The 470,357-nt window shown below is 37.6% G+C and overlaps 1 protein-coding gene and 2 long non-coding RNA genes across 4 annotated transcripts; 1 reads left to right on the top strand and 2 right to left on the bottom strand.

Moving 5' to 3' along the window:
• Positions 1 to 171,593: 171,593 nt before the first annotated feature.
• On the bottom strand, positions 171,594 to 246,752 carry KCNN2 (potassium calcium-activated channel subfamily N member 2). Its single transcript, XM_014062059.2, has 9 exons — positions 246,694 to 246,752; positions 244,149 to 245,314; positions 242,620 to 242,715; positions 232,193 to 232,611; positions 192,926 to 193,067; positions 182,373 to 182,483; positions 180,945 to 181,072; positions 174,837 to 174,906; positions 171,594 to 172,280 (listed from the first exon to the last, which is right to left on the bottom strand). Exons 1-9 carry the CDS (start codon positions 246,713 to 246,715, stop codon positions 171,993 to 171,995), a joined length of 2,442 nt encoding a protein of 813 aa, XP_013917534.2. The 5' UTR covers positions 246,716 to 246,752; the 3' UTR covers positions 171,594 to 171,992.
• LOC148045362 (uncharacterized) lies at positions 245,321 to 456,624 on the top strand. 2 transcript variants are annotated; one of them, XR_015696690.1, is made up of 5 exons: positions 245,321 to 245,614; positions 332,150 to 332,270; positions 378,076 to 378,217; positions 437,718 to 437,865; positions 454,233 to 456,624. It is a non-coding gene; the product is annotated as an uncharacterized LOC148045362 (long non-coding RNA). The 2 variants fall into 2 exon arrangements; XR_015696689.1 differs by lacking the exons at positions 437,718 to 437,865; positions 454,233 to 456,624 and having other exon boundaries at positions 245,327 to 245,614; positions 378,076 to 378,897.
• On the bottom strand, positions 246,777 to 290,873 carry LOC148045363 (uncharacterized). The gene is made up of 3 exons (XR_015696691.1): positions 290,656 to 290,873; positions 276,735 to 276,831; positions 246,777 to 246,878 (listed from the first exon to the last, which is right to left on the bottom strand). It is a non-coding gene; the product is annotated as an uncharacterized LOC148045363 (long non-coding RNA).
• Positions 456,625 to 470,357: the final 13,733 nt, after the last annotated feature.

The raw sequence follows: 470,357 nt of genomic DNA, 5'->3' as shown, positions 1-470,357 counted from the left end.
TTATTTATTTACAGTGAAGTGATATTTTGCCTAATGTCAGTTTAATTAATACCATCAATTTAATCTACCCAATGGATTGGAACATTTTTTCCTGCCTTTAGGTACTCTTATTGTTTGAATTAAAAATAATAATTTGAGCTGGGAAATAGTAGAATGTTCAGGGCCTCCTGAATGCAAAAAGTGGTGCTTTTCTTTAGTTTAAGGGACCAGGGAAACACCTAGCCATGCGGTGAACAAAAATGGGGGGATAAAAAATAAACAATTTTATTTTCTGCACTTTACATATACTAAGCTAAACCTTATGTGGATTACTCACAATATAGCTGCTATAACTAACAAAGTTGGTAACCACTCTGTAATTTGTGAACTCTAGGCAAAAAGATACATCATGGAGATTGTTTTTTTACAAAATAATTTTTGAAGCTTTAATAACAATTCAAAAGGCCTTGTTTTGAAGATATTGTGAAGTGGAAATGTATCATTTCTGAAGATTTTCTGTTTTTTTTCTAATAAAAATAACAAATAAAATGTCTGTTTCTTCTTATACTACCTGATTACTATGTTACTAGTTTGAGAAAATTGATGCTCTTATGAGGCAGGAATTCAGTTCAAAACTATAGTCATTTTATAAAATTAAAATTTTGGTTAAATTGTCTTTTGTTTTGCACCGGTATATACACTATATTGCCAAAAGTATTCGCTCACCTGCCTTTATTAGCATATGAACTTACTGTAAGTAACATCCCATTCCTAATCCATAGAGTTCAACATGATGTCGGTCTACCCTTTGCCGCTATAACAGCTTCAACTCTTCTGGGAAGGCTGTCCACAAGGTTTAAGAGTGTGTTTATGGGAATTTGTGACCATTCTTCAGAAGCGCATTTGTGAGGTCACACACTGATGTTGGACAAGAAGGCCTGGCTCTCAGTCTCCACTCTAATTCATCCCAAAGGTGGTCTATCGGGTGGAGGTCAGGACCCTGTGCAGGCCAGTCAAGTTCATCCACATCAGACTCTGTCATCCAAGTCATATATAACACAGAAACATCAGTCTAGTTCGAATGTGTACATATACAGGTGGGAAAAAAGAATCCTGCAAATTTACAAGACAGATGGCATAGGGAACAAAGCTGTTACAGAATCTGGAAGTCCTGATAGAAATACTTCAAAACCTCTCCTCCCAGAGGGGAGCAACAGAAACAGACCTTGAAGTGAGTGTGTGGGGTCTCTAACTGCTTTGAGCTCTAAGCACATAGCCCTTATAAGCAGTATCCTGACTTTAACGGGAAGCAAGGTTCGTATAATCTCAGCTGTCCTTGCCACTCTCTATATGGATCCATCTGAGGCACTGGTACCACCAAAACAGTGATAGTTTATTGTTACTGTATCTGCCCTTAATTCTTCACATCTACTTAGATATATCTAAGCCCCTTTACCCTTATAGAGCAGATAATGACTGAACTTTCAGGGTAGCTTCTGTCATTCTGAGTCACTCTTGCCATGAACTATTGATGGTGGCCTCCAAATGTTGAGTGGAGAATGTGGGCAGTCCCTTTGTTAAGAATGAATTCTGTTCTCTAACTGCCTTTAACCCAAATTTGTATTTAAGTTGGAATTTGTTCTTGCAAGTGAACTGCCTACTACTAAAAATGGCAGATGGCATTATTCTTCCTCTAGTCCAGGGTGTCAAACTCGTGGCATGTCATGTGATGTATCCCTTCTCCCCCCCCCTTGTTAAAACGGGTGGGCATAGCCAGTCAGTTATGCATCCAGCCTGCGGGCCTTGAGTTTGCCACCCCTGCTATAGTCAATGAGATGCAGAAACAACATAACATTTTCAGGAACCACTGAAAACAGGCTGTATATTAAAAACACACTGCTTCAGTGGTTCCTGCAAGCATTGCATTGCTTCAGCACTTCAGCGGCTTGAGAAAGAAGTACACCGTCCCCTACTTTTTAATAATAGACAGCCTAATCATATTGTTGGATGTTCTTAACTCCAGGGACTGCCTAACTGTTGCGTTGTGTGGATCCTTCCAAAATCATCTTGTCTTGGGATCTTGACCTGAAAAATCAGATGACAGGCAGTCTTAATGGGGCATCATAGCATATCTGTCTATAGATCAAAAGCCCTTGTTATGAGAAGATTATCCTGGATATACATGGGTGATGTAATGTTTCCTTATTGTCTCCTTTTCCGTGTTATGAGTAAAGAGACTTACTTTATTAAGATTTTTTTAAATAGAAAACATCCGTGGAAGAAATTCAGATGGCTGTCCAAGTTGTAACCACTTAAGAAGGTAAGCTATAAATGTGAATGCTTAGGCCTGACCTGTGTAATTTGAATTTTCTCTGTACTCTGATCAAAGGACTAATCAAGCAGCAATTGACTATGCTGAATTATTGTAATGGAGTATGTTAGTGTAATACAAAACAACCCTATGTAAACATGTCCAGTACAGTATAGTTATTCCATGCTGAAATTTTTCTAATCTCATACTGATGAGTTTCCCAACAGTGCTCATTACTAATTTGACTTTTAAAAAACTGGTTGATGATCAGATAACTGCAACACCTATAATCCAGATGTCATTCAAAACTTTTTACATACAGAAGTGCAATTCCTTAGGATAGATTAATGGCCAACTCAATCCACAGGCAAAGAAAGCAAGCTTCAAAGAGTTCTGAATATAATCCTATAGCTATTAGTCTGTTAAAGGAATGCTATGTTTCACTATTAGAGCTTCTTCCTGCAATATTCTGCTGTTCAGAATATTTATTATTTGTTTTATTTATTTGGAAATTTTATATTGCTGCCCACTCTTGCAATCCAAGAAGGCTTACAGGAAATAAAAAATATATAAACATTTTAAAAAATAATAACACCACCCCCAACCCACGGCAACAACACATCCTCATACCAGTCATTTAATGGGCTCAATCCAGAATAGAAGGAAAGAAGGTGATAGAATAGGTGGGACTAATAGAACCTGTCTGGGGCAGGAAAGAGAGACACAGATATAGAACTATTTTCCTATTAAACCTTATTTTGCTCTTTCAGCAATGACTCATTTATCCATCATATGCTGTACATTTGTACTAATTGGCATATTCTGATATTTGCAGAGTATTTTTAAAATTAATATTCACACTGTCTACTTTTTCTGTAGGAACTTAAGGCAACATATAGGCTGGGGGAAGGGATCCTCTCTTTGTTCCCATAAGATGCGTCATATCAGGCAGGCTGGATTGAGAGAGGGAGACTCACAGTCACATACTGAGCTCCATGGCTGGTCCAGGATCTACATCATTTCACTCCTCTGGCTCTTCCCAAGGGTTCTGCATATACCGATTGCATGTGTTTATTAAGAAGAACCACTGGTGGAATTTTTATCAGAGTAAGCATGTATCTCAATGTGGTTTCATGGGTAAAAAAATTCAGTTTTGCCTAAGCAAATTAGAAATATAGTCCTACCCAATATTAGAGGATTGTTGTTTTTTATCTGGTTAAAACAAGTATTTTAAGTTTTACAATCTGGAGTGGAAAGAGAATTGAACACAAATTTTGCAGTCAATACCGAGATTTCTTAGACAAATACTGTAGGTAATACATACCAAGTATTAGAATCTGATAAATGCATTGCCTTACATTAAAAGTCTAATTACACATTTTGAATGAGTAAAATGCTTTATAAAACTTTTCAGTCAATTTTAAGATGAGTATTTTATATCTTATAAGAGTTTTCCCCTTTGTGTCTTCATGTTTTTACTTTTGGCTAAGTGGAAAAGTATTTACCCTATTTTTTTCTGTTTTTTCTCTCCTCTTCTTTAAGGATCAGTTCATTTTTGTCTGATTAGAAATAAATTCCTCTAAATTCATAAAGCTTTTCAGTCTGTTCAGGTGAAAGAAACAGAGTCAGGATAGATTGTATTCCACTTAAAGTTCTTGTGAGATGAGTGGCTAGGTACATTTGATGAACAAACAAACAAATAAATAAAATGGATACCATCTCATGGTACTGGTGATGAGCCAATAATTCAGGAACTGTTGTGTGATATTCACCCTGCTCTCTCTCTGTGTGTGTGTGTGTGTGTGTGTATGTTTGTGTGTCTGTCTGTCTGTCTGCCTGTCTATCAACACACAGACACAGACACACACGGCATGTATTAATTTGAAAGCCCATCGATTAGCTCTTTTAAGGAGGACCTGGAAATGATGGCATCTGGTGCCAGTTTAACTTCCAGCCCTCCAGAGACATACAGAATGGTGGTGGACAAGTCAGTGGTTTGTGCCAAAAAGCTTTGTGAGACCAATAATAGATATGGGTGGGACAGCTTTCATCTTGACTGATATTTTTCAAGGGAAAATTCTTGACAGTTATTTTCTGTCAACAAATGAGTGTACCTTACATACAACACAAAATATTTGTGTATTAGTATTGTTTGTAGATGCCTGAATTGCAAAGCATGCTCTTTTGACTGAATATAATGTACTGGGACCACTGGACGAGGGCATGGAAAACTGTACCTTGCTTGAAAGAGATGGTGTGAGATTCGGGCTGGGAGATAGCTGGGTTTAACTTTAACAGGAAGAATCAGAGTAATGTTGACTCAAGATTAGCCTATAATGAATCATCTAAAATAGACATGCCTGTTATGGCATATGTTAAATGTGCTGTCTCTATGACATCAAATTTGGGGGCCCTGTCTTATAGTAAGAAATGAAGGCATGGTTTATTGTGAAGGGAATTAAATTCAGCAGAAACTCTTGCTGGAAAATATATTCTTGAACATAAACAGAGTGCTAAAAGCAGTACTTAAGTAACAGAACATACAAAAATCTTCATAATATAAATTGGTTTAGATGTAAGTTAGGAGATCAGCCCAACTCTCACTAAATCTTAACCATCACTTATACTGATTTAACTAAATAATAGGGCAGGTGAGCGAGGAACTCAGCAGCAGCCTTTGAAGAGCCTTCCCTTCATCTGCCTCTTTCCATTTATCCTCGTGGTGAATTTGGCTCATGAGTTCAAAACGATGATACAATCTGCAATGTATCATTATTGTTATATTTAGCAAATGCCCATGGAACCAAAGCCATCAGATGTCTTTTTATACTTTGATTTCCACCTTCTAATATCCTCCACATAGCACACTCTGAAAGTTGACTTGCTGTTGCTGATATTCAGTTTTGCCAGTAGATGGTGACTATTGACTGTTGACTGAACAACATTCGACAAAAGGAAATATTTTCATTCCCAGCCTTCTCTTCTGCCCAATAGATTTGCTGCTGCTTCCTTTTGTGATATTCATTGCATTGCAGAATTAGAAATAAAGCAGGAACTCTAAATCCTGTGGGAGAATCCAAATAAAACCTCAACTGTTTTATTACTGTTAGGTAACCAAGAAGACAGATGTATCTTATAAAATCTCTGTTAAAAATTGTATGAGGAGCAACAACTGCCGGTAGCAAACTATTTTCAAAAGATTATATGGAACTGTACCTTTTGATCTGAAGTCTTCATACATCATAAAAACTATTAGGTAATGTACATCTCTATATAACTGAAAGATCGAACACTTGCTGTGAAGAATGATCAAAATAATCAACATGCAATCTTTAACAAAGTCAAGGATTTACTGGATTTTTAAAAAAGTTCATGCTTCTGTTTAATTATTATGCACAGTTTAAGCATAATTCCTGCCCTGTGTTTGGAATGCCTATCAGATAAACTCCAAGAAGAATTGGTTATGTCACTGTAAATACATATTTCTGCCCAGTGATTTCAACGTACTCTGAAAAATAATTTTTTTCACATATCGAATTGTATGTTTTGAGTGGTATGTTTTAATGTTATCTATTGATTTTTATATCTCACCTTTATTAATTTTATAAATAACACAAGGTAGCAAACATACATAATACTCCTTCTTCCTATTTCCCCCACAACAACAACCCTGTGATATGGGTTGGGCTGAGAGAGAGAGTGACTAACCTAAAGTCACCTAGTCAGCTTTCATGCCAGAACTAGAACTCACAATCTCCTGGTTTCTAGTCTTTTATCTTTACTGCTAAACCAAATCTACTCTAGACCAAATGGGCTCTAATGGTAATTTTTATTGTGTTTTCTATTTTAACTTTGTTTATAACCATAAATTACTGTGGTGGGAGGGGTGACCCTATAAATGTTAATAAACAAACAGCTCCTGTATAAATTGTGTGGTTTAATTTGCAAACATTGCCATTCTGTTTTGAAGAATTATTGATTAACAATATGTGATAAAATCAATTTGTAGTCTTCCTTAATTAAGGTAAAGCATTTGAAGATCTGAGACTGGAATCAGATCTTCTTATTGTTACCTAAGTAAACAGCACAACGTTTCAAAGGGTGCTTCAACTGACATTACTTTTAAAATTCAAATTTCTCTCTAAAACTGAAGCAAGGTGATTGTATTTTTTCACTTAACCTGGTCTTTCAGTGGCTACTCCTAATGTCTTAAATACTGTGAAAGGAAGCGTTGTCTATCAATAGAATTCATTATATAAAGCTCCAGTTTAGCTACATAAATATATTTTCACACATTGGTTAATTTATAATGAAATATTTCCTAATCCCAACCGTTGCTTCTAAATTTATTATTTAGCCACACTTTTTAAATTTAACAGATGATTCCAAGAGCAGTGAATTTAGACACAGACTATTGATGTTCTTCAATGAATGAATCTAGTATTGGAAACGGTGCTTAAAACACACAAGGAGTTCATTTTGTCTCTAAATTTCAACTTTCTCCTCCAGATAAATATTTTTTCCCTGGTACTAACATTTCTGAATATGTTAGTTTTCCATGAATACACAGTTATATCTGTCACCAAAGTTTTGAAGTGCTGTTTTGAAAGACTGGAACTCATAAATACAAGCTGAGACAAATATACATGAAAACAGAAAAGCGGTTTTGTTCAAACCCAAGCAAACCATCTAATTCCAGAGGATTAAATAAATGGTTTTGGATCAACTATGGTTTAACAAAACCTAGAATGATTTAGTTGTTTTGGAGTTTGGCCAAAACCAAAGCCAGCCTGGCATGCTTTGAATAGGACACTGATTGTGCACATTGCCCCATCTCTCCCCTCATCCTCCACATGGCTATGCAAGCAACCCTTCCATTCCCATTTTTCCAACTTTTTCCCTTCCCTCTTCCCGCTGTCTCCACTTAGCTATGGGTGTTGCTGTTGATGTCCACACTGATTATTACCAAGGAAGACCCTCATTCAAGGCTTCTTCCTGTCACTTCTATAATCAGGTCTACTCAGAGCATCTGAGCTTTAGTCTGTATTTGGAACAAAACAGCCTTCATTCATTCTGGATAAAGACCAAAATATTTGAAATGTATCTGTTTCAATTCAGGCATGGAGCACCAAAACTACCTGTTCTGTGCATAGAATAATTTCAGTGTGGATTGTTGAGTTCTGCACGTCCTAATAAATTAAAAATCTCAGCCTTTACAAGACTTTGTTGCAGAAAAGAATTACAATATAAACTGAAGATCCCTACAAACAAACTGACCAGCAGAGTCAGCTCCACTAGATGGACCAGATCAGGAAATCAACTTCACATAAAGGCAAAAATTACTTTTTATTGAGGTTGGCTACAATAACAGAATTTTGTTCTGCCTCCTTATAGTTCAATGACTTAGAGAGGCAACTGTTTGAACTGCTTCTGTATATTATCTGATGTTCTGGATGTTAAAAATGCTCCAGCTTCTTTTGCCTAGGCAACAGAGCCTGTATTTCTCCATCAAGGTCATCTTCCTTATTCTCTACAGCCAGCAAAGACACACCAGGGGGGCACTTGTAATCATTTATTAAATATTATTTCTGTCTCAATTAACAGTTTCTTAAAACTGTGTATGTATCAAGTCCTTTATCATAATCTTTGGAAAGGAGCCAAGCTAAACAGTTTAGAGATAAGAAATAGAAAGATGAAAAGTCTATTAATATCGGGAGTGTGACTAATTTACTGAATGGTCCTGCAATTGCTAATATTATCTCTGCAAGTTATTTTCACATATAGAAAGAGTTATCTCCAATCTTGAAAAAACAGAACCAAAGCACAGCATTATCTTCATCTGCTGATCCATTTAAATATATGCACATTTCAAAGTACATTTTAAGGGAAATTGAAATTGCTAGAAAACATCCATCAAAAGAGAGGCAATTGCTCCCATAGGCATATGAATGTGTATATTTAGAAACCCAGATTTTTAAAAAAGAGTGTAACCCTTAAAATGGATACATCGAAAACTGGGCGTGTGAAAAAAAATGGGAGTCTGGCAAAACATCCATTGCAAAGTCACAAACTGCCACAAAGGGTGTTGGGCTGGGAAAATCTGGTTCTGGTACAAGATAACAAAATTCATGTCCCTATGAAATTCACTTGTTTACTCCCTTATTGTTCTCCACTTCCAATCTTCCACCTCTAACTCAAATCTGTCTCCTTCTACTTTTTCATTAAACCTGGACTTCACCACTAGGGTCTTTATCCTAATTCCTCTGCAAAGATTCAGGAGAGATATACTTTCTCTTCCCTTAGCTTAGTTAATTTGAGTAGAGAATTTCACCTTATGTAAAAATTTACCTCTAGATTCTACATCCCTAAGGGCTCTTTCTCACTTGCCCCTAACCTGTAACCTTTTGTTTTGTTGTCATATCCTTATAATGTTGTTATGTTTTTTGTTATGTTACATGGTATTGGACCTGGGTACTTGAGAGGCCGCCTCCTGCCAATTACCTCCCTACGACCAATTAGATCCCATAGATTAGGCCTCCTCCGAATACCATCCACTAGCCAATGTCGACTGTCGACCCCTCGGGGGAGGGCCTTCTCTGTGGCTGCTCCGGCCCTCTGGAACGATCTCTCCATGGAGATTCGGACCCTCACCACCCTTCAGGCTTTCCGCAAAGCTATCAAGACCTGGCTGTTCCGGCAGGCCTGGGGCTGATGAGTTCCCAGCCCCACTTGAATTGTTGTGACTGTTGTGTTGTTTTAATCTGTTTTTTTGTATTTGTTTCTGTCTTTGTTTGTTGTTGTAGTCCCCCCTTCCCACTTTGTTTGTTAGTCGCCCTGAGTCCCTCGGGAATAGGGCGGCATACAAGTGTAATAAACAAACAACAAACATATCTGTCACTTTTCCCCCATAGATTGTAAATTAAACAGATAAAAGTTGTTTGGACCTGTTCTGTTTTTAAACTAGGACTTTCCATCTTCTCTTGATGCAACTTTTGCTAGTGACTTAATCTGGCACCTTTCAGTGACTATTTCGTTGAGATTAGAAGTTGGAACCTGCTTAGCCATTTTAGGCTGCTTTGGGTTCATCCTCTTTTCTTTGGTTGCTGAGCAAAACCCTGCTGAACCCCACTCCCCTGCTTGCCATTTTAGTTTGGAGTACAAGAAATCCCCTCTGATGCACAGAAGATGAATCTCAAAATAGAACAAGAATTAGGTTCTGTCTGCTATATATTGCTAATATGTCAACTTGTGATTTACAGGTTTCCTGCTATTTCTGTTGACAAGGGAATTGGGTGCTTTTGATTTGAGGCTATACTTTAAAATTATTTTTATTACCTCTGTGGACTTGGGCAAGGGCACCACAATCATTAAAACTATTGCCCTAACTAGGTAATTTTTCATCTATCTCATGAAGCTATCTCATCCAACTGCGGTTTTTCACAATCTGGGAGTTTTTCATTCAACTGTTCATACAGTGCACCATACTGATTTGTGTCCCATTCAGGAATGTGCCTTTTCCCACTCCACTGGGGATTTGAAAGCATCAGGTGCCTCTGTGATGGCTATTCTTATTACATGCAAGACCAATAATAATCATATAAATCTAGACGTTTGCTTTAGTATGTAGATTTTGTCCAGCAGTTTCTTCCAGGTCTGCCAGCCATGAGGTGGGGATTGGATTCCTTGGAAACTGCCTACCTGCTTCCCATTACAGTACTAATTGAGGATAGAGCTAATCTAATTTGTGCAATTCAAGGAAACAATTCCTCCTACTATGACAAACTTATGAGGTAGGTTAGAGTGAAAGAGAGTGATTAAACCAAAGTCACTAATCCACCATCCATTCCTAAGGAAGAACTAGAACTCCAGTATGTGGTACACTACACCAAATGTATTATCCTAAAAATTCATACTATTATCTTGGTCTTGCAGAGAAATACTTCCACTCAAAGTCTCTACTTGTCTTAGAGGTTATTTGACCTTGAATAAAATTGGGACAAAGTTGTCACTAATAATCAATAGAATATTATTGAGTTACTCCAAAGAGAAAATAAGTGAACAGGTTCACCTCTGATCTAAAATGAGTTTATACTGTTTATAAGTGCACTGTTATAAATGTAGACCACAACCAACTACTTAATAAAATAGAAAAGTGTGGATTAGACAGCATTACCACCAGATGGATTCGTAACCGGGTGGCCAACCACACTCAATGTGTAATCCTCAATGGAACTGCATCTACATAGAGGAAAGTATGCGCTGGGGACCTCAAGGCTCTGTTTTAGGCCCAACATCTTTATCAATGATTTAGATGAGGGAATAGATGGGGAACTCATCAAATCTGCAGATGAATAGCCAACACTCCAGAAGAGAGGCTTAAGATACAGAAGGATCTTGACAGACTTGCACATTGGGTGCTATCTAACAAAATGAAATTCAATGGTGAAAAAAGTGAGGTTCTACACTTAGATGAGAAAAAGCAAATGCACAGGTACAGTATAGATGGTACCTGGTTTACTAGTAATAACTGTAAGAGGGAGTTTGGAGACCTAGTGGACAACCATTTAAATATGAGCCAGCAGTGTGCTGCAGCTGCCAAAAAAGCTAACACAGTTCTAGTCTGCATTAACAGAGGGATAGAATCAAGATCAAGTGAAGTGTCAATACCACTTTATAATGTCTTGGTAAGGTCACATTTGGAATACTGCATCCAGTTTTGGTTGCCACGATGTAAAAAAGAAGTTGAGACTCTAGAAAGAGTGGAGAGAAGAGCAATAAAGATGATTAGGGACTGATATTAAAACATGTAAAGAACAATTGCTGGAATTGTGTATGTTTAGCTTAATGAAAAGAAGGATTAGGGGAGATATGATAGCAGTATTCCAATATCTCAGGAGTTGCCACAAAAAAGAAGGCGTCAAGCTATTCTCCAAAGCACCTGAAGGCAGGACAAGAAGCAATGAAGGAAAACTAATCAAGGAGAGAAGCAACCTAGAACTAAGAAGAAATTTCCTGACAATTACAACAATTAATCAGTGAAAGGACTTGCCTCCAGAAATTTGGAATGCTCCAACACTGGAAGTTTTTAGGAAGAGATTGAAGAACCATTTGTCTGAAATGGTATAGGGTTTCTTGCCAGAGTGCGGGTTGGACTAGAAAATCTCCAAGTGCTTTTCCAGTTCTGTATTCTAAATCACATTGTTTGTGGTTTCACCTACAGAAAGTTTTAATCTCCACCCATCCCCCCATGCCCTAATGGGACTACACTACTATACTCAAGTAGTTCTGACATGTGAGATCTCAACTGCTGCAAAGTTGTTTATATATATAAACAATATATATATATATATATATATATATATATATATATATATATATATATATATATATATATATATATATATATATATATATATATATATATATATATATATATATATATATATATATATATATATATATATATATATATGTGTTTTTATTTGTGCTGATAAATAAATAAAGGAAGACTAGTATAGATCTATTTCAAGCTATTTAGCTCTCATCAGCTAGCCATATCCTTACTGGGATTCGAACCTGTGCTCTATTGCTTCCCAGGCAGGGAGTTAACCAGGTTAACTCCCTGCCTGGGAAGCAATAGAGCACAGGTTCGAATCCCAGTAAGGATATGGCTAGCTGATGAGAGCTAAATAGCTTGAAATAGATCTATACTAGTCTTCCTTTATTTATTTATCAGCACAAATAAAAACACAAATATAACAAAGGCAACAGTAAAAATATTGGGTTTCTGTCTGGATGGACTCTTGTGACGAGCCTAATGACAGAGAGTGGAAGTGTGACCTTCCTCCCACACTTGGGCATACCAGGGGTTGTGACTTTAAGTATATACCTCCCACCCTGGCTGGCTGATAAAAGGAGTCGTTCTCTGTAGCTCAAATGGTTAACTCCCTGCCTGGGAGGCAATAGAGCACAGGTTCGAATCCCAGTAAGGATATGGCTAGCTGATGAGAGCTAAATAGCTTGAAATAGATCTATACTAGTCTTCCTTTATTTATTTATCAGCACAAATAAAAACACAAATATAACAAAGGCAACAGTAAAAATATTGGGTTTCTGTCTGGATGGACTCTTGTGACGAGCCTAATGACAGAGAGTGGAAGTGTGACCTTCCTCCCACACTTGGGCATACCAGGGGTTGTGACTTTAAGTATATACCTCCCACCCTGGCTGGCTGATAAAAGGAGTCGTTCTCTGTAGCTCAAATGGTTAACTCCCTGCCTGGGAAGCAATAGAGCACAGGTTCGAATCCCAGTAAGGATATGGCTAGCTGATGAGAGCTAAATAGCTTGAAATAGATCTATACTAGTCTTCCTTTATTTATTTATCAGCACAAATAAAAACACAAATATAACAAAGGCAACAGTAAAAATATTGGGTTTCTGTCTGGATGGACTCTTGTGACGAGCCTAATGACAGAGAGTGGAAGTGTGACCTTCCTCCCACACTTGGGCATACCAGGGGTTGTGACTTTAAGTATATATATATATATATATATATATATATATATATATATATATATATATATATATATATATATATATATATATATATATATATATATATATATTTACAAACATGTAAAATACTCACTCACAAAACTTAGAAGTACACCACATTTATACAATACAATACGAACAGGAGCTTCCTGTTCTTTCTAATAGCAATTATCAATCGATACCGCTCACCTTTTATTATTTCCCCTTCTATTATATTTCATTTGGATTTCACCATTCTTAACCCTCTTATTTTACTGATAACTATTATTTGTGAGTTTTGTTGTATTCCTTCATTGATTCTTGTTTCTTTCCTCCATCCATCCATACCATTTATCCCATATCTGGTAGAATTCTGATTCTTCTTTTCCCTGGATTTCTTTAGTAAGTTTGTCCATTTCAGCACAATCCATAATCTTTCTTATTACTTCATCTTCGCTTGGAGTTCATTTGTTTTTCCATTTCTGGGCAAAGGCAATCCTTGCCACTGTAATTATATGTAGTATTAAATACTGGATTTCTTTTTTGTATTTCTCAGACATTATTCCTAATAAAAAAACTTCAGGTTTCCATTCTATTTCAACCCCTGTTATTGCTTCCAGACAATTTTTGATCCTTTTCCAAAAACTTTTAGCCTCCTCACAGGTGCACCATAAATGGTAATATGTTCCATGTATTGATTCGCATTTCCAACATTTTGGGGAGGTATTTGTTAAGATTTTAGGTAACCTTGTTAGTATCAGGTGCCATCTGTAAAACGTTTTGTACTGGTTTTCCTTGTATGCAACTGATAGTGTCATTTTTAAGTTTGTTCCCCCAAATTTTTCTCATTTGTCTAATTCAATATTATAGCCAAAGTTCTGTGCCCATTTTATCATTTGTACTTTCACAATTTCCTCTTCCATTTTATACTTCAGGAGGAATTTATATATTATCCCTATCCTCTTTCTATCTGAGCTTTGAATAATTTTATCCAATTCGTGTGATTCTGTTTCGATGTCATATAATTTAGTATCATTATTGTATTTAGTTTTGATTTGGAGGTAAGTTAGCCAGTCAACTTTCATGTTCTGTTCTGCCAATTCTTCAATTGTTTTTAAATTTCCCTGTCTATCAATTAAGTCTCTGTATCTTAACATTTTGTTCATATCTATAAAATTTGGATGGGTCGTGCTTTCTGTCGGTGATAGCCAATTTGGGATTTTCACATAGTGGATTTTTTTATTTTGAGCCAATTTTGCAATAACGCTCTTCTAATTAAATGATTTTGAAAGTATTTGGGCGTTTTATTTTTATCATCCCATAGGAATGTATGCCAGCCTGCTTGCAAATCGTGGCCTTCTAAGGTCAAAATTCTTTTATTCTTTAGCTCCATCCAATCCCACCCATGTTATTGTTACTGCTGATGCGTATAATTCCCAATTTGGTAATGCTAAACCTCTCCTTGCTGTTAAGCATTGACTTTAGCTTAATCCTCGGTTTTTGTCCCTGCCAAATGAACCTAGCGGTTATTTTGTTTAATTCTTGAAATAATGCTTTACCTGGATCAATAGGTGTGGCTTGCAACAGAAATAAAATTCTTGGTAAAATATTCATTTTAATTGTTGCTATATGTCCCATGAGTGATAGCTGAATATTTTTCCAATTTTCTAAATCTTTCTTTATTTGTGTCACTAATTTATTATAATTATTGTCTTTAATTGTGGAACATTTTGCCGACACCCAGATCCCAAAGTATTTCACTTTCTTAGTCATTTGCATTCTGGTTGCTACTTCCCGTTCCTCTTCTTGCTTTTTTGTCATGTTCTTGGTTATCATTTTTGTTTTGTCTTTATTGATCTTTAGTCCTGTCACTTCGCCATATTCTTCTAATTTTTGAATTAATTTCAGGCTGGATTCTAATGGATCCTCTAGACCAATTACTAAGTCATCAGCATAGGCTTGGGCCTTATATTCTTCATTTTTTGAGTCTTAAACCTTTTATTCCCTGGTACTTCCGAATATCATTTAATAAAATTTCCAAAGTTAATATAAACAGCAAAGGAGAGAGGGGGCATCCCTGTCTGACTCCTTTTTTATTTCAATCTTCTCTGTTAGATCTCCATTCATCAGAACTTTGGCTGTCTGATTCTTCAAAAAACTTTCTATCATTATTGTTCTGACCACCCCCCTCCATACGCCGAGGCACTCCAACACAAGATTACTGCTAGACAATTTATTCAAAGTAAATTAGCACACCGACAAGACTTTGGCAGCAATCCAGACTTTCAAGATAAGAAATACACACGAGAGTTTCTCCAGCGTTAGTATATTAGTTAAATCCTGCAAACAGCCTCCTCCCAAAGTCTCTTCTTATATACTCTCTTGGGAGGAGCCTAATTACAACCACCTGGGTTCAATTATCTTCTGTATCTGCATAGTTGCTGTCGGCGCTTTTCTGCTCTCCTTTGCCTGACATCTGGGACCAACTCCCTTAGCTTCTCCCCACTGCTTCAGGGCCTGACATCAGGGACCAACTCGCTTTGGCTTTCACCACTGCTCCATGCCTCAGGTGCCTCCTGCTGGCCAACCAGCCTCTCTGGTCCCTGCTTGGAGTCTGAACCCTGTCCAGGGTCCTCCACCTCTTCCAGAGCTGATTCATAGGGCCCCTCGCTGTCGGAGTCTGTTTGCAGCTCCAACGGCTCCTGATAGGCCACAACACATTTTTATAAATTTTTCTCCGAATTTCATCTCGTCCAATAGTGTTATTATAAATTTTCAGATTACGTTTTCAAATGCTTTTTGTGCATCAAGGAAAACCAGTACCATTTGTTTTTCTGGATGCACCTCATAATGCTCTATTATGTCTACGATGACTCTCGTATTATTTTTAATGTGTCTGTGAGGTAAAAATCTGTTTTGGTCCAGGTGTATTTGTTCATTTAAAACCTGTTTAATTCTTCCTGCCATAATTGCTGCAAATATTTTATAATCCGAGTTTAGTAATGAAATTGGCCTGTAATTTTGAATTTGTTGTAGGTTGGTTTCTTCTTTTGGGATCAGCGATATTATTGCTTCTGTCCATGATTCAGGCATCTTGCCTTTTCCTAAAACTTCATTAAACATTTCCACTCCTAACTCTTCCAATATTATTTTATTATATTTGTATAGCTCCACCGGTATTCCGTCTGGTCCTGGGGTTTTATTATTTTTCTGGTTGTTAAGTTATTTATGTAAATGCAATATTAGCTATGGTTGCCTGTGGAACAGCAATTCTTGGTGCATTTATGCAATTCATGCCCTCAGAATGCCCTTGAAAAGGAGCTCTGAAACACAAAGCAATCTCACTACAGCTTTTTCCAAAGTAGGTGGAGATTGCTGCTGATCACGATTAGCTTCCTTTGTGCCATGTTGAAATCAACACAGTCTGGTCCATTAACTCTGTAAAAACTCCGAGTCTGCTTTTTAGCTGGAGGAACAAAAAGAAACAATTGACATCCAAATAAAAAATGTAATTCATGGAGTTATGCTGAAGTTGGGGCACAAGTTTATTTATGAATACTGTATGATAATTTTTAATGGGAACATTTAAAAAAACAGGAGGAAAAAAAGTAAAACTCAAAAGTAGCACTTTATAAGAAGAAAGATGTGTTTAATGTTCCTGTAGTCCCTATTTGTCCTTATCCTAGTTCAGTGATGGCTAACCTTTTTGCCACCGCATACCAAAAGTGAGGGGACTGTGGGGGGATTGTGTATGCACATGCCCACACCCATAATTCTATACGCCCTCCCTCCACACATGCACATGGAACCCCCCGCACATGCCTGTGTGAAAAACTCCGGAGGGCGAAAAACAGCCCAACATGCAAACCAGAAGTTCAGGAATGGATTGCCGGGTTGCCCATAGGGCCATTTTTCTCAGGCCCATTTTCAAGGGGCTTCCTTGAAGCCTCCTGAAGCCTCTGGAGGGAGAAAAATGGCTCAACATGCAAACCAGAAGTCCGTTCCTGAATTTCCAGTTTGTGCGTTGGATTATTCAGGGAAGCCTCTGGAGGGCGAAAAATGGCTGAAAATGAAGGCCCGTGCGTGGATGCGCGCTGGAGCTGACAGGGCAATGCCTTGCATGCCCTAAGAAATGGCTCCATGTGCCTCCCGTGGCACATGTGCCATAGGTTCACAATCACAGTCCTACTTTATAAAATTATTGTCCTTTTAGAGTGTAATGGAACTGAGCAGCTTATTAAACCTAATATACAACAAGCAAACTTTCCCTCGGTGAAACATGCAAAAATATATGGATGTCACATAAAGTATGATAGCTTTAAATTTATACATATGTACTTATTAGACTGGTTAATACATAAAAACAGACATTTCTTCGTCTTTGCATGTCCTTGTCCTTCTGTCTCAGCATTGAAGACTATTGGCTGAGGTCACCTTCAAACATTTGATCCATGTGAATAGAGTACAAGAGCGCTTAGAATGCTTTTAGTTTAGGGATTATGCTCTTTGATAAATCTAACCATTTTATTTATTTAGTGTATGGCAAACCAGCCATTCAAGGACAGGGTGGTCTATGTTGAAAAAAATCAGGCATTGGGCTGGTGTGAACTCTTGATGGACATTCAGACACAATGTGGTGAATATTTTGTTGAGGAGCACCACAGTCACATCGAGGGCTGTGAATCTAAATCTAAACATTATCCCATCAATATTGTATTTCCTCTATAGTAGTGTTCAAGGTACTGCTATACTTTTAATGATAAAATTTAGGCAAAAATTAAATTATAAAGCAAAACTACATGAATAGAACTAAAAGATAAACCACACCAACAGTTAAAGTTTAGTTCTGTGAACAAGTAATCTTAAAAATAAAAAAGCTGTGGGATGAAAATGTGGGCCATTACCGGGGAAGGAGGGTTCGCTACATTACAGAGATCCCTCCTTCCGGCCCTATGAGTCCCACTCCGAGACCAGATGGCGCAAGTAATCAGGACCCTGGACTCAGGCTGCTGTCACTAAATGCCAGGTCTGTGGTACATAAAGCTCCTCTCGTCCGGGACTTAATTTTAGACGAGAGGGCAGACCTGGCATGTATTACTGAAACCTGGCTGGGCCCAGAGGGAGGAGTCCCCCTCGTAGAGATGTGCCCAGAAGGATTTCAGGTGCTGCACCAGCCGAGAGCCCAGGAAAGGGGTGGGGGTGTGGCTATTGTTATCCGGGAGCCATTAGCTCCTCGTAGGGTCCCTGCTCCGGAGCTTGTCGGGTGTGCGTCTCTGCTGGTAAAATTGGACCTCAAGGGTCAAGTGGGTCTGCTGTTAACGTACCTGCCTCCCAACAGCGTTGCAGCAGCCCTCCCCTCGCTCCTCGAGTCGGTAGCCGAGCTGGCAATTGAGTTCCCTAGGCTGATGGTCCTGGGGGACTTCAACTTGCCGTCGCTCGGTGAACACTCTGATGGGGCGCAGGAGTTCATGGCTTCCATGACCCAAGTAATCCGGGGCCCAACCCATTCAGCGGGTCAATGCTCGACCTCGTATTTCTCTCGGAGCAGTGGATTTGTGATCTTGGTCTGAGGGGTAACGACATCATACCCCTGTCGTGGTCAGACCACTGCCTACTGAGGCTTGACTTCCGGAGACCAAACCCCCACTGTAGGGAGGAGGAACCGACCAGGTGGTTCCGCCCCAGGCGACTTATGGAGCCGTTAAGGTTCCAGACGGAGCTTGGGGTCATTCCTGATACTTTCGCCCACAGTCCGGTAGAGACTCTGGTTGCTGCCTGGCACTTGGCAGCATCGGAGACCCTTGACCGGATTGCGCCACTACGGCCCCTCCGAGGCGGCGGATCCCGGAGACCTCCTTGGTTCACCGAGGAACTCCGGGAGATGAAGCGCCGGAGGAGACGCCTAGAGCACCTATGGAGGTCCGATAAGTCTGAATTGAACTGAGCAATGGTAACCACCAGCACCAAGGAATACACCAGGGCACTTAGGGCAGTGAAAAGATCTCATATAGCCACCTTGGTTGCGTCCGCTGAGTCCCGCCCAGCCGCCCTGTTTAGGATAACCCGCTCCCTACTAAATAGGAGGGAAACGGGGGAACCCTTACAGGGCAGAGCTGAGGATTATGCCCAATTCTTAGCGGACAAAATTGCTCGGTTTTGGTCGGACTTGGATTCCATCTCTGCAGTTCCAGCCGAGGCACAAGAGGATGAAGTAGACCACCTCTGGGTTGAGTTTCAGGATGTTGCCCCTGGGGATGTGGACAAGGCCATGAGGGCTGTAAGTGCCTCCACCTGTGTACTGGACCCGTGTCCCTCATGGCTGGTCGTTAACAGCAGTGAGGTGACACGAGGCTGGATCCAGGCGGTTGTTACCGCCTCTCTTGGGGAGGGGAACTTCCCCGCCGCGCTAAAAGCGGCGGTGGTGAGACCCCTCCTGAAGAAGCCATCCTTGGATCCAGCTGTCCTCAACAACTACCGTCCAGTCTCCAACCTTCCCTTTCTTGGGAAGGTTGTTGAGAAGGTGGTGGCCTTCCAGCTTCAGCGGTCCTTGGAGGAAGCAAGTTATCTCGACCCCTTCCAGTCAGGCTTCAGACCCGGTTACAGCACAGAAACCGCTTTGGTCGCATTGACCGATGATCTTTGGAGAGCCAGAGATGGAGGTCACCCCTCCATCCTGGTTCTCCTCGACCTCTCAGCGGCTTTCGATACCATCGACCATGGTATCCTTCTGCAACGACTGCGGGAGGTGGGAGTGGGAGGCACTGTGCTGCGGTGGTTCTCCTCCTACCTCTCGGACAGGTCGCAGTCGGTGTTAGTGGGGGGGCAGAGATCGACCCCTAGGCCCCTAACATATGGGGTGCCGCAGGGTTCGGTCTTATCCCCCCTACTATTCAACATCTACATGAAACCGCTGGGTGAGATCATTCGCAGGCACGGGATAAGATACCATCAATATGCGGACGATACCCAGTTGTATCTGTCCGCCCCGTGCCAACTCAATGAAGCGGTGGACGTGATGAGCCGAGGTCTTGAGGCCATTATGGACTGGATGAGGGCTAACAAGCTTGTACTCAACCCGGAAAAGACCGAGTGGCTGTTGTGCTTCCCTCCCAACAATTCGACCAGTACTCCATCGCTCAGGCTGGGGGGTCAAATTCTACACCCCTCAGAGAGGGTTCGCAACTTGGGGGTCCTCCTGGATCCACAGCTGTCCTTTGACCACCATCTGACGGCTGTGACCAGGGGGGCATTTGCCCAGGTTCGCCTGGTGCGCCAGTTGCGACCCTACCTGAATCGGGAGGCTCTCACAACAGTCACTCGGGCCCTTGTGACCTCTAGGCTGGAATACTGCAATGTGCTCTACATGGGGCTGCCCTTGAAGAGCATCCGGCGACTTCAGCTAGTCCAGAACGCGGCCGCGCGAGTGATCGTGGGTGCACCTCGGTTCACCCACATAACACCTATCCTCCGCGAGCTGCGCTGGCTACCTGTTGATCTCCGGGTGCGCTTCAAGGTGCTACTAGTCACCCATAAAGCCCTCCATGGTAGTGGGTCTGCGTACTTGAGAGACCGCCTTCTGCCAATTACCTCCCTGCGACCAATTAGATCTCATAGATTGGGCCTCCTCCGAGTTCCATCTGCCAGCCAGTGCCGGCTGGCAATTACAAGGAGGAGAGCCTTCTCAGTAGTAGCTCCGACCCTTTGGAACGATCTCCCCGTGGAGATTCGTACTCTCACCACCGTCCAGGCCTTCCGCATAGCCCTTAAGACCTGGCTAGCCCGTCAGGCCTGGGGACAAAGATAATTGCCCCTCCCGAATGATGAATGAATGTTGCTCATTATTTTATTTTATGTTGTCTGCGTTATTGTTTGTATACCCCTCCCTTGATTTTATGTAAGCCGCCCTGAGTCCCCTCAGGGAAAAGGGCGGCCTATAAATGTTAATAAACCTCTAAACCTCTAAACCTCTAAAACTACATGAATAGAACTAAAAGATAAACCACACCAACAGTTAAAGTTTAGTTCTGTGAACAAGTAATCTTAAAAATAAAAAAGCTGTGGGATGAAAATGTCTAGGCTTGCTGATAGAAAAACATGCTAGTCAAACAAACAAACAAACAAACAAACAAACAAACAACCAGGCTGGAAGTGCCTCCAAAAGTTCATGAAATGCCTCTTCAAATATTTTGTAGATCCCTAGATTTTAGTGCTACTGAACTGAACTTCAGTTGTGGTAAGAGGGTCAAAGATTCTATATCTCTATCTCTATCTCTATCTCTATCTCTATCTCTATCTCTATCTCTATCTCTATCTCTATCTCTATCTCTATCTCTATCTCTATCTCTATCTCTATCTCTATCTCTATCTCTATCTCTATCTCTATCTCTATCTCTATCTCTATCTCTATCTCTATCTCTATCTCTATATCTATATCTATATCTATATCTATATATCATATATATATGATATAGATATATAGATATATATGATATAGATATATAGAGATATAGATATATAAATGATGTAGATGTAGATGTAGATAGTTAGTTAGTTAGTTAGTTAGTTAGTTAGTTAGTTAGTTAGTTAGTTAGATAGATAGATAGATAGATAGATAGATAGATAGATAGATAGATAGATAGATGATAGAGGCAGGCAGGCAGGCAGGCAGGCAGGCAGGCAGGCAGGCAGGCAGGCAGGCAGGCAGGCAGGCAGGCAGGCAGGCAGGCAGGCAGGCAGGCAGGCAGGCAGGTAGGCAGGCAGATGATCGATAGAAACAATCCATGAATTGTACATAGGGTAATCATCTTCAATAACTAACTAACTAACATGATGCTTAGAAATAAAGTTGACTAGTAAATAAAAGTGACTACTTGAATACTACTCACTCCTTTAGCATGCAAGATTTGGGAATATGGGATGAGCCAAATAAAATGTTGAAATGGATATTGAGAGGTAATGTCTAAAGTACCTGAGTGCAGGGAAAAACTCATTACAAGTATTCATACTAGCTACGTTGCTATACAGTAATTAATTTTATGTAAATACTGGTGGGTAATAACACTTAGCAATAGTACTTAGATTTACTGAATATGCTGCTTCACAGTGCTTTACAGCCCTCTCTAAGTGGTTTACAGAGTCAGCATATTGCCCCCAACAATCTGTGTCCTCATTTTATCGGAAGGATGAAAGGCTGAGTCAACCTTGAGCCTGGTGAGATTCGAACTGCCAAATTGCAGGCAGTCAGAAATAATCAGAAGTTGCAAGTTAGCAGAAGTAGCCTGCAGTACTGCATTCTAACCACTGCACCACCACAGTTCATAATAATAGAAAAGACTAATAAAATTTATTGGCTTCACAAATTCTGAAAATTTAACTAGCAAAGGAGCTAGTTAAGGAGCAAAGGAGTGTATTTTCAACTTAGGTAAATTAGAAAGAATTGTGTATGCCATCTTGCAACTTCAAACTAACCAGCTGCCCTTTAGTGTAATGGAGGACAACATTCTACTTATCCTACATTGCAGGAAGGTTTTATTGTTAGTTTAGCCTAGCCTTCTTGTATTTCAAAAACACACAATCAATGACATTGATATCACATTATATGTTATTTCCTGACTTATTTAATAAACATCCAAAGACTTGTTCCAGTTATCTTCATTGAAAGAGATATAGAGGATTGGATAGTTGCCAAGAACAAATACTTTTAGATGATGTCCATCACTATGAAAAATGCTGTTTGTTAGGAACTTTGCCAGACTTTGGTCAGTTATTATTAAAGCAATAACCACAAACATTTTTTTCCAAGTGTGTAGCCAAAACATGCTAGAAGCTAGAAGGCTTTTAACTAATTATCTTAGCTATTATTTGACATGGTTCCCTTTGTAGTTATTGATGATTATTTATATTGAATATGTTTTATGACACTATATTACATGATGATCTTGAGGTGGCACAGTGGTTAGAGTGCAGTACTGCAGGTCACTTCAGCTGACTGCTATCTGCAGTTCAGCAGTTCAAATCTCACCGGCTCAAGGTTGACTCAGCCTTCCATCCTTCCAAGGTGGGTAAAATGAGGACCCAGATTGTTGGGGGCGATATGCTGACTCTGTAAACTGCTTAGAGAGGGCTGAAAGCCCTATGAAGCGGTATATAAGTCTAACTGCTATAGCTATAGCTGCTTTTTAAAAAAATAAATGTAGACCTTTTCTTAGCAAAATTGAATAAATACAAGAACATGATGGAAGGCTGAAATTATTGCAAATCACTTCATCCTACGTATTTTGTGGGAGGCTCAACATGATATACATCATACCGAAAGGCTACAACCTTACCTCCATTTGTTCTTATTAAACTTAATGTGTGTGGGGGTTTCAGTAGGCTTATATAAAATAGCATTTTTAACTAATAGCTGTTCAACATTTGTTTTGCAGTCATCACTCTGGCATCTTGTCTAAGATATCTCATCTTTGTCATGAAAAACTATGTGAGGGCAGAACTCATGGCAGATGGAAGCAAAAGCCTTGAAGAGATGGTTTGGGGGCCAGATACTTGAGCTACTATGTATCTTTTATGGCAGAGAAACAGGGAAATAATGCCCCTTTATGACTTGTGGACTTCAATTCCCAGAATTCCTTATCCAGCATGTCTGGTTCAAGAATTTTGGAGTTGAAGTCCACAAGTCATAAAAGGGTTATCGTTCCCCATCCCTGCTTTATGGTGAGATTTGCTTGGTGCTTCGTTTGCATTGTATTGGTATTGTCCTGTGTTTCTTTTATTTTTTCCCCATTTTATGTGTTTATGTATTATTAGCTATGCAGGGTCACCAGGTTGAGATAAGGCAGCATTGTAGATTTTTGTTGCATTACTGAGCCATCATTATAATGACAATAAATACCTTTATTAATGATACTGTGGATGGTATTATAAATTGTTTGTTCAAACATGCTCAGTTAAGCAGATAGCTTAGAGCTGGAATACTGAGTTATCTCCCCATTCACACACAAAATATGCATTGTATATGGTTGAATATTCCATGTGAACTAGTCAATTATGATGTCTTCAATAAACAGTAGTTAAAGTTTGGCTAAACTAATTGCATGAATTTTAAAATCTTTATCAAGGTAACTGATATTTATAATCCACTTGGAATACCACACATTGTGTTGGACACTTTCAAAGTTTCAAAACTAGTTCTTGTATCAATTTTATCAGGGAAGCAATAGCCAAAGCTGTATTCTATATAAGCCTTCTAGCAAAACTGTGGGTAAAATCAATTTGACCCCATTCCTAGATCCAAAAGACAGGAAGATCTTTGCAAAGTATACTCTTCATAAAATTGGTGAAACATATTAGGGGTGATCGATCACACCTGCCCCTTTTCCCAATCAACAAAAATACATATAGAAAATATTAGTTTAATTCTTGCTAGCGATCTAAGCACAATTTGGCACTCCACTTATTTCATCATCTTTTCTGACCAACTTTCTAGATGCTTCAATATATCCCACTCCCCCCAGCTATTTAGTGTAGGTAAGCAGGATCATTTCACAGTTTGTTTATTTACAATTATCTAAGGTGGTTTCTCATCATGACTCTTATTAAACTCCATTAATCAGGTTTTTTTTTGGGGGGGGAATTTGGAGTTGAAGTTTGGATGTGAGTTTTCAGAAGTCTTAAGAGGAGATTGCTTTCTTACTTGCCTGAAACTGTCTTATGCCCAAGAGAAAACAATAAGGACATAAACTGCCTTGTCTATGGTTGATATAAGAGCAAGAGAGAAATTGCCCAATAAACTCAATTCCCATTTTGAACATACTTGGCTTTAAAAAGTTAAAGTGATGACTTCTTGCTATCAGTAAAAATACCTTGTTCAAGGACAACAATGATCTTCTTATAGATATCACACATGACATTGTGTATGCTGTGCATAAATACATTTTTCAGAAATAAGCCAGATCAGCCACTTTTTCAGAGCTAAATAAGAATTGAGAGACAGGAGTGAGATATCTGGTCTGGCTTTGTGCTCATCCTGTCAATCCTTTAGCTCTAATTTGACTAAGATCCTTTCTGAGACATAAAAGACTTAACATGTGGCAGGCATTCACATACACATAGCTGGAAGCTGGAAAACTCAAGATAGGTGGAATGTTAAAATTCAGAATCCAGGGACAAACCCAGATTGGTTTGTCCCTGGGCCGTGCTGCAACCTCCTGGATACAGATGTCATTTCAGCACAACTTCAGGGAATTGTGGATGGGCTAAAAATGAGATATGCTTCTGAGATGCAGTCTTGTAGCCCAGGAACAAGTGGCCTGCCCTCCTTCCCTAATAAGAGGTCCGGAGATTTAACTCAGTGAAGACCTTTTGGTTAGAAATGGGCCACATAGCCTATTTATTATGTTTACATTTCAGTAAAGGAGATGGGAATGAAACAAAAATGGCCAGTCATGCAAACACGTCTCCTTGTGTGCTGTTAGAACAATTGTGTATGAGAATGTAAGATTTTAGCTGCAGGATTTCATTATGATGATGATTCAACACTGATATGGGTGCTCTTGAAGCAATCTACTGTAGAAGGAAGGCAGTTTCATTGAAGGTTGAATATTTTTATCTACAATACAAAGTCTGGGGCTGAGAGAAGATAACTGGCTCAAAATTACCCAGACAACTGCCATGCTCAAGGACAGGCTAGAATCTGAGACTTCCTGCTCCTAACTAGTACCTTAACTACTATACCACACTGATCCTCAATCATTTAAGGCTATTTAAATTGCTTTAACTTTTAGAGGTAGAAATTGTAGAATCCTGACTCAGCTTGTAAATCGTAAGAAGCAGCTAGAACGTGATCAAATATTGTGTAGGACAGAAGGGGAAGTAGCTAAACACCAGATTGCAAGAACACAAGTGAAAAGTCAGATGAGGAGACCGAAACTCATTGGTAACCTCACATTGCAATGAATAAGGACATATATTCAATTTTACATCTACTAAGTTTGTTGACTGACCAGGCACAAATGACATACGCCCCTTGTTAGTCAACAGAAGTGCTGATTTACCACCAGTTTATCAGGTACTTAAGAGCCAAGGACTTGCCGGCACAAAGAAACAACAGCCAATAAGTTAATAGTGGGCCATCAACACTCCAATCAACCAATAAGAAGCCAACCAGGCACCACATAAATACAATGCATAAAATAGCCCAAAGCACACATTCCAGTAGAGAGAAGTTCCCTGACCTGATTCCAAAAGCTTGGAAGACTAAATCTCTGGTTCTGGTGACTGATCCTGATCAAATATTTAATGAAATACAGTACCATTCAGAACAGACATCTCATTCCAACACTAGAATGTGCACAGGTGGCATCTTCAACTGGATATACTTTCAAAACCATATTTACTCAATTTTGCAATTTCCAGTCCAAAATGTATGTCAAAAATATATCATATGCATGTATCTATTTAGCTAAGTAGGATATATACATCTCTAATGTTGCTGATATTATAGAAATTCCTTAGCATCTTCTGTACTTCATAACTAAAACTGATGGAGTAAAGGGAAAGTAGTCATCATTTTGAAGTACATCATGTACTTCATGCATTCATCATATACTTCATACATTTTGAAGTACATAAACATATACCATACTAGTAGCATTATTTTAGGAACTAATCTCATTAATTGAATTATCACGAACAAGGAAATAATCATTCTTACTTGTGTATGTTTTAACAAGTAAGGTGACTCATGCTGAAGAAATAGAGCAAAAGATATGCATTTAATTTTTCCACCGCTCATTTAGTCATAGCTGGAAGGCATTTGTGTTTCTTAATTTGGAAAAGTAATAGGAGATGTATGTGTGTGAAGGTCACCTTTATGTTATCCCTGTCCTTAAGGGGATTGTAGGGAAAATTTATGGCAAAGCAAAATTCAGCAAAAAAAATAATCATAGTCTTTGAGATAACCCAAAATTGACAAGTTAATAATGATCATATCCCAGAGTTTTGAAATACCGTATTCATCAGCATTATGGTATACAAAACTCCTAATAGCTTCTGTGGGGCTTCATTTAAAAAAAATCTAAATATGACCAGATCCTTAGATAACTTCCGGTATTCTCACATAAGATCTCATGAGACTTTTCGTAATTCTAATGGTTTCGTGTCCATGAGATTATGGTAACATCTCAATAGTAAAGTTGCTGACTGTCAAATATTAAGAAAATATTTAAAGCATTTGTTAAATTGCTTCTTTCCATAGCCAGTTAATTCTCCATAGAAATTATCACTGAGGGTTTTTTCTTTTTCTTTCCTGGTGACACTATATCATCTGATGTGAAAAATATAAGCCCATTCAATGATGGTTCTTCATTAATAAAATAACTTCCCTAAGATGACCCAACTGAAACCTTTTCAGGCAAAAATATGATTCTGCCCCTCCAGGTTTGAGTAAATTAAATATTAGTATTTTTAATCTATAGTCTGAACAATAGTTTGTATGTATGTATGTATGTATGTATGAATTTGTATACACACACACACACACACACACACACACACACACACACACACATAGTTACAACCCCCGGTATGCCCAAATATGGGAGGAAGTTCACTACTTCCATTCTCTGTCCATCAGCTCGTCACAAGAGACCATCCAGACAGAAACCCAATATTTTTACTGTTGCCTTTGTTACATTTTGTGTTGTATTTGTGCTGATAAAGAAATAAAGGGAGACTAGTATAGATCTATTTCAAGCTATTTAGCTCTCATCAGCTAGCCATACCCTCACTGGGATTCAAACCTGTGCTATATTGCATCTTAGGCACTCTAAATAGATACCTATCACCCTGGCTTAGCTGATACACACACACACACACACACACACACACACACACACACACACACCTGGCATAGAAACACACACCCAGGTAAGTTGTTTCACTCAACAAAGTAATAATTTAAATATTTTAAAACCCTATAAAAAGCTAGTAGATGTATGCAGAAGATTTTATCTTTAAAACATTTTAATATGTTCATAGTACCAATATTTGTTATGTATTCTTTTCACATAGATGCTTTTATCTTCGAAGTTGATAAGTAAATTTTGCATTCATGCCAAGATATGAAAAAATACAATCCATTAACCTTTTAAACCTAATCTTAATCATAGTGGCAATACCCATTAAGAAGTAGAGTTCACAGCATTTCTGTTTATTTTCATAAATTAGGAAATCTTACAAAAGCAAAACATAAAGAATGTTAAGTGATCAATTTAGGAGAAAATTGTTAACTGGACTCATTATTACTGCAAATCCCAGAGATATGCAAAAAGTTTACAGGAAAGTGTTTATTTGGCAGAAAAAGAATTTTCAGTGGGTGAGAAAGGCTAGCTCAAAACTTTCAGGCATTTTATGTGTTTTTATACCTATTTACACCCCATATCAATTGGTTTTGTACCGTTTTTAAGATTGCTCAGTAATCCCAGTCTATAAAAATACACATAATAAATTTGATACTATCATGTTATCAAGGGAATGATATTTTATTATGTTACATATTACAGAAAGGAAATGAAGAAAATTGTTCAATTTAATTTAATAATTAAATTATTATTATATTTATAATAATTATATTATATTATATTATTATATCATATTATATTATATTATTATATCATATCATATTATATCACATTATATTTATAATAATCATACTATATTATATTAAATATTATATTTATAATAATTATATTATATTATATTAAATATAATTTATAGCATAACAAAAAGAAATTCAAAACCAATTACACATGACCACAATTGAGCCCCAAATTTCTGTTGCTAAATGAGACATTTGTTAAGTGAATTTTGCTCCATTTGATGACCTTTCTTGCCTCAGTTGTTAAGTGAATCATTGCAGTTGTTAAGTAAGTAACACGGTTGTTAAGTGAATCTGTCTTCCCCATTGCCTTTGCTTGTCAGAAGGTTGCCAAAGGTGACCACATGATCTCATACTGCAACCATCATAAATATGAGTCAGTTGCCAAACATCTGAATTTTGATCACATGTCCATGGAGAGGCCACAATGGTCATGTGTGAAAATGGTCATAACTCACTTTTTTCAGTGATGTTGTAACTTCAATGAACTGTTGTAACTTGAGGACTACCTGTAAAACACCAGAACCTGTAAGTCATTAGTGGGGAAAATAACCTAAACACATTTTATAGAAGTCCTATGAAACTGGGGGTCTGAGGTCAGGATATGTCATGCACAGGTCACGCCCATCCCAGCTTGGCAAAAGCAAAAATGTCACGATACGTCCTGGCCCTTGACACGATCGAGTTTGACACCCGTGCTTTATAGTCCTTTTTTTTGCCAAGATATCAATTACACAGTTCAATGTAGTTTCCCCCACCATGATCAGGTTTTGCATAGGACTGGTATAACTAAATGTTATCTGCATAACTATGATTTTGAAAAACTAAGAAAATAATGATTGACAGTAAAGGGAAAGAAACGCATCACTACTGTTGAGACCATTAGATCCATTTGGCCATACTGTGCTAGAAACATGTTCATAGTAGCCTATCATTTGCTTTCTGTTTTTGTTAATTCCCCCTTACTCATTAGTTCATAAAAGTCTTTCTTACAAAATCAGCAGACATTGGGGTTTGAGATTTCCATCTTGAAAATAGTCATTATCTGCCTTTGATGACACATATCCCACATATTGCACCTATTCTAGGTAGTAATGAGAAATTTATACAGTTTTTAGAATGATAACCAATCAATCTTAACCATTCACCCAGTAAATGGTGAAACATATTTTACCCCAGCAATGTCTTTTTGTTGATCTGCATTTATATAAAAAATTCAGGGGACTAACAGAATTAGGAAAACCTATACAGCAAGTGGTATTAATTTTACTGCATTCCATAAGATTTAGATGATCTCAACAGGATCTTGATTAAAATTCAGATTCTACAGCGTCACTGTATTCTATGTAAATACAGTGGTGTATTTATTGTTTGTATAGTGTACCACGTTATAAATTGCAAAATTGTTACCTTTAGATACCTGCATTCTGATATCCGCCAGTGTTTCTATTCTAAATTTTTTTACAAAGAATGGTGATTTTGCATCTCAAAAGGAAAGTGGACTGCTCTTCTCTTTCAGCGTGTAATTTTTCAGTGTGAAAATCTTAATAAAGTTATCTACATCTCTTTTATCCAATCTATGAAAAGTTCTAAGAAGGCCTTGCTATTTGGTTCCTTATTATTATAATCATTGCATATCTCTCTGGCCACTAATGAAGAATATTTCCATACTGCACCTTTAGGTGCTATCCCAGTCTGAACTCTAAGCAGGCATTAGAATGAAGGAACTGTTCAAAATGAATGCCCTCCTACCAGAGTTCTTAGAAACTTACAAGGGTTCTGAGCATGACTATTTCTGACCAACACAACAGCTTTTCTTGTGATCTGAAGGCTTTGCTTTGAGGAAGTAAGGATGAATAATGGAAATTTACGCCCCACTCCCCTGTCCCCAGGAAACAATCTCATCTTTAAAGCAACAGATCATAAAATAGGAAGAATAATGTTATGGACAGAAAAAAACAACAATTAAATGACAGTGGAAATTAAACCAATGAGAAAAGTGGTAAATTCAACTGAAGGAAAAGCAAAACAAACACCACTGACAGAAGAATAAAATAGGGGAAATTAGGAAATCATAATACTAAAAAAAAGAAAGCGACCTGCAAGTAAGAATACATTTAACAATAAAATAACAATAAAATAAACTAGAAAATCATTTTTGCTATGCCCAAAGATCTCAGAAGAGAGCTGAAAATGGGTTTTTAGGAAAAAGAAGATTGAAATTTGTAAAGGGAAGATTTGCTTGGCAGAGAGCAGAACATAGTTGTAGGAGGAAAGCATAAATTCATAATGAGGAGAAATGAAACAGTGGAATTTTTATGAATAATTCCTGATGAAGAGAAGAAAACAACAGAAGAAACCATCACACGAAATAAAATATGGCTAAGTGAGAAATATAAAGATAAGACAAAGACTTTGAGGAAATGATTTCAGGTTGGACTATAACCATCAACCCCAGAGGACGTTGGATGGCAATAAAAGTAGTTATAGGGCACATCCATACAGCTGTTTTAATATGTTTTCTTTTTAGTCTATGACATAGTATAAACCTGTGTCAGCGTATTTCTATTTTGCTTTGGTAATTAAGCTGCCCCTATAAATTGAAGTTAAGGATATGATTGGTAGATTCCCTTGGCTTTGTTTCCTCCATCCTCTACTAGCTGGAAAAGCATCCACCCATAGTCTGATTTCTGGGGTGGTTGGGGATTTTCTGCTTCTATTTTACTGGGAAGCTCCCACCCATATCACAGGTGTACATACTGCAGTCACACTCCATATGAGCTGTTTTTTCCTCTCTCTCCCTTTTGTTCAGTCTTTCTCATTCTACACATCTATATATCCCTCAACAACTATTCACTAAGGCTGCATTACTATTAGTCTTCTCATTGTTCCTATCACCAATCTCCTCCCACTTATATTTGTTATGATTGTTACTTTGTTGCTTGTATCCTTACCATTTATATTGATAGTTTCCTGATTGCTTATTTGTACCCTATGACTATCATTAACTATAGTACCTTATGATTCTTGATGAATGTATCTTGTCTTTTTTTGTACACTGAGAGCATATGTACAAAAATGTACACGTGTGTCCAATCACACTTGGCCAAAAAAGAATTCTATTCTATTCTATTCTATTCTATTCTATTCTATTCTATTCTATTCTATTCTATTCTATTCTATTCTATTCTATTCTATTCTATTCTATTCTATTCTATTCTATTCTATCTATACATATCTTTCTATAATACTCTCTTGCATGCTACTTTCTCCTCTTTTTCATTTGCTCACTATCACTTTCTTCTTTCTTACTCCATCTCTTACACTATCACTGATTTAATTCGCTTTCTTGACAACTCTCTCTCTCAGTCTGTTTGCATCTTGAACTCTCTCATTCACTCCCTCTCTCAGACATTCTGTCTTTCATGCTTTCTTATTCGGTCATTTGCTCATTCTCACATGTTCCCAGAAGGAGGAGCTGTTGACAAAATGGTACGAAGACACTATAAATTTCAGGAACTGGAAATTGTTTCATGTACTGGAATAATTACCCTAAGCGTAAGTGTCACTTTCAACTGGAGAAAACTTGGCTTTGCCTTGGTTTTTCCTCTCTCTAGTTGGTGCTTGTGTAAGGGAAAGAGATAAAAATGTGATTCAAAACAGGTAAAAAGTATGACATTAATTGCAGAACAACAATTGAAAAGACCAGCAAGGTCAGGGAAATGCATAACAATCCAAGCTAACAAAGTGGGATCTTATATTTAAACTATTAGCAGCTATTCAAACTGGGTTGGGGGTTCCAGGGGCACCCAGGGAAAAAGAGGGTAAGTTATAAAGTGTGTGTCATAACTTCATCATGTAAACCCTGCCCCAATGTGTAATGTCATGATCAAGTAAATAAATGTGGGCACTTTTATTTTGTCATATCAGGATATATGTTTATTTTTTTTTGGCATTAACGTGGTTAAAATGGACATCTATAGTGGGCACTTTGGGAACTTTTAAAGCACGTTATGGTCTTTCTCCCAAAATGGCTCTTGAGAAGGATTTATCTAGTCAAAAATTGCTGCCAGAAAGGAAATTGGTGAGATTGTTTTCTGCTGCTCCATTCTCTTATGATATTCTCCATCATCCTAATGTTTTCCTGACTGACTCTTTTCTGAATAGAAAGACACACTCCAAAAGATTAGGGATCACCTGGCCACCATTTTTAAAAGAGATTCTAAACATGTAATTGGTGCCTAGTTAGAGCCTACATAATATTTTAGAAACAATGGGATTAGGGCTGACATATTTCTTTGAATTATGCTAGCTTCTAATTTAAGGGTCTTTGGTACTATCTGAACTTGGTTGTTTCCTTGCAAACGTTTCGTTACCCCAATATAGATAATATCATCAGTGCTAATCGAATCTTCCAGTACAGATTCTAATTTGTCAACAATTTCTAATTTAGACAACAAAACTAAAACAAAACGCAGATAGGCTAAGGAAATATTTGTGGGAATAATGCAATCAACAGTCATCACAAAAAAACCCCTAATGTTTATTCATTAGATTTCTATGTTGCCTTTGCTCTAAGAGCAATTTCCCAGCCCAAGAATCCTATGGGGTAGTTTGAAGTAAAATATGGTAATATGACATTATGCCTTGATTAATCATTGTATATACAAGTAATAAAAAGGCCAAAATTAGCAAGGCTGGTGGTAGAGGAAAACCTACAAAAAAGATGGGTTACATGGCAAGAAAAAGCAAACCCAGTAATAAATAGTATGCAAATAAACATTTCCTATTGAACGCAGTACTGAGTTCCTAAACATGTGCTGATTTCAAGAACTGGTCTGATTTTTAGGACTAGTAGGTAGGCTAATCCCCAAAATATAGACTGACCAACTCATGAACCAGAAAGACAACCAACCAAGGCTTTTATGTATTTAATGATGAATGCTCCTTCAAGAAGATTCGCAGGTGACAACTCAAATAGCCTCAAAAATTCTAACTCTATAAGAAAACAGAGAGCAGCCTTCATTTGCAATTGCCATTGGATAATTTCTTCAGCACCTTGTTTTTTCCATTCCATTTCACATTCACTTTAAATTGGAAGTCCAAACGTCTAGTGACACAAGACTAGAAAATTAATATTGATTGGATTATTTAGGTTTACAAAAATAAACCTATCATTTGCTTCTGTTGATTAATTACATAGATACCAATAAACATTGCATGAAATGCAAACAACTTATAGTTCAATGCTCTTTTAAAAAATCATTTTAATATTTCAGTGATTGAGCTAAAATTACCTAGTAAACTTCCATATTTGAAGTTGGACTTGAACCTGGTTTCATAAATAAATAAAATAATCAAACTCTTCTTTTTTTGAAAAGTTTTATTATTTTAATTAAACAAAAACACAAAAAAGAATTATCCTTCATTACATCTTGTAGAAAGCGTGTCGATTGGTTACAAATACATTTTGTGTGTTTCTTCCACAATCATTACATATATTTCATTCAAATTGAATTGTTCCTTTTACATCAAAAAAATTTTATGCATTTTACTATCACTGTACCACAATCTTATTTAATTACAATTATTTAAATGTGCTTTTATCAAACTCTTCTAATGACTTTGAATGGTGTTTCCTTCTTTAGATCATCACTGTTCGTATCCATTCAGGTCTTTTTTTAAGCAAAAGGCACAGTGACATTCAGCAAACTGCACTGCCAGCAATATATGCAATCGTATTCAAAACAAAGCAAAGAGGACCAATTTTCAAACCTTCCAAGATCCCCCACCCATTGATTTTTCTCCCTCATGTTTCAATATTATTAGCAAACATGCCAGGGATCCAAGCATTTCTGATCCAAATATTGTAGCATTGCATGCCCTTCAAAGGAAGTGAGTTATATTCTGAAAGGAGTCACATGAAGCTATTCCATTTTGATTCAGTGAAGCACCCCCCCCCCACAAACAACCCATGTGAGTTGCACACAGGGGTCTGTTTAATTAACTGAGGGCCACTTATCTTTTTTAAGTGGCATCACAGAGTAATCTATACCTCTGGGGACTTCTAAAGGCTAATTGAAAGCATTTTGGAACATTAATCACAAAATAGTTCAAAAGCAATTTCTAAATTGCTTCCTGTAGAGGTCATGTTATTGATATACACATTTAAGCCAGTTGGCTTATAAAGAAATCAACATTAGAGCCAAGATCAATGGCAAAGCATTTAGCCAAGAACTTAGGACATACTTTTTGTGGTGTAAGACTTAAAGAATATAGACTTGGCCATGGAAATGAGGGAGAAATAAGTTGATGCCAAAGAAGGGATTTTCAGAAAGATTATGTAGTCCTGAGAAAGAGGAAAGCATGAGAAAGAAACTCAAAATAACCTCATCTTTATTTCCTTGGTATAAGATGGGGTTGAGAGGAAGTCTTGACAGGTTTTCTAGATTCTGTTATCCTGCCTATAAAAATAGGCAGATTTTTGAAATCCCTGCTGTGCCTGTTTCTTACCCTCACCTTCTTTGAAGGAATGACAGTAAGTGATGAATAGCAAAGAGTGTAGTCAGAAAATCAGTAAGTTGGATTTGCAAATGATTAATGCTGTTTTGAAACACTGGGTCATCATTTCAAAGAAAATTCCTTACTTAAACAACAGAAACAGAATGACTGTGGTGGGCAAAAAAGCAGTGGAAGCAGGAGCAACATCTGATTGTTTGCCAGCTTCCCCATTGATTTCCTCATGAGAAGCTGGAAAGGAACATCGGAAATTGCCCCTCCCTCCCTCTTCTTTCCTTTCCTTCCTTCCTTCCTTTCTTCCCTGAGCATCATGTGTCTACAGCAACTGTCCAACCACAGCAGCAGCCTGAAGCAGCCACCACTTTCTCAACTTTTTTCCCCTCAGGAATCATGAGTCCTGGATTTTGGATGCATTCTGTACTTTAGCACATTTGAGATTCCTTCAAAAATTGTTGCTCTGTAATGCACTTTGTCACCCACTTAATAGTAATGAGAAGAGTTTGAGTAGCATGTGGATAAACTTATCTTTAAAGGTTTTTTCTGATTATTATGACTAGGCAGGCTAGGCCTCCTCCTCCTTCTTTCCCCCTCCTCCCTTCTCTTTTTTGCTACCTCCCTTTAACTTATAAATGCACAGAATGTTTGGATCTTTTAGAGACACAGTGGGAACCTTTCAATTTGAAAGGCGTTTATAAATAAGCACATGAATAAACATTGAGCTGTGGTTATCTACAGCTGGTCCAAAATTTCTTTCCTGCATTTTAGTGGGGGTGGGGGTGGGAAGAGGAAGAAACGAATCAAATTCTGTCTTATTTTAGCATTCCTGAACATCCCAGTATTTTCCCTTCCCTCTAACTCCTTTTTCTCATATTTCATTTCTGTTTAATGCATGATAATAGATGCTTTTTTCCCCAGGAGGAATTAAAAGAGCGTTAGAAGTGTGTCTGGAGAGGAGGATCCAACGTCGCGACGATACAGACATGTGGTCTCAATGCTGGAGTCTGCAGCCGATACTTTTGCCGCTGGGTGGTCCAATTGGATCTAAACCATCCCGAAGAGACAGTGAACAGGAAGAATACGTCTTGCTGACCTCAGGGACATCGCAAAGTCCCTGATCAATGCAAGAGAAGTTCTTCAAGCCGGTGACAAAAAATCCAGGCAAGGCTGATGAAGTCAGGACAGCTCCAAAATGGAAGGACATGGAAAGAGAAAGTGTTTCCAGCTGGTAAGGAACTTTTACTGTTTTAAAAAGAGACTGCCTATAAAAAACTTAAAATTAATTTAAATTGGAGAACAGAAGAATCAAGCAGCGGAATTAAATTTGGAATGGTTTTGGACAGTGATTATTTTACTTTTTAAATGCTATCTTCATGGATGGAATTTATGCAAGCCTTTTAAAATGAATGGATTAAGTTTTCTTCTTCTATTTTTTCTTTTATTATTCTATGTAACCTATGGTCTAAAATTTTCCTCTTTTATTACTGTGGGTATTCTTCTAACCCATTTAAAAATTGGACTCTTTTTTCTAACTTGAAATACAAAAAAGACTGAGAAATACAAATAACACTGTTACTCGGAGGCTGGAAGGTTTGTGTATTGGAAATGGAACACTTTTTTCTTCTTCACTGATTGTTTTGGCTTGGCACTACAAGGTCTCACTGCTTGGTTATAGAAAGTGATAAGAAGGGAAGCATACATATGTCCCTTTGAAGTATATCTCTAAACAGAGAAAAGTGAAAACAAAACGTTTTTGTGAATCTATGCTTAATTTTATTAACCTTCCAAGCTAGAGCAGCTGTGTTTCTTAGCTGGAGATAATGGCACAATTTCAAAAACAAATAGAAATTTTAAGCTTGCAAAAGATATTTTCAGAAATACAGAAATTATCAAATACATATGAGAGGATAGAGAAGAAGCTGGAAGACTTAGAGCATATAACAGCAAAATATGATGAAGAAGTTGAGGATGTCTATCAAATGAAAAATGTAGTGGTTAAAATCTAAAAAATCAAAGTGGAAAATAAATATAAAAAGATTAAATTTGCTGATATTTATGGTGATTGGTTTGTCTCTTAAAATGGAAAGAGTGGAAAACTGAAAGAGGAATTAAATGGATGGGAAATTTATCCCAGAGGGCAAGATACAGAAGAAGAAAAAACCAAAGAATCTATGGATTTAAAGAAATTTTATTAGCAATAACATTGATAACACTACTGACAATCAAAGATAAGCTGACTAAGGAAACAGAAGAAGGGCATCAAGATTACATGAGAGATCTTATAAGCAAGGAGTTGCTAAGAGGAGTCCATACAAAGTTGATCAAGGAGATGATTAGAGGACTGGCACCATAAATGGCAGAAGATATGAGACTGTTTTGCTATTGGAAAGATACAGGTTGATAGATGGAAGAATATAATTTAAAATTAGTTAAATTTAGTGAAATTTATTGACAATAGATATAGTTTAAATAAATAATTGATAATGTTACTAATGTATACAATGTGTAGTGTTACGATGAGTGTAATTAGATATGAATATTGAATGGTACCCATGTAAGGAAGATTAGAAGTCCCTTTGGATTATATATAAAGGTTAATAAAAAAAGGAACCAAGTTAGATACAGTTAAAGTTTTGATTACCAGGGGGAAATGTTATGATACAGGATATAGTCAAATAAAGGAGGGATAAGAATAACAATGTATATATAGATATGGGTATGACATAAGGAAACTGGATGTAAATTTTAAACAGTGATTTGGAAAGGAGGATTAGAAAACTTTGTTATTAAATATTATGGGTGTTTAGCTAGACTAGGACATAAGGATTTAGTGTTAGTGGAGGATTTTAGAAATAGTAATTGAAAGGCCAGTATGTGGTTATGTATTAAATCTTGGTATATTTTATGATGAAGGACGCTTAAACAATTATAGTCAAATGAAAATGGAGATATGTTGATGGTGACATGTACAAATATTTGAGTTAAAATGCTTGAGTTAATATGAACTATGTTTGCTGACTGTGGAAGAGATGCACGAAAGTCTTTTTGTAATCAACTGATACACTTTCTACAGCATGTAAAGAAGGATGTTGTGTTTGTTTTAAATAAAAAAAATATTAAAAAAAGTGTGTCTGGTTTGGATCCAATGCAGTAATGCTTGAAATAGCTCCACTGAAATCGTTGGGGGTTCAGTTCACCTTAAATGATTTGATTGATTTCATTTACCCAAGTTCAGATAGCAGCAGCAGCAGTAGTAGACTTATATACCGCTTCATAGGCATTTCAGGCCTCTCTAAGCGGTTTACAGAGAGTCAGCATATTGCCCCCAACAATCTGGGTCCTCATTTTACCCACCTCGGAAGGATGGAAGGCTGAGTCAACCCTGAGCCGGTGAGATTTGAACCGCTGACCTGCTGATCTAGCAGTAGCCTGCAGTGCTGCATTTAACCACTGCGCCACCTTGGCTCTCAGAGACATGCGATTCCCGTACTTATAGTTATTAAAAATTTCCCATTGAAATTTGACTGCAATTCACTGAATTTAAACTGTGTGGTTATTTTGTAATAAAGAAGGAATAAAATAGGTGTGTTAAACTTCTAGTCCCAGCTTCACACTTTTACATAATGTTTTATCATTAATTCTCCTCAGTGTCCCTCTGCAAGATGCATTCAAGGCATATATAATTTTGTCCTTGCCTCTTGGTAACTCATTACCATATCCTCAGCAGTCTCCAGATGGAGAATATATACCCAGTTGACAAATCTGCACATCTACTGCTTCTTTTTCACTTTTAAAGATTATAAAATCTTCCTGATACTGGCTTGAAAGATAAGTATATGTGAGAGAGACCAATAAACTGAACAACAATACTGCCTACTTTAATATCAAAATAAAAATGACTAAGAAGAAATGGGTTATACTGAACAGAATGTCCTAAATACCTCTTTTATGGGTGAGAAGTCTTCAGTCTAATGGAATTTTGTGGTTTATAAATTTTCCACCCAATCTTGGCAAATAAAATGTAGATAATAGCTAAGCATTCAGTCTCTACCCAGGTATACTCCTTTTCTTTCTAAAATATAAAAAAAGAAGTTCACTACTATACCTTTCCCTCCTAGTCCCCATTAACTGGCATGTTGAAGCCTTATGAGAATAATAATTCAAGGCTCCTGGCAGCCATTTGCACACTGCAAAACAGCACACACTTTCCTAGCGCCTGTTGTCAGACCACCTACTGTTAGGGTGTTCATCATAATGACATTTTAAAACCCTTTTTTGTGATTGTCAAGAATGGGATAGCATGCAAATTACTTCATAAATTGTACACATCCAAAAAAAAGTGGGAAATGACTCTTTATAACTCTTTCATATTAAAAAAAAACCTTTGGAATTTTATGAACAGAGATAAGCCATCTGCATAACAATTTTTGAAGTGAAAATGGGGCAGATAGAGGAAGTCATTAGAGTGGTTGGTAATGGTGGATAAATGATTTGTATAAATCATCTGAATGTGCTACAGAATTCCTTTATTATATTTGACTCTTCAGATAAAATTGCAGATTTGAAAAGCTTATGTGGAGTGCCTTCCCATTTATTACATAAATTTTCATGATTGTTTTACTTATTAACCATTCAATATTTGAAAGGAGGGGCATGAGCAGTACACAAGCTGGACATAAAATCCCAGCCATCAATCTATGAAAATAGTAAGAATGTTGATGGAAAATTCCCTGTGGGAGATTTGGAAAGGTATTACTAGTAACATGTATATTTGTCCACAGACAGGGAAAAAAAGGTTTTTGTTTATTAATGGGAGAAATCTAAAAATCTAAATCTAAACAACTAAACTAAATCCAGTAAGGTTTTCAGAAAATTATTTGAGTTAATTTGTATTATAGCAAAACCAATAACGAGGGTCATGGCATTATAAAGTTTAACCAAACTATCTAATAGACCAGTTTTTCTGAACCAACCAAAACTTTAAGATCTGTAGACTTCCATTCCCAGAATTTCCCAGCCGACATGTAACAGGCTATTGGGTTTCATCGGATGCAATCTTCCATATTAATTTTATTGGTTAGTAGATTCCAGTGGTGGGATTCAGCCAGTTCGCACCACTTCAGGAGAACCGGTTGTTAACTTTCTGAGCAGTTTGGTGAACTGGTTGTTTGAAGAAATAATTAGGGCAGAGAACCAGTTGTTAAATTATTTGAATCCCACCACTGGTAGATTCCATTCATTAGAGTGTGCTAATTTTATATCTTTGAAGAAATAATTGAGTTTCTGTAATAAAGACATCCAACTTATCTTCATCTATTTTCCTCCATCATCCCCAAATCCAAAAATGACATGGTGAAATCTAATTAAGTCCAGTTCTTTCTTTGCTTACACTTAGCAGACAGAATCTCACCAAACTAAAGCTATAAACTTCTAACATAATAGATAAACCATGGGAGATATTAGGATGTGGCTACCTTGAACTTTTTCCTCCATCCGCCATACCATTCAAGGTTGTGCAGTCTCTTATTTTGCACTTCCCTCTGGGATATGTTCTTTCCTCCTTGGGAAACTGTGCGGCTATTGCCAAGATTTGCCCCTCCTCTCCTTTTCCAGCGACACATTCCATCACAATGATGTATATTTTCAGTGACTAGTTAAATCAATTCATAATTTCCCAAGATGTACAACATGAATTTCAATAAGAAGTGTGTTGGTACTAGCAGCTGACTTCTAGGAAGATGGCATCATTATATGTCATTTTTGGGGTGTGTGATGCTAAAATAAGTTGAATTAGGGAGGTAATGTTTACAAATGAAATTCCTCAAAAGGATTATAGTTGACTTTACAAAAGAAGAAAATGAAAGCACACAATACACTTTTATTTTGGCATGGGAGGTGAAGAAAGTAAACGGTGGTTATTTCCTTCATGCCCAAATTAAAACACTATTTGTAGTAGGACTATAGCAATCAGATTGCTATATTTTTTTTTACTAAAAATTTTTTTTTCAAAACAAACACAACACATAAAATCTTCCTTCCTTACATACTGTAGAAAGTGTATCAGTTGGTTACAAAAGGTTTTCGTGCATCTCTTCCACAGTCATCAAACATAATTCATATTAACTCAAGTATTTTAACTCAAATATTTATACATGTTACCCTTGTACCTCCATTTATATTTGACTATAATTATTTAAACGTCCTTCATCATAAAATATACCAAAATTTAATACATAACCATACTGGCATTTCATTTAATAGTTCTAAAATCCTCCAATAACACTGAATCTTTACGTCCTGTTCTAGCTAAACATACATAATATTTAATAACAGACTTTTCTAATCCTCTTTTCCAAATCGCTGATAGCAATTTTCATCTAGTTTCCTTATATTATACTCATATATATGTATATAGGTTGTCATCATTATCCCTCCTTTATTTGACTATATCCTGTATCATAACATTTTACCCCTAATAATCAAAGCTTAACTGTATTTAACTTAATTCTTTTTTATTAACTTTTATATATAATCCAAAAGGATTTCTAATCTTCCTTTCATGGATACCATTCAATATTCATATCCAATTATTACTTATCATAACACCACACATTGTATACATTATTATCATTATCAATTATTTGTTTAATTATATCTATTATTACTAAATTTCACTAAGTTTAACTAGTTTTAAATTATATTCTTCCATCAACCTGTATCTTTTCACTAACAAAACAATCTTGTATATTCTGCCATAGTATTTTAACTCAGATATTTATACATGTCATACATCCAATTTTTATTTGACTTCATCATAACATATACCCAGATTTAATACATAACCACATACTGGCATTTCAGTTAATATTTCTAAAATCCTCCAATAGCACTGAATCCTTATTTCCTATTCTAGCTAAACATCCATAATATTTAGTAACAAACTTTTCTAAACCTCCTTCTGAGATCATGAGCCAAGGTGGCGCAGTGGTTAAATGCAGCACTGCAGGCTACTGCTAGATCAGCAGGTCAGCGGTTCAAATCTCACCGGCTCAGGGTTGACTCAGCCTTCCATCCTTCCGAGGTGGGTAAAATGAGGACCCAGATTGTTGGGGGCAATATGCTGACTCTCTGTAAACCGCTTAGAGAGGCCTGAAAGGCCTATGAAGCGGTATATAAGTCTACTGCTATTGCTATTGTTATCACTGTTTGTAATTTTCATCCAGTTTCCTTATATTGTACCCATATATCTAATTTAGTTCTTTTTTAATTAACCTTTGTATATAATCCAAAAGGATTTCTAATCCTCCTTTCATGAGTACCATTCAATATTCATATCCAATTGTTACTTATCATAAACAACACATTGTATACATTATTATCATTGTCAATTATTTATTTAATTATATCTATTATTACTAGGTTTCACTAAGTTTAACTAGTTTTAAGTTATATTCTTCCATCTATCAACCTGTATCTTTCCAATAACAAAACAATCTCATATCTTCTGCCATTTGTGGTATCAATCCTCTAGTCATCTTCTTAATCAGCTTTGTATGGATTTCTCTTAGCAACTCCTTGCTTATAAAATCTCTCATATAATCTTGATGCCCTCTTTCTGTTTCCTTATTCAGTTTATCTTTGATTGTCAGCAGTGTTATCAAAACTTTTGCTAGTGGAATTTCTTTCTTTAAGTCCATAGGTTCTTTAATTTTATCTTCTTCTATATCTTGAAACTTGAAGTAGATTTCCTCTCCATTTAATTCCTCTTTCTGTATTCCATTCTTTCCATTTTCAGGAACAAACCAATTACCATAGATATCAGCAGGTTTGGTCACTTCATATTCATTTTCCACTTCGGTATTTTGAGTTTCAATCACCCCATTTTGCATTTGATGAACATTTTCAATTTCAGATTGCTATATTGAGACTTTGGGATAATGCAGTTCATACGATCAATCTGGCATGAGGCTCAAGTAAACTATGGAATAACCATGCATAAAAATAATCTTACTTCCTGATATTACGGAATCCTCAGGTTGCAAATGATAATTGAGGGTATAATGTCCAAATAATTAACTTCTCTAAATTATTTGAGTGGGATTCTATGGATTGGCATCATCTTCTAATGGAGGAAATGCTTCCATCTTGGTGTGCTATGAATCATTTGTGATGCTTTATGTCAGCTTTAGGTTACCCTTCCAGCTGTTGCAAACCTTTGCTCTGCTAGAGCTGTAGTTCTGAAACATCTGGAGGACCTTTTTACCTCTGTTTAAATAAAGGGAGTGTGGGAACCATGCTCCTCATGTTTCATATATTACATTTATGAGCATTTCAGAAGGATGTAATCCAAAATGGAATATTTAATACTGCAATGTATTCATTGCTAGCTTCTGTTTTTCAGATGTCTATAGTTTTATCTTGTCCTGCTGTCTTATACTTCTTCTTTACATACTTAAAACTTAGTTTGAGTGTTTGTGTGTAGTCAGGACAATTGAATATGCACATGTATGAATACAGATGGGAAGAAATAGTTTCAATGTTTTTAAAAAGCAGAATGCTGAAGCTTATATGTAGTGAATGTGTTTATTTCATCTAATAGATCCACATGCTCTTTTTTCCTTTGCTTAGTTTTCATTTTTCTGACTTCTTTTTGTTATTGTTGCTTAAAAATCAGATTGAAACAATGACTTATCTCACCAGTGATGACTACAGATGAAATTACAGGAAGAAGTTACGTGGAAAAGTATATTAGCTGTTTCTGTCTTAAATTAAGAATTCTACTTACTATTCTACTTGAGAGCAATAAATTGATCAAAACATCTAGGAAACAACAATGCAAAATAACCCTCTTTATTTATCAGAATAAGAAATAAGAAAGGAGAGAGGGGCAATTAAAAGACACATGGCCCTTAGATGTTAAATCAATATCACAACATATTACCTTTCCTGCAACAAAATATGGATGAGTGTGCAAAGACACACTCTATTTCAATACTTCTAATTTTCACTATTGAGTCATGGAGGCAACATTAATAAAAACCACACATGCTACATTGCTATCTTTTTCAGCCAGAGAATATGCCTGATTTGATAACATTAATAAAAAAGGTGTGCTCTACTTTGCTCAGACTGATTACTTGAGTCTCCCTTTTCATTTCAGGAAGTTACCTGTCACATAAATCCATTTTTTTAGCTCATTTTTGTTCCTATGAGAGTCCAGATTGCCCCTTGAAGCTCATGGCAGCAATATAACACTATTTCTGTAGCATCATTTGCTGACTTGAAATGACACTCCCAGCTCAGGGATATTGTACCACTGGGATATCTTGAACTTTGAGCATAATTTCAAGGCACCAGATGTGACATCAGCTTACTAAGGTGTTATCTTGCATGAATACCAGGTGCATGCCAACATTGAGAAGACATTTGAAACATCGAAAAATGTACTAGTTTGACTGTGGAGTGCATCTCTACATGTATGTACTGTACTCACAAATCAGCCCAATTAGTTAAATAGGTAAAAATATAGGATTTAACCTTTGCAATAATGTACCAGTTGCAAGGGATTATACCTCATTAAACTCAACAGAACATTGAGTACCCATATGTGCTCTTTCAGTTCATTAAAATCTTCAAATTTCATGAACTTATGTTACTTCATTACATCTATTCATTGTTTTATCATTGTCTAATAATGACCCGCAGAAATGTGATTTGCTCATTAAAATTATTTTTAAGTCTCTAAATATTATTTTTGTATTTTTTCATTATCTTGGTTAGTAACTTGTGGGCTTTGAAACTTCAGTAAAATTGATGTATTACCAGTGGAGAACTGGTTTTTGATTGCAAACACATCCAGTGAACTCATCTTCAAATAAATGTCCTAGAACTTCCGCACATACATGAAAGCCATTAAGTCATTAAATGAAAGACCAGAAGACCACCGCACAGCAGTCAAGATACCATTTATTATTTGTACAGACAAATCTTTGTTCATGTTCTTACACTCCTCAGGAATTTATCTAAATTGGTGAGAGTTTGAAATGGATGGTTAGCCTTGCCCTCTTCTCTCAAAGCAAGTCTGCAGCCTTCTGGCCAAATAGCTAGAGGAGGTATCAGAATTATCCTTTTCAACCTCAGATTCAATCATTCAGAGATTCAGGCATAAACTATTACAAATTGTTTTCTGGCAGATTAACTTCTGATATGGCTGATCAATTCAAACAAAAATAAATATCATTAAAACTATTGGATTGTGACTCTGCAAGAAGCTTCAGTGGATAGGAACCAGAGGTGGGTTTCTGCCGGTTCTAACCGGTTTGGTAGATGAGGTTTGTCAAATCTACCATACCGGTTAGAAGAGGTTCCACTGGTGGACCCAGAAGTAAGTTCCGGAATGACTGTCCCGGCCCTGTCAATCACTCGCCCCGCCCATTCTGTCGCAGCTTGCTCGTTCCCCCGCCCGTCATCACTAAAGTAGCCCAGCCCGCTGCTCACTGATTGTCTGGAGTACAGCCAATCAGTGAGTGGGTTGGAGTCGACCCGCCTGCATCTAACACCCATTTAAAAGCACGGCGCCAATGGCCAACATTCCTCTTAGTCTTACTCATTCCCGAACAGCTGTCACATTGTGCTTGCTGATCGGCTCCTCCCTTCGCTTTACTTTGCTTTGCCTTCTAGTAGCTTGCTGCTTCCCTCAGGTAAGCAACTAAGCATGGGGGGGTGGCGGCAGGAGGCTAGCGTACACCAGCTTGAGGCTTTCGGGAAAGCTGCAGGCTGGTGTATGCCGCGTGGCCGAAAGGGGGTGGTGGGAGGCTTGCATACACCAGCTCGCGGCCAAAAGGGGGTGGGCAGGGGTGGGGGCAGGAGGCTAGCATATGCCAGCTCACGGTTTTAGCAAGGGAAGGCGTACACCACGTGGCTGAAAGGGGTGTGGCAGCGGTGGGAAGCTAGTCTATGCCAGCCTGCAGCCAAAAGGGGGTGGGTGGCGGTGGCAGTGGTGGTGGTGGGAGGGTAGCGTGCTTTCGCAAGGGAAGGCCTTCAGGCCTTTCCTCACAAAAGCAGCGAGCTGGTGTATGCCGTGCAGCCAAAAGGGGGTGGGCGGTGGCGGGAGGCTAGCAAAAGCCACGAGCTGGCATACGCCATGTGGCAGAAAGGAGTGTGGCAGTGGGAGGCTAGCATATGCCAGCTCGTGGCTTTTGAGAGGGAAAACCTTCAAGCCTTCCCTTGTGAAAGCCGCGGGCTGGCATATACCGCATGGCTGAAAGGGGTTTCCTGCTACCCCACGCCCTCCCTAGGCTCCAGCCTTGCCTGGCTGGCTAAGCCTGCCAGGCGGTGGGTCTAGCTGACCCAGTTGTCCCTTGTTCCTTCAGTCCAGCTTACCTGCTGCCTCGTCACCTGCCTGCTCCCTGCTGCATCCATCGCATCGGAGAGCTGCTGATTCTGTCTACTGGTAAGTGACACCTTTTTTCTTTTATGTTTTTTCTTTTAATGTTTTTTTAAAAGAATATTTTATTTATTGTTTATATAATTTTTTAAAATTGTTTTATTTAAAAGTATTGAGTATAGAATTTTTAAAAAATGGTTTATGTTAATTTATTGTGTGTGGAATACTTTTAACTGGTTTTATTTTAAATTATTGTGTATGGAATACCTTAAAATGGTTTATTTTAAATTATTGTGCGTAGAATACTTTAAAATGGTTTTATTTTAAATTATTATGTGTGGAATACTTTAAAATGGTTTTATTTTAAATTATTGATAGAATCTTTTTAAAATTGTCTTAGACTATTTAAAAAAATCTATCAACAATAAATTAAAATAAACCATTTTAAAAAATTCTATACTCAATACTTTTAAATAAAATGATTTAAAAATTTTCTATCCACAATACATTTAAAAGTAGCTTTGCCAGATTTTGTGTGTTTCTGTGTGATACCTGGTTGTTTAGGTAATTGTGAGGTGGTTCCTGGTTCTATGAGCTTACTGGCACTGTCCTTTATAATTTTTCACATTGCCTTGATAGTTTTTATTCCAGTGGCTTTGTCTTTCCTGTCCTTAAGGTTAGGGAAAAAAACTTGGCTTCATCTGCAGTCTTTTGGTGGAAATTGTTATTTTTGGGTGTTTTCCTGGCACTGTCACAGTTTGTGTGTGTGGGTGTGTAATGTCCTGCAGTTATCTACACATTAATAATGATCAAGTAGTAATAATATTTCCTTATACATTTTAGTGACTTTTCCTTACATATTTTGTGTTTTCTTTCATACTTTTAGATTTCTAATTTCTGTTTCTGTTAGTTAGCAATTGATAAAACAAATCTCATGTGAAAAAGTATTCAAAGCCTTCTTGATTTTAATTGTCAATTTATTCATCCCTGCACATTCTAATATTTATTCATTTTCATATCTTTGTTTTTCCACTGTTGTGCAAACACAATTCCAGCAGCTGTTAACATGTGTAAAATTAAATATGTATTGTATTCCCTTTGAAATGCCTAACCAAATATTACTGGTTTTAAATCCATATCTTGCTTTACCATTGCTTCTAACCATGACACTACTAACTCTTGAATAGCTACTTGGTCTGTCCTAAGTACTGAATCTAATTCATATATTCCTGTTATTTGAACTGAGGAATAAATGTCAGAAAAAGAAATCTGTATTGCTCTGTGAATCTACCTATGACATTCATTCTTGATCTAACTTCTTAGATGAAAAACTATATCTTTCCTGTTTGTTGGGGGACATCCTTCCAGAAAAGACTACATTGTTGGGTGAAAACAGAAGTCCCTTCTGTTACTTGTAGTGTAGTCCTCAACTTACAACCACAATCGAGTCCAATATTGTTTTATTTCTTCTGCAGTTAGTATTATTTAACAGGATGAAGAGGCAACAGAGTATGACCGCTAGGACAGTCATCTTTCCTATGTAAGTAGCTGTTTTATTGCTTTGTGAGCTGGTTTCATCTTTAATGTGGTAGTGCATGCAATTAAAGTCTTCCTTTCTGTATCTCTTTATGCAGGCCATTCATTGCAGCAAGGTGGTCAGTGGGTTACTTCAACACACAAAAGGACAGTAATCTTCCTTTTCTATTATTTTGTGCTGGTTTCATCCTAATGCAGTGCATGCAATGAAAGAGTTCATTTCTGTGTCTATTTTTTGTGCAGGCCATTCATTGGAGTCAGTGATATTGAAGACTGGTAAGGACAGTCATGCTTTTTCTGTAAGTATCTCTTTTATTGCTTTGTGTCTTATTTTAATCTTATTTAAGTAGTAAGTACACAAAATAACAAATTTCCTTTTTTATATCTTTTTGTAGATCATTCATTGGGGCAAAGAATTCAGTGACATCATCTTAGCCACTCCCACCCAGTCACATGACTGACAAGCCACTCCCATTCAGTTACATGGCTGGCAAGCTACTCCCACCTGGTCACATGGCTGGCAAGCCACTCCCACCTGGTCAAATGGCTGGCAAGCCACTCCCACAAAGCAGGCCATACCTACAGAAGAGGTTCCAAAATTTTTTGAAACCCACCACTGATATGAACATAAAAACACACTATTAACATTTTGTTTTGTTTCTAAGAATTTCCCTGCACTAAGCCAGACATCAGCTAATTTAAAAATGACATCTCAATTAGTGAAACAAATTACTACACGGGTAGCCAAAATTCCATGTGTTATGGAATTCCATTAAGATTCATGTTTGTTATGGGAAATAAGGTTCTATCAAACTGGTTCAAGAAAATAGAAAAGCATATATGGTTACAGTAATTAAGTTTTATGATCTCAGCAAGTCTTGCTAAATTCTCCAGAAACAGGTGTTTAATAATTGCTGAATTTAATGAGATGGTCTTGAGAAACTATTGGGGAAATTGGCACAGACTTTCAAACATATAAATGAATGGCAGAAAAAATAATCATGCAAAGCACTGGCGATGCATGAGGACAAGGCTGTAAACATTTATTCGTGATCTCTATTATATTTTAGACATGAAAATAACACCAGTCAACACTAGGTGATTTTAATTAGTATAGCAACTCATAGTTTTAACTGACATCCATTTAAATAACAACACCTCCTTATCTTTGTATGAAGATAATTTATTCAGTATTAATGCAAGTATACCAATTAGAACACAGCATCCAAATAGCGCAAACAAATCTTACATGAAAACTTTGTCTGGTGCCCTCCAGACTGGCCAAATAGATTGGACCAACTTATAAGGTAATTATGGGAATTGAAGTCCTGTCAATGTACAGAACATCAGTTTGGGGGAAACCTACATTAGTTAATTTTTTACCCTCTCCTTCCTTTGTATCCCTGTGCCTCCCTCAAACATAGGTTTCTTAGCAGACGGGATATAGAGGGCACTGTCTAGAGGAACATACACCATTGAACCAAAATCACTTTATGAAGTAAATTATTGATATTTTTCAAAAGGACATAGATTGATTGTTTTGCTCCCACATAGTTCTGAAATTTAGATCTCCAGGAAAAGGAACTTGAAACTCCAGAAAATTACTTTCTATTATCTGAAAATAGGGCTTTGGAAGCAATGATGAGGAATTTCTTCTACCAGTCGGGCTACCCAATGTGATGTCTGTGATCTTATTCCATATACATTTTAAAAATCTCTACCTGTCTATATATGGGGTATATGTATAGGTCAAACTCAATTTCATTGAGGGCCGCATCAGGGTTGTGTTTGACCTCAGGGGCCAGAGCTTACGGCCCTCCCGAGCTCCATTTTTGCTGGTAGAGGCATTTCAGGCTGGTCCTTCGCTGTTTCCAGGGTGGTCCCTTGGGCCAGATCTAAGTACCATGTGGGCCGGATCCGGCCCCAGGCCTTGAGATTGACGCCCCTGGTACAGTTATGAGTTATGAGTTATGAAAGTTTATTTATATGCTGCCCTTTTCCCTGGGGGGACTCAGGGCGGCTTACAACTCGAAGGGGGGGGAAACAAACATTTGACACGTAAAACAATACATAATTAAAAGCACAACATTCATACCATTCGGGTGGGTTACAGTCTTTAGCCCCAGGCCTGACGGGATAGCCAGAGTTTAAGGGCTGTGCGGAAAGTCTGGAGGGTGGTGAGGGTACGAATCTCCATGGGGAGATCGTTCCATAGGGTCGGAGCTGCCACCGAGAAGGCTCTCCTCCGCGTAGTTGTCAGTCGGCATTGACCGGCAGATGGAACTCGGAGGAGGCCTAGTCTATGGGATCTAATCGGTCGCGTGGAGGTAATTGGCAGTAGGCGGTCTCTCAAGTACCCAGACCCACTACCATGAAGGGCTTTATGGGTGACAAGTAGCACCTTGAAGCGTATCCGGAGATCGACAGGTAGCCAGTGCAGCTCGTGGAGGATAGGTGTTATGTGGGTGAAGCGAGGTGCACCCACAATCGCTCGCGCGGCCGCATTCTGGACTAGCTGAAGTCGCCAAATACTCTTCAAGGGCTGCCCCATGTAGAGCACATTGCAGTATTCCAGCCTAGAGGTCACAAGGGCATGAGTGACTGTTGTGAGAGCCTCCCGGTTCAGGTAGGGGCGCAACTGGTGCACCAGGCGAACCTGGGCAAATGCCCCCCTGGTCACAGCTGACAAATGGTGTTCAAAAGTCAGCTGTGGGTCCAGGAGGACTCCCAAGTTGTGGACCCTGTCTGAGGGGTATAATGTTTGACCCCCCCAGCCTGAGAGATGGAACACTTGCCGAATTAATGGGAGGGAAACACAACAGCCACTCGGTCTTATCCGGGTTGAGCACAAGTTTGTTGGCCCTCATCCAGTCCCTAACAGCTTCAAGGCCCTGGTTCATCACATCCACCGCTTCATTGAGTTGGCACGGGGCGGACAGATACAACTGAGTATCATCCGCATACTGGTGGTATTTTATCCCGTGCCGCCGAATGATCTCGCCCAGTGGTTTCATGTAGATGTTGAAAAGTAGGGGGGACAAGACCGAACCCTGCGGCACCCCATATGTTAGGGGCCTAGGGGTCAATCTCTGCCCTCCGACTGCGACCTGCCTGAGAGGTAAGAGGAGAACCACCGCAAAACAGTGCCTCCCACCCCCACCTCCCGCAGTCGTTGCAGAAGGATACCATGGTCGATGGTATCGAAAGCCGCTGAGAGGTCAAGGAGAACCAGGATGGAGGCATGGCCTCCATCCCTGGCTCTCCAGAGGTCATCGGTCAATGCAACCAAAGCGGTTTCTGTGCTGTAGCCAGGCCTGAAGCCGGACTGGAATGGGTCAAGATAGCTACAGGTAATATACCTGTACAAATGAATGTCTGTTTAACAACTGTTCAAAGTTATGAATGCACCTCCAAGTGTACTTACAACAGGGGTGAAAAATTGGGACCAATAAGAGGCTCCTGCAGTCATGTGACCTGGATTCAGTCACTCCGAAAGCAGCAGCTATTTTTAGCAACAGCAATAGCGCTTAGATTTATATACTGCTCCATAATTCTTTAAAGCAGTTTATAGTCTCAGCATATTGCCCCCAACAATCTGGGTCCTCTTTTTACCGACCTTGGAAAGGTGGAAGGCTGAGTCAACCTTGAATCCATCAGAATTGAACACCGGACTGTGGGCATAGTTTGCCTGAAATTGTGCATTGTAACCACTGCATAAACACGGTTTCTTTGTTTAGTCCTGCGACTGATCTTCATCCCCATGATTATGACACTAATTTCTGAGGCCCGTTTCTATGGTGTGGATTCCCCCCTCCACTGGTCATGATCAACATCAGGAGACTTTGCACTCATATTTTTCCCCTCCTCATTGCTGCCAGGTGGAGGACTAGAGGAGTGAATCTCTCATTGCTGTTGTGTTGATCACTGCAGGACTGTAGTTGCCGTTATAAGTACCTTAAAATTTTCTTCTTCATTATAGTACTGTGCTTGTTTATAAATACTTTACAAACTATTGTGCTTTTGCCTTGGAATTGCTTGCAAAAATACAACCCAGCATCTACAGAAAGCAGATTCAATACTATAAATTTCCTTTGCATTCTACTCTACCCTGTTTGTTTGCCTTTGCTTTGAGATTGCCGCAGAAGTTTCCTTTGCATTCTATTCTGCTGTGTTTGTTTACTTTTGCTTTGAAGATTAGTGTCAGAGGTGGGTTCCTACCAGTTCGCACCTATTCGGTAGAACCGGTTCGTCAAATCTACCGAATCGGTTAGAAGAGGTTCCACCAGTGGACCCGGAAAGTAGGCCACACCTACAGAAGAGGTTCCAAAATTTTTTGAAACCCACTACTGGTCCTTGGATATGATTATTCTACACTATCATGCTCATATTTATAAAACTCAGTGCCTCTGTGAAAGGTAAGGCTGACTACTGCGTTTGTGATGCAATCAGAACATTGCTTGTGTTGAAGTTGTTTTAATGCAAACCAAAGATGCCTTTAAAAAAACAAGTTTACACCATATTCTTATGGATGCCAGTGCTGTGTGTGAGGTAATTTAAGGTGGTTCTGACAAGTGTCATCGGCATCTTCATATCCGGTCACATGGGCGGCAAGCCACTCCCATCCGGTCACATGGGTGGCAAGCCACTCCCACAAAGGTGGCCACACCTACAGAGTAGGTTCGAACAATTTTTGAAACCCACCACTGATTAGTGTGCACTACTGAGGATTGCTTGTACAACAACCAATAGGTATTCCTCTGGAGGGTCCACACCAAGAAGCCCTGCAAATTCACCCTCCACCTCAATTTAAGTCTGGACACCTGCCTGGAGATGCTGCAGCCTTGCCTTGCCAGAACTGCTGATAGCTGATCCAACAGGGCAGCCCTGCACACGCTCAAACCTCTTGGTTCACTTAAATCAATGGTTCTCAACCTGTGGGTCGGGACCCCTTTGGGGGTCGAACAACCCTTTCACAAGGGTCACCTAAGACCATTGGAAAACACATATTTTCGAAAAAATATGGAAAACATAAAATAATCTTATGGTTGGGGGTCACCACAACATGAGGAACTGTATTAAAGGGTTGCGGCATTAGGAAGGTTGAGACCCACTGACTTAAATAATCATGGACATCATTTAACAAACTGAAGCAAACAGCAAGACCAATCTTCATTTACTTAATGAACTGGTTGATTTGTTTAACGAGTGTGGTAAAAAGTGTCATAAAAATAAGTCAAATTCATTTTATAACAGTTTTGACTTACGTCCCTAATGAACAGGTTCCATTAGAGTGGAACCTTGAGTTCTAATAGGAATACACTCTACAGAGTGTATTCCTATTAGTAATGAAAATCAAAGGGAACTGTAAAAGAAAAAAAAGACCAAAGAAGATAAAAAACAAAGTAATGGCAATAAATTCAGCAACCATCCTTAGAATGTACAATAAGAACATTGAAGTGGTAGATTAGATCTTTTGGGCTCAAGTATCAATATTAAAAGAACTAGCAGTCATGAAGGCCTTGGAAAACATGCCACAGAGCAGTCATGAAGGCCTTGGAAAAAATATTCAGATGCTGGGATGTATTTATACCTATAAATATCACAAATACTTCAGCTTTAATGAATTCTTAAAAAGGGATTTTTTTTTCCATCCAGGTTTTGTTTCAGCGTTTAACCTTTAGAAATTAGTAGTTGGATAACTACTGACTTTAGATTTCATGGTCTTAAGGGAGAATTTCATATCAAAACAGCTGCTTTAATGAACAGACAATACTTATGGAAATTATGTGCTATATGACCCAATTTGTAAAGAACCTCAGAACAAGGGCATTATGTGACTTCATTAAAAGATCTATTTAAAGCAATGTGACAAAGGCAAAACTGATGACAGATAACAAGTATCTGGGGACAGAGGATATGTGTTCAATGATTCACAAAGAAACAAAGCATTGTGTTTTTTACAATAGTATAAAATTGCTTTCTTTAAATTAATACACATGCAAATACACCAGGCTTACAATATCAATAGTTTTTAAACAAAAATACATTTGCTAATAATCCATAGTTATTGTATTTTAAAAGTAACACTGAAGAATGTTCTTAAAATATTTTTAATCTGTTTAATTAAATTTCATTTTGAATTTTAATCTGGAATTCATCTAACACTAGGCCTTTGAGTCCTTTTAAAGGATTTCCCAGTTTCTACCTTCACTGATATAACTACAATGCCTTGAATTTGAACGAGCATATCTATTCCCCAAATGAATGTAATAAATCGAAATGAAATGGAGGTTCAGTAATGGTGAAGCTATTCGATATTGCACAAAGCAGAATAATCTATTTGGCATTTTGGACCTTTAAAGTCACATAAGCTAACCTACTACATTCTGAAAATCAGTCATGTTTCAAACTGAGCAAAATTATGTTCTTTTCAGGCTCAAGTCAATGATTTCCAAGACTTTCCCTAATCATTGTGTCAGCTTTAAAACCCCTTGCAGCTCACCACCATGCAAGCATGACAGCTTTTCTTTTATACCATTGTTCCATGTAGGACAGGAAGAAAACGTAACAATGAAGTCTCAGAAAATTCTCTCCTCCCCCCCCCTTTATCGTCAACAAGCTAGAAAAGGTGTCCCTCCCTCTGAGGAACAGAGGGTACAACACAAGAAAGAGACAAAGGCTATCAGCAGAACTCAGTGCTGTTTCAGAATACAAATTTGTACATGAGGACTCAAAGTGAGCTGAGCTCCAAGTAATTTTTCACAGACGATCAGGTCCTTAGTAGGGAGTACCTGAACAAGAGATAAAAAGAAATGGAAGATAGCTTAAGTCCTAGGTTAACATATGTAGGAGCCATTGCTTCCATTAGAGCTCCCTTTGTGCAGCATGTAATACTTATTCCCAATCCTCTGTTCATTTCCTGAGGGCTCAGAATTTTTTAAAAGAAGGTCCTCTGTGGTTCACAAGCCTCCCATTAATTTGTATTCTGCAGTGCTGAGTGATTGCCACCCGTCCTTGGCAGATAAATGAGGAAACTAGTCATTAGCACAATTTGCCTTGAATTAAGCAAACAATCTGGCCTTTTTCCGCTGGGTGGAGGGAAATTACACACATACACAGAGAGGGGGGGAGAGGGAGAGGGAAGGAAAAAAGAAGAGAATCCAGAACCTTGGATAGAATTTTCAAATAGAAAATATATTATTCTTTAAAATCCCGTTTGCTTTAGCAGGGTCAATATTGGGGGGGAAAGTGCAAGACATGCAGGGATAAGAGATAAAGGGCACTTTTACATTGCATTTTGATATTATTCTTTGTGATCCTGTTCTGGTCTCTTCTCCAGGGACCTCAGCCAATTGTTAACTTCAGGTTTGGCTGTTGCTCAGGAGGAATAACATGAAGAAGAAGAAGAAGAAGAAGAGGAAGAGGAAGAGGAAGAGGAACAACAACAACAACAACAACAACAACAATCTCAATTTGGTGGCAGCAAGTTCCTTTTATGCCACCTCCCTGCTGCATCAAGTAAGTGAACAGAATGGAAGAAGGACTTTGGAAACCCCGCCTTGTTTTACCTCAGCAGTTTTCTTTTAAAGAAAAACTGAGGTATATCAATGAGTTGAGGATAAAGGACCCAGCACAAGGGAAACCACAAAGCTTCCTATAGTTCCCTTGCTCAAAGGTATAAACAAGATTGCTTTCCCTAATAGCCAAAAGGCATTTGCTTGGCAATCAACAATATGCCTAATGACTCATTTCATTGATTGAACATATAGGACATCTGCCCTAACCATGTGCACAAACATACACATACGTTTACAAAATGAATATAGAATATTCATGAGTACGGTTCAGCAAATAAGGTCTGTTGTAGCAGAAGGTAAGATCATAGGCTATAATATACATTTTGGATATATACTTATTGAATATTAAGCAAATCTCACTGAATGGGGCATATCTAAACCATGTTGTTGTTATTGTTAGTCACGAAGTCATATCTGACCCATTGCAACAATGTTCCTCCAGGCCTTCCTGTCCTCTACCATCCTCTGGAGTTTATTTAGGCTCACGTCGACTGCTTCAGTGACTCCATCAGCAACTCCATCCAGCCACCTCATTCTCTGCTGTCCCCTTCTTCGTTTGCCCTCAATCTTGCCCACCATTTGACTCTTCTCCAGTGAGTCCTTCCTTCTCATTAGGTGGCCAAAGTATTTGAGTTTCCTATTCAGGATCTGGCCTTCTAAAGAGCAGTCAGGGTTAATTGCCTCTAGGACTGACCAGTTTGATCATCTTACAGTCCAAGGGACTCATAGGAGTGTTCTCCAGCACCATAGTTCAAAGGCCTCAATACTTTAGCTCCTGCCACTCCCACTCATTCCAGTGTGCTCTGTGCCTATGTTTTCCAGTTTTGATTAAAAGCTGCTTCGGTTTTTTCCCCAACAGACCTATCTTAAATCCTTTAGAGTGGATGATCTCCAACCCTTGCTTCCATTCTAGTGGCTCTAATTGACTGCACTGTTTGACATGGCCCTTTTCCAACAGCCAGTCATTGCCATGGGCATCCATTTCAACCTCGGTTAGTAGGCTGATAAGTTCCTGATAAGTTTTTGTAATCGTGTAATTGATCCAACAATAACCAGTCAAGTCAATGAACCAAACCTTGTTCCATTCAACCCTCAAATCCAGCTGGGTAAAGCATTCTCCCTTTGTTACTCAACCTCCTGTCCACAGTACTGAAAACTTTTCTTCTCTTATTTTTAAAACATCTTTAAATTGCAACATAGGAACTCTGAAGATGAAGTATTAGTTCTTCCTTGCTGCAATGTTTCCATGGATTTATAGAGGAACGTAGGCGTGAAATAACCTTTCCCTCAGCCTTGATTATTGTAGCATCAGAACAAGGATGGAAACATAAGGGAAAACCAAGGAAAAAAGAGCCTAACATGTGGGATGTGGGTGCAAAGACATTCATGACTGCAAACATTGGAGAAAGCAAAGGAAAGCTACAGAGACTAGCGGGGAGGGAACAATCCCAAAAAGACAAAAAACCCAGTCTTTCATAGAACGATAGACTTTGGTAGGCTTTCCCCTGCAGGATGTGTAGTGGCATTGCAAAAGATTATTGTGTGTTAAGGAATGTACTCACATCTTTTGACTTCTCCTTCATGTTAAGACCCTTCGCAATGCAGACGCAAAGATTAAGAAGCAAGGGAATCAAGTCTTGTGATGATCATGGTCTGAAGTGACTTCCATTAGATCTGATTGGAATTTCTGAAATTTGTTTCAGAAATAACAGAGAGCAATGCAGGAGACCATGCAGGAACTTAGCCTGCAATGCAGAACTCAATTAAGTGTCGACATGAACCCAGCAATAACAAACCTACCAAAACCAAAGTTTCTCTTGATTCACTCCTTCCTCCATGAAGATATAAGATAAATCTCCAAGAGTGTGAAATAGAAAGCATATAATAAAAATAAAAAGCCTCAAAAAGAGGCTCTGGTGAGTTCCTTTCATTCCTGTCATTTACTGTTTGGATCTTTCCATTTAGAACTTTTTCAAAGATGCTTAGAATCCTTTTAGATCCCAAACGTTAAATGGAGTGTCAATACATGTTTTGAAGTGGATAGAAATGAAAAATAAAAGACATTTCATAAATTATATCTCTGCAAGAGATTTCAATCACATTGCTGTTATAACAGCTTTTTCCTCCTTTATTTTCATCTCTTGGTATTGACGTGTAGAAAATAGCCACTGCAATATGAGAGGCCAACAATCTGGCATGTCAAGAAAAATAGTCTAGCTAGCCCATATATTTTCAGATGACCATGGTCAATGACTAGTTCTTGGTATAATATAACAATTCAATACCATTTTGCTTCTGGTGCTTTTTCAAAGTGAAGAATTAGTGTACCAAAAGCTGTATCATTCTCCTTCAACCTAGCATTTTGCTCATGTGTTCAGAGAACACATCATCCCCAGCTACCATGGACACCATCAATTTGGTGAAGGATTATGTGCGCAGTGTATATGAAGGCATAAAATATGCTACACTTATAGTCAAAGAAAGAAATACTCTGTCAGCATTCCAAATATCATCCAAAATTAAATCAGAGTCCAAGGTAAAGTATTCCTCAAAGTTCCAATTTATTAAGAGAGACATGTTGGCACATCTGTGGAAATCCGAATCTGAAAGCTTCCCAGGTTTCCACCCTGTTGAAAGTTCATGATCTTGTCTCCACACCCATAAGTCCATCACATGGTCCAATCTTCCACTGCCACGCTGACAGTTCCACCGATCCAATTCCAGCCAGGCTCAAAGGGATAGAGAACAAAAGATGACCTTGGCTTTCCAGAAAGGAATTTATTTTGACAACAACACATTCTACTCCTTACTATTCCCCTCCCAATTCCCTACTAATGAAACAGCACAATAATAGAGAGCGTGGCAGGCCAAAGATCCTAAAAGGAACCGGCTGCAGGCTGACATACTGTACACATAATGCAATCAAGCTAACTAAGATGAGGGCTCAGAAAAGAATAAAAATTAGAACTTTTCATAAGATAGGAAAGATTAAAACTAATTTTCTGTCATTTACTTCCACAACGGTTCCCATCTTCTCTTCGTCAATAAACACTCATGGTGCTGGCACTAGCACAAGAGCAGAACCAAGGACAAGGCGGATCCAAAAAATAAAATGTAATCCAAAGGCTAAGCAGGATAGAACCTGGCAAGTGATTAGTCCATCCAGAAATCCTACACCATAGGCTAGTGTCCTGGAATGCATAGTCTGGAATCCCTGGACAGAGGGCTTTCTTCCCACTGAGCAAAGAAGGAGCAGAATTTGAAATCTCTGGTACACAGAAAAAAGAGTAAGGTAGCCCTTTTCTAGCAGTGTAGTCATCTAGATAGTCAAGATTCTTTCACTAGGTAAAAAACAATAAAGTCATTCCATGCCTCAGAAGTAAGTTCATGTTTAGTTCTTCATTCCTTGGACCCAACAGCTAGTGTATAAAATGGGGAAAAAAACTATGGAGGATGACAGTGGTAAATTACTTCACTACTCATTGGGTTTAATAAAGTTGTGATTGAAATCAACTCAGATTCTTTAAACCTTCTCCTGGCACTGCCTATTTCTGGTTTTTCCAGTTTGTTATTCAAAGAACAAGTATGGCCTCACATTCTTTCTTACTTTCAGGAAAAGAAAAAGTGTGTGTGTGTGTGTGTGTGTGTGTGTGTGTGTACACCCTCTTTATCAATAGCCATATTTCTTTGCTTCAAGATGGTGAGTATTGCCTACAATGGCTTCCTTACCTCAAAAGGAACTCTTGTGGAATAAAATATTTTATAAGAATACTTAACCTAATTAAATCAATGATATTTTCAGTGACATCTCCACTTTCTCTTTGAGCGATTGACTCTTATGTAGCATCATAATGAACATTTATCTTGATGTAGCATTGGATTTCTACTAATTTGTAGGGTGCGGTGATTCATGAGTGTGCCTACTTTTCCAAGGCAGAGTGAGAAACTTCCTTTTGACTTTCATAGAATTATAAAAAATTTTTTTGGCATTTATGTTCTCCAAAATGGCTTGTGATTAATTGCTGTCAGGATCCCAGATTCAGAGTAAGTATATCCAGCACTAGAAACCACACCAAATATATAAAATAAATGATTGATAGTTAATTAGTAAACTACAATTATTAGATTTCTTTTTTAAAAATAGAAGTGTTTAGAATGAGGTTCAAAAAGAAGTCACACAACTGATATTTCTGCTTACTGCTGTTTGTAATGGCTTCTCCTAGTTCTCCTAGTCAAAATTTTGAGAGTGAAAACGGTAGTGTATCCTTATTGTTATCAAACTGGTTTTTTTTTACTACTTTAACTCAAATAATTGATTATTTAAATGCAATCCTGACAAGACAAAGTACAATGTGGTGTTCCTGGTTGTCCTGGTACCATACATTTTATTTCCTAAGTTCTGAGGAGCTTGCACTCCATCAGGCAAGACTGTTTTGGGGGTCTCTTTGGACTTGCAGCACTTACTCAAGTCACAAGTGGCTAGAAGAATCTTGACCCATCTGGCATGCCAATTGCACCCTTTCCTTGCACCCTACTTCCTACATTCACTTATGCCTTCGCCACCTTGTCTTGGCTATTGCCATATATGAGGCTGGTGTTGAAGACAACTTGCAAGCTGCAGCTGGTTCAGAATACGTATCACTAATGAATATAGAGACTATGATGAATTGCCAAATGTTAAATAGCAATTATAAGAATGTATATCTAAGAATGAAGTTGAAAGGGAAAAATAAAAAAAACTTTTTACAAAAAAAAGGAATACATATCACAGGCATTTATGGACATACTTCAATACAATAATGCAACACCTTTGCTGTGTAAGCTACTGGTTAGTTTCTGGGTGCAATTCAAAGTACTGGTTGTTAATCTATAAAGTCCTTCATGGCAGAGAGACAGGCTATGTGAGGGACCTCCTGTTTCACATTGTTTCTGACTGAGTGGTAATGGGTCTCTTAGGATAGGGCTATCCATAATCAAACCAAGAAAATGCTGACCCTGAATTCCAGGCAGACTTGCTGACAAGCCACAGCCTAAGAAGAAAGTTTGCCAATTCCCCTCTACTTAAGTTGTTATCTCAACAGAGTGCATTTTGCTTCTCTTAGATATGTACATACATATACATGCACTTGCGGAATTTGAGTTGTTCCAGTCGGGGCTGAAAGTGGTGCCATCTTGACTTCATCCCACGTTTATACTGATAATACATTAGTTGTTAAAATATGCATTGACAGACAACAGGACTTTCCTATTAATTAAAACAAGGGAGCCTTAAAGTGGGCTAAAAATTATCCCACATTGTTAACAAAGATTTCCTAAAAAGCAAGGCTGCATTGACTGCATTGCCTAGTCTTCCAGCAGAGTAAGACTTTTTTTTCCAGTGGTGACACATAATAGCTGATATATGAGATCTGGGACAGTCATCTTCCTTTACTTCCCTTGTTTTCAACCAGCTTGTCAATCTTTGGTCACTATGACATGCTAATTGACTGCCTCATGAATGTATTTATGGCTAACGACAGAAAGAAAAATGTGGAACGTTCCCAGTCTTAGACCTTTAGTCGAAGAAGCATTTAGTAACAGAATACTTTTAGCTACCTACCAATGCTAATTTAGCTGATCACCATGTATTATATTTAAAGATTATCAACTTCCCAGCAAAGTGCTGCCTTAGCATGGAAGAAATGTGTTGGCGAGGAAAGAATTAAATGTATGAGACAACAATTGGAGCTTTCAGACATATTGTGTTACAAGAACAGGAAAACTGTTCTAGCATTTGAAAGTAGGAAGCATAATTATTTATATTCAATTAACAAAGGATGCCTTGGGCAGCAGCCCAGCACCAGACTTTCTATGAAAGGACTCTAGAGAAATAAAGTAAATCAGATGGTGGGAATTCTTTACCCCTGCACCATGTGACTGGTTAATTTTCAGCATACTATAACAACTTTTGAAGTATTTTTTTAAATGTAAAGCAATGAAAAGCATAACTGCCCACAAAGGAATCTAGATTTTCCTAAACAATCTCTTTCCATTTTCAGCCTTAAAATACAGCTTCCAAAAATGTGAGTAAGTTAATGAAAGTAATCGTATTGTCTATAGAAACATATGATGTTGTGTGCCAGTGTTACTGCCGGTTTGCAATCCACACGCAATGTCCAGACGCATGCTCCCTGTGTGTGCACTGTGTTCAATGTAAATTGTTCTGTGCATGTGCAATTTCAAAATGGCAGTGCCAAGCAGCAGTACGTGAACCGGTTTGGGGGCGTGTCAGGCCTGGGTTGCTGCTGGTTCTGCGACCCAGGCCTCAATTCCACTACCGGTTTGGCTGAACCAGGCCGAACTGGCAGCAACTCACCTCTGATCTATCTATCTATCTATCTATCTATCTATCTATCTATCTATCTATCTATCTATCTATCTATCTATCTATCTATCTATCTATCTATCTATCATTTCCTCTACAAAATTTGAGCATTTTGAACAAAAGGAAATCAATGCTGCAGTCGTGTTTTATTGCTTATGAAATGGAATCTGTACTCTGCAAATACCTCACAGCTTGGCCATCCATTTCTAAATGAAACTGTCACCTCTTAGAAGAGGATGCATTATTCATAGGGGATGCCTCAACAAAGCGGAGCAAAACTGCAGGAAATGCAGATGAAAATATGGTACAAATGCTTTCTCCAGCTAGATCTTCAGCAACATTAGCCAGCCTGCCAAAACCTTCAGAAGAATATTGATGTCCAACGGGTAATCAAACACTGATAGGCAGGTAGATTACCTCCTCAAGAGAAATTCCATCCATCAGTTACCATAATGAAACTGGGTCATGCAGAAAAACCTGTAGCGATAAAGGTTAGGGGGGAAGTAGAAGTGTGATAAACTGTTAACTGAGAACATTGTGAGTCTTCCTGTTTAGCATTGTCTCCCTCCCTCAACAACCCTTTCCTCTCTCAACACCCCTCAATTTTGTTTAGTGTTGTTTAGCCTTGATTTTGTTTAGTATAAGATAGGGCAAAGGGAAATTGACAGATGTTCTGGTATTCTGTCCTGCAAACAATAAAGAGCATTCCTGAAATCCATGTCATGATTGTTTCTTGATCTTGCTTACCTCAAAGGATAGGTTTGGTACAGTGGCTAAGTTTCTATGTTGGCATAGAAACCAGGAGACTGTGAGTTCTTGTCCCATCTTAGGCCTGAAAAATCAGCTGGGTGACTTTAGGCCAATCACTTTCTCTTAGCCCAGGAGGAAAAAAAACTATAGGTATGTGTTTGCTGCCTTGACTTGAATATGAAAAATGATGGGTTTTTTTTTTAAAGCTGACATTCATATAAATAGAAATGTTCACTGTCTTTTCTGACCCCAATAAAGGGTTAACCCCCCCTAAAACATCTCAGTTTGTTTTTCAATTGAATCATCCAGCTTATATGTTATGTTGAACGTAGAAAAAGGTAGAAAAAATTCTGAGGTGGTCTGGTGTTTTTTACATCTCAAAAACCTGGCATTTTAATGCGGGTGGGATGGGGTATAGACTTTTTATATCCACGATATCCCTGAAATAAATTCCTAAAATAAAATCTAAAGTAGATTGCAGAAGAGTGTGGTAACGAGACAAGAAACATTGAATTGCATGAACAAGTAAAAACCTTTCTATACAACATATTTTTGCCATGAAATTCCCAATGGTGACAAATGAAATGGCCACAGTCTATATATTTTTAAAAGTCCCCAGATTCTGCATACTTTTTTATTTCAAACTTCCCCAGACTAAAGTGCCACCAGTTTTACAGGAACAAAGGACTTGAAAATTTTGGCTATCAATCTTACATGCCTTGAGAAGCAGCAAAAATCAGAGAGCATTATATAGATGAAAAGAGTTTAAGATGAGACTACAGTTACTGATAACTATAGGTGAACAGTACTGAGAGAAGATTGCACTAGAATCACTTGACTGGCAAAAATATTCTTGCTATTAAAAACAATGCTTGCTACTTACAGTTATCACCTAGCACTTTAAATCAGTTGTATGGATGAAACTTCCTTTAAATTGTAAGGCTTATTGCTGGATATGATAAAATATTCCAGGAGTATGAAAGATGACCTCCTTGTAAGAAACAACTTTCTGGAGCATTTGTGGCCAATGTCAAGTCGTCTCCTTTTCCAGAGAGGAATTACAAAGAACTGGTCTACTTGCTGGTTCTTCATTCCATTCCATTCCATTCCATTGCATTCCATTGTAGTTATCAGCTCCACTAAAGAACCATCTTTCTTGATTCAGGATGAGATTGTTTAGCTACTGGCAATGCAATTCAAATCAAAGAATGCAACACATCCTAAGTAAGCAACTTAGTCTGTTATTCCAGATGGCACACCTTACAATAGTCATTTGGAAGAAATTATTTTAGTAGTGAGTTTTGTAACATTGGTAGAACAAAGTGATAATATTCCTGCAGTGTTGCTGTGAAAGAACATTTCTAGAATTTATTGACATAAACAATACCACAGCACTTGATGTGACACTAATGTGCTTTTTAAAATACTGGCAAAGAAAGGAATTGCAATAGCTGACATGAGAGGTCAGAGCTACTTCAATAATGGTGACAACATGAAAGAATAAACAAGAGTATAGTCATGGATTTGAGAGCTGAACCCCTCAAGGTATTTTTCTCCATGTAGTTTTTATTTGTGTAACTTGGTGGTCTGTGATACCACTATCTGATTTCAGTAGCATGCCAATTTTTAAAAAATCTATATCTTTATGCTATGCATTAACTCATCAATGACAAATCTTAAAGCAACATCTAGGACATCTTATGAAACAACTAAGTGCTATAAATCAAAACAGTCACATAGAGAACAAAACTCTATAAAAATAATATTACAAAAACAGTTGAAGCCCTAGCTGACACTATGCAAGACAATTCTTTGATAGGATACTTCCATAGGTGAACAGTGACAGAGTGAAATAGAATTCCCACAAATTTACATAACTTCAAATATCTGTGTTGCTTGGTGTTTATTGCTGCACATACTCTTTGCAATAAATATTGCATGCCAGAAATTTCAAAGTGTTGGTTCTGATATATCTGGAACAATAAAATAACTAGACAAAACGAGGCTGTACCTATAGACTTACACATGACAGTTTTTAAGCGTTCTGAAGATTGCATAAAGTTTGTCAGGGGAACACACAAAAGCTATTTTCTCATCCATTCAAGAACACATCAAATAAAAAGATATTGTCATTACAAGACCCCGAATAATCCCATAAAAAACCCAAAACCACAATTCAAGGTTGAATTCTTTCACTTGGTCCTATATTGTGCAATTCAGTCAGGTAATCAGGGGTGGGTTTCAACCGGTTCGCACCGGTCCCTGCGATCCGGTTGGTCGCCGAACCCGGAAGTAAGTAACTTCCGGGAACGGCGAAGCCCCCCCCCCCGCGCCCGCGCACGCCCGCACACCCGCGCCCGCTCCTTACCCGGTTTTTACGAATTCTGCGCTTCCATGCATGCGCAGAACGCATACAGCGCCTGCGCGATCCTCCAGGAGCAGCTGGAGCATCGCGCAGACGCTAGTACGCATGCGCGTGCTGCGTGTGTGCACGCACGCGCTGCGTGCGTGCGTGAGGACGCCGCCGGCCTCGTTCCAACCGAACCAGTTGGAACGGGGCGAGAAACCCACCCCTGCAGGTAATGTATATTTCATGCATCTTTAGAAACTCAGCAGTATATGTGGCATATTATATGATAAGTTCTCCTCCATCATTTGAAAAATAACTAATCTAACAATCCAGGGAAGTAGGGACAATGTTGTTGCGTAGTAATATTTGTGATATCAATCTGAGTGTTTTGGGTAATGAACTGAGGTCCTTCTATGATACATTTCAGTAGAATAAACTCCAAAGATGTACAGTATATGTACTCAGAGTCACTCTGGAGCCCAGCAGCAAAAAAGCAAAATTAAATAAATAATAATGTGATCACAGGCATTGTCTTTCCAAATGCTTTTGTTGCTGTGTGCATTCTTGTAATACTTCCTGGAACAATTTCCTGTACATAAAATAGTTTCTCCAGGCTGAAATTAATAAACACATCTGTACTCTAGAGCAGCAGAAATTGTTCACCTTGCAACAGAGGATGAAGTGGTGTGTACTATGGATCATCAGCAGTTCAAACATTCTCAACACAAATGCAGAAAGCACCATTTTGGTTACATGAATAGGTAAAAGTACCAGAGTTTACTACGAAAAGAAATATGGCAATTGCTCTTCTAGCATTTGAAAGTTTACTTATAAGGTTTCAGCAGGTGTTTTAAATTGCTTGTTCTCTTTTACTGAGATAGATAGCAGAGCAATACCATGAGAAAAGAAGAAGGGAAAGATGGAGGAAATAAAATTTTGGTCAAAGTGAGCACAGAGGAATTATTTGAGCTAGCTGTGGTTGAATATGGTGTTAAAGAAGTTTAGAACATGACAAATGATATTTTTTTTCAAAACCTAAATTATATTGGAGTTGACCTTGCAATAAATAAAGAAAGAAATAAAGAAAGAAAGAAAGAAAGAAAGATATCTTTTTCTACCAGCATTTTGGCTTACAAGAAATTATCACTTGTCATTCAAAATACCATGAATTTAACTTCTTGATTACAGTAGTGCAGCTACTGTGGCAAAATGAATATTTTGATTATAATAAAATACTCCTTAGACACCTGATCATATGGCACAAATGTTTCTCAGGGGATTGTCTACTTAATAGTGTTGAAATGCAATTCAAGTTAAAGAGCAATCTGCAGCCAACTTTCTAATATGAACTAATGCTTGCTAAACTTCAAACTCATTGTACCATGAATCAAATGATGCAAGAGAAGTCTGTTTTTTCCCCAACCTAATATATCCCATATGTATAGGATTATGGCATACTAACAGGCAGTTCTTAGAACTGTTCTCCAAACCATCTGGAGAGCTTCAAATAAGAGAAGATTGATTTATGGTGTAGATGCTAAATGCCAAATAGATCAATTCTGAATGTTAAAATCTATAGCAGATCTAATTCTGATGTTTTTATATGTTAAACAATGTGTGATTTCAGTTTACTGCCAAGGCCTTGCCTGATGAAATAGAGGCTATTCTTTAAAGAAAGCTTAATACAGGTAATTATGGTGCCATTTTTCTCCATACTATCATCCCTTTTCTGTGATTTATGGTGACAAATAAAGTGATTTAAGACTCTGGTGGTATGTACAACATTATTGTAAAAAATATGGAGCTTTCACAGTTTTTAAGTTACCATTTCACTTTAAATTCCATTAAAGAGCCAGTTTTCTTTCACCATCTTAGTATTATGTACAACCTGAATTGTTAAACAAGTCATCGGGTGTGAATCTCAGGAGAAAGGATTACTTCTCATTTTTTTAAGCTTTCCTGGTCATAAAACTCTCTAAGACTTCCTTATAATCTACATAGTTCAGTCAAGTTTAAAAACTCCATCTCCTTCAGACAATGTACAGACAATGTATTCTCAGAATTGAGAAAGAAGATGTCATAATGCAAATAACTTGCAAACAATTGTATTTGGTAATTTTGAATAGTGCTTCTGGAATTCTTCTAATAGTTACATGTAGGGTCTTGTTATAACCATAAGGATTGTCATTTGAAGTGTATTGTCAGATGCCACTGTTTAATTGCAGCCCCATATACTTTTTTCGTTGTTTTTAAAAGGCTTTTTACTTTGCAGATCCTTCAAGAGTCTGGACATGGAAAAGCAGCCACTCATATTTATACAAGTAGTCATCGACTTACAACATTTCATTTAGTTACAAGTTACAGCGAAGTTACAATGACGTATGACCATTATTCAAACTTATGGCCATTGCACGGTATCTCTATGGTCAGGTGATCAAAATTCAACACTTGGCAACGGACTCATATTTATGATGGTTTCAGTGTTCTGTGGTCATGTGAATCACAATTTTGTAACCTTCTCACAAGCAAATACAATGGAGAAACCAGATTTACTAGCTTAACATCTGCAGTGATTCACTTAACAGCTGTGGCAAGAAAGGTTGTAAAATGGGGCAATGCTCATTTAACAAATGTCTCACTTAGTACCAGAAATGTTGGGTTCAATTCTGGTTGAGAACTACTTGTATTATATTTATATACTTATTTGTCTTATATACAAACCTTTGTTCCCTTTCCTTTCACGCTCCATTTATTCTGTTTTCCTACTATGATTTCTTTACAAATAAGTACAGGTAGTCTTCGACTTATGACCACAACTGAGCCTAAAATTTCTATTGATAAGTGAAATATTTGTTAAGTGATTTGGTCCCATTTTACCATCTTTCTTGCCACAGTTGTTGAATGAATCACTGCAGTTATTACATTAGTAACACAGTTGTTAGATGAATCTGCTTGTCAGAAGGTTGCAAAAGGGCATGACCTCTGATCACTGCAACAGTCATAAATATGAGCAAACCATCCAATTTTTTATCACATGACCACAGGGATGCCACAAGGGTCGTAAGTGTGAAAAATGGTTATAAGTCCCATTTTTCAGTGGCGGTGTAACTTTGAAATGAACTGTTGTAAGTAGAGGACTCCCTGTACAAAATTGTTCCATTAAAAACAAGTGACTGACCATGATAAACACCTGCAACTAGCAAGACTTGGGAGAGAGGCTATTTATTATATAAAATGTATCACACACTAACAATAGAAACAAGGTGTGAATTCTACCTATTACCTAAAAGTTCACCTGGAATAATAGCTCCCATCCCTGTTCTTGGTGTAGAAATCAGACTGCCCTATTTATATATGCTCACACTGTAATTTAGATACCTAATCTTCTCGAATTCCTCATTTTGCATAGACTCAAAGCATGAAAAATGACAACGATAAGGACTATTTTTCCTCCATCCAAATATTTAATTCAATTAGTGAGGGAAATATTAGACTGAGCAAATTGACTATAAGAACAAAATGTCCAGACAATATTGCAACATTAAAAGCAACATATAATTTAAATACAAAATATGGTTAAGTCTACAGCCGGAGAGAAATGGATGACCATGTGAACTGGTATCTCCTTGTTATCTGTTATCGCTGTGTATATCCTGCTGTGAAAAATGTTACTACTGCTGTATAGACAATAATAGGTGCTTGCCTGCCTTCTGTTAAATGAATGAGAAGAAATTTATTGGAATGGTCTGGAATTTTTAGTGAAATGGGCACAATAACATTATTGTATATATTCCTATAACATTTTCTGTATAATGAAATATGCTTTTACTATCCCTGAGTCACCAGAGGCAGAAAGTCCTAGTAAATCTGCCTTCTAATAGATCAAATAATAGAGCATCATTAAACTGTGCCTGAGAAGTCTCATGATAGTTACTTCCAATATGATAAGACTTCAGACTCAGATTCAGTTTCCAAAAGCTAACATTGCAAGGACTAATTTTTAATTTGCTTTGCCAGTCAAACTCCAAAGCTTGCTGTTTAAGAAGCACCCTTTAAGTCAGCAGTTCATTTGCTGGAGACTGAATTAAACTGATCAAGATTATTATAAGACCTGGGCCCATTGGAAGGAAATGAAAAGTTAGCCAGAATTTAAAACTCACCAAGTCTCCATAGCTGCAAGACAATGATAGGGATGCACCTGGGGATCTGCCTAGCAGTTGGCTGCATAGTTTCTGGATCAAAATACAGATAGTCCTTGATTTACAACCACAATTGAGCCCAAAATTTAAGCAGTGGTGGGATTCAAATAATTTGACAACCGGTTCTCTGCCCTAATGATTTCTTCCAACAACCAGTTCACCAAACTGTTCGGAACGTTAACAACCCATTCTCCTGAAGTGGTGCAAATTGGCTGAATCCCATCATTGCTGTTAAGTGAATTTTCACCCATTTTATAACATTTCTTGCCTTAGCTGTTCAATGAATCACTGTAGATGATAAATTAGTAACCTGGTTGTTAAATGAATCTGGCTTCCCATTGACTTAGCTTTTCAGAAGGTTGCAAAAGGGGATCTTGGTCATAAATATGAACCAGTTGCCAAGCATCTGAATTTTGATCATGGAGTATGCTGGAAAAGTCGTAAGTGCAAAAAACGTCCATAAGTCTTTTTTTCTAGTGCCGTTGTAACTTTGAACAGTCACTAAACGAACTATTGTAAGTCAAGAACTACCCGAAATTGGGGCAAGACTTAACAGGCCTCCATATAAGAACTGGGACAATAAATCAGCCTTAAATGGTTTCATGGCAATAAACACAAAATTCCCTCCATCTCTGGAGAATAACTCGTTTACATGTTAAGCTTTACATGGGCTTAACTGAAGCTACATCATTCTGTTGACAATTTAGTCACCAATTTATCCCATTTATTTTAGTCCTGCAACCAAAGCCTCATATTTTCCCATATTTTCTCATCAGAGGATCACACACTGACAACTTCGTAGTAAAGAAGAGGTAGATTGCTCATAGAAATGAATGCTTATGCAATTAAGCCTAAAGCTATGAGAAATATTGAATATGCTATCATAATTCTTAGTAATTTTTCATTATATACACCATTTCTTCTTCCAAATTGACAATTTGTCAGTTAGTCACTATAACACATTGAATTACTTCAAGTAGATTATAATATTTGAATTACAGTTGAAGATTCAAGGATTTCGGAGTCATAATTATTTCTTTAAGGGATAAATTTTTAAAAAACATTTTAGAGAATTCAGAGTACAAATCTTTGTCCTGGGTTTAAGAACAATAATAAAGCAAATAATCCTACATTGCTAAACTATGAACCGAGACACTTGAGAGAAAGATGCCACAGATCATATTAGAATAGTAACTTCAATAGGCTCCAACAAATCTCAAATTCCAGTTTATTATTATGATTCTCATAATTCCTGTTAATATAAAACCCAGTTGTTTCAATCCTTGTATAAATGTGTAGATTCTACTGTAGGCAGAAACAAAAGTAGAGTGAAATGAAACACTTTTATGCTAATAAAACCTAAGTGGATTTTAGAAAGTGTAGTAAATAAAACTCAATATAAATGAAATTGGTTAGGTTTATAGGATAACTGATGCTTCAATATACGGTCTATCTTCAACTGATATAAAATTCTCTTCCCTCAGGACAGAATATCATTATTAAGTGGCTAAAGTCAGTATGTTCAAAGTCACAATAAATCCAAAAATAGCTACATTAGCATGAGATCTGGAGAAAAACTCCAGATCTCATATTTGGACAATATTTTTATACGGCCAATTCATAAATCATAAAACAGTTGTTTGTGCAAGCTACTTCCTCCAAATAATGTAAAAAAGAAAAGCAGAAAAAATGGCCAGTGTTAAGAAATACTTAATTTAAATTTCTTAGTTCTGTGTTGGTCTCTGACTCTCTCTGGTTATGTACATGTGTATATGTGTATGCACACAAATACATAGAGGAAAAGAAAATATCATCTGTTCTTATTAACAATTAAAGATTTAACTACAAGCTTATCATCAGTGATCTTGATATTAACAAACTTTTCATAGACAGCAGAAATGGAACCTATCAATGGGACAGTTGCCATTTTGCCTTCTTAAATATTCAGGAAACTATTACAGAATTTAGCAATATCTCCAATAGTTTTGTTGGTTCATACGGTTGTTGTTCAAATATAGTCCATTTGTTATATGCCATAGCCTGTTTGAATTTGCAAAGAAAAAGAATTCAGAGTGCAGGCAAAAGAATAAACAGATGCAAACCTGACACGGGAAATGGGACTATCCGAAATTAATGGTGGAATATATCTTTAATAAAATTGGTTGGGGTTCTGGAATTTTTATCAATTTTTGCTTGTATTTTTCCAAAGAGTTACAAGGATCAAATTGTGGTATATTCTTGTATTGATTTTCTTAATAATCTTTTCTGGACTATGCGCACAAAAGCCTGCAACCCTTCTCATTTTCACTATCTTCTGTAGTGAAACTAATCTTTTTCTTCACGGAAACTAATAGGTGAACAAAAACTTTTCCTACTTGTGGAGATAAAAAAGAATCACAACTTCCCAATGCTAATCAAGACCAGGCATTTTATTTTGGAAGCTGGGATGGTGTGGGAGGAAATAATGAAATAAATACATAATTAAATGACCTTCCATGCTACTCCAATTTAGTTCTGCCTAATTGAAGAAGATCTTCATAATAGATTTGTATATAAATCACCATTTATGTCAAGTGGCTAGATATTTAAAACTTTAGAAAATTTTAAGGGATTAAAGATAGCAATAGCACTTAGACTTACCGCATATATAGCTTTACAGTGCTTTACTGCCCTCTCTAAGCAGTTTTACAAAATCAGCCTTTTGCCTCCAACAATTTGGGTCCTCATTTTACCCACCTCGGAAGGCAGGAAGGCTGAGTCAACCCTTATCAAAGATCAAGATTATTAAAAGTTAAGGGATTAAAGATTAGGATCAAGATTCTTAAAATTAAAAGGAAGGATTATAAAGTTGGTTTATTTGATTAAAATAGATTTGTTGTTAATTTAAATGAACCTTTATGGAGTAGGACTGAATAACAAGGCTTCAGGGATTTGTATGTACATAAGAGATGTGATATCTCTTAGAAAGATTGTGAAATTTTAATTTCATTCTGTGTGAGTTGGGTGATGTATAAATGTGTTTAATAAATAAATAAATAAATATGGGAAGAAGAGATCATTTGTTATATTTTAAAAGGTGGTAAATTGCTAACATTGTTTGTACTATCTGTGATAAAATAGGAAGCCATTTCCTTATATATTTCTTTTTTTATTCCTAAATTCTTATTTTTCTTTTTCTTTCTTTTTTGCACTACGTATTCTTTTTCTTTTCTTAATGTTATTATAAAAAAAACTTTACAATGTTTTCTTTATAACTGCACTAATGTTGAGGATTGTTTCAAAGTATCACTCCATGTCATGCAAGTTCCTGGGTTGATGGAGCAGCATCTCTGATGATTATTGATTTTACGCAGAAGACAACACATGCCTATCCTAGAATATGTCTTTGTAGTTTCACCTTGAGAACTTTGTCTATGGTACAGTAGGTAACAGTTAACTGAACTGAAGATGAAGTCCCAGCTAAATTGCTATTTGGCAAAATAAACAAACATAAATTGTTCCCCAAAGTAAAACATGTACAATCTCCATTTCTGTTTTTTTTTTTAAATGAAGCACCATACCATTTGATGCTTAATGGAAAAGAGAGTAAACTGCTAATCTTTGCCATCATCTGGATTGATGATGTTTCACTTGCCTGGGAAATATCAAATGGACAATTAAGGCAGATAGTTTATTGCATACTCAGAAATACGTGGAGAGGAATTTTACACTGTTCCTTCACTTTGTTAAGAAACTTTGAAACTGTGGATACTGCAGCAACAAAGCTGGGGTGAGGGAACATATTACTTGCCAAATGCTTAGCAAATTTTCTCTTCACTTGATGCTCTCCATATGCCCTCCACTAAAATTCCCATTAATTTTGATCAACTATTGCTGTGGAACATTGGAACTGTATTTTAATTCATCTGGAGAGAACTGGGCTGGAAAAGATGTAAGGAACCGTATACATTATCTTGGAAAAAAAATATGCTGAGACCATTAGCAAAACATGAATTAACCTTGGGAAGAGAAGAAATAGGGAAAAAACTCCAAGTGGACTCCCTTTGACTTTTTTTGATATGAGGGAAGGGAAAATGTTGCCAGGCTTTCAAGGTTGATGTCAACTCTTTAAGAGAGGCCAGATAATGAAACAGACTTCCCCAGATACTGGAACCCAAATAATATAGTCTACAATAACAAAACCTTGAAACTCCTGACAGCACTTTCCCTTCTCGCCCTCTCAAACGGGCTTTCCCGCTTTTGAAAGAGTTCTGTTTGTGTATCTTCCAAATTCTTGCCCTCTTTTACATAGCAGAATCAATTAGCTGTACAGCCCTTCACTAGAGGCCAAGGGTTTCTGTACAAATGTAGGATAGCCACAGCTGAATAAAGTAGTGTTTTATGGCAGTGATGGATTCCGGCAGGCACTACTGCTAGTTTGCTTGTGGGCGCACCCCATGCCTGATGCAATTAAAATTGTTCTGTGCATATGCAGAACCTAAAAACAAGATGGCAGCACCATAGGCGCTGCCAAAAGAACTGGTTTAGGGGTGTGGCAGGCCTAGGTCGCTGCCGGTTCCAGCGACCCAGGCCGCCAAACCACTGCTGGTTTGGCTGAACTGGTACGAACCAATAGGAACATACCACTGCTTTATGGTGAGCAAAGCGCCAAGCAAAAGAAAGGTGGATCACCTCCCCTATCTCCCCATATCATAAACAAGTGGAACAAATCATCTCTACATATGAAAAGCCTCATCAAAATGAATTGTACTCAGATTCAATATTTCTGAATTTACTGTTATGAGGTTTCAAAGAATATTACAACTGATGCTGTTTTTCATTCCGCTGAAGGCTTTCTAGCTTTGTGCTGCCCATATTTCTCAACCTGAAAAAGCTCCAAGGAAAGAATTAGTTTGTAATGTTTTCCCTAAGTATTTAACCAAGGTGAATGAAATTAGACTGCCAAACACAAGCTGATTGTCAAATGAAAGTTAAACACCATATAGGCCTCTTAACCAAATATATAACTTCAAAGTCACACAGTCTATCCATAACAATTTTGGTGAAATTTTCTTCTCTTTTAAATGAAATTGTGTCAAATTTAATGGGACCTGGTAGGGTACTTACCAATCACTCAGAGTTTGTGGATGCCATGACAGCAATCAATAAATCACTATTTAAATCACTAAATAGCAAAGTATTGAATGGAAGCTAAATTAAATGCATTTTGTTTTCATAATAGTTAATAGTATTAAAATACACCTCAAATTACATATCAATATCCTTCTTGTACACCATATACTGGTAGTTCAAATTGGATATAATTACAACAAATAAGTAATAAACTTAAACAAATAATTATTCTGTATTTAAAATATGCATAATCTTTTTCTTTGCCAAAAAAGATTTTAATTGTTATCATAGTATAGATTTTGAATGTTAATAGTTCATCATCCTGCATTTGCTTCTAAATAATTTACTACACATATTGTTATTCTGGAAGAGAGAGTCAGATAATGGTAGGCAGGTTTTTATTGGTACATGCACATTTACATACTAACATTTATTAGGATTGTGAATTGCTAAATTTTAGCTCCCGAAATTGCTTCTAAGAATGTAGGACCATGAAGGAAAACATCTTCCTTGGAGACTTCTTAAAGCAGCTATGCATTTTTTCAGGATCATGCAGCTGCTTAAATGAGTTCCACTCTATTCATTCCAAAGCAACTTTTCATATTTGCATCTGAAACACTGCTGTTGCGTCATCCTAATGTTCTGCTTATAAGCTACAAAATACTTTAAGAATTTTTACTTAGGCAATAACAGTTCTAACCAACTGTGGTGTTATCATAAAATCCAGGCCTGGCTTGTTTTCATCGTAACTGATGAAGAATAACCTACACAGTACAAGATGAATACAATCTCTTGAGCTTGGATAAATTGGAAAATCAAAACATATATTTAACAAGCTTAATCATATTGCTGACAGGCTTGTATAGAGGTATATTATATTCCATCTTGGCTGTGAATATCTAAGTGTCATCTTTCAAACTCAAACAAGAATCCAGCAAAGCATGGAAATGAGGAGATTATGGATTTCAAAAGCTACATTTGATAATCTTCTGAGGCTTTCTGCTTTACTTTTTGTCATTGAACATTCATAATAAACACATAAATTGAAGTGTGCAGTTCATATACGGGCGTCGAAGTTCTAAAATATCAAATTATTTGCCAGCTTTCCCAAGTAGACCAGGCAGAAAATATGACCAGGTGAGGAAATTCTATTGTATTGTACGCTACATTAATAGAAATATGCAAGTCTGAAAGTACAAATCTCCTACAATTGCTTTTTATAGTCTGAAAAATTAGAGTGGATCCTTTCTAAGTCAGGAGGTTATTGTTCCCTAAGCAATATCTCTTCCCTGCCCATCTCCCTCCAGTTATTCCTACATACTATTACATGATTAAATACCTTAAATATTATGATATATCAACCAACAAGATTCACATTTTTGTAAGTGATTATATGATGTCTTGAGTCACTCTTGGAGACTATTAGTGGCATATAAGTTATCAACTTGTAAAGCATTTTCATGTCTGTTATCAAGTTGACATTGGAGGAAAGGGGGGGAGAGAATTCCATGTATACCTTCAGCTAGAGTCGATTCTCAGATTACTGCAGCAGGCTTGTGAGGTGCAAAATTTTACAACCTGCTGCAGCACCTCGTTGGTGAATGTGATTTATGACACAGACTGAGGGGGGGGGGAGAAACAGGGTTAAAGTTCAGCCATAATTTAACTGAGATTAGATCTGACTCCATGTGGGTATCGCCGAGATGTTGTTCCTAATAAATGACTGGATTTTTTTCAAACTTGGCTCATGGCTTGTAAGTTAATTAGGGCATCTTTTGGAAACCTGACATAAGTTTAATAAATAAGTAATAAATAAAAATGTATTCATTTATTTAAAATTTAAAATATTTCATAATTTTTGTCTATTTTTTACATATAAAATTACAGAATTTCCATATCTGCAATCATAATTCTAAAAAAAGTAAACTACCTGAGCAGAGGAACTCAATTAGTGATTTGTTGTTAATAATTCTACCAATTTTGTATAACAGTACTGAATCTGGGTTACTTCACATGAGACCAACTAGTCAGCCAAAATGACTCATATCTATAGTTTAGAAATTCCTGGAAGACTATGAATTTCCCACCTCTTCTATATGAATGAATGAAATATACTCGAATGAAAAGTAATGTTGCACACCTATAACTTCAGTTTAAATGGGGATATTTTAATAAGTGAAATAGGAAATCAGTCCTTGAAATGAATTATTTTGTTACTCTTATTTATTTTTCATACAATCATTACTTTCATGGTCTTTCCATGAAAGAACTAAAACAAAATGGATTGATGACATCAGCAAGTATTGTGGGCCCAATTGGCAAAAGAAAGCTCAGGGCTATATTGGTTGGAAACATGCGGAGGACGCATTCATCCTGCAGTGTATAGACAATGACTAAAATGATGATGATGATGATGATGACGATGATGATGATGATGATGATGATGATGATTACTATCTGCTATATACTTCTGCCAATAATGGACAATAATGGACAAAACCATCATGTAAGAACTTTGTTACTTGTGACAATTTTTTCCACTTTCTCATTTGAGTCAAATAGATGCCCATAAAGGCATTCCTTTAATTTTGAAGAAAAGAATCACATAACACCAAACCTAGATTGCATGGCAGAAAGCGCAAGATGATAAGACCCAACTTTGCAATTGCCTTTTGAATGGCTTGTAAGGTATGAAGATTTGTGTTGTTGTGTGTAGCAAAATTTCCATTTTCTGCTTCCAAATTTTACTTGTTTTTATTTTAGAGTTTTGAGTGCTACAGTGTATCACTCTGAGTTTATAGGGGTGCCAGTTCAAGTACATCCACATGAAATACATAATCTGCATCCCAAAGAACTATAATTATGTGGCTTCCTGCTGATGTCTTTGATTTTTTATTTCTCCCCCAATTAAAGTGATTTGATAATAATACATGGGTTGTTTCTTCATTGTGAGGTCAAAATGATGAGCCCATGTTTCATTAGTTGTCATGAGGCTTCACCTTCTTCCTCATAAACAACAATTACTGGCAAGTACCAATTCTTGAAGCTTTCATCTCTGTTGTCAGCATGCGAGCAACTCTTGCAAGCAGCCTGTAAGTATTTTACAAAAACTTTCCAGTATTGAAGAATATCAATAATGTAACCCTATCATCAATTTAGGATAGGATTAGGAAATAAACACCTCACAGACTGCTAAAATTCTATTACTGTAGGGGATAAGAGCATAATCACGAAAATCTAACAGAATTTTCCTTTTTTCTCCTACACTACACATAATGAAGCGGGTTTATTTTGAGGCTCTTTCTCTTTCTCACATTCCTGCCTTTATCAGGGCTGAGGTATCATTTACTTTCTTAACCTTTAACTTTGTGTGCATACTTTCACCAACTTTGTCTCCCTATACAGACCCTCATATTCCTGTGAAATACAAAGCTTGAGTGCAATTTCACCTTGAGTGATCTACAGTTGTATTTAAACAGTACATTGACCTTTCTCATGTGAACTATGTTGATCACTGTGACACTGTCCATTTCATTCTTGATCACCATCAAACTCACAGCTCTAAAGCACCTTTATGGACACAAGACTCATTATAAAAGAAAAATGTTTAATTTTTTTAAAAAATGGCAAAAAGCTTAATAAGGTGTGTTTGTAAGAAAGTTTAAAACAGATTAAAGCATCTCTTCTAAATCAAACCCAGAGCATTGCTTAGTCTTATCAAACACCTTAATGGGATATTGTATATGAGCTTGTGTACAATTTTATTAGTCTCCGAAATGAGACTTGTTAACAAAATTCTTCAAACAGGCACAATAACCAGACTATTTAGTCAAAATCTAATACATATCTTTATGGAAAGATCATAACCACATTTATTAGATTCATATCCTGCCGATCATTCAGAAGCAAGGTGACATGTATATAGAATATTTGCCCCCAATAAAACCTTTGAAGGGTAAGTTAGGTTATTGGGGGGGGGGGAGAGAAGACAGAGAGAATGTGGGGGGGGGGAGATACAAAATCTCCCATTGCACTTCCATGACTGAGGGCAGATTAAAATTTGGATCTAGATATGCTAAAGAAAAAGAAAAGATCTTCAATGCCCTTGAATCTTATTAAACAACTGTTTGAAAAACATTAACTTTCCTGGTATGCAATTTCAAGAGGCCTTATTTTAAAAACCTGGTTTAAAAGAATGCAATTGTTATTTATGCAAATGCATCTTTAGTACCCAACGGATTAGGCCTGTGGTAATACCACTGGAACTATGCTAGAAATTAGTCCAATATTCAAAAGACTCTCATTTTTATCTGCTAAACCCACCATTCTATAGACAATAAATAAGCATGGCTTTAAAACCCAATCTAAGATTTGGTTGATGAAGTAAAGGCAACGCCAGAAGTTACTTTTACATTAATAAAACTAGTTAACATGTTTTTTGCTTTTCCATACACATGTGGTTTTGTTAATTCTCTTTGTCTCTTAGTTCTCAATCTTTTGTCTTTTCTCTTTTTAATGACCTGCTTTGGGCTAATATGTGTAACTTGACATGCCAAAATGAGGTCTTGATGGATATGCTTGCCCTGTCTACTTTCTGTACTCGACATTCACTTAGTAAAGTATTACAACTTGTATTTGTTATGGTATGCTAATTTATTGAATTGTAGCCTAAGGAAGTTGGCATGACCTGAGTGAATTGTATTTCATCTATTGACAGATTCAAGTCATCTACTTTTCCTCACATGACTTTTAGTCCCATTCATTCATTCAAGTGCTTCTTAGACAAATGCTATTGTTTCCTCTTATGTATTCTATCATTTAGCTCAAAAATGTTATAATCATATCCTTTTCTACAATTAACCGATCATTATATTTTATTGCCAGTCTTTTCTGCAAAAGCAGCCACAATACACATATTATAGAAATAATATCTTAATTGATATATTTTGTATAAATATAAATTTCTCTCTGCTTTATACATTTGAATTCTCACCTTTAATATGTTCAATAGCTTGGAAAGGGGAATTGATGTGATTCATATGGATTCCATCTGTTTTGCTGCTGCTTTGGTATATAGTACGTAGTAAGATAGAGGAATTTGGTGAATCATTGTAAGATGTTTAATTACATTTTGCTCACCTCAAAAGAGAATTAGGTATCCCCTTTGTCCCGGAGTAGAATGGACTCAGAATGTGTCTTTTTCTATTTGTTAAGTATTCTATATACTGTATTCTTTTATGAGTTTTACTTCTACCATATGCTACTTTTATAATATTTATGACATGTGATAACCAGCCATCAATTCCATATTCCTGCAAAACACTATGTGTTTCAGAAGGATACTCACTTCCTCATACACTTTTTGTAAATGTTGTTTCTCACCTTCAAACATGTCTCAATGACCTGCTCTAAAAGTAAATATCTGATCTGCACATCTTAGACTTAAACTAACTTTATTATCACTTTGAATGCACATTAATCTTCATACATTAAAATGAAATGTCATTGCATATAGTTCTCAAATGGTCGCCACCTCCAATACACACTACATAAATATGACAAAACAAATAAATAAATAAATACAAAATTATGTATATACCCACTTTTATTATATGACACAGAGAAACAACACAGGCTAGTCCAGATGTATACATGCACATGGTGAAAAAAATGAATCTTGTGAGTTTACCAAATGGATGGCATAGGGAACAAAGCTGTTGCAGAATCATGTAGTCATGTAATCATGCTTAGAAATACTTCAAAACCTCCTCAGAGGGGAGTAACAGAAACAGACTCTAAAGTGGGTGGGTGTGGGTCTCTAACAATGCTTTGATCTCTAAGCCCATAGCACTTATAAGTAGTATCCTGAGTAATAGGAAACAAGCTTCCTATAATCTTCTCCGCTGTCCTTATCACTCTTTGTATGGACTTTCTATCTGAGGCACTACTGCCACCAAACCAAAACAATGATGCAGTTTGTTATCTTGTTGTTTCTTGCCTGGAATAAAATTAGTCAACATTTCCCACATTTTGTTGATTGTCACTTCTCATAACACTTTGTCAGAATTCTACAGAACACCTTCCCAAGCACAGTTAACAAACCCTCTTTGGTTTAGCATTCATTCATTCTGTATAAAGGAGCAAAAATATTGTTCTTTCAGTAATCAGATGTAGATGTAGTCATGAAAAAAGTCTTAAACAAGTGAAATCACTGCTATACAAACAAACCACATCCATCAAACCACACTTTGCATCCCTACCATTTTTCAATATGCTCACAGCATTTATGACTTTCAATCTTTCTTGGACACTAAGATTTCATTTCTATTCTTTACATACCACTATCATTCCTACATAGATCTCTCAAATATTCCTTTTCATCTGGAATCAATTACTCAAGTATGTGTTTAATTTCATTCACTCTGCTGTAGGTTCCTTATTTAGCTACTTTTTCCCATTTCCAAAACCAATTTTATTTCTATCAAAATCACTCTGCATTTTCACAGCTTCTTTTATTGTTTCCAGTTTCTTGCTCCCTTAAACATTCTTTACAACTATATTTTTCTCTTTGGGTGTGTTATCATATCTTTCTGTCATTGTTTTGCAGTAGTTTTGCAAAATTGGCAACTTTAGGATGAGTGGAATTGAATTCCCAGAAATCTCTATCCACCAAATTACTAAATACTCTGTTATATGCATCCATCCTCCTCATCTATAACTTCTTTCAACTTTATCATTCCTGCAAGCCTTCCAGTCCGAAGTACTCTCTAATAAAATTTTATTCACCATGTTCAAAGTGTATTCTTTTTTTACATCCAATTTTCATTCATTTTGTTCAGAGATTCATAATACTTTCTCATGTAAGATTCATGCTTTTACTGAAATCATTATATTTTCATTTCTTTTACTTTTTCATTTTTTTTCCTAATAGTTCTCTCTTGACAGAATCAAATAATGATTCATTCCACATTCAACGCTTCCTATGACCCTTGTAGGTTTCACTAATTTTCTCAGTCTTTTACTACAAACAATTAAATCAGCTATGTTTTCAATTAAATTCCTTTTTCATTATACACATGAATAGACCAATGCTTCAGATGTGTATTCAGAAGAGACCTTTTTCTAACCAGATGGTCACTGTTCACAATTTTCATTCATTCTTACATTTTGAAATTACCCCAAACATTTATGTAATTTCTTATCTTATTATTACCCATTCTTTCATATTGTTTAACTGAATACTTTTAATTCAGATGATGATTATTCAGAATGGTGCACAGTTTTTCCCCCAGAACTCAGTTTTGGTATACTTGCATTAGAACCATTCACAGGAATGTCACAAGAAATTATCACCAACCTATGAATTCCTCCTTCATATAAACACAACAATCTAGATCAGTGGTAGTCAACTTGGTCCCTACCGCCCATTAGTGGGCGTTCCAGCTTTCATGGTGGGCGGTAGGGGTTTGCTGTAACTCTGCTTTATAAATTTTATAAAGTAAAGTTACTTCCTTACTTTATAAATCACCATTACTGTGGAACCGGTGGGCGGTTAGAAAATTTACTACTAACAGAGATACAAAAGTGGGCGGTAGGTATAAAAAGGTTGACTACCCCTGAGCTAGATGATACCATTTCCTATTTTTTAAACATAAATTTAACACTTCATTTATTCATAGCTCATGTTTCTGTATCAACTTTTCTTTACAAGACTAGACCATCTTTATTTGTATCTGACCTCTTCAGATTTTCCTTCAACTTCACAAACACATAACATACTTATTTTCTTTTTTTAAATTTCCTTCACTAATTTATGCTCTTTACCATTTCCTCCTTTTACATTACAAGTTACCTACTTCTGTATGCTACTGTTAACTCCAGATGGGTCTATAAATATAGCCATGTCATAGCTTTGGTCACATTACATTTTTATTAATACAGAGAAAGTGTAGATTAGGTAATCAGCGTAGTCATAACTATGATACATGTAGTATCCTGGACAATAGGACAACAGTGGTCAGTTTGGGCATATTTTGGCCAGCGTGTCACAAGTGCAACTATAGAATTTTAAACAAGCTGTTGCAAACTAGAGTCTGTTACATTGAGATGAGTTGCGTAAAGGTGCTTTCACTTCTACCTGATCAACCAGGCAGTATACTGTATGCAGTAAATGCCAGCCCAGAAATTCTTGATATGAAGCTTCACAAACAATACTCATATTTTCCCTGTTGCCCATAGCTTGTTTTTCCTACGCTCATGTCTTCTTTCACAGTTACCTACTAATTAGTCTCCAAGGTCAATTATGGGCAACATTGTTAGAAACAGAAGGAGGTGGAAGATGTAGCATAGGAGAAGAGGAAAAGAAAGGAAAAACAACTAATTTATCTATTTTATAAAAGACTGTTTGCCCAAAATGCATGTTAATAAAGATAATACAGTATACAGTAGATGTATATATCTATCTATTATAGAGAGGGAGGAATTGACTGATATCCATCTAAAAATGTTGAAATGTTATTTACTAACTGAATGAAATAAAAAGGATTCAAAACATGAACTTGAAATGGGAAATGTGGCATTCTCCCTAAGGGATGAATAGTCTATCTTAGTGTCACAAGGGTGTTAATTGAAAATGATAGTTGTAATTCACTGCATGTATACAGGTTTAAAGTTTATCGAACAGTTTACTACAGCAACTTTCTCTCCTTTATGCATTATTAAATTTATAAAACACTGAATGATGAAGAGTCTAGTGAAAAACTGGCCTAGATATTTGTTAATCACCTTGTTGGATCAAGATAACCTTCCTCACCCAATTGGCTGGGATCTTTGGGAAAAAAGAAAATAAATAGTTATGAAATATTTTTATTAGGAATCAGTACAATACTAATAAATTGTTATATGTCTTTATCAAGATAAAAACTACTAAGAGTAAGTAAGTGCTACAAATAATGAGGAAGCTTACTCCTCAAAAACTTTTTGAAGGAGAAAATGCACAGAATGGGAGAGAAGCAGAAAACTAAATATTAAGTTAGATGTGGTACATGTGTGGTCTGTACTTTAGAGTTTGTCTCCTGTAAGGATTGTGACAGGCATCAGATTGCATTTCTATTCTGGGATAAAAAGCAAAGTGGTTACTTAGATTAACACATCAACATATACACATGTTAGAAGTGTTCTTTTCCAGGTGCAAAAGAAGAAGAAGAAGAATATAACTCCTTTTAGCAGTTCTTATGAAGAACTGTAATCAGTATAAAATACATCATATAGATACACATTTCAGAATAGTAGTGTAATCACATTCAATATTGTCTACCGGGGAATGAACAGGCAACTCACTCAAAGATTCTGCCAAGAAAACTAGGCAGAACAATGTTCACATGTTATGGAAGGTGAGCCCCCAGGATGAGGGATATTGAAGAAGCTACTGGGGAAGAATGAGAGCAAGCACCGATAGCACTGCCATTCGTCATGTCTCTCGATGAAAGCCAGAAGCTTTCAGGAAGATCTGTCCAAAGAAAAAGGTAATTTGCCATTGCTTTTCTGAGAGGGCACAGTGGCTGGAGAATTGTCCTATGGGAGGATCAGGAGACTGAATATTTTGCAAGCTACTGCTTTGTACTTAGTTAAGCGAGAATTTCCATAAGCTGGTCCAGAGTCAGATTTCATGAATACAAGATAGGAGCAGCTTGAACAGTACATTCAATGAGCCACGGTGGCGCAGTGGTTAGAGTGCAGTACTGCAGGCTACTTCTGTCTATCACTGGCTGTCAGCAGTTTGGCAGATCGAATCTCACCAGGCTCAAGGTTGACTCAGCCTTCCATCCTTTTGAGGTGGGTAAAAGGAGGACCCAGATTGTTGGGGGCAATATGCTGACTCTGTAAAACCGCTGAGAGGGCTGTAAAGCACTGTGAAGCAGTATATAAGCCTAAGATGCTATTGCTATTGCTAAATGGGAATATATCTGCTCCAAGGAGTAAAGTTAAAAGGATCCTAGAACATACTGCTAATGTCAGGGATTCCTGGAGTTAATCAAAAGCTGTTTCAAATCTTACATGGTGCTCGAGTTAAGGTACTACATGCATTTATAAATAGGTATATAAACAGCAGCAAGTTGATAGATAGCAATTCATATTCCAGGGCCAAAATGAATAACTCTAAAGAATACTGAAACTACCAAATCATAACATTTATCTCACATGCTAGTAAGCTAATGCTAATGATTTTGCATACAAGAAATGCTAAATGGAGTCAGAAGTGGCAGAGGCATTTGAGATCATACTACTGACATCTAATAGAAATGGAAAAGACAAGAGAGTTTCAAAAAACATGTTTTTGCCAATTAAAGAGACTTTTAAGTGTGTTTACCATAATAAAGTCCTTAAAGATATGGAAATGCTAGTCCCTCATTTGCTCATTGAAAAAATTATACATCGACCAGAAAGCAACAGTTAGAATAGGAAGTGAAGCAATCAAATAGATCTAAATTTGAAGTCTGTTAAGATTGTATATTATCACCATACACATTTGTAGGATGTAGCATGAGAATTGCTGAATTAGGGAAAAAATAGAAATTGGAATGAAAATTGTTGAAAGGAAATATAAACCATCTCAGACAAGCTGATGATATGCCACTGATGTCTGGAAATGGGGAAGACTTAAAGAATCTCCTATTGAAAATGGAAGAAGTGAAGCAACTATTGATCTGCTGCTCAATATTAATGATAGCTCAGTGCAAATAAGGATATAGTAATAACAACCTTTAGCTTCCTAAACTCAAAGATTGACAAAGATAGACACCGTAGCCCCTAAATAAAAATGTGCACGTAATTTGTTGCTAAATTGCTAAATTAGACCAAATGGTTCAAAAACATTATATTGGTAACAAAGGTGCATATCATCAAAACCATATTTTCCCATTGTTAACTTATATCTTATGAAGCTGGATTATTAGAAAAGATGGACAAAAAACAATGCCTTTGAACCCTATTATAGAAGAATATTGTTGAAGAAAACGTGGGCTATACGAAGGCCAAATTATGCATTGCTTCAGATGAGGTAAAACCAGATTTTCTACTAGGAGTACAGTGGTGAAACTGAACCTTAACAGACTTTATTGGTGCATATAGATAATGTGAAGGTAAGTCATTAGAGAAGGCCCTGATGCTTGGAAAAACAGAAGACAGTTGAAAAAGGAGCTGACAAAAGACAAGATGGTGAGATGTTATCACTAATGACATTAGAATGTCACAGAGATTAGACCATGATACTTTTTTTAACCCCACCATACTTATATATTTAAAATAATAATTTTATTGGAAAGGAAGCACCTAATGCTGCCGCTCTCTGAATATGTTGCTAAAATACTAACTGAATAAACCTTCAGCTGAATTTCAAGGCATATTTTCTGTACCACATATTTTAACCCCCAAGCTGCAGGATTTTGGTCCATCATTTTCCCCAAAGTTATGCAAAGGGCTGATTTCCTTTAATCAACAGTTCTAAGCCAAATTGCTCTAATTATGTTTTTAAGTCCATCTTAGCTGCTTCTCAGCTTTGACCTTGTAGATTATTCTGTTTAGCAATGCTTGTTTTAATACTTTTGTCTACTATGTACAAATGTCTTCTCATCATCATATGGGAGCAACCCATGTAAAGTAAACCCAATTTATTTATGCCTAGGAGTGCAGTTCTAGTCACTCAAGATTAAACTGTTCAACTCAGATCTCAGAGCTTCCATAGGGTGTACCCAATTTTCTTCTCAAGATGTAGAGTAATAAAGGATGGTACTCATGTATTCCAGCATCTTTTTGAAAGAAGAGCCATGGTGGCACAGTATTTAGAATACAGTATTGTGGCTAATTCTGCTGATTGCCAGGGAGTCAAATCTCACCGGCTCCAGGTTTACTCAGCCTTTCCTCTTTCAGGGGTTGGTAAAATGGGGATCCAGATTGTTGGGGACAATATGCTGATACTGTAAACTGCTGAGAAAGGGTTGTACAGTACAATGAAGCGGTATATAAGTCTAAGTGCTTTGCTATTGCTATGTATGTAAAGTTTTTTTGGTGATGATAATCTAAAATATTTTTGGAAGACTTTATTTGGAATCATATATCATATGAACTTTGATGAAATAGTCACCTTTTCTGAAATGGATGGAGCCTGATCTTATGGATATTCATATAGATCATTTCCACTGGAAGACCAATGACTATCACCATGTGGTATTTATTATGTGCATTTTCCAATAATTGCACCTTTTTGTATGATTGCTAGAATAGTTTCAGTTCCATTACGTTTCTATGTTCCATCATTAACTTATCTAGGCATTCCAAAATTATGCATTTTTATATCCTGGAAAAATCTCAAAATCTTGCAATGAAATTATTTATATACCTTTTACAAAGTGTTAATTATCTTTGACCCATAAAGGTTCTCATTTTTGTTTGGCTTATAAACAAAGTACCTCCTTTTTACTATTGTAACAACTTTACTACACTCTTTCAAAAGAAGTAAACCATTACCTTCAAAAGAACACAAAAACCAGCTCAGCATGACAGACAATTTTCATAAATGACACTTTTAATACAGGAAATAAAGGCATTCTATAATTATTTTGTACCATTTGGAGAGACATAGAAAAATCTTTATAATCTAAAAGCACTTTATTCCATGCGTGAAAACTGCTAATGGGGGTTCCCTGTTGCTAGCTTCAGTTTATAAGCTGGAGAAGAATATTAATCAGTGATATTAGTGTGAAAAGGAAGAAGACTATTTGTATTTTATCCTTGAGGAAGTTACCATTAACTAGTACTTCAGGGCTGTCCTCTACAAAGAGATGATGAAATCATTAGCAGGTTGAGTTGTATCAACTGGAGCATGAAAATGTGTAGTGTATTTTCTAGGGGGGGAAAACATATCAAAACACAATTTTGAGCCAATCATGCAGAGTTTTTAATGACAGATTTGAATCTTTTATATTGCTAGAAGTATATGAATTTTTACTTCAGCTCTCAGTATCAAAGCTAAAATAATTTGCTCTGCTTCTCATATGTAAGCTCATAAGACCAACAACGAAGTAGACTATGTTCCCCATAATAGTTTTTCTGTATTCTGCTTTCCATGTAAATGAGTTTGTCCTTGCTATCCAGCTTAGAATTGTCTCCTTTGGTCATGGTAGCTTATTAAAGTCTCAGGCACAGAGGAGCTTTTCATATCACCTGATATCTGATTTCTTTGCTCACTAAATGTGCCAGAAGCTGTATTTGATACCTTCTGCATGTTAATAAGTGGTCTCTTTTGCCAAGAATAGCTTTCAAAATTGTAGTAGAACTGCTCCCTCCCCCAGTGAGATGACAGGCTCACTGTCCAGCATTCTGTTGTCATACATGGAGTCTTTCCTTACTAGAAATCCTGAATAGAATTCATGCCACACCATCAGATGAAAAGAGCTGCTGGCAAAATGATACATTATCCTGATTTTCTTTGCTTCCTTTTGTGTTTTGTGACAGGTCAGTATTTTTGCAGTATGGAAAGCAGCAGGACAAAGCTGATTAAATGATGGCCTGAGGATGAGACTAGACCTGTTTTATGGAGAGAGAGCATAAAATTGGGGTTGGCAGGCCATTTAGGTGACATCATAAATAACTAATGAAGAAAGGCTCTCAATGGTGTTCTTTGGTGAAATATGCAGTTGTGATAAATAAGTAACAGCTAAACAAGCTGTCTTGGGCAGCAGCTTCACACTGTTTTAATTTTGTATCTAATTTTATTTTCTTAATAGATTATTATCCATCCTTTCAACAAAAGAGTTTGCAATGTATTAACAAATATCAAACAAAGAAGCAAACTTGCAAAACAATTACGATTAAACTATTAATTTATACTACACACCCACACAAAACATACTGCAAGAGCATATGCTAGCAAAATATCTACTGCCTGTTCACTTTTCTAGAGTCTTGCCTGTTTGCCTCTAATCATAAGTCCAAATATGCCCTGGTTAAAAATATATATCTTGCTTTAACCTCATATATTATCTTCATCTCATCCAGCCCTTAGGAGCAAATTGTCTGTATTTGAGTTAGAGTTAATATAATATTTCCAGCCTTATTCTGACACTCTCTAAGGATAGAATCAAGTTGTGTAAAATATGATAGCTTTGTTATTAGTTATTTTGAAGAGAAGCCAGATGCCCAGTAGTGACTGAGAACCAAGCAAGAGAGGTGGAGTAGAAATTGGGAATAGCAATGGGAACAATAAATTTCATGATAGTATATTATTCTATCTAATGTAACATGCATGGAGAACAGTTCACCACTAGGGTAAGACCTAATATCAGCTTTAGAGTATTGAGGAAACGCTTGCTGAAAAGAAGAATGATTGGAAGTCAACTGGATATAGATGCCAATGAAAGAAATAAAATGACGACTATGAAAAGCAGCAAATAAATCTTTTCTATCTAATGGAGGAAGTTTCTAACAAGTCTCTAAAGATTAACACGGCAGGTCCTGAACAAATAAATAGTCACTTTTTAGGTTAAATAAGATATTTGTCCAGTTTATATTTGTCTAATTGATATTTACAAATAACACATGGTGGTGAACACATCTAACTTTGTCCTCCTATTTTCCCCACAAACAGCCTGTGAGGTGAGTTGAACTAAAAGAGAATGATTGGGCCAAGGCCACTCAGCTGGCTTTCAGAGCTAAAGTGGACCTGGAATTCATGGTTTCCCAGTTTCTAGCCTGGTGCCTTAACCATAGATCAAACTGTATCTGTTATGGAACAACAGAAAAATATCCAAGAAGATGCCACACTTCTGATTTAGGTGACCCTGAGGTCACAGATAAAACCCAAAGTAACCACAATGGCTTTGAGACAGTGTTAAGACCAGTTGACTGCAAAGAAAACACAATCTTTCCATTCTTCCTCCCACTAACTAAACTGAACTGTCAATAATTGTCCTTCCATCTACCACAGCATCCAATACAACCAATGAAACTTCCAGGATAGGAAGTGAAATGTCTTGTTTTTCCTCAAAAATCTCAGTCTAGTTGCCTTTTCAAAACAAAAACTGCTTTGGATACAACTATGACCTGGATAACTAAGAATCTCTTGGCATTGGAAATGGTCAGAAAATGGTCATTGATCAACTCATATGATATCACTCCATCAACATTTAAGAGTATAAAAAGAGTCCTGTTGGATCAGACCAACCTGTATTTATTTTTCTTCCAAAGTTGGACATTCTATATAGCCCTGATGGCCTATATAGCTTGATAACCTTATTCTTTCAAGTCTCCTTTGAAAATCCCACAGCTTCTGCAAATTCCACAGCATGTTTATATACCACTGAAATTGCCTTCATTCAATCCTGACACGTAATTAAATGCATGGACTGGCATTTTGTCATTGACAAAATGTTATGGTTATATTGTAAAAAATTAAAATCATGAAAAATCAGCATAAATGTCCATCTAAAGCAGAATCTTGGTTCAGTGACCCTCCTGAATACATCATTTACACGATGCTTGATTTGTAATGGTTTGCTGACATGTGTAAATGCAAAACAAAACCTGATGGCTATGTAATACTAAATCAGATGCATTCATATGTGTATAAATGCCTCCATTGATATTTGTTTCAATGAGGCTTGGCATTTTTAATTCACACATACTTGAAAAAGTACAGAGAGCCTCTTATTTTATACTGAGTCTCAAATAAGTATGTGAGTGTGTAAATAATACTGATTTAATAAAAGATAATTTATGATTTTGGAATAAATATATTTTAATACCCTCTGAGGAAGAATCGAAGAGATACATTGCGAGGACTAATTATCTAAAAGGTTCTTAAACATTCTACAATGCAAAAAGAATTTGAAGCATTTTTATTATGCATTATTTTATTACCTTATTAAAATAAAGGAAAAATAAAATTGTGAATCAATCAGATTAGATAGCTGATCTTTTCTAATATATTCTGTTCTTATAATGATCATAAATGAAAACCTGTCTACAGAGCAAACAGAAAGAGAGAAGACCACAGAATCTTGTTGGAACAGACAAAAAAATCTATTTAGTTCATCATCCTATTCCTCTCACTTGGCTAACTAAATGGTTTGCAAACATGAGTTTCTACTGTACATTGGGGGACAAAAGATGACAGAAATACACACGTTATCATGACAAAAGTGATCAAACAGGTTTAAGTTTGTGTTAGAATAGGTATGACTCACAAAGTTATAATTGTGTTGATTAGTGACACTATAACATACATGTAATCATTTTGATTTCATCATTACTTATTAAAAATGCTTGTTTGGGAAGCTCAAAAGTTTTATGTTTGAAGGAAATAGATGGAATATGGTGTCAGGCACACAGAATTGCTCTTGAAGAAAAAGCATGTCAAGTTGTCTAAGATACCAGAGAGCATGGTTCTATTGCTATATGGCAGTGTAAGTTGTTTTGCCCAACAGGGAAACAGGAACAAGAGTCTATATTTTGTCGAGTCAAGGCCCTGTCTAGATCAGGGGTGTCAAACTCAAGGCCCGGGGCCTGGATCTGGCCTGCAGGGTGCTTAGATCTGGCCCATAGGGCTGCCCTGGAAACAGCAAAGACCAGCCTGCAGTGCCTCTGCCAGCAAAAATGGAACCTGGGGCCCACATGCAACCCTCCTGACTCCATTTTCACTGGCAGAGGGTTGCAGGATGCTATTACAGCCGAAAACTAAGCTTGGGAGTCCCTTTTCTCTGGCAGAGCCATTGGGCCACCACAGGCAGTCCTGACATGAGTGATGTTGAGCTAGCTACTCCACCCCAGACAGACCCACCCCAGCTCCCCAAGTTCAAACACAATGCTGATGCGGCCCTCAATGAAATCAAGTTTGACACCCCTGGTCTAGATTATAAATTATGAAAGATGGCAATAATTGTGTATCAAACAGGTCAACATAAGTGATGGTTGCATATAAAGATGGGAATTGCTGAAATGTCTGACCCTAGGTGAAAGGCCAAGTACAATAATAAGCCTTGCACTTTCCTCAGAATAAGAACAACTGGAAAAAAGTTTGTATGAATGCCAAGAAATGTTAGGCCTTAGGCTTCTTCCTCATCACCAATATTTTCTAAGTTAGGTAAGTTAACATTCTAGGAAATAGAATAAAACTTCCCTTGAAGAAACCTTTGATGACAAATGAACCATCCAATGAATGGAATGTTTCTCAGCAAGAACACTCTAATAATAAAACTACTGTCAGATTCCAAGTATCATGCAGAATTAAATCAGAGTCCAAGGCAAAACTATCCTTAAAGTTCCAATTTAATAAGTTAGACATTTTGGTACATCTGTAGAATCCCAAATCTGAAACTTCCTGGGATTCCACCCAGTTGAAAGTTCATGATCTTAGCCCCATACCCATAAATCCATCACATGGTCCAATCTTCTTCGCCCACACTGGCATTTCCACCCAGCTGGTTCTGGTCAGGTGCAGAGGTGCAGAGACAAAAGATGACCTTGGGCTTCTAGAAAAGAATGACAACAACACATTCCACAATTCTACTCCTTTCTATTCCCCCTTCCAACTACTACACTAATGAAACAGCATAATGAAATAAGAGAGAGTGTGGCAGGCCAAAGATCCTAAAAGGGATATAACTGCAGCCTGACAAGTACTAAATTTACCTTTGAAATGGCCAACTTTTATTTAAATAAAAGATTTGGTGTTCTCAACTTCAAAGACACCTATATTTTTAAAACGATAATTAAATCTTATGAGACAACCTCCCTCCTCATCAGTCTTTATAAATGCTTATTAACTATAAATACATTTGATTTCCACATTTTAAAGACAATAAGAAACTGTCTTAATATCTTATCAAAATTTTTAATAGATTTTAGACTATGACTAAGTAACACTTTAGATTCATTGGATGGCATTGTGTTTGTACATGAAAAGAAATGAGTAAATCATTGCATTACGGTATAATTCTTCAAATAACATGTTTTTGCAGCATCATAAAATTCTTGTAGTCTGGGAAGATGTAATTGCTGATAGTGCTTAACATTTTTAGACATTCATATTTTTAAAAAACTACATATTCTTATGTAGCCAGAGAATGGAAGATGATTTTCCATATTCTTATTGCAAAAAAATGTGTCCTTCAAAATTGGAAACATAAATGTATGGCTATAATTACTTAGCAGATTGAAACCCCGATGTTACTTGAGATTTATGAATAATTGGTTTATTGACATGGATTATTCATTAAATTTTAATAATGAAATAAGTTCATCCTTTGTTTAAAAGCGTATATTGTTTAAAGGTTGCATATATGAAAAACCCTTGATTTCCTGGGGTTTTTTTTTTGCTTTCTTTCTTTCTTTTACTTATTTCATTTGTTTTTCTAGTCTAATTAAAGCAAACGTTTAAATACAGGATGCATGTCAAAAGTTTACAACCACGAAAGGACATGAAAGTTCAGCACTAAGGTAGACAATAAGGTGCAGCATGCAGCACCTCATTTTGAAAGCAGCTGAAGAATCGCTTCACTCATACACAGGGAAACAACCAAGGGTGTCTGTGATGATTTGGCATAATATAAAGGCAGACAGCAAGGAGATTGAACTAGAGGATTGTCTTTATTCAGCGGCAGCCATTTTAAAAACTACTTCTTGCCCCAGATGACATCATTAAAAAATTTAACTGTTTCCTAACCTTCTTAAAGAGCTAGGCATAACAATTGAACTTGAAATATAATATAAAACATACACATCATTACAGTGTCCTCTGAAGAAAAAAATAGTCCAGGTGGCAGCTATGAAGACCCACCCCTTACCAGGTATTGCAATGACATGGTCATGGCCATCATCTGATTGGTTTTATATACACATAGACCACTATAATCAACCAGTGGATGTCCCTGGAGACACCCAAGAGCAACTGTGCGAACTTTGAAAGAAGAATCTGCATCAACAGTTCAAAAAGATGTGCTTAAGAGTGTGTTCTCATGCATTCTAAAATGCCTCTTTTGAACAATTTCATAGCCATAATAGAGATGCTTTGAGATGCTTGAAGCCCTAAGAGATGCTAAATTCCTTTTACACATTTTGGAGTGGTATGGACTAAATGCTTCCCACTGAAAGTCAGAAAAACACTATTATTCCTGTAACATTCAGTTCTGTTTCCTTCCACTGGGAAAGAAGGTGGATATCTTACATAAATATCAATTGGGAGAAATGGAACCCCAATCAGAAAGATTGGACTGTGAAAATCGAGTCCAGGAAAAAGGAGGAGGCTGAGCTATCGTATAATTTGGGAGGCCTGGGCAATGGATTAGTGATTAAGCTTCTGATTAAGAGGCCTTCTTCTAGCCTCATGGGGGTATCATTATTCCTGTTGTGTACTTGCCTAGATGTTGGGAATGGATGGTGGAGTGCCAAGGTGTCTCCTTGAATAATTCACAAAACTCCGTGCTTGTGTTTCCACATATGTGTACAACATGTGAGAGAGTGGCTATGACAGATATAAGTGACACAGTCTTTCCTGGTAAGCCTGGGTTTGTTTAGCAGCATTCCTGGAGGATATCTGGAACAGTTTTAAGTGTCCCAAGTAATGGGATGAAGGAAAGTGTGACACCCCAACCTCTACCCCCCAGTATTTAGGTGCAATTGGCTCACCTGAACCTTATATTTCTTCATTTGGAATTATTTAAATTGCAAGCTCTCTAAGAGACAAGGCTGAATTGGGATCCCTTAAGGGAAGAGACCTGAACGTGAATCTGGTTGTATAATAATAACAACACAACTACTCAACAGGAGCCCAGGCTGTTCCATTGAACATCTTTGGATGAAAAAAGGCTTTCAGTTACCAAATTGTTTTGCTTTCCTATTTTCCAGATCCCAGAATAGATTGGCCTAATTTGAGAGGTCAGAATGCATCTGTGCAGAGCTGCCTCCCACCAATTCATTCAGTTCTCAGTTTGCCCTGTGAATTGCTGGTTGTGACTCCTTTTTAAAAAATATGCCCAAAGTGCAATACAGCACTACACACTTGCTCGTAATGCAAGCAATCGGTACTGTGTCTCTTTGGTGCAAAACACTTCTAACAATGTAGAATTTTGCCATGCTTATTGCCTTGATAAAAATAAAATGCTTTTGTCTCACTCCTTTGAAAGTTAATTGCATTGGTGTCGCAGTTTAACATCACACAGTTTCATAATTTGCTAAATCCCAGAAACCAAGCAATTTATTTTGAATCAAGCTATCAAATGAATTTGGGAAAAATATGCATATTTGCTGGACAACTAGTGTGGAGTAATGGATAAAATTTTAAATAGAACTGGAGAGACCTGGGGATTTTGATAAGAAAAAAAGCTACTGCATTTTCACAGTTTAGTGGATTACATTCATGGCTTCTTATCCACTGTTCTATGAAAATATTTAGGATACAGATGTATGCTTGCAACATTCACCATGCCTGCAAAAAGTCATTCAGTATTTCCAAATAAAAATAGCTCCATATCCAAATTCTACCCAGTAAAATAAACAGAGAAACCCAAACATATGAGAAATAACAAAAAACAACAACCCTTAAAGCTTATTTTTCTTATATTTTTAGGATTCCCTATTTATTTCAGAGGTATAATTTGGATATGGTAATGGTAGTATTCCTATGTTGAAATAATTATTGATGTTTTCAGAAGCACGGTGACTGCTTAATTACAATGTAGGTGTTAGAGCAAACTATGGTCTTTAGATTGGAGTCCAATCCAGAATTGTCTATAGATTTTCCATATTTCATCTGCATAATAAAAAGTTTCCATGAATAGACTATGACTAAACATTTTATTTGGGTTTTGTAGCACATATTGCTGGTTCATGCAATGCATGCTATATCTTTAAAGAGATCAAAGAGGCATTTGCATCTCTTAGCAACCCATTGAAAACTTTGGTAAGTCCTAGTGATGATGGGCAATCTGTACATGGTTACCCATCAACCATGCAGGAAGTGGGCAGGTAACATTATGTGTATCACTCTTTGTGGTGGTTTTCCTCTTTCCTCTATGGCCAGTTCTAGTGGATGTTGGGGAAGAGAGGTTTAGCTCTGGGCCTCAACAATAAGGAGTTCCTCAGAGTTTACCACTTCTTTTTAACATCTACATGAGACTAGTGGGAGAAGTCATTTGATGGTGTTGGGTATATCTTCAGTATACTTCTAATACTCAGTTATGTAGCACATCTCCGCCCTGGATGGCAGATGTTGACTCTGTCTCTGTGTGAGAGTCTGGTTGGATAGAATTTCACTCTGACTCAAAACTAGCAAGCAGAGTAGCCATGGATCCCTGTGAAATTAGTGAGATGTCATCTTTGACTCTTCCTGGGATTGCACTTTTCCAGACAGCTTGTGGGCAACATGGAAGTCAAGAAGCAAATTGCAGTTTTACATAGCTTCATCTTGTGTGCTAGTGTTACCAATCTCTGGACTGGAAGGCCTCATAGTCACTGAGACTCTGCTTTTCTAGTTGAATTACTGCATGTGGGTCTGCCCTTGAAAGCCATCTGGAAGTTACAACTAATCCAGAATGCAGCAGCACCTGCTGATCTGGGTGTCCCATGACATCCATATTACACCATGGTTTCCTGTTTGTTTCTGGGTGCGCTTCAAAATATTGGTTATTGCCTTTAAAACTCTGAATGGTTCAGGACTAGGCTATGCACAGGACCACTTCTCCATAAGAGTAATCTATTTTCCTAGATCTCCCTATTTTCCTAGATCAGATATAGTGGAAACCCTCCAAGTACTTTACTTTGAAGTTGTCATCTGGTGGGACATAGGAAGTGCTCCTTCACTGAAGCATTTCCCTGACTTCTAGAACATTATTTCCTCTAGAGATCCAGCAAGCCCCTATCCTCCTAAACTTCTGGAAAGTCTTGAAGAGCTGGGTTAATATGAGGCTGGAACCCAGTTAATATAAATGTTGCTATATGGAGCAGCATATATGTTGAGGGTACTTGGAGTTTTTGATGCTGTTTTTAATGTTTTAATACTGTTCTTACGAGTCATCCACCCTTAAGGAATTTTGAATAAAAACATTAATAAGCACTAAATAACATTGTCAGAATGCATGCAAATTACATTTGTCTCATACATTTGCATGTAGATATCAAGAGACATACAACATCATTCAAGTTTGTATTGGACACAAATGTACTCTATACTTCATCACTGAATAGGATTTTAAATCAGTATTTCCATTGCAGATGTTCTATTGCCCTGTGTTGGTGCAAATCAGAGGGGATGGAATCTAATGCTTAGTATAGTCTGGAACAAATTATTTTTAAAAATTGTCCACCAAATTTGTGAGCAGAGAATGGGGTGATAATATGGCTTTGGAACAACTGCTTTGAGTTAAAGACACAGATTTTTTTAAAACAACAACAACAACTTTGTTCCCTTATTTGGAATCTATCAAGACATCAAGAACAATGGATGGTGGGGGGAACATGGGAGTTGATTAAAAATATTATTGTATCACATAACCCTGGAAGAAACAATCTTTTGATTTGCAAAAATTGGTTATTAATAGGTGTTGATTGTCAACATTTGAATTAGTGAGATTTTTTTTCAAGCAATTTGGTCAAAGCTCTTCTTACTTTAGTTTAGTTAACTAGACTGTTGTGTTTTTTAAAAATAAATCCTTGTATGCTAGGTTTCTTTGATTACACTCAGCTTTAGTTTCCCTTAAAAGCACGAATTCTATCATTAAAAAAGCACTTTCCCCAAAAGGTTTCTGATATTTCGCTTACTAAGTTAAATCTACTTCATCAGTTAGATTCAAGTTTAGACTGTTGTCTTGAAGAATTGGGAAACTACGAAAGTGTCTTGGTTCATTTTTTAAAACAACATTCTTATATTGCTTTTAAAATAATGACCAAAAAGAAATGGACACTCCTATACTAAATATATATTGCTATATTTTGTACACCACTTCATATTCTACATTTTACTCTACAACCTGCTGCTAAATTGTTGCTTTCATTTTCAGTGTACCTTCTACCTTGTTTATTTGTTTTTTTAAAGCAGAATTATCTGGGGAGTTTGTGCTGATAATGCTCGTTCTCTGGTTTTAGGCTTAGGGTGGAAGAAATCCAAATGGCTCTTAGACAAGCATTTTTCAAACATATTATGGCAGTGTTTCTCAACCTTGGCAACTTGAAGTCCTGTGGACTTCAACTCCCAGAATCTATGGCTGGCTGGGGGATTCTGGGAGTTGAAGTCCACAGGACTTCAAGTTGTCAAGGTTGAGAAACACTGTATTATGGCATAATTTCCCCCTAAAAAGTATTTGAATCCTTGACTGAAATGTTTCTCCATCTCTAACCTAACTGGTAGAAGGGCGAAACATAACTATGGCAAAATTGTTAAGAAACTTCTAATGAATTAAGAGGGAAAAATTGGACAAAATGCTACTGTACTAAATTTAATAGACTGTGATGTCCTCCATTTAGCAGCTCGTGAGGAGGAAACATACAAAGGCTTTTTGTGATCTACAGGGTGGGGCATAACCTTTTCCTAGGGGGTCACAGCAACACTTGTAATAACAACACAAATAATTCATACACCATTTGAAAGCCCATCAAAAACTGAGTTTATTGACACGATTTAATAGTCAGTATGACCACCATTAGCCCTTCAAACAGCATTCAAACGAGGTGGATAAGAACACAACAAATCTTCAAACAGTTCCGTTCGATTTTCCAGATTTTTCAACACAGTTTCCAAATTCATTCTCAAAGTTTCAACCGAAACAAATTTAACATTTAATAGCTCATTCAATTCAGTTTTTTATGGGCTTTAAAATGAGGTGTCGATATTCGGTTGAAACTTTGAGAATGAATTTGGAAACTGTGTTGAAAAATCTGGAAAATCGAACGGAACTGTTTGAAGATTTGTTGTGTTCTTATCCACCTCGTTTGAATGCTGTTTGAAGGGCTAATGGTGGTCATACTGACTATTAAATCGTGTCAATAAACTCAGTTTTTGATGGGCTTTCGAATGGTGTATGAATTATTTGTGTTGTTATTACAAGTGTTGCTGTGACCCCCTAGGAAAAGGTTATGCCCCGCCCTGTACAATTGTGTCACAGTATTAAACCTGCAACTTGCAATGACCATTTTTGAAACTAATTGAGCACATAATTTATTTTTTTTTAATCCTGAAATTGTCCTACCCTGTTCATTCTGGTTTTAATGGTCTTTCCTTGTTGCTTTAACCATTTAAATCTATAGTAAGTGGTACTTGCTATTCTCCCTGTGAAATCCATGAAAGATATGTTGTTTCCATTCATTTTAGAAATTCTGATATCACTTGCAGCAACCATAATGTTTGTCTTCATGTTTGTAACTTGTTTGTCCTTCCCTCCCCCTGAATTGTGAGCCGCCCTGAGTCCCCTCAGGGAAAAGGGCGGCATACAAATAAAGGAAATGAAATGAAATGAAATAATGCCTATTTTAGAACACTGCAATGTGCATGCCTTTTTAACAACTCTAAAATGAGTCTAATTGTTTTTTCTGCTTGTTTTACCTTAAAAGGGAAGCTTGGTCCTTCAAGTTACATTTTCTGTCTATCTGGTACATTACTTGTTTTCCCCTTGTTCATTTTTGTCAACCCCTTTCTTTGATTAAAGTCCACTTTTAATAAATTACTTTCATTTGTGTAATTCCAAGGGCATATTGGTTGACTGAAAGTATATTGCAAAAATTAAGCAAACAGACATTTATATTTTTCAAATTAATGGATAAAGCATGAAGCTCCAAATGTATTCTCAAAGACCAATAGAAAGAACAATTTTAAATTAAACCTTCTAAATACCACAGTGAAGACCTACTATAGATGTCATAAGCCTAAGTCTCCTAGGAGAAATTTGATTCCTAGGTGCTCCTAATTCACATGTGAAGTCATTTCAGTATTTTTTGCTCTGATTGCCTCTGACATTTACCCTAAAGAAAAACAGATATGAAGCTCAGGGGCATTGACAGATTATCTGTGCTGAAATGTGTCTTGAATCTCATTTGGAGTTGGAAGAGTCTGCAGATTTTGTATGCTGGGTCCTGATTGCCTTTCTAATTCTTGTGCCCATAGAGAAAAATATCTCACTATTTTTCACAAGAATGTAAAGCTAATTACATTTAAATACAGTCATTATTCATGGACTATTTTAAACTAGACAGATCATCAAAATATAATTCCAGTCAACTGCTATAGTTTTATCATGATTAATATGCCTAAACCTAAAAGTTGCTTCATTGCAGGTACATATAATAATTTATACTGAAAGATGTCCAACATCAAGTCTGCCTGTTAATAATGAGTTTAGAAAGTAAGTGCTATTTGTCCCAAATCAAAATCTGCCTGAACTGAAAAAAATTATACTGGAATCCTATATGGGTTATTCAGAAATAAACCTCACTGAGTTAAGAGTTATGCTCTTTATGCAAGAGCATAAAGTTTGCAATCTTTCTCTACAGTACTTGGCTGACCAACAGTTCTAGGAGTTCAAAGAAATGACATGCATCTGGAACAGAGGTGAAATTCAGCAGGTTCTGACAGGTTCTGGAGAACTGGTAGCGCAAACTTTGAGTGGTTCGGAGAAATACCACTCTGGCTGACCCGAAAATGGGGAAATGGAGATTTTGCAATATTCTTCCCCCCGGAGTGGGGAGGGAATGGGGATTTTGCAGTATCCTTCCCCTGGATGCAGGTGGGAATAGAGATTTTGCAGTATCCTGCCCCTGCCACGCCCACCAAGCCACGCCCACAGAACCGGTAGTAAAAGTTTGAATTTCACCACTGATCTGGAACCATTGTGCTCCTAGAGATCAGATCTGACAGGAACCAATAACTTTATCTTCAATTGTAAAACAGCTATTTTAGTGTCTGCTTCAATTAGGTTCCCTCTCATGCCCTGTTGTACTTCCTTAATGATGGAGGAGAAGGATAAACAAAGAGTGCCAATAATGTGTGCCGAGAGTATATACTTCCAGCAGGGTCACCCAAGACATGAAGACCATCCTAGCTGACCAGCTAAAGCAAGGAGGCCTTATACTGGGCAGCAACTGTATCAGAAGATGAGGATAATGAGCAAACTATCATATAATAGCCTTAATTTCATACAGCAGCAACATAATACTTAGAATTATCCAACACAGATTAAAACCCTACATTGAAAAGGAGATGCCAAATCTAGAAACTAGTTTTAGAGAGTGCTGAAGAACATTACAGCTGATCAGATAATTGAAAAATACAAAGAAGTCAATATTTGCTTCATTGAATATAGAAAGACCACTGATTGTATCAACCATATCAAGTTGTGAGTGTCCTTAGGAAAATAGAATCCCTGAATATCTAACTGTCCTCATGAGAAACATACACATAAGATAGGAAGCTGCAGTCTGGACAAAACATGGCAGAACAGAATGAATCTTAGTCAACAAAGGAATGACACAAAACTGTAGAGTCTGTCTTTATTTAGCCAACCAATATGTTGAAAACACACACAAACATACATGCACACATGTATATCCACATACATATATCATAGAAACTTAATTTTGGATCCTCTACCAGAGGTCTGGGAGTTTGAGGGTTCTGCACAGTATCTTAGCTGTTCATAGCACCGGACTGTTTTGGACAGAATGCTCTGAAATACATATATGTGTATGTACTGAATATGTTTGTATTGTATTGAATTATCATATTTAAAATATTGTGTATATTTGTATCAAAGGGCATCTTCACTATTGAGCCCTAGTGTTCCAGTTACGAACCATTTCTGAGTTGAGTGGTTTTGGTGAGAGCTATCCATGCTTTAGTAGTATCTCATCTTGATTACTAGCACATGTTCTACACAGGCTAGTCTTGAAATGCAATGTGAAAATTACACGGGTATTAATTGGAGCAAGTAGACTGCTAAATAATACACAGCATAAAGACGTGTGTGTGTGTGTGTGTGTGTGTGTGTGTGTGTGTGTGTGTGTGAAAACCTATGAAACAATGGCTATGACCTTAAAAATGAACCTCCATTTACCATCTTGTAGATTTTGACAAAAGCAACACATCCCTGAAAATAGCAATGATAAACACAATTTAAGGCATTAATACTGGCCTTTGAATCCTTAAACAGCTTGACACTTAACCATCTGTATGATGTCCTTTCTGTTCAGATCTGCAACACAGGATCCTTTGAAGATGCCCTTGGTGTCATGGGTCATTCATTTTTTCTGGGATACAGACTTGTTTGCACTGCTTCTAAGCTACAGAGAGGGCATATGTGTGGTTTTTAATGTTGTAAATTGCCTGCAGTCACCTGTGTATGAGTGTGTGAGTTGGACAGCCTTTAATTTTTTAAATAAAAAATAATAAAAAATATCAATGTCTTGTCATCTGTGATACTTAAAGTTATACAAGGAAAAGAATGATGCAGCATGGGATTGATTTAATCTGAATAGATTTCCAGAGGGAGAAGAGGAACTGAAGAAATCAAAAAGATCAAAGTTGTGCTAGATGTAATGGAGCACCAGATAACTTGTAGTGAAGCCCTTGATTAATTCTTTTGGGAATTTAATGGAGACTACATTTTAATGTCATTTTTGCAGAAACCGTTCTAGTGTATGGATTTTAGAGCAGTTAAATCACAGTTTTACTATTTTTCTTTGTAGTCCGAAGCCACTAGCAGTGAAAATTGAAGCTCTGTTTGTATAACTTAGTAGAATGTCACTTGCATAATTATCTACTTGAAAGAGTTAGTCTTGAGAAGAAACTAGTTTCTTTCACTCTTTGATTGAAATCAGGCCAAAAACTAAGTTTGATTTCATTTAAAGTAAATTAAGTTAACTAAATAGAGCTAGTGCGATTGTTTCACATATGCTCATTTCCTTCCTTTCCTCTGAATTACAGTTCAGCAAAAACTTTTACATTCTGCTTTATTTGAAAACACTTCTACTCATGAACATTTTTCATTGTATTCTGCTCAGAACAGCCTACTTGGAGTTTCAGTGATTTCCAAAAATCCCTACATGGTAGTGGATCTGGGTACTTGAGAGACCGCCTACTGCCAATTACCTCCACGCGACCTATTAGATCTCATCGATTAGGCCTCCTCCGAGTTCCATCTGCCGGTCAATGCCGACTGGCAACTACGCGGAGGAGAGCCTTCTCGGTGGTAGCTCCGACCCTATGGAACGATCTCCCCGTGGAGATTCGTACCCTCACCACCCTCCAGACCTTCCGCACAGCCCTCAGAATCTGGCTGGGGCCTGGGGCTAAGACTGTAACCCGCCCGAATGGTATGAATGTTGTGTTTTTAATTATGTATTGTCTTATATGTTAAAAGTTTGTCTCCCCCTCCCTTTTGGGTTGTGAGCCGCCCTGAGTCCCCCCAGGGAAAAGGGCGGCATACAAATAAATTTCTACATTCTACATTCTACATTCTAAAAATGGAAACTTCACATACAGCTCTGTTTCTCTATGATAGATAAATCTAATTGGGTACTCCATTTCAAACAAATGCAATGCAGGTCACATCCATAAGCATAAACATTTAATTAATGTGTGAACTTTTATCAATGTTTTATGGTATTTATCTATGGATACATCCAGTGGTGGGTTTCAAATTTTTTTTAGAACCTCTTCTGTAGGTGTGGCCTGCTTTGAGGGAGTGGCTTGTCGACCATGTGACCAGGTGGGAGTGGCTTGCCAGCCATGTGACCGGGTGGGAGTGGCTTGGCAGTCATGTGACTATGTGGAAGCACTCCATTCATTCACAAAAATATATTATCTAGCTAACTTAAAAATGGATGTGTTAGAATAGTCATGGTAGTAGTATATGATCTAGATAAGAAGCATTAACCATTCAATGAGGATTGCAGTAATCAAGGTTATGACATCATCAAAGCGAGCATCACTCCTTCTGGAAGTTTCCTTTTGTTTCAGCAAGTTGGGAGTTATTAGTGTTTTTTTCTTTGTTTTGTATGCACTTAACTGGGAGGATCGTGGCTAAGCTTATGAGGAACTTTATATACCATTTTTTATAATTTTATTATCAAAAATGGAAAATCCTTCCGTAGTGATAGGCCACTGCTTGCAAATAATTTTTCAGTAGTTTCCCATTGCTATTCCATGGTATGATTTGTTCAGGTTGTAACAATAGGTTAGGGGCCATATATAACCTTTGTTAGTCTAAACAAATGCTGGAAAATGAAACAAAAGTATGCCATAATTTAAGACCAAGATGTATGATGACTGATAAACAAAATAATGCTTTTACAGAATTGTTGACAATCAGGGTTATTTTTGTTGTTGTTGTTGTTGTTTCAGTGATCTAAAAAGAGGCACAAAGTGGCACAGAGATGTATATTTCTGCCTCATAATCTCAGTACAGGTGATTTGTCATCAGACTGGATATGTCATCATCTGATCTGTGGGCTTATGTTCTTTGTAGTTGTTTGGTGAAAGGAAACCATAGCACAAGTTATAGCTCATGATCAGCCTGAGGGATAATTAGAGGCTTATCTCCAGCAGCACAGCAGGCCATTTATAGTAGAAATGATTGAAGGCTCAAGCTGTGTATCGTCTTTTTTCTCTTTCATCTCTATAAGAGGTCCAATCCCAATTTTACTGAGCAAAATGGACATGGCCACCCTATGAATCAGGGATCTCTGAAGTGACCACTAATTACCTACCTTGGGGAGACATGTTGTGTTGCAGAAGATATGTAATTTGCCTTGCAAGGGTGACATAATTAGCCTTATCAAGGCCCTTCATATTATCTTGCAACCTCAACGAGCACATTCAATACCTAATAGGACTTCCGTAGCTATATTGGAAATTATAGAGGGTGCTGACTGATGCTGTGCATTTAAAACAGTATAAAATAAAACCATTTGATTTTTCAAAGAGCCTGTTCAGAACAAAAACTTTTCAGGAAAGTGATGCGTTTCTCTGAAACTTTGCACAGCATGCAATGTTTTTTGGCATCAAAGAAAACAAGAACATAGATCTGCTAAGGCATGAGATTGGGTTTATTAAAAAATGAGCACTTAATCCTTGAAATGCAATATGATAGTCATGAAATAGTGACTATTGCTGTTGATGTCCATATATTATTTGACTTAGTGTTTGAAGCTATCTAGTATTGTCATTTAAACTTATTGATAAAATATTAAAAAATTAAAAGAAAAAGAAATTTGTTCACATCTTATACCTATAGCCATTTGGCTATAGGTATGCTTGATTTAAATCAATTAGCCTTCTCCTAATATTAGATATTAGATGATCCAATTAGAATTAGAATGCATGGCCTGCCATTTAGATTTGCTTTCAGACTTTGAATTAATAATGATTTTGATCTTAATGTTCACCAGAGCCATTAGACTGAGTTTCTGGGCATTTACTGGAATATAAGTAAATCTTAGTAAAGCTTATTAAAAAAAAGTGTAGCATATTGGTAAAATAAATGAAAAAGTTCTTAGGCCAATCTAGAACATGATCAGATTACAGTGGGAAAAATTCATCTCAGATTCTGAAAAGCCATTTCCAATAAGTTTTAATCATGGTTGTTCAACCTTTTCAACTCAGGGAGCTATGAAGATTGATAAATTGATAGATGGATGATGCTGGGAAGCACATACATATATCCATTCATATATCATATATAACCTGGCTCCCTAACCCTCGGTCCATCGCCCGGCACTGGGCCACGATGTGGCAGGATGCAGGCAGCACATGAAACCACACTCCCTCCAGTCCATGGAAAAACCCCTCTGTACGGAACCTGTCCCTGGTGGCCAGAAAGTTGGGGACCACTGACATATGGAATCGTTAGCATACTTCTTTCTTTCACAGCAATTCACAGCAAATTATTGAGTTCTTGGAATCAGCAATATTTCATTTTGCCAGTTAGCTGATCAATGGCTCACCTGGCTCAGGAGATCAGATTGCTTGGTTCCCTTGTTGTCCTGTGATTGACCTGCATTTTTCAATTAACACCTGAAAGAGAGACTGCTTAGAGAAATCAAGCTCGCTTTTCCTGTTTACTCTTGTGAGCTGTGAAATAACAAACTTCCAACTATAACCCCAATAAGATAATTATTTCCCTCTTTTGTCAGTGCTTGCTAGACACTTAATCTTCATTAATATCTCATCTTTCTTTGTGGATGCCTAAATTAAGCAATTTGGGGATGGAAGGGGAAAGAGAGGTTGCAGTGCTATAAAGCATGTCCAGTGAAAGCAATCCCTTTGTGAGTTGAATTTCAGATTCTATTCTCAATACTCAGGCTCCCTGTGTCAAATGGAATAGGAGCCCCTGCTGCTGCAAGTAATTGATGGGGACAAATTAAAGAAGATGGGGCTGTTTGTTTCAGTCCTGGAATCTCCTTTAATGTCCTTCAATTTTTGTCCTGCAAATTCTAAATTTGCCAGCAACACAAGAATTTCAAAAAATAATTGGCGGCAGCAGAAAACAGATTACCCATTTCAAATTCAGTGAATGGGAAAAGTATATGCCCTCACAACTTGAAGGGTTGCAAAATATTGTTAAAAGTTGTAAGTAGTTGGTTGCACATCCAAGACGTAATTATGTCAATGTAGTGATGTTATGCTACTTCCTGTCTTGGTAATTGGAAGAAACAAAGTATGAAGGCAATACCAAGGGAAAGAAAATATTTGTAGGCCAGGGTTGACCTGTGGGGATCTTGATGCTCTCTGAACTTGGTTGCTTTCTTGCAGACATTTTCTTAACCTATTAAATAACATTATCAGTGCTAAAAGAGAGAGGGGTTTGCTCTCTTTTTATATACTGGTGGCTTTCCCTGTCAGTGTTGGTAGGGGTATGGTTGGTGTTTCCTTGATTATGCTGTTGTTTACTATTAGCTTGTTTTTTATAGGTTGGTAATTTCTTGACGTTTTACTTCTTAATTGTTGGTCTAGTGTTAACACTGCTGTTTAATCTTTGTTTATCTGTGTGCTCATTCCTGGTAAGGAAGTGCTTTGGTGTTTTTGTTTCCTATCTAATAGCTTTTCACAGTTTCTCTTTTGAATAGAATGTAGATGATATTTATCTCTATGTGCCTGTTTTGTCTGATTTGTTTGAGTGCCAGATTTTCAGGAATTCTCTAGCATTTTGGGACTTGGCTTGGACTAGGACAGTGTTGGTGAATCTTTTTGGCACTGAGTGCTGAAACGGGAGCACACGTGTGTACGTGCTGGAAACCAAAGAACAGCCGTTCGTTGCACATGAGCATGCCAGAAAGATGATTTTCTAGTTTCCGGCATGAACATGCGCACCGGCCAGCTGGCCTTCATGCGTGCATGCATGCCAGAAATTGGAAGACCAGTGGCTGGGGTGCATGTGTTCACAGGAAACTGGAAGATCATCTCCAGGGCAGCTGCTTTTCGGTTTCCGGCAGGCAAACATGTGCACTCCCATTTCAGCACTCAGTGGCAAAAAGATTCGCCAACACTGTCGTAGCATGTGCGAGCTTAGTTCGATCCTGATTGGCTCAAGGTTGACTCAGACTTCTATCCTTCCGAGTTCTGTAAAATGAGAACCCAGATTGTTGGGAGCAATATACTGACTCTGTAAACTGTTTAGAGAGGGCTGTAAAGCCCAAATAAGCAATATATGTCTTAAGTGCTATTGATATTTATAAAAGTGAGAGCTAAAATAATAGTTTTACGAGCAAAACATAAAGCAATAAGCATTGACAAGAACTTCTGAATGGCAAGAGTAAATATATTGGAAAATGAAAAAGAAATTATATGTTCTAATTCTTAAATATATAACCTTAAAACAATAAATATTTTAGCATTTCACACATCTCCTTCAATAAGAACAAATCTGAAGTATGTGTGCATGGATTGGAACGGAAAAATAAACCTCTATTCACATTGAATGTTTTGAAATTTGGCAGGCAATTTTGTTTCTATTATCTGTCTGTGGGTGTTCCTTTTAATCTCAGCTCTAAACATAATCTAAACATAATCAAATCATCTGTTGTATCTGCATGTAATTTACTTCTTCATCTGATACTGTGTACTGCATTTGCATACGTTAATAAATACTGCATTTATTTACAATAATAAATGCACCCCAGTCAACTAATTTGTTTTCTGTCAGGATAACTTCAGGTTGATCGTCCTTACTAATGTTAAAGAAACAGCCAGAGGGTATTTTGAATCAATGGTAAAAAGGATCATCAGAAGCACTGTACTGTCTTACCCTATAAAATGTTAATTTGTCAAAGCCAACATGGAAAAGACTTCTATAACTATTATAATCCTCCTAAGACATTTCATAACTCTCATTTTTGCCACACAGGCCCCATAGTCTACTGTAAAGCTTTATTGATGCTTTATTAGTTTTTTTCTACTACTAAGTATCAACAATATAGGATATACTACTAGACAATCAATGTCCCTTTGGGTGATATTTTCAGAGATATTTCTTTACTTGAACACAGAAAGGAATAACTGTGACTGGGCAAAAATCAGTGGGAAAAGCAGCAAGTTCCTACTGGCTTCCCCATTGATTTTTCATTGTAGGAAGCTGGTAATAATATTGGAAATGATTATCACATGATCACAGCTGACCACCGCAGCATAACAGCAGTGAAGCAGCCACAACTTTGCCAAATTTCAATCCCACAGGAGTTTGGACACGCTCTGTAAGTTAGCACATTGAGATACATTGGTTCAAAAGTGGACATGTGACAATGCAAAGAAATATTGGAGCAGGATTCATATCCTAGTACAGAAGATTCTTAAAGTGAATATAAAGATGAAACCAGAGACTTCTCTCTTAGGTTTAATGGATAGAGAACTTGAAAACAAAATGGAACTTTGATGTTGTACATGCTGACAGCAGCGAGAATACTTTATGAACAAAAATGGAAGGATACTTTGATTGTCACAACAGACAAATGGCCACAAAAGGTGATGGAGTTAGGGAAAATGGCCAAATTGACTGCTATGATTAAAGAAAAGAACATAATTAATTTTGTTAGCATTTGGAAACTGTTTTCGTACTTTGTGGTTGTGGTAGAAAAAAATGAAACTTTGATTTTGGATTTTGCCAATTAGATAGGTTTGATGTTGCAGAAATGACTGCTATATATTATTATATAAAAGTAAACCGTTGAGGTTTTATGTTATTGTACTGCACCAAAATGAGTCAGAAATCAATGTCTTTAGGAATATAATCTAACGGTTGGGTTGGCAATATATAAATACATGATTTATGTATTTGTGCTGTATCTGTTTCTTTAAATCATGCTGTAAATGTGATTGGTTGCTGTTTCCTCAATCAGCCATAAGATGGAGCCAGAATCACTGTTGGATGCTGATCTGATCTGAGTGTTTGGAAGCTGGCTGTTAGAAGTTCCATATACTGATCAGCGTGAGCTATTGTAAGTTTTGCAACTGCTAGCAAACTTTATGTACCGGACTGTTTGTATAATTATGGACTATGTTATTTGGATTATCCCTTAACTGAAAGACGTTGGTGACTGACTGTCTTAACCGTGTATGACTTGGACTGTTTGATGGACTCTGATACCTCTATTTCCATGAAAGTGAAAGCCTATTTAAACTCCAGTGTCTCTGTATGCTGGTTTGTGTGTTCTCCAACACCACTCTCACAACGCTTTTCTGAATGCACTCACTCTCCCAACGGGGAACTTACCTAACACTTTTTGCCTCTGACCTGCACTTTTTTCAACAAACTAATAACAATTTGCTAACTGAGAAAAATGTTGCCTTGTGATGCACTGCTTTGCCCAAACAATCAAACAGACATGAGAGTTTTAGTATACAACAGTCTTAGAACTGGTTTGTCACATTGGTTTGTATATGTGTTTATATCTTAATGTTTATATTGGTGTATGCCAGGGATATTTAATAGAGCTATGTATACATCAGATTTGAAAACAAAAAGGGGCTTTGAAACTCACAGAACATTTATCTAGGATTACTTTGCAACTATTTAAACTGTGCATTTTTCCAGATTCATATGATATAGCATCCAAAGGGAATTCTGGGAAAAGACTCAGTTGTTTAGAAAAGTTTGGGTTAAATGTGATCTCAACATCACTGCATGTTCTAAATTTAATTTAAGATATCACAAAAATGTGCCAAAATCTCATTGATATGAGGACTTTATGTACATAATATTGAGAAAACTATTCACAGATGTCCCATAGAAATAAATTATACATAGTACATTAATGTACTAATTCCACTTATTTGGTTTTGGCATATAGGACTTTTATTGGACTGTGGTTGAAAATAGCTGGAATCTGTTGTATCTACTTTCTCTTACTTGTCTATTCCTTCGGATTCAACAAGCCATGTGGAGGAGGCTTTCTCATTTTCTTTATTTATTCTTTGTTCTTTTGTAAGAGGCTAATCATAACATTCTCCAGGAAAATCATCTCACTGTTTGCAATGAAATCAACTTACAATATAGGTTCTTCTTCTTTGCTCAACTGTCCTTTAAAAACATGTGTATAAGATCCCTTAGGATTTCACTAATAAAGCGAACATATTTTAAAATCTACAATATGTAATATGTTAAAAAAAGGCTAGAGGTGAAGCAACATTTGATATGTTAATTCTCTTTCTCTAGTACTTAAGGTAGAAAATACTTCTGGGACTTGAAATCCACACATCTTCAGGTTACTAAGGCTTAGAAACATTGTTCTAGACTGACTGGCGCTTCTGGCAGTATTCTGGGACAACCTTTGGTAGAATGCATTGCATAGTCCATCTATGTGGAAAAGAGGAAAGGAAGGGTACTATTACTTCCATCCTGGGAAGGACTGCCATTGGTGCACTAGCTGAACATGGACATGGCCCTTAGCCAGAGCTTCCATTTACATGAAGAAGTAGCTTTAAGTCTTGGAGGATCCACAAGTCGCAGACTTGTTTTTTCAACAGCAGTGCAATCTCCTTAAGAGACAGCAGTGGCACTGTCAGAATGTCTAAATAGATAAAGAGCAACTGGAATTCAGATTCAGCCTGATTTTCCCCATACAGATCCTAAAGGTTTTCAGAAAAGATAGAAGTATTATCTTCTGTCTGGCCTCAGTTAGCAATGTGAAGCTGGGTATAACACCAACATATTGATAGATATAAAGTTGATGAAGGACTTTCCTCAGTATCTCCATATAGATTTAAAAAGGCAAAGAAAGAGTACTGGAATCCCTTATTAAAAAATAGTTGATTTCTTTGCTCTAGCGGCCATCAAGTGAAACTGTCTATGAAGGCATGGAACAACTATCAGTCTGTGTCTCAATCCCCTGACATTGCAGTTGGTCCAGAAGGATACCATGTTTAATAAACAAATAATAAATACTGCCTGTTTCCTAGCCACACTGAGTGTGCTACAAATAGAATACTAAAAACAAGAAAAATAACAAGAGAGAAAAATGAAGAGTGAAGATGACAAGGATAGTGAAACCCAGAAGTGAACCAAAAAAACCCACACAATCAAAAGATAATAAGAGAGTAGACTAAAGGCACTTTGTCTCTTGTCACCATGGTGTAATTTCAAACCTGAAATTGTACCTATGCTGAGTCACGTTTTACTTTATGTGTTTTGGTACAGATGCTTTAGGTATTATTTGTGCCATTTCATTTCCTGGAAATCTTCATTAAACCAAGGTGTCATCAGGGATTAGCAGGTAGAAACAGGGTATTTAAGGATAATCTTGTCATGTGTCTGATCATCTCCAGCAGACTACCAAATACTCAATGAAATTGCTTACAAGACAATGAGAAATAAATCCCAGCATCTCTTTATAAACCATCCAGATCTATAAGATGCTTCAGATGGAACATTCTAATCAATCTGTTTATTGCATGGAGGTAGTGGGTAATAGTCAACCCTATCTGGACCAGGAAGCAAAAGTTACTTGATATTTACGGTAAATAATCACACATCTTATCTGAACCCAAATCCAGGTCTATGTTTTGCCTGCCTATATAGGTCAGGCATGAGATTATTTGTGACAAACCATGGCTTTTGAAGAGTTAAACTTGATGAGGTTTATCGATAAAAGAAAGGGTAAATATTAACTAAGTGTTTGTTTGTTTTGTTTGTTTTATTTATTTATAGGCCGCCCTTTTCCCTGAGGGGACTCAGGGCGGCTTACAATCAAAAAGGAAGGGGAGTGTAGGACAATACGAAAAAAGAAATGTGCACAAAGTAAATTAGACAATAAAACTCAACATTCACTCAGCATTCGGGAGGGGCGAAATAAGATTATCCCCAGGCCTGACGGGTTAGCCAGTTCTTGAGGGCTGTGCGGAAGGCCTGGACGGTGGTGAGGGTACGAATCTCCACGGGGAGATTGTTCCATAGTGTCGGAGCCGCAACAGAGAAGGCTCTCCTCCGAGTAGTCGCCAGTCGGCACTGACTGGCGGATGGAATACGGAGGAGGCCAACTCTATGCGATCTGATGGGACGCAGGGAGGTAATTGGCAGAAGGCGGTCTCTCAAATAGCCAGATCCACTACCATGGAGCGCTTTATAGGTGGTTAGTAGGACCTTGAAGTGCACCCGGAGACCAACAGGTAGCCAGTGCAGCTCACGGAGGATCGGTGTTATGTGGGCGAACCGTGGTGCGCCCACGATCACTCGCGCGGCCGCATTCTGGACTAGCTGTAGTCTACGGATGCTCTTCAAGGGCAGCCCCATGTAGAGCACATTACAGTATTCCAGCCTAGAGATCACAAGGGCTCGAGTGACTGTTGTGAGGGCCTCCCGATTCAGGTAGGGCCGCAACTGGCGCACCAGGCGAACCTGGGCAAATGCCCCCCTGGTCACAGCTGAGAGATGGTGGTCAAAAGTTAGCTGTGAATCCAGGAGGACTCCCAAGTTGCGGGCCCTTTCCGAGGGGTTTAAATTTTGTCCCCCCAGCCTGAGTGATGGTATGGTGGTCAAATTTTTGGGAGGGAAACACAACAGCCACTCGGTCTTGTCTGGGTTGAGTATCAGCTTGTTTGCTCTCATCCAGTCTTTAACGGCTTCCAGTCCCCGGTTCATCACGTCCACCGCTTCATTGAGTTGGCACGGGGCGGACAGATACAACTGTGTATCGTCCGCATATTGGTGATATTTTATCCCGTGCCTTCGGATGATCTCGCCCAGCGGTTTCATGTAAATGTTAAATAGTAGGGGGGATAGGACCGACCCCTGCGGCACCCCATAAGTTAGGGGCCTCAGGGACGATCTCTGCCCCCCCACTAACACCGACTGCGACCTGTCCGAGAGATAGGAGGAGAACCACTGCAAGACAGTGCCGCCCACCCCTATCTCCCGCAGTCGTCGCAGAAGGATACCATGGTCGATGGTATCGAAAGCCGCTGAGAGGTCCAGGAGAACTAGGATGGAAGCATGGCCTCCATCCCTAGCTCTCCAGAGATCATCAGTCAATGCGACCAAAGCGGTTTCTGTGCTGTAACCGGGTCTGAAGCCAGACTGGAAGGGGTCAAGATAGTTAGCTTCCTCCAAGGTACGCTGAAGCTGGAGAGCCACCACCTTCTCAACAACCTTCCCTACAAAGGGGAGGTTGGAGACTGGACGATAGTTATTAAGAACAGCTGGATCCAGAGACGGCTTCTTCAGGAGGGGTCTTACCACCGCTGTCTTAAGCGCGGTGGGAAAGTACCCCTCCCGAAGAGAAGCGGTAACAACCGCCTGGATCCAGCCTCGTGTCACCTCACTGCTGTTGGCAACCAGCCAGGAGGGACACGGGTCCAGTATGCAGGTGGAGGTACTCACAGCTCGCATAGCCTTGTTCATTAAAATGTTCATTACAAAAATGGCTTTTATTTTGGATATGCTTACTTGCAGTTTTGATCACAATTTTCCTTCTTATCCTGCCCTTCTTTCGCAAACATTTCCCACAAAAGTTTTCTTACTTTTATTGGTATGTTACTGGATGTTGATAATCCATCAGCCCAGGTCAGAAAGGTAATTTGAGCAATGATGGAAGATACTGTATACTTCACAACAACAAAGGGGATCACAATGTTCCTAATTCTAAAAAAAAAACCAACTACATATTTAATGGTTTTTTAAAATGATAATAATAAATCTTACATCAACAAAGAAATCAAACCTATATACGAATGACTAAACTCAAATTATCCCATTTTGCATACATGTGAACATTGGGCCATGGATTTACCCTTGGAAGATCTAAAGCAGGATGTGTCAAACTTGCATTGTTGCGGCGGTGTCACGTGACGTATCAGGACTTTTTCCCCTTCGCTAAATTGTGCAGGGGCAGGGCCAGCACATGATGCATCCGGCCATGAGTTTGAATCCCATGATCTAAGGGATGAGGTTGGGGACAGATCTATCCATGTAATTGCTAAGAGTCAGTGCCCACTTGGTGACACATATTCATATCAAAACTTATACAAATTAAAGTAAAATAAAATGGCTGAAAAATCTAGTGGGATTGCAGTATACTTTGTATTGTTAAAATCTTTATGGTAAGTACTGCGTTATACTTTTCACTTAGAGCTGTATTTTCAGTTTGAAAGATTTCAAATTGAGATTATTCATTCTGTTGTTCATGTTAAATATCATATCATATATCATTGAATGTATTAAAATAATTGAGTCCAGAATAGAAACACAGCAAATCTTTGGATTCAGAGATTAAGCCAATTTTAGAAGTCATTCTGTGACTTGCCAGACATATGAATTGAAATGAAACCAATCAATAATTTATATTCTTAACATTTTTATTCAGAATGCATTAGTAACTTTGATACTGAATATTAGACTTGAATAGTGTGAACTTCCAGCAGTAAATGCCAGTATATATTTTAATTCTAATCACATTCTACAAAGAACATTGTAAAAAATTACTTTTAGCTGAATTCAAACAATGTGTAATCAGGCAAATGATTTTTTTTAATAAAAGCATTCCTGACTGCTGGTGCATGAAAATAAATCCAAAATCAATGAAGGAGACAAAAGAATATGTAAGTACTTTTTGCTTAGGCAAATTTCAAGAGAAAAACACTCCATAAACAATGATGTTTCATGCACCTGTATTCTAAGAATAAAGTTTATCACTTTATAAAATCTGGAGAGTAAGTAATTAAGGAACCCAGGCCTATTTAAAATGGACCAAAGATTATTTTTAAATAACAACCATTTTTAATTTGCATTGGTTGAAGGGGCAGTTAGATATTTCCCCCCGGGAAGAGTAATTATATTAATAATCTTGGCTTCTTCTTTTTGCTTTTCTTTGTTCCTCTAGCAATAAGGATGTTGTTTAAAGCACTAATTTGAACAAATGCATTAAAGAGACACATAGTTATAGTATTAAACATCCCAAGGGAAAGCTGTAATAGGCTTTCTACATTTTTAGTTTTTACACACATCATAGATAGGCACTAAATGGCTCTTAATATGTTCCTCTATTGTTGCAGCAAACACCAGGAAAGAGATTTATTATTCTTTCTTCCTCCCAATTATTGTGAATTTTATGACAAACTAACCTATTGAACCATCTCTTGCCATAGAATCCAGAATTACAAATAGGTACGGATTAAGCTTCAGAATGCTTTGTGTTGTTTAAAAATGTAGTTCTTATTACATTGCACAATTAGTTTAACCACTATCCTTAAAGGGTACTTTCCATAATTATAGCTCTAGGCAACCTTCTTGGAAGAGCAGAAATGGTGACATCCCATAGAGTGCACATCATTGTAATAAAAGATGATGTCACTGACAGTGTATTATTTGTTAAGCCACCGGTTTTGTGCTCTCATAAACGCCCACAACCCCTTACTGTCCTCCATGCTCAAATGAACTGAATACAGCTGGTTAATTAATATATTATGTGGTCATTTAATAGGAGGATGCTACCAATGTCATACCATCATTTTGAGCTCCAATAAGTTATTGGACAAAAGTCTCCATCTTGTGTAATAATGTCCAAGATTGATAACACATCAATGACCAAAAATTCATGAATGGGGATAGTAGAGAGGTTTCATGAATTAATATTGATAGACAGTTCTGATAACTGCTGACCTGGTAAAATTCTCAACAGTCGATTGGAACTTTGAACGTTATGGGGAATTTCCTACGTACATTCCCTTCCTATAGCAATAGCGTGATATCAGTGGCTTGCTAAACAAGAGCGCATTAACCTTTACCACCCTTGTGCTTTCCTGCTTTGTTCAGAGGGCAACCTCAGGATTTCAGCCAGCAGGTCCACTGTCCATGTTCAATTCAGATTCTGACACGTCCTGGGGGCATCTGGGTGGAAGTAGTTGCTGCATTGCTATATTGATATTATAGCCAGAAGGCATGCATTTCATAAAAACCTTTTTTCTATTTGAGATATCATTTTATCCCATTTTAATAAATCAGGGGAGCTCTGAATTATTTCTCTTGGTTGCATATGACTGTGAAAGATCTGCAAGCATGGAAAGATTATACCATCCCTTCTGTTCTCATCATATATGAGCCTTGGTGGAGCATAAATATATATTGTATGCATCCAAAAAAACCCTTAAAAAGTTATGAGAACATATGGCTGTGGGAATAGGTGATGTGCTTAAATATAGCACTGCTGTTATCATTGGGATTTAGAGTTCTGACAGCAGGACACACAAACTACAGGGCTTTACCTGAATTTAAATTACATGTTGCTTTTGTTGACAAAATTCATTTGGTAAGTGCCAAAGCAAAAGCTCTTTTGTTCTAAACAGAAAAGAAAGAAAATCTCCTTCCAACAATTCAGAAATTAACCAAGAAGGGTTGTCAATAGCTGTAAAGAAGATGAAAACACTGGCAATATGCAACCTGAATTAGCAGTTGATACCCTGGGGGAGCTTGCAACAGTGTCTCTGAATCTAGTATGAACTAATTTGCAGCAATAATTACTAGAAAAATACAAGCAATTTATTCTAACAGACAAAAACAAATTTGATTGCTTTTTTTTTCATTTTGGAGATATTTGCTAATACTTGATGATGAAAGCAATTGTCTATATATTTGTATTTCCTCGAACGTCAGAGGGAAAAAAATCCACTCAAATATTTATTTGCATCTCGGAGGGAACAAACTTGAAAATAACCCTGAATAACAGAATAACGAGGATGGAAGGTATGTTGGTGGTCTTCTAATCCAACTCCCTGCTTTTCTGGAAGACCTTATACCCTTCCAAACAAATGATTGTCCAATCTAGTCTTGAAACCCTCAAGTATGGAAATCCCCCCCCCCAATAGCCATCCTACTGATCACTTGTTCTCACTGTCAGGAAATTTCTCCTTAGTTCTAGGTTGGATCTCTCTCTAATGATCTTCCATCCATTACTTCTAGTCCTGCCCTCAGGTGCTGTAGAGAATAGAAAATATATCATGAAAAATAATTGCATGATAGTGCAATTATAGTCTTCCTTAACCTAACTTTCTTCTTTTACAGATTTTCTTCCAAGCTTATACATGCAATAATTTGCAAACCTCAGGCTACATTAGGGAACAAGTACCCTCTACTGGTTTCAGAGAACAATTCTCATGGTCCTTTGCCATTGGCCATGCTAGATTGACCTGTTGGGGTTAAATATCTGGAAGTGGGCAGATTGTCCCTATCTTCAGGCAAGTTAGCAAAGGGAAATTGATTTGATATCAGAAAAGACAATATTAAAAATGTGGAATAGAAATTCAGACTCTGAAGATGTTAACTCTAAATAGGCTATTTTAAAACAAAAACAAATGTTCAAGAAACAGTAAATTGCTCTTACAATTCTTTCTTTATTCTCTGGCTTGAAAAAGGAGGCTTTAGAAAAAAAAATCCTATGTACATTAATCAATAGCTATGTGGACAGCCAACAACTAGTGTCCACTGTGAAGAAGGTAATTATCACTGTTTTTTTTTTTTTTTGCTAGCTTCTTTTTTCAGAATCCTCCATGCCCAGGAGTGGGTTGCTGCCTGTTTTACTACCAGTTTGCAATCTGTGCATGTGCATTGTTCAATATAAATTGTTCTTCGCACAGCGCAGAGCAATTTACAGTGAACTGCGCATGCACAATCAATAAAACCAAAATGGTGGCGGCCCAGCAGCAGCAAGGGAACGGTTTAGGGGCGTGGCAGGCCAGGATCGCTGCCGGTTCTGTGACCCAGGCCTGAATTCCACTACCAGTTCAGCTGAACTGGGCCGAACCAGGAGCAACCCACCTCTGTCCATGCCTCAGATCACTTATATTCAGGATAAACCTACCTCTGATGAAACCCTCTGGACTCCATGAAAACATTTGCAATAAATGGGTGAGTCATAAGATGCTCCTTTTCTTACAAGATAGGAACAGAATCACCCCGTTAAAAATGGTATCCCCTAAATCTTCTACAGTAGTTGCATTTATAATTTTCCTTACATTCCCTAGTTGCTAGAAGCATTTATGGAATAAAAGTTGTGAATATATTACAAAATTCTGTAGCTGCCTCAGTTCATCATATTTTGTGCTAATAAAAATGCTATAGCTGGAGGCTAGTTTTGGAGACACTGTACTAATTATTTGTTGCAGACAAAATGGATTTGAAAATTCAAAACAAATGAGATTGATATTTTATATAAAGTTGTAGTTAGAATATGCCCACAATTAAGAACAAGTAAACAGTTTAGGCAGGCGAACCATTCACACTTTTAGGAAACATAGTTTTTTTTCTCCCTTAGTTTTTCAGTTCATAGTAGAAAGCTAATGTTAAGAACAGTATCACTGTTCTTACTATTCTACAAATTTATAAAATATTTTAGAGAAATGATCAGATCAATCTCTTCAATACAATAGACAATTATTTCAATTATTTAATAAATTAGAAATATAAATATATTTTGTAAAATTAGCTAACTAAGCTTGTCAGAAATAATGCATTACTGTATTCCATAATTGTTAGCTGATAAAGCTTGTTTATTAGCTGTTAGCTGTTAATTAGCTGTTCAAGAGCTGTTAATTAGCTGTTGAAATCAAAAATCCAATATGACAAAATTAGAAGTAAAGTCTCTGTTGTTATAATATATAATAAACATACATATGTTGCATTTGTGCTGAAGGGAGACTAGTATAAATCTATTTCAAACTATTTAGCTCTCATCAGCTAGACATACCCTTACTGGGAATCAAACCTGGGCTATATTACATATTAAGCAGTTATATTAGCCACTAAGCCCCAGGCTCTCCTCCTTTATCAGCTGAGCCAGGGAAATAGGTATATATTGTGTCACAACCCCTGGTATGCCCAAATATGGGAGGGAGCATACTGCTTCATTTCATTTTTTTTTTCATTTACTTTATTTGTATGCCGCCCTTTTCCCTGAGGGGACTCAGGGCGGCTCACAATTCGGGGGGAGGGAAGGACAAAACACGTTACATACATGAAAACAATACATCGTTAAAAAATGCAACAGTCATACTATTCGGGTGGGGTTGAAGTCTTTAGCCCCAGGCCTGTCGGGACAGCCAGGTTTTAAGGGCTACGCCGAAAGTCTGGAGGGTGGTGAGGGTACGAATCTCCACGGGGAGATCGTTCCAGAGGGTCAGAGCAGCCACCGAGAAGGCTCTCCTCCGGGTAGTTGCCAGTCGACATTGACCAGCTGATGGAATTCGGAGGAGGCCTAATCTATGGGAACTTATTGGCCTAGTGGAGGTAATTGGCAGTAGGCAGTCTCTCAAGTACCCAGATCCAATACCATGAAGGGCTTTGTAGGTGACAACTAGCACCTTGAAGCGCACCAGGAGATCAACAGGCAGCCAGTGCAGCTCGCGGAGGATAGGTGTTACGTGGGTGAAACGAGGTGCACCTACGATCGCTCGCGCGGCTGCATTCTGGACCAGCTGAAGTCGCCGAATACTCTTCAAGGGCAGCCCCATGTAGAGCACATTGCAGTACTCCAGCCTAGAGGTCACAAGGGCACGAGTGACTGTTGTGAGAGCCTCCCGGTTCAGGTAGGGACGCAACTGGTGCACCAGGCGAACCTGGGCAAATGCCCCCCTGGTCACAGCTGACAAGTGATGTTCAAAAGTCAGCTGTGGGTCCAGGAGGACTCCCAAGTTGCGGACCCTATCTGAGGGGCGTATCTGTCTATCGGCTCACTCTGGGAGCCATCCAGGCAGAAAGCCATTTTTTATGTTGCCTTGTTACATTTGTGTATACACACACACACACACACGCACACACGCACATTGCAGATCAAACCATTACATCCAATTAATCAAAATAACCATTGAACAACTCCAGTAATAGCAATCCATTATTTAAATCAAACAAATAATCAAACAAATCAATTTTGCATTTTTTTCTTCTTCCTCTCAGCAGTCTTTAAGTCCCATACATAAAGTTCTAGTATCTGTTTTGTTTTGGTATCTTTATCTCTTCTTTCAAAGTCTTTGACATCTTTATCAAAGTCCTTTTATAATTTAAATGTAGCCTCTCCAATAAATTTCTTATATTTCAATTGAAAGAAGCAATCCACATATCTCTTCTAATATTTTATTTGTGTATCTATATAGCTTTTAAAAATAGTCCTGTAGGTCCATGTAAAATTCCAATATGTCATCTCTTTTTATAGGTTATAGTTTTAGGGTCCTCTGTAATATCCTTTTCAGTTTTATTCAAAGGAATTTGATTTTCTTCAAACCTTTTGGTTGCAGTATAGGCTTAAGTAACTCCCACAGTTCTTGAGTCCACAGATCATAAATTTCCTTTAGTGTAGCCATCTGCTGCTTTCTAATGGTTAACCTTAAAGGTCCTCTTATCAGTAATTTACAAACACAGAAATTCTTTCTTACAGGAGAGGATTTTTTAGTTAATTTCCACATCTTTAAATCAATTTCATTCAAATTTGTAACATTTATAAACTTTTTCAAAACTCTGTAGTGATCGTTTTGCTGTATATTACAAAAAATAAAATGTTACCAAGCTGGAAACATGCATCTTTCTTTTTAAACACATTGAAGATGAATTCACCAGCATATTCAAAACTTGCACTTCTGAAGATTTTTCAATCTTGAAAAAGTAATGAAAATGAAAGTGAAACTCCAAGGTGATTAGATAACAATCAGGTTAGGTTGAATTTTGAGTCCTTAAAAAAAGCTACATTAATGGCTTGGAGCATGATGAAATGCTCTGTTCCCAGCTGGTTATAAGCAGTTGCAAAAACATCAATTTCTGCTGTCGACACATATAAGCTGTCTGGAACACATGAGGGTGATATCAAGCTCTCTCTTTAATCCAGAGAGAATTATCGGCAGCCTAGAATTTGCATTCATCTGCTTTTTGGCTGTAATGTCCCTTGCAAACTACAGGACATCTGTTTTCCTCCCCCAATGGAAGTGTTTTCCCTGTGAGACAACCATCTTGACTTGTTTTATCCTCTCCCTGTCCATATGTCTTTGTTTGAATCATAGTTAATCAGTAATTCTGAAATGTATAATAATAAATCATTAAAATCAGGATTCTTGTATATTTTATAACGAAGGATCAGCTTATGAATTTATTGATTTTGATTTCTGGCAACATCAGTCATTAGGAGGTAGGGCTCTAAGATCAGTATCTATAGCCTGAACCAGAGGTAGTATTCAGCAGGTTCTGACCAGTTCTGGAGAACCAGTAGTGGAAATTTTGAGTAGTTTGGAGAACCAGTAAATACCACCTCTGACTTACCCTGCCCCCATCTATTCTCTGCCACCAGAGTCCCAACTGATCAGGAGAAAATAGGGATTTTGCAGTAACCTTCCTCTGGAGTGGGGTGGGAATGGAGATTTTACAGTATCCTTTCCCTGCCACACCCTCCAAGCCATGTCCACCAAGCCATGCCACACCCACCAAACCATGCCCATAGAACCGGTAGTAAAAATTTTTGAATCTGACCACTGGCCTGAACCCTAAAAACTTGGTTTCAGAAGTTAAATTTTGGCATGGCAGCCAAAAATTATTCAATCTGGTTTTTAAGATATTGGGCTTAGAAAGCAACATATATGTGTTATGTGGGATCCATAGTCCTTGCCACATGCCTTATTTTGTATTTCTATCAATGATGATGCAATTCAGTCTATCTCAAAGAGATTTCTCCCCTACATATGTTGGTACCACAGATCGCAGAATTCTCAGCAACATATCTTTGTTGCCCATATTGGCAACTCAGGTGGGAACTCAGATTTATAGACCAAAAATATGGAAGAAATGCATTGTGAAGAAAGGAGAAATACTGTAGACCACTAAGTGAAATTTCTGGAAGCTCATCTAAAATCTTTAAATGTAGGCTAAATACATTAGGGAGAAAACCAAGCATCATATATTTATTTGCTGACAAGCATTCAAAATTGCAGTCATCCACCAGAAAATATTCCAAAAATCGCCACCATATTTACTGGTTACATGTGCTTCATGTAACCAATACTTTGTTCACACCAGAAACTAAGACAAATATAAGAAAGGCAAAGTTTCCATAAAGACCCCAATCATGGTCATACTGTCAAATGTGCATTAGTTTTACCATTCATTATTCTCCTTCCATAGAGGAGATTCAAAGCAATCTTCATCAGATAAGAACCTGATATTTTATTATTTAATATTTTAAAGCCACCAGCTATGTAGAAAGTGATTGCTAGCAACACGGTGCTGTTGAGGAGTATATTTTGGGAAAGAAAGATGTCATAAATTGTTCAGTGAAATTCTCAGAAGAGGATCTGATGCAGAAAAGCATAAACTGTACTGAGGTGCAGATTGAGAGCACTTATTGTGAATGGTTATAAAATGCTCTTATGTGCATTTGAAAATAATGTGGAAAGCTATACAGTACAACACCTGCAAAAATATCATACTCTTTTGTTGGTAAATTCTGGCTCATTAGAACATCTTCTTAGTGAAAAGTGATTGGCAACAGTAGCAGCTTATGTAAACATTTCTGGAACAATTTCCTTTCACAACGGCCATTTTGTTAAAGGATGATATATTGTATTGTGTTTTAGGAAAAGGAAGTCTGAATAAAGTAAAGTAATAATGCCAAGGACAGGACCTGAAGAAGAAAAAAGGAAAATGGATAGAAAGTAAAAACTGGATTCTCTGCTACAAAGAAAAGGAGGCAGGGAGGGAGAGAAGGAGAGAGGGAGAGAGGGAGAGGAGGAAGAGAATATGACAACTAGAGGTGGGTTGCTCCTGGTTCAGCCCGGATTGGGCGAACCAGTAGTGGTGGCAGCAGGAGGCTCTGCCCACCTGCCTGGAGGCTCCGCTCTGTCCACCCACATGCACAGGAGTGTCACACGTGCACGCTCACGAGTGAACAAGTAGTAAAAAAAATGGAAACCCACCACTGATAAGAAGACATAAAAATGAAGGAGATAGATCTGATTATGTTTACACATTTTCTATGTCCACCTTATATGACTTAGAAGAGAAATCAGATCAGTTGAAAAGGTCAGAAATTAAGAGTAATTCAATAGAGTATTATGAATTTGGACCCTAATAAGCAACACATACAGTAGATACTTAACATTTCTACCTAGAAAAACAAGGGAAATGCAATTTTGAAAAGTATCTGAAGTATTGAAGGCAATTCTATAATAATCCTTATGCTTGCTATAATTTTCAATCTTCTCCATCTCAGAGATGGAGTCAGTCAGACTAAGGTGAAAACTACTCCATAAATCCTACACTTCAAGGAAAAATGTCACGATTGTCAGAATAAGAAAAAAATATTTCAGGGTAGGAATTGCTTTACTGAATCAAATTGAGATTTACTAATCCAACAAACAAGAGCCAAACAAGTTGTGTGGAATAATATTAAGAAAATGGGCAAGGAGGGTGTTGATTTTTTTTTTCTCTCTCTCTCTCTCACTCACTCTCACCTCTCCCACTGGTATTTGATGAAGCTATGAACCTGGCTTTGTGTTTTTTTCTTTAAAATAATCATCCATTATATCATGTGGCTGTCCCTCCCTCCCTCCCTCCCCCTCCCTCTCTCTCTCTTTTAAATATTGCCAGCATGAATCGAATCTCAGAGATTCAGAATCCTAAAATCAAAGGAACAAAACAATAATGTTACGTCCTCGGAGTCCAGCACCAGTCAAAAACTGCAGAAATCAATCCTATTGGTTCTGGCAGGCCTGCCACTCGGCGGGAGAAATGCGGACTTCTAATTGGCTACCCAATTACAGCTACTATATAAATAGCGGTCAGATGGACTCCTGAGGTGTTCTTGTTGTTCCAGTTCTGTGTTAATAAACTGTTCTTGTTTCAAGCAATCATGTCGTGGTTATTGTCTCGGCTAAAGATATAACAAATAATATAACTACTACTACTACTACCACCACTACTACTACTATTACTACTACTACTTCTACTACTACTACAATAATAATAATAATACATTATTTAATACAATATGGTGGTGAAAACATGGTGCTGTACAACCAAAACAATGTCAAGAATTAGAAAGAGGAAAGAGTTGTATTTTCAAGACCTTTCAATAAAATGTTACAATGGCTAAAAAAATACTACCAAGGTTTTGTTCCTTCTCCGTCAGGTGCATTAAAAGCAAAAATGTTTATATTCAAAGTAAAGACTAATTATTTGTAATTGCTTTAATTTCACTGTATTTTGATGTGTAGTGAAGTCAAATATTTTCTACCTTATACTTTAGATGCATGCACATTTCTTTTAGACTTCTTTCCATAGTGTTTTTGCATTCTTGAAGGTATGTTGGTCTACAACTGTAACAAACTTTAACTATTCCTGAAGGCAGGGAGCAAAAAATATTAAAGTTGATGATGCTTCACATAGACATCTTCTTCTCTCTCTTGCTGCTATCTTCCCAGTCTGTGAAAATCCAAATGACAGAAGTTATCTTGTGATTTTTCCCAGGGTTGAACTAAACATATGTAAAATAAGGGTGCTATGCAGCCCACTTGAAGGGGGTAATTGCATAGTGAAATATCCAACATTGATATATCTCCCTCATCCATGTAATCATACAAACACTACTTTTCATCAGTAAGGAGGATCATCATCAATGCCTTCTTTAAAAGAAAAAAATCAGAATGTCTTTCATTAAATGGAATGAAAAATATAAGGGTGCTCAGGACCTTATTATACAGTAATGTAACTTATAAATTGTTTCAATTTTAAAAAAAACAATAACAATAATTAGAGCCATGGTAGCACAGTGGTTAGAATGCAGTATCACAGGCTAATTCTGCCAACTGACATCAGTTCAATTGTCACTAGTTCAAGGTTGACTCATCCTTCCATCCTTCTGAGGTTGGTAAAATGAGGACCCAGATTGTTGGGGCAATAGGCTGACTCTGTGAACCACTTAGAGCAGGGGTGTCAAACTCGTGGCCCACTGGCTGGATGAGTCATGTGTTGGCCACGGCCATGGCCAGTTTAGCAAAGGGGGGAAACGTCACAATGCATCTCATGACACTGCCATGGCAATGCAAGTTTGACTCCCCTAGCTTAGAGAATGCTGTAAAGCACTCTTTACAGTGCTTAAGTCTAAGTGCTATTGCTATTGCTATTCAAAGTTTAGTTTTCATGTTCCCTATTTGAGAAATGTTTTATTCTGTATTTTAGTGCTGGATTGCATCCAGTGTCACCTATCCACCTCTGGAGCAGGAACTATTAGAAGAATACAATCTCCATCTCTCTTGTAAACCATCTAGACTCTTTCTCACCAAAGATTACCCACAGGAACACTTTTGAAGGTTGGGGACGTGCAGAGGGAAGGGAAAGGAGGAAAATCCCAAAGAAAACCTATTTCATCAGTTAAAATCCATTTATGTAAACTTGGAGGTGGTTGAAAGTATCTGATGTGAGCACTCTTGAAAATCAGTATGCTATCAAAAATAAGGGGAGTTAAAAACAATAAATATAAGATTAAGGTAACATCTATAATTGGACAAAGATCTCTGTTTCTGCTTTTCAAACAAAATAATAAACATATAAGAATGGGTTCCACTACAGTCCAAAAGCTCAGAAGACTAAACCTCATAAGACTAAACCAGAGTGCATCTTGCAACATTAACCTGGGACATGTATATTTGCCTTCATTCATAATTAAAATGTACATTAAATAACATAAATATATTAAAATTCTTTATTTCACACATTTATCTTAATGTGTATAAATATTATTAATATCGTTACACAATGTGAGTGTTATTTCAATTATTTTTGCGTATAATTAAGAAGCCACTAAAGAAAGTTTTTTCATTCATTTCTGTTCTTGGAGCTTGCAGTGGTTAATATTTTAAGATCTGCTGCATGAGCATTACTGGCAATTACATCAGAGCTTCATTTAATTGCAATATATTTTGAGCTGGCTCTGCTTCCAAAGATCTGTCAGTAACCTCAGCAATTTGTTAGCACTGCCTGAGTCCAGAATTTGCAATCAGAGATGAGGCGAGGAGGAGAAGAAGAAATGTAATTATGAAAACTGCTTGCAGTTATCACACAATAGAAAATTAGAGTCCTGATTTGAGTCTTGTAACTGCATTAGTTGGTGGATACAGTTTTATTACCAAGCTACCAAGTCAAACCTATCTCTGCCCATGTAGACCAGAATGATTCATACCAGAGATCTGAAGACTTAAACATGATCTAGGAGTCCAGCCTACTGAGTGCTTTGTTTTGAAAACTGAGAAACAAGGCTGTCTGTAAGAGGGAGTGACTAAAAACAATGTTGACTCCCTCATCTAAAGACGTCCCTGCTTGGAAATCAACTACCAGTTAGTGTGGATAATACAAAATTGGGCAGGGCAACAATTGTCCCTATAAAGCATATTCATAGAGGAGGAATAAAATATATGCTGGACTCAAGCAAAAATCAAGATATTGTTTAGTTAAATATTTTTCAGATTATTCAAATCACAGGTTATATATGTGTTTTCATCACTACATCACCACACTACATCACTATTCACTTTTCATCACTACATCATCACCACAACCTCCACCACGATCACCAAATAACCCGAGAGTATAAACTATTCTGATGCCTGAATATTTCTCTATTTGTTTTGGTGTTGTTTTTGACCTCTATTAGTGTAAATTATGGAAGAAGCTACGGCTTTCTTTTATAGATATGTCCATCACTTTGAAGCCTCATTTCCTGTTTGGAAATGCCCAAGTGAGATGGAATAGAAATTTTTAAAATGAAACATGAAGAGAAAGGAAGGCTTAGCCCATTGGAGAGTTGATTCTCTTGGCCATCTCATAATTAACTAAGAGCAGGAATAGCACACTAAACCCACGAGAATTTCATCAATGTATCTTCTTCTTTGAAAGCAGTGTTTCATCAACTGAACTGAAAACTAGATGAATAAAAGCAAAAAGAATTTTCTGTCCCACAAAACTTTAGCTTGTTTTTCCTTGTCCAGGGAAGCTGTGCAGACAATTCTTATATCTCAAATATGTGCACTTTAATTGTTATTCATGTACAGCATAGTGTCTATTCATGAATGATGATGCAGCTAGCCATTGCAAGATTTAATTGTCCTGTGATGGAATATTTCTACACTGGGTAACATATAGTTCCTCATCTCTTTCAAAATGAAATAAACTATCTTGTCATGCTTCATTTCCTAACTGGGGCCCACATTATCCTGGCCCAACAGGACATGTGCTAATGATAACAGAAGCCAGAAGCAAAAAATTGATGCCAGAATTTCAAAATCTTTGCCAAATTGGACAGGTAATGTGTGGATGTATTGGATTCTGATAAATGCTGATTCCCAATGAATGTGTTGCGAGGATCCAAGCTCTTGGGCCCTAGATAATATGATATCTCCAAGACCATAAATATTCTTCCCTTCTATACATACATGTACAAAAGTTTTAAAAACAATTTACTTCTGCTTTCTTGTGCATGAATGAATGTGAATCAAATATAAACAAATGCATGTGTTCATTTATGAAAATGCAGACTTGCGATATTTTATTTTGGAATTTTGTGGTATTCTCCATGGACTTTAGATGAGATATTAGATTATGGAAAGAGGATAGTTTTCCTGTCAGAATTTAATATAGAATTCATCGTTTTGCTTCACTCATATGATTTTATTATAGTTTGCAATTACTCTGAACAAGGCAGGGTGGAGAGAAGGAAAATATTTAGTCAATTATTCAATTGACTGTCACATTTTCCTCACTGATTTCAATCAAAGTATTCTAATCTACTGAGAAGAACAACATGATAGCAGTGTTCAGATATTTGAGGGGCTTCCCCATGGAAGAGGGGCTCAACCTATTCTCCAAAGCAATTGAGGGCAGGACAATGCAATGGATGAAGACTAATCTAAGAGAACCAATCTAGAACTACTGAGAAACAATTAACCAATGGAACAGCTTGCCTCCAGAAGCTGAGGGTGCTTCAACAGTGGACGTTTTAAAGAAGTTGAACAATCATTTGTCTGAAATGGTACAGTATCCTCCCTGAGCAGAGGATTGGATTAGAAGACCTCCAAGGTTTCTTCCTTCTAATTCTGTTATTCTGTTAAACATTATAGAGCAGTTATTCTAATTTACTAGTTGTACATTAGAAAGTGAATATATTATTACATCAACACTTGAGATGCTGGGTTTCTAAACAGAAAAAAAAAATGGATTGAACTGGTACCAAAATTGTGATGGCCGATTTGGTATGACTTTCCACTAAGTTTTTACCATCTGCCTAACAATCTAAAAGTTGGACTCAACTATTATTAGCCCCTTCCCACATATAAAACATAATAGTTTCTTCAGCACCAATTGCCATGTAACAAGATGGAGTGGGGGGAGGGACATCATAACTCCACCTGATTCTGCATGGCAAAAAATATTTAGTAGGCCTAAATGGATGACAGTAAAACTTTGGTTAAAGTGTGCAGAAACAACAAAAAGAAACTAAAAGACAGCACAGCACTTGAAAAGAGAGGCATTAGAAAGAAATCAGCAACCTGACATCACACCTGACATTAGAATCTTATTTTCACCAGCACCTGGGGCAACCCAACCTCTCCCATCCCCTTGAAATGTCACTGTATCTTTCTTTATACATACATACATACATACGTATACATATACATATACATATACATATACATATACATATACATATACATATGCATATGCATATGCATATGCATATGCATATGCATATGCATACGCATACGCACACACACACACACACAAACATATATATATAGCTCAATGTTATATATGTCATATATATCTGTAGCTCAATGTCATATATATCTGTAGCTCAATGGTTAACACATCTGCCTAAGAGGCAATAGAGCACAGGTTCGATTCCCAACAAGGTTGTGGCTAGCTGATGAGAGCTAAATAGCTTGAAATAGATCTATACTAGTCTCCCTTTATTTATTTATCAGCATAAATATAACAAATGTAACAAAAAGGCAACAGTAAAAAATATTGGGTTTCTGTCTGGATGGTCTCTTGTGACGAGCCGAAGACAGAGAGTGGAAGTGTGACCTTCCTCCCATATTTGGGCATACCAGGGGTTGTGACTTTAAATATATACCTCTCACCCTGGCTGGCTGATAAGGAGTCGAGCTCTGTAGCTCAATGGTTAACACATCTGCCTAAGAGGCAATAGAGCACAGGTTCGATTCCCAACAAGGGTGTGGCTAGCCGATGAGAGCTAAATAGCTTGAAATAGATCTATACTAGTCTCCCTTTATTTATTTATCAGCATAAATATAACATATATATGTAAAACTGTGTGTGTGTGTATGATCCAGCATAACTCTGGAATGCCTTGAGCAATTTCAACCAAACTTGGTACACAGATGAGTTATTCTCTGGGGAAAAATACTGTTGGGATAAGACACCCCTAACACCCCTCAGGGTGTGTTCTGTTAAGATACAGCCTGTTGTGCCTTTAAATGGCTTCTACTGTACTGTCGTAAAATGGCTTCAGTGTACAATGCTGTGGAGTTGCCATGGTAAAGCCTTCATAGAACTCCAGAAGGGAGCCACTTCTGATAAAGGGGAAAAATCCAACATTAGAAATTATGTTTGGCCTGGAGATTTTCCCCTTATAAATAAATACCAGGCAATGCCGGGTTATTGGCTAGTAACAAATAAATACAATCTGTAACTACTGGAAGTCTCTCTGGAATTCTGGGAGTTAAAGTCCATTTATCTTAAAGTAGCCAATTAACCATGTTCTATATAGTTCTTTGTAATATAAATGGTTCATTCTCAACTGTTTTGCATGGCACAAAATATACAGAGATTGCCAAGCCAGCACTAGTGTTGTTTTTGTGATGTTTGTCTTTTCCAGTTAAATGAGGTGTTTTTGGCTCCATTATTTATTTATTTGCTCCATTCAGAAAATACAGTTTTTTCTTTCTCATTTGTATCATTCACCTAGCAAATCTTGCCAGAATATGTTAATTATTCCCCGGGCCTATTGTCAAGAGCATTTTAGCTAATTAAAGTTTCAGCAATGTAGCCTTGAAAATATAAGAAATGCATTTAAACCAGTCCTTTGTTTCTAATGCTGGCCAGATACATGTTTCAGGAAGCTGACATGGTTTTCTGTAATGTAATGTTGTTAAAAACAAAGACATTTGTTTTAAACCTATCATACTATCAGATATTTACAAGTCCATTAATTGACATGATTATTGCTTTAAAAAACTCTTTTGGAAAATGGATGTTTGTATGCTATGTGTCTATGATATTCACCTTTTAATCATGTCATTTGTGAAGAAATCTTTTTTAAAAAAATATTCTGAACTATTGCTAATAAATTATGTTTAATGACAGTAAATTCCTGCATAATTTTACCTATTTATTCATTCATTGTTAAATGTAAAGCTTCCATTATGGTTTTTCAGATCTTTCAATGTTGTGTAGAAATCCACTTTGCAATTTCTCTTCTTCATCTGTTGCACTGGATGCTACTCAAAAGATGCTTCCTTCTCCCATCTTCTAGTAAGCTTCTAGTAAGAGTGCCATGAAATTTATTTAGAACTGCTTTGAGAGTATATTTGAACTAGAGATTCTGCTTGCAATTAATTTGTGTCTATAAAATAAAATAAGATTTTCCCTTTTATAAAATTATGATTGTTGTTTGCATATACCAACCATATATTTTCTCTCTCTTACACAAACACAAACCACTATCATAGAGAAAAACATAAGTAAAAACATGTACACTACAAAAATTATAGTCCTTTCTTCCATTCAAAAAGCAAACAAAACAAAAAACAAAAAAACACAACTAGAATAAAGGGGAGCTGAATAAAGGAGGAACCATAGAGCAAAGATGAACCATAGAGCAAAGATGAAACAAACCTGCATTGAGATGAAGTGATTGGGAGAGAAGAGGGGAAGAGAAAAGAAAGTTCAAGTATTTTCAAAAAGGTGAACAGCTTCTGATAAGGAAGGAAGGAAGGAAGGAAGGAAGGAAGGAAGGAAGGAAGGAAGGAAGGAAGGAAGGAAGGAAGGAAGAGCCGAAGTGGCGCAGTGGTTAGGGTGCAGTACTGCAGCCACTTCAGCTGACTGCTAGGTCTGCAGTTCGGCGGTTCAAATCTCACCTGCTCAGGGTTGACTCAGCTTTCCATCCTTCCAAGGTGGGTAAAATGAGGACCCAGATTGTGGGGGCAATATGCCGACTCTGTAAACTGCTTAGAGAGGGCCGAAAGCCCTATGAAGCGGTATATGTCTAACTGCTATTGCTATTGCTAAGGAAGGAAGGAAGGAAGGAAGGAAGGAAGGAAGGAAGGAAGGAAGGAAGGAAGGTAGGTAGGTAGGTAGGTAGGTAGGTAGGTAGGTAGGTAGGTAGGTCCAGGAGGATCTGCAGAAAGGAATCAAATATGTCAAGATAATCTGCATGCCTATGCTATTGATGTTACATCCAGTGGTGGGATTCAAATAATTTAACAACTGGTTCTCTGCCCTAATGACTGGCTGAGTGGTCATGTGACTAGGTGGGTGTGGCCAACTTTATTGGTCTTCATCCTTAGGAAATTTCTCCTTAGTCCAACTCACAATAAAATAGCACTATAAAATAGCATTGATCCAATATTTAGAATAGAATAGAATAGAATAGAATAGAATAGAATAGAATAGAATAACAGAGTTGGAAGGGAACTTGGATGTCTTCTAATCCAACCTTAGGCAGGAAACCCTACACCACTTCAGACAAATGGTTATCCAGTCTCTTCTTAAAAACTTCCAGTGTTGGAGTACTTACAACTTCTGGAAGCACGTTGTTCCACTGATTAATTATTCTCTCAGGAAATTTGAGAGTCTTCTACAAAAATGAGGTGGTCAATCTATTTTCCAAAGCACCAAAAGACACAACAAGAAACAATGGATGGAAACTAACCAAAGAGAGAAGCAACCTAGGACTAAAAAGAAATTTCCTAAGGGTGAGTCCAGTCTACCAATGGAATAGTTTGCCTTCAGAAGTTGCGGATGCTCCATCACACACAAGCAACACAGTTACAATATAATTTGAAATCTTTACAGTCTAATACTATAAGCTAACTCTTAAATACTGAAAATGCATGATTAAAATACATAAACATAGAAACAGCATTGAAACCCTATTCCAAATTAACAAAATCAATTCTGCTAATTAGAACGTGTATTTAAAAAGACATAAGAACTCTGACAAGAAACTCCTGCTCTGTATTACTTTTTAAAACTTCTTCTCTGGCCTAATCCTGTCAAGAACAAGGGGAGATTCAACCTGGAAATAAGGAGAATGTTCTGACAGTGAGAATAATCAACCAATGGAGCACCTTGCCTTTGGAAGTAGTGGGAGCTTCATCACTGGAGGCTTTCACAAAGAGATTGGACTGCCATTTGATAGAAATGTTGTAGGGTCTCCTGCTTGGCTGGAGACACTTGGGTGGAGACCCTTGGGTGGTTTACCTACAAGCTCCCTTCCAACTCTGTGAATCAGTACGATCTGTAAGTTTCTATTGTTTCTGTGCTGACTGCATGCCTGCTGTTTTGTTATCGCAACGTCGCCTGTTAAATGGTTCTTGGCTGTCTGTTCAGAGCTATTAACTGAAGGGAGAGAGAAGGGAAAAAAAGTCCTTTTCACTTTATTTCCCCCTACCCCGAGCTTTAAAGGGGCTAGAATTTTCCTGCTGAGGAAATGGCTATGTGGTTAATTACAAATGAACAGGGACATCTGAGGTGTGTGTGAGCTACTGGAATCATTAGGCAGGCAGGCAGGCAGCCAACCTTGACTATTCAACCGGTTTGCAGAACTCCACAAATAGTTAACAAATGGTTCTTCTGAAATGGTGGGAATGGGCTGAATCCCACCACTGGTTCCATCCCATTGTACAGTATGTGCACTAGTACCATCTTGTATTTTCTAACTCACAGCCATTCACACATTCTGTGGTGACTATCAGTCATAGGTCATATTATTATTGTGGTTCATCACATAGTCAGCCAGATGTTTAAACTGAATTTGACATTTTTGTTCACCTATTGAGTCCTTTCTATTGACCTGGAATAGGAGATCTTTTTGTTTGATAGTATTAAAGGTATTGCCACAGGACATAAGCTGTTCTGAGTAAAGTTGTCTTTTGCAATTGATTGAAGATGATTTTGTCAATACTGATGATGTTCAACTGGTGCTCCAGTTGTTGGAGATTGCACCCAAAATACCTATTACTATCACTACCATGGTGGTACAGTGGTTAGAGTGCAATACTGCAGGCTACTTCTGCTGACTGCCAGCTCCCTGCAATTTGGCAGTTCAAATCTCACTAGGCTCAAGGTTGACTCAGCCTTCCATCCTTTCTGAGGTGAGTAAAATGAGGACCCAGATTGTTGGGGGCAATATGCTGACTCTGTAACCTGCTTAGAGAGGGCTGTAAAGCACTGTAAAGTGGTATATAAGCCTAAGTGCTATTGCTAAGTAATTACCTTTGCTTTCTACTTCTCTTTCCATTGCTTATATTTTGTAATTTTCTCTAGTTCTTTCTCTTGTATTCTGCTATCTTCAGGTATTGCAATATTCATTATCCAGACTTTTTTATCCTTCTTATCAACAATTGTTAAGTCTAGGGCAGCAATGGTGAACCTTTTTTAGCTCACATGCCATAAGTGGGGGAGCGCAGGGGGGTCATGTGTGGGCATGCCACACCCATAATGCAATGCGTGACACCCCCCAGCTTGCATGCACGCATGACAGCTGCAACCCCCCCCATTTTTTTGAATGCCTTTTTTGCCTCCCTAGGCTTCAGAAGCTTTATAGGAATCTGGGGAGGGCAAAAACACCGCTCCGCCCCCCCCCCCCAGAGGCCTTCTGGAGGCTTCAGGAGCTCTCCGGAGCACAAAAAACTGGCCCTACGGACAAACCGGAAGTTTGGGAACAGACTTCTGCTTTGCTCATAGGGCCGGTTTAAGCCCTCCAGAGCCTTCAGGGGCCTTCCGGAGGCTTCCCTGAAGGCTCCAGAGGATGAAAAATGACCCTACGAGCAAACTGGAAGTGACTACCGGTTTGTCTCTTGGGTAGTTTTTTGTCCCTTGTGTGGCCTGACAACTGGCTCTGTGTGCCACCTCTGGCACGTGTCCTATAGGTTCGCTATCCCGGGTCTAGGGTATTGTGTGGCAGTTGCTTGTATTTTTGAATTATAAAGCCTCACAACACTTTAGCTTCTTCATTTTCTATTACTTTGTCTGTTTTCTAGTCCAACCCCTTGTTGCTTGCAGGGAAATGTTATTTCTTTCAGATATTCCAATGCACCATTGTTGCTACTTTGCCATGCCATTTAGTCAGACTGTTGAAACTTCTTGCAACAGTTAACTAAGTGGTTCACTCCCCCCCCTCAGCTTTCTTGCGCAGACAGTATTTGTTTTCTGTTGCTATCTTCTCAATTCTACCTTTATATGCATTCAATTTTCCTGCTTATTATGACTTGTCACACAGTCAACCAAATGTTTAGACTATTATTATTCTACAACGAGCTTATGTAGTAATAATCAAAAGCTTCCATTGATCATGTAGAGGTCTGTATTTGAACATTATTACAGATCTTGCTCAAAACTTTAGAGGCCCACCAAATGACTGATACATTTTTAAATAATATTTGTTTTATCAGCTCAAAACTGCAATAATACAAACACACTCCTGTTTCAAGTAGGAAAGGACACAATCTAGAAATGTATAAATGACTAGGGATCCAGGAGAAATAAGATATAAAACAATTTTCAAATACCAGCAACCTAATCTGTGCTGCACTCACCATTCTTGGTAACAACTATATCTCAAAATAAAAACTTGAATCAAGTATAATATAACATAAATCTTCCCTTTTCTTTTGCTTTCTTCCCTATTTTGAATAGAATCAATATCACTCCAACAGAAAAAAGAAGACAAGTTGTTTGACAGAAAACCACTGAACAGAGAACAGGAAGATGGAGCTGCAGGATTTCATGTAAAAATAATTTACATAGATTAAAAATCCCCAATTTTTTAAAAAAATGCAGCATGCTTACCATGGCAACCTTTTGATCACATAGTTCACATACTCCTGTGCTTTAAAATACACTGCACTTTGTTCAAAAGACTCCCACACACACCCCTGCTATGTGGTATTAATATTTTGCTAACACAGAAAAAGAGAGAAGAAAGGAGGGAGGAGAAACAATCTGCTGGTATTATCTTGTCTCTCTAGCATTCTCCTGATGCACAAGTTGAAATATGATCTCCATGATATTGTTATATAGCAATGCAAAGTAGGTGTACGTGTGTTGTATGTATTGTATAGCTATACTATAAGATGCGTAAAAGACACATATAAATGTCACTCATGTATTGCACCAAGCCATGGTTTAATCTAGTTGATGGAATAAATAATAACTGACTACGTTTGTATAATATAGTAAGCATGCCACCTAGGCATACTCATAATGTTTAAGTATTAGCTCATAGATCTACCTGGTCAATTTGATCTTGAAGTATTGACATGCTCCAGATTCTTCAATTAAACAATATCTTTTATTTATCTTTTACTTTTTTTCAGAATCCTGGAAGTGCATTATCTTAGCAGAGATATTGACTTCCAGAGCCAGATTCCACCCAAGATCTGAATGGGTCCCCTGTGCTGCTTGTTAGAAGATTCGTGAAGACCTTGCTCTTCAGGTAAGGGAGAGTGAGATCTTTGTGCTTGCCATCTTATATCTTTATCTTTTATGCCTATTGATTTCATTGCATTTTCTTTTATTGTTGTGAGCTGCCAGAATCATTGAGAGTCAGGTGGCATGCAAGCTTTAATAACAACCATAACAGCAAAAACAAGAGTAGCTGCAGTCACATTTCATAAATTAACTATAAGCAGCAACATGACTGAATAGCCAAAATTATTCATGTTGCTATATTAGATGATGCTATGATTGAGGAAGAGCTATCTGAAAAAATTGGGAAATACAAGGATCTACAAATTGGAGTTGAATGCTTATTGAAAAAGAAATCTATTGTTAGACTAATCATTTGGAGGATGTTACTTGAAAATTTTGAATTTATTGGACCCAAACATGCTAATATTACAAAAAATAATAAGCCTGTTTGGAACTGCCTACATTTTAGACAGTACTTGGTTAGGATTTGAATTATTAAGTTTTCACCAGGCTTGAAGGGGAGGGGGGGAGGAGGAGGAGGAGGAAAAAGTCTTTTTAAAGGAACATTAAATTATCATAAACATGACAGAACTGGAAAGGTTGACTAAGTTAATGGTCCTTGTGAGAAAAAAAATCACTGAAGAAATTCATCTATAATTGGAAACTCTTTGTGGACTTTTTCAAGGAGATTAAGAAAAATCAAATTTTGACATACGGATTTGATGGTTGTTAAAATTTAAAAAGAAAACAAACAACTTCTTTATTTCCCCTTTTCTTTTTGGGGGGAAGGTGGATATTTTACTGCAATCTGAATGTTTAAAACACATTTGAAGAGAAATGCAGAGGAAAAGTCTTATATCAAAATCTATTATAAGTGCAGCCAATGTTATCCTTTCCAAACATTATAGTGTAGTGATGGCTAACCTTTTTCCCATCACATGCCAAAAGTTGGGGGAGCACAGGGAGGTCGTGCATGAGCATGCTCACACCCATAATGCTATGAGTGTGACCCCATGCGTGCATGTGCACGACCCCTGCTTTTGGTGCACAATGCACCCATTTTTCACCCTCACCAGATTCCAGAGGCTTGCTAGGAGCCTGGGGAGGGTAAAAACAGCCTCCCCCATTCCCCCCCTGAGGCACTCCGGAGCATGAAAAATGGCCCAATGCACAAATCGGAAGTCCATTCCTGAACTTCTGGTTTGCGCATTGGGTTGTTTTTCACCCTCTGGAGACTCCAGAGAAGCTGGAGCTGACAGGACAATGCCTTGCGTGCCCTAACAAATGGCTCTATGTGCCACCTGTGGCATGCATGCTATAGGTTCACCATCACAGTAAAAGGGCATTACCAGACCTCTAGTTTTTCAAATTTTTATTTGGTATTAATTTTAGAAAGTATAACCATATCTTAATAATAGAGCCTTTTTTCTAAGTGGATCTCCAACAAAAATATTTGTGTAGGCTACCAGCAGTCACTTTTCAATCTTGACACACCCTGATATTTTCAGCTGGAGAACTCTTTCTGCCAAGGACCTTTTCCTACTAGCCCAGCTCTTGGATCTTCTTGCCTAAAGCCTATGAATACAGAATTTAATAACTTATGTGTAAACCTCCCCCCCCCCAAAAAAAACCCCAAGAGAATGCTGTGTAACCATGCAGCCTTGGATTTTAATAAGAAATTTCTTTTCAAAGTTATACTGCCAAACCTCTACCCCGTAAAATAGAGTTTGCCTGGAAAAGAGGAAACCAGAAAGAACTGCCATCATAGATATTGAATTCATGTTTATTAACTCAAAAATAAAATTATCAAACAGCAAAGAAAATAGGTACAGAATTCAAAATACAGCCAGTAAAAGCTCAATCTGTCTGAGCTAGTGGTATATTACTCATTTAAATAGCACCCTGGGGTTCAATACATATACAAATTCCGTTGCAGTTAAAAAAAACTTTAACATTGTTTTGGCCTCCTATCTTAACAGGCCTTTCTTCTGCGTCTTCTGCTTCTTCTCCTTTCAGAAGAACAGAGTTACCTCCTCAGGGAGATGTTTCAAGTAATCCAGTTATGTGCCTCATTTCTGCTCTTGTAGGTCTTGTTATCAAATTGGAACATTATCTTGTGGCTAAACTCACCAACTAATGCACCACAACTGAAGAAGAAAGCTGATGGCCTGTTTCCACAGCTTAAGCTATTATGTCAAAAGGGTGTATTTACAGAGCTTTGGGTTGGAAGGCAAAGTATGCTTGATAGTGCAAGACAGCATGGAGGTAGCATCTGTCTACAACTCCTTAAGCCAAAGGCACCTTTTCTCTCTGGAAAAAAACTGCAGAAGTCAGTCAAGCAATCCTAGGGGAAAAAAACATTGTGCTTTAATGAAGTATAGACAGACTATAAGTGAGTATTCTTGCATTCCTTGAAGCCCCTTTTTACCTCAGATAGTCAGATGGTCAGTCAGATGATCCTAATATCAGATATACTTATTAAGAAATAAAGATGTTTTCTCCCTGTTACGGCATCTTAATATGGGGCCAGCTTATGGAATATTCTAGCATCATATTGATATGTGGAACAGATATATTGATATTGATATGCACTATACCAACGGTGTCAAACTCAATTTCATTGAGAGCAGCATCAGGGCTGTGTTTGACCTTGGGGGGCTGGGATGGGGTGGTCATGGAGGGGGTGGCCAGCTTAACATCACTTGTGTTGGTGGCCCCTGTGGTGATCCAAGCCCTCTACCAGTGAAAACAGGCTCCAGAGCTCTGTTTTGACTGCAACAGCCTCCTGCAACCCTCTGCCAGTGAAAATGGAGCTTGGGAGTGCCACCCGCAGCCCTCCCGAGCTCCATTTTCACTGGCAGAGGCACTATGGGCTGATTCTTTGCTGTTTCCAGGGTGGCCCTCCAGGCCAGACCTAAGCACCCTGTGGGCCAGATCCGGTCCCTAGGCTTTGAGTTTGACACTCCTGCACTATACTATATGCACTAGCACTATATTGATACACAATATAGCAAGATTTCTTAGGAAACATTACCACAGTTTCAAGCAATGACACATACAATTCTGGACAAAATACGTCTGCATGACACTATTTCTTTGTTCAGGAACAGGAGATGTAAGCCATATTTCCCACAAGAATATTCTACTCAACAGCTGGTAATGGAGTTCTTCTGGAAGCAGAACTAAATAAAATATGCCTGAATTCTTGCCATGTTTCTCCAAGCCTTTATCCTTAATGATGCACATTTCCTATCTAAGCTAGAAAAGATTTACATCTGGTCACATACTTATACTTGCACCAAGCTAAGATTTGTTTAATGATGGCTTATTAACCAAGCCATACTGTCCACCTAGCAGTTTTAAATAAGTACCACTTCAGTGAGAAGATAAAAGGATTCTGTGTACCTCAGCATATAATCATCTTGACCACATGACCACAGAAATGTTTTTAGACAACGCTGGTTCCCTCAGCTAGGAAATGGAGTTGACCATCAGCCCCTACAGTCAGAAATGACCTTTACTTTTACCTTTTAATCAAGCTATGGTCATCAGTTTCACAGAGAACATTAAGCCACAACTCTGACTTATAACTAAGACTAAGGAACAATGGCATAGAATAATGGGTCAATAAAGCATTATGATATTCGGTTAATTTGGCTGCTTTTTAAATATGTTTTATGACTATAATCTGATCCCTGGGAATAAGTTCCTTAAACCTTCTGCAGCTTATTTCTGGGGAATATTACAAACTTTCATGGCGAAAATTGTATGCAAGCAATATCCTTTGAATGCCCTAGATAATTTTACATTACTAGTAATGTTTATAAATCTACTATTTATTATTATATATAAATATAAAATCTTAAAATAAGAAGGCCATCACTGGTACCCACACCATCTAATCAAAGCATTAGTAACCTTCAAAACAGTGGTGTGATATGACCGGTAAGCCCGATTACGGGCATACCAGTGCCTGCTGGAAGCACCAGGTACTGTTTCGGTATGGTGTTCCAGAGGGCCCACCCGCCTGCCCAAACTCCTTACCTGTATTTGAACTGTTTGGGGCTTCCGCACACGGAGCTTACGGCACCTGTGCGACACTCCACCAAGCAGCTGGAGCATTGCGGAGGCATCATGGAGCATCACGGGCGGTAAGTATGCATGCATGCTCAGCCCCGTTACACCGTATCGATTGCAACGGGATCCAGAACCCACCACTGCTTCAAAACCCTTCTGAAGGAGTTCAAATTTGATAGCACCATAAAATAGTGCCATAGAGGTGTACTTTGGTCTCTGGAAGGAGGTGGTTCCACAAGATGGGACCTATCACAGAAAGGTTCTGTTCTGGGCCACCTTCTCACTTTCCATATGTGAGAACACAAAGCATTCTCAACCGGATAAGTACACATAATAGGCTGACTGGCTTTACTTGGATGAAGGGGTTCTAAAGATACTTAGGAGCCAAACATCTACTGTGTACATCAAAAACTATATTCAACAAAATGCAAGTCAGTTGTATTTTTAATACTAGGTTTTCTAATTCCATTATTCTTAGTTTAATTCAGTCATTATCACAGAGTCATATTATTTCCTCCACATGCATTGGAGGAATACACTAATTCCCTGAATCCCTATCCAGAATACCACTGGAATTCTGGGTGTTGAAGTCCAACACACCTGGAGGGCATAAGATGGAAGAGATTGATTAGCTCTTCTGCTGTTTTTAAATATTTTAAATATATATTATATAAAAATACAATTACTAATGGTATGAATATGAGATTTTAAGTGGGCAACTAAATAGCACATAGCTTTATTTTCAAGGGTCAAATTCTTAAGTTACCTACTTAGCATGCTCTTGCAGCATTAATATTTAATCTTTGGGATGTTTTGTTCTGAACTCACATAATGTTTAGGGGATGATCAGAGGGCAGAAGCTGAAATTATTAAGCAATTCCAGCAAAGACCTGACCTAGACGGCTTTTATATGCATTTTGGAAATTCCATTGCTGCACATACATGCACACACACACACACACACACACACACACAATTGTTGCTTGCATTTATATAAATATTCTGAAAGTTCCAGTCATGTCAAATGGCAATGTCATATGTTTACAAAAATTTCATCTTTTTTGGAGGGGTTAACTTCATTCAAGCTCACTCAAACCTCTGTCTGATTTTTTAGCATCCATGCAAGATCCAGGGCAGTGGTCCAGCACTTTAATTCGATTAGACAATGATAACATTTTTTTTCCATAAATCTGCCAATGGAATATACATTGTTGGGTGCAAACATCATATTAAATGGAGTGTTTTAAAGACCTTTAAAGATATAATAGACCTTGTTTTGTTTTGTTTTAGATATTCATGGTATTGGGTTCACTTTATATTAGGTTGTTTGTTTCATTAGCAATTTCATCATCCATAAAACAATCAAGTCTGCCCAGGAAGACTTCCAAGTCTGCCCTTCCAAGAAGATTTTGAAGAAGGTAGTGACCAAGAGACAGGAGAAGGGCAACAGGAAGCTCAATAAGAGCTGTAAGGACAGCTAGTCTTATCTGTTTACAAGGTGTTGAAGCAGCTCCATCCCAACATCTCATCAAAGGACATAGGCACCACAAATTCCTCATCAATGACACCTTCAAGTTTGTTGCTGGAGAGGCTTTCCACTTGGCATATTATAACAACCATCATCATCCCCATAAGATTGAGATGGCTGTGCACCTATTGCTGCCCAAGGAGCTAACCAAGCATCCTAGGAAGACATGGTTCTGTCAGCAGGCTTGGGGACCCCAGGTTGATGCAGAGCTTATCAAATGACTGGTGTGGTTGTGTAGTTACTGCTGCCAAGGATGGGGTTGGGAGGTTTATGGGGTCTTACGTTGTGAAATTTCAAAGAGGTAAACCACCTGGAGTCCCTGTATATGTGTTGGGCTGCCATATAAATTTGCTTAATAAACAAATATTAAATTTACAAGATTTCCACATTCATTGGCTATCATCTAAATACTGTCTGCTTTCCGTGGCACTCCATTACAGTACAAGTAACGCAGCAATAATTATGCACAATGACCCATAATACTTTTCCAACTAGCTCTTAGGAAACTTCTAAGTACTTCTCCACTATAATATATTTTCTTTTTGAAGGAAGGATACAACCTATTTTCACTGAATATAAGTTGCCATTAATATTGGAGTATGTCAAAAGAAAATTGCACACTTGTGTTTGGGTGACTGGGAAAAGCAGTCCATGGATTACTGGGATTAAATATTTTCAGAAACAGAAAAGGAACCTCTAAAGCTAATGTCTTCTATGATATTTGGGGGAGTTCCTGATTGGTTGTAAGGAATGAAAACAGTTCAGCATCATCTGGGCTCTACGTCATGCTTTTGACAGAAAGCATTCCTAGGTGAGCACAGGTTTTCATTCTGATTCTCAAGTTTCAAAAATTAAATGGTCCACAGACCTTTGCTTCTTCTGAGCCTCTTCTGAGCCACACTGACTCCTATTGGCCCTCTGGAAAACAGCACAGAAGTTGCAACGGTGGCAAAGGGCAAGGAAGTGCATGAGGTACTATGTAGATGAATTGAGCAAAGAGTTCAGTACTCTTTTGATTAAAAAAAGAATGAAAAATTTGTTGAGGGAAAGTATTCAGTATTGCATTATAGTTTGTGTTCAGTAATTTAAAGTATTAGTTTTGCCTGTCATTCATTGCTCCCCTTACTGTTCCCACCCAAATTTCTACTACCAGTAAGTATAATTAACTTCACTGTCAACCTTTTCACTCAAAACAGACAGGGCAAACTTTAAGATGTTATACCTCACACATCTTTTGTCCCCAAAATTATAATATAGAAGCAGGTTTTAATTCATGTTGTAAAGATGTAATGTTTTATCTGGGATGCTTGTTTCGTTACTGTTGATTAAGGCATCTGAGCTTTCTCAGACCACAATATTTGATATCAGAAAATGAATATAATGTTCCTGATAACATGAATGGAACTTAATTTTCCAAAAAGACTTGGAACATAAAAGCCAAGCCACATGTTATAAATAAATTTCTAGTGATTCAGTGGTATATTTACCAAGGACTTTGACAACAAAATCACACATCTTTCTGTAAATTCAGGTATCATCTCCTTTTTCAACACTTGAGATAGCGAATATATCTAGAATATTGTCTGGTCCTATTAGCAGCCTTGATAATATTTTGCTGAAGGTGAATATTTAATTTTTAAAATAAAGAAGACCGTTTAATTCTTGAATTCCAAGTGGGGATCCTATTGATGTAAATCCAAAACTAGAGTATTTTTTAAGCAAATGGATACTCTAACTACTCTCTCTCTCTCCCTCTGCCTCTCCCTCCCTCCCTCCCCCTCCCTCCCTCCCTCCCCCCTCTCTCTCACACACACTAACACACACACACACACACACACACACACACACACACCTCTTCTGCAAACAGCCTGCTTTTATTATCAGGAAACGTAACAAGCTTTTATTATCAGGAAACTTAACAAGCTTTCTCAAACAAATGCAATAAAGTGATATAACAAACATCCTTCACTAGGATGTTTGATATATCACTTTATTGCATTTGTTTGAGAAAGCTTGTTAAGTTTCCTGATATTTTATATTGATCAACTCAACTTTGAGATGATCAGTATTCCTGCATAGTCGAAAAATAATTCAGTTACATATTTTTCAGGAATATATTAAAGAAGCTTGCAATAATACAATTAGACTGACCTTGCAGTTCAATAACTAACCCAAGTTCTTCAAACACATCAGTAAAATATATATTACGCGGTTTTCAGCAAATTCTGTACAATTATCTATTGAAATCCAAATCATATATCACATTCTTGAACTGAATGCATCTCACAGGAGGAGGGGTCATTAAGGATGTTCACTGCCTTAAGATACTTATGAACATAAAGGCACAATTTAAAAAAAAATAAAAAAAATATTAGTGAATTCTATACATTGATACTCTGCTTATTAAAACCTTTTGGATCTGGGTTCCATTCACTCAGTAATGAAAAGGGAAGGAATGCCACCATGTTTGCAACCAAAATATTTTGACCCATACAGAAAATGGTATCATCAACAGTTTGGAGATATTCCAAGATTTGCAGAAAGTTTTTTTTTAAAAAAAAAATCTTTAGGAGCAAATAAAATCTCAGAGAAGAAAACATAAAACAGCCCAGTGAAAAGCAACTATGCGGATGGGTATTTTGTTTTTTATTTCTGTTTGTTTGGTTTGGGGTTGCGTGTTTTTTTTTTGTGTGTGCTTTCAAGTTAATGCTGATCCCTGACAACTGCCTGGACTAGTCTATATATTTTTCTTGGCAAAATTTCGGAACAGGTTTGCCATTTGTCTCCTGCTGGGGGCCCAGAGAGAGTGACCCAAGGTCACCCATTTGGTTTGATGCCTAAGGTCTAGAACTCATGGTCCCCCAGTTTCTAGCTAGGTGCCTTAACTACTATGCCAAACTGTTGATGGAACTGGAATGCTAATATACCATAGGAACAATAATGGAAAAGACTGCCGGTATACAACAGGATGCTAAAGAAGAGCAAAAGGATTTATTAATGGCAATGCCTATTGCTTCCCATGTTGCATTGATTAGCTACTTTGGCTGACTTTGCCCTTTCAGCCATGATGTTGATCAGCTATTACCTGATCTGTTGTTTCCTGTCTGCCCTCACATTGGTCTCTGGCCTGCCCAGAATATGCTGCTTTGTCCTTCTGAGAGGCAAATCTCTTTGGAGAGGCAGGTTCTGTCTGAGCCAGCTCATTAATAGGTATGGCTGCACTGCATTTCTTATGCTAAGCCTGCCTTGGAAAGCTGCCATTTGCTATTCTCTATTCCTCATAGCTGTTGTCATCCGGATGTACTTCTTCTTTGTCAGGTAGTTAAGTTTATCCCTCTCTCATCCTGACTTCCCAGGATGACATCAGAAACATTTGGCAGTTCTGCTAAAAACAGGAAGACTCCATTGCCAACCAAGGATGACGAGCACTCTTTCATGTTGACAAATGCTAAACTACTGAATTCAAAATATTAGGGAAGAAAAATTGCTCTCCAGAAGTTTGGAAAAGGATACGAGTGCTTTACTATTTCTTTTTTACGTGCAACTTCTTAAGGAAGGTGAGGAGATCAAAATGAAACGAAGTACCGAGGTTCCTTGAGATATAAATTTAATTAGAAAAACAAAGAATTATTTTGCTTATCAAAGCAGCAATAGAATCAAATTTGCAAAATTACACGATAGCATGAATAAGTGACGGCTAGTTCATTTGTTTAATGTGAAACTGCATCTATATACACCCTTTCAAGGTAAGCAATCTTATCTTGCATGTGGAACATGAATTCAATGACTGCGATAAGAGAAAATAAAACATGGCTAAAGCTAGTTTCCACCCACACCATTCAAAGTAACTTACCAATTTTTGTATCCTTGGAAACCATCTTTGCTTCTAGCACATGTACACTACTCATACATTACCTTTTGTACTTATATATCCATCTCCCTCCCTCCCTCCCTTCCCCCATCTCTCTCTTTCGCTTTTCAGTCTTCCCCTTTCTCTTGACCTGCTCACTCTGCACAAATCCTCATTCAGTTTTGGGCCTTTCTTGTGTTATCACATGGAGTGCTTAAGGACTCCATTTCCTCTGCATTCAGTTTAATTACATGCTTGACAATCCAACCCTTGTTACCAGGTAATAACGTTAGCAGAAGAATGCTCTTATACACTGTAGTTTTTCACTTCTTTGATCAATTTTTTATTCCTCACAACAAACCACACTACCATTTTAACAGCGTTGTATATCTTAACATTTCTCCATCCAGTTTCCATTGTCAGTAAAAAAAAAATCAGCCATGGTACATAAATTAATCTATTTTCCACTTACCTATAATGTGCAATTGTTGACTCTACTTTTCAATTGTGTCAGACACAACTACCTTAGTCTTTATTGCAGAGCCATACTCATCATTACATCATACTGCTGTGTTTTTTGAGAACAGTGAAGATGAGTTCCTTTAAGATAGGGATGCATTAAGTTGAGTTTCAGCCTGGGAAGAGCTAAGATTGTAGCTTACTATGTATTTTTATTCTTGGAGATGAGTTTCTTTGCAAAGTTGTAATTAAAAAAAACATTAAAAGACAATGAAGGTCACCGTAGATTATTTGGCTCAGCTCTGACACCATGCTAAGTTTTGTAAGTCTGAATGCTTTCTAGTACCTTCCTATGGGGTTATCTTATTAATTGTATTCTGCCACCTTTGCATCGCTTTGCATTATTTACTGGACAAAAGGGTTAAAATGTATTAACACCATGTAATTTTCAAGTTGGTAATAAGTTACTAATCTTTGCTTCAGTCTTTGATGGAGAAAAACGTCCACATAATGCCAGCTGGTATTGAAGTACCCCCTGCATTTTACCCCAATCACTTCATCCAAGAGAAACTATATATGTATATAAGCACCCTCTGAAGTCCTCATGCATTAGAAGTGATGCCAGAATCTTTCCAGTAGCCACACCCCATCCACTTCCAAGAACAAGACCCTTTCATGAACCTAATGAGAAGCCTCCATAACATTGATCAAGTCAGCATTAATTTTCAGCCCACAAAAGCTGCCTCCTATGTAGAAATAGTATTTTGATTCTCAAGGTAAGCCTCAAATTATTTTGGCAACATTACATGACTCACATATGGGCATGTTAAGAATAAAAGCATGTGTGAATTCTATTAAAAAGACCATCACAACCTACCAAATGCATCTGTGGTCCCATGGTAAATTATCATAACCATTATTATTTTGCTTTAAAAAGGGTGACTTTTATCTGATCAAACAACTTTATGATCTGAAATTTGAAGCAGTTGTATCAATTTCTTTTTTCTATATGGCTATAAAATAATTTAAACTATGCTAAAAGGGCACGTGCCAATTATGGAATCCTGTAAATCCCATAGATATATTCAGGGTCATTCTGAGATTTACAAGTCTCCGTATCCATGGGAAAGGTTGTCCCTGTAATAACATCCACTGGGTTAAAAATAAAACCATATGGATATTGTTACAGTTGAACTTGATGTGGGAGATGAGCCAAGACCTGTAAAGTCTATCACATGTTTGCTGTTACTTAAATTGATTGTGTAAATAAGCTTTTGTAATTTAATTTATAAAGAGGAAAGCTCATGCTGTTAATGCCGCAGAATACACTAGTCTATTGACTTTAGTAGATTTCTTAAATAAGTGGTTATATATGGATGCATTGAAATGGATATGGGCTGCTCACATAGCAAGAAGAACTGGTGGCAGGTAGACCTAGGCAATCATAGAATGGATCCCACTTGATTAAAAAAAATATCAATGAAAAAGACCTAAAACAAGATGAATTGACAACATCAGCAACTATTGTGGGCCCAATTGGCAAATGAACCATATTGGTTGGAAACATGCGGAAGAGGCCTTCATTCTGCAGTGGATACACAATGGCTAAAATAGTGATGATGATATGGATGCATATTGAGGACAGCTATGCAGATAAAGTCTATGAAGGCAACAAAGCAGGGAAATAAGTCTTCTTGTTTTATATTGATTAATAAAGAACATAGCTACCTTAATTCCTGGACATTTTACACAGCAGCAGCAGTTAGTTCAACCCTCATTAAATGTGTTTTAAAAATGTGCAACTCTCAGAATGAATTGTCATTGCTTACCCAGCATATAAAGAAACCATGGGGTTAGAAAGTCCAGATTAAACTGTACACTCAGCTTTCACAGATAGTTTCTTATTTCATATTTAGAGAACTTGTGATCCACTGAGCTCAATATCAGCTTAAAAAGGGGAAGGTGAGAGATTTTAGAAAAGAAGTCCTCTCTAAGCTTACTTTTGTTGTTATTGTTGGCCATTTGTTTGTCTCTTCTAATTTGTACAGCTGGCCAGTGATCATGCATGAGCCAAATGAACGCTGATATAACTCTACATTTACTCATCATTCACTTTAGAGATACAAAATTTGGAGATTTGTAGGTTCCATTGTTTCATATTAGAACCCAAATGCAGCTTACTCCTAATGGTCATGAATATTTGGATTACATAAATATATAGTAACCCAAGAAAAATTAAATAATCTCTCTTTACTAACTGGCCAGGATTGCAAAAATGGTTTTTTAAAAGTTCCTAGCATTAAAGAAAATGGGAAATTACAATTTCTGGACTTCTTTCAAAGCAGGAACAGTGGTATAACCTGTTATTTTGCTATGGCCATTAAATGAAGTATTAATACTGAAAATTGCTACAGTAAACTGAAGCAATGTTTTTGACAGGTTATAATATAGAAGATCTGAGAATAACGCAAAGGTTGAATGTTTATGCTCACTTCTACACTATCTTTCAATTTCCCATTCCTTCAAAGTAGTTCAAAGCAACAAAGATTCCTTCACAGTTCTCATCTGGTCTCAAAATGCTGAAAACATCCAAGACATTCTGGTTGATCAGTGCTTTCACCGTATCAACTATAAATGCAGTCATTATCCAATCACTATTCAACTTGTAGTACCTCCTGATGTAACAGAAATTCCCTTAGATTTATTCTAATTCTACAAAAAAAAAATAGTGAAATAGATTGCTGGTGTGCCCTCCTAGCCCAGTCCCATATCTTTTGTTCACATTATATATGTTTTTATATAATGTATCTATATATCCATTTCATCTATATCTCTTTAATGGATGGAGAGTTGAAAATTATTCCAGCTGCAAATTTTCTTTTCTGTTTGCATTAAAAAATACTTTTGTACATTTTAATGAAAGGATACAAATCAACATTTTTGCAATTACAGTTAGTTCTCGACTTATGACCATAATGTATCCTCCCATCATGGTCATAAGTCATGACAGTTGTAAAAGAGGTCATTGATGTGACCAACCTGATTTCACCATCTTTTTTGCAGTAATAGTTAAGCAAACACCATAATGTTACACAAATCAATGGCTCACTATGGCCATTAAACCTAATTAAACCTAATGCCAGTTTTCAGCAAAAACTTTGTAAAATATGGTCACATGACTATGAGATGCTGCAAATAAGAACAATTTGATAAGTGCCAGAAATATAGTCATGTGACCATGGGGAGGTTACCTTTGGAACTTTATAACTGGGTCATAAGTAGCTCTGAGCAAGTCCATCAGAACTTTGTACAACTGTTAAGTGAACAGTAGGTCCAGGATTTCCTCTATATACTCTTTTTCTAATGCCTCAAAGTTGGTTTTTTTAAAAAAATTACAGTGACTGAAGTAGGAGATCTATATTCCATACAAAGTCAATATGGCCAGGTGCCACGATCTGAGGCCAAAAAAAAAAGTCAATGGGAAAATGAACCACCTATAGTTGTCCAGGTGTACAACATTTTAAATTACATTATATGAGGTTTTTCTCATATTATTTTCTCTATTCTTCACTGTGGACACTGTGGAAATCTGGAATGCTGCAAAAATACTGTGGAATACTGTGTCCTATGTCTTATAACACCCACACCAATAAGATTTATATTGTACACACATGCCTATTTAAAAGGATAGTTTGGGGGAGATAAATGATACTAATGTATCTGAATTGATAACTGTGTGAGAAGCAATTTCTTTTACTGATTCAAATATACTTTGCCATTATTACTATTAGTATTGTTTGTGTAGGAAAACATTTGCTATGCATAAAGCAGAAGGAATGTAATTATGTTAAAGTCTATTCTAAAATATTTTTATTTTAATATTTTATTTAATGATGTGGCTGTGCAATTAAATTTAAATTAAATGATTTAGGATGAAACACATCTCATTTTTAACAAGCTCCTATTAATGGTGGTTTTGAAACACACCCAGTAATTTTCTTAAAAAGGACATAGAGCCCCCAAAAGATTGCATGTGTAACCAAACATACTCTAACAATAGAGATGATCAACAATTTCCAACAAACAGTAGCTTTGATTATAAATGCATGATTTTGCCTTACTAATTTCTGGTATAATAATAATTCTCCATTTATTTACATTTTTTGTTTGGCAAGGATGTCTTTAATTTATACACCATTGTTTGAAAAGAATTTGATGAAAGCTATCTTGTGGCTAGAGAGTAAACTTGTAGCAACCATTCATATAAAACATGTAAGAACTTGGCAGCAATTTTCTTTCTATTTATGCCTCTGATATTTATATTTGAAAGATTCCCCAGTGGCCCACAGAGAAGGGAAGCAATGGATACTACATGACTCACTTGCATTGTAAACTAATCTTTGTTCTCAAAATGTCAAGGGCTGCCTCACTCATGATGTTGCCATTCAAGCCTTTTTCCATGACCTGGGGAAGTCCGCTTAAAGACTGGAGGTTGCATCAGCACAAATATTTAAAAAAATATCAATACAATAGATAAACTGGACCAGGAGTCTGTTTAATAATTGTTATGGGACTGGAATGGAATGGACTCAGACTGAGCATGGAATGGAATGGAATGTTCTTTAATAAGTTTTAAAGTATAACCACTGACATTAGCCATATTCTCAGCTGCTCCTTCTGGGTGATTTTGTTTCCCAAGCTGCTTAATATACTGGCTCAGGTTTCATGGTGATTTTAATAAGCTTCTGCAAGCAGCTGCTGCAAACTTTTAGATTTAGAAGCCTGTGGATTCCCTCTCCCTCATGTTGTTGGCAAAACTCTTGAAATTTTTGGTAGGAGAGAAGAAATTCTGTGTAGAACTACATATAAGTCTCAGATCAACATTTTGCGTATGGTCAATTAATTGCATTTTTAAAATAGTTGGTCTGATGTTTGATTGTATTTATTTGTGTCCTAATTTAAAGTATTATTCTTTCTAATGAATGATTTGTTTTTGCATATTTTAAGATATGTTTTGAAATTACCAATAAATCAACTTTCTTGTCCTGAAGAACTATTGTTATTATTTTGATAGCATTGGCCAAAGACAATTCCATCTTCAAAATACTGAAAATTCTATTGTAGATTCATGTTAGTTGAAATCATTCCAATGTAGCTTTAATTAAGCAATCCTATTGATCAAGCAAAAATGAATGATGCACACTTAAATTGAAGATAAATAAATTATTATAGTAAGGCTTTTCTCCATATTTCCTCCATCCTATTCCCCTCTTTTTACAATATGGTGAAATACTACATTAGGACCAACATACTTGGATTACAAAAATACAGATGATATCTAAATGGTAGGAAAGAAAAATATAAAACTCTAACTCTTTGCTACTAATAGCCATTCAGTTCTTTGCAGCCAAAATAGGGTAACATTATTTTTAGGCTATTGAATGACGACAAAGAACTTCTTTGTAGTTTGAGTGACAGATTATTTGTGGATGAGCAAATTGAAGAAAGATGTTAATTTCAGTTTTATTCTGATTTTGTTATGACATTTTTGATATTCAGAATTTGAACATTTAAACAATGAGAGTTAAAGACTGGTGTTGATGAGAAAGCTAGCTTTAAAAAAATGAATTATTTTTTAGAACAAGCCCTTGCATTCTGATAATAGCAATAGAAATAGCACTTAGATTTATATACCACATCACAGGGCTTTTTACAGCCCTTCCCAAACAATGTACAGAGTCAGCATATTGAGCCAGTGAAAGCACAATTTTGAAGACAACCTTCAAACTTTAAAGTTAGTTGCCCCAGTTAGCCTGATATCTGGCAAAATACATCTGCTTCCAAGACCTTACTATAATGGCAAATATAATCCTGTTCTGTTATGCTTTAAATAAACAGGATTTGGTCATGCCTGCTATGAACGTGGAGAGGAGAATATATTGTATCCATCTGGAAAAAGCTACCTGTACTTAATTACTAATTGTAAGATGCAACAGAGTGGACAAGAAATATTGACATCAAAACTGGTTGAATATGGAATGATGTCAAACAAGGAGAAAGTACATGGAAAGCAAGTTCCTCCTTCCCTTGCTTAACATCCTCTGGACACTGAGAAATCAGAAAAGGTGCCAGAAATTCAAAACATCTTGAATGACAGAAAAATTAATACCTCACTTCTAAATAACAAAGTGACACAAATAGCCCTTAATTCAGGAGGATTGTTTCACAGAAAGAGATTTTCCATCTTTCTAGTCTATTGTGATGCAGAAGAATTACAAAGAGCATGATGGGATGTCAGCTTGTAACTGTCTGTTCTTTCTCTTTTTCCCTGACTTTCATAAGCTTCTTTTACTATGACATTTCTACCATCCATTTTTGTCTTGGAAACATCGGCTGACTTGGGGATAGTTGATTCGTTATTTTATGCATAACATTGTCAGCAGATAAAGAAAACATTTCTTTTCAGGAGCCCGCATAGGCAGCTAGCCTAGATATTTTCTGCTTTATTTACTTGAGTGCTTAGCAACCTGTCCTTCTGCATTTACCAGTGCATTCAATTCCATCTCCTAGAAGGCAAGCAGACTTCATTTATCTTTGCTTCATTCTCATTATTGTGGATCTTTCTTATGTTATTATACCATTTGATTGAGCCTCAAAACCTTGCATTTAGTGCTAAAAACAATTTTAATACCCACTTTTCTTAAAAAATAGGTGCCAGGAAAAAAAAGTAGGAAAAGCTAAATTGAAAGGAATTTGACTTATTGCAATAGAGAATTTTGTACTGGAGATACAGAGCAGTGGTGGGATACAAATTTTGTTTTACTACCAGTTCTGTGGGTGTGGCTTGGTGGGAGTGGTGTTGCTTGGTGAGTATGGCTTGGTGGGCATGGCAGGGAACAATACTGCAAAATCCCCATTCCCTCCAGATCATCTGGGACTCAGGAGGCAGAGAATAGATGGGGGCAGAGGCAGTCAGAGTGGTAATTATTGGTTCTTCAGAACTGGTCAGAATCTGCTGAATACCACCTCTGGTACACAATGCCCTCTTAGATTTCTCCTGAAAGAATAGAAAGGAGTGATAAAAAAGCATATTCTTTCAACTGAAACTACTGCAAGAATGAGTTCTGCACATTGGAACATATTTTACATGTGTCTATACTTGAAAAGTGTTTGAAAGCTGTAACTTTTGCATGGAGCAGCCACTAAGCTGCTAACCAGGACAACTTATCACTATTTACATGATGCCTGTCTTGGAAGAACTCTACTTGCAGTCATCTGCTTTCTAGGCACAATTTAAAATATTGGCATTGATGTTTTAAGGTCTTAAACAGCTTAAAGCTCGTTGTCCAATGGATCTCTTTTCTAATTAGGAAAGAGCAGATATGCTAAGTTGTTCTTAAGAAGCCTTTCTGAATAAGCTTCGGCTTTTAAAGCCCTATTTATTAGACAACCTAAGAGAGGAGCTTTTGTTTGTTATTTTTATATAGCTGTTCATCTCACTGAAAATGATTCTGGATGACACACAGATAAAAACCAAATATATACAGTATATAAAAACAAAAAAATATAAAATATAAAAATCCATATTAATAAATACCATGAAAGCAAAAGGTACAAACCATAGGAGAGGGGAGATAAAAATGGCCACCTCAACAATGGAGCCATCTTGAGTTGCCTGGTTGCCTGAGATATCCAGGCTGGACAACATGGCCAGGTTTGGAGAACTTTTTGGAATGTCAAAAGAGATGGAGATAATCTAAATTTCAGGGAGAAGAATATTCTATTAGGCTGTTGCCTTGGCAGAGAAGGCACATCTCCTGGGACCTGCCAATCAGTGACGTGCGGTGAGGTTTATGGCTGGTGAGGCAGCAATTTTTTTAGACTTGTGGACTTCAACTCCCAGAATTCCACAGCTAGGCATGCTCAGTTCCGATTTAAAGCGACAGCATTTGTTTTTCTCCTTTGCTAAATAAGTTTCCTTCTTTCTTTTTCTTTTTCTTCTCCCTTCCCCTCCTTTCTCCCTCCCCCCTCTCTCAAACACACACACACACACACACACACACACACACACACACACACACACACACACACAAAGTTGCACCAGGATTCAGAAAATTTAGGTTTTCCTCCACAGCCCATGTTAGCAATACCACTAGCAGCATTTTGGCTGGCAGGTGTCAGTAGAAGTGGAAATTCATTCTACTGAAAACATTGTTTTTGCTTATGATTGGATAATTAAAATTTCAGAAGACCCAAAGTCATAGTATTAGAGTATTACATAGTGCATAAACTAAAGAACTGTCTCAATGTGCTCCCTCCCCCCTCTCAAATACACACACACACACACACACACACACACACAAAGTTGCACCAGGAGGATGAAGTTTGAATTCCTCCCCCTTCCTTCGACCCACACGTACTTTTTCCAGCTGTTTCAGAGAGGATTTCAACTCTGTTCTTGCCTGCCATCATGAAAAGAAAAAAAATGTAAAAGGAAAAAGGCAAGAGCTGAGGTCAGGCTGAGCTAGTTGCTGCCAGAGTCACCATGGATGACTGTGCTTAGTGCTTAACTGTTTAAAAAAGTGTCTAAAAAGCACCCTCTACAAGAGGAGGCAAGAGAATGACGTGCCTCATCTACATCAGGAATTTTTTGGCTTTTAAACCTTGCTTAACTCTGCTTGAGTGATCATAAAAGCCAGACTAGATGAGGCACATCGTTCTCCTGCTGCCTCCTGTAGAGGGCACTTTTTAGAGGCTTTTTTAAACAATTAAGCAGAGTCATCCATGGTGACTCTGGAAGCAACTAGCTCAGCCTGACTTCAGCCTTTTTCCTTTTACATTTTTTTTCTTTTCATGAGGACAGTGGTGAGGCTCTGCCTCCCCTGCCTCCCCTGACTGTACGTCCCTGCTGCCAATAGTACTTACAATATACCTAGCCTGACATACCTAATGTGGTGGGCTGATGTAATTGGGGAGAGGTGGCCCCCAAGACAGTCCAATTCCATGCTATGAAGAGCTTTAAAAGTTAAAATCAACATCTTGAATTAGACTCAAAACAAACTGCCAGCCAGTTCAGCTCACAGACCAAAAGTATAGCATGTGCTGTTCCAGAAGACCCCACTGCATTTTGTGCCAGCTGATGTTTTCTGATACTTTTCTAGGGTAATAATCAAATCAGGAACTGACCAGAGCAGTTACTGTAAGTAGAGTTACTTTCTCTAACCTATCAATTAATTTTGATTTTCCCCCTGGTCTTTTAGTGCATTAGTTAATTTGTTGTCATCTACACATTCGATAAGCATTTCTTCTATCTCTTTATCCAGCTCATTAACAAAAATATTGAAAGACATAGTGCCCAAAAGATTCTTCTTATAACCCATTAGATACTTTTCAATGCTTTGATGAGTACCATTGATTAACACATTCTGAGTATGATTTTCAAGTTGATTATGTATCCACTTAATCAGAATGCCAACAAGCCCATATTTAAGTAACTTATTAATCAGAATATGATGGGATATGAATTTCAAGTTCCATCATGAAACAAAGATATATGATCTTATTATATTTACATTAATCTGTTCAAAAATGAGGTAACACAAGTCTAGCAAGATCTATTCTTGACAAATTATTCACATTTTTGATAATTACATTATTTTCAGAATACTTACAGACTGATCTTTTTATGACCTATTCTAAAACCTTCTCACTGACTGGTTTGGCTGACTGATCAGTAGTTAGTTGTAAATTCCCTTTGTTCTCTTTTAAGATACTATAAGAACAACTTGACACTCCATCATTTCTTCAGGAATTTTCAAAGATAATACCTAAAGTTTGGGTCAGATTTGCTTAGTTCTTTTCATAGTCAAGGATGCAATTCATCTGGTTATGGAGATTTAAATCTATTCAAACCAAAGAGTTTTATAGTGGAATTTACACACTGAGACTGAAGAAAGCAAAGCCAAAACAGTAGTGGAGTAGCTTCACTTTTTCTGTGTTATCTATTACTGTCTTCATTGAGCAAATGGTATAGTAAAACTTTTTCCCCTTTTATTTTCAGCATATCTAAAGATTATTTTTATTACTCTTACCATCTTTTGCTAACCTAGCACATTTCAAGTATTGAGTTTCCTGTCAGAAGTTCTACTGTTCGGGCTGAATTTTTCCTTTGTGACTAAGTTCTTTCTCCATTTTTTATTCTCATTTTTTTTCACTAAGCTTTCTGACTAGCCTTATTGGCTTTTTATGTTATCCTCCATTTTTCTTCTTCTTCTTAAGAATTGTCTGCAGTTGTGCTTTTACCCTCTAGAAATCTTATTCATTTTGAACTCTTTCTAATTCCTGGTGCGAGATCATTCTTACTATTGCTTTGAATCCTCTTTTAAAGGAGTTTTTCCTAGTTTCCCTTGAAATCAGGTATTCCATAAATTCCCTGAGAGTTGCTACTACTTTTACTTTATCATCTAAGTCTTTCCTTCTTGATGGGAAAGACAGAATGCACAACTATGTGATTTATTCTGAGCCTACAATTGAAGATTTCTTGGCACGTAAGTTGAAATGATTTGTGAGGGCACTGCGCTTAAAATGATTCAGACTATATACATAGATTTCAGCAGATGACATTGCAGATCCATTCATAAAATGAGTCAGAGAGAATGTACCACCTTCTTTCACAGTTTGCAGAGAACAGTATGAAGACCCATAAAAATAACACATTTGCTAATGGGTAGTAACAGCAATTTCACCACTCATCAAAATCTGTAGCTATTTATGCAGAGTTTAAAAGCTGTCTTCTTTTTCTGGTTCTGTGAAATACCAGTCTGAAAAGATGGAAAATAGAAAACATGTGGTTCATTGGAGCTTAAAATAATTTGGCAAGATTAAGCCCTTACTCCTAGACGTGTTTATCTGAGAAAGCTACACTAAACAAGAGTAAAATTGTAATGCAGACAAATGATCTGTAATTACAGAAGGAGCTGATTAAGTCCTACTTTACAATACTTGTGGTACTTAAGAATACAGTCACTGAATGTAGGAAATGGTGGAAAGTCCACCCATTATATTTTATTTCTTAGATTCACTTAACACTCTTAAGCCAATAATTTTGTAAGTCAGAATTAGTGTAATCAGAAGCATCTTCTTCAGAGGAGCTAACATGGCCCAAGACACCTCTCTAATGCCTCCCAGCAGTTTTGTTCCATTTAAAAGCTCTTTTAATAACAGAAATAAATAGGATTTGCCAAGATACAAACCAAAGTATCAGTCTTGACATCATATTTATTTGCACATTTTCTCTGGAAACATACAGAAGGCTTGTTTGTGTTACTGTGATAGAGATTTTGTGATTGCTGTGATAGGTACTACCCAGAGGTGGGTTCCTACCGGTTCGGCCAAACCGGTGGTAACTTGGTGGCCTGGATCGCTGGAACCGGCAGCAACCCAGGCCTGCCACAACCCCAAACTGGTTCTCTCATCAGTGCCTATGGTGCTGCCATCTTGTTTTTGCCTGGCACATCGATTTTCATTTTTCATTTTTATTTTTTAAAGCCATGCCGCCTCGGCGCACCATAGAGCAAAACATGTCCTGGTTTGTGGCTGGGCGGCATGCACTTTAAAGTCCCGGCTTGCCTTCCACGCCGGCCGGCCCAGAAGGCAAGCTGGCACTTTAGAGCTTGGCCGCCATTCAGCGAAACATGTTTCGCTGAATGGTGGCCGAGCCCTGTCAGCACCCTAAAGTGCCGGCATACCTTCGGGGCCGGCCAGCCATTCAGCGCTCGCACCCAGCACTCGCACGCCCACCGGGCGGCAACGGGGAGAAGAGGGACTGCGCGGGTCCCACCGCTGATGGTACGGGCGAGGGTTAGCCGCCCGGGGGTGGGGATGGCTGCTGCTGAGGCCTCCAGCCTTGCAATCCTGGGTGGGGAAGGCAAAGGTTTGCTCTGGAGCTGCAGAAGACCATTGCACCAGGAGGCATCTGCCCCGGGGATCCCCCACTCCCCCCATTCGGATTACCCCCGAACCCAAAGGAGTCTGGGAGCAGGGGTGCAGGCCAGAGAAGATGGGGTTTGGGGGCGCAGAGGAGGAAGGGCCGATATCCCCCTCCGTTCATCTTTCCCACTGCAGAGCTCCTCCCAGGAGAGGGGGAGGTGGCGAGTGCGCTGATCCCCGTTTGCAAGACCAGCCCTCCGCCTTCTTGTCCCATTGGGAATGGGGGATGGGAGACAAGAAGGGGCTGGCTGGCCTTGCCGCTTGCATTTCCCCTATTCCCCCTCCTCTCAATATAGGTGCAGAGAAAGAGCCAGGCTTCAGAAAGGAAAGGATATTTTTAATAATTTTCTTCGTCTGAATATGATTTCCCATTGAGGAAAAGGGGAGTTTTAATTCCCCACCAGTAAAAAAGGGCCCTTGTGTGACATATGCGTGCGTGCGTGTGTGTGTGTGTGTGTGTGTGTGTGTGTGTGTGTGTGTGAGAGAGAGAGAGAGAGAGAGAGAGAGAAAGATCAGTGCCTCACCAGCTATAAACCTCACCACACATCACTGGCCTAAAAAAAAATTTTTCCTTTAATATTTTACAGTGTTCAGAAGGACCCTTTGCTAACTTGCTAAAGAAGACAATTGAAATTTAGAGTAGTGCTGAAGAAGAGGGTCAGCATCAAGCTGTTTTGATCTGCCAATACATTATTTATAGTATTCCCAAAGCCTTTTTCTCTTCATTTTACGGAAAATAAATTAGGATAATGATGATCTTCCTAGGAATTTAAGGTATTGCCCTTGCTGCTAGGGTTAAGGTGCAAATTAATTATACTGCCCAAAGTAATTGAATCCACTCGTGTTTTTAAAGCAATGCCTGAAGTGAAACTTACTAAAAATTCACATTTTTCTGAATTTGTAATGCCTTTTTGTCATATGAAAACATATATAAAGGGGAAAAGTGTATGCTCATGAAAACATTATTTAAAATGATTTAAGAACTATATACAGTATCTATTTCCTGAACAAATGCATTGTCCTCAAGCAGGGATCTATTCAAATGCTGAGTGATTAGCAACTACAGAGGAATTTCAAGGACACAAATGTAGCACAGTTCTGGAGAAATAGATTGTGTAGGCAGGTGTCTGAAGATAAACAATACAAGCTGTTCACAAGCCTTTGGGGCAATATTAGGTCTTGTGCAGCTTATCTTTATAGAAAGCAAGAAAACAGACAAATCAAACATGCTGATGCATGTTTTTAATCTATGATTAAGCAGCAGGTTCAAGATGGAGAATGGGAAAATGGGATTCTATGGCACTGTTGTTCTAGAACTAAAAACAGCCTTTTCCAATCAGGAAATTCTAGAAGTATTAGCCTCAATGCATTACAAATTCGGTAAGGCTAATTTATATCATATTACCTAGTTACTTGAAATGAATGGTCTTATCCGGCCTTCCCATCCCTGGTTTTGTTCATATAAAGAAAAGCTATGGAATATAAACCCACTGGTATATCCTGAACAGCCATCCTGCTGTTAAAATCGAACTACAAACAGGTGATATTATTGAAGGGAATGATGACTAAATTGCAAAAAAACACCCCCCCCAAAAGGTTCACAACACTTTTTTTTTAGAATTAAAACAAATGTAAATTTCAGTGCCTTTTGGGCAAATTATTCCTTATTTATTTTTATGTATCATTATTCTATATTGTTAAATTGTCAAATTATCTCAGTGAATTTAAATGGTATTTTTTACTGTATAGCTCTACAAAGTTCAAACTGGGAGCTATTCATTTGACTTGATCAGAGCTGACTCTGGTTTGGTTGATGAGATTAGGGTTAGGATTGTAATGCTGCAGCAATATCATGCCTTACATTCTTCCTGAATAGCACAATAGATTAGGGATCTATTATAATAACTTGCAATAGTTTGGAATTTACTGTAAATACCAAGTTTTGGTATGTATGTATGTATGTATGTATGTATGTATGTATGTATGCATGCATGCATGCATGCATGCATGTATGTGTGTGTTTATTTACATTTATTAGCTGACAAACTCTAATGCACTCCAACTAAACTAAACCAATAAATCAATTTATAGTGAAAGAAAATGGTTCTGTCAATCTAATTGGTAGTGATATGTATGTTTTGGGGAGAAAAGGAAGGCTGTTGCTCCCCCTGCATTCTCTATTTTATATGTCCTTGTCTCTGACCCATAATGTGGTGCAGCAAGAATTTCAGCTTATGAAATGTAGGTTGTCATATAATTATTTATTCCTTTTCTGAAGCCTATCTCCTCAGAAGTGACCACCAGAATGCATGGACTTTCAAAGAATAAATGGCAGACTGAAAACAGCTCCAAAAAGTTGACCTGACAATGGCAGCAAAACAGAGCGCTGAAAAGTTATCTGACTCTTTAATAATTCCCCTCTGGACAAGGAGAAGGCTTGAGATCATACATAAGTGCTCCTGACAGCTGATGCACCCTGTGAGAAGACAACAAGATAACAGTCTTTGGCAGGTTTAAAGCTCTGGGAAAGAAGGGAATAAATTTGTTGTTCAATCCATGGTGACCACTAAGTTTGCATACTCATTACCTTCAGAAATTTCTTGTTAACTGCTTTTCAGCTGTTAGGAAACTTTCGATAGATAGGTTTGCTAGAATTGGGTGAATTTCCTTTAATCCTTAGTGAAAGAAGTTTTAACTATAAGAACTTTTTTTTCTCATATAAGCACTAAAAGAGTAACTGAAACTACAAAATGGACTAAAGGTCCAGATAAATTTGAAATAAATTTTTGGAATTAATTATAAAGAATCCTTCCTGTGGTAAAGTGCTTTAGTTTTGGTTAAAAATAATAAGATTTTAAGAATTGAATACAAGAGGAACTAAAGATTACAATTAAAAGAGAAGAACTCTTAACCCTAACTCTAACCTAGCTCAACCTATAAAAACTCTTAAACTCAACAGAATGAAGCACAATATTTTAACACTGGCCATCTTGAAGAATATTTTTGAACAATGGATCCAGATGTTCATTTTAATAGTGCATGCCTCTATAGATAAACTGTGTCTAACAAATGTTATGGAAGACAAACAGGTTCTACCTGACAAGACTGAGACTGATGAAAATGATGTTACGCTGGACATACAAAAGGAATACACAATACACATGGTGATTTGCAAAATAAGCAACACATGATATTGATTTCTATCCCATCACATAATGATGCTACTCTGTCATTGAAGGAAAAAAGGCTCACTTCTTGGTAGCATGTTTAATATTTAGCAATGTACTTTACATGGTTCGTATCATTATTTAAAAATATCCATGATGATGACTGTGATTTCTTACAATGATGAATATGTTACAGAGGTATCCTTAAGATCAAAGCCTTTCATTAAAATGATGAAAACAGTCTCACTTCATCATGACACAATACAATACAATACAATAGCAGAGTTGGAAGGGGCCTTGGAGGTCTTCTAATCCAAACCCCTGCCTAGGCAGGAAACCCTATACCATTCCAGAGAAATGCCTATCCAACATCTTCTTAAAGACTTCCAGTGTTGGGGCATTCACAACTTCTGGAGGCAAGCTGTTCCACTGATTAATTGTTCTAGCTGTCAGGAAATTTCTCCTCAGTTGCTTCTCTCCTTGGTTAGTTTCCACCCATTGCTTGTTGTTCTACCCTCAGGTGACTTGGAAAATAGTTTGACTCCCTCTTCTTTGTGGCAACCCCTGAGATATTGGAACACTGCTATCATATCTCCCCTAGTCCTTCTTTTCATTAAACTAGACATACCCAAGCTCTGATCCTTTTGTACGTGATGTCATGATTCACAGAGAAAACAGGTGGTGCTTATGTCAAGATGGCAAAACCCTTGTCCACCTTGAATGACTCTCATACATTTCCCAAAAAATGTTTCTTGAAATATATTCTCCAATTCAAAGCTTGGTATTTTAATAAAGATACCCTCAGTGGGCTTTGATCCTTCTCTTTATCCTTATTCCATTACCCCTTTTCTTCCTTTAAGCTATGCACACACCTAGGACACTTGGATGTTCAGACAGAATGGTGGAACAGGATGTAGCAACAGGTATTTCCACCATTGGATCAGGATGTTCTGCAGCTCAAAACCAAGCACTCTGCAGGATACTTATTCTTCTTTAGTAGAGTTAAAACAACAAGAGATAATGCTATTATGACGCTTGCTAACGATTTTATCCCTGAAACTTTTTTTAAATTTCCTGGAGTAAATCCAGATTTTTTCAGATGACCATAAGCCAATTTTTTTATACAAGTGCAATATGCAAAGGAGCCTACCAGGTCCCATATTATTAGGCAATTTGGAAACATTGTATCAAAAGTGATATAAAAATGAGAAATAAATGTAACTCAATAAATAAATACTTTGGAGGTGAGGGTGAAACTGTTCTATACCGATCCAAAGCTCAAAGATAACATTAAGCAAACAGCTTGCATTATTTCACAGACTTAATTAACAGCCTCTAAATGCCAAATATGCACTAAGCATACAATTATGTTTTAATTATGTTTGTGGGGACCTTTGAAAATATCTGGCCTAAGAATTAAATCCACATTGCTCTGGAAACCCTGCTTGGTCAAGATCACACTGCAAACAAACACGTCAGAGAAAATACTTAAGAACTAGAACATCATCATATAGGCCCAGCAAAGTATTTTACAGTACCTCTATAGGACAATAAAAGCAACTATAAATATAAAGCAAAATCAAATCTAATACCTTATTTGTATTCATCTTCGCTTAGAGAATTGTTTTCTTTTTGGAATCAATCTTTTCTACAAATTATCCCACAGTTAACACTTAAGAAAGGCTTCATTCAATAAATGGAAGATATAGAATGCAAGCACATGTTTTTATAAGCGCTTTGAGAAACCAACTGATCAATGAACTTTTTGTATATCTGCTTGGATGGAAAGATCAATCTGTTGTCAATCTGCATATGTAACCAGGGACATGTATCTTGTTTTATTCTCATATATATCTCTTAGATTAGAGGTTCTGTAAAATAATGCAAGCTGTATGTATGTTGGTTGGATAACATATTAATCAATTCCTCATTGTAAAATAACTGGACAATGGCTTCTTCTTGTTAACTGTAGAACCAAATGGTCTTAGTATATATTTATATTCATAAGCAATCCTTCCATCATCTTCCATCAAAAGCATGCAACATTTCAGTAAGCACTGTGAGATTGTCCCTGTCGGGTGCATATGGCTTTTGTTATCCCACCGGCTGCAGAAAATAATATCAAGCAGATTCCGTCTACAATTTAAGATATTCAAGAAAATCAATATCAGTTATGCAAAAACATTTCAATTAACCATGTAATAAAAATGTTTCTGTGGTTTTTAATAGTATTTATCCCAGGACTGTGAGCAGCATAGTATTTTAGGAGCCAATCAACAAAATGTTGATAATGTGCTACCAGAATATAGGTACTTTATTTCATAATGAATGTTCAGAACCAGTTAATTTTCCACTTTAACAGCAACTCTTCACAATCAGTATAATTACAGATCATGCAATGTTCTCTTAAATATGAAGTAAGGCCTGTAAAGTTAGATATTACTTCCTTAAAGTTCCATACAAAGGGTAGATCAAGCATGTTTGTCATAATTTTTGTAACTTTAAAGTGGAGATTTACATAGTCCTAGGATTCGAAGACACAGATCCTTTTTTCCAAAGGCTGATATAACACTGATTGGGAACTATATAGCATTCCACTATATAAAATTCCATTAGTTTAGTGGAAAAAAATGTTCAGTGGAAAAATAATATTTAGCACACAGCAAATATCAAGTTTATAACGTTGCTATTTTCTTTGAGGAAAAATAGTTCCCCCATAGAGTAACTTGCATATAGAAAGAACCTTCTTATGTGACTCACTTTGATGTTCAAGGATATAATTCATATTACACAAACTTCTTTCTCCCATAATTATCTGATTGATTCTTTATGCTGGTCTTTGTTAATCATTTATGGTTCCTGTCTGCAAATAAGTAGAACTGGACTATAAAAGGCTTCCCATTCTCCTTGAGCAGGATGCACACAAATGTGATATAACAAAAAAAAATCCTGGAATATGTTAATCACTTCCACCAAATGCCTTAGGTTGAGGAAAGTTAAATATTTGTTAACTATAAGAAAAGAGTTACAATTGAAGCAGACACAGATTTTACTATACAGTACTATATCAGTTGTGGAGTAAACATTGAAAGAAAGAATTACAAATAAATGTTTCCTTTTTTCTTGCTGTTGTTCAGACTTGTATGAGCTTTAGCATAGTATAATTGATAGAAATATAATAAATGCATCTTTCTCTATGACTACATTTTTATGATGATGCATATAACTATAACGGTATGCATTTGTGAATCATCTGGAAGCCTTGAGAAAAGAACTGTCAAGATAACACAGTAGTAATATTCACTAATATTGATATAGATCTCATTTGCTGTCTTTATGGTGCTAAATAGTAAACACCTTTTTTTTAAAAATGCACTAAATGCACAGTAAGAATGCATAGTTGCCTGAAAAGGAATTTCCTCCTTTTACTTGAAACACATTCAGATTTTGTTTTTTAAGTTAAACAATTCATGTTTACAAGAGTAGAGTACCTTCTACATTTGGATATCAGTTATATAAACTGGGTTCTGAGCATAGCCAATAGTGTAAAAATGTTATTACTTGGGTTCCTATATCAAATGACTTGGTTGAATATTCATTAGCTATTAGAAACAGTTGGTATGTAGCTTTTCATGTTCAATTGACATGGCGTTTTGGACTTCTCATAATCCGTGTCATTCAGCACATGTAGAAGGAACTCTATTAATTATTAACATGAATTGTTTAATAAAATCATAATATGTTGAAAGTACTGCAAAAGGAGAAAATATAACGATGACACATATCTGATACATGGTTTTCTGCATATATTATAGTATTTCATGAACAGTGGGTAGAAGATTATTGATGATCAAGTAACTGGGATCCCATTTGCTTATCTGTATGAGATACTTTGTCCTCATAACTTGCTCAGCTGGAATTAATTTGAGGTTACAGGTAAAACCTTCAATGAGGAATGTCTCAGTTGTACTTAAAAATGTTCTACAAAAGAGAATATTTGGATTGCGTTAGGCAAAGGTAATTTTTTTGCTTAATCTGCTTTCGTCTATTAGATTAGACCCATTAAATTTCCATATATTAATATTGTCCATCTTTCCTTCCTTCCTTCCTTCTTTCCTTCCAAAATGTGACAGTTAGAAGGCCAAACTCCGGGAGAGGTTCATGAATTAGAAATTGAAATAAAGAAACACCCATTGTCCCCAATCTATTTAGTTTCACAATTGTTTCTTATTTAAAGTATACAGCTCTTAACATTGAATTAGGGGCTAGATTTTAGTATCTTAATATTTGAGTAGAGTGGGAAGAGAAATATTTCCCTCTTCTCAGTCTTTGAGAAATACAGTATACTACAAGCAATTTCTACTTCTTTATCGTATGAGAAGAATCACCATTCAGTGATAGGTGCATTCTTGATATGGAAAACATTCATATGCAGGTCTTTCTGCTTAAAAAAATAAAGTAATAGGTTATGTGAAACATTATCTTCCTGAATACTCTGGGTACTCATAATCTGTTAATCAAAGCATACATTTTGAACTAGATAGATTAAATCTGATTAGGCAAAAACTACTTCTTTGATTCCTAATTTTTAAGATGTCTGCCAAAGAAAACATGGAATATAGTTTTATGAGACATGGAAATGTTCCCAGTGAGTTTTCCCTAATTTGACCTTACAAAACCTAACCCACCCCAAATGTCTTTTAGAAAAGGGACAGCAATATTACTCACTTTTATAAATATAGCCTGTCTTGAGAATTTCTTGAGTCAATTTTGTGATCTGTAAAAACAATAGAGGTGTTAGCATCACATATTAATTGCATAATAGGATTAATTTAAATGGTAATTTAAAAAGTTAAGTATCCCAAAAAATATTTGTTAGACATCCTTTCCATTCTTATTTCAGTATAAACCAATGCCTGCTGTTTAGTACACAAGGACACTAAATAAAAAACAAAGTGTTGGAAATACAGCTTTTCCTCAACTAGTTTAAAAAAATAAAAACTCTAAAGATCAATATCTTACAGGAAAAAATTCCCCTTTTAAAACGAAGATGATTTGCTTCCCCCTCTTGTGTAATGTAAGGGTTAAGAAAAGGAAACAAATTCTTCAGATGTAAATGTTCTACAGGTACTAGGAATTAAGGGCAACAGAGCACCTCCCTTGAAGGCTTTCAAGTAGCTTCATCTATTTCCAGGATCATGTACCAGTTTTAGTTCTCAGGATGCATGAATGAATAATATATTTACATATTTACATAATTGACCCCTTAGCATGATTGCTCTTTAACTTAATATGGACGAAGGGTCAAATTACATATAACATCAAATATCTCTTTTTAAATATAAAAGCCAATGGGAATGATAATTGCTGAAAATGCAGCAGGTGGGATTTAATTATTTTACCTCAGTTGCACTTTTAACAAAAATCACTCCTTTGTAGCTGTTATTTCTATTGGGATTGAAACCCTCATTAGTGCTGCTCCTAGCAGCTACTATTTCCATTTTTAAAAAAGAATTATATATGTAGTGCAAAGATGCAATTAAAGATAATGTCAGAAGTCATTCTAGCACAGTGGTTCTCAAAGTGTCACCAATACCATTTTGGGAGGTCCATAAAGTCAAATAAATATTTAAAATGGCTGTTTTAATTTCTAATACAGTAAATATCAAAAAAATAAAAAATGGGATCCTCTTATCATATTTAAGAATGTAAGAGGATCATGTGACTGAAATATTTCAGAACTACTGTTTAAAAATTAAATGATCAAAGATTAGTCCATGTTTTGCAAAAAAAAGATATTGTGCTGCTCACTGTTCTGTATATAAAAGTTGTGACTAGCAACTACAAATTAGAATTTTAGTGGAATTTCAAAATGATTTTGAAAAAGGCATTATTCACCATCTCTGCATACATATTATTTGTTCCACTTCAACTCTTTATGTAGTTAAAAACAATCATTATCACAAGAGCAGAAACAATGTGAAAATCTGAAAAACTGTTTATAGTAGTCAAGATGCAATCAAAATCCAGGCTATGAATTTGACACCTTGACACTCTAGAATAAAATGTTTTCTGTATAAATTCGTACCTGAGTAGCTACTCTTTCCTACTTTTCCAAGGAGAATAGAGCAACTTCCTTAGTTATCAGCTATGTTGATGTTAATCCCTGAAATTTATGATGGAAGACTCTTTCCAATCTGGTGCCCACAAGAATCTTTAACTTCAATTCAATATCCCTAAAAATACACTCCTAGTGATCATTGGCATTGAAATCAAGCAAATCGAGAGAACAATGATTTAGGCAAAGCTACTCAGTCTAAGGTGTTTCCTGGTTTATTCCATTTGCATAAATAGAATTTCTATTAGAATCATGTGATATTTATGGGATTACTCCAATCCAGTTTCTCAGTCAAGGATATTAAGTTAGTTACAACTGGATAGACTGGAACAGCTCACAACTTTTTCTGTTTGTTTCAGCCTGAAAAAGGAAGTGTGATGTAGAACAATCAAAGATTCATCTGGTCTCACCTTAGTTTATCCTCCTGCTACATGATCTTACTTTGCCGCTCTTGTATACTTTTATCTTTGCTTTTACATTATTTTCTATTAAAAGATTGTCTAAACTGGTAATATGCAAAATCACAATGAGGTATATTTTAAAACTTTCTCATACTGTTAGAGTAGAAACATTAACATAAATGGTTTTTGAACCAGTCAATGAAATCAAAGTATCACCCACGTTTGGAGTTTGTCATTTAAAGGCATTCCTACTGATTTAATGAAAATAGAAAAAAGCAGCTTATAATAAGAAATTCTCCAATAGTTCTGCTTCAGTCATTCTGATATCTCTGGGGTTCTGTTATCCCCACTCCCCTTTTTCTTTTTTGGTTGAGATACTAATGAACCCATTTTCAGTTCCAGTTTCAGATATTAGATCCCAAATAAGTGGAAAATAACATATGTAAACTAATTTTTAAGACATAGCAGGCAATCCACACACAAAATCTGCACACATATTTTTAAATTTTCTGAAAGAAAAAGATCCAGTACATTCAAATAACGGTTTAGTCACAAGCTAAACAATCAGACATTTGAAAAGTAAATTGTTCTAGTTTTATTGTCTATCATTTTTGTTATTTCATGCAAGAAAAAAAGAACTGTCTTAAAACTGATGTCTTAAATTCAGACATCATTAATTGCTTTTAAGTTTCTTCTTTGTCAGAACATGTCAGTTTTTCTTCTTCCTGCCATTTGGAGAACAATGAATGGACTAACTAAAACATTCCTTTAATTCAATCCAGATAATTGCATTTGGGGACAATGTTGGAATGTTTGGAATGTTTATTCAACTTGTATGCCGCCCTATTCCCGAGAGACTCAGGGCGGCTAACAAACCAAAGGGAAGGGGAATACAAACAGAACACAAGACAAGCAAGTTAAAAACAAAACAACAGTCACAACAGTTTAAGTGGGGCTGGGAACTCATCAGCCCCAGGCCTGCTGAAACAGCCAGGTCTTACTGGCTTTGCGGAAACCCAGAAGGGTGGTGAGGGTCCGGATCTCCACGGGGAGATCGTTCCAGAGGGCCGGAGCAGCCACAGAGAAGGCCCTCCCCCGAGGGGTCGACAGTCAACATTGGCTAGCAGATGGTATTCGGAGGAGGCCTAATCTGTGGGATCTAATTGGTCGTAGGGAGGTGATTGGCAGGAGGCGGTCTCTCAAGTACCCAATGTATATGGTGCCTTACACCAAGTATCAAAGGTGCCTTATTATTTGTCGAAGCATAACTCATCCATTTCACCCCTTAAAGCCCCTCTACCCAATGTGCCCTGACCTCACTAACCTTTGTGATGCTGCCTTCAACATACTCTGCAAAGTGCTATAGTACAGTCCTAAACCCAGTATAATTAGAACTGGTTTTGTGAATGGAACCATTACAAAATGTGAATTCCTGTATGATTGAAAATATATTCTAATGTCATGAAAATAGGGTTCTGTTGGAAATTATTCTTGTAAGTTGATTTACATAAATTGAAAATGTGTGCATTAATGCAAAATATACGAACAGAACTTAAATCCTATTAGGACTGAGCTGTAAAAGGTGAAAAGATTCTGGTTTTATGCTCCCATGCTATTTGAATGACCTTTTCATCAGAGATATTATGATGATGATCGACAAGGAATTAGGACTTGATCCAAATGTGAATGAGTCTTAATTCCTTATTCATCATAAATATCTCTGAATTTAATTCATTTGGGGAGGGAAGTAAGCAAATAATACTGTTTAAATGAAACAATGCATCTCTTATGCCTGTTACAAAATTATAAATAAATCCTAATGCTAATAGGTGTAAAAATCTATTAATTGAAAAAATGATTACATCTGCTTTTTTACTGAATCATAGCATTTTTTTTAAAAAAAATGAATATAAACATAAAACATAAAATCATCACATCATAGCACTTCAAATGGAAATATTAAGATTAAACAGGATTATTAAAAATGGTCTAGATTTATTACATTTATTAAAAATGTTGAATCTCAACCTTATCATGCAAGCAAATGAAATAATTTTCATTTTTATCCGTTCAGTAGTGATAACCAAAAGGATACCACTAAGAGGGGGAGAAATACAATAATTTAAAGCCAAAATATACACATTTTCTTATGAAAGAACTTATTCAAATGAAAGAAAAGTATTTCTGGGTAGGACATCTGGAAAATTTACTGCTTTGTAAATTATAGTTTTTAACATGTTTAGCATAAAATATAAAATAAAAGATAATAATATTTTGACATCTGAGACTTAGCTGTTGAAAAACAAGATTAACACATATGTATGTATATATTACTTACTTCATAATGAGAAGACTAAAAAAAGTGACTGGACCAACTGTTCTGAAAACAGAAATGTCATGCTGTTATGAAGGAATTAATAACAGAAATTTGTTTGGGAACCAGTTAAATTTATTTGGAGGAATAAAGAAAAATATTATGCATGTTCTAGACAGAACCAATTGAGAATAACATAAAAAATTAAATGATTTTTGAATTCATTAAAATAACATGTTTTGGCTGCAGAAATTAAGAATTATCAAAAAGTCAGTAAATAAGAAATCCTTAGAAGAAACATAAAAGATATTTTATTATTTCCTGGTTTCACCTTAGATACCCTGAATAGGTCCAAGATTGTCCAATCAGATTTGGGTATACATGTTCATTATTCTGAAAGCTAAGCCAAATTCATCCACTAAACCTTATGTGGCAGAATGTGACAATATCCAATATATAGTACTAAAGGACTTTATTCAGAAACATTACATCATGCAAGGGTTATGTATTATAGTTGGGAGGCTGTAGTCTGTTTTTTCTTTCTTGGTTTAGATGTTATTACCACCTATAAACTTCATAGTTTCTAGCTTATGTAGCATAAAGTCTTATGATTCATTGTTCCCTTGATTTCAACTGAACTTTGTTCTAAATGAATATCCAGGAAAAAAAACAACCTGCTTAAGGTAAATAAATGAAGCCAATTGGACAGGGTTTGGGATAAGACCAAACATTTATTATAATGGTTCATATTCAAGAAGTATTTTTATTAGTGATTCTTGAATAGTAATTGGTTCATCCTGCATATTAATAAAATAAATTGGGTCATTTTGTTATAATATTTAGAGTTGTTTGTGGACAAAGGTACATCTATGCATGTGAGTATTTCCATGCAATCATATGTAGAATGCATCTTTTTTTAAAAAATGTGAAGAGTTCCCATGATTAGCAAATGAAATGAGAAAACAACTATCAACTATTTCAGTTACTTAGAAGGTTAATTCTAGGTCCTTACTTTTCACTATTGCAGCTGCAAAACTCAGAAAAAAAATTGTATCTGTAGACTAAGGATGGGAATCCTATGTGAAAAATAGGTTATAGAGAAGACAACTATTTCTCAGAAAGAGAAAAAGAAGAAAAGAAAATCTATTACAAAAAATATAAAGAAACAAGAAATATTTGTTTACCATCTCAAAATAGATGGATCAGAAGTCAATATAGACTTTTTAAAATGTTGTTACTGAGTATGGTGATTTTTCCCTCCCAATATCCTCCCTTTATGCCTTCAACAAGAAATTCTTATTTCACCAAATCACAAGTGATTGCTAGAAAAAGAAACTGAATGAGCAAAAGTTGGACAAGTGTCTTTGATGTAACAGACTTTCCAGTTCTACTAGGTCTTTCTATTAGTGTACTGTAATGGCAGGTATTATAATTCATTTCAGAACAATACAGAAATATAGCTTTTGTCCCACCACACTCTATAACAGCACAGCTAAAGAAAAAGAGGGCATTTCAAATTTGCCTCTACTATGTCCAATTTCAGAACCGGTTTGAAATGCACATATATGGTATATATTAAAGACTGATGGCAATGGAATTGTCTACACAAATTTAGCAACATGGTCATGTTTTTCATTGCATCAAGATCAGGCATATCTAGAAGAGATCCTTATTTAACCAAATGAAACAAAGTGTAATGGGTAGCAAACTAGCCAACAAGAGACCAAATAGATTGAGGTGCCACAACATTTTTCATCGATGGAAAATTTCTTTTAACAAGAAAATAAATATACGATAGTCTCGCACACCACATATAAACATATTTTAAAATGTTTAAAATGGTTTGGAGCCAGCCCTTTTCTAAATTTTTAGTAAACAATTATTTGTATAAATAAGGTAGAAAACATACAGCATGCTGCTAATATACTGGAGGAAATATGGGTGCAGCAGCTCTCAATAATGAACTTTCATAAACATAAACAAAACCAACTTGTTTGCTTTTTTTTCTCCACAAGCTGGCATGTAATGCAAAAATAAAAGCAAAATTTTAAATAAAGACCATTCAATCTTTTAAATTAATTTTAAATTTAAATTAATGCATCACTTCTAAGATCCTTTCCTGCATAGAATGTCAAAGCTCAGCCTTCTCATAATTAAAGCATTTTTTCTACATTTCCATTTTTAAAAAAAACCCAAAGCTGGGAATGTTAAAGTCAAAGTGACCAAGCAAATATGTGCAGAAAGTAACCCTTTTATTATATTATATACTGTAGTAGTAATAAAGTTTGTTGGAAGTGCATGAATAAAAATTTAGTGAAATTACAGGAGGAACAATCTATATAGCAATAATAGGTGCATTCACTGTGCATCTGAAAAGAGAGAGAGAGAGAGAGAGAGAGAGAGAGAGAGAGAGAGAGAGAGAGAAAGAAAGAAAGAAAGAAAGAAAGAAAGAAAGAGTGAGTGAGTGTGTTTTCACTCATTTTGGCCTAAAACTTGTGTTCAGGTTTCCAGAATTCTGACATCAGAACCCAGATAACACTGATTAGAACCATAAGGCTTTACAATAAAAGCTAAAATATTGACCATATGATGGCAAAAAAGTCTTTATTTTGTGGTTAACTTATTCTCTTCTAGCTACTCTCTGATGAAGTGGGTGGTGCTGTAGAGGAAGATCTTCGTCTTCTAGACAAGGACCTTGATCGTTCTGCACTGTAGGTTACATGCTTATCATAATTTTGTATCTGAGCTTCAAGAAATTCCCTTTGCTGCTGGCTAATTGTCTGGCTAATCAGTCCAGGGAGAGCTTGGATGCTACCAATTAAAGTTTCCAGTTTTGTTTCCAGAGTAACAATCCTCTTCTCAAAGTCTTCACTTCGTTCATTCAAGTCCGAAATCATATCATACATGATGTTTTGAGTCTAAAAGGAGAACGAAAAGATGAAATAAATTATGCCAACAAGATTTTTCAGCAGTATTTTCCAATGTTTCACTCATAAACAAGGAGAATGCACACAAATAGATTCACAACTGAAACCAAACTATTTTACTTCCTTATTTTTGTATGCTACATATTGCATTGAAACGAGGCTATTAATTTTTGGTGGAGCACTTCCACATGTCAAGCATGAAAAATTCCTCAGAAGAATAAAGATACACAAACGTGAATCATGCATATCTAGAAATCTATTTATCCCAGAAGCTGTAAAGATTCTCTGCCTGTGAAATAGATTTTAGTAGATCAATTGTTTCATTTTTCTCCAATATTACCAGAAGAAAAATGTTATTTTCCTAAAGGTGCCAGTGCACATTATGCAGGGGTATTTTTTCCTGTTTTCTATATAGCACAAAATTATTCCTTAAACTCTATCCCATATTCCCCATTCTGTCTCTTGGCTACGTGGTACTCCAGTGCTTTTTACCACCAGGAGCCAACTAAGGGGTTTACAAAGTCTATCATCTGTTATATTGCAGAATTCCTCTAACCTTGAGCAAAGCAGGAAATGCTCCTCTTTGATTGAAAAGAGATGTTGAGTATAATATAGGTAAGTGTTATAGGCAATGTGGTAAGGTCCAGTCCAAGAAAAGGCAGTGTAACAAAAATGCAAAAATATGGTATTGATTGAAGAAGCCCTGGCATTTACACAAATCAAAATAACAACCTAATGCAACTACCTGATAAGAGTCTTTTCTCTCACTTGGAACCCTTGGCTTAAATCAAATCAAAACAAAACAAAACCCTTTTGATTAATCAGAGTTAAACATTCTCTTCTTTTTCTTTTATCAATCACCACCATAAAAACCCAACAACATAGAGTCCTAATAGCTGACTGGCCTTTCCTCAGTGTCTGCCACCCTCTACCTTACACAACCATTATAGTTTATACATATTGTGTTCATATCTCCCATGCACCCTTTACATACTCACTGGCCCTACACTAACAGCAGGATTCACTCTAAATTTAATGGATTTCATGATCACAGAGGAGAGCGACTCTGGATGAGTCAGCTGCTATGACCAGATTATAGTCTGGTCATCTTTGAGATGATTGCTGATATAAACCTTCATGGAATAGTGAGCTGGTTAAAACATGTCATCCCAGGAACTTAAGGGACCTGGAGATTTACCTTCCCACTTAAGAACACAGAATACCCCAGAAACAGGTACTATTGCTTCAAATCATCCACATATCTTTTACAAACCGTATCAGTCAACTTGATTTGCTTTACATCTTGCCTTCTACTGAGTCAAGCAGTCAAGCAGCATGATAGCCTTAATACTAATTATGTTGCTGTTTTAATAGGGAGGGCAATGATCCAGAATGAAACGTAAGGATGACATCTCAAAATAAACTGAATCAAGTACCAACTACAGCCTTTTCTGGAGCAGTATTCCATGTTAGTGAAGGCAGTGAAAAATGAATAGAGAATAGGCCAGAGTTGCTGTGTGATTTCTCTTTTTTTCAGGAGGGTGGGAATAAGGAACCAGAGTAGTATGGTGCTTGTTATCTGCAGTTTGCAATATAAAGTAATTTGAATTCAACTTGACCTAAACTTCAGAGTTGGGACAGAGGATTATGATGTAAATTGGCAGTTCCTTGTTGTATAGTTTTAAGTTATATTCATTTTGAGGATTTGAAGGATACTGACAGAAGGTTTGAAAAAATAAGGGTTACCTCCTGCAATAACCCTATCCACCTGGCTGCTTAAATTGATAGCAAAGTCAGCCTCAATGCTTAAGAGAGATAATTAAGGCTTCTCTGGAGGATGGCTATATTTTTTGTGTCAGAAAAAAGTAATGATAAATCTACTATTAAAGAAACCTTCTGTTAAACATAAAGAACTGGAAAGCTATCTACTTCAAACATACTATTTCCAAAGATAGTACTGTATATGAGAACTTCAGACACATCCAGAGAATGCTAATTATGTGCAGCAATTTCAAGTAGACTTTCAGTCAAGTGGTGTATAGAAATTGCTTTGGGTACCGTGTTACACTTACATCATGAATTTCTTAGGAATTCTTATGACTTCTTGGTGGCTATCCAGGCAGTCATCAGAAGTCAAGTCTGGCTCAAAGTTACACCTACACATGAAAATTGAAGTGGGACCAAAGCCTATGTAGGTTTAATTCCAGATTCACTTATTTATATATTAAATTCATACCCTGCCTCATTCTGGAGGTCCAGTGGTGCTCCATACGCACCCTTCTCAGTTTTGCACTCCACAACTTTATGAACTATATTGGCCTGAAGGAGAGTGACTGGCCCAAAGTCAACCAATAAATTTTCATAGCTGATAGTGAACTAGCAACAGAATCTTCTCAGTGCCAGGTCAACTTCTTAATCACTACACCACTTTGTCTCTCAAGTTTTCTAATTATATATTGAATGAATTTCTACTGAATCTCAAAGCTCAGAAATGAATTAAAGTTGATCGACAAAAGTACTGTACGTCATTTATAACATTGTACCAACCTTCGCCAAGTCCACCAAAGTGTTTGCCTGATCATTCAGTTTTCTCTGTTCCATTTTAACACTTCTTAATCTAAAAGATAGAAATCCAAGTCAGATATTTCTTATTTGAAAGCTCAAAAGACCTGTATATGGCATGCATCTAAACAAATAATTGCATGGACAATGTCTTGAATACTTTGTGTACAGTCATAACTGGTTATGTGTCTGGGTACAATGAAGAGCATGCTTCCTTAACACCGCAAAAAAGAAAGAGAGAGCAAGAAAATGTGATGTTCCCGAAACTACTAATTGCCATGGTTAACGCTGAATTCAAAGTGGGGAGTAAGGATTTATCCATAGTATATGAAAGAAAGCCAAAACATTCCTTAAAGCTCCTGTATCCTAGCAAGTAGTCATAGGAAGTAATGAGTAATTTCTTCATTGTTACCTTAAGTAATTATACTTCTTCCGTATGCCTACATGATTAGATACAGGTAAAAGCCCTCTTCAGTCTGAAATGGATTTGGTTAGGAGGTGTTTGAACCTGATGAAAACACAGTGATAAGTGAGTTCCTTCTCAATATGTAAAAACTTTTATCTGACCAGCAGCTAAATGATTAATATGTTAGTCATTATTATATTATTAATAACATATTATGTTAATATGTTATTATTGTCCTTGTTGCTGTGGCTTACCTAAGTACTTTAGAAAAAAAATCTGCATGAATAATTTTTTTTAATTGGTTTAGTTAGCCTGTTTATCTGTCAGTGATTGAGATGGAACATTAGGCAGATCAGATGGGTATACTGTAAAAGAGACCCCTGGGTATATCCTTCCCTTGATGCCTAAGTCATTCCATTCGTGCTAATTAACTGAACATGGTAAGAAAGGAAAAACAGGGTATATTATGCTGCATTGTAATACGAAAGTTTATGCTCAAACTTTACGCCCCAAAGAGGCTGATTTGAGATTGACAAAGACTGGCAGCTCTTTTGTCCTCATGATTCAAAAGGGGGAGAAGACGGAAATAACTATTTTGTGGTTCCCTTTTCCACCACACTGTTTTTTACTGCATTTTTTTTCAAATTTCCTTATTAACACCAAAGTACATTCAGAGTTTTTATATGCAAGCATTCTTTAATTCGATAAGAGGAAGCAGTTTATATGTAGTTTACTTTGTGCACCAGGAACTGTTATCTCTACCAACGCCAATATGGAAATCCTACAGATAAGGACATTCTTTATGTTGGAAATCAATGGTCACAAATAATTGCTTGGAGGATTATTTTCTAGGTGGCCATTTATCACCACTGGGTTGCACTGGCAATAAAGGCATCTGTGCAAAAACCTACAATCCACTGGTTTAAATACATAGCCCACTGCTGATAACTGCATGAGGAAGTTATTCAGACCATAACATAGTTCTCATTTGTCACTGTCCGGGCTCTATATTTTTATATTTGAAAATCTATATCTCATTAAAGAAATACCAGTAACCTCAGATGGATAGAGATTTTATTCTGTTCTTTTTTTCAAAGTCATTTCCATCAACCTCACTGGAATTGCTTTCGTTACATAATTTGGAATGCTTTTATTTACATATTTTAATCAATTTATCTTAAAAGTGGTATTATATAGCCTTTCCCGATAGATACCTATGGAATTTTTGTTCATCTTTTATTTCTTCAGAATGAAATCTAGCTAATTCACATGGCCAGAATTCAGAAGATCCCTAATTCCCTTTAAAAGGCCGGCTTGAAATGAGGATGAAAATATGGTTGTAGTTGCACAAACTCATCATTACTGTCAGGAGATAAGGCTCAACCTCATAATGTCAGAAGAGGAAGAATATATGAGCAAACATCTAACAAGATCCTGTGTGGTTGTAAACATAAACCAAAAAGGGAAATAAAACAAGAGTGCCAGTTAAATAAACACAATTTGAATTTATTTTTAGGCATGTTGATTTGTCTGTACAACCATTCAGAAGTGTATTAAAACTAGATTGTCAGTTATTTTTGAAAACAAAAAGGCCAGTTATGAAATTTAGAATTGCTACTCCTTTCTTCCTCATATGACATATGGAACAAGTATGGAAAAGTATCAGATCTGTTCCGATTTTTTCCCTCACAACTGTGTGTTACTAAGAGAGCATTTCTATCTTTCAAGATATGGCTGTTCTTAGCCTTATATGATTTGTGAGAGGAAAACCTTTTTACACTATTATTTTCTTAGCTGCAACAGTCAGATTAAAATGAAACTAGTCGGATCTTTCTCTGTAAATTATGAAATATTGATACTCTGATTCATCCCTTCTGAACTTCACTTATCACAGAAAAAATTCATGACTTTGGATTGCAGTTCCACAGTAGCAACCAGACTATAGAAATTCACAAATAAAGTATCCATTTGTTGCATGCAGACAGAGGTAAATTCTGCAAATTTTAAAGGAACAGCTCACACAACTTACTTCCGAGCTCTAGTTTCATTGTTGAAATAAAAGACAAAACAAAGAAAAGAAACTGTAACATTTTCTAAAACAAATCAGTACAGGGGATGGTCTTCAAGTGAATGCAATTGGATCTGTATAGCTTGCACTTCTCACGTATTCCTTATGGCGCCAGGGGGCCCGTGCCTAATGAAATCTGTGCCCAACTCAGATGTAAGATAACATTGTTGTACCATTACACCTCTACACCCCCATTTCACCCCAACTGAATTAATTGCTTTCTATTCACATTCCTTGCTATACATATACAAAGTAATACAGGGGTAACATAAAAGTTTAACTTCCCTTCCCAGCATGACTTTTATCAATGGGAAAATGGATCACCATAAAATAGCAATATGCTTTGTACATCTCTGTGATGGAAGTTTGATCTTCCCTCCTTCTCCTAACAAAAGGGTGCTTCGTTTGCTACCACCAAAAGAAGACTGCAGAGCCATTCAGTTTTTGTTTTCTTGACCAGAATTTTCCTGGTAGGAAAGAAAGATGGAAGAATTGGTGGAATATTTCGGGAGATGGGCATATGGAAAGCAATTGAAAGCTGTTCCCAGTGGAGTATCCATACATCCCAGGTCACCCACCATTGGTTTTGTCTCACTTTCTGCAGTTTGTCACCGTGATGTGAAAGTCAGGGGTATAACAGGGCATTAAGCTCTTCAAATGAAAAACAAAGGCATAAGAGATGCTGAAGTGTGTTTTTTCTAAAGTAGATGCAGAGCAATAATTCCTACCCCCTCCCCAACATTCACTGCCCGATTGGGAAGGTGGTCTGTTTGGGATATGTCATCATCAAATTAAATTTTTTTTGAACAATTGCACCAAAGTCCAAAAGGGAGGGCCAATAATAGTATGAGAACGCAAGGGATAACTTCAGAGGAAGAAACAGGTTATTTCCTACATGTGGTAGGACTTAGTGATGCCACACGGGCATCATTGAAAGGCCAAGAGAAGGAGAACTCTGCATATGAAAGGAAGATGATAAAATATGGTTCTAAGTTATTTCCTACTCAATAGCAGAAGAAGCATACCCTTATACAGCAATTTTGAAATAAATGGAGCAAAGCTTTTAGAATATAATTTTATTTCAGGAGGGAGGCTCAAACATCTTTCTTGAAATATGAACTATTACTAGCAGAAAGCATGGTAAGTTTAAAAAAGAATTTTTTAAAATTGCATTCTAGTGAAATAAGAAATTACTGCAATTAATTGCCATCCTGTTCCATTTAGGGGCTAATCATTGCTGTGAATTCAACTAGCATTAAATGTAATAATACACAGACTGATTATCTGCTAGTTCTCTCTAGAGATTACATCCAGTTGTAAATATGTCCAACTTAATTCGAAGCATGCACAACTATATACTGTATCACTATGAAATGTGATCTGAGCTCAGATATACTATATTTCTCAATTCTCATATCCAGTTCTTGCCTTCCAAAGTACCTAAAGAAATTTAGGTACTAAATTTCAAGCAAAAAAATAAAGGAATTAAAATTTCATGTAACCATATTTTTGAAAGCATATTTCATTTTATATTATTATGCCCTTTTCTATATACAGCATTGTTGAACCTCATGTTTGCTAAACCACATAAATATTTATAGGTATTGAATTTTGCTTGAGCATATTAAATAACCATTGATTTAATTCAGCCTCTTCTACTCTACTGAGGCTGAAAAGGAAATACTATTACAACTATTTAATATGGTCAAATCAATAGCACAAGAAAAAAAAAGTCATTTACAAAATCTCTCTCTCTTTCATTCTGGCATATAATATATGTGACTAAATTCACGCCTGCCATAGTGAGAGCCATGATCAAAATGTTCATTGTACAGATTTCCCATTTCCCTTTTTACTCTAGATGCAGTGAAAGGAAAAGAAGAAGTAAACAAATGTTTACTGTTTATTGGAATTATTTAAACTTATGCTAAACCCTAAATTAGCTTTATATATTACAGTGAGCTCCATGGTCTTCACAGCCATGATGAAGAGACTGGAAACTTTTGCTTTCAGTTTTGCTTAACAACTTTTAATGATGCTCAATTTATTAATAATATTAACATGATCTATTGAAATGAGTCACTTTGAAACCACAGTTGTATAATGTCTTCTTTCAGCAAATCATAGTTAACATTAGGATTCAGAGCAGTGGTGGGGTGCTAACAGGTTTACTACCAGTTCGCTCATGCTCTCCCACACTCTTGCACGTTCTCACGCGCAAGCTTCTGCACATGCGCAGAAGCATCCGGGAAGGTGGGTGGACCTCCCGCCATCGCCACTACTGGTTTGGCTGAACCAGGAGCAACCCACCTCTGATTCAGACTCCAGATATGGATGCACAATTTAAGATTACTTAAAACAGGTTATTTTGTGTGTAACTGTCATATAGAAACATGACAGCACAACACTTTCTGCTTATCAAGATTTTGGTATTAGTATGGACACCTAGTGGTTCCTCCCTTTTCTGAGAAAACAGCAAAGGACTATTTCTCAAAAATGTACATAAGACAGAAATATAATGTGGAACATGTATTCCTTTTATTTTATTTTATTTTATTTTATTTACAAAGAGCCTGCAATTTCCAAAGTTTCCACCTCAAAATCATGGTTTGTTCTTATATTTTCTATATTAAAGTGGAACCAACAAGTTTCTTTTTCTTTTTTACCAAATATAAATCTTATTTTAGATTTTAGCCATATTGCTTTTTAAATAAGTTGATCATTCCAAATCATCACAGCTTTAACTCATAAAATGCAATTGGCATATTGCCAGAACCTTTAATGGCTGTAATAAAAATATTTTGATTTGATCATATTAACCTAAGGGATAATACCAATATTATTTATTCAGTTTAAACACTTCCCATTAAATGATAAGATGATCCTCCAGATATTCTTATCTGTCATCTAATGTACTAGCACAGTTTATACTCTAAACAATCATATATATGAAATGCATTTGCTTTTAAGTAATCAAAAAAATTCATATTGAAAAGTTCCAGGTAAAGGGGATGGATATGGCTGCATGCAACATTTTTATTTCCATTCATTTTCCCTTCTCCTACCACCACAAATATTCATGCCATGCCTTTGATATCTTTGGTTTTAGAGCTATAGCATAATTCTTGTGTAGATTAGGCTGTTTATATGAATGCATATCCATCTGCAGAATTTTGGGGCAGAGTTCTTTTTGTTTTTGTTTCCTTTCAGCAGAAATGCATATTCAGAAAGAAATAACTTTCTTCCTGAGATAAAGAGTACTATTTATTCATGCCATTCTGTTGGAAAAAGGAATCTGCCAATATATCATCCAACCGATCATCCCTCCCCATTCTCTCTTCTATTCTTCCCAGCCTGCCCAAAATCTGTTTCAAAGGACAGAATCCTTTGGAGCAGATCTGGGGCATATCAAAGAATGAAATAGGAGGAAAATCGAAGGAAGCTCCATTAAATAGGCAAATATGCTCAGTATCTAATGCAGTACCATATATGGAACATTATGGAATATTAAATGGAATAAACAGAAAGTCACATTTGAGGCAGTTGTCTGGAAGCCAAAGCTATGGGATTATCACAACAGCCTCACAACGACAAAACAGACAAATCAAGGAGTACTTACTGGTGAATAGCTTGCAAGAATTTGCGCTGATGTTTCCTTACTTTTGCATGGTCTATTTTTTTTACCAGCTTGGTGTTTTTATAAATTAACCATGTTTCCCTGAGTACATTGGCAGCTGCATTTTTCACCTATTTAACAAAAACAAAATCAAACATACATCAGGATGTCTGAATTCAAATTATATGCCTTCCAAGATTTTTCCTGAACATATCTTCTATCATAAACATTTACTGGAGAAAACCCTTCTGAGGAAAAGTGTTTTAGATGGCTCATGATAACAACTATTCTTATTTTATGCCTTCCTTTGGTTGTTTCTTCAAGGAACAAACACCTGTTGCCCTTCACCTTGTTGCCTGATACAGGCAAAGATGTAAGGATAAGAAAAGTCAAGATGGCAACCATGCTGATATGTAATCAAGGTTCTGCTTCTTTTTTTATGTCTGCCACGCATACAAATATGAGTGGCGCTTCAAATGTACCATTGTGGCCTTTAAAAAAAATACTCTGCAGACTCCCCTGTGTGATGAACATGTTGGCCTACTGCCATATTCTCCATATGGAGGAATTTCTCCTTTATTTTGTGTTGCCATGGAGTGTTTTCTCTCCATGGGGGAAAAAAGATGAAATAAAGTTAAAGGTTTGGAACATGCTCTACATATATTTCTAGAGAACTGATTATAATTAAAAGTTGCAATGCAGAAGAATAAAACAGTAACTGCTGTTTCCAAACACTTTCATTTAAAAGTCTATTTAATATTATCTGCAAACAGAAAGTACATTTCAGACATAACACTATGTACTTGCTACATATAAATAGATTCAATGCATGTACTGCAATTTAAATTATTTTTTAACTGGAACATGTACACATGCACACGCACACACACATGCACACAAACACACACTCCCCTTATGCTTATCTTTGGATTATGCTCTGAGACTTCCATCCATAACAACTTCTTCAAATCTACCTAATTGGACCACATACACAGAGTAGATTGGAGTGGTTCACATCAGCAGAATAGTACAAGGACTTAGGAATGTCTTCTATCTCTTTCTTTATGCGCACTATCATTTATGATTTCGTGATTGGTATTTTCTAATATGCTCTTTTTAAACTTCTTTTAAACTGTAAGGTGAATTCAGTAGTAATTTTCACCAGAAAGCTGTGAGGGGAGGGGAGGGGAGGGGAGGGGGGAAGCAGGAAGAAGATGGGGAAATACAGGAACAGAATGTTTTCTCTTTGTTCAGAAGTTTTTGCTCACGTGACATTAGACCCTGTACTTAAAATTGATATGATCCTTCAAAACTTAAAAACTGAATATTCAACCTTCCAAATCCAGTTGTTACAAGTATCCTGATCAGAGAACAGAATTAATCAAGATGTTGTTATAAAAATATCCAAAGGTGATTTATATTATAACTTACTCTTTTAGTTAGCTGGGTATCCATCATGAAATTATGTACATGTTTTTCAGCTTTGGTAAGTTCTAGTTTTCTTGCTACCACAGCTACCACTAGTGCAGTGCAACCAGCACCCTGGGAACAGCAATAAAAGAAAACAGAATTAAGGAAAACAGAATTGATAACAAAAAAAGGGAAGGAAAAAAAAGAAGGGGGTCAGTTCAGCTATTAACTTGGACAATGCAGTCAATTCAGCTCAGTTATATAATGTTAACCAGGGTCTCCGTGATAGAAGTCATGCTCTGGATTTGTAATTATAATTTTTCCATAGCCGTTCTTTTGTCCTCTTCACAGAATTTTTCCACAGTGGAGAACGGAACAGCAGAGAATTGTTAAGTATTTATGCTTTTCTCCCTGGCCACAATAAGAGGAAATAAGAAAACCAAGAATGGAAACTATTGCTTTTTTCCTAGGCTTCAGTTACATTCAGCCTAGATATCCAAATTAAATCTTGGGAACTGTAAATACTTTATTGAGGGAAAAAGAAACTTGGGACTTAATAGGCCCCATAGAAAAAAAATGTAGTCTGAGAATGAAGATTCTGGAATAATTTTGTACTTTTGTATGAATTTGGCATTTGAGATAAAACATGCAAAACGTATTGATGCCTTTTTGGACATTAGCCACCTTATGAAATAGATATGAATGGTAAAATAAGTTCTTCTCAGGTTCAAAAGACCATTAGCATTTAAACCACACCAATAATGAATATAATTGAATCAATCAATAATATATGATCACTGTGTATTAATGGAGAAAATGCAATCATTTTAGGAACAAATGCAATAAAAGCAATGCTTTCTTAAACTTTATCTTTTTACTTTAATACAAGTCTTAACTTAAATCTAAGTAAACCATGGAATGTGAAATACTGTGCAATCTGTCCTTGTATCATCTGTGAGGGTAATCTGGCATTCTGTTTATGATCATTTACAGGAATAGCATACATCATTTTGGTGTCTGGAATTTATATTTTAATGAATATTTGACATATCTGCCTTCTTAAAAAAACTTATTTATGTGATTTTTAATAACAGTAAAAATGCATTTGTACTAAATGCAACTCGTTTATAAATTTCTTTTGGTCTCCTTTATCATTAGTCTGTCAATGGAGAAAGTCAGAGGAAATTTTAAAAAATAGCTACAGTCTCTTCTCCTCCCCCCTCTCTACTCCCAGTTATAGTCAACTAGAAAGTGTGGATGTGAAATTTGTCTTCTCAAGGATCTTACATAAAGATCCTTACATAAAGAGAATGTAGAGACTCTAGATAATCTTAAACTTCATACTTTAAATCAATTGTGGATCAAATGTTATAACTAAGTTATATAAAATGAAAGCCAACTTCTTCCTATATGCCTACATTTGGCTTATAACAAACTAACCCTAACTCAAACTTTGACTAAGGCTTCCTACTGTATGAATGGGATTTTCTTTGAAAGGATTCTTTTAAAGCCTCCCGTGTCCTTTAATCCCCATTAGAAGCTTCCAAATTTATGCAAAGCATAGACTATTCAACTACTTTCAAGTTTCTGCCTCTTTTCAAAAGAAATCTAGCATTTATATTCATTGAACAAATCTATACAATATTTGGAGAAACAAAAAGCAGGACATGTACCTGACATGTACCAAATGTACATATCTATTGTCTAGCTAGTTGAGACAGAGTGCCAGTTTACAATACATAACCCACACTTATGAACACTGAAAACAATAACATATAGGGAAACAAATGTGATCAGCAATATTACAAGCTGCTTCCATAGTTGTAGTTGGATTTGTGAAAAAGACATACATGCATGCCCAGAGATACACATTACCCCACTTGTCATTCAACTAGAGAAATTTGTTTAGCATTTATGCTCAAAATCATAATGGATTGGGGAAAAAATCTCATTTTGATTTGAATTCCTATGGAATTCACTAGGAATTATTGGATTGAAACATTTCTAAATGCTTTGCAAAATTATATAAACCTTCTATATACCATATATAGTAGTTATGATTAATCTGAATTTTTACATTTTGTTAATCTGATAGTCCGGGTATTGTCACACATGTATGAAATAGTGCAGAAAGTTTGCTATATTTATTCAACCCATTTATTTGGTGATTCCAAATACGTATAATTTCATTTCTACGTAATACTAGTTGTACAGTTTATCCTATTCAATTATCTAAAAAGAAAGATAGCACCATTTTATTTATCTATTTTCAAAAGTGTTACATTGTGTCAAAGGCAGGAAAACAGGAGGTAAGACAGTTCAAATGAATACAGGTTTATTGCATGCTAACATTTTCCACAAGTATCTGAACTACTAACCATCAAAGTAAATTGGCAGTAAACAAGAGTCAATGGAATTTGGGCTGGACTTAGATCTCTTGTGGGTTCCTAGGGACTTGAGAGTAATGACGCACTTGACCCCTCCCTTGGCTTAGCCTGGTCATCTCCTACATTTGGGATGGCGAACCTATGGCACGCGTGCCACAGGTGGCACGCGGAGCCATTTGTCAAGACATGCGAGGCGTTGCCCTGTCAGTTGGCCAGTGCGCATGTGCGTGCTGGCCAGCTGAGTCCAGCCTTTTTAAAACTCATTTTTCACCTTCCCTAAGCTCCAGAGGCTTTATAGGAAAAGAGCCTCCCTCAACCACCACCACCCCGAGGCCCTTCGGAGGCTTCAGGAGTTTCCTTGAAGCCTCCAGAGTGCAAAAAAATGGCCCTATGGGCAAACCTGAAGTTCGGGACAGACTTCCAGTTTGCGTAGAGACGGTAAAGCCCCCCAGAGGCTTCAGGGACCTTCAGGAGGCTTCCCTGAAGGCTCTGGAGGACTAAAAAGGACCCTATGAGCAAACCAGAAGTCACTTTAGGTTTGCTCATAGGGTTGGTTTAGGGGCGTTTTTAGTCCTCTGGAGGCTTCAGGGAAGTCTCCTGAAGGTCCCTGAAGCCTCCGGAGGGCTTAAACCGACCCTACGAGCAAACTGGAAATGACATCTGGTTTGCTCGTAGGATCCTTTTTTGCCCTCCGGAGGCTTCAGGGAAGCCTCCTAAAGGTCACTGAAGCTTCCGGAGGGCCTCCAGGGGGGGGACAGAGGGGCTGTTTTCGACCTCCCCAGACTCCTATAAAGCCTCTGGAGCCTGGGAGGGGGCGAAAAAAGCATGCAAAAATGGGGGGAGCACCTCTCATGCACGCATGTGCATTGGGGGTCACATGTTGCATTATGGGTGTGGCATGCCCACACATGACCCCCCTGCGCTCCCCCCTATGGCACGCAAGCCAAAAAATGTTCGCCATCGCTGTCCTACTTAATGTGAACTATAATTAAATAAGTTAAAATATACAGAAGATATAGGCTTTGGAAATTTCTTTGACAGCAGAACACATTTAGGTATTATCTCTTTCCATATTGGCCTTCCTGTTTTTTAAGATGTTGGGAAGAAACCCTTTTCTTCCTTTCAAGTGGGAAAAGACTTACATGTTTGGGAAAAGAGAAAATGCCTTTCTAGTGGTTGCCCCTAAATGCTAGAACTCCAAATTTTGGGAGGTTTGGCTTGGTGCCCTGAAGTCCATCTATGAGTATATGTGTGAATGAATGTAGATATGTATGTGAATAAATCTATCTCCTGCTCAGTTATATATTCCCCACAGTTTCAATGGAGATCAGTGTGGGTTCTCACAATGGAAAGTCATTTAAATAATTTTAGTTTTATGATGATGCTTTTATTTTAAAATATTCATATTTAATTTAATTAAGATGCTTAATTACCTACTGTATCTTTCCCTAATAGTTACATTAGCACCTATTCCATGACTGTTAATATTGTTTTATATATTTGATTGTGTGATTGAGGTAATTCATAACAAGAAGCAAGAGTTTTTAATCTCAGATAAGAATCTCCATACGAAGCTGTTATTGAAATACTGAAGAAAAATTCATCTTTGAGGAGAATGTTACCGAAAAGCACAGAAAATATTGTATTTTTGACATCTGCTGTTGCTATCTTCTCACCTAATAAAGAAAAGAGTCTCCCTGAATTCTCATCCCTGAGGTTTCAGCCTAGCTGTAATACATTTAATAAAAAGAATTGAATCATACAAACTGCCTTTTCTCCTTTGAAACCGAGTCTGGGAACAGAGCACAGAAAAATCCTTCATCACTGTTGCTTTGATCTTCCTATCCTGTTTCTGTTCAGTTACTTTTGTCTTTTTTGATGTTTCCAGTGCTTTAGGTAGCTTTAAGTCACCTTAAATCATTTTGTCAATAACATATCTGCATGTTAGAGGTTCTTTGAGCTATGTGAGGAATTTGTTCTATAAAAGATAAGGACTACTGCAAGAGGAAATAAATTCTCAAGATAGAAGCTTATAGGATGCCTAAAAATCAGTCTGTACAACGGACAGTATCTGTCATAGGAATATTCTTAACCGTCCAAGCTCAGAAGAAGACTTCAGTTCAATGTTCAGTGTCTTTAAAGCTAAATCAAAAAATGCTTATTAAAGCTTATGTATTTCTTGAAGCAAATATATTTCATTTGCTCCAAGGAGCTTAAAATTATATGATAGGAAGCAAAGCTAAAAGAAATTATTTGTTCAATAAAAACACCAATTATTGATTTTCATTTAACTATAGGTAGATCGTGCAGATGGCTAAAAAAAAGTAAAGTTTCTTCCAAAATAGAGATAAAGGAGATATACTATATAGTGTATTTTCATAGTTCTATTTTTTCACTACCTTGCTTGAAATGCAAGATCAGAAGATTGTGTCATTATACGAATGGCATGTACAATCTATAAAAAAGTAATGAGAGTATTTCATACATTTACTTAATTATAGGAAGGAACATGGCCTGCACTGATAATTTTCTAGACACTCCTATTGGGGGGCAAGGAGTGAGAAAATATTGCAGTTGCATTAATCCTTTTAAAATTTTCTTTAATTATTCAATATTTTCTAATAGTAATGGTTCTCATATGATTTATATCCTTTTAAAGAAATATGAGCAATTTCTTCTTCTTCTTTGGAAAAACTCATTATATTTTAGTACCAGTCTTGCTTATTTAGGTCTAAAATGTCATCACTCTTTGAAATGAAGAATCCTAATGTTGCCACAGTGAAGATTTTGGTTTAAATAACTTAAATGCTGCCCTGGGTTTCAACTTATAACCATTTAGCTAGCTTAGAATGTCTCAGAAACTTTAAGACTTTCCATGCTACAGTATTTTGCAAGTCAACTTTTAAAAGTAATTTTTATGGCTATTTTTGTTTCTTATGGAACCATGGATATTCTTCATAGGGCAGTAAGTGATTATATATCTATGAAGAAAGCAATAGTAAACTCTTTGGCAATATGAATCATATGTCAGACCTGTTTGCAAACACTTAATTTTTCTTCTATAACTTTGCAGCTACTTTTAAAAAAGCCTGAGCAAAGGACATGAATAGACATGCTATAACCACAAACATGACACAGGACATTTCAACACAGGATATTTTCCTGTGAGTGCCTTAGCTGAGATGATCAGAAGAGAAAAGATTCTTACTATGAACTTTAATACGTACATCGCATGCAGTGTTACTTTTGTCTACCAGGAGTAATTTGGTCTTGTACATTCCATATTAAATTATTCTATGAGCACAATAATGATTAGGTTGAGTCTTTTCCTAAATGTGAACTGTAGGATTTTGGAAAGTTTAAAATAAGAGAAACTTGAGATACCTATTTAGGATCTGATCATCAAAGACATTGGGTCTCATTATATGGAAATGACATTTGTATTATTGTGACATTTAAACTATTAATAACTTAACTATATAGAAACATGTTAAATTTATTTAAGGCCACTTATTTTAGAAGTCATCATTCTTTCCAATTAGGACTACACATGCTTTGAACATCCTTCAAAAGAAATGCTTCTGACATCATCTCAGCACAGCAGCTCTTTGCTGTTCATTAAAGTAGCCCCCTTTTTCAGATTTTTCTATGAGTCTGGAAAAAAGGTGCCTCTGCTTTAAGAGTAAAGTTCACTTTAATGAGTTAATTCCTTAAAGCAGCAACACCTTTCTTCAAGTTCATGTAGAAGCCTGAAAGAAGCTGGGTTCCTTTAATAAATAGCAATGAGGTATTGCATTTATGAATTCCAAATAAAATTTAAACCATGAACAAACCAAGGGTACCTAAATCTGCACTGCCCAGAAGAGTTTCTTCTATCTGTTTAGCTCCCTCTAGACTGTGCATATTGTAGAAAAAAATATTTTAACAAATCGTGCCTCTTTTCAGTAACTCTGACAATGCTTTGTACAGACTCTGCTCTCTTTCATTTTCCATTATGGCAGGACTAGCTGCAATGTTAACACAGCTGTTCTTTCTTCATGAAACAAATGTCCTCTCTTATTGACATTGGACAATTCCAAATGTCCTGCTGCACATTTTTATCCAATTGTGATAGAGCTCCAGTGAAATTAATCAGAGTTTGATAAGTAGTGTGATGTAATACACTGGATATACATTCAGAAAGATCTGGTTCAGATTACTGATTCAAGAAGCTGTCATGAGGTCACTTTGGACAGATAACTGTGCATCAAACAAAATGCTCAGGCACCAGTTCAGCTTCTCCTGCTGTTATACAAAGCTGAATGATAACAAAATAGAAAATTATTTATTGGCCAAGTCTGATTGGACACACAAGGAATCTGTTTTTACTCATTTTTTAAAAAGTGCATCTTGGGATTTGGTGTTAAATTCTTGTCTTGCTTAATCCCATTCTGTTTTTTACTTATCTATTTCTTAATTTGGGGAATTAAGAGGAATTGGGAGTACTCCTAGGGCTGTGATGGTGAACTTATGAATGCGTGCCACCAGCGAAAAACAGGCGAAAAACAGGCCCAATGGACACACCGGAAGTTCTGAACTTCCGGTTGACCCATTGAGCCTGTTTTTTGCCCTCCCCAGCCTACAGAGGCTTTCCTGAAGCCTGGGGAAGCCAAAACATTATTAATTTCCAGCTTACAGAGGTCCTCCGGGTTCTGGGGGGGGGCGTTTTCACCCTCCCCAAGCTTTAGGAAAGCCTCTGGAGTCTGGGGAGGGCAAAACTCCCCCCATGCAGTGAGGACGTGCACGTATGCGTGGGGGTCATGCGCGCATGCATGGGGGATGATTGCATGTGCAATTGCAGGTGGGTGGGATGCATTGCATTGTCAGTGTAGGCACACATGTGTGCATTATCAAGCATGCACGCACAATTTTGGCAAGCGTGTACAAAAAGGTTTGACATCACTGTCCTAGGAAGTATTTTGTTTTACTTTATGAACACACCACTCTTCCTAAAGCAGACCTGACCCACTGCACCATGTATAAATTAAGCAGAACTATTTCATTCAAAACTACTTAATGTGCCAGAGCTGTTTTGCAGTTTCCCTGGGCACAAAATTGCAGTTTTATAGCTTATTTGCAGACCCTTTGTTCATTCCTTTCAAATTTTCATTTTTGAAAATTTTTGAATTTTTTTGGTTGATCCAAGCCAAATTCAGAATTTCTAGAAGTCTGCCACTTTGACAAATTACCCATCAATAGCCACATAGACATAAACAATATCTATATAGTGTGCAAAAGAGATAGTCAGCAAGGGAACAAAAAAAACAAAATATATCCCAACCAGCAATTTATGAGCATAGATTAATTTCAAGATTAATATCAAATTAACGATCAAGAATTAAACAATACCCCAATCAAGGAACTGCCAAACAAGCTAACAATATACGATCCAGCCAAAGACCCTCCAAGACCACCCCCATCAATACTGACAGGGCAATCCACTAGAATATAAACTGAGAGCAAATCCCAGTCCTTACTAGCACTGCTGATGTTACCTAGTTTGGGTAATGAAATGTCTGCAGGGAAACAAGCAAGCTCAGATAGTTCCAAAGACCCCTCAAAGCCTTCAATACCTGGTAATACCTGTGATAATATATGCTTCTGTAATTATTAGCTGGACATAAGCTGAACTGGAGAGTTTGGACCAAAAAACAACAACAAACCACTAATGGATATTCCCTATGCATCCTCCCATTGTGATACTGACTATACCTGCCCCAAAGAAATGGAGGAAATGGTTTACTTCAAGTCCCACAAGCTATCAAAGTAGAAAAGTATGCATTGGCTGATTATGCAGAAGTCAGCCAAAACAAGCATTTTTGCTAGTTAAAAATTGGAACTTACTGAACATCAGAAAGCAAAACATGAATATCAAAATAAGCTAATAAAAACATGAATAGAATGCTGGCAAGGAAAAGCATTACATGATTAATTTCCATATAAGTGGATGAAAACCTGGCAATGGCTTACAATGGAACATTTAAAAAACAACTGAAGGCTTAATTTTGGCTGCTCAAGAGCAAGCTATCTGAATTAATGCACTCAAGGTCAGAATTGGGAAAAAATCATTGTATGATTCAAAGTGCAAAGTGTAGAAAGAAACAGAAGAAACTGTAGATCATATACTCAGCTCATGTAAGAGCGTGCAAACCGATTATAAACAACAACATAACACAGTTATTCACTGGAACATTTATTGGGTGGGGGGCAGGGTAGAGATAAAAGTTGAAAAAGTAGTTGAGAATGAGCAAATTAAAATATTGTGGGATTTTCAAATATAGGCTGATAAAGTCTTGGTTCATTAACATACCAGATATAACTGTGGTTGAAAAGAAGAAAGTGTGGATAATTTATGTAGCAATAGTAGAATTCTAGACAAAGATTTGGAGAAGATCATAAAGTATCAAGATCTGAAAATTGAAATTGAAAAATTGTGACAAAAACCAGTAGTGTTTATTGGCATGCTGTGCCATACCAAACATTTTGGATGGCAATTATAAAATATGTGCATTGACAAAATTTCCATCTGTCATTTATGAAAAGCCACAGTGTTTCGATCTGCACCTGTATTACATATGTGCTTTACTTTACAACATCCTAAGTGCTTGGGAAAAACTCAATGTTTATGAATACCAATACAAGATAAAGAACTGGCCTCTATGATTTCATATTGTAGTTCATATAATAATAATAATATAGACTACTACTGTAGCTAGAGCATTACACTATTAAACAGAATAAGAAGACTTTGTTTTAAGATTGTTCCTGCAGGCTTAGAATCTAAGAAAAAAAGAAAGAAAGAAAAGATAAAAGGAGATTTGTCCAAAGCTTATCAAGGGTAGTCCCATTTTTATATCCATACTATGTGTCTGCCAAGGGTTGTGCAATGATATAGAATCCTAATGAGCTGGAATAGGACTTCAGAGAAGGTTGAATACCAGGTCCAATTTTTGGTGTCAAGATTCAATTAACTGACCCAGGACATATTATGACTCAGGAGGACATATAAAGATGTTGCATGCAACATCTGAACTTGATCTGGAAGATTGCAGATACCAACCCAAATATTATTTTTAATAATTTGACAGCTCATACGATGACATATCATTCTGCAACAGGATTTTTTTGTCTCTGCTATGAAGGAAGTTTAACTATGTTTCATTTTCTAATTGTTTTTATTCTGTCTGTGAAGCTTTTGGTTTCATTTCTATCTTTAATTCAAGTGATTTTGAGTTATGCCAGTCTGAGGAAAAGTTGAATATAAATGACAAATATAAGGGTCCTATCCAAAGCTGCCTTTCCTCACCCCTCAAATCCAGTTTCAAGCCATAGAAATATCCCCCACTATTATATATAATGGCATTGTTACAATCACATATCCAGTCCCTTCCTTTGGTTGCCTTTGCCTTTGTCATTGTTACTGTGCATAATATTCATGTATATTATTAGTATTTGAAACACAATAATAACAGATAAATTAATATAGGGAAATTAATTGGTTATCCATATTTCTCAGTGACACAAGAGCAACCAACATAGGTGATAAGTAGCAGCTAATATAATAAACTTAATGTCTGAGAATCTTGATTCACAGAATGACCATAAATCTAGCTAATTAAATGGCCTGAAGATTTTGAAAAATAGGAACTAAATCCCTATGTTGACCTCAAAAAGAGTCTTAGGATCAAAAGCCACTTACATTAATTAGATAGCATATGACAGCTACATTTAATACCTCTCAGAATATTAATTCTAATAAGTTTTAAATTTGCCATTTTCTCCATGAGATTTATATAAGAGGACAACAAGGAAGGAGGAAAATAAGCCCATAGTTTAGAATGAAATTCAGAGAGAATTAGTTGCTTGATGCAGCATAGTTTATATATTGTATTGTTTATTTATAAAATGTTACATATTTTATAGCAATCTTATACCTAGCAACTCAAAAGTAATCAAAACTAGTACAATATTGGTTTAGGTTACATATTAGCAAGTAACCTTTCATCTTTTTTTTTTTACCTTAGAATCAACTGAAAGCTTCATAACCAGTTTTGTGTTGATAATTTATGTTTTACAGCTTCATTGCAGACATTCTGAAAATGATTCAAATTCACAAAGCATATAGAAATTAAAGCTGGAATCACTCACCATTATTCCAGTAAGCAAGCAAACTCCTTTCCCACAGTAAGTATTAGGTACCATATCTCCATATCCAATGGAGAGAAAAGTTATTGAAATCAACCACATTGCTCCAAGGAAGTTGCTAGTAACGTCTTGTTGATCATGATACCTAAATAAAGAATAAAGAAATACAGTTTCTTTAGCAGTACTTTGGGATTCAGAATCAAAATTGCATTATTGTTATGTGAAACAAAACCAAGTTATGTACTTTGTGGCATGGCTCACAAACAAATAAATAAATACACTGAGCAATAACTTGGTCCTTCCAGCTCTATATGCAGATGTGTTTGCCAAATATACTGTATATGGTTTGTTGTCATTAGCTTTGAGTATGATGATCTCTTGTTAGAAGAGGAAAAAAATAAAACATTTTTAACAACTGTAATCATAAAGTGTGATTTCAATTGATTTGTTTACAAAGTATTATTTGTAATGTAGCAATCAGTCAAAACACCTGGCATATTAATTATTAAACATGTCCTTTTGGTAACCTTGAATAATTTTAAATGCAGATGGACTAGAACACATAATGAAAAACATCTATCTCCACATAGCATTTATTGGTGTTAAGATATCCAACTCATATCAAACAAATATACACACAGATCAGGGATGGGTTTCAGCCAGCGTCACTGCTGGTTTGTTCCTGTGCGCGCTGCGCGTGCATGCACAGTTCAATGGAAATTGTTCTGTGCATGTGCAGAACTAAAAAAAAGATAGCAGCGACTGTGGAACTGGTTTGGGGGCGTGACCAGCTTGGGTCGCTACTAGTTCTTCGACCCAGGCTGGCATACCACTACTGGTTCAGCTGAACCAGGCCAAACCGGTAGGAGCCCACTTCTGACAAAGATACATATAATATACACACACATATATTCATCTAAAAAGGAAACACCATATCACTATGTTTGTCTATGACCATAATAATGATTTGATTGATATAATATCCCATTTTAATAGAAGAATCTTTGAAATCACCACTGAACATTGCTTCAAACAAGAACTAGTATTTTTCAGATAATTTTTCCATGTGTGTCCCTATTTAATACCACAGTACTTTATGGCCTGATAGAATTTTAGTTTTCAATTACAACCCAAAACAATGCAACAAATAATTCATTATAAATTAAGTAAAGCATTACATTTATATAATAAACAGCTCCAAAACCAGACTTGCAAGTGAAATTTCTGATATCATAGGGGAAAATGCACTAAGGATTTCTGCAACAGATCTGTTGATTTAATCATGATATTATGGTATACAACCTGGCTTCTACTTATGTAATAATAGCTTTCCCATGTGCAACTTAAGTGTGGCAGGTTTAGCATAATGTTTATCATAACAATTATTGCCTGGCAGTTACAACAAGAGAGACAAGTTTTATAATAGCTGATCTTCATAAAAATGTAATATTGGTCCAATGTTATATCTGAGCAATCTAGTAAAAGAATATAGGGAATTTGAGGGAATGTAGGGAAGGAAGCGTCCCTAAAGATACTACAAATGACCATTATGGAAGAGTCAAAATAGAAATTAATTTTAAAAAATTAAAAATGGACCAAAAATTGCGAGATACGTTTACTCGGAGTCTTAAGAGATTTCAAGTTATGGCATTCAAAAGTTAATTAATTACATGCCATCAAAACTTCGCAAACTTTTAGCTACCACACACACACACACACACACACACACACACACACATATATATATAGTCCATGACAATCTGTCCCTAACCAGATTTTTCAGTTCTCCCAAAGTGTGCTTATCACCTTTATAACTGAATGCATCCACCTTGATATTGTTATCCTCTTATTTTCCCCTTCCACTTTTCCCAGCATTTAGAATCTTCCCCAAGAGACTTAGGGCTTCACATAATGTAACTAGTTCTTCTATCAGTTTTAAAATATATCTGAAAACACCATCTGGCAAATCAAATATGTCATGATGCTCCCATGGGCTGTTTTCCTTATCAGCGGCTTACATTTGGTTCATAAGATGTATTGTTTATATCACATAAAGATGATATAATGGTTGACATAAAGAAGAAATCAGAACATTGTCTTACAGAATTTGAATGCAACTCAGCTGATCCCAAAAAGTTTTAGACATTTGTTAAATTGTCTATGCACTCTTTTAATGTGGCAATAAATTTATTATATTTGTTAAAATATGATAAAGTAGCATCAGTAGTTATGTCCATGATCTCTTCCCTGATACTAGTCTACGATCAATCTTATCGCCTGCCACTTTTTAGATGGTCATTTTGGAGCATCTTCCATCTTTGTATGGAAACCTATCAATGTTCATTTCTGATAACTTTATGTACTGATAAAATAAGCTGCCTAAACTAAATCAGCAATAATCAGTCTAACATTATAAAAGATTTGAGATAGGCCTTGTTATGTCTTCTGCTGAGGTTTAGAAACACAATGCACAACTGTGTATAAATGTATGAGTCTATCAAACTGTACACAAATATATATAATTGCCCCATACCAGTGGTGGTATTCAGCCAGTTTGCATTGATTCAGGAGAAACGTTCGTTAACTCTTTGTGGACTTCTGCAAACTGGCTGAATAGTCAAGGCTATCTGTTAATGATTCCAGTAGTTCACATACACCTCAGACATTCCTGCTCATTTGTAATTAACCAAAAGAAAATGAAGAAATAACCACACAACCATTTCCTCAGCAGAAAAATTCCTCCTTGTTTCCAGGTTGAATCTCTCCTTGTTCTTGACAGAATTAGGCCAGGGAAAGAGTTTTAAAAATATTAATACAGAGTAGGACTTTCTTATCAGAGGTCTTTTTAAATGCATGTTCTAATTAGCAGAATTGATTTTATTAATTTGGAATAGGATTGCAATGCTGTTTTATGTTTATGTATTTTGATCATGCATTTTCAGCATTTAAAAGTTAGCTTACAGTATTAGACTCTAACGATTTCAAGTTATCTTGTAACTGTGTTGCTTGTAGCACCCACAACTTCTGAAGGCAAGCTATTCCATTGGTAGACTGGACTCACCCTTAGGAAATTTCCTTTTAGTCCTAGGTTGCTTCTCTCTTTGGCTAGTTTCCATCCATTGTTTCTTGTCATGTTTTTGGTGCTTTGGAAAATAGATTGACCCCCTCATTTTTGTAGAAGACCCTCAAATTTCCTGATAGAACAATTAATCAGTGGAACAACTTGTCTCAAGAAGTTGCAAATGCTCCAACACTGGAAGTTTTTAAGAAGAGATTGGATAACCATTTGTCTGAAGTGGTGTAGGGTTTCCCTTCCAACTCTTGTTATTCTATATTCTATTCTACTCTACTCTACTCTACTCTACTTTAAAAACAGTGCTATTTTATTATGCTATTTTATTGTGAGTTGGACTAAGGAGAAATTTTCTAAGCATGAGACCAAACAAGTTTGACATGCCCACCAGATCACATGACCACACAGCTGGTGATTAGGGCAGAGAACCAGTTGCTAAATTATTTGAATCCCACCACTGCCCCGTACTAATAAATTCAGATATGTAATAGGAAAAATAAGACTTTTGTTTATTTTTAAATTCAAATTTGGTTCACTTTTTAATATTAATTCATTGTGAATTAGAAAATCATAATTTTGCCAATTATTAACCTTTATAACACAGTTTTTCCAAAATAAAACATAAAAATGAGTATTAAAGAAAGCTATATGCAAAAAAATACATTAGGTTAAATTACTTGCATACATCCCATGTTTTAGGAGAAATATGAACATAAATATAAATAAATGTTAACGTCAATTGCAAAAATGGTAGTTTGACTTAGAAAACAAGTTTTAAATAGTATTGTAAAATCTTTTCTGTTCTGTATTCAGCCTTGAAATAAAGCAAGATGAAAAATAACCCTTGACTCTAAATAATTTCAACTGAAGCAAGAAACAAAAGTGATCAGGAATTAGCCAAATTTAATTGCTTAGATGTTATAGATCTCATTTACATGTGACAAAAATTCTTTAAAATAATGTGTATTAAACTTGGAAATAAAAAGGCTGACATTTTCAACATATATCAGCATAAAAGTTAAAGGACAACTGAAATAGGAAGGAGTAAAATGTTTTATCTATTTGGAAAATAAAATATGTAATGAATAATGTTTCAAATAACAAAATGTTTGAATTATTTGGATAGTGAATACATTATATTTTCAGTTTATAGCAATTATCTTAAAAACAATTAATGTCTTCAGAAACATAAATTAAGATACAATAGTTACATTGCCTAAATTAGCTTTACCTTTTAATAAAACAACCCATAGTTTATCTTATATTTAATTGGATTTAAAGAATAGTAAGAATACAACTCCTGGCAGTTGACAACATTATATCAAACCAATAGTACTTTTTCTGAGACTACATTATGTTAGAAACAGAATACAAAATGACTGCTTATGAATAATTTTAAAATAAAATAGCCTTTCAAAAATAAGTTTTGACACAGTATGGAATACATTGTCTATTTTTTAAAAAAAGAATAGCCACAATGGTGTACTTATTTGTTTCCAGAATTTTGCATTGGTTTAGTGATGGTTAGAGATAGATGAATGTTTGGTTCATCTGTTCAAGGCAAATCCTGTATTAGTGATCCAAAGTCATCAGCCCTCCAATATGTTTATTTGCCTGAAATGTAGTAGATTTCCCATGAGTATTCATCTTCATGATAATAATAATAGTGTATTCTAATGGGTTAATTGATTACAAAAATGTAATCAAGAAAACATGTAAGCAAAGCTACCTAAGTTTACTCTTGTTCAGCTCCAAACGAAATGATCATTTTATTTAAGGGAAATAGATGAACTACTCAGTCTTATAGTAAGGTAAAAGAAAGAACAGGCTTTGTTTCCTAATAATGTTAGCTGGTTTGATAGGTAAAAACCATACAATTCTGATGCAATTTTTTTTCTGATGCAAACCAAAACTAAATCAAAAACTAGGTCAGACTGGAAAAATCTAAATATATGGAAAAAATAAAACAAGGATAGAAACTGAAATTGACATGTTTAACCATCTCTACCAGACAATGTCTGTGTATTAGGTCACAGCACCAGCAAAAGATTAATTTGTACTTTTTCCCTTAAAACAGAAAGAAGATTAACACAATTTTAACCTTTTGATAGCTTTCCCTCTGATATTATAGGTTTGCTTTAATATAAAACATTACATTCATTTGAAGGAACTGGAAAAAAAAAGACATTGTTGGGTCTTTTTAATAGGAATGTTTTGAACCAAGGTCACCTAACTTTCTCACACATATTGTGAAGCTTTCTCCTGCTCTATTCCCTCTCTGATAAATAGATATGCCATTATGTTTACTGCTTTGTCTTCAAGCATTGTTAACCAACAAAGGCACAGAGCAAACCTTGCTCACAATCAAGCAATTTCCTCATTTTCCATTTTACTTTACCCAGCTCTTTCTGCTCCATTTTCTGTACATGGTTGTTTTGGCTGGGTGGGGTGGGGGGATTGCTCATTAACTATCTTTCCTCTATTATCATCCAGGAAGCACTTCCATCTGTGAAAAGTCAACAGATGTGGAACTTAGAGAGCAACGGGTTTTCTGGATGTTTGTAAATGAAGCATACAAGAAGCTAAGTTCTCTACATCGGAATTCCACCCACCATCCCATGTGCTTGCTCAGAGAATGGAATCCTGGTTCAGCATTTGAATTTGGACTTTCTATTCTTTTCCTTTCCTTTTTTCTTTTATTTATTCCCTACATATTCTTTTTTCCTTTTTAATGTTTTGCTTACATCCATTTGTTTTACTAACATCATACCTCTCCCTATGAGGAAGTGAAGCTGAGCTGGTTGTCTGCACTTAGGAAAAACAGCTGTAGCCAAGCCGAAATTCTTCTCAGTCCACTTCACCAAGGCTCACCACAGTTCATGCTTTCCTTAAAATGCTGGAAAAGCTTACAGAGAGATGTCTTACAGCCCAACCTGAGAGATAGATTCACTCAGTCACTTTTTTATTTACAAGCATCCATGTCAGATAAAGAGCAAACACACTGAGGCAGCACCTCATCCCAACTAGTGCAAGAACTTTTGGAAGGAGCCAAAGATTGTATACCTTTTTACAGACATTGAGACTTTTGTTTTGCCTGATTGTTAAAGGGCTGAACATAAAGGAATAAGTATTAAAGATATATTTATGTGGCAATATCAATTTGTAGTGTCTAGAGGTAAAGGTAAAGGTTACCCTCGCAGATATGTGCTAGTCGTTCCCGACTCTAGGGGGCAATGTTCATCTCCATTTCAAAGCTGAAGAGGGAGCGCTGTCTGAAGACGTCACGTGGTCATGTGACCAGCATGACTAAACACCAAAGGCACACGGAACACTGTTACCTTCCCACAAAAGGTGGTTCCTATTTTTCTACTTGCATTGTTACATGCTTTCGAACTGCTAGGTTGGCAGAAGCTGGGGCAAGTAACGGGAGCTCACTCCATTATGTGGCACTAAGGATTTGAACCGCTGAACTGCCGACCTTTCTGATCCACAAGCTCAGTGTCTTAGCCACTGGACAACCACGTTCCTTCAGTGCCTTGAAGGTAGGTATTAACAAAGCAACAGGTTGTTGATGGGGAATGGTGTGTTGTGCAATAAAGAATTCTATATAGATCTGCTACATTGTGGTATGTACAGTCCTTGAAAAACAAAGAACTATCATATTCCCTCATCTCAGACTGTTTCCTTCGAAACGTGTACTTCGTATCCAGGGAAACATATTTATTTCTCCTAGCAATTTATTCTGGCTCTTTTTTTCCCCAGTCACTGGCTATCCATACTTTGTTCTTCCATCCTCCTTGGTGTCTACTTCCTTTCCATTCTGCATAAGTATTCCTATGGCCAGTTTCACCCTCCCACACAGATGCTAGTTACGTAACTCCACCATTGTTATAGCCTTTGTATTAGAATTATTGCATGCCTCTATCCTATTAGTGTTTTCCCAACACAATCTGTAATAAATTAACCTTGCTTAGGCAACTGTGTGTGACGCCACCTTTCAGAAGAACACAGTGGTCTAAATATTTCTATATACGTCAGGATTGCATGTAGAGAGTAAAGATGACCTTGAGTGACATATGCAGGATCTGTTGCTAAGAAAAAGGAGATGAAGCATTTTTAAAGTCCAGATTGAGAGAACATTCAGAAATGGCTCAGGCAGATGCCTCTCTAGTTCACTGAACTATGAAGAAGAGGCACATCAAAATCAGGCTTTCAAGATTATTTTATTATAGCCAATCTCGATAAAAGTAGTTTTAGCTTTCCTCTGGAGTTGGTTCCTTCATCTGGTACATTAGTGGGGCTGGCATTACATAATCAGAAATGAACATATCTATGCAAATGGAACAATTTGAGATACGTTGTGAAGGGCATCTTTAATCCATACATGATCCTAGCATCCAGAAGAAGCATCTCCTTTCCCTTGGCAGTTTCCAGAACCATCTCTGACACTGCTCCAGAAGATTTTCAACTATCTAGAGCAGTTATTGAGGGAACAGCCAGTATAAAGGAGAACCAACAAAACTTGACTTCCTCTTTTTTCCCATTGGAAGTATCCCATGAAAGGAATTTTGCTCATAGGAAGTTTGGATTCAATTAATTTCAATTGGTGAAAACTAACTGCAGCTCTCTTTTGTAATGCATAAGATTACTAAAAGTCTTAACAGAGAAGCATGTTGAGATGATATAACAACTAAAATTTTGTGATCCATTTAATTCTGAGGTTAAAAGCAAGCACCTGTCAATCACAGCATATTTTAACTGAGAAAAGCTCAGTAAGAAAGAATCAGGTTTTGGAAACAGCAAAAGCAATTTTTTTCAGCACCATGTTGTTCAAGAAAGGGAAATTATGCACAAACAGCCTTGAGCAATTTAACTAAAATCTCCTGCTAGATTAGGGGGTTGGACTAGAAGACTTCCAAGGTCTCTTCCAGTTCTATTATGATTAAACTTCATTTTAAACACAAACTGGATTTCAGCTACTTTCTACTCTAAACCCAGAGGTGGGTTCCTACCAGTTCGCACTGGTTCGGTAAAACCGATTCGTAAAATCTACCGAACCGGTTAGAAGAGTTTCCACCAATGGACCCAGAAGTAAGTTCCGAAACACCTGGCCCGGTCCTGTTGCTCGCTCGCTCACCCCCAGCCATCCAGAAGCTGCTCCATAGCTCACTCCCCCCACCTGTCTGCACTATCCTAGCCCTGCCCACCGCTCACTGATTTTTTGGCTCACCAATCACCCCACCCGCCTCTAAGAACCATATCTAAACCCACTTACCTTTTTTCTGCTTGGCTCTCTATTGCTGCCTGCTGACTACGAGGAGGTAAGTAAGCTGCAACTAAGTGCGGGATGGTGGGCAGTGGCAGGCCATCTGGAGTGGCCTGCCGTGGCCCTGCACTATAAGTGAGTCTGGTGACCTTTTGTGGCCTTGCAAGGATCCCAGGCTCGCTTATAGCACAGTGCCGCATGGCCATCAGCAAAACTTATGCAGCACGGCCGGCGTCTTTGACATGTTTGGGGACCTCACAAGGCCTTTGCAAGGGTCCTGGACTTGCCTAAGATGCCTGACTGCCAGAAAGCATGGGCACAGGAGGGGGATGGCGGCGGGAGCTTACACGGCATGGCTGGCGTCTTTGACAAGTTTGGGGACCTTGCAAGGCCTTTGCAAGGTCCCCAGACTTGCCTAAGATGCCTGGCCGCCAGAAAGCATGGGCGCGAGGGTGGGGACAGCGGTGGGAGCTTACACAGAGCGGTCGGCGTCTTTGACAAGTTCGGGACCTCACAAGGCCTTTGCAAGGTCCTCGGACTTGCTTAAGATGCCTGGCTACCAGAAAGCATGGGCACAGGGTGGAGACGGCAGTGGGAGCTTATATGGCGCTGCCAATATCTTTGACAAGTTCGGGAATCTTGTAAGGCCTTTGCAAGGTCCCCGGACTTGCCCAAGATGCCTGGCCGCCAGAAGGTATGGGGCTGGGGGTGGGGACGACGGTGGGAGCTTACACAGCACGGCCAGCATCTTTGACAAGTTCGGGAACCTCACAAAGCCTTTGCAAGGTCCTCAGACTTGCTTAAGATGCCTGGCCACCAGAAAGCATGGGCACAGGGTGGAGACGGCAGTGGGAGCTTATGTGGCGCTGCCAACATCTTTGACAAGTTCGGGAACCTCATAAGGCCTTTGCAAGGTCCCCGGACTTGCCCAAGATGCCTGGCCGCCAGAAGGTATGGGGCTGGGGACGACGGTGGGAGCTTACGCAGCACGGCCAGCATCTTTGACAAGTTCGGGAACCTCACAAGGCCTTTGCAAGGGTCCTGGACTTGCCTAAGATGCCTGACTGCCAGAAAGTATGGGTGCAGGTGTGGGGATGGCGGTGGGACCTTACGCGGCATGGCCGGCATCTTTGGCAAGTTTGGGGACCTCACAAGGCCTTTGCAAGGTCCCCGGACTTGCCTAAAATGCCTGGCCGCCAGAAAGCATGGGCACAGGGTGGGGACAGTGGTTGGAGCTTATGTGGCGCGGCCAACGTCTTTGACAAGTTCAGGAACCTCGTAAGGCCTTTGCAAGGTCCCCGGACTTGCCTAAAATGCCTGGCCGCCAGAAAGCATGGGCACAGGGTGGGGACAGTGGTTGGAGCTTTACGTGGCGCGGCCAACGTCTTTGACAAGTTCAGGAACCTCGTAAGGCCTTTGCAAGGGCCCCGGACTTGCCTAAGATGCCTGGCCACCAGAAAGCATGGGCATGCGGGTTGGAACGGTGGCGAGAACGTACGCGGCATGGCCGGACTCCTACGACCTCTTTGGCACCGGTCGCACCGCACAAACTACCGTCCGTCTCCCCGTGCTCAGAAAAGCAACTCCGGGGATGTCCTTTGGTGGCGGCAGGCGTCCTAGAAAGTGTGTGCTAGCAAAGGACTTACCCGGACTTCCTTTTCTGAGCAAGGGGAGTTTGCGCCATCCATCTCCCCATGCTCAGAAAAGCAACTCTGGGAAGGTCCTTTGATGGCGGCAGACGTCCCAGAACCTGTCTGCCAGCAAAGGACTTGCAAAGGGAGACGGATGGTAGTTTGTTCCATCTGACTCCCTATGCTCAGTAAAGTTCAGGTGCAGCCGGACCAGAGAACTTTAGGTGGTGCACTGATTCCAGCAGCTGCGTTTTTCCTTGAAATCTGCTGTCCCAGCAACCCGAAGGGGACATTCTCCCAGTGGCATTTCAGGCATCCCCACCCTTAGCCAGGGGGGAATGAGGATGGCTGGGCACAGTTTGGCACTTCCTGGCTAAGGGTGGGAGCACCTGAGATGCCGCTGGAAGAATGTCCCCTTTGGATTGCCGGGACAGCAAATTTCAAGGGAAAACACAGCTGCTGGAATCGGTGCGCCACTGTGCCTGCAACTTAATGCTCTCCAAGAAGCCTTTGTTACTGGAAGCAGCAGAAGTAGCAGCAGTGTCCAGCATCCTCCTCGGGAGCCTTGAGTTGCGGCCGTTTGCACGTCTCTCCCAAGCTTCTCTCGGGAGGTGAAATGGCAGGTGCCCCACTGGCAGAGCCTCCAGGTGAAAGGCAAGTGAGCTGGGTGGAGGAAGGGGGAAACTGCTGGAGCTGCATTGCCCCCTGGGTTCGGGGACTTCTGCCCCTCGTACCACACTTTTCCACCACCGGAGGCCCACACAGACTTCTTCAGGGTGCTGGGCAACCTGGTTCTGGGGATTCCCTCCAAAAGACCAACCACCTCTCTCCAGATTTTGTGGCTTTTTGGAGGGTTTCTTTTTAAAAAGCCTCTCCAGAGGATCTTGAAAACTTGTGAGGTTGCTTTGGGAGGGGGGACAGATGGCCAGAATTTCCCCCCTCAATTCCCTGGGTGCCTGCAGCCTCAGAGCCAGTGGGAAGCATAAGCAAAGGAGGAGGTGGAGAGCTGGGTGAAGGAAGGGGAAAACTACTGCTACTGCTGGAGCTGCGTTGCTTTTTGCGGGGGAGGGGGGATGCCATACCCACAACCTTTATCCCTTTCCCACCCACCTACCCCCCCCCCACGTGTCTGGGCACTACGTTGGGGGAACTTGGACGTGACTCATCATGAACGCACGTCCCCCACTGCCCATCTCCACGCTTTTGCAGATTGGCTGGCTGTGGAGCATGAGCCCTTTTTGAAGCCGGGTTGAGTCCTTCCTTGGGATGGATGCCCATACATGAGGGGCATAGGCTAGGACCAGATGCCTTCATCTGTTTCTCCCAAAGGTGCTTTTTTTCCTCCAAGAGGCAACTGGACTTTCTGGTTTTTCTTTGAATGTGTTTTGCTTCTTCTCCAGGAAGCTTCTTCAGCTCTAAGAAAGCTTCTGGAGAAGCTGAAGAAGCTTCTTGGAGGAGAAGTGAAAAGTCTTCAAAGAAAAAGCAGAAAGTCCAGTTGCCTCTTGGAAAAATACATCTTTGGGACATCCTGGATGACCAAGAATCCTCATAGACATCCCTCATCCTAGCTTTCTGATGCCTCCTAGCCTTGCTTGCCTCCCATCCCTTGTGGTGGCCACTCTCCCAAAGCCCATGATAGTTGAGCATCAATACATCTCCTTGCAGTATCAAGAGTGGCTGAGTGTTCAGAGGTGGCACACACCCATGGTTTCCTGATTGCCAGGGATATTTGGGAAATCTAAGCTGAGAGACCTGGTCTGTTCCAAACTTTTGAAGCTGGTGGGCTCTGAATAAAAGTCAAAACTTGAGCTTGATGCTGACATAGAGGTTTTTGTTAAAATCCTGGTTCAAGTTTTGGAGAAAGATTTATTTCACCCTAAACTTGTGACTGCTTTCATCAAATCTTAGAGCAGTGTTTCTCAACCTTGGCGACTTTAAGTTCTGTGGACTTCAACTCCCAGAATCCCCCAGCCAGCTGGCTGGGGAATTCTGGGAGTTGAAGTCCACAGGACTTAAAGTCACGAAGGTTGAGAAATACTGCCTTAGAGTGATTTAGAAAGAAAGAGAGAAAGAAAGAAAGAGACAGAGAAAGAGAGAAAGAAAGAGAGAGAGAAACAAAGAAAAAAGGAAGGAAGGAAGGAGGGTGGGAGGGAGGGAGGGAAGAGAGAAAGAAAGAAAGTGGGAGCGATACACACAAGAAAGGAAGCAATGGAGAGAGAGCGAAAGTGAAAAAGAGAGAGACAAAGATAGAGAGAGAAAGAAAGAGAAAGAGAAAGAAAGGAAGAAAGGAAGAGAAAGAAAGAAAGAGAACTTATGACCACAATTGAGCCCAAAATTTTGGTTGCTAAGCAAGAGCGTCGTTAAGTGAGTTTCACCACATTTTCCAAGTTGGCCATGCCCATGTCACATGACCGCCAAGCCACTCCCACCTGGTCACTTGACCGCCAAGCCACTATCACCCGGTCACATGACCACCAAGCCACTCCCACAAACAGGCCACACCTACAGAAGAGGTTCTGTCTAAACCCAACATTTTGTTATTGAATTCACCCATAAAAGTCCTAATGATTTATATTTCTCAAAGAAATAATCCAAATGACTTTAGGTTCATAGAAGCAACTGCAATTGGAATGCTCCTTGCATAATGGGACACAAATATTTACCTTTTACAAATATTATTTTTGTTTCCAATAGCTTTGGTGACAAAGTGATCTATCCTTCTTTAATAGTCACAAGAGCTGTCCATTATAGGAAGACAATTTCTATAGTTTTCCCTTGAGAGCTGTTTCACATTCATCTTGATACCAATATGATTTTTTTAAGGAATTAAACTACATGTCTCAGTTGAGTCTGTTGTTTCTTACAGAAAGTTGCTTCTTTCAGTTTAGCCTGCTCAACATTGGCAAGACTAACACTCAGAAAGACTGTGAGAAAAACATTTTTAGGCCTTCTTTTTTAAAAGCTTCCTCAAACATTACTGATCTGAGCAAATCATAGTCTGTCAAACACTATACACTGAGACTAATAATAGCAAAAACTGTGTCTCTGACTAAATCTACAATGTGTCATTTTGACACTAAATGGAGTAACTACCTATTAGTTGTCTCCCAACTTATTAAATCTTCCATCACCATTTAAAATAAGTATAATAAAAGGGTTCCTCCCCTTTTTTCTTCTTCATCAATGCATTAATCTTTCCATATGGATTTTCCTGATGAAAAGGAAAGAAAAAAGAATCCTAATTCCATTGTTAAAGTATAACTAATGTTAATTATTTCCAGAACAAAATCCTAATGACTGTGAAACTATAAACTGTTTCTTGAACTGGTTGTCATACTGAATGGCAAAGTGTTTTTTGCATAGATGAGGCCCATTGATTTGCCTTCTGTACACCTAATATCACATGAAATACACAGACCCCAGAGTTATCAAAAAATATAGCCCTGCCTGGCTGCATCTACAGGATTTCTAGCAGGATTTCTAATGCAGGAAATGTATCTTGAGATTCTAGGGTTGATTTTTTTGAGAACACAACAAGAGATGCCATAAGTCTAATATGTTTTTGTGTCACTAACAATGTTTAGTAAATGAGTTTCCATGTACTTGGAAATGTGCAAATATTGGCGAATGAATTTCAGTAGGATAACATGAGTCAGCAATAATAGGAAGTTAATAGGAAGATATAATCTCATAGGCTTCAAATACTATACGGGACCCAGGTATATTGGTCCTGGGTATATTTTACTGGTCACATAAGTGACCAATAAAAGCAAAGAAAAGTTTAATGTCACTGGGCCTTTACTTTTCGATCAGGGTTTGTGAGATATTTTTGTAAAACTAACAGCTTCCATAGCTTGAAAATCTCCAGGCAACTGATGATGTTTCCATCAACAAATATTCCCCTTCTACCGCTTTACCTGCTCTTGCTACAGCCTCCTCAAAAGATTTGCAACTTTTCAGCCCATCGACCCCTTCACTCACTTACCTGTTCCCTAAACTCTAGGTATTTTTACTAGGATTTGAATTTTTAAAAAGGTTATATCCTCTTCAACCCCAATGGATAGTGTTATTTTATCAATAGAGACTATTATTTCATTTTTTATGTCAGATTTTTTTTTTGCATTATGCTATTTTAATCAAACTTACAAATAATGAAATAAAATATAAAATAAAATAAATTAATTGGATAGATGAATAATTACATGAAAATTTAAACAGTTATATAGGTTGTAATCAGTGACGTGTGGTGAGGTTTATGGCTGGTGAGGCAAGCGAGCAAAAGCCGCCCTGCCACCCCAGCCCTATGTCGGACCTAACGGCAGGGTGGCTTTTGCCTCTTGAAAGCGGGCAAAAGCCGCCCTGCCACTATGTCCGACATAGAGGAATCCCGGACATAGCGCCAGGGCGTCCAAGGGAGCAGACCCGGGAAGATCACCTGCCCGGCTTCGTGCACTTGTACCAAAGATAAGGCGCTCTGTGACAATGTCCGGGCGATCCCGCACACTGTGCTGCCCGACATTACCTCCCTGTATGGGGGCTGTAAGCATTTGGGAGGATGGGGGGGACACACTTATCACTGGATCACACAGAGGGTCTGCAGTGGGGGGTGGGTGCACCGTCCATCTGGCAGGAAGACCTGCTGGGATTGCAAAGGGAGCCGCCAGGATGGAGGAGGAGGAAGAGCGAGGAAGGGGTGTCAGAACGGGACTAGAAGTTGGATCCCTCTGCACGTTTCTCTGAACACGACGCCGTCTGTTTCTCAGCGGTGGCATCCTCCCACGCTGGAAATTGTCACTTCGGTTGACTGGGGAGGACAGACGGGACAGGTAACCAGGTGACAAAACGATTCCCCGACCGGCTCCGGTGCTGTGAATCTCTGCTTTGCTTTCTCCTCCCCCCATTTTGCCTCTAATGCCGGAGCAGCAGGACGGCTTTTTCCCCCTTTCAAGAATGCTTTTGCCCCCTTTCAAGAAAGCCACCCTGCCACCCCGGCACTATGTCCAACATAGAGGTGGAACGCTTCTATGTCGGACATAGCGGCAAGGTGGCTTATGCCTCTAGTGCCGGTGCAGCAGGGCGGCTTTTGCCCGCTTTCAAGAAAGCTTTCTTGGAAGCTTTCTTGAAAGCAGGCAAAAGCTGCCCTGCCTCCCCGGTGCTAAAGGCACAAGCTGCCCTGCCGCTATGTCCGACATAGAAGCATTCCACCTCTATGTTGGACATAGCGCCTGGGCGTCCAAAAGCTCTGCTGCTATGTCCAAAAGCCCTGCCGCTATGTCCACCATAAGGGTAAAACACACACACACACACACACATTACTTCCAATAATACAATTACTTACAAATTACGTTAATTTTGAATTCCTCCCCCTCCCTCCAACCCACATATATTTTCCAGCTGTTTCACAGAGGATTTCAACTCTGCTCTTGTCTGCCATGATGAAAATGTAAAAATGTAAAAGGAAAAAGGCAAGAGCTGCTAAGGTCAGGCTGGGTTAGCTGCTGCCAGAGTGGATGACTCTGCTTAACTGTTTAAAAAAGCCTCTAAAAAAAGGCCCTCTACAGGAGGAGGCAAGAGAACCAAGTGCCTCATCTACATAAGGATTTTTTTGGCTTTTAACCCTTGCTTAACGTTGCTTGAGTGATCATAAAGATAGACTAAATGAGGCACGTGGTTCTCCCGCCTCCTCCTGTAGAGGGCACTTTTTTAGAGGCTTTTTTAAACAGTTAAGCACTAAGCAGAGTCATCCACTGTGACTCTGGCAGCAACTACCTCAGCCTTTTTCCTTTTACATTTTTTTTTCTTTTCATGATAACAGTGGTGAGGCTGTGCCTCCCCTGCCTCCCCTGACTGCAGGTCACTGGTTGTAACCTTGTCCATTTGGAGTATGGTCCTTAATATGCTGTGTATAGCCAAGTTTGACTTTCAAGTAAGTAAATCTTTTATCACTTACTTACTGGTCCCTGTGACTTCTCAAAAAAAGAGAATGTGAATATCTAATTATTGGTAACCCATATAGAGAACTTGGGCCCCATATAGTATTTGAAGCTTATAAGATTATATCTTCTAATGATTGCTGACTCATGCTATACTAAACAAAATTTATTTACCAAAATTTACACATTTAACTCATTCACTAAATATTATTAGTGACATAAAACATGTTAGACTTTTCAATAGTTCAATAGTTCAAAAAGTATTTTTCTTTTCTTTTATGCTGCCAGAATGAGTAAGCCATAGATTGGCACACAACACATAACTTCCTTTGAGAGAAACAATTAAAAATAAGGAATTAGCACTGATGTCCATCAATTTATTCCAACCACTGTCATTCTAATAATTTTTAAAAATGTAATGGACAACAAATGACAGCTAGGATTACACTGCAGAACTGCAGTAAATGTACAATACAAACCAGAAATTGGACATATGTAGAGAAATAAGTCAAAATGTTTCTCCATTAATATCTCTACACATACTCCAAAACTGTTCACAGAAGACAGTGTGTTGGATAAATTGGTGCTGTTTATCCTAAGCATTTATGCTAAGATGAAAGAAAAGGACAACTGTGGATACTTCTAAATATGACTTACAAGAATCAGCTGGAGTTGGACAACATTCAAATTTAGTAAAATAAATAAAATGGAATAAATAATAAATACTGTAACTTCTCCCTTCTTTTGTGTACTCAATTAGCACGCATAAATAAGTTTCTTTTTTGCCTGTGCCTGCCAGTGAGTTTCATATACCAATTACATCCAATTATTTCATCTGTCTTGCTATGTTTTCTGCCACCCACATGGGTTAGATGTATTGATTGGGTGACAGTTTCCTCTGCAAATTTATGCATACATGCTGTAATAAGAAGAGATATATTGCACTAATCAGCTATGTCCATCATGGGCAAAATCTTTCAGATTTTAATACTACTGGTGGGGGAAAAAAACCCGAGAACCAAATTAATCTATTAGTTTAGGTTTTTAATTGTGCTTCCAATTAAGCCAGTTTTGGATATAAATGCTATTTTTTGATATTTTATTGAGTATAACTTGAGAAACATTAAATTGCTTTAGTTTGCACAGACAGAAACAAACACAATCCTATTATTGTTATTTAAAAAAGAGACAAAATGGCTGGATTATGTCTCTTTAGAGTAATTTTATCTTTGTTTTTATAATCTTGCTCAAAACAACAGAAGTCCAGAAACTAGTCCGACTGACTGAATAACTAGTTATCAATGATCATGAGTTACATATAAGTTTTACCTCTAAAGGTAATTTTTTTTGTCAAGCTCAATTTCTGGATATACTGTATTTTTCGGAGTATAAGACACACCTTTTTGCCTCAAAAGAGAGGCTGAAAATCTGGGTGCATCTTATACACTGAATACAGCATTTTTGAAACCCCGCTCCCTTTGCAAAAATGGTCCTACATAGACTTTAGGAGGCTTCCAGAGTGCTCCTGGGTGTTGGGGAGGATAGAAATGAGTGAAAAACAGGTCATTTTTTGCCCCCTCAGCCCCCAGAAGCACTCTATAAGCCTCTTAAAGGCTATGCTTGCCCTTTTTTGGACAAAAAATGGGCCCGTTTTCATGAAAAACGGGCCATTTTCGGGAGGTCTGTAGAGTGCAAAAACGTTTTTTTTTTAATTTGCCTCTTCAAAATCTTGATGCGTCTTATGCTCCGGTGCATCTTATACTCCGAAAAATATGGTAGTTTTCTTGGATAGACTATAGAAATCAGTTATTTGCCCCTGCCGTCTACCAAGATTTTTATTTTACTTTCCTCTATCCTACTGCCATAGGAAGACAGTTAAGCCTTCATCGGTGATCCATCTTCCTGGAAATATAAAATCCAGAATATAAAAATTCTATATTCAGCCAGGTAAACAGATAAAGAAAGTTTATGTAGTCTATAAATCCACGGCAAAAGAACCCTTATTTGATAACCTCAACAGGAATCAGATTCAACCCACAAAAAAAGTGCAAATTTTATACCAGACAAATAGAAATAATATATAAAGGGAAAAGCTGGATGGTTCTCACTGTTGCCATCTTTCTAGGCACATTCAGTATAATTTCTAAATATGCATGCATGTTTTATTCAAAAGTTACGCAGAATGAATAAAAAAGTATTTTCCCCTATCACAGCCAGATTCCCACAAATAATGTCTGCACAGTGCCGTCAAAGTGCCAATACCGAGGTGAAACTTAGCTCCTAGTAATGGTAATTGCCACAGCAGTAACTCAGTTTAGAACAGGGGTAGTCAACCTTTTTATACCTACCGCCCACTTTTGTATCTCTGTTAGTAGTAAAATTTTCTAACCGCCCACCGCTTCTACAGTAATGGTGATTTATAAAGTAGGGAAGTAACTTTACTTTATAAAATTTATAAAGCAGAGTTACAGCAAACCCCTACCGCCCACCATGAAAGCTGGAACACCCACTAGTGGGCGGTAGGGACCAGGTTGACTACCACTGGTTTAGACCCTCAATTCTAAAGTAGCAAATAGCAAAAAAAAAAAAACTTGTGGCAAAGAACAGAGAGAACAAAACATTTTGCTCATGAAAATACTGCAGTCTGAAACTGATCAAGGCAGTTGCTGAAAAAAAACCCATGTTTATTGAAAAACATGCCTAAATGCCTTTTAAGCATGAATTGTAATTAGAGACAATTGCTTTTTTTATCCATTCCAAGTGAAACTGCGCAACATTCATTTCTCAAAGAAAATCATTGCTGCTATATGAGTTGCATTTTTCAGTTAACCACTAAAGCCTTTTTTAAAAAATGAGGTTATTTAGATGAATATTGTAAGAAATTATATCTTGGTTATTGCATAAACACCCGAACAACATCCACATGTTATTTCTTTGTTTGTTTTAGTAATGTTTATTTTTTCCACTTTTAATATTGCAAAATATTAGAATAGTCCGAGGAGTGTTGCTGAATATTTGCTAGACAAACCTGGAACTGAACAATAGGTGCAACCAAGAATCTTAAAAATGCAGTGGACCAAATTGAACAAACTGCTACTGATTTGATGGAAACAATCACATTTGTGTTTTTTTTTACTCTTGGTAAAACAAAATCCCAGTATTAGCAAAATTAAGGGCAACATACATTTGTTGTACCTACATAACACTGTTTATAATATTACAATACTAACTCAAGGTCTCCTGTTGTTTATACAAATATTGTTTTATATTCAATCTTTTTATGACAAACTGATCTCCAGAGGTACTTATGATAAAGGCAGCTTTTTCATCCCAGGATCCAATAGGCACCATCAAAAATCCACCATGCTGGGCAGTTGTGAGTTATAAACTGCAATTTTACATTTCTTCAAATGTGATACAATTATGCTAGAGTGTACAATTCCTGGCTGTTTGGGAAAGGGGGTGAAATAATAGGATGACATTGCTCCATTTAAAACAGCTTGCAATGTAAAATAGTATTCCAATTTCTGGCTAAAGTTGCTTTAGAGTTCTTGTTCAATGAGAGAGTGAAAGTAGGATCTGACAATTCTCAGCAACAAATTGTCACAGATGAACCCAACTTTCCAGGTCACAAAAAGAATGACCAAAAGTCCACTTACTCAAAAAGCCAGGAAGAAAGGTACTTCGATTTGGACCCTAGGACTGACAAATGTATTTTATACATACAAAATAAATTGTTGTGGTTCTGTCTTGTGCATGTGTATGACTTTGCCATCCCTGCAAAATAACAGCTTATTAGTTATGCCATGGCTATCATACAAGTAATTCTCGATTTAAGGTCCCAGTTGAGCCTAAAATTTCTGTTGCTAAATGAATTAGCAGTTAAGTGAGTTTTGCCACATTTTGTGACCTTTCTTGCCACCAATTGTTAAATGATTCACTGCAATTGTTAAGTTGGTCATCTGGTTGTTAAGTGAATCTGGCTTCCCCATTTGCTTTGCTTGTTAGAAGGTTGTAAAGATGATCACATGACCCAGGGACACTGCAATCATTATAAATATGAGGCATCAAACATTTGAATTTTTATCACATGACCATGCAATGGTGTTTGATGTGTGAATAGGTGTGGTGTGTGAAGTGTGAACAACAGTCATAAGTTCCTTTTTTTCAGTGCTGCTGTATCTGCAGTCACTAAATGAACTAAATGAACTGCTTTAAGTCAAGGACTACCTATACTTCTGCTGTTAGCTAGTAACTTTAGTGTGGCAGATAGAGAATTACTGATGTTCTTAATATGAACTCTGACACAGAAGAATTGAACCTCTCCATCCCTGAACTTTCATTTTCTTTTTTTTAAAATATACTTTTTTATTTTCCATTTTCATAACATACAGTCACATGTATACTATTACATAGCCAGTATCCTATTGTATTAAATTATTAAATAGTAATTACATCAATTCCTCTTGTCATCAACGCCCAAAAAGATAAAAACCCATTATTAGCTCTTCTGATCTCCATACACCTCTTTCTTCTACCTCTCTCCTACCTCCTTTCTTCCCTCCATCATCATATCCTACTCTACTTCCCCTTCCTATCTCCTCCTCTCTCTACATTCCACTCTTCCTTATGCTCCTCATCTTCCCCCCTTACCCTCTCTCCTATCCCTCTCTTCCCATCTTTTTTCTCTCTTCTGTTTCCCACTCTTCCTCTCATTGGTGTATTTCTGCTTCTGAGCAAACTCCATTCTATGTTGATGGTATTTATGCTTTCAAATCAATATACTTAACATATCCTAATTTTAAAGAAAAAATAAGAGAAGACAGTATACATGTGCATTCATATTACATTAAAATCTAACACCCCTCGTCAAGCCTAATATACATCCCTCCTCCCCCCCAACCCCCTCCAGCCTTCCTTCCCCCGACTTCCCAGAACCCATACACGGTATAAATCTTTAACAAAAACAGTCTAAAATATCTTGCAAAAAAGAATAGAAAATTGATAACATCTTTACATTGAATTTAGCTCCTCCTTGCTAAGCTAGCTTAACATACATCTGAAATTTAATCAGTCAGTTCTAACTATTTTCTAATTTATTGGGACATTATGATGATATGAGCTAGGCATATTTACATATTTCCACATTTAAAATTCACACAAAACTTCTAGTTGATCATTTCAAGTCAGTCAACATTTGTATTTTCTGGTCAATAGCTAAGCACAGAAAATTAACAGCAATCAATGCTTGTTTGTCAACCATAATCTAAATGCTTAAGTTCCTCTCTCTCAGTTCCATACTTTAAACATTTGTCCTGTCTTAAAACAACAACAATAATAATAACCCCAAAATAAATTGCTAGGAAGTCCTTATAATTTATTTATTTCCTTATGCAATGGAAGAAACTGCTTCTGCCCTTCCAAACTCCTAATGTTTTTTGTGTGCCAACACTGCATTTGAGCTCCTTTAGCTAAACATGCCAGCATGCTAACTAGGAGTTGGAAGGAAATATTTTCCAGTGAGAGCATAGACCATTCTTTCAAATTCAAGTCAATGATACATTATATGTAGTGCTGATGAGCAAAATTCGATGTGAACCATTCTAGCAGTTTCTAATCAGGTTCACAACATCAAGTTTTGTTTTGTTTTTAAAAACTGTCTGGTTTGATATTATCACAAGCAGTGCACATCAAATTCTTGCCTTACTCTGTCGTCAAGCTGAAACTAGCCATTACTCTTTCTCAAAGTTAAATAGTGTTTAAAGGCTCCATGCTGCAACCAACAACCAAGGGTTGAATGATTGCAAAAAGTGGTTGATTATAAAAATGTCACCATACCATCTTTCTGGTATTTCAGCTAGGGGGGCTTAAAGCAAAGGGAAAGAAAGCACTCTCAGCTTTGCTGCATAGCAACTGCTCAAATGCATAGAATGTGTACTGAATGTATATTGAAAAAGTGGAGGAGAAAAGCTAGTAGTCTCTTTTCATTCTCTGGTGAATAGAGACACAGGGAGATCTAAGGTGATTCTCAATCATCCAGGTTATGGTGGTCCCAAAAGTGCTTTTCAAAAGGCAACTGGATTTTCTTGGGGTTTTTTTTCCCTTGAAAATATTTTGCTCTTCATCCAAGAAGCTTCTTCCATTCCAGAAGAAGCTTCTTGGATGAGAAGCAAAACATTTTCAAAGAAAAAAAATCAAGAAAGTCCAGTTGCCTTTTGGAAAGCACCTTTGGGAGACACAGATGATTTTATTAGTCTATGAACAGGGCAGTGGTGGGATTCAATTTTTTTTTACTACCAGATCTGTCGGCAGGGCTTTGTGGGCGTGGCAGGGGAAGGATATTGCAAAATCTCCATTCCCTCCCCACTCCAGGGGAAGATTACTGCAAAATTCCCCTTCCCTCCCGATCAGCTGGGACTTGGGAGGCAGAGAATAGATGTGGGCAGGGCCAGTCAGAAGTGGTATTTACTGGTTCTTTGAACTACTCAAAATTTCTGCTAGCGGTTCTCTAGAACTAGTCAGAACCTGCTGAATACCACCTCTGGAACAGGGACAGCTAAGGATCCTCTGAACTGTTCTGCTGATCAGATGATCAGAATGAATTATTTCATGGGTTTTTCCTGTCAGTCAGCATTATGAGCCAACAGACTAGCGAAGAGTATCTTCAAACCTGTTTGTGAAGGATTGGAAGGTAGAAATGGTGTGAAAATAGGGATGTAGAAATGCCCTTCATTGGTTGGATTAGAAAGATACAAAAATTACTCCTCCTTAGGCTTTGTTTTTAGCTTCACCATCCTAGAAGATATTAGATTGTAGAAAGCTAGAATAGATTATGTTCCTGAAACTCTTGCCAGATCTATCAGCTTAAAAAGTGGAAGAGTCTTTGCCTGTTCTGCTAAAATTTCTGTTTCTGAAGACCAGTTTATTTGATTTAGTGCTGCCCATAGGATTACTGTCAGGTAGAGAATGTTCAGGAACGAGTCTTTAGGGTACTCTATTTTCTGTTAGGGAAGCTATCTAGACATTTTCTTCCTGCAGTTGAACTACAAAAGCAGCAAAATTTACAGATGTGATTTGTGCAGATATCAAACTAAGATAAATTTCAGCATTGCATTCCTAATCTTTTGAACTGAAATTAAAATTTTGAACATGTTTATTAAAATGGTCATGCTTTTTGTAATTTCTAATTAAGATATTAGATAATGCTTGATCCGTGCTTGATTAAAAAGTCATCAGTTTCATAGTTACAAACCACTCATGAGGACAAAGAAAAGATGGAAAAGTTCTCCTTATACCTTCTAATGAACTTATCTGCATAGTCTGCCTCAGCAGGAAGAAATCAATAATATTAGATTAATACCAGGACAGTCCCAAACAAACTTTAGATTTCTGGACATGTCATGAGAAACCTCCCACAATGTTTTGTTATTTTAAAAAAACTGATACAAAAGGCTAGAAAAGAAAGCTTACTGGGGGTGGGGAGAGATTGTGTTTCAAATTCTTGTTGTCTGATGAACATTCATAGACATAAGCCTTAAGATTATCAGAACCACTTTTCAGGATGACCTTTGATGTAAAAACTCTAAATATTTTTTGAAGAAAATACATGGCTCTGCATGATGTCTGAAAAATGACCATAAGATAGGTATTAGAAGGCTGGCTGAGACAAAATACAGCTAAGTGAAAACTTTAAGGAATTTCCTCCTTTCTGCGCAAAGGTCAAAGACCAATTAATAGGAGTACTCCTATCCTTCTGAAAACTGATGGAAAACTCTCAAGCAAGATTCAGTAGATTTATGAATCAGATGATGAGGAATTCTAAGGAAACCTTAAAGGAGTTTCAGAAAGCTACTTTTGATGGAACAGAGAATCTATCTTGAAGGAAGCAAATTTTACAGTTAGCTCACATGTCTTCCCTTGATTTCCTTAACAACACCCTATCCCCACCAGTAGTAGGATTCAAAATGTTTTACTACCAGTTCTGTGGGCATGGCTTGGTGGATGTGGCATGACTTAGTGGGTGTGGCTTGGTGGGCGTGGCAAGGGAAGGTTACTGTAAAATCTCCATTCCCGCCACACGCCAGGGGAAGTTTACAGCAACATCCACATTCTCTCCCGATCAGCTGGGACTTGGGAGACAGAGAATAGATGGCGGAGGGGCCAGTCAGAGGTGGTATTTATCGATTCTCTGAACTACTCAAAATTTCTGCTACCAGTTCTCTAGAACTGGACAGAACCTGCTGAATACCACCTCTGATCGCCACCCCCTTAATTTGGTGGGTACATGAATCTCGAAAAGGTAGCATAGACCTTAGCCAGGATTGGTTTTTTTTTCCAGGTGCATTTTTTCCTAGAATAGTAGAAAAGAGATTGTAAGTAGAATATTTGGAACGGATAATACTGTGTGTACTCAAATAAAGAGGAAAAATTAACCTGGGTAAGAGAAAACTAACAGTAAAAGTTACTATGGGATGTATTCACTAAGTTTCTCATTTTGTTGAAACGAAATGAAATGAATGGTTGAAAGAAACAGAAATCACAAGATGATCAAACATTTTTTGAATAAGGAGTAAAGGCTAAAATTAAATCAAAAATATACTTTATAACATAGAGGTTTGTGATATATTGACATGGAAAAAGAAAAAAAACTTGTTGAACCCAGGTCATTGTTAAGCAAAAATGAAAATGTTACTTCTGACTTAACAAAGAAGTAGACAACTCAATGTAAGCATGTGCATAATTCACCAGTTCCAGAATACAACATTCTGAAGAACTCCTGAACATTCCATTCCTTGTATGACCACATAGACCAAAAGCTCCTTTGGACTATGTCATGTCTGGATCAGTTGAGTGGTTTCTGGAAGATAATCTTTTAAAACTGAAGCTCTTTGGTTTCTGGATGAAGCATATTTGTTTCAAGCCAGACCACCGCCTGCAATGACAAATAGCTTCTATTTCAGATGATTTACTTCTAGAAACTTCCAAATGATCCTAAAATGAAATGGCTAGCAGGAGATTCATCCTTTTTAGATTTCTTGAACTTGGCTCAGCAGCAGGTCACATGTCTCCTGGCACTTTCCAGCTCAGCTTAATATTCTTGGCTGAAAAGTCTCAAGACACAGCTTGGCTAGATTAGACTCTTTACTGCAGATAGGAATCCAGCCATACAGAATGGATGATAGCCCACTGTTAGCATAAACCTTAAAAAGTTGTTTATAGTCTCAGGCATTTAATTTTGCAGTTTCTTCCTCCCACTCTTCAAATTAATAGATACTTGGCACAGAGTTTTGTGGTCTTGAAGCCAAATGGTTGCTTAATGGCCATCTCTGGGCTAAGAATTGCTGGTTCTCACCTCAGTCCTCACGAAGATGACGTAGTAAGGTCGAAGTTCAATTTCCTAGGTTGATATATTTGGTACTTCCCAGCTCTGTACCTCTAATGTTTCTTTGTCATTTGTTCTGTCATTTTCTTTCATCTATTACAACAGATAACATTATGATTTGTTGGGGAGGGGGTTTAACCTCAATTAAGTTAATGACTCGAATCCTTTATATACAGCCAAATCAAAAACTATTCGGGTAAGCTTCCCTTAAATATCTTTATATTCAAATCTGGCTATAAAGCTCAGTAATTTAATGTCATTCAGTTAAACAGAAACATCCTGTTCTGATTTTTGTTTTTAACTCTACTAAGTTAAAATTTCTAGCACCTTGCCCATGTAGATCACTGGAAGATTTTACATTTATAGAAACCTTTTGCAGGGGTGTGGCAGAATTTAGGACTTGTGTTTATTTTAAGTCACTGTTAGATATTCTAAAAAAATCAGCCAAGAATATTACAACTCCTCCATTATCTGGGACTTCATTCCATGCATTTTCCCTATTTAGGGAGCTGTAATTAAATCATACAATCCACTTCTTATATTTGGTCCTATCTGCAGCAGCATTCTACACTTTAAGTTCATTTTTATTATAATTTATTATTCATCTCCCTAACTTTCTCATACTTCAGATTAGAAAATAATTATATATTTGTTTACACAGACTGCTAAAATCAATGTATCAGTATCTCCATGTTGTAGTCATAAAGCTAGGGATATAATCAATACACACTCAGTATTAACCTGAATACTGATATATCAAATATTTTAACCCAAACAAAATCTATTAAAATTAATATTAGCTATCAAGGAAATGTTTAGTCCTTTCTAATTAATCTTAGCTTTCTGACTTTTCCAATACAGTTCTTTTTGACTTCCCCACCCCAAATACTAAATATAATTTGTAGTTTTAGTATCAGTTGACTGAAATATCATAATGGCAAAAAGTGACTACAAATTCAATAGTCATACTTTAATTAATTTCAATTCCATTGATCTCAGCAGCAACCATAAGTAGAAAAATAGTATTACATTTAAAACATTTACAAATGAAACAATTTATTCTATCTGTAGATAAGTTTATCATTATATTCCTGTCCAGCATAGGAAAACCTCTGACAACTCATTAAGCTTGTTGAAAAGGGCAAAAGCTTTTTTTCCCCATCCCCCTATCCCCACAGTTGTTGAAAACAGAATAATACAAACAAACCAGCAGGGTGTTCTTATTTTTTGTAAGAACCCCAAATCCCACATCTTCACTCAGTATAATGCTCAGAGAAGAAACCATTGTTCCTTGTTTTGTTACTGGGGCACAAGGCTCTGGTGAGCAGCCTGAGGCCCACAATTTTAAGACTCTTGTGGAGCTTCTGTGCCAGTGTGTGTAGTAGCAGATGGGTTGAAGATGAGCCTTCAACTGCAGAGATGCTCGTGATGTGACTAAAAGGGACCACTTTTCGTCTGTGATGGCGAACCCATGGCATGCGTGCCAGAGGTGGCCCACAGAGCCCTCTCTGTTGACATGCGTGTCATCGCCAACTACTCTTCTGGTTTCTGGTGTGCACATGCAGACCCCAGAGCACCAACAAGCAGCCCAAAAGACTGACAAAAACGGACAAAAAGCAGGCCATTTTTGGGCTGTCTTCAGGCCATTTTTCAGGCTGTTTGGGGGCTGTTTCCAGGCCATTTTCAGGTTGTTTTTGTAAGTTTTGGCATGCATTTGTAAGCGATCTAATCTTGTTTATATTTTCCAGTCTTTAGATTATTTACTTCTTTGAATTTTGTAATGTAGTCTTTAGCCAAAAAGGAAGTCAATTGATTGATTATGTGCCATCAAGTCAATGTCAACTCTTAGCAACTACATAAATAGATTTTTCCCCCAGAGCAATTTCCCTTAATTTGGTCTTTTAGGCCATCCAATGATGCACCCATCACCCCTGAAATTGAGTCAATTCATCTTGCTGTTCATCATCCTCTTCTCTTTCCCTGCAATTTTCCAGCATTAGATCCTTCTCATGATAACCAGGTCTTCACATAATTTGTCTGAAATAGGATAAACTAAGCCTGGTCAGTTGACTGCTCTACTGAGACTGATATATTTCTTGACTAATTATTCCTTTACCATTGACAGCTGATCCTCAAAAGCAGAAGCTATCCACCACATATCATCATTGTCAGTTCTAAGGCTAATTGTTGAACCTGCTGTCATTAGCTTAGTCTTCTTTATTTTTAATTTTAGTCCCATTTTTTTTACTGTGCTCCTTGACTTTTATTAGGTAATCCTTTTTTTTGGCTATCGCAGAACTATTAACAGCAGAGTACAGCATATTGGTATTTCTTTCTCTACTTTAAAAACCATGGTCATCTTATTCCAAATCAGCTTCTCTTAATTCCTATAGAGCATATATTCCCTTTCTTCCTATTTAGCATATAGGTTGAATAAACAAGGAGAAAGTACACAGCTTTTTCTCACTTCTTTGGAGTAATCGGTTTTGTGTACTGTAGCCTCCTTGCCTGTTTCACATGAGGGCAATAAGATGTTCTGGGATTCCCATTTTTCTAAACATATTGTATGGTTACATTACATTAAGAACAGTTGTTTATGATATGTGTATATTGCTGATATTTACATACAAAGTCCATCTTAGTGGAAATTGAGAGGCAAAGTAAATGAATATTCCTGCACCTTTCTTCTAATTATGTATATTTAAGTGACAATTAATTGTGGTAAACCTATGATAATCTTAGACTGGCAGACATACATTGATTTATTCATTGTTAAGAAAAAGGTTGGTTACTTTTGCTGAGGTATACTGGTTATTCACAGAGTAAAAGATTTCTATAGTCTATTCACTGCAAGAGAATATATTCTTACCAGGCCTGATCAGCTGCATGGGAATATGAATGTTTTTCTACATTCATATATACTATTTCCTCTTTGTACACTAAGGACAAAAAGAAACTCATTTATGCTATAAATCCATTTATAATAAGCAAACTAATTATGTCAGCAGGCCTGCAGCCTCCAGTCTTGCTAGATAAATGCACCTAGCTGAGAAAGCAGGGGAAGAGGTTTTGAAGCAGATGCCATTGTTAGAAAGCAAATTTAATTCAGAGATAGACATTTGCTTTGCTTTAAGTATAGCTACCTATAATAGAAATCCAATATTTGAGCATGAGACAAAAAATTAATGCCACAGTGCTTAGTGACAAATAAACAAGTATTTAGTTCCCCTCTGACTGAATCTGTACTGACTCACATACTAAATTTGTCAATGAAATATGAATGCAGAGTCAAAGAAAAATTCAATAAAGACAAATACATGGGGAAAAGATGGATGTAGTACAAAAGAAAAATTCAATAAGAAAGAGACACATATATGGAGAGATGATATGACTTTCTTCTTGTATTACTTTCACTGTGCACAGAGTATTATATTTCATCTATCTATTTATCCTCAGAAAAATCTTGAGTTAGGGAACTTTAGGACTAAACAATAATCATGCCTTGTGTGATCCAGTGACCAATAATCATTTGCACAATGAATGAATCACCTTCTCTTAAGAAGGGATAGATCCAAAATCTGGGCAATTTATAACAGAAATCAAAATAGTAGTTGGCATTTATGCCCAAGAACACTGTTAATCACACTCAAATTTTGACTCAAGCTATTTATCAATTTTTGCTTACCATTATGACTGATATGTCTCTCAAATATCTTAAGACAAAACATTCATAGTCTTGATAATGGAGATACAGAGTTAGTTAGGGATCCAAGGCACTGGACCCAAAACCTTAAGAACTAAGGGGTTGCCACAAAGGAGTATCAACCTATTCTCCAAAGCACCTGAAGGCAGGAGAAGCAGCAATGGATGGAAAATGATCAAGGGGAGAAGCAACATAAAGTTAAGGAGAAATTTCCTGACAGTTAGAACCATTGATCGGTGGACTGGCTTGTCTCCAGAACTTGTGAATGCTCCAACACTGGAAGTTTTTAAGGAGAGATTAGACAATTCTTTGTCTGAAATAGTATAGGGTTTCCTGTCTGAGCAGGGGGTTGGACTAAAAGACCTCTAAGATCCCTTCCAATTCTGTATTCTATTCTGTATAATTCTTGTGTTCTTCAACAGATGCTTTGGATAACAGGCTCTTTTTAAACTATGGTTGTAATCCTTTATTGGAATATTTTGCACTGAATAAACTATGGTTTATTTTCAATGAAACATGTATGGAGCTGTACATTTGAATAGTAGAGGCCTGGCCACATTCATGCCCTTGTAACATTGAGTAACCATGCTCTATGTACTATAGATGAAGGCTTTAGGCTATTGTAGAAGTATTTCAACAGAATTATTTCTGACAGAAACTAGAGAAGCAAGGATTTTTTCCCCACTAAATCCATTTATTCTACAACTAAACTAATTGCACAAACTTTTTTTAAAAATCTGAAAGCAATTCAAAGTGCATTTTATTAGGCTAAATAAATTCCACATACATATTCTTTCCAATCTATAGAAATACCATGCTATCTCTTCAAATAGCTCAAAACTCAATAATGTGAATCAAGATACATGTGGAGTTCAGCAGACCCAGTTTAGGGAATAAATATTGTTATCCTGGAGTATCACAAGTTAATTATGATAAAAGAAAAGTGTTAGGTTAACAGAAAAAGAACAATATTTAGAAGTTTAAAATTTAGAATATTTTACTTTAATTATGTACATAAAAATGCTTTGAACACACTTTTCAGATGCTTTCCTGTAAAATGATGAATTAGATTGTGTTATCTAGTTCTTGTCTTTGAATAATGGTGTGATAAGCTATAATTTGAAGAAACATGTTTCAAATTGATAATACGCACATTTTATATGTAGGCAAGCAATACAGCAAGGAGTTAAAGCACAGTTTTACATAAAATTTGCATATACCAACTTATAGATGGAGGTGATAGTTTGAATGTCTACAATTAATTAGAAATACAATACATTCTACTATCCTGAGAAATGATAACGTAATCTGTGGCAAAATTACACATATAAGACACACTTTTTTTTAATTGAAAGATTTGATCAAGGCACAAGTGAATTAAGGAGATTCAAGTTCCATTATTAGGGTAAAAACCTTAGGCAGTTTAAAACAATATTTTATTTCATATATATCTGGTTTAGTTTTCATAAACTGATGTTTTATAACACATATTTTGAAATGTTTTTAAACGATAGCAGCCAAACAAGACAACTGACAACTGCAGCATCATTATAATGTTGTTTATTTGCACATAATTGCCATTAACAAAATGTATTTAGCTTGCTGAAATATATTATGCAATATGATTACTTGATAAAGCTATCACTCAATTCTAAAAATATCCAGGAAACTTTTAGTATCAACCAAATATTTTGTTATTCCTACTGATGGGAAAGAAAATGCTACTTTTGCAATGTATCTTTTAGCCTCTCTTGTCTTTTTAAATGAAGAGAGATAGGAGGCTGTTTTACTCTTATCAGCTGAAGTTTGAATACTCAAAGGGAAATACATTTATAAAGCAGTGAGCTGCTTTTTAGCTAACCAACTCTCATTAACCTTGTTTTCAGATGTGTGGCTTGTGCTTCAAAAGGCTCTGAAATTTGCCTCTTCAGATCCTCCTTTCTTCCTCTTATCATGAAGAGTAAAATATGTTGCCTTTAAAAGTAATAAAAGACCATTTTTGCCTGAGTGATTCAGACATGTTTTTTCCCCTTCAGAAAGCACAATCAGGTTTTGAAAGAATTATAAAAAAAATAAAACAAAACAAATTTATTCGGGCTACCATTCCCCCCCATCTGTAGTTTATTAAATTTGCTAAAAACAAAAATGCACACATGAATTAATAGTAGTATTCTAAACAAAATGAGCCATAAGGATATTAGTTCTATATCTGTTCATAAGAGATCCCCAAACTCAGAAAATAAATTGATGGGAAAGCCAGAGTCCCCCTGCCTTTTTTAAATAATGCTTAGGAGGGGAAAATGCCCACCAGTTGAACTTACAAAAGCTGGACAAGATGCAAAGCAATGAGAAGGGAGCTTAGCTGAATAGTCAAATGGTAAGAAAGTTGACAGAAACATTCTGCCATCCCTTTTCAATACATGAGGTCCAGTTCAGCCAAAATAATGTTTCCAAGAGCCTCACAGTTCTGGAAATTGTCAAAGCTTTATTAGACTAGACCAGTGGTTCCCAAACTTGGCAACTTTAAGATTTGTGGACTTCAACTCCAGAGCTGGCTGGGGAATTCTGGGAGTTGAAGTCCACAAGTCTTAAAGTTGCCAAGTTTGGGAACCACTGGACTAGACATAGCTATGAATAATTTGCTATAATATACAATATGCTATTTATAAATCTTATCAACCAATGAAAGAAAACAAACACAATCCCTCAGTTGCAATTTATAAAAAAAGCTATACCAAATCTAGTGAGCCATATTTTAAATTTATTTACTATCAAAACTGGTTTGACTATCAATTTACTCCTGCCAAGCCTTCTACTTATTATAGATCTTCATTACACTTCTAAACCATTTTTCTTGGTTTTACAATTTGTGTTTGGGCTTGCAATTCAACTTGTCAAACTCTGGTTATCAGCTGCATTTAAAATATAATCTATCAACAAATTAATTATATTCTGACTCATAAGGTTATGGGACAATGGTTTATAACTTCTATGTGTGGACTTTATCTGGAATCAAGGTAAAAGTACAGGTGATCACAGCATGTTTCCTCCATCCAGTTCTTTTCTTCAAAGCTAGGCTCATTTACAGTATGAAACAAGTTAGCATAAAACAGCCTGAAGCAACAGAGTAAAAGAGCAAGAGTACTAGATAGGGCAGATTCACTTAACCTTATCTTTTTTCATCTTTAATAGAGGTAGCTCCACTACCTCTATTAGAGTGAAGGCATCTGAAGAACATACATGGCTGGCTGTATCATTTAACGTTTGGCTGTATGTTTGTCCCAACATACAGCTGGGGTTGATGTTTGTTTTCATTTGAGAATCTTTTTTTATCACACCTCACAGTTCCATATCATGGTAACCAGTGATGGAATTCAAAAATTTCAACTACCATTTCTGTGAGCATGGCTTGGTAGGCATGGTGTGGTTTGATGGGCATGGCAGGGGAAGGATACTGTAAAATCTCCATTCCCACCCCACTCCAGTGGAAGGATACCGTATAATCTTTATTCACTCCCCACTCCAGGGGAAGGTTACTGCAAAATCCCCATTCCCTCCTGGTTAGCTGGGACTCAGGAGGCAGAGAATAGATGGGGGCGGGGGCAGTCAAAGGTGGTATTTACCGGTTCTCCGAATTACTCAAAATTTCCACTACTGGTTCTTCAGAACTGGTCAGAACCTATTGAATATCTCATCTGATGTTAACAGCTCCAGATCATGGTAACAGTTCCTACATCTACTTCCTTCTAAATCAAAGTTACCATGACACAAAGGAGCTTATAATATTGGCACATAAAAACTCTGCAACCATTTCTATCTTGCCATAACATAGAAAACCCATTGTAGTAACATTGTAGTACCATCAATCTTCAGGTTCCTTGCTTCTGCTCCATTCAAGAGCAAGACTGTACTGAATAACTTTTCTTTGCATAATGGCTATCCTATAATATCTATGAAACGTAAGTACGGGACATAATTATAAGCACAATTTGGTATAAGTGACTAACTGGTTGGCTATGAGGAACAGATGAATAATTGTTTAAGAAAATTATCAAAAACAGAATATCTGCTTTTAAACAACATACAACAAAAAGATGAGCAGCCAATAACATGAGATAGGCCAAGTTCTTCTATGGCATTTTGCTGACATAACTAAGGTATTGCTTTGAATATTGCACTCTATGTTGCTGTTCTTATCTATGATAATGTTCTGGCAGCTTCTGTGACATTCTTTTTAGAGATAATATTTAAGTATATCAGGTGAATTCAATACTTTCTCACTGAGAAGTCTTCTTTGTGTATTCTGTCAGCTCTATTCTCAGGTGTATAGCACTGTAGCCATAGTAAATCACAAGGGCCGCATTTATGATCTTATTTAAATTGACATTTAAAGAACACTAGTTCTTAGTACTTAGTACTTAGCATTTCTATTTCAGCATTTTGAAAACAAAAACAGAAACACATCAAAAAATAAATAAATTGACCATTATTTTCATCGGAATGGTAATGGATTATGGTGGAAATAAGAATATTTGAACTGTTTAGTCATTATTTCTCCATCACTTTTACAGCATTTAATAAACCTGATCTCATGTACTATTTTAATTTCAGTACCTGTAATTAATAAGAATAAGAAATAAGAAAATAAGAAAAGCATTAGTTGAAATGCCTTGTTTATAAATAAACAATATTTTCCTAGGTTTTTCTTTTGGCGTTATTGAAATAGATTTATCCTAAAATGGAGATCACTTTTATAAAAGAAGTTGATTTTCAGAAGGATTCTTCAGCTTTAGTTGAAAATGTTTACTTCAAGTAATTTTATTTATAGTTTAATTTAAAGTAAATCTCAAGCTGAAAGATTACCAAGCAGTGTTCTTCCAAACAGTATTGCAGTAAGAGGACAGACAGAAGAACAAAATGCAAAGTCTTTTTCTTCAGAAAAATCTTGCTTTTCATGACAGTATTGTCTTCTGCTGTATTGTATTAGTTTCAAACCTTCTGTGTAATGGTTTCAGTCTCTGTAGTTTTAGCCTTCTAACTTTATTGCTTTTGTCTGTTGACAACAAGATTCATTCTTTCATCAAAATCTAATTATGTTCTAAACCAGTTCTATTTCATTTTCTCTTATGCCAATCCTTCCTTTTTCTCAGTTCATTATGTACTGATCTCTCTCTCTTTAAACTATGGTATGATGACTTGTTTATTTGAATTTATAAAAATTTACTCCTTCACTCTTTTTGTTCTTGCTTAATATATTTTCTGGTGCTTTCTAGCCTGTAACTCTAATGTTTCATTCTTTCTCTCTCAGTTTGTATAAAAGTTCCCATTTCCCTTTAATTATCATTTTCTTTTGAGTCATTTTAAAAGATTGCAAGAAAATACACAGTTATATTTCTTAACAGAAAATCCAGTGGTTAAGGAGGAAATTAATTAAAAAAATTCTGACATCATCGTAAAATGGACTAGTAAACTTGACATAAAGCCCATAAACCTGCATTGGGATTATATTTTATGGTTGTAATTTTTAAAATAAAATATTTATACTTTAAAAAGCAGTATGATAACCCATTAATGAAAACAACTTATGTAGATATGTAAACAAATGGTGTAAAATACCTTAAAAATGACCTGTATCAAACAATAGTCTTTCTGATGTTATTCTTTCCTGAGTTCTAATAACAACATATATTAGCCTAAATAGCAGCATAACAGAAATAACTTTTCTTTCAGTTTCATAATATGAAGTTTCTTTATGCTCTGTTTTTCTTCTTAAAGTAGTTAGAGTTCAATTTATTTTTGTATTTTTTTCTGTTAAAATAATAATCAAAACATTTTATACTAGAGGAGAAAGTATAACACAATGAAAGAGCAAATAAAAACATCAAAGGATAGTAGTACGAATACTTAAGCAAAACATTAAGCAAGAAAAACAGGAAAATAATTAAACACAATCATGACTTTCAATGTCAAAAATGAAAAAAAAAAATAAGATAGAAAGACCGAGAGAATTTGATCACATTCATAGAAAGCTCAATTTCAAATTTAATTACAGCTGCAGAAGGAAAAAAAACCTTGATATCTTTTTATAGCTTGTTCTTGATATATGACCATTTGTTCAGCCACTGAAGTTACAAAAGCACTGAATGAAGGGATTTAAGACCTTTTGCCTGAAGTTACAGCCATTGCAGTGCCCCATGGTCACGTGATCAATATTTGGCACTTTTCAGTCCACCCACGCTTACAGTGGGAAGGGCCCTGCAATATCCATCCATCCATCCATCTATCTATCTCCCCCCCCCATCTATGCTCTTTTGATCCCCTGTCACCCCACACATTACCACCCCAACTCAAATTTATCATCTTCTTGTTCCTGCTGTTAATGAGGCATCCCTTACGCAGCTGCTGGCCAGGGCCAGGGTTTGGCTTTGCATTGAGATAAAGGGAGGGGGAGCAACCAAAAGCAGACTTTGCCCTCCTTCTTTACAGTGTGAAGCCAGCCCCAGACCTGCCCAAGAGCTCTTTGCAAAGGAATATTTTGGTGTGCTGGTTTTTTAAAAAAATGTTCACAGTGTGAATTCAGTCCCAGCAAGGTTTAACAGCCAGCCTGGGCATGCCTCAACAACAGCAGGAGTGCAGGGTAACAAGGGCAATGGGGTGGGGTGGCTACAGCTTCTCAGGATATAGCAAGCAAGCCCAGATCCATGCAGTACAGAGTGCAGGAAAGCCAAAAGGACACAGATAGGGTGGGGGACATGCATGTGTGGGAAGAGTATGAAGGGGGGGGTGAGCTTAGGGACCTTGAAGAGCAGAAAGCGGCACAGAATCCCTGAAACTCTTATCTGGCCATTTCCAACCAGAATTAGTCCGGTGAGTTTCTTGTAAATAGGCATGCAGCAATAAATAAGTAACCTTGATCAGGTCATGGTGTAATTTTTGTTTCTTGTGCCTGGCAGATGGGTCCTCAGCTAATGACTGGTAACACGACAGCAATGGGGATTGTCGGGATTGTAGTCACATGACATCTCCCTTTAATACTCCACTTAGGAACCAAAATTCAGGTCTCAATCTTGTCATACGTCAAGAACTACTGGTACTTTCAATACAGATTGCATATTATTTGGTTGGGAAAAATAATCGATACATGAAGAAATCTCATGAATGCAAGCATAATAAAGAAATTTAGGTTCAGTCTCCAAAAGGTGGATTCAGAAATCAACATAAGCCAGTGATAATCCTTTCCCCCCCCCATTTGGAACAGTGTTGGAAATACTTGTACCAAACTGGTAAATAATCTAGGAGCAGTGGCAGCTATTGCCAGAAGGTCCCTTAGGCTCCATTTTATATGCCATTTACAGTGTGATCTTTTCCTGGATCAGAAGGCCCATGGATCTATCAATCATGATTTGATCATCTTTCAGTTTGAGTACTGAAACTCACTCCATGTGACGCTTCCAATGGAGACTATCCAGAAGCAACAAAGTCCAAAATTGTATAATTAGCTATAGGTATCTAGTTTTGCCTACATTACACTATTAAAGTGAGAGCTGCACTAATTAAATATGGAATTCTGGATGCAACTCAAAATGTTGACTGAAACCTTTAATGCCCAACATGACCCAGAACCTGTTTTCTGTATCTATCTATCTATCTATCTATCTATCTATCTATCTATCTATCTATCTATCTATCTATCTATCTAAACAGCTGTGTGTGTATTTTCCAGCAGAACTCTGGAATGGCTCAAGCAATTTCAACCAAACTTGGTACACAGATGACTTACTCTCTGGAAAAAAAATACTGTGGGGATAAGAAATCCCTAAAACCCCTCGGAGTGTGTGTTCTGTTAAGATACAGCCGGTTGTGCCTTAGAATGACTTTTACTGTACTGCCGTAAAATGGCTTCTACTGTGCAGTGAAGTGGACTTGCCATGGTAACAGCTTCACGATACTCCACAAGGGGGCTCCCCTCTGGTAAGGGGGGAAATTCAACATTAGAAATTATGTTTGGTCCAGACATTTTCCCCCTATAAATAAATAAATACCCAGGCAATGCCAGGTTATCGTCTAGTTTTCAATAAGATATGGAAGGAAGGACTACCTTCAGATACCTACTCTGAGAAAGTGTCATCATTAGAGGAAATGTGGGAGGACCTAGAAAGAAAAAGAAAGAAGAGTATGGTCCTAAATGTTTAAAAATCAATTCTCCTGGCTCCATTGCCATAGTTGTGCCATTTACCTAGCTACAGAACAGCTGATTGGTCCATTAGGCACTGAGGCTGACCTCAGCTGTCAATCAGCTTGAAAACTGAAAATTTAACAATGGATTCTCACAAGCTGCAGCAAGCCAGTGTCAGCACATCACTGTCTGCTTCCCTTCTTTCGAATAGCAATATTCCTAAGATAACACAGTCACTAATCCTGTAGGGCACAGGTGTCAAAGATGTGTGTGTAAGTCAACGACCTGAGACATATGTGGAAACTTTAGTCAAATATTTTTTTTCATGATGTTTCCTTACTATGCATCTTTATTTTTTTTAAAAAAAGTTAATTAAGAACTTGTACCCAGACCAAATGACAGTGATTCACTATGGCATTTTTGGAAACCAACATCTTTAGCAGAACATTTGCAGCAAGATTTGAAGGATATGAAATATACAGCTCCAAATAATTAAAGGAAATAAGTTAAATAAAATTCCCTTAGAATCATGCTAAAAAAAAGCTTTGACTTTTTTTAAAAAAACCATAATTTGCAAACTACCATTTTTGCAATTTTTCACAAGGCAATGTTTTAGATCAGCAAAAGAAATATAATGGACTATAGCAATCTTTTTTATAAAAAGGAACGCCAGGAACATTCATTCCAACAATATTCATGCTATAAACAAGGGAGAAAACTCATAGAATTACATAGAATCAACTGATTCCTACTCATTTGTCCACTGGGATCACCAATATACATCACAGGACTGAAGGGAAGCAATAAGTCATCCACCCCATGCTGAAGAAAATTAAGATGTCCTCAGTGTGTTGCTATCTGACCTGTACTTGAACACATTCATTATAAAGGACCTTGCTAATCTCTTGGTAATTGTCTATTGTCAACTGTTCTGTTACACATTCTTGCTTAATATTCAAACAGAATCTTCCCATAACTACAATCCATTCTTCCTGGTCCTGCTTACTGGATTGGTAGAGAATAGATTTTGGGCTTCTTTATGACAACCCTTCAAATATTTAAAGACTGCTATTATATTCCCTGTCAGTGGGAACTTAATTTCATGCTGGTCCATGGTTGTAACAATGAAAATTGTTCCATGTTTGATTTTGTCTTCTTTTTCTGTCCAATTTTGGATACTAAGACTATCTTCTAAATCCTTTTTTAATGATGTTTTATTTATTCTTGATAAATATAAATGCCATAGCAATAAAAAAGTTGAACAGAGTCAATGACTGCAGCCATTTACTGGTTTGTCAAAAAATATAATAAATAATGGGTGCTTGCAATATGATATCTCTTATCAGTCTTTAGTTCAATTACCCCATCATTCCAGTTTTGAACATTATTTTCTGATTAAGAAAACAGTGGAAGAAACAGTGGGAAAAATCTTACAAAGTTTTACAGATAGGTGACTTCATTTGGACCCTCCATGCAGTTCTGTGAAAGATTTGTTCCTAGAACATGCTATCCTGTCCTATTACTGTTGGAGAGTTCTGACCAATGTTGTTGGAGAGTTCCATTTAGTGACAATGTTTATTTATTTCAAAAGCTGCAATTCACCCATAATCATTTATTATCTAGGTTTCTCCATGATTTAATATATTAATAACTGCAACACACACACACACACACACACACACACACACACACACACAGCAACCCTTTTTCAGCACAATGCTTTATGTCCCCTAAATCTATAGGAAGAGGACAACTCAAGGATCTCTCCCTATTTGACTGCATTCCAGTTCCACTTGTATAATGTTGCCCTCAGGTTAAGTTGTAATAAAATGTATCTAGATTCTGAAGAATTAAATACTAGTTCAACTGAAATAAAGTGAAATAAATTACATTCAGTAAATGATCCTATAGCAAGAGGAAATTACAATTTAATCTTCTCTTTCAAATGTTTAAAGACATTAAAACTATAAGGAACCAAAAAGTTATGAACCAAAAAATAATTAACATCCATAGAAGGGAATACCCAAATTAATAAGCAGTGGTGATAGCAAAATGTGTACAAAATATCACTGAACCAATCATAAAGTATACTTTATGGCAGCTTACCTTTCACAAGCTCTGACAGTCCATGCAGCAATTATCCATAAGGAGATACTAAAAACCAAGAGTACAGTTCCCGGGCATATTGTCATTAAGGTTTTCATAACAAAACGTGTATTGAAGTTGATCTTGTTTAGTGCTCCAATGCTTCTGGATGAGGCATCAGTGAAAAGTTTGCTATGCAAAAGCATAACTCTGGCAATAAGATAAAGTCTCAGGAACATAGGTATGGATAAAATTATATCCACATCAGCTATTGTTGTAGATGGGGTATAGGAGAAGGCAAGACGAGCTGTCCATGTAAAAGTGTAGTTGCCAGGGATAGGATGAATAGCACATACCAAAATTTCCAAGCAGATGAAAAAAATGCGCTCATAAGTCATGGCTATTCTCCAATCATCTGCTCCATTGTCCACCATAAATAACTGGAAAAGAAATGCAGACATTCGGTATTAGAGAAATATTCAGTTTAACAAATATGAAAAAGTGTATTCTGAATAACACTTCCTCTCTAAAGCAGTGTTTCTCAACCTTGCCATTTTTAAGACTGTGGTATGGACTTCAATTCCCAGAATTCTCCATTCCATATGATGGCTGAGAAATTCTGGGAGTTGAAGACCACAAGTCTTAAGGTTGCCAAGGTTGAGAAGCACTGCTCTAAAAGATAATCTAAGGCAACGTATCTTGTCATTTAAATGTTTTTCAATCTTAGCAAATGATGTAAACTGGGACTGTTTTGTGCATGAATACTCCAGTAAATTCCAGCAAGATCAATAGAGTAGGAAAATCATAAATGGAATATGACCCAGGTTAAACTATTTGTATTTACATATTTGATTTTTTTGTATTTAATTTTTTGTTGTTGTTGCTATTAGGCTTATCACCAAAATGTATGTCAACCCTGGTCTAGGAAATAATTCTACTTTCTTGCTCTTTTTTCTCAATGGTGATAATTTAAGCAGCCAGAGTAATCCATGATTATTAAAGGTATAATCTGCTTTTTTTCAAATTCATTTTGATAAATACTCTGAAGTGAAAAATTAAACTATTTTTTAAAAGCAACTTTTTATGTCTCTTTTTTCTGGGCAAATGAGAACAATCTGTTATTGTACGGGTGATATGGCAATTAATAAAAAATATTTAAAAACAACAACAATCCAGCGATTTTACTCTAAGTAAACTAATACACCCGATATCTTCCCAATAAGGTTAGGTGCATTTCAGGAACAATCAACCAAATTCAGTGGAAATAATCTTATCAATATATTATAATACTTAAATTTTCTTATAAAAATAATTAAATACACTTTGTTTTATCTTCCCAATCCACCTCATAGGGTGCTTGATATGGGCAAAATAGGAGGTGGAAGATGTTGGATATGTTTGCCTTTGTGACTTATTTGTAAATATAATAAAGATGGGAAATAAATAAATAAATAAAGCCCAGTAGACATATTATCTGGTGCTTTCAGTGTTTAAGTTTGCCTTTACCAAAAGCTGAAGTATTTAGTATAAATTTATTTCATTTGACAAACATCTACAGGATATACAATTATTGAGTGAGGTTATCAACCCTAGAACTGCATTTAAATTGGGAGCAGATGTGGCCCTAGTAGTAAAACTATCACATTTACTATTCTAACATTTTGTTACAATTGAAAACAAATTATTACAACAATTCCACACTCATGTCTGGCCTATTCAGGCATATAACTAGCTCATATTTTTTTCTGTGCAGCAGGAAAAAAAAACATAAACAAATATGAACTTGGCATTTGAACCTCAGTCTCCAATAGCAACACATTCCCTGTACCACTGGCCTCTACTTGGTCTAAAATAATTATAAAATTCACATAAAGATGGCTTAATGTTCAGTGAAGAACCTTTTTAGGGCATATTACAATCTCAAAATCAAATATGGATCGTGATGGCATAGCCATTTATATTAGAAAATAAACTATTATTTTGATAAATCGGATGGGCACATTCAAATTTAGATGCTCTTTCTGTGATAAAAATATTTCTGTCTTAGCAAAGAGTGATATTTTACATTTTATTGGAATAATAAAATATTTTTCATTTAAAAATATATGGTTGTTAAGAATAAACTTTAAAAAACAAAAATTGGCACACACAATTTAGAATGTCTGGATTTAGAAGTTTATACAGAGTATATAGGTTATACTCTTAATAAAAATAATCAGCATGCTCAGGAGTTATGGGAGTGTTTGGCTATATGTTTAAATATATCTTTTAATTATATTATGTATATATACATAGCAAATAATATTCATCTAATTCTAATAATTCATTAAACATTTACGTAACAAGCAATTAAAGTATAATTCAATTCAAGATAAGACTCTGCTTATCAGAAAATAAACAATGTAGTAGAATAGAACACTACAAATGTTAATTTATAAAGTCAGCTGTTTGGTGGGGAAACAGAAAACAAATGTATTACTCCACTTTAATCCAATGGTTTAAGAAGAAGTAACAAAAATGTTTATACCCCTTTACACATATCTGCTGATTTGTGCTGTTAACAATGAATATTCTAGAAGCATTCAGAATGATTGTTATCCCTGTCATATCAACATGATCGAATAAAAGTATTCACATCTGAATTATAAAAACACATTTAAACAATTGTACTTTACTGTGCAATCTTTTAGAAATTCTATTATTGATCTCTTTTAGTTTCCTCCCTCCTCTATTTTTTATCAGCAACAATATATCTTTTTACAATATAATTTAAAAGGTAGATTATTGTGAATAATGCTATATCATCAACAATACCATAATCCTACTTTAAAATCAGCACTTTTTTTTACTTCTGTTCCTAACTTTATTTCCTGTTCTGTTCACCACTCTTGCATTCTAATTAACCATGGTTTCATTTACAGAAACATATTGTCTGAGATTACAGAATGTGTGAAACCAAAATCAATCCAAATATATTAAGATTTGGCATTATGTCTGGATTAGTCATTATGATGGGTCTGAATTATATGTTTAACTATTTATTTTCTACCAAAGTTTTAAGTCAAGAGTTTCTTTTTTAAAATACAACACATCATTATAATAAGAATGCACTGAAATAGTTAATTGTAATATGCAAGACGAGTATATGTTTGTTCCTAAACAAAACAGCCTTTTTATTCCCAAACTGTAGCTGTATTGGAGATGATAAAGTATACAACATACCTAAAGAGTTTACACACAAATCTGTGGCACAATTATGATTATTCATGATCAAGATAAAATATATGATTATTAATGTTTTTGGTTCTATTTATTCAGATTAAAATATTAATCAGATATGCATGTATGTGTATAAACAAAAATGAGCTGCTATTTCATTCTTAACTGGAGAACATAGAGGAATGTAGTTTCTTTTCACATAACTTTAATTTTCAATATCCCAAGTTGTTAATGAACAATATTTATACCTATGTAATATAAAAATGGTGAAACCACTTATTATCATAAACAAAATGAAAAACAGAAAATAAAAAGGGAAATTACTACAATTAGAAACTTAAAGACAATAAAACCGTCTATTATGTTATGCCACAGTTAACTCCAGATAAGGAAAAAATCAGATATTAAGCGTATTTCCTTTTACGCTTTTAAAGGGAATTATGAAATAAGTCATTTTCTGCATTATGTTTTGCTGGGTCCAGATTTGGTAGAATGAATTTATGAAATCATGTATTTACTGAAATCAAGGCAAGAATGTGTCAGAGCTTTTTCATTGTAATTTATATTTGTAGTCCTATGGTGTTCACCAGAGCAGATAGCTGAAGTATAAATCAAATCGAATCAATCAGTCAATACCTATACACTTTTTAAAAAATTCACATCTATCACAGTGTGTCACAGACCTAATCCCAAAGCTCCTACAGTATACACAAACACACACACAAACAATCCTACATCAGGAAACATTAGAAGTGCAAGGTCAGTACAATGAATTGACTACAGAAAGAGAGCAGGAAACTGGACAATATGACTAAAAAACTAGCGATCCATTGTCAGCAACAAACTCTAAAAAAAATTGGATTTGCCTCCCAAAACCTTTCCAAAAGTTAGTAGCAAATTGCATTGTCATAGAAATAATTAAAACTACTGTAGATAAATGTATTCTATTTTAAGTCAATGTGCTATTTTCTATTTGCTATTTATTAAAGCAGACTATGTTTTTCATATTTTTTGTGAAAGCCTAAATAAAGCTATGACTGTTTTAAGAGGCATATTGACTTAAATAAATCAACTTCTAAAGCAGAAAGATTTGAAAAAGATTTTAATGAGTAGAAGAAAAGTACTGAGCACAATGAACACAATGAAACCACTTTCTTCTAAAAATTTTAAAGTTTGCATACTCTTATTAACTATATTTAACCAATTTAATTTGCTCAAAATTAAATTCTGTTGAAAATAGTTTTTGTTTTCCCGCTTTGACTTGTGTGTGTGTGTATGTCTGTGTGTGTGTCTCTGTATGTGTGTTTTTGTGAAAATAAATATCTCATTTATAGGATGAAGAAGAAATAATTTAAAATATAAATGTTAACATTAAATCTAATGCTAAATTATGATAGGCTCCCCACCCCTATTTTTTTGCTTTTCTCTATTTCAATAATGTTTCAGCCAATAACCTGGCTGCCGCATTCATTTCTTATGTAATAATCCTAAACAGATCCAATATCTCACTCCAATTCCACCTCCTTCAGTAAAATGCCCCATTAACCTTATGTATTCAATGGCCACACAAGGAAGGCAAAAATTAATGGCACCAGCATACAAATAACATGACATGTGTAATGTGAAACACAGCATTACATAATTGTATAATTATTGCAAAATGACATTGAGATGCATGTGTCATCATTTTGAAACCAGTGTATTTTGTCATGGCCTCTGCTGCTCCACCACTAAGTGTGCATATTCCAACATTGTTCCAAATGGTTCTAGAGGTGTTTCTTCTAGCTGACGAATAAAAGTACATTGCTAGGTTTTATCTTCAAGAAAATAGAAAGATTGTTTGGAAAGCTACACTAGAATGATAATAGTTTTTCCATACCCTTGCTCACCCTCTAATTTCCATTTCCCTCATTACTCTTGAATATCCCCAAGAGTCCAAGGTAACTTGGAGGAGCTTAGCAGATTGCAAAGGGAAGAGAATCAACTCTAATTTCATGTATGCATATATGTATGCACATATACACATAAAGTTCCCAAAAATATTTATTTATTTCAGGGATCAGTACAGTTAAAACTATATTTTTTTACATGTGAATAGCTGTTAACTGTGAAATTTAACACAAGGGACAATGATTTTTTTAAAAATCTGCACAATCACGTCATGTGTTATTGTTATTGCAAAATTTTGATTTATTTGTTATTATGAACAAAAGCATACCTTTTAGTTGACTTATTTTCCTAATTTAGAATAAACCAATTAATAAAAGTATGCACTATAGATGGCTTCATATGAAAAATGATTCCTGTTTAAGATTATTAATAATTACATTAAACATCCTTTGTGCCTTGATAATTATATTATCCAGAATAAAATATGTTGCAAGAAGGGTGTCCATGTCTTTCTTGTTTGTTTGTTTGTTTCCTATCACCAACTTCAAAAAACTGACTCATGATGGTTTATAGCAAAATATAAACATCTGCAATAAGGAACAATAAAATATTTATGGAATAGATATCAAACAAATGCAGCATTAAAACACCCATGGTAGATTTAAAAATAAAACATTTAAAATGTTTTAAAACAATAGCAAAAGAATCTCAGGATGTCATTCCCTTGGAAAATGCCATATGGCAGAGCTCCATCTTTAGTTGTTTCCTGAATGTTCTGAGAAAAGGCAAGCCTGATATCAATGGGGAAATTATTCCAGAAGGTCATCATTGCAACAGAAAATTAGTTTGCCTTGAGATGATCTTGACACAGAATGTTGTTGCTTCAAGCTATGCAGGGCTTTTATAGGTTAGAACCAGCACTTTAAATTCTACCCAGAAACCAATAGGGAGCCAGTGTAAGATTTGAAGAACAAGTGTTTTATGCTGCCGATAGTGAGTGCCAGTCAAAACTTAGAGCACTGCAATCTTGTGGTTTCCAAGTAGTCTTTAAAGGCCGTACCATGTAGAGTGCACCACAGTAATATTTTTTCTTAATGACAAGGACATGAGTCATTGTAGCCTGATCTTCTCATTCCAAGTAAGGTTATAACTAGCACATCAGTCAGTTGGGCAGACCTCCCTATCACAGACTCCATGGCTAGTTTAGTAAGAACCCCAAATCCAGAAAGGGCCCAAGTCAAGACCAGTTTTTTAAGAGAAGTTGTTTTTCCATCAAAAAGTAATTGATGAATAGGAGAACACCAATATATCAACACTAACACTAAATTTATCTCCAGTATTATTATTCTCATCTATATCCTTATACTCTCAAGACACTAGGAAAGGAGCTCCATGGCATCTCTAGTCCAGCCAGAGTAGCTGATGATACTATACTTAAACTGTTAGATGCAATGGTCTCTGAGAATAACCTTGACAAAAAGGAGGAAGAACCACAACCAAGGCAATAGTCAGATAAGATAAATCTAAATCCAAAACAAAAAATGGAATTGGGAAGAGCGATTCCGACTTGTCCCTTGAACAGTGGCCCAAATACCCAATTACTGCAGGCAGTCCTAAACAATATAAATAACTACGTAAACAGTTGAAGAGAGGATGAGAAAAGTGCATTCTTCCATCCAGATCATCTATTAGATATCATCTATATGTCTTTAGATTTAATGTAAATTCAATTTAAATTTAATTTACTTAACATAGAACACCATCTATAATACCATCTTCTTAGAATAAATATATATTTTGGCCACTGGCTAAATATATAAAAGATAAATTATTTATTTTAATTATTAGTAGCATCATAAATTACAAATTTTGAGACTATTCATCTATCAACTAGCCCAGGGGTCCCCAACCTCCAGTTTATGGATTAGCACCAGTCCCCAGAATGCCAGAAAACAGTGGCCCCCAGAAGGGCCATGCAAACAACTGAAGCTCCATCCACTGGATGCAGGAGCACATGAAAGCATGTCCCCTCCAGTCCGCAGGAAAACCTCTCTCCACGGTCTCTGGTACCCAAAAGGTTGTGGGGCGCTGAACTAGCCCATATTAAAGAGACAAATTTGATCTCTGAAATAACTGTTCCTTAGTTTCAGAAGTATCAAACTTATATTCCAAAATGAAAACAGACTCAAATATTGTTAAACCCAATAATTTAGCATTGCAATGATTTCTAATATATTAAATTGAAGAATGTACTTAATAGGACAAGGGATTCAATCAATATTTCTGGATAATACATATAACATATTTCTGTCAATTTCTAGTTGTTTATGGACACTGATGACAGGACTAGACTGCAACTATGTAAGGAACTATTATTGTATATATGTATATGGCTTATTTCCATGTTTTATGTTGAATGCATATCAGCTTCAATGCTTAAAACCAAGCTGATACTAATTTTATACTTGGATTTTTATAATTTCATTTTTTTTTAAAAGTACCAATAAGTTGTTAAGATTTTCTGTGTAGTTTAAAATTCTTACAGAAGGAAAACATATATCCCCCTCTGTTGGCAGTATTATCATGCCACCGTTAAAATAAAAAGGTCATTATTCTTCACCAAGAAGCGAATTATTATATATATTTTTCAAAAACCAACAGATAAGACATTATAACTGTGATTATTTGTTATTCCAAAAACTTTAAAGTTTTGATCAACATTTTGAAGGAAATGTTATTTAGAAAAAAAAATTTCCTTTGCCAAATAAAAAAATTGTATTCCTGTTTTTTTTGGAACAGAAAGGTTAGATTTAGAGCATGTACTGTATACTATTGTTATTAGCTTAAGAAATCCTTTAAACTCAAAAAAAGTTTCCAGATATGATGCTCTCACCTTTGAATACTTTCTATAGAAAGGTGAAATACATTTTTCTTTCTATTCACTAACGAATGTCTCACATTCAGAACACTAAAACAGCAGTTAATTATAAATACATGCTATGCTATATACCAATATACCAATAAGAAATAAAACCATTCAGCATAAATGTAAGTTCAGGCTTTCCAGGACACTGTGAATAACTTACATATAGATATAGATACACACAACAGGTACTTAAATGCCTTAAATTGGTGCAAAAAACTCCTTTCTGATACTTAGAGCTGTCCATAGTGCTGAACAAGGTAGATTGCTGGGTATGTTCTTTCAATACAAACTGGGTTTTTAACCCAGTTTTAACCTGTTGGTATTCATTTAAATTCATGCAGTATCATTTGTTTTTTTTTAGTAAAGTTTAATATAGTAACTCTTGTTTTATGGTGCAGTGTGTGTGTATGTTTAAAAAAATCTTTCTATTGCTCCACATAACAGTAAAAAGAATGAAGATCACCATTATTATAAGAGACAGAGATAATGAAACTGTTCATTGCATTTCCAAAATATAGTCATGAAATCTAGATGAGATTGTTTGGGGTGTAGTTTTATATGCTATACAAACACTTTTATGGTTCATTTTAAAATGCCTCAGGCCATTCTTTAAAAAAATAATACTATGCAAGTGTTTGAACTTTATATCACTAAGGTCTCTAGGGACCATGTTACTGGAAAGCTCAAGGAAACAGTTTGTATTGAATAATTTCATATGACACTTTTTGAAACTAAAATAACCTCTGAATTAAGTGTCACTCCCTAGACAATCATTAATTGGTACTCTGACATTTCTGAATACAATGTATGTTACTAACTTCATAACTGAATGATTCCTTGTAGTACAATTAGAAAAAGCTTTTCCTGCTTTTACTAAATTTTATCATGTGAATTAAACTTGCTTCAAGGGCATTTAAATCATTAGAGAAAAACTAAACATGACTTAAAATAAAATAACATCATCCATCACAGCACTTAGGTGAATCAAAGCAGAAACCTCATCTGTCCATGAGATTTGTCTTATTAAGGAGGGTAAATTTTCTTTTGGAAAATTGCTACATTCAGCTTTGTTTGGGTACATCAATTTTGTTATTAATATTTCTGTGAATAGTGAAATTCAGTAATTAGAAACTGTGGAGATTTCACAAGGACTGACTAGCTAAAACATGTGTTGAAAAATAATGAAGCTGAAAGTGCATATTTTAAAGTTTAGTATGGCCCAAAGATATATAGCAATAATAACTGCTAATAATAGTAACAACTACATAAGAAACTATATTAAAAAGACAGTTTACAAAACTTCAAAATGTTTATTTATATTACTTCCCATTTGCAAATAAAAAGGTAGAAGTGGTAACATTCCAATACTGATGAAGAAAAAGTTATCATAGTTTATTTAATATCTCTTCAAATATATAAAAGTAAAGACTCTCTTGAGTAAGACTACAAGTTATTATCCATTAAGTTTAGTAGGCAATAATAGAGATGCCTTTAACACTAATTTCTTTTGGGACATGTAAGGAATATCTTAAAATTATTAAAAACTGTTAGCTTTTTCCTACATAATTAGTTAATCAGAGAGGTGTGATGGTTAATGAATTTGTAATCTGTAAATGCATTTTATATTAATGCTTTAATCCATATTAAGTCTATAAGATCACATGACCTTGGACACCTTCGTAATGTATGGCTCAGTTTGGGCATATTTTAGCAGACTTACAGTGAGTGCTAACTACATACTAATATTTACTTCCACCAATGAAAACATTTTCTGTTCATGGAAAAAATGGTATCATTTTGTTCAATGTTGTATAGGTTACACAAGGTACTTTTTATGATGTTTCTCCTTTATGGAGATAATGACCATGGCTGAAATTACTTTAAAAGGAAAAAGAGCTATGCCTTTTAATCTTGAAATGAATCAAATGAAAATCTTTCTTCAAAATCAGATCTAATCAGCTATCTTTTAACCAAAATGTACTTTGAATTCTAAGACTACTGTGGCTATCACAAATCTTCTAACATTTATGGACAGAATGTAGAGTCTCTTGCTCTATGTTTTTATAATCTTTTCATTTTTAAAGCTACTCAGCCTTTGTACATGAGACGTTTAACACAGCATCGCCAAGGTTTAATATATTTAGAGGTGACTGGAGACTTCATAGTCATGTGATCCAAAATTGATTAACAAATATACACTTATTGCAAAATAGCAGGCATTATGTCCCTCACTTTTACATTAATAAATTAACTGCAAAGATAGATAAATACAAATAGAACATGCAGTTTTCTATATTCAGGTCTTATAAGTAACAAGACACCATATCCAAGGCAGTGAAAAAATGCATTAATGCAGTCTGCTGAGTTTCTATGACATGTCCTTGAAAAATACCGATTCATAAGTAGTACATACCTGAATTTCCCTTGCATGGTATACAATAATTAGACCAAGCAGAATGATTGTAGAGAGACTAATAAGGCATTTGAGGGCTAATGAATACAGCGACTCCTGCAAGAAAAAAATATATATTTTATATGTTGAAATTTTTTTGCCCCTTGTTTGGAAGATCTCAGAGAAAAACAATGGCTATCTAGTTAAAAAAAGATTTACTTCCATGGCCAAGTAGTACTCTTTTTTTTAAAAAAAGTTACATGGCCACAGATTAATACTTAAGGATGACAAAGTAATGGGAAGTAATAGAGTTGCCCTTTCCTCCATCCTCAACAAATGATTCTCATATGCTACAAAGCTGGGGAATTCTTTTTGATAGCAAAAGGCTAAGAATTTCAGAGTCAAAGGGCAGATTTCCAGGAAACACCATGGCTATAAACTAGACTGAGAAGTTGAAAATACTGCAGAAGTCAGTGACAAAACTTTTCCATAATGTTGCCAAGCAAACTGTGTGGACATCCAAGAAGTTGAGTTCAGCTCAAAAGAAACTTGGCTTTACCCAAATTATAGCTTCATAAAAAATGTAAAGATTTCAAAGCCACTCTTTTAAAGAGCTGACTTTCTCAAGGTTATTACTGTTATCAATGAAGTAGCCAACGTCTTTTCCAGCTTTGCAACATTGGCAGCAAAGAAAGAATGTTTAATACTCAGCTGTTGCTACTCTGATGAGAAGCTACAATCTGCTAATGTCTGTGTGCCAAATGCAGGGAATCTTAGTGGCAAAGCTTCCCTAGTATTTGTATGGAAGACGAAAAATGATTCAAAGCAGATATTAGAGAAAATATTCTAAGGGTAATGTCTATTGGTTGTACAAATCAGTAAGTTCCGAGTTACCCTTTGAACAATGTAATGCATCACACTATTTGCTCAAAAAAAAAAAAAAAAAAAAGCATGCCTGAATTGGCATTTTACCTATCTGCAGGGGGAAGAAAACCTAAAACAGACACTCATCAAAGCAAGCCAGAAAAGTTGCCCTGAAGATGATTTCCATAAGGAAAAGTTGACAACTGAAGCACTATCATTGACAGCTCCTTATGCTGGAAAGCTCCCCATTCCAGATTCCCTAGAATGCAGACTCAGGAACATCACTCTTACAGCCATAGTTACTAAGAATCTGTGATTAGGCTTCTGGTCCCATAAGCCTACACCTGGGAAAGGAGTTGTTAATAGTCAACAATCTTCACGGGGCTCAGTCAAGCATTCAGGATGTAAGTCTGAAGCTGAAGGGGGGGGGGGTGTTAAAGGATGGTGAAATACTTAAAGCAAGTGAAGGAGAAGGAATAAAATAGCTACGGATAATGCGAAAAGCGGCAAAACAAAGAAAAGGGAAGGGAAAGGAAGGAAAAGGAAAGGAAGGAAGGGAAAGGGAGAGGAGAAGAAGGGAAAGGAAGGGGGAAAGATGCTTTTAGAAATACGATACAAGAAATACAACACACGAAAGGCGAGAAGATACAAGGCGGTTGATCGTGGGGGGCGGAGAGTCTCTCTACCTTGGTGTAAGCGCCCCAAGACAGTTCGGTTTCGATCACCATCACTACGATCCCGAACATGCCGAAGATCAGCGCATAGTCGCTCAGCCGCTTCCGCTTCTCAAAGAGCGCGCGGCGATGTCCCAACTTGTAGCCGATGTTCTGGTTCTTCTTTTTGCTGGTTTTGCCGCCGCTGTTGGTCTGGCTGCCGTTGCCGTTGCCGCTGCCGCCGGATCCGTAGAGCGCTAAGTTGTTGGAGTTGTTGTGCTCGGGCTTGGACACCACGATCTCGGGGCCGGCGGCGGCAGCTGAGGCGGTGGGGCTGGAGTGCGGCGGCGGCGGCTGGGGCTGCAGCGGCTGAGCTTCGGAGTCCAGTTCGTGGAGGTTCCGACGGGACGAGCTCAGGTTGCTGAGAGGACGCATGACGCCGCCGTTGTACCTGCAGCTGCTCATGGCTATTTCCGTGAAAGGGTTGCTCTCGCGGCGCTGCTGCTGAAGTTGGTAGTGGTGACTGTCGCTGCCGGTGCTGCTGTTGGGGCTGCCCGCCGGCTGGGGCGGCGGCTGCTGCTGGTGCACACTATGGCACGGGTGGGAGTGGGAGTGGTGGTGCTGGTGGGGCTGGGAATAGTGGTGTGGCTGCCTGAACGAACTGGCATGGCTGGAAGGGGTCAGCTCGCTCACGTTGAGCTGGCTGCCCTGGCGGGAAGAAGCTGCGGAGCACGAGAGAGGCGAGGAGCGAGTCCGGAAGGCGACCGACAGAGGCGACGAAGTGCGGAGAAGCAGCGGCAGGTTATCGCCCGCGGCAGCCGCAGCCCCGTAATAAACGCAGCTGTTGCACTGGAAGCACGGGCTGGACTGCTGCTTTGGCTGCCTCTCTTCGCTGTGCTGCTGCTGCTGGTGGTGCTGCTGCTGGTGGTGCTGGTGGTAATGCGGGTGTGGGTGCTGCTGCTGCTGCTGCTGCTGCTGCTGCTGCTCTGAGCAGAAGCTCGGCTGGAACTGCAATGGGGTTTCCATGTCAGAGCTGTTAAAGCTGCAGGAAGACCAAGCGGCGGTGCACCCTGCGCAATGCGTTATGGTCGGCAGAGGGGAGTCCTGTTGCCGCCACGACGGGCCCATCCCGGCTCCCGTAGAATCCAGGCAACGAGTCCGATTGGTCGGGCGAACCAAAACAACGGGCATCACGTCACCTGGAAGGGGCGAAAAAACTGCAGCGTGAGAAGAACACCGCGCGGGGAGGGGAGCCAAGAAAATCCCAGGAGCGGCGTTTGCTGTTGCTGTTGCTGTTGCTAGTGACAGCTCTCAAGGGAGGGGGGCTGCTTCTCTCCTTCTCCCCCCTTCGCTTGCCCCGTCGAGGGGGGAATTCCTCCCTGCCGGGGGGATTCTTCTTGCCACCACCAGACACCCCCCCACCCCAATGACAGTCCGGGAGGGAGGAGGGGAGCTATCACCAGTACCATCCGCTGTTGATGCAAGAACTGCTCAGACAGGTAAGGGTGATTCCTCTCCTCCTCTCTATCTGGATTCCTCCAGAACCTGTTGAGCCGCCGTTTCAGCCCTTAAATGATAGCTGGGTGTTTATTATATTTATTTCGCTATGATATCCTACCTCCCTCAACAGGGTGGTGGGCTGCCCCATTTGTGCTCTTTCTCCCCCCACCCGGGAAAAAACCTAAATATTGGGGGGTTTGCGAGGGGGAGTAGGGAGTAAAGACAAAAGAGGGAGATCTGCAGGGATTTATATGCCGTATAAAATCCTTTGCGGAGGCTTTCAAGGAAGGATCCCACAATGTTTGTAAATTGCTCCCAAACCGGGGTCCCGTGTTGGGCGAGGAAGCGAAAGGGCAATCCGTCTGGGGAGCGGGAAAGGATGGGTCTTCCCTGTGTTGTGATGGGAGGGGTTTACCCTCAGAGGAAACAAAAGGACGTGCGTGGCGTTTGGCTCTTCGGCTGGCAGTTTTCAGAGCTTCTGCTCTGCAATTTTGCTGGGAAAGCCCAGGGATGCCCAAGCGTGAAAAAGCAGGAGACAGTAAAGCCCGTTCTCAAACCGTTTGTTCCAGCCTATGCATGTTGTAAACTAGAAGACCAATCCGGAGGGAGAGCCCTGAGGACTGCGGCAGGGAAAGACCGCTGAGGAAGGAGGATTCCCAGCCTCTAAACAAAGGGAAATCCCGGAATGCCAGCGCGAAAGGCGGTGCTCGCGCTCCCCCTCCCTCCCAAGCGACGAAACGGGAAAACGCTCTTTTCGGCTGCGGGGGAGAGGAGGGAGGGAAGGAGGAGGGAGGCTTATTCAGCCCTTCCCGGCTAGCCAGCCCGCCCTTCCCAGGAGAAGGCGAGGGGTTTTGTGCGAGCGACCTTTATTAGAAAGCAGCGGCGGCCCGGATGCCACCAGCTAGGGCGGGAGCCGGGCGAGCCGCAGTAACTCCCGCCAGGCTGTGCATTGGCGCGGGGAAGCCCTGGCGGTGCAGCGAGAGGGCGGGGCGGGGGAGCCGGCAGCCTGCTCGGCTGGGGGAGGGAGGGTTTCCCCGACCGCGCGAGCGCGCCGCCACCAGAGCCTCGCCTCGCGCACATTTACGCTTTTTCCGAAACATGCCGAGCGGCGCTCCGCTTCCACCGTTCGGCTGGAGTGGGACCGGCTTGGCTCGGGGCCGCGGCGAACTGTTCAAATCCTGGGCAAATCCTGTCGGACGATTCTCGCCGCCTCTTGGCGCCTCCCGTGCGGGTTTCCCTCGAGTTTCTGGCACCGGTGGGATTCTGCAAGACGGTGGGCAGACAGACAGGCATATAAATACAGAGGATTCAATGGGAGCCATCCCGGGCGCTGTTGCTCCTCTGCCTTGGGTGGGGGGACCAACAATTCCCTGTAGGGGAGCGAAGGAGCAACAAATAGGTTTTCTGTGTTGTCTTTTGACAAGAGTGCCAGATTGTGTGGTTGAAACCGACCCAGTCCTGACTTTGAAGCCTTTGTTGTAAGCAAAGTACCGTTCTCCTAGAGACGCCCTCCTCCCCCTTTTTGTCCTCTTAAGCCCTTTCTAACTCTGGCTCGAAACGGTAACTATAAACCTCGCAGTGAAAAATCGCTTTATTTAGATAGGTTAAGACCAGGCTTTTTTTTTCATAAATCGTGTTTGGTTCTCATGCTTTTTCAGTGGCTAGCACTGAAGTAAATGACATCATCTGCTTTCTCCCTCTCTCTCCCCCTCTTTCTTTCTTTCAGCCACTGACACTGAGGCAGATGACAAAATAAAATTATAAAGAAAGATCCTGGATATAATATTGTCCATATCTGTCTGTGCCAGGCCCTTAGGTTTGATTTATCACTAGCTAAGCTAGTGGTGGCATGCATTTAAAAAACACTGCATTTTACACCCTTGAATTAATGCCACTGAGATACAAATGTTAATGCTTGTTCAATTAGAGAATGCTTCATTGTCTATGGCAAGACAAAGATCTTTTCCTTTGTTTTTTTTTGGGGGGGGAGCAGTTGGGAGGGAAGTGCAGCAATGGGATTTCTGCAGTGTGCTGAGAACTGCATTGTCCAAATTGTGTGAGAGCAGAACAAAAAATTGATTCAAATTAAAGTAAAAATAATTTTCATATAAAAAATAGACATATTTAATAATTTCCCTTTTTGCCCAAATTATACTTTGGTGGAAACCTGAGGAAAGGGGATTTGGGGATGCCCCCACACTTAGGCTGCATGGCTGTGACTTTTAGGGCATAGGTTTGACATAGCTGGCGTACTAGCTGTACCTCCCTGATATATTTACAGTATTAGATTTCTGCCCCAACCTGAAAATGATTGTGACCCAGGATTCTGAGAATTGTAATCTGACATTAAGACTAGGTTTTAGGAATAGAGAAATTTTTGTGGTGTCTTAACTAAAATTTATATTCCACAAAATGTTTGTGTTATACTGTGTTGTGTGATATGACATTGCAATGACATTTAAGATATTGAAAAGAGCATGATACAGTAAGAGGGATAGAATGGGGATAAGATTTTTTTTAAGTGATTAGTCCAGTTCATGAAAATTACTATTATACGTGCAAACTAATCAAAGCTGTGATATGTTGCAACAATGCAAATTAAATATCAGTGACCTAAATTTTAGTGACTATAAAATTACTATTATTAGCATTTTCCTCCTATTTGTCTCTAAAAAAAAACATGTTAAAATCAACAGAGGATTTTAAAAATCTTTTTAGAGGTGATATATATTGGAAACATTTAATAAGTTTAACATACAGATATATAATTTTAGAGGTTTGGCCTATTGACATATTTCTGATTGTACTGGTTTATAAAATATACATTCCGGAACTACATATTTCCATTATTAATATTTCTTTGGAAATTAAAATCCCACAATATAATAGCATTAATCAATGGCAGATTTTTCACTTCTGTAAGTACTGCAACAGTCTACCAAATGATCAAAAGATTCACATGATAAGGGCACTCCTAATGGGTCAACAGAAGCCAAACAGTGAAACAAGATCATTTTCATTAAGTAATTGAATTTCTGACTTGGATCCAGTTTCCTGAAATTCTATTCTACAACAGCCCTAAAGTTGATCATCTGCTACAGTTTTGTCTTTTTTTTCCAGCATGTTCACATAAATAATTCATTTTAACAGATTCCAGAGAGAATATAATGCTAAGCACATTTGCTGCTTGTTTTTTGTTTTTATTCAGTTCTCTGTATCAAACATTCAACTGAGAATATTTTTATTATATATACTTACTTTGAACTTCACCCTACCTCTTGTTAAAGTCTTACTTGGTACATTATGCTGCAAGCTGAAATGTTTTGTTTTGGTATCTACTATACTCTTAATACATTATATGGGTGACATATTTTGCTCAAATAAGTTTTTTTAAAAAAAAGCTACACTATGATTTATTATATCTGCTTAAGATTATACATGTTTCAAATACGATCCAGAAGTGTTTGGACCTTTCATGAGTACAAGCCTAGCATCTCTCTGCTATTTGTTAAAAACAACATATTTTTTCAAGCTTTTTCATGAACCTGAAAAAAATGCTGCTGCTTTACAGTCTGACTCATAAAGCAATCACATCTTTTATTCAGATGCATCCAGAAGCATTCACATGAGGTCCAAGTACTTATTTCAAATCATTATGCAATAAATATTTAACTTAAATTGAAATCATTATCTTCAGAATCGATTAAAATATAATTGCATATAACAATGTTATAACAATCTTAAAATCAAGGTATTTTTGTAGTTGTTCGGCTATTTGGACAGATTTCTATAATCCAAGAAACTGCAGTTTCATAGTACAATAATCTAGGTCTGTAATGTCTTTAAAGCTCCAACTCAAAGCATATTCCTTGGAATTAACTTTTATTTAAGCCAATAAAAATTAATTTTAAGTAGATGCAATTAGAATCCCATTGCCTACTATATTGTTAAATACAAGTTGATTGAAGCAGATGCCTTGTTAAATCAATGGACAGTATTTTTTTAAAAAAAGTGCTGTATTTTATATTACCAAAACAAAGTAAAAGGAAAAAACTAAACTTTATATTATTCTGAATTCTTAAGTAATCTGTTTGTAGTTCAAGGCATAATGTTTTCAAATCAATGAAGTTCTACATTGAAGGAGCAATTTGTAATATTGATGTATGGGATCAATATTTCCTGATTCAAAAAGGATTAATGAAGTTTTGATTTTGTTATTGCTTACTATTTTTTCTTTGAAATAAAGCTTAACAAACACTTGTCTTTGGCTTTACTTTCAATTATATTTTAAGTTCACTCTCTCAGACAAATTGGCATTCCATATGTAATTAAGTATGTATTCTGATCAGGCAATAGATACCTTGCTCCTGATTCTGCATAGCTTTACTTTTATTAGAATGTACCCTTAATTTTATTAATGGTATGTTTGTTTGTTTGTTTGTTTGTTTGTTTGTATGTATTCTCATTCAACTCAGGGCAAATTACTTTGAGTAAGCATGTAAAGGATTGCATTACATTAACATGACTTATAAGAGCAAAACTCAACAGATGGTTCTGAGGAAGCCTCCATTTTAATTTCACACAAAATATAAGAGCTAGTAAATCTTCTAGTGATTTGTTAACATCCTATGCCTTCAAACCTTCATAAATAATTTTGTTGCTAGCTTCTGGAATATCATATGCATTTGAGGATAACTCATCAAGACAACAAGGACTGAATGTGCCAGTATATAACACAAAAGTCATTCATTTTCTACACTTTTTAAAAAGCACATTTAAAATCATTTAAGTTGTTTTTATTATGTCTATAGAGATTCTCAGTTATCCAGGTCATGGTTGTTTGAAAAAGTGCTTTTCAAAAGGCAACTGGACTTTGATTTTTCTTGAAGACTGTTTGCTTATTATCCAAAAAGCCTTTTCAGTTCTGCATAAAGAACTGTTTTAATTATCTAGCAACTGATTTTGAACAAGAAACTAACACTACAATTTCTTGTTGATGTATATAATCAATACCTACAATCACACATATAGTATAGGGCATTCCAATAGTATTAGTGCAGTTTTAAGCCACTAACACTTAAAATTACAGTAAGGCGTTTGGGACATCCTGAATTATTTGAGATTTATATCCCACTTTTTATTCAGGAGCTCATAGTGGAGTATAGATGCAATCTTTTGCTTCCCCCCCCCCACACACAGGAGTGGGTCTGGGTCTGGGTCTGGGTCTGTGTGTGTGTGTGTTAAATCATTGTTGGAGTAGGAACTGAGTGACCTGATTCAAGATTGTTCTCAGCTACCCACAGAAACTTCCTTCTTTGTGACTTTGGGCTCATTATATTATGTTGAATGAAGAGAGAGACTCCATACTAATATTCCCAAATTGATTTTCTGTAGTCTGACTTTTTGTTTTAAACAACAGTTAAAATATGTTTTATGTAATTACAAAGTGTCCATAGTTATAATTATTGCATAAGTTGTAAAAGAGTATATTACAATTGCATTGTTAAAGAGAAAATATTTTATATTTGTATGGAATAACTACCAATTGTTCTAGACTATAAAAATAGAACTTACGGAAAATAATTTTTAATATTTGCAGATGAGAAAATCAAGGAAGATTGACCAGATACTGCCAGCTACGTAGAAAGCCAATAGTTTGATCATTGGTAGGTAGTACAACAGGTTGTACAACATACAATCATTTTAAATGATATTCTTCGTTTAATGAAGAGAGTTCTACTAAGGTGCAAAAGACAAGAAGACTATAATTAAATATTGTTCTCTAGAGATACACTATATTGCCAAAAGTATTCGCTCACAACTGATTCTGATTATTTGGATGGGTGAGCGAATACTTTTGGCAATATAGTGTATTTGTCCATTACAATTGTCGTATTTTTTTTCTGCCTCATTCCCTTTACATACATACACATAGAGATACACACTTTTTCCAGATCCCAATTTATCAACTTGGAAAAGAGCATTCAGAGGCTTTCCAAGTTGAGTTGGGATTCAACTCATATCATGAGCTTAAATTCTGAAGGTAAATATTCAACACATTTTTAAAAAAATTGCAGGCTAGCTCCACTGAGCTGAGCCTGATAACTTTGATGCAATAAAATTAAATTTAGCTTGTTGAAAGAAAAAGAAAGAATGCTTGTTTTCCTTTTTCAACCTTTTGTTTTGCATTGCTATTGCCACAATAATCACGTAATTATTTCAGTTTGACATAAATAATAAAAATGTTCCAAGCCCTTAAAAGGCTGCAGAGATTTAGGAAGAATGAGTACATATATCCCTGCTCAATTGGCACTAGAAGATGTCAGCTAGACAGAAATGGATGATGGATATAAGAGAAAGAATGATCTGATCATTCAGCATTTTGAAAGCAGGTCCCTCAAAGCTATACTTTCCCAAGCCCCACAGTCTTCACCAATTCCTTTAACATTGTTGCTTGTGTGAGAAAAGCTTGATTTATAAAATTGAATGGTGGAAGATTCAATTGGACATTGACATAAACTGGAGGTTCCATGACAATGAAGCATGTTGTAACAACATAACATATTTATTTACTTACGTATTGAAATTTATTAACTGCCCAACTCCAGTGGAATCTGGGTTGCACACAAAACTAAAAAAAGAAACACCCCACCGCAAAAACACAGAGAAACCTAAGCAAAGCCCCTTATGAATTTGCATGTAATGTCACAATGCAAGTACAGAATAACTGCCCTTTGATTCTCTATGACACAATGCACATTTGCCTTTTGTCCCCCTGCTCCTTCTAGCAGATGCCTGTGCCTCATATCTCATGCTGAACCATCTCTTTTCCAAACCAGAGTAATTGGAAATGATTTCAGTCATTCCTCATTGCTTTTATCTGGAAAGCTTGGGGGAAAATGGACAACACCACCTGCACACATGTCATGTGTCTGAACAATAATTTCAAACTTTTTACAAGGATACTGGCAAATTCAGTATTCAATCATTTAATGGAAAACAGTTTATATCTATTATAACAAAAAGGAAATTATAAAAAATCAAGAGGAACAAAAGATAAGCTACTCATAGACAAAATGGTACTAAAAATGCAAAATGAAGAAAAACAAATTTAAATATGGCATGGATTGATTACAAGAAGACATTTGACTCATTACCCCATAGCTGGATTAACATCTGTCTGGAAAACTTTGGAATCAGCAAAAATATCTGTACATTTTTGAAAGCAAATATGCAAAAATGGAAAACAGTTCTAACAACAAATGGGGAGAACATTGGTGAAGTCAACATCAGACGAGGAATCTTCCAAGGGGATTCACTTTCACCACTACTGTTCAACATTGCATTAATTCCACTGACAATAATCCTATGTAACACAAAACTGGGATACCAAATCTCAAGCCAACATGGCAAGATCAACCATCTACTATACATGGATGACTTTAAAATGTATGTGAAAAGCGCCACTGAACTTAAATCAATACTCAACACAGTTCAACTATTCAGCAGTGACATCAAAATGAACTTTGGACTTGAAAATGTGCTATATTATCCATGTAGTGAGGAAAAATGGAAAAAAAACAGAAGGAATAGAACTGGGAAATGAAAATATAGTAAAAAGATTAGCAAAGGATGATGGTTACAAGTACCTAGGCATATTGGAAGTAGATAACATATTGAACGGAAAAGTCAAATAGTCAATGCAAAAGGAATACATCAGGAGGGTCCGCAAAATATTAAAATCAAAGCTGAATATTGGAAACATAATTAAAACCATTAATACATGGGCAGTTCCAGTGATACGCTACTCAGCTGGAATCATCAACTGGACTCTGACTGAACTGGAAAACTTGGACCAGAAAACACACAAACTTTTGAATATGTACCACGCTTTACATCCACGAAGTGACATCGACAGGTTGTAACTGCCAAGAAAAATAGGGAGCAAGGGGCTATTGCAAATCCATCAAACTGTAGAAGAAAAATGAAGTTTGAATGATTATGTGAACCAAAGTAAAGAAAAATTGCTTCAGGCTGTGAAAATGGAGAACGGAATAAAAACAACAGAAACAAAGGCAGAATATAAGGAAAAACAGCTGAATGACAGATTAAATAGATGGAAAACCAAAGCTTTGCATGGACAGCACTTGAAAAACATCGAAGGAAAATGTGATGACAACTTGACATGGACATGGCTTAGGATGGGAACTATCAAGAAAGAAACATAAAGTTTAATACTAGCTTCTCAAGAACAAGCACTACAAACTAATGCCATGAAAGCAAAGATACAAAAATCCATTGACAACCCAAACTGCCAACTTTGCAATAACAAAGTCGAAACTGTTTCACATTTAATATGTGAATGCAGCAAAATCGCACAAACTGATTACAAAGCTAGACATGACCGAGTTGCTAAATTAATCCACTCGTCAGTATGTAAAAAATATGATTTACCTGTATCCAGAAAGTCATGGGAACATAAAGTGGAAAAAGTTATCAAAAATGAGAGGGTGAAGATCTTGTAGGACTTTTGAATACAAACGGATTGTCATTTGGAGCATAACACGCTCCAAATACAATCCGTTTGTATTGTCATTTGGAGCACAACACACCAGATATCATGGTTGTAGAGGGCCAAAGTGTACAGTTTATTGATATTGCTGTTCCTGGAGATGCCAGAGTCGAAGAAAAAGAACTAGAAAAAATAATGAAATATCGCGACCTGGCCATCAAAACTACACGGCTATGGATGAAGCATGTAACAGTGATACCCATTGTCACTTAGCACCATGTCCAAGAATTTTACAAGATACATCAACAAATTGCAGCTTCCTGCAATAACATCAGCGGAACTGCAAAAAACTGTGCTACTCAGAACATCTTATATTTTAAGAAAGTACTTGGTTGATACCTAGGATGCTGGCAGCAAACCGTATCAACCATTAGCACCAGTCATTGGTATTTGTAATGCATTTTTGAATGTTAAGTTGGCTGAGTTTCATGTTTAATTAATAAAGTAAATAATAATAATAATAACAACAACAATAATAATAACAACAACAGCAACAACATTATTATTATTGTAATAACAACAACAACAGTAGTAGTAGTAGTTGTCGTCGTCATCATCGTCGTCAGGGCACTTGGCACCATGTCCAAGAATTTTATAAGATACATCAACAAATTGCAGTTTCCTGCAATAACACCAGTGGAACTGCAAAAAACCTGTGCTACTCGGAACATCTTATATTTTAAGAAGGAACTTAGTTGATACCTGGGACGCTGGCAGCAAACTGTATCAACCCTTAGCACCAGTCAATGGTATTTGTAATGCGTTTTTGAATGTTCAGTTGGCTGAGTTTCATGTTTAATGAATAAAGTATATAATAATATCAAACTGTGTTTAATATTAATAATATCCAGTCTGAAACATCTGGCTGACTGCCATGAATCATAATAATAATCTCCAGTAAGACACTAACATGATAAGGTTGTGGGGCTTGTATACCCTGAGAAAGATGAAAGATATGCCAGAGGTTCAACCATACTGAACAGGTATCATCCAAAGAGTCAAAGAGTGTCTCTCCCATAAAAAAAATATTGTGAGATATATTTTTGAAACCCATTCCTGCTTGGTCATCATCTGGGTGAACAAGGACTACACTATTTGTTGGAGTTTCAAGTATCTAATGAAAAAATGGGCTTTAATGTTCAGGACTTCTTTGCTGAACAATCAGAGCCCGCAGCTGCAAAATTACTGGAAGAAAAGATGTTTATCTGTCACAAATATACAGAGCTAGAAAACAAGGAAATAAGGATCTATTATAAGGTGACCAGGCGTCCCGCTTTTGGCGGGACACCCCCGCTTTTTGATACATTTTCCCGCGTCCCGCCCGCTTTTTTAAAAGGCACACTTTTTTTGGCGCTCGCAGCTCCCGCCCATCAGCTGCTGGGCTGGCTCATCGTTCTGTTCTATGCTACCTACAAATTTAAGCCAGCCCAGCCTGCCGCTCACTGATTTAATTGGCCTGGACTCCAGCCAATCAGTGAGCTGGCTAGGATGGAAAACTTTAAGCATGCACGAGGGTGCTTAAAATTTTCCATCCCAGCCAGCTCACTGATTGGCTGGAGTCCGCTTAAGCACGCCGCGCGAGTCGTGACTCTCACGAGTCTCCATTTCATTTCGCCTTCGCTGTTTGTTTTTGCTGCACTGCCCTGGTGAGTAACTCCGGTGCCGGTGGGAATCGGGAGGCTTCGCCGCTTCGGGTGGGCGGCGGTGGCCTTTAGCAAGGGAAGGGAAGGCCTTCCCTTGTGAGCTACTCATGAGAGGAACTGGGGGGGAGAAACCGGGCAACCTGAGAGAGGGGAAGAAGATCGTCCCTCGCAACTCCCCGGATTTTGGAAGCCGGGTGTGTGTGGAAGGCGGGGTTTTTGAGGAAAGCGCTTGGCCGCCCCTGTTAGCCGCAGCCCTAGACGGAGGAGTGAAGCCCGAGCTTTCATTGCCGTTCCCGCCAGTCGCAGCGGGGAAGCCGGCATCGGTGACTCCGAGGTGCGCTAACTGAAATGCGGTCTTCCTTTAGTCTCTGCTTGCAGCCTCTGGGATGATCGTTGGCGGGTGGGGGAAGTGAGGGCGCAGCTGAGCTGGGGAGGCAGAGATGAGAAGTGAGGGCTAAAATGCAAAGCGCGCCGAAGAGAGCAAGCGAAGGATCCCCAGAGCGAAGGAGGGGCGGGAAGCGCTTGACCAGCATGTGAGAAGGCAGGCTGGAAGTGGCCGCGGAAGGGAAAAGAGGCGGCCACGTGTATTGGTTCTCCTTGCGGAGGTTCATAGCAAGGGTCCGCTGGCAGGTAGGTTTGGGCGGGGCGAAGGCCTCAGTCGAGGGAGCGAAAATGGGCGGGGAGGAAATGGAGCCGAGCCCGGGGAAAGCAGCGAGACTAGCCGTGAGGAAGCCACGGTGGGTAAACTCATGGTACGGGCGAGGGTTGGCCGGCTGGGGGTGGGGGTGGCTGCTACCGAGGCCTCCAGCCTTGCAATCCTGGGCGGGAAGGCGAAGGTTAGCTCCGGAGCTGCGGAAGACCGTTGCACCGGGAGGCCTCCGCCCTGGGGATCCCCTGCTCCACCCATTCGAATTAGCCCCAAACCCAAAGGAGCCTGGGCGCAGGGGTGCAGGCCAGGGAAGACGGGGTTTGGGGGCTCGGAGAAGGAAGGGGTGATCTCCCCCTCCATTCGTCTGTCCCGCTGCAGAGCTCCTCCCGGGGGAGGGGGAGGCGGCGAGTGCGCTGATCCCCGTTTGCAAGGGAAGCGCCGCTGCCCACCCGAAGCCTCCCGATTCCCACCGCCAGAGTTACTCACTCACGTGAAGCTGCCCGCCCTTCCCTTTTTCTTTAAACGAGCTTCAGTTTCCGAGGGGGGAAAAAAGCTTTATGTGCCAGCATTATTGAGTTCCTCATCAATTGAGATCCGCCCACGATCAACTGAGGCACCTGCAAAGGCATCACATCGCCACCACCCATGTTCACGAGGCGCCAGGCATCGCAGGGCACAGAGGAACTCAGCAGACAGACGGGAGACCGGGGGGTGGGGGAGGAAGAGATCCCGTCCAGGGTAGGCTCTCTGCTTTTCCCTCTTTTTACCCTGGACGGGATCTCTTCCTTCCCCCCTCCCCAAGTCTCCCGTCTGTCTGCTGGCTTCCTCTGCGCCCCCCCAACTGGCAACGATCAATTCCAGACCCTCTAACTGGTAAATAGACCTGAGGCCATAAGTGGAATTGGGGTCCGTGGGGTCCGTGCAGGGAGGAGAAGAGAGATTCCTCCCAGCACAAATCTCCTGTCCTCCCAGCTCCCTTTCGCCCGCAGCAGAGATCAGGCGGGCCAGAGGAAGAACTTTATTCAGTGGATGCGTGCAGGGGGGAGGAGGGGATATATTCGTTCCTGCGCATAGCCCACTGATTAAAATACTTCCTTTTGCTCGCCCGAGCTCTGATGCCGGCAAAAGAAAAGTCCTTTCCTTCACCTGAATCCCGCCCGAGCTCTGATGCAGGCACCGTGGGGTCCGTGCAGGGAGGAGAAGAGAGATTCCTCCCAGCGCACACTCCACTGACTAAAGCGCTTTCACATGCAGAAAGAATAAACTGACAGTTGGTCGGAGGGAAGGTGGGGGGTGTGGGTGGCAGCTGAGTGTCCAAGGAAGCCAACCCAGACGGGCATCGCAGGGCGCAGAGGAATCCAGCAGACAGACGGGAGACCGGGGGGGAGAGGGAGGAAGAGATCCCATCCAGGGTAGGCTCTCTGCTTTTCCCTCTTTTCACCCTGGACGGGATCTCTTCCTTCCCCCCTCCCCAAGTCTCCCGTCTGTCTGCTGGCTTCCTCTGCGCCCCCCAACTGGCAACGATCAATTCCAGACCCTCTAACTGGTAAATAGACCTGAGGCCATAAGTGGAATTGGGGTCCGTGGGGTCCGTGCAGGGAGGAGAAGAGAGATTCCTCCCAGCATGAACTCCACTGACTAAAGCGCTTTCACGTGGAGGGAGAAATCTCCTGTCCTCCCAGCTCCCTTTCGCCCGCAGCAGAGATCAGGCGGGCCAGAGGAAGCACTTTATTCAGTGGATGCGTGCAGGGGGGAGGAGGGGATATATTCGTTCCTGCGCATAGCCCACTGATTAAAATACTTCCTTTTGCTCACCCGAGCTCTGATGCCGGCAAAAGAAAAGTCCTTTCCTTCACCTGAATCCCGCCCGAGCTCTGATGCAGGCACCGTGGGGTCCGTGCAGGGAGGAGAAGAGAGATTCCTCCCAGCGCACACTCCACTGACTAAAGCGCTTTCACATGCAGAAAGAATAAACTGACAGTTGGTCGGAGGGAAGGTGGGGGGTGTGGGTGGCAGCTGAGTGTCCAAGGAAGCCAACCCAGACGGGCATCGCAGGGCGCAGAGGAATCCAGCAGACAGACGGGAGACCGGGGGGGGGGAGAGGGAGGAAGAGATCCCATCCAGGGTAGGCTCTCCGCTTTTCCCTCTTTTCACCCTGGACGGAATCTCTTCCTTCCCCCCTCCCCAAGTCTCCCGTCTGTCTGCTGGCTTCCTCTGCGCCCTGCAATGCCCGGGGCCTCGTGAACATGGGTAGCGGCGATGTCACGCCTTTGCATCCGTATTGAGGTTGGCATGTTTCCGGTGGTGCTCTGGGAGGAGGGGGAATGATGGAGGGGAGGACGGCGGCGCGGCGGCCGGTGCCTAGAGCGGAGCCAAAAGAGGTCCGTGACGGTGGCTCGGAGCCGAACGGGAAGAAAAGGCACTGCAGGCCTGGGGAGTGGGGGAGCGGGAGGAGCGCTGGTGGTTTGTTTTTGGGGTGGGGGGCGTGACGGGGAAGGGGGTGACTGCGCAGAAAGGCTCAGAGGCGGACCGTGCAAGCTCCCTTTCCCAGCGCACACCCCTCTCAGCACCGTCCCCATCGACTGCCAGGCGTATCCGCCTCTGAGCCTCTCCGTTTTGTTCCGAGAACGGGCTGCTTGGTGAGAGGAAAGGGAGCTCCCTGGGAAGCGAGAGCAGCGAAGAGGTGATGCAGTTGCAGAATTCCCCGACACTCGCTTTTTTTTAAAACCCAGCCTACCTCGTAGGGTTGTTGTTACGGGGCTAGACTAGGAAAGGCAGCCTCTCTCCTGTTTTCGAGAAAAAGTAAGGATGTCCATCTGGTAGAACAACCACCTGTACAATTTGGTGGCGATCCGCGAACGTTCAAGCCATGTAATGCGTGGGAAGGCATAGAATAAAGTTAGCATACTTGAAGTGAAATAGGCTTTGGTTATGTTTAGGTTGCATTAGCTAAAATGTGCCAATACCATCCTTGTTGGTAAGAATTGTTGTCATGTTAGAAGAATGACTAAGGCTGACAGCCTAATCTACTCTGTATTAAATAAATAAAATGGATGGAAGGAAATGAAAGAATACAGAAAAGGTTGGTGAGGCATTTAGTGGCCTATGGATGAGAATGGTGGCTGTTTAGTAAGAAAATCTGTTTGGAATGTGCATATATATTCATATGTGGCCATAGCAAAATAATAAATAGAAATAAAAAAGCATGAGTGATTTTTACTGTTTTTGATGAAAGTGAAAGGATTAGTGAAGGCTTGGTGCAGCAAGGATCCCACTATCTTACTATTTTATTTTTCTTTATGTACACTGAGAGCATATTCACCAAAGACAAATTCCTTGTGTGTCCAATCACACTTGGCTAATAAACTATTCTATTCTATTTTACTCTACTCTATTCATTTCTATTTCAATTCTAACAAGGAGTTTAGCTTCTCTCTCTTGAAAATGTAAGCTGGCATAAGGCATTATAATGCAAGTCTCAAACAGTTCATTTAGTGACCAAAGTTACAATGGCATTGAAAAAAGTGTCTGATCACCATTTTCACACTTAGCGACCATTTTCACACTTAGCGACCGTTGCAGCATCCTCATGGTCACGTGATCAAAATTTTGATGTTTGGCAACAGATTCGTATTTATGATGGTTTCAGTGTCCTGGGGTCATGTTTGACAAAATATAAAAATTTTAATCAAGCGCCCCCCCCCCGCACTCCCCCCCCGCACACACCCCCCCCGGTCAATGGTGTCCCTCTTTACCAATCTGAAAATCTGGTCACCTTAATCTATTATTACATATCAAGGCCAACAGGAAGAGGATATTTGAAACAAATGCACCAATTCTGAAAGGAACATCCAAAACCAGAATTAACAAGACAGAGGTGAGCAGATCAGTGTTGATTTAGAATATGAAATAAAGTATACACAGAAACAGATTTGGAAGAATTGGAAGGCCTACCAGGGCAAAGAAATCAAAGCCTTGCCAGAAGTAACTCAGACTTTAGAGGCAAACCAGGGGGAATTTGCAGTAGAGGAAGCCAGCACAGCTATTGAATTGTTTTCATTCCAGACCCTGGAGCCCTCTGCTGTGCCTTAGAAAGAACAAATCTCTCTAACTAAAGAAGTGGAAGAATTGAAACAAATAATAACTGAGCATCTAGAACAGCATGAAAACCACAGAATAAGGTTGTCTGCATTCAAGCTTGTCCCACAGAAACATCTAGCGCAAACATTAAAATATGCCAATAGTGTAATATAAGCACTGCAAGAACTATGGTACAGCACAGCTGTAGGTATAACTGAATACCAGGGATGCAAAATCAACAAAGAAAGCCAAACAGTGCATCACCAAAATAGATCAGGTTGGAAAATAATAACTGCAGGCTAAGATCAGAAGCAAGCAAGGTAGAACAGGTGAAAGAAGGGAAACTTTTTTTTAAAAAAAAGAAGACCGAAGAATGTCCAATTAAGAAATATTACCTAGAAACAAGGAAGATCAAGGAAAGAATAAAGCAGCAAATAACAGCTATAGCCAAGAAGATCAGCGAATATGAATAGCATATTATAGGTAGAATCTCCAGTTTTAATCCAATGAGAAATATTTCTACCAAACTTTCAATGGACACATTGCAGTAAATCAGTCAACACCTGTCAAAAAATTAACAGTGCAGTTCTGGGTGCAGATATAGGATAATCTAAAGAAACTCAACAAGAACACAGCTTAGCTAAAGGAGGTGGATAAGAACAAAAAAAGATGCTGAAATAAAAGAATTTCTAATAACAGAAAAAATGGTGGAGAAAAAGGCAAGGAAGATCAAGAATTGGTCTGCACCAGGTCAAGATGAATTGAATGGATTTTGGTTGAAACATCTGACTAGTCTATATCCTCTTCTTATTAAGCAATTTAATAACACATTGCGACAAAGTGAAATTGAAGAGTGATTAGTATCTAGCAAAAATCTACTGATTATGAAAAATCCAACAAATAGGCAAACACCAGGCAACTACAGGCCAATCATCTGCTTCAAATTGCTAACTGATGTGGTAGCTGATGCAGTTTAACAGCATCCAGTTGAAAACAAGCTCTTTCCATCTGAACAGAAAGGAAACTGCCCAAACAGCAGAGGAACAAAAGATCAGCTCCTAATTGACAAGCTGATCCTGGAAAAGTGAAAGAGAAGGAAGACCAACTTGAATGCATCATAGATTGACTACAAAAAAAATTAAACTCTCTGCCACATGATTGGATAATCAAGTGCCTAGAAATAACAGGAGTTAGCAGAAACATCAGAAGTTTTCTGCAAACATAGATAACACAATGGAAGAGGTAGTTGATGGTCAATAATAAACTGGAAGAGGTTAATATCAAGGGAGGAATTTTGCAAGAAGATTCACTATCACTACTGCTATTTGCCATTGCACTGGTTCTTTTATCAACAAAACTGAACAATTCAGGCCATGGCTATCAAATATCAGAAAAATCTGCTACCCTCTTTACCTGGATGATCTGAAACTGCATGGAAAACTGCATGGAAAATAGAATCTGAAATAGAATTGCTGCCAAACACTGCCCACATATACAATCAAGATATTACAATGGAATTTGGACTGGATAAATGTGCCACGGGGGAAAAATAAAATAGTGACAACTGAAGGAATCAAGATGCCCTATTGAAATAACCTCAAATGTCTGGGTGAAGATGTTTTCTACAAATACCTCAGCATCCATCATGCTGAAAACATCAAGAACACTGAAGTCAAGAATAAGGCTAGAAATGAAGACATTACGAGACTGAAGAAGACTTAAAAGTCCAAACTCAGTAGAGAAAATATCCATCCTGGCAATTAACATCTGTGCTATTCCAACCATCTGATACCCAACTGGAATAGTGGATGGGACTCAAGCAGAACTAGAAGCCTTGGATAGGAATACTAAAAAAATAATGACAATGGATCATGCCCTTTATCCACGGAGCAATGTTGTCAGATTCCACTTATCAAGGAAATAGATGGGTATAGGATGTTGCTCTAGAGATTTGAAGAAGAAAAAGGAGCATTGGAAGAATATCTGAAGGACAGTGAACAAGATGCACTGCAGCTAGTAGGTTTATTGCATACTGGAGAGACCAAAGTGGCCAAATGAAAGACAGAAAAGAGACATGGGAAGACAAAGTATTACATAGCCAGAACATTAAAAAAAATTGCAGGCAAAGCAAATAATAACAAGACTTGGAAATGGCTAAGAGCAGAGAAAGAAACAGAAGGGCTATTTTTGGCTGCACAAAACTTATGAACAAATACATACAAAGTCAGAATTGAGAAGGCAGCATCAGTGGGGAAAAAACCCCTCTGCAAAAAGGCTGAAAAAATGGATTCACCTAGTTAGCTTCTGCATGAAGATTGTATAGATTGAATATAAACAATAGCATGGTAAGTAGCAACAATGGTGTATTGGAAGAACTGGTGGGACTACAAAATAATAGAAAATGAAGAAGCTAAATTGCTCTGGGATTTTAAAATTCAAACAGGTAAGCACCTGCCACATAACATTCCAGATTTTACAATTGTTGAGAAGAAGGACAAAAAAGTCTAGATAGTGTATGTAGCAATACCTGGAGACAGCAGAATAAAAAGAGAAAGAACTGAAGAAAAATGACAAAATACAAAGACCTAGAACAACTGTGGCAAAAGAAAGTAAAGGTAAAACTAATAGTATTAGTGTCTTGGATGCAACCCCAAAATATCTGGAGCACCATTTAAACAACATTGGTCTTGACAAAATCAAAACCAATCAATTGCAAAAGGCAGCTTTCTTTGGAGCAACTTAGAGCCTGTAAAAATTCTATATCTTTAATACCATTAAACAACAACCCAATTTTATGTCCTTAGGGAAAGACTACATCAGTGGATAAAAAGGTCAAATAAAGTATAAACAACTGGCTAACTGTGCAACTAAACATAATAATAAAATGCAAAATAATAACAACACAACTAGTAAAAGTAAAACTACATTTGCTTCCATGGGCTAGAAAAATATAATATTCAAATTTAAGGGAAACTATTGCCAGCAAGATTTTGATCTTTATTGGTACAGACATGTTCCAGGATCTTCGTGGCTACTTTTCCAAATGCATCTTAGCCACTGAATCCACTGTACCCCTTAAGCCACCGAGTCATATTTTTATATGAACTACCCTTAATGCTGAACAAATACTAAATGATTCACCTAAAAGATACATGATCAGTTCTAGCAATCTCTGGTTAAATTTGTATTCATTAGAAATTATAGCAGATCTCCTTTAAAATATAACCATTTTGTGGAAGGAAACTTAGCTTCACAATGGTGGAGTGAAGACTTGTACTGAGGCAAAGGAAAAAAAATACATAAATTTGTAGACATCACTATCATATTATGGAAGTCTTAGAAGCAAGAGTTCTGGCATATTTCCAGTCTTGGCTGAAAAGATTAAAATTACAAAAGGTTCTTTAAGGGAAAGGCAGAAAATAAGAAATATCAATTGTATTTGAAGCTATAGCAACAGCAAGCCTGCAATTTCCAGAGCCATTTGTATTTAACTGAAGACAGATAAGACTAAATATATTAACCACAGTTTTAGAGATTGATTTGGAATGCATATTAGAAAGAGTATTAGTTGAAATAATATTTAAAATATTTTATAACTGTGCAAATATATACCTGTAAAGAGAGTACCTTAGTTATGTGGCTGGCATAAATGATATTTTGTGAGACTGCTACCTCTCCATGTAAAGATTTATGATAATAAATTTGACTGGCATTTATTTCTGCCTTATTTCTTCTGAGATAGCAGGAGTGTATCATCATCAGGCTTTTTCTGATTTTTGGCTAAGATCTACTGGCACGTCTCTTCTCTTACAATATCTTTCAGTATTTATATTAGTTCTATAAAACTGAAATAAAGCATACTGTTTATGATTCTTATTTGGAAACTGACATTATAAAAACATGCATTAGAGTTATAAAACGATTTCTAAAAATAAACTCCTATTTTCAACGTATGCTCCTTTGCAATTTGTCTAATTCTTAGGTACGTTTAAGTAATAGAATCTATGCATTTGTATGCTAACAGATTGGAGGGGGGGACTTCTAACATGGCATACCTTTCACAGCTCCTGGATTTGTTTATATTCTTTAAAAGCAATGATTGAAAATACTAACATTATGCTTTGAATATGAAAATAGCCTTGAATGCTTTCTACAGTATAGTTGAGATTAAGGATAGTACATGTAGTCCTTGGCTTACAATCATTCATTTAGCAACCATTCAAAGTTACAATGGCACTGAAAAAAGTGACTTACAACAGATCCTCACACTTATGACTGTCACAACATCCCCAAGGTCACATGAACAAATCCAACCAGCATTTATTTATGACAGTTGCAGCACCCTGGTGATGCCAACCTTCTCAGCAGGAGTCTAACAAGCCAAGTCAATGGAGAAAGCTGGATTTGCTTAACAGCCATGTGATTCACTTCACTTTACAATCATTGGGGGGGGGGGGGGGAAGGCATGTAAAAATTGCAAAATCAGGCATGAGTCCCTTAATAACCACCTTGAAATTTTGATCCTAATTGTGGTTATAAATCAAGGGCTATCTGTATTTTTCCCCTCTTCCATTTAATCGTGTCTGATTCTTGGAGGCTACCTGGACAAGTGCTTGCAGTTTTCTTGGCAGGTTTTTTTAGAAGTGATATACCATTGTTTCCTTCCTAGACCTGAAATAAAGTGACAAAGTCACCCAGCTTGGCTTTGGATGTAAGATGGAGCTAGAATTCAAGGTCTCCCCATTTCCATCCTAATGTCTTACCATCAGAACCAAACTAGCTATAGGACGAGCATGTTCAAGCTGTAGCACTCTATTTATATACCAAAGGCAACTTCAGTATAAGAAAATGATGCCATTAAATAATGAATTGATATATTTTGTCTCATCCTGTCTTTTGGCTGTTAGTTCCTGATAATGTTATTTAGAAGAACAAAGCCTGCAGTGTTCTGTGTAAGTGTCAAGGCTGTCGACTTGAAGAGATGACACTGTTAAATGATTGTCAGTTTAGAAGTAGTTTCTAGCATTTGCTCAGGCTCATTACTAATTCAACAGAGTCACTTTAGCTCTGCTATGTTCTACCTTGCATGTTTCAAAGAGAAATAGATTTTTAATAATTTGTGGCATAATACGAACTTCTGCATTTAAAAGGTTACATTTTAGTACCTGAAATATAAATACAGGTTTATACTTAATAGGACATTTTTAAAAGTGCATATATATTTAAGGCTCAGCTAAATTTATTCAGAGCAAGAATAACTACTTCCCTTACCTAAATATTTTTAAAACTGTTTTCTTAAAAGCCCAATAACTATCTTTTCATATGAAGAATAATTTCTCCAAAAGAGAAAAGAAATACTATAGTACTTTTTATTTATCTCAATGGTCTGTTCTATTCAAATAATGATTTGATTATATTGTCTTTACTATTTTTTATGAATGTAATTAAAGTTGACATTTATTAACCAACATTATTTACTGTTGAGAACCCACACTCTAGCTGATGTCTATATTAGGAGCTTGATGGGATACTGCACTCGTCTTGGTCTTATTAGACCTTCTGGATGTTTTTGATACATCCAGGACCTTCTATCTTTCAGGACCCCTACTAAAGTGGGAATTGGAACATTGTATTGGGAACACTGTTCCTACTTCAATTCAGCAGCTCCGTGCTGCAGTAATTGGGAGAGAGATCAGCCTAGTAGCTTCTTACTTGTAGAATTTCATAGAAGTTGTCCCTTATAGAGAACATAGGGATGGCCTTGAAGGACCGGATGAAGAGCTATTAGCAAGACAACAGTCAGATAAGCAGGGCTTGAACTTGTTCCAAGAAGCTAATTTTAGAAAGTACCAGATAGGCCTTTTCCCTGATCTTGGTGTGGTAGAGCTGTTAGTTTTCTACTCTTTTATCTTTAATATACATTCCATATACATGTATATGGAAAATCTGGCAGTCCAAGAAGCACCACCATCAACATGCCTCAACTTTATATTGCCATACTAGATCCATCTGGAAATCTTGTTCTTCTAGTCAAAGCCTGGATGGATGAGATCTGGATGGAACAAATCAGGCTCAAGTCATATCCTATTAAGATAGAATTACCATTCATTGCAGGTCTCTGAAGGCTTCAAAGTTTCTCAAGAGGGTGCCATGTCTGCAAATTAAGGGTCCTCCTATATTCAAGGCTATTCCTGAATGGGTATGAAAAAAATTACAGTAACCAAAGGACCTTTATCCAGCTTCAGCTGGTATTTGTAGCCCTTCCTGGAGTAGAAGGATCTGGCTAGAGTGTTCTTATTATGAGATTAGACTTCTGCAGTGCACCATGTAAGGGGCTGCATTGGAAGAGCATGTGTAAATTACAGTTGGTTCAAAATAAAGAAGCTCACATACTGATTGACATCGGTCACTTTAATCAAATTACATCAATTTTGTGGATCTGTGATGGTCATCAGGTTTTTGTGTGCAGTTTGAAGTGTTCATCAATTTCTTTATAGTTTTCTACCTTGCTAATTGTAGTCAGGATTGACTAATCCAAGGAGATCCTGCAGTAGTGTGGCCTTTTACATTTAACTAATGCTTGAATCTACACATACTGTATACTATGCCAATACATTACAACATCCTAGGTTCACTGGGAAAAACTCAGTCATATGAAGGCCAACACCAGCTAAAGAGTGACTTTACATTTTTGTGTATATAATAATAATGCTAATATAATTCAGTTTATTAAAGATGATGAACAGTACTTTCTACTAAAATAAATAAATCCAAATGCATATCTCGTGTGTGTGTGTGTGTGTGTGTGTGTGTGTGTTTCATTAACCTCGTAAAAAGAGGCTATAGTTTTTGCTCCAAAGGAGAATTCTAGTTACCAGAGTTGGATAAATCATCAAAGTTTCACAGTGATTTTTTATCATCTCAGGAGAAAATTGAGTATTAATTAATAGATATGTATGCCAAAGTAATATAAACTTATTTATATTGGTCTAGAAAATGCACAATCATGCCTGCAAAAACACTTACAAACAGAAGAAATAATATGTTTTAAAATATGTTTGGCAAAAAGAAAAAGGTAAGAGTTTAATATAGGATTGATAAATTATTAATATTAATTAAGAAAATAGCCTGAAAGAATCTTTCTTTACTCATCAGAAAAAGAACTCTTGAGTACAAAAATTCTCAACAAACGTTTTCAATAATTCTGCATTCTGTGCTCAATATTCCTGCATTCCTGTTTGTTTGTTTGTTTGTTTGATTGATTATTGCATAAAAATTCACATTTTAACTATTTTCAGAGTTGAACATTAAAATTTTACATCCATGCTCAGTATAGCAAAGACAACATATGCCTCTGAAGTAGATTATCATGCTGGAAAGGGAGTATGTTTTTCTTTCTGCAACAGGTTGCATCATGAAATAAATAATGTCGCAATCTATACCTTTCCAGGATACTGGGAATGCTTGAGCTCAGCCATGGAAATTTTCCACAAGGAATTCTCTGTGCAACCTATTAGATTTCAAATAATATGCATTTGGGGGCAAATTTATGCTTGATTTTTTTTTCTTCTCACCTAAAAGATAGTATCAACATTATCATTAATTCTGTAATAATAGACAATTAAAATTAAAACTTTATTTATATATTTCACATTATTATACCAATGGGATCACTGATATAAAAATTCTGCATATGGATTGCATGCTGTTCTTTGAAACCAACTATATATGGTATACCATATTTTTAGAAGTATAAGATGCACCCTTTTTTCCTCAAAAAGGAGGCTGAAAATCTGGGTTTGTCTTATAGACCGAATACAGCATTTTTTGCCTCCCAAAGCTGCACCCCCTTCACCAAAATGGCTGCGCAGAGCCTTATGGAGTCTTTCAGAGAGCTCCTGGGGGCTGGGGAGGGCAGAAATGAGAAAAAACAGGCCCCCCAACCCCCAGCAGTACTCTATAAGCCTCCATAAGGCTATGCAAGCAATTTTTTTTGACAAAAAACGGGCCCATTTTCATGAAGAATGGCCTGTTTTTTGCTCATTTTGGGGGGGGGGGCAGGAGCACTCTGTAAGCCTACCCCCAAAGGCTATTCATGCCTTTTTTTGAAAAACGGTCCGTTTTTGGGATGTTTGCAGAGTGCAAAAACTTTTTTTTTGCTTTTGGAAAGCTCTTTAACTGATTGATGAGAATTACATTGATCAAGTGCTGTCCCAGCAGAAACACCTACCTAACTACTGTATTTGTCTCTCTATTTCTCTCTCTCTATCCCTCTACCTACCTACACACACTCTCTCTCTCTCCCTACCTACCTACTGTATTTCTCTTTATTTTTCTCTCTCTCTCTCTATCCCTTTATCTACCTACCAACCTATCTACTCTCTCTCTCTCCCTACCTATCTACTGTATTTCTCTCTATCTACCTCTTTCTATTTCTCTCTCTCTGTCCCTCTACCTACCTATCTACACACACTCTCTCTTCCTACCTACCTACTGTAACTCTCTATCTCTCTCTATTTCTCTCTCTCTATCCCTTTATCTACCTACCTGACTACTCACTCTCTCCATACCTACCTACTGTATTTCTCTCTCTTTCTCTCCCTCTCTATCCCTCTATCTACCTTCCAACTTTTTTTTAATTTGCCTCTTCAAAACCTTGGTGCGTCTTATACTCTGGTGTGTCTTATACTCTGAAAAATGCAGTATTGGGCTGTTGTCACACATATGCATATATTACTTTTTTCGCTGTATAAGACACATTTAACCCCCCCCCCCACTCAAAAGTGGATAGAAATGTCTGAGCCTCTTATACAGCAAATGTTGCCGAAGCCCCACCGACCCACCCCTGCCTCCACCCTTTGGCCTCTGCCTCCAGCAATTTGCCTCCTTGCAGCAAGCGGCAAACAGCCTGGTCCACTTCGGCACAGCCTGATTTAGCACAAGCAGCTGATTGGAACTTGGATTGGCCTCCCGGAATACTGCTTATCAGCTGTTCCAGGCTGCAGGGATCACCATTGCCACCACCTATCTATGCCTCCTGGAACAGGTCAAAATAAGACATGTGGAGGCCGAAAATGGGGCACATGGAGGTAACAATAGGCAGCAGCAGTGATGGGCAGCAGCAATCCCCGCAGCCTGGAACAGCTGATAGGTGGTATTCTGGGATGCAGATCCAACCACCAATCAGCTGCTTGTGCTAAATCAGGCTATGCTGAAACTAACCAGGCTGTTTGCTGTTTGCGGCAAGGAGGCAAATTGCTGGGAGGCAGAGACAGAACTTTTTTTTGTTTTCCTCCCCAAAAGCAAAGTGTGTCTTATAGTCCGGAGCATCTTATAGTCCGTAAAATATAGTATACATGTTTCTTATTTATTATTGAATCTTCAAAAAAAGTGGAAACACAAATGGTGCTTCAGCATCCATATTGAAGATAGCAGAATATACAGGTTTCACTGCTGAAATTTGTCTTCAAAAACACTAATACTTGATCTCATAATTTTTATAGTTTATGTTTTCCTGAAATTAAGAGCAAGGTATACATCCCCAAATGGGCAAAAATGTTTGACCTAATCATTAGCCATGCTTTCTCTTGTCTTCAGAAGCAGATTTGGGAGAAAATGGGAAGAGATGGGATGGAATAAAAAAGTTATCTACTCAAGTTCCAAAGGGAAACATATCCAATCTTCTGACAACCCAGTACCACATGTCCACATGGTTCTTTTAGAAATAATGTTTTATGGTTGTGCAATACCATTTGTGGGTTGTAGGGGAAAAAAGAAATACATTTTAACTTTGGGTGAAATTAGTAGCATAAAAAGGTAAGGAAATGACCTTGGAGAAAACAAAACAACTGCTGAAAAAACGAAAGTATCCTTTCCATCTGAGACACCAAGAAAGTATGAAACAGCTGATAAGATGCACTCCTCCCTATTTCGCTAGAATTTAAGAGAAAAGTAGAACAGCAGAAGTAGCCTGCAGTACTGCACTATAACTTCTGCTGCACAGCAGCTCATTATATGCTTCACATATGAATATGTTTCCTGACCTGTCTATCTTAAAGGACTGGCAACTAGAAAGTCAGAATATATCCTTTTAAAAAAAGCAGTGATAAATCACTTTCGTATTATTATCATTACAAAGCTCATGGCTATGTCCAGAAGTTGAGCTCAGTTCAAATGTGGAATACATTTGTTTAACAAGATTAAAGCAAGGTTACAGAGAAGGAATGCAAAAATACCCAAATCCACGGAGCATAAGGTCCAGAGGTGGGTTCCTACCAGTTCGCATCTATTCGGTAGAACTGGTTTGTCAAATCTACCGAACCTGTTAAAAGAGGTTCTACCAGTGGACCCAGAAAGCAGGCCACATCTACAGAAGAGGTTCCAAAAATTTTTGGAACCCACCACTGATAAGGCCATATATTATAAGATGTTGCAGAAGATAGAGAGATTATAGGAGACTTATTTATAGGGTTCATGTGGATGTTGCAATAGTTTATTTATTCATTTACTAGCTGATAACCCAGCATTGCCTGGGTATTTATAGACGTTGAAGCGTTTATCTGACAGGGAGCCATTGAGAGGGGCCTTTCCCCCCCTACTCCCATGCCCATCATCCCTGCCCTCTGCCTTCCCCTTCCCATGCGCTCCTCTTTCCTGCCTTGTCTACAATTATGGCACTTTGCCCAAATCCATCAGGTGCTTCTCCATTGGTCCATGGAAGAGCAAACGTCATGGCTGGCTTTCCAGAAGAAGCTGTGAAGGAACTAACATCACAAACAATTGCCATTCTAGGATGCCGCTCTCCTCAATGGCTCAGTGTTCCAGAGTTATGCTGAAACACACACACAAACACAAACACATACATACACAGAGAGACCCTGGGTCTTAACACTTCCCCCGTATTTATTTCCAGGGGTTAAGTAATCTGTGTACTAAGTTTGGTTGAAATTGTTGAAGATGCCCCAAAGTTATGCTAGAACATACATACATACAGAACATACATACATACTTACTTACTTACATATATACATACATACAAATATAAAATATAATAATATATTATATTATTATAATATATAATATAAAAATTCTTAAAGAAGCCAATTTAGCAGTTGTTCAGGTTTTGGATTTTGTTTTTGCATAATATCAATTTATTTATGCCTTATGCATGGATATCTAGCAACCAAACTATAGAGCAATTTTGATCAATTGGAATCATATCCTAATGATAGCAGGACCCCAAGAAATCTGATGGCTCTGATCAAATGATGACATTTTGGATTCTAAAGTTTGGCTGCAGGCTGTACATATCAGAAACAGAATACAATTTTTTTAAAGACTTATAGGGGTTGTTAAAAAGTAATGATTTGGCATAAAAGAAATATCTGCCAAGGACTGGAGGAGGATTTGGGATCAAAATGTGCAGTAACTGGGAATTATTGGTGTAGTTTTAAACAGCATATCTAGATTTATATTCATTAAAAGCAGACGTAATATATTTATTGATTTATTTTTAAATCTTGTTGCAAGGTCCTGGGTAATGAAAGGAGTCTGGTGCATAGTATGGCGAGTAGGATGTAAGGAGTATTAGTATAGTGAGGAGGATTAAAGGTCTATGAAAATACCAGCGATATTAAGATTGTGTTTAAAAACAAATCACAGCAAACATAAATTAAGATTTATAGGTCTACATTCAATATTGTGATTGAACTGAACAATAGTTAGTTAGGGAAGGATCAATCATTCATAGGCCCAAGTTCAGTTAAACAAATCTGGATCTTGTGTTAGAGTTGAAAATAGATTATATGGTAGCCTCACGGATTAAAATTTGCTAATCTTTGTACATGTTGCTTCTTGATCTTCAAATCACAATCCAAGGAACAGTATATTGATTTTATTACTAGAAACTGCAACTGATGGGACTGACTTCTAGTCAAACTATAAGTGTTCGGTATAATAAAACAGATCCCAGTCTTTATGGCACTTGCAAATATATATGGTCTTGGTATCCATTCATCTAAAAGTAATTCTCGTAACCCAAATTTTCACTGCCTCTTCTTTAATAAGATTTACTGAAATGAAAGGCATAATAAGATTTTCAGTAATTCAATTATTTTCAGTTTAAAATTAGTTAGTCTGCGAGTGGATTAATGGGGAGATTTTCTTAGTTTTTAACAGTTTAAACCAGAACTTTTCTTTGATAACAAAGAAGGTTGCTTTTGAACAGATGGCTGTTTAAAAACTGAATCCTTATAAATCTATTAGTTAATCATTATATCATGTCTTTTACTGTAAAATATAAAGACAGCAATAGAGAATCTAGATAAAACCTTCCTTAAACTATGCTGATTTCTAAAAACATTTGCTTTCCTCAATTTTGGTCTGCTAATATTGATAATAAATAAAGTGATTTTAAATAATTTAAACAGAAGTGTAGAAACTTAATCATCTCAACTATTATCTACACCCTGTTATCTTGTTGCAGTGGTTAAGTCAGAGAAAGAACAGATTTTAAAAGAAAAACAACATTAAATAGGGAAGCAGAAGATGAAGTTATCAACATTTTGTGATTACTTTACTAAGCTTTAGTTCATATGTCTCCATGCTTACTGGGTATTTTTTTGTAATCATTAACCAGACACAAGAACAGTATTTTTCATTTGGGTAATGGCCCCATAACGTATTTTGAAGAAAAATAGAAGGAAAAGTTATTTTGCCTGAGTGTACTATTGTATATAAAGCATAATAATATTGACTTTTAATGATTTCTTGAAGCTTTCATTGTGGTTTAGTATTACAAGGGAGGTTGAAAATTGCTTTAACAGAACATTGTAGTCCAGCTCATTCTACTTCTCACCATGGCATCAATTGCATGTCAGAACATATTTCTAAATATTAAATTACTTGCCTGCCTATAAAAACAGTATTTGGGTGGCATTTCTATAAAACTTTAGTTTATCCTTGGGCAATGCTGCAGTACTAACAATATGAAATATTCAGTTGGCATAAATTTGATACATTCAACAATACATTCAAACATGGATAAATAAGTAACAACTGTTATGAAGCCATAATTCCCACATTTAGCCCCAAACTTCTCTATTCAGAGGTCCTTCCGTAGCAGGACATGTGAAGATGCTGTACAGAGCTAAAGAAAATCAGGCCATACAGTAGAAGGGATAAAGGAAATGCATTATTCCAAATATGTTTCTATAAAATGAGTATCAATATGAAAGTTTAAAGGTATGGGGGGGAAGCACGTATTATTCATATTGAAATTTGATTTCTCTCCTCAAATATCCTGTTTTTAAATAAATAAATAAATATTTGCATCTTTTATTCAAGAGTAAATAACTTCATGTCCATGAGATTCTGTATATTCATTATTTTATTTCTGTTAGATTCTGTTATTTAAAATGAGATTAAAAAGGAAACTGACCAGTCTCCAGCATCTTGCATCCTTATTATGAATGTTATTTACAGTAATGAACCCCATAGGAAACTTTAAGAAATAAAAACTGGCTTTAGCCATAGGTCTTTTAAGTAGATTTGCCCAACTTTTCAGAAAACAGAGTTTGTTCCCACTGCCAATATGACTGAAAATTTTAAGGCATTGCCAGTTCATTGAAAGAAGGAATAAGCATATATTTGTAATGCTTGATAAATGTAAGATTTATGTGGGTATGTAATTTTATGAGTTACTCTATAAAGCTTCCTAAAGTCTCTGTGGAGACTCTTGATATCCCAAAATAGCAATCATACTGAATTTGATCTGCCTATCTCCTGATTTTAACTGAAGAAAGACTTCCAAAGAAAGAAGATTTTAAAAGATTGTTAAAGATGTTCTTCTTGATTATATTGACAAATCACAAATATCAGCAATCAGCAATTCATTGCTATAAGTCAAATGTAGATTCATCAGCCAATAATTATTACTTTGACCATTCTCCTTCTACAAGTCTTCCATAGTTCATAATGTTTTGCCAAATCCATACACTAAAGATATAGACAAATAGAATATATACTGCCGATCTATATAATTTGAAACTTTCTTGATCAAAAGTCATTTTTACAATCCTCTGGATATCCAGCCCAATTATTCCAGTAAAGAACAAACCCAAATTCTGTTATAATTGTGTTTTCAACAGCAACTTGGTTGTGTTCAGTGCTCACTAATTCTCTTCGGTGTTCAGTATACACAAAGGAACTAATGACCATGGAAATAAATAGCCTTCAAATAACTACTTTAACTGAATAAACTGCCAAAAAATACAAAAAGTACTCTTATGAGAATCATGCTCCCTTTTAAAAATAGCCATGTTTTGAAAAGTTCTAATTATCTCCAAATAGATTTATTGGCTATTTTTATAATCTCAGATTATCCCACAATGTAAACTTTACGATTATAATCTTAGTTATTTGGCAACCAATAGTTCCCATCTAGGTCTTGTAACATTAAGAACAGGTGTTGAATCCAATATATGAACACTGAAGGATCTAATAATTTCCAGAGTTTCCTCGGGTTCAAAAATAGTTTTGAAATGGAAACAAAAGAGGCAATGAATGTTATAGTTCCTTATTCCACCTGAAGTAATATACATGAGCGTCAGAAGCATTCTTAGGAACCTATGCTTTCTTTAAAATGATGGAAGGAATATTTTGAAAATAATATAGAAATCCTGCTTCTTTCATATATGTGTATGATGTCTCAATGTTTGTATAAATACGTATACCTTACAGTAGCAGCCACCAACTTTTTGGGCACCAGGGACCAGTTTCATGAGGAGAGGTTTTCTACGGACCGGAGGGGGTGTGGTTTCGTGTGCTGCCTGCATCCCATGAATGGGGTTTTGCTTGTTTGTGTGGCACAGTTTCTATCATGCCACAGACCAGTGCTGGTCCATGAACCGGGGGTTGGGAGTTGGGGATCCCTACCTACCATAACAATGCACTTATTATTTGACCTCCTCGGATAAATCTGTTTTCCCCAACATGTCTTTATAATTTGCATAGTGTCCATTTTGAAGGATTCCTCATCAGAGAAAAATAGTATCCTTTACATTTTATATGAATACTAAACTGTTGGATAGCTTTTTATATATTTGTGACAGGATCAATGATAGAATGAAATAGACTACTTTAGAATGCTTTTAGAATCCTTATACTAAGATCTTATACTAAGATAAAGGAATCAGCACACAATGTAAAACTCCAGTCCTGATATCAAAATTATTATTGTGACTCACTTGCATCAACTGTGACTTGCAGCAATGTACCATACACAGTAATGAATAGAGTAAAATACAGCGTTATATCACACTTCCATTTTAATTATAGCAGTAGACTTTATAGCAGTAGACTTATATACCGCTTCATAGGCCTTTCAGGCCTCTCTAAGCGGTTTACAGAGAGTCAGCATATTGCCCCCAACAATCTGGGTCCTCATTTTACCCACCTCGAAAGGATGGAAGGCTGAGTCAACCCTGAGCCGGTGAGATTTGAACCGCTGACCTGCTGATCTAGCAGTAGCCTGCAGTGCTGCATTTAACCACTGCGCCACCTTGGCTAATGATATTAGCAATGGAAGTTTTTTAAATTTATAAGAGAGTGGCATATTTAAATGAAAGTTATTACAAGGTTATTAATTTAAACCAAACAACACATAATATATAATAACATGTGTTTTGTGGGTTAAGTAAAACACGTCATTCCAGCCCTTTCCCCCCCCCCAAAAAAGGACAAATCAAAATATCCTTTAGAAACTTGATACAAACCACATCAATAGGACTAGTTACTACCTGTTTAAATTAAAATATATCAATTAAAAATACTGTATACTATCAGAATGGTATCAAGGCCATATAAACCTACTCTGAACTGGAAGCTCTTCTTAGAACAATCACGTTTTGTTAAATGAATGTTTATCAAAGAATTTGGTTTATAATTGAAACAAAGAAGAGGATATTTTCTATTGTTTAGAAAAGACTATATATTTCTCTCTGTGGTGAATAGACAGGCAAGCCTCTAACTCATATTCATTAACTGCCAGCCATATTTCAACTTCCGTACACATTCAAGCCAAATGGGCCATGGCTTGTGCATAGAAAGATTACATCTCCTTTTTTGTTACACAAAAATGTTTTAATCCTTTTAGAATAGAAGTAGAAGCTTTGTACCTGAGTCAGATCAACACCATTGTTTGATTAAAGGGTGAAAACAGGAAATGTCCAGAGTAGCATACTGAAAATTTTTGATTCAAGTATTCTTCTTTCTCTAAGGAATATATAAACAAATCTGGTCAGAAAACCAAGGTTAGCATTATATATTTATTTATTTCAATTTATATGGTTACTCATTTCACATTAGGATTGCTAACATTAAAAACATAAAATAACCATAATATCACAGTAAATACAAATCAGCAAACAAGATAAAAACAATCCCAACCATGAGCAACCCAGCTTCTCACAAGTTTTCTTGCATATTCTTATCTCATGCCTCATATCCGAACTGGGTCTTCAGAGCCATCTGAAAATCCATTAGATTTAGAGCGAATCTAATCCTGGGTTGGGGGGGACGGGACCACCATAACAGGAAAGACTTGTAGTTTGACTTTCCCATCATATCTGATGAATTGAGTAGACAAAATCCGAGAGAAAAGGTCTTTCAAATAACTCAGCTCCATGCCATGCCATTTTGTTAATGCTTTTTTATTTTATTTTATTGTTTAAAAACCTTCTTTGCTGTATCTAAATAAACAAGCAAATCCTTGTTTCACTTAAATATAATATGGATTTACGCATAATCTTATTTTTGCAGTACAAGGTCAGTAAAATTCTATTTGTACAACTAAGAAGTTCTTTATAGCATATTTGCCCATCAATTTACAGGCTATTATTGACCATTATTATGGGAAGCATGTTTCAGTTGTTGTAGAGCAATAGTGGAAGAACTATCACTGTTATAGCCTATCTTGACAGTTTCTGAGATGTCTCTGGTTGGCTTGTATAATCCAAGTAAGCCAGTCTAGATGGCTCTTGTCCTAATCCAACAAAGCTATTCTTATGTTCATTTGGACATTTAACATTTTTAAGGTATGGGTTCCATTAATTAAAATAAATATGCCATACAATCCGGAACAGAATTTGTAAGAGAAAAAAGCACATTCAGTATGATATTCCCTTTGTGCATGTTTGTCAGCATTATTCACGTTGCAAGCAGTTCCATTCTATTCCCTTGAGAGAAAAAGAAACCGATCTTGCCAGAAATATAGTTTGTTCAGTGGCAGATCATTAAAACAAAAGATAGCATGATTTTATTGGCAGAATACATATATAGGAATTGCTGGAAGCAGCAATTCTATTTCAAATACTTGAAGCATATCTATTTTTCCTTTAAGAAATCTTTAGGGAAAACAATTCTGTGAATATAGATTGATAAAACTTGTAAATACTACTTTATAAAGATTGGAAACAATGAAACAGCATTGTCATCTGATTCTAAGGCCTCAGCAACTATTTACACAATTCTGCAGTTAAAATAAAAGAGGAATGAGCATTAGTAGTGAAGAAAAAAACTTACCTTGAAAATATATATTTTTATATTTTAAAAATTGACATCTTTTTGCCAATAATTTCATCTTTTGACTAGCAGACACTCATTCTTGCTGTGACTTACAACGTCCTGGAATAACTATTTGATAACATTCTAACTGAGGAAAAAGCAGCATGTTTCACACTCAGTAACTGCCTTATCTTTCTGGAGATTATCAAGGATCTCTGTTTAGTCAACACATACATCGTCTTCTATCTTGAACCATACATGTTACCCTTGCTGCATCTATAGATCAAACAAATGGAAATTATACATGCAGCACTGTTGTGTGGGTACATGTATGGTTCTAGATACAGTAAGGAGATAAGCATAAACATCTCGTGTATTTCTGTGTACAGAATGTATTTCCAGATTATATCCAAGTATTGTTCTGGTTAGTATAAAATAATAAAAATAGTAGCACAAAAGTATTGCCAATATCAACTTAGTCCAGAAGGCTATATTTGCATAAGTATCAACATTAATACAAAATTCATCAAGTATGAATTGTACATAAAACATTTTGATTCAAAACAATCAAAGCTTAAAATTGAATGCTTGGAAGTAAAAAAAAAACTATTGTTTTTTTTTTAAATTATTTCATGATATAGGGGTAAAATGTGCCATTCTCAGCAGCATTGTTTTAAGTCTTCTGGATTATACTAGGTGCTATGATTGAACTTTTCTGCTAATTGAATTTAGGCAGGGGTGGAGGGGAAACAGCATACCAGTAAAACCACTCATGTTCCTTCTGGACTGGATAGTTTGATTGTGCAAGGTGAAGGGAGTACTTGGGTCGAAGCAGTGGTGGGTTGCAGGCGGTCAAAGCCACAGTTTCTTTGTGGATCCCCCCTTTTACCGCTAAAGACAAAGAACAACAACCTTTCATCTGATTGGTGAGGGGCTTATGCTATTGATACTGTAAACTATACATGCAAATTCCAAGTGCAGTACTGAGGGGAGTTTTCATTAATTTGTTAAAATTCGGAGAATGAAATCAATGTTGCTTCGTTGATGTCCAATGTGCAGCAACAAAAAACTTTTCTCTCCACCTGGATTGGTTGGTTGATTTTGTTTATTTATATGCCACACAATTAAAGCATTAACACATGGCAGTTTAAAAATAGAAAAATGAATAGTAATTGGCTCTAGAAATAAATAACATGCAATAAAATGAAAGTTTTGTAATGCTAACAGTGGAACCATTTCGGTGTCATAGCAATAAATAAAACTCCTGGAGGCTTGAAACCTCAGTTAGAGCCATACTAGTGAACCATAGTCCCCACTAATTAGATGAATTGGAAAGAGTTTCTAACCTTCTAGACTGTGACTGTGGTGCTGGGACTAAGAATTTTGTGAATGATGGGGCTGCTGGGTGGAAACAAATACATTGAGAGCCCGTGAATAAAATCAATCATTTTCTTCTTGAAATAGATAATAGTTGTTACTTCTCTTTTCAAAAGTTCTGAAATCTTTTCTCATTCTTATTTGTCATCTTTCCCTTCCCTTTTACCTTTTAGAAATTTTCATTTTTTTTTATTGAGAAAACATCATTTGCTTTCATTGACATCAAGGAGATACTGTATTCTTTGGGATGGGTTATTTATATCTCCATGTATAAACTCAGTTACCATTACTGGCAACTGAATGTATAAATGATATACACACATTATACAATGATAAAGGCCCATACTAATTTCTACTGAATGTTAATATTTTCTGAAACAAATTGTATATCAGAGAATAAGCCTTAGATTAAACAAATGTATATCTGACATGCATATATGGTAGTATTATATGGTGTTCTTATGAAGATGTTTTTAAACATCTGAAATTATGGATTATAACAGTACTAATATTTATGAAAAAGCCATTAAAATAATGATAGACAATCCCGTTCACTAATTTTGCAAATTATTTCATTTATTAAGGAGCTCAGAATTACAAAGTTATAAAGTATTATAAGTCTCTCATTATAAAATAGTCAAATGTCACAGTCATACAATAAATTAAAAGCAAGTGGGTAAGAAAAATAATAAGGCAAAATCTACTGTACATTAATTTTCTGAAACATGGTAAAAGAATTGCATATTAAAAATCCCAAATAACATGAAAATCAGGCATCAAAATCTTATCTTTGTAAGATAAGATTTTGCATTGTATTCACTAATGCAAATGTTAGAAACCTCTACCAACAGAATAGTATTTTAAATTATTTGGACAATACTTTCTTTTTTAAACAAGCTGATTTTAATCTCAAACTGCTTTTAATTGGCTAATATGGGGAGTCTGATAGCTTTATTGGTCAAGGACTTGCTTTCTTCAATTGATTCATCACCATTTTGCTTTTCTTATTATTAATTACTGTAGTCTTGTACACAGTACAAAAAAATTGCTTAATAAAAAAACTATTTTTCATATTTCCACTATAGTTGAGGGGAAAGACATTTTGTAGCCTGATTTAGAGATCACATTAAATATAAATCTGATTCATTTGTTTTTTGTTTAAAGAGGTGTACAGATCAGATGTTGTAATTTATTAATTATAATTTAAGTTTTCCTATGATGTGTGAATCATATCAATCTGGCTTACTCATTAATCCACAGTTAAACAAACTGTGATTTGGAATAATATGTAAATACTTTTAACTCTCAGTGAATACAAAATGCATTAGAGTAAGCAAAATATTAAATCTTCTATATTACTTAGATTGATTTTTCCCTTAAAAATGGTATTCAGATTAATTATTACTCTTACATTGTGGACTTCAGCTACATAGCAAATTATTTTAGCTTTTTTTAACGTGCCCAAGATAGGCCACACTTAATAACTTTCCATGCTTTTCATGTCAGTCCAGAAAAGTCAATAGTAATTCTTCAGAGTCTTATGCAGAAAAGATGGATTGTGTCTAAAGTTCAACCAAAGACAGTGGTAAAAGCAATCTTTTCTGAAGGAACCAAGCCTGCCAACCAGATATGCCAACCCTCCTCGCAAATCTGAAACCCAATGGTGAAAGGAAGCATATGATCAAGCCATATGTTCAAGCCATTGGTTATTTTTCAATATCATCCCCAGGGAGGAAGTAGGTAAAAAATGTTACGTTTAAAACATTATATTTTCTTCATTGGTTCCATATGGCTTGTGCTTTTCACTAAAGTATTTTGAAAACTGCTGTATCTTTTGATCCCTAGTATTAACGTAAAAGAGAATATTTCAAAAATTTGTAGAAAAAAATAAACTATTGAAACTAAAAAATTCTAAACTCAATCAACAAAAATTTTTATTGATAAAAACATCAGTTTCTTTATTTATAATTGGGCAACTGATATCCCCTTTAAATTAATGATATAGTAACAATGGTTTCAGCTCTAAGGAGCCAGTAGGTTACATAAATAAATAATAAACTGTTGTCTGATGATTTTAGGTACTCTAAGTGCTTTATGTATGTTATCTATCTGTAACCATTATAATAACTTTGAAAATTCACCATTATTTTATGGAATATTACTGAAGTGAACAGACACAAAGATAGAGGGCTAAGAAAGGAAAGCTAGATTTCAAGGAGAGACTCCTAATTTATTTTCAGCTTTGTCAAATTGCTATTAGAAAAGAAACTTGACAAGTAGTCTATCAACTCTCATGTGCCTCCCCCACCCACACACACACACATACTTTATAGCCACAGATGACAGAACAGACATACGGTAGTTGTAATGATACAGTGCGTGCTAAGGCTCCTTGGTGGACAATATTATAAGAATCCAATGGAGCAGTGCTATATTTATAATGTCCAACTATATGCTGGAGGAGCTTTCAGTTATCATTCCTGAATTCAATGCTATAGAAGTTTGGCTATAGAAGAGGCAGAAGGACAAGGTTTGGCATCTGGCCAGCTCTATTCCGATTCTGCTCAACCTTGGAAGAAAAAAAATGGCATGCTCACATTCTTCAGAATCAAAAATTTTCTACCAATAATCAGACACTGAGCAGACTCTAAAGAATGAGAGCTTAATCTCTCATGATGGCAGCAGTTTGAACGTCCCTTGAGGCCTCTTGAAAAATGCCTTTTGCCCACATCTCACATCAATGAAGACAACCTCAGTGAGTTTTTCATTGCCCACAGGCAGCTGATGATTTTCTGGAATGATGAGGAAGGCACACCAAAACAGCAATCCAAGGTAAGGGCAAATATAAAGGAAATGATCAGAAAAAGCTGGATACCGCCCTTGTGGAAGAAGCTGATAACATCTGTAGCAGTGGTGGGATTCAAATTTTTTTACTACTAGTTCTGTGGGCGTGGCTTGGTGGGCGTGGCAGGGGGAGGATACTGTAAAATCTCCATTCCCTCCCCACTCCAGGGGAAGGTTACTACAAAATCCCCATTTCCTCCCAATCACCCGGGACTCGGGAGGCACAGAATACATGGGGGCAAGGCCAGTCAGAGGTGATATTTACCAGTTCTCCGAACTACTCAAAATTTCCATTACCAGTTCTCCAGAACTGGTCAGAACTTGCTGAATACCACCTCTGATCTGTAGGAAATGTTCAAAGGAACATCCAAAGAAAGAAACTTGGAACAAGAAAAATTTATAATTATTTCCAATCATCATCTCTGTACCAGTTTAATTATGATTAAATCTATATCTGATTATACTTACATAATCTGATATCTGATTATATTTATATAAATTGTATATTTACACAATGTAGGTGTAAGATGTTTTCATATAAGAGATGATTAGGTAAAATTAAATCACTTTTAATTTAATTCCAATTATTTTAAAAGGGAAAGCAACCCCAGTAGTTTAATTAAACCTTAAAGTATTCAGTATGATCCAAATACTGCTATCCTATTCCCTAACCCTATCTTTCAAATATAGTGGAATTAATCTGCAGAAACAAAATTGTAAACTCACTTCTAAATTGGAGGAAGCTATTCTTTTGCATATAGAATAAATTGTTCTGAATATTATTACTGATTGTTGTGATTCACCATAGGGCAATACATATAGAATGTGCTTCTAAATGCATGCTTTGGCATGGCAGAATAAATTGGGCTGTTTGAATAGATGTAAGAGATATATTTCTTTAAAAGATATGTTTAGGAGATTAATAAGAAGGCAGGAGACACAGAAAGTATATCTTCAAAGATTGATTGGGTTGTCCATATAAGGTTGTTTGCCTCTCTTCATTCAAAATACTTATCAATTGTAAAAGTCTATTTGGAATATAAGAGTTCTATTGGCTATATGGTCCTGCAAATCCTTCTTTTAATACAGACAGAGGATGGATGGATGGATGGATGGATGGATGGATGGATGGGAAGGAAGGAAAGAAGGAAAGAAGGAAGGAAGGAAGGAAGGAAGGAAGGAAGGAAGGAAGGAAGGAAGGAACTAACTCTTTGGATCAGTCTTTTAGACAATGGTCAATTGTTAAATCAGCAAGCATTTTCATTTCCACTCACGGATATTTAATGTTTAATATTATTATTTTTTAATGAAATAAATTGACTCCTGCACAGTGAACAACTTTTGTGTCTTGTTAGATTGTAGACTGCTTGCATAGATTTGCTTTATTATGAATAGTTGAACAAAGCTGTTCATAAGCAAACAAGTTTATGATTATTATACTGATCTGTATAGTAATGTGGGGGTTATTAGTCGGTATGGATGAAATGGTTGACAATTTGCCACAGCAGGTACTGTGGTTTTCAAATGATTGTAGACGTTTTACATTTGATTAACTTCCAAAGTATAACAGATTAGTCAGAATTGCATAAGGTAACTAAGTGAAAATAGATGTTCTGTTTTCAGTCCTTTTTTAAAAAAATGATTTAACACCATTTCTTATGGTAAGCGTTCCTTGAGAAAAATATAGCCTTTTTTTTAAAAAAAAATCAGAATATGTGACAATGAATATGGCCAAATAATGGATGAAGTTTCTATTAAGGTCATTTAAGAAGTATAGGTCTCTATGATTAAACTTCATTGTTTTAGATCAGGGGTGTCAAACTTAATTTCATTGAGGGTAGCATCAGGGTTGTGTTTGACCTTGGAGGGCTGGGGATGTGTGGCGGTGGGCAGGGGTGGGTTCTGGCTGCTGCTACTGCTGGTTCGCTCAGGGACGTGCTTTGCACTCGCGCATGTTTGATGCACACTACACAGTACTAAAAAAATTGCTTCTGCGTATGCGCAGAAACAAAAAAGAAGATGCCACCACCAAAAGAACTGGTTCGCGGGCATGGCAGGCTGAGTTTGGTCCAAACCGGTAGGAACCGGTAGGGACCCACCTCTTGAGATGGGCATGGTGGGCATGGCCATTGTGGGCATAACACAGGACTCGTATCAGGTGCACCTGTGGTGACCAAGTGCTAAGGCAGGACTCACTCACTCTCATTATAATCTCCTTCCTTCCTTTCTTCCTTCCATCCATCCATCCATCCACCCACCCATACATACATCCTTGTCTTCTTTTTTCTTCCCTTTTCATTCTCCTTTCTTCTTCTTTCCCATCTTTCCTTATTTTTCTTTGTCTTTCCTCTTTCCATTTCTTCTTTCCTGTCCCTTCTTGCATGCTCAAATGCAAAAGTGGAAACATTTCTCCTTTTATTTTTAGTTTGTTTTGATAGATCTCAGATAGGGGGTGGTGGGCTGAGCTTTGTTTTCCTGGCAGAGGGATGTAAGAGGGCATCACAGCCAAAAATGGGGCATGGGGCCTGCATACGGCCATGCCCCCAAGCTCTGTTTTCATGGCAGAAGCACCACTGGCTGTTTCCAGGCCAGCCCACCGGCCAGATCTAAGCACCCCATGGGCCAGATCCGGCCCGCAGGCCTTGAGTTTGACACCCTTGTTCTAGACCAGTGGTTCTCAACCTGTGGGTCGGGACCCTTTTGGGGGTCAAATGACCCTTTCACAGGGGTCGCCTAAGACCATCGGAATACACATATTTTTGATGGTCTTAGGAACCGAGACACCAATTTTATGGTTGGGGGTCACCACAACATGAGGAAATGTATTAAAGGGTTGAGGCATTGGGAAGGTTGAGAACCACATGTTCTAGACTATTGATATTTTCAGCATTAATTGAGTGAATAACTTAATTATCATTTGTTCATCATTCTATTTATGAATCTGATCTAAAAATTGTTGCATTAAACTTGCTGTGATTCTTACAAAATGACTGCTATTACAAATGCCCACAACCATTAGTACAAAATAAATGCTCACACAGAATTTATCAAATGTCTTTCATCGTAATGTAAATTTCATTATTGAAGCACTATTTATGGTTAGAGTATTGCAAATGGTTGTTATCTGTGCAAATAGTTGTGATCTGTGTCCATTTATTATATATAATGTATCCATATTAATCTACAGAACTCTCTGTATGCAGATCTTGATCAACCTACAGAAAATTAGGCAAGATTCACATGAAGAAATTTTGCTGTCATACTTCTTTAATTTCCTTTGGGAAAAGATAATCCTGCTTTTCCTATTGCACAGTAAATACAAATAATTTAAAGCAAATAAATAAATTTATAAGGATTTTTTTAAAAAAAATTGACATACTTCTAAAGGAAATGGTTGATTCTTGCTTCTTCTGACATGCATCTCTAATTATTCCTTGTGCTTTAGGAAAAATAGTTTTTCTAAGATCTAATATCTTTGTTTTTAAAAACATATTTGGCTACATAAATCCAAACGACATACCAACTAAGACATCAAATAGCCACTATATTTCTCGAATTCAATGAAGCTGATATATTATTTGATTCCAGCAGACTAGTTAATATATAAACTTGGCTAAAGATATGCATTAAGGCTTATTCATAAACTCAAGATTGGAATGCCAACTAGTGCAGTAAATATGTAAGAATCATTGTGAAAAATAGTTTATCCTGAAGTTTCTACATTAACATTTCTGTAAAGTATAAATTGGGTGCAACTATAGGTCCAGGGGAAATTTATATTCTACTGTATGCATATTTATTTTAAAATCCTTTACACTGTGTAAACAGTGAATGCACATGGTAAATCTAAATTCTCCTAAGATGATTTTGCTTAAAAAAAAACTAAGCATATTTGTTCTGTATAAGATTCTGGACATTCCATATATTATTCTTATTCAGCCTCAGTGATAAGAGGACCAATAGAAGTGATAATAAATCAAGTACATTGTACATCGTATTGTCTGAATTAGAAAGCATTCTGCTCTGCTGATTTAGAAAATCCAATCTGTATTTTAAATAAATTCATTTTTAAAAAAGATCTGAATCTATTTTATTATTTTCTATTTTCCTCAATATTTTATGCTTTTGATAATCCTAACTTCTTCTCCAATGTGTGTGATGTCCCACTGCAATTTCCATGATGTACCTTCTTTAGGCAAATGTCTTGGTATCCTGATCTAATGCAAATTCCCTCCACTCAGAATTTAAAAATGTGAATTTCATTGTCATAATTTCTTTCTTACACCTCTATGTACATATTTTAAAAATCACAAAACATCTCAATCTATGCTTTTTTTGAGCGGAACTTTCAGAAATATTTGGGGATTTTATTCATCTTTGGGAATAAATGGTTTATGTGCAGATTTTTGACTAGAGGCAAATAGATACAGAGAGTCTCTATTGAGTATTGACATCCCTGCTTTATCAAAGTTTATTTTAAAAACTCTGCTTTCATTAAAAAAATCCATGGTATAGTTTTGCTAAAAGAACAGATAATTTTACATTCCTTGAGTATTTTATAAATGTCCACAAAGTAAATATAAAACAGAACAAAGTATAGGATTATGAACCATTAGCAATAGTATAATGCTTCCAAAAATGTCCTTCAGAGCTACAGTATATTGCCAAAGAATATACTAGTTCCTTATTTCCAATAGTGGAAAGTGTATCACTGGCAATATTGCAGAATTACTTTCCTACAGAAATCAAGATGCATGAAGAAACTAACGGCATTTCAATAGACTCCATGATGCTTAGAAAAGAAGACTTTCATTAAAGAACAATAGAACAAATAAACTGAATGTTTATGTTCCTGAAAGGAAATCACATTCGACAGAGTTGGAACAATAGCATTACAACAGCAGCAACAACAACAAAACTTATTCCTCTTTGCAAATTTTATTTCTTTTTAATAAAATACATTTCATATATTATTACATATTAATAAATGTTAATGTTTAGGCTTTACAGCAGGCATAAACAGCCAACTCAGAACCCACGAATCACATGTGGCTCTGGACAACTAATGAGACCCAATAAGATCATAAACTTTTAACTATTATCTGATTTATATGCATTTACTACAATATATATATGTGTGTTGTATTTGTGCTGATAAATAAATAAAGGGAGACTAGCATAGATCTATTTCAAGCTATTTAGCTCTCATCAGCTAGCCATACCCTTACTGGGATTAGAACCTGTGCTGTATTACATCTTAGGCAGATGTGTTAACCATTAAACCACAAGGTTCTCCTCCTTATCAGCTGAGCCAGGGAAATAGGTATGTATTTAAAGTCACAACAGTAAAACAGTAAAAATATTCGGTTTCTGTCTGGATGGTCTCTTGTGACGAGCCGATAGACAGAGAATGGAAGCTGTAGACTTCCTCCCATGTTTGGGCATACCAGGGGTTGTGACTTTAAATAAATAAATAAATACATACATACATACATACATACATACATACATACATACATACATACATACATACATACGCAATCCAAGAAAATTGTGATCCAGGCAAGTCAAAAGATTGGACCTCCATGCTTTACATGGTTCCTTGAGATGCTACATTCTCTCTGCTTCTATTTGACACCTATATGCAGCTGCTGCCTGAGTGAGGTCATACATCATCAAACAGTTAAGTATCATCACTCCATTGATAATACTTTGTTATAACTACCCTAGAGTGATCATATGATGGCATCAATATTCTTTTGGAGAAAGATGATAGGCTTCAACTCAACCAAGCAAAATTGAGTAGTTGCAGGTGTTAGGGCCCCTTGAGTTTGGAAGGTATATTTAATTATACCTTAATCATATTTAATTCTGGATAAGGTTTAACTCTCCGAGTTCCTACTGATATACTATTTGGGGGGCCTAATATCTCTTGCTGAATGGGATCTGTGAACGATTTTTATGTGGTAATTGCAGGCCCTTCTCACAATCATGGATGCCTCAGTCAACTCCAGAAATTATAACTGATCCAGAATCAGGGATGTGGATAACAATGAGTGCAAGTGCCAATACTATTTGTCAGGTTCCCTATAGGCTTCTAATGCAATTCAATAAGTTGATTGTCATTTATAAAGCACTTTATTGTAAAGAACCTGATTATTTATGGAACCACCTACTCTAATTGTGTCTGTTTATCCCATGAGATCTGACAAAGGTGCGGGCTTTTGTTTCCCTATGTCTCTCAGGTTTCCAAGTGATGGAACCCATTCAAAAGAAATATGTGAAGTCCATCTTGTAAAACAATATGTAAAGTCCATCTTGCAAAACAATCTCTGGAGGCATGCCTTCTTTCACATGGTGCCTGCATGTTGAATACCATATGTCCTAAGATTTGGATGTGCATGACTTTGTAAAAGTTTAAAAAATTAGATATTCCTCTGGGCACTGGGCAAGGATGTTGGGTAAGATCATCTAGTTTCATCAAATAGTTTGGGCGGTTGAACATATTGGGTTTTGCCTTCGTCTGCCATGTTTTATGTGTTTTATGTTCATAGTTTATCTTTTATGTTGGCTGTCTAGAATTACATATACTATTTTATCACATGGCACATTTCTTTAGTCAACTGTGAAAATTTCAGAATCACGAAGTAAACATTTTTAAAAACCCTCTCAGCCAGCTTATTTAATTTAGGTTATTAATAGATTTGGCTACAGAATCAGCAAACTAGAGTTGTAGAAAAATAACAGGTAAAGGCAAGATGTTTTCAATATTTTGGATCACTATTTTATTTGGAATTTCAAACAGATATTAAATATTAAACCTTTGGGAGTACTATTTCAGATATGTAAGCAATGTTTATAGACATTTAGATGTAGGTTGGATCCTAAGTTGTCTATATGGTCTTTTCTATGTGCAATTTTCCACAAGATTTTTACTTTTGTTAATGGAACCAGAATACAGACATACACTTTCATTTGTGCAATGAGTTACAGTTTTGCACTGTCTCAAAATATATATTAATACAAGGTGCTGTAGAATATCATTAGTGCTTGCACAGCAGTTCATAGAGCAATGTTAGACTCCCTCTATATCTAGATCCATTTTTATAATAGCTTAAGATACAAACTTCCCTTTTTAAGATTAACAAAATGAGAAAGGTAATCTTAGTTTCATAGAAATATTATATTTCCCATATCAAACTGTCCTCTATATAGCAATTTATCATCTTCATATCTATTCCATTACAACACAATGATTAATATTTTGTTTTATGCAGCTAGACACATTCTTTGGCTCTTGTAGAAGTGGTTGTTACTGAACATTTATTCTTAAAATTGTAATTATATACTGCAAAAGCTTTTGAACTTCAGAAATCTTGAAATGTTTAGCACAAGATTGTTTTTAGTTGCCATTTTTAGTCTTAGAGAACATTTCTTCCCAAAATTAAATGTCTAAGTGGGGATACATAGTTGTATTTAAAGAAACATATATAATCTGTAACATAATGCAGATTATTCCTGAATCAGAAAAATATTGAAAAAAGATGCTTCTAGCAGGAAAGATCTGAGATAAACAGTAATAAAAAAAAGTTTGAATCTGCCACCAACGCAGTAAATAAAGAACCTCTGCACTTTCTCGTATAATGAATCATATTATGTGTTTTGATCTTGAATGAATGAAAATATAATTAAGCTCTATTGTGGCTTACACTGTTTGGTGTTTTCTTTTTTTTCTTCTCCTCGGCATATGGATGCTTAATCTTGTTAACTTTTCTTTCTTTTTTTCCCTCCCAGTAAACTTTATAAATCCATCATTCACACAATGCAATGACAGAATAATTAGAAAGTATAGCTCATAATTAATATAATTTATTATTTCAAGTGGTAGAAATCTAGACTGTGGCATTCTATTTGATATTTTTAAATTAGCTTAAGATGTTAAAATGAGTTATGGAGAAGAAGCTGTTCTTTTCCTTTAGAAAAGATGTGGTCCATTTTGCCTGTCTTGTATTCGTTTAAATGAAACTGCAGTAAGAATTTTAAAATGACCTCTGCAGTCCAATATCCATTTGAAAAGCTAGAATTAAAACAAACATATAAAAACATATAAACATATAAAAACATATTACAATATGTAAAGTTATCTTCAGATTTAATTAGAACAAAGTAAGATCTTCCTCTACCCTCATAAAAAAGACAATATACAGGTTTCAGATCTTGAGCCCTCTTTTTTTAAAAAAACATCCCAGTTAAGAAGTGTCATTTGATATTATCCACACTTCGTTTTTGAAGTAAAAGATTCTTGACACTTACCTGTTGCTTTTCCTATTTCAGATTTAAATGTTGCTTGATAGTTTCAGTTTTTATTTTTCAGTTTGGCTTCATTCTATAATGGGTTTTTCCAAAAGCTTCAGATTCTTTTCTTTTTCATTTTCTTCAGTGGAGTTGTTTTGTCTCTGTTGAGGAACTGAATCTGTTGCCATAATTTCTTTTAAAAGAAGCCAAACCATTCACACAACTAAGATGAAAGTGCCTCTTTACTTCCCAAACCCAGGCGTCACGATGAACCCTAATAGAGTCCTCACCCCTCAAAAAATATTAAATTGTCTAATTTAAACCCAGTTAGTTTTCAGGCACTGGAGAAAATGTCTGCTTTTACAAAGAGATGTATAATCTGCCAGAAAAAAAGGATGCTGGCCTTGGTGAAGTAGAAGAAAGAGGTTAATTCAGTGTTTTCCTGACTGACAGTTTTGAGTGCCATTTTAAAGCCATTGTTTTCTTCCTCAGCTGCAGATGTATTCGTTCAAAGCGCCAAAAACATCACCAGCTTGTAAATCAACTCATCTAATATGCATATCAATATATTAAGCAAAACAAATTATATCTGGCTACCTGCATTAATCTTATAAGGGAAGCAGCCATTTTACAATATAGTATCAGTTTATTAATTACATAATGCTATTTAATGTTTGTCAGAATGTGTTTGCACTATACTATTTTTTTAACAATAAGATTTTATCAGATTCATTTTTAGAAAAAAAAATCCTTACACATTCACTTGGAAGTAAACCTCACTGAATTCAACTGGCACAAAGAATTAGTTTTCTGGTCTTTGGATTGGATAGCACAGTTTATAAAATTGATAAGTATTAACAAAGCTAAAGTGTCTGGATCACAACTATGTTTGATAAGGAAGCTTTTAACTATTAATTCACCCTTTAGAGTGGTATATTTTTTTTAGGTGCTAAACTCATTAGGTGCGCAAAACATGGGGCAATTAAGATATGGATATGAATGTGCAAAGATCAGTCAACTAATGGAACATAATATTTGTACTCAGAGGCCATTAGAATTGGGCGGCTTAATGAATCTGAACAAATAAGTACATAAATAAAATTAAGAACACAATATTTCTTATTACCAGGTTTGCCAGTCTAAAAAGTTAAAGAGGCTTCGCCCTGTTTTGCACATAGATGGAATACTATTTGAGAATTGCAGTGCTATGAGCTATATTTAGAAGGCTTTTTTTAAAAAAAAAACCATAGCTGTGACATATGTCAAATTCATGCTAAAAAGTACATGAATATAGATATGACTATGAGGAGCACAGTACAGCATGAAGGAGCCTTTACTACTTTTGCAGAAAATATCTTAGGTCAAAAACATTGTATAAACTTTTTATAGCAAACATGACAGCTTCTTTTGAAGAACCCATATTTCCTTAGACATAAATTAATTTCCATTGCCTATTGCCTTATTTATTACCACAAAACCTTTCATTTACAATATTGGACCAATTGCACTTATATTTGAAAAATCCTCTGGTAAATTAGTAACACAACGTGAAAGAACTTTAAAAGAAATGACAATAAATGGAAAAAAAATCAGATTTGATAGATTTTTTTTTTTACTGTCAAACAATTGTCGCCCACCCCCACCCACCCCGCTCCTAAATTGAGCTTTTGCTATTCTTAGTCTTTGGTTTATTTTTCTTTTTAAGACAATATTTTTTTAATTCTTTTTATCTTTTCACAAAAAATGCAAATAGTATTACCATGAAAAAAAAGATACTAAGCAGAAAATAAAAAAGAAGTAATTCACAGTCCACATAGCAGTACAAAATATATTTAGGACAAAATACATTTAGAGTTAATGTCTATGGAGATTCTCAGTCATATCCAGATCATAGTTGTTCCAAAGATTTAAAGTTAATGCATTACATGATTAATATTTCAAATGTGTTCTGTGAGAAAATGGACTTGGGAACAGAATCTACTTTGTAGTGAATGCAATAAAAATAGGTGTGGCCTGTAAATACACAGACTTATTTCTAGTGCATTCCTATCTGCAAAATAGAAACTACTAGACCTTGTTTAGACAGGCATCTATTCCAGTGGGGTATCACTTGCTCCAGTGGGTATTCCAGTCACAGCTTGGAGAATGGCAGGAATTCTAAAATTCCATGAAACAACTTTTCAACCCAAGATTTTTAGAGCTATAGAATAACCAAAGTAACTCCTTATCAGTGCAACCACAATACCTTTGTGACGACACTCTAATAATGACAGTTTTAAGTCTTCTGAAATTGTGATGAAGATAGTACAACCAGGTGGAAATGGGGATGGAAAGAGGGTGTCTAGGGTGTAATAGGACAACTTGCCACAACTTGTCAAGTCATTGTGGCCAACTCGCTGTGGGTCAACGTGCTGCAGGACAATTTAACAATGCTATTTAATTATTTTAAATAAATTAAAAAATATTTTAATTTTTGCAGCTCACATTTCATTCTGTCTCTTCTTTTTGCATCCTTTCTTTAATGATTCTATTCCACTATTTTCTTTGATAATAGTATAATTCTTCTCCATGGCAAGTTACCCGTGAAAAGTTGCCCGTGGTGACTTGGCCACAGTGAGTTGGCCATGATGAATTGTCATAGACCCTGCTGAATTGAGCAGATTTTCTAGTACTTCTGCTACACCCTGTGCTCAACACCTCTTTTCTGTTTTTCTCAATATTAGATTTTTATCCAACCTAAAATATATATGAGAAAAATAGCAAGACTGTTCAATATTTTAGCATCTAATGGCCATGCCTTTTAGTTACCCACCATTTAACAAGTAAAAGTGTTAGAATCATTTTATAATCAGAAAGATTTAAATAATTCTTAAAATGTGCACTTGAAATTCAATCATGTTTGTGATATTGAATTAGGGTTACCATCTTTAAAAAAAATGTTTATTCTTTCATGGCAAGCAGGCACAATTTTATTTTAACTATGTTCAAGGGCTGTACCAATCCTTTTTAATAAGGACTAACCAACAATAGTAAATCTTTTAATAAACTAAATTCAGAAAGAAGAAAATGTGATAATTGGAGACAACCAGGAGGAGATGGTAGCCAAAATTCAGGTAGCACCATTGCCAGCTAACAAATTTAATGTATATAAGAGACCTTCTGAGATTGCCTGAACCATTTGATGTATGTGAATTCAGCAAACCCTTGCTCAGCAGTGCTGCTAAAATCTCATTTTTTTTCCAACATGGTCTTTTTAAAGACTGTGGTAGCTCTAAATTTACTTTGTCCTTGTTTTGTCCTGATGACTTGTGACTATTAATTCTTTTGCACCAAGTTTATTCTATCTGTCCTATGTAGAATTCAAAACATGAGCATTCATACAGTAGTCTGAAAAGGATAAACATAAAGATCTGTAATACTGTACTGCTACAGTTTTGCACTTACTCCAAGTGAGCGTATTTTGGACTTCCATTTTATATAAGTACATCTTTTCCTTAGGATATTTGATTAATAGAAGAAGAGGTGGGGGCATAAAATCTAGTTCTATTAAAGCTGCAAATACACTCTTATGGACATATATTGTAAATGACACAGAATTCCATAGGACTTATTTCTCAATAAAAATATTTGACTAAACTGCTTATCTCATGTTGATTGAATATGTTTCTGTGGCACAGAGGCATTTTTTTTTGTTTCTCTAGAAATTCAGTTGATCAATTTCTCTCCAAGAAACTGCTGTTTAGAGATGGTGAAACACTGATTTTTAATGGGACTAATTATCACCCTGATCTTCCTCACCAAAAGTATGAGGAATAATATGCAGCCAAGTGCTGACTATTTTTTGCTATATAGAAACCAACATGCATAGAATGAAAGGTTAAAAATTAAATTGACATTGGACAAGATTCAAAGAACCCCAAGCTAGTTGCCCCTGAACAAAGTTAATTAAAAGCAACTTGCTAGTAAAATAAATGCCATAAGAAGGGCCAAAGCCCCAGCCACACCTAAAATAGTTACTGGATTCCTGACTATTTTTATAAACTGCTAAGTATGTTACACTAAAGTAATGCACATTGCTTTCTTGACATGGCAGTATAATAATTCAGACTATGTGTTCTAATAAGTTATTTTAATATTGTGGTTATCACATATCATATACAGAATGGTAGTGAAGGAGATAAGTCATTAACCCTTGGAAACAGCTGTACTATTGGAAAGGTTAATTCTAGCACTTGATGTTTGCACTAAAATAAAAGGGTGGTTCCTCTCAGCAGAATACCCAGTAGAATTTCAAAACCATCGCAGCAATACATTTCACAGAAAATAGAGAACCAAATTAATTCCAAGATTGTGAGTTGCAGCCAAAAGGCTGGGAAGAGAACAATCCACTAGCTATGCAGAAGAACCTCTGAAATTCATGCTTTCATGTTTCAGTTCCAAAGAAAAGAGAAATTTGAAGTAAGTATTTAAGAATTTTGAATACAAAGGAAGCAGAGGGAAATCCCTAATTTATGCAATTATACATTACATTACTTCATTCTAGTTTTTCCTATTGTAACAACTACGTCTGTTTGACATTGATTTAAAAAAAGGAAACAGAAAAATCCAACCCCCTTCCCCAAAAAGAGGGAATGAGATTAAAAAAAATGTATGTATAATTGCATCCCTACCACTTATTCTTTTTGCCTTCTTTATACTATTCATTAAAATAAGGGATGACATTTGAAAGTCTAAAGGCTCTGTTTACTCATCAGGGTCTTTTTATGTTTACTTCTGTGAGAGACTTCCAGCCTTGAAAAGGAACAAGGGAAATTAACAAACGATAGTCACCACAAATGGAAGATTTAAAAGAAGACAGATTATAGATACCTAAGTACAAAGACAGAGGCCAAGTCACAGACAACTGGGAGAAGAAACAAGAGAATAAAATTTAGGGACATTATAGCAAATAAATGAGACTACAAGTAAGCACAGCTAGGGGTGAAGGCCACATTAAGAAGAAAACAGTCAGACTTTATGTTGCTTTCTATTTCTTAAGTCTTAGCTAAAAGGAAAATGGTGGGGAAACAGAATTTGTTTTGAAAGGAGTTTTGTGAAGATTTTTGGCAGGACAAACTTTCGAGAGGCATCTCAAAGTGCCCTATGCAGTTGCATAGTATAAAATAGAAGAGGGGTGAGATTAAGGTGACCAGATTTTCAGATTGGTAAAGAGGGACACCATTGACCCGGGGGGGGGGGGGGGCTTGATTAAATTTTTTATATTTTGTCAAAAGGTCACCCCAGGACACTGAAACCAGCATAAACACGAATCTGTTGCCAAACAAAATTTTGATCACGTGACCATGAGGATGCTGCAATGGTCGCTAAGTGTGAAAATGGTCGCAACAGTTGCTAAGTGTGAAAAATGGTAATCAGTCACTTTTTTCAATGCCATTGTAACTTTGGTCACTAAATGTTTTCCCCCTCCTCGAGACACCTCACTTCTTCCTTCATTCCTCTTGCTTATCTATCTTCACCTTATCCGTCTTCTGCTCTTTCCCTCTTTTCCTTCCTTTCTGCTTCCATCCTCTCTTCTTTCCTCACTCACTCCCTTCCTCCTTTTCTCATCCTTCCTCCTTCCATTCTTTCAGCTTCATTTCTTTTACCTATCTACCTTCTCTGTCTTTCTGCTCTTTCCATTTCTCTCTTCCTCTTCGCTTCTGTTCCTTCCTCCTTCCATCCTTTCACCTTCCCTCCTTCCTATTTCTTCCTTCTTCCTTCTGCCTAGCTACCTTCACCTTCTCTGTGTTTCTGCTCTTTCCCTGTCTTCCCCTTTCCTCCCTCCCTCCCTTCTTTCCTTTCTAGTTCCATCTTTTCTTCTTTCCTCTCTCCCTCCCTTTTTCTTTCTTCCTTCCTTCCTCCTTCCTCTTGCCTATCAACTTCATCCTTTGTCTTTCTGCTCTTTCCCTCTCTTCCCTCTCTACCCCTTTTCTTCCTACCTCCTTCCCTCTTTTCTCCTTCCCTTCTTCTTTTTCTTCCTTTCTTCTTCCATCTTCCTCCTTCCATTCTTTCTCCTTCCTTCCATCTTTTCTCCTTCCATCTTCTCTCCCCCTCCCTTCTTCTTTTCCTTCCCCCCTACCTCCTTCCTTCCTCTCCTTCCCACTCCTTGCAACTGCAATCGGAACCGCAGACAGGGAAGAAGAAGAGGAGGAAGCAGTGGCCGAGCCGAATCCTTTTGAGAGGGGACGGGCGCGACCTGGGAAGTGTTGGCACGGCCTCCGCCGTTGCCAATCGCGCCCGTCCCCTCTCAAAAGGATTCGGCTTTATTTTGGCGCTGGCCAGCCCTGAAAGAGCGGGATGAGCAGTGAGCGGAGCCTCGTTTAAAAGCAACGATGGCCGTGGCCGCTCGTTCGCTCCGCCGCTCTTGCGTGGAGGAGGCAGAGAGGTGGGAGGGGCGCGAAGGAACCAGCGCAACAGCGGCGGCACTGGGAAGGTACTGCAGCCAGTCCTCAGTGAGGAACGGCCCTCCGCATTGTAATCCCAAGACATTCGCGTGAGTGAAAACCTGTTGCTGGACCCCTGCTTCTCTGCCTCCTACCCTGCAGCTCCCCTATGCAGGACCCCAGGCAGCCCCACCCCCAAACCATTTCCTCCCCATCTCCCCCTTTCCCCACCACCCCTTCTTGAAAAGAGAGGAGGCGAGGGCGGAGACGCGTTGCGCTCTCCGTGGCCTTGCCCCTTCCTCTTTGTCCACCTTCCCATGCTCTTAACCACAGCAGGACACATGTTGCACGGCCTCTAGGCTCTCTTTCCAAGCTTCCCTTTGGAATAAGCGCCCGTCCAGCGAACCCCACCGCACGATCGCTTTTCTCTCCCCCCCCCACTTCCCAGCATCGGGAGCCCCATTTGGGGCCGGGGAATAAAGGCGGCGGAGGGAGGAAGTGGGGTGGTTGGAAGGGGAAAAAGAGAGGAAGGCAGGCGGCAGGCGGCAGGGAGAAGAAGAGAGGATCGGAGCCACACAAGAGTGCACTGGGGCTGGAGGAGAAGCCAGCCGCCCACCAGGCTCCCTCCCCGGGCCACTCACCCACTCAGCTGCGCTCTGGCTCTTCGCTTGGCGAGGGGGCGCTAGCTGCCCAGGCGCGGGAGACAGAGGGAGGTTGGGGCTGTCTGGCCGGCTGTCATTGGCTGGAGGGACCCCGAGCGCCGGGCAGGGGAGGCTCCAGACCGTTCAGCGCTCTGCATGTGCTCAGAGGGCGCCCTCCGCTCATTGTGGCTTCACGGCATTCCCGGGACAAGTTAAAGGGGGGTTGAGGGTGGAAGGGCAAACCCCAGGATTACACGGGTCGTCAGAACGCGGCCGTTCTCCGTGCTGCCCACGGAGCCCAAGGGTGGGCGGGCTGGTGAGCGGGTGCCTTTCTCGCACACAGGGAAGGGAGGGGGCAGCAGCGGCGGCTGTTTCACTAACCCCACGCGGAGCAACAGCCCGGAGCTTCTGCCACCGGTGGCGGCGCCTGTGCTGCGGTGGGAAGCGACCACGCCTTGAGACTTGCAAAGGGCTCTGTGCTTTCTATCTATGGCCGCATGGCTGGTCTGCCCGGAGGAAAGAGGCAGCTGCGACCTGAGGAGCCGGCGGTGATGGCTGCCGGCTTGAGGGGCACCGGCGGGAGACACAGGCAAACTCCGCAAAGGGGGAGAAGGAGAGGAGGGCCGTCTCCTCCTCCCCCCAGCCGCCCTACTGGGGACAAAGGCTAGTGGAGGAGGCGGGTGGGGGGAAGCCAGACCGTGGCCTCCCTAGGGAAGGCCTTCGCAAGGGAAGGCCTTCTCTTGCTAAAGGCCGCCGCCGCCCACCCGAAGCGGCGAAGCCTCCCAATTCCCACCGGTTACTTACCAGCAGCAAAAGCAAACGGCGAAGGCGAAATGGATACTCGTGCAACTCACGTGGCGTGCTAAGCGGACTCCAGCCAATCAGTGAGCTGGCTGGGATGGCTTAGATTTTTAGTGTAGAATAGATGGGGGAACGGAACGAGCGAGCTAGCAGCAGCTGATGGGCGGGGGAGGCAGGGAGCGAGCGAGCGCCAAAATAAAGCGGGGTCTTTTGAGAATGGCCCGGGACGCGGGAAAAATTATGAAAAGGTGTGCCTGTCCCGCCAGATGTGGGACGTCTGGTCACCTTAGGTGAGATATTGCATGCAGACTGCTAGATTTTCTTTCTGCCCAGACTGGGGACCATTTTGTTTGCATTTGGCCTACTTAATGTATCTATTCAATTCTTTTGCATTCCTGAAACCCACTTCTAAAATAGGCTATTGCCATGCCAGCATTTAGACTACAGACCTCAATGCAATCTGAAGTTGATTTCAGAATTTTTGAATAGAAGTCAGATTATCATTTGCAGTTGATAACTAATTAAAAGAGAGATAAGTCCTGCACATCTTTGTATATTCTGCTAATATGTTTTATATACTTGCTTGTCCTGTTTATATTAGACTGTTTTAGGGGACTAGAGCCAGCTGCTCCCTCTAGGATGATACCGGCTAGGAAAGATATATTCAGCGCGCACTCACATTTGCGAACTGGTAGGGAAGGTAAATAAATACCACCTCTGCCAATGATATATGACAAATCACAATCCAATCTCAATATTATAGCCAGGAGAAAAATTTCTATTTAAATGATTGCTGAAAGACCTGCTTCATTCCAAGAAGACAAAACATAGAAAAGAACTAAAAAAAATTCTTTTCAAAATAGATACAATTCCAGCAATATTAACATTTGTTTATGGTCTGAGATTGTACAGAAAAAAAGACCAATAATACAATAACTACACTAAAAGAATTAAAGAATTCCAAGAAAATTGAATTACAATTCTGAGACAATTAACAGCTAATACTAGAATGAGAAAGGAATCAAATAGCTGCTAAAAGATATAGCTATTGACAGAAGTTTTCCAATCTTCTTGGAGTTTTCTTAAGAGTGATCACTAAAAAGGATAATGGTGTCATATTCTAATAGCAATTAAAGTTATTAACATTTGGAAATATTAAGTTCAATTTATTTATTTATTTATTTTAGTTTGTCACTCATCTATGAGATAACAGGAATAAGAATAAACCTGAATAAGAACACAGGAAATGGGTACAAATAAATAAGGACAGTAGGACACGGACGTTAGGCATGCTGGTGCGCTTATGCACGTTCTAGATTTAACACTGGGTGAGTGATAAACATTTTAATACCAAATATGAAACTGATTCTACTCCCATGCCCGCACCAAAATTAATATGGCTTTCATATAGGGAGAAAGACTTAATATCTACCAGTTATTGCCCTAATAGTTTACAGGCCAATTAGGACCAAGGTAAGTAGTCTATGGGGAGTGTATATAATATTGAAAAAGGATCTAGGAGCAGAATTTTAAAAATCACCTAAGAACACAGGCAAATGTTAAACAAATCCATTACAATTCAGCAGATCAAAAAAGCAATAAAATCAAAATTGGAAACGCACTGAGCCTTGCTACACAAAGGTAGAGGAACAACTTTGCTTTTTTATTACATTTTTCATCCTGCCTTTATTATTTTTTATAAATAACTCAAGGCAGAAAACATACCTAATACTGCTTCCTCAACAGTGACAACTTTGTGAGATGAGTCAGGCTGAAAGAGAGTGATGGGCCAAAGTCATCCAGCTGGCTCTCATGACTAAGTTAATGAAAAGAAAACAAATATAATAATAAGATCCTTAATTTCTGAAGACGATGACTTTGTGGGGAAAAAAAAGCTGTCTGTGAGATATCAAAAGATGTATGAAATATGTAGGTCTTTACTTGACAGGTTCTAATAAAGATATATTTCAAAACAAGTATAGCAAACTATAGAAAGAAATAAAACAAAACCGTGAAAGGTGGAAAGATTTAAAACGCCCTTGGCTAGGACTTATTACAACAATGTAATATACTACCCAAGATGAACTTTTTACTTCTAACTCCAATCTCAGTCACAATCTTGTAGGATTGGCAAAGGCCAACTAGAAAATTCAGAGTGGGAGGAAATCAAGAACAAGATTCCAAACTTTATAAGTATCAAAGGAACAGGTAGACTATTAAATTATATTATTGAGCAAGCTGTTCATCACAGATAACAGAATGGGGAAAAAAAACTTCTAATAGCAGAATCACGGAAAGAGCTGCTTTGACCAAAGACTTTATAGAAATGTATGGCACAAAGAAACAAAATATGATTTGGAGAAAGAACAAATTAAAATTATATGATAAAATTAATATAAAATTTCAAAAAATGTAATTATAGTGAAACAATGTGAAGATTATGGAAAAAATTGAGGGAAATTGGTGCAAGTTGTTTTAAAGATTGATAAGTCATAAAAGAACAAATGCTGAAAATATCATAATAAACAAGGAACTTTTTTATCATATGTGATAATCATGTAAAAAAAAAAAACCTTCCAAGGTATTGGAAGTAAATACATCAAAATCTCCAAAAAAAATGTAAAAATAAACTTTGAATTGAAAGCACAAACTTTTTTATCAGGAATAATTTCAGAGACTATAAGCAAGAAGTGCCATAGCTTATTGAAATACAAATACTGACTGTAGGAGATGATAGGCTGAGCCTGAGGGAGGAGTCAAACACGTCATGAGTCCTGCATAGCTGCAAGAGATCTAAGTGCAGCCAATCCTGAATGCCTTCTTATTCCCGTTCATTTACCTTGGCCCCTAGTAAGTCAGATTCTTGTACAGAGCTTAAGTTTGCAATAAATCTTTATACACTTATTTGAACTGCCCAAATCTCCTGATTTGCTGGTGCTCGACAGTAGCAAAAGCTATTTTGGCACAACCCTGTAAGAGTGAATGAAGAAGAAAAGTCTGAAATCAGAGAATATGCAACAACTGACTTTATATGTGCAGAATTTCAACTAAATTCAAGCAGAACACCTTCCCTATATATAACATATAGTACAGCAAGCAAAATTCTGACATTTAATATATGACTTCTAAGGGGGAAAAAACAAAAGAAAACGTTTCTTCTTAATTTCATCTTTATTCTTTAGTATTATACTGAAAGGGAATACTTCTTATAATAAAGAGTTGGGGTTTTTCAAAGAAAGAATAAAGTTCATTTTCATAAAAAGGATTTAGGAAGTCAGAATTGCAAACAAGTCAGTGGTGGGATTCACTTACCTCCCTGCCAGTTTGCGCTTTGCTCATACATACCGCCTTTTGTGTATGCGCAGGTCACATATTACATCAGAGCAGGTAGGCAGAGCCTCCCACAGCCGCCACTACTGGTTTGCCCAAAACGGAGAGAACCAGCTGAATACCACCTCTGATGCAACTGTATTGCATGCAATGGTATTTTCTTATGTAGCATGGAATAAAATAATTAAAACATTACTGTAAAGATTCTAAACTAAAGTATTTGGTTTGCAAAAAAAACCAAGTAAGGTTAAAATATTGGAAATTCATGTGGATTTAATAGAAGCAATGATTTGGAGTAAAACCCTTGCTTATTCAAAAAGTTGCTTTGGCAAAGGAGAGTTTAAAATGGAGAACATTAAAGCAGTACTTATGAAACTGTATCTTAGCACCAACACTTTTAACTATGAAATTAACAGAGCAGCAAGTAATTTCTGCATTTTGTACTTCTTTGAATTTCATAACAATTCTCACGTCACAAATGTATTTTAAAATGCATGTGCTCAGAAGTGGTTACATTTAAAAATGCATGCACACAGCCATTCAGAAATGGATACAGATACACAAACTTAGAAAAGCTTGTGTTCACTGTAAAATTTGGAATATTAATACCAAGTGGACAGACCAGAACTATAAGGCATATAGATTGTAGATACGTAAGTTGATCCTTCCATTCCCTGAAAGTATTGCATGAAGCACAGATATTTGATTTTTGTCCTGTGTATCTTCAATGCATATTCTCGCAAACCCTCATCATATGTGTAAAATATATGTAAACCCTCATCAGTTTAATATATATATTATGTAGAAAACTTAAGTGCATTTTGGCTATTAGGTAGACATACATTTCTGAATGCCAGAAAATTTATTAGTATTAGCTTATGTCTATAGTGTATCTTCTCTTCCAGCAACAGAGCACTTAGAACCAGATGACAAGGGTGTGGATTCTCTCACACATTATTAAAATATTAGATTTATTAGGTAAGAGCTTAAAGCAAGGCACAGTTGTGCATTTTCACAAATATCTGAGCCATTGTCCTCAAATGAAAATAAATACTGGGAGATGGAAACTGTCAAATTGATAGTGAAATGTGTAACACTTATGGGACATTGCAGATAAGTATTAGAAAGAAAATCACTTTCAATATCTATTTTTGTGTGTCAGTCTCTGCTTGTTCAATGTCCTTATCAACATTGAGACAATGTAGATAAAACAATAGTTATTGCATTTTCTCTCCAAAGTAAAGAAACAGAAAAGGTATAATTTAATATCAAAGGGGTGTGTGTGTGTTGTGTTCTATGGTGATACACTGTAAAGGAAGGGGGAAAGCACCTCAAATGTAAGTTGATATCCTCAATGTCAGATTAGCTACTATAAATTTCATATAGCATGTCAGCATAATCATTTTTTCTCCTGCATATAGCAAATATTGATCCTTGTTTAACCTTACTTTTTATTTTAAAAAAGCCCAATTGGCCCAAAAGCAGCAAAAGTGAACATTTTGTTCTGTTTAAATTACCGTGATGTGTATCAGTGTCCTCTTAAACCTCTTTCAAGCCACCTGTTTAGTCCTCAAAGACCCAAATATAGGAAAGAGTATCAAGAAGGGTTTATTTTTAGATGTCACTTTCCATAATTTTTAAGCTCTGAAATATCCTTTGGGACATCATATCACTATTAATAGAGACAGTATTATAAATATAGATGTTTTGTAATTTTGTAAAATGGCACCACAATACTTTTAATAGTTTTAGTTAAAATGTTATGTTCAGACTCGGGCTCCTTTGTGATTTGCCTGTGTGTACTGCAGAGAGAACCCCCTCTAGGGAATACCTCTCAAATGTGAGAAAAATGTTCCATGCGATCTGTTTCATATTTAAACCTGTGATTCAGATTTGTGTGATGTTATTGTGTCAGAGGCTGGGCTAGGATGCTAAGTTAGAAGCCTAACAGCAGACCATCTGTTTTAGGTCTGGTCCTTTGGAACACGGTTGGGTAAGCAGCATGTTTAGTATTAAATATATTTAAACTGAAAGAAAGAAAAAAAAGCTACAGAAAGAAACTGTACTGACACAGTGTTTATGAACCCTTGAAATAATAACTGTTCAAGCAATTTCAAGGATATATGGATATATGTAAAAGTGCCCATTTATTACCTCTTAACATTTATTTTTTTTATCTTAGCATGATAAAGGACAGAGTTTTTCCATTCTTGCAATACAGACTTGTAGGTAGAGTGACAATTCAATCCAACACCAGGCATTGTGGACTTGTACAACCCCAAGGCAAGTTTTGATAATGTTTCCACATCACCTGCACAAACTTGATCAGGTTTTTTTTTAAGTGATACCCTTCTAAAGTTAGCCTGAGCTTCTGTTGAGTTCTAAATCCACAGTTTTGGAACTCCTGTCCTAAAATACTGAATAAATACTCAGTGATGCACAGAATCCTCTAAATCAGGGGTGTCAAGCTGGCAGCTTGTGGGCCAGTTGTGTCACACACAGACCTCACCCACACCACCTCCATGAAGGGACAAAACATCATGAAATGTCATGTGACAGCAATGTTACATGGCGAGTTTGACACCTGTGCTCTAAGTAGTAGTAGAAATAAAACACTGAATGTTCACTTTTAAATTATTAGCACTGAGGTTTAGTAAATGTTGAATACCTTCTACAGCTTTTCTATACTTACTTTGTCTTTGTTTAAATATTGAAGAAGTTGAATGCATGATTTTTCTGAGAATGGTTAAAATTATAACAGAGATCAATTAAATTTAGGGATAGCTTAACTTTAAATGCTCAGTGTTATACCTTTCCATATATTCAGGAAATCCATGTATCAAAATTCCACCACCTCTTTAAAAGGCACACCTTCCTCAAGCATTCTAATTCTTCTCATGGTGTTGGTTTGGGGAGTTCTTTATGTTAACAGAGAACTATTTGAAAAATTATCCTGATACTTTAAAAATGGTACAGGAGAAAAGAATTTATAGTTTATAGAAGAGGAGAAAGAAAACAGCTCAGCAAATTAGTCTTTTGGCAACATTGTTCTGTGAAAGCTTCTGCTGGGAATTTCTGTGGCTTCTTCTAACCTTGATGTGTGTAGGAAATCACTCAGAAGAAAACCCATATAATTGTCCCAACCTTTTAAAATGTATTTATAGGTTCTGTCAAGTGAATTTTGCAGCATTCTGAGAAGCAAACAAACCCTGCTCTGAGGAGAAGAGACCACAAAACCCAGTTATTTATCTGAATTGGCTTCTTGCAAATACAGTAGAATGTTTTTCCTCTCTCACTTTGATACTATGGTTTGGCAAAAGTGTTGTCCCCAGTGGATAATTATTGGAATGTGTTTCATAGATAAATTTCACTTATTTGCATTAGGATATTCATGTTGCCAACATCATATTTTTGAAAGTATGAGGTAGTTGTGATGCTGTAAGCAAGTCTCAGTCATATCAGTCTTGACCAAAAGGGGTGAAATAATACTTTTTAAAAAATTATTGTTCCCATACTGAACTAGGTAACAAATTGCAGAGGATGTTTTTTTAATAACACATATATTGTTATACCAATATGGGTTTTTCCCCAAGATAAATAGTGTTATATTCTCATATGTTGCAAAACATAAGCCCTACAGCTATTTCAATTTTTTTCCTGGGAAATTACACGAAGAAAATAATCTTGCCCAATTTATCCTCTTTTGTGTGGTTGGTTGTACCATTTCACCTTTTTTTAATGTAATAAACACACAGTACATTACAAATTTGTTTCTGGTATGGAATCCACAATTTTTCTCGTACGTTTTATTTCTGCTGTGAAAAGATTGAGCATTTCATTGTTCAATTCATTTTATTATATGGCAGTCTGCATAGAGCTTTTATGTCACTGATAATTCAGGCAAAATATGGATTTTCTACATGTTCTGGCTTCTGTACCTGAAAATAAAAAACTCTTTTTCTGAATATGTATATAATCAAAGGATATAAGTAAACTCTTAAGAATTTAGCATTTAATGTAGTAAGAACTAGCGTGATCTAATGACTAAAGAGACTGAACGATACATGGGAAAATCTGAGTTCTAATCTTTCTTTGGTGTTTGGTGTAGAAGGGAATCCCAAACATCTTTAATTATTATTTTAATACACAGACTATTGCCTGGCAATAGTCTTCCAAAACTTCTACTAATTAGCTAGTAAACTGGGTAGACTGGATACTGAATTAGGCTCATCTGAGCCATGGTAGTGCAGTGGTTCGAATGCAATACTGCAGGCTACTTCTGCTGACTGCTGGCTGTAGTTCAGCAGTTTGGTTCTCACAGGTGCAAGGTTGACTCAGCCTTTCATCCTTCCAAGGTGGATAAAATGAGGACCCAGATTGTTGGGGACCATATGCTGACTCTGTAAACTGCTTAGAGAGGGCTGTAAAGCACTGTGAAATGGTGTAAGTCTAAATGCTATTGCTACTCTGTCTGTAGAGAAGATGATCCACATTGTTTCACAACCAAATGGATGCTTTAATCCCGTACTCCCTAAATTAGCCTACTATCTTCAGGGATTATGGGAATGGAATTGAACTAAATTGGCAGCCCAACCAAGAGGTGGACCAAATCTGGAAACTGACTCCACAGGAAACCAGAAGTATATTTTATTGAGATTGGCTATAGTAACAGAATCATGCAAATCTATTTGTTTACCTTTATTCCTTGAGGAAGAAGAAAGGCTTAGGAATGTCTTTATTCTTTTTGTTTCTATTGTATCAGTAGATTCTAAATTCCCTACAAGTCCATCTCCATAGTTATTTCAGGGGGGGGGAAATGTAGCTTTATTCATGAGTACTGAATTATATTCATTTTAAGAGGGCCTAAAATAAAATTAGGTGGAAAACATGGAGGAAAGATGAGTTGAAAAAGCAGAAAGACTAAATCGTGTCTTGGGTTATATCAAGTTATACAAGAACATACTTGTCAGCAGCATTCTGTTAGTTCGTCCTCACAGGAATAATCTTGTTTTTAACATAGGGATGTCGGCAGAGCAGAAGGAATACAATGTGTAATCTGTGATTACTAACACACGATTAAAAGATTCTTTCTCTTTCAAAAAAACTCAACATTTTCTCAACATGTCCTACTTGGGAAAGCAACTTGAGGCCATAAAAGGATGATATCAGGTGAAATAATGTTAATTTAATCCAGCATCTTGTTTCCTTCAGAGGCCACCAGAAGCTTCAGGGAGACTCGCAAGTAAGTTTTGTAGAGAATCTTCCAGGCCGTGAGATTACTGATTTTTGCACCTGGATTTTCACATATGTTACACTTCAAATCCATCTTGGTTTGATTCAAGGTGAAGATTTCAGATTCAAAGAGGGCAAATTTGATTCAAGTTTGTAATTTAAAATTCAAAGCAACCAGATTCAATTGGGGAGGGGGAGAATGGCTATTTGGCAAGCTGGATCCTCCTATAAGGGGCCCTTTGTCATTGGCTAATCTTATTTTGGGGGTTTGTGGCTTACTGACAATGCAGGTAGTCCTCAACTTACAAATGATTATTCATTTAGTGGTCATTTGAAGTTACTATGGCACTGAGAAAAATGTCTTATGTCCAGTTTTCACACTTACAACCATTGCAGCATTCTCATGACCACAAGATCAAAATTCAACTGGAAACTAGCATGTATTTATGACAGTTGCACTATCCTGGGGTCATGTGATCACCATTTGTAACCCAGCTGGCTCACAACCAATAAAGACAATGGCAGAAGCCAGATTCTCTTAACAACTACATTATTCGCTTAATAGCTACAGTGATTCATTTAACACCTCTGGCAAAAAAAGGTCATAAAATGTGCTCAGTTGTGGTGATACTTTAAGGGTGTAAATTGGCAGCACACGGGCCGGATGTGTCACACATAGGCCCCACCCACCCCAGCTCCATGTAGGGGGGAAAAAATCATTAAAAAATCACGTGATGGCAACGTGACACCACAGGTTTGATACTCATGTGATACGCCAAGCACTAACTATACTTTGTTGCAGAGGCATTACAAGCAGTTTGGTAATAGTTAATGTCACAGAAGGAGGCAAGTAACAAAGAAAACAAATTGGCACAGAACAAGCAATAGCCTTAAAACCACTTTCCTGATGTAAAAAAAAATCAGTAAATGTTTAGCTCAAGGTCTGTAAATGCTGGCCTGCTACCCATTCATTCATTGGGAAGAGATTTCAATCTATCTCAATTGTACAGAATGTATAAGTAAAGGCCAGAGTTTGAATGCTGAGAGCTGAAATAAATTCACGTTTTATTGGCTGGACAAGCTCTTTCAATTAGCACAAGAACGAGCAAAGTTAAAGCTTGTGGTTGGCCACAATAAAGAACTCAAGAGCTGGGAAAGTGAATGGCGTAAAAGTAATGTTAGCTTTGCTACTCAAACAGCTCCAAGAGGCTGAATGAAATTAATTGGCTGGCTATTCAATGTCAGAGAACCCCCACCCCCCCCCAATATTGAGCACTGTACAATCCCAAAGAAATGGGGAAAAAACTATGGATGCTGCACTTTAAAGGTTAAGGGGTGCTCTGAAGCCATCCGGTTTGATTCCCCTGCATCAATTTGCAAATTGGTTTCCATAAGGGGAAGCTGCACCAAAGTGAAGCACTCCTTCAAAACACAATCAATCAGGCAGGGACGTGCAGTCACTAGAGGCAAGGGAGGCGTGGCCTCACCAGTCATGAGGAAAAGGAAAGAATTTTAAAGAATTTTTTAAAAATAATTAAAGCCAAGGTAGTTGCTGCCAGATTCACAGTGACTTGGAACAGTGCTTTGTGTTAACCATAGGAGGAGGCCAGAGAACTAGGGGCCTCTTTTGCATAAGGAATTTTTCGTCTTTTAAGAGTTAAGCAAGGGTTAACAAGCAAAAAATTCCTTATGCAAATGAGGCACGTATTCTCTCGCCTCCTGTAGAGGGCATTTTTAGAGGCTTTTTAGAGTTCTCTGGGAGCAACTAGCTCAGTCTGACAGAGCTCTGGCCTTTCATGAGGGGAGGGCAGGGCAGGGCAGGGCAGGGGGAAGCAGAGTTGAAATCGGTCTCTGGAAAAGGTGCGTGTGTGGGGAGGGGGGAGGAATTCAAAAAGTTTGATCGGAAGGCAGCAGGGGAAGGGGGGATATGGCAGAGGAGCTGCTTTCAAGCCTTTGGAAAATATATCCAATCCAACTTCTGTGTGTTTGAGAGTGAGTGAATGAGAGAGGGATCCACGTTCTCTGTGTGTGTGTGTGTTTGTGTCTGTTTGAGAGAGGGGGAGGGAGGGAGGAAGGAGGGGGAGGGAGAAGAAAAAGAATGGGAAAACTTATTTTGCAAAGGGGAAAAATGCTGTCGCTTTAAATCGGAACTGAGCATGCCTGGCTGTGGAATTCTGGGAGTTGAAGCCCACAAGTCTAAAAAGTGCCTCACCAGGCCTAAAGCTGACCGCATGTCACTGCAATCAGGATAGAGTTGGAGGGACCATGGAGGTCTTCTAATCCAACCCCCTGCTCAAGCAGGAGACCCTGTACCAGTGGTGGCAAACCTTTTTCGTCTCGGGTGCCAAATACACATGTGCATGCGTTATTGTGCACACTCATGCCCACACCAATAATTTAATCAACCCCCACGCTGTTTTTCCCTGCACATGCGTATGTGACACCCCACCTCCTCTGCCCCGCACATGCGTGCATGCCTTTTTTGGAGGGTGGGGAGGGCGAAAATAGCCCCCCTGCCCCCCAGGAGGCCCTTTGGAGGCTGGAAACAGCCTGTTTACCGACTTCCAGTGGGCCCGGTAGGTCCGTTTTTCACCCTCCTCAGGCTCCAGAGGCTTTCCTGGAGCATGGGGGCGGGAACGCCCTCCCCCACGCCCCCAGAGGCCCTCCAAAGGCTGAAAACGCCCTCCCAAGCCTCCACGCAAGCCCTGTACTTACCTGGCATCGCGTAGAGACTCCTGGGATGGAAAGGGCAGCATGGGTGGGCCAGACGAAAAAAGGCACGTGCATGCTGGAGCCAAGCTAGGGCAATGCCACCATGTCCCTATACTATTTCAGACAGGTGGCTGTCCAGTGTTTACTTAAAAACCTCCAGTGCACCTAAATTTACCAATGTATACCCACTTACCCACTGTCAACATGCTGTGCCTCTTCATGCATCATCATTGCTGCATTTCGTGACCACAAATCTCAACTCTCCAGAAGTGCTCCAATGACGTACAGTGGGCAGAAAAGGACATCCTTCTCTCAAAGCCAAGGCCAAGTTGGCATGCCATGAAACAGATGACTTAGACATGCTGGTAAAAGCAAGTTATTAAAACATTGAAAAGTTGCTGTGGCCCAAGGCACCAAATAAGCCATGGAAGATGTGCCTGTTTTATTCCTACAAATGGGCTATTGGTTTTCCTTTTTTTTTCAGGCCACACCAATTTGTGTAGAGATGCAGCAGACTGCCTTCACTAGGGTCAATTAACTCTGCTGTGCCTCTGCCACAGCTGTGATGAATTGCTTGGTCCTGAGGCAGGCAGGCAGCCCGCAGAATTACTCATCCTCAAAGGGGGCTGCTGCCCATTATGTCTCTTGGTGACTTACTGCTCCAGCTGGCCCCTGTCTAATCAGAGAGAAGGATACATTTCTCAATGATTAGGCTATTTGAGAAGGTTCAGGGTCCAAGTAAAAATCCACACTCTTCTGTGAATCTCTGTAGCTGACCTCTGTGAGCAGAGGGCTCTCACTTTTTCACACTCAGAAAATCCTTTTCATCCCACAGATTTTGGGAGGTTGGGAAAATTTTGGTACATAAGCAATTGGGAGTTCAGGAAGAACCTGTTCTGGATTACCTACCTTGAAAATGTAAAGGTGTAGCAATTCAAATCCCTGCCTTTAAAGAAATATTAACAAATATTGTATAGGTTTTTTTCCTGGCTAAGGCCTATCCGTTTATTTTAACAACTTTCATGAGCATTTAAGCGAAGTGCACAATGGAATCAATGCAATTGAACTTCACCTGAGCTAGATTCTGTTTGCTTTTCTTACTGCATGATGAAACCAAATGAAAAATTGTTCATGACATTATTTTAACATGAGCTATTGCACTGAAATTAAATCCACTGCTTCCTTTTTCTTTGTGTGCTCCAATGTGTATGATAAGTAATGGCAATGGAAATCACTGCACAGATGTAAAAGAAACCCCTGTACATTTTAAAAAATGCCATACTGCGCATGCCAAAAGTAAAAAAGGAGCAATTATGCATGTCATATTTTGAAAGGAGGAGGAGGAGGAGGAGGAGGAGGAGGAGGAGGAGGAGGAGGAGGAGGAGGAGGAGGAGGAGGAGGAGGAGGAGGAGGAACGGGCATATTCCTTGGACTATTGGGTTAGACTTAAAAAATCAAGTTAATTGGAAAAACACAGTAAGAAATGGATAAAGGATAATTTAATAAACTCATATCTCACCATAAGGCCAGCCATTAGATGGCTGAAATTATATATATATCTATTCATTTGTTATAGGATATGCAATATTTTTCAGCAGGTTGACCAAGCATAATGGTTGCACCAAACTACTGTCTAGAGGTAAACATTTGGTAGAACAATGGAGAATAGTTCAATTTTTCCACTACTGACAAATTTCCATTGATGAATTCAGCTCATGAAACCAGTTCAGAAGGTCCATCTAATTGGGACATTATTTACAATTTCTGTCTACTACAAGTCAAAAAGATCAAATTACAGTAGAATTTAAACTGAACTCCTGGATGCAATTGAGCTTTTGTGTCAGAACCTACTGTGGAAGGCAGTTGTGGTGATATCTCATGAGAGAAGAATAGGAAAAACAACATAACATTTGCTGAAAAGAGAATTTCCTGACCAAAATAGCAACTCAGAAACATTTATTCACCTATTCACCCATTCCTTCCATTTTTAAGACCACTCACTCACAAAATAACATCTGTATGATTTTTTACATAAAAGTATACAGGTATTACTTTGCTAAAGTTTAATGCATGATGTTCTTGTATTCTCCAGCAAGGACCTATCATATTTTTTTAGTGTACATGAAAGCAATGCTTTTATGTGGCTGATCTTTCATTATAGCATTACTTCAATTTACTTCCATGAAGTATCTTGAACTTCCTTTATGTGTAAAAGGCAGATTATGCATACAACTAATAAATAATTATACCAAAGGCAGTATAAGTGCAATAAAAACAAGTTTCCCTCTCTATTCTGAATCAGATTCATTACTGTGAACACTATTTCTGTATGTTGTAGCGTTTTCCAAACTGTATTATTCAGATGTATTGAGTTACATTTTGTATAAGTTTGACTGGGATATTAGAATACATTGATATAGCTTGAATTTTGTGGGGAGGTGAGTGTAAATTAGTTAAAAATCATAGGATTGCAACTGAATTTGATTAACCGAAATGACAATTTCCAGGTGTTAGTTTTTTTAACCAGTTTATTTATCTCATCAAGCAGAAATTCTTGCACTAAAATGAAGGATTAGAATAAATGTGCCCTAGAGGCTCATTTCAGCCTTGGTTCAGTGAATGCTTTTATATTTTAACAGCAAGCAACTAGTACATCTATGTTGTTCCATAGATTAAAAAAATCTAAAATCCAAATAATGTGACAATTCTTTAAGGACCAACCAAAATAATACCAAAAGGTCTACCATCCTCTGAGTCATCCAGAACTTTTTTGTGGAAAAACCTATACACTACACATCAAAAGAGAGAGTGGAGAAGAAGCATCTAGATTTCAAAGGTGGTCCGTGATTAAGGTTGTGGAATAAATGCAGAATCAATATTGGATGATGCTGGTAATTAGATTATGTCTCTTTTTTCAGGCATAGATGGAATGGTTTTTCTTCCACTGCAGATAGGTTTTCTATCAAGTAAAGTTAAAGAGTATTTTTGGTGCTCTATTGATAACTAATTTCTGAATTTTGATTAGGATTTAAGCCTTGATTTATCCTATCAAATTTAGGTGCATATATTTTCATGGTAAGCTCCGCATTTATTCATATTATATTAACTATATTTATTGTTTGTAGCCATGGAAAATGCTGCTGGATCGAGCTTATTCAAACTGAGATTCATTGTAGTTGCCTGAATTGCCTGCTTATAAATCTTCTGGTGGCTGAATGCTATAGAAGGGATGAACCATTAAGATGAATAGTTAATAATATTAGCTACAGTAAGCTCTATGCATGCATTATATTGTTTTTGCAAAATCTGGTTCAGATCAGGACAAGCTGTTTGTCCTTGCAAAAATAAGGAGGAGAGACTTCAAGTATTTCAATATGACTTTCAAGCCACATTAAGTCTGCTCATGTGCACCTCTTGAGAACAGTTTCCATAAAAAAAGAAAGAAAACCAACATCACTTTCAGAATTATATCAATCTTTCCATTGACAACAGATACCTCCAGACAGCAGTAAACGATATGCTGATGGACTCAGTATAACTGAAGGACAATTAGAGTTTTGAAATAAAAACACCAAAATATAATACTTAATGTTAGAATAGCATATGCTTTAGTCCAAATATTGGTGATAATAGTGATATACAGTGAAGGCTCTTTAGAACAGTGTTTCTCAACCTTGGCGACTTTAATCCTGTGGACTTCAACTCCAGGCTGGGGAATTCTGGGAGTTGAAGTCCACAGGATTAATAAAATTATAGCATGTCATCATACTTCTATAACCATCCTTATGGCAACTGTCCATTGGTCTTAATGTAAGGATACCATTTTCTCTTTGTTCTGTTTTATTCAATCATCCTAGCACATTATTACAATGGGATCTGAAGAGCTAGGATGAACTCAGGAATTCTGGGAGTTGAAGTCCATGAGTCATAAAAGGGCCAAGGTTCCCCACCCCTGCTTTAAAACATAAGGCACTGATATATTATCATTTTTGAAGCAGTAGTCATGATCTTGAAGTGGCATTCATACTATATACGGTGCCCATGGCATAGTAATATATTTAAAATTGCTTTCAATAACAAGATCTTAGTCACAATGTCATAAAGATTATGGAGACTAATCTTGCACAATTATCTGGTAGGAATGTCAATGTTGGTCCTTGATTTTGAAAGTTATGAAGAAATCAAGCTGGACTTTATATTTTCTCTAGTGGGATGGTTGTAAACTGAGAGAGTTTAGATGAAGTTAAAATGTAATTGGTTGTTTATGGTTACATATTTAATATAGCCTGTTAAAACTATGAGTTCCACATTCTAAAACCAGTCAGAAAATTGATGTTTGTGATTTTAAAACAGGAATATGAGTGAAATGCTGGCCATGCTGGCTCAGACTGCTAGGCGTTCTGGGAAAGCTTTTGATATCTCAGATATCCTTTAAAAAGATTTTATATTGCAACTTTCCAACTTAAGGACTTCTAGATGTGTTGGGACAAGAGAATTCTGGAGCTCTAGTCCCAACACAACTATTGATACCATACTAAGATGAATGATTCTAGTAACTTAAGAGAATAAATATTTGTGTAAGCAAAGCTCATTGTTGTTGAGAAGGAAGGAGTAAAAGGAGAGGAATATATTCCCTTGATAGTAATTATCCATCAACAGTAACTTGTTTATTTTTAATACGCCTAGTTACACTACTTCAAAACCCAGAACAAACAAGCAAGCTAAACAATTGGATATTTGTATAATGTGTTTTGGAGAAATATTTAAAATATAATAATTTAAGGGCATTTTTCCAATTTAATGACATATTCTTATTACAATAATATGCATTGGTGATTGCAGCATGTAGATTAGAATAGTTGAAGCTTTCATACCTAATATGTTTGTATCTTCATTTGTTGTCCTGCAGCTAATACTTAGACACATTTTGGCTAATATTACTTCTAACACAAAATTGGTCTCAGCCCATTCTTCCCAATAACCCTTAGCATTGCCTTTTGGCACAAATAAAAGAGCTATAGCTTTAAAAATGACTTGTTGCAACAGAAACCTGATCCTTGGTACCTTGTTTCCCTGAAAATAAGACCTATCCTTAAGCCATGGCATGTTGTTATAAGTTCTATCCCTCAAAATAAGCCTTTGCATCCAGCCATATGCCCATTCCATCTGCTGCGGCCACAAGGCGAGGTGAGAGAAGCTGCTCCACATGCCCCACACCAGCTTGCCACAAGGTCCCCACAACCAGGTTGTCCACGCCCCAACAACTGCCTTATGGTGGCAGCATCAATAGCCATGTGCAGCATGAGCCCATATGGCCCCTGGCCCACTTCCTCTACTTGCTTGTGGTATGCCAATATTGCAGCTGCAAGACAAGTCTGGTGTCAGGGCATGTATAGCCTGGCTGCAGGGGCCTTGAGGTATGCTGATACGGGGTGTGTGGGGCAACTCCACTCCCGTCACAAGCAACCAAAAGAAATGGGCCTCCTGTACATGCAAAAAAAAATGACACCCCCCCAAAAATAAGCCCTAGTGCTAGACTGGGTCTTATTTTCAGGGAAACATGGTATTTGCCCAGATCCAGTTTAAAATGTCAGCAGGTCGACATAGCACTTTAATCCTATGAATCTTACGCATTGTAAAAAAGGATCCCTGAAACTTATAAAAAACAAATATCAAATATCAAACAATTTAAGCTCTTGTGATGTATTCCTTTTTTATTATTTTACAGATCTGGATACTTCCAAGCATAATTCAAGATAAAACAATCAAAAACACAGAAAAAGCAATACTACTATATTAGCTTATATCGGTCAGCCTTATCCTACACCTGTCTAGTCAAAAGTAAATTCCATTGTGTAAATTAAGTTAACGTAGCATTAACGGTTGTTCTTGTCTTTTGTTAATTTGTACTTTAATTCTGTTTACTGGTTGTTCATCCTTTCTTTAAAATAAATTAAATAAAGCTGTCAATTAAAAAGTCCAGTAGCTTTGGTTTGGTCATTATCCTGCATCATAATTACTTACAGGATTGTTATGGAAATGATATAAGAGAGAAAGAATCTCAGAGGATACCTTGAGAATGTTAGATTTAAAATGTAATAATAACTTTAAAATAAACGCAAAAGGTCTTAACAGATCTGCTCAGCAATCTATCTTTTTGAATCCACATTTGAATGTTATTTTTCTAGGATTTAGTTCATCCATTACAATATACTCCTTTGCATGTTGTAGGCTCTTCTTAGACCAAGGACATCTGCAGTGGGAATAAAGATGGTGGCTTCAAACACTTAAAAGTTTCACCTGCTTGTATATGGGTTATATATGAAAAGGGGGAGCAGACATTAATTATATGTACATTTTTACTATTTTAATCCCCAACCACTGATGCCCCTATCTTAAATACTACAAGATCAAGATAATGTTGTGTATTTTATGCTTTTGATGATTTTATGCATCTCCCAGGATTGAAATTCAATGCTTTTTACTCACCTCTATGGCTGATATGATTCCCAGAATTTATATAACATCAATACATTTTTAACAGTTCTCTTGATGAAAATGCATCAGCTTTTAAAATATCGATGGGGTACGGTGCACTTGAATTTTTGAAATGGCAAATGTGGTTGTATGAGTTTAGGTTCCATCTTTTATTATAAATTATCCTCTCCTGTAACTTCAACTTCTTTGGGTTGCCATGCTTCAGTTCAAACCTCATAAATAACATCATGCAGGATTTCCTCCCATTGAGAAGAGGCCTGAGCAGCCAGTGTGTCCTGAGAATTATAGAAAAGCAACAGTGGCACTTTCCATCATCTCCAACAAGGAAACAAACTCAAAAACAACTTAAGAAAAATTGTAAGAATTTTTTGAGCACCATGAGAATAAGGTAGAAAATCAGAAATCTCTTTCAGTACAGAAGCCTTGAGGAAAGATATTTTGTACCATCATTAAACACTATCAGATTTTCACATAATATGATAGAAAAAGAAAACAGGAATGAGGAGTACAATGTACAGGAATTTAAGTTGCAAGTTCTTAAAGAAAAAGAGCCGAGGTGGTGCAGTGGTTAAATGCAGCACTGCAGGCTACTTCAGCTGACTGCAGTTCAGCGGTTCAAATCTCATCGGCTCAAGGTTGACTCAGCCTTCCATCCTACCAAGGTGGGTAAAATGAGGACCCAGACTGTGGGGGCGATATGCTGACTCTGTAAACCGCTTAGAGAGGGCTGAAAGCCCTATGAAGCGGTATATAAGTCTAACTGCTATTGCTATTGCTATTAAGTTGCAAGACTCATAGAAATGTTCTGGTATTGAATGGAAAGTTCGGCAACATAAGAGGTTACCTTGATGAGTATTTCTGCTCTTAACCCTCTGCAAAAGGAGCATCTTTTGGCTTAGATCACTTCTTTACTGTTCTCACCTCATATTCTGCCCTAAAAGAAGCAGCCAAACTGAAAAATAGGACAGTATTATGATCATATAGAATAGCAGAGTTGGAAGAGACCTTGGAGGTCTTCTGGTCCAACCCCCTGCCTAGGCAGGAAACTCTACATCACTTCAGACAAATGGTTATCCAACATCTTCTTAAAGACTTCCAGTGTTGGAGCATTCACAACTTCTGGAGGCAAATTGTTCCACTGATTAATTGTTCTAACTGTCAGGAAATTTCTCCTCAGTTCTAAGCTGCTTCTCTCCTTGATTAGTTTCACCCATTGCTTCTTGTTCTACCCTCAGATGCCTTGGAGAATAGTTTGACTCCCTCTTCTTTGTGGCAACCCCTGAGATATTAGAACACTGCTATCATGTCTCACCTAGTTCTTCTTTTCATTAAACTAGACATACCCAGTTCCTGCAACCCTTCTTCATATGTTTTAGCCTCCAGTCCCTAATCATCTTTGTTGTTCTTCTCTGCACTCTTTCTAGAGATTCCACATCTTTTTTACATCATGGCGACCAAAAGATGATGCTCTCCTCCTGAGCTGTCATGTGGATTGGAACCAATGCAGAATACAAGTGAGGAGAGTGAGATCAAAGTGTGGAGACATGAGTGTTCACTCCCCTGATCACTTCCATCACAATGTTCAAAGCAATGCTGCATCGTTGCACCATGGTATCCTCTCATTTTGGAGGACCAGGCTGCTTTCATCAGACTGGCCAGTTTGACCATTACCCTCCCACCTTCAGATGCCACTGAGTGGATTCCCTTCTGAAATGGCGCCCACTGACTTTTTGCAAGTGTCTTTGAAAACTGTATCTCTACATAGCACTTTAATCCCATGAATCTTATGCATTGTAAGAAAGGATCCCTGAAACTTATAAAGCACAAATATAACTATTGGCTAGATCTGTTTCCCTCCCAGCTGCCTAAGAATGCTGCTTGTTAACATAAGCAGACCATTCTAAATGTTACACTTTTTCAAGGGATTTGATTAGTACTATAATTAGACACTGGAGAATGTAACAAGAAAATTGATGTCAGATGTTGCCCTATCTGGAGATTTAGTTCTTATTACAAGAATATTAAAGAGTTTGCTCTCACAAAGGCTGACCTCAGCATTGGCAGGCAAATTTAATAGGGATGAGACAGCAAATTGGCTGAGAGAGTGAAGATAAGAAACAAATAAACTGGAATAATTTGATTGAACAAAGCTTGCAAGCACACGTCCAAAGCAAGCATACTTGTGTTGGATTTACAGATATAACCTCATGGCTAGGAAAAGGACAACATTGATTTTTAAAATCCAGGTTGCAAATAGACACCTCTTAAGGCAGCAACGGAAAGTCACCACTAAATGGAGGTTCAGGAATGTGAGTGAAATGTTGGCCATGCTTGTAAATGTAAAATGTTTATAAATGATTACTTTTTTCCTCAGCAGAAGAATCAGAATTCAGAGAATTAGATGTTCACTAGCCATTTCATAATACAATACTTGGTTGTCTATAGAAATATTTTTTATTCATGGCATAAGACAATCTACACATATCTATATGATTATGACTTTGGCCACACATATATCAGGCCCACATCCCTTGAGGTTGATTAAGGCATCCCAAGAAGTGACATGTGCTTAGATTTCAGTGTGGTGAATTCTACTTTGAGAGATGTAGTCCCCAAAGAGGTGGTGGTTTGCCCCTCCTCAAGAAACCATCACTAGACTCACCTAAAATTAAATTGATAATTTTCATTCAATTTCCCACCTTTCCATTTTAGAAAAGGTTATTGAGAAAATGGTCAAAAAACAGATTCAGAAGAAATGGGCTAAGAATAGAATAGAATAGAATAGAATAGAATAGAATAGAATAGAGGAAAGATGTAAAGAATAAGAAAGCATTAAGGGAAGAAAGATTAAAAAATCAGAAAATAATTACAAAGCCGCATAAATAAATAAGATAAAAATGTAAGAGGTATTGAATATAAAATAGTACACTAATAGATTAATATGTATAAGAGGAATATATGTACACACATATAGGTATAAGATGTATTGTATATAAATTAGTACATTAGTAAATTAATATGTATAAAAGAAGTATAAGTACATATGTATGGATATAGGATGTATTGTAGATAAATTAGTACATTGGTAGATTAATATGTATAAAAGAAGTATATGTACATATGTATGATAAAATGGTATAATGGAGGTATACTGTTGTAGAAATATTGCAAAGATAATTAATAGCTGTGTTAAAAAAATTATAAAAAATTGTTCAATAAATATATTTTAATAGAATAGCATAGAATAGAAAGAATAGAATAGAATGGAATGGAATGGAATGGAATAGAAGAGTTGGAAAGTCTTCTAGTCCAACCTCTGCTTAGGCAGGAAACTCTATACCACTTCAGACAAATGGTTTTCCAATATCTTCTTTAAAACTTCCAGTGTTGGAGTATTCACAACTTCTGGAGGCAAGTTGTTCCACTGATTAATTGTACTAACTGTCAGGAAATTTCCCCTTAATTCTAGGCTGCTTGTCTCCTTGATTAGTTTCCACCCATTGCTTCTGGTCTTTCCTCTTCTTTGGGGCAGCCCCTGAGATATTGGAACACTGCTATCATGTCATCCCTGGTCCTTCTTTTCATTAAACTAGACATACCCAGTTCCTGCAACTGTTCTTCATATATAGCCTCCAGTCCCCTAATCATCTTTATTGCTCTTCTCTACACTCAGCACTCTTTCTAGAGTCTCCACATCTTATCTGGATGCCTTTCAGTCTGATTTTAGATCTGGGTCTGGAATTGAAAAGACATTGGTCACATTTCTGGATTATCTCTGCCATGAATGGGATGGAGGTAACACATCCATTCTTGAACTCTTTAAGGCTATTAATACCACTAACCATCGTATCCTTCTGAATCAATTCCAGAGCTTGGGAGTTATTGGTACTCTATTGCAGTGGCTCTCAACCTGTGGTCCACGGACCTTGGGGGGCGGGCATGATGTCATCACAGGAAGTCCACAAAGGCTTGAAGAAATGTTATGATTTGAATTAAGGGTCCATGGTGAATAAAAGGTTGAGAACCACTTCTGCTGGTTCTCCTCCTTCCTTTGGGACTGGCTCCAGTTAGTGTTGATCAGGCACAAAAGATCTTGTCCTTGGTTTGCAGGGTTCCACAGAATTCGGTACTTTTCCTATTCATGATTAGGGACCTTGGGAAAGGTCATCTAGCAACATGAGAGGGTTTACATCTCTCCCCAGGCTAATAAAGTGATGCTGTAGAAGTCCTGACTCAGCATCTGGAGGTCAGGTGAGAAAAACCTTGAGATACAGGCAAAGAGGTGCTGCCTAGGGAATTATCAGATAAGCCCAAACTATATAAGAGACAAAGAGTCTCAGAAGGACCCTCTCTTATTTTTCAGTCTGAAAAGGAAACAGCAGGAAATTGTATTTTCAGACTTCCAAGATTCTGTTAATTTAGCTATACAATAAAACTAGTAGCAGCTCATTTGGCCTGTTTTTTATCTTGAAATATCTAGGAAGGCTGATAGCTGCTTGAGTGCTGCTAATTGTTTTGTTTTTATCTTGGTTGCTTATTATACTGTTGAGTTTGTAAAATAATTTTTACATGTTTTTATATTGTCATTTGTTTTTTGGTTGTGATTGTTATTATATGCCACGCAGAGGATTACATTCAAAGCAATAAATAATAAAATAAATCTTATATCCTTTTACCAAACCATCTAGCTTATAAAAATAGGCGTGAAAAAAATATTGAGGAAGCAATGAGAGAGCAAAAGAAAACAATGAGGAAGAAATAAAGCAATGGAGAACACATACGACTTTCCACGACCAGGCACAAATTATATATGCAAAAGAAAAGTCATTCGTAGTTATAAATTGATTTATAATTTCAGTGACTCATTTCCTGTAATATTTAAGCAACAATCATTTTAAAGAGATTGAGTAAGAATTTTTTTAAAACTAGAAATCAGAAATGAGGTGAATGCATCAGGTAATGCTGGTAAAATGCAATATGTGTTGGACACCCAGGCATCAAATTGTTTCTTTAATGAGCAAAATTGAGGAAGAATCATTTCAATTCTACCTTCCATCTCTATTCTGCTACTATGCACATAAAACTTAAAATTGGAATAATAAAAGGCCACTCCTTTTAGCACTACTCATGCTAATTACCCACTGTACTATTTCCAGTAACAATTACTTTTATCTATCTCATGAGAGAGGGAGGGAGGGAGGGAGAGGAAGTAGGAAACAAAAGAGGGAGATAGAGATCAAAATGGGAGAAGCCACTGCAGCCAATTTGCTGTGGCCAACTCACTGCTGTCAACTCATCACGGCCCACTTGCCATGGGACAATTCAACAATTCAATTTCATTGTTTAAAATAATTTTTAGAAATAAATTATTTTTTATCATTTACATTTTATTTTATATCCTTTTTGCATTCTTTCTTTAATGATTCTATTCCACCATTTCGATATTAGTGTAACGCCAAGTTGCAGCAAGTTGTCCTAGACCTGATAGAATACCATTTTGCTTCCACCAATGTCAAACAAGCATTTTGGTTCTTTTCATTTGAATCCTTAATGTTTATTACAGTCTTAAGTCCCACGTTGTTTCTTAAAATCAGAACAATTGTGGTGACAGGTAGTAATTTCTGCATCTTTTTGTAAACCCTGGCCAAATTAAATCTTGTTTAAAGCAAAGGTTTCCATAAGCAGGGGTGTGAAACTCATGGCGTGACGGTGGCATCACATGACAAATCAGGACGTTTTTCCCCTTCACTAAACTGGGCGTGGGCATGGCCAGGGTGCAACACATCTGGACCACAAGCTGCGAGTTTGACAGCCCTGAGCTAGAGAAAGTGCTTTTAGTATTGATAGAATTTAATAAACCAAAGTATTTTCCTTTATACCAGGTAGAATGGGGCTTGCCATTACAGTGAAGAAAAAAATATATTTCATAGTCTAAATACCAAATTTCCATGCAGCTTCTTGAGCAGAATCCTGTGTATATCCTTGAAAAGGTAATCATCACATTTCACAATCAGCAGGCTGAATTTGGCAAGGGATTGTTTATTATTTTTTAAGACACACTATAACATCAAAGAAGCATTAACCAACTTGAAATAAAAATAACAGCATCTTTCACAAGGCCTCAAGAGGAAAAAGAATTGTTTAATATAGTAGAGATATAAAATGTATCCTCAAGTTGCATTAAATATATTCTTGTAATCAAAGCTCTCTGAGTTGAGAATTACTGCTATTGTTGGCCATATTATGAAAAATGAATTTGTATAAACAAAGTTACAAAGTGCTAAACGATCTCCATATTTAGAGGAGAAAGGGAGAGGTATAGGGTTACCTGAATCACCTATTTGAATGTCTCTTTCACTTCATCCTTTGATTGAAGCAACTATGTTCAGGGATGAAATGCTACCAGTTTGGATCAGTTCGCCCAAACTAGTAGTAAAAATGCTACTAGTTCGCAAGAACCGTTAGTAAAAAAAATGCTACTGGTTCGGGCAAACCGGAATTTCCAATGATTAGCTGTGACACGCAATTTACATTAGCTAGAATTGTCAGATTTCCTGCTTTCTAGCTAATTTAAATTTTGTGTCACAACTGATGATCAAAAATTGAAGGCCCTGCGCATGCGCGGAGATGACACATGCACTCACATTTGTGAACCAGTAGCGAAGGCAAGTTAATTTCACCCCGACTATGTTGTAAGAAAAGGCAAGGGTAGCTCCACATATTCATCATGAGATATTCTACATCAACTTTGGGTCCCCATGTTTTTTTTAAAAAAAGAACTTCAGGATGCTAGTAAAAGCAAGATGGTTTCATCCCTTAGCAGAAAAAGAGCTTGCTTTGCCCATGTTTGCTTCACTGCTTGCTACTTTTGTCCCATGTCAGTTTGAACATGAGTTCTCATATACAAAATGTTATTTGTTCAGAAGGAAGATGGGAAAGGAAACACTTTCACAATCTTAAGCAAATTTGTTGAGTTCATTTAGAACTTATTTTCTAGCAATTGTTTCTAGCCAGTGGTCATTGAATATAGGAATAACAGCCATATCATGGAATTGTTTTTCCTTAAATTCCTGTATCTGTTACACTATCTTACCAATCAAAACTTTCTAGACCCAATGTTAGGACTTATTCCACACAGTGTGGTATCACAAATATTTGTCTGATCCAAGATTTAACTAAATAAGAATGGTGTTTGGAAAGGATTGCGCCGGCAGAGTGAAATATGGAAACTATGCAAAAATGTTAATATTCAAAATCTGGTTAATGAACTTTGCTGAAGAACGATTGGCACTTTATATAGCTTTATATAACTTTATATAACTTTGTAACACAAAGTGAAATGGGATTACCATCTACTAAGGTCATATACAAAGGTTAAGAATTTGAAAGAGATTTTTAGTAACTCAACACAGACTTAATTTTTGTCTCTCCCAGTTTCAGTGGTATTGATGCTGAGTTTGTATAGAGCCTGCAGATATTTAATTAATATTTTATTTTGCACCTTTTATCACATGGAAAGTACTATTTTGGATTTACTTTGAAAAATCTTCTGACTGTAGGGGTGAATTTAGGATGAAGTCTTGTTACAGCAAGAAATATATGAGACATTGGAGGCCACTCATATAACAGTACCAACCTCTATAAAAAGTATACTTTAAGTTGCTGTCTACAAGTGTGTGATGGCATTGGGTATAAACAATGTTGTTTAGGAAAAATCCCATTTAATTTATAGAAAACTCAAGCACCTGAAATAGGGTATCAGCTGTGTATACTTGCTCCTAATGCAATATATTACAGAATGATACCTGGGCGTTTGCTTCAGCAGTTTTATTGAATGCAATTTATTTCCTGTATTATGCTTCCAAAGCTTTATCTTCAGATCATTTGGAAAACTTAAAAGCTATGCATTAAACCTGACTACCACTTACTGTAACATGACAGGCTGTGAGAAAATAGCCATTTAATATTCAAATTGATCCTTCTCTGTCCAATTCCCAATACAGAGTATCTAGTTATATCTATTTACATAGCCACTGTTCTACCTGTTCAGGCTAGAATAAGTCAGAGTCTGTAAAAGTAAGTCAGGAAGCAATGCTTTATATGTCAGTCCAACTTTTTCAGGTTCTAGATCCTACAAATTTCCAGTGTTATCACAAATGTTCTTATTCCTATTACTCAAGCAAGAAATTGCAAGAAGAAGGAGGAAATATCCTTAGTCAACTGAGAATTTCTACCCTATGTCTGAGGTAATAAATAAAAGATGACAACAGACTACTGCACATCCAATAATATACCATATTTTTCAGACTATAAGACGCACCAGAGTATAAGACGCACCATGATTTTAAAGAGGTTAAAAAAAATAAAAAGTTTTTGCTCTCTGCAGGCCTCCCAAAGCCTCTGCACGCCTTGTTTTTTTGCAAAAAAAAGGGGGGGCATGTAAAGCTTTGGAAGGGTTGTAGGGTGCTCTTGGGGGCTGCCCCCCCCCAAAATGAGCAGAAAATGGGCCATTTTTTGCAAAATAAAAAGGGCATAGAGAGGCTTTGGGAGGCTTGTAGAGTGCTCCTGGGGGCTGGGGGTCAAAAACAGCCCATTTTTGCTCTTTTTTGCCCTCCCTAGCCCCCAGGAGCACTTTGCAAGCCTCCCAAATCCTCTGCACATCCATTTTTGCAAAGGGGTTGGGTTTCGATAGGCCAAAAATGCTGTATTCAGTGAATAAGACCCACCCAGATTTTCACCCTGTTTTTTGAAGGAAAAGGGTGCGTCTTATACTCTGAAAAATATGGTAATTACAGACTCCCCTCCCCAAAACACACAGAAAATACATTTCTGCTATTTGTGATGATAAATAAAATATTTCTATATGTAATTTCTTTTTTACAGCTCAAACTGTAACACTGTGTGAAAGAAATAAAATTTAATCAAAATTGTGTTTGTGTACTTTGAGAATGTTCCTTTTATTATACAAGATCAATAACTACACCACTCTTACATACATTCAGAAAATTGCTAAGCAAACCTAGCAATCAAGCAATGTTCAGACACTTCGGAAATCAATATTAGAAAGACTTGGTAATAGTCTGGCAGTTCCAGTATCCTCCAGTCAGTGTTAATCATTCCTGGAAATGAACATGTTAGACATGCTGTAGTCCACGGGTGTCAAACTCTATCACATCATGTGACGTATTGTGACATATTGCAACGTTTTTTGCCTTACTGGAGCTGGGGTGGGCGTGGCCCACTGGCCGCCAGTTTGACACATCTGTGTAGTCAAAGCTTAATAGAACCCACATCACAAGTTGTTTTCCCTAAACCAGGATTATAATAAGCAGGTCTCACCTCAAAAATACCTAAATCATTCATAGAACAGATTGATCAGCTCGAGCTTCCCTGCTTAGAAGCTATTTTTTCCTTCTGGAAATCCATGTTGAATGACCTAGATTTTTCTTCATTAGGCCAACTCAAGGCCAAGCCTAGCTTTGCAATCCAAAATAATCACCCTTAGTCACATATAAAAAATCAAGATGCCTTCTAAATATAAATTGTTCCAAAAAGGTTTGGTACCTTTTTGGAAAATTCATGGGTTATTTTTTAAATTTTAAATTTACCCCTCGCTGTAAATTCTTAATAAAGATGCTGAATTGGGAAAAGGAGCCGATTTAATCATTTTTGCCTAGCCTGAGGTGTAACCATATATCTTAAGGAAAAAATAGAAGTCTTGAAAAGAGATGTCCTCAAACCTACAGTAGCTTTTCATGAGTTCAAGCAGAAGGTTAAGAATTCTTACAAACCAAAAGTGTGATGGAAGCATGTTTATCTTTAAAATGAATAATTATCTATCAGCCTGTCCTACCTTGTAGTGATAGAAATACTTACCAGTCCATCCCTCCCCCAATGATTATATACATACTTTCTGATCTTTTTCAGAAATGACTTTGAAACTGTGTAAAGATATGTAAAAACAAATACCATTATGCTAAAGACAAACAAATTTCAGAATAATTGACAAAAAAGAGAGGATGCTATTTTCCCCATTTGCCGGTATGCTCACACTGCTTTCCTACTGATCCCTTTCCCAAATATAGCTCCTTTCTTTCTCTCCTTGCCATCCTAAACTTTCCCCTAACCTGTAGAAGGAGATATTGGGGAAGCAAAAAAGACTGCAGGTGGAAAGAGAAGTCAAAAAAGCCCAAAGAACCAGAAAAACCCTATCTTCAATTGCATGATGGCATCCTGAAATCAGCAGCTGGTCAGATTTTTGCCAAGTAAAGTAAAAAAATTCAGTATTTTGTGTTTGGATAATGAGATAGAGCTTTGACGCTACCTAAAATTCTGTGGGCATTTTGATCAATGTGAGATTGAAAATACAAATGGAAAGTTAAATTAGGCAACTCCTCTTAAGTATAATGGCAAGTAAGAGGCAGAACTCTCAAACAGGTTTTAAGAAGCAGGCAATATATATTCCCATGTCAACACCGTTATAGACTCTGATTTTGGGTGGTAGATACTGTACCTGCCAAGGCTGAGTGAGTCTCTGAAAATCAAGAGGGATTTGTTAAATGGGTACTCATGTTGATGGAATTTGGGGGACAATTATATTACTTCTCTCTCTTCATGAATTATTAAATGATAAAGAAAAATGATCTCTCTGCTAGCAAACATAGAGAACATATTATTTGACTGCTTGAATATAACTGTGATACTCAAGTAAAAACATCCTGACTGCTTAAAAATTACAAAACTTTAGCATACTGTAAAATCTCCTTTTTGTTCCCTTCCCAAAATAACAAATTGATTCTCCTTGAGCTTTGTTAGCATAAAAGTGCACCACTTGAATGTTTACAATAGCATTCATTACAATATAGGTACCGCGTAATGTGCAATCAAATTATTTTAAAATGTTTAAGGAAATTTCTGTCATATACATATCATTGATATGACCAAGTTTCTCACCGCAATTATTAGTTAACGGTCAACAGACAAAAAAGTATTCCATGCAAATATTTTTTAAATATACAGGTGAAACTCAAAAAATTAGAATATTGTGCAAAAGTTCATTTATTTCAGTAATGCAACTGAAAAGGTGTAACTAATATATGAGATAAGACTCATTACATGCAAAGCAAGATAGTTCAAGCTGTGATTTGTCATAATTGTAACGATTATGGCGTATAGCTCATGAAAACCCCAAATCCACCATCTCAGAAAATTAGAATATTACATGCAATCAATAAAACAAGGATTGCACATAGAACAATATCAGACCTCTGAAAAGTATAAACATGCATATGTACTCCTTCCTTTCTTTTCTTCTTTCTCAGTTTCTTTTTTCTTTTTTACCACCCTGCCATCTGGTTGAAATCAAGCCCACGAGATAGTTCTTTTTTTCCTTAAAAGCTTTGGGGTTTTGAAAAAAAAACAAACCCACTGCTCAGCCTTCTTCCTGGGTTGGCAGGCCAGGCAATTCTTATCCCCTGCCCGGAGGAAAAGGAAAAAGAAAACAAAATGACACTTGCTGGCTTCAATTTTAAAAAAAGTATCTGTCGTCCATCTTAAAAAAAAAAAAAGAATCCCAGAAAAATGGAACTTCTTTTTTCTCTTTTCTAAAGTCTCGGCTTCTTCTTGTCTGGAGTAATTTCTTCTTCTTCCCTTCGCTCCCCCAATGCACACCGATCCAGGTGTGCAAATAAAACTCAAGAAACTTTTGAGGCTGCAGAATTTAAAGTCCGAACAAAGCAAGCAAATCGGGAGGGTAAAAGTTTCTCGGACTGCACATGTTTCGCTGAATGGCGGCCGAGCCCTGCCTGCCAGCACACTAAAGTACCAGCATGCCTTTGAAGTGCCGGCTTGCCTTCCGCGCCAGCAAGCTGGCATTTAAAGGGATGCCAGCAGTTTAGAGTTCAGCCACCATTCAGCGAAACATGTTTCGCTGAATGGCGGCCGAGCCCTGCCTGACTGCCGGCATACCTTTAAAGTGCCGGCTTGCCGTAGCAGATGCTGCGGGAGTGATTGTGGGAAGGCTGTGAGGTCCGGGTGACCCTAGCTCCCCAACTTCTTCCCCGGCGATCCCGAAGGCGCTCTGCACGCACTCAGGAGCCCGTCGCCTCCGCCCATTGGTGGCTCGGTGCTCCTCTGGCCGGCGTAGCTCGATCAGCACTCGTTCGGCGCTGCCTCGGTGGCTCCCCATGGGCGTGGTGGCCATGGCGGCAGGCATGAGGGAGGCGGCAGTCCCCCGGCCCTGGTGGCAGGTGAGCGCTCCCCCCCGGGAGGGTGGGAGGCTTTGGGCCCGGGGGAGGGGAGGGGCACCTGGGGGGGGGCATGGTGGGGGCTTGTGGAGGGACATGATTGGAGGTCCTGGGTGGAGGGAGGGGGGCAGGAGGTCCTGCCAAGGATGGTTATAGATCAGTGCGCTTCATGGCTGGTGAGGGTCCCGCTCTATGGCGGACGTGGCGCCGGGGCTTCGGCGGGGCTTTTGCGCTTGCCTCACCAGCCATGAAGCTCACCGCACGTCACTGCTTTCAACATGGTAGAAGTTACAAGCAGAACATAAGCAGGAGACAACAGTTTTATCCCAGAGTTCAGAGCAGACAGTCTGAAGTTTCTGTTTCAATTTTTTGCACAGACTCAGATCTGTTTAAGCTGTTTAAGTTAGTTGCTGGGCCTATTCATTGGCTGACATTGTTACCATGCTTCTCCCAGTCATGAATATTCCAACAAACAATTAGCAAGTGGAGTCTAATGATGCAACCCTGGGGATGGCTAGTGATAAAGTTCACTTCTTCAAACTTGCCTGATTTTTTAATCTTCTGAATTTTTTAACTTTTATTTTTATTTTTGACCTATAAAATTTAACTTTGTTCTTAATTCTGTTTTTAACTGGACTTTTATACATGTGCTTGGGTGGTTTTATAGATAAATATAAGGTTCCCTCCAAGCCTTACATTCTAGTTTCCTATGAAAAAAGTACTTCAGAGCATAAGCATTGCACCTATTAACAAGTCCTTTAACTTAATGTTTCTGAGACTCTATCAAATGGCATGGTTGCTTTAAGGAATTACAGACAAATGCCATATTCTCCCCATGGACTCCAAAGTACTTTTTTGCCTTTGAAACAGAAGCATCACTATTATGTATGTAAAGATGAGGAATATCAATATAAGCCTGCAGAGGTGGCACAGCACCATTCTCATCACATTTTGTGTATTTTCCATATTAGTTTAACTAATGCTACTTTTCTTCACATGGTGCTCACCCTTTCACGTGTCCTTATCTCTGCTGCAGTACTTTACCTGACTAGAAATATATAACTACAGAATTTTGTTTGTACTACCACTCAGTAGTCAATGACATAGGAAGCATAATGAAAAGAAAGCTAAAGAATACAGCTTCATGTAGAGACGATCTAGCACTGATGATGTTACCTAGTTTGGGTAATGAAATGTCTGCAAGAAAACAAACAAGCTCAGAGAGCACCAAGGACCCTGCAAAATGAAGTATATAAACCGTACCTTTCTGTGATTGCCCAGTGCCAGGTCAGCAAAAATGTGTATTTTAGAAGTGCTGTTTCTGCTTATGTCTAATTTTTTTTTACCAATTTTACCAGGTGTTTCAGCCTAGAACCAGATTTTGGGGAAGGTAGAACATTGCCGTAGAAAACCTTGAAGGAACAGGTTCAGTAGGGTGCCCACTTGTATGATTGGCATAAGCGCAATGCTTTTAATATACCCATAACAAATTAAATCTTGGTTGCTTTCCAAGCTTCCATTTAGCTTGAGCGAAGAAGACAAGATATTACAATATTAAAATTGCTTTTATAACATAGTCATTTGTGGTTTTACCCAAAGTGTTGAACAGATGACAGAGCAGAATTAATGAAAGTGCTAGAAGCTTTTCAGAGTTCATTGAATAGGGAGTGCTTGGGAAAAAATGCTCCAATTCACTCTACAGCTATTATTACAAAGACATTTTTGGCAGGAAAATCTCTTCTACTTTTGCCAGGCTTGAGTTAATAATTTGATCTCTGAAGATGACAATGAAGGAACATAAATTGGGTAGTTTTTTTTTTAATGGCAACTTAGAGAAACTAATGGCCAAACATTTTCCAAATCCCCAGAGCCCATTTTGGAACTTAAAAGCACTCGGCTTAAAAAAACAACAACAACAAGGTATGATGTTAGGTTGTGGAATTGGTGATCATTAACAAACTGTCATGTTTTTTTAGTTAAATAATCAATATAAGCCCTAGTCTGTCAAGGTCAAATAATATGTGGATTTCAGTGTGCCTTATGGTTTACAGTAGGGGTGTCAAACTCGAATGCATTGAGGGCCGCATCAGGGTTGTGTTTTATCTTGAAGGAGCAGGGTAGGTGTCACCAGGGTGGGCATGGGCCAGCTCAAAATCACTTGTGTCGAGGATGCCTGTGGAGGCCCGAGCACTCTGCCAGCTAAAACAGGCTCTTGAGCTCTGTTTTCAGCTGTGATGGCCTTCTGCAACTCTCTGCCAGTGAAAACTGAGCTCGGGAGGGCCACACGTACACATCATGACTTCTGTTTTCACTGGCATAGACATGGTCCTTTGTTGCTTCCAGGGGAGCCCCATGGGCCAGATCTAAGCACCCATGGGCCGTATCCGGCCCCTAGACCTTGAGTTTAACACTCCTGGTTTACAGGGAGGCATTTTAATCCCCTCCTCCTTCCCTGGGCTTTTCCCCTAACATTTTCTCTTAGTACAGATAGGTGGAGGGAGTTCTCCAGAAGCAGAAGGATTAAACTACCTTTCCTATATGTACTGCAGTCAGTTTTACAATAATGCTGTCCTTCCCATTTCTAAGCATTTCCCCCTATGGTAACAGTATCTGTTTTTTCTGAAGTATTCTCAAGGTGCTTGAGAATATCCCTTGATGGTATTTGCAAGATACCATATTACAAATTTATTATTGGACATCAGGGGTGGATTGCTGGTGGTGGTACTGCCAGTTCACTTTGTGCATGCTTTTCTCATGCATGTGCATGCCGCATGTTGCTTGCGCATGCATAGTTGCTTGTAAATTGTTATGCGCATAGCATTAAAAAAATGACTAAAAAACATGCTGGCAATGGAATGGGCGACCAGGAAACCAGTTTGGGGACGTGGCCAGCCTGCTGTCCCTACTGGTTTGGCAACCCAATCTATTTCCATTACTGGTTTGCCTGAACCAGTGCGAACCGGTAGCAACCCACCCCTCTCTCAGACGTCAGAGGAAGCTTCTCTACTCCATCCATCTGTTCTTCCCAACCAAAAAATGCAAAGAGGCTCCTTCTGATTTCTCCTCTTGAGATTTAACAGCAGTGAGGGAAGCCACACTTCCCTTCTGCTTCTGGAGAACTCCCTCCACCAATCTGTACTAAGAGAAAGGTCACTGATTGGAGAGCCATTTGTCCTATGAAAGAGAGAACATTCACATCCACCCCTTGGTCACTTGTTCTCATGGAAAGACATTTCAAAACAAAACAAAAATCTTTCATCAAACTGAATGAGAATTTATGCTTTTTTTCCTGTATTTACTACTTTGGAACTGTGACAAATCTTGCTTTGCAGGCTTCTTTAACATAAATTGTCAGTTGGACTCAAGTATGGCACAACAGTATTCTTCAGCTTCAGAGTTCCTTGATTTCTGGATATTGCTTTAGGCTCCCTTCAACCTATTTTGCCTCCAAGATATGTTTGTACTGACATTTATTCCCTTCATGCAACTAATAAAGTTTTTTTTTCCTTGTAAAATTCATCTCACAATGAACATGTTGGCTTTTCTCTCCTAGACTTTGTTGAGCAAAACACAGTGGTCAAACTTTAATAGTCATTCTCTTAATGGTATTGATCTTTCACAATTCTTTCAGAATTGGACTAGAGAAGCTCTTCCCTACAACTTGTAATTAAAAAAAGCAACAACAGAGAAGCGAGTATAACTTACCTGAAACTTAAGAGGCTGCTAGCAGGAACCAATGATTACATTCCTGGGTAAGCTGTTAATCATTGTCCTTTGGTCAGTAGACATTTATATGCTGCCCAGAGTCGCTTCAATAGTGAGATGGGCAAATATGCTGCATACAAACTGTGGATTGTATTTCCCCTGCTTTCTATCATTTCTTACTTAGTGTGTAAAGGTAAAGGTTCTCCTTGCACATATGTGCTAGTCATTCCCGACTCTAGTGGACGGTGCTTATTACAAAGCCAAAGAGCCAGTGCTGTCTGAAGACGTCTCTGTGGTCATGTGGCCAGCATGACTTAATGCCGAAGGTGCACAGAATGCTGTTATCTTCCCACCAAAGGTGGTTCCTATTTTTCTACTTGCATTTTTGCATGCTTTCAAACTGCTAGATTGGCAGAAGCTGGTACAAATAACGGGAGCTTACTCTGTTACTTGGCGCTAGGGTTTGAACCACTGAACTGCCAACCTTTCTAGTCAAATCCCAATTTACAATTTATGGCCAGATTACTTATCCTAATTAAGGTTATCATGTAATTATTATTGTCATAGTTAATTATATGTTAATGAAAAAACATTCAATGATAATCTAAAACAGTCTACAAAATACTAAAATCCCTACTTATTAATCACCAAGAATTAGCTAACTTTTTATTGTCAACTTTCATTATCAACCTGTATCTTTCCAGTAGCAAAATCGTCTTATCTTTCTTGCCAGTTGTTGTGTCAATTCTCTTTTCATCTCCTTTCCAAAGTTTTTATGAACTTCTCTCTGCACTTTAATGCTTAGAAGATCTCTCATGTAGTCTCATTGAATTGTTATTAACATTAGCTTATCTTTGGTTGTCAAACTTATTTCTGAATAGATTTGTCTTCTTAACTCCATCCTCTTCACTCTTTTTTCCCCTCCTGTATCTTGAAATCTGGGATAAAGCTCCAAATTGTCAAATTCACTTTTCCATCTTCCCTTCTTTCTGCTTTCACCCACATTTGCTCCATTAATAAGTTTATCTGTCGTCTTGTCTTTATCTTCTGTATTTTCATTCTCTTCTTTAATTTTGGGGGCTCCAACCCCATCATCTTTTGCTGTGATAAACAACTGCCAACCTTTCTGATTGACAAGCTCAGTGTCTTAGCCACTGAGCACCACGCCCCTCTTAGTGTCTAGTTATTTGAAAATATAAATAATGTAGACATTTTGTCAAGGAGGCTAATATAGCACTTTCTGTATTTTTTGCAGAAAAATGGAAAGGAAGAAGGTTTAGTGCTAACTTTCAGAATCTTTTATTTCCAACCTGCTATAAAATACCATTATATTTTATAGTAGACTTCATAAGGCATTTTAAAAAAATAGTGAGAGGCTGCAGCATCCACTTTCACTGTAAATGTGCCAATCTGCCCAGAAGAAAAAAGAAATACAAGCTCGGTAGGAACTGATAGGAAGTATTATGTTAGGGTTGAAGAGGAGACAGAAAACCAACTCATTAGTGTGTGTTCTAGTAATTTGCTCCTTTAGGACTAGCTCCACAGCTGTAAGAGTTGGTGATCCCTATTTTATCTACTGTCTTTTTGAATGAAATCAAAGGCAGACAAGACAGAAACAAGCACACTTTGGTGGATGAACATCATCGTTTATCTTTAAATAGGACCTTCTCCTGTCCTTCTCCTGTTATATCTCAACTATGCCCAATAAAAGTCTATTATGATTAATTTCCTCCAATTTACTCTTTCATTATGTGAGGTGACATCACATTGGAACAGCTGCAGGGGAACGACTCTCCGTTCTCCCTGTCTGATTTTTCGTGTCTGGAGGCTGTTAACAGCGAAGCTGAGCCTTGGTGAGGACAGCTTTAAAGAGGGGAAAACCCAGTGGTGACAGAGGAAAAGGTGATCTCCCATTCCAAAGGGTGAAATCCCTGAAATCCAACACGGAGGTTGTCATGGCTTGGTCATGGCCTGGTCCAGAGATGTGACAGCCTGATTAATGGTGGAAGGAGTAAAAAGTGAGAAGCAGCAGAATCTACCGTTGTACAGTGTTAAAAAATTTGATACTCTGAGACATTTCTCCAAGTTGGTGGAATTTACGTTAGTACAATAAAGTGAGTCTCCAAAGAGGAAACAAACGCCTGAACTGAACTGTCAGGAACAGAAAAACTAAGACAAAATGCAGAATCTGTAGAGAATCAAAGGGATTGTAGTTGCTGAGTGGAGAATTTCTACTGATTTCTGAGACTGGATCTATGGTGATATAAAATGAGAGTTTTGTGTGGGTGGTGAACAGATTGTGAAAGAAGGAAAGAACATTTCCCTTTTGCAATAGAAGAGAAAAAGGCGGAAGAAAGAAAGAGAAAGAAAAGGACAATGACTGTGCAATTTTGAATACAGGAGTCATTTTGAAAGCACAGAAAACAGAGGACAGAGAAATTGCAAGGGAGTAGAGAGATTGAGGAAAAACTGTTTTATTCCCAACGTAGGACTTTGGATTCGACTCATTTATAACCAGCTTTGTGTACCTCTGATATCTCTACATTATTTATGGTATTTAAATATTGTTATATTTACCACAGTGCTCTTTAGATCAAAGAATGTAATATTTTATAAGCTATACATTTTATATATACTATATATCTATATTCCACAAATAGTTAATGTAGATTCAAGCATATTTAAAACAAGATATTACTGCATATTAGAAAATTTACCTAAAACAGGAATTGTTGATTAACAATAACCTTTAATTAATTTAATTGATTGCATATATAAATTTATTTATGAACCTTTAGCAAATTTATTATATAGCAAAAAAGTGTAATAGATTATTTAACAATCTTATAGATATTATAAATATTTATTTAGTTCTCTCCTTCGCTCCCTCTTCCCCTTTACTACAGTTAAATTAGAACAATTCATAATAATTAACTACAAACATAATAATCTATAATTGTGATTCAGTTTATATAATTGTCTATAATTGTCTATAGAAAATTGATATTAAGGGTTGGATTTAATCAGTGACATATAACTTTACTATTGTTAACTATCAGATTAAAAGAGAGAGGGGGGAGGGGAGGACAGTACTTAGGAAAAACATAGCGTGAAAAATTGGAAACTACTGGTATTGTGGAATAATTTTTTCCAAAAGCTAAAGATGGCAAACACATCCACAGCTACCAAAACTGTAAAGAAAACACTGCCAATAATAGCCTCTCCAGCAGGACAAAAGTTAACAGCAGACTTGTTGAGCAGTGAAAAACCAGGATCTGCACCAACCCTACAAAGCCTACAAGCCTCATTAAACATGATTCAGGAATTTATGATAATTTATGATAAAAACACAAGAATCAATAACTAAAAATCATGAGGATATGAAAGGCGATCTAGGGGAAGTGAAATATGATATAAAGAAGTCGGATGATAGAATGGGAAAGATACAGGAAACAATAACCATAAATGAGCAGAAGATAAAAATGGTAGAAACTAGGACAGAACAAACTGAAAAGAAATTGGAAGAAACAGAATAAAGACTGACAGCAGCCAATAGAGAACTGGTGGAGGCAATAGTCCATTTAGAATTAGAACGATCCTCTTTGCATTTAAGATTTCAGAACATAGTAGAGACAAAACTCATGAGCAAACTTCTAGCTGACCAACTGCAAAATGCAAAATGGACAAAAGTGAACAATATTGATGAAATCTATAGAGTGCATACTAATTATGCACGAAGATATAGGTTGCCCCGTGAAATACATATAAGATTTGGGGGGGAGCTGTCAGAGACGAAATGTACAAAAGAACAAGGGATGAACAGCTGGTCCATAAGGGAAAAGAAGTCATAACCCTTAAACAAATACCAAAGAGAATCAGAAAGCAAAGAAGGAACTACCAATTCCTCTCTACACAACTGATAGAATATAAAAATAATGTTCCGCTGGTTGATACTGGAAGGCAGGGAGGTTAATATCCTGGCAAGATAAGAAAATAAGGATTGACACCATAGAGAAAGCCTGGGAATTCTATGAACACTACATAGAGGGAGAATTAGACAGCAGAGAGGAGTTGGAAACCCAAAGCCAAGAGGAGCAGCTGAATGAAAAAGGACTAGATCAAGATGTGAGAAAGAAGACTGATACAGAAGTCCAGGAAAGAGAAGGAGTGAGAACAAGAAACCAAAGGGAAACAAAACCGAGTAGAGGAACGAAGGCGATAAACAAGTAACAGGATGGAGGAAGAAGTGAAATTAATATCGGTCAATATAAATGGACTAAATTCACCTATAAAAAGAAGACAAACAATTTCTAAGCTCCAAAAACAAAACATGGACATCACATGTTTACAGGAAGTTCATATTAAAAAATGAAATGGTAGTATTTTGGAATCTCCAAAGTTAGGTAAATTACTTCTGGCCCTGGCTGATACAAAGAAAAATTGCAGTATATATAAAGGACTGGCTAAAACCTAAACAGGTAAGAACATTATTAATCAAAGTATCAATAAAACAAAGAAGAGTACTAATTGCAGTCATATCTGCACCAAACATGAACCAGAAAGAATACTACAGTAAACTATAGAACTGGAACTGGCTAACATATGTCTTATTAGGGGACTTCATTGCGGTGGTAGATCCAAAGAAAGACTATAAAATGGATAATTTAAAAAATTAAAAAAATTACGAAAGGAGAACTCTACCAAATGCATTCTTTGAAATGGCCCAAGAATTAAATCTAAAAGATGTTTTGGAGAGAAATCAATCCACAGAAGAGTCAATACACGTTCTTTTCAGACCCACATATTTCATGGTCCAGGATCAACATGGTGTGGATGGATCCAGGAATGGAGAAGGGTGTAGAAGAGGTAGAAATAACACCGAACATGTGGGCGGACCATAACCCATTAACAATCAAATGGAAAGGAGAAGCAAAAAGGAAAAAGAGATGGACTATGAATCAGAGGGTTGTAAAAGAAAAGAACTATGTACAGTATGTGAAAAAGAATTAGCATTTTTCCTAAAGGAAAACTGGAATGAACAGACAACCATTCAAAACATATGGGACACAACTAAAGCCTATGTGTGAGGCATTATGATAGCATATACAATAAGAAGAAACGATATACAGAGCTCCAGGAGAAACTGGGGAAATGAGAATATAAACTCCAGAAAGAACCTCAAAACAAAGAAGCAAAAGAAGAAAAAGAAATAATTAAACATAGATTAAACATAATTATACAAGAAGAAATGGCCCAGAAAATTAGATCAAGTAGGCAAAATTATTTCAAAAATGCCAATAAACCAGGGAGATGGCTAGCCTATAAACTAAAAAGAGAGAAAGAAAAGAAATTAACACAGCAACTAGAGGATGAAGAAGGGGTGATACGCCACTAAAAGGAAGAAAAAAAAGTATACGAGTAAGATACTTCCAAGCATTGTATTGCTGAGACGAAATAGAAGAGGAGGATATTAAAAGATATCTTCAGAGGAGGATTCTTCCAACCCTACTGGAAACAACAAAAGAAACATTAAATGAGAAAATATCGAGGCTAGAATTAAAAAGGGTAATCCAAAAACAAAACAAAAATAACAAAACCCGGGCCCAGACGGAATTCCAGCAGAATTTTATAAAGAATTGCAAAAATCATTAGAGAACATATTATTAGAAATGTATAATGAAGTATTAGAATGAGCTAAGACACCAAAATCCTGGATGAAGGCACTAATAGCACTAATTCCCAAAGACAACGCTGAAAAACAAAATATCCAAAATTATAGGCCAATCTCGCTGCTAAAATATTTATAACAATAGTGGCTGAAAGAATTAAAAATATATTAAAGAGAATCATACACCCAGACCAAAAGGGATTTTTACCCAACAGACACATAAAAAACAATATACGAACAATAATGGACATATTAGAATACTATGAGATACATTTAGGGAAACAAGCAACATTGATATTTATTAATGCACAAAAAGTATTTGATAACCTGAATTGGGATTTTCTTATAAATCAATTAGCAGTAATGAACTTTGGAGAGAAAGTTATCAGGATGATCAGAGCAATATATTCGAGTCAGAGGGCAAAAATAATACTAAATGGGAAACAACAGAAGATTTCAGTATAACCAAAGGGGTAAGACAGGGATGCCCTCTATCCCCCCTGTTATTTATCCGTTCAATAGAGACACTGATGTTACAAATTAGGCAGAATAAGAACATAAAGGGACTGAAAATTAGAACACAGGAATATAAAGTGCAGGCCTTTGCAGTCAATCTAGCATTTATCATAGAGGAACCCCTAGAAACTGGACTAAAACTATTACAAGATATAAATCAATTTGGTAAAGTGGCAGGGCTTAAAATAAATAAAGAGAAAACTAAAATATTAACTAAGAATTTAACAAAAGGCAAAATGGAGAACTGAAGGAGAAACTGGGAATTTCAAGGGCCAAGAAAATTAAATATTTGGGAATATGGCTATCGGCAAAATGTATTACAATAAAAGAAGATAATTACAACAAACTGGTAGGACAGATACAAAAAGACTTGGCTAATTGGACAAAACTACAGATATCACTAATTGGCAGAATCTCAACAATAAAAATGAATATGCTACTCAAATCACTCTATCTTTCTCAAACAACACTGATTAAATTAGAGGGGAAAAAATTTGAACAACTAAATAAAATGGTATCCAAATTTATCTGGCCAGGGAAAAACCACGTATTAAATACAAGCGTCTACAAGATAGTAGAAACAAAGGGGGGTTTGGCCTCCCAGATTGGGAGCTTTATTATCAGGCAGCAGCCCTAACATGGCTAAAGGACTGGATTCAACTAAAAAAATAAAAGAATCCTTATGCTAGAAGGACACAATCTCCAACTAAGCTGGCACGTCTTCCTCTGGGAGGGAAAGAATAAATCTCATTCCTACTTTCAGAGACATATAGTAAGGGATACCCTGCTTAAGGTCTGGGGAAAAATAAAAAAACACTACCTGAAAATCCCAATCTGGTTATCAACCATGGAGGCAATGACATATCCAAATACTATAGACCTCAGTAAAATGGTAAGATATGCAGAGCTCTTAGATGAAAAAGGACAACTAAAATCAGTACAAGATCTGAAAGCACAGGGAATAAATCTGGAATGGTGGCCCTACCTACAAATTAAAACAAGATATAAAAAAGATCAGGAACAATACGGAATATACGAGAAACAATTGGAATTAGATAAAATATTACTAGGAACAAGAGGAAAAATGATCACTAGATTATATAATTTTCTTTTAAAATATAAAATGGAGGAAGAGACAGTAAAGACGACAATGATTAGCTGGGAAAGAAATTTTGGCCATAATATAAAGTTAGAAAAATGGGATAAACTATGGGAAAGAAACAATAAATTTACGACGGCAGTAGCTTACAAAGAAAATCTCGATAAAATGTTTTATAGATGGCATTTGCCTCCAGCGAGATTGGTTTGGTTTGGTTTATTGGATTTATATGCCGCCCTTCTCCCAAGGACTCAGGGCAGTGTACAACATTAAAAAAACACATATTACAAAAGTTTTAAAAAATTAAATAGAATCTCCAAAACAAACCCAATTAAGATTAACAATAACATTAAAAAATTCGATTAAAATTAACAATAATCAATAATTTGTTTTGTTCAGGCCAGGCTGGCTTGCTGGAAAAGCCAACTTTTTAGGGTGAAATTTGGCCAAAATGTACCCATTTTTATCCCCTAAATGTTGGAGATGTAGTATTTGGAACATTCAATCACATGTGGTGGATATGCCCCATCACAAGGAAGTACTGGTGCAAAATCTGGAAATGGTTTGAAGAAATTACTGAGTGAAAAATAGAACTCAAACCAGATGCATTCTTATTAGGACTACTAGATCAAAAAATGGTCAAACAATCTCAATACATAATCATACACATACTCACTGCAGCCAGGATTGCCTTTGCACAAAACTGGAAAAAAATCAATACACTCTCAGATGAAACTACAATCAGAAAAGTACTCGAATGCGCAGAAATGGATAAAATGACAATAGAACTAAAAGAAAAAAAAGAATCGGACTTCTATAAAGTATGGAATAAAATGTACAATTGTTGTGTCTTCTTTACTGTTTTTAAAGATTAAAACATTCAATAAAAAAAATTTTTAAAAAAGAGAATGAAGGAACATAAATTGGATAGCTTTTTTTAATGGCAACTTAGAGAAACTAATGGCCAAACATTTTCCAAATCCCCAGAGCCCATTTTGGAACTTAAAAGCACTCGGCTTAAAAAAAAAACCAAGGTAAGATCTTAGGTTGTGGAATTGGTGATCATTAACAAACTGTCATTTTTTTTTAGTTAAATAATCAATATAAACCCTAGTCTGTCAAGGTCAAATAATATGTGGATTTCAGTGTGCCTTATGGTTAACAGTAGGGGTGTCAAACTCGAATGCATTGAGGGCCGCATCAGGGTTGTGTTTTATCTTGAAGGAGTAGGGTAGGTGTCACCAGGGTGGGCATGGGCCAACTCAAAATCACTTGTGTCGAGGAGGCCTGTGGAGGCCCGAGCACTCTGCCAGCTAAAACAGGCTCTTGAGCTCTGTTTTCAGCTGCGATGGCCTTCTGCAACCCTCTGCCAGTGAAAACATCATGACTTCTGTTTTCACTGGCATAGACATGGTCCTTTGTTGTTTCCAGGGCAGCCCCATGGGCCAGATCTAAGCACTCATGGGCCTTATCCGGCCCCTGGACCTTGAGTTTAACACTCCTGGTTTACAGGGAGGCATTTTAAACCTCTCCTCCTTCCCTGGGCTCTTCCCCTAACATTTTCTCTTAGTACAGATAGGTGGAGGGAGTTCTCCAGAAGCAGAAGGATTAAACTACCTTTCCTATATGTACTGCAGTCAGTTTTACAATAATGCTGTCCTTCCCATTTCTAAACATTTCCCCCTATGGTAACAGTATCTGTTTTTTCTGAAGTATTCTCAAGGTGCTTGAGAATATCCCTTGATGGTATTTGCAATATACCATATTACAAATTTATTATTGGAGATCAGGGGTGGATTGCTGCTGGTGGTACTTTGTGCACGATTTTCTCATGCCCATGCACACCGCACATTGCTTGTGCATGCATAGTTGCCTGTAAATTGTTATGTGCATAGCATTAAAAAATGACTAAAAAACATGCTGGCAATGGAATGGGCGACCAGGAAAACAGTTCGGGGAAGTGGCCAGCATGCCGTCCCTACCGGTTCGGCAACCCAATCTATTTCCACTACCCGTTTGCCTGAACCGGTGCGAACCCATAGCAACCCACCTCTATGAGATGTCAGAGGAAGCTTCTCTACTCCATCCACCTGTTCTTCCCAACCACAGAATGCAAAGAGGCTCCTTCTGATTTCTCTTCTTGAGATTTAATAGCAGTGAAGGAAGCCACACTTCCCTTCTGCTTCTGGATTACTCCCTCCACCAATCTGTACTAAGAGAAAGGTCACTGATTGGAGAGCCATTTGTCCTATGAAAGAGAGAACATTCACATCCACCCCTTGGTCACTTGTTCTCATGGAAAGACATTTCAAAACAAAACAAAAATCTTTCATCAAACTGAATAAGAATTTATACTTTTTTCCTGTATTTACTACTTTGGAACTGTGACAAATCTTGCTTTGCAGGCTTCTTTAACATAAATTGTCAGTTGGACTCAAGTGTGGCACAACAGTATTCTTCAGCGTCAGAGTTCCTTGATTTCTGGATATTGCTTTAGGCTCCCTTCAACCTATTTTGCCTCCAAGATATGTTTGTACTGACAGTTATTCCCTTCATGCAACTAATAAAGTTTTTTTTCCTTGTAAAATTCACCTCACAATGAACATGTTGGCTTTTCTCTCCTAGACTTTGTTGAGCAAAACCACAGTGGTCAAACTTTGATAGTCATTCTCTTAATGGTATTGATCTTTCACAATTCTTTCAGAATTGGACTAGAAAAGCTACAACATGTAATTAAAAACAGCAACAACAGAGAAGCGAGTATAACCTACCTGAAATGTAAGGAGCTCCTAGCAGGAACCAATGATTACATTCCTGGGTAAGCTGTTAATCATTGTCCTTTGGTCAGTAGACATTTATATGCTGCCCAGAGTCGCTTCAATAGTGAGATGGGCAAATATGCTGCATACAAACTGTGGATTGTATTTCCCCTGCTTTCTATCATTTCTTACTTAGTGTGTAAAGGTAAAGGTTCTCCTTGCACATATGTGCTAGTCATTCCCGACTCTAGTGGACGGTGCTTATTACAAAGCCAAAGAGCCAGTGCTGTCTGAAGACGTCTCTGTGGTCATGTGGCCAGCATGACTTAATGCCGAAGGTGCACAGAATGCTGTTATCTTCCCACCAAAGGTGGTTCCTATTTTTCTACTTGCATTTTTGCATGCTTTCAAACTGCTAGATTGCCAGAAGCTGGGACAAGTAGCGGGAGCTTACTCTGTTACTTGGCACTAGGGATTCGAACCACTGAACTGCCAACCTTTCTGATTGACAAGCTCAGTGTCTTAGCCACTGAGCACCACACCCCTCTTAGTGTCTAGTTATTTGAAAATGTAAATAATGTAGACATTTTGTCAAGGAGGTAAATATAGCTCTTCCTGTATTTTTTGAGGAAAAATTGAAAGGAAGGTTTAGTGCTAACTTTCAGAATCTTTTATTTCAAACCTGCTATAAAATACCATTATATTTTATAGTAGACTTCATAAGGCATTTAAAAAAAATAGTGAGAGGCTGCATCATCCACTTTCATTGTAAAACCAACTCATTGTAAAACCAACTCATTAGTGTGCGTTCTAGTAATTTGCTACTTTAGGACCAGCTCCACAGCTGTAAGAGTCGGTGATCCCTATTTTATCTACTGTCTTTTTGAATGAAATCAAAGGCAGACAAGACAGAAACAAGCACACTTTGGTGGATGAACATCATCCTTTATCTTTAAATATACGTTTATTTAGATGTTCTCCTGTACTTCTCCTGTTACTGTCTATCTCAACTATGCCCAATAAAAGTCCATTATGATTAATTTCCCCCAATTTACTCTTTCATTACTTTTCTTCAGTATGTTTTCTGATCGCCCTGAAATATTTAGATCCTATTTTTATTGGTTATTTACAGCATCACCAGCAATATTCATTTATTTATTTATTTATTTATTTATTTATTTATTTATTTATTTATTTATTTATTTATTTATTTATTTATTTATTTATTTATTTATTTATTTATTTATTTGTCTTGTATGCCGCCCACTCCCGGAGACAAGGGAAAGGGGGAAAATGAGACAAAGACAACATATTAAAAACAAAACCAACATTCACAATTTCCGTGGAGGTAAATGCTTCTCAGCCCCCCCACCCCAGCCTGCTGGAACAGCCAGGACTTGGTGGCTTTGCGGAAGGCCGGGAGGGTAGTAAGGGTCCGAATCTCAACAGGGAGCTCGTTCCAGAGGGCCGGAGCTACAACAGAGAAGGCTCTCCCCCGGGGAGTCGCCAGCCGACATTGGCTGGCAGATGGAATCCGGAGGAGACCTAACCTGTGCGATCTAATTGGTCTGAGAGAGGTAATCGGCAGGAGGCGGTCTCTCAGGTACCCAGGTCCAATGCCATGTAGGGCTTGAAGCGGATTCGGAGACTAATAGGTAGCCAGTGCAGCTCGCAGAGGATAGGTGTAACGTGGGTGTACCTTGGTGCACCCAAAATCGCTCGCGAGGCTGCATTCTGGACTAATTGGAGTCTTCGAACACTCTTCAAGGGCAGCCCCATGTAGAGCGCATTACAATAATACCAATTTTAGCTCCACATACTAGCCTTGTTACACCACAAACAAAAGGCAATATTTACGTAGTTGCTTCTTATGCTTTCAAAAACCATATCTTTGTTTCATAAACCATCAGAACTCTATGACCAATGTTAGATACTCATAGCATAACATAGTTCAAAATTTCCGCCTCTCCATTTTAGTTGTAATTGTGTGGTCAGATTAGTCTTGACTGTGGTGCTATAAATTCCCATGCCCAGGTAACATAAGGCACCTCTAACTGAAGAGGGATGAGAAGTCATTGACTGTCATCAGTTAATCAGTGCTGTCAAAATATTCACCCACCCATTTATGCAAACATATTTGGTTAACTAAGCACAAAGCTTGGGATAGTTACAGTGTGAGAGCCAGGACAGCTTATCATTATTATGGCAGGATATTTTATTACTATATATACCACAGCAGAATAGCTGCTCTTATGGTTCAGTACCCTGTCAAAGCTCTCAAACAGTAATACCATAACAATGAATGTTCATCGGTAAATTAACCCATATTAAAATTGGTCTAGTCTTGACTGTGATCAGTTAAAAAATAATTCATCAAGCAAGTTCTGAGTGAAATTGAAGATATAACCTGCCTGGATTGAGTTACAGGCGATGTTGTCAAGCAAAAAAAACTCTACTCCTGAATTCTGTGGCCATTTCATACATTATTCTGAGGCACGTCTGGATCTGTCACATGCAGGAGGAAATGTCAAGAGCACTGGAGCAAAACCTTCTATAGATATTTTAGGTAAATGATTGGTGCTCAGAACTCTGGACTAGAACTTCCTGCTTTGTTTGTTTGTTGCCACAATTCAGTAGTAATTGCTCAATTACATTCAGTAAATAAACAGAGCATTAGACATTGTCATAAATCAGAAGTGTTCAACTGAAACCACTCTGACAGCCATTTTAGCATTTTTATGGCTTCAGGGATGCTATAGTGCTACATTAACTTGTAACAAATTTGCACAGCATCTGATGGGTAAAAGTGATTCACATCTACCTGGAGTTGGATGCTGGCCAGGCAAGTGCATCACAATTGACAGAGACCTCATTTTGCAAGTTTGTTTGGGATACATTTGAGACTGGACTTGAAGAAGTAGACATGTTTCTCTGGAATGTGAGCTTAACTATATGTGGATTAAATTACTGTTCCATTTGTTAAATGCTACCAAGGAGGTTACAGGAGGCAAGGTGTGGACGGTAGACCATACATCTGGAGGTGAGGAAATTAAAATAATGGCTTGAATGTAAAAGTAATAAGTCCTCAAGAAGCCATGTTCAACTCAACTATCTTGAATAATTTTTAGTTGTCCCCAACCTTCCTTTTCTGAGTGAGGTTGGGGAGAACTGGTGGAGCTACAATCATTGGGAGCCCTGAAAAGAGCTCATTATGTAGACACTTATCAAGTGGGATGATGGTCCGGTATGAAATGAATATTGGATTGATCATTCTTGGGGATGGGATCTGTAATGAAATCAAGGAAAGGTCCTATGGGTTTTTCAAGACACTTTCAGGACTATTGACTATAGTAGCCTTATGGGCTGGCTACCAAATTTCAGAATGAGAGAGATGGAAGTTTGGATTGTTTTCTTCTATGTAGCTATTGCTACAATTGCTTTTATTCTTTTTGTCTTTCATGTCACAGTATTTAGCTCCTTCAATTAAATAACGCCATCTATCAGGCCTTCTGAAGCACACCTCAGCAGTAGCATCTGCTCTCTCCGGAACAATTCAATTGGTGCCCAAATATTCTAGCAAAGTCATAGCACAGAATCAGGGATGGATTTCTGCCAGCATTGCTGTCAGTTCAGTGTGCACGCAATTTTGCTCCAAGAGCATGCGCAGTTGCATGTAAATACAGTTGAAACTCAAAAAATTAGAATATTGTGCAAAAGTTCATTTATTTCAGTAATGCAACTTAAAAGGTGAAACTAATATATGAGATAAGACTAATTACATGCAAAGCAAGAAAGTTCAAGCTGTGATTTGTCATAATTGTAATGATTATGGTGTACAGCTCATGAAAACCCCAAATCCACCATCTCAGAAAATTAGAATATTGCATGCAATCAATAAAACAAGGATTGTACATAGAACAATATCGGACCTCTGAAAAGTATAAGCATGCATATATACTCAGTACTTGGTTTGGGCCCCTTTTGCAGCAATTACTGCCTCAATGCGGTGTGGCATGGAAGCTATCAGCCTGTGGCACTGCTGAGGTGTTATGGAAGACCAGGATGCTTCAATAGCGGCCTTCAAATCTTCTTCTGCATTGTCCGGTCTCATGTCTCTCATCTTTCTCTTGGCAATGCCCCATAGTTTCTATATGGGGTTCAGGTCAGGCGAGTTTGCTGGCCAATCAAGCACAGTAATCCCACAGTCACTGAACCAGGTTTTAGTGCTTTTAGCAGTGTGGGCAGCTGGAAAATGAAGTCACCATCTCCATAAAGCTCGTCTACAGAAGGAAGCATGAAGTGCTCCAAAATCTCCTGGTAGATAGCTGTGTTGACCCTGGACTTAATGAAGCACAGTGGACCAACACCTGTAGATAACATGGCTCCGCAAATTAACACAGACTGTGGAAACTTCACACTGGACTTCAAGCATCTTGCAGTGTGTGCCTCTCCATTCTTCCACCATACTCTGGGTCCTTAGTTTCCAAATGAGATGCAAAAGTTGCTCTCATCAGAAAAGAGGACTTTGGACCACTGAGCAACAGACCAGGTCTGTTTTTCTTTAGCCCAGGTAAGATGTTTCTGACGTTTTTTTGTTCAGGAGTGGCTTGACAAGAGGAATACGACATTTGAAGGATCTGTCTGTGTGTGGTGGCTCTTGATGCATTGACTCCAGCCTCAGTCCACTCCTTGTGAAAGTCCCCAACGCTTTTAAATGGCCTTTTTCTGACAATTCTCTCCAGGCTGCGGTAATCCCTGCAACGTGCATCTTTTTATTCCACACTTTTCCCTTCCATATAACTTTCTATTAATGTGCTTTGATACAGCACTTTGGGAACATCCAGCTTCTTTTGCAATTCCCTTTTGAGGCTTTCCCTTCTTATGGAGGGTATCAATGATGGTTTTCTGCACAACTGTCTGGTCAGCAGTCTTTCCCATGATTGTGATTCCTACTGAACCAGACTGAGAGACCATTTAAAGGCCCAGAAGCCCTTTGCAGGTGTTATGGCTTAATTAGCTGATTAGAGTGGAACACTTTGAGCCTAGAAGATTGCACCTTTTCACAATATTCTAATTTTCTGAGATTGTGGATTTGGGATTTTCATGAGCTGTCAGCCATATTCATCACAATTATGACAAATCACAGCTTGAACTATCTTGCTTTGCATTTAATGAGTCTCATGAGTCTAGTTTCACCTTTTAAGTTGCATTACTGAAATAAATGAACTTTTGCAAGATATTCTAATTTTTTGAGTTTCACCTGTAGGTCTACACATGCACAGAACATTAAAAATGTGGTGGGGGGGACATGCCATGGTGACCGGTTCGGGGGCATGGGGAGCCTGCTGTCCCTACCGGTTTGGCGACCGAGTTGCCATTTCCACTACCGGTACACCCGAACCAGTGCAAACCAGTAGCAACCAACCTCTGCACAGAATATATCATTGTTTAGTGCTGATTTTCTCTTAATTGCTTTTTTACCAAACTGTAGCTGACAAAAGTTATTTCTAGATAATCAACTCTTTCCAAGTCAATCTAGGCATCAGCCTTTCCTAACCTGGTGCTCTCAAAATGCTTTCTCAATCACTCATTCTCTGTCAGTGCTACCTAGAATTACAGCTCCTTGTATTTGGGAACACCAGGTTAGAGTAGGTTATTTTATACTTCCACTGAATCACATTTTGCTATTTTGCTGACACTGAAGATCTAAAGCACATTCAACCAGTCTCAAATTCAGATCATTATCCAGAAGTATTATATAGCTGCAGCTTAGTATACAATTTGTGTAAGAGAGCCTTCAAGTCAGTGTTGAGTCTACCCTGAATATTCCCTGAAGTTTTCTTGGTGAGATTTCAGAAGTGGTTTGCCTTTGCCTTCTTCCTAGGGCTGAGAAAGGGTGACTGGCCCAAGGTCAGCCAGGAGGCTTCATGCCCAAACTAGGACTAGAACTCACAGTCTCTTAGTTTCTAGTCAGGTGTTTTAGCTACTACCTGAAACTGGCTCTCTTATGCAATTTACCCCGTTATATTTCATTACTATTCAGAATATTTAATAATGTGCATATGATGTCTTTGTCTATGGCAGTGGTAGTCAACTGGTCCCTACCGCCCACTTGTGGGTGTTCCAGCTTTCATGGTGGGCGGTAGGGGTTTTGTCAGATACTGAAGCACTTTCCTTTTTTTTTTTTTTTGATGTAATTGACTTCTCTACTTTATAAATCACCATTACTGTGGAACTGGTGGACGGTTAGAAAATTTTACTACTAACAGAGATACAAAAGTGGGCGTGAGGTATAAAAAGGTTGACTACCCCTGGTCTATGGTATACAGGTTGTACCAAAAGTCAAGCCCGTGTTATATAAATTATATTGATTGTTCAAATTAGTTTTCATTTTCTTCTAAACTCTTCCTAATTCATTGGATGCATGACTTTTCTAAGTACAGTAACATTCTCTCTGAAAAAAAGTTAACTCACAAAATGAACAAACTGTATTATGATTGGCCAGTAGGCCCTGGTTTTTAGTACACCCTGCATGTATATGCTGCTATGGTTTGTGAACAATCTAAGCCTCTAAAGCAAGCAATTTTTTTTCCATGAACAAGGTCTCAGCAGTCAATTTGGCTAAACAACTTGCCTGATGAATAAGCCAGGTGTACATGTTATTTAGTAGCACAACATGCATCCCCATATGATTAATCATCCCATATAATTTCAATTAATAACTCCCCAACTGGATGAGACACTACAATAACAAAACCTCAAAGGGACTTATAAAATAAAGTATATGAGATAATTAAGGAGAAATAAATTTAATAAACATATGTCATGTTTGACACCTACTTCATCCTCCCAATATCTCTTGGGTAAAAAAAGCATGAAAGTATGGTACAGCCATTCTGTGCCCCATACTCAGACTAAGCACTCGAAAGTAATACAACTCCTCTGCCAATATGAATCGGCAGCTTTCCCTGGCAATTCCTGAACTCTGGCAGTTCATGAAAGCAAGTCCTTGCCAGGGAAGAAATCAGATCTAATGGCCAAGCAGCTCTGACATTTCTTGCAAATTCTTCGGTTATGAGCATAGTGCATCATAGGCTGGATGTGCCCGAGACTTGCTCTTCAGGCTCTTCCGATAAATGACAGTTTGAAAAGAAAGCTTTGGGGCTAATCACAGCTCAGAAAGGCTTTCATGGGCAGATTGTCAAAACAAATGATTTTGCCATCACGGCGTCTTTTAAAGCAGAATGTCAGCTGTTGTATTTCAAAGGCTCAGGGTGTAGTTTGTACAAAGTGAACAGGGTGGAGGAGAGATCTATCATTTGAAAAGATGCTTAGAGAAGTGGCAGGTTTTAGCTAGAGAGGTACAAATGTAGCCTCCAGTCTATATCCTTTTCCCAAGTCTTGTGTGTGGTAGATTGCTACTGAACAGTATGTTTTAATATGGCAAAAGGAAAAAAAATCTACAACAATTTCTTTTGTATTTACCGACAATTTGTCCTTTTTGACAACTTTGACCCAACAAAAAATGAAGCTAAGCTACAGTACTCAATAATGCTGCTGTTGATGTGATTATTATTAGCTTTAACCAAATATGGATATTTTTGTATACATTATGCAATCTAGTCATTTTATTGCAGTAGGATAGAAGAATGAATGAAGGAACGAATGAATGATAGGATGAATAAATGAATGATAGCATGAATGACCTCCTCCTCCACCCTATAAAAGAAGAATTAGAAATTTATTGGAATACTGATTGTTCCAGCTGTTACTATACAGAATATAGATGAACATTTTTAAAGATTAATACAAATGTTCTTGAGATGAGATTGGTTCAAAGTGGAATGTGCAACATGACATGGACACATCCGTATCACTTTCCTGACAATAATATGGAAATAATTTGTCCTGCCTTCTTCCAGGATGTTTTAAAAACTTTTCAGACTACAGTTCCGGGATTTCCTGATGGTGCCCTGTCCAAGGATGTATGAGGGCCAACCTGCTAGGGTTTTTTAGATTAGCCCTGAGTTAGGCATTGGATTGTATTGGAAAAAGTACTAAACTGAACCTTTTCCAAGTTATTTTTGCTACCCTTCTGCCATTTGCTTGAGAAATTTTCAGACTTTTAGTGAATGAGCACTCAATTCAATGTTTTTCCAATGGAATATATGAAAGGAAATCACCAACTGGAAAGTGTTTCCAGCTTCATTTCCCATTTTTAGGTACATTTTACTGGCTTTTAAATGTTTATTTTGCTCTGGCAATGAGTTCATTTCTGGTCTGCTCTCCCCTACTCACATTTCTATAGAAAGCTATCAAGCTTGCAGGCTCATGGTAATGTCTGGTCTGTGGAGCATGACAAATTGTATATTTTTCCTGCATTGAAATGGTAAAGTAGCTTTGATTCTGTTTTTAATTACCTTATAAAATGGCAATGTATATACAATTAAAATGAAATTCTTGCACTGTATGATAGTCATAGATTGCTATTTATTTAGTTTTGTTGCCATAAAGAGAAAGATAAACTATGAAGATGCTGGAGAACTGTATTAAAAACAAAGTTCTAATTATAGAGATACTGTCAGGAGTCTTCAAGGATGTAGGCTTCTCCAAAGAATGAAGTTTCTCTTACATTATTTAAATTTTCTTGCTTATATCAGCAGTCCTTCTCGGCTGCAGTTTGCACATCCCAAATATAAGATATGTGGCAAGGCTAAATTGAATTACCATAAAAGAGAAAGACATTTATATCAGTATATAAATTTATACCTCTTCTGTATTTTTAAATCAACTGAGTTGGACAGATACAGTATGGTCTTTGTTTCCCATCTTTCTTTTAGATGAATAATATCAATTGAATTCCAGTTTAACTCCATAGTGAAGGTATTTTCACTCAGCTAAAGGTACAGTCAGATTTTATAAGTATACCATAATCTTGATCCATTAACAGAATGAATGATGCCTCCAATCCAACTTTGAATTTTATAGGCCATAAAAATCAAGACAAAATGTCATCGAGATTATTGCTCTTTTTATGAGAACTCACTATATTCAGTTTCTGTCTTATAAAATTTATCCCATGCCATGCACAAGCTTTTCTCTACCACTTATTTAATCTTAGGAAAGATGGAAATTCAATATACAATAAGCAAGAGGGAAAGTGCCTATTGCAGAGAATGATCAGGTGCTAGTAGCCTTTATTTAGCTTTTAAATACCGGGTGATATGGCAACTGCAACTATTCAGAAGAGAAAACAAAAGCAAGCAATCTACAAAATGTATTGTCTTACAAAGCAGTTTGGAAGTGGCAGACACTAACTTACCACACCTTGTCAGAGTTGTCAATAAGAGTCAGATCTGATGATTGGTAGAAGCCTCAAAAAGGATCATTTGTCCAGTGCTGAAATTCAATTTTTTTTACTACCGGTTCTGTAGGAGTGGCTTGGTGGGCTGGCAGGGGGAGGATATGGCAAAATCTCCATTCCCTCCTCACCCTGGGGCCAGCCAGAGGTGGTATTTGCCATTTCTCAGAACCTGCTGAATTTAACCCCTGCGTTTGTTCCAGGTTAAAAGTTAAACCCTTTGCAATATTATATTGCTAAACTGAAGCTCTCCCAATTCAGGATCTTCCAAATGTCTTGGAATACAACTCTCAGGCTAGCTGGAAATACCTGGTAACTGTGATCTCAATACATCTAGAAGGTGCTAGTTTGAGATAAGCCAGGTCGCAGGGTCTTTTTTGCTTTCCCATCTCTTTCATTTCCTGTTTGTGAGAGTTTTACAAAAACAATGCTCCTGTCTTTTGCTGGTAGCTGCTGCAACTTTGTGTCTTGTTTTGTATAAATTAAATTGACTTCTTCAATGGTAAATCTCATCAAGATTTTTAAATTAACTCCTTCATTCTTTTCAGACTTGTTAGGAAGTCCGTTTGCCTCATTCATTCTTTCTACCCTAGCTATTCCCATATTTCTTTGAAGATTATAAAGGGAAAATTCTGATACGGCTGGAGATGACTTCTAAGCTATTGATTGAAATGCAGCACACATTTGCCTGGAGCAACTACTGATTAAAGAATGGCATTTACTTTATTCATAAAGAAAGTCTCAAGTAGACTATATGAAAGCTGAGGAACTAATGCTAAATGAAAATGAAATCTTCTGCAGCACAGTTATTCTGCAAGGAAAAGTTATTTCCAATCCTTCTACGTGTATCTAATTCTTGAAAATAGCAATTGGTTCTAGATGTATGGATTTCCACTCTCATAATCATACAGATGTTGATAACCAACACATATGACCTCTCGAACCAGGAAAAACAGGAGTTAATTTTGCTAAATCACCTGGCATTAAGTGAAAACCTAGTAATGTTATGTAGAAATATGTCAATTTGAGCATTTGGTTTTTACTTTGTCTACCCTGAAACCTTTGTGATATAACAATACTTTCAATTTTGTTTATTATTTATATTCTGATTTGCCATTCCATCTGCACTGCAGCTGAAAGCCAGCCTGAACCAAGGCAAAATTTGTCAAGATGACTTGCTGCAAAGTCAGACAGTTTGTTTTGTCTATATTACTGATTTTTCATATTAGTGTTTCCTAAAACTGGTACCCTCCAGATATATTGGGACTACAACCTGCATAATTTTCCTGAACTGGAAAATGTGATAACCTGCCAAGATTTCGATCAATATTTCCTAGCGTAGGGAACCAAAGTCAAATATGTCCTCCTGTCTTGAGCTTTCAGTCTGTCCACACTATCCAGTGTTCAATATTGAGTCCAGATTGCCCTGTGATCACTATCCCTTCTTTAAAGGCATTCACCATCTTTCCTTACATTTTTGAACTTACATTTTGAAATAGATCCAATAATTAATCATTAAATACTAAAGATACATAGAGTTGCCTTAATCCTGCAAATCACAGGAATGAAATTCAGCAGGTTCTGGAGAACCGGTAGTGGAAATTTTTAGCAGTCTGGAGAACCGGCAAATACCACCTCTGGCTGGCCCACAGAGTGGAATGGGAATAGAGATTTTGCAATATCTTTCCCCTGCCATGACCACCCAGCCATGGCCATAGAACCAGTAGTAAAAAACTTTGAATTTCACCACCTTGCAGATGTCAATAGAGTAAAACTGAGTTGCGCATGTAAAACAAGTGTGGAAGAGGGGAGAGGGAGGGAAGGAGGGATAAACACAACAAATATTCTTCCAGCTCACTAAAAAAAAGAGACACAGCTCATTATGTATGTGAAAGCCATGTTGAGATTTAGTCTGAGACACTTCATGGTTTTTTTTATTATATTTAATTGTTCTTTTCCATATCAACTGCCAGCCTATTCACTCGCTTCCTCTTCACTGCAAAATATCTTGTCTTCATTCTGGCAGCAAGGAGAAATCATTCAGGCATTTTGTAGAAAATACAATTCTTCAGCGAAATAATCCAAGATTACAAGAAAAAGCTGACAAGGAAATCCCGATTTAATTAAACTACATGTCAATTAAAATCTTGATTTGAAACCAGTTGTATTCAGCAGCTCTGCTACAAGGTTTATAGGTTTATAGGTTTATAGGTTTATTAGCATTTATAGGCCGCCCTTTTCCCTGAGGGGACTCAGGGCGGCTCACACAAAACCAGGAAGGGGGGAATGCAACATTAAGATAACAACATATAATAAAATAATAAACAACATACATTCATCATTCGGGCGGGGTAACGATCCTTATCCCCAGGCCTGACGGGCGAGCCAGTTCTTCAAGGCTATGCGGAAGGCTTGGACGGTGGAGAGGGTACGAATCTCCACGGGGAGCTCGTTCCAAAGGGTCGGGGCTACTGCTGAGAAGGCCCTCCTCCTTGTAGTTGCCAGCCGACACTGGCTGGCCGATGGAATGCGGAGGAGGCCTAGTCTATGGGATCTTATAGGTCGCAGGGAGGTAATTGGCAGAAGGCGGTCTCTCAAGTATCCAGATCCACTGCCATGTAGGGCTTTATGGGTGATTAATAGCACCTTGAAGCGCATCCGGAGATCGACAGGTAGCCAGCGCAGCTCGCGGAGGATAGGTGTTATGCGGGTGAATCGAGGTGCACCCGCAATCACTCGCGCGGCTGCGTTCTGCACTAGCTGAAGTCGCCGGATGCTCCTCAAGGGCAGCCCCATGTAGAGCACATTGCAGTATTCCAGCCTAGAGGTCACAAGGGCCCGAGTGACTGTTGTGAGAGCCTCCCGATTCAGGTAGGGTCGCAACTGGCGCACCAGGCGTACCTGGGCGAATGCCCCCCTGGTCACAGCCGTTAAGTGGTGGTCGAATGACAGCTGTGGATCCAGGAGGACTCCCAAGTTGCGGACCCTCTCTGAGGGGTGTAAAATTTGACCCCCCAGCCTGAGTGTTGGAATATTGGCCAAATCTTTGGGAGGAAAACACAACAGCCACTCGGTCTTTTCTGGGTTGAGCACAAGCTTGTTAACCCTCATCCAGTCCATGACGGCCTCAAGGCCCCGGCTCATCACGTCAACCGCTTCATTGATTTGGCACGGGGCGGACAGATACAATTGAGTATCGTCCGCATATTGATGGTATCTAATCCCGTGCCTGCGGATGATCTCTCCCAGCGGTTTCATGTAGATGTTAAATAGTAGGGGGGATAAGACCGAGCCCTGCGGCACCCCATAATTTAGGGGCCTAGGGGACGATCTCTGCCCTCCCACTAACACCAACTGCGACCTGTCCGAGAGGTAGGAGGAGAACCACCGTAGCACGGTGCCTCCCACTCCCACCTCCCGCAGTCGTCGCAGAAGGATACCATGGTCGATGGTATCGAAAGCCGCTGAGAGGTCAAGGAGGACCAGGATGGAGGAATGTCCTTCATCTCTGGCTCTCCAAAGATCATCCATCAATGCGACCAAAGCGGTTTCTGTGCTGTAACCGGGTCTGAAGCCTGACTGGAAGGGGTCTAGATAGTTTGCTTCCTCCAAGGACCGTTGGAGCTGGAAGGCCACCACCTTCTCAACAACCTTCCCCAAGAAGGGAAGGTTGGAGACCGGGCGATAGCTGTTAAGAACAGCTGGATCCAAGGATGGTTTCTTCAGGAGGGGTCTCACCACCGCCGCTTTCAGTGCGGCGGGGAAGTTCCCCTCCCGAAGGGAGGCGGTTACAACCGCCTGGATCCAGCCTCGTGTCACCTCACTGCAGTTAGTAACCAGCCATGAGGGACACGGATCCAGAACACAGGTGGAGGAACTTACAGCTCTCATGGCCTTGTCCACATCCCCGGGGGTAACGTCCTGAAACTCAACCCAGAGCTGTTCTACTTGGTCCCCCTGTGCCTCGGCTGGAACTGCAGGTGTGGAGTCCAAGTCCGACCGAAACCGAGCAATTTTGTCCGCTAAGAATTGGGCATATTCTTCAGCTCTGCCCTGCAGGGGTTCCCCCGCCTCCCTTTTGTTCAATAGGGAGCGGGTTATCCTGAACAGGGCGGCTGGACGGGACTCAGCGGATGCAACCAGGGTGGCTATGTGCGATCTTTTTGCTGCCCTAAGTGCTCTAGTATATTCCCTGGTGCAGGTGGTTACCATTGCTCGGTTCGATTCGGACTTATCGGACCTCCAACGGTGCTCTAGGCATCTCCTCCGGCGCTTCATCTCCCGGAGCTCCTCGGTGAACCAAGGAGGTCTCCGGGATCCGCCGCCTCGGAGGAGCCGCAGTGGCGCAATCCGGTCGAGGGCCTCCGACGCTGCCGAGTGCCACGCAGCAGCCAGAGTCTCCACCGGACTGTGGGCGAAAGTGTCAGGAATAACCCCAAGCTCTGTCTGGAACCTTGACGGCTCCATAAGACGCCTGGGGCGGAACCACCTGGTCGGTTCCTCCTCCCTACAGTGGGGGTTTGGCCTCCGGAAGTCGAGCCTCAGTAGGCAATGGTCTGACCACGACAGGGGTATGATGTCGCTCCCCCTCAGACCAAGATCATAAATCCACTGCTCCGAGAGAAATACAAGGTCAAGCATGTGTCCCGCTGAGTGGGTTGGGCCTCGAATTACTTGGGTCAAGCCCATGGCTGTCATGGAAGCCATGAACTCCTGCACCCCATCAGAGTTTTCACCGAGCGACGGCAAATTAAAGTCCCCCAGGACCATCAACCTAGGGAACTCAACTGCCAGCTCGGCTACCGACTCGAGGAGCGAGGGGAGGGCTGCTGCAACGCTGTTGGGAGGCAGGTACGTTAGCAGCAAACCCACTTGACCCTTGAGGTCCAACTTTAACAGCAAAGACTCACACCCGACAATCTCCGGAGCAGGGACCCTACGAGGAACTAACGACTCCCGGATAACGGCGGCCACACCCCCACCCCTTCCCTGGGCTCTCGGCTGATGCAGCACCTGAAATCCTTCTGGGCACAGCTCTACAAGGGGGACTCCTCCCTCTGGGCCCAGCCAGGTTTCAGTAATACATGCCAGGTCTGCCCTCTCGTCTGAAATTAAGTCCCGGATGAGAGGAGCTTTATGAACAACAGACCTGGCATTTAGCGACAACAGCCTGAGACCAGGGTCCTGACTACTTACGCCATCTGGTCTTGGAGTGGGACTCCCAGGGCCGGAAGGAGGGATCTCTGTAATGTAGCGAACCCTCCTTCCCCGGTAATGGCCTGCCCTGAAGTCCCCGCCGTATCTGCCCCTCCCTGTTACGACCGCAATACCCCGACCCTCTCCCGTGTCTCTGGTCCCCTCAACCACCCCCGTAGCCCCCGCAACTCCCGGCAGGTCCTCCGAATCACACATACTCATACACTCCCCCAAACAGTCCCCACGTAATAGTTAAAAAACACAAAATTTACAACAATATAATCATAAAAGTGGGACATTCATTCATCTCATACGTACCTCATGCATAGCCCGTACAAAGAAAGAAGAAAAAGATGAAAGAAAAGAAGGAATGAGAGCTAAAATAGTTGCGCAATTGATTAAAAAAAAAAAATTTAAAGTGCGAGTTCAGTTTGTTGCCATCAGCTGTCCAACCACAGCCCAGACCAAAGTTTCCTTCTGGGGATAGAAACCAGTAGTAATGATGGTAATAGTCAGGGCTAAGACAAACAGGATCACAGGGCCTAGGTCTATGGGTGAGGGAAATCTGGTAAGCAAAGTCCGAGGCGGCAGGGAACCAATGTTGGTAAAAAAGGCAGCGTTGGTAGAAAGAGCAGCGTTGAAGAATAAGGCAGCGTTGGTAAAGGAAACAATGCTGGAACAGTGGGCTATGTTGCTGGAAAGAGTAGTAATAGTACCAGTAGCAGCGTTGGTAAAAGGGACAGCATTGGTAAGGGGAGCAATGTTGTTGAAGGCAATGGTGTCGCTGTGAAGCTGAGTTAAATATGGAGGGGGGGAGGCATCCGGAAGAGGCTCCAGCCACGGCACACCCAGTCAGCCGCCCGCTTCACCTAGGCCGGACAAAGCCCCCGTTTGAATTTCCCAACTCCAAACAACGGTGATAAATAATCAACCCAGTCAAAGTCACCATAAATTCCCCAAGCTCTCCGAGCTGTCCGCCAAGCTGTTCGCCAGGCTTCAGAGCTTGTAAAGAAGGGGCCAGAAAACCCCACCGTTGCTGAAGCCGCCGCGAAACGCCCTCACTCGTCTCCGCTCCCAGTGCCACCATAAGACCGCTGCACTCGCCGCCAAGGGTGCCCAGCCGCTGCCGAAGCCGCCGAAGCCGCCGCGAAACGCCCTCCGTCGCCTCCGCTTCCACCATGACCATGCGGCCGCTGCGGCCGCTGCGCCCGTCGGCAAGGACGCCCAGCCGCGTCGGGGAGTCTGAAGCCCCAGATCGGCAGAAGGCGTCAGTTTCCCTCAGCTCGTGGCCCGCACAAGTCCTCCGAATTCCTGTCATCCCGGAGGACCCTGGCAGAGGCGGTAAGAGGCTGGTTCCACGGGCTCCCAAAGCTTTTTCCGTCAGGTCTTCTGCAACGAAGGAGCCCTGGCCGCCATTCCGATTCTCGCACCAAGGAAAATCTTTTACTTGGGAAGGATGCCAAATGTTCTTCTTCCTTCTATTCTTGGGCATATTAGTAAGAAATTGAAGCTTTTGGATGAATAACATTGAATTTACATGAAAGGAAAACCTACGTTTACCCAGCTGTTACCTACTTGGTTTCTTTTTTCAATAGGAGATTCACTGAGAATATTGCAATAGAGGGAAACAATGGCTGGCAGTATTGTCATTTTCTAAATGTTCAATTTTTTTTAATAAGAGAAATATTTGTTTTTACATCATTTGGGACAAATACACAGTTTATCGTTTTCCCTTTCTGAGTACCATGGAGCCCTTTGCTTCAGCAAGGAGTGGGGAAGGCACGTTTAATGTGCTGCTTCGACAATTCCAGTAATGGAACAAAAAATCTGCAGCTTTTCTCCCTCCTCTCTCTCTCCTTCATTAGAATGCAAAGCTGGTAGGAGATTCCCTCCTTCCCTCCCCCCTCGCAGAAGGGCTGTTCCTTTAGTGAAGGGTTATTCCTTAGCTTTTCTATTTATAGATCTACTTTCAGCTGCTGCAGGGAACTCACCATTTGCTGTTCAGCAGTTTTTATGCTCAGCTGGTCTCTCGAGGTGTTAAAACATTTTCATATATCTTGTGAATACAGGGCTGGGGTGAGGGGCAGCAGCAGGCTTTTATTTTTATTTTTTTGTAGTGCATCAAATCTCTTTCTTCTTCTGCTCATTCTGGTTATTTTTTGAAGCTGTGGGAGTGGGGATTTCCATCAGTAACTTGGCAGTCTGTGGGTGGGTGGGGGGACTTCCCAGTTTGCTTTGGAAGGCATTTAAAATGCAAACTGTTTCAGGAAAATTCCATGTCGTTCATCATCAAAGAAACAGGAGAGAGAAAGATAGAGAGGGAGAGAGGGTGGGGGAGGCAGGGACTAGCCCCAATGGCAAGAAATTTGATTTGAAATTTCTTTCTTTCAGAGATGACTGATCATTTGATCATTGTTATATTGCAGGCAGGCATCCATATCCTGGAATAATACAATTTTTTGCCTTTTTAACCAACTACCTTATTTCAGTGATGAAATCACATCAAGGTTCTTGTGCACATTGCAGTGCCAAAGTGTTGTCGGGGTGGGGAACAGCCGTGTTGATTTTGGCACGACACCTACACATTGCTCCAGAAAAGCTCAAGGACAGAAAATGTATCCTTGCCATCTCAGAAAAGAACTACTGAAATGAGAGGTCGTTTAAAATATTTTAAAAAGAAGACAAGGTGACTTAATGAATTTCCACTTGTCATGGTATTAGATTTTAAACAAAACCCATTACTGACTGCTGCACTGTACCAACTCTATAGGGATGGTGGATGGAATCATTTTGTTCCCAGAGAAATCAGTTGCCAGAGTCACAAGGTCAAAACAGGCTGAAATCTTTTGAAGGGAGTGAGGAAACATTTTGGGACTTTGGAGTGTCAGAAGCAGGGGTGAAATTCAGCAGGTTCTCACAGATTCTGGAGAACCCGTAGCAGAAATTTTGAGTAGTTCAGAGAAACAGCCAATGCCACCCCTGGCTGGCCCCAGAGTGGGGTGGGAATGGGGATTTTGCAGTATCCTTCCCCTGCCACACCCACAAAGCCACACTCACAGAACCGGTAGTAAAAAAAAATGAATTTCACCACTGGTCAAAAGTATCACGGAAACACAAGCAAGTGGCTCATGAACTATTTAAGAAAAAAGGCAATGATTTGATTCAAGACCTCAAACAAAAAAATCAGGCTGTGGAACTCAGTCTTTTGTTTTAATACCATTCTTCTCAAAGGCCCAAGAGCAAACAGGCAGTACATTGAACTCCAATTCAAAGAGAGCCGAGTTGGCGCAGTGGTTAGGGTGCAGTACTGCAGGCCACTTCAGCTAACTGCTATCTGCAGTTCAGTGGTTCAAATCTCACCGGCTCAAGGTTGACTCAGCCTTCCATCCTTCCGAGGTGGGTGAAATGAGGACCCAGACTGTGGGGGTGATATGCTGACTCTGTAAACCACTTAGAGAGGGCTGAAAGCCCTATGAAGCGGTATATAAGTCTAACTGCTATTGCTATTGCTATTCCCTTGTAGGAAAGAGGGGAAAAAACTAATCTTCCTTCCCATGCAATGTCAAAAAAGGAAGGCCTTTGATAGCACAGTCATGAGTGCCATTTTACCTTTTAAAAAGGCAAAATGATTTTTTAAATGCCTTTTAAAAAGGTAAAAAAGAAAAAAAGAAACTTCTTAACCTTTTGACTCCTTTTTCAAATAGAAATAAGAACTCTGCAACTGCAATTTTTTTTTAAAAAAAAACCCTTTATTATGACTAGCCACGAAGAAGCCGAGTTTCCCTCCTTTTAAAAGGTAATATGGGAATTAGCTTCTCCTTACTACTATTCTGCCATAATTTTAAAAAAAATAAAAACTGGAAATGGGGTAACTCTTCCTAAAATGGTCCTCCAAGACCAAAAACCAAGTAAATTGATTTGAATTCTAAATACCAAACCTTGATTTGCTCTGGAAAATACAGCAAAATGCCTTTTTAAAAAATTACTGCTAGGGAAACATAAAGGCACAAACATTTCTTTGCCTTTATCCCACTCAGCTATGAGATTTGACCTCATGTAGCCCAAAGAATGTTGTGGATCTTTGTCCTATGTCATCGTGTTTAACCCAGGATAGGTGAATTTTCTGGATTTCTACTTCTCATCTAAAAGAGATAATGATAATTATTTCTTCTATTGCCATGAAGTATTTGAAGTATTTGCATATCGGCATCAAAGGTCAGGATTTGTAATTTGCTGCTTCACTCAGTAACGCTATGCCATTCTCAAGCTTCTCTTCATAACGAAGCCTTGCCCTGAGAATCAATAGGAGGGCAGCCTTAATATAAAACTGCCAATTAAGTGTAGTACTAGAAATGTCTCCAAGGTAGACAGCTGCAATTATTTTTCTAACTGATACTTTGGGGAGAGGAAGGGTGGGAATGTAATATCCATAAATCTATGATTCACAATGAAATTGGCTGTCTTCTCTCTCATGTCACATTTATATGAATGCAGGACAATCTTATTTTGAAATCCAGCTGTTCTACTGCATGGTTCTCATTTATTACATTCCCTCTATTATAATTCTTTCCCCAAGATCTGTGCCCCTGTGTGGAGTTATAGGCTCATGGTGTACATGCATGTGCACACCTGCACATACATATAGAGACACAGAATTGTAACAATAATAATAATCACACAGTCACATGTTGCACATGTTAGTTCCCATGCATTACTGTTTGAACAATGAAAGAAAGAATGTGCATTTCTAAGTAATCTAGGTATATGTAATTCATGAGCTATGAATGATATCTACATCGTGACAATATTCAACATCCATTAAACTGAAAAAGGGAAATGCAGAATAGAGGATTTGGTGATTCAGGTATCCCCAAACTCTTCAGTTCATTAGCTCCTTCACAGTTTTAGACTGTTCATCAATAATCCAAAACACGTTCTATGAAAATAATTTAATAAATACTACTTTGAAAGTACTAAGAATAAGAATAAGAACAATACTAATATTTGGAAAACCCTGATTAATTCATCTTTCAGTTCTCATTTAAAGCATGCAAACATAGTCTAAGGAAGTGCTTGCCATGATCTAAGTAAACTTTAGATAAGCTTTCCCCAATAGAAGAGAATATTTGTAATTTAAAATTGAACTATGGGGTCCTTGGATGTTGACGGCTGCTGGGAAGGTGTTTTGAGATTTTTCTTTCCTTTTGGGCTTTTTGATTGTCTCTTTTGAGTGTTATGTAGATGTTGTTTATCTCTACATGCCTGTTGATGGTTGATTTGTCTGAGTACCAGGCCTCCAGAAATTGGCTTGATCTAGGATGCTCACAATTTCCCAGTTGAAACTATGGTTGAGTCTGTCTATCTGTTAAGGAGTTTTTACCATGCCTTCTGACTGCTAGTTGTGTTTCTGGATGCACTTTGCTAATCTTCAGTCTGTTTATCTTACACAGTGCCTGTTACAGTCCTTAAACTATAGTATATGTTGTAGATGACTCCTATTTTTTCTTCTTCTAGGGCTTCTGGAGTTTTTGGTTTACTTATGATGTTTTATTCATTTGTGACCCCCCCCCTGAACTCCCCCTTCCCCCTTTGCATGCCACACATCTCCCACATGCACCCAGTACCACCATGCATGCACAGCAGAGACCCAAAAACCAGGTGGCTGGCAGCAGGCACATGTCCATGTGCAGTGGAGCTCAGTTGGGGTGACAGCTCATGTGCCTACAGAGAGGGCTCAGGTTGACACAGGTGGCACACATGCCATAGGTTTGTCATCACAGTATTTGGCAGTAATTGAGGCCACTTGGAGATTTATCTGTGTCCTCAGGGACACCTGAGTAGTGAAATGGGTGTGGAGCCTTCTTGGAACTGTTGAAAGGACTGTGTTGTAGACTGGAGATAGATGATGTTGTTTCCCTTCCCCTCTGTTGAGAGAGGGCTGTTTAATTTTGACATAGATGGCCTCTTTGACCCCTCTTTCAGACCAACAGTCCCCTCTGTCCAAAATGTGGACTTTCTTGTCTTCAAAAGAGTGGTTCTTGTCTTTTAAATCCAGATGGGGTGCTGATCTTGTCCTGATGGCTTGTTTCCTATGCTGTGCCATGCATTTACGAACCAGTTCCAAAACAGTTCTTGAAGGATACAATATTTGATTGTGTCAAAAGTTGCTAAGAGATCAAGGAGAACCACCCCATCATAATTCAACTATAAGTGCAATAAATGCTATCTCAAAATTATATTTCATTCTGAAACCTAACTGGAAAGGGTCCAGATAATGCATTTCCCCCAGGCTTCTCTGGAGTTCCGAACTGTACACCTTCTGACCAACTTTTCATAAAAAGGGAAGGCTGCTGACTGAATGAAAATTGTCCAGAACTGATATAAGGATATTGGGCAATTTGCCCAATGTCAATGGATCTGGGGATGGTTTCTTAAAATCAGTTTCTTAAGGGCAGACCACAACCTTTTTATGAACTAATGGAACCATTACTTCCCTGAAGGATGTATTCACCATTGCCTGGATTCAACTATTCAACATTTTCTATGAGACCTTAATTAGGCAGGATCTAATACACATCTGATTGCAATTATAGTCTCTAATGGTGCTATAGACATTTCTTCCACCACTTCAACTCCTGGAGTACCTCTCAAAACCAGGGATTTTTGTGGGATTCACAGGGGGGAGGGAGGGAGGGAGGGACAGAGACCATACAAACATATAAACAGGGATCCCTCATTAAGCAGCAGCTGATTAAGCCATACTACCTTTTGGCCCATAAATATTATTTTGGAAATAGCATCCCAAGGCTTTCTTTTCCAAGTTCATTAGATCATGGTTGCTATGCCATGTATACTTTGATGTTCTCATACAAGAAAGCTTTACATGTTGAATATGCAATCCCCTTGATGCTGAATTGCTGGGAAATGTTCTGATTTGAAGTGTGCTTCACCACTGGTACAAAGTCTTTTCATCATATTTGGGGGAGTAGTCCCTGGCAACAAGTCTCATTTTGAAGCATTGGATGTCCCTTTCTGCCACTCACTTAATAGTGAAAACCTATAGGGATCCAATGGATCCATATAGGCTTTTCTATAGATCCATTGTGAGAGTTCATGTTTTATTCCTGTAAATGGATTCAGTATCTTCTCTAACAGGATTTAGCCTCTTATCTTTTTCGTGTCTGGCATCCTTTCTATATATTTCCTTGGAGAAGGGCTTATTGTCTCATCCTCTCTGACTTATTGAGACTTATTGTCTCATCTTTTCCAACTCTGGCAGGTTTCTTAGGTGATAGTCCCATGTTAGGCTTGTCTTGAGACTTTGCCTCTCATAAAACCTTCTACTGATCTTTGGTTTTGGCTGTTAGGGTTCTATTTCTAAGCTTTCTTACAGTTATAGTATACAGAGTTGGGACCTTGGAGGTCTTCTAGTCCAACCCCCTGCTTAAGCAGGAGGCCTTCCTGAGTATCAAAGATCACTCCAGTTTCTTCCTGTTTTGGATGTTAATGCTTTAATTCTTCGGTTCAGATCTTTAACCGAAATCTTCCTATTTCATTAATATTTGGTTTTTGCTTTTTATCAAAAATATGCCACACTGCTGTGTATCCTTATAGTCTGTGTGATAGACTCAAGAACTTTGTTTCCTTTGTGTCATAATTCATATCCTATCAATTATAAACATATGCCTTGAATTAAAACACGTGTATGTGTTTTACATTTGGTTTGGCTCCCTTCCCACAGTTCAAATAGTGCTGCATCTTTGTCTTACAAGTACTCTCTTCTACTAGTAAGTTGCAGGCTTCATAAAAATTGCTCTGTCGACCCAACATTGAAAAACGTGCTTCTGGCAATTTGAAATAACGTTCTCTTTTTCTCTGCTGCGAACCCATTTTATTCTCAAGTATAGGGATTTCTTTTCATCACATTTTGTTTCCCGTTGTGTCAGGTCTTGCTCAGTTCCTTTTTCAGTGTATTCACCCCTATTATTGGTGCACAAAGTTTAAGTTTCCTTCAGAATGTATTGCTTGCTCAGGTAATATATTCTTTTAGCTTTTCCAAAATGTCACCTTTTAAAAATATTGCAGGTAGAAATATTTTGGAAAATTATCAATGTCAGAGGCTAAGAATAATGCTCCTCATCAATCAGAGTGATTTTATCTCATGATATTTTTATGCCTTTTCCTTAGATGACCAGTATGTAGTTCTAGACACGTTTACTTTAACCTTGTATATGTTGCTCTGGCCCAGTGGTAGAATTCAAATTTTTTTACTATCTGTTCTGTGGGTGTGGCGTAGCTTGGTGGGTATGGCAGGGGAGGGATACTGTAAAATCCCCATTCCCTCTCGATCAGCTGGGACTCGGGAGGTAGAAAATAGATGGGGACAGGGCCAGTCAGAAGTGGTATTTACCGGTTCTCTGAACTACTCAAAATTTCCACTATCGGTTCTCCAGAACTGGTCAGAACCTGCTGAATATCATCTCTGCTCTGGACTCATGCATACTTTTCATTTTCTTGTTTCTATTTCCTGTTTCTTTTTTAAACACATTCTATGCTGCTGTACCTATGCTGTACCTATGCTGTAGGAGCCAAGGTGGCGCAGTGGTTAAATGCAGCACAGCAGGCTACTGCTAGATCAGCAGGTCAGCGGTTCAAATCTCACCGGCTCAGGGTTGACTCAGCCTTCCATCCTTCCGAGGTGGGTAAAATGAGGACCCAGATTGTTGGGGGCAATATGCTGACTCTCTGTAAACCGCTTAGAGAGGCCTGAAAGGCCTATGAAGCGGTATATAAGTCTACTGCTATTGCTATAGTCTACTGCTATTACCCAAATTTCCTGGTGTTGGAGTTGTAGAAAATCTTGATATAAATGCTCTTCTGCAGTAATTAATTTCACAATTATATCCTGTATCTGGTAAAGGCAGTCCATCACAAAATTCCTTCATGAACAGTTCATTCTTTATAAATCAGGCAGTAATTATAATTGAAAATAATTTTACACTCACATTTGTAGCTATTCTTATACTTAATGACTTATTTCCAAAAATGCCATTTAATAGGTATCATGAATTACAATTACTTGTATTTATTTCTCATTAATTTTACAAATTGTTACAAGGATTAAAACATTTTCTCCTGGTTTATTCCAAGCCAGAAACCAGGCAATCAATGGAGAGTCAAAATATGTTTATTCACCCAAAGTTATCCCATTGCTCTTAGTGTGCGGCCATAAACATTTCTCTTTGTTTCCATTTTTATAGGGTTCTGAAGTTCATAAATGTAGCCAATAATTATCAGTGGAATGGAATACATTGGTTTATTACAAATAATCTTAGACATAAAAACGATCCCTCCTTATTTATATCTAGAGCATTTAGAAATGCTCTAGAAGCGTTTCTATTGAGAGCAAAAAACCGGCTGTTTTTCTATACATAAGATATAAGTTTTGGTATAAGGTATACTTGGTTTTGACTACAAGATCTCTCTATTGTTTCTAGTGTAAAAGCCAGGTTTTATACATTGACATTACTTTTGCCTTTTTATTGCTACCTATACAATCTTTTAACCTTTAAGAAAAATATTCAAACATTATCAAATGTTATGTATTATTTTCAGTTCTATTCCTCCAGTATACTTATCTGCAAAATACATGAACACTTTATAACATTTCATTAAGTGCAGGAGGTCAAAAAGTGGGCTGGAGAGATGCGGGGAGCATCCCTGCCCCCATAAGTGCAACCAGGCTGCCAAACATGAATTTGATCACATGACCAGGAGGGTGGGTTTAACACTGCAGCCATAACTTTGAAAACCAGGCTTAAGTACTATTTGTTTAATGGTGTCAAAACTTCAAACATTTGCTGAACAAGGACTACCTATATTGTACTTACTTGGCTAACATTACAATAAATATTGAAACTGCAATTAATATTAAAAAGTATAGTCGGTATTAACTCGAAACTTGGCTCAATGGAGTAGATTATTATCAAACTTTTCAAGGATTATCTACTTGAAATGTTTTTCCACATTGAAGAATAGACTAGATTAACTTTTTGTTAATTGCTCCCAATAGTTTCTGGTTGCCCAATTAGGGTGAAAAAGATTGACCTCCCTTCAGATTTTCCCTTTTCCAGAACATCGGCCACATTCGAGTTTGTTTCTCTCTTCTGTGGAATATAGTACCCTCTCCTTCCCACTCTGTCCCAAAATCTGGCGTGCTTCACTACTATTGGGATTCAGAAATGCAGTTAAAATTTGGTTCTTTTGATAGGGCAATGAGTGGGAAATAAATTGAAAAATATTCTCCTGTGTATGAATATTGATTATATTAATGTCTATGGTTTTTCAGCATAGGAACACATTACTGTTTTTGTTCATGCTACTGTTGAGCATTTATTGGGTCACATTTTGGGGGGTTGATTTATTCACATTGATAAATGGTTGGTTTATAAGCCATCTGTTAGTGATTGGAGCAGGAAAATGATAAAATAAACTTTGATGCTCCTGGTGATTGGGTGGCCTAGAAATTTAAGAAATAAATAAATAACATATCAAGTACTTATTAAAATACATGAACAAACTGCATCTTTTTATGATCTGGAACACACTTCATTTAATTTACTGAATTATTTAAACATTCTTTAAGCTCAAATAGAAGCAGAAATAAAGAGCAAGCAAATAAGTTAAAGTAGCAAACTACATCAGCAAAACTATTCCTACTCCCTCAAAAAGGGGAATGAATTCTTTATTGAAACATTTTACAATCAATCAGATACTATAACTGCTACTGCAAAACTTAGTGAACAGCAGAACTGAAAATGAAGATAAAAAGCAAGCAAAGATGGGACCTATCTTAGGTTCTAGGATAGTGACAACCAGCGGTGGTATTCAGGTGGTTCAGACTGGTTCACCCGAACCAGTATCAGAAATCGTCCACCAGCCCTGGCTCTATGCCTTCCTACTTAGGCACATTTTTGAGGCCAGGCTCATGCATGGAAGGCGCACGAGAGAGCAAAGTGCATGCGCAGAAGGTGAGACGCATGTACAGAAGGGGTGTGTGCAAAGTGAGCGGGCGGGTGTGCGGCAAACCGGTAGGAACAATATGTGAAACCCACCACTGGTGACAACCCTTGTGTAATACACTGGTTGAAACACCACTTTTTAAAAAGTGCTTAAATATTCAAGTGTTGTGGGAGTTATTACTTACATGGGCTCTTAAGTTTTCCTAAACTAATTCCAGGCATCATGTTTAGGTTTTATTACTCTGTGGATTTTATTCAACTGTCTTGGTCTTCATCCTTTCTCCAAGCCTCTCATTGCTCACTTATGTATTTCCAAGTTGATCTCTTACTCTTTATTTCCTAAGTTTTTTTTGTTTCTAAGTAGCCCTTACTAAGTTGATTCTCTTTTACAGATTTTCTCTTCCAATGTGAGTGGAAAAATCTTTTAGTTACTGAGGAGGATTTGGCTTAGCTGGGCTTTAAATTGGGAGGAAAATACAGACAGAGAGTTGTCCATTATTCTGTCTTGAATGTACCTGATCTTTTCAATCTCTGATGTCTCTTGACAAAATCCCCTTCCCTCTCTGTGGTCATTGTCACCATCAATCTGTTAGTAAGCCACACTTCCTTCTCTCTGGAAATCTTTAGCTCTGTAGGCACTCAGCATCACACATAAGCCTCCTTCTCCTAGACCATGCGCTCACCAAATCATCTTATCTCTCCACACCAATGAACAGCAAAAAAGCTCTTACCCTCTAATAAACAGCAAAACCTGGTGGGGGGAATCTTCACCTTCCTCTGTTCCCTTTTAAATCTCATCAGTCCCAATTGTTTCTTTTTAGAAAAGTAGATAACCTGTGTGTCAGATTTCTTAGGTATGATATTCCTGAGAGAGGGTAGTTATAGATGGCTGGGCTACCTTGACTCTCAGTTCATATTTTTATCAATGTAGCCTATTTTGGTACTGGAATCCATAAGAGAGCTCCCAAATAAGGAGGCTAACTCTAAAAGAAAGCATTTGTAAGGGCTCCAAACTAAAAATCATGGCTTTATAGGTAAAACCTAGCAGTGTGAATTGTGCCTACAAAGAAACTAGAAGTCTATGCACTTGAAAATGAACTAGTTAATACAGTATACTTGCCCAAAAAAACACAGTTTAATTGTAGCATCATGTATCAGTTGCTGGTTTAAGGGCAAATTGTATAAAATACATTATATTACTAGTCTAAGTAGGGAGAAATGAGACATGGATCATGAAATTACAGGGGAGTTATGGAGAATTGAATACAACTCTGAAAAAGCAGAGTCCACAACTATGGCAAAGACCAAGCAACAGGTGAATAGACTGGTTCCTTGGAACTTCTACAGATAAGGAGAGGGCAGGAGATCACCTCACGTGTGCTCCACACAGCTGCTACTTCTGAGACTCCAGGGCTGCAGTTTTCTGTGGGTCTGAGCATTAAGAGATGAAGGGATTCTTGTTTGTAATTGTAGCAGAGCTTGTTAAAGAATATTAAGTTCGCACACACTAATCGTTTTTGGAATTGCTTATTAACCATTTAAAAGCTATGAGAGATCCTCAGAGCTACAAGTTTGAAAAGTCTTCATGTTTTTGTTCAGAGGTTATTTTCAACTCTGAACAAAAGAAAAAATAATTATAATAAGTTTAGGAATTTAAAGAATCTGAAATAACAACAAAAATAAATAAGAAGCTGATGTTAGAAAGTTCTAAATATACTATGGGTCCAGGTAAGTTTGGATATCACATTTTTTATTATGAGATTTTGAAATTAATTTTAAAGAACAAATAGCTTCTTGTGAGAAATGTATTTGTTTTAGTTTATGGAATTGGTTTATGGAATTGAAAAGATAAGCAATTTCATGGTTTAAAATCTGGACACTAGAGAGGATTAAAGATTTTAGATAAAGTTTTCATATATATATATGTAGATAGATAGATAGATAGATAGATAGATAGATAGATAGATAGATAGATAGATAGAGATAGAGATAGAGATAGAGATAGAGATAGAGATAGAGATAGAGATAGAGATAGAGATAGAGATAGAGATAGAGATAGATATATAAAATATCTATATCTATATCTATATCTATATCATCTATCTATCTATCTATCTATCTATCATCTATCTATCTATCTATCTATCTATCTATCTATCTATCTATCTATCTATCTATATATATATATATATATATATATATATATATATACACACAATATTAAAACAAAGGAAACATTGCTGGAGATTTTTGAAGAATGGAATCAGAAATTAGAGATGGAATACGAAATGAAAAGATAATTGTAACTTTAGAGAGGATTAAAAGCAGGAGTGGGTTCTGGCTTCTTTTACTGCCGGTTCGCTAAGGGACGTGCTTCAGGGATGTGCGCATTGACGCCCGCTACGCGCACATGCATAATAGTCAAAAAATTGCTTCTCTTTCTTTAAATTTATAGATTGTGTGTGTGTGCATGTGTCACATACATGCACACATACATACAAACAAGCAAACACACACACATACACATGATTGAATGGCAGGAATCACTCTGACTAGATCTGCTCCAGGAAAAGGCTACCCAAAATACTCCTAGCTATTCACAACTGATTTGGCATCCAAGAGCAGTGATGGTTCAAGAGTTCCAACATTATAATTTCAATTAAATCATAGATTTAATTTAATCCCATAATTGGGTTGACTCTAGGATGTAAGATTAATAGGAGAGAATATAGGGGAGAAGCAATGTTCATCTATGGCAGGCCAAAAATCAAAAGTCTGATAGCAATTTTCAATTCAAGAAAAATTAAAATGCTTTTGTAACCTACAGCAGACTTTTTCAGATACATAAAGTAGCCAGACTTATGTAGGATTTAAATTGGGATGGAATGGAAAGATAAAAGGGAAGGGAAGACAGGCTGGTTATACAAATGCAGATTACATGTGAGTCAGATTGCAAGTACCTTTTCTATTTGCAATTAAAATATATTTATTGAGACCTTCTGAGATGCCCTGAAACCTTTTGAAGCTCAGTTATACTGCTGAACTTTCTTTGTTCCAAAACAGCTACTTGGAGATCTGTAATGGAGTGTGTCCTGAGAGATTAAAATGCTCTAATATTATTTTGTCCTTGTTTTGGGTCATGGAAGAACACAAAGCAATATCTGGCCAACTTGGCAATTCTCCCCCAAAAAATGAAGTAGAATAGCTTAACGACCACCATGAATAGCATTTAATAGCTTAATGACCACCATGAAAATCCAGTTCTAGGATTGACTGGGAAGTCCAAAAGGATACATTGGAAAACATCAGTGTCATACCACTTCCCTATTATCAAGATCTTCACAGACAGTCTTTGTCACCAGAAGTTTACATGAACCAAAAAAATGCCTATGGCCTCTCTCAACCAAGAAAATTTCACTGAAACCCAACATTAGTTCAACATAGCTGCTCAAATATAGAGGTTTGGAGAAATCATACAAGAATGGAGATCTGTACCATTGGGACAAATGTTAGCACACAAATGCCTAATAGCACCTCATTAAGGAGAAAATACTATTTCACATCTTCAAGTACAAATTAAAACATCAAGTGTCTTATGGCCCAAATTTGTTATATACACAAGATGGAAATGTTTTCACATTTTTTACATTTTTAAAACATTTATTGAGTATTCAGATGCTTAAAGTAGTGATATAAAATATCATCAGACAAACGCAAATTGATAAATGATAAAAAAAAAACTTCTGTCTAATTAATAAGAAAACACAAGGGCTGAAATATGGCAATTCATTTTGCAGAACGGGAAGTAAAACAAAAATCATTCGAAATTATTATTCCAGAAGATACGTAGACGTGTGGGTCAGAAGCCTTAGCACACTAGCGATAGAAGCTAGAGTTATACCAGTTGTCTGATAAAAAGAGACATTTAGCACTCAAAAAGAAGATCAAGTAAAACACTGGGGCTTTTTCTTAACTTACAGTTTGTTTGTTTGTTTGTTTGTTTGTTTTTTATTCATTTATTGAATGACTAACAGATCAGATCAAAACTATACAAACAACCCAGATCTCCTTGTCTTTTCCATGCTCAACCATATTCCAAGGATTGAATAGATGATTCCCCATTGTACTCTTTGTTCTTCAAAATCAGCATTTTCAATGGTTGCCATTTTGAAGTGGGAAAATCATGAAAACTATAGGATAAGCTCCAGGATATCTCGGTTAAAGCTTCTTAGTTAGTTCTACCTACATATATGAAGCACCTCACTTGTTTTATGGCTGTCGGCCCTATAAAAATAATAACCACAGCCCTTAAGAAATCATTTTTAAACTTGTTCTAAGAAAAAGTACTTTCTTGAGCATTTAACATTTTTTTAGAAATGGAGAATACAGTTTTAGTTGTGTGATTTAATTTTATGCATAGAAGGAAGTCTTCTTGTGTTCATTTGTCATTCTGAGTAGCTTCATATAAGAATGTACTCAGTCTTTCAGGTTAGGACGTTCAGGGGGAAAGTATGAAACTAGTATAATTTCAGGCAGGTTAGGAAAACGTAAAAAGAAAGACATGGAAGAAAATAATGTGAATCATCTGATTCTAATGACAGTATATAAGCAATGGGTATTGGAGCTAGCTTGAATAGTTCATGACAGTCAGTTGCTAAATTTTCAGTAATTTTGTGAACTGATTGATAGCAGAGCACAGCCACAATGCCCAGTGCCAATCAGCTGTCCTGTAGTTAGCAGTGCAGTGCAGCAGCAATAGATTCGATAGAGTTTTAAATATTTACCTGCACACCACTGTAACACTTCTGTGATGACATCATCATACATATTTTATCATTTCCCCATCTTTGAAGCCTCCAGATACAAGATGATCAGAGGTGGGTTCCTACCAGTTTGCACCTATTCGGTAGAACCGGTTCATCAAATCTACCGAACCAGTTAGAAGAGGTTCCACCAGTGGACCCGAAAAGCAGGCCACACCTACAGAAGAGGTTCCAAAAAAATTTGAAACCACCACTGGTGGGTGTGTAATGTCCCGCAATTATCTACGCATTAATAATGATCTAGTAATATTTCCTTATACATTTTAGGGTTCTTTCCTTATATAATTGGTGTTTTCTTTCATACTTTTGGATTTCTAATTTCTGTTTCCGTTAATTGGCAATTGCTAAAATCAATCCCACGTGAAAAAGTATTCAAAGCCTTCTTGATTTTAATTGTCAATTTATTTATTCCTGCACATTGTAATATTTATTCATTTACATATCTCTGCTTTTCCACTGTTGTGCAAACACAATTCCAGCAGCTGCTAACATGTGTAAAATTAAATATATATTATACTCCCTTTCAAATAGCCAACAAAATATTTCTGGTTTTAATTCCATATCTTGCTTACGATTGCTTCTAACTACTAACTTCTGAATAGCTACTTGGACCGACCTAAGTACTAATTCATAATTTCATATCTGGTCACATGGGCAGCAAGCCACTCCCATCCGGTCACATAGGTAGCAAGCCACTCCCATCCAGTCACATGAGTGGCAAGCCGCTCCCACAAAGGAGGCCACACCCACAGAGGAGTTTCCAACAATTTTTGAAACCCACCACTGAAGATGACAGACAGACAGACAGACAGACGAAAGCAAAAAGCAGCTGTATTCACTTCTGGGTTTTGTTTTGTCCTTTTTGCCCTTACCATATTCCATTCTGAAACAGTATTATAGTAAAATAATATTCATGTACAGTGAAAAGATATTTTGAACCCATTTGTTTTCCTAATAACTTTTCAGAAATGACTGAGATGTTTTTCAAACAGTTGTCATCTATTCATATTTTATTTTATGTCTGCGTGCATTCAAAGAAATTGAGATATAAATCAGCGTACTTGTTCTTCAGTGATCCTCACATTTGCCCTTGCTATTTAGGGGAGGGAAGGCAGGAGAACATTTTGTTCAGGGTCTCTGCTGGAATGTTTCCAAAGTCCTTTTTTGTCTAATAGGGCTAGGTTAAGTTCTGGCAATGATAAAGTGGTAATTACCTGGGTGAGTGCAGACTGAACAAACCCTGGGTCATTAGTTCTACAGAATTCACAGATGCCTTGAAGTATTAGAACAAAAATTGAATTTGCAGCGAAGTGCAGCTTTTCTCTAGAGGCAACAAAACTGCTATTTTTAATTTTCATTAAATCAGATGTATTGAAATATCATAAATGTTTGGTAAGATCCAATACTCTTCATCTATCTCTGTATGCTGATGGAGCTGCTATTCCTTGGCTAAAATGCAGTGAAAGCAGAAACTGGTAAGTATAAAGGCTTATAGAGATCAAGCAATTTGATGCTAAGCTTTTTTTCCTAACAGCTGATCAAGCTGAATCAACCTCTCATCAGCAGCAGTGACAGCAAATATTACAGATAGCTGTGCTCTGGAAATCTGGATAATATATAGAAGATTAATTCTCACTTAAGTTACAAATTTGCACCTGATTTGTATATTTCATGATATTAGTGGGAATGCATTTCAACCTCCCACCCACCCACCCCTCCCACAATCCATGACCTTTCCAGGATAGTCTAGACTCCTATGCTTTCTGTTTGAACATATGATGGTTTAAGGCTTTATCTCTATGGAAGAGGATTCATGGATGGGAGCCCTCATCTACAATCTGAAATGATTCACGTGCTGCAGACACAAATTTATTGCTTCAGTGGCAACCTAAGCTGTATAGTTGTGAAGAGTAATATAGCAAACAAAAGTCAAGAGTGAAATTCCACTGAATATAATTCCATAGACTGGGTCCTAAAATAGGCAGCTAAATACATTCTCTGATCAATCATTAGATTCTGCATTCTCTTTGAGACATCTGTTATTTTTATTTTTTATTTTCACGAAATGTCTTATGGCTGCCCTATTCTGAAGACACTATCTTAATATTCTAGGATATAATATGATATAGTAATATAACATAACATAATATACTTAACTTGCATTTATTTGAAAATATTAGGTACTAGTTAAAACAATAACTCAGTTTTTTTAAAAAAATGAAGCTAGGGAGAAAGTCTTTGTGAATAGAAGCTTTACTTTGAAATAAAAAGGTTTATAGAACAAAAAATGGCTTCTCCAGTTGTCTAGCAGATAACTAACCCTAAGCCATGCAATCATAGAGGTTCATTTTTATCTGTTACCATAGCTGTAAATCTCTCTGGAATTATCCAAATATGTAGACCTCGTTCTACTAAATGATTGCAAAAAGCTACATTTCTGGAGCAATTTTCAATCTTGGATATATTTAAGAAACTTCAAATTGCACAATTTTCATAAAAAGAATGGGAAATTAACCATGGCTGGTAACAGGAACTGTAAAATAGAACATGATTATTGGCAAGTTTCAATTTTTTTAATGAATTTTTTTAAAAAGTTCTGCAAATTTCATCATCAAAAATAATACCACCTAGCACTTTTACAAAATGAAGTGCAGGAAAATATATCATCTTATTCTATCTATTTGTGTAAAAAGACCAGTTAGTATTCAGTGGCTTTAGCCAATCAATCAATGAATGGTGCTTGTATAAAGTAATGGCTTTTTAACTTTGAACATTTGAATTTGTATTTCTAGTTAATAATGAGTCTTTTAACACAAACATCTGCTAGATGTGACACACCTCTTGTAAGTCCTGTTTCAACTACCATTAACCCCCATCTCTAGATTATAAAATCTTTACCCATATTAATGGAATAAATTTCGAATGAATTGAGAAATTTGGATTTTTCTCTATTTCTGATTCCAGGTTTAAGTGTAACATTTGAAATAAACATTGTGAAAATTATTTCAATATAATATCAAAAGTAATTAACAGCAGTGATTAGCCATGTGTGTACAGTGATTACTTATTTTGAAAAATATACTTTGTATTTCTTTTAAGAGACTGTTGCGCATTGCTTTGTAACACAGATATTTGCCAATGCTTTGTATTTGAAATAGAGAAAAGGCAATGTTGAGAACAATATAAAGGATAGGCTATTGAACAGATTAAAAATGAATCTGTTCAAATGAACAAAATGAATTCTACATGTTAGCCTTTTTAAGGATCCATTTCTGAGCAAAACGTTTAATTTGTGATTTAAATGTAGATCTATAGAATGCCATTTTATCTCATACTCTGCATTCTCAGTTTGTCCTTAGCTTGCCAAGTTTTTAAGTATCAATCATAATTCATAGTCTGGTAAACTTCCAGATTGCTTGTGAGAACAACCTTCTTGTTATTTCAAGAACACTTTTTTGTTTTTGTACATTTGGTAAAAGACCACTATTTGATTTGAATGAAGTGCCATTAATCTGAAACAATTTATCTTTATTCCCCAACAAGGTCTGAAAGCCCAGCAAGCTATTCATCCTGATTTTTAAGATGACGAACAGTGTCATAAATAGAACCAACTTCTAAGAACAAGGAACATGAAATTATTGGCATCCTTTACCCTCGATTCATATATGCGCATGCCATTAAATGCTGGCATCTTTATAACCAGCTATAGTAAACAGAGTGTTAGTGATGTCACATTTGAAAGCACTATCATGTACTGGTCATTTGGTCAATTAGTTCATATGGAAAAAGTTCAAGATGGACTACCACGACCAACATGCTGAAGGATCAATTCTTAAGGCTGAAACATCAGCCTAGAAGGAGAAGGTTGGAATTGTCTGATATGGCTGGGTCTAATGATGGCTTCTTAGTTGGACCAAATTGAGTCTCTCATCTGCACCTCTATAATTGTCTGGCTTGGTTCTTCAACCCAACAAGACAGACACATACTTCAGGAGATAATTATAACTGCAGAAAAAACTGCACGAATAAAAAAAGGGCTGTGAAAATATTTACAGATCCCCTCTCATCCTGGACATAAATTGTTCCTATTCCTATGGTCAAAACAACGCTATGGAGCACTGCACACTGACACAAGAACCATTTTTTTCCTGAACACCATCACTCTGCTAGTTAAGTTCTGTGAAAGAACCAGGCGGGAGGCGTCTGAGGTAAAGGTAAGTCAACCAACGTTTATTTACAGGCAATGCGAAACAACAGCGGTAGACCGGCACCCCCTCCCTGTCTGACAGCTATTTATACGGAGCTGTCAGACAGGGAAACCAATAGCCGCGCATATGACAGCCCGGCAACTCCAGGTCGCTCCTGATTGGCTCCGGCGCACCTGGCTGTTGCCGAGCTGTCATTCATAAGTCCGAGGACTTTACATTGCTAAACAAATAATTCCCTCACCACTGTCAAACTATTCACTAAGGCTGCATTACTATTACTATTAGTCTTCTCTTTGTTCCTATCACCCATCTCCTCCCACTTATGTTTGTTATGATTGTTACTTTGTTGTTTGTATCCTTACAATTTATATTGATATTATTTCCTGATTGCTTATTTGTACCCAATGACTATCATTAAGTGTTGTACCTTATGATTCTTGATGAATGTATCTTGTCTTTTTATGCACACTGAATGTGCATAATGCACCAAAGACAAATTCCTTGTGTGTCCAATCACATTTGGCCTATAAAGAATTCTATTCTATTCTATTACTCAGATTTCAATATTTTTTTCTCTATCTTCACTAGAATCTTCTGGCATTGTTCTAAATCTCAAACAAAATTCCTTATCTCTCAATTTTAATAGAACCATTTAAACTTCTTCTCTGTCCAACTCTGTCTATAAATCTGTTTTACTCTCCAACATTTCCACTTTGTCATTATTTGTTTTACATTTCTGGGTTTAGAGCTTTCCATCTTCTTAACTTCTTCATCTCCTCTTTCATCTTTCCAAGTCTTTTATCCATTCTTTTTCCCCTCAAAAGCTGTCAATTTAGTATCAAGTGATTCAGCTAGCTTACTGCCTGAAGCAAAACTGATGTAATTCTTCTCTCTGCAGGTTATTCTAGCATTCCCGCCTTCTCTCCATTCTTGCCACTTTTCTTGTGGTTGTCATTATATTATAATCCAAAAATGAAAGGCATTCTTACCTTTTTTTCTCACTCTTTTGTCTTCCAGTGCTCTTAGTACTTTTTTGCTCAAGTGGTACGCCATAGTTTTAGTCAGCCTCACAATCAAGGTCTCCATAGTTAGAGTCAACATTACAGTCAGGCTCATATTTTCTATCTGTTCTTCTGTAAAATCCACTAAAATTTTCTACACTTGTAATTAGTAAACAAAAACATTCTCTATTCCTTTCCAGGATTTCGTCATTCCACAAAAATCCAGCTACAAAGCCTGATAAAGAGCACACTCCAACATGAGATAAAACTTTGAGAGACTACTGAAGGCTTCTTGAAGCACACATTCTGATCCACAGAACGCCACCATAGAAGTCTTATAAAGTAAACTTGAATTGAACATTTTTTGCTTATATTATTGCAAAATGAACAGATTCTGCTTACCAAAAGAGTGTCATGTATTTTCTATTTACCAAAGCTGCAAAGAGTGAAGAATAAGCTTTTTGGTAAGTTGGCATGTGTCTTCTGGGAAAAAATTATGAGGTATATAAAATAGATCAAGGTTAAAGTTAATATTATAAAAACATCAGCAAAGAGGTTTTTTCCCATCCCATCCCTGGTGGTCTTACAGCAAAGTTACAATATATGAGAATATATTCGTATTCTAAATTACTCCTTGATAGCCAGATTTGTCTGATATATGTTAAGAATGCTCCATGCATCAATATTTATAATTCAGCATATATTAGTATACTTCTGTGAGCAGTTTTGCAGGATATTAGAACAATTAATCAGTGGAAGAAGAGATTGGATGATCATTTGTCTAAAATGATACAGGTCCCCTGCTTGAGCAGAGATTGGACTAGAAGGCCTATGAGATCCCTTCCAACTCTGTTAACTGAGATATTGGAAAATAACTTTTAAATAACTTTTAAGCAACATAATCTGAATGTAAAATATAAAGAATGACTCTTAATAAGACTAGCTACATTTCTCAAAGATAATGCATTGTATTTTTATATTTTTCTAGTGATTAAAAAATCTAAAAGATTTATTTGCACTTTTTTAACATATATTCTATTGTTTTCTATACTAACTAGGGATCATTATGAATACCATATTGCTATCCAAGAAGAGAAATGTAGAAATGGTTTAACATTTTTTGCGGCTGTAAGAAAATGGCTGCGTAGGTGGAAAATCACGAAACGTAAAGGATGGCTGGATGTCTATGGGAAAATATTTTCTATTAGTGTTACAAAGTGTCCAATTTATTGTTTTGAAATAAAAATAACAAATAGTTTGAAACTTTTCCCTTCCAACTTGAAAGCATTCATTTTTCAGCATCTTTTATCATCCGGCTTCCTAGTATTAACAAAATATTTGGGGATTTTTGTCAATTCAAACAGTTATCTGGATCCCAGCAAAACAGATTCATAGATAGTGATTCCCATTTATTTGATTTTTAAAATGCCCAGAAATGAGTCTGGCTCTGCTTCTGCAGAGATGAACACAAATAATCCAGTTCCCATAGAAAATTGAAAATTCTTGAGAGTTCTGCACTAGGGTGCTGTGATTTGCAGTGACTCAGCAAGCCAGTTTCATATCGTAATTATACCAACACCTGGCTCGTCATGGATCTTCAAGGTAATTGACAGATCGACCCACAAAATGCCAGCAACACAATCTTCAACTTCAATATGTTTGATGAGTTGTTAATCCTTCTGAAGTTTCAGACCATTGGTTTGATATGGCAAGAGTAAAAGGTACAAAATAGATATAAGATCTGGATTGTGTTAAAGAAATACACACTCAAAACTAACATTTGCAAGATGTAATAGGTATTGAGAGAAATTGGTTATGAAACAATACTGTTATAAACATTTCCACAGCTAATGGGAAATAATTGGAAGTAAAAAAATTTTATTCAGGAATAAAGCAAGATTAATTATAATACTGTTAAATCAATATTTATAGAAAAAAGAATAGATTGAGAACTGTGATACTGACCAATCTAACTCTGATTGATTTCAGTGTTTCTATGTAAGAATGTCTGAAAGAGATGGGCACAATAGATGATATATAGATAAATAATGATGGATGGATGGATGGATGGATGGATGGATGGATGATAGATAGATAGATAGATAGATAGATAGATAGATAGATAGATAGATAGATAGATAGATAGATGATAGATAGATAGATAGATAGATTAGATAGATAGATAGATAGATAGATAGATAGATAGATAGATAGATAGATAGATAGATAGATATGATTTCACATCCAAAGTAAGAAGGACCCACTATTATACTGAATTCAAAACAGGATACAGAGCTTTCATCTTACTCATCCAGACCTTGACTGGATCTAGGCACACAAAATACAAATATTGTTTAGCTAATGATTAAAATACGAACACTGTTGACAATGCATAATAGGTAATGAATACATACTGTATTCATATTATGTTTCAACATTTTAAGTGAAACATAATTTTTCAGAAGGTGCCATAAAATAAAACGTGAAAAATGCGCCACATGCAATATTAACTCATTGTTTCTCTGAACGTAGTTTCTTAACAATCTCAACATTATACTGAAGTAATAACTCTGGACAATATTGTGATATTATTTAGGTAAAATGTAAAGGTATTTAATTCTAATGAACTTCCAAAAGAAATTTAAACACAGCCTTAAAATTCTATCATTGAAATAAGTAATTAACTGAATCCGCTTCATCCTTTTTGGCTTCCCCTTTATTTGTTTCTCTTATTTGTTTTAATTTTGATCTGCCCACTCAGTATAATTTCATCCATCTATATAAATTAAAACATTCCGGTTTTAGCGGGATTTTTAAATTTTGTACCTTTCCTGCCCAGAAATGCATAGAGTCCAGTGATTCTGATAGAAATAATAATAATGGACTTTGCTGATGCCACACAGTGAGAGGTGAATTTATGTCAACGGGCAGTTAAAAAGGTGAGATTAAGGGTATGTGTGTATGACAATTGAAGCATATTGCAGCCACCAATTTGTTCTTTTAAAACCATACCCCGAAGGCATTCCTGTAAAGAAATTAAAATTTTCAATAAATTTTCTGAGGCAGGTTTGCGTATTAGTTGGATGTAACCCAGCAATGAAGCTTTAATTAGCTCTTCCTCCTCTTTTATACCATGATCAAAGTAATTTTGATTTGAAACTAACACTGAACATTAGAAAACGAGCTACACTCCCCAAGATAAAATCTGGATGCAAGACATACAGTATCTTTCAGTGCATCACATCACAACAATAACAAATGCTATATGGACTTCATTTTTCTTAAAAGTTGTATAATGGTAGGGGTTTTTTTTTAAAAGCATTTGGGTTTGCTTCAATACAGCAGTCAGTCAAACTCACCCTGTGTGAGAACTGAGCTAAATTTAAAAGTATGGGTTTAACTTGTCATTTTATGAATCCTTTGAAATAGGTCACAGCTTGCATGGGCAAATTCATTAATACCATATGAAAATGAAGGATAATTTCTGTTCCAATGAGGCATTTTCAATTTGATGTGAATAGATTTAATTAAAACATCTTCTGTGCCACAGAATCCTCCCAAAGACAAATCAAAGGTAAAAGGGATTTTGCATGATATGTATCTCTGGCTTATAGACTTTTCAATAGGCTAATCCTTGCTTGCTTAACTGATTCTAAGCGGGTCAGATCTTATTAACTTTAGAGAGACAAAAAAGAAATCCACATTCCTCTTGTGCTTTCTGAGGTTCCAAAACAATTTCGACTCAGAAAAAAAAAGATAACTGGATCTTCCTTTCTTCCCCTCTTTAAAAGTATACAGGAGTTATATCCAGTCACAGCAAAATACACTTATTTTACCCATTTATCATTTTTCTCCTTCTGGATTCATTCAAATTGTAACCTATGCAAACAAAAATGATATCCATAAAAGAGATAACAATTCATCCCAATAGAGGATTTTATAACATTCAAGATATCTACTTCCCTGGGATTTCATAACAAGAGGAGCTTCAGAGTTTTCCATATCACTCATATAAAAAAAGTATATAACAATTGGACCTTTGCTTCATCAGTTTAGCCTTTACTCGGAGTTGATCAGAATAGTTTCTGCAATTGGAATGCCAATTGTTTTAAGCAACAGAAAGTCTATATTTAATGAACGCTGCTCTCAAATGTATTCTTCAAACCCTCATATTTCTTAAAGGAGGTCAATGTTCTGAGTTATTTTGAGCTAATTAACTTTCAGAACAATGTGACAAAAGAGGGGGGGGAAGTCTCCATGAAATAACCAGGCCGGCTCTTTTTTTTCTGTGCTTAAAGCTGCCTTTTGTAACAGCACTTAATCTGCCCTTACATCCCCATTGCAGTCTTCCTTCTACACAATCTTTTAAAGTCTTTCTTTCCTATGATCTCACTGGACACCTTCACTTCATTCCTTATTGCGAGTGGAATAAAAATCTTGATTGATTACATCTTTTGTTCCCTCAGCTTATACTGGGAATTCTCTGATGCGTGGACCGATTCTTTTCATTTCCACACAGCCCGATACATAACTGATCGTTGTTAAAGTTAAAGCTGTTAAAGTTGTTAAAGCTGTCAGAAATGTTCAGAATTTAGAGATATTGTGCACTATTGCCTATCTTTTGAAACTAAAAAAGGACGTTACACTTCAGGGGCTTTTAGTATTGTTTTATACAGGCAGGTATAGTTCGTTAAAATGTCTACTGTCAAATGTTAATAACTCCTGCCATGCATGTTCTTTTTCAATCCATTAATAAGTGAATTCTATACAGAATTGTGACAAAGTGAGTCATGGAAGCTGCCTTTCTCTTTCCATCTACCTAATGAATGATATATTCTCTGTTGCAGAGAAGACTTCACAATCACCAAAGAGCTTTAGAGCAAAAGATATAATGATTGAAAGAAACTCCCAAATGGCTACAAGTAATCCTTGACTTAAGAACCAGTCATTTAGCCAACCAACAGCACTGAAAAAAGCAACTTATAACTGGCCCTTAAGACTATTACAGTATCCCCACAGTCACCTGGTCAGATTCAGGCATTTGGCAACTGGCATGTATTTATGACAGTTGTGGCATCTCAAGTTCATGTCATTGCCATTGGTGACCTTCCCATGTGGCTTCCATCAAGCAAAATCAATGGGGGAAGACTGATTTGTTTAAGGACTGACTTATTCATGTGACATTTGCATTGATTCACTTAACAGCTGTTGCAAAAAAAGATTGTAAAATCAGGCATGACTCACTGAACAATCACCTTGTTTGGCAACAGAAATTCTGGCCCCAATTGTGGTCGTAAGTCATGGGCTGCCTATATTCAATCACATTTTGTTCTAATTTAACTGGAAATAAAGCAAAGTATATTTTGCTCTTTTACACACTAAATGAATCCTAGATAAAAATCCTACATTTCAACTGACCTCACTGCAAAGTTAGAGCACAACATTTTAGATCAGCAATCCTCGGAAGAGTCAAGAGTTGCAATAAATAATTGCATAACCAATTGGATTTAACTAATTTTATAATTTAAATGTCAGGGTTCCAAATAGCATCCAAAATTAAATCTGAGGCAAATAGGAGTCTGAGGCAAAAGTTTCCTCAAAGTTCCAATTTATTAAGAAAGCCATATTGGCATATCTGGGAAAACCCAAATCTGAAAGCTTCCAGGTTTTCTCACCCAGTTGAAAGTTCAAGATCCTGCCCCTATACCAGAGGTGGGTTCTTATCAGTTCGGACCGGTTCGGCCGAACCGGTAGTAAAAATCAGGCCTGTCTTTCTGAACCAGTAGGACTGGCAGGCTGGCCATGTCCCCAAACTGGTCCCCTTATCGCTGCTGATTCACCCACCCGAGGTGGCGCAGTGGTTAAATGCAGCACTGCAGGCTACTTCAGCTGACTGCAGTTCGGCAGTTCGGCTGTTCAAATCTCACCGGCTCAGGGTTGACTCAGCCTTCCATCCTTCCGAGGTGGGTAAAATGAGGACCCGGATTGTTGTTGGGGGCGATATGCTGACTCTGTAAACCGCTTAGAGAGGGCTGAAACCCCTATGAAGCGGTATATAAGTCTAACTGCTAACTGCTAGCTAACTAACTGTGTCCATCAGATGGCAAGCTGACCGGAGTTGGGAAGTGGCTGGCTGGCAAAGAAACCTCTCAGCCACCTCTTTGAGTGCCAGAGGATCACCACAAGTCCATCACATAGTCCAATCTTCCACTGCCACGCTGGCAGCTTCCATTCATCCAGTTCCAGCCAGGTGCAGAGTCAAAGGATGACCCTGAATTTCTAAGAAGAATTTATTATGGCTACATATCGCCCAACTCCATATAGTATCCCCTCCCATTTTCCCACATTAAAAAATGAATAGTAAAAAGTGTGGCAGACATTAACTATTATAAATACAAATACAAATCATATTAATTCAATTTTCTTGAATTTTCTATCCCATTTTACAGTTTGGGGTAAGCTTCTTATAAGTGTTAAGAAGTAGAAAGAAGCCCCATTTAAGGTAGCTTGAGCAGCACCATAGAGAATGATGAGCGACTTCTGTAGTTGTCATGATAATCATCATTTCTTTTAAAACTGAGTAACATTATTGTGTTTTTGAAAACAGTTAAATTGCTTTTGATATATGTACTGAAGGCATAAATAACTTGGCTATTGTGGCAAGGAAAACCCTCACCCAGGGGCTCTCTCATGCTCAAAGCAAAGTTTTTAGATTTACTATTACTTTAAAATTGTGCCTAGAATTTAGTCTTCTCAGGATTGCTATAGAAATAGAGACTTCATTTTCTTTGTTGATTTTGGCTCATGATGGACTATCAGGGATTGCCCTTCTAGACCTCTGTGTGGAATTTATTTATTTTTCCTGAATCACAATTACAATTCTTTCTAGGAATGTGTTCAGATTTTGCTTATTTCAGCTTTTCTACATAAATTGGCTTCTGAACATTTTATCTCTGGAGAACATGAATTCTATCCTGTTTTATTTCGGCAATATGTACCAATTCTTCTCAATTTGTTATGTTCTAGACATTACTCTAGTTCTGGATCAAGAATGATGATACAGATTTCAGAGCCAAATACAATACAATAGCAGAGTTGGAAGGGATATGATGGCTCTACACTCTGTTTTAAAGATTCAAATATTTTAAATATTTCTATGGATTGTATAAAGAAGCTGAATAATCCTCGCCTTACTTGTCCTCAGAGAGATCATTTGGAACATAGGTCTGAAAGGCCTAGAATAAAATAACATATAAAGGAGATGTGATTGCTTTACAGAGTTCACTAATGCCACCATACTTGAACAAGCAGAGTTGATCAAAACTCAAAAATAACTTGGTATTGAAATCATAGTGCCAACTTCTCTAGTAGCACTGATACCTCATTAGAGAAAAAGCTGCTGCTGTTGCTGTCTTGGCACTATTCCCCCATCATTGGGCCATCTCTCTTGAGGTATCTGCGGAATCCAATCCTGTAAAGGTTTATTGAAAGTCTCATTACTTTAGTTGGACTGTACTTCTTCATAAAGACCATAGGCTGCGCCATAAATAGAGGAGGTAACCATCAATGAGAAAGAGCCATAGGTGCAGGAATAGCCACATTCTGCCAGAAGGAACATTGAAGCAAGAAGCCATGAATATTCTGAACAGCAGTTCCCCAAGAGGTGTAAACCTTAGATACATAGGACATTTTCCCCATCTTCTTAGCATCATCCAGCCATCCTTCACATCATATAATCATTATCCTCCATTATTGTTATTTTGGAAAATTAAAGTTAGATGATTGTAGAAGACAATACAAGTTACCAATGAGAAAATGACAATACACTTTCTCTAGGGAACTTTTTTCAAGGTAGAACTTTAGACTTGGGAGAAAGCATTTCTTGTATTCAACATTAAGACAGATTTTCAATTGCTTTTCTGTAACTAAATAATACATTTGCTTTGTTTCATCTCCTCTCAGATTTATACAAAAAGGCATATACAAAACATCTGCAACTTTTGAGAGGGAAGGCAATATCTTGTAGGGAAAAGATGATTTTAAAAAAGACTTGGTCTAGAAAACTTTCAAAAACATCACCTATTACTCTAAAGAATGAAGGTTGGGGGAATCATCATTTCTCTATCCTGCTGCCTGTCCAGTGAGAGATGTGTAAACAAAAAAAAATGGCCTACCAAATTAAGAGTTATGGATGAGAGAAGGTGGTTAGAACTGTCAAAGCTCTGTAGGTCATGCTCCCCTGATTTAAAAACTATTTCTTTGCTATATTCCCTGGTGAGAAGAAAATGTTTTCAGAAAAGTTTGTTCTTCCTTCAGATAACTACTTTACCACAACCAAAGGAAATTTGATGATAAACAGTGGTTGCAAATTCAGCTATTCTTTTGTTTTGTGCTGCATCCCCAAAAAACCAAATTAATAATGAAAGTCTGACAGATATTAATTGAATGGTATGTCAGAGTATGAATGATCTTCAGGAAAAAGAAAATGCACTTAGCAAAAAGGAATTCTTTTTAGATGTTTGTTATAACTAGAGTAGACTCTTTTTGTGTAAGTGGATCAGAGGTGGTATTCAGCAGGTTCTGACCAGGTCTGGAGAACCGGTAACAGAAATTTCGAGTAGTTCGGAGAACCGGTATATACCACCTCTGACTGGCCCCGCCCCCATCTATTCTCTGCCTCCCGAATCCCAGCTGTTCGGGAGGAAATGGGGATTTTTGCAGTAACCTTCCCCTGGAGTGGGGAGGGAATGGAGATTTTTCAGTATCATTCCCCTGCCATGCCCACCAAGCCACGCCCACCAAGCCACGCCCACAGAACCAGTAGTAAAAAAAATTGAATCCCAGCACTGAAGTGGATGTATCTCCATAGATTCATACTATAAACATACTGTTTCACAACATACTGGGAAAAGGAGATTAACAGATTAACAGAGTTGGAAGGGACCTTGTGGGTCATCTAGTCCAATCCCCCACCCAAGTAGGAAATACTATACCATTTCTGACAGATGCAGTCCAGTCACTTCTTGAAAAATTCCAGTGATGAAGTTCCCACAACTTCTGAAGGCAAGCTGTTCCATTGGGTGATTGCTCTGCCAGAAAATGTATTCTTATTTCCAGGTTGAATCTCTCCTTGTTCAGTTTATTTACTTACTTACTATGGATCATAGAGATGTTAAAGAGCTTCCCAAAATGGGTTTCAGAATGGCAAATTCAGCATTAGTGTGAGTGCTTATTCTGTTTTATGAACACTGTATTTTATTTGCATAATTTAGGATTGGACTCTCGAGGGAGGAGAAAAATGATAAATGCTTACTTACATTTTGCTGTAATTAGATAACTCCAATATACTTTTAAAGGGTGGAAGAAGGAAGGATTGGCTATCTTTCTTCTGGATAGAAATTATATTGGAATCTAAGACTGTTCTGTATTTTAATTTTTATATTATTGGAATTTTTATTTTTATTTTGTTCATCATTAGATTCACAGATGGATGACCGCACAAATTGAATAAATAACCCTCATTGCATGTAATCTAAAATGCCCTCTAATATATGTCTCTTGATTATCACATATGGTTATAATTCATTTTTTCTTAAATCAAACATACTACATTGCTTGGGGGTGATAGGAACCCCACTGTCCTTTTATGAAACATATCAACAAACAGCATGATCTATCCATAAAATGGTTGCCATGAAAAGTTCTCCTGTTGCTGATAAAAATAGTACTGAAGAAGTTGGACTGGGAACAATATATCCAAATTGAAGTCCACCATCCATCATAATACCTCTTTAGTTACACTCAGCCCAACATATTTCAGAGAGTAGTTCATTTGAGGAAAAATAAGAAGGAATATTAAATACACCATCTTAAATTCCTAAATGAAGGTCCATTGACAATAAACAAAATATCTGCTTGAATACATACTGTATATGTATATATGAGAGAAAAACGGGTATGAATTCTTCTTAAATTTTTGTCTGCATACCATAAATTTTACAAATGCAGAATGTATAAATTCAGCACTATTAAGAAAATACCTTAACACATTCCTTCACAATCCAAGACTGACATGAAATACCAATGTAAATAGTGAATACAGAGAATGATTTAGGAACTCACGATAGCCTATAAATTTGAATAGGGCATTTACAGCTTATGTGACATGTTAAATAAGATCTTGATTTTCCATTTTCTGGTCATTTGAAGCACAACTGGAAATGGAGGTGGTGTTATCCTCTTACATTAGCTATTTGTTTGTTTGTTTGTTTTTAATAGTGGCATACTAAGATTAGCAGAGAGTTCCAAAATCTATACACCCGACTCAGCACATGTGAGGCTCTTATTTATGCTAGTTTTTTCCTAAAATTACCATTTCATCAAATAATCAGGACAACTGCCTCATGTGAGCATTTTGAAATATAGGTTGAACAAATATTGATATAGTAAAAATACATATTGTGCCTTCATTCCAGAAATGAAGCTCAGATAAATTATTAAAAGCCAAGAAAATAATGTATCACTACCACATAATGGAAATGGAAATACTAATGCAGGATCCTAAGACGGTAAATAAGTATCAGAATTGATGGAAGGGGGTGTTGTAAGGGAGGCTAAACTTGAAATCAAGAGATTTAAAAAATGCGTAGAGCCCAGAGAGATTTCATTTTGTTTAAAGTAATTTAATTAAAGAAAGAAAGCCAGTTTGGAGTAGTGGTTAAGAAAATGGTCACTGGACTAGAAATAAAAAAAAAAAACAAGTCCTAGTCTTGCCTTAGGCATGAAACCATTTGAATGACCTTAGCCAATCGAACCCTCTCAACCCTAGGAAAGAGGCAATGGCAGACCACTTCTGAAATCTTGCTATCTACAATTCACAATTCTCACAATATATTTACTGTTCAATGGCAACTTTTTAGAATGTTTTCAAAGAAAATGTGGTTTATAAAACTAATATAAAAACAACGGAACAATGGGCCGTAGTTCAAGAAAAAATCATGAATCAACACCTTTTAACTTTACGTATTCCCAAAATAATTTTTTTGATTGACAATTTGATAGCGATTCCCACCTAAAAGGCTATTAGGAAAGTTTGTTGTCCCAGGTGGCTTTAGTAATGCAAAATTAAGATGTCTAACTGGAGATGAAAATATTTCAAGGTTAGAGAATAGATTTTGTCTGTCCATTTCTAGTCTTCCCTTATGGGTTACTTGATTAAAGATCACAGATAATTATCAAGGCAATCTTAACAATTCCTTCCCCAGAAGGGGAAAATGTATTTATACAATTACAGAACTAGACATATTAATTTCAAAATACATGACATCTTAATATCTTAAATGCTAAAATTAAGACATTTCAGCTTCTGGCTATCTTGTTCTTGAAGCATTAAATACAATGTGTATTTATGTAAGTTTTTCATGCAAAGAAACTCAAGGGGGAAAATAAACATGGAAAGTTAGCTTGAATTAGAAATGTGATTATCATTATCCTTCATCTCATTCTAAAACATTGTTCAATAGCAAAGGGCAGAGCAAACAAGAGCATGAGATTTTTGAACTACAATCAAACAGCATTTTAGAAAAGACTCAGAGGAGTTTTGCTACATGACTATAAAGATCTATAACATCATCTTAAAAATCTGTGCAACCCATTTCATGGGGTAATTATTGGGGGGGAAATAGGAGAAAGGAATATTATATATTACACCTTGAGTTATATAGAATGAAGGCAGAATATATATCTGATGAATAAATGTATCAGATAGAATGCACACATAAAGTGACTAAACAGCTAATCAAAATTCCTGATGAAAAGGTGCAAAAGAATTTACCACAATTTCTTTGGGAATGGAATAACCAATTTCAGGTAAAGCACATTTAATGAAATCCACTGGAATTTATATTTCTCTGGTAGAAATCTGCTCAGACCCCATTCATTTTACAAAAGATTCACATTATAAGATCTGATGGTATTTTCACGAAAACTAAGAATTCAGATTGTGTTCATACTATCTATTTTAACAAGCTAAGATTTCTAGATTCTGAAAGTAAAAAACAAATAATAGTCATTTAATAGTCCCTGCATTTGGATTTGAAATGTAACTTTTCTTCAAAAAATGTCCAAACATAATAGACACTGTCTGCCAATGTTAGAAACGATAGGTCTTCTAAAAGATATGGTATTTCCTTTTTAACAAATTCCCCAGAAAATTGTTATGATTTTCTGTGATTTTACACTGAACTTCAGAGGTACCAATGGATACCAATGCTAATATAATACCACCACCACCAAAAGACCAGTTCAGCCTATTATTAGACAGAGAAAATACTGTCAAATGGAAATTGATGGAGGAGAAGAGGAAGTATATAATACACACAGACACACACACACACTATATCTATCTATGTATCTATCTGTTTCTCCTACACTTTCTTTAAGTTTATCTTGTATTAGATTTTACTATAACATCAAATTCTTATATATATACTGTATATATACGTATGTATGTATGTATGTACTGTATATATGTATCTGTGTGTGTATATGTGTGTATGTATATATATATGTGTGTGTGTGTATATATACATACACGTGTGTGTGTGTGTGTGTGTGTGTGTGTGTGTGTGTGTGTGTGTGTGTGTGTGTGTGTTGGCAATGTTTTGGCAGGGTCTCATTTGCCATCTTCAGGCTGGGTTAAAGCGTGGTCGGAGCTGCCATCTTTCTATAAATCTTGGTGTGTGTGTGTGTGTGTGTGTGTGTGGAGTGCTGACTTTGTTTCAATAAGTGGAATGATTGGTTGTGTGGTTGTATCATGATTGGTAGATTGGTGCTGATTGGTGCTGGCTGTGTGCCCATTGTTATTTTGTGTTGTAATGGCATGGGTGGAGGGTGGGGCTCATTTGTTGCACAGAGTACTTTGATGCTTAAACAGACCTCTTTTGTAAATCAATAGAAAAAATTGTCCAGATCACTTTCTTGTTTATCATTTGTATTATTTTTTTTTAGAATTTTAAACATCAGCCAATTTCTTTTGTAGATTCAGTGAAACTTCCTTGTCCAAGTCATTCTCTTGACCTGTCAACTATAGATTTATTTAAGATATCTTCTCTGTATTTGAAGATAAAATTTGTTCTACATTTTTTGATAACATAGTTTGGATATAGACATAGTCTATCCATAGAAGCAGACCTTCTATGGACCTTATTATTGACCTTGTTGATATAGTGGTTACTAATTTTTTCATAAGTGCATTTTTCTTCCTAAAATCTTTACTACCCTCTAGTGTTCAGTTTTAAATAATGCAATTTATTATCTGTTGTGCCTTCCAAAAACCAAAACAGATCTATTTCCCATGAGAAGCTATTTGTTCTTTATAATTAACTCCAAAGTCTTGCTATAAAAGTTTCAACAGTCCAAATGTATATGGACCCTTAGTCCGTTTCTATGATTAAAATATTATTTAGCTTTTTGCGGGTTATTTATATTATTTATATAAAATTCATTAAACTCTTAAGCTTATATTTAATTTTTCTTTCGTTCAACATTGAAGGCAGACTCACACAGCATTTACAAGTTTGAAAATATTGAAGTTCTGAAGATCTCTGATAGATTAAAATAGTTAAAATAGGCAATTTCTGAAAGTGATTAGAAAATGAGGCTTATGAATTAAGTGTCTTTTAAATGGCTGTGCTGCAGTTGTGAGCAAGATGGTTAATCCCTTTGTCTTTGGGTGTTCAAACCCACAGAAAATTATGACCTTGCAGTCTCCTCATGAGCAGCAGCCATCTGGAGTCTTTATATGGAGAGAATTGAAGGGTTTAGTCTACCACTGGTTTCTTGATCACTTTGGCTTCTTCAGTTCACTATACTTCCCCCAGAAGTGTAAAGTGAACAGTCCTAATATGTTATTAGCAGCATTGAAATTTTCAGTTATCAGTACTGTTGACTTTTTATAATTAGAGTAAGATTAGCATAATATACCAGTGGCTCCCAGATTAAATTTACTGGGTGATTTTGAGCTAGTTGCTCACCCTTAGCCTAACACACCTCTCACAACAGTTGCTGTCAGGAAAAAAATCAGAAGAAAAATTCCCCCACCCCTCCAAATGCAGAAAGAATACAGGTCAAATTAATAATAACTCCCCCATACACACCATCTTACTATGATAAAGAGCATCTTGATTATTATTATTATTTACTTTGCTTGTATGCTGAGAGTCATATAAGGACTTTTTATCCTGTTTGTTACATTTTCCTTGAATAGCTTTCCACAAATCAAATCTGGAAAGAAACCATAAAGGTTAAATTGATCTAATCAGACATTATTGAAGTAGAACATGGCTTTACCAGGGGAAGGTTAATCCCATATTAGCTATTTATTAAAAATGTGTTCAGCGTTTGGATAGCAATGGGACTCACCGAAAGCCAAATCTTTTGATTTTTGCAGTTTGGGGTTAGAAATGGACATTATATACAAAAAAAGGACCACAAATCTTTAGTTCCAAAATCAATAACATTCATTGACATTCTGAAATGGTCATTTGGGAAAGTGCCAGTCATTCAGTCATATATAATTCCTTCCAACAAATCATAGAATGAAAAAAAAAGCTTCCTGAATCATCCTAAAAATCTATGAAGAACATCACATTTACGAAGACATTACCCAACAATGCTATGCAAACAATCCAGATAATGAATGAACAGAGGTAAAAATGTACAAAGCTACATTTTTAGCTCTAATTTTAGTTACACATTGAGGATGTGAATTGTATACAGCTACTCATAATGGTCATGTAAGTGTAGGTAATATTAAGGGATACATATTCCGCGTAAGAAGGGGAGGGGAGGGGAGAGGAGAGAAGAGGAGGAGAGTTGGAGAGGATTTTCATACTGCCATCCTTTTCACTTCCCAAACCTTCAAAAACAGCTTGAAGGGAATCCAGGAACGGCTTTATTCCTGCTCAGTTGAAATACTAAAACAAAAAACAAAAATTGCCATTCCACCCTGAATTATAGCAGATCTCAAATAAGAAAATATCCCCACAACATTCATTCTCCAAGAGGGTGAGAAGGAAAAGAAAACATACGTGAGTGGGATAGACAATACACACCAACTCCTTGTTGAATAGAAACAGGACACTGACAAGTTACAGGATTATTACATTTTTCCTTTAGTCTGGGCTACTGAAGCTGAACTGCTAAGCCAACAAGCTTACATTTGTCTTACAGAACCTGAAAGTTAAAATCCAGAAGTAGAGCTGTAGCAAAAGTTTTCCAACAGGATAAAACAGCCTCATTTTATTTCAAAGCAACAACAACCCCAAATAATTTTTTTTTAATAAAAAAATCAAGTTTCTCAATGGTTTCACCTGTACTAAGCCAGCCTTCCAGCACTGATCTGGAATTGCAGAAGATTGGAACAACTTTAAATTTACCTCATAAATGAAACTACCCTATTTTATCTTGAATCTACTTACCAATTTCACAATGAAATTTAGAAATAGAATAGAATGGAATAGAATAGAATAGAATAAACAGAATTGGAAGGGACCTTGGAGGTCTTCTTGTCCAACCCCCTGCCTAGGCAGGAAACCCTACACCACTTCAGACAAATGGTTATCCAACATCTTCTTAAAAACTTCCAGTGTTGTAACATTCACAACTTCTGGAGGCAAGTTATTCCACTGATTAGTTGTTCTAACTGTCAGGAAAGTTCTCCTTAGTTCCAAGTTGCTTCTCTCCTTGATTAGTTTTCACCCATTGCTTCTTGTTCTACCCTCAGGTGCTTTGGAGAATAGTTTGACTCCCTCTTCTTTGTGGCAACCCCTGAGATATTAGAACACTGCTATCATGTCTCTCCTAGTCCTTCTTTCTATTAAACTAGACATACCCAGTTCCTGCAACCATTCTTCATGTTTTAGCCTCCAGTCTCCTGATCATCTTTGTTGCTCTTCTCTGCACTCTTTCTAGAGTCTCCACATCTTTTTTACATCGTGGTGACCAAAGCAGAATGCAGTATTCCAAGTGTGGCCTTACCAAGGAATTGTAAAGTGGTATTAACACTTCACATGATCTTGATTCTATCCCTCTGTTTAGGCTGCCTAGAACTGTGTTGGCTTTTTTGGCAGTTGCTGCACACTGCTAGCTCATATTTAAATGGTTGTCCACTAGGATTCCAAGATCCCTCTACAGTTACTACTATTGAGCATGGTAAGACATATTGTATCTGTGCATTTTGTTTTTCTTGCCTAAATGTAGAACCTTACTTTTTTCACCATTGAATTTCATTTTGTTAGATAGCGCCCAATGTTCAAGTTCGTCAAGAGCTTTCTGTATCTTCTGGAGTGTTGGCTATTCCTGCCAGCTTGGTGTCATCTGCAGATTTGATGAGTTCTCCATTCATCCCCTCATCCAAATCATTGATGAAGATGTTGAAGAGTACTGGGCCCAAAACAGAGCCTTGGGGTACTCCACTGCATACTTCCCTCCATGAAGATGCAGTTCCATTAAGGACTACCCATTGAGTGCGGTTGGTTAGCCAGTTACGAATCCATCTGGTGATGGTGCTGTCTAACCCGCATTTTTCTACTTTATCTAGTTGGAGTTTATTCAATTTATTCAATTTTGGAGTTTATTCAATTCAATAGTATGGTCTACCTTATCAAATGCCTTACTGAAGTCCAAGTAAATTATAACTGCAGCATTCCTCTAGTCCACTAATTTTGTCACTTTGTCAAAGAAAGCAATAAGATTAGTCTAGCATGATCTGTTTTTGACAACCCCATGTTGGCTTTTGGTTATTACTTTGTTTACTTCTAGGTTTTTGCTGATTCGTTGCTTGATTATCTTTTCCAGAATCTTCCCTGTTATTGAGGTCATACTAATAGGTCTGTAGTTTCATGGATCTATTTTTCCCCTGTTTTGAAGATGGGAACCACATTAGCTCTTTTCCAGTCCTCTGGCAGTTCACTGGTGCTGCAGGAGATGATAGATAGATAGATAGATAGATAGATAGATAGATAGATAGATAGATAGATAGATAGATAGATAGATAGATAGATAGATAGATGCTTTTCCCTGAACAGAAATTTAAAGCAGTGAATATTTTACTTTAATAATTAGAATATCTGGATTTTAAATTTTTTGATAATTATAAGATTTTCTGGTATCCTACAGTATTGTACCCAATATAAAAGGCTAATCAATGCAAATTTATAAAGAAGGAACAAAAAATAACCTGAAAAGGAAATACAGGCTAGAGATTCACCAGAGAGAAAATCCCAAACAAGACAAGGGTACAATGACTTGTTCTGTAGAGAATGTACAGAATGGAGTCACTGAGGAGAAACTAATTGTGTAGAGATTTAGAATTTTGCTTCAAGTTGCAGATACTTCTTTCAGTAAGGACAGATACCACAATAGATGGGCAATATTACACCCCCTTTCACAATTTTTTGTTGTAAAGTATATTCTAATGAGCTTATAGAAATATCCCAACTTTCTAGCAGGCATGGATCTAAAAGGATAGTTCTAACTTTTTTTAAAGTCTATTTTCTGATAAATGCTTTTCAAATTTAACTTTTTAAGGGGATTTTACATTCTAGCAATATATCTTTTTATAACTGTTGTATCCATCCCTGATTTAATTCTGGGAGGAGAGCCAAACCAGTGAGGGAAAAATGGCACAAATTCTAGACTAATCACGACCATCCACTATCTGTAAAAGGGATGTGTCTTTCCCTGTATTTATCCTGTTCTGACCTTGATGTTAAAGAAGTTAACATCAAAGTCAGATCTGGATTAACACAGGGAAAGAAATGCCCTAGATTTAATTAAAGGAAAGATACAGGTTACAAATGACTTTTTGGAAGATGAGAAAGATTTAACTCAACCATTTGTCATACCCCACCTCCCTCCATCCCTAGGAATGACAATTGATCTTGATACAATTAAATGTATGCTGCAGTCAGCCATAGCTGTAACTGAGCTTCTTAACACCTTACTTCCTTCTAGTTTCTCCTCTGTGGAAATGCTGCTAAACCCAGCTTCTGAGAGTGCAAAATCTGCAATAAATAAAAAAGGCATTCCAGTACTACAGGTTGACTCAGCCTTTCGAGGTTAATAAAATGAGAACCCAGGTTGTTGGGGGAAATACGCTGGCATAGTAAATGCTCAGAGAATGTTGTAAAGCACTATGAAGTGGTATATAAATCTAGGGACAGAGGTGGATTTCTACCGGTTTGGACTTGTTTGTATAAAATGTATGTAACTTAGCCTGCCGTGCCCTTGAACCAGTTCTCTCGGGGGTGCTGTAGGTGCTTCCATCTTGGTTTTCTAGTACTGCACATGGGCACGCAGTGCATCTCTGAGCAAACTGGCAGTAGCAACAGCCGGAACCCACCCCTGTCTAAGGGTTATTGCTATTGCTATTTTGTTATAAATATTTATTCACATTTTGTAGGAGAAAAGAGTGTATACATTGTGTCCTAACCAATGGATGTTAATGACTATTACTGGTTCCAATTCTTTTGTGGTTTCAGCATCAAAAATGGTATTGTCTGCTTTCTTAGCCACTCTCTTGTCCTGAAGCAAATCCTTTGGAGATTTTCCAGGAGATAATACAAATATTATTACACAATTAAACCAAACTGAAAAAATCAATTTTGCCCTAACAGTTTGACAAGGTAGAACATAAAAACATGCTCAACTTATTAATAATGTGATTTAAATTAATATCCAGAGACAGGTATAGCAAGAATAAGTGTAAGGTTGGTCAAGTACAATGGTAAAACTAAGTGTTTTATTGATGTTCAGTTCTTTAATGTGTAATATGTAGTTATAAAATGGTAGCATTTTTAATTTAAGTTTTTGATTAAAGCCTATTCCTTTGTTATTCTGCTAATAACCTTTCTATGTAGTATATAACTTCCATTAAAGGACTAAGCAATGAATTTAACTAATGGGCAGATTTACATAGAAGTAGGCAGAACTTCTATTACCCTGGTCCAAAACTTTTCTGTACCCAGAAGTAAAGTGGGAATCCAGTGGAACGGATATCCTGCCCATGACACACATTCAGAATAGTTTTTAAAGACTTCTCAAATATTGATGACATGACTGAGTTTGGAAGTTACTAAACACATCCTAGAAAGGGATGCAGTAAGTATATCAAATGACATGATGAAAGACATTGTTTGTATTAAACACTTGTTGTACAAGGATCCATAAAACTGGACACATGGTGCCACAAGCATTGGAACTTAAAAACAAAACAGGGAATTGAATTCATCCAGAACTTGACATGTGCTTGGCATGTTTGAACCTGCGCATTCAATAACCTTTCCTATATTGCATCGCTTGGCTTTCTGGTCTCTTGATTCTACAACACTTTCATGGTTTAATAATTATCTGTCAAGGTCATCTTGTCTAGATTTTGTCACATATCCTATAGATTAACTAAGCCTGAAGCCTTCATATCTCCAAGCATCAGAGTCTAAACTAAAAGCAAGATTAAGCTGGCACTGCCACATAAAAGCAAATCATAACTATTTACTTGAACTTCCTTTTGGGTTTCTTTGTTTCTGTTGGTTTTTTTTTCAATTTGGGAATAAAGAAGAACGATTCCAGGTACGTCCTCCCCTATAATATTGTTTTCTTCCTTGTTCCTTTCTCCTACAAACCTTCTCACAATTTCCCAAAAGAACAAAGCGTCTTGTAGGCAAAACTCTGCCTTTTCCTTACATACAACTTATAAATGCATTAAGACAATTTTACAAAGGCACACAATGCATTTCTTCATTTTTGATGCATCGTACATGTAATTTGTATAGTGGCATAAGAATGGCTTCAAATACATTAAAAAGAGGGACAGAGAAGCATGGTTTTTACAGCTAGGATTTTCAAAATAACTCTTTACTGAATCATTCATTCACTCATTCAATCAATCAATCAATCAATCAATCAATCAATTTATCATATGCTGCCCCCCCGCTATCAAGCAACCCTGGGTGGCTTAAAACATGATAAAAATGACAACATAAACATTAGAACATTAAAATGTAACATATTATAATTAACAAAAAGATAGAAACTAGTTTACAATGGGGTGGAGATGGGGTCTTTTTAATCCACTAACACTTCCAGTATGAAATACCCCCAGATTCATTGTCCAGGCCAATTGAAAGAGCTAAGTTTGCGGCCATTTCAGTAGGTCAAGAGAATGGAGGCAAATTTCATCTCAAGGGGCACGATTTTCCAGAGGGAGTGAGCCAGCTGAAATTATTTGACCAACTGGGTCCACAGCATACTCCTTCTGCCTGACAAGGTGGGGTGGGCCAGTCACACTGAAGTGAGACAGTTTTTCAGGTAGTCTGGACCCATGCCATATGGGGTTTTAAAGGAAATAATCAACACCTTGAATTGGATCTGGAAGCAAATAAACAAGAAATGCAGCTCACACACCAGAGATGTTCCTGGGAAACCCTGGAGGCCGCTAGAACTGTCCACACAGTTGCATTATGTGCCACCTCCTATCTTCTAAATATACCGTACCTAATTCAGTCCCATACACAGAACTACCATATGATGACTGTGAATGGCTTCCAAAAGAATTGTAAAAGGCAGTTCACAAGGGAATTTCAAATAAAACTATCCCCAAAGACATTGTCAATGATCTTTCCTTGTTTCTCTTTCTTTTTCTTTCGTTTGTTTCTTTCTTTCTGTGGCTGCAAAAAAAAACCCCACAAAGAAAGATTTAGGATACATCAACAGAAGTATTGGTACCCATCTGCACTGGTGAGAACACATAGTATTGCATTTAGTACTGAAAGAAGTACAAGGGAAGGCAATGATCCAATGAAGGAACTAGCAGTATCTCTGAAGAAAAACTGAAAGAACTAAGTATGAATGGCATGAAGAATACAAAACTGCATTACTCGATACTCAAGTATCAGAAGGCATTATATAACAATGGATTTAGGTTACAGAAGCTCCTTTCAACTCCTGTTGAAAGTAAGAAAAAAAAACCTCTTCAAAGATGGTTTGAAAAACGAGACAGGTGGAGATTATGGAGATGCTTTGGTTTGTATTCCTGTCATAAGCAGACATCTCCACAGGCACCACCATCTGTCTGACCTTGATTAGCTTCAGAGACTAAGTAGGACAAAAGCTGAACAGTAGTTGGTTGGGAAATTCCCAGAGAATATCAGTGCTGTAAGCTAGACTGGAAAAGAAAAAAGAAAATGTTCTCAAAGTGGCAAACCTTGTCCACATTTTTGCCAAGAAAACTGCATGAATACGACCATGAAATCACCAGGAGTCAATCTGGGGCTCAAAAATAGAGCACCAAAAATGTATTGGGTTGAGTGTCCAAGTTGGCTTCTCCAATTTGATCTTTCTGTTACTTCTATTGTTTTTATTTCCTTTAGAATTTGGAAATAATGTTTTTTATTTTCCATTTTTTCATTTTCATACACTCACATATATACTGTGCATAGCCAACGCCATACAACATTAAACAATAATTGCAGCAATTCCTCTTGTCAACAATACCCCCCCAAAAAGAAACCCGATATACCTCTTCCACTCTCCATACACCTCTTTCTTCCCCCCCTCCAACTTTCTATCTTCCCTCCATCATCCCCCTCTACCCTACTTCCCCTCCCCCTCTACCACTCCTCTCTCCTGATCCACTCCCTCCCTTCCTCCTCACCTTTCCTCCCATCCTCTCTTCCATCCCTCTCTACCCATCTTTCTTCTATCCCACTCCTCCTCCCCTTGGTGTATTTCCACTATATGTCAATGTACTTAACTTATCCTATTTTTACATAGAAATTAAAGAAAACATTTCCTTTAGAATTTGATCGTGCAGCTACCGCCCTCAGTCTCAGCTCCTGAGAAAATCTTTTCTGTCCTAATATGTATTAGAAACTACCTGGTGGACAGGTTAACTGATGAATAAATCAGAGCTGTACAAAAAGCCTATGAAAAATTAGATTTCTCTAGGATGTGCTGCTGTCCTGAGGGAATGCAATAGTTTGAAGTAGTGATTAAGTGCTGCTGCTGAAGCTCAACATGCAGCAAAACCAGACTCTCTAGGCAGCAAGTACCCAGTGCATTAAAAAAAAATTCACATGAGGAGACTGAAGCAGGTTCTGGTGAGCCGTTTACCTAGAGTGCCGTCTGTCAGTTACCAGGTGAAGAAAGTAGTCTTTCTATCTGTTCATCTCAGCATGTCTATAATTAGTCTCTCAGCTCTGATTTAAGCTTTCCATTTTACACTTATATTCCATGCGGCACCTGTAAAAATAGACCTGCTATGGGGAAATCCCCAAACCACTGCTGAAATAAAACAAGATGGCACCTTTCCAGTACTGCAGCAGACAAGGTCAAAACTACTTCAGTGACACAGTGCTGGAGAGTATGCTTGATTAGCAAAAGACAGAAATTCTTCTGGATTTTTTTTAAAATTTCCTACACGTTTTCATTCGGTAAGAGGAAGGAGAACTTGCTTTCACATTTTCTTTTAAAAGAGAATTTCAATTAAATTCCCATGGTTAGATTATGGTATTCTTGCTCTTATTTAGCTCAGAATTACTTGTTTTATAAAATTACCTATTCACTAGATTTTAACAAGCTTCTGACATGAAATTCCAAGGGAAATGACATAAGAAAATTCCTATCAGAAATTCTTTTCAGTAAAAACAAACATTTGTTTTTAAAACAAACATAAACACACAAAACATAAAAACCATCCTCCAGTTACATACCATATGTCAATTGGTTGCAAAGCTTTTGTGCTTCCTCATAATAGTCTTCACTTTCAATTTGCATAAAATCTCATATCATCAATCGAATATATATGTATACAATTATTATGATTATTAAACCTTCATTTGACTATAACTATTATTACATCCTTTTATGGGAAATATTCTAAATTTAAAATAAATTTATATTATGGCATTTTATTACATTATCCTAAAATCATGCAATAATATTGCATCTTTATATTATATTCTATATAAAATAGTTTATCTTTAGTTACAAAAACTTTTGAGCATCCTCTCATAGTCCTCACTTACAATTTGTATAAAATTTCATATTATCAATCTAGTGCATGTGCATTATTATCATTGTTAATGATTTATTTGACTATAACTATTATTACTTCATTTTATACATAATATTCTAAATTTGACTTAATTTAACTTAATTTTTATTACAACATTTCATTACATCATCCTGTATCCTTCCAATAGTAGTGTAATTTGATAATCACAAATTATAAATCTGATATACATGTATACATTATTATCATTATCATATCATCAATCCAGTATATTATATACAAAGTTATTATAACTATTAAACATAAATTTGACTATAAATTGCTTTTACATCCTTTTGTATAAAATATTCTAAATTTGAAGTAAAACTATAAAATGGCATTCCGTTAAATCCTCCTAAAATCATCCAGTGACATTACATCTTTATAACATATTCTAAATAAAAATTGGTTATATTTAATAACAAAAACTTTTAAACTTCCACTCATAGTCCTAATTTGCAGTTTGTATAAAATTTCATGTCAACAAACTAGTAAGATATACACACACACACACACACACACACACATACACACACATACATACATACACACACACACACACACACACACTGTTATCACTATTACTCATATATGTGGCTATAACTATTCTCACACCATTTTATACATGATACTCTAAATTTAACTAACTTTGACTTAATTTTTATTAGAAACTTTTATTACATCAACCTGTGTCTTTCCAAAAGTAGTGCAGTTTCATATCTCGTACCATTTGTAGAATTAATATTCTGGTTGTTTTCTTGGTAGGTCTTATATGGACTTCTCTTCGCAACTTGTTGCTCATTGCATATTTTATGAACATTCAAAACCCTACATCTGATCCTTCCATCAACTTATCTTTGGTTATCACTGATAATTCTGTCAAGATTTCCCTCCTTACTTCCATCAAATTTTCTCTCTTTTCTTCTTCTGTACTTTGAGGTCTGAGATAGAGTTCCAGTCCATCTGTCTCCCCTTTCCATAGTCCACTCTTGCTATTTCTAACCACGCTCAGTTTACTATCAGTATTCCTGAAACAATATGGATTTTCCTACCTAAATGTCAAAGCATGAGTTTTTGGATGTTTATCCATTAGAATTTTGAACCCATTTGAAAACCAATCCTCCTAGCTTGGTGTCAACTGAAAAATCTGATAAGCATTTCCATTTTATTCTCTATCTCCCTTTGTCAAGAAATGAAATAGCAATGGGTTGTATCTTTGGGGACTCCACTTAATACTCCCCTCCAAAACTATCTATAGTTATTTACAAATACTCTCTGCATACAGATATTCAATTAGTAGCAAAACCACTGGGCTTCTATAGCGCATATAGCCCATATTATCCACTTTGACCACAAGGATATCATGAGATACCTTGTTAACCACCATAATGAGATTAAAATCGATTACATCCAGAAAATTCCTTTGGTCTACTAAACTAGCAACTTCAGACCCTTCAACACACTGGGATGGCCCTGGAAACTTGAATTAAGTCAGCAAGGTGTCCCTTACCATATATTTAGTATTTTTGTTCTCAGCATGGCAAGTCAACAAAAGTAGGAATCATCTCAGATTGCCTTCAAACTGTATTTGAGAATATAAAGAATTAAAATGGTATGGTGTAAAAGTACCCTTGCAGATACTACCATTTCTAAGCATATCAGATTATCTTGCCTTAGAATTCTGAGCTAGCCTGTGAAAGCCATTTTACAATTTAATAATTCATTACAACCAACTACAATAATACAGTCCATAAAAAGATTAATTTAGTTTGATGTGGAAGTTAATCTTTTCCAAAAGCAATCATGCAGGTGTCTCACAGATAAATTCACCCAGCTTTATTTTAGGTCTGCTTAATCTTGCCACACTGAGTACAAAATCAGATCTCACAAATGTCCAGCCATTCCACATTTACAGGGTTAATTTTCTTTCCCACTAGTTAATGTTCATAAATGTTCCTTCATGTTCACCTTGAAGGAAGATAGGACCCAAGCTTTCTCAGCACTAAAGATAACAGGAAATAGAAAGCCAATTTTATTTCCTGCCATTTCATTGGGCCCTTTGCTCTCATCTTACATGAATATTAATAACACCTAAGAATTTCATTAGACCATTATGTCATTGTTATCTTGATTGGCAGTAGGTAACTATGACAATTAGATAGGCCACAATGTCTGGCCAGTGAACAAGACTGACTAAGAAACACTCACTGGCAAAAGGAACTGATCTCATATAATAAAACTTTGTGACTGGAAACAATATTTCAGAAAATTAATACAACCTTTACACAACCAATACAACCAAGAAATCATTTTTTTCTCCTTGTCAGAAAATTAAAAACACCTTGAAACTAAGATTGAGTTAAAAATGATGACAAGCCTAAAAGCATTGGGATATAAAAGAGTTAAACATGCTTGGTTATTTCCCACATTGTATATGTGCTAAATATCTCTTCAAATCCAGCTATGAATTTGAGGTATTAAATGCTGGAGCTAAATGAGTTCTTTCAGGTGGATGAATCCAGATAAGATGTTGGGAAGCACTGGGAAAAAGATACAGCATTTCTTACCAGTAGAGGACTGTGTTCCTAAAGCCTGTACAATAGTGAATTTGACCTTTCTTGATTTGGACACATGATGCTCTTAACACTTTTATCATATCACTATATGTGTTCTGGGTAATTTGAGTATCACAAGATAATTCTGCAAAAGCCTCACCTGTGCTGATATTCTTGTAGGAAGTGGTTGTGAGATTTAATGCTACTGAGTAAAACTAGTTTGGGGGGGTCAAACACATTCAAAACAGCATTTACAGTGGTTCACCAGGCATTGTGTTATTGACTGAGAGGAACAATAAAATCAGCTTTGAATGCAGAAGCATTCAACTATTCAAGGACAAAATAAAAACCAAAGCCAAAACTGCTTAAGCTAAATATAGTACCCTCTCGATAAATATTGTACTATATCGCTTCTTGGCCTTTTGGCTAAGATCAAGTGTGTATGTGTACTATATAATATGTAAATTGATCTACAGTATTGCCCCTGGATCCTTTAAAATATAGCATAATAAATCCCTAAAAGCTATTTATACTTCAGCATATTATTTTCCCTCCATCCTAAATAACAGCTAGCCATAATTTTTACTTTTACCTTGTGTAACTAAATAGACTCTCCAAGGAGATGAATAATGTACTCCATAGAAGAAATGCTTGAAAAAGCAAATGAGCAAGACAATTCAAAAAGGTGCAAATGACCTTGTATTTCACTTCAACTTGCAATTGGGCAACTGTCTCTTACCTCTGATTAAAACTCTTTAAAATTAATTTCCTCTCAAATCCTTTTCTTAATCAAAAATACATTTCTTACCTCTTGTAGCCAATTCTTTCCTTTCTTATTTTTGGAGGGGGAAAGTGGTATAAGGCACTGTATATGAGCACATCTCGTTAAAACAATTGAACTAGGAGTTGTGCCTTCTCTGAAGCACATACTGCCTTGTTCCTTTGATTATATTATCTCACAGAAGCATGAGATACCCAACAACAAGAAGAAATGGTATCTCACTGAGCTATTTCAAGCATGAATAAACCTGTATATCATTAGAACTTCTGCACAATATATAGCAGAGTGGGTCATCTCCATCCTTGAATAATTTTCTAGCCAAACACATAAATACTGACCATGTCACCAGTTCCAATCAATTCTAAAACAAATAAATTCAACTCACCATAAATTCCAAGAGGGATGTCCTAAGCTTCTCTTCAATACTGATTATTTTGATGTTGGATTCCATTGTAGAGACTTCCCACTGAGCCTTAGGGGTTCTTTTGTTTCTGTTTGTTTTGTCTAACCACTATTACATAAGAAAAATAACACCGGTGCTATTCACCAACTTTTTTTCTCTAACTCCTAATCCAGTAGAAAAATTATTTTACTTTCCTGATATACAACTAAGAGCAGACTAGTGATTTTCAGTACTAGGAACTGCAAACCCAGGCCAGTGACTTCATATTTTGCAATATGATGACTGTAGGGGGTACACCCAAGGTGCAAGAATATAGGAACAGTCTTTCATTCCCCTCCACAGAGGTTCTGTTGAATCAAGACACACCCATTACAACCTTGGTAGCAGATCTTAATTTCAGTAAGGTATGGCATTTTATTTCAAAATACCAGCTTTGGAGAAAAAATTGTCAATATGTCTTTCTTGATGAGATGGATTCTCATCTTCAACACTACAGTGTTCTGATTAGTTGCTTTTTAAATCAAGACATAAACTAGTGATTAGATAGGGAGCAATAGCAACAGCAACGATTTCAAGGTCTTCATCCATGTTGTCCCCCATTCAATCATCCTTCTGTTCATAGGACAAAGGAAAAAACAACATAATGTAAAAAGAGAAACGGAGGGATGGTGTGAATATCTCTGGAAATCATGACCAACTCAAGATACCACAATGACTTATCACAACAACAGGTAAAAATTAGTCTGATGGGCCATAATTTAAATATCTAATTGTGATCAAAACTAATAATAAATGTTACTTACATTTGATTAAATAGATTAAATCTGAAAATTTTTCTAAAATTCTCAAGGATTCTTAATGCAGCTGTGGAATTCCTCATTGAGAGGTAGGAGTAGAAGGATTGTAGCAAAATTCTGCATTAATACCTTTAGCTGTAGTCCTTTTGGGGGGGGGAAATCCAAGGCACTTGTTGGGAAAGTTTTAATCTTCTCTGCCTGATGGATTAATATTTGAGAATACAAATACAGTAGAATCTTTGGTCACGACCATAATTTGTTCCATAACTTTGATCAGAACCCGATTTGGTCATGACCCAAACCTAATTTTGAAAATTTGGCGCTTACAAAAAATAATGGCATGGAAGGGGAAATCGGCCACAACAAAAAATTGTGAATTTTTTTGGTCAGAACCCGATTTGGTCATGGTCAGAAGCATTCGTGACAAGAGGTAGTAGTAGGAACCTCTTGGTACAGATGCTGCTACTGGTCTTTAGCCCAACTTCATGCAATCCTTGTTCCAATACCAAAATTCTTCTGCAAGTAATCAGAAAAATTTATGTACTCTTCCTATATGTCTGCCTATTCATATCATCTCTTCCCCATCAATTAATCCACCTTCCCCAGACTGTATGCACATATAGTTTTGTGTATATTTATAACCTTTCTCCTTCTTAATTGGCTTATTGATCATCTGATTACTGATCTGTACCTGAAATGTTTATGTCACAATCTCTATTTTTGTTGACAAACTTAGAATTGCCATGAACAAAACAAATTCTTACCTGCACAGTTTGCAGGTAATCAAATGATTCAACTGAATGCTAGAGAAAACATACAAATAAATGTTGATTTTGAATATTGAAAACAGTGAAAAGCATGTGCTTTTATTTGTAAAGATCATGATAATATATCCCCTTCAAAAATGGCATGATGTTCTTTAAAAAGTAATCCCTGTAAACTGGAAGCATTACTGAGGATGCCTGAATAAACTAGTAGGGAGCCAATCTTAATAAGTTAAACAATTAACTTTGGAGAACACCTGCCTCTCAGACCAGCTAAATTAATCATTCCTGTCACATTTAACAGCACCATCCACAGAGAAATTCGATAAATACAAAAAGTTCAATCCTAGGTCAGAATCTACATCTGGCTATATTTTTCATGTTCAACTCCAACTATAAAAACCTAAATATTGAACAAAGACAAGGTGGAAAATACTGGTTCTAATTTTTATCAAGATCAGGGTAGACAATCTGTGATGCTAAAACTACTTTCAACCTCTTTTTAGAAATAGTCCTGAAGTTCCACTAATTACAATACCAAATTTCAGTGACATGCACACCATAACACTTACCTGATTGCCTCATATCTGAAGATGGAGAATGTATGAAAACCTTAGCATAAGTCCTAAAACAGATTCAAATTAGTCAATAGAAAGACAAGCTCTCATGCCCTCCAAAAGAGAATCCCAGCCTATGAATAACTCAAGTATAGTTTTCCCCACCTTACATCATCATTGCTCATTGCAGCTTTTTGTTCCCTCAATAAAGCTGTCTGACCTCCACCCTTCCAAAACATATAAAAGATAAAATTGCCTCTGAACTGAGCTGAGCTTCCACATCTGGTGACTCTTTGGATACCTTTATGTAGCTTTGTTAGTCTTAGACAAACTAACAGAAGTAGTTTGTCATTGTCTTTTTTCCAGGATTGTTTTTCAACATATAAAACTATCATACAATGTTAAGATTTCCCATCTGAATATTAACCACACCCCACACTGCTTCTTGTGACCCATCGGCTGCCAGCAGAGATATTTGCAGAGTCAGACAACAAGGAGGTGGAGGGAGAGTCTGGTCAGCTTTGGAGCTTTTGGAAAACTCTGAGAAGGAAACAGCATCAGAGACAGAGGTAGAGCCAGGGTGTTCTGTCCTCCTGAAGATGGAGCAGCAGCTGTCTTTGGGGGCCGAGCTGAGTGAGAGGGAGGAACAGATGGGGCCCATCCCAGATGCACACAGTGGAAAAGAGAGGAGAGCAAAGGAAAGCAGTTATCTGGCTCACAGGGTGAGGCAGACGCAGACGATAGCCAGCTCTTCCCTGGCTGAGAAATAAATAGGAGGGGTGGTTGTTGCAGACAACTGCTTCTAGAATACAGCAAGCAATTCAGATTTCTTGGATAAGGTTTCTTGGGATTAATTACATTTGATTTTCTGTTTATCTCTGTGAATAAAAAACTGTTACTGCCCTGTAGGAAAATAACTTTTAAAACAATATCATCTGACTTAATAAAAGACCTAACCATTGCAGGCACAACTTAATAAGTTTGTTTTGAAGCGTTACTTTGATTTGTTTTGCGGCTTAGCATATTCTGTAAACTCACTGTTGTTAAATATAACATATAATGAAAATTATGACAGAGAAAGTGATCAAAACACTATTTTTCCTCTCTAAAGGGAACTTCTCCCTCAAAATTTAGCCTGCTGCTGTTGAAAATCATTTATGTATGGAAAATAAGGGACTACCCTCCTTCAATCTTTTTTCAGATTCACTGTTTCATTAGCTTGGCACATTGTCAAATCTGGCACCAGCTGCCACCAACACCAGCCAGCACTGAAGATAGACACTTCTTTTCTGACAACTCCTGAGAAAAACATTTGGATGCTACAATGACTTATCATAACGACAGGTTAAAAACTAGTCTGACCAGATGGGCCATAATTTAAATATCTACTTGTGATCAAAACTAACTAAGGATGAAGCAACAAAATTAGAAATTACATGGGCAATGCTTGTTTTATGCAGTCTGCAGCGTAAATTGCATGTTCATTAATGAATTCATAATTTGGCAAGGAGTGGGATGTTAGCATCAGGATCCTGGCCACATCTGTACAGTAATGTCTAAACATAAACTTTGGGGAACAAGAAATAAGCTATGCATAGAATAATTATAAGCATATTCAAGATATTTTTTGTCTTTGTGTTGTTTCAAACTGATGTTTTATTTTGAAGTGGACTTATCTGCCTAGAAAATGGGCAACAATATTGTGTGGAAATAAGAGGCTAGAGTGAGGGGTGGGCATTCTGATAATCAATGTTTTATTATTAGTTATATATCCCCACATAGTAGCCATCTTGTGTAATAGCATGCTTCCCAATAAACATTTTGATAGAAAACCCCAACATGTGAAAATTACAGATCTGCCCACCATTCGAAAAGGTTGGAAACCACTGACATCTACTAGACGGATTTGTTGGTGCATCCTGTGTCAGTTTAATTTACTTATAATAAAAAAAATAGTCTGCTTTCATGTGTAAGGGAGCTCAAGAGGTATCCTGGTTCTACTGTTCCTCATTTTATATTTATAATATCCCTGTCTAATGGAATGACATGTGAGAGACTTCAAATCAGTTGTAGGATTCAACCGGTGTAACAATCGGTTCTCTGAGCACGCGCTTCGCATGACACATTAACATTGTGTATGAAAGGCACACAGTTTGCATAAAGTTAGGGTCACCTTGATATCTTTCAGGTAAGATTCAGATAAAGACTTAATCAGATCAGCAATAACATGATAGGCTTGACAAAAATTTTTAAAGAGTTAGTGAATTCCGTGACTGAAGCCTAGTTACTTTCAATATAATGTATGAATAAAATGTCTAATATAGTTTGTCTAAAACTGAAATGGCTCTGCTGGATCCCAGTTTGGAGGGGAGGAAGAAAAAACACAGATTCCAGCGCCTGAGGAAGAGGCAGTCCCAGGGCCATAAAGCAGTGTGTTGGGGGAGGGTTAGTCAACCAGACCGAGAGCCACCTGTAGAAACAAATCAGCTGCAGTGGGGCAGCAGAATTGACAGGCTCTCCACCACCTCTGACAAGGAACAGCTGCATTTCCCTGCGTCGAATTTGTGGGCACAGAAAGTGGAGCAGAGGGAGGCACAAGGAAGGTTGATGAGGTTTCTTCTGAGGAAGCAGCCTCGCCTCGCCTAACAAGGAACACCTGGGGAAGGATGATTTAAGCAGACACTGGGGGGGGGAGTATGTGTTTGTTGGGGGACACCTGTTTGCTTTGGCGTGCACCTTCCTGGTTTTCAGGGACTCTGTTTATTTAACCTTGGACTGGGTTTTTGGACTGTGAATCTTATACTTGTGGATCTAGGAATTGCTCTCCTGCCTTTGGAATTTTGAACTGTACTTTGGCTTTTGGAACCTTGGATTCTGTTTTGTGGATTGGGATTTTGTGAGCAACGTGTCTTGTCATTGTGCCTCATGGGTCGGCTTGACCTAGTTTGTAGAACTGGGTGGTTCTGGTGGAGGTGAACTACAGACAGGGAAATGGGAATGGAGCTTTACCAGCCCCGTTGGTGAATTGTTGGAAGCTGTCTAAATGAGTAATAAACTGACTTTAATACCTGCCTCACCAGCAGAACAAATAGTCAGCCAGGAGTAATAAGCGTTAGGAGAGAATGAGCAGCATATTCAAATGTGATGCATTAAATATCATAATCACCATTAATTTCAATGGATGGATAGATATGTAAAAAACTGAAGACATGGTTTGTTCAACCTTCAAATGATAAAGAGAAACTTCTTTATGTAAACAGTTTTGACAGTGACAATAGTGACAGGAAGAAAATGTTCATCACAGTTGTTCTGGCTCTCAAAGGAAAAAAAAAGGCCATCAACTGTAGCTCGGTGGAGAATTGCTGCATTGGCAAAAGCTTGTCATAAAACTGAATTTCATGACAGGCATTTACTATCATAAAACACAGTTTACTGTGTTACCACAAACCATGATAGAATTATAGATCAGTAATAAAAGAATTTGCCCTCATCCCTCAGAGGAAACCTTATAGGACAAGATTTGCAGCTAAAGAAGGAGACAGGATAAATCAATAAGAGATGTATCTGTAATCTGATGGACATGTGCATAAATCTTAGAATTCAATAAGTGCCTCAGGAGTAGCCTGTGTCATAAAGCACAGGCTCCCAAACAGGTGCTCAGATAAATAAAACACTTCCATGTTGAACTGTCATTGCCCTGCACTGCTATTTTGATCAGCGATTCCTTGTTATCAAGCCATCCATGCTGAGCAGCTTTGTGAGGGAGAACAGCAAAAGTACCTACTACAGAGCTCCAACTCGCTTGCCCAGTTCTGAATCAGCAGCAAAGCTACTTGATTGAAAGGTACTAACTGGCTGGGGAACTGAATCAATTTATTTTCGGCTGTATGCCAGATTACTTGAAGCTGGAGCACAGCTAATTTTCCCTTTGGATTATTGCAGCCCTGCATCAGTTGTTGGCCATCTGCTTCCCCACTGATGGGGATTTTTGTCTCATTCTGGTTCTTTGCTCCTAGAATTAGTCTCCATTACTCTATTCTTTACCTGGCAAAGTAGTTAAGCCTCTTGCTCATGCTGCTTCTCCTTGCAGGTGAATATTGTTTAAACCAGTGTTTTTTCAAACATGGAACGTTAAGAGGTTTGTTTAAGATTGGACTGTTTAAGATTGAAAATTGCTGTTAGAAAAATGCGAATTGAAGTCCACACATCTTAAAGTTGTCATATGTGAAAAACAGTGTTTTAAAATATTACCTCTTCCATTCCAATCGATACTATGCAAGGATGATTGTAACTGATGGAAAAGAAAAATACTACTTGGAAAATGACTGGCATGCTATTATTGCACCTTAATAGTTTTCAAGGTACTTTAAAATGCATGAATAATGATGACTTTGCAGAACTACTTTTGATATCACTCATTCAGATATTTTGGGGAATGATTAATGCACTTCACATGTACTGAAAAATGTGGGTTGGAATAGTAGCAATTTATTTTGTTTTCCTGTGGTGCAGAGAAAAAGTGAGGGATTCTTTGGGTCCAGAGTAAGTAATTACCAAGAGAAGAGGGACGGTCACACAAAAAATAATCAAATTGGTCTACTATATGTCTAGTAGTGACTTACTTGTGGTGTTCCATCAGAGGACTCGGCACTTTTAGGTTGGCAAAAATGAAAGCAATGCAGTATTGTTTCAAATGCAGCCTGTTTTTTTTTCATAGATCTCCCTCATTGGAACGATGAAATGTAACTACTGGTATCTGAATTGCTTGCCTTTCTTTTTTCTGCCTTTTCTTCACAAATTCTGCTCAAAACCCTTCCGTTGACTGCAGCACTAGCTTTTACCTAAATTAAAATTGGGTGGCTCTGCTATTATACCCACTCTCACATAAATTAATTGGGTTTGGGGTGGGGTTTTTTTGGGGGGGTGTTTTGGTGTTTCTCCTATAAATGTAGAACCTGCTTTTTTGTCAGATAAACCAAGTCTTAATCCATTAGTTGCAATAGTAGTTGAGTGATCAATTTGTTGCCCAAGCATGACATTGTGGCCTAAGAGAGAGTGATTGTCTCGGAGTCACCTAGCTGGGTTTCACACAAAAAGTGGGCAGGATTAGAACTCAGAATTTCCTGTTTTCTAGCCTGGTGTCTTTACTGCTAGATCAAACTGGATCTCATGTAAAGTATAAGACAGACAGACCTTTTGAAGACAATAATAACATACTGAAAAGTATTTGCTTCCCTTAACATCCGTTACTTAAAGTCCATTGCTATCAGATAATTCTTTTGAATTTCAAATAAATAGCAACCAGGAAAAACATGCTATTTTCATTTAGAGTATTTTACTGCATGGTCTCTCAAAGGAAGTGAGAGAAGAGACAGACAGTGCAATCTTATGCAGCCCCAATAATTTCTGCTCAGTAACCTGTTTGGCCATTTTTTTGGCTTGCCTGATTATCACAAGTTCAGAGCATAACCCCTGATTCATTACTGAGTTAACATCAGGGTCAACCAACAGGGTTGGTTGAATTATAATATATATAATATATATTATAATATAATATATATTATAATTATAATAATCAGTACTGTACAGAAATCCACCAGAGAGATTTCAGCATGAAGGCGGGGGAAATCCTGACCACTGAAATAATAACAGGGATGCTGGAACCATGTAAAAAAATAGCATCCTGGTTAATCCAGCTCAGTTTAATCAATCAACGTGGATTATTATCAGTTGCTAATTTAAAACATTCTGCCACCGCAGAGTGCAATATGAATGGTTTCTCTTTTTTCCCTGCTGCTTTCTTTTTTTCATATTGGCTTCGCTCCCCCCCTGCCTTTTTTTTAAACTGTTTTCTTTGCACACATAGAAACACACAGGGACACATACTCGTGATTCTGAAAAGAAAATAGAACACGCTCATCTTACACGATATGGCACTGAATTTGTTGGGGGGGGTTTTCCCCCTTCCGCAGCCATGGGGGTTCTTTTTTCAAAACAAAACGGAATTTCCCCTTCAGTGCAGCAGAAAGGCCATCGGTTATTCTGTCAGCATGTGGAGCCAGGGAAATCCTTCATGAAAGAAGCTCACATGTGAGCAATCCCTGCAAGCATTTCTCCAATAATTCACCCGCCTACGCAGAAGGGCTCTGCAGAGCTTGTCTTTCTCTTTCTTCCTTTGCTTGCCTGGCAGAGCACAGAGCCAGTGATTAAAATCCAGCAGCAGGCTCCTTTTTACCAGGCACATTGTTATTGTTACTGTTATTTCTATATGCACTTACTACAGCGATTCAAGGTCATCGTGTATAATTGTAATTATTATTAAAAGTGCAGAGTTTAGCACGTTCAATTAAATTGGTAACACCGCAGATATTTTGCACTTCTCCAAAAATCGCAGAGATGTTAAACAGTTAAAATATAATTCAAGTTTTCCTTTCCTTCCCATCTCTCTGTAGAATAACATTTCTGTGGATAGATCAACTCTTCTTTCAAACTCCAACCAGGCACCTGCAGGTTGACAAACGCTGCCAGCACATATGTGTGACTGCATAAGGAAGAAGTAGGAAAGGAGATCCATGAATTCTCATTCCAAAAAGTGAAAATTAAACAAGGCTGCTTGATTATAAGCAGCATTGTGAGCCCTGGGAATGACCATATTTTCTAGAAAATGTTTGAACTCTAGGATATAAATCTGCCTATCTGAGACCCTTTTCTAAGGTATCCTTCATTCAAGCTCACTCTCTTCTTCACCTTAATGCTATGTCCTGCATTTCCCTGCCCTCAGAAATCAGTGTCCTTGGGTTCCATGCAGGGGTTGCCACAAAGAAGAGGGAGTCAAACTATTCTCCAAGGCACCTGAGGATAGAACAAGAAGCAATGATGAAACTAATCAAGGAGAGAAGCAACTTAGAACTGAGGAGGAATTTCCTGACAGTTAGAACAATTAATCAGTGGAACAGCTTGCCTCTAGAAGTTGTGAGTGCCCCAACGCTGGGAGTCTTTAAGAAGATGTTGGATAGCCATTTGTGTGGAATGGTATAGGGTTTCCTGCCTAGGCAGGTGGTTGAACTAGAAGACCTCCAAGGTCCCTTCCAACTCTGCTATTGTATTGCATTGTATTGATCCAATTGTATTGCATTGTATTGATCATAGCTTTTAAATGTTATGCTAAGCAACAGTTTGTTTTTGCTGAATTTTTGCAGCCCTGCAGAGTTACCCAAACTGCAATGGCCCTGGCACATATCATCCTAAGTCATATACCAGTGATGGCTAATCTTTTCCTCCTTGCATGTCAAAATCATGCATGCGTGCACGACAGCATGCACATGCGTAATCACACCCATAATGCAATGAGCCCTGCCCTCCCGTACATGTGCATGCAATTTCTTGCCCCCATGCATGACCCCCATCCTCTGCATGTGCAGCAGAGTCCCAAAAATTAGGTGGCTGGGAGGGAGATGCATGTGCGATGGAGCTGAGAGGGTTCCATGTGCCTCCTGTGGCACCCTGCCATAGGTTCGCAATCAGTCATATACCATGGTTTAACATGACAGTATTCATACAACACAAAAAGTCAGATGGCTTCAGCTGGCCCAGAATGCGGCCACACGGGTTATCATGGGGGTACCTAGGTGCTCCCATGTTACACCCCTTTTAGGCAGCCTGCACTGGTTGCCAGTTGTCTTCCGGGTGCGATTCAAGGTGTTAATTATGACCTTTAAAGCGCTCCATGGCTTAGGCCCAGGGTACCTGCGAGACAACCTACTGCCACCAGTAGCCTCCCACCGACCAGTGCGATCCCACAGAGTTGGTCTCCTCAGAGTGCCGTCGGCCAGACAGTGTTGGCTAGCGACCCCCAGGGGGAGAGCCTTCTCTGTGGGAGTGCCTTCCCTCTGGAATGAGCTGCCCCCAGAGCTTCACATAATTCCCGACCTCTGTTCCTTCCGACAAGCCCTAAAAAGTTGGCTTTTCCAGCAAGCTGCCCTGGCCTGAATAGAATAAAATATATGATTAATTTGGTTGTTAATTTTAATTTAATTTTTAAAATTTTATTGTAAATATCAATTGGGTTTGTTTGGATACTTTATTTAATGTTCCTTTTAATTTTTGTAATATGTGTTTTCTTTTATGTTGTACCCCGCCCTGAGTCCTTGGGAGAAGGGTAGCATATAAATCCAATAAACGTCAGTATAAAACCTCAGATATAAACAAATCCCATAATGGTTTAAATCAAGAGTTCTCACATTGTGGGACAGGTTTCCTATGACAAGAATATAATCAAGTTTTTTTAAAAGTCTGATCTTCTCATTTTGTCTCCACAAGCCCACAGGGTATCACAAGATTTGAAAATCCATGATATATGTATTAAAATGTAATGTAATAAACTAAACAACATATTTATTTTTGCCTAGTCCTAATCACAGTGAAATCATTCATTTTCTCCATGAAACCACCAAATAAATAGATTATCACTTTCACCGGCCTTGGTATTACAAAATTCAAAAGTTTATTGTCTGTATATAAACTAGTAAATATTCTAATACTGTAAATCCAAGGCTGATATTGGATGTACGTGAGTAGTTTATAAAAAGAAATGTTGCAGGTTTTTCAAACATAATGTTTAGTAAGTGATTTGTCCTGACACTTTAAAATACAAGATTCAATATTTATCTCAAGAGTCAGAACAGTCCATATCAAAAGCAAACAAACTCTCCCTTATTTCTTTTTTTATACAGTACTGCTTTCACATATTCATGTGCATCAGCCATGTAATTGTCACCCTGATTTCTGAAGAGCAACTACCGTAGTGAGAGACAACTGCAAGTTGTTCTCAACTTACTACCACAATTGAGATCAGGAATTCTGTTGTTAAGCAAGCAGGTGAATAGGGCTGCAAGCTGGACTGAAAAAAAGCATAGATGACCAGCAGATGACAGCAGAACTATCTTTTGCTGGCATCTAACATCATCAAGATGTTTGTATCCCCATTAATAGCCCTAAAATAGTGTAGTTTTGGTGCTCATTTGCACATGGTTTATTGTCCAACTAGGTAACATTAGTCACTGATGTTGCTACCTAGTTGAGTAATGAAACATCTGCAAGCAAACAACCAAGATATATAGAGCCGAGGTGGCACAGTGATTAGGGTGCAGTACTGCAGGCCACTTCAGCTGACTGTTATCTGCAGTTCAGCGGTTCAAATCTCACCGGCTCAGGGTTGACTCAGCCTTCCATCCTTCCGAGGTGGGTGAAATGAGGACCCAGACTGTGGGGGCGATATGCTGACTCTGTAAACTGCTTAGAGTGGGCTGAAAGCCCTATGAAGCGGTATATGCTAACTGCTATTGCTATTGCTAAGCTCAGAGATCACACAGAGCTCCAAAGTTCAACCCTGAGCTACAGATATTCTCTTTTATTGGAGTCCTACAATTATGGATACAGTTTTACTAAAATGTCATCTCCTCATTCTCAGCAGTTTTGGGCAAGTATGAGAAGAAAAGAAGGACATTTTTTTCTTGACCTAGAGTAGCTGTCAAGAAAGCTGCACGAATTCTGTGGAATGTATCCCTACTTTTTCCCTAGAACTACATAGGCTGCTTTATTGCCTAGCTTTAGCTGTCCATTTACCTTAAAAAGCAATAAAAATTGTAAACTTACAAACTTTTCAGGAAGGAAGGAAGGAAGGAAGGAAGGAAGGAAGGAAGGAAGGAAGGAAGGAAGGAAGGAAGGAAGGAAGGGCAAGCATCTAATTTTCATCTTTCCTTCTGTCACTTGAGCTAAAAATAAAAACTGGAAATCTTGACAATTTCTCTGGCTAAAATAAGAATGAAAGACCATTTTTTTACCAACGTACATATTATAAAGAAGAAAAAGAAACCCAGTGGAAAGCTTCACTAATGAACTTTAAACCCCCACCCCCACCCCTCCAAAGAAAGAACAATCTTCAACCAATCCATTCTAGTAAAGTTCCTTTCAGCCGTTCAGCAGCCTAAGACAAAATGACTCTGAAGGGCAGCCGGTTGAGGAAGGCAGGGGAATGTGTCTGCCATAGTGCCCAGAAGCGAAAGGAAGTGGGGACCTTTCCATTCTGCAGTCCTGTTCTCAAGACATGGCTAGTGATCCATCCTCACAGCAGGGAAAGTAATACCCTATGCTGGGCAGTGAGCAATTCCTTTTTTTTAAAAAAAATTGTTTTTGGCTTAGTTGAGCTCACTGGGGAAAAGAAAAAAATGAATACAAAATCAAAGAGGAGAAAACATTAGTATTTAAAATTCTACAAAGATCAATGTTATTTTTAGTGTATAAGTTTTCATGGATTATAAATCACTTTCCCAGGGCTAAATTAGAAACCGCTTTTATATATATTACACATCTACTTACTGTATCTTTTGCTTAATTAGTTAAGAGCAGTGGAAATTTTTACTAGAATTACAGAGCAAAGAGGATAAAGTATATCTTTTTTCTTCTTCTTAGGAAAGCACTCTGGTCTGATTAGAATAAAAAAAAATGCCCCCAAAGCCCAGAGTAGTTATTGAGGCTGTATGAAGAATTTTGAAAATATATTGTGGGCACTCTCACAAAATGATTTCTTGGAGGCTTGAAAATTTATAAGTTGCTCCTCATATTGGGCACAATTAGTTATAATGCTTCCAATGCAAACTGACAAGGTTGCTATCCTCTGCCTCCTCTAAATGTTCCAGAATTCTCCCCCCCCCCCCACTACTTATCTTTGGAGAGAGGACTCCGGCGAGGGGGTGTTTAAGTGAGCATCTGTAGGGAACAAAGAATTCTTGTAAATAAAAGATGAGATTCTGCCAAGCCTCAATCTATGCAATTTAGCAACAAAGAAAGCATCACTCATCTTCCATGGTCCTGTATTTTCTCTCATAACATTACCTGAAATTAATTAATGGAAAACAGGATCAAAAAATGTCTAGTTGAAACAGACTGAACAACAAATATTCATTGGTTTGCATTTTTAAAGGAAAATGAGACCGTGCCATATATGATAGTGTTTTCGAACAGGTTTATAATGGCACTCCATCACACTTAATTATGCTTGGAAAGATTTATCCCAATTTCTCCCAGGGATGGTTGCTCTTAATAATCCAAACTGCAAATTGTAAACTGGAGACCCTTTACGCTTGCTCATTTATGCAGTAATTCATCTTCCTTCCATCTTCTTTGCCATTTATTATTTATACAATTAGTAGTAAATTATCAAGTGCACTGGCTAGCATATGTAAGTATAAATAACAAAAGGAAGATAATACAGGAAAAAAGATATTATATCTAAGCCATATTCTGCAGAAAAAGTATTTATATCAACCTCCATTAATCAAAGCAATCCTTTTTGGTGTGTCAACAGAGTTAAAGGTAGACAAATTACTGTAGCCATGCTGGGTTTTAGTTGCATAATTTGTACAAAAATGAGGCATTAAAAATAAAGCTTATTTCTTTGCACTCCAGTCATTTTTTCTGCTATTTTTATGATTAGGTACCTTCAAAAATCAAAAGGGATAGTTAAGTATATGGCAGTTTTAAGGCGACACACTAAAGATATGCTTGTTTTGATGTCTGAACTCCTTAAAGAAGATTTATCTTTTTTTTAAAGTCTCATGCAGAGGACTAGAAAAGAGGCATCTGCTTTATAAAAAGCTGCTTTACTCACTGTGTCGTGTATTCTGAAGTGCCTTTTATTTTTTCATGCACAGACCTAATAATTATAATACATTTCGTGATGAGAAAGACTGTTTTTTCATTATTATGTTTATACCTTTTGACTGTGTTCCTTCTTAATCCTCTTGGTTTTAAAAAAGCTACTTGAACCTTCTATTTAATATAATGTTGTATTCTGATTTTGCTGATTGTTTTTTAACTATAGAGACACTCTCAAAAGTAACTCATTTCACTCACAAGACTTCTGAACATTGTAGTCCCAGTGACTTATTGCTGTGGCTACTAACAGGTCCGTCATCATTGCCTTATTCTTTCTATGTGTCAAAGGTGACACTCCACAACATATTGGGTGACACCCTAGCTTTCACTGATACCCAGCGACAACTATTCTTGAAAGCTAACCCCTTGTTCAACAATTTTTGGAGTTTATGGAGGTTGCATGAGAATGGGGTGTGTTATTACATAGCCTCAGAAGTTACCAGAGAGGTCCTTACATTTACACAGCCTCCAAAGCCTCTGGAAATGATGTGAGAATGGGCTGTGCTTTCATGTGGTTTTCATACACTGCAGAGGTCACAGAAAAGCATTGTCCAAAGCCACTTCAAGAACTAAAGCCTTGTGCAACCCAAAGTAGCCCTGGGTAAACTGCAGGGCCCTGTCAACAGAAAGACATTGTTTGAATATAAGCAACATGTGGCAGATCCTGGGGAGCACTAGGCAGAAAGGGTAATCATGCTATTCCCTGAGACTCATACATGAGGCACTCTTTCTGAGTGCAGGGTCTGAAGTCAAGGGCCAGGTTTTGGTGTTGTCACCAAATGCCGCTTTTCAAGGTGGCCTACATTGGAGGGGGGGGAGATAGAGAATTGTTTTTCTTGTTTAGGGCAAAAGATGTAGTAGTAGAATCAACTTGGGCATTTTCCAAATTTTTGACATAGTGACTCCCAAAACATTTGCCATCACTGGACTAAGGAAAAGTCACAGCAGAAAAAGCAGAAAGGCAACAGTTTTAGGACAATTAACCTTAACAGAAGTTGTGATAACCCGGGGCGAGGCACTGAAGCAACACAACCAAAGAACAGTTCTAACCCAAGTTGCTCCAAGTTTTCCCACAAACCTCGCCACATTTACTGCAAGTCCTGGATCAAAGCTTCCACATGCAGCGCCAACAGCCTCTGCTGCAAGGAGTCTACCAAGCAAAGTTAGCAAGGCAGGTACCAAGGCAAGAGGTCTAGCAAGGCAGGCAAACCTGGCAAGGCACACAAGACAAAGCACAGCAAAATCCAGACGTCGGCGATTGCATGTGAAGCTCCATGGAGTCAATGCTTGTTCCCAACAAACATCCCTCCCAACAGCGTTTCTTTAAATCTCATTCCCGAGGTGAGCCTTATGAAGAGAGGCAGGGTGCCTACTTCCCGAGTCATTGAGTTGCCCTGCACTGATCCCAACTCTCCATTCTTCATGCTTGGGGGTTGGGGGAGAGGTAATTGCTCATTTCCAGAACTCTGTCATTCCTATGCTTCACTGCCTGCCCTGTCCTCCCCCTCGCCTGGTCCTCCTGCGCCCCCTCTCCCTCACTAGTCACCCTTCCCAGGCCCGAGGGACCCAGGACTGCCTTATCCTGCTCCTTCAGTCATTCCTCCATTGGCCCTAGCTCTGTCTCATCCTCATCTCAGACTCAGGTTCCAACGGGGCCATGACAGAAGTGTTCCTCAGCCAAAAGATATTGGGATTAGATAACATTTGTCCTACAGTGAACCAACACACTCACATTGGTAATAAAAATAAAAGTGGGTTAGCTATAACATCCAATAACATCTGGTTCCTTAAGTCATTTTTCTCTCCTACTTCACAGAATTCTTTTATGATCCTGGAAAGAGAATTTTATCCTATGGGAGGATTCAAGAAAAAGAGATCTAACTTAAAATAGCAAGAATTATCACTGTATGACTCTCATCAAGTAACCCATAATCTTTATTAGGGAAATGTCATAATTAAACAACTCAAAATCACAAAATAGTGGGCAAACTTTTGAAATTATTACTATGTGAAATGATAAACATAGCTTTAAATGGTGCTTCATGGTCGCACTGATAATTGTCTAGTTGTATTAGCAGCTTTTGGAAATATCACTAATTATCATAAAGTGTGACTTTACTCATATTATTCTTTTCTGAAACTTAGAACACAGAATTTGCAGATAGTTTAAATGTTGTCAGAAAATTTTGGAAGTTCAACCTACTGCAGTCCAAGAAGAGAAAAGCAGCTTTGGGAGGTTTAAGAAGGGGTGTACATCAATATTATATAATTGATGAAGAAAACAAGGTATGTTCCTCGTTAGCAGAAACTGCCTATCTTACTTCATATTCTATTTAAATGGTCATTTGATATGACATTGAAAATACAAGCAATCAATAAATATGCCTGAAATAGATCAAGCACTGTTCATGCTATGTAGTAAGCATGGATAAAATAGTTATTTAAATGTTTCTGGGTCTTGGCCCTAGAAATTTCCAATGCAATAATTTTAGCTGTTCATTCACACAATGATTTCTTATTTCTAAAAAGGATACCCACACTTTTGAATTGTGGTATGCCTACAATATTCAGTGAGAGAAAAGCATGTAATGCCATCAACATTTTCAATTCCCCCCCCCACAAAAAAAACATATTTGCCTTCCTGATCTCTGATATATAGTGCATTGTAATAAAATCAGTTGTATTTTCCCTTTCCCCCATTCATCACCAAATCACAAAATTATACCATGCCTGTAATATGCAGTTATTAGAGGAAAGTCCACAGTGAATGAATGAGAGTGACAAGATGTCCAGCTACAGAGAATAGAACAGAACTTTCTAGTTGTCCAAAATATATTTTCTTTTTATGGTTTGCTCACCACTAAAACCATGGAATTTATGCTGGTTTAATTGCTTGAAAAGAACTATTTATGTTCCTCATCCCAAAGCCCAAATGTAGATGCTTTCAGCATTTAAAGGTGACTAGTTATGACACTATCAAATTTTATGTTAGCAACTGCATCCTTAAATAAGTGACACAAAGGTATTGCAAAGAACATCTTTATAGGAATACACAATGATGTGAAGGGTTCAAGTGAATACTAATTAGAATTGATTGTTCAGAAAGTATATTTTGAAGATTATTTAGAACTTCAGTCAAGGCTGCCTTGCCAGAGCAGGGGAAAGTGTTCCATACTGATGGCTGTAGGATGGAAGAGAATAAATTCATGGCTTTAGAAAATATACTGCTCTTCCTTCTTAAGGATTTCAGAAAACTGTAGAACTTGATGAAAATATAACATGGAAAGAGGGGGAGGAGAGGGGTGAATGGGAGAGGGTTACAGACAGCAACCATTCATTGCATCATTTTAATCATTCATTGATTAAAACATTTCTAGTGAGTCAAAAAAATAAAGAATACTCTAGTGTACAGCATATTTAATTATAAATTTATTAAATTAAAACAACTGTACACGAAGTAGCCATATCACTTCAGTCACTTATCAATGTTTTTGTATTTGGTTTTACAACTGAGTTGATAATATATTTTCAAGACCATGTTTAGGGTGATATCCAGGAAACCCATTCTCTTATATACTTTTCCTTCTGTTTCTTGCCTGACAAAATCAGTCCATCCATCCATCCTTCCTTCCTTCCTTCCTTCCTTCCTTCCTTCCTTCCTTCCTTCCTTCCTTCTTTCTTTCCCCAGGCAGAGAGATCTTGCTTGCTTGTGTATTTGTCTTCCCACTGAGAGATCCTCTTTGCCCAGCAAAGAGGCACTTGTTGCATTTCAATGTCATGGTCTTGTCCCCTAACCAGACCTCATTGACCCACTGGCAGCATTTACCAGAGTGGGAGATCATGGATGATAGTGTTGTTCAGCATGAGAGTTCTTGGGCTGCCAACTCTACAGCATGTGCAGAAAATTCTAAGAAAAAAGTCTAGAAACTGGTTTGTCTATAAACACTAAATATATTAATATATTTATATTACTTATATTATATAAATATTGAATTGAACTAGGGCCAGGTTCATATTTGTATTTGGCAATGATCAACACAGGCATATACTATTTTTAATGGACTGTACAGTTATGTTCCATCTTCAGAACATTTCAAATTTGCTTAGTTTATATTAATTTAAAAAGCGGAGAAGTTTTAATAATGGTCAATAGTGATATGATGCTCAGTAATTTTCTTTCAAAAATATATATTACAAAACCAAAATTTGAATATTCCAAAGGCAAATCTGAACTAACATAGATGTTACCACCTTCATCCCAGGGCAGAAAACCTATAAATGGTAAGATGACTGTGTGATGCAAGTGGAACTGTCCTCTGATTAGCTGTCACCAAGACAATTTATCTTTGAAAAGAAGAATTTGAGTTATCTTCATGACTGTCTGATAATGCAAGATCTCCCAGGTGAATTGAAAAAGATTGGAAGCCTGCAGATGTTCCACCTTTTCATTGCACTAAACTAGATATAAATGACAAGGTTATAGCATCTATTTAAGTATGCTTCTCCTCACTCCTCCTTAAGGATGAGAGCTGTGAAGTGAAGCAAAGTCAACCTTGTCAACCCAAGGGCAGTGAATGAAATGCTCTTAAATTTCAAAGGGCAAAACAATACAGCTATCCATGGAATAGCATCTTCTATTGAGGTCTAACAAAAAGATTGAATATTAACCACAACAACAAAATCATATTTTGCTATGATGGGGACATTAATTTAGTTGGAATGATTAGTTCTCCAATCCTCTCATTCCATTGACTTGAATATCATCAACCTGTTTCATACAATCTTGAACTCTTTGATTTAAAAAGGCAGATAACTTGTGAAACCAATTAATATAATCTAGTACACTCAGAAGAGCTGTCACCCTAAAAACTGAAGTAAAGGATCTTTGCTCTATAGATTACTCTTTCCTGGGATCCTGTTTCCTGGCATCCCAAAGCACGGAACTCAGTTAAGGATATCAGGAGTTGTATAGAGAGCCTGCATTGAGAGGCATGGATCTTCTCAATCCTTCCCACATACTCACACATTTTCTAAAGATTCATTTATAAACAGAGACTCCCTGGCAAAGCTTTCAACACACACCTGCTATGTATTCAATTAAAACACTCCTTTTGCATATGGGATATATGTATTAGAAGATATACAACTCTGTTTGGTTTTATTTCTTTAAAAGTCATATTTACAGCAGTGAAGAAGTATGGATTAATGTCTTTTGATCTTATCTCTTTTTTCTGATGTGCTTCTAGGTACCAATTACCATTTTCTGTTTTAGATGTATGATTTATAGTATTATAAATAATACATATATTATATACACAGCCAAGTTTATTAACAGATTTCTTAGGGAGTTAACAGTGACATGCAGTCAGGGGAGGCAGAGGAGGCAGGGCCTCACCACTGTCATGAAAAGAAAAAAAATGTAAAAGGAAAAAGGCTGAGGTAGTTGCTGCCTGAGTCACAGTGGATGACTCTGCTTAGTGCTTAACTGTTTAAAAAAGCTGCTAAAAAGTGCCCTCTACAGGAGGAGGCGGGAGAACCATGTGCCTCATTTAGTCTATCTTTATGACCACTCGAGCAGAGTTAAGAAAGGGTTAAAAGCCGAAAAATTCCTTATGTAGATGAGGCACGTGGTTCTCTTGCCTCCTCCTGTAGAGGGCGTTTTTTTAGAGGCTTTTTTAAACAGTTAAGCAGAGTCATCCATTGGGGACTCTGGCAGCAGCTAACCCAGCCTGACCTCAGCAGCTCTTGCCTTTTTTCCTTTTACATTTTTACATTTTCATCATGGCAGACAAGAGCAGAGTTGAAATCCTCTGTGAAACAGCTGGAAAAGTTATGTGGGTCGGAGAGAGGTGGAGGAATTCAAAATTAATGTAATTTGTAAGTAATTGTATTATTGTAAGTAATTTGTTTGTGTTTGTGTGTGTGTGTGTGTGTGTGTGTTTTACCCGCCTCTGCTGGCACGCGGGCTGGCACTTTTTTTATGATATAGCGGCAGGGCTTTTGGACATAGCGGCAGGGCTTTTAGACATAGCAGCAGGGCTTTTGGGCATAGCAGCAGGGCTTATGGAAATAGCGGGACGCCTCTATGTCGGACACAGCGGCAGGGCTTTTGAATGCCCCTATGCCGGACACAGCAGGACGCCTCCTGCTGCTGTGTCTGACATTGAGGCGTCCCACCTCTATGGTGGACACAGCGCCGGAGCGTCCAAAAGCCCTGCTGCTGTGTCCGACATAGGATGGCTTTTGCCCGTTTGCCTCACCAGCCATAAACCTCACCGCACGTCACTGGGAGTTAAGTAAGAGAAATAAAGCTTTATCAAGTGGCTGTAAGTTCTCATACAATGATTATCACTTAACTTGATCCATAACTCCAGCCCTCCCTACTTATCTTGGCTTGTCCTTACTACTAAAAATTTTCCAGGCTCATGGATGGCTTCTCAATTTACATTGCTGGAGACCTGAAGATATATTTGCAGTGAGTTATGAACATTCCCAGCAAACCATGCATAAACAAGAGCCCCACTGTTCAAAAAGACTAGATGAAATCTTCAAAGAAATGAAGTACATCCCTCATATATATGATATAAGAATTGAATTTAATTCTACTTTTTAAGCTCCACAGTTTATTTGAAAAATAATAGTGACCAAATGTGTATCATGTTTTATTTTAAAGAGTTAAAAAAAATTCTCACAAGATCTATTGAAGGATAGTAGTTTATAGAGTTTTATCGTTAGCAAAATGTCCCTTGGTACTATTGCACCATTACTTAGTAACTCCACTAAATTAAAATGTCTATAAAAATATAAAAAGTCAAGGCCAATATTCAGATAACTTATTTGGTAGCATTAAAATCAATTCATTTACTCAACTGTATTGAATAAGATTATATTACATTGATAACCAAGAGTAATAGGTTGAGTTAAGTACCCTTTACATAGCTATTGTTGAATTAATAAACTAAAGAACCCAGAAGGCACAGTCATAACAGAAATGGCACAGGAGTCACTAGAAAACTAAGCTAAATTAGCACAATATTCTGACTTCAAGAAACCAAATATCTAGAACAGAATTGTAATATTTACTTTTGCTTTTGAAGTTGTAAAACTACAACTTCCTTAATTTTTAGCCAATCTAGTGTAGTTGGTAATTACAGTCAGTGAAATTGTATTAATCTAGAAGGCATTGGAGAAAGGTGAATGATTATGTTGTGTTAAGATGAACACAGTACAAGTCATATATTTTACAAAGAAATAACTAATATTCCTCATTAAACATTTGCCAATTGATTGAAAAACTCAGCTTTCTGCAGACCATATCTAAAAGTATTTAATAGATAATTGCAGGTTCAGTTCAGCTCTACCACAAACAATACAATACAGCTGTATGTTCAGGCAATTAAATAAGATCTTGAAATTATATTTTGGAGTGATTATTCTGAGTATCGCTCAGAGAGTCATCTTTGAGCTCTTGTTGTTCATGAAATAATTTGTCCATCTGTTACCAGCGAGACTAGCATACAAATGAAATGTCCATCTGTTATCACATAAATTGTTGCATATGAAAGCAAAATAGTTATTTGTGCTCCATAATTTGACGCTCAGTTTGATATGACTCTTATCCTATCTCCTAAGGAGAAGGGGGCAGGTTGCGGGTATTCCTTTGGTATCTGTATTCATGGTATTTGCACCATTCCAGGTCACCCTCAGTCCTTTAATCCAACATTATGGTTGACTCAGCTTTCCAACCTTCTGACGTTGGTAAAATGACAATCAGATTGTTGGGGCAATATGCTGATTCTGTAAACATTTAGAGAGGGCTGTATATATCTAAGTGCTATTTCTATCATCATCTTTGTGGGCTGCCATAAAGAGGGAGTCAAGCTATTCTCCAAAGCATGTGAGGGAAGGACAAGAAGCAATGGGAAGAAACTAATCAAGGAGAGAAGCAACTTAGAACTAAGGAGAAATTTCCTGACAATGAATCAGTGGAACAACTTGCCTCCAGAAGTTGTAAATGCTCCAACACTGGAAGTTTTCAAGAAGAGATTGAATAACTATTTGTGTGAAATGGTATAGGGTTTCCTGCCTAAGCAGGGGATTGGACTAGAAAATCTCCAAGATCCCTTCCAACTCTATTATTCCATTCCATTCCATTCTATTCTATTCTATTCTATCTTTGCTGAAGGATTAAGCAATTTTCCTTAAAAGGCAGCCTATCTTAATGCTACATTGCTCTTTCATTGATCTTCCCAAAACCAAATAAATAGTTGCCATTGTGGTTTTCCTACAGCTTTTTTTAACTAGCAGACAATAAGCAGACATGTGTAACATGGTTTACATATGTGGAAAAAGTAGCAAGGCTTAGCTGCTCAGATCAATCTTCAGAGTCATCCAGTTACACTAAATATGTGTGATTTCATTCAAGTAAAGGGAAATGCTTATTTACAAAAACCTCAACTCACATACTGCCTCAACAGTCAGTAATAGCCACCATGCCAGACAGTAGAAAAGCAGTTCTAGGTTCACTGGCTATCTATTAATGAGGGACAGAATAATCCATTAGAGTTTTTAATATGGAAAATGAGCAGGAAGGCGATAATGTTCTTAGGTCATATTTAGAAGCTTCACAAAGACAAGGATTACGTTTCTACAACAACTTTCCTGTAGTTAATTTATCCAAGGTTAATGACATTAACTACCATTCTAGCATTGTATGAGACACTAAAGTATGAACTAACCCCATGATGCCAGAATACACTAGGCTGCAATGCAGTTGGGTAGTTGGTGTCACAGTGTGCGATGCTAGCAAAGTGATTAAGGCATAACAATGGGAGCAAAACACTGTTTTATCTGATCAAGCAGGGGTCCTCTAACCTTTTTATGGCACTTGGTTTGGTATCACTGCAGAGTTGGATGGCTTGCACTAGGAAATGTATCTCAGCTACAAGCTCAACAGAGTGGTTACATTCAAAGGACAGACTGAATTATAATTCAACATTTGTAGTAGTTGATTTAATCATAAATGAAAGTGTCACATGAATACAGCCAGTATAGAACTGCTAATAGGTTGCCATAAGTACAGTATAACCAGTCTGTCCAATCTTGCTGATTTGGGAAAGGGGATGAGGTATAGTGCTCATAGAGAGGAGCCTGGTGTTATCTACTCCATTAACAGCGTCAAAAGTGCCACAGCACTTGGGATTCCAGGCTAATTGGCACAGCCATGTCTTCAAAGCCTTTTGGAAGGCCAAAAGCGTGGGAGTGAATCTGACTTCAAATACTCCCGAGGGCAGGAACCACAGCAGAAAAGGCTCTTCTTTTTCCAGCACAGATCAGGTGAGCTAATCCCATCCAGGTGATTTCTCAAATAGCCTGGACTCCTATCATGAATGGCTTTAAAAGTGATAACCAACACCTTGAATGGACCCGGAAGAACACTGGCAGCCAGTGCAGTGATGTAGCATGGGACACCCTAGAAACCCCAAGAATTCCCCATGTCAGAATGTGCAGAGTGTGACTATGTGAGACAACCCAAGAGCAAATACAGTAAACAGGGGTTTATATTTAAATAGTGGTTTTATCTTCAAATAAAAAATCTTCAAATAAAAAAATATATACACAGAGCCGAGGTGGCGCAGTGGTTAAAGGCAGCACTGCAGGCTACTTCAGCTGACTGCAGTTCAGCAGTTCGGCTGTTCAAATCTCACCGGCTCAAGGTTGACTCAGCCTTCCATCCTTTCGAGGTGGGTAAAATGAGGACCCGGATTGTTGTTGGGGGCGATATGCTGACTCTGTAAACCGCTTAGAGAGGGCTGAAAGCCCTATGAAGCGGTATATAAGTCTAACTGCTATTGCTATTGCTATTTTAGTCAGATTTCAAACAAACAGCAATCAGCAATTACAGCATGGAAGCACACACAGAGAGCGATATATGCCCCAACAGGGATTCTTCTTATTACAGGACCTCTTAAAGTGATATCAGTCCAAAAACCTTGTTGACTCATTCCTAGTATTACATCATTGTAGCAGCTGGCCAGCTCTTAAATCATTATCCTGTCACCATTGTGGTGAATGGTTTCCGTGACCTGACAAATGCGCGCCCGACAACAGCGTGCCGACAAAACCGCGGCGATAAAACCGCGCCATCGACAGTGCAACCAAAAAAGCGTGCTGACAAAAGAGTGCCGACAGAAGGGCGATTAGGGTTAAGGTAAGGGTTAGGGTAAGGGTTAGATTTAGGGTTAGGTTTAGAGTGTGCTTTTGTCGGCGGGCTGTTGTTGCCGCGCTTCTGCGCTCATTCGTTGGTGCAATTTTGAATTCGTGGTTTTCTCGCTGCGGTTTCGTCAGCACGCTTTTGTCGAGCACGTATTTGTCAGTGAACCAGTGGTTTCACTTAATGGCTTCATATATATGTTAAAAAGGAGTGGAGAGAGTACTGAGCCCTATGGCACACCACAAAACAGAGGCCATGGGCTGGATCCCTCACTAACTCTGATTGGAACTAGCCTTGGAGAAAGGAGCCGAACCAGCGCAAGACAATGGCGCGTAGCCTCAAACCCTGCAGCCAGCCCCAAAGGATACATGGTCAATGATATTGAAGCTCTGAAGCCACCAAGCAATCACCTTCTCTACCATTTTCCCTTAAAAGGGAAGGTGAGAGTCTAGATGGAAGTGATCCAGACAGGTGGGATAAAGAGAGTTTTTTAAGGAGAGGGGAATCAGGGCTTTCTTAAAAGGTTCCAGAAACATCACCTCCTGTAGTGAAGAATTGATTACAATCTGAATCCACCTGGTTGTCACTGACCTGAAAGCTTTCACCAACTAGGAGGGACAGGGATCTAATTGACAGGTGGTTGCATGCACTGACAGCATTAAACATCCTGTCCATTTCATCAAGTCCAACAGAATTGAACTGTTTCCTGGTAACCAGGTGAGACCTTTTCCCAGGCATCTCAAATGAACCTGCACCATTTGTGTGTTCCAAATGGGAACAAATCCTAAGAATGTTGTCCATCAAATTTCTCTGCATTACTCTGAAGATGATCACCCAAGTCCTTATGTCCCCATCCATCCATCAAAAAAGTTGTGCAACCATATTAGAAAGTAATGTATATTTGTGTTTAACTTCTGGTAATTCCAGGAAGGAAGCAAATGATATCAAATCTTATTTTTTAGCCTTCTAAGAATGCTGCTGCTTAGATGATTCACATCTAAAATACGTTTGGAGCCTCTGACCTGTCCTGAATTTATTCAGCATAATTTAGTTAAGTGACAAAATCCAGGGAACATCGAATCACTTGCTGGCAAAAGAGAATTCATGGTCGAGACAGATTGAACAGGATTGAACAGTAGTTCAAAGGGTCAGTCAAGGAATGGAGACAAAATACACATTTAAAATTCTGGGCAAACAAGTCAGAACAAGCTAAACTTAGCTGATAGATTGTGGTGTCATAGACAGTGTTTCCAGCAGTCTGAATACTCTTGAGTAGAGGTGAGGAGAGGAATCTGAGCCTAGCCAAGATCAGCCATTGCTCATAACTTGTAAGTGGAGTTTAGATTCTCTTTGCTCCTTGGCCAACAGCAACTTCAATCCCATAGTTTAAGGACTCCCAAGATGGGACCCAAATGATTGGTTCAGATCCAAGGACAGAATTTAAACCTGTGTCTGAATTAGTAGGAGGCATTAGTGTCCCACAAAATGGTGTTTCCTTGGACAAGAGGGAATCCAGGAACTCAGCATCTTCATTGTGTTTTACTACTCCAGAACATCCTCATTGAACTGAACAAGAACATTTTTAATGAGTCACTGAAATGCTTGTCTTAGCAAGGTTAAGGTCAAAAGACTAAAGCTGGCATCTTGCAAGGATGACATCACTTCATCTTTCAACTTCCAGATTTTGCGTATGCTCTTTGTACAAAGGCGATATCGCCATATAAATGCTGCAATTATGCATTTGCGTCACAATATCTAAAATAGGTACATTAGTCACAGCATTTGTGGGACAATGTCATGATAACTTTTCCCCCCTTGCATGCCAGTGGGTATCCATGATGGATGCACCAAATTAGTGAGTACTGCAATAAAGGGTTTTTTTTAATTATCATCATAGAACAGCTCAAGTGTAATTCTCCAAGCTAAAAAAAGGCCCATAGTTTATTCTACAAAGTCCTTTGAGTAGTTTTCAGTAACTCATGTAAAAAACACACACAATAAAAAGTCTTTGTTGTGTTAGATTGAAGACCTATTAAGTCCAGCTTTCTCCTTCCGTAGTGATCTAGGAAAAACTCAAAAGAATGAGTGAAATATCAATTGTTCCTACAGAGAAGGAGGCTTTTCTTTCACTTATTTCTCTGATTTAATTTTGTTGATGATTTTTATAATCTTCCTATGAGAGTCTCTGCAGTAGCCTATACATTTCATTTCAGTGTTAACATTACTTTTCTCTCACATTTAAGTAACTTTGTTGAATACAAGCCTGGTTTTGATTGCATGATTTGATAACCAATGGATGTTTTCTACTTGCCATGTGGCATGCTCATCCTTTATATTAGTAACAGAGTAGAGGAAAAATGTGCCAATCTGCAATGACTAACAGATGGATAATTAAAACTTCCTATTGAATAAAACTACTTGCAAATTTTAAAGTTTCATTCATCAAGCATTAAGATAATGAGGGATAATGGTAACATTGCATTCACCAGCCTTGGAATGATCAGCCCATTCCAATAAAAAAAAATTAGAGCATTACAAAAAAAAGTGGAGCTAGTAAAACTAGCTACTCCATTGTATTTCCATCTTAATATATGAAATTCAATACAATCGTTCTAGCAAAGCTAAAAATGGGTTTTCTTAGTTAGATTCATGCTATCTTGTCCTAGCAGCAAAAAGGAATGGTAATGTATATTTTAATATGGCACCACTTATCTGCAATATTCAGATATCAAAATCCTACCATATAACATACTAATCCTTAATATTTCTTTCTCCTATTTCTACAGTGTGAGAAAAGAGATAACCACATTACAAATGACATTCCAAAACAGTTTGTAATACTTGCCAACTGCAAAGCAAAGTGTCCCAGCAAGTCTAAGTAAAAAATTCAGTAAATATGGATAATTTGATACAATTTAGAATATTTCAGATTCTGCTAAATAACAAACAAATAGCTGTTGGACAATCCTCTTTACTGTAGTCCATAAATGACTTGTCTGCCAGTGTATATTTTCTATTCCTTTATTTTGAGGTTCTTCTCTCAGTTCCCAACCTTATTTCCTAATGCCTTTCTCATACTATATCTCATATCCCATCAGATGCAGTTTTCAAGCTGACAAGATTCTCCTAACAGGTGCAACATCCTTTGCAAGTTAATAGTCTCTGTAATCATTTCTAGTGCTACCATTTGTACTGAATAGATGTAGATGCCTGGCTTGAATGACATAACTATAAGAAGCTAACTGAACCACTATTGATTTTTTTGGTTAAAGTGATTAGTTTAAATGCACAAATGGTCTGTTTTGACATACTTAGGCTTCAGTCTCTTGAATCCAAAGAAAAAAAATCTAAGTTTCGCAATGAGTTACTGTTCAATACCTTCTTATGGCTACAAAGGCATCACTTTTCAAGAACAATGCAAAGATAACAATAATTAGAAACTGTCTCCATGTTCCTACTAATCAACTATGTACATTTCCTTCTACCTTGCAGAGTATAAAGGAACCCATAATTACTTTACGCTGTAGGAATCCATTTCCAAACAAATTATAGCAACCTCTTTTTTCCCTGCAACCCCAAATAATTACAGAACTGAATCATGGAAGAAAACCAACTACAAAATATAACTTGGAGCTTCTGCTTGCAGAAAAGTTTGCCCAAAGAGCTAATCACCATCCCTCAGTGACATCTATCTCATAGGGTTGAGGTAGGAAAATCCCTATAATCCTAGGGATTGCTAGGATGGCTAGTGGGTAAACCAATTAATTTGGACTATGGCAGATTAGAAATTGCAAAACTGTAAATGCAAGTAACTCTATTCTTTTTTATATAGAGGGATGGTTTTTTTGTTTTTACAAAATACGATGGCAAAAGTATAGAGTGGGATTTTATCCTATATTATAACAGCATTACATCATCTTTAGTGGTTCTGAGTTCTTGTAAACACTGTGCAAGATGCTAGTATTAAACTGAAAATATTTTTCATATTTTGTCCATGTTAAAAAAAATCCCTTTTTCTATATACTTCTATATATTCTATATAAGAAATATACAGTTTCTTTATATGTTCTTTCGTGTTGGGATTTAGTCCTCCAGGAATAAACTTTCTTATTAATGCCTCTGATCACTTTTTGAAGTCTCTCCCAATAATACAAGAATGACAGCTATGTTTTTACCTTTACAATATCTTTATGCTAACTTGTTTTTTTCATTAACATTGCTAATACATCACTAAATTGACCTTACTGATGAAATAAAATTACTGATGAAATAAAATTAATTTTATTTAAAATACCATTTATGAATTATTGCCATACTGTATAGCATGTGTTCTTTTTGGTCTAAATCTAAAATATTTTTAAGCTACCCAGACAAAACATCTATATAATATAAACATCTATAAATAAATAAAAGTATAGGGATAAAGGTAAAGATTGCTAACACTGAAATTAAGAACATGTTTAAAAAGATTATATGGAAAGCCATCAAAAGAACATTTATAATACTGTTCATCCATGGGCACACACACCAATGCATGCCTAACCAATTCATACTCTAGTGGTCAGGTTAGATTTGATTCCAGGAGAATTAAAGTAGGGCTGGTTGGTTCTCTCTCTCTCTCTCTCTCTCTCTCTCTCTCTCTCTCTCTCTCTCTCTCTCTCTCTCTCTCTCTCTCTCTCTCTCTCTCTCTCTCTCTCTCTCTCTCCCTCCCTCCCTCCCTCCCTCCCTCCCTCCCTCCCTCCCTCCCTCCCTCCCTCCCTCCCTCCCTCCTTCCCTCACACACAGACACACACAGACACACACACTGATGCATTTTTTAGCATCAATTCAATATGATAAAAGAGTATGTTGTCAGAATTCTTATGGATTAAATTTTTCTTTAAAATTGTATTTCTTTAGTTAAAAGTTAGTGTTAGCTTTATCTCACAACCTCCAAATATTGGAACAACAATTTAAATGCTTTCTTTTAAAATCTAAATCTGGAAAACACAAATCAAAAGTTTAGCATCATTTCATATATATTGTCTTAAACTACCTTTTTTTCTCTTTCCATTCAATCATGTCCAATTCACATAAACTGCTTGGAAAAATCTTTCCCCTTTCTTCGCACAGTTTTTCAAAAATGATTTACCACTGCCTCCTTGCTAGGACTGATAGAAAATGTGACTGGCCTAAGATTACCCAATAGGCTTTGTATATAAAATGGGACTAGAACTCATGGTTTCCTGGTTTCCAGCCTGATGCATTAACCACCACATCAAACTAGCTCCCTAGAGTCTAGACCAACCTTTAACATAAAAACAGTGATTTTAAAATCAACTGGCTAGAGAAAAATGAAATATTTGACTGGTTATTAGAAAATAATCTTTCCAAAATGTGTACCAATGGATAATCCAAATCAATAAGGAATACAGCATCGCTGATGCATAGGATATTAACTATGTTAACTAAAGATTTAACTAAGGAAAGTCTTTTAAAGTAATTTCTGCACAAGTTAAAGAAGCAGCATGAAAGTTTCTTTACAAATGGTACTAATTTTGACCATATGTGATTATTTCATTAATTTCAGAACTTGAAGAGTTAAAAATGTGATTAGTTCCATTACGCCAATAAAATAAACCTTTCAGATATATACAGGCCTTCATTTTTTTTATTGCACGCTCTAGATTCATGCTTCTTTTACCAGTGCTTCTTAGAACAGCATCAGTTTCACAAGTTGTCTTACCTCAGTTCCTAGCTTTCATCCCACTCATTTTCAATCACTTGAATTAAGTATTAGATTTTCTTCTTATAAAGTCCGTTTGCTAATATCATTTCACCAGAGATAAATCTGCCTGTTTTGTAATCTAATCTCAAATAAAGAATAAACCAAACTTTTCTTCAAACATTGACTTGTACCGTAACCTAGGCAAAAAAAAAAGTCAGGAGAAATTAAATAGACTTAATTAGCAATAGGCCAGCTGGGTCTGTTCTCTTCTGAGTATTAAAGAGGAGGCAAAATAACCATTATTTTTATTGGTGGGGGTGGGGATGAGCCAACATGGAAAATGCCAGGCTATTTGCTTTTTTTGTTTAATTATTTATGTTCTGCCACTTTTAGACAGAGCAAGTGCTTTGAAACAGACGGTTTTTTCCCTGAAACTATGGGAAAATGATCAATATTTGGAACAATTATTATAATACAATTGCAAGTCCCTGGGCAATGCATGTGTCATTTTTCAATTTACAAGTTATGTTATGCCCAAAATGGGCTATACCTTTACGTGAAGGTAGGTAATGTAAACTGTTTTCCTCAGAGAAGGGCAAGCAAAACAAAATGTTGCCACCTTCAACTTCCACTTATTAGTTATATCAAATGAAATTCATCCAGAAGGTGTGAATTCAAATTACTTTAGGTAGTTCTTGGCTTATTATCAATTTCTTAACTATTTGCATTTATGCCAGCTAAGGAACATTTGTGAGCCATCACAAACAGTTGCACCATCCCTTTCCCCACGCTGCCCCTGTGGTTACATGACTTATGTCGGGGGTTTGGCAACCAGTTACTTTTATGATCAGCCCAGGGGTGAAATACTATCAGTTCGGACCAGTTCACGCAAACCGGAAGTAAAAATGCTACCTGTTCACCCGAACCGGTAGTAAAAGAAATGCTATTAGTTCGGGCGAACTGGTTTTTCTGACAATCAGCTTTGATGTGCGATTTATATTAGCTAGAAAGCAGAATTTCCTGCTTTCAAGTTAATCTAAATTGTGTGGCCCAGCAGATTCCTCCTTTCCCGCTGTTTGCTTACCTTTGCAGGGACACTCTGCATGCCTCACATTGCTACAAACTGATAGCAAAGGTAAGTGGATTTCACCCTTAGATCAGTCACCATTCGTCAGTCACATGAAAACACCCATTCAAATGAATGGATTCACACTTATTACAGCCTTTCACTTAAGAGCTGTGGGTTTACTTAATAACTGTGTTTGATTAAAAATGTCTGCAAAAAAGGTCGTAAAATCACTTCCAATCACATGGGTACCTTGACTTAACCTCTGTAACCACTTAACAGATGGATTTCTGATCTCAACTTCAGTTGTAAATTAAGAACTAGTGGTGTAAAATGCATGTTAATATATGAAAAAATAAGTATTTCCAATAATATATAACACTGTGCTACATTTCTGTGTGAGAAAAGCGGTTCTCACAAGTCAAAATAAAGCTACCTGAAATCAAATTAATATAAGAATGGGTCTTATTTTCAGGGAAACATGATGGTCCATTGCCAAAGCAAGGGACAGGTGGAAATCACCCAAGCAACCACCTAATAGTTACTGGTTAACAGGAGTGGGATTCTACCAGTTCAGATCGGTTCGGGAAAACTGGTAGCTCCGATGAGCAGCTGGGAGCGAACCGGTTCACCCCAATGATCAGATTGGCCCACTCACCTGCCCACGCTATTTTCCTACCTTTATCCTCTCAGCTGATTAGTGCAGCAAAGCGGATAGCCACACATATCAGCTGTGTTACTCCTCCAAAGAAACCCAGAAGTGAGGATTTCTTCATACTGTGCATGCGTGCGCAGAAAATTGCGCGATCACCGAACTGATTGTTACTGAAATTGTACAACGGTGATAGTAGAGATGGGCAAATTTAGGTCTTTTTTACTATAAGGTCTTTTTTACTATAGCCTTCACTTGCTCTTCAGGTAGAAGCCAGGAATCCAAAAGGACTCCCAGATTTCAGGTTGCACAATCCCAAAGAAAGACAGATTTTTTTTTACTCCAAATCAGTAGGCTTGTGAATCCACCCTTCCTCTGTTTTTTGGAGATTCAGCCTTAGCTTGTTTCATTCTATCCATAACAACCTTTAGGCATTGGAGCTGAACCTCAAGTGCATATCCTATTCAGCCCAGGATAAAGATATAACCGTGGCACGACATAACCGCGAATGTCAAAAGTGCGCCGACAACACCGCGGCGCTAAAACCGCGATGTCAAAAGTGCGCCGACAACAGCGCGCCGACAACAGCGCGCCGACAGAAGCGCGATTTAACTTAAGGGTTAGGTTTAGGGTTAGGTTTAGGTTTAGGGTTAGGTTTAGGGTTAGGTTTAGTTAGGTTTAGGGTTAGGTTTAGGATTATTTTTAGGGTTATGTTACAGTGTGCTTCTGTCGGCGCGCTGTTGTCGGTGCACTGTTGTCGCGCGGTTTTGACGGCGCGGTTTTGTCACCGCGCTTTAGTCACACGCGCTTTAGTCGACCGCGGTTTTGTGGTGGAACCGATATAACTTGGTATCTTCAACACCTTAATGTTACCTACCCAATGATGAAGATTGGTGTATCTCATTTTCATGTTAGAAAAGAAAGAGCTACAAAGCATAATGGAGTGTCCAGGTGTATAAGGAACATGCATGTAACATTGTTTTAGATTAGAAATTGACATCTGACCTTTAGATTTAATCACTAAAAATAAAAATGTGATCCACAGATTTTTCATGTATCTTTGAGTTTGATAAAAATTCTGTGAAAGAGGCAATTACAGCAACGCCCACCAATTTCCCCTCCCATCTTGTGTCTATCTAGCTTTTTTGTTCACTATAATCTGCAGGATTTCAGGCATGTCACACAGCAGGAAGGGAAAGAAAATGGCCTGGAGCATGAATCAGATAGGGATGGGTTATGTGAACTGGAACAGAATTGGTTCTAATGCACTGAACCTCTGTTTGTATGAGTCATGCAAATAGAAAAGAGAAAATATGAAAGAGAAAGAGAAAATATTCTCTGAAAGAGAAAACATGTAATGGTTTGATCAATCCCCTCTGACTATTTTTATGTTCTCTGGGTAATGTAAGAACTCACAGGTTTTATACTCAAGATTTAATGTAGGTTGCTATGGGCATATGTTGCAGTTAGCTTATTGTTGGTGGGCAACTGTTCATATTTCTTTTCTTTTTTTCCATTTCAGGCAAGACAACAATGCTTAAAAAGGAAACAGAGCTATTCTTAATGGAAATTGCAACTCAGCAGGAATTTTTGCTCGTATCCACTCAAGCTGAGAATCTTTGCTGGAAGTACAAGCTTGTATCCCTCACCAAGGCAAAGATAATGAAAAGGTGCCCAATAGAAGCTCAAATTTAACATTTTTTTAAATCCACTGATTTAATTCTTGTATTGTATTGTATTGTATTGCTCTGAAACTCTGTTTTTATAGTTGTGTTACTGGCAGCACTAAAACCACTTGATTATTTCAACATATGTTTTTAATAAATGGGTATTCCCTAATTCAAGCAGATAGAAATAGGAAGGAACATTGGAAGGGTAAAAAAGATGATTCACCCTGACCTGACTTGAACCAGTCTTTTTCTCTGTTATTATTATCCTTGGATCACAAAAGCAATGTTCAGCTCTGAAGTGCAAGGACGTGATGACAATAGGGGAAAATGGGAACCATGTATTTTCATAATTTACTTGGACTTCAGTAAGGCATTTGATAAGGTGGACCATAACCTACTACTAGATAAAGTAGAAGGATGTGGGTTAGACAGCATCACCACCAGATGGATTTGTAACTGGCTGACCAACCGCACTCAACGTGTAGTCCTCAATGGAACTGCATTTTCATGAAGTATGCAATGGAGTACCCCAAGGCTCTGTTTTGGGCCCAGTACTCTTCAACATCTTCATCAATGATTTGGATGAGGGGATAAATGGAGAACTCATCAAATTTGCAGATGACACCAAGCTGGCAGGAATAGCCAACTCTCCAGAAGACAGGCTTCTGTATTTTGACAAATTTGAACATTAGGCACTATCTAATAAAATGAAATCCAATGGTGAAAATAGTAAGGTTCTACATTTAGGCAAGGAAAACGAAATGCACAGGTACAGTACCGTATTTTAACCCGCCCACGCAAATAACCCGCCCACGCAAATAACCCGCCCACGCAAATAACCCGCAGGTTTCCAAGATCGTGTAAAATATTTTCCGTATACCCCGCCCTCTTATATAACCCGCGACGAGTAAGCCATCGGCAAACATTACATTAGCGCTATTCCATCGGACCTCCCCATTAAAACCAATTGGAATAGAAAGCCTGGGCGAGCTGGGGAGGGGTTGGGGGAACGGAGGAGAAGGGAACGTGCTGAGATCGGGGAAGGGACGGGAGGCGGCAACGGAGGAGAAAGCCTGGGCGAGCTGGGGAGGGGTTGGAGGAACAGAGGAGAAGGGAGAAGAGAAGGGCCGGAGCCACGTTGGTGGCGGTTGATCTCACGTCATTTTAATTGTTTGGCACACCGAGAAAGGAAAGGAAACCTTTCATTGGGAGATTAGGGGGTCGGTGCCACAAAGCAGCTTTTATTTTCCCCTTAATTTAACACTATAACGCGGCTTTTTGCTGCGCCGTCGGGATGTTTTGAGGGGAGGGGGGTAATTAAAACACAGGAGGAGGAAGAGGAGGAACCCCCACCTTCCTGCACCGTTCATTAGTGAAAGTGACATTGATGCAGACAGGCAGCCCAAAAAGGCAGCTAACTGCTCCCTTGTCTGGCAGCCCCCGCCGCTGGTTTCCATAGCAACGGCAGGGGCGCAGCGGCACAGGCGGGTGGGAGAAAGAGGGAGGGAGGAGGAGAGAAGCAAACAGGGAGGAGGGGCGGCTGGCGGGAAGCATGCAGGGCCGCCGAGCGACAGGCGATTTGGTGGGAGGAGGCGGCGGTGGTGGGAACAGCCAATATGTAAAAAAGAGCGAGGCTGCGATGAAGCGAAGCGGGGACGCGGCGGCGGAAAGAGGGAGGCAGGGAGGGACGGAGATGCTGCAAAAGAAGAGGTGGAGGAAGGGTGCTTGCCCCGAAGCCGACAGCAGCGTCTTCCCAAGGGGGCGCACGCGTTCTCAGCTCTTGACCGGGCGGCCGCTCTTCCTTTCGTAAAGAGCCTCTGCGGGCAGCGGCAGCGGCGCCCCCATGGTTCAAAATGGCTTCTCCACACCACCCTCACCCCTTTTTTTCTTTTAAAAAAAGTTTCCTCCCGGCAAAGGGCGGCCAAGGCAGCCGCCGTGACTTTCGGAGCAGTCGCCCCTTTGCTTGAGCTGGTGTCGAAGCGCACTTGGCGCCCATGGCGGCATCCCCCCGGCGGGACGCGAGCAAAAGCCAGGGTGAAGGGCAGGCTGGGTTATTGTTTTTCTGCAATTCTTTCCGGAGAAGTCCTTGGCACAGGATGCGTAGCCGATCGCAAACCGTAGAAGCAGCCGAGCAAATTTCATGTTCAATTGAGTTGAGTTCCTCCAACCCGTCGCAGCCTCGCTCTTTTTTACATATTGGCTGTTCCCACCGCCGGCTCCTCTTCCTTCCTCGGTGGTTGGGAGACCGCTGCGCCCCTTTTAGTCTCCCTGGGAGCCGCCAGGGTTGCTACGGCTGGAGACGAGCGCTGCTGGGGAGAAGTCAGCGGGAGGGGGAGAAGGGAAACTTCTGCTTGGGACGCCTTTTCCCTCCTCTCCCCCGGATCTCTCCCCGGCAGCGCTCGCCCCGCGCGGCAGCAAAGGGTCCGTGTGTCACGGGGGCTGCCTGGCACCGATCAGCTGAGAGGCTGGCAAAGAAGCGGCTCTCGGAGGAAGAAGGCAGGGATGCTGGCTGGCATTCGCTTTCTGCTTCTTCCTGGTCGCTCCCTCCCGAGGTGGGGAGACACGCCGCCAAAAGCCCACCATGGCCACTAAGGTGAGGAGACCACCGCGGCTGCCTTTCCCCCCGCTCGCCCGCCCCACGCAAATATAAGATTAGTTATGTGGCTGCTTTGCTTCCATGCTTTTGAGATTGGCAGAAAAAGATCTACAGTTAGTGACTGCAGAGATCCAGAGCCTGGGAGAACATCTTAATTTCCTTCCTCATTAGCATATTCACTGAAAGGTTTCGGCAGCCCGGATTCTGCTTCGCCGCCAGTTCAGCAGCTCCTCGCCTTCTCTGGCTTGGAAGTCTGGCAGGAAGGGAACGGGAGGCGGCGGCTGGCCTGAAAACGGAGCCACAACCGCGCCGCCGCCGCCGCCACTGCCTTCCCTTCCTGCCGGACTTCCAAGCCAGAGAAGGCGAGGAGCTGCTGAACTGGCGCCGAAGCAGAATCCGGGCTGCCGAGCACCGCCTGCGCTTCCTGTCGCCTCCTGCTTCTTCCTGGTCGCTTCGCCCATAGCCAGGGGCGGGGTTTTCACGAAGGCGTCCCGAAACCCAAGCAGGAAAAGGGAGAAAAGGAGCCTGAGCCACTGAGCCAGCCCACTGCCGCGAGGAAAGTCAATCTGTGTAAAATATTACCCTTTAGTCAATCTGTGTAAAATATTTTCCGTATACCCCGCCCACTTTTATACCCTGCAGGGGGGGGGCGTGCTGTGTATGTAAAAACGCATGTAACCCGCGGGTTATATGGGTGAAAATACGGTATGGGTGGTACCATGGTCAATAGTAGTAACTGTGAGAGAGATCTTGGAGTCCTAGTGGACAACCATTTAAATATGAGCCAGCAGTGTGCAGCAGCTGCCAAAAAAGCCAACACAGTTCTAGGCTGCATAAACAGAGGAATAGAATCAAGATCATGTGAAGTGTTAATACCACTTTATATTGCCTTGGTAAGTCCGCACTTGGAATACTGCATTCAGTTTTGGTCACCACAATGTAGAAAAGATATGGAAACTCTAGAAAGTGCAGAGAAGAGCAACAAAGATGATTAGGGAGACTGGAGACTAAAACATATGAATAACAGTTGCAGGAACTGGGTATGTCTAGTTTAATATAAAGAAGGACTAGGGGAGACATAATAGCAGTGTTTCAATATCTCAGGGTTTGCCACAAAGAAGAGGGAGTAAAACTACTTTCCAAGGCACCTGAGGGTAGAACAAGAAGCAATGTGTGGAAACTAATCAAAGAGAAAAGCAACTTAGAACTGAGGAGGAATTTCCTTACAGAACAATTAATCAGTGGAACAGCTAGCTTCCAGAAGTTGTGAATGCCCCAACACTGGAAGTCTTTAAGAAGATGTTGGATAGCCATTTGTCTGAAATGGTATAGGGTTTCCTGCCTAGGCAGGGGGTTGGATTAGAAGACCTCCAAAGTCCCTTCCTCTGCTATTGTATTATAATTAATAGCTGATGCAAATATGCTCTTCCCCACATTCTCAAATTGATTTTATGAATTAAGAATGAAATATGAATTTGGAAATCTATCTTTATCTTGTGTCCTATGTGTTGTTTGGCAATTGGGAAAAAAATAAAGAATTTTTAAAGGAGTTGGATATATTTTAATGGATACATCAAGTAAAACACCATAATTAGGTTAACATAGGATGCTGAGCTACAATGTTGATTCATTGATTGATTTGGGTATTATGTGATTTGAAAACCTACCCAATATATTTATTTATAAACCATGGTTAGTCCATTCAGGATTTGGAACATGCATACAAAAACATTAAGAGCTGTTTCAAGGTTATCCACATTTTTGTGCATGTCTGATGTATTTTCTTTTAAGAAAAAAAATTCTCAGACTAAAGCAAAAAATGTTTGTTTCAAAACTAGTTTTCAAGAAGATAATTAAGAAAAGGGTGCAGAACTTATTGAGTTCTAGACTCTAGAGTACTAAATGTTTGTAGGAAAGATGACTTAAGACAGGGTATCAAACTTGTGGTGACACGTTGTGATTACATGATATATCACAACTTTTTCCCCCTATGCTAAACCAGGAGTAGGCATTGCCAGTGCATGATGCATCTATCCCGCAGCCCACAAATTTGATACCCCTGACTTAAAATGTCAATTAGTATCTGGGACCTCTAAGCCCAGTCCCATAAATAATCATAACATGCCTTAGGAAACATACAGACAGTAAAGTGGGTGGGCTGGATATTTTATTAAGGCGTCCCCAAATCTAAAGAGAAAAAAATCTTATTTTCCCAATTAGTTAGGTAAAAGAAGCAGTTTTGTGGTGGCATAAAACTTGCATCTTTTAAAGAAATACTACATTTTTTTAAGAAGAAACAGATGTAAATATATTTAAATACCTGGTTTACCAAAAACTTGTTTCATTGCATTTTAAAATGGATGGGAAATCAGTAGCATAATTCATTTCCTTTTAAGAATGAAGAAAGCGGGAAAATTCATATAAATCAATTTTTCTAATCCATCCTGTTTGATTATTTATTTGTTTTCTAATTCATCCTGTTTGTGTTGCTTGTTTAAAAGTATTGAAGCATTATTATTATTAAACTAATATTTTATTGCAAATAGAAGCAGACATTTGAGGGAGTCCCCAATTCATCCTCCTAGTGACATCTTCCTAGTGAGAGGAAATACCCTGCAAAGCAGAGAGGCAATCTGAATTATTAAAGATGAAGGAATCATCTATTCCAATTGATCAAAGAAAAGCTCTTTATAGTGGGATTTTCCACTGGCAATCTGCTTACATTCTCCTATGTGAGCTGCATCCAAAGCAGAATCATATTTCCATAATGCCATTTCAAGCAGAATTCAGTGATTGAGAGTTTTCCTTGGTCTGTTGTGCATGTTCGTATGTACGTGATTTAGCTTTCTGTTGAAAGGTGCTGAAAATGAAAGAAGAAAATGATCCTGCAGTGTGTTGAAAACAATTGGATTTTTGTTATTGCTGAAAGGAAATGATATAAGCAAAAATAATCCAAGAAGAAGAAGAATATTGATGGACGGCTGTGTTTCCTATCAAATGCTTGCCTCTCCCGGGGGACCATAGATTTCAGATGCTTCATCTATCAGAGTGCTTGACAAAAAGCAAAAAAAAGGGAAGTCAGGAATTCCCATATCTTCTTTCACAGGAACACATTCTCATTAAATTTCAGCCTTACAAATCTTGCTGAAAGTATAGGAAGTAATTTTAAAAATGTTGACTTTGCTATAAAGAGAACCTAGCACAGAATTAAAAGCATTTGTTTCATAATTCCTTACAATAAATGAAAAAATAATAATAAATGAAGAAAAAAAATCTCCAAAAGTTATATCTAGAGGATTCTGCAAATCTGTGTCCTGGTTCCCAATAATTAGATTATGCTAGGAATGGCAGGTTATAGGACAGCCTCTCCACAGAAAACACAAGGTCAGGGTGGACCAACATTTTCAGCTTGCTTTGAGAAGTTTAGGAAGGTCATCAAAGACAAAAAAACCCATCTATTTAACATAATTAAATTCTACTGTTGAAAGAAATGTCCTTCTGGGTTCAGCTCCAAGTGGGGAAGAAGACACTGGAGACATGGAGGCTGCTTGGGAAGATGGTTTATTGTTGTACAGGGCCACATGGCTTGAGCCCTGTACAGAAAAGGTGATCACATGTTTCAATGTTGATGGAGAAGAAGAGAAGGGCTGAGGAAGGGGCTTGCTAGGCTTTTATACTCTGTTCAGTCCCACCTCTGTTTCCTGTTCCTGTGTAAGAAATGTATTCTGACTGGTTGTCAGACTCCCATGGTGCCATGCAGGGGGCTACTCTCTAGGCTGTGATGAGTCCAGGTATAGATGAGTTCTCAGATGCCATGTGGAGAGTTGAGTAATATCCCTTCCCCCTACAGCTGTAGCGAGGAGAAGTCTTTATTATGTAAAGTGGGCTAGCCTGGCCATCTTAATGGCCCATTAGCTGGGGATGGGCAGAAAGCTATAGGCAACTATTCTGTCTTTTCAAACATGTTTCTTTTCACACCCAGAGAAATATTCTGCCTTTTCAATATTTCCTAGGATATTTCATTTTTCTGGGAGAGGGCTGGATGATAACTTCCTACAATCCCTCCTTTTTTTTTTTTCAAAACATGTGAGTGGAACGCACATGTTTTGACAAAAGATTAAAATTGGTCAGATCAGGGAGACTTAATTCTTCTGATGAAAAAGCATTGAGAGACAGCAGAAGGATCTCTTCAGTGGTTCCCAGATAGCTTTCAACCATGAAGGTCTAGCTACCAGGGCACAAATTTCTGGAAAGAAATTTACAGTATCCAATTTTCCATGCCAATTAGTATCAGATATCACTTTCTGTGAGCTTTCAGACAGGTTTTTAAAAAAAGCAGAAATCCCAAAAATTATTCACAGCCTTGCTTTCCCTTTAAGTTACAGGCTGCCCATTTTAAAAGGGATGGTTCTTCAACCTGCCCTGGCTCTTATTTTAGTGAGGCCAAATTGAGTTCAGATGGTGTGCAATCCAGGTTATCTAGTATTTGTAAAATTACACAGAATGAGCCTGGGGACTCCTGGAGACTCCCTACTCATGAGACCACCAGTGCAACATATCCTGTTTTACTGGGCAGCGTGGGGTTTTTTGTTTTTTTTGTTTTTGTCACAGTGAGGGCTTGGGGTTTTTGGAGATCCTCTCTGCCAGCTCTTCAACTGGGGGAATTGCTTGAGGGGAATTGATCCTCCCCCAATGGGATTAAAAGGGAGAAATCCCTGTTTAGGCTTTTGTGCCTGGGGCAAAAATCAAGCTAGGAAAAAACTGTGTGTGGAGGAGATAGTTTCAATCTAATTCTGAATAGGCTCTTCTCTCTCTCTCTCCCTCTCTTTTTTTTTCTGTCTGTCTGTGTGTGTGTGTGTGTGTGTGTGTGTGTGTGTGTGTGTGTGTGTAGCTGGTTCTACAATACAGAAAATACAGACATTTTGGACAAACTTTCCCTCCCACTACACAGAAATCTAAGGTGTTCAAAATTGCTGTACTAGCCATTCTTAAATACAATTCTTACATGAATACATTAAACTGATTACAATATAAATGAGACAAGAAAGAAACCTTACAATGAATTTCTGTGAAGGAAGCAAAGAAAGAAAACTTTAGGATCAATTTTCACCCTCCCCAATAGTCTTTACAGCTGTCTTCTGGGGATGGAAGAAAGTCTTTTGGTCTTTACTTCTCCATCTCAGGGTCCATTCTTTCATATCTGCTGGATGGCATTAAGCTTAGTTTAGCTTAGCTTGCTGGTAAGCTTAGCTTGCTGGTAAGAGTGGTCAGTCAGGCTTGGTAGAGTTTGTCCCAGGCTTGGCTAAGTTTTTTTTTCTCCTCATGTCAGGTTTTATCAGGATGCAATCACCAGCAGCCAATTCAAGAGTTATGGTTTGAGCTAGCAGTCCTTTGTTTCTGAGGTGAAGAAAAAGAGAGACCAAGTATACAGTTCTTTACAAACATATCTTTAGTCTCATGTTGTGGAATCTCACCCATTCTGTCCAAATGCGGAAATCCAAACATTATTCCAGAAGGCAGACAATGTAAATTTCATGGAACATGACATTCCCACTGCTTCTATGATTGAAACACTTTTGCAGTAAGATGAGTAAATTTCCAAAAGGGACAACAACTTGTGTTGCAAACAAACATACAAAATATCATAGGGTAGAGCACCTTGACTCACAAGCTTTTAAAAATGCACTCAGGTGTAAAAGAGAAAGGGAAGAAAAACAGCTTTTAAAAAAATGCAATTAAAAAAAGGTACTTTGAGTCAACACTCCAAAATATTAGATTCCATTCAGATGGAAGCAAATTCATATCAAGTATGTTAAAACATTTACAAATGTAAGCAAAATATCTCAAAATCATTTCTTTTTATAGGTTTAATTAAGCATTTTAAACCTCAAAAATTTCCAGAAGAAAAAAATAAATAAATCAAAATTGTATTCAGAGCAGAAAAGGAAATGCAATTGCATAACTTTTATAGATGAAAAGATAACAGTGAAAGGTAAAGGAGCAAGTCACCCATTTACTCCAAATTTCTCAGAAGAGAGAGGAAAAAAATGGTTAAAGTGAGCAGATTTTTGTGGCTCTGTGAGCTGGGTGTGCCATGTACCATCCTCCTGCCAGGCACATGACAGTTATAGCGTTTTTGATAGGAAAAGCTGTTGAAGGAGGCTTCCACTGGAGCGGAAGGGCTTTTGTAATTAGGGCTGCAAAAAGGGCGGGTGTCTGAGAAATAGTGGACAAGTGTCATGAGATCACATTCTTGGGGAATCAAATTTGGATTGGGGAGGCCGCACTGCAGCGCTCCCATGGGTTGGAGAATTTTATTAACAGCCCACAAATCATGCAAAAAATGCCATTTACCAGATTTCTTTTTTATAACAAACACAGGGGTGTTATAAGGGCTGTGGGATATCTCTTTCCTCTTCCTCTCTTCTCTCTCTTTCCCTCTTTTCACTTTCTCTTTCCCTCTCTTCACTTTCTCTTTCCCTCTTTTCTATTCTTCTGTCACTTTCTCCTTCTCCCTTCTCTCACTCTTTTTCTCTCTCCTCTTTGTCTCTTTCTGTCTCTTTCACTCTTTTCCTTTCTTCCCCTCTCCCACTCTTTCATCACTTTCTCTTTACTCTCTACTGCCCAACCTGTCCCCATAATTTACCTACTTTCCTAAATAGGCGCAGTTCCCTTAATGGATCCCTCGCTCACTCAAACACACACACACACATACCATTAAACAACCATGCAACTTACTGTTTCTTTATATGAAAGGAATTAAAGTACATTCATACCAACTTTTATCATCAACACTCACATTTGCACTGCAATCAGGCTGCTTGTGTAAATTAATTTCACATACAAAAATATCCCATTTCATTTTTTCTTCATACAAAGCGATTATTACAATTACTTCAGGGAGCTGTACATAAGCCAATGAGCTCCATTTTCTATTATTAAGGGATCTCAACTTCCCTCCAGGCCTGGGGGAGGTTCTGTCCCTTTAAATCTTCAATTTCCTTTACTTGGGGAACATGTGGTTCATTCTGCAAGCAGTGGGGAAACTCAGAGAGCAGTTTAAATCCTAACTACTCTCCCCTCTCCCACAGCTTCAAGCCCAAGCTTATTTATTTAGGTAGCTAGCTGGTCAAACATATCACCATCAATTCCATACAATTCTACATGTTATTAGTATAGATGCACACCTAAGAATTTTTTTTTAACAGACATTACATCAAATTAATCAAGTCCAATTACCTAGGTCTTCCCATTCAGTTAGGCTTTACCTCATTACCTGCTAAATTTCTTACTTTTGCTTGAAGTTACACCCGTTGTTCTATCTCCTTAGGCACTAGAGTGTTAATAACTGTGTCTGCCCTGGGGTGTTCCGTTTTAAAATTGGATCTGCCAGCCCACACTGGCTAATTTTTAAAGATCCAAACTCTTATATATCTTGAACTCCCAGCAGCGCTGGCATATTTTTAAAGGTCAAGATTTATAGAGACAATGTATAGAGATGTTTGTCCACACATTGTTTGCATTGGCCAGGGTTCTAGGTTGGTCCTCCCAGCAGAACGCTGGCATAGTTTTAAAGGTCCAAACTCTTAGCTCTCCCAGCAGAGCGCTGGCATAGTTTTAAAGAGCAAGATATATAGATATTTTATTAACACATCATTTGCATCTGGGTGGGGCTCGAGCTCTACTTTTCTTTTAAAAGACAACTATTACAGCTGCAACAATTTTCTAACATATCCCTGTGGACTCCTTAGTCACTTCGGGGAAGAAACTCAGGTACAACTTATCTTCAGTTCATCTGATGGTGGCCAGAAAATCAGCAAACTTGTTACAAAATCTAAATTAAAACTGTCTTCTAGGGGCTAGGTTTCGAGTAGGTTGGCCAGATAGATGTGCAGAGGGTTTTACTCAGGTTGAAGGCAAACCTTTAGTAGGAATTTCCTTCATCTTATACATGCACACACAAGGCAACACTCTCCTCCTCCAAAAGAAAAAAAATATCTTTACTCACCTGAAGAGTAAATCTTCCAGGCCTGAAAAACATGAAAACAAGGTTCCCTCCCCCACAGAAAAGGCATTGTTGGGGGATTAAGGGTAAGGAAGGGGCTTGGAGGGGTAGAAAGCTTGCAGGCAGAGTTTTAAAAAAATGGTAAAATCATCAGTTACTAAACAGATAAACTGGTAACATTATGGGGATATCACAGATGCGAAATGGGGTCTGGATTCACATGCTTCAGGAAGGAAATAAACAGGTAAAATCATTTAAACACACGATAGAAGCAAGGATGGAACTTTTCCTGTAAATGAACTTAAAACATTTCCTGGGTTGTTACTTTAAGGCAAAGGGAAGGAAGGAAGGAAAAAAATACTTCTCTGTACTCTGGTTTTTTTGGGGGGGGAGGGGGGCAACAAACTGAACGAAGGCAATTTCTGCCAGTTAACTCTTTTCTTTCTTTGAACACTTTAAAATCCTTGTCTTTTGGTTCAGAGACATCTTAGTTACAATTACCTTGAAGGTGCACAAAGACTTAAGCACACATTTACACAAGAACAAGGAGAAAATAAGAAAGGAAAAAGACAGAACTCTTAGGTTTTCACATCCTACATTCTTAGTTACAAATCTGTTAAATTAGGGCAGGCACAAATCTTAACAAACAAACCACGTGGTTACATAGAAGACAAAGAGACAAACAGACAAGAGAAAAAAGAAACCTCAACATTTTTCCCTTTTCTTTTAAGTACCTTTATGTAGCCAAATTAGTTTTCCTGTATTATCTTTCAGCAAAGCCCATTTCTCACACAATTTCCTTGCCTTCATGCCTGCCAAGATAGGCATGTGCCTGGCGTCCCAGGCTTCTAGGAAATCTCCAAGGGATTTTCCTGTCACCCTCGAGCTAACGCTTCCCATGACCCATTACATGCAGGGCTCACTTTGGCTTAGCCGGGTGACCACCGCCCTGTAAGTTTTCAGGAAAAAAAAGATTCTGGGAAGGACTTCAAATTCCCTAATGAAGTATTCAGTCCCTTCCTACCAGGGAATTTCCGCTAGGGTTTTACAGATCAAAAAGGTAATCTGCAGAGGACCTCTGTTCCCTTTAACAGTTAGTACCTGCACCTCTTTCTCTTTACACACAACGAGCCTTTGCTTTTTCTTTTTGCTTTCACAGAACAACAGCAACAACAAAATTTTCATTCATTTTTCCATCCATTTTCACACACACTCTCCTTTCCCTAACAGAAGGTCCTGTGCTCTGGCCTGACCCTAATACTTTCCAGGCTCTCTTGGTAAAACACACAGAGGAACCAGGATCCAGCTGTGCTCAGGAGAAGGATCCCACACACGCATACATACATCTCCCATGCTTTGCCATGCTTTAAAATTAAACTTTAGAGAATTAAAATTTAAAGGTACTCACCTTCTTTCCAGGCAGCCTTTGAGCTCAAACTCAAAACCCCTTTAAAACCTAGATCCAATGGTTAAGGCCAAGATAAAGTCCACCCTCAGACTCAATGGGGTCTGTGCCGGCATGGGAGGCTTACCTGGGCCATATCCACTAGTTAGGCTAGCTTGGAGTCCCATCTCGTGGTCGCCAATTGTTGAAAGAAATGTCCTTCTGGGTTCAGCTCCAAGTGGGGAAGAAGACACTGGAGACATGGAGGCTGCTTGGGAAGATGGTTTATTGTTGTACAGGGCCACATGGCTTGAGCCCTGTACAGAAAAGGTGATCACATGTTTCAATGTTGATGGAGAAGAAGAGAAGGGCTGAGGAAGGGGCTTGCTAGGCTTTTATACTCTGTTCAGTCCCACCTTTGTTTCCTGTTCCTGTGTAAGAAATGTATTCTGACTGGTTGTCAGACTCCCATGGTGCCATGCAGGGGGCTACTCTCTAGGCTGTGATGAGTTCTCAGTTGCCTTGTGGTCAGTTGAGTAATATCCCTTCCCCCTACAGCTGCAGTGAGGAGAAGTCTTTATTATGTAAAGTGGGCTAGCTTGGCCATCTTAATGGCCCATTAGCTGGGGATGGGCAGAAAGCTATAGGCAACTATTGTCTTTTAAAACATGTTTCTTTTCACATCCAGAGAAATATTCTGCCTTTTCAATATTTCCTAGGATATTTCATTTTTCTGGGAGAGGGCTGGATGATAACTTCCTACACTACCATGTGTCAAAAATTTGGCCCTTGAAGACTTTAAACCAGTGTTTCTCAACCTTGGCAACTTGAAGATGTCCGGACTTCAACTCCCAGAATTCCCCAGCCAGCTGATTGTGATGACGTCAGTGCCTCACCAGCCATAAACCGAAACGCACGTCACTGCTTGTGAATAGCCTCTATGTTAATACACTACAACAGCAATCATCCACAACTGAGCATGCCGCTGAGGATAACAGGAATCAGCAGAATCAGAGAAGGTGGCAAACAATGAAATTAGGTCCTGATAGAATAGCAATAGCAATAGCACTAATCTTATATACTGCTTCACAGTACTTTACATCCCTCTCTAAGCAGTTTACAGAGTCAGCATATTCCCCCCAACAATCTGGGTCATTTTACCAAGGATGGAAGGATGGATGGCTGAGTCAACCTTGAGCCGGTGAGACTGGAACTGCCAAATTGCTGGCAGCTGGTAGTCGGCAGAAGTAGCCTGCACTACTGCATTCTAACCACTATGCCACCACAGGTCTTGGAAGAAAATATTTGTAGCTGAAGATTGAACTGTGGGGTTCTTGGTGCTGTCTGCGCTTGGTTGTTTTATTGCATATTTTCATTATCAAACTAGGTAACATCATCAGCGCTAGCAGGGAGTGGGGTTTGTTCTCATTCTAGTGGCTTGCCCTGTGGATGTTGGTGGGAGTGATCTGATTGGTTCCTTGATTGGGCTCTTGTTTACTATTAGCTACTTTGGCAGTTTCTTGAACATCAACTAGCAGTCAAAAAACATGATTAAAAACTACTTAATTTCACAACATATGGACAAGCAACCATTGTTTTTAACTAGGAAACTGTGAGCACCCTAGGCTAAGCCAAGTCCTAAAACGTAGAGAATTCCTGGAAGACTGACACTCAGACAAATTGGCTATTAGCAGCCACACAAGTATAAACAACACACACATGCCATTCAAAAGAGATGATTAAAAAGCCAAAAAAAGAAACAAAAAGACCCAAACACCTCCTCATCAGCAATCAACACCCAGATGAGCAGAGATTAACACCAAGATTAACATTAGACCAACAATCAAGGAGCAAACAATACCTCAATCAAGGACAATAACAACATTACCTAGTTTGATAATGAAAATATGCAATAAAACAACCAAGCTCAGAGAACACCAAGAGTCCCTAAAATCAGGTTTCAGGTACCACTGTCATGTTTTAGGTGACATTTTACCATCCTGCCTGAAAAAGATTGAGAATATTGAAAGGTCACCCATTGTTTGCTATGTTGGATTGAATCTGTTATGGCTTTTAACAAACATTAAGTTGTAGAAGAAAAGAATTCTTTGTTCAGTTTTAAAACATTCACTTTCATTAGGGGATATACAGTGAAGAAGAAATTGCCAGCTGTTTTGTTTTTTAAAGCTATCATTTGTTAAAGCTTAAATTAGAAGCATCTGAAATGTAACAGATGTGGTAGTATATAATTTTCTTCATGTGAGCAGATCCAATTCTTAATGCCCCAGCAGGAGACTTATTAGCTATGCTTTTGCCCTTGGCTCCTGCATCGTGAAGTCAAATCAAACCAGTAAGATTGTCTCGATTGGAAAATGCCAGGTCGAAAGGAGAGGGAAGAGACAAAAACCTTGAAAAGGTGTTAGCAGAAGATAATCTTTGAATATCTTCTAACTCAAATAATCCATGAGTATTAATCCAGGGCTTGAATAAACAGTGATTATATGAGCCAACTTTGAGCCAATAACAAACTTGCTTCCAACATACAGATTCATTTCAAATCTATATTTCTATCATTCTCTTTGATGAATGCTGAAATGACTCCAGTAAAAAGCTACCTGTGTATGTGCCATCTATGATAGGAAGGGCTTTCTGGAAGTCCGATTATTTTACTTAAATAAAGGAAGAAGACATTTTCAAGCACAAATGGACTTGAAAATATGACTTCTGGGATTGTAATGTGCTGATTGATTTAATTTGGATCCCTATACTCTACGCCACGGGTGTCAAACACGCAGCGTCACATTGCCATCACATGATGTATCATGACATTTCCCCCCTTCACAGAGCTGGGGTGGGCGTGGTCTGCATGTGATGCATCTGGCCCATGGGCCACCAGTTTGACACTGCTGTCTATGCCTTCTAACTCTGATTCTATTAATACAATCCTCCAACTAAAACAGTTGTTCTCAATCTTATTTTTTTTCCAATGTGTTGGACACTACAATACCTATTACTCCCATACTGTAGGTATCTTAGCTGGAATTGATGTTAGGTTCAGACCAAACAACTAGAGAACAGCAAATGTGATAAAACTTAACTAGCACCTAGAGACTGGCTTCATATATTCTGCCAAATCTGTGGGTGGGTTTGATATAACCTGAGCATGTAAACCCAGCCACCATGGAATGCAGTATTGTAAATGCTATTTCTGGAAAGCTTTCAGAATTGCAAAACATTAGCCACCTAATACTAAAATTGATCATCTTGACTTAAATGTCTAACCACTATTCTTAGATATTCTGTGAAATGGTGGGGTTGTTCCTATTGATGGGGAAATATTTAATCATAACTAGTCATCAATCACAGATGTAGTTCCCATTTCAAGATTAAGCTGGAATTTAAGAAAGGCATTTAGAGATGGAGAGGATTACCAGTCTGATATAGTTATTATCAATGTTTTAATTTTATCTTATTAAGATGGTGTTTTTTATATTTTAAAAGAATAGAAAAAATCCATTTTGAAAAACAGAATAAAAATAAATTAAATAATCAAATATTGACAAAATATTTCAGTAACCTAGCAAATCACTTGCCATTTTCAAAACTTTTTCAGATCACACTGCCCAAGAATAAAGATGCAGGAATGGTCAACAAGTCAATATGGCAGCCATCACAATCATGGGACTGAAGCTCCACCCCTTTTTAGTTTTCTTAATTTTTTGAGCATTTTTTGTCAAAAAGATGGAAGTATTATTGTCAATAAATTATTACAAATTCATTGTTCTCAAGACTAAGAAAAAAGAAATATATTTCAGGCTAAGAAAATTGAAAACAAGTAATCCTCAAATTCATTTAGTGACCATTCAAAGTTATAATGGCACTGGAAAAAGTGACTTACAACCGTTTTTCACATTTACAACTGTTGGAACATCCCCATGGTCACGTGATCAAAATTCAGATCCTTGGCAACTGATTCATATTTTAATGATTGCAGTGTCCTGGGATCATGTGATCACCTTTTGAGACCTTTCGACAAACAAAGTCAATGGGGAAGCCAGATTCACTTAACAACCATATTACTAACTTAACAACTGCAGTGATTCACTTACAACTGTAGCAAGGAAGGTCATAAAACAAGTGTCTTGTTTAACAACAAAAAATGGGGCATAATTGTGGTCGTAAGTTGAGGACTACCTGCAATAACTTTCCTTACTGTCGGATAATTTTTTTCCTTCTTTAGCAATTGTCTAGTTTTATAGTCTTGGACATCTTTTAAAAAAACCTTGGCGGAGAGATGAATGGATATTCTATGCTTACCATCTGAATCATCACCCATTTTTATATATTTATGTATTTAATGTATTTTATTTCTTTTTCTTCAGGAGCTCCGGCAGCAGATTCAAGACTTCCTTGTCCTATTTTTCCTTATAATAGCCACTTTGTGTGGTAAGTTCATCAGAGAGAGAAGGAATGACACCCCCCTCAAAAATCATCTGGTAAGCTTTCCCATCTGGGAGTGAAGCTGAACTAGATTCTCTGAGATCTAGTTTAGCTTCTGAACTAATGCACCACATTGTCTCTCACACACAAAAAGCAGAAACAGCCATGTTGGCTTTGAGAAAAAAAATCAAGAACCTCAGTCTGAAGAAATAGTTAATTAGACTATTTGGATGCTTGAAATCTACATAAGCCCAGTTGCTTAAAAAATTTTAAAAGCAGAGCAAAGCATGGCTGATGTTTAAGACTGCTCTGTGTCAGTTATACCCTCAGGCAGCAATTGTGTATTCACTGAGTCAGGAATAAGCTTCACTCAACTCAATTAAGATGTCATTCTCAATAGATTTAGGCAGGATTAAACCAGATGGCAAATATGTTCTTATTGGATAAGACAAAAACCCCTCAAGTTATGCTCAACTTGATGACTCCATTCATGGCATCAGTTTGAAGGCAGACTGCCATTGCCATGTCCCAGGAATCTTGTTTTTAAATTTCCTTTATAACCCTGTATTTTCTAGCAGTCTGCCATCAAAGTGCTAACCAAGAGTAAATTGCTTGGCTCTGTTTTAGGTCAGCTGGATACTGCCACCAGCTGCCTTATAAAATACAAAACTGGTGTTATACTTGATTATTGATTTGCTTGATAGATTGATCAGTTTCAACAGCAATTCTGAGCAGCTTGCAATTAGATAAAGACATAAAAATAAAGGAACTAAAAGCAAACTATGACAAATACCCAGAACTGAAAACCAGAAACTCAGAATCACAGAGGTAATTGGTATGGTACTGTATATACCATATGTGGTGTAAAAGGTATCTTCCCCATACATATAGGAGTTGCATTCATGTGAAATACCCTTGTAAGAATATTTTCAGCAAGTTGAATTGACCCTAAATAGTGACAGGAAGCAGAATCCTTCAGGAACTATAGCCTAAAAATCAAATTGCTTCTATTCACTGACCATTTCTCAACAGTTGTATGGTTACAGAATACAGAACAACAGAGCTAGAAGGGACATTGGAGGTCTTCTAGTCCAACCCCCTGCTTAGGGAGGAAACCTATGCTGACCTAGTAGGAAAAGATAAATAATACTAATAATAAGATTTACAGAAATGGGTATTTCTAAAAATTTCAACATCACACTTATTTTCCACTCTATCTGCTTTTTCCCATGTTTTGTCTTTGCAATGTAATAGGTAACACAGGTATACCATCATTGCTGATGAGAAGCAGCTGTTCCAGCCAAGCACATTGATAATATCATCCTCTGAGAAAGGATGAAGCTACCGCTGTATAAAGCTGCTATATATTCATAAATTACTAACCCATGATTTGCTTAAAGCTTGCTTAGATATAAAAACAAGGAAAGTTTTCTTCCGCCCACAATCATAATTTATCCCAGAATTTTTAATGCTGCAGTCAGGATATCTATAACTGAGTCCTAATATCTATTCTCAAACTAATTTCCTCTATATTTTAGTATCATATTAATATTTTAAAAGTATTCCTTTAATTTGAAAGATTATTTTTGGGCTTTATACTAGATTTCTCTAGATAATATTTGAAAAGTTAAAAAAAAAACAATTTGTTTGATAAGTTGAAAGTTTGCTTCTTAATTTAACCATCCCTTCTCATTTTGAAACATCTGCCTCCTTAGAAATATATCCACAGATTGCGAGTACCAAACAATTAAAAAAATTGAATTAATGAAATAACAATAACAGACATCCTTCTCAGACCAAAGAAGTCGAGGAAGAAAGTTAGGGTACCTGAGTCTGCAGTTGATACAGTCAGTATGTCACAGATAAATCAAGCTCAGAGAAATTTGAAAGCATTTTGTGGAAAGTGCTGAGAATACTAAAAAGTTTAGCAGACAAGTTATGCAAGGCAACCTTGAATGAACTGGGCATAGCAAGAGAGAGAAAATGAAAGGGAATATTGACAACTTTCAGATAGAAGAGAAAAGCAATAAAGAGCAAGGAAATGAGTCTGCAGAAAAGCAGACAGAGGTTAAACACAAGGAAGTTTCCAAAACTGCTACTTCATAAAATCAGCAGACTGAAAAAAGAAGAAGAAAAGAGAATTGGAGGTACGTTTAGCATTGTATAAGTCAGAAAAGTTTCAGTATTTTAATATCTTTATATTCAATGTCAGAATGGTTTTAATTTTAAAAAGAAAGAAAAAAAAGATAAACAAAAATCATGTTTTAAATTAGATAAAGAAATCAGCAAAATGTTAGTTGTGATAATTTCTTTGTTTTCATATCCCCTTCTTTTTCTTTCTTTTCTGCAATATATTGTATTGTATTGTATTATATTGTATTGTATTATATTAACTAAACACATATGAGATTACAAGAACTAAATACATTCCATGCAATCTTTTTAGTGTGTGTGTGAGAGAGAAAGAGAGAGGGGGGGAGGGAGAGAGAGAGGGGGAGAGAGAGAGAGAGAGAGAGAGGAGGCTCAGTGGTTAAGACGTTGGGCTTGTTGCAGTGGTGAAATTCAATTTTTTTTTTACTAGGGGGACTGTGAGTATAGCTTGGGTGGCATGGCAAGGGAAGTATACTGCAAAATCCCCATTCCCTCCCTACTCCCGAGGGAAGGATATTGCAAAATCTCCATTCCCACCACACTCTGGGACCAGCCAGAAGTGATATTTGCCGGTTCTCCGAACTCCTCAAAATTTCCACTACCAGTTCTCCAGAACCTGTTAAAACCTGCTGAATGTTCCATGGAACAGGTTGAGTTCCCATTCTCACCCCAGCTTCTGCCAACCTAACAGTTCGAAAGCAAACAAATGCAAGTGAATAAATAGGCACTACTTTGGTGTCACCACGCTTCATGATGTCATGCTGACCACATGACTGTCGGAATGACTTCATACAATGCTGGCTCAATGTCCTTGAAATGGAGATGAGCACTGCCTCCCTACAGTTAGCAATGACTAGTGGAATAAAATCCACAGGGACTCCTATTTTTACTTACATATATACATAGTTGATATGTATTGCATATATGATTCTGGTTTTCTTCATAGAAAGTGGCCCACAAAGAAGAGATTGCCCGCCCTTCTCTCCAAGCAATCTCACTGTATTTCGATCTTCACATACCAAACATGAAGGGAAAAAGAGGGACAAGTACTAAAACGTACACCATGACGTTGCAAAAAAAATATATGCCCCTTATGCAAGTAATATTCCAATGCAATTACCAAACAGTAGAGTTTCTATCAGGATTCCACTACATTTATAGACATCATATTGGTAGTTTTCTTGCCAATATATAAAAATTAATTGAAATTGGTAGCCTCAATTTGCAGTTGTAAATTTTAATGTTTACATATGTTGTGGGATTTACAAATGATGTTTGTATATAAGAGTAACGTTTTAATCTTCAGAGCATTATTTTAAGAGATTATTATCACTACTGAGATACAAACTCAAGAGATCTCCACATTTAAAATGAAGAAGCATACAGGTCTGGGAAAATAAAATATGAAAGAAGAGAGAAAGAGGGAAAGAGAGAGAAATTGTTAATGTATGTTGTGCCACCTTCCACATTTATTCTATCTACACTCAGCATGTTACCAATCCTTCACTGTAATCAGAGCTGTAAAAAGCAAGGCAAGTGAGGATTCAGCACAAGGGAAGGATACCAAGGGTATAGAAGTCAAGGACATCAAGATGATAGCTATAAATGCCTACAGAAAATGTAGCATTAATTCTATGAGATTTATTTCTGAACTCATATAGATATAAAATTCTATATGTCTGTACACATAAAAATATATTTGGTTTTTTTAGCATACACCTAAAAATATGTATTAGTTCGGGACAAGGACATATGGCAATGTTAACTCAGAGCTCTCTCCTATTTATCTACAAGGCCACACATAGTGCAGTCAGTGCAAAAACTGTCCTGAAAAATTAGAATAGCAATAACATTGGCCTGGCATATTACTCACATCTGTTGTTGGTTTCAGAGTTAGAAGGACTACCTGTCATACTTTGAGAGGAGAAAATCTGTAGTAACATGACCATCTGCCTAAGCTGAGTCAAACGGGGAATCTCAGTTTCAAACAATTATTTAAAAAGTGAGTTATCAATTGTACTCTGGAGAGAAGATATGTCCTGCTGTGCTTGTCTAGGCCATCTGTTGATAGGGGACATAATTTGTGTGTCAGTTACTGATGATCCCCAAGGCTTTGCCCAATTGTATTTTTTCTATGCCTGGCTAGGGAATGAAAAGAATATATAAAAAGAAAGAGGGTTTAAAACTCTCTCTACATGGGGCTGCCCTTGAAGAGCACGCGGAGGCTTCAACTGGTCCAGAATGCGGCTGTGCGGGTTATCATGGGGGCACCTAGGTGCTCCCATGTTACACCTCTTTTAGGCAGCCTGTACTGGTTGCCTGTCGTCTTCCGGGTGCGATTCAAGGTACTAATTATGACCTTTAAAGCGCTCCATGGCTTAGGCCCAGGGTACCTGCGAGACCACCTACTGCCACCAGTAGCCTCCCACCATCCAGTGCGATCCCACAGAGTTGGCCTCCTCAGGGTGCCGTCAGTCAGACAGTGTTGGCTAGCGACTCCCAGGAGGAGAGCCTTCTCTGTGGGAGCGCCTTCCCTCTGGAATGTGCTGTCCCCAGAGCTTTGTATAATCCCCAACCTCCGGTCCTTCCGACGTGCCCTAAAAAGTTGGCTTTTCCAGCAAGCCAGCCTGGCCTGAACAAAACAAAATAAATTATTGATCATTGTTAATTTTAATTTGAATTTTTTTAAAAAAATGTTATTGTCAATTCTAATTGGGTTTGTTTGGGATACTCTATTTAATTTTTTTAAAACTTTTGTATTATGTGTTGCTTTTAATGTTGTATGCAGCCCTGAGTCCTTGGGAGAAGGGCGGCATATAAATCTAATAAACCTAAACCTAAACCTAAAAACGAATAGAAAATAATGTATCAATTTCCTGAGTGAAGTGGTCCAAAGGTGTATTAGTCCTGCATAGTGACTGGGAGTTATGGCAAAGATAATTAATTGTTCTGGTGAAAGCCAGATTGGAGAGGTCAGAATATAGCCCAATGTAATTTGCCAAGGTTGAGAAATATTGATATAAAGTACACATCTAGTTCTTCTAGTTGTGCTAGCTAGAAGAATAATGCCTAATCTGTTTCCTTATCTGATTGCTTCCTTTAAGTCCATGTCTGCTTTTGACTATGAACTTATCTCTAGGATATTTGCTAATTTAGAACTCATCCATTCCTGTCCTGGATCACACTATTTCAGCCCTTTTGGACAGACCTGTTCAAGATACCTACTGTAAGGGTTCCAAGTATAATGTTTTGTAGAGTTACCATATTAACAGAATCTTGAAAGCCTTATTTCACTTTTTAAGCAAAACAAGATCATGGCAAGGCAGTACTAAATCTCTGTCTCCACTTTCAATTTTCCCAGGGCTGAATAACTTTTTTATCTCTTCCACTTTCTCTTAAGGCCAGAGCTAAATTCCTTCCCAAATTCATACAGTTAGGGATCATATTAAAGGCAGATAGCAAGAAGGTTTGAATGACTGAGGTGGCAGCTGTGATCTTGAAGAAGAAAATAGTACAGGTGAAACTTGAAAAATTAGAATATCGTGCAAAAGTTCATTTATTTCAGTAATGAAATTTAAAAGGTGAAACTAATACAGTGTTTTTCAACCTTTTTTGTGCAAAGGCACACTTTTTTCATGAAAAAAATCCCGAGGCACACCACCATTAGAAAATGTTAAAAAAATTTAACTCTGTGCCTATATTGACTATATATAAAGTGTTTTTCCCACGGCACACCTTACACTATGTCACGGCACACTAGTGTGCCACGGCACAGTGGTTGAAAAACACTGAACTAATATATAAGATAGACCCATTACATGGAAAGCAAGATAGTTCAAACCGTGATTTGTCATAATTGTGATGATTATGGCTTACAGCTCATCAAAACTCCAAATCCACAATCTCAGAAAATTAGAATATTGTGAAAAGGTGCAATCTTCTAGGCTCAAAGTGTCCCACTCTAATCAGCTAATTAAGCCATAACACCTGCAAAGGGTTCCTGAGCCTTTAAATGGTCTCTCAGTCTGGTTCAGTAGGAATCACAATCATGGGAAAGACTGCTGACCTGACAGTAGTGCAGAAAACCATCATTGACACACTCCATGAGGGAAAGCCTCAAAAGGGAATTGCAAAAGAAGTTGGATGTTCCCAAAGTGCTGTATCAAAGCACATTAATAGAAAGTTATGTGGAAGGGAAAAGTGTGGAAGAAAATGGTGCACAAGCAGCAGGGATGACTGTAGCCTGGAGAGGATTGTCAGGAAAAGGCCATTCAAAAGTGTTGGGGACTTTCACAAGGAGTGGACTGAGGCTGGAGTCAGTGCATCAAGAGCCTCCACACACAGACGGATCCTGGACATGGGCTTCAAATGTCATATTCCTCTTGTCAAGCCGCTCCTGGACAACAAATGTCAGAAGTGTCTTACTTGGGCTAAAGAAAAACAGATCTGGTCTGTTGCTCAGTAGTCCAAAGTCCTCTTTTCTGATGAGAGCAACTTTTGCATCTCATTTGGAAACCAAGGATGCAGAGTATGGAGGAAGAATGGAGAGGCACACACTGCAAGATGCTTGAAGTCCATTGTGAAGTTTCCACAGTCTGTGTTGATTTGGGGAGCCACGTCATCTGCTGGTGTTGGTCCACTGTGCTTCATTAAGTCCAGGATCAACGCAGCTGTCTACCAGGAGATTTTGGAGCACTTCATGCTTCCTTCCGCAGACGAGCTTTATGGAGATGCTGACTTCATTTTCCAGCAGGACTTGCCCACACTGCCAAAAGCACCAAAACCTGATTCAATGGCCGTGGAATTACTGTGCTTGATTGACCAGCAAACTCACCTGACCTGAACCCCATAGAGAATCTATGGGACATTGCCAAGAGAAAGATGAGAGACATGAGGCTGAACAATGCAGAAGAGCTGAAGGCCGCTATTGAAGCATCCTGGTCTTCCATAACACCTCAGCAGTGCCACAGGCTGATAGCTTCCATGCCACGCTGCATTGTGGCAGTAATTGCTGCAAAAGGGGCCCAAACCAAGTACTGAGTATATATGCATGCTTATACTTTTCAGAGGTCCGATATTGTTCTATGTACAATCCTCGTTTTATTGATTGCATGTAATATTCTACTTTTCGGAGATTGTGGATTTGAGGTTTTCATGAGCTGTAAGCCATAATCATTACAATTATGACACATCACAGTTTGAACTATCTTGCTTTGCATGTAATAAGTCTATCTCATATATTAGTTTCACCTTTTAAGTTGCATTATTGAAATAAATAAACTTTTGCACGATATTCTAATTTTTCGAGTTTCACCTGTAGCTTTTAGCTTGAGATATCTTCTATCAAACATAGATATAAAGATCAGAAGCTGTGCATAAGAGGAGTAGAATACTAAGAGTTTTTCTAAAGGTTTCATAGAATAAGGTACAGCAGTTGACATCTAAATTATACCACTTCAGACTTCATTGGAGAAGAAATTTTTGTATCTTGCAGAACTAAACGGGGGAAGGGGGGAGGCTACATAAATTGTTGCATGGCAGAGATTTACTGCAGCGTTCTCTAATGCATACTGAGACACCATATGATACGATCTTGTTAATTTCAGAATTACATCTCTCATATTTACATTCTGAAATGCTAGAGTCCAGAATTCAACACCTCATCCAACATCAGTTTGGTCTGGTTTAAAGGAGATAATCAAATGGACTGCATATTCTTTACTAATAACAGAAACAAACATATTTTAAAAGTTCTCTATAGTAGCTTCAGAGATGGTATTCAGCAGGTTCTGACCAGTTCTGGAGAACTGGTAGCAGAAATTTTGAGTAGTTTGGAGAACTGGTAAATACCACTGCCTATTGGCCCCACCCCCATCTATTCTCTGCCTCCTGAGTCCCAGCTGATCGGGAAAAAATGGGGATTTTGCAGTAACCTTCCCCTGGAGTCAGGTGGGAATGGAGATTTTACAGTATCCTTCCCCTGCCACGCCCACCAAACCATGCCACACCCACTGTGGGCAAGCCATGCCCACAGAACCAGTAGTAAAAATTTCTGATTCCCACCACTGAGTAGCTTCTCCCAAGGAGATTTTCATAGCAAAAAGCAAAGTGGTTCAAAATTTGTTCCCATATTTTGATCAATCATATTATTGGGAGTTTTGGGTTCTATTTTTTAAACATAAATGAATGTTAAAAAGTGGAAGCCTCTCAGTTGGTAACTGCTGTGATATATGGAGAGGATTCAAAAGATTCAGTGACTAAGAGAATAATAGTATCAGGAAGAGAAGTTCCTGCTACAGTCACGAACAGGAAGGGGGGTCCAAAATGTCAGAGAGGAAAAAATGCAAGCAGTTTTTAGAATAAATAATCATAATAGCAAAATAAAAAATGGGCAATAAGAAATACGTATCATGATTGGATGCAGTTTTTCAAACAAGACAATCTAAGCAAAGGTATTCACATTCCTTCATTTTCTATTATGTATTTTCTATTGCCTTTTATATCCCACTTTCTAATAGAAACAATTCCTTATTGTATTTATTTTCTGCAAATGTTTCCAATTTTCTGTAATTTTGTTTCTGAATGGATACATCATTATATGAATAAATGTAATATACATACAAATGTTTTTTCCATTAGCCTCATTCTTCTCTATTTTATTATTGAGTTTTCTACCTTAGGTTCTATGATTTCTCTGATCTTCTTGAAACAAAAGAAAATAAAAGGTATCTTAAGAAAGTCAAAAAACCCACAGAAGTTAAGGCCCTGCTGTCTGATTTTTAGATTTTCTTAGTTTGATTTTAAATTTTCTCTTAATTTTTTCCTTAATTTCCTTCAGCTTTTTTTTTCTTTTTGAGGATATAGTTTACTAACTCTATGGTATCATATACATTTGCTACTTTTAAGAATATTTAACTGTGGTGTTTCATATCATATATAAAATAATGAACGATAGAGATAGATAGATAGATAGATAGATAGATAGATAGATAGATAGATAGATAGATAGATAGATAGATAGATGGATGGATGATGGGTGGGTAGGTAGGTAGGTAGGTAGGTAGGTAGGTAGGTAGGTAGGTAGGTAGGTAGACAGACAGACAGATTAGTCAAGCCTGCAGTTATATCCCTTTTAAGATCTTTGGCCTGCCACACTCTCCCTTATTTCATTATGCTGTTTCATTAGTGTAGTAGTTGGGAGTGGGGAATAGAAAGGAGTAGAATGGTGGAATGTGTTGTTGTCATTCTTTTATAGAAGCCCAAGGTGATCTTTTGTCTCCGCATCTCTGCACCTGACCAGAAGCAGCTGGGTGGAGATGCCAGCATGGAAGAAGAAGATTGAACCATGTGATGGATTTGCGGGTGTGGGGACAAGATCATGAACTTTCAACTGGGTGGGAATCCGATGTAACTTCCAGAATTGGGATTCCACAGATGTGCTAAAATGTCTGATTTATTAAATTGGAACTTTAAGGATCGTTTTGCCTTGGACTCTGATTTAATTCTACATGATACCTCCCTCCTCCATGTCTTTGAATGAATGGATGGACACGCTAAAAAAAGGATGGAGAATATGAAGAAGGCTCTAGCAGATGCGGCAGAAGCCTACAAGAAGCAAGCTGAGAAACACCACTCGCTCCAAAACCTCTTCCATGTGGGGGACAAAGTTTTTTTGTCTACCAAATACATAAGATTAGGAATGCCTAGCAAGGAATTTGGTCCAAAATTTCTAGGTCCATTCCCAATAATGAAGATAGTTAATCCAGTTACAGTTCAACTCAGTCTACCCAGAAGTCTAGGAAAAATTGGCCCAGAAGTTCATTGTAGCTTGTTGAAACCAGTAATTGGGTCTAGCATAAGACCATCCACCCAAGCTTTCCCTCCTCCTGTAGTGATAGAAGGGGAATCACAATCTGAGGTGGAAAAGATTGTGGACTCCAAGCTGAATAGGGGTCGCTTACAGCATTTAATGCAATAGAAGGGTTACCCTTTGTCTGAAGCCACTTGGGTGAAAAGCTGGAACTTAAAAGTGGAGAAGTTAGTAGAACAATTCCACAAGAAGTTTCCCGATAAGCCAAAGGTCCCTGGGGGGGGGGGGGCAGCAAAGAGGTGGTTAATTGTGTTATGTTAACTTTTATGTTATTCTCTTTTCAGGAAACATTTTTCTTCTGAGGAGAGGCCGCCTGTCAGGCCTGCAGTTATATCCCTTTTAGGATCTTTGGCCTGCCACACACTCCCTTATTTCATTATGCTGTTTCATTAGTGTAGTAGTTGGGAGGGGGGAATAGAAAGGAGTAGAATGGTGGAATGTGTTGTCATTCTTTTCTAGAAGCCCAAGGTGATCTTTTGTCTCTGCACCTCTGCACCTGACTGGAAGCAGCTGGGTGGAGATGCCAGTATGGAAGAAGAAGATTGGACCATGTGATGGATTTGCGGGTGTGGGGACAAGATCATGAACTTTCACCTGGGTGGGAATCCGATGTAACTTCCAGAATTGGGATTTCACAGATGTGCTAAGATGTCTGATTTATTAAAATGGAACTTTAAGGATCGTTTTGCCTTGGACTCTGATTTAATTCTACATGATACTTGGAATGCTGACATAGATAATTTTCATATCTATATAAAACATGATAAAGTATCTCACAAAAAAGACAAATTCTAGGGCAGCAAACAAAAGTCATAGTAAAAACTAAATAATTGCAAATTTGATGTGGTCAATGTACTATATATTTTACACATGTTAAAGCAAAACCTAGCCACATTCAAAGATTAAAATCACATTGGTCAGAGAATAATAGCTGTAAATAGATTGAATTCAATTGGTTTGGAAATCTGACTAGATGAGGTCTAGAGCGAATAAATATCTTTCCTGCAGAAGCTCAAGGTACATATATTGTTTTGTTGCCTCGAATTTTTCCTTACCACAATGTTATAAGGTAGATTAGGCTGAGAGACTGTTACTGTCCCAAATGAAGTTAAAGGAAGGAATAAAAAAAGATAATTGCTATGAAACATGGATGGTATCAAAGAAATTACAGGACTGTCTTTGGAAGAACTACAGGCTTGAGATCAAGATTATCATTTATCTATATAGAAATGGTATTACCTCAAGACTCGTGTTATCCGAGAGCCAGGAAAAAAATTGTGTGTGTGTGTGTGTGTGTGTGTGTGTGTGTGTGTGTGTGAGAGAGAGAGAGAGAGAGAGAGAGAGAGAGAGAGAGAGAGAGAGATGGAAGAATGGATGGATGGATAAATAAAAGAATGGAGAAAGATATTTAGCTAGATAGATACCATAACAGTAGACAAATCTTTTAGTTATTAATATGTAATCCCAGAGAAACATGATTCTGCCTTTTCTTATGCTCCCCAAACTCAGCAGTTGAATCTATGAATTGGCTTTAAAATTTCCCAGTGTGCTGGAACAATATATACCAAAGGCATAATGGGAAATCAAAATGGGGGCTACCACCTACCACTGTTTTTCAGAGACTATTGTTTTTCAGGTGAGTCACCAACTTACCTGAAAAAAAGTCACCAACAAAGAATAACGTCAGTAGAAATATTTTGCTAAAAGTTTTCTCAACCTGAATGCAGCCTTGGCTGCTGGTCTGCGAACTCTGTAATTAAATTAAACACCAGGCTGAGGAAGATTACTATAGTGAGTTAACAGACCAGCAGTTAAGGCTGAATTTGATTTGATTTATTTGGGTAATTCTTTGTTAAATTTGTTACAGTTGCTGACTTCATTAGATTCTGGGTGATTTACAAAATCCAGAAATCAATTAAACACACATAAACAGGTAGCCTAGATTAAAACAAACAGAGCTATAAAACGTATAAATATGACAGGGGACCCACAAAAATATCAATGAATACATTAACTGCAGCTTGTGAACCAGAGCCAGGTCTTAAAGAAAGAACTGCAAACTCAGGATGACCCTAACATTACACCAGCCTTGCATTGGGAAGTACAAGCCCATCTAAGATCAGCAATGAAAATATCAGTGACCTAAACTGTTTATAGCCAAACAGTGATACCGGTAGTTACTCAGTCTTATGAGAATAAAGCTGAAGTCTACTTCTCCCCATCCAGCCTGAACAGCCTTCAGGCATTGGTTCAGTACATCCATGTGTTGGTACAAAACTTTGAGAGTTCTAGGATTATATACTGCAGTACTGCTATACTGAAGTCTCCAAGCATACATGCAAGAAGCCCACAGTTGTTGAGAAAATATTTAGGTCCTTCTGATTATATTCATTCATTGGGGTCTTTAAACACAACGTATAGTAAATAGACTAGAGAAACCTAGGTTCCCGAGATTGCTAAAATACAAGAAATCCTTAATTTCCTTTCTTTTATTATGGATACATTAAGGAAAGCTGCCATCTCCTCTTCTGCTCTTGGAATGGTAGAACAGAATAAGAAAAAGGGATCTATTCTTCTTTCAGAAAGCAAACTGAGAGAGAGCACAAGAATATTAGTCTTCCATATGGGGAAAAGTACAGAAGGAATAAAGAAACATTTCTTGTTATTTCTACTCCTAACACCCATAGCAGTAAACAGGATAATTTATGTTTGCAGAATAGGGTATGCCCTTCAACATCTTCTGTAGTACCAGTTATCTTTTTTAGTTTCTAACATTTCATGACATCACTGTTATTATTCTAGAAATGTACAAGAATCTTTACCAATCATTATTCATTTCAAGAAGTCAAGTTGCAAAACTTGATTGCATCTCTTCTCTACAAAGGGAAGGTGATAGATGATGTCATTTGGAATCTTCATCACAAAATTTAAAAAAAAACAAATTCCTTCTCAGCCAAATTCTGAAGGGAGAAGAGTAAAATGTTGAAAATCAAAACTGCCAACTTTGTAAGATACAGCAGAATGAGGAAAATTGAAATCCTCAAAAGATGCTTACTTGTTTTCTAGAATTCATTTTTCTTATAGTTTACAATAAAATGAAAAGATGGAAAATGCTTTTATTTTCCCCCCAGTGAAAACACATGAGACTAGCACTCCTTCTTTACAATACCTTTTTTTTCTCTGATTACACAAGTTTACAGAAACACATTGAAAAACCTCAGGTCAGAATTGTGACAGCCCTGAAAATATGCACTGACAGGAGAACCAAGAGAGAATTTTACTAAGAGCAAAGTCTTATGCATAACAAACAAAGTGTTGTTGTGTAACTTAAAAGGATATCATATAGAACCAATCAAGAGGTTCATTTTCATGCAATTAATAACAGTAATGATAATATATTGTGCCTATTACGTGCACAGCTTTGCTAAGGGTAGAAGACAAAGAGAGTTATATAAATGAAAGCCTGAAGTATTTTTTAAAGCAGATAAGTTCCAGTAGATCAGATACCTGACAATGGTAGTTAATCTTTTTGATCGGTGCGTATGCTGTGCATTTCTAAATAGAGCGTATTTTCATAGATCACATTTTAATCCTTGATATTGCTGACACTTCACTAACACTACTTTGCCTGATGCTTTATTTTGAATTGGTTGCCTCCCCTGCAGTTTCTGCTTTTGAATTCCAGACAAGCCCAGACGCAAAGCTTTTTGTCTCAATAATTGACAGAAGGTTGCCCCATTAAAATACTCAATTTTGGCATTGTAGTTTTTCAGAGATAAATTCCACTGAGAAGCCAGGGGGGCTGCTTTTGATTTTCAAACTATCTGCTACCTCAGCTCTGCTAAGATTGAACAGAATTTGTCAAGCTGAGCTGCTCTAGTGATAAGGACCTAGTTTTGTAAGAACCTAGCCTTAGCTAAAGTCCCTTTTGAATTGATTTTTGACTCCTCATAGTTTTTTAAAAATATCCATGTTGTCCCCTTAACATGAAGAAGGAAATAGTAGGCCCTTGCCTTCTTCTGGAATTTGTTGTTTAACTTCCAAATCTAGTTGATCAGGCTTCTATTCCTGGACAATTCCAATCCAAATATTAACACACACGACTTCCTTAGATATTGAACCAGACAAGGTCAGATAAGGTGCTCAAGATAAGTGTCACCAAACTGCCCCCCAAATAATACAAAAGTTGTATGTTCATCTGCATTTAAATGGTTTCAATACCTAACAAAACCACCCATTTCCAACATTCTGCCCATTATGTCTTATTTTGGCAAAGTTTATTAATATTTGATTAATGCAACATCTATTGCTATATTTGTTTGCATCAACACTATTAATTACTTAGCCTGGCTAAATAATACCAAGAGCCATTTAACAAAGGAGCAAGTATGGATGTGCATGTGCATTTTGTAATATGGGTATAAACAATGTTAGAGTTAAAAAATAAATAAAAGCATTTTAGCATTGTTACAGCAATTCATTGAGAAACGTTGTTGAGAATACTGTTTTCAAAGAAGTGTCAAGAGATATTAATGAATTGCTTTTCCTCAGTAGTAATGAGTTATAAATTTAGTATCTATCAAATTAACAGATAAGTTAGTGCTGAGAAAAGGAAACAGGTGGAGGATCAGTTTATAAGTTTAGTGATATTAAGTAGTCCGAGGTCAGCTTGAAGCAATTAAAAATGTTCATATTGCAGAACTGTTGCCAAACTAAGCTGCTTATGACCTTTCTATGGGGAGACAGGGAAACCCATATTTTGAGAAGTCCTGCTTAGTGACATTATACTAGGAAGCATATTATAATGAATAACCGTGAAGACATATTAAAGCATTTTAAAGCAAACATTTATACAAGAGCACCACCTAGCATAATGCTGGTGCTCTATTCTCGAGCAACCTGCTGCTTTTTATAAAAGATTCCAATTGTATTTTATTTATTTATGTCTTCTAGGCTGCTCCAGTCTGGCAACTTTTAAATAGCATACAATTTTCAAATCCATAATTGGCATTAAGTTACCGTATATAGTCAATTCAAAAACTAGGAGTATTTCTATGGAATTGAAAGTCAAGAATATTAACAATAACCTCACAACAAAGAGACAATTACAGTAGTCCTGCCTCCTTGACTTGGTGGAACAACCCAGTTTTCACCGACTTCTTAAAAACTAGAAGTGAAGGGTCTGATTAGGGATCAAAAAGAGAGGGAGATGCTGTTCTAAAGGGGCTGGGATTGAAAAGGCACATGTAGTAAGCTCACCTATTGGAACATATCAGTCAGGAAGCTGTGATACAAGAGAGGGGAAATATCCAAGCTCAAACAATAGTGAAAATGGCAGTCAACCTCTTGAATTACATCAGAAGCTACCTGACAGATCTCAAGAAGAAAGGTGTTATGTATTATATCTTGAGGTACACCTCCCCCCCCGCCCCCGTGCTTGAGCTGCTGTCTTCTGAACCGGCTGCAGCTTCTGAATGCTCTTCCAAGGGCAAACCCATGTTCAACAGTCCAATCAAAACTGACTAAGAGAAGAGTGACCGTGAGTTTTGCTTGTTATTCCAGAAAGGTTGTAAATGGTGCATAGATGAAACTATGAATATTACTACATGTTCTTCAAACAGGAGCTGTGAATTTGAGAGGACATTTAAATTTTAAACCAGGTTCAAACTATGTCTTATCTGTGGTTTGTTACATCTGATCCTTGTTTTAACTAGTGGCACTCTACACATATCTTTGATTTGTTTCATTTCCAGAGTTTCTCAAAAAACCAAAAGGCTAGTCTGTCTCAGCAAGCTGGGAAGGGCCATTCAAGTGCAATTTTATCTAAGGTTAACTATTTATTCCAGTAAATAGTGAGAACCTACCATCAGCTTTGGAAATTCCCCAAACATTATCAGGAAACCTAACAGTCCCATTAGATGTCTGGTCCATCCTCTGGGAAGTGATGGCACTAGAGAACTTTATGCCAACTGGGGAATCATCAGGCAGATGTTAGTAACTCTGAATCTTAGATCATTTCACAACTGCAGAAGACAAAACTCAGATT

The sequence above is a fragment of the Thamnophis sirtalis genome, unplaced genomic scaffold (genome assembly GCF_051295495.1).
Source record: "Thamnophis sirtalis isolate CommonGarterSnake01/CBP01778 unplaced genomic scaffold, rThaSir2_p1.2 scaffold_5, whole genome shotgun sequence".
NCBI lineage: Eukaryota > Metazoa > Chordata > Lepidosauria > Squamata > Natricidae > Thamnophis > Thamnophis sirtalis.
This window is presented reverse-complemented; position numbering and strand designations above follow the sequence as displayed.

Excerpts from the sequence above, each read along its gene's own strand:
- KCNN2 (XM_014062059.2), bottom strand. The coding sequence starts at position 246,715 with ATGTTTCGGAAAAAGCGTAAAT. Across the intron at positions 242,716-244,148 it reads CTTGGGGCGCTTACACCAAG|GAGTCGCTGTATTCATTAGC; the intron begins GTAGAGAGACTC and ends TTTTTCTTGCAG. Across the intron at positions 172,281-174,836 it reads CTTTGGTGGACTTGGCGAAG|ACTCAAAACATCATGTATGA; the intron begins GTTGGTACAATG and ends TTCTCCTTTTAG.